Source organism: Lepidochelys olivacea (assembly GCF_965140295.1).
Source record: "Lepidochelys olivacea isolate rLepOli2 genome assembly, chromosome: 10".
NCBI lineage: Eukaryota > Metazoa > Chordata > Testudines > Cheloniidae > Lepidochelys > Lepidochelys olivacea.
The window spans coordinates 56,759,695-57,201,649 of NC_140420.1; the positions used below are offsets into that span (position 1 = coordinate 56,759,695).

At 41.3% G+C, this 441,955-nt stretch overlaps 1 protein-coding gene across 1 annotated transcript; it reads left to right on the top strand.

Moving 5' to 3' along the window:
* The first annotated feature begins 61,343 nt into the window (after positions 1-61,343).
* On the top strand, positions 61,344-398,215 carry LOC311527906 (thrombospondin type-1 domain-containing protein 4-like). The gene is made up of 8 exons (XM_084642345.1): positions 61,344-61,577; positions 94,742-94,828; positions 103,345-103,414; positions 127,056-127,486; positions 167,649-168,081; positions 193,335-193,437; positions 310,958-311,094; positions 398,091-398,215. The coding sequence occupies exons 2-8, from the start codon at positions 94,800-94,802 to the stop codon at positions 398,169-398,171; spliced, it is 1,284 nt and encodes a 427-aa protein (XP_084498471.1). The 5' UTR covers positions 61,344-61,577; positions 94,742-94,799; the 3' UTR covers positions 398,172-398,215.
* The last annotated feature ends 43,740 nt before the right edge of the window (positions 398,216-441,955 follow it).

A 441,955-nucleotide genomic window follows, 5' to 3' on the forward strand; every position in this document is an offset into this window, starting at 1 on the left:
GTTGAGCCTGGCTTTTTTGTGCTAATCTGAATTGGATTCTAGATAGGATTTGTGTTTCTGTCCTTTTATTATTCATCTGAATCTGGAGGGATGTGGGGAACTCCCAGTAAATCAAATGCAATGGAATAAGCCAATTTATTTTTGTGTGCTTTTGCTAGAATGTGCTAAGTACCTGACGTATTGAAACTCTTGTTGATTTAGAGTGGAAATCTCTCACTATCTCTTCTTACAAGTTTTCAGTTTTCTGATTCGGTACTTTTTTTCTTCCAAATATAATTAATCAGATGATCCTTATTCAGAAACATTTGGATACCTGAAATGGGGATGCCAAGTCCTGGTGTTTTAGTCTTATGGTATATTAATTTTATAGCAATTTATCATACTGCTAAAATCTTGTAAATCTTTAAGTAGGTTAGTGGAAAATTGAGTTCAGCAGTGCAATTAAAAATGATTTCAGCAGAACCCTGGTTAAATTTCTTTTCTTTTCTTTACCTATTTTTTTGGGCAAAGCTCTCGTACAAATTTGTTTCCATAATCTTTCATGGACAGTTCTGTGATATACTCAAGGCCAGGTCTTTCCTGTCATGTGTTTTTCTGAAGGGACTCTATGTAATTTAATCTTCTAGAAATTAACAGCACTGCCACCACCCACTAACCTTAGTTTTCTTCCTAGGTCAAAGCTGCATAATATGTAAGACAGTATTTGGCTTTACTTCACTCTAGAATTGTTTGATAGTGTTAGTTTAAATCAGAAAAAGGTGGAGTTTGCAAAGTTGTAACATCTGTTTCATCCAACCAAAACAGCAGGTTGTCTGCCTGGCAGGCAATCACTGCACTGTAAACTATGTTCATGATCTCAGCCAGGGCAAATGGATTTTGGGACAGGATGATCTTCCTTGGAAAAGAACAAATCCCCTATCATACGGTAACACTGTGATCCAATATCTTCCTTGTATTTAACCCAGTTACTTGGAGCCACGGAGGTCAACTTTTTCTTTCTTTTTTCTTGCTTTAAAGTTTGAACGAAGGAAGGAAGGAAGGAAGGAATCAATTAATCTGCCAATTGAAATAAGCTTCATAAAAGTTTAAGCTGTGAATTTTCAGGCAGAAATTTCACAAGTATTTTTCTGGAAATTTAGAGCTGCCTTCTGGAAAGTTTTTAAGTCATTTCACTCAAGATTTGACAAGCTGTCTACTGGAAACTTTACTTCATCGCATCTAAAATTAGTAGGTCCCCCTCCCAGATTTGAGAAGTATAGAGACTCTTTAATTATGAAGTGGTTTGAAATCAAGAAATAGTGATAATATTTTTGGATCCTAATGTGAAATGTTCCACGGTGCGTTATAGTACAGAAGCTTTGAAAGGTCATGGATTTTGCATCTGAACCTTGAATAGTAATTTAGTTAAAAATACACCTGGATTGTACAAACAAATATTGGTTCGGTTTTCTCAGTGCCTCTCCGCCCCAGAGCTGGCTGGAGTGGAGATCTGAAGTAGACTGGCCCAAGTTGTATTTTTTTTCATTGAGAAATGTGTGGACAACGCCATAGCTCATAGCTTTCCCTAGCAGTCTTCTTTGACTGCACTCTCAACTCACGTTAAAAGAAAGCTCTCTGCAGACCATGGGTTTAAAACAGGATGCTTCTGCCATGTGTCAGGTTACTAAGTTAGCTCACTGGTGGGTATTCCATGCTCCATTTACTGTAGAAAGCCTTCATTGAGATAGTACAAACTCCCAATAACCAGTTTCTAAAACAGTTCACAATGGATCCCACAAACCAGATTAATAGCCCTTCTCATTCACAGAAAGCAACCCTAAACTCCCAAGCTACCAGAACTTTTAAGACCAGTATCAGTTATCTCCAGGTAATATATAGGCAACATTTCGGTACCATTACTTCATATGAACACTAAAGTCATTGTGCAGAACTGTGCGTTAGTGTGTGCCGCCACTTTACCTGCTTATCTCAGTGGAGACTGTTCTACCCTCGCTGAAATTCATGCATTTCAGCATTTGAAAAAATCTTCACAGCTCTATCTTCAGAAGCACCAATTAAATTTCCATATATTCTCTCTTATGTTGAACAACTTATATTTGGAGCAGTCCCATAGATTTCTGTGAGGCAACTCACAGAATAAGTGAATATTCACTCATTGTAGATAAGGGTGGCAGAATCTGGGTCCTATAGTGATTTCAGTGGGAGTTGCATTCATGTAACTGACGGCAGAACTGAGCCAATCATCTTTTAATGCTGTCCAGAAATGATCATCTTGCCAACAGACAACCTCTGGAGTAATATCTCCTTGTATGGGAGGCACTGGACTCCCTGACATCCATCATTCTCATGATGTTCTCAGAGATGACCATATTTCCTTCTAACTAAATAGGACAAGTCTACAGAATCTGCACAAGCCAAAGGCTAGAACCAGAGACAGAGTCCTATAGATTAGATGGGGAGACTTTTTGATTACTGAATTAGATTAGGTGCCGTGGAAAACCAGAAATTCGAACACCCAAAGAGCTTCCAAACTGATCCAAAATGTCTGTTAAATGGGACCATTTGTTTTACAAAATGTGGCACTGCTAATCCATTATCCCTCCCCAAGACCTTTTAAAAAATGTAAATGTATTTTCTCTGGCAGGACCTGAGCTTTAGGCTGTAGATCAAACAGGTTAAAACATCTTTCTGGACTTTTTAAACTTAGCCATTTATTTTGATTGTTTTTTTTATATTCCCATCAACAACTACTTATATTATATTTCAATGTGATCTGGCCAAAAGTCTTGACATATAGTCAAAAGTCTTTAGTACTGGTTAAACAAAACAATAAGATGTATATTTTCATCCTGAAGCATGGGGTAGTCCTTGCAATATGTTGTAGATATTTTCATCTTCACTCTTTTTTGGAAACTTCCAGTGCTAAATAAGCATTGAACTGGCAATCCATTGGCTTTAGGCTCAATTATCTTTTCCTCTGCTCTGGAATCACAACTTCTAAGTTGGTGTCCAAGTCCATCACCCTGCTCATCTAATGCATCAGTAGGGAGCAAGGAAGGGAAGGGAATGAGGAATGGTGATCACATCCATTTACCTAAAATGTGTTGCTGCTACCTCTAACAGTCTTTATCTATGTTGAGGATATAGCAAAAATTTCTCCCCATTGCTGTACCCCTGGTCTGGCTCCTCTTGTGTTAGCATCGGCAGAGTGGCCGTGGCATCTTTCCAATGCGCATGGTTAAACAACATAATGGTAGAAATGCAGCCAACACTAGTGCTCCCATCGTTACTGGCACTGGAAGTACTAGTGCAACACTGAAACATTTTCACTAGAAACTTGGCGTAGGGGCACTGCCACTGAGAACTCCTGTCTGCCTCTGCCAACAGTTTTCTTTGCTTTTCTTTCTTTTTCTCTTCCATCATCTAGGCTTAGAAAAAGCCAAAAGACTCCTATATAGGGAATCCTCTGAGACTTCTATCTTGTTCTTCAGAATCCCAGCTTTAGTTTTGTCTTGTAAAAAGTCTCTAGCTGTTATGGTGAGGAAGGAAAGTTCAAAAATGCAAAATGAATGTAACTGATACACAAATGGGTCTGCAGAGAGCCTGGAACCAGAGCTCTGAGAGGCATGGACTTCCCCATTCATCTCAATGAGGTGTTAGCTCAAGTATTCAGTGGTGATGATTTTAAAAGTCAGCGTTAAGTATTTCATCCCCCATGGAGGAAAGCAGAGGGAGGGTCACAGATCTGCAGTTTCTGGTGAGTGACATCTCATTTTGATGCCACAAGTCAGTGAGGTTTGGATACTACCTCCACTTATTTCCCCTCCCTGCTAATTAAACAGGAACCAGCAGAGCCCCATATTGTATTCAAGCCCCACAGAGGAGGAGCCAAGCTCAAGGAACGTAGTGGAACCAAGCAGCACCATGGTCAGACATTGAACATCTACACACTTTACTGCAAGTGGCATCTCCTTTTAGCAACTCACCTGGGTGGAGCTTACTCTGTATACCACTGCCAACTTTTTTTCTCCACCCCCCCACAGCGCATCAGACCATCACTTACTAGGGAAGTGAACAAGCAACATGTATTTATTCCAGTAGTATATTTAAGAATTAAATGAGTGACCCATGAAGCCAGATTATATTTCAGTCCCACTTCATCCAGAATATTTTGTGGCATTGTCATAAATATAAAGGGAAGGATAAACACCTTTAAAATCCCTCCTAGCCAGAGGAAAAACCCTTTCACCTGTAAAGGATTAAGAAGCTCGGATAACCTCTCTGGCACCTGACCAAAATGACCAATGAGGAGACAAGATACTTTCAAAGCTGGACGGGGGGAGAAACAAAGGCTCTCTCTGTCTGTGTGATGCTTTTGCCGAGAACAGAAAAGGAATGGAGTCTTAGAACTTAGTAAGTAATCTAGCTAGATATGCGTTAGAGTCTGTTTTGTTTAAATGGCTGGTAAAATAAGCTGTGCTGAATGGAATGTATATTCCTCTCTTTGTGTCTTTTTATAACTTAAGATTTTGCCTAGACGGATTCTCTATGTTTTGAATCTGATTACCCTGTAAGGTATTTACCATCCTGATTTTACAGAGGTGATTCTTTTACACTTTTTCTTCCATTAAAATTCTTCTTTTAAGAACCTGATTGCTTTTTCATTGTTCTTAAGTTCCAAGGGTTTGGGTCTGTGTTCACTTATGCAAATAGGTGAGGATTTTTATCAAGCCTTCCCCAGGAAAAGGGGTGTAAGGTTTGGGGAGGATTTTGGGGGGAAAGACATTTCCAAGCGGGCTCTTTCCCTGTTATATATTTGTTAGATGCTTGGTGGTGGCAGCAATAAAGTCCAAGGGCAAAAGGTAAAATAGTTTGTACCTTGGGGAAGTTTTAACCTAAGCTGGTAAAAATAAGCTTAGGGGGTTTTCCTGCAGGTCCCCACATCTGTACCCTAGAGTTCAGAGTGGGGAAGGAACCTTGACAGGCACCGACAAAGCTTTTCTTTCCATATGCCTCTGTGTCCTCCCAGACCCCTCCCCCCAATCTCTTCCTGTTGTGAGCCTGAGTGCAGCTGATCACAGAGGTAAGACCTAGCTCCCAAAATGTCATAGCAAATCGAATTTCCCCTTTGATCTTCACCCCTCGCCATGCTGTGACACACAAGTTCTGCTTTCCTCTAGGTCACATTAAAAAAGGCAAAAATGCTTTTGTCTTTTCACAGAACCAAGCAGGGACTCTAATTAGCCCTTGCACTGAAATTTTTACAATCACTCATACCCAGGCAACTGCTGGACACAAGCTCAGATTAATGCCAGGTTTCCAGGACAGAGACATCACTTCTCATTACTGCAGGAGAGCAACTTGACTAGAAAAGCCAGGAATCGCTGTATGCAAAGCTGGAATTAGAGAAAACAGAGTTGTTGTAACACACACTCTTGACTGTATGATATTAGCTGTGCTTTGGCTGTTTATTTTGTTCCTTTGGAAAATTCCAATGAAAACCTGTATTGATTTCTCCATCAGTGCTTAGCAAGTTATCAGTAAAAAGAATGCAAATCTCCTAGAATCTCCTTTAGTCTAGAACACTGGTTAATTGTGAGGCAAGGGGCTTTACCGGGTGTTCATCTCAGCATACTATTATGCTTTTGCTACCTGACATTTAGCATTGGGGGAATCACTCTAGTGTTTAGCTAGTGATTGACTTTGGATTGTAATGGACTACGAACTATAAGAAATGTATCAGGGATTGTAAAGACAGGAGCACCATCGGTGAGGGCTAGCAGTGTTTAGTAAAGACATGTCCAGGCAGTGGCCCTGTCTGTAGGTGGTCCAGAATTGAAGGTCAGATAAGGAGGTTAGAGAAAGGGTAAAGGCAGCATGTTTTCATCATGTGAAAGATGAAATCAGTGAGGGTGATGGACTGGGAGAAGGCAAACTCTTCAGAATTGGAGGAGACACTCAGGCCCCTCCCAACTGCCAGTTAGTGAAGGAAGAGAGGAAAGAGATGAGACCATGAGACTGGAGTAAGGGGAGATGGAAAGAAATCTTGCCATGCTGCCCTGTGTATTTGGTGAGGGGGGGAAGGTTGTAAATGATAACTCATCTCACAGTGAGGCACAGCGTTCTGGAATGGGCACCTTTACTGAGGTGTTAATTCTCAGTTTAATGTATCTTGCATATTTTATTACCTATTCTCAGATTCGCTATAACAGTATGTTGCCCCTGAAAGCACTTAACATTTCAGCAAAATTAACAAACAATGAAGCTTTCTTCCCTTCTGTTTTTTCAAATGTTGTTAATATTTATAGTTTAATTACCAGTTTTATGAGAAAATAGTTATTCTTAGATGTAAGGCCAGGAGGGGTCATCATAGTCTGCCAGCCTGACCTCTTGCACAACACAAACCATAGGATTTCACACACTGATTCCCAACTCTAGCACAGCATTTTATGATAGTGCTAGAGCATATCTTTTAGACAGACAGACATCCAATTGATTTAAAGATTCCAGCATATCACTTGGGCATATCTTTTAGTACTTTGTGTCATCTCCCTTCTTCAATTAAAAGAATATTAAATAAAAAAGGGAGTTAAAAAGCCTCTTAAGAGTGTACATTTCTTCTTGATCAGAGCTAAGCATTGTTTTAATGTCAACAATTTTCTCTGTAGTTAAAATATGTATTAGTGGTAGGTCAGTCAGCCTGAATGAATCTTTCTTGGGCAGTTGTTTTTAACTTGGCTACAGTTGCTATGGGGACACCAGGAATGGAATAAATGTCTTGGGAGAACAAAATTTAATGATTCTAATCTCCTATCTTGTTTTGAAAAGGAAAATGTAATGTTTGTTTCTAGGATAGGAGTCAAGGCAGCTGGGAAGAACTTTTTTTTTAAATCCCTCTAGGGAGCCATTTGTTTACATGGACACATCCTTCTTCATGCTTTAAATGTAACTCTCAAAATTGTAAAACATATTAATACATGTGTAATCACTTTGAATGATGAACATGGCTAGATTTTGAAGTGCCTAATTCTGCATTCCTTGTACACCCAGAACCATCAGTGGAAGTTTTGGGCAAACAAGGGAAGTGGTATCTAGCTCAAAATCTGCTGCCAGGTGTGAATGGATCTTACTTGATCAAGTTGAAGGCCTACATGATTCCAGTGTTTGGAATGATCAGCTCTCAAATGTTCTACAGACTGGGAAAACAGGTAAGCACATTGAATCAAACTTTAAACCCAACTCTGAAAGATCTGAAGAGAGAGCCAGTAATGTTGGCAGTAATGTCAGAATGGCAGAGGAGTCTCCCAGATTTGAATTCACATGTCACAGCCTGAACTAGATTTTTGCGCTCACAAGGGGTGGTTCCAAGTTACTCCTCCAGAAACAAAGGGAATGAGCGTGAGTTGGCCACAGAAGAATATGGGGCGAGATTTTTCAGCTTGTATAAATCAGTATAGCTCCACTGAAGTCAATGGACTTGCTCCCAATTTAGACCAGCTGAGAATCTGGCCAATAATCTGTCTCAGTGACAACAAAATTGCGAAGAGAGATTTAAACCTCAACCTAGAAAGCCATCAAAATATCCATGAAATAGTATTTATTAAACCCTTTCAAGGGCATAAGACATGTCTTGAAGGCCAGCATTTTCAAAAGGGGCCTCTGGTTTTCGGTACCCAAGTTGAGATGTTTTGGGCACTAATTTTCAGACATGCTGAATACAAGGAAGGATATAGCAGAGAATCTGCCCTTTAAGTCTATAGTCCTGGTTCTAATCACTCTTACACTGTTTATGTCAGTGGAACTACTGATTTACACCAGTGCAAATTACATCAGAATCTGACCCTGCCTGTGGACACTTAGAGGTATCCTGTTACCTGCAGGCACAAGCTACTTAGGTGCAGATTTGAGGCTTCATAGACTTTGCAAGCTACAGGGGTGATGCAAACCAGACCTGGTTCTTTTTTTCTTTTATCTTTTTTCTGTTCTTTTCCCAGCATAACTTATAACGACACAAAAGTTCTTGAACAGAGGCTAGCCAACTACTCACAAGCTTTCAATGCAATGTTAAGGATGAACACTTCAATGGAAAGAAAAATCAGGAAGTGCTAAAACTCAGAACTTCTGAAAATAAGTCCCCAGAATATCTCAATTTGGGCACCCACCAGGGATATCAACTCAAGTATATGTGCATATTCTATATTTTCTCAGATATACTTTATGACACAAACCGTAATATATGGAACTCTATGTTTAACAAGAAGAATAGAAAAGAGTACATATTCACAACTTGTCATGGCTGACATACTGCTGCTTAATTCGGGCATTTCTGGGCCTTCGCTGATTTTTAATTGTGCGTCCCTATTTGTATATTTAATTTACCAGCACTGTTTATATATATCTCATTATCGGTATAGCAACCAGAAGAAGGAAGAGTAGATTACAATGCAAAACAAGTTGTGCACACAGATATGCACTTCAATCTATTGTGCCAACAAAATTGATGCTGGTATCTGAGCATATGACGGTCTGTTCTCCGCTTGTGGGAAAGAGGGTTGGGGGAATGGGAAAAAAGGATCAACATTCAATAAACTAGTAGTGAGGTGAAGGATCTGAGTAACTTTGCCACACAAAAAAATAGAGAATACTTTCAATGAACTGGAGTCACAATATTATTTCTCCAGTAGAAAGTCCCTCTTATAGTTTTCCCACTAGTCCAATACAAGCTGGCCATACGAGAATATAACCCTTTTCCACTTATATCAAAATTGCTGAGGGTGTATACACACAGCTAGAAAAACATGGGCACTATACCATTAATATTTTCATGATTTTCTTGTTGTGTGTGTAAATCCCTGAGCATCTGAGGAATGTTAGTCAGGCTCAGTGTTCATGAGGTCTTCACCTTACAGAATCCCACTGATAGTTACACTAAGATGATGGACACCAGTATAAATGATAGATAGTCATCTATTTGGTTACACATGTTTGAGTAGTCTGCTAGCTGGTATGTCTCAGAAATTACATGTCATAAATTACTCTGAGTAGTACTGAGGAAAGAACAGAAACCAGTATCTTTTGCTCAGTGAATGTTTTCTTGATAGGGTTCACTTTTTTGCATATGTAATTAATGGAAGGGCTCAACTTGAGGCCCTGATCCTGTAAATGGATCCTAGTTGGCCAAAAAAACCCTGTGAGGCTGTGATTATACAAGCACTAATTCCATTGCAGAATTGGGCCTAAACAGGGAAATATATACAATTATTTTTCCTCTTGTTTCTACCATCAGTCTTTTTCTTCTCCTCTTGTAGTTTGCCTATTAGTTCTGTGTGTTGTCTTGATTCACCTTATTTTTGCCCATAATCCTACCACTCCTTGTGCTCTACTGTTTGCCATCAAAGCATCTATCTTAATTCATGAATATCATGTTCAGACTTTGACACTGATTTTAGGCTTAACTGAATGGAGAAGTCCTAGAGACTCCCAGATCCTGCCCACTGTGACTTATAAGAATTGCTCTGCTTTTATGGGTTTTTCAGAGTTTTTTGCACCCACATGAGCACTCTACTTTCCCCTTAGTTATTATTATTATTATTTTATTATTATTTACTTAAAATTTATGTTTAGGTAAATGATGGTGTCTTCTCCAAAGAGCTTACAATCTAAAACAGCACTTGCAGACAGGACCCACAGTTCAGGAAGGTACTTAATCATGTAGGGGAGGAGGGGGAGGTTACTCACATGCTTAGAGCCAGGCTTGTGCTCAAGTATCTTGCTGAATCAGGGCCTTAAAGAGCTGGTTTTTCAACAAACACAAAGGTATCCCTGTGTTATGAGCTTGCAAAGTAAAACAAAATCAAAACACTTATTTGGCAGTTATCCAAAAAGACAGCATTCTGTTAATGCTTGGAACTCTATATTCCTGAGAAGAGCCTGAGAAATTAAAATAGTTGAACATAATTTCAGGTTGCCTTAAAACAGCTTATCTTGCACTCCACCATGGATGCTGGATTTTGCATGACATTTTATTTTATTAATAAGGCTGACCTACTATAGCAACCCTATCCGGCATGGAGTACACAGTATGGCACGTTTCCACTCAAATGCAGACTAGTTTTCTCCTAACGTTTGTAAGCTGAGACTTTGTCATGTTTTGTCTTTTTAGAAGCAAGTATGTTAAAGTGCACAAACCTATTTCTACAAATCTAATTCTCTGTTTTATTAAGTGTTTCATTTGCAGAAAGAAAATGTTTCCCTTAATTGTCTTTCTTTCTTCCAGTTGTAACATTTAACAGAAAGCCAACAATTTAGACAATGTGATAAAGAAATACGTACTCCTGCTTCCTGTGCTGTAGCCCATGCCTCACTCTGGCCTTATAGGTAGGGAGGAAACATCTTTATAGCATGATGCAAAGCCCATTGAAGTCAATGCAAAGATTCCCATTGCCTCCAGTAAGCTTTGGCTCAGACCCTGCAGTACCATGTTCCAACTTTCTTTTGAGCAACAGTAAATTCTCTGTATGGAAAGCCTAAAACAATCTACATGCGAACAATGTTTGAAGAGAAATTAAAGGTCACATTTTTAAACGGTAGAAACTCAGCCTAAATGCAAAAAATACAGTGCAAACCTGCATTCATGAACACAAGCAGGTATTTGTGCATTTGAGTGCATTTTCTTTTTGTTTGCACACCTCAGTCACTATCTTAAACTAATCTTTAAACTATAAAGATTTGGCAATAACCCAGAAATTCAGAAGGTGTTTAAAAGTCCATCCGTAACTCTTTCATATCAAACTTGTTTTGTGTGGGTGAAGCTAATAGAACAGAATTTGGGGTGTGTGTGTGTGTGTGTGTGGGGGGGTTATATACATACCTATATGCTTTTATACTGAATGTATTGCCAAAAACATTATCAAGTAATTATCAGCAAATGGAGCTGCAATTACGTGTTCCACAATGACACACAGTCTGGAGCAGTGGCATCTGTCTTAAGAAGAAATACAGGTCACAACACCGGGGAATTCCTTTACTTAACAAACCTCAGGACTAGACTGGTTTACAAACTCTTTGTGGGTCCTGGTTCCTGTTGGGTACAGGAAATCAGGGATGCCATATGTGCACACAGCAGGGAAGCAGGAAATGCCATAGGTCTGTGCTGAGGGACACTTGCACACCCTGTATCAGCTGCTGGAAATGCATGAGTGAACGCTGGCGTATACTTATATGGCTACATAGCTTTATGAGGGTTTTGTTCCACTGTGGGGTGGCTGAAGGTCATTAACCATTCTTTCCTGTGGCACTGCACACATTAAAGACAATTAACACAGTGGAGATGCCATGTTATATCATTATAGGGTTGGGTTTGTGCTGTGTGGGATGGCAGCCGAGTTGTAATGCAGAGATTGTGCAGTGTTTTTGCCTTCAGTATTCACACTTGCTTACAAACCTCTGTTATTGTGAGCACACAATCTCTCTTACCTGCCTTAGGAAGATTTTCTTGGGGGTAATATGCAGCTATTCTTTTTTTTTTTAACTGTTCATTGTCACTGGAGCTAACTGCACTTTGTGATTGTTAACAGAACACTAATCTTTATAGGGTTGAAACTGGTTAAGGTTTCAGGGGCGCGGGAGGGGGGAGAAAGATGTTTATGCACAAGGTAGTGGCAGATGCTGTCATTGCCTGTATTATTACTAGAATTGTGTCTCAATTTTCTGCATGTGAATTAAGCCACATAGACATTCATCTACCCCTTATCTGTGTTTTACACTTCTGCTGTGTTGAAAACGGGTAGTGCTTTCTATAAGCACGTAACACTAGCCGCAATTTCCCCATCCCTCCCGTGTATCCTTGGGACTTCGGGTAGTTCTGAACCGAGATGCAGGGTTGGGTGGGGAATAGACAAAAAAGTGTTTGCCGTATCATGGTACTAGATAGTTATACACCATGTACTTTCATGTGCTATGAATTGTGGGACCCAATCCCAAACCTGAAAACATCTTCAGTTCATCATACAGGGGCCATGCACAAGTCAAGGAGTCTATAACATTGAATAAAAGTAGTAGATGGAACATGTAATTGAAATGTTTTTAAAAAGAAAGGCCAACCATAAATCTTTTAAAAAATTAAGGGAATGCAACCGGGAACACTGGTCAGATGTTTTTGTCTGTGCATTGTCTTCTTGCCCTCCTCCTGCCATAAGGCAGGGGAGAGGGAGAAAAATGACTCATTGGGGGGTGTCTCGTGTGAGGAATCCGGGTGGTGGGGACTTGAGGTTCTGGGACACCTGCCAGCTCATCATTGCCCTCCTGCATGCTCAGGGGAGTCACCCTGCTTGGGGTTTTGGGTGGAGCGTGAGGTGATGGGAGTCCTGCAGGCTTCCTGTTCGCCTCCCAGTCACTTGGGGGAGGGGAGTCCTTGAAAAAAAGGATCCTCTGGCTCAGCAGCACTCTGGGTGGCACCTGGAGGAAGGGGAGGTGATGGTTCATGGACTGGTTCAGTGTCCTTGGTAGCAAGTGGACCCTGAACTCATTTGGCCACCAGCTCAATCAGCCTCTCCATTAAGGAACACTCCCATTCTCTGTGCTGTGCCTCCTGCTCCATGAACCTGTTCAGCGGCAGTGCCAGTCTCTTCCCAGTGGGGGGGGGCTGAGGTTCCTGTTCCTCAGGTAAGTGTCAGCCCCACCCCACCCCGTCTCCCAGGCCCCGCCTCCTGGCCAGGTTGGAGGCCGGGAGCTGGAGCCAGGCAGTGTGGGGCGGCTGCTGCGCTGGCTGGTGCCATGGTGTGGGTCGTGCTCCCCCTCCTCCTCCTGCACCTGTTGGCTCCCCCAGGGCCTCAGGTCTGTGGCTGCTCCTCAGCTCCACGCAGCCCTTTCACTGTTTGCAGCTGGTAACAGCCTCCCGGGCAGGGGGACCCGGCTCTGGGGCCAGCAGAGCCCTCGGGAATCAGCGACCTTGGGGCCCAGGAGCCTGGGATACAGCAGGTCAGTCTGGGCTACTGTGGGAGCCCGAGACACAGGCCAGGGCTTCTCTCAGGCCCCCAGGCCCCCCCAGTTGGGCTTACTCCTGTCCTTCAGAGCTGGGCACGCAGCTAGCATCCACTGCTGTCTCTGCTCTGCCTTCAGAGCTGGGAGGCTGGAGAATGGTGGCTGCTGTGTGTGTATGTAGGTATGTGTGTGTAGCCGTGGCCTCCCTCTGAGACTGACCGCGAGGGAGGGCCAGATGCCCCCTGGTGGGCGCAGCCAGGAAGACCTAGGCTGCCATGCCAGAAGCAGAAGGGTGAGACAGGAACAGGAAGTATAAGAGGTGGGCCCTGCAGCTCAGTGGGGCAGGAGTCTCCGAGGGAGATGCACGTTTCCAGCCCACTGCTGGGGCCAGAACCTGCAGAAGACTTGTGCTGTCCTGAGAACACATCCCAGGTACCAGGACTGCCAGACACGGCCGACGCCGAGGAGCTGCTTGGATTGCCCCTGGCGGTGTACCTCAGGGAGACGGTGGGCAACCCTGGGGTTCAGGTACAGCCTGAGGGGAGGAGAGGAAGTGGCTCGGGGCAGCTGACTACTGTCTGACTATGTTTCTGGCTGACGCTAGCTAACATGAACCTGTGTTTAGCAGTTGCATCTGGATCCCCGCTGTCCCAGTGGCAGTACCACTGTCAGGGCCCTGGGCTGGGACGCAGTGGAGTCAGGTGTCGTGCGTCCCCCCGTCACCTCGCTCCTGGGGTGGCAGGCTCCCCACCTTAGGCCAGGAGACCTGGCCGAGTGTACCATCTGATGAGCTAGGACCCGTTCTAGCTCTTTGTAGAAGGGGCATGGTACACTGAGCCCTCCCAGAGCAACTGCTGGAGTCTTTTGTCCTCCTGTACAGGAGCCTCAAGTGCTTGATGAGTTCCCGGCACTGAGCCGGAGTCCACTAAATGCCCACCTGCACCAGGCTCCGTGAAATTTCCCAGTACAGGTACAGGTGTATGTTTCTGCCGCTTTGGGTGAAGTAGTGGGGGATGGTGTACTCCGACCACACATTGATCAGGACCCAGGAGCGGTCAGCAGGCCAGGCGGCTGCTCTCGGAGCAGGATCCATTTTCAATCTGTATTGAGCTGCAAAGAATGTAGCAGAAAGCTATTCTGATATAGTCAGCACAGCTCGTTATTACTGGTCAAAGCGTGGGGATGGGAGATAGGGACCTTTCTAGATTGGGTAATGGTCAGAAAGAAAAGGGTTCAGTGCATTGTGGGAATGGGGATGGAGGCCTATTGAAACCTGTGACCTGGCTCCTTTCCTCTGTCCATGCACACTGGCATGGGTACAGAGTTGTGCCACAGCCCGAGGTATGTACTTACACACACCCCTTAGGCGTATTAGCCCTCTCTTGCCTTCAGACACATGCTTCTGGGGTACAGATGTAGACAATAGGGTATGGCCCGGCCACGTGTACAGTCACTAGTAACTTAAGGGAGATTTAACGCTTTAGCCAGCAACAGAATAATCTCCATACTAAGAGAGAGAGAGATAGAGAATATTCATAAAAATTAACCCAGATAATTCCCACTTCTTCACAAGGACACAATCCATATTTGAACGAACTGGATAATTTTACCTTTGCAAGGACTGCAGGATTGAGTATTTGGGGAAAGTAGGAAAATTCACAGGTCTAAATTCTGACATCAGTTCCCTAGATATTAATACCATTGTGTTCAGTTGAGCTACTCTGGATTTACACCAGTGTAGATGAGATCAGAATCTGCTCCACTCTCATTACGTCCTCACACATGACCCAAAAATACAAACCCATTGTCGCTTTCCTACTTCATTCTTTTCACAAGCTGAGTTTCCTTTTTCTGCGTGCTGCTATGCAAGTTCCACGTAATCCGTGCTGCATCTTTCCCCCTTGAAGGACATGAAATTCACTTCAGGATATATATTTACCAATCCAAATATTTCTCACCTGCTTCCTCTCACTTAGTCTGAACAAAGACAAGTTCACTTCAATGAACAGATACATACCTTGAAGGGTTTGAAGAAAAAGTAAGTTTCATGTGCTTTCCTTGTGCCTTAGGGGACCTTGCTGTGGTGCTCTCTCTTTTTTATTAATTTGAAAAAAAGGAGGATGTTGGGGGTGGAGGGAAGGAAAGAAAAAGAAATGCGAATGGGGAAAGGGAGTCTGGTGTTCCTGGGAAATGTGATCTGATTTATTTTGAAAAATCAGAGGTATTTCTGTCTTAACTCTTAAAGTGCACTTACTTTTAGCTTGCCTCTTAAAAACCGCACACTCTGCAGTGTGTGTAATAGTAATGTCTTTTCCATGTCCTTCCGTAAGCTCGGCTATCCTATAAAATTTGAGATTTTTATTATGAAAAAAGGGAGTAAGAAACCAAGCAAAGAACATAAGGTTTTTAGCTTTGAACTTGTTGCTCAATGGCATGGGTGTCTGTGTGATTTCACTGAATGCCGCACAGGCTATGGCAGGTTCTCTGAAAGTGTTGATTAAATTCAGAAGGAAGCAATCCAAAGGTCCTCATGCTGGGAGTGGTGCTAAAGGCAGCATATAGTTCGTGAAGAAAACTATCAAGTCTTTTGGAACAATTCCTTGGAAGGGTTTACAGGCTCCAAGTGAAATAAATGCAGCTCCATGTTGCTGATTCTATTGTTAGAGAAGAGAAATGGGAAGAAAATTAAGTGGGAGATGAATGTGCACATTTACAATTTCAGTATTATCTATGTTTTTATTTTAATCAGCAGGAATATTGCCCAGCTGTGGGCTGGATGGTTTAGGTGACTGGTAATGGGATATAAACCATTTCAGCTCTGGTCCAGGTTGGCAGCTATTACATCATTGATAATGTGTGGTATATTGTTCATCTCTGTTCACTTCTTATAGATAGGTGTCCAGAACATCAAAAATAGCGTCACTACTGCCCATCTTGTTGGCAAAGAGGACAAATGGGCATCAAGACAGAATGAGGTGGTAATAAAAGGCAAAGAGCAAAGGTGTTTGAATGCAGCCATTTAATACTGAAAATGATACAGTTAAAATGACCATGTGAAGAATTTGCTTGTGTGTGAAGTCCCTAATTGTTAGATTGAGAGACAATTGCTCCATCTTGACATTGGTGAAGATCCATTAAAACAGGAACCCAAGCATATAGGCTGGTGGTATTTGTATTGTCTATTTTAAATGTTTGTAAGGAAGACAACTAATTTTAATAGATGTAGGCAAATTCACTGTAATGTGAACTTGTGTTTAGCAGTTTTGTGACTGAGAGATTAAAAAACCCAAAATCTGTTCTTCTTTCGATATATCTGAGTAACTCCCATGAACGCAAATGGCAAACAGCAGAGTATGCTCGTGGGGGTGTACCTGGCAGCTGGTGGGTCCATGTTGCTTAGCAGGCTGCGGGTTATCCTGTAGAAGTTTTGTCATTGCAGAAGGGATTGGTGCATCTCTCACTGGAGGCGTACCAGAGAGGATTTGAGCAACTAGTGAGTGAGCAATCAGCATGGAGTAGGAGTTCTTGTAGGGCTTGAGGGTCTCCAAGTTCATCTTTAGAGGTAAGTGGTGGTCATAGCAGGGAAGCAGATGGTGGTGCTTTGGGGGAGCCTTTGGTGCATGTTGTCAGGGAATGCAGTGGAAGATGTGCTCTCAAAAGAGCAGGACCCATACAGGTCAATGGAAAGAGATCAGGCTCTCAGCACATGTCTAAAGCCAACCCTGGACGTTATACACACAGGCATATCAATGGGGAACTGGACTCCATTGTCTCTGATTTGCACCAAAGAATGAGCCAGGAGCACCAGAACAACAATTTTTTTGTGTGTGTTTCCAGTTTTACAATAATTGTCATGTTTGTTCCTTCTGCTTTCAGTAGTAATAGTCAAAGTAACACGCTGCACCTCTTTGCAACATTCCACTGAAGGATTTCAAAGTGGTTTAAAACTTCAAGACCTACATTTAAAAAAAAACAACCATCCAATGGTTTTTGGGTTCCTAACTTTCTTGAGTGCTCAGTATGAGATACCCAAGACCTGGCTTTTCAAAAGTGCTGAGAATCTGTAACTCCCATGGCCTTAATCCACAATTCAAATTGCACAGCACCTTTGAAAAATTAGGCCTTGCATAGCTCAGGTTGGACACTCAAACCCCAAATCTGGAGACACTTTTAAATATACCACAGAAATATCAAGCAGGTAGGAATCTCAGGAGATTATCTAGACCAGCCCTCTGTGCTATGGCAGAACCAAGTATACCTAGACAATCCCTGGCAGGTGTTTGTGCAACCTGTTCTTAAAAACCTCCACTGATGGGGTTCCACAACCTCCCTTGGAAGCTTATTCCAGAGCTTTATTACCATTATAGTTAGAAAATTTCCTGATACCTAATCTAAATCTCACCCATTGCAGATTAAACCAATTACTTCTTGCCCTATCTTCAGTGGACATGGAGAAGAGCTGATTACCATCCTCTTTAGAGCAGCCTTTAACGTATTTGAAGACAGTTATTAGGTCCCACTCCGTCTTTCTCAAGACTGAACATGCCCAGTTTTTTTAATCTTTCCTCATATATCACTTTCTTTAAACCTTTTATAAATTTTTTTCCTCTCCTTTGGACTCGCTCCAATTTTCCAATATCTTTCTTAAAGTTTGGCACCCTGAATTGAGCTGAGGTCTCACCAGTGCCAAGTAGACTGGGGACAATTAACTCCTGTGTTTTACATCTGACACTCCTTTTAATATATCCCTGAATGATATTAGCTTTTTTTGCAACTGTATCACATTGCTGACTCAAATTCAGTTTCTACAACTCCCGATCTGTTTCAGCAGTACTACCACCTAGCCAGTTATTCCCCGTTTTGTATCTGTACATTTGATTTTTCGCTCCTTAATGTAGTACTTTGCATTTGTCTTGAAGGAATTTCACCTTGTTCATTTCAGATAATTCTCCAATTTGTCAAGGTCATTTTAAATTCTAATCCTGTCCTCCATAGTGCTAGCAACCCTTCCCAGCTTGGTGTCATCCACAAATTTTATAAGCATACTCTCCACTCCATCATCCAAGTCATTAATGACAATATTGAATAGTACCAGACCCTCAGTGTCTTGTTCAAGAGCACATATGAAGTCAGTGGCCAAGATGAGAAGACACCCCAGGTCCCTTGACTGAGAGTCTTATATTTTAACCTCTATACCATGCTGTCATAAACATCCAGCTAAGGGTAGCATAAAATCCCTCCTTTACCTGTAAAGGGTTAAGAAGCTCAGATAACCTGGTTGGCACCTGACTAAAAGGACCAATAAGAGGAGAAGATACTTTCAAATCTGTGGGGGAAGGTTTTTGTTTTGTGCTTCTTTGTGTTCTCTTCAAGACAGCGAGGAACCAGGGCAGGGAAAATACATCTCCTAAAGCCATACCTGAACTAAGCATCTAAGATTACAAATTGTAAGTAAGAGGAAGGAAATGTGTTAGATTATCTTTTGTTTTAGCTTGTGAATTTTCCATAGGCTAAGAGGGAGGTTTTTTCCTGGGGTTTTTTGTAACGTTAAGATTTTGCCTAGAGGGGAATCCTCTGTGTTTTGAATCTGATTACTCTGTAAAATTACCTTCCATCCTGATTTTACAGTGGTGCTTCTTTTACTTTTTCTTTATAATAAAGTTCTGCTTTTAAGAACCTGATTTTTTTTAGTGTCCTAAAAACCCAAGGGGCTGGTCTGTGCTCACCTTGTTAACCTATTTGGTTGGTATGTTATTCTCAAGCCTCCCCAGGAAAGGGAGTGAAGGGACTTGGGGGGATATTTTGGGGAACAGGAACTCCAAGCGGTTCTTTTCCTTGAATCTTTGTCTAACTCACTTGGTGGTGGCAGCAATACCGTCCAAGGACAAGGAAGAATTTGTGCCTTGGGGAAGTTTTTAACCTAAGCTGGGAGAAATAAGCTTAGGGAGTCTTTCATGCGGGTCCCCACATCTGTACCCTAGAGTTCAGAGTGGGGAGGGAAACTTGACACATGCTTTCTCCATATTAATGGGTAACTCTAATTATAATTACCAAAACCCTATATTTATCAAACCCAGTATTTCATCAGACAGAATTGGGATCTGATTGACATAAGTGGGGGGAAGTTTTTAGAAAGACCAATATTTGGTAATTATTGCTACAATTCATTAGAATTTGAAAATAGTTAATGAAACAAATTGAAATTCATTTTTTGTTAAAATATGAAAAAATATTTATTTTTCACTTTAATTTGGGCCACTTGATCAAGATCCTCATTATTCCATGGGAAAAGGTGATATTAAAACTAGAAAGAACTTATTTGAGTGAAGACTTACTGAACAGAATTTATTTGAATTGATGACCTTTCATGTGTAATTCCTAGATTCTCTTCTAGTGACTTCAGGAAGAGAAGGATTGGGCTCATTAATGTGCTTGTTCCGTTTGTATAGTTTCTCCCGTAAGTCTTTTTTAAATAGATGATTATTTATAAGGCTGAAAGTAAGGATAAAAAGGCAGTTAAGGAATTCTAACCTCTCTTATTACAAATGTTCTTTGTTTGTGTGCTTCTACCAGAAGTAGCATGGTGAAATGACTCTATGTTGTTAGTGATTTAGTAACTCGGCTTTGTAAACTACAGTAAGGTGTTTTTTGTTGCCACTCTATTTGAGAATAACCAAGCAGCTGTGAAGAATTTGGTTGAGACAGCTAACTTGGCAACCAGGCTTTCTCCAGGTGTGTTCTGACTTTAGTGTGTGCTGATTTTATTGCTGTCAGCGGAGGCTTGCTTCATGGAATGCTATGTGCTGAAGAGACAGAACTTCTATCTATCTATCTATCTATCTATCTATCTATCTATCTATCTATCTATCTATCTATCTATCTATCTATCTATCTATCTATCTATCTATCTATCTATCTATCTATCTAAGCACTTAATGGGACTTTTGGGCCATAGAAATATTAAGCTCTTGTCTACCTAAGGGAATTTTCTAAAAATGTCCCTATTGCTAAAACTAGTGCAACTGCAATGTTGGGGAGTGTAGATAAGGCGTCCATGGTTGCTAGCAATTAAATTATCTCAGAAGCAGTCTGATCAAATGAGGAGCCCCAGCCCCTGCAGGAAGCTCTACTCTATTCCAGTGAGTTGACATGTGCCCAGCGGTTTCAACCACACCACTGTGTCCCCCCCGACCTCCCGCGAGGGGTCTGCCCCACCTGCCTGGCTCCCAATTCCCCAACCTGTGCCCATGCTGGGCCTCCCTTGGAACCCAGACCCGACCCATCACTCCACAGATGTCTGAAGTTGTCACAGCAACTGCAGATAAGCTTGCAGCAGCTGCTCAACATCATTAGTGTCCCCAGCAAGGGTGCTCCCTCCAGATGGGTCTGATATGGATTCTGGGACTCCAATTCCTGGCCCTGGCCTATTTGTTACCCCGCAAGACTCACTCCCATCCCCGTCAAGTACACTCTGAGATGGACAATTTGGGTCCGGATGCTTCACCTCCCTGAGACTCGTGCAACCACCACATTGTCATATTAAAGCAGGATATCACCTGTGCCACCTGTCCCCCCAATCTCAGTCTATTGCAAAACACACTCACCCCTGGAATCAGCCTCACCCCCATCTCCTGGGTTCAGTGTAGAAGAACATTGTGGTTCTGGGTGGCCCAGTACACTTTGGAAGCCCTGCAGTGCTGTGGAAACAACCTCAGAAACAATCTCACTGACCACTTGCTGCAAATGGCTCTGCCAGAGCTTGCACCTTTAAAACCTTCTCCCCTTACATTCCAAGGCGGTGAGTCTTTGCTGCAAAGCTGACCAACATCACCTTTTTGCAGCAGTTTCTGACCTTGTTTCCCCTCTCCCCACCCCTGCCATAAAGCACTACTGCCTTCCTCCGGATAGCCTGGACAATGGCCCCCCTGCTTACAGTGCAGGGTGGTCATTATCCACCACACCCGCCAAATCTTTTTCTGCATCACCACTTCCCAGGATATATTCCCCCAATCTTTGTTTTGAGATGTATATATTTACATTTAGCCACGTTAAACTGTGTATTGGTTGCTTGTACGCCCAGTTTACCAGGTGACCAGGTTTCACTGTATCAGTGACCTGTCTTCTTCATTATTTACCACTCTCCCAATTTTGATGTCATCTGCAAATTTTATCTGTGAAGATTTTGTTTTCTTCCAGGTCATTGATAAAAATGTTAAATACTGTAGGGCCAAGAACTGACCCCCTGTAGAACTCCACTGGAAACACACCCATTTGATCATGATTCCCCATTTACAATTACACATTGAGACCTACCCTATAGCCAGTTTTTAATCCATTTCATGTGTGCCACTTTAATTTTATATAGTAGTTTTTTAATCAAAATGCCATGCAGTATCAAGTCAAATGCCTTACAGAAGTCTAAGTCTATGAAGTCAAAAAGTATATTACATGCCTGAGCTGGCCATGCCCTACCCCCTCATCCTCCAGCCAATGGCACACAGTTCTTGGGCTGTGCTGGCTCCACTCAGGATGTGTTAAGTGCACCTCCTTAGTCGACATCACCAGAGTGAATCTCTGAGTGGGAGGATCGAGGCAGTGGCAGCACACAAGCTACAACATTACTTTTCTCTTTGCCAGCATGGATGGGTCTAGTCCTATATACTTAAAAATTCATGCCCTATGTTTCAAATAGCACCCTAGTTTAACTGAATACAATTATAAAGATCAAATTCAGTGTTTTATGTTGTTACAGCTTATCATTACTCTCAACTTGGGAAATGTAAACAGACTAGTTAGTTTCTAGTCCATTTCTCTTTCAGTTTCTCCTGAACTAGCTGTAGGAACCTGGATGGAACCTGGATGGGGAGTACAGGTTTCTAGAGGGAAGAGTTGGAGAAGGCTCAAGGAAGTCAGTCTATGTGTCAATAGCTAGGAATGCTGAGCTGGTCTTGGAGCAGTACAATAAATAGTTGCTTTAATAGATACAGTTTAGTATGACAAGAATAGTTGTCTCCAGTTATTACCTAGTGCACAGTACATAAAACACTAACTAAATGCAGCAGTGCTTGGGCAGCAAATGTTAACACTGATAATTAGGTTATATCATGGCTGGCCCAGCAGTGGGAAAGAAAAGGGTTCTGTGCATTGTAGGAATGGGGGAGGAGGACTATTGAAACTCGGGACCTGGTACACAGCCCTTTTCCCTGTCAACACTTCAGACTGGCATGGTAATAGAACCGTGCCATAACCCAAGCAGTGCTTAATTTTGCCAGGGTTTGCCAGGGCTGAGCCCGGGCGTCTCTCAGTTTGACAGTTCATAGCCCTGGCACCTCTGGGCTTAGCAGTTCGTAGCCCCAGTACATCTGGGCTTACCGCATCAGTTGTGCAAGTAAAAAAAATTGCTTGAGCTGCGGCACCTAATTGCTTGAGCCCCGGCACCTCTTTCATTACAAATTAAGCACAGAGCCCAAGGCACATACCTTCTCTCCTTACTTACATCCCAGCTCATGCCACATTCCAAGAGGCCACCCACACGTCCAGTCCTTGAGTTCCATACAGAAGTGTTCTGTCTGCATGTAAATAATTGGTTAATAGACAAAGCACTAAAGTACATGGAGCGGGGTTCCTGTTCATTACTTTTATGTGGAGTTTTTCAAACATTTCGCAGAGGGCTGGGGAGAAGATGGATGAGGACAGGGCTATGACCCAAGGCCAGTGTGAAGTGAGGGATCTGAACACTGCAACATATTGGAAAATGCTGCGGCCCCTGTTCCAGGTAATGTGACTAAGTCAACCAGGATGCATCTAGGGTGCCTGCTGTTGTATCTCACTCACAATACAGCTCACTTCAGTGTGAGTGGTTTGCACTGGAATTTTAAAAAATGGAAAATTTTCTATTGTTTGGCTTGGAAAAGCTTTATAAGGATGGTTGTGTGGTTCCAGCACTGAACTGGGACTTGTGAGATCAAGATTAAATTCCTATGACCTTGGGCAAGTCACTTAATCTCTCTGTGCCTCAGTTCCACGCCTGTAAAATGGTGATAATAATACCTCTTTTCTCCCACCTTTGGTCTGTTTGTCGATTTATACTGTAGGACCTCCAGGGCAGGCACTTAGCTGCTGCTTCTTTCCCTTATCCCATCATCTGGGGTTGGGTTGTCAGGTAAGCATCCTCATCTGTCTGAGATGGCACTAGATGCACCTATTTACCACCTTCTTTGATGCAATCAATCCATCACTTCATTTTACCTTGGTGTCTCTTTCCTACCCCCTTCTTCATTAGGGCTTCTTCTTTCATCTTCTGTATGTGTCTAAGCCAGCAAAGTTGAGCTTCCCAGTAATCATTGGCAAATGGTGTTACAATATCCTCCTCCTTCCCTGTGGGTCTCATTTTTGAAGTGCTATAGATCTCTTTGCCAGCCAGCTGTGAGTAGTTTACAAGCTTGGAGTTCAGGTCATTTAGGACATTCTCTTTGGCCTTCTTCACTGCTGTGTGGCCGCTCGCTTTGCTTCTTTGTATGTGCTTTTATTTACACTCAGTGGGTTCATTTATTCTCCTTTACACACCAGTTTTTGTCCTGCTTGCACAAACTTCTCTGCTGCAATTGCCCATAACTTCCTGTACTTTAATCTTGTTTCTTTTGAGCTTAGTTCCCCCCTTGTCCAACTCTCTACCGCAATCTTTGCCACAAGAGGTTTGTGCTGCAGCACTACCATCTTGCTAAATATCACTTTGCAGTCCATAACTCAACTCCATTGAGATTTCCTCACCATCATCATATCAGTCTAGCTTTTGTATCCACCACAGATGCATGTGGCCACATGACTCATCCTCTTTTTGAACCATGTGTTACCTATCATTAGCAATACATGTCTAGTAACACTTTCCCTTCCTTATTCATTGTGCCTAGGCACTTATCACTTAGGGTATGTCTACACTGTATAGTAAACATGGGTCTGTGGGACTTGTGCTTTAGCATTACACAGCATTGTAAACCTGAATTTACAGTTGCTGGACCTGAGTCTCACAACCATGCTAACATGTCCATACTGCATTATGCAGGCCTTCTGACTCAGATTGTGGCTTGAGATGCATCTACACTGCAAAATGATAGGGCTTAGACCTAAGTCACGGTGGGACTTGAACTTGGACCCAGGTGGGTCCAAGGACCTGAATCTGTATTGCTTGCAGACCCGAGTCAGAAAAAATTGTGTGTGAACAGCTGTGAAGATTGGGCTCAAATCTGGGTCTGATCCAGGGTGACAATGCAGTGTAGACATGCCCTAACTAGGAATTTGTACAGGGCCTACCACAATGGGGCCTCGATCTTTGCTGGGGACAACAGGAGTCACTGTAATACTAGTGCTATTCCTAATTTTTTTTTAAAATGGCAAATCTATACTGTCTGAACCAATTGAGCTCCAAAAACTTAAAGTATTACAGAGAAGATGGCTGAGTAGGGTCTTTTTTTTCTTTCTTTTAATATCTGGCACAAGTCAGTAGTATCTGATGGCTTTGCAGCAGCCTGTGAAAATTGTTGGTAGTCAAAGTCCAGTTGCTAGTGAACAGCTGTTCAGCTCAGAAAAACTACAATTACAATTGCCATTAATGGACTCCCTTATTGGTAGTTTTATCACAAAGGCAAGGATTGAATGGACACAGATACTGAAATACCCCCATGCATACTTGAAGAACAATTGCATTTGACCTCTTGCTAACACACTGTTGTTATGGAAAGGCATTGAAACCAGTGTACATTCTAGAGATTAACACAACAGAGAGACCCCTTATTTTGAGGAATACAGTTGTGCATTCTAGCCATGTACTGCCAGAGGATCTTCATTTGCCATAAAATATTGTATGTCCTTGATCCAGCAGCTGACAGAAATTTTCTGCCTGGAACTAAAGCTGGCAAAAGGAAGGACTCTGGTATGAATCTGCAATTCTTCAGAACGATATATGAGAGCCTGAGGTTAGGAGTTTTTTTTAAACGATCCTGTAATACACTGTAACGTCTGGGAAATAAAAATATGAAAAGTTTCTTAATAGATAAATCTATAGAAATATTTGTTGTTGGTATGCTAAATTCTTTGGGCCAAATTCTGAAGAAGGTCTGAATTGGGACTGAGTAAAAACTCTGTAAGGCTTCAGAATTTGATCCTTTGTGTTTATCCCTGTTAGAATAATTGTCTCCATCTTCTGGGAATTAGATTTGTTCTTCAGATCAAGGATTATACATTTCATTCTGATACTCTTAGAGTGACCATCTCAGTTCCCTTTGGATTTAGGTGAAGCTTTATCAGGGGGTATTTGAGTGGAGTCTATTCCTTCTGTCTTTTTTTTCACCACCTCTTTTTTGGTGGTGGGAGGCTGAAGGGGAAACTCAGTCGCATACAGTCTTTTTTTTTTAAAATCCTTAACGCTTCTCCTGGGTGACTAACACAATCACACTGCACCCTAATACTCCATGTGGGAGGGGCCAAGACGTCAACCTGCCACGCTTACCTCTTTTTTGTTGACGTTGCTTGATTAATATTTTGGGTATGTGTTGACTATCCAAACAACTTTAAACAAAGGCCAGTTCCTTCTTCCTAAACTGGAAACTGTGAGAGGACACTTCAGGGATTTCTCATACTTTTCGGCCCATATACTTCAACCTTGATCCTGTGGGGACCACCCAGGGTGGGGGAATCACTGAAAGTTGGGAATCTCTGATGCAACAGCAGCTGCTTATTCCAAAGTATATGGCTATTCTGTGACATGGGCTAATCTCTCTTGGGATGCTGGAGAGATTCTCCTAACATGGATCAGAGAAAAAAACAGTGAATATTTCAGTTAGCCAGTCCTTATCCATTTATGTTGCCTTTGAAAGGCTGCAAAAGCCTTTGTTTGAAGCTCTCTATTCAAATCATACTTGCACCCAACTGAATGATAAAGGCAGATGGATTGCAAACTCATTCCCCATGTCAGAGGGGAAAGAGGGGCCTTTCCTGTCTGATGATTTGTGATCAACACAATGGAAAAAAACAACTCTGAATCAGTAAAGCATGCTAAGAATATTTAAGGAAATGTGTTGAGACTACTGTTAAGATTTCAGATCATGGGAACTGGACAGATAAGTCTGAATGAGAATTGACATAAATAGCCTTAGAAATGTTTCTTCTTATCCCTTTTAAAGCTAAAAAATTCAGAACTCCTGCCATTCAAAACTAATTGCATTACAGAATGCTAATTCTACGGATCATCCCAGGCAGAGGGTGAAGAATTAGAGAGGACTTCCAAAGGTGAAACCTCACTTATTTTTTAACCTGGCACAAAACTTTGTACGAACATAGGGTTGGTTTATCTGTTTGTTTATCTTTTAAAAAAAGGCTTTGATTTTAATCTTACACCAGCATATGTGAAATCAGAATTAGGCCACAGGCTTCAGTTCGTTAAGTTAGCATCATCAGCAGTACAAATACCCCAATCTGTCTAAACACAGTGAACTCTGGGTAGTGGGCAGGAAAAGGATTCCCAGTCTACAATATTCTGGGAACGTCATCTATATGCTGATTGTTGGCTTAAAGGCTCATCTTTGAGATGTCAGCTAGCTCATCCCCCTTACGCTGAGGTAGGACCAAGTATACTTAGACTATCCCTGACAGGTGTTTGTCTAACCTGTTCTTAAAAATCTCCAGTGAGAGGGATTCCACAGCCTCCCTTGGTAACTTATTCCAGTACTGAACTATTCTTACAGTTAGACATTTTTTCCTAATTTCTAACTTAAGTCTCTTTGCAGCAGATTTATGCTGATTACTTCTTGTCCTACCTGCAGAGGACATGGAGAACATTTGATCACCATCCTCTTCATGACAGCCCTTAACATATTTGAAGACAGTTATCAGGTCCCAGTCTTCAGTCTTGTCTCAAGACTAACTATGCCCAGTTTTGTAACCTTTTCTCATAGGTCAGGTTTTCTAAACCATTTATCATTCTGGTTGCTCTCCTCTGGACTCTTGCAAGTTTTTCCACATCTTCCTTAAAGTGTGGTGCTCCAAACTGGACATAATACTAAAGATGAGGCCTCACCAGTGCTGAGTGAAGTGGAACAATCTCCTCCCACATCTTCTATGTGACACTCCTCTTAATACACCCCAGAATGACATTTTGCCTTTATTTTCTTTTTTCTTTTTTTCTTTTTTTCTTTTTTTTGCAACTGTGTCATATTGTTGGCTCATATTCAATGTGTGATACCTAATCTATTATAACCCCTGATCTGTTTCAGCGGTACTGCTGCCTAGCCACTTATTCCTCATTTGTGTTTTGAGCATTTGATTTTTCCTTCCTAAGTGCAGTACTTTAAACTTGTCTTTATTGAGCTTCACCTTGTTGCATTCAGACCAATTCTCCGATTTGTCAAGGTCATTTGGAATTCTAATCCTGTTCTCCAAAGTCCTTCACATCAGAATGTGGAGTACAATTATTAAATGATCACTAAACACTTCTGTACCCTCTCCCAGCTGCTCTTCATGACGAAGGCTGTCTCTCACTTTGGACCCAAATGACTTCCTGTCCTACAATGACTCGCTCCTATCTTATTAAAATGATTGTCAATAATTCACACTGGGAAGGCAGAATTGTGAAACACAGGAGGTAAAAAATGTTGTTCATCAGAAAGAGATGAATACCAAATATATTTTAAGATTTCGCCACTCCTCCTCCTCCTCTCCCTGCATACACAAGTCCCATATTTGGGCCTTGCAGGCTAAGATGTACCAGGTGATATGTACCCTTTGCACAGTTCAGTATACCACAGAAAGACTGGTTTGCAGGTGATAAAGCGACTTAGAGCAGAGAAATGTCAGTGACTTCACTGTGAGCAGGCTCTTGTGTGAGAAATTATTTTTTAGCATGGAAGGTAGACTTACATGTGCATATGGCCTCTTGTGCAAATAATCCAAGATATTTTATGTTTTGCATTGCATGGTATGAATAAGATCATGTCAATTAAAAAAAACCTTAAGAAAAGACTATGGTCCAGACCCACAGATGGACTAGATCAGCATAGGTCCATTTGCATTCAACACAGGTGCACCTGTTTACACCAGCTGAGGATCTGGTCCTCTACTTCGTTGTCTCCCTTTCAAGGTCAACAACAACTAGATGCTTGGTGAACTCAAATGTTAATTAGTCACAGTGGTTTATGATCATATGATTCAAACTGGTATTTATGAATGGTACGAAGCATAGTATCCAATAGACACAAACCTTGTGTACACTAGGAAAATTACCAATTGCTCACATTGAGTGTTGGCAGTATTGCATCTGCACTGGAGATGGATGAGATTTAGCTGCACACGTAGGCAAGGACAAACTGTGTTGAGCACCACTTCAGAAACTGTGATTAAAACCAGGGATGCTGAGCTATCCTGGCAGTATTCAGAACAGGTACAGTGGAGACAGGGATAAAGAGAATGATCTGGGAGCAGAGTGAGAGAGCAAATCTTCTGAATCAGAAGGGGTAAAGTGGTAAACTGCTGGTGCATTTGGAGAGCAATTTTATAGTCAATAAGCTAGCTAACAGGAAGCCAGTGAAGGGATTACAGAGTGGGAATGATTTGCTGAGATAGATTAGTGGGCGTAAGTACCCTAACAGCAGCTCTCTGAACCATCTGCAGATGCCATTACATCCTACAAAGAAGTTAAGTGAGCAATAGATTACTAATGTTAACATGCTGAAGTGTAAAAACAAAACAGTGAGTTGGGGCTTTGCTGAACTTTTGAAGTTGATGCCAGTATCCCAGGGATATTAATAGGCTGTGACAATTTAAACAAAAAAAACTAGCAGAACTATATTGTACACACACACATTTGTAATGTATCAGTAATTGTTACTAACTGATTCTCCATGTTCTAGCTCTCAGTCTGTCTTAAATATCTTATCTAGCTACCTGTCTTTCTACACTGTGCTCCTCACCAGAGAGTCCATCACAGTAGAATCTGTCACTAATTGTGTCAGAACATCTTTAGCCCTAGTATAGTAGTAGAAAGAATGCAACTGCTTCTCAGAGTTAATTCCAATACTGCACCTTAACTTGTGACCTTTGTGCCTGTATCTGGCAGCATCCAGGACACAGTGTGTACTATAATAACATCTATGGCTATGTGATTTCAGAAATGCCTAAGCACTTGAAATGAGTTTATGAACATGTGTTGGCCTGATTGGATTTATGTGTTTTAGTTTTTTCCCATACTAGCCTGCTGAATCTCAACTATGTCCTGGTGTTTGTCACATGAGCAGAATTCCTAGTGAACCTATACCTGTTTTGTGAGCAGTAGCTGTTACTGCTAAGTGCCAGCAAAGTGCTCTAGTACTTGGTCTGAAGAGATGACAGCCTACAAGACATACACAGAATTGCACTGGGAAAGCCAGAGGAGGGAGTAACTTGGCTGTTGTTGTTAATCAATACTTGTGGGCATTGTGAATAAATCTTTAGGAGGGACTTGAATGAGGAAAGAATTTGGCAAACTGGGTATGGGTAATTTTAAATTTGTATCTTTGCAAAAATATTTAGGATTGGCAACCCTAAAGAAGAGTGTAAAAATCTTTGGGGGCGGGGCAAGGGCCCATAACAGAGCCACATGATTGGGCAGCATAATGATAGATCAGGGGTGGGCAAACTATGGCCCGGGGGCCACATCCGGTCCTCCAGATGTTTTAATTTGGCCCTCTAGCTCCTGCCGGGGAGTGGGGTCCGGGGCTTGCCCCGCTCCAGCTGAGAGTGGGGTTGGGGGCTTGCCCCGCTCCGCATGGCTCCCAGAAGCAGTGGCATGTCCTTCCTCTGGCTCCTATGCGTAGGGGCAGCCAAGGAGCTCTGCACACTGCCCCTGCAGCTCCCATTGGCTGGGAACTGTGGCCCCTGGGAGCTGCAGGGGTGGCACCTGCAGACAGGGCAGCGCACAGAGCCGCCTGGCCACGTCTTGGCATAGAAGCTGGAAGGGGAACATGCCTCTGCTTCTGGGAACAGCTTGAGGTAAGCACCATCTGGAGCCTACACCCCTGACTCCCTCCTGCACCCCAATCTGCTGACTCAGCCCTGATCCCCCTCCCTCCCTCTGAACCCCTCGGTCCCAGTACAGACCACCCTCCTGTACCCCAACCCCTCATCCCCAACCCCAGCCGGAGCCCTCACCCCCTCTCCCCCGCACCCCAACCCCTAATTTTGTGAGCATTCATGGCTTGCCATACAATTTCCATACCCAGATGTGACCCTCAGGTCAAAAAGTTTGCCCACCCCTGTGATAGATGAACTTCTGTGTTGAGAGATGCAGAGTAATATACATTGGACAAAATAATTTGAGCTAGTCATGTCCACTCCTGGGTTCTAAATTGACTGTAAGCTCTCAGGAGAAAGACCTAGGGTATGTCTACACAGCCTGCAGAAGCAAGCCTCCTAACCTGGATTGACAGGCTTGGGTTTGTGGGGCTTGTACTAGCACTGAGTAGACAGAGCTTTAAACTTGTCTCAGGCTGCAGCTCAGGCTCTGAAGCCTAGGCAAGGGGCTGTAACCTGAGTTGCAACTTCAAAACACTGTGTACACAGCTATTTTTGCAGTGCTAATGTGAGTCTGTTGACCCAGGTTGGGGGGCTTCTGCCACAGGCTGTGTAGATGTAGCCTTAGTGTCACTGTGAATAACTCCATGAAAGGCTCTGCTCAGCCCACAGTAGTGGTTAAAAAAGGCAAAAGAAGCTGTTAGGATGTGTAAAGAATGGATAAAAAATAGTACTGAGAGTATTAGAATGCTGTTATCAACCTCCCCCCCCTTCCAACAAACAGAACAGAAATAGAAGGGGTTTAGAAATGGGCAACAAAAGTCCTTGGGAGACTTCCATATGAGGAGAGATTAGGACTGCTAAATTTAGGGAGGACACAAATAAGAAAAGATGTGCTATATATATATATAATAATGAATGCTCTGAGAAAACCCATTTGCTTCTTAGCGACCTTTTTTCATAACACAAGAGCAGGGGACTGGATTAGATGACCTCTCGAGGTCCCTTCCAGTTCTATGAACTAAACTAGGCTAAACTAACAAGAGACCGTCTGATGAAACTGGAAGGCAATATATTATTATGACAAGAAAATACTTTTTTTGCACAACACATCATGACCCAGCGCAACCCATTGTCATACAGTGCCACTGAAGCCAAGAGCTAAGCAGCTTCCTCTGAAGCTAATTGTAGCAGAGAAGATACCAGCTTTGAATGAGCCATCAAACTGATCCAATGTGGCAAGTCCTATGTTCCTAATGCCACCAGAATCACTTGTGTGCACAAATGTCTCAAAATGGTAAACTGACGACTTCTTTGAGTGTATACTATAACACAATCAACAAGAATTCATCCCTATTGTCATGCTACTAGTTTCAGGGAGTTATAGGATGGCTGAATTTGGCTTCATGTGCATTTAAAAATCACTCAATTACTCTCGAGTTGTCAGGCCAGTTCATGTTCAACTAACTTTAAATAGACTTCCATAATACATCTGAGTGGGCAGCAAGCTACAATCCTACAGTTTCTAAAAGAATGTAAATATGGGTTGTGGGTTCTGCTATCTCTGATTGGTGACAGTCTCTGAGAGGGGGGTCCTGCGCATACTGAAGTCAGTGACAATATTCAGTATGAACTGAAATGGATTCATTATCATACGACTTGGTGATCTGAGTGCAAATCAAGTTTACTCATATGGACCTTTTACTATAATTTTAGTGAGTGTGTATGTGTGTTTATTTTAAAGGAGTTATATGAGCACATTGATACATGCTCAGTCTTGCTGACGTGTAACAGAAGCCGAGTATCTGACTTGGGCATGTCTTAACAGTGGGAGGTGGCTGGACTGATTATATCAGTTACCTTTTTCATGCATGCCCGCTGCACTTGTATACAGGTACAACAAGACTTTAGCATTTTCAGAAAGCTGTCATATGATACATTGGATTACAGACAAACAAGATGAAATTTCTTTGCTATTTAGGAGCTTGAAGGGCTTGACTCCCACTTACATTCCTATTCTGTGCATTCCTAATTCCCCGATAATCAAGATGAAAGAGAGGAATTAAAATAGAGACGTAAATTCTCCTTAATTTACAAAAATATATTCCTTTCAATCTGCAAACCCACACAGTAGTTATCCTCCTAGATTCTCCCCTACATTAAAGACGATTTGCACCATGCCACTGGAATAAAGTTGTCCTGAAGCCAGTGTAGCCAGGCATGGGAGGAATCACCCCAGCAACGGAGAATCCTCTAGTGGTTCAGAGTTCCCTGCCACCCCACCTGTGGCTAGCATATAAAGGAAAAGGAGGGACTAGCCAAGGGAAAGGGATCTCAGCTGGGGCATCTCTGTGCTTTGGTGATCTCCAGCCATCCCTTGGAGCTGTTGATAGCTGGTGTAACTTACTGCATTCTATAGACTATAGGCTACTCTAAGTTATGCCAGAGGACCAACGCAGAGACAGCCTAGGATAGGAGATACACAAAGCCCCTTGCTGTCACCACGCACTCCTCAGGTGCAACCAAGAATCAGAGCCAATGAATCTGTTCTTAATCCTGTGACTTGCATTGAATCCTGGCACACAATAAAACAGAACAAGTCAAGTCAAGTCATGTCAGTTCTTTCCCCTCATCAATACCTACAACAGACAGAGCTGTGTCCAAAATGTTAAGAGTGATAACAGTGTTTTTAGTCCCTAAATAGGTTTAATTCCATGGTGCCCATCTCTTGCTTAGAGGCACAGATACTTTCTGATGCACTTAAACTCCCTGGCTTGTTTGAAGAGAGAAAACACCTTTCTCTGAAGTCAAACATCTTTTGTGCAAAAGTGCTCTGTAACCTACTTAATGTTTGTCTCCTCCTCCTCAGAAACCCGAGACACAATTGGAGACTAAAAAAGGATTTCTCAAGTGTGTGTGTGATTTCTAAGATTAACACTAAGGCTGCCTATTAGCTCTGGTTGCATTTGGTGTGGATTCTGAGGTAACTGAGGGCGCTGGGGCTGCTTATTTCTGTGAATGGGCAGGTAAGCACAATAAGATTAATGCCACATAGGATTAAAACCTTTGTAACTACTGCCTTACAGGAATGCCTTTGCCCACAAAGAGCAACAGTGTTCCTGGCAGACTTGTAGGTAGGCTATGGTGCAGAAGGAACCCTCCAAAAACAGCATTAAAATTAGTTTATTTTCCCAATATCTATACAATGTGCCAATCACAATCTCTTCAGGCAAACTGACAAGAAAATTTAAACACCCAAAATAATATGCCCAATAATTACTCCCATTAAATGGGCGGTGTAGAGGCAGAAGCAAATATAGGTAATAAGGAGGAGCTTTACATTTTCATAACAAGATACATACGTGGTCTCTTGTTTATAGACTTGCTTACACAGCCTGCATTTGAAATGGAATAATTGCATAATTGACTGTGTCTCCCATGTAATTTAAACAAACAAACAAAAAACGAATCCAACCCACCAGAATAACCAATAGCAACTAGGAGTAATGGGTTGATAAAGAGAAAGGGAAATTTTGATTAAATATCAGGAATAGATAGAGATGGTGCAAGGCTGGCAGACTGTCTGTGAGAATGTGGGCTTTTCTGTTGTTAGTCTGGATTCTGTTGCCAAAACCAGGCATAAAATTCAGGATAAATACTTCTTGCTGACAGTTGGATCCTATTATTATTATGTAACCAGGGTATAAAGCAGATGGGGGATATCATTTGAGCTAGTGGCACCTAGCCAAACACCAGGAGAGAGTTAGTTTGGACATGACAACTGCCTGGGGTGTGATCATCCCAATCTTCTCCCTTCTGTCTATGCTGGGTATGAGGTTTGCAAAGACCCTTACAGAAACAGAAGAGCAAGTGATGGGAGAGAGTGAGTGAGCTGGAGTTGGCACTCATCCTTGCTATGTGGGCCAGAGCCGGCCAATTGCCACAGTAGGTGAAACTATTGCAGTAATTTATCATGCACATGACAAAACACATGAAATTTATTGCATTTCACAGCTCTAATCAACCTTTATGTAATTAATATTTTTTCAGAATTTTTTTTCCCAAAGCCAAAAGGCTGCAGCCCCAGCAGCATTAGGCACATATAGGTTTATCTGTGGAAATTCTTCAACCCACAAGAAATATTTTTTTGTTTTTTTTCCATTTCAAACTGGATCTTGTTGCTCAGGATGGGATGGCACAGATTGCTTAGCAGGATCATCAGTCCCTGGATGACAATCAGCCAGTGGAGGATGTGGTGGGGAAGGAGGCTGACAGGAGGCTGTCAGACAGTTTTTATTGACTCATTGTTTTTAATTTACACTTCAGCAGTGGAGGGTCTGAAGAACTTCTTGTCTATTTTTCAGGGTCTTGACTGCTCCGAAAGGAGTTTTTACAGGTTCTTGTCAAAAAGTGATATTTCTGGATCATGCCTCAGCTTGTTATACCATAGTGCTCCCCTTTCACATGGCTTAGTGCTTTATGGTATGAGCCATGGTGCATAGCTTGGACAGGTGAGTGTGTATGTAGTGGAGCAGATGTACTACACTTGTAGTCTTGCATGCTTATAAAGGAAATTCAAGAATCCCCCAGCCCCTACGATATGTCCTATGGACGCTTCCCCTCCTCACCTCAAACTCGGATACACCTCGTGCCACACCTAATCATTCATAGTCCCAGTACTTCCACTGTGAAGATGGGTCACAAGTGTGGGAGGGCTCTCTGGGACAGTGTGATGTGCACACCCTGTTGACTGACTATGAGGACTCATTAAGTCTTGCTTGTGCTCACAATTACTGACTCTATCATCGTGTCAAAGAGCGTAGGAGAACAGGATGTCTCAGCTAAACAATCTGCTTAGAGGTAGCAGCAGATCTCCTGGCTGCCTCAGCTAAACAATCTGATTAGAGGTAGCAGCAGATCTCCTGGCTGCCTTTTAGGCAAGGGTACAATCTGAGAGGACTTTGTTTGTTGGAAAGACTCCTCTTCAGGAAGGGCAGCTAGGAAAGATGAAACAGGAAAGGTATTCATACCAGGGAGGCTCTAGAACATTTTGGATCCTGAGGCTGTCATGTTATGAGAAGACATCACAGGGCAGTCGAGAGATTTTATCAATATGTGGGTTTCAGAGTAACAGCCGTGTTAGTCTATATTCGCAAAAAGAAAAGGAGTACTTGTGGCACCTTAGAGACTAACCAATTTATTTGAGCATGAGCTTTCGTGAGCTACAGCTCACTCATCATGCTTAAATAAATTGGTTAGTCTCTAAGGTGCCACAAGTACTCCTTTTCTTTTTATCAATATGTGGTGTGCCTCTCTTCACTGTGGACATTTTGTGATGGTCCAATAGGTGAAATCTGATAGGAGGTTTGGAAGGGCACAGGTATGAAAGTGTGGAGGTGGTGTCTGCCTCTCCCGTTCCCCAGAACCATCATCAGGAAGTTGGCCTAAGTGAGATTTGGGTTCAAAGTAAGATAAGTCCTCCAAAACAGGCACTTCTTCCACCATGGCTAAAAGTCCCTTGATGTAGGCAGAGTTGATGGGAAGGACTGGAGAGGGGTATAGCACTAAGTTGGCTATAAAGAAATTCAGATGTTGGCACAAGATATCCTCTGCCTTTGTGTGACATCTTCTTAAAAGTGCAAGTGAATGTCTATGTGTAGAAAAGTAATGGGGCAATATTCTCGAAGTATGCATTGTTTTTACTTTGCAGGTTTGATTCTGCCATCAGTGCTCTTTTCACTAATTCTTTACCTCCAAAATTATTTCTAACTTGCCAAGTCTCTGAGCAGCTTCAGACAAGAATCGTTATTTTTGTAAAAAGAAACTCTCACAGAAATATTCCCTCCTTTCCATTTTAAAGGTGTATCCTCCTCAAATTAACAACATCCAAGGCTCAGGACTGATAAATAACAGACATGGGCCAGTGACAGGTTCAGGGTCTGAAATCTCATGAACCTGTCCAGGTTACAAACAGATGCTTTATGTTTCAATAGACTGAATTTCTCCATCTGCATCTAATCAGAAGGTTGCACCCTTTTTTCTTGGATGTGCACTTTGCTACGGTAATCCATGCCAATGTCACTCTATGCTGGACTGTGGCAAGGAGGGCTACCTCTTAAATTTACTCAGTAGCTACTGAGGAATGCACTGGACGGGTTGGTAAGTGGAGTATCCTGTCATGAACATTACACCACTACTTTATGATCTGCCTTGGCTGTTGTCTTCCTTTTACATGGAATATAAACTATTAGTTTTGACATCTGAAGCCTTAAATGACTTGGGATCTGCTTGCCTGAGAAATGACCTTTCTTCCCCATCTAATACTGCCTCAGTTACAATCAGTGAGGTGCTTGAGCTGGTTTATAAGGGAGCTGCTGGTAGGATCCCTCATTTTTAGCTTTAGTTCCCTCCGTTGGTGTGAGATAACCCAATGCTGCAGGCTCTCAAGCCCATCTTTTTGGAAAGGCATTTGAGGATAGCGCAAGTGTGTGGGATTTTGGAGATGGGTTTTTTGAGACCTGAAGGATGGCCTCTTTGTTTTTTGTGAAAAGACTATGTGTTCTATAGTACCTGATATGGAATTCTCTAATGTGTATTTTAATGTCTGTCCTGGGTTGTATTTTATTGTTTTGCCTAAATACTGCTTATATCTTAAATAAAATATTAATTTGGGTTCATATGAATAACTCACACTGGGTCAAGCCATGAATGAGTTACTCAGGTCATCTACAACAAGTAATGATAAAACCTTTGTGGCGCATGATTATTTATGTACTCTCATCTCCTGCATAGAATATATACACACCATACCCAAGATAAATGTAACACTTTTGAAATGACCAGGATGTTTCTGGTAAGACAACCATTGCTAAGAGAGGGGATATGATTTAACTTGAACCTATTTTGCACAGTGCAAAGGGTAATTAATGTTAGAAATGTAGGAAAGTTGAGAGGCATTGGTAAGGAAGAGGGAGGGAGGGAGAGGAAAGCTTTACTTGGGCAATGTAAACCACACTCGCAAGTAATTTCCTTGTTACCATGAGACTCCACTTACTCAGAAACAAAGCAGCTTGTGCAGACAGGTTCCAGCTTTATTAAAGAAGAACATTTTCATTGCATGCCTTACAGAGTACATGTAAAAAGCCCTCTTGCAATATGACACCATTTGTTGCCAAGATCTATCTAATTATAGCAATGTTCTGCCTTCTGATCCCTTTTGTAAGGTAAGGAAGAATGATTCTCCTAAGAAACCTTATTTGCTACCAGAGAAAAATGAGTTGGGTTTAACACATCAGGAAAATGCTGATATGCCCACCTATTGCCTAATCCTGCAAGGTACTGGATGTTTGCTGTGAGGTGCTGAACTCCCTCAGAAACTGAAGTGAGGGGTTAGCGGAAATGCTCAGCACCTTTCAGGATTGGGCTCCTGTGGAGTAATTGTGATGTTCTATGTACTTCCCACTCCACAAAAGAATATGTTAATCTGAATTTACTTAATAAAAAGAACTATAAAGCAATCTCCTCTGTATTCCTCTGCATCTGATTTCCCTTAGCTGCTCAGCTTCCGTCTCTTTTTCAATGTACAGTGGTGCCTGCCTGGTGTCTGAACTGTAGTTATTTTTCAGGTTCTCGTGAGGCAGACTGACTATAGTGTGTTACTTTCTCTGATGTGGGTGTTAAAGAGCAATGGATGTCTTCTGGAAAACTATTCTGCCCTGTCATGTGTTCTGGTGGTTTTTCCTGCTTCACGTTTTACTGGTTGGGACACCAGCATGAAAAGCAGGATATTTTCTAGCCTAAGAAATCATGTGCTCTTGCTGTATATTCCTTTCTTGAAATCATAATCCTCCGTGACACTATAATCATTTCTGCAGCAATTAGTTGTGATTATATAGGCAAAATTGTTTCAAAATCAACTTTTTTCCAAAAAATTCCATCTGGTGTCAGCAGATCTTTAAAGGCCTCATTACTCTAAAGGTTATCAAAAGTTTTATGATTGCTCTTTCCCTCCTGCTGCTTAATAAGTGCTTTGGAGCTTGGCTTTACCTTGTACTGACAATAATCCTGGAATTCCAAATGCTGTAATTATTTGCATTTCACAACTTTCACTGATAATACTTTAAATTTAGAATCTTGATACTCTCCTGGGTTACTTCAGCCATAGGCATATTTTACAAATTAGAGGAAGGGAAGCTGGATATATTTTAATTACCACAAATTAATTTATGAAGAGACAGTGGCCTAGCACATTACTACAGATAGGGAGTCTGGTCCCACTATCCCTTGGAAAGATTTCCACAGATTGAAGATACTCAACAAAACTCATGGGCCAAATTCTGTACTCAGAATGTAAGTGTTCTAGTATAAACCAGTAGTAACGTCTCTGAAATAGAAAAAATTGCACTGTAATGTGGATTTGACTAAATCATATATTTTTATCCACAGGGAAATTCCCCACTTTTATGCACTTTCCAACTGTTTTCCTATTTTTTCCTAGAGTGAGAAGTGGGCTCCCCCTACCTTTTTCAAAAGAGAAAATAGAGAGGAAAAGAATAGAAATGAGAGGGAAATCTTGAAGGCCAAAAATGAAAAAATGAAACTTTTTAATTTCTAAATGTTTTATAAGTGAAAACTTAGTGTTATTTGGAAACTACATAAAATAAAAATTCTCATGGAAAACCCCAAATATTTTGGCTGAAAAGTTTCAAAAAAGGATTGTTTTTTCCTGTGGGAAATATGTTTGGGTTTTCAGACCACCTCTAGTCAGAGATTGTGATGGAGTGGGGTTTGCCTCCTTGCAGAATGGGCACAGGTCTTGACCCCCTCCACACATGACTGTCAGTGTCCCATAACATGTCAGGAAATTCCCTGGATCCCTGCCACATGTGAACAGCTCCATATTCCTGCCTGCACAAACATGACACCTGCTCCCTGCCTCCGTCTGTGGGCTTGTGCAGGTGCAGATCAGACACCCACTGGAATTAACTGTCAGGAATCAGGGCCTGCAGTACAGCCAGTCTTTGGTGACCTAATGAGTACAGCTGGCCTGTAGTGGGCTGCCTAATTGCCTATGCTGCCTAATTAGTTGGCAGACTGGCTCTTAAGCCCAGCAGCTCCAGTTCACTGGCTGCTCAAAGCATTTTGCCCATGGCTGTGATAATGTCTGCTTGTTCCTAACCTTGTTCCAAGTCCAGCCCTTGCCTTCCCTCCATGTAACCCAGTTCTTGTTCCAAGCCCTGCCCTTTGACTCTGGCTCTGGTATTGGGCCTCTGATTCCAGCTCTGACCATGGGGTCTGGTTCCTGCCTGCTGACTCCTGTTCTAACCAACAGGCCTGACAGCTGTGCCAACCACTAGGTATGACCACCCACATCCTGGTCACCTGTCAGTAACTTTCAGAGTCAACATTAATTCCTCTGGGCATTTCGCTGTGGGTTTGACAGGGAATCATGCAGTGCAGAGCAATTGTTCTCTCTCTATCCAAGTATACCCCTTGTGAAACCATGGAAGCCCAAATGCCTAGGACTTTCGGGCCACAGGGAGAAATGGATGGTGCCATTTAGCTTGAAGAACACTCGCTCCCTCTGACAGATTTTTGGCCATTCTAGTGGTTTTCTATTCCTTTTATCCACTCCACGCCTCAAAGTGAAGGTTGTGGTTTGGGAATAGGTATTTGTGCTGATAAGCTGTACTTACATGTTACACAGGCAGTATATAGATTATACATAGAGATCTATTTTTCTCCATGGATTTCTCAAAGTGGAAATTGCATCCATAATTCATAAAGAAAACTCTAAACACCTATTTTTGGCTCTTTATTAGGTTCTTGTTTTCAGTTGCCCTCTGTGGAAATGTGTAGATTTTTATAAATGAGCATTTGAGCTTTGGGAAAATGTTACATAAAAAGGGCAGGATCTACCCATCTCAGTATTGCAGCATGCAAGTATGGGATTCATTCCAGCTGTGCTTTGTACCTTTGAACTGGTGCATGTTGCCGTGCGTGCAGTGAATGCATCTGCTACAGAAAGAGAGGCTGAAATGTACATGATAACATGCAAAGCAAAAGAGAATCACCTGTGGAATTTGTTTGTGTAGCAGCACTACTCCAAAATGTGTCTGTTTTGCTGCACAGCCCTGAACAGTTTTATAAATACCAAGAAATGGTGCATCTGGACAGGCAACTATACTGGTGAATACATACTCTAGTAACAACACAGTGCTACATGACCACCCACCAATAATGGATATATGGTATAACCATTTAGTTAGAGTGCCACTACTTTAAAAAAAAAATACTAGACTCCTGACCCAATGGCTTGTGGGAATTGTAACATCCTATTGCAGAACAATTCCAAGATGTCAAAGTTAGCTTTTTCAGAAATCTTAACTTTTTTTAATTTAAAAATAAATAACAAGAGTTGTCTGTGTTGACACTGGGTGAAAGTATTTAAATCTATCTAAATAAAACTTTTGCTGCAAGGGGCTGCCCCTTTTTTGGCATCAAACTCTATTGTTCAGTCCCATGGCAGTGCCTTCTTTTTTAGTCTGATGGCACTGTCTGTGCCGTTGTTTTCAATGGAAATGATACGGTCTGCAATTACCACACAACACATCATTGCTCAGTGACTGCAGCTATAGTAACTCACTACTTGACACTAACCAAGTGTAACAGAGCAGAACTGAATAGAAATGGTTTGTATGAACGGTATCTTTTTTCATTCCTATGTTATTTCATCAAGATTTGTTTGTGTGTGTGTGTGTTGGGGGGAATGCGGGTCCTTCTTTTCCTTTTGAAGATTAAGGGGCAAATTCTCTGCTGGTGTGAATTTAGCCTAAAATGTTCCTTTCAGCTGCAGTTTATCGCATCTTTCCCCCACTTGCCAAGGCTCAGGGCAAAGCCACTTCTCTTCTGGCTGAAGAGGCACCACGTTTGCAGTCTATCAATGGCAGCAGTCTGTAATCTACTACAGCAAAGCATTGTTACTGAGCAATGCAAGATGTCCTCTTCCCCACAGAAGGGCTAGCATTCAGGTACTGGAGTGAATGGCACCCTGGAAACACAAGACAGGGAGAACTTCTTCCTGGGCAGAGACCAGGGTTAGGAGTTAAACTTGCCTTTTCTGCAGAGCTATGAAGAGTATTAACTATTCGGCAGTCATGGCCCCTTTCCTCTGCATGAAATGATGATTCAGAAGTTAAATGTAAGCAACTTTTTGCTCACAGTCTAAGGGTCTGATCCACTGGGAGTCTTTCCATTGATTTCAATGGGCTTTGGATCAGGCCTGAGGTTAGAAGGGTCTAAACAAATGTAGGGAATAAATAATCTTTATTGTGGGTTGTTCTGAATTTACTGTAATTACTCACAAAATTGACACGGCCACATCTGAAATGCACAGCATCAAAAGCCAAACCTGTATGTGATGGGGTATACAAACCACACACTGGGCCCAGGCGGTCCCGCCCCACTGCACTTGCAAGCCTGCACTGGACTGAGGAGGAGCTTTAAAGAGGGAACAGAGCAGCTCAGTAGAGGTGAGCTGATTTACCTCTGAGCTCCTGAGGCCATCCCAGGAGCTCTCATTGCTCAAGGACTGGCTACTCCCTAGAGGCTAGAGATTATATTCTATGATTTACTCTGTGGGAGGAGAGAGGACTGGTAGGAAATGATCTAGAGAAGCAGCTGCATAGCACCCCAGGGTGCAGGGTTTAAGCTGTCTACCATTAGGCCCTGGACAGGAGCCTGGTGGAGAGGGTGGGCCTAGGCTTCTCTATCAATCCCTAATGAGAGATGACTGCAGACTCCCCTGATATGGGGAACCAAGTTGTGGGGGAGAGACCCTGAAGATAAAAGGGTCTGGGTTATGTGATTGCAATCTAAGGGGGGAAACCTGAGGCCTCTTGCTTAATCCCAAAGGCTCTCCTATTGCTGGAATCTCTCTTCATAACCTAGACTTGAATATGTCACCTGGTCCCTGAATTGCTTGAGGACAGACCACTGCAGGGTGAGTGGTAGTGAAAAAGGGGAATGCCTGGGATGAAGACAGTCTGCCTCAGACCCCTGCTGGACCACTAGGTGGTGCTGGTGGTGAGCACCCCCCTTCACACTTTATTAAAAAATTATCTGCCCAGGAGGGAGGAACGGAAGCTCTCTTAGACATGAGAGTGATGAAATATGATGGTTTAGAGTAACCATCACTTTTTTTCTCTCATTTGCCATAAATACGAATGATACAAAACCCCTTTTCCGCACAAAGAGCCAACTAGCATAGCTTGGATTTAATAAGTGATTGCTTTGGCTAAAGTGTCACCTATCCTAAGAGGTGTGTATGTGCATTCTTGGCAAGATTTGCACATGAGGTAAATGCTTTTGACATAAAATGGCATCTCCATACTCCCTTTATGCCTATATGATTTTGTAACTGGGTTGTAATTAACCATACAGACATGCTATGAGCTAAAGGAACTGGAAACCTGGATTCCAGCAACACTGCAGATTGATCTATTGCTGTGTAGCTCAAAAACTATGTTTTTCTTCTGGCTTGTCTTCAAATGTGTCTGATCAATGCCACTGGTCACTTTTTTTAGTGGCTGAACTGGCCCTTGAGAAAGTAGCTCCTCTTCTATGAAGAGTATAGGAATTAAATTTGATTTAAGTAATAGACTGACATCATCTACGAGTTTTCCACAGCTGTCATTCAGGAAGTTGAGCAATATTTCTCACAAATTTTACCTGGGACACTGATGCAATTAGTACAATTTAATCCTCTGGAGACTGTGGGAGAGTATCTAATCTATGTGAGACTATGTATATGCTAACATATTCATCATTGCCCCTTGGACAAGCAGACAGAAGTCAGGGCCTTGCAGGTCAGCTTCCTGTTGGAGGAGAAATCAAGGACACAGCATTTGGGTATTTTCTTAGTGTGACTTTTTTATTTGCAAATATAGCCCAGTTCTGGAAAAGTGCTAGTCACAAACATCACACAGGGAAACCTCCCTTGTCCCTCTCAGGCATCTCAGCCCAAACACCAATGCACAGGCCCCAGGGAAAACTCTCACCTCAGGAATTGACCATAGTTTAGGGAGTTTAAGGCAGAGAGAAAAGTCTCTTGCTGCTAGCCATGGCTCCCCCAGAAAGACCTCATCAAAAAAACAACAATACAGCATATTTTCCAAGGCTTGCTTGCTTGATAAGGAAAAAGAACTGAGCACCACCTGCTGATCCCTGCTATAAGAATAGGGCCTTTTAAAAAATGACTCATGAATTTGGGTACCTCGTCTTTTCACTGTCCAACTTGAGACACTTTAAGGGTGCTCAGTCTGCTGAACACCCACTCCTCTGATGGTCATCCTTCAGGCATTGCGAACTGGCCACCCAAAAATGGAGGCTCCCGAAATCAGTAGTTGCTTTTTAAATGTAGATGGGTGTGTACATTATAGGCACACCCAGAAGATTCTCCCAGTTTGAAAGTTCTGCTGCCTCAAAACTTTGCTGCTTTGCCTCTCAAACAGGTGAAATCTTTAATCTGGGAGGAATGCTTTGTTTTCCTGCGGTATATCCCAAGAATGACTTTTGTGTGCGGTCTGGAAGAGGCCAGCACTCTCTGGGTTAAGTGCATGGCGTGTAATGAATAAGGGCTTTAAGAACGTAAATAGATTGAGGAGATCTGAAGGCTGTAACCACCTTATTCATCCAAGTGTACCTTGCACATGCCGAATTCCTGTGTGAAATGCATCTTGGGCATCTAATTAAAAGCAACTGAAATCTACTTACATATTTGTGCAAAGACCAAACACATTGTCTAGTTGTTTAAAAACAAGTTCTCTTCCTCCTATTACCATTCAAATGAAACAAATGCCTATCCCTCCCTGTGGGGGATACAAGAGACTTTGTGGGGGCTCACAGAGGCTTAACTCTGCCCTTTAGAAGAAAAAGCTTCCTTTAAGGGCCAAATCATGCCTTTACTTTGTGGGTGTGGCAAGCCCATTGGCAATGGAAGTGATGCCGTGCTGCTGCACAGGGCAGGATATGGGAGAACGTACTGTGCTCTGCAAGGGCTCTCTGCTTGGCAGGTTGGTGTGGGACCTGACTGGGCCAGGGAAGAGGTAAGGCCAGAAACAGGACTTCCCTTTTCTTTCACTAATGCTCATGTATGGTGGTACATAGTGTTCCATTGCACTTTCATTGTCTACTGTGCGAGATAGAAAGGATGACCCATGAGTGCTAACACCCACCATTAACAACAGTAAAAGATGATGCAGATCAGCTTATCAGTGCACGCTTGTGGGGGAGACGTGCACCAAAATGTTTTGGTTCATGCTAGTCCTCATGCAGTCAAAATATTTGGGGCCTAGATCAATGTTTTGATATTAGGCTTGCCTGCAGATCGGTATGCAGGTCGCTTATGCGCCAACTGTTTTCATGACTCATGCGTAAAACATCTAGGCATCTCCACCTCATGGGGAAACAGGCACATATTTTTTCAGTTACATCAAGCACAAGCTTCTTATTTATATTTTCATAAACAAGCTTCTTATGGTTCAGATTAATATCGTGATTGAATTGCTGGTACAAACATTTAGCAGTGAGTTGCCTGTGTACAGTATGAAATCACACGATGAGCAGAAGTACTGTCGCCAGCGGTTTGTAATCTGGTATCTGTTCAGAGCCATAGCTCAAAGATTAGAATTCTGCATTCTGTTCTCTAGGTAGTTCCCCAGAGTATTGCTCAGGAATAGAGCTGTTTCAGTTGCAGATCCTAAAACTTTTCGTCCTAGCTAAGGAACATGGTTTTAGCTGAGACTGTAGTTTCAGCGAGTCTACCCATGAGACCAGCGAGAGTCTCCCTACTGAACTTTATTTACATGTGCCCTTACATATAGATTGGAAGCAGTACATGCACAGACCTTCTGTCTCAAACTTGACTGATGAGTTCAGTTTTAGGGACTTGAGCCTGCATGGCCTGGGTTCAGAGTGTTGCACACATAGGTAAAAATATATTGAGCAGGGCAGACAGGATTAAATAACCTAAGTTTGCATTTACAAGAGCTCTGCTGAAGGTTACCAAGCTACTCCTGCTCTTATAAAGAGGAGTATGTAGCTATGTGCCTCCTTTCTTGCAGTGAATCGTGCTTAATCTCATGTCTCCTCAACTGCAGCTTGTCTAATCACATCCTCTCCTTTTTAGACCTGTGTTTTTGAGAATAAGGGTATGTCTACAGTATGAAATTAGGTCGATCTTATAGAAGTCGATTTTTAGAAATTGATTTTATACAGTCGATTGCGTATGTCCACACTAAGCACATTAAGTCGGCGGAGTACATCCACAGTACCGTGGCTAGTGTCGACTTTTGGAGCGTTGCACTGTGGATAGCTATCCGACAACTCCCGTAGTCTCCACTGCCCATTGGAATTCTGGTTTGAGCTCCCAATGCCTGATGGGGCAAAAACATTGTCACAGGTGGTTTTGGGTACATGTCGTCAGTCGCCCCTCCCTCCGTGAAAGCAACGGCAGACAATTGTTTCCTGCCTTCTTTTTTCCATGCAGACACCATACTGCTGTCAGCAGACGGTGCAGTAGGACTGCTAACCATTGTCATCATCCACCGCTTCCGCTGCAACTCTGCTCTGCTACTCTTGTCTCAATAGCGAATTTCTCCATGTTGTCTGTCATGTGCTCCCGGGTACTTGTGTTCTTCCTCGGGAAATGTGCGTGGTGCTAACTCTTGTCCTCCACTGCTTCCACCACAACTCTGCTCTCCTGGTGCCATGAATCCACCTCACAGGTCCTCTCGTCGTTCTGTATAAATATCTATTCTAGTGGTATCCGTTGTCCTCCACCGCTTCTGCTGCAGCTCTGCTCTCCTGCAGACGCCATACCACAGCAAGCACGGAGCCTGCTCAGCTCACCACCGCTGTTGTGAGCATTGCAAACACCTCACACATTATCCTGCAGTATGTGCAGAACCTGCAAAAGCAGGAAAGAAGGCGACAACAGTGCGAACACGATAGTGATGAGGACATGCACACAGATTTCTCTCAAAGCATGGGCCCTGGCAATTTGGACATCATGGTGGTAATGGGACAGGTTCATGCCATGGAACACCGATTCTGGGCCCGGGAAACAAACACAGACTGGTGGGATCACATAGTGTTGCAGGTCTGGAATGATTCCCAGTGGCTGTGAAACTTTCACATGTGTAAGGGCACTTTCATGGAACTTTGTGACTTGATTTCCCCTACCCTGAAGCACAAGAATACCAAGATGAGAGCAGCCCTCACAGTTCACAAGCAAGTGACGATAGCCCTCTGGAAGCTTGCAACGCCAGACAGCTACCGGTCAGTCGGGAATCAATTTAGAGTGGGTAAATCTACTGTGGGGGCTGCTGTGATCCAAGTAGCCAACACAATCACTGAGCTGCTGCTATCAAGGGTAGTGACTCTGGGAAATGTGCATGTCATAGTGGATGGCTTTGCTGCAGTGGGGTTCCCTAACTGTGGAGGGGCAATAGACGGAACGCATATCCCAGTCTTGGGACCGGACCACCTTGGCAGCCAGTACGTAAACCTCAAGGGGTACTTTTCAATGGTGCTGCAAGTACTGGTGGATCACAGTTTCACCAACATCAACGTGGGCTGGCCGGGAAAGGTGCATGACGCTCACATCTTCAGGAACTCTGGTCTGTTTGAACAGCTGCAGGAAGGAACTTACTTCCCAGACCAGAAAATTACCGTTAGGGATGTTGAAATGCCTATAGTTATCCTTGGGGACCCAGCCTACCCCTTAATGCCATGGCTCACGAAGCCATACACAGGCAGCCTGGACAGTAGTAAGGAGCAGTTCAACTATAGGCTGATCAAGTGCAGAATGGTGGTAGAACGTGCATTTGGAAGTTTAAAAGCTTGCTAGCGCAGTTTACTGACTAGGTTAGACCTCAGTGAAACCAATATTCCCATTGTTAATGCTGCTTGCTGTGTGCTTCACAATATCTGTGAGAGTAACTGGGAGACATTTATGGTGGGGTGGGAGGTTGAGGAAAATCGCCTGGCAGCCGATTTCACACAGCCAGATACCAGGGCAATTAGAAGAGCAAGGCTGGGTGCTCTGCGCATCAGAGAAGCTTTGAAAACCGGTTTCATGACTGGCCAGGCTACGGTATGACAGTTCTGTTTGTTCTGTTTGTTTCTCCTTGATGAAAACCCGCCCCCTTGGTTGACTCTACTTCCCTGTAAGCCAACCAACCTCCCCGCTTCAATCACTGCTTTCAGGGGCAATAAAGTCATTATTGTTTCAAAATCATGCATTCTTTATTAATTCATCACACAAATAGGGGGAAAACTCGCAAGGTAGCCCGGGAAGGGTGGGTGAGGAGGAAGCACCGGGTGGGGTGGTGGATGAGGGGAGGAGGGAAGGACAAGGCCACACTACAGTTCAAAACTTATTGAATGCCAGTCTTCTGTTGCTTGGGCAATCCTCTGGGGTGGAGTGGCTGGGTGCCCGTATCCTCCCGCCCCGCGTTCTTGGGCATCTGGGTAAGGAGAATATGGAACTTGGGGAGGAGGGCAGGTGGTTATACAGGGGCTGCAGCAGCGGTCTGTGTTCCTGCTGCCTTTCCTGCAGTTCCACCAGATGCCTGAGCATGTCAATTTGTTCCCCATTAGACTCAGCATTGCATCCTGCCTCCTCTCATCACGTTCCTCCCTCCTCTTATCGCGTTCATTTAACGCTTTCCTGGTCTCTGCCATTGTTTGCCTCCATGCATTCTGCTGAGCTCTTTCAGTACAGGAGGACTGCATGAGCACTGAGAACATTTAATCGCGAGTGTGGGTTTTTTGCCTTCTAATCTGCGCTAGCCTCTGGGATGGAGATGATAAGAGGAGCTAGAAACATTTGCAGCTGCGGGAGGAAAAAAAGGGAGAGTAGTATTTAAAAAGATACATTTTAGAGAAAAAAGGGAAGACTATCTGACACTGAATCAAGCGATTCACATTACATAGCACATGTGCTTTTGGTACAAGGTCGCATTTTTCCTCTAATATTGAGTGCCTGCTGGTTTGGTCTGAGACATGACACACGCTTGGCTGGGCAACAGAATTTGGCTTGCATGCAGCCATGGTAAGGCAAAAGGTTTCGGCTTCTTCAACCTTTGTAACATGTGGGAATGGTTTCAAACAGCAGTGCCCTCCTTTCCCAGACCAAGCAAAGCCCGTTGGGTTGGCCATTTAAAAGGAGGGGCTGCAGTTTTAGGGTGAATGTGCAGCACAACCCAACCCCCCCCAATTCTCTGGGATGATCACTTCACCCCCTACCCCACAGCATGGCTAGTATCAGGGAAGATCCCTGTCAGCCAAATGCCAACAGCTCAGCATGAACGGGCCTCCCATCACTGCGTGGCTAACACCGGGGATGATTTCTTTTCAGCCAAAGGCAAACAGCCCAGCAGGAATGGGCACCTCTGACTGTCCCCTTAAACAAATTTCCCATATTTGAACCAGGTGACCATGAATGATATCACTCTCCTGAGGCTAACACAAAGAGATAAAGAACGGATGTTGCTTGAATGCCACCAAAGCCCAGGCCCATTCGCTGCAATGCTTTGTTCTGCAGTGATTCCAGACTACTTGCTACTGGCTTGGCATGGTAAAAGTGTCCTACCATGGAGGACGGAATAAGGCTGACGTCCCCAGAAACCTTCTCCAAAGGCTTTTAGAATACCTCCAGGAGAGCTTCATGGAGATGTCCCTGGAGGATTTCCACTCCATCTCCAGACACATTAACAGACTTTTCCAGTAGCTATACTGGCCGCAAATGCATCCCAAGTCTTCAAGGCAAATTAATCATTAAACACACTTTCTTTTAAACCCTGTATTATATTTACAAATTTACGCTCACCAGAGGTGCCTTCTCTGGCTTCATGGTCTGGGAGCCCGTCTTGGGAGGGTATTGGCTCCAGGGTAGTGAACAGTTCCTGGCTGCCAGGGAGAAGGGATTCTCCGCTTGCCTGCTGCGCGCTATCCTCAACCTCCTCCTCCTCTTCATCCACAAAATCCTCATCCCTGTTGCGTGAGACTCCCCCCTTGCAGATGTCCACGGACAGTGGGGGGGTAGTGATAGGGGCGCTCCCTAGAATTGCATGAAGCTCATCATAGAAGCAGCATGTATGGGGCTGTGACCTGGAGCGACCGTTTGCATCCTTTGTTTTTGGTAGGCTTGCCTCAGCTCCTTAACTTTCACATGGCACTGGTGTGTGTCCCTGTTGTGGCCTCCGTCCATCATGCCCTTGGAGATTGGCATTTTGTCTTTTGGAACGGAGTTCTGCTTGCATGGATTCTTCTCCCCACACAGTGATCAGATCCAGTACCTCCTGTTCGGTCCATGCTGGAGCTCTTTTGCGATTCTGGGACTCCATGGTCACATGTGCTGATGAGCTCTGCATGATCACCTGTGCTGATCAGCTCGCCACGTTGGCCAAACAGGAAATGAAATTCAAAAGTTCCAGGGCCTTTTCCTGTCTACCTGGCCAGTGCATCTGAGTTGAGAGTGCGTCCAGAGCGGTCATAATGGAAGCACTCTGGGATAGCTCCCGGAGGCCAATACCATTGAATTGGGTCCACACTACCCCAAATTCGACCCAGTGAGGTCGATTTTAGCGCTACTCCCCTGGCTGGGGAGGAGTACAGAAATCAATTTTAAGAGCCCTTTGAGCTGACAAAACAGGCTTGGTCGTGTGGACGGGTACAGGGTTAAATTGACCTAACGCTGCTAAATTTGACCTAAACTCGTAGTGTAGACCAGGGCTTAGGGACTGGAGATTTAGGACCAATTTAGCAAAGTACTTAAGTATGTGCATAACTTTAGCATGTGCTTAAGTCTATCCTTCTTCAGCCACTCACTTAAGCATATGCTTAAGGTTAAGCACATGGTTAAGTGCTTTCCTTAAATAGTCTTACTTCTGCTTAACTCTACCTCCACATGTAGCCTCCATTCACATGCACTGGATCAGAGCCACCTAGTGTTTTTTGCTGGTTACCGTGCTTGGACTGGGAGGCTCCAGGCCTGAGTGATTTTTGTTTTGTTTTTTAAAAGGGACACATGTACAATAAACAAGATTAAAAACAATCCATATTCCTGTATACATTGTGCCTCAGTCCATGTATTATAATGTGATTCATGCTAACACTAAGGTATATGTATAGATATGTTTATATTTTCAAAAGCTGTTGAACGAACAAAGCTTGTCCTGATAGTTTGCTTTTTAAAAGGGATGTGCAAATGTACAAAACTTTGATATACATTTGCTTTGTTTTCCCTCCACTAATGAAGCCTAGTGTACAGAAACAGAAATAAACCATCCTCTCATCTGTAAGATTTATCTGCAAATCTGAGTGTTTCCCTACAGAAGAAACTAAATGTGGATCACACTGCTCAGCCAACTGTGTGTCCGTTAATGGGCCAATGATTTGTCTCAGAAGTTGATGTTTGAACTGGATCTGACAAAGACTTCCTACTTGAGCCTGAAGTTGGCAAAAGGCATAGGAACACAGGGATTGCCATATTGGATCAGACTAGGGGGGCAGCTAATCTACGACCCTACCTCCCACATTAGACAATACTTCCTCAGAGGAAACAGTAAGAAACCCTGCCATAGGCACTCCTGGTATAAGCTGCCTACAGGGAAATTTTTCTCCTAACCCCTTTCAATTAGAGGTCAGCTTCTGGTCTGAGGTATGGGAGTTCATATCCCTTCCCAAACTCTTATTTTTTGTTTTCCATCTTTGCTATCATAACTCTGGATATGGTTGTTATCTATATAAATGTCCAATCCTTTCTTGAAGCCTACCAAACACTTGAACTCAGTGATCTCTTGTGGCGATGAGTTTGTAACAGCGTGGCCTACCCCTATAAGAGCCAGAGAACCTTGGGCCAGCCTGTTCAATTAATCCCGCCTATGCTATAATTAACAGAAGGAGTGGGTGGGACTAACAGGGTCAGGTGTTACCATGACAAATATATAGGTCTTATAAAAAGAGCTGAGGGAAGTAAGGATCTCAATCAAAGGAAGGTACTTCAGGAAGTAAGGCAGATGTGTGAGGTAATGTCTACAGGAAGGTCCTTGGGAGTCCCTGGGGGAACTGCTAGGAAAAAGGGCTTCCAGAGAGAGAGAGAGAGAGAGATCAAGGAGGCTGTGCTCTTCTAAAAGAGCAAGAAAGTGCTCTGCAGGGCCTGGCTGTAGACTTAAAGAACAGGGAACTCCAATGCATGGAAGACTGTGAGGGGAGGGACTCCAGGGAAAGAGGCCTGGGAGTGGCTTTCTGAACAGAGCAGGAAAGCCCTAACAGCCTAGAAGGAGTGAGAGCTGAGTCTAGAAGATGGGCTGAAAAGTAGCACAAGAGGGTCAGGATATTTAGCTTTGTTTGTTTGTTTGGACTTTGTTACCCTAGAAGGGTTTAAAATTTGTCATATTAGCAACCTTGACCCAGGGCTGGCCGAGGGGACCCACCTCAAGGCAGGGAGTCCCTCCAGCACCACATTGGTTCAGAAGGGGGTGAGATTGGGGAGCCAGGCCCAGTGACAGTTCCACAAGCTAACCGCACACTGTGTAATACAGAATTTGTTTTGATCAGCCTAAAACTTGCTGCCTTTCAGTTTAATTGAACATTTCCTCCAGCCCGTGGACAGCAGAGGCTTCCTGCCTAAAAGGCTGATATACAGTGTGTTTACACTAAGTTTCAGAGCTGTGAATAACAGTCAACTTTGTTTATGCGCTTGCTATCTTGTTCTCTTAGCTAGACAGCTTCGGGTGCTGAAATAAAAGTAGCATTCTGAAAAATGTCTTTAAGAAAAGTTATCTACCCTGGAACTCACATTTCAGAGACATAAATAGTCTCTCATAACTGTTAAGCCTTTGTGATTTCATCTGCAGCATGGAAACTAGCCCAGTGGAAAAATCCTAGGGTGGACTCCTGTTTTAAACATATAAAATAGCCTGTAAACTAAGAGGTCATTATGTGCCAACTGGGATGGAAGTTGTTGTAACTGGGAACTTACCCAGCAGAAATTGAAAAGAGACAACCAAACTCATTTAATGTAGACAGAAATAGTCCTTTTCCTAACCATAATGGCCTGACTTTCCTTATTTGCATAAGTATAAATTAGGAATAACTTTACTAAAGTAAATTAAGTTACTTTGACTTAGTGCAAGAGAGTGGAGAATCAGGCCTCCTAGCATATGAAGGGTTGTAACTTACAAAGTAACTGTAAGGCAAAGATTTATGGGTAAAAGTGCATGGCTTCCATGGAAAATAAGATAATTGATCAAGTGTAAAGTTCAGAAAGCTTTTTTTAAAACAGTATTTCAGCCCATAATCAATAGAACTCTGACATGCGTTGGCAAGAATAGCAATGGGCTGACAAAGAATCCGGAGTAAATCAAACAACATGATATCAGGCTATCCATCAAAACTCAGCCTTTTCGTTTCATGACTGAGCAATTGCATCACTATTCAAAGGGCTCATTCTTCTGTCATGTATGTTGCCTTAGGCAAATTAGCTCTGGCAATCCACTTAGAAGGGGGGGGAAACAATCAGAATTTTGTCAAGATTTATCCAAAGTCAATATTTGTGAAGCCATAATGCCAAAGGAGGAGTCCTGGCTGTTTCAGGACCCTCGGCCTGTCACAGGATGTGAGGGGTGTTTTCACACCTTTCAACAGGCAAATGACTTACAAAGAGAGCTAATGTATGAACAGCTTTTCCTCTCAATGGCCCAGACCACATCGCTGCATATAGAAGGGTCTCACCCCTCCTGTGCTGAAAAGTGGTTCAGCCCCTTCTGTAGCAGCACCTTCCCCTTCCTTAGAGCACATTGAGGTCTCTCTCTGGGGCCCCACAGAGGGGGGAGCAGCAGTGGGCAAGCTTGGGGCAGGTGAAAGTGGGCTGAGGTGCTGAGCTGGGGGAATGTTTACATTCCCCTCGCATTATTCTCTGAAATTTTCTTGCAGAAAGCAATGCTCTATTTTCTGCAGAGTTCCTCCACAGTGGGGCAGCCTCCCAATTAAGATGTTCCCAGCCAGCCTTTTCACAAGCTACCATACAATAATTTCAGGGTATAATGTTGGGGTTTTCTGGGAAGGGAAGCAAGAGGAGGCAACAGCATAGGAGGTGGTCACTGGTCTTTTTTTTTTAAAAGTTTCCTAGCTCTATATTGTAAGTGGCAATAATAAAAAACATCCATCTTCTCTTGATGTGCAACTGTAAAGTTCCTTAGTGCTTGTGGGAGCCCCACAGACAAATCAAGGACAGAGAGCGAGATCCCTAATGTGACTTCACAACAAAAACAATAAGAAAAGGAGTACTTGTGGCACCTTAGAGACTAACCAATTTATTTGAGCATAAGCTTTCGTGAGCTACAGCTCACTTCATCGGATGCATACTGTGGAAAGTGTAGAAGATCTTTTTATATACACACAAAGCATGAAACAATACCTCCTCCCACCCCACTCTCCTGCTGGCAATAGCTTATCTAAAGTGATCACTCTCCTTACAATGTGTATGATAATCATGTTGGGCCATTTCCAGCACAAATCCAGGTTTTGTGCTGGAAATGGCCCAACTTGATTATCATACACATTATAAGGAGAGTGATCACTTTAGATAAGCTATTACCAGCAGGAGAGTGGGGTGGGAGGAGTTATTTTTTCATGCTTTGTGTGTATATAAAAAGATCTTCTACACTTTCCACAGTATGCATCCGATGAAGTGAGCTGTAGCTCACGAAAGCTTATGCTCAAATAAATTGGTTAGTCTCTAAGGTGCCACAAGTACTCCTTTTCTTTTTGCGAATACAGGCTAACACGGCTGTTACTCTGAAACAAAAACAATGCCACTCTGGAACTAATTAGTCCTCCTCCTTGCTCAGACCATGTAGGGCATGTGCAGTGTAATGTTTTCCTAATATACCCCACTGGCAGTTGGGTTTTCATTTTTGAGCCAGAACTTCATGTGCTCCAGGGAAGTGTGAAAGGGGGTCAACTTTTATGAATTTGTTGTAGCGCCAGTTAGATTTTAAAGCTGAAGTCTAGGGTTGCCAGATAGGTAAGTGTTAGCCAATATAGAATAGAATCAAAATCGGGGTTCTCACCCTTTTTCTTTCTGACCCTTCCCCCCACCAACATGTTATAAAAATTTCATGGCTCACCTGTGCCACAACAACTGTTTTTCTGCATATAAAAGCCATGGGCAGCGCTGGGTGTAGCAAGCAGCACAATTGCCTAGGTCCCATGCTGAAGGGGGCCCCTGTGAAGCTACATTGCTCAGGCTTCAGCTTCAGCTTCAGCCCTGGGTGGCAGAGCTTGGCGCACTGGGCTTCAGCTTTCTCCCTGGGCCCCAGCAAGTCTAATGCCGGCTCTGTGGGATGGCCCCCCTGAAAACTGCGTGTGGCTCCTCAGGGTGTCCTGGACCCCTAGTTGAGAACCACTAATCTAAAGGATAACGCCCCTGTATTGAGTTCATGGGGCATTAGCTGACTAACTTTGGGTTCTTTTCAGGTCAACTTTCAACTCAAACAGTATTTCTCAAATCAGGATTTGCTTATTTTTAACCAACCAACAATTTATTAATTCACCCAGAACCACATTAGTATACAATCAACAGTCTACAATCAAATGTAGACACAACCAATGTTCTAGGTGTGTACTACACCTGCAATAGCCTTGCAAGCAATTATCACAGACTGGAGTTGAGGCTCAGTGGTTATACCTCGGAACAATGCAAATTACCAATATAATTACATTAACTTATAAAAAGAAAAGGAGTACTTGTGGCACCTTAGAGACTAACCAATTTATTTGAACATAAGCGAATACAGACTAACACGGCTGTTACTCTGAAACCAACAAAAGAGAGGATTTTATTCAAGGAAAAAAGGAGCCAAATAAGCCAAATGAATTAAGCAGTTACTTACAAAGGCCTGAAATGAAATTTACATAAACTTTTTACTTGACACAAAAAATATCCTATTGGCTCTGAGAGAGGCCAAGTTCTCTCTCTTTAATCTGAGCTCAAAGTGTCAGGCAAAGGGATCTATAGAGTGAGCATGATGCCATGCAGATACACATTTATAAGATCAGAGTCCGTAGATAGAATGACCTTATCTCTTGTTTTTACTTTCACTGTCTATAGCGAGACTCTTGACCTACAGCATGTACCAAGTCTGCTGTCTTATATTTGTGTTCCTCTTGTTTTTCTGTTGTATAATTTAAATGATGATTGTATTATAGCACACTCCAGCACATTATAATATTTATAAATGGAGAATGACTTGGCATAGTACGTAGTGCAGCCTATCTGCCATCAGAGAAGCATTCTTCAGATCCTCCTTGTCTCAAAAGCTGGGAAATCTGAGCTACAACTCCTTTGAAAAACGCTGGGCACTGCTTAGCACCAGAATTGCTGAGTGTCCAGGGAACTTCACCTGTTCTGAAGGGAATGAATGTGAATGCTGGTACAGCGAAGAGAGAAATGCATCTCTGCCTTGGTGTCAGTCGGTCTCCTTGATTGTAAACATCACGTGTTGTTGATATGCAAATACAGCAGCACCTTGACAGCCCTACTGCAGTACTGCTGATATAAAGGAATAGCTGTAGAGCTGTATATCACATTAGGGCCAGATTCCCCCCTGGTGTAGTGCTATAGGCTTCTGTAGAGTTACATTAAGAATGAATTTAGCCCATTGGACCAAGTCCTCCTTTGTAAATAGTCCCTTTAGGAACTAGCCTGAGTCCATCAATGCCTCAGCTCTTTTAAAACCTGATTGAAAGGGATTGTGTGACTGAGAGCCAGGTGATACCCAGGAAGGAACCTTGTATAGTGTTGGCAAGGAACTATCAGTGAGCCTTGTTCTAAGGAGTGAAGGGTTGTGTTTGAGATACTATTAAGGTCTAGGACAGGTGGAGTGATGTGAGTCTGGGACCAAGTCTCTGTAACTGCTCATCTTTTATGGGTCCCAGACAATCCAATACCCTACTGCAGTGGTTCCCAAACCAGGGAAAGCCCCTGGCGGGTAGCACCGGTTTGTTTACCTGCCGCGTCCGCAGGTTCGGCTGATTGTGGCTCACAGTGGCCGCGGTTCACTGCTCTAGGCCAATGGGAGCTGCTGGAAGCGGCAGCCAGTAGGTCCCTCCGCCCACGCTGCTTCCTGCAGCTCCCATTGGCCTGGAGCAGCGAACCGCGACCACTGGGAGTTGCGATCAGCCGAACCTGCGGACGCAGCAGGTAAACAAACCGGCACAGCCTGCCAGGGGCTTTCCCCGCACAAGCAGTGCAACAAGTTTGGGAACCACTGCCCTACTGGATCATCTATAGGTAACAGTCTGGTGCGTATACAGAAGGTGGGAAGGAAGTCCTTCACTGTTAGCCCAGGGGAAGGGCTTGACCTGGGAAGAGAGGCTGCTCTTTACTCTGGCAGGACATTCTTTTTGGTGCGGCTGGGTGGCTGCTGTGACACTGTAAATCTATACTCATACACTTAATTTGTGGAGTTACTCTGGAATTTTCACAATCATAGCTGAGACCAGCATTTGGATTTCATTCCAATAGGACAACTTAAGTCTTGAGTAACTTTCCATCTATTTATCTCAGAAGCTCTTTCTCAAACATGAATATGGGGTGGGAGGATCAATTCCTTAAACTAGAAAAAACAAGAAGAGAATTTTACTCATGGGGGGTCCCCAACCTGATGCTATGCTGATGGCTACATTAGTCCCATGGATCCCAGTGTGAGGCTTAATGCTTAATCACATGTCCTCCAACTTTAAGAACTGTGGGCCACCTCCTCAGCTGGTCTACATTTGTATTCCTTGATTGACTCAAAGGAGCTACAGTGACTTACACCTGAGGAAGATATGGTCCTTTGCTTTACACTGTGAGCCTCAGTATTGTAAGTCACAGAAAACATGGATTCTGTTTGAGTCTCTACATTCGGTTCTCACTGGATCTCTCTTGTCTTCTGGTTGTCTCATTCATGCTGGTTTCCAGCCACTGATGAGAGGAAGTGCACACCCAGTAGAAATGGTTGTTTTTAGCCTCTTAAGTTCTCAGTTTCCAAATAATCGCCTATTATCTAAGAGGCAATGTGACATATGGTTTCTGGACTGGAAGTCCTGGAATTCACATCTCCTCCCAGTTCTGCCACTGGCTTACTTTGTGGGTTGGGCAAGTCCCTTATTCTGTCTGTACCTAAGTTTGCTCTTCTATAGAATGAGGGCAATGATACTTTTCCTTTGACATGAGCTTTGAGACCTCTGGATGTGAAGTGCTAAGTACTATTATTCAAGTTTTCAAAGCAGCAATTCCATTAAAACCTATGATTGTCAAGTATTAATACCCAGATGCGGACATGTGAATTTTTGCCACTAATAAAGTGATTGATTAGCATAGAGATGAAGAGGAAACCTGTAGAAACTGCATGCTCCATCCAAGCCTGATGGAAAGGCCATCTGAATGCTTCAGTGAATCCTATTTTCCTCCTAGCACCCATGCTCTGCTTTTGTCAAGAATGGTATCTGTTTCGCAGGGTCCTTAGTGTTGTCTATATTTTAGAAACACAAAACCACAATCAGAATGTACTTTTGCCTTTTTCTAAACTCAGTGTATGAGATTATGACATCTCTGATGAAAGCTTTAGGATTTTATTGGACCATGATGACAAAGTCACATATTTTGTTGAAAATAAATTGTGTGTGTCAGCTAATCTGAAGAACAGATACATAGCTATGGAAACATTATTCCTCTTCCATTCACCAGCTCAGCAACAAATTTCCTCTTTGGCTGATGAAAAAGTGATGGCGCTTTACCTGCCAATACTTAATCAGGCAAACTAGGGGTTCTGTTCACCTCCAGGCTCCTGCTTTAGCACTGGGGGAAGAACTCTCTCTCAAAGGGGAAAGGGAGATGAATGGTGCAGAGGGAAAGATGAGTTGTGACCAGAAATGAGTGCAGAAGAAGGGAAGGGGAGGGAAAGAGATGAGAAGAAAAGTAAAATGGTGAGATGGGTGAATGCTCTGTCCTCTGCTCTTTCTGATATTCAGATAATCAATGTTATGAGTCTCAGTTATTTGTGACTGTAATTGTGAATGTTGGACTTCAAAACACTGAGCCTTCTTCTGAATGCTCTTAACATCTGTTTCAATAGGCATTTTGTTCATCCCACATGCCTCTCTGCATAGAAAGGCTTGTTGGTTGGACTTCTTTGTTTTGGGCAACTCAAGCAGTATTGTCCTTCAGCTTGAGTTTTGACAAGATTAGGTGGCCCAGCTTCACATCAGCATTCAATTATAGACTAAATCATTTGTTCTCAACCTCAGGTGTGAGAGACTGCTGCAATCAGACTGTGCCGGGATGGCAAATGCTCCGCAGTGAAGTACTCCACTCTTTAGGAAAACACTAACAATCCATTCTGACTGCATAAGGACCCAGGAAACAGTCATGGTTCTTGTCAAAGAGCAGAACCTGGGTGCTGAGTAGAGAACAGAGTTCACTGAAGCCCTTTGAATGGCATAAATGAGGTAATTGGCATTCTTTACCCAGGACAGAGCCACAGTGGATAAACTAGGGGTAATGCAGATCAGAAAAGAGGCTCCGTATATTGGCCTATCTATGTGGGGAAGCTTTGAGAATGTTTGCTCGCACTATACCTGGCTCAAGGTACTGTGTTTAGTCACTTGAATGCTGCTGTGGGTCGGGTCAAGAACAGAGCAAGCTAGCATTCTGCTAGGTATCTGGCACAGCTTTACCAATCTACTGTTGGGCTGGCTTCAATCTTCCTTTCTATTCCCCCCCCCCCCCCCCCGCCCTTTCCCTGAGCTCACACTTCTAATCACCTTGAACTGTGTGCTGGCTTAGTAATGTGCATACTAAAAGTATTCACTCTAGATACCACCAACCATGCTTTATTTATCACCTATGAAGATTCAAAGGTCTCCAGGAGGGAAAGGAAGCCGTATGACTCCCCTGACTGTACAGCCTAGCTCTGTGCTTCTAAGCACTAAACATTGATCAGATTTCCCCCTAAAGTTGTCTATGGGAAGTAGGAAGCAATGGAACAGGGAGTAAAAAAAAAAAACTTAAAAGTTTCTGCATTGTTCTTCAAATTTCTCCTTAAAACTCACCTCTCGCACCATGGTGCCAACAAAACACTCAAAAGTGCTTAGGTAGCCTGGACTGTGCTGTGATAGCTGCTTATTATCCCTATCATAAATCTCTCTCGTTACTTTGTGCTCCTTCTCTTTGTATCTGCTTGTGTCATTTTTGCACTGCTTTTGGGGTTGGGACAGTCCTTTCTTCGTGTGGTGTGTGTGTTTACACAGCACAGTGGGCAACTTATCGGCCCTGTTGGGACAGTGCTACTATAATACAAATGCTACACCATCCACCCCAAAATTTTTGTTTTACTTTGGTCTAAGTGCAAGGAACAAAATGGATCCACCTAGCACCAGAATAATAGTGATTAACTTCCTATGTTGCAATGAGTCTTTCCCTGTGGATATCTTGTTATGAAACTGAGATCTCATTATGGGACATTTCATCATAAAGAAAGATTCTTCGTAGTAGTACCTGGAGGGACTGTAGCTAGATTATAATTTAGGTTCCAGTATATTTAATATGGTGTGGAGGGGCAGGCAAATACTTAAAATCCATTGTACGTGGACTTGAAGTTCAAACCAATCTCTTCCTGCATTTGTACTCATTTTGTGTTCCACTTTCCACAGACGTCAGAGCATCACACTTTTACTAGCATGAATGTTGACAGCATCAAATTTCAGAGTCCCCTGTGTAAATATTGGCAGAAATAAAAAGTTAACCTTTCTTTAGTGAGTATTCATGGTAGAAGTACTTCCACACTCATCCATCCAGGAAACAAACCATAGGCTGTGGTTTACCAGATCAATCCTAAAACCAGGTAACACAACTCTTATTATAAATATTTATTAGTGCAAACTTGCAGTGACATTTAATGACCAATCTATAAATCAAGAAAAACTTAAAAGGTTCTAATAATGAATAAATCAAAGAAATCTATGACTGTTTATGATCAGAAAAAGGGGCTAAAATACTTGAATAAGTTATTTGTTGGAAATAATTCACTCAATTCTAATAGGGACTTTTTTCTCAAAGTGTCTCAGGACAGAAAATGGTCTGTAAATGAGATAGCCACACACAAAAAACCCTTTGGCACTTTGTAAGACTGTAGCAGGGAACATAATTGCCATTTATAAACTTAAATGATGACTATATTTCGAGGAGACAAGTATTCCAGCACTCCCTCCAGTGAAAGAGAGCTGCTGAGGGCATTACTGTCTTGGCACACAGCACCTATTCTCCTTGCAATAAATTAATTGTGTAAGAGCATACATGTGAGTTACTCTGCCTCCTCTAGCCTTTTGAAGTGCTAGAGGACTCTAGCCTGATCACTGTTCTCTGTAATCTCTCAGCGTTGGCTGGCAGGTGTTGGGTGTGGTGTTATCAATCCTTTTCACTTTAAAAGTAGGATTGGTGCTAGTTACCTGGGTGTGTCTACAAAGTTGACATTAAAGTGCTGGGAGCCCAGCTACCAGAGCTGTAGTACTGTCTACACTGCCACTTTGCTGTGCTGTGCAGAAACTTGCATTGCTCAGGGGGGTGAATAAAGAATTTTTAACTAGGCCTGTGTTTGTGAATGGAATCTTTTATTGTAATCCTGGCTGAGCATTCCCCTTGAACCAGAGGCTAAGCCAGGGGAGAACAGAGGAATTGCCATACAGGGTCAGATCTCTGGTCCATCTAGCCTAGTATTTCCTCTGTGAGGGGCTGGCCCAGGCATGCGGCTCTCAGGAGTCTCAGCAAGTCCCTTACTACTCAGACTATTGTCGTTTTCGCTCTTTGCTCCCATTTCTGTACATAGCAAAGCTACTAGGAGCCTGGGATTCACCCTTCCACGGCCCCTTGCTAGCAGAGCTAAAAACCTAGCAGTGTTTTAAATCACCCCGGCCCAGGAGGGTGGCACTACCCGTGCAAGGCGAGGGTCAGGTCCACTGCATCAACGCGTGGGGGGGTGGGGGGAGATGACAACGAGGCGCGCCTGGCTCTGACTCGCAGTTTCTTCAATGTCCAGGGTTGTTAGCTAAGCAGTGTCGGCCTGTGTCGAGGTGCGGAGGGAAGCGCTGTGAGCCGAGCGGGAGATGCGGTTCTGCAGCAGAGCCGCCAGGTGGCAGCAGGGACAGCAGCTCGTCCGCCGCTGCTGTTGACGGCGTGTTTCTCTGCCCGTTCAGGCAGGAGGGAAAAGGGAGCGCGGAGGGGCGCCCGCGAGTGGGGCGCTTTCCCCGCAGCCTGGTAACCTGCCTCGGATCCCGCAGGGGTTTGCAGGAGCCGCTGCCGGGCTGTGCGCCGGGCATTCCTTCGGGGCTCCCCGCTGCTCTCCATGGGCTGAGGCTGCCTGGGCATCAGGCTTTGCATCAGCAGCACAGAGGGATCCTCACCGTGGGGGGACTGGACGTGAGCTGCCGCTGCCGCTGACACTGACAAGGTAAACGCTCCGCTTGCTCCAGCAGGTCTCCAGCCCTGCCCCGCTCCCCAGCCGGCCTGCAGGCATCCCCCTACTCCAGCGGGGGAATCGGGAAGGAGAGAGGCAGCTCACTTGGATCGGAGAGTGACCTGGTGCTTTTGGACTGAGAGGGGCTTTAGAGGGTGCTTTAGCCGGGGTGTCATTTCCCTCTGGGGAAGATGCGGAACGTGTCTCTCTGGGGGTGGTTTGAAGGGCTGCGGAGAGCCGCACGTGCTGAGGCTGGAGTTTGCCACGGTGGGACACGTTGTATAGTCACAGTTCCGAGGGGGAATTGGCCAGCTGGGTCCCACAGGGCGTAAGTGACTATTCAGCGCCCCTGTCTCCCAACCTGCATCTGCACCTCAGGCCCCCTTGAGGCCCCCCCAGTGGATGGTACAGAGTCCTGGGCTGCTAATTGACAGGTTTCAGAGTAGCAGCCGTGTTCGTCTGTATCCGCAAAAAGAACACGAGGACTTGTGGCACCTTAGAGACTAACCAATTTATTAGAGCATAATAAATGTATTTGCTTTAGTAAATTTGTTAGTCTCTAAGGTGCCACAAGTACTCCTGGGCTGCTAATGTGATCCTGCGCTATAGGTTAGTTAATCTCAGATCATGAGGACTGTAGCTTTGAAGGCATTCTCTCCTGGCACATTTCTGATCTCATCTGGGGGATTTCTGGCCCTTCTTTTATTGTTACTTGATTCTTTTCCCATAAGGAACCACTTCAGAGCTGCTTTTTCCTTCGCACTGACTAACAGGGGGTGGTTGTAATCATAGCGTATGTAAGGAAGAGGGAGCCTCTTCTTGTTTTGGAACTTGTCCCATCTAGATAACCCAAGAGCTCATTCCAGAGGGTTTGTACAAGAGCTTAAGGGAAAAAAGTTAGTTATTTTTATGGAGGATGAAGACCCTAATCTCTTCAGTTTGGTAATAGACATGTTGGGCCATATCCAGGGGTCTAGTTTGATGCAGTGTGCAAATTGGGAAGGGTGGGTGGGTGTCTTGCAGCTCCCTATTGCACTCCCCTGATGCTGCGCTGTGCCAGGCTGGTCCCTGGAAATTGTGCTAGAACACCCTATGGGTTGCTCCAATTTACATGGAGCTGTAGTGGCTCCTTGAGGCTGAAAATTCAGTGCAGGACTGGGGTAGTGTAGAAACATCTCAAAATATCACTTTTCCTATAATTGACATGTATAAATTAAAATAATGAATATACTTGTGGGAGACAAGTATTTAGCAGGAAGGAGGAGAGGTGTAAGAGTCCATCTCTAAATCACCATCTCTAAATCATCTCTAAATCACACTCCCTGGGTGATCTTCCCTAGGCTGGTAAACTCCCCTTAGGACCAGATTATGCCAGCAACATGGAGCAAACTGGCTGCATTGTAGAATCTGGCTCACTGTTACCACTGGGATTAGTGTTTCACAAATGGTATTGCCGTACTCCTTTTCTCCAGGACACTTTTTTATAAAAAGCCCTTGAATAAATAAATGTCCTTTGCTAAAAATGTAAGTTTTTCCTTTACTCTAAAGAAATTTCAAGTCTGACATGGCAGAATTAAGTAGTCACTAGTGTCTCAAGCATAGCACAGTTACACAATTCTGTGGATGAGAGAAGCCAGTGCTTATTATCTTCTGACATCTCACCAGTCTTGTATGCACCCTGCTCTTGTCCCTGCCTTGTGTTCTGTGATAAGGGAATGCACTGGAAGAGACCAGTGCTTTGCCGAGTTTACTGCTGACCATGGTACCATCAGTGCACTCTGACTCACCTAACTGGTCCATCAGTCCTACGGTAAATGTTTCTGCCAACCTGGGCTTCTCCCTGGCACAAGGTCTGGTGATGGATATGATTACAGGTCATTTAGACATCATCAAGGATTCAAAATTAAAGAAAATGGTGACATTCTCCAGACTTTTGTAATGCTCAACTCTTTTGGGGGGGAGGGGCTTGTGAAAATTTCAGAATATTCTGTTGTAACAATAGAGTTGATATCCTGATTCTCTAACTATGCTCTGAGAGCGAGTGTCTTCAGTGAAAAAACAGATATCCTTCAAATAACAAGTGTCCGAAGGCTAGAAAGACTAGACAAGCTGCTCTGGCTTTTGAGGTATCTTATAGGTGCCTTAAACATAAGTATGGTCAGAATACCCAGCACACTTACCTGAGAACCTAATGCCTTAATCTGGCCTCTGATTCTTGCTAGTTAGCTTTTAGGAATAGATCAAATCCTGCTCTTATTTACACTGACTTAAATCTGGAGTAGTTCCATTGGAATCAAAACGCTAAATAGTGTTTGCACTAGCTATGTATTATACAGTTTTTCTCTCTTTTCCTGCTTCATACAACAGGTTTGCTCACAACAGTTGATTTAGTTGCAGAAAATTAATTAGGGTTACTGGTGTGCAGTGATGTGTTTTATGATGAGAGTATAAAACATTTGCTTTTGAGAACATGGATAACTGTCTTTTTTAAACCTTCTCTCAATTAAAACCAAAAGCTGCAATAAAAAAAGAGATTCGAACCCTTTGGAAGACTTGGCAGGGGCGCAAGAGAGTAACTCTGGAGATGTTGAAAATAACAGTTTATCTGCGGTCATCATTTTGGGCCCAATCCTCCACTTCGTTACACTGCTTTTTTGCTATTGTAGGCCCTTTGATCCCAGTGGAGCTGTGCGAGTGTAAAACTGTGGCAATGGTGTTTGGGATTAGGCTCTGCATTTAAATGAAAATTCCACCAAATGTCCCCTGCATTAAGGGCCTGATGCAAAGTCCACTGAACTCAAGACTCCCCAGGGTTTTGGATCAGGCCCTAAGAGAACATTAAGTTTGGGTAGGTAAGTGCTTAAAAGTCAAGTGTGCATGCACAACTTTAACAATGGCCTCTGCACTATCATCATAGGCTTTAATTATGTAAACCCATCAATTCTGGCAAATAGAGAAGATGCTGTTCTCACAGGAAGATAATTATCATGTTGGCTGAGACCAGTGTTCCATCTAATCAGTATCTTGTCTCTGTGAGTATTTTTTCTGTCACATTAGGTGTATATGTAACATTTTGTAAATTTTCATTCTTTTGTACTTCACTCCTGTAGTCCTCGTAAAGTTCCATTATATCTTAACAAGCTTGAGCACTTACCTGTGAGAGCGCAAGGCTTTTCATATGTTATGTGTCTGAACAATTTTCTTTTCAAATGGCAACACAGCCTGCCATAAGTGCAAGTGAGTGGATGAGTCAGTTAACTATGAGGTTAATTTGGCTGTGAATTTAGTGGCCTATATATGCCAGCTGATTACTCTAGGCTATATAGTTAGCCTGTTGGATGTTGTGTACAAGTGGTTTATTGTGTACTTCTTATCTGAATGACTTCTCTGGACTGTTTCTCTGGCAGTCGGGATAGTACATGATGCTAGAAAATGACACTTGCTGTCTGGTCACCCTAGTAAGTGTGTTGGGAAGGGGGAGCAGGATATAGGTGACTATATAAGATAAAGCCTCAAGTATCGGGACTGTCCCTATAAAATCAGGGCATCTGCTCATCCTGTATGTATCTGTCATGAGGTTGTAGAACAATTGTATGGTATTATTTTGAGAAATATTATGTAATTAAGGCCCATTGGCTATATCCTCAATTGGTGTAAATCTGGGTGGCTCAGTTTGCTCATTTACACCAATGTGTGGGTGGTGGTGTTTTTTAATACTGCTTAAGGCTCTGGCCCTGTATCCTACTGCATACTGCTTTGTGCAACCTTTGCTTTGGCATTTCCTGGGTTTTTTGGTTTTTTGTTGCATCCTTACCCAAGTAATCTGATCATTCCCTTAACCTAGTTGTCTAATAGAACTTCCTAGGTTTGTTTTTTCTCAAAAAAGAGAGGAGATTAAAACAAAGGTAAACAGGAACTTCAGTCTCTAGGACTCCAAAGCTCATCTGGCTTGCGATACCTGGCAATAGCAAGTATTAATTCCACAAGCTGGAAATACTTGCCTACACAGCACTGGAATAACCTGTCCCACCCTACATTCCAATCCAAGGCCCATGGAAGGGAATAGAAAGAACTACATTAATTTCAATCATCTTTGCACCAGGGCTGATCCTTACTGCAGGGCATGAGTTAGTCTCTTGCTTACCTTACAGTCACACACCAGCCTTCTTAAACCCCTTCACACCTTGCAAGGGCCACAGAGATTGAGCCTCTAAGGGGGACAGCTTATAAAATGCACCTGCAGTCCTATGGAGTCTTGCCTCAGCTTCTGCATGCTCTCACTATGCTCTTCACTGCACAGCTAAATCAGCCACAGGTGCATGTGCATTGTAACCTTTCTGGAGCTCCTCGTGACAAGTATGATGTATGTGCACAGTGTGGTTTTGCTGATTCCTCCCTCTGTTCAATCTAAATCAGTTTCCTCTAACCCTAAAAAGTGTTTTTCATCAATAAAGGCTATTTCCATGGCAAAGGGCAACATTCAGGAGAGGAACCTTTAAATGGTGGATGGGGGAGTTTCAAGCACTTCTAAATGGGGAGAATGTACTTTTTCACACTCCTGAGGCTTCAGAGTGGCTGACCTGTTATCCCACTTTGCAAAGATCTTCATTTTGGAGGTGGGAAGGAGTATGGGAAGGCAAAAGTTGCAGGAAGTTTTGAATCCCGGAGAAAGGGCTGGTCTTGGACTGTAAATGTTGCTGCAACCATAACCATAGCTGCTTCTGCTGTAATAACTTGTACGTCTTATATTCAAGAATCTTCCTCTGTGAATTATGATTATTGCCTAAATGAAAGGTACTTGATAAATTTGATGTAACAGGATACAACCCTTACTACTATATTCTGATGTTAATTCACTTTTCCTTTACTGAGACAGTCTCTCTGTCCATGCTTTGGGTGTTTTAATGTTAGGGTCCCCACTTTTGGTGACTGTCAGGATCTTAATGCTGCTGCAAGCCCCTGATTATCCCCTATATTGCTGGGGCAAACTGCAGCCTCTGTGGCAGTGCAAAAGGGATTACTTTTGCATTAGATACGAACCTGCAGCTCTGAGAAAAGAGGTCATGGGAATATCTCTGCAGCTGCCCTAGAAATTGCAGTTTGGAGTAGAAGCAACCCGAGGCAATCTGTAGCACACCGCACTTGCTTCTGGAAGTCCAGCATGCTTCTCTTGGAGGTAGCATCCGGGCTTTTGTCACTGAGGAGGGGTGTCTCATTAGGCCATGAAAGGAAAGGATTGGTAGGAGGGAATCTCTATCCTGATCTTCTTGCCCAAATTTCTCCTCTCCCCAAGCCAGAGTCCTGGTTCCTGGGAGGCCAGCCAGCTCTCTGACAGACTGAACTTTGGGGGTGGAAGGGAAACCTACTTTCTTAGATAGGAAATAAGTGTAGGCCCTAGTTTATGTTTTATGATTTTTGTTTTGTAGTGTAACCATCTGTTTCTATTAGTTGCTCTTGTTTCTAGTGGAACCTCTATTCTTAAATAAACTTTCTTATATTTTGTTATGAGTACGCGTTAAGTGCTGTGTGTTCTACAGGGGCACTGATTTAAGGTTAAACTGGAGTACATGTCTCCTTTGTGAGCAGAGGATCTGGGATTTCTGTGCTGAGCTGGAGATCACAGGGGAATGTTATGATTCAAGGGGATTGAGGTGCACCTCTTGTTAACCTGCAAGGCAAAGACAGGACTGGCATAGCCTGGATGACAGTGCTTGAGTAGCTGAAAGGCTGGCTGTGTTAGGGAGCTGACACCCAGCTATCAAAGGCAGTACTCCCTCTAGCTAGAGACAAAGGGCAACAAGGTAACGTGCAGTCCTGGGTCCCCTGAGAACCATCACAGTTCCTCTTCCAATTTTGAATGACATTGGCAATCCAGTGGTTTATGCACTTGCTGTTGCACTCCCTCTGCCCAGCATTGGGCTCCAAAGCTGTCAGGCAGAAAAGAGGATTTTGTTTTGGGGCCCTGTGAATTTAGAGCAGGAAAGGCGCCCACTTCTACATTGGCTTCTACAGCTGCAGAATTGTGGCATTCTTGGAGCTTTGGTCAGTATTTATAATCTTGGCAGTGATTGCCATTAAACCATCAACACTTGCCAACCTCTACCACATAGTGGCAGCTGGAGATGCCAAGTAGTGGTAACTGCTGACACGTGTTTGACTTCTTAATGGCAAGCATTGTACTTGAAATGGTGCAGTGCAAACTGGGTGTAAATGATCATTGTAAATAAAAAGGCAATATTGGCTAGATGCTCAGATTGGCTGTCAGGAGCTGGGCTTCTACCTTTCAACACTGTCACTGATTTGCTCTGTGACCTTGATCAAGTCATCTAGCCTCTTTCTCTGTTCCCCTATATATATATATATATATAGGATATTAATATTCCAAATATTAATTAATACTCCAGAGGGATATTAATATTTACCCACTAGTGCTTTAATGTATTCACATGAGAAGTATATTAGGCATCAAAACTATAATACAAATTCTTTTAATGTATAAAGAAATCACGTGATACAGTGTGTGTCCTTTGGATTTATTAATGTCTTTTTCTAAAATTGCAGCTTTAGCACTTCCTTTTTGGCTATTTGACATGTTCCTGGTGGTTCTGTGTTGCTACCTTTTGGCATCCCATTCCCGTATTTATTTTGGATATTCTGTTAACAGGAAGATTCCATACTCATTATGTGGCAAGACAGGTTTAAAAAAATTACTTCTGTAAATTCTTAGTGGCTCCCACAGATACTGAGAAAACAATCTATTTTCTGTAAGGGCCTGATCCAAAGCTCATTGAAGTCAATGGAAAAGCTCCCATTGACTTGAATGGCTTTTGGATCAAGCCCTAAATGCATGATGTAGGAAAGGAAACAGGAACAGTGAAAAGGAACAGTACTTGATTTGTGGCATTCATTTTTGTTTTTTACAGATTTGTTTTTAACTTAAAAATCCCCAGGTTTTACAAAAGTCATTGTTCGGTCTTTACCAATTTTCACGCAAATTTGAACCACTCATATATGAAAATATTGATTGTATTAAGAAAAGTCAGTACATTAGGTAGATGTATTTATGTTGTTAATAAATTAGTGTAAATATAAATGCAAGGCTGTCTGTTAAAGTAAGGCAACATAGTGGAAGATACACATGTGTGTGCATATGTGTACGTTCTGTTAATGTGCACTCCACAGCATTAAATTGCTTTTACTTTCAATACTTCCGCTTTTCTCTATTTGTTGCTTTTTTCTGTCTTCCTGTCCCCCAATATTAACCCCCTAAAACTGAAGTTATTTTTTTGCTGATTTTCTACATTTAAATTTTTTTTTTGTTATAAACACTTATAAATTCATGGGAAACTTCTTAAACAAAATAGAAACTGAAAATGAAGGGTTTTCTACATGGTGTATCAGACCTTCAAACACAGTCCTCTACAGATTGTCAACCTGTGGGAGTCCTTACTCAGGCATGAAAGGCAGTAATTACACTTGTGTCCTCTTTCTGCTAGTGCATGGGGCACTTCTGTTTTGCTGGAAGAGTAACTGTCTGAGCCAGATTAAAAGCACACTTTGTGATCGCGTGATACAAACTGGTGGAATGATTTGATAGAACAAAGAGATGCATACAGAAGGTCATCTCCTCCTCCAGCATTAGGGCTGGATTCTCCGGTGGCATAAATCTCTGGAGCTCCCTCTAGTATTTACAGCATGAAAACAATTAAAAAAAAAAGTTAATATGATCAGAAAGTAAATGGACAAACTCCCCACCTTGGAGATGAACCCTGTATAATACTGAATGATTAAACTTCTGTGCTTGCTGACCTCTCCCTTACTGGAACCCCCATTTGGGGATCACTTTAACAGCAGAGGACAAAGAACAAAGCTCAGCAGGGAAATCTGAGTGAATGGTACCTTGATGAAGAGAAAAGAGCTTTAGGGAGATACAAGTGGCATGGTAGCTCACTATCCTCCAGTGTGCCACTGACCTAGATGCATGTATTCCTGGCTCCCACTGCCAGAGGTTTGGGAAGTGAAGGGGTCAATGTAGTCATTTTAAAATGCTTTTCTTAGTGATGACTACTGGTTGATGAACACTCATGCACTCCCTTCAGCATGCCAGCTGACATCACCTCTCACTCTGCTGTATCCATTCAGATGCAGGGCTATGGTAGTGTTCTCTCTTACAGGAAAACTTCAGCTAGGTACCCTAATATCTTGGCACCGAATCCTACTATTCTTATTCAGGCAACACTCTCATTGACTGCATTTGGACTAGTGTGAGCTCCAGATCACTCACAAGCATAAGGATTTCAGGATTGGATCTACAATAGCTAAATAGTTAACTAAGACTCTATTAAAAATGTATAGCATAGTGTGAGGTCAGCAATTCTGTGGTGTCATTTAAAAAATTATCTTCTAAAATTGTCTTAAAAATCCTTTAAAATCCATATGAGCACCTGTTACAGTATCTCGCATAGTGACTGTTGTCTCTCCCATCAATGGCTGATGTTCAATTTATGCTAAATTATTACCTGAGCAGTCCCCTGGAGGTTGGATATTCACAGAGTAAGGTGCAATTTAGCATGAATAGGAGTATTGCAATCTAGCCCTTTGTGAATTGAAGCTTGCTAAGGACCAGATTTTACTTGTGCTGAGAAGTAGCTACCTTGTTGAGCAGTCCCATTAATTATCTTAGTGGCAGAATCTGGCTCTAAATATGTAATTAATTTTTTTTTACTAAAACCAGTGAGAATTTACTTGAAGATAACTCTGAAACTTTCTGATTTCCAGTTCTTTCTCATGGCAACGCCTATTGTGTTACTTCTATTTTTTTGAAGTTGCCAAGGTGGTGGTCATATACGTCATTTGTATTTTTATTTAGGCATTGTTTTGTCTATAAGATATACAGTTTGATTTTTTTTTCTTAACATCTTTAATCTGCCTAAGAGAAACCAGGTGTCCAGTCCCACTCCAAGTAATTATAGTAAAATGACACTCCATAAGCTGCCCAAAAGTCAGGATATCCTAAGGATGGACTCAATTATTGAATCTGGCAGCAGTGAAAACTGTATCTAATACATCTCTAATGCCATGGAATAATGCACTGGATAAATGAATGTGGAACAGTGGGTAAACCTGCTTGCTGTGACCCCATTGGGTCTGTACGTGGAATTTAAACATTCAACTAGAGCACTAAGGGGATTATGACTTAAAAGAAAAAAGGAAATTAACTATTAACTCATAGGTCGCTAGTACTGTTCAGGTTTGGCAGCCAAAGAAATACTGTGCATTTTTTCTAGACCTGGTAGCTGGGGGCGTTCAGGATGAATGTCAGTATTGATCTTGTAGTGATACCTGACCATTAAAATGCAATTTCCTTTACTCCTTAACTTTACTGTTATTGCTTTTAATTGTTAATCCATGTTATTCAGCAAAAGTTAGATTTTTATTATACTCTGCTAGCCTACAGGTTAGGGGTCCAATCCAGTGAGGTGCTGAGCACTCTCGTTGGGGTCAGGGGGTTGGGAGCACTCAGCACCATTCAGGGGAGGTTTAGAATGTTGCAGGCTCAGGCCTTGATTTATTACAGTAGTTCTGACAACGCTGCTCTAGCTAATTGTCTCTAACCATCATCATTACAGAGTTTATATGCTGTCTGCTCAGATCTGCTGTTGGCTGATGCTTAGCATAGCAGGCTCTGCATAGGAGCACAGTTTGAGTCTGGTTTTTTTTTTAATATAATTTGAAAAAAATCCAGCTGGCAGTTTTGAATGATTGGGGTATGAAAAAATCTTAGAAAGTTGTATGATGCTACTTCTGCACTCAGGGTCTGAGATTGGTTCAACTTCTTTTGAACATTTACCTGTGACTAATAGTTTAAAACGAAAACTTGCTTTCAAAAGACTCTTCTCAGAAACCAGGATTTACAATAAATGTTCAGTAGCTTTTGTTTCTCCTAATGGAAATTTCACGAAGATGGTTTTAGTATGTAAGATTACTGTGCATGTGCAGCACCTGTATTGACGCAGTAGATCAAAGAGCCATTTTGGTTGAGAGGGTCGTTGATCCACAAACTAAGCTTCCTTAAGCACATAGGTTCTGCTGGTTCTGGTAGTGCTTCACATTTCTGCTTTCACATGTCCCTTTCCCAAACTGCTCTTGCATGGGTTGAAATGGAAGCTCCTGTGTCACTGGTATTATGACCTGCTTTCCCCTAATTTTTCTTAAATGGATATGCACAGTTATCAACAAACTCTATAAATGAGCTTCAGTAAGTGAGGTGGCAGGAAAAGTACCTCCAAAATTTTCAACTTTGATACTGGGTGCCTCAACATGGTAGGTGTCCAAATTGAGACACCATAGGCCACTGAAAAGAAACAAATTGCGCTATATATATATAATGTGTCTGCCATGGATGATACGCTTTATCTCTCTTTTTTAAAAGAAAGGAGTGGCAAATTTCAGATCTTAAAAAAAAAAACCTTACACTCCTGCAAGTTTGGGTCAAACACAAAAATCAACTTGGACCCCTCACCTCTCCTTTTTAAGATACAATAAATCCTGAAAGTAAACCAACATTTCTAAATCATCCACAGTGCAGTAGCCTACACCGCTACTCATAATGTAGAGCCTTTTGTGTGTCTAAATCTTTCCCCAGACTTTAATAGGATAGCAATAAACAGTGTGAGCCTTCACATCTGATGAGATCACATCTTGGTTGTAAAGGTCAGAAGGCAGATATAAGCCAGGGATGAATGGTACCAGGAGCAGATCTTCTGTTTCAAGCCTGCACCAGAATGAGAACTATGCACTGAAAAAGTCCACAGATATCACTCCAGGGTTATGTTGTTGTAACTGAGAACACAATTTGGCCCTCTCTTTGCACATGTGCAAATTCTGTGCCTTAAATATATCCCAGGCTGTCTTAAATACCATACTATCTCTTCCTTTCTCTTTCTTAGCCAGTAATGAGCATGCTATCTTGTTCTGCCATCCTTGTTATTTAGTGCAGCCAGGGAATTTAACCTTTCTTTTCTCTTTCTGTTTCAACTTGCTCATTTTAACACTGAGGGGCAGAGGTGCAAATATAGGTTTCTTGAGGATTAAATAGCCCCTCTCTGTTTGAGCCCCCCTCTGGGTGATAGAGGGTCAGCAAAGTAGTTCTGACACATGCTGCTGCTATCTTGATTTCCTAAATATTTTCCTGTTGATTCAGAGGAGAAACATTTTTTGTAAGACTAGGTGAGGTCAGGCCTGCCGGACTTGGTATTTCCATGGATAAAGATATTCAGGGTCTACTTTGTCATGTTGGGAGTGTTTTCCTGAGGCTCATTATGGGGCAGATGGTACCAAAGTAAATAAAACTCTATGGAGCAGTCTTCTAATAGGTATTCTTGATTGTACTCACATTATTTGTTGGCATGTCAACCTGCAGATGCACATGCAATTTGGCATCACAAGCATTCAGTAGACTTTTTGTCACTCATGCAGGGTGGCTCTGAGATCCATTTAGCACTTCACGTTGCTCTTCTGATACTTCTAACAATTTTGTAATAAACTATTTGGTTTCACAGTGCTCTTCAGCCCTCTAATTAGAGATCCATTATCATTATGTAGGAACATAAAAGAAAGTAATAAATCTTCAAAATGTTTTTGTTGTAATTTTGTTGCAGTATGCGGGGAGTCTGATCAGACAACTTTAAAGAGGAAGAAGTTGGAAACTCATCAAGCATAGTGACTTGTTGTTAAACTACTTCATTAACTAATTAACTTAAGCAATTTAACTAGTCTGTTTTAAAATGCCACTCCCAAGCTCTGAAATTTGCCAGGAAATGTGCATAAACTGCCACTGGCTGCTATGCTGTCCACAATCCAGAGTTTGTTCCTTATCTTTATACTGACTTTTTTTAAAATGAAAAGCAACACACATCACTCATTACTAGGCACAGTAATTTGAATTCCTTTAGGAGCAGACTTGCAGCTGCATTTCAATCAGAATTGACATACTTAAGATTTATCTGACTACCATAGTATTGCAGTATTAGGTTACCTGAAGTTAACATAGATTTCATGTGCTATTTATCATCTCTTTAGTGGTATCTAAAGTCTACCCCGGTTGGGTGCACAAGAAGCTTCTACTTTCACTCCTGCACAGAGGCTTTTTGCTATTCCAGGATGCTCTCTCATGCTGCTCTACAAAGGGTGTAGCAGGATCTATTCTTGCTGAAGCACCCCTGCTTGTCTGATGGTGCTGTGCCTGCATTGGGCACAGTATCTGTGGGCACTCCTACTGAGGTAGTGGACCTCTGCTTGACCCCTCCCCCCATACAGAACTGTGGCTTAAAGCCACAATTTGTCCTTTTAATGGCAGTTGAGTTACAACAGTGTCTGAGCAGTGCTAGTTTGGTTTTAGATGGGATGGGTGTGGGGGGAAATTGGTTCTTGCTGCCAAAATAAAGCATTTGAGTTTCTTAACTTCAGGGAGAGGACTGAAGGGGAGACGAGCTCCCTTTATTTAATATTTACCACTTGAACCCCGGTCACAGTTTCTGGACACTGATTAGTGCAAAATGTACATCAATAGGTATTAGCTGTTAATTCCACTCCTCCTCCCTTCACCACTTATGGCAGGACTGAAATGTGTGTTAAAACATTTGTCACTGAAAACTTGTGTTGAAAAGGATTTAATGAGTTATTTTGGGATATGTGCCCATATTAACTTCCATTAGAGAAAGTACAGGAAACCAGTGTTCTGTAATGCAGCACTCCATTGAGTCACAATGGGGCGCTCATTGTACTGTGCCGCAGACTACAGAACCTCTGTGCACTGCTCTGGCAATCTCAGCATATTGGAGCAAGATATTTATTTGGCCAGTGCTATCCATCTGTAAACATATTTTCTTTGTCTATACATAGATATGCAAATAATCCAATGCTGAATTGTCTTGATTGTAACTGTACTGAGGAGGAATTTTTATTTTCCTTGTTTAATAAATGACCCTTTTGTCTAAGCCCTAGTAAATTGTATAGGGAATGGCAACCTCTCTTTCAAGTGTTAATCCAACTCACAGAATTTTGTAAGAGAATTTCACAAATAATTCTTTCTATAGGCCTGATTCTTATCCCATTTGCACCAGTGTAAACTGGAGAGAATTCTTCTGAAGCTTATGAAGTTCCAACAGTTTAAGTGACTTAGAATTGGGCCCTACAGGTTTTCATAGCAATTTCTATAGAACCCTATGTGATACCTAGAAATCTCTATTGGGTTAATTTCTGTTTAATTTTATAGGACTTTCCTGTAGAAAAGTGGGAATCTTTAGTTACTGTTTCATTGGCACCCCATGGAATTGAGCATCCAACTCCCATTTAATTTCTTCCTTTGAAAATCCCGGCTGAAAAAGGCAGGATTTTAACATCACTGGACATTCTTCTGTTTTTCCATAGAGCAGGAGTAGCTCCTTACACTGCCTTATCAGTTTGCACCAGCCCTGGTTTAGGGATGAGAGGGCTCCTCATTCTTCATGCCAGATTTCTCCTGGGTTTCTCTGAGACAGTCATCAGTGGGGGGCCAGTTTTAGTGGCTACATGACATGGACACCTACTAGGAACTAAAACACTTCACATAGGCCACCAGTCACCAAATAATAGCTAGCGGTCACCGCCAACCTGGCAGCATTCAAAAACTTAACCTACAGACACATGACTCCCTTCCCCAGTCCCCTGAACCTCCTTGGCTTCTGCTTACTACTGCTGCTGCTGCCTTTCTCCAAGCATTGTGAGAACTGATGATTGGGCCCTTGGAAGTATAAGCAAGGCAGCTTGGGCAGTCTGAACTAGTACATACAGTTTGGTTAAAAAACAGCTTGCCTCCTGCCAGACAGAAGCTCTCATTAAGGGGGGGTGGCTGAAGAACTAAATCTCCTGATACATTTCCTCTGTAAAAAGAGAAAAAATGTCTATATCTTTTGACTGGCTATATCTGGTGTCAGTGCTCCTGAAAATTAGCTGACGGTAGTGCTGACATATGTTGTACTTGCATTTCCAGGCATACATGCCGCCAGTTAATTAGTTAGGTTTTTCTAATAAGATGGCTCAATTTTTAAGAGAGGCTGGTAGGACCTTGGTTCTCATCCCAAATACGCATTTGGTAGTTTAGCCTAGCTCCTCTGAGAACTAGCATCCACCTCATGAGAGGAACAGACACTATCAATTGTTGTTGGTAAACCCATATTCTAGGGGAGGCCCAGATTAAGCTAGTATGAAGCCTGGAAGATCTTTATAGTTCTAGGAGGCTGTATCTTGCTTTGTTTGCATCTCACAGCACCAAATGAGTGCAGGGAAAGGCATTGGTAAGCTTTAGAAACAGTTTGAAGCTGTGGTTGTAGAACTGCTCCAACTAGAACCAGCACAGCAAAGCAATGCTTTGTGTTAAGAACAGCAATGTTTCTGCCATTGGGATGCATAGGGACTTTCTCCACTTACAAAAATGGGGGAGAAATCAAAGTAAAATCCATCTGCCTTCATCCTAGTCTGTGTCATTCACCCCGATCACTCCACAGCCTGGTGTTTCCATCTTCTGGAGAAGGGGTATGTGTGACATTCCCCTGGTGTTATCTGGACCAGTGATCTACCAGGTCACTCCAATCCTCGACCCTAAGAGCCAGCCTTACCCTGCTCTGCTGTGAGAACCCCCACTCCCGGGTTGTTCCTGCATAGCCTCTAGCACGTAAGCTGCTCCTTGGATTGTGCAACCAGGGCCGGCTCCAGCTGTCCAAGCAGGTGCTTGGGGCAGCATTCAGAATGAGGCGGCTGTCCATGTCCCGTGGCGGCAATTTGGCGGCAGCTCCACCGCTGTTGGGGCAGCATCAATTCGGCGGCAACTATTTGGGTCTGCAAAATTGGTAGAGCTGCCCCTGTGTGCAACCCAATGACACTAGCCAATATCTCTGGTCCCATACACAACCCTTGGAACCTTCTGTCAAGGCTAATGCCTCATCTGGCACTTTGAGCGCAGAAGGTGGGGGCCCACCAGGATTCTAAAAATTAATACTGGCCACTCCAAGCTTGTATTAAACTCCCAAGGTTACAACTTCTCTCTGTCCTTGAATGGGTAGGTGCTGCCACCACCCAAATGCAAAAGCCCTTGGACCTAGGAAGATGCACTTGGGAATTCCTTCCTGTGCAGTACCCTCCAGCCTTTTCACACCTCCTCCTCTGGGAAAGAGCTGAGAAAGAAAACAAAAGAAATTAGCTGTTGCCTCCAGCTAATTAAACAACATATGGGTACACCTCTGAGAACTCCAAAAATCCAATCCTGTTCTTTAAAAAGGTAAATTTTATTAAAAACGAAAAGACAGAAAATACATCTGGAACTTAGGCTTTTGCTAGATTTTAAAAATCCCACCTTACAGCAATTAAACATCAAGAATAACCTTCTTGAGGTCCAGCTTAAAGGTTACAAGCAAAACAAAAAGCATTTGGGGTTAGCACAGAAGAGTCCACAAGCCAAAAAGAAATAAACAGAAATAAACCTAATCGTTTCTTTCTAGACATTTTCTGATTTATGTGTAGGTTTTAGGTATTATTGGATGATTTCCATATGTGACAAAAAGTTTTTTACAGCATAGTCCCAGCCCTGTCTCTGCTCTGTCCGCTCTCTCTGCTCTGTCCCCTCTCTCTGGAGAACAACAACAGAACAGACAAAGGGAAGGTTTTCCCAATTTTAAAAAGTTCTAGCCTTCCCATTGGCTCTTTTGGTCAGGTGCCCACTCCTTTTCTTTTATTTGTGGACTTTTTAACCCTTTACAGGTAAAGCAAGTAGAGAACAGCTACTAAGAGGGATTTTATACCTAACTGGCTGGCTGGGTGTCCATAAAAGGGAGCTCCCCCCGCCCTTCATTTATCACACCTCCGTCTTGCAGTGTCCAGTTGGACACTACAAGCTTATATGAGTTTGTCAATTTTAGAAAGAAATTGATGTGTACCAGGCTTGCTATCCCAGGGGAGTCTCTGGCACACTTCAAAACAAATGTACTGCTTCTGGTAGAATAAACAAACACATTTATAAATGACAAAAGATAGATTTTAAATGATTATAAGTTAAAGCATAACAAGTCAGATTTGGTCAAATGAAATAAAAGCAAAACACATTCTAAGCTGATCTTAACACTTTCAGTGCCCTTACAAACTTAAATGCTTCTCACCACAGACAGGCTGGTTGACCTTCAGCCAGGCTCTCCCTTTTGATCAGCACTTCAGTCATGTGGTGCTGTCTGTAGATGTAGGTGGAAGAGAGTGGAAGACCATGGCAAAAGTCTCTCCCTTTTATCATGTTCTTTCTTCCCTCTTGGCTTTGCCCCCCCCTTCAGAGTCAGGTGAGCATAACCTCATCGTAGTCCCTGACTGACAAAGGGAAGGGGGGGGTGACTCACTGGAGAGTCCACCAGATCCTTTGTTGCTGCCTAGGCCAGTGTCCTTTGTTCCTGTGAGGCTGGGCTGGGTTTGTCCCATACCTGCCCTAATGAGGTGTGAACTGCCCCTCTGTTCCAGGAGAGTTTTGCCTGGGCTTGTTTTAAGCCATGAGGACACATTTTCAGCCTCATAACTATACACATGAAATTACAAACTATAACATTATTATAACAACAATGCTCAGTGCATCATGAACCTTCTGAAGACACCCGACATGACAAACTTTGCATTGGATACCACACAGGCATAGTAAAAGGATGAACATGGGGGTGCAGGGTGTTTCCCCAAGATACAGAGTGTCACAGTATGTATTTGAGTGCTTCAGACCGTGAGTCTGCACTCCAGTGGGGTCTCCAAACTAGCGGCAGCAGGACTTCAGTGAGGGCATCTTCATTTTACAGCTTGGCAACTGATGCTTTAAATCTTAAAGTCTGCTGTCTTTAAATAATTATCTGACCCCCCCACCAATAATTTCCCACTACTCTGAACATTTAAAAAGATAATTTTAATGATTCTTTTATTTTTAACATTGATATCTGATGAAATTATAAAAACATAAAAAATGAATTCAGCCAGGCCTAATTACACTAATCTGTGGGGTTGTGGAGGAAAGACCCTGGAATGAGAGATCTCTGTTGTAATAATAAAGCAGATCAGTAAGGGGTAAGTTCTGGTTAGGTGTAAGGGATAAGGCCCACAGCAGGGTGTCAGGCTTAGGTGATCAGGAGTGAAGTTTCCTATGAAAGCCAATATAGGAATTAGAAACTTTCCTTATAATAAATTCTCTCTCAAAGACCGCTTCTGGGGCCCAGTTCTCCTACTGTGGGATATGGGTAATTCTCACTGAAATCATCCAGGGATGAGCAAATCAGCCCCCCCGAACTACTGTAGTTGGAAGACAAAGTGGATTCTGGAAACTGGGGAGAAGGGGAGAGACAGAAGGAGGTTAGTAGGAAATATGATGGATAATAGAAACTGAGCAGGAATGGACTCCAACAATACTGTCAGAAATCTAGCTGAAAACTCCCTAGGCTTTGAGAGAGACCAAACTCTCAATTTTCAGTGATTAATTCCAGGTATCAATCAGTGCTTCATTTATGACTTCACCATGAGGAGGTTTTGATCCATGCCATGATTTGGTTGAGGATCAGTGTCTAGGTGGCCCCAAAGAATACTGCTGACAAATATAATGGTCAGATGTTCAGCCCTAGCCACTGACCTTGCACACTCAGTTTTGCATATGAAGTTGCCTACAGTCTCAGATGTGAATGTACACCCATTTTTAGTCCTACAAATAGCTATTGTGCGCACATGTTGGGATGCACTGCTACTCATGCTGTGTATGTGTACATCAGCTGCATGCACAAAAAGGGATTCCCTAAATCACAGGTTTCCTGAAAATCTGTCCCTAAATGTCTTGGGAACTTTTAATTTTGGAAGCATTGTGTGATTTAGATAATTTACATTTAAAAAAAAAATTCGGTGGTTTGCAATATGCAGAGTAATGAGTATTCATTTGATTGGACCCAGGGTTCTGTTTTCAAAGGTGGGCACCTTTTTATAATGGCCAGATTCTACAGTGGCTGATCTTAGGTGATAGCTAATAGAGAATGGATATTTACACCTTGATTAAAAACTTGTAACAAAGCTTGAAAAGGTTGTTTTGAGTAGTGACTGCATGATGGGACACCTAGATCAGTGGCTCCAAAATATATTTGGTTAGTGCCCCCATTTTGTGATGCATTGGTGCTTGGGGGAAGCTTACGCTCTGCTATAGTTGCTGGGTCTAACCGGTCTTTATCCATTCTCTCTCTCTCTCTCTGCCTTTGCCACCTGCTTTTCTTTCTTCTGTGCAAATTTTTGAAGCAGAGTTCAAATTTGTGCACCGTGAGGCAAATGCGCCCAAGCGAGTAAAATGCTTATACATTTAAAACGTTTTAATTTGCAATTTGTGATAATAGTTTTACACCATGTTGTTTTATAAATGTATTTTTAAATACTTTAGAAAAAGGAAATTTAACCATTCTTCATGAAGTAGAAGTTAGTTTTAAGCATTATGCTTTATGATCTTTTTATAGACAATCACGAGCATATATCAAGCACATTCTATACATGTCCGAAAAGATTTTGATAAACATATAATAAAGACAGTTTAATAAGTATGATATTATGTCAATTTATATGGATTTTCAGATAGCGACATCATAAATTTAAAAAAAAAAGAAAAGAAAAACAAGAGTTTGTGTTTTAAATTTTAAAATTTTCCTAAAAAAATGATAAATGATTATCAGCCAAGAATAAGATATGTAATTACAAATGCATTTTAATTTCCTTATTGGTCGAAATGTCAAAGACTGCTAAACTAACCTTACTGTTTTTCCCTGCGATCTTTTTCATTTGCCCGTTCAATATAAACTCTGTCCAGATCTATTAGTCCTCCATCCAGCTGGTAACTCTTAATACACATCAGCATGTCCAAATGATCTACTTGTAAACGATTCCGTAGTTTGTTTTTTAGAGTGTTCATTAAGCTAAAGCCACGCTCACAGTCTGCACTTGATGCTAGGAATGTTCCTCCAATATCCATCAACTTTGCAAGATCCTGAAACTGTTCATTCTGGTGAGCAAATGTCACCGTATCCGGGAAACTTAAAACCAGTTGGCTTTTGATTCTTTTGGCTACTGCAAACTTGAAGTCATTGTACTGACTGACTATAACAATCTCTTTAGCAAGAAAGTCTTTGTATTTTGAACATAGGGATTTGACCTGATGAATTCCAAAATTGAAGTCACACTTAACTATTGCTGCACATTCAAAAATGGACCACTCCTGGACTTCATCCTCTGGAAACCTGTCTGCCAAATGTGCACACCAGATGTTTATGAGAGTTATTATGGAACTGGTATCAATTCATTATTTTCTTGAGAGCTCATATCTAAGAGAGCCTCCTCCTCCTCTCTCTGCTCCTCGTGCTCCATCTTCTGCCATGCCCTCTGAAGGTGCCCTGTAGGATCAGGACCTCTGCCTGCATGCATGCTCTCCCTAGCATTCTGTTCCTCCTTGCAAGGATCAAGGAGCATAAGATAATAGTGCTGATTGCCAAATTAAATTAGAAAGAACAATGTCTACAATCTTGGTTAATAGAGTGCATCTGTTAGACTGTTTACTTTTTGTTAAATCTTTGGAGTGAAAACAATTTGACCATGTGTCCTTTAGTTCCCTTGCACCTGTGCAGTGAACGTATCCATGTTAGATGGCATTCAGTTCTGTTCATCCCTGGTCAAGAGAGAGCTGCTTGTACAGGAAATGTCACTCATGATGATGGTCAGAGCAAAACATAATGAGTTCTTGTTTAACTGATTTGGCTCCTTAACAGTGAACTCAATCAAAAATGACTTATGGCATTTTAAACTATATTAAGACTTGTCAAGTAATATCACTCATTTCTCAAGCTTTAGGTAACAGTTGCAAATTGACTGAGTAATTAAGCTCAAGTGGGCAGACTGGACAGCATCTTTCAGTATGCTCAAGCATCAGTAAAGTCATTGATGGTCTCTTCTCCCCTTCTCTCTACCCCCCTTCCCACACAAAACTACCAGATTTACATAAGATGTGGAGAAGGTGGAAAGATTTATGAACCGCAGCCATTCAGGAGTTGTCTGATATGCAGAGAGGGTGAAGTTGGTTGAAGTAGCAGAGAATTGGTCTATAGAGAGTTGTGGCTGCAATACAGGATGGGGAGCCAGAAACTCTTGAGTTCTAATCCCATTTCTGATAGTGACTCTGTCAAATGATACACGTGGATGAACTCTCTGCTTCAGTTTCCACTGCCCCTCCCCAAATATTAACCTACTGTATGGGGGTGGTTTGAGGATTAGTTAAGGAACTAGATTTTCCCTGACACTTCTGTAACCCCACTAAAATTAATAGAGTTGCACAGGTGAAACTGAAGAGGAGAGGGGCTAATATAAGAGTGGGTTAGAAGTTATAGTTTTTTATTGGTAAGCATGCGCAGATGTTGATTTCACCTTATGCACAAACCAATGAAAACATATTTCCATTAATAATCATGGAAATGTACAGATTGGCAAAGAAGAAAAATGCTGCTTGAAAATTTTAGTTTGATTTAAGAATATTTACTTAGTATATTTTCACATTCGATGTTGACAATTTGTGTTTTAACAGTTATAAATCTTTAACTTTTTGAATCTCAACATCCACTGTCATTAAATAACTGTCCGAGTTCCCCTTAATTTCTTGCAACTCTGAACATTTAAATACTTAAAACTGAAAAAATGCTTAAACCCCATAATTTTACATAACTGGTAATTTTAAATTGATAAAAACAAAAAATCTTAAAAAATAAACATTGATATAACCAATTGAAATTATTAAAAAAATTGAATTCTGCCAAGCCTGCATAAGAGCTGTCATAGAAGTGAAGAGAAGCTGACTGTTCAGTAGAAAGATAGAAACCTAGGCACTTAAAACTTCTTCTTTTCTCTGAACGACATCTTTGAGGATAAAGCTGTAAGTACAAATTGCCTAGCATTGGAAATATCATCAAGTATTCCATCAGCAACTAAGACACGTATGGCCGAAAGAGTTCCTAGAGGTACATGCGTCATGTAGGCTACGGAGGATGTCAGGAAGTTTGTTTTTCCCTGAGAGGGAGAACAAAGGGGTCAGACTGATTGGTCCATCTAGCTCAGTATCCTGTCTTTCGACTGTGGCCAATGACAGGTGCCCCCGAGGGAATCAACAGAACAGATGATCATCAAGTGATCCATCCCCTGTTGTCCATTCCTAGCTTCTGGTAAACAGAGGCTAGGGACACTTCAGAGCATGGCTTTGCATCCCTGCCCATCCTGGCTAATAGCCACTGGTGGACCGACCCTCCATGAACTTACCCCGTTCTTTTTTTTAAACTCTGTTATAATCTTTGCCAGAGGATGTTGTGAAGGCTAAGAGTTCCACAGGTTGGCTGTGCGTTGTGTGAAGAAATACTTCCTTTTGTTTGTTTTAAACCTGCTGCCTATTAACTTCATTGGTGACCCCTAGTTCTAGTGTTATGAGAAGGAGTAAATAACACTTAATTATTTACTTTCACCACATCAGTCAGTCTGGGGACCAACTGGCTAAGCGGCAGTTCTGCAGAAAAGGACCTGGGGATTACAGTGAACAAGAAGCTGGATATGAGTCAACAGTGTGCCCTTGTTGCCAAGATGACTAACAGCATATTGTGCTGCTGCATTAGGAGCATTACCAGCAGATTGAGGGAAGTGATTTTTTCCCTCTATTCGGCACTGGTGAGGCCACATCTGGAGTATTGCATCCAGTTTTGGGCCCCCCACTACAGAAAGGATGCAGACAAATTGGAGAGTCCAACGGAGGGCAACGAAAATGATTAGGGGGCTGGGGCACATGGCTTATGAGGAGAGGCTGAGGGAACTGGGCTTATATAGTCTGCAGACGAGAAGAGTGAGGAGGGATTTGATAAAAGCCTTCAGCTACCTGAAAAGGAGTAACAAAGAGGATTGAGCTAAGCTGTTCTCAGTGGTGGCAGATGACAGAACCAGACACAGTGGTCTCAAGTTGCAGTGGGGGAAGTCTAGGTTGGATATTAGGAAAACTATTTCATTAGGAGGGTGGTGAAGCACTGGAATGGGTTACCTAGGGAGGTGGTGGAATTTCCATCCTTTGAGGTTTTTAAGGACTGGCTTGATAAAGCCCTAGCTGGGATGATTTATTTGGGGTTGGTCCTGCTTTGAACATGGGGTTGGACTAGATGACCTCCTGAGGTCTCTTCCAACCCTAATTTTCTTCTATGATTTAATAGATCTGTATCATATCCTGGCAGAGATAACATTCTGTTTGTTGGCATGTAACATCACCTGGTAGCTTTCCAAGCTGAAAATAAACAAGAAAAGCCATCCATCAATTTCCATGAGCTACCTGTGGTCCACTGCTGAAAGGAGTGGGGTCAAGCCAGTGATCTTAGCTTCAGCTATAGCAATGGATCTGTATAACCTTGACAGTAATACAATTATAAGTTGGGAAACTCTTGCCAAGTGTCATAGGTTATAGCCATCCCCAAAGTGTTTCCTTTCTGAACATCCGCACCAGTGTGATCGCTTGTGTTAATGGTAGAGGCAAACTGCTGTATGTGGTGATAAACTTTGCAATTGTCTCTGACTTCAAAGAGAAATCTTATCTTGTGAAAACCTCTTCATCTAGCAAGTGGTGAAAGGAGAGAATAAGATAAAGACCACTTTCTGTCAGTTATGTATCTGTACTGAGCAGTAGATGAGATTAGTATGGATCAAAGAAGGTTAAGGGTGTGGGAAATTTCTAATGTAGCCACTCATTTTTTGTATATTATACTGGTTCTAGGACTACAATCAGACGGGTTGTGTCTCTGTCATCTCCTTGCAGTAACATCAGGGCTTTATTTTATACAACACTGACTTTTCTTAAATGCTCTGAAATGCAGCCTCTCCTGAATTGTAAAGGGCATTTTTTATTATTTGATTTTCACTCAATAAATCTATTAGGAGATTGCAGGGAAAACACAACCTATTTTAATGCCTTTCCCACTGAGCAATGCACCGATTAGAAGAGACTGCCTTACCTCTATCCTGTCAGGAGCATTTGACATAGAATCTCCTCGTCATGAAGGATCTCAAAATGGTTTATAAACTGAAGACCAGAAACACCATTCACAAACCCCCGCAGGATTTCCCGCTCTTTACTTGTTGTGAAATGTTCCACTGCAGCAAAAGAGGTTCCTCCCAAGTAAAACACAAATTAATCTTTTAATATATTCAAGTGTCTTGATTAGAAGAGAGACTGACACATAATGTGTTTACATAGCTGTAGTTGGTAGCCCCCCTCAAAGTCATAAGCAACCCCTCACCATGATGAAGTTGTCAGAATAATTCCCCTTTCCTCCTCAGCTCTCCCCACATCCAAGTGTATGCGAAGTGCCCTGCTCCTAAGTGCCCAAACAGCATAATATTTTCCTCATACAGTTTGTTACTGAAAATTTAGAGGCCTTCAAGGGAAAGGAGTATGCAGCTTTCTCTACCTGACACTTCTAGAGTACATTATTTGTGGGTGGGGAGAATGCAGTATTCTTGCATGATTTCAGATGGCCATGTGGTCACCAAATTTCTTGGTCCAGATCCTGGTCTGTGCTAAAGCCACTTTGCAATGCTGATGCAAAGCAGCTCTGAAGCTGGTGTGGCTGACCATGAGAGGATCTTTGTAGTGTTGGGGGCTGTTCCACTGGTGAAGAGCTAGTGTAATAACTCCTACACTGTCTCCCTTTCTGCAGCAATTGCAGGAGATATAGCTCAGATAAGAGGCATGGCAAAGGCAGGGCCGGCTCTACACTTTTTGCTGCCCCAAGCAGCATGCCGAATTGCCGCCTGAAGAAGAGGGCTGCCGCTAATTTGCTGCCACAGGACTGTGAAGATTCAAGCTGCCGCTGAATTGCTGCGGTGGCAAAAAAACCCATGCCGCCCTAACAACGCACGGACTGCCGCCCCTTTAAGATTGCCGACCCAGGCACCTGCTTGGAACGCTGGTGCCTGGAGCCCGACCTGGGCAAGGGCATGTTTATACCCACTTGAACCCAGCTGCTGTATTAGCATCTCGGGGCCATTGGCTTATGCCGCGGGACCAGACCAGTATGCTGCTGGGCCAGAATAGGGGGAGGACAAAGGTGGCTAAAAGCCACCTGTTCATTCTCCCTCCTGAGTTGTGTTGTGTGCTCACCTGCTGCAGATGGGGTATTATTTTTCACCCAGTTCAGATTATGAGCTGGAAAAGACTTTTTTCCTTCATCTCAGAAGGACAGGGGAGGATGGATTACTTCAGATAGATCACTCTATTTATAGGACTCTTCTCAAAAAACCATTGTTCGGATTCCATTGACGCACTTGTTGTTTGGGGACTCCAAAAGCTGTTAGAAAGGAGCAATGCTTGGAATTCGGTGGGCTTCCTTCCACAGATCTGTCTGCATGTTGAAGAGACTTTAATTTCAGACATTAAATTAAGATGATCTTTTTTGCTGCTTTATTTTCCAGAGTGCACTCTTATACCTCCAGACAAGTGCACTTTTCTATACAAAGGATTAGAATCAATAACCAGAAGAAGAAACTTGGGTGTTTTTTGTTTTTTCTTTTTTTTTAAAAAAGACTTCCTGAGGAAGCCTGCGTGTTGTGTCTACGTATCGGGAGCTCTCTATCTCTGTTCTATTTTACACTGGTATTAAGTGAACTGACTGCAGAGGAATTACTCTTGTTATACTCTGGGGTGAGGGAGAACTGGACTCCTAGTGTAACTCATAGCTGCTTTCTTCACTGTAACCAGTTATCCATGGTATCTTCATAAATTGACTCTTGATACAGTTGGTACATTATATTAACTTCTCCTTTTATCTGGGATGCTTTTATTATGAAAAACTCTTGATCCTAAGCATTTCAGAGTGGAATACTTTGTAATGGCATGTGCTCTCTTCCTTCGCAGACTATATGGCTATGCATTATCATAGTTCTATTGCTCAGTTTGGTAAAGCATGAGTCTTTCCAATAGCTTTTCATAATGGCTTTGGCTGGGATATTTTCATTATTAGAATCAAAGTTGTTGCTTATGGGTTGCCCCAGTGATGCTTTTGTGGCAAATGATTTCCCCACCTCTTTCATATCAGGAACATTTATACAATACAGTGCAACATTTCACAACAATACAAGTGTTTTAAATATAGGACACAGTCAGCTTGTCTATCCTTTCTTGATCTGGGGTATTATTATTTGTCTGGTTTTATTCTGTCTCCAAGGTCTTTTGAAGTATGAGGGCTGTTTTAATAGGACATAATACTCAGTTTACCTACTTCAGAGAAAATTGTGGAAAATGTTAAACTCTGACTATTGTTTCTTTATGAAAGGAGTACAGTAAAGCCAGGAAATGATCAGCCATGTGACAAAGGCATAGCCAAGCCCTAATTTTGACCTTTACATAAACTTTTTTAAGAAGGTTGCAGTGGAGGACAACACAGGCTGATTCAAACACCTATTAATATTAATCCGAGCTAAGACTGCTAGGCAAAAGTTGTTGAACTGGAGATGAGATTGTAAGTGCATATTAGCATTGTAAGAAAATAACCTTCTCAAGAATTTTAGCTACTAAAAACAAATGTTAGGATATTCTGATTTTCTAACTTTTTTTTTTTTTAAGATTATCAATCTTAAATCTAGTCAATTTCCCCTGCCATTTCTGGGAGCTTCATAGTTGCAATTCTGTGTGATTCATCTCAGACTTTGACAAAAAAATTCTCCTCTTGCTAAATAAGCCACACATGCAAAAATTGAACATGACAAATATACATGACCTAATAAAAGTCATTTAGAGAAGTGGAAGGGGGAGCAAACACAGGCTTAAAATGGAAAGCTTATTACACCTTGACCATGGAGAGAGATTCATTGTCCTGTTACAAGAAGATTCCGTTCACTTTAGTGTTTTCAAAGTAACCCTATTGTCATTTTGGGAACGGGGTATCAACTTAACCTACCCTCCTCAGGACTTGTGGGTTTATAAATCTAAAACCTTCCTAATCAAGTTGATACAGATATCATCCCTGTGGGTTTCGTCCTCACCTGACATCAATTAATTCAGTCTCTGCTCATGATTCATGTCAGAATAGTATATTTATCAACTAATCATCAACTGTATCATTACATCTACAAAATCCACATTTCAACAATTAGCATATTTATGGAGTTGAAAAGCTCTTCAATGGATTTTAGAGGCATATCATCAGCTTCAAGTACAAATACATGTTCAGTATAACCTCTCCGATTCCCATAGTGATGACTCACAGGGTAGTATAAGTTTAAATGAAATGATGAATGAACCGAAAACAATTCATAAGAAAGCTGCATCAATACTAAGGGACTTGGTTATTCCCAGTACAGTGAGACTGCCTCCAGTACAAGTCTTGTTTTAAATGATCACTTTAAAATCTGTCTGGAGGTTCCAAAAGCATTTTGTTTGACCTCTGTTAGGCAGAAACCTGCTTTCTAACATGATTTTTATAAGGGAAGTTTTACTTTATAATATTTATTTATGCCAAACAGAATTTTATCTCCCCCAAATGTGTTGGATGGGGCAACCGGTTTAATATAGATACTAGTAATATTTCTACTTCTCTTGTTCCAGGGCTTAATCCCTATCCTATAGGGATCGCCTACATCATGAAGAAGCCAAGGGAAACTGCCTCCCAACAAACAAGGCCTTTGTGTGCTCATGTGGCGCTGATTCCTCTGTCTTACAGCAAACCATTAGCTTAGGCTAGATCTGTTGAAAATTTTGACTGTAGTCATTCCTTTGCATTTTACTAGGTAAATACCTGAGCTCTGTTAATTTCTGCAGTAAAATGTGTATTTGCTCCACAAAGGCTAATGCAAGAAAATGCTTTAACAATGGCAATCTGCAGCACAACAAAACCTCATTTTCACATGACCGGGTTTATGAATTTTGTGGGAATTAGATTCCTGTCATCCAGATTTCAGAGATGAGTTTGGTTTTTGTAATTAATAAACAGTTTAAGAGTTACTGTATGATTCAAGCCCCCATGCCACCAACAGCAAAAATTCAGTGTCCCTCGGCATATACCGGATATGCAGGGTATATACAAGTTATGCAGCTTGATAAAGTTGCTGTACTACACGCTGCTTTTTGAAAGTGTTGTGAATGTAGTGCACTGGAGGTGATCCAAGGAACACATACTGCACATAGATTAATAGATAGGAGCAGCAAATAGGTAGACCATACTTTACTGACATGTCTGTTATTTTATTCAGACTATCTATGCTTTCAGGGATATTTGTTTTTCTTTTTAAAAGACAAATCTTGCTAATGTTATTTGCTATTGAACTTTCCTTAAGTTAAAAAGAGAGATTATAAATCACTAGAAAATACTTTTAAAAAGCCACTCAAGTTTCATAGCTACTTCAAGTAGCCATTGTCAGTAGCTGGCAAGATACCTAATCCTACCAGAAAGATAAATATCAAGGGAAACGTAGCTCGGCTTGCCATATATTTAAGTCAACAAGACAAAATAGGTTACATGGCACATACCTATTCTGAGTTTATGTATAAATCTAGATGATGGAAGCTTCATGCTTCAGGTTAAAGTAGTTTTATGAGCTTTCTTATTGCACGTGTGTACACACCAAGATTAAAGAGGGAGGTTTCTGTGTTTATAGCTAATATACAAATAATGGCAAATGACAGGATGTAGAAAAATGTACAGGTTGAAAGAGTGACTAAGTCTGCATGGGAGTTCATGAAAGTGAAATGCCATCTATTCACAATAAACAAAAGGTGCAACTTGCAGAATTCCATGTGAGAGGTTCCATGAGATTTAAAAGGTTAAGATATCTTATAAATTAGCTTTCTGCATATTTTCAAACCTTCTCTTAGGAGGAACTTTTAAAAACGTTAATTATCCTTATGGCTATTGTGTTTTTTAACACGCTGTTGACTCCCCAGAATAGCTTCCTCTTTTCTTAACTTCCTGAGCCCCATCAGATCTCTCCAAGTGATTATGATGATTTAGTACTCTGGACTACAAGATACTGTATGTAACTTTGATATGTGGTGCCAGGGCTCTATAAGTTTCTGTGGAAAAGTATATTTTGTCCTGGATGGCTGCTGTTCTCAGTCCCTGCATTTTAGGGCAGTGGTTCTCAACCAGGGGTATACATACACCTGGGGGTACGCAGAGGTCTTTTAGGGAGTACATCAACTCATCTAGATATTTACCTAGTTTTACAGCAGGCTACATAAAAACCACTAGCAATGTCAGGACAAACTAAAATTTCATACAGACTATGACTTGTTTATATTGCTCTATATACTGTACACTGAAAAGTACAATATTTCAATTGATTTATTGTATAATTATATAGTAAAAATCAGAAAGTAAGAAATTTTTCAGTAATAGTGTGCTGTGACTCTTTTTGTTTTAATGTCTGATTTTGTAAGCAAGTAGTTTTGTGAGGTGAAACTTGGGGTAGGCAAGACAAACTAGACTCCTGTAGTCTGGAGGTGCTTTCCCCACTGCAGTCTCTGAAGCACTTTCTAGAGGCTGAGGGAACTGGGATTATTTAGTCTGCAGAAGAGAAGAATGAGGGGGGATTTGATAGCTGCTTTCAACTACCTGAAAGGGGGTTCCAAAGAGGAAGGATCTAGACTGTTCTCAGTGGTAGCAGATGACAGAACAAGGAGTAATGGTCTCAAGTTGCAGTGTGGGAGGTTTACGCTGGATATTAGGAAAACTTTTTCACTAGGAGGGTGGTGAAGCACTGGAATGGATTACCTCGGGACGTGGTGGAATCTCCTTCCTTATAGATTTTTAAGGTCAGGCTTGACAAAGCCCTGGCTGGGATGATTTAGTTGGGGATTGGTCTTGCTTTGAGCAGGGGGTTGGACTAGATGACCTCCTGAGGTCCCTTCCAACCCTGATATTCGATGATTCTATGAAATTTTACTCAATATCCTATTGACATTATGTGAAGAAGGCACACATGGAAACTTAAGACAGTGAGAGCAGTTTTGAGAGAATCAATTATATAATGGTCAAAACTGGGCTTTTCCTAGAACTTCTCACTGCCTTGCCTATGGAGATATAGCTACATCAAAGGGGATTGTGAACTTGCAGACTTTAAAGGAATCCTTAGAACCCTTCTTAAGCAAACCTCAAAAACACAGGTGTTTTTTCCAGCTTCTCAGGAACACCATCTCTACTAGAATGTCTTTCTGAAATTCAGAATGAGGTATAACTTGCAATATACTAGGAAAAAGAAAAGGAGTACTTGTGGCACCTTAAAGACTAACAAATTTATTTTGAGCATAAGCTTTCGTTCGCTTCAGCTCACTTCATCGGATGCATTCAGTGGAAAATACAGTGGGGAGATTTAGATCTAGATTTATATATAGATGTGGGGAGATTTATATCTATATATAAATCTAGATCTAAATCTCCCCACTGTATTTTCCACTGAATGCATCCGATGAAGTGAGCTGAAGCGAACGAAAGCTTATGCTCAAAATAAATTTGTTAGTCTTTAAGGTGCCACAAGTACTCCTTTTCTTTTTGTGAATACAGACTAACACGGCTGCTACTCTGAAACCAGTATACTAGGAAGATACACATTTCTTTTAATGTCTGGGTTTGTATCTCATTGCAATATTCTGTTGGGATCACATTCCCCAAGGAATATGTGGGATGAGACAATTATCCTGCAGCGAAACAGAGGAAGAGAGTGCATCTGGAAAAAAACAAAACAAAACTGAGTGCTCTTTTTTGAAACCATGCTGGTCACAATCCATGTTACATACCTACCCTACCTTTTCTGTTAACATCACGAATCTAAGACAGTTGGCTTCTGAATTTCTGATAGCTAAATACCAGATTGCAGGAAATGAGATATTTGTTTCCCTAACAGTTTTCAAAATTGTCTGTTAGTTTCCTAGGGCATCTGTCAAAATGGTCCAATATTGCCATGTGTGGGGTTGGCTAGACTTTAAATGAGAGCAGGGCTGTTGCAAACTGTGTCCTAGATCCTCAGCTGGTGAAAATTCAGTATCCACTCTGACTTACTTCAGCTGAGAATCTTGCCCAAAATATTGCATATTTTCCCCAAAGAAATGTACGTACTTCTAAGCAGTTGAATTTGGGGAAGGGGCATATTTTGAAAAGGTCATTGGTCTCCCACTGGCAGTGGAATAGCTGGATGAAAAGATTGACTTTGCTGAACCAAAATGCTGTGTTGCTGGTGAGGAATTTGCACCTGTCATGCTCAGATATGTTTGATGATCTGGCACGACAAATCTCCAGTCCATTGTGTTCCAGTTAAATTCGTTTTAACCTGGCCAACCCCTAAACACCTTTGATTAAGAAAAACCACAGAAAGGAGACTTTTTGGTGTACTTTAGATATATTGTGTGATTATTTTTCTTAATACATGCAGATTTGTCTTTGGCAATCTCTTGGATTATATGGGATGTGCAGTTTGTCCCATTATCTGTAAACAATCCATATTTCTGGCATAGGGCACTTAACTGTATCCATTTAAAGAAAGTTCTCATAAGTCTTTCTCTAGCTGGCTTTTAATTGTCTAGCTGGTTGACAGAAGTTGCTAGCTCCTTATCTTTGAGCAGCAATGCTCTAATGTTTCTGTTTACCGCATTGCATTTCAACACATAACTACTTGTAAATGGCAAAACATAGGCAGGGCTTGATCCAGCTCTGAGATGCATAGATATAGGTTTATTCCTAACATGAAATTAAATTTAGGACTATACTGTGTTCCTGTGAAACAGATTTTCTAGATTCTCACCCAGGGGCAGCAGGTTTGTATAATTTTTGGTGGTGCCCAGAACGGGTCCAAGTCCTGCCTCCCCACACCTGCCTTGTAAGCCAATATGTATTTTTAAAAATAATATAAAAATGGACTGGAAACAGTAGGCTTTTAATAGGTTTCCCTATATTGCACAATGTGTGTGTGGGGGGGGGGGATGAGGGCTCTGGCTTGGGGTGTAGGCTCTGGGGTGGGGCTGGAGATGAGGGGTTTGGGGTGTGGGAGAGGGCTTGGGTAGGGCAGAGTGTTGGGGTGTGGGGGATGAGGGCTCTGGCTGGGGATGAGGGGTTTGGGGTGTGGGCAGAGCTCAGAGCTAGGGCAGAGGGTTGAGGTGTGGGGGTGAGGGGTTCGGAGTGTGGGAGGGGGCTGAGGGTGGGGCAGAGGGTTGGAGTGCGAGTGGTGAGGGCTCTGGCTGGGGGTGCAGGTTCTGGAGGCGGGGGATGAGGGTTTGGGGTGTGTGGGAGGGCTCAGGACTGGGGCAGAGGGTTGAGGTGTGGGGGGCGTGGGCTCTGGGGTGGGGCTGGGGATGAGGCGTTTGGGGTGCAGGCAGGCTGCCCAAGGGCTGGGGCCAGAGAGGAGGACTCCACAGTCCCCACAGCCCTCTCCCTGAGGGGAGCTCCGAGGGAGGGGGCCCCTTCTTCCCCTGCCCCACCCCCGGCAGCACACTTACCTAGCACTGTCACTCCACGTACTCCTAGGGGCTGGGCCCCTGTCAGGTCCAGGAAGCCCCCTCACCTCCCCTGTGGTGGATGCCGGGGGGGAGAGGACTGCCATCACATGTGGCCTCCTCTCCCGCTGCAGCCTGCTGCCCATCACCATAGCCTCATGGGGGATGGGGCTGCCCCTTGCCCACTGTGGGGCAGGAGTGGTGGCTGCAGGTGAGGCCGGGGGAGGGGGAATCACACTGTCGGACACTCACCCAAGCCCCAGCAGCTGCTCAGGTGAGGTCTAGACTCCGTCTCCCAGAAGTCCCTTGGTGTCACCTCCCGGTGGGTGCTGGGGGAGGGGAGGGCTGCCAATCATGTGTGCACCTTTTCCCCTCCTCAGGTGCAGCAGTCGCCTCAGCCTGCCTCCAGCGCTGCTCTTGTGTTGTAGGCAGGGACTCTCCGGGGCAAGGGGGTGGCAGGCGGGGGCTGGGGGCCGCTACAGGGGAGGGCCGGGTGAGAGACCTGGCTCTGAACATTGGTGGAGCTGGGCCCCCGGGCCTTGAATATTCCTGGAGCCTGGGCACCACGGGCCCATACAACTCGCCACCCCTGTCTCATTCATATTTCAAAATCCCACTGCTGCTATTGGACACCCAGTATGTTGACTGCAACTTTACCAGACAAAGAATCCCCAGTGCCCCAACACTTCAGAACTTATGCACATGATATAATGGGCTAACAGAACTCATGTATGTGTTTGCAAAACTAAGAGTCACAAATATAAAATGCTCTATAACTAGGAGAGGAAGGTCCAGTGGTTAAGGCATTGCCTAAGATCTGGGTGACCTGGGCTCAATTCCCTGCTCTGCCACAGGCTTCTGGTGTGACTGTGGGCAAGTCACTAAGCCTTTCTGTGCCTTGATTTCCCCCATCTGTAATGTGAGGTTGATATCACTGCCCTACATCACAGGGGTGTTGTGAGGAAAGTACTTTAAAAATTGTGAGGCACTCCGATAACTCTGGTAATGGGGCCATAGAAATACCTAAGATAGCTAGACAGACTATGTGATGAATTCAGCGAGGATGTATTGGCTCTTGCGTTTTGGCTGGACCACAAAGGAGTCTTATCTTCTCCAGTGGGCACTTGAATGCTTAGAAAGGGTATTGGTATTAACATTTGGAAACCCTTTTAAAAAAATCTTTGTCATATCCTAAAAAAATTAAACGACCTGAGCCCGTGTGAGGCAGTTGTGAAATAATGGCATGGCGGCGCACCAGAGGGGAACTGAAGCCACCAAAGTGCCGTAACAGAGGCATGAAATAAAAAGACAAGTACCGTTTTTAACATTGGCTCTTTATACTTTGTTATTCAGACCATGATTCGGCAGTCCATTCCTTAAGTCCCATTTACTTCAGCGGGACTTAAATATGTGCTTAAATTTAAGCATGTACTCAAGTGCTTTGCTAAATAGGGGTAGAACTTAAGTTCTGATCTGAATTGCTGTAAAGTCCAAAGGAGTTCAGCTACAGATGTTTGGTTGGGACCCATCTCTAGTTTCATAGGCATCCTGGAAAGTATTGCATAAGTATTGACAAATATTTATTTTTTCTCTATTTCTGTAGGATTTGTGTGTAATCTGCATTACGTTCTAACACACTGAAGGCTTCATATTCAAGGATCATGGTAGACAGTTTAATCATATCTTTGAGGTAAGTTGTACAATAACATTATTTTTAATGATTTAATATACTCTTTCCAAAGGCAACAAGTATGGATTGACTGTGTATCTGTAGACTTTAAAAGCATGTGGTATTTTGACTATTTGGACCATTAGTAGCTTAATGCAAAATCCAGTCCAAATGATTGAATGGTTAAGTACATAGATCACTTAGAACGATCAGGCAAGGGCAATCTTTGAGGGGGGTAGGGGAGAATTGGAAAGTTCCCAGTGTCTTGTTCCTGTTCCAGGAGGGCTTCTTTTCACCTTGTGTCAGTGTCTTAGCAGGATTTCTTGTAATTTGCAGATCTTTTACCATTTTTGATGAGATCTAATGACTCCCATTTATAGTAAAGGCCTTTTAAATAATTTTTATTCTTTAATGCATACATTGCAATTCAAAGTTGAAAGTGTATGTTCTTGGAATGATTCACTCACATATTCATGACAGTTAGGGCATTGCGTGTTTCCTTTCATTTGTGTGAAAATAGACTGGAAGTGACCCCTCAGGTCCAGCCCTCTCTCTTCTGAATTTCAAATGCCAGACTTTGGACTCAAATCACCAGATCCAGACCTGCTTCTGTCTTGAGCTTTCAGCTTGAATTTCATACCCGAATGGATCTTCTCTATATTGCAGCCTATAACAGTACTATCTTTTCTGTGGAGACTTCTCCCAGCCTGCCACACAGACAGATGTAGAAACCCCCATGCTCAGGGAAGTCACTCACCATGGCTACCAGAGGCAAAGGGTATGATACAAAGTGGCCCTACAGCTTATACCATGAGGAGATAACTGTCCCCCCATCATAATCAATAATAGGGGAGAAACTCACTGAGGGATTCTTATGGGCATCTTTCTGACTGTTGGGTTTTCTGTGGGGGAGGAAGGCCTTTTGACATTTCTCCCCAGATAAGAGTATTAGTGTCTTCAACAGGAAACCTCCCCCTGGATGTTGATTTAAACAAAAGGTGGCATTGCCACTATGAGGGAGTATGACTGAATACTTTGCTGTGTTCTCCACTGGGTGTGAGATGGATGTTTTGGTTTGACAGTTTGATATATCCCTACATACTCCACTTTGAATGTTGTGCTTAATTTTGATGTGTGCTCGGTATTTTTTTGGCTTTCCCACGTATTTAGAATGTCTGTAACAAATCTTCAGAGCAGGATAAACCTAATTTTGTAGTTTAGAGAACTTAGCACTAGTCAAACATGATAAATAAAATTACCAACTCCAGAGAAGTGGCCAAAGTCAACTAAGTCAAAGTGAAATAACATGAAATTAAAAAATAAAATCAAAACCCCTCAACCCAGAAGCTTTCCTTAGGAAGGCTTAAGTATTCCTGCCAGATTTCCTATGTGCGTGAAACAGTAGGTTAATAACAAATGTTTCTGGCAGACCCAAGCACATACACAGAGACAAACTATAAACTACCCTCATTGTCCCTGTGCATGTGTGCACACACATGCTGAATTGTAATCTCCCTTTTTAGAGACTGGTCAGGAAAAGCTTGGCAGAGAATAATCACACACATGCTAAGGAGTTTAGTTTTGAAGTGGGAACTTTTAATCTGGTAAGTAATTTGCTTTGAAGATTATAGAATTGCCTCCGTCATGCAGGATTTTATTAAAATGTATTTATAGAAATGTGCTGCCCATCGACAGAGCCTGGCCTTTTGCTGTTCATGAAAGTTTGTTTCCCTATGCAAATGCTGAACTTCCTATTGCACCTTCTGAGGGCACAGGGAGAGTAGAAGCCAGACAGAGGGTGAAGACCTCTGAAAAAGTAAAGTGGGTATTCAACTGGAGCAAATCAGATGTTCCAAAACTAGTATGGGGATCATAGAATGTGAGGCTGCCAGAGGGTGTCTGTGATTTGTGTTCTAGCTAGGAGTTTGTCATATTTCCATTAAAACTTCATTGAAATGGGGCACTATGAAGGAGATCACCTTCCCGTGGGGAAAAGCATATGTGGCTACTGGATTACAGGACACACTTGGGAAGGGAGTGTGTTTCGTGGTTAGGGGACTGGACTGGGAATAGGAAGATCTGAGTTCTATTTCCAGTTTTGCCTTTTATCTTCTTTATGACCTTGGGCAAATTACTTCCCCTCTTTATGCCTTTGTTTTCTCCCTCCCTTTGTCCTTGTGTGGAAGTGCCCCCTCTTCAGGATGGGGGCTGTCTCTTACTGTGTATGCAGAGGGTCTGACTTTGGGTAGCTGGAACTTCTGGGTGCTACTTTATAACAAATAACAATAAAAGTTGCAGCATGTTTTTAAAAAGGCTTTAAAATGTTCTGATTTAAAAACAAAGAAAAGAAAACAAGACTGGCACTGCCTAATAATTTAGCTTTAGTTTTTATCCTTTTAATGATTATTGCTTTGAGCAAGAGGACTAGAACATGATAATGAGGTGGTGATAGGCACTATATAATAGTTATTATCCAATGGCCAGTTCCCCCACCCACAGTATGTCAGTGAAGGCAAACGAATATCTTTCTAATGTATCAAACAGTTTTTCTTGAGTTTTCTATGTTTGTGGTAACAAAATGGCAAGTGTAAAAAAGTATCTCTGTTTATTAGGCCCCTGTGATAGTGTATAGCAGGCCTCCTCTGCCCTTGATGGAGCCATTGCTGCCCTTATACACCTACTCGAAGGAGACATATGACCTGGGAAAGAGGGATAGTGAGTATAGACCTCCAAACACTGCCTAGAGAAGCGACTCAAGCTTGGTACTGGGGGAACCAACAATATTTGCCCCTCTGTCAGTTAGAAGAGCCAGGAGAAGGCAGTAGGCAATCACGATCCACCAGACAAGATAAAAAGGCTTGCCTGCTTCTCCTAAGGAGGAGTGCTGGTTAAGGTTACCACCTTTTGAAATGCAAAAAACCCAACATGCTCCTCACAAGGCAAGCCCACAACAGCCACAACCCCAACCACAAGGTAACTCCACACACCCACATCAACAGCCACTTTTTATAATATCTAGAGAGATAAGAGCTATAGATAAGATTGATAACATCATTTTCCTACCTTAGTCGTGTTTCTCCAAGTTGCTTTGTTTGTTTCTGTCTTCACTGAGATCCTTCCCCCGTTCCCCCCAAACTGCCTTGATTCTATATTTTAACTGTATACTTGAATGTGAATTTTCTGGAACTTTATACATAAAGAAAATCTATTTAGTCTATTTCTTGAATTTATATTTGCTGCTTGAATTTGCCATTTGCAGCAATTTCTTATTTTTAACAGCAACATAGTAGCATTGTTAGCTGGACACAAAAACTTTTAATATTAGATATCCCAGTGTATTGTGATAATAATTAAAATCTTTAGAGCCAGTTCAAAAAACTCTGGCAGATTAAATTCTGTTCCTGGCAATACGTAAAAACAAACAAACAAAAAAAGGCCAGGCTGGTCAAATACCGGTAACCCTAGTGCTGGGTGAAGATGGATCAGGAGAAGATTTCCCGGGACCTAACCCAAAATACTCAGGCCTGGATCAGGACCTAACAACTCAACAGCACTTTGGTTTAAAGCTTGTGACATACTGTTCAATTTTTTGAAGTGGAGTTTAAATGCCTAGCTGTCATTTTTGAGTAGAATTTCAGTTAACTGTTTCAATGCTACCAAGGAGTCGCTGTACAAGACACCTTGCTCCTGATGAGTTTTGTCAGCCCCCCTCTGAAAGTATCTGAAACAATGTAGAATATTTAAACGGTTGTGGAGAAGGGAGCTGTGAGTGGGAAGTGCAGCTGGATTCTGTCTGGTTTGTTAGGGCTTGTCTTCATGGTGGGGTAATATGCCCTATCAGGTGACGATTTCTAAAGCGTACTAAGACGTTGCACATTAATTGATCTGTGTGTATCCTGCTGGTGTGCACTAAAGGTTACCTAGTGCATGGTGAGCTTTAGAAATATCATCTCCGTAAAGCACATTACCCAACCATGCATGGATTCACCAAGGCCAAGTCATGCCTGACTAATCTAATTGCCTTCTATGACAAGATAACTGGCTCTGTGGATGAGGGAAAAGCAGTGGACATGTTATTCCTTGACTTTAGCAAAGCTTTTGATATGGTCTCCCACAGTAATCTTGCCAGCAAGTTAAAGAAGTATGAGCTGGATGAATGGACTATAAGGTGGATAGAAAGCTGGCTAGATCATCGGGCTCAATGGGTAGTGATCAATGGCTCCATGTCTAGTTGGCAGCTGGTATCAAGCGGAGTACCCCAAGGGTCGGTTCTGGGGCCAGTTTTGTTCAATATCTTCATTAATGATCTGGAGGATGATGTGGATTGCACCCTCTGCAAGTTTGCAGATGACACTAAAGTGGCAGGAGAGGTAGTTACGCTGGAGGGTAGGGACAGGATACAGAGAGACCTAGACAAATTAAAGGATTGGGGCAAAAGAAATCTGATGAGGTTCAACAAGGACAAGCGCAGAGTCCTACACTTAGGATGGAAGAATCCCATGCACTGCTACAAATTAGGCACCGAGTGGCTAGGCAGCAGTTCTGCAGAAAAGGACCTAAGGGTTACAGTAGATGAGAAGCTGGACATGAGTCAACAGTGTGCCCTTGTTGCCAAGAAGGCTAACAGCATTTTGGGCTGTATAAGTAGGAGCATTGCCAGGAGATCAAGGAACGTGATCATTCCCCTCTATTCGGCATTGGTGAGGCCTCATCTGGAATACTGTGTCCAGTTTTGGGCCCCACACTAAAAGAAGGATGTGGAAAAATTTGAAAGAGTCCAGTGGAAGGCAACAAAAATGATTAGGGGGCTGGAGCACATGACTTACGAGGAGAGGCTGAGGGGACTGGGATTATTCAGTCGGCAGAAGAGAAGAATGAGGGGGGATTTGATAGCTGCTTTCAACTACCTGAAAGGGGGTTCCAAAGAGGAAGGATCTAGACTGTTCTCAGTGGTAGCAGATGACAGAACAAGGAGTAATGGTCTCAAGTTGCAGTGTGGGAGGTTTACACTGGATATTAGGAAAAACTTTTTCACTAGGAGGGTGGTGAAGCACCGGAATGGATTACCTAGGGACGTGGTGGAATCCCCTTCCTTACAGATTTTTAAGGTCAGGCTTGACAAAGCTCTGGCTGGGATGATTTAGTTGGGGATTGGTCCTACTTTGAGCAGGGGGTTGAACTAGATGACCTCCTGAGGTCCCTTCCGACCCTGATATTCTATGATTCTATGCAGACAGGCCCTTAGTTTGAAGCTGGATTCTCTGTGGTTTACAACATTTCATCAGCTCCACCATTTTTGTCTCTGCTTTTGGAATAGATCAGACTACTAACTGTTCATAGGACCAGGTTAATTTTTACTGTAAATTCAGTAGGCTCAATCCAAGTGAGTGTAGAGAGAGGCGAAGGTGGCCATAAATTGCCTTTCTGCCTTCCCAAATCCTGGGGCTTCCTAGGGGAGACACCAATCTCTGGTGCAAATTAGAGCAGCCAAAGGACCTTTCTAATTTAGGCTAACTTGTAATGACCACTTAAGAGGCATTGTGATGGTGAGGCTAGACAGAGCAGAGTTTCTCTGAGCTTCATTGTCATTGTGGTCTCTTCAAGGCTGGGTGAGAGTGTGACTCTAAGCACCCCTGTATTCACACTACTGTCATAATCCTTGTGTAAAATATGCCTTGTGAAGTATGATATGAAACTAATGACTCATCGGTCATTAAAATTCTCGCGTAATGTACGTATGCAGTGGGCATTAAGAGTTATGAATATATGCTGGAATTACGACCAAAGTGCAGATAAACCAGATATGTCAGGGGGAGTTGGTAAACTGATCTGCCCTAAACAAAGGAATGTGTTTTCCCCACTGGGAATTGTACTTTAAAGGACAATGAGAATGTATTTACATATCACATAAACAGACCCAACAAGCTAACAAGGGGTGGAGGCAAACCTCATGCTAACAAGTAGGGGAGAGGACAGCATTGTATCTACACCAAGCAGGAGAGAGAAGTTTGGTCTGGGTTTTACTTTTCAGGAGTATCCGTTTAAAAGTATCCATTTACTGGTTTATAAAGACAGTGGGCTGAACCTCAGATGTTAAGCAGTTGAATCAACTGATCATATATAGTATTACTGTATTAATGAAGTGTATAGAGTGAGGTCTTTGCTGAAACCTAATGACACACTGATTCATATAATTGTGAAATGTATGTATTAAAAGTATAGGAGGAAATATGGATACTTAATGATATTATGTTTTAAAGTCTGTAGAAACAGGTTTCCTCTCAGACAGGAGGGCAGGCACTATCTATCTGCCTTCTGAGATTAAGCCAGGTGTAACCAAAACCAATGGAAGCTGCATATACGCAGAAATCAGTCAAGGGGTGGGAAGGCCACAGGAAGGGGAAAAAATAGCATGAGGTCATCCTGCCTCTTGGAACAGTTATTGGACTTTGGAAGATAAACAAAGACAGAAGCCATCTTTTGCATCCATAACTAGACAGACACACAGAACAAAGCTCATGCAAGCTGAGAAAGATGGGTCCTTCAACCAAGGGGCGGTTGAACTGTCTGGAAACTGAATATAGGTGAGAAACTTACATAGGTAAAGGTTGTACCTTGATAGATTGTTTGACACTTTTAGGTCTGTGTTTTCATTTTTATTTGCCTGTAACCTTTCTAACTTAATCATAGAAGTATGGGACTGGAAGTGTCCTCAATAGATCATCTAGTCCAGTCCCCTGAACTCAAGGCAGGACTAAGTAATAACTAGACCATTCCTGACAGGTGTTTGTCTACCAGTTCTTCAAAACCTCCAGTAATGGAGATTCCACAACCGTAGGCAATTTGTTCCAGTAACTACCCTGACAGTTAAAAAGTTTTTTCCTAATATCCAACCTTTACCTTCCTTGTTGCAATTTAAGCCCCTTGCTTTTTGTCCTATCCTCAGAGGTTAACAAGAACAATTTTTCACCTTCCTCCTTTAGTACCTGAACTCCTTTAAAATCCGGTCATCTTTTGTTAATAAACTTTTTATCGTTAATCTAAATTACCAGTGCTGTGTTTGAATTAAAGTGAATGTTAACTCCTGTTAATGTGGCAAGCTGGTAGGTTTTGTGTCTTTTGAGGCCTTATTATTTCTCTGAGCTGTCCAGGAGCGGGCCGGACATTACAGAGCATGCTGTTTTGGGAAAATTTGGGACTGGCAGTATGTTGGCGTCATCTTGCTGGCTGTAACTAAAACTGGTGGAAGCCAGCGTGTGACTGGTGTGTTAAAGAGTCTGCTAAACCAGGGCTACAGCTATACACAGACACTCAGGGTATGACCCTCCTGCTTGTAGGCTGGTTGTGAGTGGCCCAGGTTGAGAGCTACAGCAGCAAAGTATTGTGAGGCACCCAGGGTTACAGGGAAGGTAGTGACACAACCTCTCAGTGGTCTGGATTGCACCCCTGAACCGAAACACATCACAGAAAAGTATTAGGTGCAACTGGTGTGCCTCTGACCAGCAATCCCTTTAGTGCAGCCTTTTGAGCAGCACAAAATAGCTGGCAACAGGGCCAAGAATGAGGCCCTCACTGAGCTAAATTTGGACCCATATAGTTGTGACAAGGAAGCCCCTTATTGAGGGTGGATCCGCACCTGCCTGGTTGGTGGAAGAAGGGCCAGAGAGACTCAAAAGCAGCTTGGACTTTGGGGCCTATAGCTCCACTTGGAGTGGGGAGCAGAGGTTGCCCAGATGCTATCTGCAAATCTTGAGCACTCTTTCTTCTTGTTGACATGCCATGGATGGAGAGACGCAGGGGGACTGGGGCTCATAAACAAACATTGAACCATGTATTGGGCACCTGGGTGTGGTGAAAGTCTCTGGAGAAAGTGCTGGGTGAGTTGTCTTGCTGCCCCCTAGCTCTTGTGCTATAAAGTTTAGAAAGTTTCCACAGCTGACTGGAGAGGAACCTGTTCCCTTGCAGTCATGGAGGTTCTGTGCATGTTCAGTGCTTCCTCAACGCCATTTTACACAACTATACTAAGGAGGGAGGAGTCATGGCTCAGGAAGAAACTAAGAAGTGGGGTTTGGTTTTGTATGTTTATAGCCAAATTTTCCTTCGCACTTTTGAAAATCAGGGGAAATGTATTTGTTTGGGCACCCAAAAATGGAGGTGTACAAAATTAATGGAATGCTTCTGAAAATGTTAGCTTTCGTCTTCATTCGAGCATAAAGTGGGATATGGTTTGTAGTAATAAATTGTGTGTGTGGCTTGCCCAGTACTATCCTCTTTATTACCATGCTGGTAAGTTGCTTGGTATATTTTGCCTTTACGAATGGCACATGCACACAAGCATGCTGCAGAAATACAACTTATATGGTCCAAGAAATGTTGTGTTATGTGGATGTTTCAAGGAAGACTACTCATGTCAGTAAATTTATTCGAGTGCCTAAGCTTTTGTAGGCTCAAGCTTTAAGACAGGTAGCTGGGGTATGTGGTGTGGTTCAGTGATTATCCTCAATACATACACGTTCAGTATTGTTTATTTTTTGCAGACTTCTCGGCTTCATAGTGGTATTAGGATTTCAGCTGGTCATCCCACAGACGTCAGTTGAACACAGAAAGGTAAGCAACAGAAATTCAGGTTTTGTATCATTAGAAGTAACACTGTGGTGTGTTAGTGTAAGAAACATAGAGTAACTTGGTGCAAATACCTCTGCTGTTAAGCATTATATGCAGGAATTTATTATTTAAAAAAGATGGGAGGCTGGCTGGCCCTGTGCCCTTGTGTTGGTTGGCACACTCTATTGCCCGATGCAGGTTGGATTCTCAGTCCCCTGCTGGGAGAGAGACTGACTAGTGCCTTCCATACTGGATGTTTGTGGACTGGTGTTGGATGGGCTCTGTCATTCATTCTCTGCAAACTCAAAGAAGTGGCCTCCAAGGCAGAATCTTAAAGGGTAGAGAGGAGGGGAATGTCACTGCTAAAATGACGTCATAAGGGAGGAAGGTTCCCCAACCAGCTAGCCTTCTTCCCTAGTGGCATTTTCTTCCTTGTGATGTCACTAAGGATAATAATTACTGAGCGTTTCACCATTGGGAGCAATTTGTGGTGCGGTTTCTTGCCAGTTTTCTGGGATGCTGCTGGTTTTACATGTTGTCCCTTACATGCAACAGATCGTAGGGTTGCCAACCTTCCAGATATAAACTAGAGTATATCGTGGATTATCTTTAACTTGAAGTCTTTAAATCATGATTTGAGGATTTCAGTACCTCAGCCAGAGGTTAGGGGTCAATTTCAGGAGTGGGTGGGTGAGGTTCTGTGGCTTGCAATGTGTGGGAGGTCAGACTAGATGTTCATGATGGTCCCTTCTGGCCTTAAAGTCTATGAGTTAAACTTCCCAAAACCCCTCTGACCCCACCTATCAACTGCCAGACAACAAGACAGCCTGAGCAGCTAACAGCAAAGAGAGAGATCTGTCTAATTAAGTGTCAACTCTCAGCTTTGTCACTGGAGGAGTTCTTCCCGCTTTTATGTTGAGATTCTGGTGTATGTTTGCTGAGGGAGTAACTTTGTCCCCTGCTAGCAGCTTCTATATGTATTTCCATGTGGAGCTCCTTTTGCTTCTGTGGACGGAAATTGCAGAACAGCAGACATGTTCAGGGAGAGGTTTTCCGCAGTGGAGCAGTAGTTCTTTCTAAAATTCTAGTGAACAATACAACTTAGCATTGTTTGGCATCTTTCTTATGTACTCTTACAAGGCTTTATGGAATTAAAAATTAAAGTACATATTAAATGGGCGGATCTGAGCCAGTATCCGGGATTAAAGAGACTGTTTAAACACTGGTCTTTATGCGTGTGCCTTGGGCATATTTGTAAGTCTTTGATGCTTTAGTTTGTGGTGCTGGAAATAGTATGATTACCAGGGGTGGAAGTAACTTAAAAGTCTTACCGGTATGGGGGCCCAGCTCAGTGCCCTCGGAAGGGGTGGGGCCTAGGGTAGAAGGGGTGGGGCTGGGGGTCAGCCTCCCCCAGCCAGCCCTTCCATGTTGCCAGGGCTCTGGTGGCAACTTAAAGGGCTGGGGCTCTGGCCACTGCTGCAGTAGCAGCGGCCAGGAGCCCTGGGCCCTTTTAAATCGCCAGGCCATGGGGCAGCTGCCCCTTTTGCCCCCACTCCACTCGGCGGCCCTGGGTGGGGCAAAAGGAGCAGCGATGTTAAATGTTGGATGCGTACAGGCCAAGCCGGCAGCCACTTCTTACTGGCATGCTGTACCAGCCCACTTTCACCTCCGATGATTGCTCACTTTGCACCTTGCACAGCTGTTTTTGCTCTGAAAGATAAAGACAGGAAATATAATCCGAGTACTGGACTTGAATACTTGGGTGAATGTTCTCCTAAAATATTTGTAAATAGTCCAGTTATTTTCTTACTCTGAAGCTTTCTGGAAAATGAAGAGAATCCCCAAAGCAGCTGATTGGAATCCAATTTAACTGCACCTCAGTGCAGTTAACCCACCTACAGTGCAGCTGGGACCTTGTATCTTATGACTTCATAGGCAGAGGCTTTGGGTGGTGGTTTTTCCTCTTTCTCTGTCATTATGGGGACGGTCTTACTAATTTATTTTATTCTTTATTTCTCTTCCTTAACACCCTTTCCCTCCACTCCTCCCCCAAAAGTATCAGTGGTAGGAATTTTTTTTTCCTTCAAAGCAGCTTGGAGTAGTTCTCTGCTGGTTTGGAAACTTATATCCTACTTCAGCTTGTTTGGAAGTCATATTGCTTTTGAACTAAAATTCACCTGTAGTTTTCTCATGTACACTAACATTTGTTTTCATTAACTCGTGTCACTGCTTTGGATATGCTTCTAATAGGATTTGGCTTATTGGCTGTGTTAATATTAGGGGAGAAATGAAAGTCTGGTCCTGCATGCCAACATATAGTAAGAAATATTTTAGAAGAGAAAAACTCTTCTTCAGCAAATCCTGCAGGAGCTGAGCTCAATAGGTTACTTGGCTCAGAAACACAGAAAAATAATCCATTTTTGTCACACTAGCCTAAATTTAGCTAGAGAGGAAAATTAGCCAAATTACTTAAATAGTGCAGAAGTGCAAATGGAAACAGGCTGTAGGGACAACAGTACTATTTGGGAGAGTTTTCTTTTTGTTTGCAGTTTCTTATTCTGAACTTCTGCTGCCTTCAAGAGCAAAACTTCAGTTTATCAAAAAACACATTAGTTGCAATTGAATTTCACTTAGAATTTTTGTGGTCACTAGAAACTGATGAGCATTGTTAAATTTATAGGGACCAGACCACGTGAACTAAAAATGAAGAATGGATTCATGTAACTTTAGGAACAAACATAGTAGAGCTATTTGTACTGCTCTGCTATTAACTCTGAATCTGAAATTGAGATTCAAATAAAAGCTGGTTTGCAGCAGATGTTTAAAGTTACATCACTTCTGAGATGTGGATTATTGTGCTTATCAGCAACTTTTGAAAAACAGATTCTTCTGATAGCTTTTAGCCTGCGGGGGGTGTGTGTGTGTGTGTGCACATGTATACATAGACTGTACTTTATCATGAGGTTAGGCTACCCACTGATATTAGTAAACACAGATGAGTTGTAGTCTGGAAACAAAATATTTGAATCTTCGCTATATTTTACGCTTAATTTGTGTTCTCCTACCTGGACTTTAATGGATGGACTAGAAAGAGTTTGGATTTAAAGGAAGAATAAAGAGTACTGTGTCTGAGGCTTGGTCTATACATAGCAATACTGCCAAAATCTTTAGTCATGTTCTTTGAATATTATTTATTCAGGAATGATCCTGAATAAGTAATTTACAAAATAGCATGTTAACATTTTATTATAACTTTGGCTTAATAAAAAGTTAAAAACAGAACAAAATCTCAATATAGATGAATCTGTGTCAACAGAAGAGTGCTTCTGTCAATGTAGCAAGCACTGTTTGGGGGAGATAGTGTTCCTACACTGACAGAACTCCTTCTGTTGGTGTAGACTGCATCTACACTAGAGGGCTCTCTTGGTGTAGGCTGTGTCATGTAGACACACAGCTAGAAAAACAGTAAAAGAATATTAATGCTTCAAGTCAAATGCCATAAAAACAAAGAAGTTTAACAGTAAAAGATCAATCAAGCCCTCAGCATAGGCGCTGACTTCCCCTCTGCCCAGTGGGTGCTCGACTCCCCCCCCACCCCTCTGCACTGCTGTCTCCCCACCTCCATTCCATCCCCTTTCCCCAAGTCCCCGCCGCTACCCTACCTCTTCTCCGCCTCCTCCCCCTAGTGCGCCGCATCCCCACTCCTCTCCCTCCCTCCCTCCCGGAAAGTCCTAAGTGCCGCCAAACAGCTGTTAGGCGGCAAGGGGGTGGTAAGCGCTGGGAGGAAGGGGGAGGAGCAGGGATGCAGCATGCTTGGGGAAGGGGGGAGAAGGAGGAGAGTGGAGCTTGGCTGCCGGTGGGTGCAAAGCACCTGCTAATTTTTCCCTGTGGGTGCTCCGGCCCCAGAGCATCCACGGAGTCGGCACCTGTGGCCCTCAGTATCTACTAAACTGAGATGCCATTCCTGTCTGGCCAACTACTTTCCATTGTCCTTCAATATGAGAGATTTGATTGACCCATTAGGCATGTTCTTGCTACTTGGCATTACTCTTTCCATTATTGGTCTCCCCACCTCCTGTGTAGTTTTGTTAAATAAATATTGTTTGGCCTTTTCTTGTAATGGTCATACTGTTATGAACAGAAGTGTAAAGGTTTGGTACTTTGCAGGATTTATAATTCTCTTCCCAAGCACTACCACCAAAGCACATATTCCTGGGTTTTTAAGAGATTTTTTGGTGGTGTGTTTAGCTATTTTATTGCTGTATGCGTTATGTGGCTATGATAAAAGAGAACTATGACAACAAAATTTGCTGTCTTGCTCCTTTTCAGAGTACCAGTAGCTATTTTTCGTGTACTGTACAATTTTAGGGGTGAAACTTCTCTGGACATAAAGAGCCAAATTCTTATCCGTTACATTGGTGTAAATGTTAAATAATGCCACTGAAGTCAATGGAGTTGCTTTGTTTCCTGGCTGTTTTCCTATGTGTAACAAGTTCTGAACTCAAGCTGGAGTAATCCCAAGGATCAACTATTTCCTTCTCTTCTCCCTAAACTCTCCACACCATGGCAAGTTGCCACCAGCCCGAAAGGCATGTCCCACTGCTGTTGGGGAACTCCCTGAGCAGCTCCTTAAATCTGATTGAAGCAATCACTGTAGATTGAATTTGTATGGAGCCACAATTTTAAAAGCGTGTCTAACCACCAGAGAGAGGTTGAAGGCATAGCCCACTTCTAAGTAAAATAAGGCTTCTATATTTTCTTTCCTATCATTGTTTACTGAATTATTTGCAAACCAAAGCTTTTGCCCTGATTATTATGCTCTTTCTCTCAACGGATTCCTTCAGTGATTCCACAATCCAGTGTTCATTACGGAGCCCTTTATCACGGAATGTTCTGATTTCCAGGAACAGTATATTTTTAATGTCACTGAATAGACTAGGGGGATTGTACAGTGAAAGTGAGAGCTTCTATTTACCCCAACTGTCTTTTAGCTTATTTGCATATTTGTTTATTTCCCTTCCTGTATAAAATGGTTGCATGGTAGTTAACTGTGTACTGTTAAGCAGTTGCCTAATTTCAGTGCACAAGTGATTACACGTCACTGGTGTCAAAGTGGGAAATTTTTATACATGTGTATATTATATGTATGGAATATATGAATATGCAGGAAATAATGTTGTTAACATATAAACTCTTTCAACATGTGTTTGCAAAAGCTTCATTATATTGTTAAGCAGTTCACCTTAAATGAGTACCAATAAAACATTTTATACCACTTCTTGGTGTGATCTGTGTACACCATATACTTTACAAGAAATCTGTTTTAGATAATTAAAAAACCACTTTGGTACTATTCCTATCCTGATATCTGAAAAGCGAGCTACCAAGAGTTCAACTTCCCAGGTTTGAGAGAAAGTAAGAAACTAAAACTAGTAGAAAGCTAGTCAAAAGGCAAGCTGATTCAAAATTCTCAGGGATTTTGGATTATGCAACACTCTGCAAATTCTGCTTCAGATTCATCTGAATCAAAAACACAGAGGTAAATATGAAAAACCAAAGTACATATGAAAATAAAATTACAATCAGAACAGTAGCTCCTGTGATATTTTTATATTAAGATAAATTTATTTTACACTGTTCCCTCACTTCCAGAGCTGCAGATGTTTTGTATTGTCCGATTTAGTTGCACACTATCAAGGTATTGGGATGTGGGGAAAGATGGAGACTTTGGCAGGAGTGTAGGGGACAGTTGTGGCTTTTGGCACTTGAGATGTGGAGAGACACAAAGGCCGCTTGTGATTATGAAATAAACGCATTACCTCAGTGTTTCTCCTCGGAATCATCAGGTGTGAAATGCTGTACAAACACAACTGTTATCTGCCTAGGACAATGAGGTCCTGATCTGTGACTCTTAGGCACTATGATCATATGACTAATAATAAAATATCAATAGCAGTTATTTTTCTTTAAAGTGTCAGAGTTGAGGATCCAAGGCCATTCACATCTCTTTGAGCTATTGTTCCAGGCTGTCTGTCGACTCAGGAGCAGTTTTTAAATTTGAAAATTTTCCTAAACCGAGAGACTTATCCCTTGGGTAAAGGACAAATGTTTGCATATTCATATATTCCATACATATAATATGCACATGTAGAAGAATTTACCACTGGAACAAATGTGAGAAGAATCCACACTAGCCTTTATGAACATAGTGAGTACCTCAAGTTAATTAACAAACTATTAGCTTGATGTTCAAAAGTCTAGTGAAGATGAGTTATGGAGAGTGAGAGAAGTTTTTTGTTTCTTTTTAAGTGAAAGCTTAGATTCTAGAGCATAGCTTGATAGCAAGAGGTAGATTTTTCAGCAAATTTCCCATCCTTTAAGTTGTGGGATAGAACTGATAGAAACAAGACACACTTCTTTTTCACATAATGTTTGTGAAGAATGTTATCCCTCATATATTCATCAACACTTGTGAAAATCAGGGATTATTGAACAGCTTTATTGTGGATCTCTGAAAATAGTTTTCATATACGCAGAACTGTAACTACTTTAAGCCTGGGACCTTCCAGGGCCTACAGCAAGTGCTGTGCCTGGAAAGCTGGGAGATTCTCCGTTCCAATTGTATAAATCTCCCACTTCTAGACCAGGTGAATTGTGAAATCAATTGTGAAATCATCTTGAAATCCCTCACAGGTACAGGTAGGGTTGCCAGCCCTCCAGGATTGGCATGTGGTCTCCAGGAATTAAGGATTAATCTTTAATTAAAGATTGTCATGTGATGAAATCTCCAGGAGTACATCCAACCAAGACTGGCATCCCTAGGTATGGGACCTAACTTTGTCTGTCCTAGACTTGGGGCCCAGTGTAAATTTAAGGGAGGGAAGTTAATCAGACTGCCTACATTGGGGGAATCGCCAGTTGCCCCTTTAGGGCTGCTTTAAGTGCCCTTTTTGCTGCTGGAGTGATGCAAAGGGGACTTAGCCTGAGCCAGGGATCTGGGCCAATGTGTTCATATAAATAAAATGTTTTGGGGGTCCATGTGAATAAACACTGTGCAGTGACAAGAGCATCATTTTGGCATAGCAGGATTGATCCTGCAAGGTACTGAGTTCCAACTCCTGGTGGGAGTTGAGTGCTGATGGCTTCCGAGAAGGTGTTCAGCAGCCTAAAGTATGGGGAACATGTGATCATCAGTGACAGGAAAAGTTTAGTTCGTTAAAATATTTTTGACTATTGGCCTGAATTTGGTAATGACTTAACCTGAAGAAGCCTCTCAGTTCTAGAATCTGAGAGCCTGATGCTGATCTCCTTTACCTCAGTGTAAATCAGGAGGAGTAACTCCACTGAGTCAGTCAAGTTGCATCAGTGTAAAATGGCTGCAAGTGAGATAAAAATTGGGCTGAGAGTTTCTTTGTAAGTACATGATCTCAGCTGAATTCCCAGTGGACAACATTCTCTGTCTTGAACACTAAGCTCACAGCCAACAATGGATGTGCTCTTGGTGTGAAAGATTAGGCACAGTTAGAAGGAAGTCTCAAGCTCTAGTCATACAAAGACTCTGCTAAATTGATTCAGAGCAGCTTACTTTCACAAGTGTTTAGAAAATATTTAAGTCCCTTCAGATGTGGATGAAATCAGTTGGTGGGGCAGTTAAGCTTCTCAGGCTTTGTAGCTCTCTGCAGTGACTCATGGATACAAACATCTTCTATTTCCAGAGTTTTTAGTCCTTTAATCTTCACAGGCACAGATGTTTAGGCTGGGATTTTTTATACAAAGAACGGAAACCCAAACCATTTAATCTGGTAGTATTTACACTTACCATGTACTGTAAAATTCAAACAGTTTACTGCATCTCTGATTAAAGGCTTCCAAAAATGCACGAAAGGATTAAAATAGCAGAGCTCACTAACCAGGCAGACATGTACACATTGTGTGGTGATGTTTTAGTTGGCCTGTGCGCCATTCTTCAGCCACTCTCCAGAGATTTGAGCAACTGCTATCTAGAAGTGCTTGGACTTGTTTGTCAGGCACTCATGAATAAAAGTCACAAATATTCAGTGTGTTTCTTGTAATTGTCATTAAATATTAATGTGCCTGTTCCAAATGAACTTATAAAATGTAGACTCTGCAGACTTAACTTAAATTGCTGGCTATAAATTATGTCCAATATACGCAATGGCCTGCATTACATGCAGCAGTGAATTTATTAGAAATCAGCTGGGCTAAAATTGGGATCAGATCATTCCATGGAGAAGATTAGAATGAAGAGAGAAATATACCGTGGCACAACACTGACAATGGTGAAAAGTGAAGTGAAAAAATCATCTCACTATTACCTTGTGTCTTCTGCTCCTTGTGTCCACCTGTTCTCTATCATTTTATACTTAGACTGTAAGCTCTTTGTGGTAAGTCTTTTTGTTATGCATTTGTACAAGGGCCTAGTGCAATGCGGCCCTGAACCCCAATTGGGTCCCCATTGTACTACTACAATATAAATAATTGATTATTGCCACTTTATGACCCAAAATTATTTAGGTTATTCAAGGTTAGGTAGGATAGCGAGGCTCTCCAGAAGGACCTAAGAAAATTAGGATACTAGTATGGCAGATGAAGTTAAATGCACGTTAATGCATGCATTAGAATCCACTTAAAGCACCCATACACGCAGATGGATTCTGCATTGGTTGTAAGCTCTTAAGGAGATGACATCGGGGTGCTTGAACAATTTTTATAGTGGGGTGCTAAGAGCCAATGAATCAAACTGTAAACCCTGTATATGATGGAAACCACTTCAAGCCTAGGGGGGCAGTGGCACCCCTAGTTCCGGCACCTATGGACGACATAGTTTTAAACAGTTGATATAATGATTTTTTAGTAAACCTGGAATCTTGCTGTAGAAAAGTATTACTTTGGGCAAACCACTTCATAAGATATTTTAAAAATTATCTTTATTCAATTAAGCATAGCATTTGCAAATTTACAATTAGGGATTTGAAATTCCCTAAAATGTAGTTAGTTTGTATACAAATCCATTCAATTTCTAAATATTTGGCTTGATTTGATTCTTGACCTGACCGAGGAAAAATATGTTGACCTCTACTAGTCCTCTAACCACTACTAGACTTCCTCTTTTTCCTCATGAACTTGAGATCCCAAAATTGTTTAACTCCCAGCTAGCTTAGAGGCTACTTCTTGTGTGGTACAAAGAAAGAAAATATCCAGTGAGGCTCTTCAGCCATCAGGATCTCAGTTTAGAGAGAAGGGAAATGGTGCAATGTGTTCTTAGTAAGAAGTCTTGTTTCTAAGAAGCCTTAGAAACAGCTACCTCCCCACCCCCGCCCCAGGTCTGACAGAGCTACCAGGTGCTAGACTGGGTTGCAAGAGTTACATGTTCTCCCAAGCTTTTGAGGAGGAGGGGAGAGTGGGTTGATTTGAGAGAAATAAAAGTTAGTCATCTTGGGCTAAATGGATAGTAAGGATGGCTCGGCTCACTGGCATGGGAAGCATGAAGGAGCCAGTTGTGGCTCTCTGAAGAGTTGAGGCCAGTGGGGTCAAGCAGAAATCACAAAACAGAAGAGGTCTCTGTCTTTGAGTGCAGGTGGTGAGAATTTACTAGATTACTATAAAGATAAAGCTAACATGTTCATTGCTCTTTGAGGTATATTTACCCAAGTGTTTATTCCCATACCCATCCAGTTTTAATATGACCAAATATTATAAAATATTAGGAAATTATAATTTATGAAACATTAGTACATCTTCAGTTTCATGCACAACCAGTTAGATGTGAAATATTTCTGGCTTAAAATACTAGTGTTATTTCCTCTTCTGGGACATTCTCACATAGTTTCAACAACTGCTCTCTAAATCCCGAGATGTGGATCTTGTTTCTTCCTTGTCTAATAGAGGCAATGTTAGAAATTGCACTGGATTTTTAATAGCTTATGGACTGGTGGTTGCAGTGAAATTTTTGATTTGGAGCCAAATTGCTTATACATATTGGAAATATATGAAGGCATGAGAAACTGCTTTTCTGTTCTACAGGCAACCTATGTCAACCTACCAAGGGCATATTTCATAAAATATAAACAAAGGTTAATTATAACATGGCATAAGGGGTGAAAGTCCTCTGAGAGCTCTGATAAAAATCTCTAAGTCTTATTAGTAAACAAAGTTTTCATAAGGAAATAGTTTTAGGTTGAAACAATGGAATCTGCCGTAAAAGCTAGAAAAGTATTCAAATTTCCATAGAATAACTTAAAATCCCCAAATCCTCAAAAGTCTGGAAATGAACAATGAAGGTATACAGCTGCTTAACTCAAGCCACATATTCTCCCCCTATTATTAACCCATGCAAGTTGTACCATTCCACTCAGTCTCCACTTTGCTCCCTTATAATTTACATAAATATATGTAAAGTTAGAAAGATGTGAGTAGGTATTGTAAAATCCGCTTTTCTTATCAAGAGGTCAATTTCCAATTTGCTACAATTCTAACTTGTAATAGTATTACTACTTTTTGGGAGGCAGGGGAGGAATACAAATATGAATTGATTATCTTAAGAATTAGAGCTAAATAAATAGTAGATTTAAGTATACTTAAATAAATCCCCATATACTCAACATATTTCATAGCTCCAAAGCTGACTGTTTTCACTTTTATTCATGTCCCCCTCCTGTGCCTCAGTTTCTCCATCTGTGAAATGGGGTGATCTTGACCTCCTTTATCAACCGATTTGAGATTTGCTGATAAGAGCTAGCTATTATTACTATTATTATTCATAAAAACCTCTTGCTACACAATTAAAATATATTAGTTCAAACCCTTACTCCCCTCATCCTCTAGAGTGCCACAGACATCTATTTTATATCTGAGTGGAGGAATCTGCACTAGTGAGTTAGCAAGACCCACTTGACATCCTCTAGCCACCTGCTGATAGAGTGGGTTTTCAGGAGAACACTGACAGACTTTTACACTAAGGTATCCGTCCAGTTCCCTGTTGTCGTATCATTCTTCATCACTCACTGTTCCCACCTCTGATTTACGCCACCCACTTAAACTTAACATTGCATACCAAGAAAATTTTCAAAATATATGCAGTAGTAAATATAATAGATGGGTTTTTGATAATCTGCTACTTATTAGATAGTTTCACCTTTTTGCATTTTTGTACACATTTTCTTTGGGGCAATTTTGGGATTGCATGAGCATTATGTATATGTGTGCGGCGGCGATGGTGATGGATTATATGGCAGTGGAAACTGGCTGGATCCATAGCTGTTCATTTCCAGACTTTTTCTAAGTCTTTTGTAAAGGATTCCCCCCCGCCACCAAACAATGTATACTGTGTTTTAGGGACTGTTGTCTGGATTCTGTGGATATCCACTTTTAACCCTGTCTGTCTTTTTTAAAAAAGTTTGTTTACAAATCTTCCTTTTCTTTTTAAATGGAAAAGCCAAAAGTTTAAGTTGGCTTGGCGTTTAACAGGATGAGAGCCCTTCTTGACAGAGTTTGTGGCACACCAAAGCGGAGTTCCCCTCCTCTGGCTGTAAGCATAAGAACCTCCATACTGGGTCAGACCAAAGGTCCATCTTCCAATAGTGGCTAATGCCAGGTGCCCTAGAGGGAATGAGCAGAACAAGTAATCATCAAGTGATCCATCCCCAATCACCCGTTCCCCGCTTCTGGCAAACAGAGGCTAGGGACACCATCCCTGTCCATCCTGGCTAATAGTCATTGTTAGACCTATTCTCCATGAACTTAACTAGTTCTTTTTTGAACCCTGCTATAGTCTTGGTCTTTACAACATCGTCTGGCAAGGAGTTCTCCAGGTAGACTGAGAGTTGTGTGAAGCAAGTCTATAGGAGGGTGTCTATGGGGAATGATACATCCGTGAGATATAGCAGCAGTGGATACTGGAAGAGAAGAGAGGGAGGCTTTTATCCACATGGAGAATGTTTAATCTCTTGCATTTCCGTATTCTCCTCTGTGTTCCCCCAGACCCCTTGCAACATGCATCCTATTTGCCTCCCCTGGTTAACCATTATGGTTAAGGAGGGTTTTATTAAAAAACAGATTGCCAAAATCTACCATCAGATACACTTGTATAACTCCTATTGACCTCAGCAGCAGTTGCATGTGCATGTGCAAGAACTCAGTAAATACGTAATTATCTTTCAGTGTACACCATGAATTACACAAGCTGTTCCATGTAGCCAGCCTAAGGTTGTGATAGAAATACTTTTTTTCTGATATTCCAGTATTTGATTTCTCAATATCAGTAATGCATTGCATCTAGATTTGTATTTAATAAATATACATATATTGCAATTGAGCAAATGTGTAAATTCTGGTAGCTGGATTCCAGCACAAAAAAAAATACGCTATAGCTGTGGAAGTTAGTCAGACTGTACTTAACTGTATTATTAGCTAGTAAGCCAATACATCTAAATTATTTTGTTTTATATAAGGAGAAGGGACAAGGTCCTATTACCTTGTGCTAATTATTATTTTCTAAATTCTGCTACATAGGAAACTTTGGACTTCATTTCCTACAAAAGGATTTCTACCTATTTTTTAACTAAAGCCCCAATTTAGCACTGTACTTAAGTATTTGTTTCATTTTAATCATCTGAGTAGTCAATGAGATTTAAATGTAGGCATATGCTTACATATTTTGCTGAGTTAAAACCTAGAAGACTAATTATGTGAAATCACAGTACCTCTTATTATCTAATTTAACCACATCACAGTATTGTCAACACCAGGTATTCAGTAATTGTGAACCAGGCCACAAAAAATGATGAGATTGGCATTAAAGTAATGATTTCAAATAAATAAATTCTGGTATTTTTTTCTTTGCCTTCTGCTATTTAAGATTTCTACAAGGCCAATGTGCTAAGGGTTTTCTGTGCAACCATGAGGGCTAAAATGTTGCATTTAAAAAACAAAACAAAAAAACCCTGAGATTCTCATATAATCACATGACTCCAGAAGCTGAAGTTTTAAGAAAAAACGCAAATATCATGAGACTTGCAGTCAAATCATAAGAGTTGGCATCACTGACTACTCCTCTATTTGAATCCCTCCATTAGCTTCCCATTCACATTTGTAACCCTTCTGCCCATCAGAGTTGGCAGCAACAAGGGCCGGGTTCAATATCTAGGGGATCCATTCCAACAACACAATGCAAACTGGCTCGAGCCCCCACCCAGTGACCTGGGACAAATATATACCACCCCCGCTGGGCGCCTCCAAGAGGCAATACCTCTCGCAAGCACATAGCCTGAGTGTAGCAAAAGCCTTTTAATAACAGAGAGAAACAATGTGGCATTATGTTGGGGAAACACCACCAACAGGATTCATAACACAACCCATGAGCAAAAAAAACCCACCCCAAGCAAATTGGGGCATGCCCTTTTCCCTTTGGTTCTTGAGTCCAGCAACCCCAAATCACCCAAAGTCCCAAAAGTCCAATGCCCCAAAAGTCTCTGTCCCTGGTCAGGGCAGCCCCAGAGTTCGAAAGTTTATCTGCGGAGCTTTACCTCCCAACCTGGGTGGAAATGGGACGGGGGTAAGAGGCACCTTACATGATCTGAAGATGACCGCCCCATAGCAGCGCTCCGCTCCGCCAGCCGCCCCACGAACTCCTTCGCTCAGCTCCACGGCCCACAAGCAGCTCCTGCCATCCACAAACTGCTCTGCGTCAAACTGCTTCACCAGGCGGTCCACAAGGCACTCCAGCCGTCCTGCAAACTGCTCCACAATATATCTTCAGGCTCCCCCCACTACTTAATACAACACTCAGTGATTTCAGCTCGTAGTAGGGGAGCCCCAGTGCTGGTGCACTGTCAGCCCAAAATGAGCTCAGCAGCCTATAACTAGACTTCTAATGAAATCAATATTCTACAGTGGAGAGAGGAGGAAGTGCAATTAGCATGTAAGGCCCTCACCAAGGGGCCCATGCCACCAAGTATTAATACTTGTCCCCAGCCTCTCTCCCTTCACACAGTTTTGGAACCCATGACCCTTGCCTAGCGAGTGCTACTTAGTTGATGGTGAATCCCTCCATCATAACAAAAGGCCACGTACAGTTCCAAGCACAGTTCCCATAATCAGGGTAATAACAATTTATTCTTCCTGCCCCAATAACAGAGACACTGGGGATCCCACAGCAGCCAAAGTGACCATTTGGGCAGCTATGGTCTCATTCTAGGCATGGTGGGTGTGCCTATGCAAATGAGATTGGCCCCTGAAGTTCTTTTCCACAACTTGCCACACCTCACCACCAGATGTCAGGGTGGAGCTCATCCTGACACTGCTTACACATTCAAAACCTTATCCAACTCTGCTCCTCCCTGTTCATCCTCCTTTATTGCCCCCTGCTGCCTCCGCTCTGCCAGCATTCCTTCTCTTGTCCATTTGTATGTCAGTTTTTCCAGCAATAACTTTTGTTTCTTTTTTTCCTCAGAGTCAAGAGCTCCCTCACTTGGTTGGCCTGCTGGTCCCTATATTATTCAGATTTAAGTTCCTCTTAAAAACCTTCTTCTGCTGTGCTGTCTAAGGAGAATCTTATTGAGTTGTTTAAGAAAATAGGGATTTGGTCCCTGTTACAGGGTGAGTTGCCCCTTTAGGAGGGATCAGGCCCAGGGAATAGGACTAATTAGCTGCCTCGCAGTAGGGCCTGGTTGAATTCACATGGCTTCTCAAAAAAGCTGGGCAGTACGTAGGAAGAGGAGGAACAGGAAGTAGCAGGGCACTAGTAGAAGTTGCTTGGGGAGAGTTGCATGAGTCTGGAGAGAGGGAAAAAACCATATTTGGGGTGAATGAGAGAGAACTGAGGAGTCAGTGGGACAGTACTGGCCAGAGCTAGGGAAACATGCCAGGTAGAAGGCTTGTGTGGAGATCCCTAGGTAAAAGGGAAGAACTGGCTCAGCCAACGGCAGGCCAAACCAAAGAGCAAGAGGCTGATTTTGGAATTGTTCAGCAGGGTTAGGACTCTCATCGGAAGGGGTTTGAGGAGTGGAATGCTTCAGGAAGCCGTCTTGTAGAAGCCCTGAGGTGAGGGATGCGACAGAATGGTAATAAGTGTGAAGAATGTCTAGTGGTGTGGAGGCTCTGGAACAGAGGCTCAGGAATTACAGAACTGGGTTTGTTCAATCCCAGGTAGATGGAAAATGGGCCCTGGAATAAGGGTAGAGTAAGTCAGAACAGGCTGGTTGTAGACTCTTGGGTGGGTGACCTGGAGATGGCATCCCTGGAGTAGGGATGGAAAACTACTGCCTTTGCATCTGTTGTACTTTGCAGGTTGGTGATTTAGAGGAATTGGAATTGTACTAAAAAATAACCCCCAGACTTAGGGCCTGAGCTGGACTTGAAGAAGAACATCATTCTTCTCTCATGTGTGGTAATTGACCATCTGTCTGATCTGTGGGAGAAAAGATGGGCAACTTGGTTGACCCCACGGACAGCAAGGAGGAAGCTGAAGCAGGATTCACCTGTATTGCCATGGTTGACTGCTCAAGGGTGCCCTGCTGGGAGCGAGCCGTGTGATATTCCTCAACTATTATATTGCCATGATTCCTTAAGGACATTTTTTACAGTAAAATTTAATCCTGGAATGACTGATTTTTGCACTTAGCACCTGACAGGAGGTTTTCGGCACATTGGAGGTTCAGGGGTTGAAATCCTGGCTCCAAAGGGAGTTTTGCCATTGATTTCATAGGGCCTAGGACAGAGATCTCAAACTCAAATCACCACGAGGGCCACATGAGGGCTAGTACATTGGCCCGAGGGCCGCAACACTGAAACCTTTTCATACAACGATACAAAAGCATAGTCAAAAATGAAAAAAATGAAGAGTAATATAGTATGCTATTAAAAGTCAATGTATTAACTTTTTAAAAACTGTAATGAGAAGAAGAATTTTAATAAAATAGAAACACTTAGTAATGCAGCTCACTCAGACCACTAAACACTCATGTACTTTTAGAATTACTTTGGTTAAAGCCCCCTCCCTCTGCACCAGGCCCCACCCCCAATCCACCCCTTCCATGAGGCCCCGCCCCTGCCCCACCTATTCCCACCCCTTACCTGTCCCCATTCCAACCCCTTCCCCAAATCCCTGCCCCAGCCCTGCCTCTTTTCCGCCTCCTCCCCTGAGCATGCCACATCCCTGCTCCTCCCCCCTCCCTCCTGGAAAGTCCTAAGTGCTGCCAAACAGTTGTTTGGCTGTAGGAAGCGCTGTGAGGCAGGTGGAGGAGCAGGGATGTGGTGTACTCGAAGGGGTAAGGGGAGCTTGGCTACCGGTGGAGTCGGCGCCTGTGACGGACCACAGGAAATAAGAAATAACTCTGCAGGCCACGTATTTGAGACCCCTGGTTGAGGATTTCACTGAAGGACTCTTGTCCAGACTATAAACTCTCTGGGGTGGTGGTTGTTTTTTTTTTCCTTTTTGTTTTTTTCCCCCTTTTTCCTCCCACCCCCACCATTTGTATAGTGCCCAGCACAATGAGTCCGTGATCCCTTGTTGGGGATTTCAGGTACTATTGTAATGTCAATAATAGTTGCATGTGACCCATTTCTAGATGCTTTGGTTTCATAATGTTTTTGAGAATAATATATAAAGTAATAAAGCACACACAATCTATCATATTACATTTTCTTCCATAACATATGCTAAGATTGTACACATTAATAACAATGCTTTAAAGTTTACATTTTACTAGGAAAATAAGAGAACAAAATATTATATATGTGCAACTTTTGGGAGTTAAAATTATAAGAGAAACTAAATCTTGAACTCTCTTTATCTTTTTTGAATGCTTTATTTCACATTTTTAACATACTATTAGGATGAGTATATGTTCTTTTCATTCCTCTGGTTTTCTCAAGAGAAAAATCTAGAGATGTGCAGCTTACAAGCTCTGTAGCCTTCATGAATGGAACTTGTCCATAGAGCTGGCCAAGAAACATTTTGCAAAATAATTCCAGGTTTTGAAATTGTTTAACATGAAACAAAAATGAGACCTTTAGAAAACTTGTGTTTTTTAAATACTGCCCCTTCCACCCAAATAGCCAGTAACCTTGTTGGGGTACTGGCTCCAAATTGGGCTGAGCAGGGAGTTGAACCTGGTTTTCCCACATCCCAGACAAGCACTGTAAACACTAGGTTATTGGCTATTCTGTCACTCTGTTTCCCTCCCTCCAGAAATTCAACCCTGGACCTGATGAAACTATTGTCCATAATATTTCTTTAAAAATTTTCTATCAGCTGTATGTGTCAATTCCTGACACTGCAGTTCTTTGGTTTATGTGCTCAGCATGCATTGTCAGAGGAGCTTGTAAACTTCTCTGAAGCTAATGAATTTATGGAGCTACTGTACAAAAGTGCTGTAAATTCCTGTGTCTGGAGCTAGGCAGCTGGCTGCACCTTTACAAGACCCAATACCCCTTGCTCTAAAGTGATTAATCCTCCTAATCTTACCCTCTCTTCCAGCTTCAACAGCTGAGCTTGTAAATTTCCCTAACATACAGGGTTAATTAACTGCCTGTATACTTCATCAGTCTTCATGTGCAGTTAAGAACTTGAATGTATTAAGGTCAAGAAAGTGTGTGTTGGGATTACTGACCCTTTAAGGGGAAATGGAGCTGGCCCCACATGTGACTAATTAGCTGCATCCCAGCTGAGGCTGTGGGGCTAAGGGTCAGCTGATAGCCTGAAGAGGACCTGGTTTTTATAAAAGCAAGAGCTCAGCTGGTCTAGAGAACTGTCAGAAGCCTTCTCCAATAGGGGGGAAAACCTAGCTATTAGGTGACTCCCAGGTAGAGGGCCTGGAACATAAGAATTGAAGGAGAAGATAGGTGCCTGCAGGAAGTTCCTGAGTCAGGGCAGAGATCCGGAGGGACTGAGACAGGGGAGGACCATATCTCTGAGCACCGTAGACAAGGTGGAGCAGAGGAACTACTTTAGCTAGATTTGTTGTCCATGTATTTGGTTTAACCAATGAATTAAGGCAAGTGCCCGAAACAGACTTGGCTTTGGTGTTGATTCTTTCCTTGACTGATAAAAGAGCCCACCAACCTACACAAAACCTAGTGTTAAGCTCTTAAATAAGTAACCTGATTCTTCTGAAGTGCTGAGCATCCAGCAGCTCCTATTTAAATCAACAGAGTTGCACCTGCTTAAGCTGGGATTGAGTTTGGTCCTGAGATCTAGTTCATGATTCTATTTCAACCAGGTTAGATTAATTTAATCTTTTGCTCTCCTAGATAGTTCCCTTCATCAATTTCAGCTTTTGTAGATATCTGCTGCTAGTTATACTTAAGATGAAGACTTCCCACAATATCAGTCCTGTATATTAACAGTTTGCCTGACTGCATATTTCATAATGTTGGGGTATGTTTGTGGCTTTTTTCTCTGTTGCTATAGAGAGAGACTTTCGTTTGTTAATCTTGGGCACATTTTTAGTCTTCTCTTGGGCACAGATCAAGTCTCATGATTATACTTGGGTGGGTTCAAATACAGCTGAAGGCTATATGGGATTTGTCCTCTAGCTTAAGAGCTGTCACACACATATACACACACACACACACACAGAGTTTCAATTAAGAGATACTGGTGACATGGTCCTAATGACTCCTGCCACAAAAAAATACAGCTTTCTACTACAGAGTAGAGGGTGGTGTGGAACAGTGTCAGTCTTACCGGAATGAGGTTGGGAGAGGCGTGTGAATTACAAATAAGTAATGCAAATAACCCTAAATGAATGCTGATAAATCCTTTGCTATTCAGCTTCATTATGTATTCTGATTATGGCACATTTCAGAAAAACTGTTTTAGGAGTGGTCTCTAGCTCCAAATAAGGTAGTCATGCCTTTGTAATTAACTACAGTGACTTTTATTGGGTAAGACGAATACAAATGATTAAATAAAACACAAATGAGTTGAGTTAGTACAGTTCCTGTTTACAAACTCTAATCAGCACCTCTTTGTTGTTCAGTTTGGTATCCACCCCAGCTCCAGAGGCAGCTGATGTCCTTGAACTTTGCCATACGCTGTCACAGCTCTTGAAGGTCACAGCATCATTAACGTTCCAGACCCCACAAACATGTTTTATAAAATTTTAAAATATTTTATAGGGACTTTTTTTTATCTCCGAACCTATAAAATCAGGTGCCTTAGTTACCATGAGTCCCACTATACCAGGCATAGAGGGATTTATTAAATCCCTGTACACTTTAGGGATAGAAGACCCTTTTCAGATTATTTTAGAGGTGTTTACACCCACATATTTAAAGTCCAAAATCTGAGTCTTTCTGGGACCAGTGTGTGATGGGCTCTGTTGGGTGCCTGAGCATCTCCCCTTTTCTATGTTGCAAAACCCCTGTTTTACCTCTCACAAGGGCTACAAGAGACCAGACTTTAAACTTGTGAATTTTTAATATGTTGAATCGTTCCCTGATTGTGCACTTGTAATTTTTTTGAGTGGTTACATAAAACATCCGTTCTGTAACTCAGACTGACACCTGTAGTACCACATCCCTGAGCAATTCTCATCCAAGCTGTGGCTCAGATTTCCAAAAGAGTTTAAGGGTATTAATGGACAAATCCTATTAAACTGGGTGTCTAACTCTCAGGCTTTGAAAATCCTACCCTTATTATTATTTAGTAATAATAAACTGTGTTCAGTATGCACTTCCCCTGCACTCTGCCCACTGCTCCATCTTTGCTGAGGCTAATTTGAACAGTCTAAATCTTTGAGCAGCTTTGAGCAGCCACTTGCTTTCCCCCAAATATGGAATTGCCAACAACATTTCTCTAAGCTCGATGCCCGGGATAAACAATTGTCAGTTGTTGTTTGCTGTGACAGATCTAAGATCTAATATCTCACAACCCAGCAGTTAGAATTGGGAGACTTATACCACTGGAAGGCTAGATTTTCCTCTGTCTTTCCTTGAACTTGCTTCTGGCCCAGGAAATTCATGACATTTTGGAGTTTAAATTAGGGATATTTTTATATGTAGAAAAGTTATTTTACGAGGGTTGGGGGGGATTTTAGAAAATCTCTGACCTTTGGTTTTAAGAAGCTGCTGTTTGTCTGTATTGCAGCTTTTGTTTCAGAAGAATGATAGATTTTTTTCATGAGTAAAAGAAGAGGACAAGCTCTTTGGTGCATTTACAATTAGACTGGATAATACTAGTTAATATACAGTAGGAAACAATCCTTCTCTGCAGGAAGATGGACTAAATGGCCTAATTGATGTCTTCCATTTGTCAAATCTGTAGACAGATTGATTTAGGTTAGTGGAGAAAGGTACTATGTTCACCATGTGTTTCACATTCTCCCCGACACATATGCAGGGGAGGAAATAAATGTTATAAGAACTCTAGATAATTTTAACTGCAAACAAAAGGTCATAGTGATAAAGAAAAGGAGCGCTCCCACTATCTCTTGTCAGGTTCTTCCTTCAGGCAAATACATATTACACAAGGGACAACTGAAGTCTTGAAGGGTGAGTAACAGAGGCATAGTTAGAGCATAGGATTTGGAGCCAGGGACCTCTGATTACATAGGTCGTCTTAGGCTATGTCTACAAAGCCCTGCATTTAGAACTGGGGGCAGGTGTGGGGGGGTGAATACATGCTAGTGTGTTGTATTGTAAGTTCTCCGTGTGGATGCTGTGGATGTGAACTAAAAGGTACATAGTTTGAATTAACGTAGTTCAGTTTAAAGAGGTTTATGTAGTCCAAACTGCAGTGGTATGTATATGAGCCCTCAGACTCCAACTCCTTTGCAGCCTTGGGCAAATCAAAATCTCTGTTTTCCCAGTCTGCAAACTGGGAATTATGCCCACTCAGTTAACCTGATAGGACTGATGTGAGGATTTAGTTAATGTTTGTAAAGTGCTTTGAAGATGAAATGTGCTATGTAAATGCTGTCAGATCTGCTATCTAAACTTCCCCTTTTCCCAGAATTTCCCCAACCTGTGTGCATAAGTCATTAATGAATATACCAGAGTATAAGACATGCTAGACTTTTTTGTTTTATTACCTTCTGATTTAAATACCTAGATTAAAGCCGGCAGTGCTATCTCAGCAGTAAAACTAGACATTAAGATGGGTGAAACTACTTTTCTGCTGCCTTTAGTCAGTCAAAGTTTAATTTTATCTGAAACAATTCTTGCTATATTGAGGTCTGACAGACAGGAGGGTCTTTCTCTGGCAGGTCAACACTTGTCATGTTTATGTCTGTTTCTCTTTCTACGGAACAAAATGCTTCATTTTTAAGTGATTGTTTGAGCTTGTTTGCAAACCGATAGATACTAATCGTTGCCTGGATGAATGCCTGTGGCTTTGCAAAAAGTTGCAGTGAATCACCATAAAAATGACAACTGAGCAATCAATTTGATTGCTGATCAATTTGAAGTTTCTGGTGAGAATGAACGTTTACTTCCATGACAAGTAAATTTCACAGCAAACTAGGGCTGAGTGCAAGAAAGATGATGGATGATTATCTTAATCTAACATGGGGCAGTTTTATATTTACGATAGTGCTGTGTTAACCCAGTGTTCAAAAATAGTGAGTATTCAGTGAAGAAACTGCAAATTGATGAATAACTCAGAAGTTTAGTCATATTATGAGCCAGTGCTCTTCTGTTATTGGAAATAGATGCAAATATAACTGCCAGAAACCAGTACCTTGTTGCATATTGTTCATAATTTTGACATTATGTAGTTATTTGGTTGTACAGGCAATTGGATTTAACAGACTGATGCCAAATGGGCTACCCATGGAAAAAGAAATATTAAATAGAGAGACATCTGCTCCTATTTTCTAAGTAACATTGCAGAAACTGAGAACACATCACATTAATACAGATGCTTTTTATTATTTGCTAGTTACAATTAAATGCAGGGTTGTTTTTTTTAATGTGGTTGGTGATGAAAGAGTGAGAGGAACCTCGGAGGGGGGGAAATGTTTCCGATTATGTAGACCACAGCTGACAGTTACATAGTCCACCACAAACCCTGTTCTGGCTTGGGTTATTTTGTAATAGTGTATTCAAGCCATATTTGCAAACCACATTCCACTAAAGCCTTCCCATGTTTATAGCTAGTTGTTCAGTAATGTGCTCTGACTGGCTGAGAGGGTTTGCAGTTCAATCAGACTTTGACTGGAGGCAAATATTTAGTTGTTAATCTCTCCCCTACTACATAATGATGCATGGAACAAAACCATTAATGGCAGTTATGTTATTAAGAGGCCATCCTTTGAAAAGAAAATGTGACCTAGAGAGAGATCTGTATGTCTATCTTTTAAAAGCTCATCCTTGAGATGGCTGCATATTTGTACATGAAGGAGTAACAAATTATTCACGACTATTCCATCTTTCACATTCCAAGTGAAATGTTCCTTGGAGTGTGTGGTTCTTGTATTCATGTTCAGTGGATAGACTAGTGAACAAATGTATTGACAGGAACATTACCTGAAACAGCAAGTTTCAGCAAACATTACAAGATATTTGTGTAAAAAAGACTTCTGAATATCCATAATCATGAGTATTTGCCTTGGAAACTTGATTAGAAGACCAAAGCCTCATTCATTAAGAGCAAATAAACTTGTCATGAACTATGTCTAATCAAAATGCCTTAACTCTTGAATTTCAAATATGAAATACTCAACCCAGTACTAAAAGGTCTCAGTCGTGACCCTGGGCCATACAGAGGAATTAGGAAACCCATTACTGCCCTGTGCAGGCTATCCTCCTTGCTAGACACTGCACATGAGGAAGAACAGGCATGGGTTGGCTGCTGCTCCTCATGTCATGCAGGTGAGTGGGGAATAAGCTGTGCAGCTGAGGGAAGTAAGCTGCTCCTGTTAAAGCTGCATCATCTTATTTCTCTCTCTGAACAATGCGGAAGTAGATTAATAATCCAGTTCCTGACCTGCTTCTGAAGTTGTAAGGTTACAATCCAGCCCATAGCAGAGTGCATTAATAGAAAAAGAAGAGGATGCAGTGCACTTTTTCAATAATGCAGCTTTCTTGTCCTCTTTGGTTTTGCTGCTTCTGTAAAAAGTTCAGTCTGAAATGTCATGTAAACCTCAATCTACCACTTGCAATCACTATTGTTCAGTCACAAGCAGGGGAGAAACAAGCAGAGACATCTTAGTCTCTGTCACAGAGAACAAAAATGTAACTCTGATCTTGTATGTTGTCTTTCAGTCACTGTGTGGTAAGTGACTTGAGGTTTTTTATTTAACTAATTTCCCCTCCCATCTGACTTTGCTGTTGATGTGGAGGGAAAAAAATAGTTTTCCATCTACATGCTTCTGAACTTTGCACTGAGCAGCATTTTCCACCGTGGAGGCCAAAGGGAAATCCAGCCCTGTCCAGAAAGTCCAAAAACAACTTTTAGTCTGAAGGGTTGATGGTTCTAGGAGGGATGCTACCTCCTTTGCTAGCAGAGTGAAGCAAATGTCTGACATAGCGTCTGAATAAATACAAATTAATCAGCTCCCAGTCAGTTTGGTTTTAATTTCCATGAGGATGGAATTAATAGCTTTTAAAAGGAAAGTAGAGCTTTCCTTTATATTGCAGTGCAATTTCTAGTTACCCTAATTCTGTCCATCTGTGTCCTCAGGTTCCCCAGAGGATAGAAGAACAAAGTTCTGAAGACAGCAGTGCAGGAATCCCAGGCATATGGGGCAGTTGGGGCCCCTGGTCTGCTTGCTCTCGAAGTTGCAGTGGTGGGGTGATGGAGCAAACCCGGCCCTGCCTCCCAAGCTATTACCACAACAGGGGCTATTCTAGGCCAGGGCAACAGTACCCAGCCTTGGAAAGAACTCTCGCACCCCAGCATTCCCGCCGTCATGAAGATCCATTGACCCCTTATTCCGGCCATGTCATCTCTGCCATCCGTACGTCCGTGCCACTTCACAGAAACGAGGAGCAGCTTCAGAGCGGTCTTTGGGTTTCAGTTTCCTCTACAGGCCACAATGACAGCCATCTGAACAGAGGAACGTTGAGAGGCAGCCGGCATTCTCAAAGGCACAGAACCAAGCCAGAGAGGAGGTACTGTTCCTGCACGTGTAATTGAGTCCATAGTTTGGTGCAAATGGTGTGTTTGAAGAATGTGTCTCTTCATGCCAGATTTTAAATTAATTGATGGGAAAATCTCAGAATAGCATGGGTCTGTAATATCCACAATATAGTTTTGGAGGGCTGTCTCAAGAAATAGCTTGTGATACTCTGTGTATTATACTTCAATATCTGCTGTTTATGTTCTAAAACCAAAAATTAGTGTGATAATTTTGCCTACAGGCAAAATAAAACTGCAAGCTATTTTAATATCTCAGCTTAAAATATAATTTTGTGATGTAGTAATTTCTCCCCATGATCCATTACCCTTTGACAACCTCATAGTAAATTTAGTAAAGGATAACTGTGCCATGCCCCTCAGGTACCAATCTCATCAACCCATTCTAATTAGAACTGGTTTGAAATTTTTCTTCAAAACTACTTGTGATGAAAAGTGGCTTTTTAACCAAATTTTGCGTTCTGATCAAAATTTCCTGTCTTTCAGTAAAAAAGGACTTTTCGGTTTTCTGGTTTGTTGTTTTTGTTTTGTCGTCCCTCCCCTTTTTCATATCCCTTTTGTTTTTTCTATAGGAAAAACAATTTTTTTTCCAAGTAAATGAAACCTTTAAAAAAAAAAAAAAGGAAAATGCTTACCTTGACCAGCCCTGATTTTAATATCCACTGAAGTCAGTGTATATCATTTTAACGATTCAATCTCTAACAGCTCCACTCTTCTGATTTAATATTAACTCTATGTTCCTATCACTCCCCAAAGACAGACCTTCATTAGTTCATGCCAGAATCTCAAGGCTTAAAATATAGTTGAGAATGCACTTACCATCAAGCAACCTGCGGCCATGCCCACCTTTGAGGCCTCATTTCTTGGGTAGTTCCTGTGACCCTGTGCTTCCTTGTCAAAGTTTATCTTTCTATGCTCTGTTTTTTGCTCCTTCAATTTCAATTGGCTGGCTGGTTGAGAACCCTTGCGCTTACTCTGAGATAATCCCAGCAATACACCCATGATTTTCCATTTCTGAGGAAAAGGGGCTGACTTGACAGCTTGCAGGAAACTCTCTGGTCAAACAGCAGCAGCATCAAAGGTGGGAAATTACCTGTTCCCCTTCTGTTTGTCTCAGTGAGGTATGCACGCCAAAGCTTACTTGGAACCAGACTAGGTTCAGATTCTGACATTTTGGGCAATTTCACTTTATTCTTGTTTCTCCAAAAATACAGAAATAAAAGGCAAAAAATATATGAATGTCCCTGAATCAGCAATGCAAAGCCATTCTAAAGCTGTCAGTCTGATTCAGCTTGTGGGGGACCTTTCCTGTCTAGGTGGAATCCTCTGGTGAGCTCCAGATTCTGTAGCATTTCCGCTGTCAGGCTACTGGCCTTGTCTTGTTTCTCTCCACTCTAGCTGTCCCTAGCTGTGATAGCAGTTCCTTGGGGCCGTTGGTGGTTGGCGCAGCTTAGAGCAGCCTCTGCAGCTGGAAAAGGAGATGAACAGAACATTTAGGAGAGGAGAATGGGTAGAACTCAGTACTGAGCATTGTGCAGAAGTCAGGATACACTACAGCTGCCTCATAATATGGAACCTTAAAATGAGGATTTAGCCTAATTCAGCTTTGCTTTCCTGTATGATGGAAGTCCTGTTGGTTTATGTTGGGGATTTTTTTTTTACACTTCTCTAGGTATGTGCAAATCTGTGTACAGATGTATAGCAGTTTTTCCAAGGCTGAAGTCTTGAAAAGAGAGTGATTGATAGTGAGGTGTTTAAATCTTATTTATATAACAAATTATTTCCTCCTTGTGTAAAATGGTCACTTGCGGCTTTAGAGCCTATTATGTTGTGTAATTTTGAAATGTTTTGCCGGTGACTGTAAAGACACTCGGAAATTTTTTTTTAATTTAAAATGAAATGGATTAGTATGGCAGACCTAATATGTTTTCTTAATTTTGTAAAATCCAGAGGTCAAATGTTTGTTGTGAGGGAGGGTGCTGTATATCATGGGTAGCAAATTAATTCCAAATATTAATGAGCTGTTCATATGATTTATATACTGTAAAATGTGTTCTTCAATAGACCATAAAATGGGGAGGTATAAGGAACTGTCCCAAGTCATTCAAAAAAGTCTGTATTTTAATAATGTAGAGAATGAGTTCAAAGTTTTTGGAATATATACAATTACTGTTTTCAGATTTATATATGATCCATAATTTTAGTAGATTTCTTTAAAACAATAAAAATAGGGATTAAGATTTGTGACCGAGAGGAGCTAACATCTGAGAGCATAGTAAGATGAAATGGGACTGTTTCCAAGTCAAATATATTCCATGAGCAATGAGCGTTCTTCAAAGAAGCAAACTACATTTGTACCTTTTGGAAAGAAGTGGAAAAGTTCTCAGGCAGTTGACCAGGAAAGTAGAGGAATCAGCAAATGTGAATGGTATCTTAATGCAATTGAGAAAGTAGAAACACTGAACTGTAAATGGCAAAAATCAGCTAATCAGGTAGAGTTAGAAAATTTAAATGGCGGGGGCAAGGAAGTGGAGAGCTTAGCCCAAATTTTGACCTATTTTAAAATTTTTACTGGATTCTTTTTTGGAAGGGGAGAGTAAAGCAGCTTGGACCTTAGGGCTCTATTGTGGCTCTGTTCGTATTGTGTATATGTGGGGAGAGAAGTGTACTGCTCCAGCAGGAATACCTAGAGAAATTATGCAAGTGAAGACAAATGGCAAGCATAATGCCTATAGGAGGATGCGCAGCAGCAGTGACGACTGCATCTCTTCTACAGCTATAGATGGCTTGCCCCTCTCCGCATTTGTGTCCTGCAGATAACTGCTAGAAAGAGGGGCCAAAGTGAAGTCCTTTCCTCTTTCAAACAATCATTTTAGGGGTTTGCATCAGTGCCAGTAATTTTGGATGGCGCCTCTTCACATTATGGATGCCTTTTTTGTGGGTATGCTGGGGAAAAAGACCTCTGAAAACATCGTTTGTCCTCTCCTGATGATTTTGGGGCAGAAATTCTTATCTTGCTATACTGTTGTCTTAGTTGAGACAGAATTATGTGGCCCATCCCAATTAAGAGAAGAGGTAGTTTAAAAAAAAAAAAGATACTTTCTTTAAGTAACATAGTGCACTGAATGAAAATGATATCCACAGCATTTGAACTTTCTTCTTAGGTGAAGTGCTACTTAATGATTTGGTGCTGGCAGAAGCTGTCCCCATTAAGCATAAATTGTTCTATTACTATCCTAATTAAGCAGTAGTCATTTAGGCCCTGATTCTCCTGTCCAGGAAAGCACTTAAGCTCATACTAAATACTTTTCTGAATTAGGATCTGTCCTGGATTGTCTCCTGAGAGTACTTTCCAGCCTCAGTAACTGACCACAATCACTCCAGCTCTTCTTAAACACCACGTATATATTATGCTTGGTTATATATTATGTTTACAATCCATAGCCAGCTTCCCCACTTGCTTCTGAGGTACCGTACAGTAATAGCAGCAACCAGTCCTGCCTACCTCTGCCTTCCTTAATCTCTCCATCTCCTTCCAGAACTTCCTGTTTGCTTATATAGTCCTAACTGCTGGGGAGTCTTCCATGCCGTTAGCCCCTCAGCAGGATCTCCACTCCATTAATTGGCCTCCTCTGCCAACTCCTTGTCTTTCAGTCGGAGCTCAATTAATGTAAACTGGTGGGGAACTGAGTGACAGGGTGCTACGTTAGTTCCTGAGTCAGCACATGCTGTTATAGGATCTCACTGCCATTTATTATTCTAATGTTAGCTCTGTTCCCTAGGAGAGCATAGAGGGGCTTTTCCAGTTAAGCACTGTTTCGATTAGAGCTAGTCAGCAAATGGAATTTCAAATTGGGATGAAAAGTCAAAATTTATTGTGGAATGAAGATTCCAAAAATATTTTCTTTTGGAAAAATTGCAGCAACCTTATCAAAACTTTTTGTTTTAATAATGTCTAAACATATAATATAAAATGTTATAATTATAATGCAACGTTAAAATTGATTAATACTGAAATTAAAATGACAAAAGGCTAGACAAAACATGAAATGAAATGAGAAAGACTAGACAAAACATGCCAGTGTGAATTGTTTTGAAATTTTCCCATAGAAAATATCATCAAAATGACATGTTCCCTTTGGGTATTTTAATTTTAATTGAATGTCATTTGCAGATAGAAAACTGCTCCAATGAAAATTTGTCAACCAGCTCTAATCCTAATGAATGTCTTATTTTTTATTAACTTTTAAAATTTGATAATTATTTTATTCTTCAGTGGGATCAAGATCTTTTAGAAAATGACAGCTCCATCATGATGCTCTAAGAAAAGCTTACTAGCTTGTCTCCAGTTCCTCTATTTATCTACATGACCCTTTGCCACAATAAACATGGCTTTTGGAGCTCTGTGGACACTATTGATGGTGTCAGTGCAAAACTAAAGATGTTTTAGGAAGATACAGTGCTAGAAGATCCTAAATAAAAACAGTCATGATTGTTCCAACTCTATTTAGAACTGAGAGGTGAGGATGGAGGGGTATGGGAGACAATAATTTTGCCCAAGTTATAAAGAATACAGTTGAAGACTTGCATATCCTTGAACTTCTGAGAAGTAATTACAACAAATAAAAACATTATATTGTTTGAATACATTGTAGAACGCAGTATTTTATTATCATACATCAGGAAGGTAAAGGAGTCTTGCACCTTATTTAGATGAAATACCAGTAGTATCGGCCACAGTGTTCAGAACACTGGATGATCAAGAGCGTCTCTATTTGACCTTTTCCCTCCATCAAATATAAATATGGCTGAATTGGAAATAGGAAAGCCACCGTTAAAGATCTGAAGATCATAACACTGAGAGGATATAAACTGTTCATTTCCTTGAGCAAAATGCAGGACATACTTTTGCTATCTCTTTTAATATAAATGCCCCGATAGGCCCTTAAGAGTTTAGTAGTCATTAGCACTGTATTATGCCTGTGCAGACACGTTTCTATCTCTAGCTCTTATTTTATGTATAACCTGCATATGTGTTAGGAAATCAAATAGCTAGAGGCACAATTAGCATATACATATGCAGGTTTCAAGGGGTGCAAGTGGACACTTGCACAAATTTTGCACACCCACAGAGCCGTGGCTCACTGACAAAGTGGTCCTAAATCCCATATTATTTTTAAATGTTTATGAAAGGAGATTTTGACTAAACGTTAGTGGTTCTAATCCATTACTAAAGGGGATATAGAGTTGTAAGCAATCAGGATCACCTCATCCCTCCCTGCTATTCCAGGTGTATTGCGTAATTTTGTAAGTAGTGAAACTGAAGAGGGAATAGTACCATAATAGGTGCTATGTGTATAGTAGGTGCGTGCAGGATTAAACCTTCTGAGGTGGGGAGCAAGCAAATTGCCTAGCACAGACTTAAGTGCTATAAAAATAACAATTCTAGTGAGAGCTCATTGGAAAATAAGGTTTTCTTCCACGGAAAGATTGAACTTTTTGGTAAAAAATAGAAAACGGGAAAACTTTCAGCTGACCACTGAACATTTTTTTTTGGAAGTGCTGCTGTAGTGCCTCATGTGAGTTGTGGTCTGGGGGAGATATGTCTCCACTCTTCGTTATAGGCCAGGCTGTCTGGCAGTAGAACATCTTCCATGATGCACTATGGTCTCCTCTCTTGTTGTGAGATCTCATAGGAGATGTGGTCTAGCTGGGTAGCCTGACCCATGGAAAAGGATGAAGGCATGAGGCATCCAGTACTCATTGCCATGGAAAGACAACTCTCAAGCGGAACCAGGGTGGCATTTCTGAATAATTTTTTTTTGTGTTAGGCTTTTTTGATGGAAAAGTGGACATTTTTCTGTGGAAAGCAGACTCCTTTCATGAAAAATTAGTGTTACTCGAAAACCTAATTTTTGACAGATATATTTTTTTTAACGGGCCCTAATAAAAACCTTGAGGCTGCAAATAAGGAGTTTTTAAAAAGCTGCTTTTAGCTGATGGTCACAAAAAAGTAATCCTGTCTGAAATGGAAAGACGCAGATTCTCCTTCAGAAATGGCTTTGAAAAATATTGCATGTTTTGACTGTTGGGGAAGATGTTGACAGTAATAATAATAAACAAATTTTCTTTAAAATGTGGGGCAAAGCAGTTAAGCATCTCCAGAATACAGTCCTGCTGACTTGCTTTATCTTCCCAGGTCTTGTGGAGGGGATTTGATATGGGATTTTGTTCTTTTATTTCTTTTTTTCCCCTATCAATAATCCTTAAGGAGAATGCTTTTGTATTAGAGTTTACCACATGATCTTGAGGTCCTCTGGTTCCCCTAATGCGGATCCTATATGGATCTCATACGCATCAATATATAGTATTGGTATGTTACTGGCATTCCTTGTCTTTTTCTTAATGCTGTTTTGCATACTGTGCATAATGCTGATTGCATACTGTGTAATCCTTACTCACACTGAGTAGTACATACTTTTTCAAGGAATCAGTAGGACTAATTGCATGATTCAGTGATATATCACAACCCCAATCCAGGAAAGGACTGAAAGTGCATAAGCGTTGGCCCTAAAAATAGAAGTTTTCTTGAATTGGGACCCATGTGAATAAGGGCTGCAGAACTGGGCCCTGTATCTTTTAAAAGGAATTATTGTACTGATTATCAGAAAATTGATAATAAAAATTAAATAACATACGTTTAAAAAACAAACCAAAGTTGCTTACAATCTGTTCCCACTTGAATGCAATTACATTATTTGGCATGAAATAAAAATTCTTGTGAAACTGATTGGAAAAAAATACTTTTCATATGCAGTGGCCAATTTTTAAACCTCAGTCTTGGCCATTCTAATTTGTTTTAATTCCAAAGGGCTCAGATTTTATTGGTGATTAATGGGCAAGCCAAAGTCCATTTTAAAATCAAAGCTATCCCAAATCACCTCTGTTTGTCTTTTTTGCTCGTTTATAGTAATGTCTGAAAAAAAATGTGGGCAGGGGGCTGCCCTTCTGGTATGTTGGACAGCGCCTACCACGTTGTTCGTGTTAACATATTGCAAATAACACATATCATTAACAATTGATGCTCTCTTGGAGCACTGTAACTAGAATTTCTTCATAGTGCATGTATTTATCAGGAAGCCATGAATTCAGTAAGTTGAAAGTGGGAGTTAAAAATGCTGTAGATCCCTTGGTTGCTGTCAAGGTTCCTCCCCCACTCTGAACTCTAGGGTACAGATGTGGGGACCTGCATGAAAACCCTCCTAAGCTTATCTTTACCAGCTTAGGTCAAAACTTCCCCAAGGTAACAAATATTACCCCCGTTATCCTTGGAATGGCCGCTACCAGATCTCAAAATGATTTCAGGTTAATCCCACCGCTGCCACCATGTCAAGGTTCCTCCCCCACTCTGAACTCTAGGGTACAGATGTGGGGACCTGCATGAAAACCCTCCTAAGCTTATCTTTACCAGCTTAGGTCAAAACTTCCCCAAGGTAACAAATATTACCCCCGTTATCCTTGGAATGGCCGCTACCACCACCAAACTAATACTGGTTACTGGGGAAGAGCTGTTTGGACGCGTCCTTCCCCCCAAAATACTTCCCAAAACCTTGCACCCCACTTCCTGGACAAGGTTTGGTAAAAAGCCTCACCAATTTGCCTAGGTGACTACAGACCCAGACCCTTGGATCTTAAGAACAATGAACAATCCTCCCAACACTTGCACTCCCCCTTTCCTGGGAAATGTTGGATAAAAAGCCTCACCAATTTGCATAGGTGACCACAGACCCAAACCCTTGGATCTGAGAACAATGAAAAAGCATTCAGTGTTTTACAAGAAGACTTTTAATAAAAAATAGAAGTAAATAGAAATAAAGAAATCCCCCCTGTAAAATCAGGATGGTATATATCTTACAGGGTAATTAGATTCAAAAACATAGAGAACCCCTCTAGGCAAAACCTTAAGTTACAAAAAAGATACACAGACAGAAATAGTTATTCTATTCAGCACAATTCTTTTCTCAGCCATTTAAAGAAATCATAATCTAACACATACCTAGCTAGATTACTTACTAAAAGTTCTAAGACTCCATTCCTGTTCTGTCCCCGGCCAAGACGACTACAGACAGACACACAAACCCTTTGTTTCTCTCCCTCCTCCCAGCTTTTGAAAGTATCTTGTCTCCTCATTGGTCATTTTGGTCAGGTGCCAGCGAGGTTACCTTTAGCTTCTTAACCCTTTACAGGTGAGAGGAGCTTTCCCCTGGCCAGGAGGGATTTCAAAGGGGTTTACCCTTCCCTTTATATTTATGACACGCCCCCCAAATCTCAGCTAGGGTGAAACACTGGCTGGGATTTCTTCCTGGAGCTCTAGGAAAACAGAGTTAATAAGACACATGCATCTCTAAATATACTACCAAGTACATAAAGACTAACAATATTTTCCACATCTCAAGGACGATTTTAACCAGTTGATTCTGGGAAACTTTCACGGGAGAGTGCATCAGCCACTTTGTTAGAAGCTCCTGAGATGTGTTGGATGTCGAAATCAAAATCTTGGAGAGCTAAACTCCACCGAAGAAGTTTTTTGTTAGTTTCTTTGACGGTGTGAAGCCACTTTAGTGCAGCATGGTCGGTTTGCAGGTGGAAACGCCGTCCCCAAACATATGGGCGTAGCTTTTCCAGAGCGTAGACAATGGCATAACATTCTTTTTCAGTGACTGACCAGTTGCTTTCCCTCTCAGACAGTTTTTTGCTGAGAAACACTACAGGGTGGAATTCTTGATCAGGTCCTTTCTGCATTAAAACTGCTCCCACACCACGCTCGGATGCATCTGTGGTTACTAGGAACGGTTTGTCAAAGTCTGGGGCCCTTAGTACAGGGTCAGACATGAGTGTCGCTTTAAGCTTGTTAAAGGCCTTCTGACACTTTCCGGTCCACTGAACAGCATTTGGCTGTTTCTTTTTGGTTAGGTCTGTCAGTGGGGCAGCGATTTGGCTGTAGTGCGGTACAAATCGTCTGTAATAACCGGCCAAGCCTAAGAAGGATTGAACCTGTTTCTTTGACTTTGGGACAGGCCACTTTTGGATAGCATCCACTTTGGCCTGTAGGGGGCTGATAGTTCCTTGACCCACCTGGTGTCCAAGGTAAGTCACTCTGTTTAGGCCTATTTGACACTTCTTAGCCTTAACAGTTAGTCCTGCCTCCCTTATGCGCTCAAGGACTTTTTGTAGATGTTCCAGGTGGTCTGCCCAGGAATCCGAAAATATGGCCACATCGTCAAGGTAGGCGACTGCATATTCTCCTAATCCCGCTAGGAGACCATCTACAAGTCTTTGGAAAGTGGCGGGTGCATTTCGCAGCCCGAAAGGGAGTACATTAAATTCATACAGCCCGAGATGTGTGATGAAGGCTGACCTTTCCTTGGCAGATCCATCTAGCGGTACCTGCCAGTACCCCTTGGTTAAGTCCAAGGTAGAGATGAACTGGGCCCTTCCCAGTTTCTCTAATAGTTCATCTGTGCGTGGCATGGGATAGTTGTCTGGGCGAGTTACAGCATTTAGCTTACGGTAGTCCACGCAAAAACGTATTTCCCCATCTGGTTTGGGAACTAGAACCACTGGAGATGCCCATGCACTTTCAGAGGGGCGGATTACCCCCATCTGTAACATATCCTGGATCTCCCGTTCTATAGCAGTTTTAGCTTGAGGAGACACCCGGTAAGGTTGGACCCTAATTGGGTGAGCATTACCTGTGTCAATGGAGTGGTATGCCCGTTCAGTCAGTCCTGGGGTGGCTGAGAACGTTGGCGCGTAGCTAGTGCACAGCTCCTGGATCTGCTGTCGCTGCATACGCCCAAGGGTCATGGAGAGGTTCACCTCTTCCACACCACCAGCACATTTCCCTTCGTAGTAGACACCTTCAGGCCACTCAGCATCGTCTCCTCCCTGGGCTGTAAACTGACAAACCTTTAATTCTCTGGAATAAAAGGGCTTTAGAGAATTAATATGGTACACCTTAGGCTTTCGGTTGGAGGTGGGGAATGCTATGAGATAATTAACAGCTCCCAGGCGCTCCTGGACCACGAATGGCCCTTCCCACGATGCTTCCATTTTATGGGCCTGGAGCGCCTTTAAGACCATGACCTGGTCTCCTACTTTGAAGGAACGCTCTCTGGCATGTTTATCATACCAGGCTTTTTGCTCTTTTTGAGCATCCTGTAAGTTTTCTCTAGCAAGGGCTAAAGAGGTTCGGAGGGTGTTTTGTAGGTTGGTTACAAAGTCCAGAATGTTAGTTCCTGGAGAAGGTGTAAATCCCTCCCATTGCTGCTTCACCAACTGCAATGGCCCCTTAACCTCACGGCCATATACAAGTTCAAATGGGGAAAACCCTAAACTGGGATGTGGTACAGCTCTGTAGGCAAAGAGCAACTGCTGCAATACTAGGTCCCAATCATTGGAGTGCTCATTTACGAATTTACATATCATGGCCCCCAAAGTTCCATTAAACTTCTCCACCATGCCATTTGTTTGATGATGGTAAGGAGTGGCAACCAAGTGATTTACCCCATGAGCTTCCCAAAGGTTTTTCATAGTTCCTGCCAGGAAATTAGTCCCTGCATCTGTGAGGATGTCGGAGGGCCAACCTACCCTGGCAAAAATGTCTGCTAGTGCCTGGCACACACTTTTAGCCCTGGTGTTGCTTAGATCTACTGCTTCCGGCCATCGGGTGGCAAAATCCATGAAAGTCAGTATGTACTGCCTTCCTCTGGGTGTCTTTTTCGGAAAAGGACCCAGAATATCCACAGCTACTCGCTGAAATGGAACTTCAATGATGGGGAGTGGCTGGAGAGGAGCTTTGACCTGGTCTTGGGGTTTTCCCACTCTTTGGCACACCTCACAAGACTGGACATAGGTAGAAACATCCTTGCCCATTCCCTCCCAGTGGAATGACCCCCCCAAACGGTCTTTGGTCCTGTTCACCCCAGCATGGCCACTAGGGTGATCATGGGCTAAGCTCAAGAGCTTGGCCCGGTATTTAGTTGGAACTACCAACTGTCTCTGAGGATGCCAGTCTTCCTGGTGTCCCCCAGAAAGAGTTTCCTTGTATAAAAGTCCTCTTTCTACAACAAACCTGGATCTATTAGAAGAGCTGAGAGGCGGTGGGTTGCTCCGTGCCGCCGTCCAAGCTCTCTGGAGGCTTTCATCTGCTTCCTGTTCGGTCTGGAACTGTTCCCTTGATGCTGGAGACATCAGTTCCTCATGGGATTGTGGACCTAGGCTTGGTCCCTCTGGAAGCGATATAGGGGATGGAGCTGTTTCTGTTGACTGTGAACCGCTCTCCGCTGGTGCACTATGTTGGGATTCAGGCTCCGGCTGAGCCTCTTGTGTAGGGTTATCGGCTGCTGCCAGTTCAGGTTCGGTGGGGCCCTCTGGTGTTGAGGTTGCAAGTACTGGATTCAGTGCTGACACGGGGTCTGGTGTTGGTTGTTTGGCTGGTTCCGGTTCTGGGACTGGTTCCGTCTGGGTCTCTGGGACTGGATCCACTACTGCTGTTGCAGACATTGGCCTGGGGTCCAGGTCCATCACCTCTGACTGGGTCCTGATAGAAGTTTCCGGAACAGAGCTAGGCCTCACGGCTTGTTTAGCCTGGTTGCGGGTGACCATTCCCACCCTCTTGGCCTGCTTCACATGATTGGCCAAGTCTTCCCCCAACAGCATGGGGATGGGATAATCATCATAGACTGCAAAAGTCCACATTCCTGACCAGCCCTTGTACTGGACAGGCAACTTGGCTGTAGGCAAATTGAAAGAGTTGGACTTGAAGGGTTGAATCGTCACTTGGATCTCTGGGTTGATTAAATTGGGGTCCACTAAGGAAGCATGGATAGCTGACACTTGTGCTCCGGTGTCCCTCCACGCGGTGACCTTCTTCCCACCCACACTCACAGTTTCCCTCCGCTCCAAGGGTATCTGGGAGGTATCTGGGCCTGTGGACCTCTGGTGTGATTCCGGTGCAATGAACTGTAACCTGTTGGGGTTCTTGGGGCAGTTGGCCTTTACATGCCCCAGCTCGTTACATTTAAAACATCGTCCAGCTGACGGGTCACCGGGGCGAGGTGGGTTGCTGGAGAACGGGGTGGTGGGACGATAAGGGGTCTGGAGGGTTCTTTGGGAGGTAGGTGGGGCTTTGGGCGGCCCCCGGTAATAGGGTGTGGTCTGGGGTGGTCCCTTCTGGTCTCCGCTCCAACTGCGACCAGTTTTCTTCTTCTCTGCCACCTCCACCCATCTGGCTCCAATCTCTCCTGCCTCAATTACAGTTTTGGGTTTCCCATCTAGGATGTATCTTTCTATTTCCTCAGGAACATCCTCTAAGAATTGTTCCATTTGCATTAGGAAGGGCAAATTTACTGGAGATTCAACACTTGCTCCTGATATCCAGGCATCCCAATGTTTTACAATGTGGTAGGCATGTCGGGTAAATGACATGTCTGGTTTCCACCTTAGGGCTCTGAACCTCCGACGAGACTGCTCGGGTGTTATCCCCATTCTGACTCTCGCCTTGGATTTAAACAGTTCATACTTGTTCATGTGTTCTTTAGGCATTTCAGCTGCCACCTCAGCTAAGGGTCCACTGAGCTGCGGCCTCAGCTCTACCATGTATTGGTCAGTAGAGATGTTGTACCCAAGGCAGGCCCTTTCGAAGTTTTCTAAGAAGGCCTCAGTATCATCACCTGCCTTGTAGGTGGGGAACTTTCTGGGATGGGAAGTGGTACCTGGAGAAGGATTGCTAGGGTTTGTTGGTATATTCTGCTGGGCCTTTATCCTCTCCATCTCCTCCACATGCTTCCTTGCCTCCATTTCCCTCTTGTGGGCAGCCTCCTGTACCTCCTTCTCCAGCCGCATGAGTTCTATCTGTCTTTCATGTTCCCTTTGTTTTTCCTCAGCCTGAAATTTGGCTAATTCCAGCTGTAGTCGAGCTGAGGATTTGGCCATTCTAACCTCTCTGTTTTTAACTAACTTTACACCCGAGGTTTAGAAATAAACAAACAAAACTTGGCTGTAAACTTTTGCTGTGCTGGAATAGAGTACCTATTCTCTGATAGTGATTGTCAGCCTACAGAAAAAGACAATTCCCTTGTCTCTGCTCTGGGCCCAAATTAAAGCAAAAAACCTCCAACTATTTGGAAAACTGCTTACCCAGCCCAAAGAAAAAAAAAATTTCTTTTCAAACCTGTGCTCCTTGTAAAACAAAAAAAAAAAAAATCAAAATCCTAAAAAAAAAACCCTGCCACTTTTGTCTCCAGGCAAATGGGTAGAGCACACACCCCCTATTTACTTTTAGGAAGAAAAGAAAAAAAAAAAACCTCTGGGTTGGAAGACTGTGAATTTCCCTGCAGGAGTTAAGTACCCTGCCTCCAGGCAAGAAAACCTGCAATTCACAAGATAATCCCCTTTTGTCTCTGCTTGGCCACAAAGCAGAGAGAAACCAAGCTGCTTTCAGTTTCAAAGCTGCCTTCTGGACTTCCTAAAAATTCCTTTTTAAAATCTGTATTTCTAGTTCAAAAAATCTCAACTGGATCTCAAAATGATTTCAGGTTAATCCCACCGCTGCCACCATGTCAAGGTTCCTCCCCCACTCTGAACTCTAGGGTACAGATGTGGGGACCTGCATGAAAACCCTCCTAAGCTTATCTTTACCAGCTTAGGTCAAAACTTCCCCAAGGTACAAAATATTACCCCCGTTATCCTTGGAATGGCCGCTACCACCACCAAACTAATACTGGTTACTGGGGAAGAGCTGTTTGGACGCGTCCTTCCCCCCAAAATACTTCCCAAAACCTTGCACCCCACTTCCTGGACAAGGTTTGGTAAAAAGCCTCACCAATTTGCCTAGGTGACTACAGACCCAGACCCTTGGATCTTAAGAACAATGAACAATCCTCCCAACACTTGCACTCCCCCTTTCCTGGGAAATGTTGGATAAAAAGCCTCACCAATTTGCATAGGTGACCACAGACCCAAACCCTTGGATCTGAGAACAATGAAAAAGCATTCAGTGTTTTACAAGAAGACTTTTAATAAAAAATAGAAGTAAATAGAAATAAAGAAATCCCCCCTGTAAAATCAGGATGGTATATATCTTACAGGGTAATTAGATTCAAAAACATAGAGAACCCCTCTAGGCAAAACCTTAAGTTACAAAAAAGATACACAGACAGAAATAGTTATTCTATTCAGCACAATTCTTTTCTCAGCCATTTAAAGAAATCATAATCTAACACATACCTAGCTAGATTACTTACTAAAAGTTCTAAGACTCCATTCCTGTTCTGTCCCCGGCCAAGACGACTACAGACAGACACACAAACCCTTTGTTTCTCTCCCTCCTCCCAGCTTTTGAAAGTATCTTGTCTCCTCATTGGTCATTTTGGTCAGGTGCCAGCGAGGTTACCTTTAGCTTCTTAACCCTTTACAGGTGAGAGGAGCTTTCCCCTGGCCAGGAGGGATTTCAAAGGGGTTTACCCTTCCCTTTATATTTATGACAGTTGCTAACTGTAAAATGGGCAGCACACTCGCTTTGTCTGGAGAGCTAAGTGGCCATTACAATTGTTTAACTGTATGATAATTTTATATAATGATTTTACTTCTTAAAGCATCATCTCTGCCAGCTGAGGTATTTGGAGCACTTCACAGTTAAGACAATAGGAACAGGAACAAACCAGGATAAAATCAGTAGTGTAAAAATCTAAGTACTAAAGCATCTAAAAAAGAAGCAGCCGCATTAAAAAGGGGGCTAGAATATGCAGAAAGGCAGAGTGTTCAAAACAGAAAACACCTCTGCAACAGAAATAGCTTTCACAGACTAGTGTTTAAAGCTCCGAGAGCTCCGCATTTCTCACCAGTGAAATTTCAGAAATGAAGAGAGTTGTGGCCCCAGTCGTGCAATTGATAGCACATAGGTGGGCTTCTGTAACACCCCACTGGCTTCAGAGGGACTCAAGGTGCAGGGGCCGCTCACATGTTTTAAATTGGAGGATCGGGGCCTAAAAGAGCAATTCAGATCCTAGCAACTATAAAAGAGATAAACATTAAAGAACATGGGTAGTTCCATTGATGTGGATAGTGGAAGGTGTCAATTATCTCTGGCACCAGAAAGGACGAGGGATTCATCTTGAGTGGAGAAGGTGGGGTTGACATTGCCTGCTCTCCCTTGGGGGGAATTTTCTGGGAAAGGGCAGTGTTAAACTGAGCCTGCTAAGAAACTGTGCTGAGTCAGCATATCCTTTAGTGGTGCCCACTCGTTGAGCTTCACTGGCTACCTACACACCCACATGTGGTGGAGGGACAATTGCAACTTCTTTCTGTCACTGCTACTTCATCTCCCTCTGCAAGTGGGATTTTTACCGTGGAGCCCTGTGGCTGCATCAACATTGGCAGAAGCTGATGTGGACTCTGGGCTGAACTAAGCATGTATGTGTATTTTTATTGAAAGAAGGAAAAATTGCAAACGTCAGTGAGATTTATGAGACATTAATGAGGTGGGTGGGTAACACAGACGTAGATAAACAGTGCAAGTTGAAAGTAATTACATCCCCCTGTCCCCACACAAATGAAAAATCAGTCTCACTATAGTTTTGGAAACATATTAACGGGGGAAGGGTTTCCTTAAGGCATTTTTGTATGTGGAAAGGGGGTGAGAGGGAGGATTTGTACTGAGGAAAGAATCCAAAAATTACCAACCTTTCACATTGCTACGGCTCCATTTCCTTTCTTCTGGTGCCAGCAGTTGAAGTGAAAGTCTGCTGTGCTTCTTTGTACCACGTAGGTTCTGCCTGGGACTTGCAAGAGGGGTTGGGCAATTCTAGCACTGTACATAAGGGAAGGGAAGAGAATATAGGTTATCAAAAGTGGCTTTGCCTTTCTGAAGCTACCTCTGTTGTTTCATCTGATGGCATATTTGGTGTGGGAAATGTACCTTGTTGAAACGTTTAAACTTAACTTCAATAGGGACAATACAGCTGTTATGCCTTTAACCAATTTACGCCTCACTAACTGTGTCTTTTGATGTGACTTATCTTGACCTACTCTTGTCAGTTCCAGTTTGTGGAAGTGAACACATATCTCGTTGCCTTGTTTGAAACAATCGAAACTACGTTCTCAAGTTGTTTAAATTTCTGGACTAGAAACACAGCTCAAATACTTCTCCAGGGGCTAGCATTATTGTTGTATTCTAACCAAATAAAAATTTGATGTATTGTAACCTATGAAGAGTGTTTGTATGTGAAAACGGAATTTAAAAAAAAAAAAGGATTTGCTGCTTTACTGGGTGTAAGTTTTTTAAAAGTATCCAGGTCAACAGCATCAGCATTATTCAAAGAAATCATTTCCACGACACTCAGGAGGCATGACAGCACCAGGGGGAAATGTTTATTTTCCTTCTGAAAAAAATTCTGAACAGGTTCTAATAGCAATAAAGACCTCAGTGCAAGGTATTTCCTGGGAAATGAATAGCTAACTGAGGTTATTTTGGCCTCAGCTTGACTTTGTGTTACCCCATCTCCCATCCGGCTATTAATTCAGGATGTACCCTGGATCTCAAAATTTTATTATGTTTATTACATTACTGTGCGCAGACTTTGTAAAGTGCTGTCAAAATTTTTTAAAAAACTAACATAGTTATAAAGCACCTTGGAATGCTTTTGGGGAAGGACTTATAGGCACCATTGATGGGGTGATATCAGGCAAACATGTCTCCCACTGTAACTGAATACCTTGTGGATGAACCCCATAACGCAGCTGGAGGCCATATGCATTTAAACTCCTGCTCTTGGTCCCTCTCCCGCACCCAACACTTTTTCGATTATGTGGCTGCAGCTTTGATATACGCATTAGACAAGGACCTGAGCTGCAAAATTTGGAGCCAAGATTTTGAAAACAGACTCTTAGGATGTTGGGATTTGGGGTTTTATTCAACCTGTTACAGAAATAGGGACCAGCTGTGAAAATTAGATCTGGATCTGGGTTCAAATTCTGATGCCTCGCCTACCCCTTGTAATCGGGGTTTTGGGTGAGCTCACCTTTACATGTAGTTATTGGAAAAGCAGAATAACTGTAGTGTAGTGCTTTACCTTAAGGTTCTTGATGGGAGGTTAACAAGGACTACAGAGTGTCTCTTAAATTGTATTAGTTTTTCATTTCCTCAAAGTATAGTAAAAAAAAAATGCAAAGGAGAACTCTGTATTAAATCTGAAGCTATCTTATATCTGTACCAATGCCTGCTGTTAATGCTTAGATCAATGGATGCTTATTCTGGGGAGCATGCTATATTTGAGCTATGCTATTCCCATATTAACCTATACTGTACTAATATATCTTGATGTGCTGGATATGCATGCTATAGCAACTCTTCACAGTGCACTTTCAAAATATTGCAATTTTGTCTGGATTTAACCAGACCAGAATATTGCAGAGTATCAATTACCTAATAAAATAATACGAAAGTGACCAAAAGGCTAATGTAGTGCCAATCTTTAAAAAAGGGAAGAAGGAGGATCCTGGGAACTACAGGCCAGTCAGCCTCACTTCAGTCCCCGGAAAAATCATGGAGCAGATCCTCAAAGAATCAATCCTGAAGCACTTACATGAGAGGAAAGTGATCAGGAACAGTCAGCATGGATTCACCAAGGGAAGGTCATGCCTGACTAATCTAATCACCTTCTATGATGAGATTACTCGTTCTGTGGATGAAGGGAAAGCAGTGGATGTATTGTATCTTGACTTTAGCAAAGCTTTTGACATGGTCTCCCACAGTATTCTTGTCAGCAAGTTAAAGAAGTATGGGCTGGATGAATGCACTATAAGGTGGGTAGAAAGTTGGCTAGATTGTCGGCTCAACGGGTAGTGATCAATGGCTCCATGTCTAGTTGGCAGCCGGTGTCAAGTGGAGTGCCCCAGGGGTCGGTCCTGGGGCCGGTTTTGTTCAATATCTTCATAAATGATCTGGAGGATGGTGTAGATTGCACTCTCAGCAAATTTGCGGATGATACTAAACTGGGAGGAGTGGTAGATACGCTGGAGGGCAGGGATAGGATACAGAGGGACCTAGACAAATTGGAGGATTGGGCCAAAAGAAATCTGATGAGGTTCAATAAGGATAAGTGCAGGGTCATGCACTTAGGACAGAAGAACCCAATGCACAGCTACAGACTAGGGACCGAATGGCTAGGCAGCAGTTCTGCAGAAAAGGACCTAGGGGTGACAGTGGACGAGAAGCTGGATATGAGTCAGCAGTGTGCCCTTGTTGCCAAGAAGGCCAATGGCATTTTGGGATGTGTAAGTAGGGGCATAGTGAGCAGATCAAGGGACGTGATCGTCCCCCTCTATTTGACATTGCTGAGGCCTCATCTGGAGTACTGTGTCCAGTTTTGGGCCCCACGCTACAAGAAGGATGTGGATAAATTGGAAAGAGTCCAGCGAAGGGCAACAAAAATGATTAGGGGTCTGGAACACATGACTTATGAGGAGAGGCTGAGGGAACTGGGATTGTTTAGTCTGCGGAAGAGAAGAATGAGAGGGGATTTGATAGCTGCTTTCCTGAGAGATGGTTCCAGAGAGGATGGTTCTAGACTATTCTCAGTGGTGGAAGAGGACAGGACAAGGAGTAGTGGTCTCAAGTTGCAGTGGGGGAGGTTTAGGTTGGATATTAGGAAAAACTTTTTCACTAGGAGGGTGGTGAAACACTGGAATGCGTTGCCTAGGGAGGTGGTGGAATCTCCTTCCTTAGAAGTTTTTAAGGTCAGGCTTGACAAAGCCCTGGGTGGGATGATTTAATTGGGGATGGGTCCTGCTTTTGAGCAGGGGGTTGGACTAGATAACCTCCTGAGGTCCCTTCCAACCCTGATATTCTATGATTCTATGAAAAAATGAAACTTTATAGTACTTAGAGGTAAATTATATTTTGTTTACTTGCAAAATGCACATTACATTGGAAGGATAGTTTATTGCTCTGTGTATTCCAGAATTTGCAAATATTCAAATCAAGGTATACAGAATGTTTAAAGGCAACACTTTAAAACCAGGATGTTTAAAGTCAAGCTCCTGAATCCATTTTTAGGCACTTAAACCAAAGTGACCTGTGTTGTGTTTAAAAAACAAACAAACGTGCTTAACGCTGTAAACCATAACGAAGCCAATGAAAGTTGCCAATGCTCATTAGCTCTGAAAATCAGCCCATTTTTACACGGATTGAGGAGCTTGGCTTTAGGCACTCAAGTTTAAAATGATTAACCAAACTGTTTAGATAGTGGTATAACTTTAATTACATTTCAATAATTAATTATTCAAATGCCTGCATTGGGCTAATAGCAGTGAAATGTGATATTAAAGTGCAAACAATGTTATGGGTGGCCAGAAACGTGTGGTTACTCATAGGAAGATGGACTAGTGTATTCCCAGGGGCTATAGATTAATGTGGCCAAAGATTTGTCAAAGGTGGCTGTTCATCACTTTGAGCTATTGTCTAGGTTAATGTGCAGATCTGCACATATTTTTATAACACAAAACGGAGTCAAAGTTCTCCCCTCTTTCGTTCGTGTTTAAACTATTTCCTCCTGATTGATTTAAAGCTGGTGAAAGGCGAGTGTGTGGAATGCAAAGCTGTGCAGTGCTGTGGTATAGTACTGTGAGGTGATATATGGTGGTCTTTGCCTCAGAACAGTGGTGCAAATCCACCTGGCTCTTAAGAGCTCTCCCTTTCTAAGGGGAGTAAATGCCACTATACTCTCCAGGACTACTAAATCAGTCATTTTCAGTAAAAATATGCTGTGTGTGTCAGAATCTACAGAAATACTACAAAGTATAAGCTTGACAGAAGTAGATGGAGTTTATTTTGTGACTTAAGATTTTAAGAAAACAGGGCAAAAATTTGTGAGGTACAGTTTTTTCAGACTAAACTTTAGTTTTTCAATCGTATGCTTTAAGACCTGTTTAGAACACACAATGCAGAAGTAGTAAGAGAACTGGAGAGTGTATATGAGTGGGACAATTTTAGAGCAGTTGTAGTTTTGAATCATGGAGTTAACAATGCCAAGAAATAAAGCCTGGTATCGCTTATGTAATGGCACTGGTTCAAGATGAACATTTTTATATATATATATATATATATATATATATAAATATATATATATATATATATATATAAATCTTATATTTACAGCAGCTTAAACATTTTTTTAAAAAAGCCCTTCACTGTGTGTACTGCTTCCTGCTGCATCTTCCTTATTGAAAATAGGTATCCATCTTCCTATTTTTTTTAGATAATTGCACTTTAAATTTTCAAGGACTGGCAAAATGTTGCAATAGTTTCATTGCAAACATGGAAGGCTAATGCATGCTTTAGTAGTTTAAAAAGAAAATCATGGCAACCTATCTATAGCCTTATGTTTTTGTTCACAACATGATTTTTGAATCAAATATGAATGCTTTCAGTGTCTTAAGTTTAATTTTAAGCTTTTAAATTAATTTTCACTCTGACCTAATAGGTTAGAGTTGAAGTTAAATCCTGCTATCTTTACAAAATTAGTCTTACTGAAATTAGAAATGTGCATAAGGGAGAGACAAGGGATAGACCAGACAGAACTGGGACGGGGAGGGGGGAATCAAATCAGTATCTTATATATCGGGGGGAGGGATAGCTCAGTGGTTTGAGCATTGGCCTGCTAAACCCAGGGTTGTGAGTTCAATCCATTTTGGGATCTGGGGCAAAAATTGGGGATTGGTCCTGCTTTGAGCAGGGGGTTGGACTAGATGACCTCCTGAGGTCCCTTCCAACCCTGATATTCTATGATTCTATGTCTGCATACTAATGCGAGAAGTATGGGGAATAAGCAGGAAGAACTTGAAATGCTAGTAAATAAACACAACTATGACATAGTTGGCATCACAGAGACCTGGTGAGATAATACACATGACTAGAATATTGGTATAGAAGGGTACAGCTTGCTCAGGTGGACTGGCAGGGAAAAAGGGAATGAGGTGTTGCCTTATATATTAAAAATGTATACACTTGGACTGAGGTTGAGATGGAAATAGGAGACAGACTTGTTGAAAGTCTCTGCGTAAGGATAAAAGGGGTAAAGATCAAGGGTGATGTCTCGGTAGAGGTCTACTACAGACCACCTAACCAGGAAGAAGTGGTGGATGAGGCTTAGTTGTTTTTTGTTTTGTTTTGTTTTTTTAAATAACCAATTTCAGAGTAACAGCCGTGTTAGTCTGTATTCGCAAAAAGAAAAGGAGTACTTGTGGCACCTTAGAGACTAACCAATTTATTTGAGCATAAGCTTTCGTGAGCTACAGCTCACTTCATCGGATGCATACACTGGAAACTACTGAAGACATTATATACACAGAGACCATGAAACAATACCTCCTCCCACCCCACTCTCCTGCTGGTAATAGCTTATCTAAAGTGATCACTCTCCTTACAATGTGTATGATAATCAAGTTGGGCCATTTCCAGCACAAATGGATCACTTTAGATAAGCTATTACCAGAATAGGATTATAATTCAAAATGATCTGGACAAACTGAAGAAATGGTCTGAAGTAAATAGGATGAAATTCAATAAGGACAAATGCAAAGCACTTGCACACATACAAAATGGGAAATGACTGCCTAGGAAGGAATACTGCAGAAAAGGATCTGGGGGTCATAGTGGACCACAAGCTAAATATAAGTCAACAGTGTAACACTGTTGCAAAGAAAGCGAACATCATTCTGAGCTGTATTAGCAGGAGTGTTATAAGCAAGACATGAGAAATAATTCTTCCCCTCTACTCTGCGCTGATTAGGCCTCAACTGGTGTATTGTGTCCAGTTCTGGGTGCCACGTTTCAGGAAAGATGCGAACAAACTGGAGAGAGTCCAGAGAGAAGAGCAACAAAAATGATTAAAGGTCTAGAAAACATGACCTATGAGGGAAGATTGAAAAAATTGGGTTTGTTTTTTCTGGAAAAGAGAAGACTGAGAGGGAACATAAGTTTTCAAGTATGTGAAAGGTTGTTACAAGGAGGAGGGAGAAAATTTGTTCATAACCTCTGAGGACAAGAAGCAATGGGCTTAAATGCAGCAAGGGTGGTTTAGATTGGACATTAGGAAAAACTTCCTAACTGTCAGGGTGGTTAAGCACTGGAATAAATTGCGTAGGGAGGTTGAGGAATCTCCATCCGTGACGGGTTGAGATCACAGAAACCCCCTTGGGGCTGCCAACTGATGTGCCAAGAGTACTATTGCCCCTGCTTTCCCCAGCGAGCTTGGGACTTCAGTGCCCTGCTGGGTTTGAGCCAGACTTGCTAGCCTGCTGCAAACACAGACCCAGGTCTGAACTACGTCCCACAAACTGCAGGCTTAACTGAAAATAGCTTAAGAAGTACTCCTGTCTTCAGCAGTCAGATGCCCAGCTCCTAATGGGGTCCAAACCCCAAATAAATCCGTTTTACCCTGTATGAAACTTATACAGGATAAATTTATAAATTGTTTGCCCTCTACAACACTGATAGAGAGATATACACAGCTGTTTGCCCCGCCAGGTATTAATACATACTCTGGGTTAATTAATAAGTAAAAAGTGATTTTATGAAATACAAAACATAGGATTTAAGTGGTTCCATGTAATAACAGACGGAACAAAGTGAATTACCAAGCAAAATAAAATAAAACATGCAAGTCTAAACTCAATACAGTATGAAGCTGAATACAGATAAAATCTCACCCTCAGAGATGTTCCAATAAGCCTCTTTTACAGACCAGCCTCCTTCTAGTCTGGGTCCAGCAATCACTCACACCCCAGTGGTTACTGTCCTTTGTTCCAGTTTCTTTTACGTATTCTTTGGGGGTGGAGAGGCTATCTCTTGAGCCAGCTGAAGACCAAATGAAGGGGTCTCCCAGGGATTTAAATAGACTTTCTCTTGTGGGTGGAAACCCCTCCCTCCACCTGTGTAGAATCCCAGCTATAAGATGGAGTTCTGGAGACACATAGGCAAGTCACATGACCATGCATGACTCAGAACTTACAGGTAGCAGCCATTGTTCACATGCTACCTTGAACGTCCTCAGGTAGACTTCTTATGTGGACTGGAGCCTTTCAAGATCCATTGTCCATTAAGTGTTTCTTGATTGGGGCACTTAACTTGCAAATTCCTTTCTAAAGTAGCTGCCCAAATGCTTTACTAAGGCTACTTAAAATCAAACAAGTACACAGCCAATATTCATAACTTCGAATACAAAAATGATACATGCATACAAATAGGATGAATATATTCAGTAGATCATAACCTTTGCAGAGATTATGCTACATATGCCATGTAACATAAGCATGTTCTAGTTATGTTATATTTACATTCATCTGACCTTAAAGTCTATGATTCTATGATAAGCATATTTCCATAAAGCATTATGGGGTGCAATGTCACACCATCATTGGAGATTTTTAAAAGCAGGTTAGAAAACACCTGTCAGGGATGGTCTAGATAATACTTAGTCCTGCCGTGAGTGCAGGGGACTGGACTAGATGACTTCTCGAGGTCCCTTCCAGTCCTATGATTCTATGATTCTGTAAGGGAGTAAGGCAAGCAGGATTTGGCCCCCAACAAACTGACTGACTATGCCTCAATTCTATAAAACACTCCAAATTGCCTCTTGTTTTTAAAAATTAGATGTAACAAAGTATGACAATCTTAAATTGTTTTATAAACAACAACAAAAACCCTGTCAAGACATCCCTTGAATATTCCCAAGATATGTTCATTTAAATCATAACAGGAAACTGCATTTCACTTTTCCATTTTTGCATGTGTTCTAGTTCATTCATTTTTTACCACGTTAACTCAAAAATATCATGTATATTAACTCAAAAGTATTGTGTATTAATAGCATAGAATGGTGAAGGAAGTGGTTTTACTTGATTCATAGACCAGGGGGAAACAAAATGTAGCATTTGCAATCCAACTGGCTCAGTAAAGGCTAATCATGATGATCTTGCATTATGTCCCGTATGAGATACATCCTTAAGCATATGTCTGCATTGCATTAAAACACCCCCATCTGACCCGTGTCAGCTGACTTGGGCTTGAGAGGCTGGTACTGTAAGGCTATAAAATTGCAGTGTGGACTATGTGATGGCTATTAATTTTGGGGCACTGTTTAATGATGTACATTGGGAATACTGGAATCTTTTTTTAATTGGTCCTGGAAGATTTGTACAGGGTCTAATTCTGCAGTTCTTGTACTCATCGAATATCAGGGTTGGAAGGGACCTCAGGAGGTCATCTAGTCCAACCCCCTGCTCAAAGCAAGACCAATCCCCAACTAAATCATCCCAGCCAGGGCTTTGTCAAGCCTGACCTTAAAAATCTATAAGGAAGGAGATTCCACCACGTCCCTAGGTAATCCATTCCAGTGTGACATCAGTGAAATTGCTGAGTCAGTCAATGTGGAGGGGGAAGCACTGAAGCATGTGCTCAGCTTTAAATATTCTGGTCAAGGGGATATAAGCATGTGCTTAAATTTAAACATCTACTTAAGTGCTTTGCTGAAGTGAACAACCACAAGATCAGGTCCGTGCTGTGGAACATTTTAAAAGGTGTTGAAATACACATCAAAGTTCCAAGGGACCAGAAACGGTGGGTACTTCAACATATCACTGAGATGTGTTTAATATTTGCTGCTGTCACATTAGAGCACAGAGTCCTTTTAGTAAGGAAATGTATCTGGTTGGTAGCAATTTTATGATTTCAAGAATAAATGTGTTTAAAAATAATACTCCCTCTTGTCCCCCACCAAAAAGCAACTGAAAACCATTTTTTATTAAATGTACGCATCAGATGGGATGTCTGTTAATAAGAGCGATAAATGTAGTGAATTTCTATTATGCTTTTTAGTTATCTACCCCTTTTCTCTTTCTATAACAGTTACTATTACATTACTGCCTTTTGCTGCAAGTAGGTAGCTGCAATATAATTCATGGGTCGGGGAGACTCCCAGAAGGTGTAGATAGTTAAGTTTCCAGGAAAACCTTTCAAATGAGGCGTCGCCTGCTTTTCTTTGTTCATTTACCTGCTTGCCACAGCACTGTCACTGACTACTTCAAAGACTCTTGCAACAATCAAAGACCCTGCAAGGTCTAAGTCACATGTTCCCCTTGCTCCCTCCTGCAGTATGTGTGCTGCAGTTTCAAATAAAATTGCTTTTATTGCCTGATCTTTGTCTCTTTCCTCTGCCAGCACATTTTCAAGCTTCTAATAATTTTTTTTATTGCTTATCGTACTATTTTATGACCTGTCAACTTCTATAACTTCAGCTTTTTCTCCCTTAAAATAGTAATCAACATTTCAAATCTGTCTCTCAAACTGAATAAAACTGTACAGTATTACATCTTTCAAAAGACAGTAGGGCATGTTCATACCTGTTGTAACTCCATTGAATTAACACTGGAGATGAATTTGACCCACTTATTCCAAATGGCACTAGAAAAATAATCACTTCTAATTAGCAGGAAATTTGAGGCCCAATCCTGCAAAGCCCTGCATGTGTGTTGGAATAGTCACCTATTGTTTCTGAACCTGATTCTGCAACGGGATTTGTAGGTGCTTGGGCCTATATCCACAAAGGTACTTAGGTCCCTAGGTACCGGTTTTAGATGCTACTACAATCAACAAAACTCCTGCTCAGCTGCTGCTGTTTCCTAGGCATTTAAGTTCCTGCCTTCCAGGTGGGTGCCCTAACCACCTGGCTACGTGGTCATTCTCACACACTCTCTGTCCCAATGATTCTTTAAATATATATCCCAAGTGGAACAGCTTCAATAGGACAGACTGACAAAGCCCCATTTCAGAATATCCTATAGCTCTGTGGTTAGAACACTTTCCAGAGAGGTGCGAGAGCCCTGTTCAAATTCTTTCTCCCCATCATTTGGAGTGGGGAACCAGACCTGAGTCTCCCACATCCTAGATGAGTATGCTAATCATTGGGCTGAAAGTTATCAGGCGGGCAGTGGCACCCTCCCTCCCACGACTCTCCACCCCCATTTCATGTAGAGTGAAGCCAGCATCTAACTCATACTCAAAATAAATGACTTAGGCACCTAAGCCACCTGATTCCAAGACAGGATTTCCCAGTTGTCAGAGCTGGGTGCCTCCCTGCAGCCCACACTTGGGCACGTTGCTCCACTCAAGGGCACACCCCTCTTATCAGCATCTCCCATTGGCTAGCTGAGGTGGCTCCATGTCTAGTTGCTGGCTTTTGTGGATCACTGGCTTAGGCTTCTGTCTCTCCCTATAGCGCGTCCGACCAGAATGCCCAGTCGAATGGCAGCTTTGGTCTGGTTAAAAGTCTGGTTGGCAGTCCAATGGGGCTAAGGCAGGCTCCCTGCGTGCCGTAGCTCCATGTGGCTCCCAGAAGTGACTGCCAGGTCCGTGCAGATCCTAGGCGCATGGGCGGCCAGGGAGACTCCATGCGCTGCCCTTGTCCCTGGTGCTGGCTCTGTAGCTATTGGCTGGGAACCGGGACCAATGGGAGCTGCAGTAAACACCACCGGGACCCCACACCCTGAGTCCCCTCCTGCACCTCTGCCCAGCCTGAAGTCCCCTCCTGCACACAAACTCTCTCCCTCTGTACCCACCCAGTACCCTGCCCTAGCCCTGAGGCACCTCCTGCACCCCAACCCCCTGTCCCAGCCCAGAGCCCCCTCCTTCACCCCCAGCCCCACCCCAGAGCACACACCCCCTCCTACACTCCAAACCCCTTGGCCCCATCCTGGAGCCCCCTCCTGCACCCAAACTCCTTCCTGAAACCCACACCCCACACTTCCAACACTCTGCCCCAGCCCTGAGGCCCCTCCTGCACCCCAAAACCCTCATCCCTGCCCCCCCACACCAACACCCTGCCCCAGCCCGGAGCCCTTTCCTGCATCCTGAACCCCTCATTTCTGGTTCCACCCAGAGCCCACACCCCCAGCCCAGAGCCCATACCCCTCCCCTTCACTCTAACTTCCTACCCCAGCCCGGAGCCCTCTCCTGCATCCCAAACCCATCATCCCTCAGCCGGAATCCTCAGCCCCCTCCCGCACCCGTACACCAGCCCAGTGAAAGTGAGTGAGAGTGGGGGAGAGCATGTGATGGGAGGGAGGGGGGATGGAGTGAGCAGAGGCAGGGCCTCAGAGAAGGGGCAGGGCAGTGGCAGAGGTGTTCGGTTTTGTGCGATTAGAAAGTTGGCAACTCTATGCCTCACTCAGGCTTTGTGGATCACAGTGATGTTCCTGTGATTTTCTGGGCACCTAACTTATAGGCATTATGCAGTGCTCATTGTCACAAGGCCAAGTCCCTTTGTCGATTCGGACCTGGGTGACTTGTACAATTGGGCCCTCTGTGATGAGGCTGCGGGTTTTTTCCCCTGTTTCAATAATACTTGGGGCAAAGCTCTCTTTCTCACTGGCGACATTTCCATTCCACAAAAGCCAAAGCAGGGGACTATTCATGTAATCAGAAAACAGTCAAGGCATCTGTCCATTATAAACAAAATAAAACATTCTCTCTCTCTCTCTCACACACGTTTTTAAAACAAAAACTTCATTTTTTAAGTATAAGAAGTTACCTTAAGATAAAGAAAAGATAATAAACTTAAATGGAATAGTAATACAATTTTATTTAAAAGTAGGAAACCCTAGATTGCATTTTTCTAGCAAAAATATATTTTACAAGTTATCAGAGTCTAGTGGTGCATTAAAATATCCATGTATTACAGAAGGCTTAGAGATGGAATTACTCTGATATTAAAGAAGGCTCCTGGTGCTGTGTGTATATATTGCGTTGTAAGTCCTTGCTGATCATTTTTATTGTCTTTTTATTAAGTAATATAGTACAAGAATCATAGAATCATAGAATATCAGGGTTGGAAGGGACCCCAGAAGGTCATCTAGTCCAACCCCCTGCTCGAAGCAGGACCAATTCCCAGTTAAATCATCAAAGAGTAGAGATTCGTTTACCCTAGTGGAAGTCGAACAACTCAGAATATTTTTTTCCTCGGTTTGTATCAAACACTTTTAATCAAGCACTTTTTTTCCTCAGTTTGTATCAAACACTTTTAATGTTTTTCCTGAATTGTGTGTTACACTGTTATCAGATGGGGAAAAAAACATCTGATTTGGGGTTGGAGATTTAATTTCAATCTATGTCTGAATTCAAATACAAATGTTTCATTTAGCTCCTGGGTCTCATTTCCAAGATGTGATAAACTAAAACTAATTCCAGCTTTGGAATGTAATGCTGTTTATAATGTTCAACTAGACTCTAAAAGTATTTTTTTACTTGGACTTTGTGTTTGAACTGTATTTTAGACATAGTTCTGAAAACACGTGTCTTCCTGGGAAATGATTGCAGGTAGCACATCCTGGCTTTTCAGTTGCTGAAGATGTTGCACAATGTTGTCTTAAACTGTGGAAAGTGTCACTATTAATGTACTGAGTGGTCAGGAATACAGACAGTCCTCGACTTTATGATGTTCGAATTATGACGAACGGCACTTATGCCGCTTCTACATTGACACCCTGATTCGACTTACAACTACAGGTTTCGAGTTTACGACGCTCTGTGCCGCAATGGAGTAGATTGCGGTTCTGAGTTACGACTTATGACGCAATTGTAAGGAACCAATTGTGTCGTAAGTCCAAGGACTGCCTGTACCCTGCATTGATGATGCCAGTGGCTTATATGTGCCTCAGGTCAGTGTTTGATCAGATTTAGTATCTTAATGTTCATTTAAGTGCGAAGTTAGAAAACTGAAATAATAGCTTGATCCTATAAGGTACTGAGCACTCTGGCCCCAATCCAGCAGAGGACTTAAGCATGTACTTAACTTTAAGCAGCTTTAATAGTTCCACTGAACAGTCCTGTTGAAGTCAATAGCCAAGCAAGTGCCTAAGTGCTTTGCTGGATTGAGGCCCAAATACTCAGCAGCTTGTAGGATCAAGTTACCATATGGTTGGTGTGCATGTATTGTTCTGAACTGCACTGAAACGGCATGTCTGTATGAATTAAAAGGCACGTCAGAGCAGCAGTTTGGAAACTTGGTAAATTCTAGGCTATGCACCTGCGCTATTCCAAATCTCTTTCCTACTCTCATTCCCCTTGAGCCTTGCCTACCCAAAGAAATGTAGCTGTTGCTGACAATAGGTGTCAGTAGCAGGCATGGGTAAAACAGGCACGGAAAATTAATTGCAAGTCTAGACAGGACTAAACCATGGACAGCATATTTCAGGAACCACAGTTTCCTCATGTAGATAGGTCTGTACATACTCTCAGGTGAGGAACATAAACTGGTGGGGGATTGATATGGCTTTGTGGTGGGGAGACTGGGCCAGTCTCAGAAAGTTATTTGCTTTAGCTTCCATTTATGTTGTTCTTCTCTGGTCCCTTTCCATCTTCCCCACCCCACCCCCAACAAAGACAATTAATTTTATCATTAATTTAAATGTAATTACTTAAGACACTTCCTTTGTTCTATCAAACACAAGTCCTACATGTACCTGCCACAATCAGCAAGTTATTCTTGGCAGTGCTATTACTGAGGCTCTGCTGACACCACCCATGATTTATATGGTTGTATCATTATCACTGATTGGGAATCCAGCACAGCTCACCCCATACTCTTTCTCTCCATGGGAACTTGTGAGTATATCAGAGATTTGTGGTCAGGGAGTCAGAGCTGAGCTCTGAAGAAGCCTGTAGTAAATAGGATGCTACCAACATTGTCAAGCTACAAATTCACTTAACTATCAATCACATCTCTTTGGTTTGGGGTCTCTTTGAATTCTCAGTGGGGCGTGTGCACTGCCTGTTCCAAAGGGTTGCCAATCTGAATTGAATTGCCCCATGGCTGTACTGCCAGGCAAGGGAAATGTCCATGGACAAGGAACAGCAGCCTCCCCTCAGCTCATGGAATATTATTTTGTGAGTGGAAATGAGAAGATCCAGGAAAGACACTACTGTTTTTCCTCCTCCTTCATGACAGCTTAGCAACTCAGGGGTGTTACACTTATGGTAATGTTTCAGGAACAGAAGCCCCTGAAAAATAGGATGAAAGGTTATGAACTGAAAGTGGGGAAAATTGGAAGTTTCTGTGGAATCTTACCAAGAAAACATTTTGACTGTAGTACAATAAATCTGTCATTGTATCACTAATGGATGTTTGCCACTGTCCAACTCCTATGTTTTATAATTTACTGTGATAGAAATGGTAACCAATGGAATAAATGGAATGGATGATGAATGGAATAAAAGGCTACAGTGTTAATGAAAAATATGTTCCCTAGCTCATGCATATGAGAGAGTGAGAAATCAGTACACTTCAGGTTTAAGCAAGCCAGGTAGGATATGTCCAGGGAACTGTAAGAGAAATGAAAGGAGAAAGTGAAGGGGCTGAGGAAAATGAAGACAGTACTGAGGTTTGGGGGAGTCTCTGGAGGGAGCAACCAAAGGAACAGATGGGGTGGGGAGGGGGAATCGTTACTGATGCATTTCGTTTAAAGTTTTTTTCTGAATAAATGATTCAGTTCAAAGAATACTTGTTTTCAATGTAAACAACAATCCCTCAATTCAATACACAACTTCATTACTTAACAAAACTCAAGAACACTTGAGTTTGACAGCATTGTTCCCAACTTAGATCAAAGCTCTGTGAGGAAAGGACCATGCATTTTTGTCTATAAATGGACATGCATGTCTATGGTTCTGGGTAAATAGCTAAAAACAAGGGGAGTTGCCTTGCTACAGCTATAGATCAGTTTAATCCTTTGGAATTTTACCTTTAGAGCCAAATACTTAGGATTGTGATTGTAGCGAGTCAATGGAGCTATCATGATTTACCCCAACATTGGAGGAAGAATGGTCCAGGATTCGGGGGCTATCCTGGGAGACTCTGCTCCATCATGGGCTTACTGTGTGACCATGGGCAAGTCACTTTGTCTTTATACGCCTTAGTTCCCCATCTGTAAAATGGGGATAATAGTCTTTCCCTACCTCACATAGGTGTTGCACATTAAAGATGGTGCGCTGCTCAGATACTACAGTAATGGTGAATCCATCAATCCATCGGTGATCTTCCTGATAACACCATCCTGGCCACTATGGATGTAGAAGCCCTCTACACCAACATTCCACACAAAGATGGACTACAAGCCGTCAAGAACACTATCCCCGATAATGTCACGGCTAACCTGGTGGCTGAACTTTGTGACTTTGTCCTTACCCATAACTATTTTACATTTGGGGACAATGTATACCTTCAGATCAGCGGCACTGCTATGGGTACCCGCATGGCCCCACAGTATGCCAACATTTTTATGACTGATTTAGAACAACGCTTCCTCAGCTCTCGTCCCCTAAAGCCCCTACTCTACTTGCGCTATATTGATGACAGCTTCATCATCTGGACCCATGGAAAAGAAGCCCTTGAGGAATTCCACCATGATTTCAACAACTTCCATCCCACCATCAACCTCAGCCTGGTCCAGTCCACACAAGAGATCCACTTCCTGGACACTACAATGCTAATAAACGATGGTCACATAAACACCACCCTATACCGGAAACCTACTGACCGCTATTCCTACCTACATGCCTCCAGCTTTCAGCCTGACCACACCACACGATCCATCGTCTACAGCCAAGCTCTGCGATACAACCGCATTTGCTCCAACCCCTCAGACAGAGACAAACACCTACAAGATCTCTGTCAAGCTTTCTTACAACTACAATACCCACCTGCGGAAGTGAAGAAACAGATTGATAGAGCCAGAAGAGTTCCCAGAAGTCACCTACTACAGGACAGGCCTAACAAAGAAAATAACAGAACGCCACTAGCCATCACCTTCAGCCCCCAACTAAAACCCCTCTAACGCATTATTAAGGATCTACAACCTATCCTAAAGGATGACCCAACACTCTCACAAATCTTGGGAGACAGGCCAGTCCTTGCCTACAGACAGCCCCGCAACCTGAAGCAAATACTCACCAACAACCACATACCACACAACAGAACCACTAACCCAGGAACTTATCCTTGCAACAAAGCCCGTTGCCAACTGTGCCCACATATCTATTCAGGGGACGCCATCACAGGGCCTAATAACATCAGCCACACTATTAGAGGCTCGTTCACCTGCACATCCACCAATGTGATATATGCCATCATGTGCCAGCAATGCCCCTCTGCCATTTACATTGGTCAAACTGGACAGTCTCTACGTAAAAGAATAAATGGACACAATCAGATGTCAAGAATTATAACATTCATAAACCAGTCAGAGAACACTTCAATCTCTCTGGTCACGCAATCACAGACATGAAGGTCGCTATCTTAAAACAAAAAAACTTCAAAACCAGACTCCAGCGAGAAACTGCTGAATTGGAATTCATTTGCAAATTGAATACTATTAATTTAGGCTTAAATAGAGACTGGGAGTGGCTAAGTCATTATGCAAGGTAGCCTATTTACCCTTGTTTTTTCCTATCTCCCCCCCCCCCCCCCAGACGTTCTGGTTAAACTTGGATTTAAACTTGGAGAGTGGTCAGTTTGGATGAGCTATTGCCAGCAGGAGAGTGAGTTTGTGTGTGTGTGTGTGTCCGGGAAAAAAGGGGGTGTGTGTGAGAAAGCCTGGATTTGTGCTGGACATGGCCCACCTTGATTACCATGCACATTGTAGGGAGAGTGGTCACTTTGGATGAGCTATTACCAGCAGGAGAGTGAGTTTGTGTGTGTGGTTTTTGGAGGGGAGTGAGGGGGTGAGAGAACCTGGATTTGTGCAGGAAATGGCCCACCTTGATTATCATGCACATTGTGAAGAGAGTGGTCACTTTGGATGGGCTATTACCAGCAGGAGAGTGAGTTTGGGGAGGGAGGGGGGGCGGAGGGTGAGAAAACCTGGATTTGTGCTGGAAATGGCCCAACTTGATGATCACTTTAGATAAGCTATTACCAGCAGGACAGTGGGGTGGGAGGAGGTATTGTTTCATGATCTCTGTGTGTATATAATGTCTGCTGCAGTTTCCACGGTATGCATCTGATGAGGTGAGCTGTAGCTCACGAAAGCTCATGCTCAAATAAATTGGTTAGTCTCTAAGGTGCCACAAGTACTCCTTTTGGTTGTCATTCTTTTCTTTTTGCAAAGACAGACTAACACGGCTGTTACTGTGAAACCTATTTTTCTGGGGTTTGTTGTATGTTTCTGACTTTTAAACTGGTGTTTGGTGTCTGTGTCTATCCAAAACACTGCAGAAAATTGTTTAATTGAATAATATTAAGTGCTTATTAGAAACCGTTAAATAAGTGGGGCCTATTCTACACTAGAAAGTTTTACTAGCATAGTTATGTTAGCGAGGAGTGTTTAAAAAAATAAAACAAAACCAAAAAAATCCTTCATAGCTATGCTAATAAAAGCCGTAGTGTAGATGCAGTTATATCAGCAAAAAAATCCTTTTGCTGGTGTAGTTTATTCTATTCAGGGATCTCTTTTGCTGCTATAATCTGCATCTCCACTAGTAGAGCTATACTGACACTCAATCTGAAAATTCTTTTAAGTATAGAAAAGGGCTAACTTTCTCACTTGATAGCCTAGTGGCCTGGGATGAGACACCCCCAGGTTCAAAACCCTGCTTGCCTGAATGATGTGGGGTGAAAAATTCTGCTAAATCAAGTAGAGCAGGGACTTGAACCTGGGTTTCCTATATCCCTGGCTGCTGGCTTGACCATCAGACTAAAGAATATGAATGTCAGTCTTTCTTGCTCTTTCCTCCTTCCAACCAATGCAGAACAAAAACAAATTCTGAAACCTCAAAATTTGCCCCCAAAAGGAAGGATCATCCTCTGGACAACTCTGACAGTTATTCGAGACCAGCACTGGACTGCACACTTTTACAATAAAAGATTGACAAAATTCACTTATGACTAGTACAATAAAATTGTAGCTGTTCTCCAAGTGTAAATCCACTTGGACCCAGATGAGGATGGGAGTGCCTTTGAGGAAATTCATGTAGGAGGTAAACTGATAACCAAGCGTGCTCTGAGATCCAAAAAAGTAAGTGCAAAAGAGCCCTGAATTTACACAACAGAGAAATACCATTGTAAGGAGGCTGTAATTGTAAGGGAAGGAGCTGGAATAAAATCAGAGGATGCTGATTTGACCTTCCCATGCCTCTCTCCTTATTACCTGAGTTGTTTCACCTTTTCAAAAGCAGTTTGAGCTTTCAGATGCATGTTAAATGGGGTTTTCGCTCCTGTTGTATTTTAACTGTCTGTTATATAGTTACGTTTCAGAGTAGCAGCTGTGTTGGTCTGTATTCGCAAAAAGAAAAGGAGTACTTGTGGCACCTTAGAGACTAACCAATTTATTTGAGCATAAGCTTTCGTGAGCTTAGCTGTAGCTCACGAAAGCTTATGCTCAAATAAATTGGTTAGTCTCTAAGGTGCCACAAGTACTCCTTTTCTTATATAGTTAAATTAGTTACAAGATTTTTTATTTTTTTTTTTTTAAACAAAGCAACCCTGATCATGGAAAAGATCATCCTTGACTTAATGCCAGTGGTACACTCCTCGAATCTACTGCAATCAATCTCATGCTTAACATTCCAGCTTTTAGTTTTAATACCTAAATGAATCCCCATATACACAAAAGCTGTTCTGTACTGAATGTAGCAAGCCATTTTACCAGGAGAGGCTTACAATATGTACTTTAAAAGGTGTAAATATGACTGTGAATGCTTGTTTTAGTGGGAGTTATGAGGAATTTCTATAGAAACATTAATCCCTCTTTGATATGTGTCAGTACATTTAACACAACTGGGTTGCAAGCCTCTGAGATGGATAATTATCTTATGTCAGTACAGCTTGGCATGGTAAATTATTCTCACTTCAGAAATGCTGGGCCAAATCCTGCCCTCAGATATATGCAAACATCTCCCCACATCTGTCCAAGTGGCTGAAAGTTCAGTGGACCTGGGCTGGTGCACTTCACACAGCAATAACCGCTACTGCCAGTCATCTCCTCTTCCCAAGCTCCAAGGATCCCTCTTCTTACCATTTCTATCTTCAGAGGGAGTGGTGGTCTTTTATACATGTGCTGTTTCTGCAAGCTATTGCCTCCACCCTGGATTTTCTGCGTGTGCTGGGTGGCTATGCTCCCTGTGACAACTTGGGGAATATGTCTTCTGTATTTATGAATTCTAGTTCATGTTATGAAGAAATTATTGTATCAGGGAATGCCACTATATGGAAGTGGAATCTACCATTTGCTGACAAGGGACGTAGCACATCCCTACCCGACAGAGGTGACCATGTGACTCCCCTCCCCAGATTTCTGCAAGGGTTTATATGCCCTGCGCTGAACCCTGCTGCATACCACAGAATCTTTAAATTGTGCCCTCCCCGCACTATGAACCAATATCGTCATCTCTGCTAACAGAACAGGGACAATGGAGAATAGTTAACCTTAATGAACTATGCTCTAATTCAGTAGTTCTCAACCTGTTTATCATTGTGGGCCGCATCCAGTACTACTTGTATGGTCCTGAGGATGTCACATGGGCTGCAGCTGTGTGCTCATTGGGCTGCACCACCACTCTGACTGAACGTGGGCTTGCTAAGGAGGTTGCTGAGTCTGGGAGAAGCTAGTTCCTCTAACTTGTCAATAGGAGCGAGAAGTGGAGAGTGGAAAATTCCCAGCAGCAAAACAAAGGAACCAGGTGGTGTTGATGGAACATATTCACTTGAGAGACTCACTAAGACAGGAACAGGAATCTGTGGGCAGGAGAGGTCCTGTTCAACTGCAGTTAGAGAAGGCTAAGTGAGCTCAAATGGCTTTATGATTCTGAAGGGAAACCAATGAGCTGCAGGGAAAGGAACCTGGACACTCAGAGAGCTCTCTCTAAGCCCAAAGAACTTTCTAGAGTGGTGAGGAACTTGAGGCAGGGAAATGTATGTAGGTGTTTATAACTTTATATAGGTCTGTATATTTCTTATGCTTACTATGTGAAGAGGCATGGTGTTTTAGAATCCTGTGTAAAGTCTGTGTGTGCTGTCTTTCAAACTATCTCATGCCCTTGTAGAGTTAAACTAGAAACCAGAAGGCTCACACATTTGGTAGCATTCTGGGGAATGTGCAAGAGCAGCAGGGGAGGCATGGGAAAAACAGTACTAGTTTCAAGGCCTGTGCAATTTGACCACAGAGTCTCCAGGGCAAAGAGGGGTATCATACATATGGTCTACACCTGGAGTGTGTACCTACTGGCCCAAAGTGAGGGACAGTGCCAAAACAGTGCCCAGCCTCAGCAAGCTAAGGGCAGCTGGGATTCAGCATTTAGATCCCATCACAGCAGTCTGACGAGTATGCAGCTGTGGGAGCTTGACCAGATCTGACACACACCCATCTTCTTTGTTTGGGGAGATCTATTGGTAAGAGCCAGTGCTCTGGAATCTAACTCCCAGTGGTTCTCTGCTAACTGCACTGAGCCTTAGGCAGTGCCCCTCCCTGCTGAGTTGTTTTTTCTGTTGCTTGCTGCCTAGGGTGAAGGCATATCCTAACTCCCATCTTTGTCATGACGGAAGGGAGCGGCACCCTTAATTACAGGCTGCCCAATAAAGGATAATGGGGAAGTGGCCGTCTGGTTTCTTCAGAATAACTGTGAAAGGAGAGCACTCAAAAGCAGGCTGTGGTGAGAAATAGAGGCATGCAGGTTATTGGGCCCTGAGAATTCGTGGGAAGGAGGGGTGTCCTCGGTGATTGGGCCATCCCGTTGATGGGTCAAATCAAAAAGCAAGCCATCTAGGCTTACCCTACTTCCATCCCCTTCCACCAGATACTTCGGGGTGGGGTCACAATGTACACAGCTCTTATCATTCGATAAGTCATGGGTTTTTTTTCATGGTTCTTGCATCTGCATGAATCCAGATATTATTCTCTCCCTCAGTCTTGCATGACTTCATAAATTATACCTGACACTCCCCAAGAAATGTAGAAGTTAATTGTGTCCAAGTTATTTTTTAGCTAGCGTCTTTATATTCTAGCATCTTAATTGCATCTCTTAATGCAACATGCATTCCTAACTTGTAAGGATGTTGCCAAGAGTGAATGAAAAATGCTTTAAGGCAAAACAAACAGTGCTGTGTGGTTTCATTCCAAACAGTATCAGTTAAAATGAGGGCATGAACACTAATAAAGATGTTAATAATTAGAAGTTGCATGTTAAACTTTGTATGGTGAAAGAAATGTGTTGTGTCCTGCCATAAGAGAGACACTGACTCTCGTATTAAGGGCAAAATAATCCACTGGCCTGATATCATGTGTAGAATGTCCAGCCCAAGACCTGAATCCTAACAACTTCGATTCAGACCTAGATCCAGCTCTAAACTGCTCAGGTCAGTCTCTGGAGTTACTAACACTTTGATTTTAATAACAAAGTCCACAGTTCAGTTCAAGGACATTCCTTTGTCTCCTCTTTTTCTTTTTAATGCGCAAGAGTGGGCTGTGTTTTGGTGGTATGGTGAGAACCAGTGGCTCTACCAGAGCATTAGAAAGCAAGCAATTCGCACTCTGATAAAGTTTGTGTTTTTTTTGAGTGTAGGAGTAATGAGGAGAGCTGGTAGAAGCAGGCCCCTTTAGGAAGTGATGAACCTCTCTAAAAACTCTCCCCAGGTAGTTGGACATAGTGATGTTTTGGAAAAAGTATAGGGCCATGTAGGAAAGAAGACACTTATTTTTCATTAAAGTCCCTGGGATTTTTAGTTTAGTTTTGTTAAAGCTGGGTGAGACTTAAAATGAGAGAACGAAGACAACGAATTAGTTAAAATGGGTATGGTGTGGGAATAAGGGATTACCTTTTTAAAAATCAGTAGCTATGAGAAATAGAGATAAAATATGAAGTGTTTAAGGAGAAGCTGGATCAAACCCTTGCGCCTTCCTTGCAACTGAACATTGCTTTGGAGGAAAGCTGTCTTGGTAACCTACAGTTCTGTTATTGGGTTATGTAGGTAGGCTCTCCCAATTGACAGGACAGTTCTCACATGCTATATGCATAAAACTGATAGGGAAAAAGTTTTGGAGGTTCAGCTTGAATAAGATCCACAATTTCAGATGCTTTGACCACTAAAGTACCTGTCTCTCTTCAGTCTGCAAAATATGTTTGGAAATATGTAACCACATTTCCTGGTTCTTCCTGTTTTTTGGTTTTGCTCAGAATTGGGAAGTGAGGAGGGGTGTGAAAATGAGATGTAAGGGGAAAAATCTGATGTAAACTTCTTTAATCATCAAAAAATAAGTTTTTTAGTTCAGTTCAATTCAAGTTCTGGATGAAGGTCTTCTTATACCTGGGCTTGCTTTATCTGAACTTCTGAATTGGTTTGGTTTTGTCCCTTTCTGATACACACTCCTGTGTCCCCCGATTTGCCATCTTAATAATTACCTTTCTTCCCCCCCCCATTAACTTTACAAACCCATTATATTTCAGTATGTTAAGGTAGAGAAAGAAACCTTGCCTCAATGACCACCAGTCTCAGAGAGCAGATTAACTCATATAAACAACTTGAGTGCTAGCCATTTATCTGGCTGGGTAAATCAACACTTTAGTTCACACATCCTTGAGGCATGAAGATTGATTGATTAAAACCCCACAAGGCCACTAAAGCTAAAATGTAAAGTAAATTACTTCCAAGGTTTTTATGTAATAAGAGTCTTAGGAGACAATAAAAAAGAGATAGAAAGAAATAAATACAAGGCAAAATGAATCCAGATAGAGTCTTTGATTTGGGGACTAATGCCTGACATCCGTAACTTCCAGTTTCCTAGAAAAAATATGTTAAAAATATAACCTCATTTTCATTGTAATCCAGATTTATATATAATAGGTAATAAAACAGGTGAATAAATTTTACAGACAGGAGAGACATTTCCTTCTTTGAAAAATGTATTCCTCACTGACTTGTGAAGAGACTGTTTGTGAACAACTGCATCAGGAGATAAACATTTGCTGCACAGTTAGAACAAAACTATTGTATCAGCTCTAGGTCTCCAGGACTGCAGCATTAAAAAAAACAAAACAAAAAAAAAAAAAACAAATAAACCAGGCCTGAAGTGATTTTGAGTTACAGTGGGTGACAAGGAAAACAAACAAACAAAAATAGCTGCTGTCAACAGTGGTATACAATACTGGGATTAACATATATACTGCAGTAAAGTCATATAATGTGACATTATAAGCGTGGGGTGTGGGGGTGGGTGATGTGAGTTCTGCTTAACTTGTTGTTACATACTTAAAATATATGTTCAGTCCCAGTGGATCCCACAACACACCAAAGATGAAGATCAAGTTAGCCAGGAACTGGGCCATGTTAAAGGAAAAAGTTAGAGTCTACATAAACCTGTTAACCTCTGAGCCAGAGATTGCATGGGTTTGCAATGGTAAAATATAGTTAAAACTGAACTACACTGCAGCCAATCGGGACACTCAATTTAGGTGTGCAGTCTGATTGACTGACACTGCTCCAGATCTCAGTCTTCACCTCTGTTGGTATATACTCAGTGACTTACCACAAGACCACTTATAGCCAAAGAGGAAGCAGGAGTTGTTGCACTCTCTGAGGGTATGTCTTCGCAACCTGCAGAAGTGTGCCTCCCAGCCCAGGTCAATAGACTCAGGCTAGCAGGGCTCACTCTGAAAATTGCTGTGTAGATAGTACTTTGAAGTTGAGGCTTGCATGGGAACTCAGGCTCTGAAGCCCAAACACTACCCTAGATTTCAGATCCTGAGATCCAGCCCAAGCCACAACTCCAAAGTGCTGTCTACACAGCAGTTTTTAACATGATCCCCGCTAGCACGAGTCAGTTGACCTAGGCTGGGAGGCTCACTTCTGCAGGCTGTGTAGATGCCCAATATACAGAATTAGACCAGCGCTTTGTACACATATTGTTAAAAATAAATGAAAGCTTTTGGTTCATTTGTTCTTGTCTAGTTTGTTGGCTGTAGATAAAGTTCATATGCGTATTTAAATGTTCATACATTTATCAGTTCAGTAACTGTTTTATTTTACCTTCCTTTAGAAACAGAAACCAAAGTCCCATAGGCCCAGGGAAATATGGATATGGAAAAGTACCATATATATTACCACTGCAAACTGACACTGGGCAACTGCCTCAAAAAACACGGAGGCAACGACAGTCAACAAGGAACCAAGCATATGAGCAGAATCAGGGACTTGGGAACACACCCAATCATCCACCTAACCCTTCAGTTCAACATGGGAATCTTTACCAAGAAGAACGTGGACCTCAGGTGTTGGGGCCCTCAATTTATCAGCAGGCTCCAACCCATTCACAGGCCTTTCCTGCATCTCAAAGTTTGTTTCATGGGACTGACTCAACCCACCATGGCTCTGCATCCCGCCAGCCCTTCCAAGGTCAACCTCACTCTCCAAGGGCTGGAACTATTGTGTGCATTGGAGCCTACAAGCAGTACAAACTCTGCAACAGAAATGTAAGTCCATTCTTTTCTCTCTCAATTTTAAAGACAGCTCCCTTAGCATGCTGGATTTCTATTCTTCCTGTGGCTTAAAATCAAACGATATATATTGATCTTATTAACTATGGGGGAAAAATCCCTTCATTCTGTTAGTCATGGGATAAAAGAACCCACTGTATGTTGATTTAAAAGAAGAGTGGCTTGCGGGGATGTCCATAGTTGCTGTATAATATACTATTTGCCTAGCAGCATCCATCCCAGGGGGTCTCAAATGGTGGTTAAACCTCACACACCTGTGGTATATGTATGATTCCTGTTAGATAGATGGGGAAACTGAGGCACTGACTTTGCTTCACAGACAGTAGAAGGCAGAGCACAGGATGGGGATTGGTAGTCAGGTTTCCCAGCTCCCAGTCCCATGCTCTAATCACATGGCCTTTTTGCAACATTTTGGAATTCATATACCCCAAACTAAGGTTTCTGATTTTAGGTGCCTATTTTTAGGGTAAATTATGGCTTCTTTAGGAGTAAAAATCTATTGTATTAGAATTTTTTTTAAAAATAACATTTTTCTTAAAGCTGTTTTAAAATATTTGGCTTTGGTGCTACTCTGTGTTCTGGGATGACCTCCCCATGGGTTTTATGAGATCTTTCAGGGTCTGCTCTTCTACTTGACAAACAAATTTGTAAGAGCTGTAATTTTTGGCTGTTTTTCTTGAAAATTTCTTAAAACGTCTTTCACCAATGTTTGCCTTGGCTGAGTTTTATCAGTGTTTAACCTAAAACAAGAGGCCTTCTTCTTTCCAGTCTCTAGTGAATTAATATTGTTGAGTTCAAGAGCCATGCTATTTGGATATTAATAATTGTTTTTTTTCTAAAGTATTAGTGCAGTTGTACGTTGATGTAACAGAGAATTGGGCCTTAGGGTGCATGTGTGAGTCCTAATCTGCCTTTACAGCCTTTGGGCCTTTTAAAACTGGGAGATGTAATCATAGGGCACATGCCTGGGGACAAGCATGTGACCTTCAGGAAGCCAGATGGACACTTCCTGTCTCTTAGGTGGGGGTAGGGTGACCAGATAGCAAGTGTAAAAAATCTGGACAGGGAGTGGGGAGTAATAGGTGCCTATATAAGAAAAAGCCCCCAAAATCGGGGCTGTCCCTATAAAATTGGGACATCTGGTCACCCTAGGTGGGGGCAGCAGACAGGAGAGACCCAGTGCCAAGTTACCAGAGGAGAAACATGTGTTTCCCCCTTCCCAGTTGTGGCAGCCAGAGACAGCCGGAAGAGTCTCTGTTACCAACTGTGTTGTATTATTTTGAACGTTTTTTGAATTTTCTGTTAATTAATAAACTTGCATTGGGGAAAAGGGCGTGGAATGGAATTTGAGTATTTGGGCTTTCATTTGGACTGCCGTGGCAGGTGAATCTGCACACTGGTGCACGGGTAGGGTAGTAATACATCCCAGTCAGTTGTGCAGTTGAGGGGAAAAGCAGTTTGCCACTTCTCTTTGGGGAATATGGAGTTTAGCTTGGGTTAGTTTACTCTTTTTTTTTTTTTTTTTTACCACTACATCCTGACTCTGGTGGTTCAGTACCTCTGTTATGTGCTTTTGTAACACAGCCCTTTCTAAACCTTGCTTTCTCAGCCCTGAATCCTGCTTGTTCTTCCCTCTGTTTCAGTCCCAGCCATATGGGGCATGAAGGCACATAGTCATCATTTTCAAGACATACATAAAGCGTCAGCAGGAGCTTTTTCAAGAATGGTCTTTACAGACTTCTCTGTGGAAACTTCTGTTTAGTCACCACTATAACCAGCACCCTCCCAAGTCTGTTGCCAGTCTGTCCCTTGTGTAGGAAGTGTTATGCAGGATAGACGCACCATTGGTTTGTTGTTTATCAAGTTATTGGATAGTTAAGGATTATTCTGTATGTACACAGCCCTTCCGGACACACAAGACATGGTCCCAGCACAGAGGAGCTTAGAATCTAAACCAGGCTGACAAATGTGATACAGTGGATAACAGTTCAGACCTAAGAAGATGGGTTGATGATGGAGATCAGAATTGGAAGTTTCCATTAAAAAAGCAAGATGTAATGAGGGATCTGGAAGAGGAGTTTACAAGATGGATGCGAGACAGGCTATTCCAAATATGGAAGAAGGGCAAAGTTAGAAGAGAGGACTGTGAGGAGACTTCTATCCTTATTATTATTGGTAATGCCCACAATATGCAAGGTGCTTCCAAACTCAAAAGAAAAGCAGTTTTCTACTCAAAGGGGTTACTAGAGTAGCGGAGAGTAAGGGAATATCAGAGCAGAGGTTAGGTGGGGTGAAAATGTTTACAGTAAAGCTGTGAAAACAAGTGCAAAGATCTTGATTTAACTGTCTTGAATTATATTAAGATCATGACGCGAAGGAACAAGGTGGGTGATGTGGACTGAGTGGCACGAGGGGAAGATGGTTACAGCAGAAATATTTCAGATAGAGTTGCAGGTGAGTGGAGATGGAGTTAGAAAGGAGGAAGTGACAGTAGCTAAGAGGAGCGATCAAGGCATGGACCAAATGATCTAATAGTGGGGATGATGAAGAAAGGACATTGCAGAGGAAACTTGGCAGGAGGTGGCATCCAGAGAATGGGGTGAAGAGCAAGTTGTAAATGTGGGCTTGGGAGATGGGGAGGACAATGAAGATGTCAGCACTGATGGAGAAGGAGGGGAGAAGTTAGCTCCAGCGAAGTTTGGGATGGTGGCAGGACATACAGTTCACTGTAAGTTAAATATGTTTTAGTGTTCATGGGGAACTTGAGTGAAAATGCATTCACAGTAAATAACTGTAAATTTTTAAGCTACATTTAAGGGTAGGACATCAACAGAATACCAAAAAAAGGGTGAGCATATCCTCATCATTTCCCTGCACCTCTGAATGTAACCAGATTCTCAAGAAATGGGTGTGACTATTCAATGGTCTTTTTAACAAGAGAGAAATTGCAGGTGATGCAGCTAGAATTTTAAATCCTTGCAGGCACATAGCGCTGGTATTCAGATGATGAAGTTCCCACGGACCAAGTGCAAGCTGTAATTGCCATCAGGGATCAGTTTCTCCCTAGGATGTGGTATTTAATAGTTATAAACAATAATTAAGTAGGAACAGTCAGAGGAGTCAAGGCCCAGGCCAGAGCAAAGCAAGGCTGATAGTGTTTGTCCTTATTTACTTTTTCTTCCTGTGTCTCCACTTTTATACATGGACTTTGATTTATCATCAGTGACGTGTTCCAGAGTTAGCTAGGGAACGCTAGCTTCTTTTTTCTTTTCTTTTCCTTTTTCCTTGTATGTTCCAAGAGGTAAATATAATTTATCAAGGGGGAAAGATTCTATTAACTGGTACCCCAGTGTTTGGTTTCTCCTAAGGGTAGTTAATTAATTACAAATTAACTCAGTCTGCCTTGGCCTGTTAGGTCATTTCCTCATCGTTGTGCATTTAATGTGCTCTCATTGATAGCTGAACTCATTCTGCATGACTGACAGCTTGGTTCATAAAAAGTTAAGCTTATAGATTTTGGTTAGTGAGAGGCTGGGAAGAGCTTTTATTTGTTCAAGTGTTTTTGCAGGTCACTAAACCCATTTTCTCATTGTACAAATGGCTTCATCTCTTCAGCACTTGCATGTGTGTTTCCTGCCAGTCAGCCAGCTGATGGCTGAGCAGTCTCCCTGATCTGCCTGCTGGGCTTCCAGACTTCCCATGTTGCCCACCTCTGTGGGACACTAGGCTGCCTCGCTCCCCAGATGGTTAGCCAGACTGAGAACTGGCTGGCTCCTTGCTCAGAATTTTTTGAAAAATTTTCCATTCTACAGAAATTTGCTTTTGTGTCTTTTTGTTCTGATTCCGAAAAAACATTTTTTTGGAAATGTACAATTTTCCGTGGACAGGAAATTCTGTTTCCTGTATTGCTTTGTTCACTACCAACACAGGGGTGATGTGAGGAAGTATTCATTAATATTTCTGGGATACAAAAGTGAGTGGGGAGGTATGGAATTTTATTCAGTGAGAACTTTATTATTAAAAACTCTTTTCGTTTGGGACATCTGGGTGCATTGTTTTTACTCATTTTGAGAATTGTGTGGCTATGTATTTGATATAATAGCAAAATGAGGTTAAGACGATGTTCCTTTTCCAAGGAATTTAGCTTTGACTCTAGTTTGGGAGTTTCCTTTTGAACAGTGTAGGATTGTATGTGCATTTAACAGTTTGACATTTCTAGGTGTATAGGAAAGTTTACTAAAAGCTTATATGAGTTTACATTACTTTAGGCTGTACTGTGGTTTCTTTGATTCTTTGAGGTTTGGGGTGGGATTTCTTAAAGTTTTAGCTCAAAGGCCATTAGTGCTAGTGGCAGAAGTAACATGCCAGCCATTGCTATGGGAATAACGGTTAAACGTTCTCCTGTTTGTCCATCAGTTGATCATTTGTCCCTTCCATTGAGATGTTACCCTAAAGAGTAACATATAGGGTATCTTCACTGAAGATACTGGGCCAGGATTAATTTCTGTTGTAACTCTATAGCTATGGCTATAATGAAATTACTCCAGGGATAAACTGGGCCCACTGTTTTGAATCTCTTTACCATATTCTATAGAACACAATGTCTTATGCAGGTCTCATTAGAGTCTGACTAAATAACAGGGACTTGGCTGGCTTAAAACACTGGGGAAAATGTTTGCCGACTTGCAGTTCAGAAGCCTTCACTTTAATGTGTTTAGTCTAACCTAAAACTTGTTTCATAGCAAGCAGTGATCTATCCTGAAAAACCAGTTCATTGTCAGTCAGTCATCACAATATATTGTAGCATCAAATGTAATTACAGATGAAGAAAGGCCCAAAACTGTGGATTAACAGAGGATCTAGTTAGCCGTTTGACAGTTTTGTGTTGACCTACCTCTCCACCCCGAATAGGGCCATAAACTCTAAATGTAGGCATGTCCATTACACACAAAAAAATCACTAACATAGGTAGAGGGATGGGGACTACCAGTGTGTTAAGAAAATAAATTAAAAATACTTCTCCACCAGGGAATGTACGTTATTTTATTTTTATTGCCATAGTGCCTAGAAGCTCCAGGCACTGTCTAGGATCCAATTGTGGTAGGTGCCGCACAAATAGAGGACAAAATAATGGCTCCAATACCAAAGAGCTTACAATCACATAGTGTATGCATGCCTATTACAATCCTCGGCAATTTACGTTCTCCAGGCCAGAGAAAAGTAATTAGTAGAGGAACCTCTAATGAGTTAGCCAGGGCTTTCTGCACCCCGCATGACAGGATTTCAGTCTTCTCCAAAGATATTTTAGGTATTGTGTAGTATATTTCAAGGTGTGTGCGTGAACGCAAAACCAAAAAACTATAGACCATCAACACCCTCTATTTTAATGTAAAGGTTCAGAGTTCATATCAATAACTGAAGGATACATAAAGATGTTATAGGTGTCCCAAAACCAGTATATGCATTTATATGCCCAGAAAATTCAGAGTTAAGGTTACACTTAAATTTTACCTCTTTTGGTAAGAAATTAGTAATTAAGAGAACCAAGCAACCTTAACTCAGTCCTGTAGTGATATTATGCAATAACACCACAATTATCATTAAGGCATTTTATGGCATGTTGTCCCAGCTTAGATTTACAGAGGGACATTTTTGATATTTTTCTCCTCAAGGTGTCCTGAGTGGGATGCATGCTCTACATTTTGTACAGATGTAGCAAGTGCCTCTGAGTGTGCTTACCACAAGTCCCCATGGGCTTTGTACCTTAGGTGGGCATTATTATTACTCCTCCTCTTACGTGCTGCAGCTGCTAAAATCAGGATCATGCTGTCAAACCTGCAAAATCGTCCAGTTTTCCACTTTAAATAGTTGTCATAGTCACTTTTAATTTCAACATTATGTAGTTCAAACAAATCTGCCCTTTAAAACTCAGTAAAATGTAACAAGATCAGATTCCTTTTCTCCTGAAACCCCTCCTTCCTGTTACAAGTCCAGACATTCTTTTTGGTATTCACCCTAAATTTTCCTTTTTTCTCTTTCATCCTATTGCTCCTTGGTATAGCCTCCTTGAACCAGCCAAAGGTTCCCTTGTCTCTTCTTGGAGTTTATACTTGGTGGACAGTTACCATAGCCTCACATAAGATTGGCCAATTCACACAAATGTTTAGCTCCTTTAGTCTTTCCTCAAGTCACTCGATCCACACTCACCTTCTGTGAATTCTCTTTAAATTGTTTAAATCTTTCTGGGACTTGTTGTGAAAGTTAGACATTTGGTTCATATTCTATGACTGAAAATATTTCATTGGCATCCACACAATATTGGAAGCAGTTTGAATTCAATGTACAGAATCCATTCTGTTTTTGATGGAACGATTTCAGGTACTTCATCAAATTCACATATTGGCATTTCAGTCTTCCTGCTCTCCAGCCATTTTGTAAATCCAGGAGTTTTCAATTACAGATCACTGAACGTACATGGCTATAATCCACATTGCATTTATTCTGCTATATACACAATGTAATTGGGACCTTTTAGAGAGTCATAGTCGTTATGATGCTGGAGAGTGCTGTGTGTGGCTGAGGAAGTGTTTTCATCCAGACCAATACAAGAAAAGCCAATTGCTTTCTTGTGAAGTGGTGAAAATTAACACTTTTTTGGGGTTTCTGGTTACATTGAGTTAGCATGTACATTCTCTTCCCTGCTGATTCAATACAATAAATGTACAACACTCCTGTACATCATCCATGCTTTGTCAAGATAAGTTTGTCCCAAGAATATATTTTGCACATAATACTCAGAATCTCCAAAATCCTAATGAGAGGATAGTTTATTATGCTAATATTCTGTAACTCTTTAGAAACTTTTTTTCTTCACTATGCAGTGCAAAGCCTGCATGCAGCTATGATTTCCTGGAGTAACATCTTGGGGCTTATCTACATTAGAGCATTTTGGTGTTGCAACATCTTTGCAGCACCTCAATGTGCCTGTAAAACACCCCATCTTCACTAAAAACTGCTTGCATTGGTGCACAGTTGTTCTTGCTACCATTGCAGTTGAAGTTGCTCTGAAAAAAAATCTCCGCATTGCAATCTACCCAGGGTCACTCTGCTCTGTTGCAATGCCAGAGTGGACAGAAAGGCTTTATGTGCTCTGTGCTTAATTTTATGCAACTGTTAAAATTTAAATGGATAAAAATTGAAGAAAATTCTTAAAAATAAACATTGATAATAGCTGTTGAAACTATTTTTTAAAAAATCGAATTCTTTCAAACCTACATATATCTCTTCATGAGGGTTCATTATGGTCTACGTTCTGTCACTGGATCTGTCTCTGTTAGTGTGTAGCCCTCTTCTGAAGTTTGAGGGATGTCAGTACACTGTTTGAGGTTGGATGGAGGCGGGGGATCTGTTTCTCTGAAGACTCAGACCCTGATTTGTGTCCAGAAATAGTGTGATAGATGAATGACTAACATTTTTATAACTGGCGCCAAATTCATATCAAATGGTTAAAGAGATTGTTTCCTGAGCTTTTGGCCAACTAAGTATAGTCGGTTTGATTTAGTAATTGGAAATGTCTGGGAAGTTACCTTAAAGTCAATGGAATTCATATGTCACATTAGAGGGAAGGGGAGGGGGAAAACGGCTTGCAACATCTGATCACCTCATCAGTTCCAAGTAACAGTTTTAGCACTAAAAATTGAATTGTGGTGGTGATTCAAAGGTCATCATTCTGCCGCTTGTCAAGTTGAATTGAATTTATTTTTTTCACAATAAAATGACTGAATGATTTAGATGTACAGCTTTGTTATTGTTTGAAAGTAACTGCTAGTACCATGTTGTAAAGATGAAAACTAAGCGATTAAAATAAAATTTCAAATTCAAAACCTCAACTACCTAAAGTCAGGTTGTTACATTGACAAATATGTCAGGAATGTATGTTTAATATTAGTGTGTAAATTAGAATATCTGTCATTTATCTGCACACACAATGTCCTAGAAGGTATTTTAATGCGTCTTAAATTCTCTTTTGTCTTTTCAGACAAGATGCTTTGTCTGAATTTTGCTGCCTTAATATTAAACACAGCCATAATTTGAACAAGAAATTCACTTTTTACTTATATGTTGGTTTAATTGCATCCAGGCTTTGGAAGCAGTGGAAGTCTCAGTCTTCTGGAAACCTCATTCAAGGGAGATCCTGTGAATTCATTTACAAATGCCATTAAAATTGTTTTCCAAAAAATGATGCTTTTTGAACATTTGGTAACTATTCATCGTCGCTCAAAAAGAATACAATAACATACACATTCTGTCATACAGCACCTTCTACTGGAATGTCTGTTTTGGGTGAGAGCTGACTATGGTATCAGCAAGTCTTCTCAAGGGAAGAATCTATTTTTCTCTGACATTTTAAGAAGGTTTGCCCAATACCACAAGCTTAAGGTGATTTGCTTTTCTAAGGCCATGTGGACAGGTTCAGAAGTAATTAGAACAGGGCTGATCCTATGTTTTGAAGGTACTTCACTGAAGTAAGGTATGCAGTGTGCCATCCAGCTTCCTCACTTGTGACTACATTCCTTCAACATGTGCATATTCGTTACCCACCTTGCACCCCTGCAGCCACTGACTGCCAAGCAAGCATTGGGTAGTGCATAAACCAGACAGCAGGCAAAGAGCACAAAAAGAGTGCAGATGAGATCTGGCAGGGAAAGAAAGCTGCCTTGCTACCCTGTTGTGCTGGGCCACAGATCAGTGGGGAAGGAACAGAAGCACTGAACCGGAGGGTGGGGTGAGAGTGAGTTTGGCTGGAGGGTGCTGAGAGGCCAGGCAGTATATGAAGTTGTCAGCTGTTTGTTAGCAAGGGGTCAGAGCGATGCAAATACTTAGGGAGCATGGACCTAAGGTCATAGCTAGGTATGGGTATTTCTCTGGGCATAGCTGAAGGATAATTTGGTCAAGGGTGTCCTAGAAAGACTGGTCATTCAGAAGAGCTGAAAACTGAAGACTGGCCCTAGATGTACTGTGATGAGAAAAGCAGTTGAATAGGCCTTTTCTATGTGGAATATCAGGGCCAAGTTCATAGATAACACTGCAAAGGACAAATAATTAGCACACACTCTCAGTACCCGACAAAGCCGAGACAGAGCACTGCAGGTTTGCTCTATGTACTGATGCAGTAATAATGTCCAGGAGAGAAAGCCACACCGTATGTGTAGAGACACACTCATGTGTACTGAACTATCTTTTGAGCAACACGTACAGTAATGCTGTTATTCCATAAACATTTACCTTACAATTATGGAAAGCTAATGCCAAATTCCTTGTATTATTTAAGGCGAGGAAAGGAGCTGGGCACACTAGATGAACAGTAGTTCTGTCGTTACTATGCTTGCAGGGAAGTGATTGATTTGTAGGGAGAAGCAGCCAGGGAAATATCCCCAACTCTCTCCTGCCAACTGTCTGTGTCTCTGACTTTAAACTTGCAAAAACTTCCCAGCCAAGGAATGCATTTTTCTCCTCCCTTTATTTGTCTGTGGTTTGCATTATCATTTGCTGAAGATAGTAAAGCATGCTAATTACCTTGGACTGCAGCTGTGAGACCTATGCTTGGTGGCTTTCTGATGGCAACATTTTTGTGGTGTTGTATAAATTACACACACACATACATTAAAAGGATGTTATTAATCTTTAATTACATGATCACATACTACTCTTTTCTACAAGCCCCCTGCCTATCTAGTGCATGGAATGGATGGTGCTCACTTAATGAACCGCTGTTCAATATTTTGTTTTCGCAGCATTATTCAATGTATAGCCCCATGCCTTATTTACCACATGCTGTTCAAACCCTGCTCTGAAAACAGAATTAACTTCCTCCTGGGCTTTTCTGTAGTGCTCATCACTCTAACATTGGAGTGCTTCCCAAACGTTAATTTATTTTCACAACCCCCCTTTGGAGATGAGGGATTGTTATTGTTATTTTATTATTATATTTTATTAATAAAAATAATAAGGCAAACTGAGGCAAAGATGGTAAGGTCAAAAGTATCCACTGATTTTGTGTGCCCAATATGGGACACCCAGGATATGTTTTTTTCAGAGTGCTTAGCATTATATAGCTTCATTCAAAGCACAACTCCTATTGACTTTCTGTGGCAGAGACAGGGATAGAATCCAGTGTTCCAAGGCAGCATTCAGCTGCCTTACCCATGAGACTTTCTCTTCCTACAGTTCCCTGCCTCCTGCATGACACACCTTCCAAGCAGTACCCAGTGGCTCCTTAGACACCTTTGAGGTGTGGTGGGTGCCATCTGGGGTTCTCTGCTCAATGTCCCCATCTGGCACCCTGATTGTAAACATATGACCCTCACTTCCATTCCATTCCATTTGTTGTCCCCCAGAATTAGTTGATCCCTGATTCCCTGAGGTTATTTTCCCCCCTGGTATTTCCCCTCTGAACAAATAAGGCCTTTCTGGTTTACTAGCGGGATCTCTTTCGGGGATCCATCATGTACATGGGGACCAAATAGGCCTGTGCACTCAATAAGGCAGGAGCCCTGTGGAGGAAAAAATAGTATGTTTTCTAGAGCTGGTCAAATAACTGATTTTTTTCAGTTTGCTGGCAGAGGGAGGAGGGTTTAACCTGAACCAAAATTGCAAACAAAATTGACAAACCAAAAAAGCCTTACACAAAGTCACCCCTTGCCAAATTTTGAGTCCCCACTCCAAAACCAGGTGCTTCAAGCTTCGCTAAGAATTTTTTTTTAACAATGACAAAAAACCCTTATTTTTTATCTGCCTCATTCCTGGAAATGGCGGAACCATTTAGGCTGAAATTTTCCAAAAAGTTTCAGCCTAAGGCAGACATTTGGCATGGAATATTTCAGCCTGACCAATTAATCTGGCAAGGTGATAAGCAACTAAAACAGGGTCTTATAATGGAAAGTGTCGGGTGACCATAAAAATAATAGGTCATGCTGCTGGTCCCGCCTATAATAATAACAAAGCACTTGTAACACAATGATGAACAGAAATAGTAGATTGGAACATCTTTTTATTTTTAAGTATGAACCAGGGGGTGAATACAACATGTTGGAAAAGCAGTAATAGTAAGAGCTTATTGCATTAGCAGATATTCAGGGTCTTGACTTTTGATGAAAGCAAGAACCCCCAACATGAGAAATGGCATAGTATCCATAAAAGCAACTGAAAGGGGTGGCACAGGTAACTCTTTGACATGCTGATTGAGGAGCGTTGTGCTGAGCAGAAGCCTAGAGGAAGCTGCATTTACTGTGTATTACAATGTGTTCTAAAGAAAGTTGCTTTTTGTCTGGTTTTTGTATAGTTCCTTATTTGTATTAAGGAATAACGGGTTAGAACAAAGTTCATACTCAAAGCAGATTTGCACACAATGCCTACTAGAAATACTAAATTTCTGTTCATTCCTTGCAGAAAACTGTAAGCATTTTGCTTTGAAATGATTCTGCTGATATACCTGTGAATTTTAGCTGGTGGTTTTCCTTTATTTGCATTGCTGGGGACTTGGAAATGGGATTGTTGTGGTTAGTTCATCTGCTCCTCCTGCTTGGTCCTCACTTGAAGTGGTGATCCTCCATTAGTATCCTCAGAACTGTTTGCTGTGATTAGGATTATTACTTCAAATGTGAAATAAGCAGCAGGAGTAAATGAGCAAACACAAAGCTCCTATCCTGCTATTGGATTTATGTAGACAGACTCCTGTGTCTGTGCAGAGCCCAATTGACTTAAGCAGAACTCCAGACACATAGATATATATTTAATCAATAGAACTCCACATAGGTGCACAGATCCAGTGATAGGATCATGGCCATAGGCTTTAGACTTATGCTAGTGCCCATAAATAGAAAATGAGAAAAGAAAGGCAGAACCAGAAAGTGAAAATGTACATCTAAACCTGCTTTTAGGTATCCCCTAATGACCCAGCAAAAATCAGTTGCCTTGTAGAGATGGTCTTTTAAAACCAAATCAAATATCACTGGCAGTCTTAGTACAGATTTAATTGTCAGCATAATTTTCTACAAACTGAATGTGCCAACCACATCATCTCTGCTTTAAGTTTATTGACTTCAGTGGAGTTTCACCAAGTATTAATTTGGCTTAGTGTCTTTCAAAATTGGCATAGATACCTTTTTAAAAACAATGCTGGAGTTGACAATACTTTTTCTTGTATAAAGAAAACACTTTTTAGTTTATAAAAACTCTGCTTGTGAAAGCATTTTGATTTGTTTCTATCTCTTGTATTAGGGCAAATATGCTGTGGCACATTTTTTGGTGGTGACTATAAATATATGCCATCATTTTTATTGTGTTTTTGAATAATAAAGCCAGATGAGACACTGAAGAACCAGCTAATCTGAAGGGTTTCATGTTTAGACATTCTTAAGACTTTTTGCCAGGTTTTCTCTAATAGAAATAATTTTCATTGGTTTCCCATTAAATGAGACAACAGTGGTGCTGTTTAAATGCCTCAAGCATGACACACGGTTTCTGTAAATGTGTTTTAGTGAAAGGATTTTTGAATTTGGATGGACTCCTGCAGCATATTTGAATGGGAGCAGCCAGGGTAAAAAGGTAGCTAAGGATTTGCAGTAAATTGGCTAAGATCAGCCAGAGAAGATCCCTTTGGACAGCCCAATCTGAATGCTTAATGGCCTATCCATCGCACAGTGAAATGGGCACTGACAAAAACTTGAGAAAATAAAATTCGCAGACTTTTTTAAAAAAATTCATTTCTTCTGGAGTGAGGTGATAGACATCTGGCTGTCTGATGGATCAAGGGTCTGGAAAGACAATCAAAAGTGTAAATCAATGTAGTTCTGTATTCTGTGGAGCTATTCCTATTTACACCAACTGAGGAGATGTCTCCACATGTTTAGATTTTGTTTCCATTTTCTTATTGTTAAAAATAGGTAACGTAGAAGCTGTTTTTTTTCCAAGTGGTTTTTATTTTCCTGGAATAAATATCTGTGTCTGTGAAATTTTAGTAATAGACAGCGGTGGAAGCAGGAGTCCCCCTTAAAACTGTGGACTAGGTGCTGTGGAGGCAGTTGTATTGTTAGTTTTCCCACACCAGTTCTCTTGTGGACCTATTCAATATTGAAATGCCAAGTATGCTAAACCATATCACAGTGGAGTGATATGGTCTGTTTATCTGTGATTGAACGGAGTCACTAAATTTTATGTAAGACTTGAGACTGAACTTGAATCCTCCCACTGGCAGTGGAAAATGTGAGAAGAGATGTTTCCCCCAATCATTTAAACAGCTCTCTGTTTAGCAGATTTGCACAGTCAGAATAAAATACAATAATGATAAAAGCTAGGCAAGAATTTTTCAGGTGCTTTGTTAACTGAGATTCCTTGACATTGGAAGGTCTGTGATTTAAGCTGGAAAGCGTTATTGTGGGAAAACAACTGGCTAGTTATTGGTTAGTCTCTAAGGTGCCACAAGTACTCCTTTTCTTTTTGCAAATACAGACTAACACGGCTGTTACTCTGAAACCTGGCTAGAGCAGTAACAGATATACTTGCTGCATTGTCCCTGTTTCTGTTGCATTGCAAAGCTAATAAAGATTAGGTTCAAATAACACTTCAGAGGCTTTGGAAGTGAATTCAGAGAACTCTTCAGTGCTGCAAAGCTGAAATCAATAGCGGAACAAAAGATTTAAAGTTCGAGCTGCACTCCTAAAAAGCTGGAGACAGGCGTTGCCTGTATTTTGTTCATACATCCAAAAGGCATGTTCTGTTAATTGTATTTTAGCTGCAAGGAATGCAGAAAACTTAATACAATTAACAGATGGAGAAAGGAAGAAAGGTTAACAATACAGGATTGGTGAAGGAGTTACCTGGTAAAACGGAACATATACAATCAGCAGGGCTAGATGAGATGCACACTGCCACAAGTACTCCTTTTCTTTTTGTATTAGCAAAGGAAATTGCTGAACTTCTAGAAATATGTTTCAATAAAGTATAAGAATTTGGAGAGGTACCAGATGGCTTGAAAGGTAAAAGTTTTATGTACCAGTATCTTTAAAAAGGAAAGCCCAGGAAATTGCTGATCAATTAGTTTGACTTCCATACCAGATAAAATATTCCAACATAAATTAAGAGAGCAGAATTGTGAATACTTGGGAGCAGTGATGAGCTGCCAAAATCTTAACAACGGGTTCCCTCCTCACCCCACGAGGGGGTTGTTGTCCACCCCCGCCCCCCAGGACTCCTGCCCCATCCAACCCGCCCGCGTTCCTTGACACCCCCCCAGGACCCACCCCTGCCCTATCCACCCCCCTCCCCTGTCCCCTGACTGCCCCCAGAACCAGGAAGGAGGGTCTTGTGGGCCACTGTAGTGGGTGCCCACCCCACTCCTAAGAGCCAGAGGCACAGTCCTGGAGGTGCTTACCTGGGGCAGCTCCCAGGAAGCATCCGGCAGGTCCCTCTGGCTCCTAGGTGTGGGGGAGTGTAGCTGGGGGAGGAGCAGGGGGAGCGGCCACTCCCCCACTGATCACATCAAAAGTGGCACCTTAGGCACCGACTCCCTGGGGAAAAAACCTCCCACGGGGAAAAAACCTCCTGGGCTGGAGCACCCGCGGCAACTTCCCACCCCGCGCCCGGCCCCAGATCACCTCACCTCCGCTCCGCCTCCTCCACTGAAGGTGCTGCCCCACTCTGCTTCTCCGCCCCACCCTGCTTCCCACAAATCAGCTGTTCGGCGGGAAGCCTAGGGGGGTCAAGAAGCAGGCTGTGGCTTCACACTCAGGCTGAGGGTGGCAGAGGTGAGCTGAGGGGGGGGGGAGCACGAGGAGGCGCGGGCGGCCCTCCTCACCCCCCAGCTCACCTCCGCCTCCCTGGGCCTGAGCGGGAAGCCGCTGCCTGCTTCTCAGCCTGCCCCAGCTTCCCTCGAGAACAGCTGATTTGCAGGAAGCCTAGGGGGGCTGAGAAGCAGGCAGTGGCTTCACACTCAGGTGGAGGGTGGCGGAGGTGAGCTGGGGCAGGAAGTGGTTTCCCTGCGTGCCCCTCCGCTAGGGTTACCTGCTGCAGCGTGGGCAACCCTCCTCACGCCCTCCCGCCCCAGCTCACCTCCGCCTCCCTGGGCCTGAGCGAGAAGCCTCGGCCTGCTTCTCAGCCCGTCCCGGCTTCCCGCAAGAACAGCTGATTCGCGGGAAGCCTGGGGGGGAGGGGCGGGGAAGCAGAGCGGGGTGGCGCGTTCAGGGGAGGAGGTGGAGGCGGAACGGAGGTGGGCTGGGGCTGGGGGGGGCAGGGAGCTGCCGGTGGGTGCTCTGCACTCACCAAATTTTCCTCTTTGGTGCTCCAGGGCTGGAGCACCCATCGAGTCGGCACCTCACAACCAGTTCTAAAAGGGCTTCTAAATTTAACAACTGGTTCTATCAAACCGGTGCAAACCGGCTCCAGCTCACCACTGCTTGGGAGAAAAGACAAATAGCAGGGGGTTCATATAAATTAGTTGTGCCAGCCTCCAGGCAGACTGTTACAAACCAGGGCACAAGCCCCAACTGGTTGTGTGTTTTATACTTAGATTTCACCAACCAAGTATCAAGTGTGAACTCCTCAAGTATTATAACAGCCTTAACATGGAGTCACAGACAGTCCCCTTGGGTACTCTGGTCTGTCTTGCCACCCAGCAATCCTGTATTTGTGATTGATGATCCCTTACACCAAAAGTTACAACAATATTCAGTTTACTCCAAGTCCCAAAGGACCAGTCACTTACTCCAGGTCAATTGTACCTCAGATCTTCCATCAAAGATAACACTTGTAGTCAATCCTGTAATAAACTAAAGTTTTATTAACTAGGAAAAAGAAATGAGAGGTATTTACAAGGTTAAAGCAGGTAAACATACACTCACAAATGAATTTTATTCTTAAGTATCAAAAAGAAACAGAAGCTGCTGTAACATGCAAGCTCTGTATGTCTATAAGCTCAAATGTAGTTGCACACTCAGAAAATATGGCTCATGAGATATTGTATGTGAATCAGAGTCCTGGCATTATATAAGAGCAAAACTGAAAAACCACTACTGTTGAATACTTATGATTTACTGGGGTACTGCCTAGCAATTAAACCAGGCCAGTGCTTGATTGTGCTAGGCATTGCATAAATGTATAATGCGTGGCAGTTTCTGTCCCAAAGAGCATAAACATTTGAAGAAATTCAAAGGACCTATCTCCAGAATGGTATAACTATGAGGAATTCAACATACAAAGACAGACTGAAGGAGTTTCATTTTTTTGCATTCTGGGAAAAATGGAGATTGAGAGCTATTACATTATACTATACGAACCCCTTCAAAAAAACACTGTCGAGAAAAGATTATTCAAGTTATCTGAAAGTGGTTTAAAAAAGGGAGAAAAAATGGCCTACAGCTAAAATTGGAAAGAATTAGACTAGATAACTTGATAAGGTAACTCTTCTTTTCCATCTACCGTGAAGCTCAGATTGTACCTTAGGAAAATGGCTTGAACAGGGAGAGGTTGGGCACGGCAGTAGACTGCTGAAAGACATAGTGGAAACACTGTCAGTGGTGCTCAAATAGGAATTATATATGGAAATGCCTGTCATGATATTGAGTTGATTGAAGTGAAAGGTTCTAATTATTTATGTTTGCCCTGTCAGTGACTTTGCTTTGCAGAAAGACAAGCCTGAATAAGAAAGAGGCTGATGATGTGTGAGCACGTTAAAAGTTTGATATGTATTTGGGAAGCATGCTAAGCATGCCAGAGTTTCAACCTGTGTAGAAGGCATGTAGGTAAAATGTTAATTCCTATCTTTCACTTTTCAATTATTTTCTTGGCTGTCAGTGACTAAAATGGAACTAGTAGATCATAAGTATTTTATGTATGGATAAAATGTGTTTAAATATATTAAATAAATTGAGTAGATTTTATTTGGAAATTGTTCTTTAAGTGAATAGAAAGGAAACTAAAAGCTTTCATGTGAAGTCAGGACCAGGTTGAGGAGTTTAGTGTATTAAATATACTTTTGAAAAGCAATAAATATACTATGAAAAGTATGTTCTCTATTTTAAAAAAAAACATAAGGGCAAACATCTGCTTATTCAAGGACCCAGTTATTGTCATTTGTGTGATTTACTGGTGAAATCTAGAAACCCTTTTAAAACTGTTAGGACATACCTAGTGAGTGTAAATTGTCAAAGCTCATCTTTTTAAATGTTTGTGGAAGAACGGAAGTATTCATGAAAGCGAAGAATGAATACAAGAATTTAGGCCCTCACGTAAAGCCTAATCCAAAGCCTATTGAGTTAAATGAAAAGACTCCCATGGGCTTTTATAAGACCCACAGTGAGGAGGGATTGTCCAATGGTTAGAGCACTCGTCTGTGAGATTGGGGTTCAAGCCTGCTCTCCTGCTGATAATAGCTCATCTTAATTAATTAGCCTCTTAAAGTTGGTCTGGCAACTTCCACCTTTTCATATTCTCTGTATGTATATATATATCCTCTTACTATATGTTCCATTCTATGCATCTGATGAAGTGGGCTGTAGCCCACAAAAGCTTATGCTCAAATAAATTTGTTAGTCTCTAAGGTGCCACAAGTATTCCTGTGCTTTGTGCTCTATCACAAACATCCTGTGAGACCCTGAGCAAGTCACTTCGTCTCTCTGTACCTTAGTTCCCCATCTGTAAAAAGGGGATAATAGCACTTCCTTTCCTCACCGGGTGTTTTATCAGAGTGTGAGGTGCTCAGGTACTACAGTGATGATGTACATATAAGTATCTAAGATAGCTTATCAGTGCCTGCCTGCATGCACTATCCTCCCCTAGCTCTGCATCAGTGCAGCTCAGTATAGGTCTGAAGTATAACCTCTTAATGAACCTTCCCTGATTAGGTACTTCCAGATGTTCTGAATTTTGGCAGAAGTATGATGATTTTGTGATATGGACACAAGCCTATCCAGGAAACATGAATTAGACCACCAAGGTCACTTTCATCTGTGACACAGCGCAGGCTTGAAACCAGCTACTTATCTATTAAGAAGTGAGTCTCTTTGCATTATCTGCTGCCTCAAACTCTGCTCAAACTCTTGTTTCAAATAACATCATTCCTTAATTATTTTGTGTGGATAACCATAACCAGGCATAGAAACGTACTGCAGCAGACATGTAGATGCAACCTCAGTGCTTCAGGCAGGGCTGTGATTTAGTCAATTCAGGTGCTTATTCCTTCTAAACATGCCAAGATACAGCACTATCCACAGCTGGTAATTTTAACTTCTTGCCAACCCATATGTTCATGGTTTACTATCTATGGTCATGGTCTGTAACTAGAGTTGATCAAGAATTTTCAAAGTTTTTCCATTTATTAATGGCCCTTTTATAACTGTTTTTGCAAGAACTTGGAACGTTGTTTTGCTTTACAATTGTTTTGCTTTACATTACATTTTTTAATCAAAATGTTTTCTGAAAATATAGAATAACATTTACAACAAAAATGTCAGTTACCGTAAACCTGTTTTTGTAAACAAAAAAAGAAAAATGTTTTAAATTTAAAAAAATAAATTATGCAAAAATTAAAAAGGGTTTGTTTCAAACCTTCTAAACAAAAACAACTTAATGAAATGAGTTTATTTTTCAACCATCTGTCTCTATCACTGAATTCTGATGCATGCTAGGCAGCAGAAATGCTGTTACATAAAATTTACTTTATAGTATGTAATTACATTGCTGTGCATGTGCTTTGGACGTACAAGAAGAAAAAGCTTGTGGCCTCAAGAACTTACAAAGTAAGGGCCAAATTCTGCTCTCAGATACTGGGATGTGATTTCCATTGACTTCAGTGAGACTCATGCACATGCATTTTGGGGCAGAGTTTGGCTGCACATCCCACTGGATTACAATGGGTGATGATGTAAAGAGTTGGAGAGTGACTCAGATAAACATAGGAAGGGAATTTTGCATTTGATAGCACATTGCCTTTTTTTTTAAAGAAAGAAGATGCTGAATCATTCTTTCAGAAATGTCTTGTTTCCTTTTGTTTTGGTGGTATGTTTCCTTTTAAGAATGGTCAAGTATCAATAAAAATAGATAAGACTGTAGAAGAAATTAAATGGGCCATGAGACAAAGGAAGTCTAGATAGATGCCTGCATGATTTCACTTTATTATGACGCATTGACTTTCTGGAAATACATGGAAAGCTTTTTTGGCTATCAGTTTTAGAAAATCCCTTCTAAACAATTTTCATGAAAGGCTAGGTCGGAGCTCACTGTAACAAAGGTTGTGACCAAAACTGATGTGAATTTTTCCCCATTTATTTATTTATTTATTTATTTATATACACTGAAAGTATTCATCAGTGAACCATACTCAAGTCTGGGAAATCCAGGAGGACTGTAAGGACTAGGAAAAAAGATTTTGCCAGCGACTATAGGTCCGACAAATGAAACAGTGCCAAAATCTTAGTCAATGGTTTAACTGCTCTTAGAAGTAGTTTCAGTATTAGAACAACCCATTTATGCATTTCCAAAAGTGAATTATCCTAGTGCCGCTTTGGAACAGTTTTGCTAATTGCAGGCATGTGTCCAGTTTGGGAAAGTGATAGTAATTTTCTAGTATTTAGCCAAAAGCTATTTAAACTGATTAAGATTTCAAGAAAAGTTTAAAAACCCCTCTGTTTCAAATATTTTTGAAGTTGAAGAATAAATAAGATTTAGTTTTTAAATGTTACCTGTGGTATTGTACCTGCTCCCCATTTAGGCTGATTTTGAGGCAACACTAACAATATGTGACATATATAATAAAGCGCTTCACAATCCTAGATCTCAAAGTGCTTTCCTGAACTAGGTAACCTTTAATATTCACATCGTGCAGATGAGGAAATTGAGGCAGAAATGGGGTAAAACATTCAGAAGTGTCTGTTGATTTTGGTTTCAGAGTGGTAGCCGTGTTAGTCTGTATCAGCAAAAACAACGAGGAGTTCTTGTGGCACCTTAGAGACTAACAAATGTATTTGGGCATTAGCTTTCGTGGGCTAAAACCCATTTCATCAGATGCATGGAGTGAAAAATACAGTAAGCAGTATAAATATTACAGCACATGAAAAGGTGGGAGTTGTCTTACCAAGAGGGGAGTGTGTGGCGGGGGTCAGTGCTAACCAAGCCAATTCAATTAAGGTGGAAGTGGCTTATTCTCAATTGTTGACAAGAAGGGGTGAATATAAAGAGAGGGAAAATTACTTTTGTAGTGCTAACGAGGCCAATGCAATCAAGGTAGATGTCGCCCATTTCCGAAAGTTGACAAGAAGGTGTGAGTATCAGCAGAAGGAAAATTACTTTTTGTAGTGACCCATCCACTCCCAGTCTTTAATCAGGCCTAATTTGATGGTGTCCAGTTTGCAAATTAATTCCAGTTCTGCAGTTTCTCGTTGAAGTCTGTTTTTGAAGTTTTTTTGTTGAAGAATTTGTTAGTCTCTAAGGTGCCACAAGGACTCCTTGTTGTTTTTGTTGATTTTGGTTGCTCTATTTGAGACAGCTGCAGGGGTTCCGTGCTTCTGGAAATCAGCCCTTAGTTACTCAAATTAGTTACTCAAATTTGAGCAACAAAAATTGGTGACTTGTTTTGAAATTTTTGCCCTTACACTCTCTGGGCCTCAGTTTCTGTAGTGCTGCTGTCCTTTTCATCACTTGCTGGCTGGACAAAAATATTGAGGGTTATAGTGTCATGTTAATGGGGTTGGGGTTTTTAACTGGAGCTTAATGGTACTCTAGCTAAGTAGTTAAAATCCTGAATATTGAGTTGAAAATTTTACCATTGCACTAAGATTCAGGACTAAAAATGGCAGGTTATCATCCTGTTTCCTCTCTGTTTCTCACTGATGGGCGAGCACTGTTTGCTGAGAAGGTATCTGTTACGAATCTATCAGGTTGAGGCAGTAAAATTTTTGAAAATCTACCTTTATTGAAAAATTTTAACACTTTAAGCTAGCTAGCCTAGTAGCTAAGTAAAATAATTTGTCACTAGATTGATGCTTTCTTTCTGTGCTAGTGTACTGTGAAAAGGAGGTGACGTAAAAAACTTACACAATTATGGGTTCTAGTTTTTGTTTTCCTTCAGCATATTAGAAAGTTAAACATTCTACCAATATGAGATTGATTTATCTAGTTCATTTCTATGGGCCCTATCACAGTTGAATCTGAAAGCTTAAATTAGTAGGTGTAAATAAGTATTGCTTCACCTGAGCTCTGGTCCTAAATGTTTGTCTTCACAATTGGAGCTGGTTAAGAGTGTGTGTGGGTTCCACAAAAACTTTTCAAAACTGTCACCCTATTTTTATACATATTTCTCACCAGCTCTGTTACTGACCAAAACACAAGATGTAAGTTTTGCAAAAAATGCTTGAAATTTTGGATCTGTTTTTTAAATCAAAAGTTGTGATTTTGATAAAAAATTGCATTTTGAAAATTGTCCCCAATCCCTACTCATAGCATCCCTATTTGGTAAGGAGCTACTATTATCCCAATAATAATGATAAATGGGGAACTTCAGTGCAAAGACACAAGGAGATGAAGTACCTTTCCCAAAGTCCCATGAGAAGTCTGTGGTAGAGGTGGGACATGAACCCAGGTCTCCTCAGTCCCACTCCAAGACCATCCTTCCTCCTTGAACATGCTTTTAAAATATATTCAAAGCAACAGATTTTCAATGAACCTATGTGTAGCATTATTGGAAGGATCAGCAAGCACAGGGCATCTATCATCAGCAGACACTCTGATATCATGGTGGGAAGTGTGATTAAAAACTACTAGATACATGAGAGTTGCTGGGGAATTTTGTAAGAAGCTAAAATCTGGGGCAATGGTGAATGTGACCTTTTTCCTGGAGTCTCTCCTTTTGAAACTCAGATGCTCATGCTGTTCTTAAAGCTTTTCTTGACCAGGCAATAATATGGGTGTGTGATAAATGGCGGTAGGGAATGGGAAACTTAAAAACTGATTGTAGCCTCTGATGAAAGAAAAGGAATAAACCCAAGGGAATGGATGGGGTTTTGTGGCGCTTTCAAAGTCTCACACTTAGTTTTGTAGCATCATGATTAATTTTTGTGTTTGTGTATATTTTTTGTAGTGACACATTGTAGCATGCTGCAAAGGTTACAACTGGGCTTAAGAGGACACAGGGAGCCTACACAACTTTCAGTCCCCCCATCAGAGCACTCAAAATATCTGTTTTTCAGGCAGGCTGCACAAAAATATTGTCTGGGTCACATTTTATATTATGTTTTTAATATATTCATATATAAATGGTTTATAAAGGTTAAATGTATCATAAGTGTTATCAGACTATTATAGACCTAAGCAGTATGTATTATAGATTATTATTAGCACATCAGCAGAATGTGTTATAAATGCTTGTGACCTTAATCTATATAAAGAAATAAATCTTCAAAAAAAAAGCAAAGAATCAGTGTTGACCTGTTGTCTCCTACCAACTCTTATGTACATATGATAGTTCACAATGATTCAAAAGAGACAGACTAGCAAATGGGCTTTTTCCTACCATCACACTGTAACTTTTAGAAGTAGCCAAGACCTCATTAAGGCAGTGCATTTCTCAGCTAGTGCAAGATTGTTTTGAATAGTGTATTTTCCTAGCTTTGTCCTGTCCAACTTTTAATAACTCAAGAGCTGAGGTTTTCACTGTTTCCTCCGGGTGACTCTTCCATAACTTTAAAGTAGAAAATACAGTGATATAAAAATAAGAAAAAAAAGACTACTTTTTGGCAACCCATCAGTGAATATTTTGATCTTTTTACTCATGTATTGTCCACAGTTAGTAGGGACAGGGTGTACAGGAAATGATTTATGTGCCAGAAATACAGATAGGCAAGAGCATGATCTCAAGACTGCACAAGGAAGAACAAGCAAGTACAAAACCTCAGACTGTCAGAAGACGTGTGCCAAAATAAAAATTAATTTAAAAAAATCAGTGACATTTAAAAAAAAATCAAGTCAGAGTCTGAGCTGGTGTAAATTGATATTGCTCCTCTGACATTCAATGGAATGATGTTGATTTATGTCAGCTGAGGAGCTGCCCTTGTTATTTAGGAGGTATAGGTGATAGATTTCATTTTTAAAGTTGCAATCCCCTCGCCTTGATTGTTCTGACATTATTATGATGTAGTTAACTCTTGTTGCACTGAAGCCATTACTGAATTTTCAGCGCTAATGCGTTCTGTATTTCAAACCTAACATTATAACTTTGATTAGTGTTTGGCAGTGGGGTAGCATTCTGTCCCGTCCTTACAATTATGTCTCAGTAACTCTCAGTGGTATTTCTAGGGTGCATAAGTGTGTGTGTGTCGTGTTTGTTTTAAAACAATATTTGAATTCCCTTGGAGATCTCCGGGGGGTGGGTGAACAAAAAAACAGATGGCTGTTTGGCTGGAAGCATTGTTTTAGAAAGCTCATTATAATGATTTAATAAAGATAAAGCAATTTGTGACACGTGGATGTGGCTTTGGCACAATGGCCAACTGGGAGAGACTTAGGCTTCAATGCCTCCATCAGCCAAACAGATACATCTCTGTAGACAGAGGGTGGATAATGACCAGGCAGCTCCTATGTCTGACCTTTAGTACGCTGTCTTCTGCTATAAAGAAAACTGCTCCTTCACCTGACATAAATATATGAAAACCAACACACAATTTCAGCAATAGCTCTCTTTTCACTGCTTTTTTCCAAAATAAAGTAGATACAGGTGAATTAGTTAATCAATGGTACTTGTTGCTTTTGTAGAATTCTGAGCCCATTCTTTGAAATCTATCTCTTCTCAGTAGAGAAACTTGACATGCTGGTCTAGTTCTTTGTGTGACATCCCATAGTCTTTCTAAGTACACACACATGCATTTTTGGTGTCTTGGACATTGTTGTTGTTTAGTTTCAAGAATATTGCAGCTGGGACTAAGACACAAGTTAAAATACCCAGTAATGGAAATAATAGAATTGTATGTAGATAGGAAGAAAAAATAAACAAACCATAGATGGAATGAGTTTTAAATATAAGCTAAGAAATAACTGTGGCCAGCTTTTAACATTTCATGCAAGTGTTTGAGTTTCAACTGTGTTGAATCTGAGCCCAGTAAATAGAATAATACAAAGCTATTGTGAAAGGGAAATGACTAAATTTGGTTTATTGTATTTCTCTTGAAATATCATTTGACATTTGTTACACGACAGTTCAGTAACAAAGTTGCTTATTTTGGACAACTATTACCCCATTAACTTCACAAAGTTCATGAATGTATTCTTTCCTTGGATACTTCAGATTTTAATGTTATTGTAAATAATAATTACAATTTTAGTTATGACCATGGCATAAATGTACTCATTTGTTTCTTGATCTTACATTTCTATGGTGCTCATCACTGTAATACCAACATTAGGGCCAGAGCTGGGTGATTTTTTTCTGACAAATAGGGTATTTGCCAAAAAATCCATTTTTTGGTCAACCCACAATTATTCACAGATTTGACATGAATTTGTGAAATAGTTTTGGCCCCAAATTTTTGGGGGACTTGGATTGTGTGTGGCGTACTAAACAGGGTGGTTGTTTTTTTATTTGATAATTTTGTTTTTCAATTTTTGGATTCAGTTGGACCTGACCTTTTTTTTAAAAAAAAAATTCAGAACAGCAAAGTAATCAAAAAGCCCCAGCAATATTCACTCAGCTCTACGTGGGACTTGATCCTACCAAGCCATTACTCATGATCCCCTGTAGCAGGATCCCTTGCATGACTTTTAGTGAGCAAGTAGATAAGTCACTGCAGTAGTGCTATTCCACATGCTGCACAAAGTAGCTGAGGCAATTGGCACGCTTAGCTCCAATTGTTCACTGCCTGCTTCTGTCTGTAATATAGGAAGGGCCAGGCAATCCACATGGTGATTGCTCAGAGGCATATTCCCTTGTGACTTTTGCTGGTGAGGTCCCTCTCATGGCAAGATTTCTACTGAAGAACAGGTGTTTTGACTGCACAGGACAGCCACAATTCCTCTAACTGTGCTTCTAATTCCTAACCTACGTAGCAGAAGAGATGCCTCCTGTAACATAGCTTTTTGGATCTGAGCTTGGGACATCTTTATTAGACTTGTAAAAGCAATTAATAAAGAAGAAAGTGATAATGATCTCGCTGGAAATCATAATATAACACCCCTGTTCTTTATTGTAATAGATGTGTCCTGAAAGCAGCAGAAATATCAGAGAGGTACAGTGTGCATCATACAACAACAAACCATTTATGGGTCGATTTTATGAGTGGGAACCTTTTGCAGAAGGTAAGAAGTCAAATCCATTTTATGGTTATTACATGTAGTGCATTTTGGAAATAGAAACATCTTTAACTCAGGAAATATCAACAGGCTTTAACTGTCCTTAAACCCTGTTGACCTTCCTCTCTTCATCCACTGTAGTATATGTGACTGATAAAAGCCTAACACCAATATTTCCTAGTTACCTCCTTAGTTAGTACAACCAGAGGTGACTGTTTTCAACTTCTGTATCTTCTCTTTTGCTTTCTTACATTTGGAGGCTATGTCCACAACTGGTGTAAACAGAGTGTCGCTCCATTTAAGTAAATGGAGCTAAACAATTTTACATCAGATTAGCATCTTGCCCATGGTTCTTACACATCCTACTCAAGATTCTCTGGATAATGCATTCGCTTTCTATGGACATCTTCAGCAGTTGGGGTAGGGAACAGCAGAGGATAACTGTGCTAGGAATTTGCCCAGCTGGGACTAGAACTGAACACCCTGGGATATAAAAGCAACAGCAGCTTACTAGTAGCTTGCCATCTCTAGTCAGAAGTTGGCCCGGAGGTGAGGGGGGTTAGAACCCCTCTCTTCTAGAGACATATATTTTGAACTTTGAGGTTGCAATTATTTATTTATTCATCTTCGTGTAAGCAATGGTTGGGCCCCCCTCAGGCGAGATCTGTGATTATCACTGTATAAATATTTATGGTGTATATAGAAACGTATTCTTCAAATATTTCTTTGTGGCTGAGAGAAGGCTAGTTCATGTTATGCTTTATTAACTTTGTCAAGAAGACGGTGAAGACATCAGTGGAACAAAGAGAACTCAAGCACAGAGAAGTATGTGCACTATCAGGGCAAGATCCTCCCTGCTGACTGCTGGGTAAAAGGGCTGGAGATGCCTAAAAAGCCTTGTATCTGGCTGCAGGAGGATTTCTCAGGTTGCAGAGATTGTGGAAGACAACTGGTGGGCTGCTTCTGAGGTACTGCTCATACGGTCTGGTGTAGGTGGTGTCTCAGGGTTTGGACTGCATCACTATGGAGTTTCTAGACAGTGCTGTGGGCCTATTATGTTCTAGCTTCTGGAGCAGCTCCGGATTACAAGGGAGCAAAGGAGACTTAAAGTCATCACTGTCCCCCTTCCCACTGGGGTATGATTTCTGTGCTGCACCTCTGAGTGTAGCAGAGACTGTCACCCTGAAATTTGAAAGTGGAGCATGTTAAGAAGAGTTTTTTGATCCATCCATTTTCCTCTTTTAGTATTTATTTTAAATCTTTACCTCAGGCCACTCACTCTGGCTGTTCTCAGCTCTGGAGAGCCCCGTATTATTCCTGTCACTTGGATTGCGGTAGCACTGCAAAATATGCAGCAAAGAGATGGACCCTGCCCTGAGAAACTCACAATCTAGAGAAGAGAATGTATTTGGATGTTTTAATTAGATCTTTTTTCTTACTAGCTGTGCTCCCTGCTTCTTCAACTGCCCCTTCTTCAACATAATGCAACACTCAGTAGTTGAAGTAACACATTATGCCACAGCCAGATTAACTTGAATAGATGGCTTCTTAGTAGCTAAATCTACTTTACTGGATACTGTGACCCTCTCTTTTGGTTAATGTCTGTAGGTATTTCTCTCTCTGTATCAGGCTTTTCAGTCACATCGGCAGGTTCCAATGGAGCTATCCATAACAGTCATTAATTCAAAGAGGTATTTTTACTTTCACACTCTGCCCCTTTAAAATCTGAAGTCAGCGTAGACACACTGTTGCCTGTTGTGTGCATGTCTTCCATTTAGAGATCTTTTGTGCTCTCTAGTTAAATAGTCTAGACTGAACCTACTAATTAGCTACTTGGGTTTGTTTTACTTAATCCCAGGTTTAGCACTATGCTGTTGATGGAGTAGCATTGTTTCCCTAATCCAAACAGGAAAAAGATTCCTAAGATTTTTCTTAGAATGTCATAAGGATTCTCTTTGCCACTTTGGGAGTCTAGTGTCTTCGAGCCAAAGATTAATTTAATTTTTTCTCCCTCCTCATCCAAAAATGTCTAGCAAATGGAGAGAGAGAAATTGTTTCATATTGATGTTTAATAATGTTTTAACTAATGATTTGTGTCTGTGTAGCACTGTAAATTGACACTCACAAACATTCCTTATTTAGTATAGGAACATTCGTTTACTAGGTAGCTACTAGATTGGATTATAAAAAAATTCTGAATAACAATAATAATTAATAAATAAAGTGATGCATTTTCAAATGCACCAATTTCTTCTTGGGTTGTGATTCTGCACCCCGCATGTTGAGTAGAACTTAGATACATGAGAAGACCTACTGAAATACTACATAGTCTGAATTGGAAGACTGGGGCCTTAATTTATAAAAGGCCTGCTTTTAAATGGAAGTGGAGTAGGACAGAATATGCTGAAATACACGTTCAGGGAATGGAATTCTTAAAGTGAGTGAAACACATTTGGAGTGCTAATTGTTTGTTTCTTTCCTCGTCCTTGAACTCAGTTATATTATTATTCCCCACTACAATCTGCATTTGAAAAAAATGATGGTGCTATTAGGGAATGAGTCTTTACAACTTCTTGGCTGACCATTCCTAAGAACAAGTATTTTTAAAGGATATGTTGTTGCTGCTGTTAGCTATGAAGAGGAGGTGGAATATTATTGATTTTTGTAAAAGCCCAGAGATGGTAAATTGTGACTCCTTTGAAGGTGAAGATGTGGGCCTGCTGACATGGAATACAAATCAACCTGCTGTATAGTGGAGGCAGGAAGTAAGATTTCATTTCAGTGAGGGAGGGTCCCATCAAGCTGGCTCAGTGCAGGGCTCCTCTATTTCTATACCACTTCTTGAAGGGCACAACCTGGAAGAGGTACTCATTGCTGGAAAAAATCTGTGGTTCACATATTTTTAATCACATTAGTCTTGCTTTTTATATATATATAAAATAAGGGAGCTGTCCTACTGCTAAAGGTTGCTTATCTACAATATCACCTGGTGAGATGGATAAAGTAAGTTTCAGCAAAAATATGTATATCCGTGCAAGTCTCTTGTAATTAAAATCACACTTGTTTCAATCTCCTCCTTTTTATTTGCTGAGTGTGAAATTGTAATTTTGTTAGAAGTATTGCATAAAGTGATTTAGGAATCTAAGAATTTACAAGTATTGACAGGCTCTAGTTATTATTGGTACTTGAATATAAGAGGAACTGCCCTCATTTAGCTGAAGCTTAACTCACAATCTTTTCATTTCTAAACTTTCATGGCTTAGCCCTTTAAAATACTGTAAGGAATGATTGTTTGGTTATTTAAATAGGCGTGACATTTTCCCAAAGAACTTTCAGAGGTACTATGCGTCCAGAAAGAGAATGCAATATATCGGCTACAGATCAGTATACTATATTGGTCATAGATGCAGTATGCTGGCCATAGGATAGCATGGCTTATTTTTCTTATCTATAACTTCTTGCTTGTTATCTGTTTGCCCAAGTAATGAATTACAAACACACTCACTACGTACATCACAGATTGTCACTCTCTACATCAAAACTGTTCTCCAGAACAGGGGAATCTGTCACAAGGACTGATTTGGGCAATTCCCCTCTCTCACATTTTAATTCTTTTATATGGATAATCACTACATGCAGAGCCATAAAACTCCTCCAGTTGAATTCACAGTGGCAAAACCTCCATCTTGAAAGAGCAAAAGATTGAATTCTTCAGTCCTTCCTTGACTTTTTCTTGGGGGAAACTCCCATTATGGTCCAGGAGTGTTGCAAGAGCGTGAGGGTTCCTTTTATAGACACATACCTCTTCATGCCTTCTCTGTGCTAGGAAATAGCATCATTTCATCAACTGCTTTAGCTGAAAAGGTGTAAGCAGAGGCATTGTTGACCTTGCCTACCTGTACGGCTAAACTTGGGTCAACACCAGATCAGCTAAACCAGTTGCTGACACCTGAGTGGTGAAATGGTGTTAACCATTGGATTAGCCAAGGCTTCAGTCCTGGCTTTAATTCCAGCGGCATGCTGCAATTAGTTTTACTTCTGTATTTAAAAGCATCAACAGGGAAGTTTCTACAGTCGATGTTGTGTTGTGTCTTAATTTAAATTTACCCTGTGGTATGTGGTGGCAGTGAGGGAAAGCCCAGAGAGCTGAACCCCTTTCACCCACCACATTGTGCAATCATGAAGAAGCAGGGCAAGGTACACTCCTAGCACATGAGTGCTAAGAAGGAGGCCTCTTGACACAAGATGGCCCCAAAGGATCATGATACATAGGGGTTGCCAGGTGTCTGGTTTTCAACCGGGACGCCCAGTTGAAAAGGAACCCTGGCAGCTCTGGTCAGCACAACTGACGAGGCCACTAAATGTCCAGTTGGCAGTGCAGTGGGGCTAAGGCTGGTTCCCTTCCTGCCCTGGCTCTGGCGGCTCCTCAAAGCAGCTGGCATATTCTGGCTCCTAGGCACAGGGGTGGCCACGGGGCTCTGCACATTGCCCCTGACCCGAACAGTGGCTCCGCAGCTCCCATAGGCCAGGAACCGTGGCCAATGGGAGCTGCGGGGATGGTCCCTGCGGGCGTGGGCAGCAAGCAGAGACCTCTGGTCCCTCTGCCTAGGAGCCGGACACGCCAGCCACTTCTGGGAGCTGCTTGAGGTAAGTGCCACCCGGCTGGAGCCCAATCCCCACCTCCAATTCCCTGCCCCAGCCCTGAGCCCCCTCCCGTACCCCAACCCCCTGCCTCAGGTCTGAGCCCCCTCTCGCACTCTGAACCCCTCAGCCCACCCCCCAGCCTGGAGCCCCCTACTGCACCCCAAACACCTCATCCCCAGCCCCACACCCCCAGCCACGCCCTGAGCCCCTTCGTGCACCCCGAACTCCTCATCCCTGGCCCCATCGTGGAGCCCTCACACACTTCTGCACCCAACCCCCCTTCCCCAGTCCAGAGCCCCCTCCTACACCTAGAACCCCTCATTTCTGTCTCTACCCTGGAGCCTGCACTCCCAGCTGGAGTCCTCACCTCGTCCTGGACCCCAACCCCCTGCCCCAGCCTGGTGAAAGTGAGTAAGGGTGGGGGAGAGTGAATGACAGAGGGAGGAGGGATGGAGTGAGTGGCCAGTGGGGCCTTGGGGAAAGGTTGGGGTAGGGGGTGGGGCAAGGGTGTTCGGTTTTGTGCAATTAGAAAGTTGGCAACCCTAATGATACACAAGCTTAGGGGTCTGGCCCCATCTCCTGGTATGCATGCTACAATCGACAGCATACAGTAGGCAGTGTGTGTGCTGCTGCTCTGAGGAGGTGATACTTAGACCACCTCCTCTGCACAACCAGCCCCTTCCCCTTCTGCTCTGAGCTAGCAGAGACAACTCAAGGGACTTAACACACAACCACCACCATTTCTCTTTCCTTCCCCCACATTGCACAATCCCAGTGAAGAAGGATTTGGGGAGAGCTTTTTGCCCCTAATGTTTATGTTGGAGCAGTGAGAGTGCTTAAACCATGATTTTCAGCCCAGCCTTGATGGTGGAGTTATGTATAATTAGTATTATTTTTTTAAAAATTCATTTTTTTTTATTTCTCCCTTCTTTAGATTGGTGCAGTTGCAGTTCTGAACTGTATTTTATATACTTCTGCTCCAACACAAACTTCTGTCTGTATTAAAAAAAAACATTAAAGGGACTATAAACCCTATCAATTTACACTCTCTAGTTGATGTTGGAGGAACAATGGCACAGGACAGGTTTTGGGAGAAAAGTCCTATTGTGAAAAGGAAAAGTCTGAATAAAAGGAGGAGTAGAATAAAAACAGCAAGCAATTTTAAAATTACCGTAACAACAAATTTTCTAATTATTTAAATCATATGTAATTGTAATCATGTTTGTTTTGGGTAAGGGGGAAAAGGTTCTTTAACCTATAAAGAACCCCTAATATATTTTGATGGCTTATGAACAGGTAACTGAAGGTTGAAGAAGAAGCAGAATTGCTAATTTCTTTAAAAATGTATGGGTTTATCTGACCACAATAGAGACTGTCAAGGCACTTGAGTTAATGCTATTTTTTGGTGGGGAAGAGGGGAGGAATAGTTGAAGATGCCAGTTCATTTCAGAAAAGCTGTGCAGGTTTAAAGGTGAAATGAAGTACTTTTTAAATCAAGCAAAATCCTACCTCTATAGCAGAACACGCAGGTAATCGCACATATTCCAAATACATGTTGAAACACAAAGTTTGAAAATCAGTTCTTCCCTGATACACCTGCCACCTATGGCCGTTGGTTCACTTTCAGTTCCATTTGCTAGTGATGTATTAGTTGGTAAACCCCTGATATAGCATTGCCAGCACTGGATTAGATGTGACTGATAATGCAGAGGAAACACAAAACCCTGAACTCAGGACTTGGCAGATAAGTAACGGGGGAAAGGACTTTCAACTAGTAGGCTTTTAAAGTACTATGTGTTTTGAATTTGAAAGGCTAAACATACAGGGCTTATTTATGGCTTGTAAGAGCGTCATCTGTGCTAGGGAGGGGAGGGATTGAATGCACGTGAGGGGACATGAGACGTGCCTTTGAAAGGGCAAAGGTGCTGTGGGTATTGTGTGGGTGGCATTACAATCTCTGCTAGTTCAAGAAGTGTAGCTGTGGTGGGAGTTATTCCAGCATTCTAATTAGGAGAGGTGGGAGAGATTGCTCTTGTGCCCCTCCTGCATTCCACCCTGGCCTTGCTAAACCAGCTTGGGGAGCCAGGGAAGGGCTTCCTCTCCCTTTGGTAGGGAACCTGCAAAGGGGGAGGCATAACTGAGCCCTTACTGTGTTGAATGTGAAATCTTTAAGAATTTAGCTTTTTGTTTTTTTTATACAAGCGTTGCAGTTTACAGGCAGACTTCCTGAAGAGATCACACCTTACCAGCAAGACAGATTGGGAACTTGTGAGATGTGATATTCCCGGCATGTTTGCTTCTGGTGGGTAGTTGTACTCAACCTACAGTGTCCCGATTTTTAAAATAAGTGTTTCCAATTTTGCAGACCAAGCTTCAAAACTGGGACATTGTAGGTTAAGGAGAACAGCCCACAAGGAAAAGCTTCAGAGGCCAGCTTTCAGCGAATTTTTTTTTTTTATAAAAACAGAGAATTTGCTTCTTTTTGAAATGTTTCTATTTTGGGGAGAAAAAAATCATAACCTGAAAAGGTTTCCTGATCCCTGGAGCAGAGTTTCAGCATGGCTGGGAGCGAGCAACCTGAATGGAAGTTACTGCAACCTTGAAGCTGCAGTAGGGGCTATAGAGTCGTGCTGCTCCTGCTGCTTCCTGTTCTGTGGAATATTTCTTCTACCTTGCTTCCCTGGACATCTCTGTTGCCAAACCCAGCTACTCAAGGAAGGGGGGGGTTTACCTCCTGTGCTTTTAAATGCATGGGCATGCAGGCTTCTCCCAGCTAACCATTTATGGGATCCTGTAATGATATTTAGGGTTTAACAGATTTTTCAGCATATTTGGACTTTGCTGTTTTTTGGACTGTTTCTTCTATCATCACTTCCACCTCTGCACTCCCTCTGCAGCCTTTATGTGCATTGAACTCATGCTGGAGCTGGCCGAAGTTCTGTGAGTGCAGTGACATCCTTTTTTAACGCTTCCTAGTACCTTAACTTCTAGTTGAAGACGTTCTCCTGCTGACGTTCTATAGCATATGGGCTCTAAACAAAATGAAATCTATTACTTGCTGAGGTGTGCAGCAGATACTGTACTTGGTGCAACTTCGGCATGTCGTAAATGCTTCTTATTCCTCACTATCCAGAGTGGTTTTAATAGCAAAAAATAGTCTTGGGATTTTATCATTCTGCTCTTCCAGACGGCTGCGTTTATTTATTCATATTTATTTTGCTGGATTTCTAACAAGAAATTTCACTGTTTGTGATTCAACAAAGACAGCTTAGTATAGCCCGTCATAAAATTAGTAAGTAGCACTCTGTAATAATGGCCTAGTTGAGGTAATTAATGGTGAATTTTATGGAAATCCTGCAGTGCACAAGTAAAGGAGCTCATCTTGATAAATACAATTATGACAAATCTAAAAGGGAATTAAATTGATCTTTTAAAAGTCTCTTTATTGGTGAGTGAGAGGTGTAAATAACATAGCAACAAGGTTTATCAGATGATACTAGACAAAGTCGGTGGGAAATGGCAGGCTAAGAAACCATGCAGCAGGTTCATTGTGGAGGAAGTGTAGAGACAGGCCAAAGAAGCACTGGTGGCATTATCTGTGGATCCAAAATTAAATAGAACAAGGGAATGGAGGGTGTTTAGAGGCAATATTGCCAGTGGACTGGAACTGCAGAGCCACTCTACTGGTGTTTTCTGACCTGTGGAGGATTCTGTCCCTGGACACTTGAGGAGCGTTCGTATGCAAGCTCATTTACTCAGATTTGTGCAGAGGAGAGGGTTTGGGCCTGAGAGGAAACCATGCGACCTCTACCACACTAAAAGGGATATAGCCCTTGGAGTCCCATTGAGTAGATTTTATGGAGTTTCCTTAGATCCAACCAATTAGCAAATTGAATCTGCCCAAGACTAGTGATCTCAGGACACTCCTTCCTGGAAATGGTGCAAGTTTGCTAAATTCTTTCTGTCTTGAACTCCAGTTAATCTGCACTCAAAAGCTTCGCTGCACAAGCCATTCTTAGCTGTATTAGCAACTCCAGCTAGTTAAATGACCAGCATCCCCAATCGTTGACACCTGCCTTGCTACCACTTTCTGTTACCACTTACCCTTCAGGATCACTGAGTCACTTGCTTCCACCTCTTTAATCAGGGAAGGGTCTGTGTAGTCATGCACAGGATGCTTGCCCTCATACTTAGGTGTTTTTGAAAATTTTACTTATGTGCTATTTTCAAAAGTGCCATAGCCACTAAAGAACCTCTCCTTCAGAGCAATGGGGCTTCGGCTTTGAAGTGCCAAAGTCATTTTTGACAATTTGGACTGCATTTGGTGCCTGATTGAAAGCCCATTAAAATCAAAGGCAAAGCATCCATTGACTTCAGTGGTGAAGAATCAGGGCTTTACACTGTAGGCTTAGCCTTATTTAAAGTATATTATAGTATTATCTACTTTAAAGTAGTGGGAGCTCCCAGGATAATTTACACAAGTTTCCAAGTCCCATGAATTTTCTCACTGTAAGTGAAGTAGGGATATGTTGTATATTGCAAACTGGCTGCATTTCCCATAGCTCCCCCTGACTTTTTTAAAATCAGAGGGTCTAATGCTTCCTTTGGGTTGTCAAATGGCTGTATTGTCTATTGCATTTGCCGTGAAAATAATGCCTTTTAAAAATTTAAATATATATTTACATGCTGAACACAGAACCTTTTATCCAAACCTCCCTGAAGTGTGGAGACTGAGATAAAATGGAATAAACTTCCCCTTGTTACAGAATGAAAACCTTCCATACGCAGTCCATCTGTACTATCAAGACTGAAAAATTGGCACTCTGATGTAAATGTACACATTTTGTGCTACTTACAGAGTTCTGTAATAGATCAGCGCAGCCAGGTTACCATATAATTTCTGACAAGGTTTCATGGCAACTTTTGCATTGTCTTACTCCTGTCAAAACGAAACAAACAAAAAACCACCTCTGAATATAATTAACTTGCTTCCTAATTTATCAGGAATATGGAGTAAGATATCCTAGTAGTGCTGCCCCAAGTACCTGGCCTGTCTCTGCAGTGCCAATATTCATTCAGGCACTTCAGAGAACATCATTGCAGACTTTTAGGCGACAGAAGCATCTGCACAGTGCAATGGCAAAATAAACCAAAATCAAACTCTGCATTCAAATAACATGAAGAGTGAATTAAAAAAGCAAAAGCGAAGATACACATTTAATGAAGAATATCAACTTTATCCTATTGTGTCATGATACCTTAGAGGTCCACTAAGAGTGGATGCTGAAGATCTATGTACCCAAAATATTGCAATATCAAAGACAACGATGGACGAGTATTATCAATTCAGATTCGATTTTACTTAGTAATTAAAGAGACCTCAGGTATCCAAGCTTGATTGGTATTTATTAATTAATAGTATGGCACATTATAGAAAGGCATATACATTATAAGTCTGGAAGTGAAGCTTGCAACCAATGACAAATGACAGACTAATTACAGTGCTTTCTGATTGCCTGTTTACAGTTTTTGAGGATGTCTGCAATTTTGGTTCCTAGTAGTTCCCTTGCTCCGATTCAAATACTGTATATCTTGTTTTTCAGTACATTTCCAGACTTTGTATTTCATAAACTTCCTAACTGCATAATTAACATCTGCTGCTTACTCATTATTTTGCTGCTGTTACATTATATTTATATATATTTCAATCTATTGCCATTAAAACATTGCTTGCTCAGTTAAAAGTCACTGTATCTTTCTTCACAAGTTTAGCAAGCTTGTATTTTTCCCTTTTTAGCATCATCATAGAAGATTATTGGAGTCTGGTTCATGAGCAAGCTATAGACCTTGTATAAGTCTGGTTCATCGGTCAACAGAAGGAGGACGTAGTTTTAGCTTGATCTTTGAATTCCCAAGGTTTTGTAGATGGGTTCATTGGTTTTTAAATATGTGGGGCCAAGATCTTCAGCTGGTGTAAATCATTGCTCCAATTTCCACAAGTTGAGGATCTGGCCCTCTGTGCTTTTGATTTGATCTCTCTACAGAAGATTTCTCTCTGGGGATTTCCTTTAATTTTGTTTGTTTTCAGTTCACGTAGGTTTGCATGCATTGACCTTCACTTTGAATTTTATGTAAAATTGAACAAACTAACTCAAAATCTCAAAGTGAAATGCAGCTGGAATGGTTTAATTTTAACAAATCAGATGAAACAGCAAATTTTTTTTGATCTTGAGCAGATTAGTGAAGTCTGCTCAAAACTGGACCCTGTCTCAATTCAAAGCTTTGTGAATTTTAGTGAGCTTTTACATGCATCCATTTTCAGTTTTGATAAAAAACAACAAGGAGTGCTGTGGCACCTTAGAGACTAACAGATTTATTTGGGCATAAGCTTTCGTGAGTTTTTTACCCACAAAAGCTTATGCCCAAATAAATCTGTTAGTCTTTAAGGTGCCACCAGACTCTTTGTTGTTTTTGTGGGTACAGATTAACACGGCTACCCCTCTGATACTTAATATTGTCTCATTTTACTCCCCTGTCTGTCTGCATCCATCTATTGTTTCTTACCTTATATGTAGATTATAAGATCTTTAGGGCAAGGATTGTTTTTTGTTATTTTTGTTTTGTTCTGTGTTTGCACAGTGCCTGGCACAATGTGGGTCCTGGTCCATGTCTAGGGCTCCTAGTTGCTATGGTAATACAAATAATAAATAATTGGAAATGAGAGATTTGCACCCAGAAGAGGAGTAGTATATGATTCGTATATCACTAAATATGTCTCTAGAGGGTAAGCTACAAATGTGGCTTCAGTTAGGTATGGGACAAGACTATCATAAGAAACATACAATCCTACCTCAGTGCATGAGGTGGAACTAGAAGACCTCTTGATGTCCCTTTCACCCCTACATTTCCTTGATTCTCTGATATCTATGTCAAATTTTCAGCTGTGACTTCCCAGTTTTCCACTTACTCAAGTGTGTGGTCATCTGTTTTCCCTTCACAATCAGGTATTTGCATGTAGAGACCCAGCTACACTCTTTGCATGAACAATTTTCCAGTACTTAACACTTGCTAGTGTATTTTTTGAACCTGGTTTAAAGCCAGCTAAATCTTTGGCCCACAGAATTCTGTGTGGAGTAGTAAATCAGTAAATGCTCTGTGCTAACCCTGAATATTTTATTACTTGTTTAAATCAGCTTAGTATGTTGATTTTTTTCTCATTGCATGTTTGAAGTGTGCATAAGTGATGTGATTGTATATATAATATACACTATATATATATATATATATATATATATATATACTCACACATTATTACAAGCATTCCTTTGGCACCCATATTCACGTGTGGGGGGTATCTGTATATATAATATCTCCATAAATAAAATGATCTGTAGGATTTATCTTGAGTATTTGGAGATAAATGGTGTCAATTTTATCATCTTACATCTTTTGGATTGGAGAGTAGAACTTTAGCTTCTGATGGCTAAGAATTGGCTGTAGAGTATTTTCAAGTCCTCATTTTGTCCATGAGCAAAATACAGTAAAGTAGGCCATGATGATGTATGTTTCCTGCACACCTGTGATTTCTTGGCTGGGAGAGTGCAAGCCCTCTGAGGCAAAGGTAGTTTAGTCCTAGCTTACAAATTCTTGGCTTTTCCTGAACAGTGCCTGCCAGTTGTATTTGTGACTCAAGATTTGATATGTGAATTAGCATTCGCTTAGTTCTTGGTACAAAACTTTGACATTTTCATAGCAACTTTTTTCAAACAATAAAATAAGTCTTCCTCTCCATTTTCCTTAGCAAATTTGTTTTTAGTTAGTGGACATGCAGATGTTTTGAATATATACACAGTATCTCAAGACACAATCCAGCTGTGCTGCAATTCCTTCAGCTGTAAGGTATTATATCCAATGGGCCAGATGTTTTAAATCTCCATTTCTCAAGGCAACAGACCTTCTCCCTACCACACTCTTTATCTCCACCTGTTAGAAGGCTTTTTGATTGTTTTTTTTTTTCCATTTTTGGATTAGTTGTTGTTCTTAAATCTTATGCTTTAATTGCATACACTGTTTTAAAAGCCATTTTTTTTGTTATCCCACATTGCAATGAACTACTGTAATGAGCCAGATTCATCAGAGATAACAAACAGAGAGGTTTGGGGAGATTGTAATGAACAGATGGTATTTCTATTAGTTAGTTACATGGTGGATACCACCCTTCTGCAGTTATACAAATGAGCACATAGGTGACAACACTATTTAAGATTTATGATATGTCCTCTTAAGAAAGCAAATGGATGATTTTTTACCCCAAATTTTTGTTGCATTTAGGGTCTGCGTAGAAAGCAGCACTCTGGGTTCTCAGATCTCTTACTTTCTCCCCGAACTAGCTGACCACACAGAAGCATGCAAACCAAACATCAAAATCTGGCTATATATACATATACATAATTTTTTTTTTAAAAACAATCTTCTAAACAACCATCCAGATGTCACTCCATTCACACCCTGTGTCATCACATTCTATACTGTTGCTACAGCTACAGACACACTTTTGGTAGGCATCATAGTATATTGTAATAACTTGAGACTTAGAAAATAGTCCAGTGTGTATGGAGAGAAAATGTTGCAAAAATATCATTCTTAATCTTTATTACGGAAACATACAGCTTCAGATCTTCAGTTATTGCTGAAGTTATATACTAACCATAATGGAATATTCTTTCATTTTCCTGTTGAACTAGGATATTTTAAAGTTTGGATGTTAACCCCAGGTAGTTCAATACCAAAGTAGCTCTAAAAACAAGTGCGGTTTAAACTGGTTGTAGTATATTAACAGAAAATTGAAAACGAGAAATGGTCTGTATCAAAAGATTTTCTAAAAGATATTCCTGAGTTTTTTAAAGGGGGCTGTGAATGGGTTTAGGTGCTCAAGACCCATTGAATTTCAATGGAATATTGGCTCCTAACTCCTTTGAAAATCCCAGTCTACTAGAAAACTAGGTAACTGAGGCAGTGAGATGTCAGTGGTTTTTAAACTGCTGTACATGTTTATCGTAGTTACATTTTTCAAATGGAACCTATTTTAAAACGGTTGAACTGTAAGAACAGAAACCATTTAAATACAAACACAAAGTATGCTTATTAGTATCGTGCCTGTTCTTTTTGCTTCATGGAATCTTGATTTGTGAATGGATCAAAGAGAAAGCAGATGGGAGTTGGCAGTTTTAAAACTGTGGCTATGTTAAAATATCTGAGGAATTTCTCAAATTTGATCCTTAATCAATATTCCTGTTTCCTGGCCATCAGTTATGTGGAATTTAGACAGTTGCAAATATTCTGTGTACTACTGAAATATATAGTCCCTTCTGTAGGAGGCTTTAATAATAAATACGCATGGAGACTTATATACTTTGCAACTGATTGCTTCAACATGGCAGCTTATCTTTCATTGTATTTGTCAAGCTGTCTGGAGTGTCTCACGACTGTGAGTACCAACCTCAGGGCAGGCTGTCAAGAAACAGGGCATGAATCCCTGTTGTGTGCTCTGTAATTACATTTCTCCAACCAAGCATCAAGTGTGAACTCCTCAAGCACTGGAACAGCCTTAACATGGAGTCAGACAGTCCCCTTGGGCACTCCAGTCTATCTTGCCACCCAGGCAAGCCTGCCTTTGTGATAGATGGTCCTTTCCACCAAAAATCAAAAAAATACTCAATATCCCAAAGGACCAGTCACTTTCCCCAGATCAATTGTACTTCAGGTTTCAAATCACAGATGCTTTAAGTTTGTAATAAACTAACTAAAGTTTTATTAATGATGAAAAGGAAATAAGAGTTATTTACAAGTTTAAAGCAGGTAAACATACACACACACACAGATGAGATAGAGTCTTCGGTTCCAATAGATGATAGTAGCTGCTATAATATACGAACTTTATATGTCCTTTAGGGCTAACCCACACTAAACAGCTGGGGGCCCCTTGCTTATGCTTCGAAATCTTCACCTTTCAGAGTTCAGGCAGCACAGGGATAACAATCCCACATAAAAAGAGATTGTTATTCCCTTCCCCCAGCGTTCAAGTTGGGATGGGATGAGCACTTGTGCACGTACCCTCTTCAAGAATGTGGGGGAAGCAATCAACAAAGTCTTTTGTCCACTGATGTTTCACAATGACTTGTCGGTGTCTATTTTGTTGGGGAGGAGATAACACCTCTTGTGGTGAACTAGTATTTCACCCTGAGTAATGCTGCTCCCCTGACTGGAGTGGGGGGTTTACAGTGTTAGCAAACATTTTTATTGTTATGGAGCAAACACTTAAATAAATCTTATAACATGGGATACATATATTATAAGTAAGATTAATACATGAAGCATTCTACAAGCATTTGATAAAGTCTAAACCCTAAATGTTCTTATGACTCTAATTTATATTAACAATACTAATACACAGGCGAGCCAGACTGGTTTCCTGCTATCCATTTGTCAGTGTTCATTGGGGCCCAGGGGACTTGATACAAGCTAGCACCTGTTCTGCCAGCATCACAGTTTTCTTCCTTATTTTTTTTTTTTGAAACAACACTTTTACATCCTTTTGTGTTGGTATAGTGCCAGCATCTAGCACAATGGGGTTATGATCCATGATTGGGTCTCCTAGATTGCAATTCAAATAATGCATTCAGATTTATTCAATGTTGCTGATTCAAACAAGCCATAATCCACAGTATAAAATCATATCTCTTCCTACTGTAGCAGGCCACTTACAGAAGATAATCTAGAAAAATGAGCAGACAATGAGTTATAGTATGGAATGGAAAGTTTCTCCCCCCATCCACATAACTCATTGCATCTCCCTTACAGATGCTACAAACTGTAGCCAAATACTTTGTGTGGTAATGAAAGTTATTAGAACAGAACAGAATGTGGATGAAGGGTGTGATTTTTTTCAAAAGTACCTAAGTGGGTTAGCTGCACAAATCCCAATAACTTTCACTTAAAGTCAAGATAGACTAAGGGAGTGTTAGAATAGGTCATTCCTACTAAAAGTAATATCCAGTGACAGAGTTTTAGAAACATTACCTGAAATGTAAAAACTATGGATTTGTTTTGAAATTGTATTATTTCCAGTGATTAGTTAATGGTTTATCTTCAGACTAGAGACATATGACTGCATCTCTGTGGAAGAGGAGGCTAGGACTGAACTGTATATGTGCTTGCAAGTCAGAGTTGAGATAAATTGTCAAATCTGTGCCCAGTGATCTACACCAGATGATCTGTACCAGGCTTGATGCAGTACTTTTAATCTCAAACTTTCATGAGTACAGGAAGTAGAGCATAAGATTAATATTTAGTATCCAATTGTGGTATTCAGCACCCATTTGACAAGAATTTAGGACAATATAGAATTCTTTGCTAGGGCAAAATTATCCCTTTCATCTGTGGAACATTTACACATGTGAGGAGAGCCAAAACTGAAGACAAGTCCTGTGCAGATCTGAAAATGATCCCTTTATTCAGCAAAACCTGTCATTTTACCTTAAGGTAAAGATTTCAGATCTAGTCTCAGTATTTTTAAACATGAGGCTATGATGGATTGTTTACCCCGCACAGGTTGTGAAAGGGTTAATGTAACCAGACAATTAACCCGCCTGGGTACACCTGGAGGGTGGCCCGTGGCTAATTAGAAATGAAGCCCAGCTGTGCAAGAGCAGGGTTTTGTCTCCATAAAGAAAAGGGAGAGCTTAGCTGTGGGGGAGGAGAACCCCAGGAGAGGAGGTGGGAAGTGCCTTGTCTCTGGAGAGCAGTCTGAAAAGAAGGTGGGGTGGGAAAAGAGAAGAGTTGATAGGCTTCTCCAGGGACAAGCTGGAAGCCTGACTGAGACGGGCCCTGTGCTAGCCCTTGGATTGGGGGGATTGACAGAACTAGGGAGAAGGAGCAGCACCAGCAGAGGCATGTCTTCACCAAGGTGACTATCTGCTGAGCCCAGCCATGCTGAAAATTTATTTTGTCTCTGTATTTTTTCTTGTCCTTCGATAAAGGACTATGTGGCCTCAGAAGGGCTGGATTCTGTAAAGTGGTCTGGTCAGAGGGCCAGAACACTCCTATGGCCAGGGTAGTCCATAAGAAGGTGAGGGGAACTGAGGCAATGCTCCAGCCAGGAGGAGGCATGTTGGGGCAGCAATTTTGTCACAGAAGCAAAATCAGTTTGATATGGAATGTTTAGGGTCAAATCCTACATTAGTTTAAACAAATAATACAGTTGGGTCAAATTAGATATTCTGCAGATGTAACTTTCAGAGCTACATTTCGAGTTCTTCTGACTGACTGATATGGGAAATGTCTGTTTCTTCTTCTGCATGCAGAACTCCCACTGTCAATAAATGCACAATTTCCATGTAGTTAGGGACACCTTTATAAGAGCAGTGTCCTGTTTACTGTATTTTAAGTTTAGCAACTAAAGAAATTGTGAAATTGCAACTATTAATATGAATATTAAGTATATTTTTAAAAAGCCAATGTGTGTTTGACGTAGCACTGATTTAGCTTTGTTTCCATTTAGTCCATGAAGCTCCAATAGACCAAGTTCCAGGCAAAGTCAGATTATGTTTTATATTTCCTCCAGAAGAAGAAATTGCCTAATCAATCAATACCATGAAAGTGAAAATGCTGTTGAAAATCATTTAGGATTGTTTTATATGCCCTTTCTGAAGACCCCAAACCACTTCAAAGTCCATTCTAGTATTTCTGGCAAGTGCTATAGTTCTAGTGAACTCTACATATAGAATTTACAAGGGAAATAATAAAACAAATGGATTGCTCTGGCAAAAGAAAGAGAGAAGTTCTTATTGCAAATGGATTTAAATTCTCTGAAATATTAACGGGGCCTTTATTGTGGTTAGAGCGTAAAACTGTTTGTGGCTCATGGTTATTGTTTGTTTGTATTACAGTAGTGGTAGCAGGTCCACCACAGAGATCAGGACTCCACTGGGCTAGTTACTACAGATACAAATAATCAGACTGGTAAAACATTGTTGTTCCCATTTTACAGATATGGAACTGAGGCCAGAGATTAAGAACTTGACCCTGCATCCATTGACGTCAGTAGCAAAACTCCCATTGATGTAGCAGTGGGTGAGGCCTTAAATGACTTGCCAAAGTCACTTGTTGAAGGAGCCTGTGGCAGAGTTGGGGAACTGAACCCACATCTCCTGAGCTCCAGTTCAATACTGTCACCACGAGAGCACATGTCTTTTCTTCTGCTCAGCTTCTAAACTATCCCCTGGTTATTTGTAATTGGAACAAGTCCTTATATATGTAGATAAAGCCAATCTGAAAGAAGAGAAGGCAGAAAAAAAACTGATCTTCAGCTACCCTAGTTCTACTGCTGGAGATGGTACTTCATAAATATAAAGGGAAGGGTAACCCTTTGATTATCATTAATCCCAAAGTGCTATAAAATCCCTCCTCGCCTGTTACCTGTAAAGGGTTAAGAAGCTCAGCTAACCTGGCTGGAACCTGACCCAAAGGACCAATAAGGGGACAAGATACTTTCAAATCTGGGTGGGGGTTGGGGGGAGGCTTTGGTTTTGTGCTCTTTGTTACATGGTGGTTCTCTCTTGGAACTGAGAGACAGAAATCCATCTTCTCCAATCCGTCCTAATCCAAGTCTCCACTATTGCAACCAGTAGAGGTAAGCCAAGCAAGGCGGATTAGTTTATCTTTTGTTTTATGTGAATTTTCCCTGTGTTAAGAGGGAGGTTTATTCCTGTTTTCTGTAACTTTAAGGTTTTGCCCAGAGGGGGATCCTCTCTGTTTTGAATCTGAATACCCTGTAAAGTATTTTCCATCCTGATTTTACACAGATGATTTTTACCTTTTCTTTTTTTAATAAAACCCTTCTTTTAAGAACCTGACTGACTTTCCCATTGTTCCCAGATCCAGGGGTTTGGGTCTTTGATGATTTTGTAACAAATTGGTTAGGATATTATTCTCAAGCCTCGCCAGGAAAGGGGATGTGTAGGGCTTGGGGGGATATTTTGGGGGAAGACATCTCCAAGTGGTCTCTTTCCCCTGTTCTTTGTTTAAAATGCTTGGTGGTGGCAGCGTACTGTTCAAGGACAAAGCAAAGTTTGTACCTTGGGGAACTTTTTAACCTAAGCTGGTAAGAATAAACTTAGGGGGTCTTTCATGCGGGTCCCCATATCTGTACCCTAGAGTTCAGAGTGGGGAAGGAACCCTAACAGTTACATCTAATGGTCCTGATATCATTGCACTTGGTGTTTACTACAGAACTTTCACCATCACTCTTGGCTGCTGCTCAGTAAAGAGCAATGGCATATCATTTTGGAAGTGAAAAATTCTGTACCACTGAATTACCTAGCTAGAATGAGTCGGTGAGAAATCTGAAGGTGACGTTCTGGCCCCATTAAAGTCAATGGATAATGTTGCTACTGACTTCAGTGGGGCCAGGATTTCATCCTGAGGGTTTCTGCTGACATCAGTACACTTACTGGGTTTCAATCTGGCCCTTCTTTCTGTTGATTTTATATTTACCAGTGTTGTTTCTAAATGTACATTATGGGAAACATCATCTCTGTGGCCTGCTTTGATAATGTCTGTCTCTCTCTTCCTCTGTTCTTACCTACAGTGCCACTTTCATGCAGCATTCATGACTATTTCATGAACAAAAGTTCAGATGATGGTGGTCCTGAGAAACCTTATGGTCAAAAGGTTCAGTTGCACATCATCATAGTCTATGCTTTTTCCTATGAAATAGTCTCTGATTTCATTTAACCGTTTGAAAATATGCACCCATATAACTTCTACGAGTTCTGAGTGTCTACCTCGGCCATGGTGTAGCACTGCTATGATAGCTAATTATCATTAATCCTAAAGTGACTTGTAAAGTTATGCAAGAGTGGAAAACATAAGGATTCCGTGATTGTGTGTGTTGCTGGTGGTGTGATCTCCTGTAATGAAATAAATAAATAAAGTGAATGAATCCAGATGCTACCAATTATATTTTATGTGTTGAGAATATTACTTGTTGAAACCCCCTGAAACAAACAAGTTATAGGCACCTAATTTTCAGAAGCCAGATATAATAAGGAAATTGTCAGGATAAAATAATATATATATTTAAAAGAGGTCTTTATGTGGCGAATAACACTAACGATTACTCAAACTTGAAAGTATTTTAAAAATCCAATCGATTTTTAATTATTCTGTGTGTTCAAGCTGAAAAGTCAGTCTCATTTTAGTTTAGAGTCCTTTATTAATGATTTTCACTTCCAGGTTCCCCAGCTCTAGCCTAGTGCTGCAAAGTTTAGAGTTCAAACACAGATGGGGAGACGATTCTTTGTGTGTGTGTCTGGGGGGAGGGGTGTTAAACTACTTCCACTGGAATTTTAAAAAAATTATTCAATATCGGTCTTACACTGTGTAAACATTTATTTTTACAAAACTTAAACTCTGCGGCAAATTCGACCTGATAGTGTTCCTCTAATAATGACAAATGGAAGTGCATGTTCAAATCCAGGCATAAAACAAGCCCTGCACAAAAACCTTTCTTGGCAGCCAAAGATACTGTCTGTCTTGCATAGTAAGGTAAAGTGGTGACAGGTTATGCACAGAACCTAAAAATCAGTGTGTGGTGTTTTGCTCTGGTTACATGCTGCATATATGTAATAATTTCATTGGATGTAGTGATAACTCACTGCAGTGTTAACACATTACAACATAGTGGAGTAAATGATGTATGTTACCAATATAATAAAGGTAATGCCCTAGACGTGGATTGTTAATCTTGGGGAAAACTTCATAAGTAAAAATGTCCTTTTTGTAAGGGTTATTTATGCATGTGCTGTGTTTGTTTCACAATACGTTGCCAAATGGATGACTCTCCTACAGTTTTATAACTTCTGGAGAAGAATCTATTAGTAGTCAAATTAATATATATAATTTTTTTTAAGGGATGGAAGAGGAACCATGTCCTTTTAAAAAAAAAAAAAAGGGTATGCAAAGTGCTTCCCATTGTGTCACGCTTGTGAAATATTCTGTGCTAATTTCATTGTGTAAGAGCTGTAAATGGTATCTATGACAACCTGATTTTTTGGGGGGAGAGAAATAAACACTGGAATTAGCTGTTGACTAACACTGAATTATTGAAACCATACATGAAAGACATGTCTGGTTTCAATGATTGGATCAAGATAAAATTGAAAAACATAGTGTTCTTCTGAAACACATTAATGTTTGAGCAAAGATTATGTTTACAGGGTATTGTGAAGGGATGTGTCAGGACAGAGAGAAGTGAGGAAAGGAGACATACCATACCTGTTTCTCAGGGGTAATTTGATTCTCTTGCTCTAATCAGTTGCCACCATTTGCTAGAAAAATACTTTCTTACACTACTAAGCCAAAAATAGATTATTTGATCCTTAAAACCTTACGTCACTGAGTAAAACAGTGAACAGCTTTCTCAATGTCTGACTTAGTCATGAGGCAAAGCATTTGACAAGAAGTTCCACAGTATGTGACCCAACATGAGGTACAAAGGTTTATGGGCCAGATCTTATAGCCCTGAGGTAGCCTCATTGTGCCTTGTTGGTGGCGTCCTAAGAGTTGTCTTAACTGGGCAGCTGAGGATTCCCACATTGTGGGAAACTGCCCATGTGGCATAGAGGTTAGCATGGGAATGTGGCATAGGTGCAATTCCTTGCTGGTGCAATGGGTATGTTTATCGCTAGCCTCAAGCATCTCCAGAGGCTGGTCTACCTTTGCCATGCTCCTCTCTCTTGGGTCTTCTGCCAAGCAATTTTTCTAAAATGCTTTAGGCCCTTTGTGAAATTTTAAATGTAATAACCTTCCCCCCCCCCCCCCAAAAAACAAACAAAACAACAACCCTGGGACTGATTTCAATGAGAGTTGCATGGGTATGTATTCTAGAACAGATGACAGAAGTCTTCTCTCTATTTTGTAGTGTTAGATGCCTGTTGTATAATCTGTTTGTGGGACTGATAGCTTTGGGACTTGTGTACACAGCAAGTTAGTATGTGGCAAGCCAGTATTCGCTACTTGGTTTGCCGTGTATTAATTTGCTGTGTGAAAGGCTTCCAATATTTGGACTAGAACAACATGGTCAGAGCAGTCCCTCAACCCTCAGTGGTAAACAAAGCTGGGAGTACCATAAAGTGTACTCCTTTTTTTTTTTTTTTAATGAGACCTTAAAAATTGTGCTCTTGTGCCCAGTATATAGATTTTGAGTACATTTTCAGAGAAGGAGAGATCTTGCCTCCTTTGGGTGTAAATTGAACCCTCCAAATTCCATACACCTTTTTTTTTTTTGCCTGCAGGTGAAAATCTGGCTATTTGTATTTGCTCCCACAATTCTATTGAAGGAAAAATGTTGTAGGCGCAAATTGTAACAGGAAAAGTGAGGCTGCCATTTTACAAAAATTGTCTCTCCAAATCCCATGGCACACAGTTTAGATTAGAGGTTTGTATCTGTGTATTTAGCTAAAAATGACATTCCCCACCCCCGCCCAGTGTTATGCAGTAAATTTTGAGCTATTTCTTCCAGAAGGGTTTGCCTTTCATAGGTACGGTATGGATGGTGTATATGTATGAAGTGCTTTGGGATCGTTTGTGATTAAAGTCCTGTTTGAGATTATGTTGCTATGATTATTAAACTAACTTCAGTGGAGGGTCCCACATACAAAGAGAAAGCAAAATATTATAGTCAGGATTCACAGTGTGGCTCCAAAAGACTTTTGCCTCCTACACCATGTACAATGTTTCAGGCCACTGGATCCACATAGTTCTAGCTTCTGTGGCTCCTCATCCATAGCTTGTAGGGAGTACTCTATCACCATGCATGGGCTTTTATTGGATATCCACACAAGGAAGAATTTACCCTTATAGCTGTTCTTTTAATTAGAATTAGATCTATTTTTGAATTAGACCAAGATACTTAATTTTAGAGGGTAACTTCATCTCCCATTGACTTCGGCTGGAGTTGTGGATGCTCAGCACTTCTGAAAATCAGGCCTTAATGTGATTAAAAATTAAAATAGTTATATGCTATATTTTCAAAGGGGTATAAATATGTACAATCATTTCTTGTGCTAAGGATCTCAATATTTTGCAGGTGTGTAGTTTTTGCACAAACCCTACTGATCCTGTCATGACTGCTAGCTCTATGAAAGAGTCTGGAGAATTAGAGAGCTGTAGTGTTGCAATACTGTAGTAATTTTAACGTGTGAAATGTTGATATTGGGGGAATATTGAATAAACAGTACAACAGTAAAGCAAAGAATCATCACCATGTGTTCTATCCTTGTTAAATTCATGGAATATTTTCTCAATAAATTTCTTGTCGTTTTCAATTTGTGGCAGTATATGTTCTTGACGTCAAACATATACCTCTGTGATATGTGGGCTGGTCAACATATTAAGGATTCAAGACTGAAAAATGCATGGTAAATATCTCTCCATGTTTAAGCAGACACGAAAAAACTGAAAGGTAGGAAAAGCATAAAGTCAGTTCTATATTCAAGTAAAAGGGAAGATAGCCTTCGTATCTACAAAATCTATAAAGCAGTATTGTGTTTTTAATAGCTGTCTATCTCCATTTGTTATATTTTGAAGGAGTGTTTGTCTATTAACTGTTGCACAAATAACCTTGATATCACAAGATCAAGGATTTTTTGGTTCTAGTTTTAGTTTACAATTGTCTATTCCAGTCCACTCTGTTTGGCCTAATCTGGTGCTGTGTATATTCCAGGCTGTGGATCTCCAAGTCAGGTTTCTGCTGAAGTGAAAGTTGACATTGTCATAAATATAAAGGGAAGGGTAAACCCCTTTGAAATCCCTCCTGGCCAGGGGAAAGCTCCTCTCACCTGTAAAGGGTTAAGAAGCTAAAGGTAACCTCGCTGGCACCTGACCAAAATGACCAATAAGGAGACAAGATACTTTCAAAAGCTGGGAGGAGGGAGAGAAACAAAGGTTTTTGTGGCTCTGTCTGTAGTCGTTTTGGCCGGGGACAGAACAGGAATGGAGTCTTAGAACTTTTAGTAAGTAATCTAGCTAGGTATGTGTTAGATTATGATTTCTTTAAATGGCTGAGAAAAGAATTGTGCTGAAAAGAATAACTATTTCTGTCTGTGTATCTTTTTTGTAACTTAAGGTTTTGCCTAGAGGGGTTCTCTATGTTTTTGAATCTAATTACCCTGTAAGATATATACCATCCTGATTTTACAGGGGGAATTTCTTTATTTCTATTTACTTCTATTTTTTATTAAAAGTCTTCTTGTAAAACACTGAATGCTTTTTCATTGTTCTCAGATCCAAGGGTTTGGGTTTGTGGTCACCTATGCAAATTGGTGAGGCTTTTTATCCAACATTTCCCAGGAAAGGGGGGGTGCAAGTGTTGGGAGGATTGTTCATTGTTCTTAAGATCCAAGGGTCTGGGTCTGTAGTCACCTAGACAAATTGGTGAGGCTTTTTACCAAACCTTGTCCAGGAAGTGGGGTGCAAGGTTTTGGGAAGTATTTTGGGGGGAAGGACGCGTCCAAACAGCTCTTCCCCAGTAACCAGTATTAGTTTGGTGGTGGTAGCGGCCATTCCAAGGATAACGGGGGTAATATTTTGTACCTTGGGGAAGTTTTGACCTAAGCTGGTAAAGATAAGCTTAGGAGGTTTTTCATGCAGGTCCCCACATCTGTACCCTAGAGTTCAGAGTGGGGGAGGAACCTTGACATGGTGGCACAGTGGTGGGATTAACCTGAAATCATTTTGAGATCCAGTTGAGATTTTTTGAACTAGAAATACAGATTTTAAAAAGGAATTTTTAGGAAGTCCAGAAGGCAGCTTTGAAACTGAAAGCAGCTTGGTTTCTCTCTGCTTTGTGGCCAAGCAGAGACAAAAGGGGATTATCTTGTGAATTGCAGGTTTTCTTGCCTGGAGGCAGGGTACTTAACTCCTGCAGGGAAATTCACAGTCTTCCAACCCAGAGGTTTTTTTTTTTTCTTTTCTTCCTAAAAGTAAATAGGGGGTGTGTGCTCTACCCATTTGCCTGGAGACAAAAGTGGCAGGGTTTTTTTAGGATTTTGATTTTTTTTTTTGTTTTACAAGGAGCACAGGTTTGAAAAGAAATTTTTTTCTTCTTTGGGCTGGGTAAGCAGGTTTCCAAGTAGTTGGAGGGTTTTTGCTTTAATTTGGGCCCAGAGCAGAGACAAGGGAATTGTCTTTTTCTGTAGGCTGACAATCACTATCAGAGAATAGGTATTCTATTCCAGCACAGCAAAATTTTACAGCCAAGTTTTGTTTGTTTATTTCTAAACCTCGGGTGTAAAGTTAGTTAAAAACAGAGAGGTTAGAATGGCCAAATCCTCAGCTCGACTACAGCTGGAATTAGCCAAATTTCAGGCTGAGGAAAAACAAAGGGAACATGAAAGACAGATAGAACTCATGCGGCTGAAGGAGGAGGAGAAGGAAAAAGAGAGGAAGCATGTGGAGGAGATGGAGAGGATAAAGGCCCAGCAGAATATACCAACAAACCCTAGCAATCCTTCTCCAGGTACCACTTCCCATCCCAGAAAGTTCCCCACCTACAAGGCAGGTGATGATACTGAGGCCTTCTTAGAAAACTTCGAAAGGGCCTGCCTTGGGTACAACATCTCTACTGACCAATACATGGTAGAGCTGAGGCCGCAGCTCAGTGGACCCTTAGCTGAGGTGGCAGCTGAAATGCCTAAAGAACACATGAACAAGTATGAACTGTTTAAATCCAAGGCGAGAGTCAGAATGGGGATAACACCCGAGCAGTCTCGTCGGAGGTTCAGAGCCCTAAGGTGGAAACCAGACATGTCATTTACCCGACATGCCTACCACATTGTAAAACATTGGGATGCCTGGATATCAGGAGCAAGTGTTGAATCTCCAGTAAATTTGCCCTTCCTAATGCAAATGGAACAATTCTTAGAGGGTGTTCCTGAGGAAATAGAAAGATACATCCTAGATGGGAAACCCAAAACTGTAATTGAGGCAGGAGAGATTGGAGCCAGATGGGTGGAGGTGGCAGAGAAGAAGAAAACTGGTCGCAGTTGGAGCGGAGACCAGAAGGGACCACCCCAGACCACACCCTATTACCGGGGGCCGCCCAAAGCCCCACCTACCTCCCAAAGAACCCTCCAGACCCCTTATCGTCCCACCACCCCGTTCTCCAGCAACCCTCCTCGCCCCAGTGACCCGTCAGCTGGACGATGTTTTAAGTGTAACGAGCTGGGGCATGTAAAGGCCAACTGCCCCAAGAACCCCAACAGATTACAGTTCATTGCACCGGAATCACACCAGAGGTCCACAGGCCCAGATACCTCCCAGATACCCTTGGAACGGAGGGAAACTGTGAGTGTGGGTGGGAAGAAGGTCACCGCGTGGAGGGACACCGGAGCACAAGTGTCAGCTATCCATGCTTCCTTAGTGGACCCCAATTTAATCAACCCAGAGATCCAAGTGACGATTCAACCCTTCAAGTCCAACTCTTTCAATTTGCCTACAGCCAAGTTGCCTGTCCAGTACAAGGGCTGGTCAGGAATGTGGACTTTTGCAGTCTATGATGATTATCCCATCCCCATGCTGTTGGGGGAAGACTTGGCCAATCATGTGAAGCAGGCCAAGAGGGTGGGAATGGTCACCCGCAACCAGGCTAAACAAGCCGTGAGGCCTAGCTCTGTTCCGGAAACTTCTATCAGGACCCAGTCAGAGGTGATGGACCTGGACCCCAGGCCAATGTCTGCAACAGCAGTAGTGGATCCAGTCCCAGAGACCCAGACGGAACCAGTCCCAGAACCGGAACCAGCCAAACAACCAACACCAGACCCCGTGTCAGCACTGAATCCAGTACTTGCAACCTCAACACCAGAGGGCCCCACCGAACCTGAACTGGCAGCAGCCGATAACCCTACACAAGAGGCTCAGCCGGAGCCTGAATCCCAACATAGTGCACCAGCGGAGAGCGGTTCACAGTCAACAGAAACAGCTCCATCCCCTATATCGCTTCCAGAGGGACCAAGCCTAGGTCCACAATCCCATGAGGAACTGATGTCTCCAGCATCAAGGGAACAGTTCCAGACCGAACAGGAAGCAGATGAAAGCCTCCAGAGAGCTTGGACGGCGGCACGGAGCAACCCACCGCCTCTCAGCTCTTCTAATCGATCCAGGTTTGTTGTAGAAAGAGGACTTTTATACAAGGAAACTCTTTCTGGGGGACACCAGGAAGACTGGCATCCTCAGAGACAGTTGGTAGTTCCAACTAAATACCGGGCCAAGCTCTTGAGCTTAGCCCATGATCACCCTAGTGGCCATGCTGGGGTGAACAGGGCCAAAGACCGTTTGGGGGGGTCATTCCACTGGGAGGGAATGGGCAAGGATGTTTCTACCTATGTCCAGTCTTGTGAGGTGTGCCAAAGAGTGGGAAAACCCCAAGACCAGGTCAAAGCTCCTCTCCAGCCACTCCCCATCATTGAAGTTCCATTTCAGCGAGTAGCTGTGGATATTCTGGGTCCTTTTCCGAAAAAGACACCCAGAGGAAAGCAGTACATACTGACTTTCATGGATTTTGCCACCCGATGGCCGGAAGCAGTAGCTCTAAGCAACTCCAGGGCTAAAAGTGTGTGCCAGGCACTAGCAGACATTTTTGCCAGGGTAGGTTGGCCCTCCGACATCCTCACAGATGCAGGGACTAATTTCCTGGCAGGAACTATGAAAAACCTTTGGGAAGCTCATGGGGTAAATCACTTGGTTGCCACTCCTTACCATCATCAGACAAATGGCATGGTGGAGAAGTTTAATGGAACTTTGGGGGCCATGATACGTAAATTCGTAAATGAGCACTCCAATGATTGGGACCTAGTATTGCAGCAGTTGCTCTTTGCCTACAGAGCTGTACCACATCCCAGTTTAGGGTTTTCCCCATTTGAACTTGTATATGGCCGTGAGGTTAAGGGGCCATTGCAGTTGGTGAAGCAGCAATGGGAGGGATTTACACCTTCTCCAGGAACTAACATTCTGGACTTTGTAACCAACCTACAAAACACCCTCCGAACCTCTTTAGCCCTTGCTAGAGGAAACTTACAGGATGCTCAAAAAGAGCAAAAAGCCTGGTATGATAAACATGCCAGAGAGCGTTCCTTCAAAGTAGGAGACCAGGTCATGGTCTTAAAGGCGCTCCAGGCCCATAAAATGGAAGCATCGTGGGAAGGGCCATTCGTGGTCCAGGAGCGCCTGGGAGCTGTTAATTATCTCATAGCATTCCCCACCTCCAACCGAAAGCCTAAGGTGTATCATATTAATTCTCTAAAGCCCTTTTATTCCAGAGAATTAAAGGTTTGTCAGTTTACAGCCCAGGGAGGAGACGACGCTGAGTGGCCTGAAGGTGTCTACTACGAAGGGAAATGTGCTGGTGGTGTGGAAGAGGTGAACCTCTCCATGACCCTTGGGCGTATGCAGCGACAGCAGATCCAGGAGCTGTGCACTAGCTACGCGCCAACGTTCTCAGCCACCCCAGGACTGACTGAACGGGCATACCACTCCATTGACACAGGTAATGCTCACCCAATTAGGGTCCAACCTTACCGGGTGTCTCCTCAAGCTAAAACTGCTATAGAACGGGAGATCCAGGATATGTTACAGATGGGTGTAATCCGCCCCTCTGAAAGTGCATGGGCATCTCCAGTGGTTCTAGTTCCCAAACCAGATGGGGAAATACGTTTTTGCGTGGACTACCGTAAGCTAAATGCTGTAACTCGCCCAGACAACTATCCCATGCCACGCACAGATGAACTATTAGAGAAACTGGGAAGGGCCCAGTTCATCTCTACCTTGGACTTAACCAAGGGGTACTGGCAGGTACCGCTAGATGAATCTGCCAAGGAAAGGTCAGCCTTCATCACACATCTCGGGCTGTATGAATTTAATGTACTCCCTTTCGGGCTGCGAAATGCACCCGCCACTTTCCAAAGACTTGTAGATGGTCTCCTAGCGGGATTAGGAGAATATGCAGTCGCCTACCTTGACGATGTGGCCATATTTTCGGATTCCTGGGCAGACCACCTGGAACATCTACAAAAAGTCCTTGAGCGCATAAGGGAGGCAGGACTAACTGTTAAGGCTAAGAAGTGTCAAATAGGCCTAAACAGAGTGACTTACCTTGGACACCAGGTGGGTCAAGGAACTATCAGCCCCCTACAGGCCAAAGTGGATGCTATCCAAAAGTGGCCTGTCCCAAAGTCAAAGAAACAGGTTCAATCCTTCTTAGGCTTGGCCGGTTATTACAGACGATTTGTACCGCACTACAGCCAAATCGCTGCCCCACTGACAGACCTAACCAAAAAGAAACAGCCAAATGCTGTTCAGTGGACCGGAAAGTGTCAGAAGGCCTTTAACAAGCTTAAAGCGACACTCATGTCTGACCCTGTACTAAGGGCCCCAGACTTTGACAAACCGTTCCTAGTAACCACAGATGCATCCGAGCGTGGTGTGGGAGCAGTTTTAATGCAGAAAGGACCTGATCAAGAATTCCACCCTGTAGTGTTTCTCAGCAAAAAACTGTCTGAGAGGGAAAGCAACTGGTCAGTCACTGAAAAAGAATGTTATGCCATTGTCTACGCTCTGGAAAAGCTACGCCCATATGTTTGGGGACGGCGTTTCCACCCGCAAACCGACCATGCTGCACTAAAGTGGCTTCACACTGTCAAAGAAACTAACAAAAAACTTCTTCGGTGGAGTTTAGCTCTCCAAGATTTTGATTTCGACATCCAACACATCTCAGGAGCTTCTAACAAAGTGGCTGATGCACTCTCCCGTGAAAGTTTCCCAGAATCAACTGGTTAAAATCGTCCTTGAGATGTGGAAAATATTGTTAGTCTTTATGTACTTGGTAGTATATTTAGAGATGCATGTGTCTTATTAACTCTGTTTTCCTAGAGCTCCAGGAAGAAATCCCAGCCAGTGTTTCACCCTAGCTGAGATTTGGGGGGCGTGTCATAAATATAAAGGGAAGGGTAAACCCCTTTGAAATCCCTCCTGGCCAGGGGAAAGCTCCTCTCACCTGTAAAGGGTTAAGAAGCTAAAGGTAACCTCGCTGGCACCTGACCAAAATGACCAATAAGGAGACAAGATACTTTCAAAAGCTGGGAGGAGGGAGAGAAACAAAGGTTTTTGTGGCTCTGTCTGTAGTCGTTTTGGCCGGGGACAGAACAGGAATGGAGTCTTAGAACTTTTAGTAAGTAATCTAGCTAGGTATGTGTTAGATTATGATTTCTTTAAATGGCTGAGAAAAGAATTGTGCTGAATAGAATAACTATTTCTGTCTGTGTATCTTTTTTGTAACTTAAGGTTTTGCCTAGAGGGGTTCTCTATGTTTTTGAATCTAATTACCCTGTAAGATATATACCATCCTGATTTTACAGGGGGAATTTCTTTATTTCTATTTACTTCTATTTTTTATTAAAAGTCTTCTTGTAAAACACTGAATGCTTTTTCATTGTTCTCAGATCCAAGGGTTTGGGTTTGTGGTCACCTATGCAAATTGGTGAGGCTTTTTATCCAACATTTCCCAGGAAAGGGGGGGTGCAAGTGTTGGGAGGATTGTTCATTGTTCTTAAGATCCAAGGGTCTGGGTCTGTAGTCACCTAGACAAATTGGTGAGGCTTTTTACCAAACCTTGTCCAGGAAGTGGGGTGCAAGGTTTTGGGAAGTATTTTGGGGGGAAGGACGCGTCCAAACAGCTCTTCCCCAGTAACCAGTATTAGTTTGGTGGTGGTAGCGGCCATTCCAAGGATAACGGGGGTAATATTTTGTACCTTGGGGAAGTTTTGACCTAAGCTGGTAAAGATAAGCTTAGGAGGTTTTTCATGCAGGTCCCCACATCTGTACCCTAGAGTTCAGAGTGGGGGAGGAACCTTGACAGACATTAATTGTGCGAATGGAATAAATATTTTCTGTTGTTGAGATGTGCACTGTAAACATGGTTTTATGGGGCCTGATGATCCAAAACCTGTTGAAATTACTGGGAGCTTTTCCATTGACTTCAGCTTTGGACAAGGCCCATGATACAGAAGCATTTAAAAGAAATTGTGACCAAGTAACTGAAAAAGCAATGAACTTCAGTGGCACTACTCAGCTTCCATAAAGTTAAGCATAAAACCATATGTCTTTGCAGCACTGAGGCCTGATGGCCACCATGTGCCTTATATCTACGGCAATGCTGTCTGATATGCAGTGTCTGGGGATTTTGTGTGTTAGTTGAGAGCTCTAGTGTATGTGGTCCTGGGTGGGGACAGTTGTAGAAACTGAGATTTTAAAGTATTAACAATTCGCCTAAAATACCATAAAATTAGGAAATTTACTTTTGGTTTAAAAAAACAAACCCACCCAAACCATTAGTTTTTAGACAAACTACAGGTGATTGCCATTAAATAGAGACTATTTCCCATCTACTTGAGGGTGATTAGTTCTGAATATTTCCCATGATATTGAAAGAGTTACATATTACAATAGTTTTAATAAATGATTTGTTCACTTTGGGCCTGATCCAATATCCATTGATGTCAAAGGAAAGACTGCCACTGACTTCAGTGGGAGTTGGATCAGACCCTTAACATTTTTCAGTCCTTGGCTTCCGTTTGTGCACTCATTTTGTCCACTTGTGCACAGTTTTACAGGTGTCCACACTCCTGAACCCTAACTTTTTCAGTATTAATGGTCACCGGCACATTCATGTACTAAACCTATTTATCCAAATACAATTTGTAGTTGCATAGCACAGATGTTGGAAACTGAAGAGCTGGAAAAAATGAACATACACAAGTGAAGGTTAGGTTCAGGCCATACTGAAAATCGGAGCTTTCATTTGATCAGTTTAAAGAAGTGGTATAGCTCTAGAGGGAGGTCTAGTCTAGTGGCTTGTGCTGGTCTGGGGGCCAGGAACTCCTGATTGATCCAGCTGTGACACTGACTCTGCATTTTACAGTAGCATCTTTGGATGGGTCATTGGCAGTGGTGACTGAACTTCAGACCTTTGGGTCTTAAAGCATGAACCTCTACTGCCTGAGTAGAAAGACCAAGCTCTACTAGGCAAGGCTGTAGCAGACTCATCAACCAGTGTGCCCCAGCCACCACTAGAGGGGGCAGAGCCCCACAAAGAGTGGGTGTGGGTTACAGTTGCACTGGGCAAGTCACTCCATGGTCTTGTGGGGGAGGGGGTGATTTTAAAACCTCAAATATTTCAGAGGTTTTGTAGTGATTAAATATTTAAATACCCTAACTTGTTTGGAAGATAGAAATCCCAAAAGAGTGCTCAGAACAACATTTTTCAAGTGGGAGTGCCTAATATTAGGCACTTAAATATTTGTCCTGATTTTCATATGTGTCAAGTACTGTCAGCTTCTATTTACTTCATTGGAAGTTAGCGGTGGTGAACCCTTTGGAAAACCAAACTACTTATTTAGGTGCCCAAATAGGGATTTGGACAGCTGCGTTTGAGCATCAAGACTTAAAATGTGACTTAAGTATTTTGTGATTTTTTTAAATTTTTTTTTTGGTACTGTTTAGGTAACTTTTGAATTCAGCTGTGCTGAGACTATTATAAACAGAGTAAGAAAGATTATGCCAACTTGACCAGCACATGTAGCTGGACTGGCATTTTATAAATGCTTGATATTGCCAGTGGCTTTGGTGAATTACTATTTCCAAGGAAAGGAAAATTTTACCCACTGTGAAAGAAAAGGTTATAATATGGTCAAATGTCAGAAGAAAGAGACTGCCAATGGTAATATATAATGAAAAGCAGAACCAAATTCTGTTGTGCACTATTTCCATTAGACCTCTTGGAAATTTTCTAAGCAGTGGTACATAATAAATACCTAAGCCATAGTTGGAATCATTTAACAAATGATAGACAGCTCCCACTAACAGCTTTTTGGGGAGCAAACCGTACTTTTGTACCCAAATAGATACAAATCTATCAAGCATTTGCCCACAGGATCAATACATGAATCAAATTTGCTTTCCATATTGTTCTCAGTAACTGTAAATTTAAATCCAGACACCACTAGTTTAAATTAGGTTTGAAAGGTCCAGAGCAAGCAGTACATTAAACTTGTTAATACATCTAGACAGAGAGCAGATCTTCTTTCTGAACAATTTTGGTCAAAGGGCTAGGTTGGACATTAGGAAAAACTTTCCTACTCTCAGGGTAATTAAGCACTGCACTAAATTGCCTAGGAAGGTTGTGGAATCTCCATCATTGGAGATTTTTAAGAGCAGATTAGACAAACACCTGTAAGAGAGAGTTTGGGATAGAGTGCAGGGGACTAGACCGGAAGATCTCTCAAGGTCCTTTCAAGTCCTTTGATTCTATGAAACGTCAGGGGCATCTCGCTGTATGATTAGTGCCAGTGAAATAATACTGTAACAGTGCTGGATGATAACAAGGAACTAACTACTTGGATACATTACGCCTCTGAGTTAGATATCAAGTATAAAAACAGACCTCAAAGAGTCAAGCCTGATTTCCCCTTCCTCCCCTTGCCCCAAAGAGAACAATACGAGTTTGACATCAATCTGTTGTCAAATATAGACTTATATGATTTTTTCATTACCCCTGATATAAAGGTAACTCCATGTATGTAAAATGTAATACAGCAAATCCTTTACAAATTCCTTTCATTGTAACAAATATCTCATTACAGCAGAACAAGCCCCCAGTTATGTCACAGGACATCTGCTTAATAATTGCAAGTTCCTCCAACAATGCTGCCAAAACATCCTTCAACATCCAGCCCACCACTTTGATCAAATAAAGTAATAAAATTTTAGATAATGAGCCAAATTCAGATCTGGCAAAACTGGGAGTAGATCTATCAGTTTTTGAGATGAGTTGCAACTGCTTATTTATAGTCTTGTTGCTAAGGCACAGGGCTGGTGGTTTGGATTTCTTTTGTAAGCCAGGTTCCTGGCTCCAATAGACTTCCTGTGTGGCACTGGGGAAAATAATTTAATCTCTCTGTACCTCAGTTCCCCATCTGTAAAATATGGCTAAAAATACTTTCTTTCCTCATTTGGGCTTTGTTATTCATTACTGTATATGAGGCTCTGAAATATTCTGGGTACCAGAGGAAAGCCTATAAACGAACAGCAAAGCAAACCTTAGGTAAAATTTGGCACAAGATTTTTAATGGTAGTTATTAACTGATTATTTTGCAAGTAAGGTCAGCTTCAGTCAGGGGTGAAAGTGCGCCGGTACGTCCCTGCCCCTTTTGCCTCCCCTGTTGGGGGAAGGGAGGGGGGCAAAGGGGCAGCTGCTCCGGGGCCGGTGATTTAAAATGGCCCGAAGCACCTGGCCGCCGCCGCTACCGCAGCAGTTTTAAATCGCCGCCGGAGCCCTGGGTGACGGGGCCAGGCAGGGCGGATGGGCTGGCTGGGTGAGGCTGACTCCCCAGACCCACATCTTCTGCCTGAAGCCCTGCCCCTTCTGGGGGACAGAGCCAGCCCCTGTACCGGTAAGAATTTATTACTACTTTCACCCCTGGCTTCAGTGAAGTGAGTGACCTATCTAAATGGTCACACCTGTAACTAGAGTTGGTTGGAAAATGGAATTTCTGACCCATGGGAAATTTCAGTGTTTTGAAATTTTGTTTTTCTTCTGACTCAGAATGAACTATATCTAATCATCCTGAGTAGAAATTCAAAGAATATTTTGTTTGGCAGCATCAAATCATTTTGTTTCAATAATGTAAAACTTTATAATATAGAAAGTGTGTGTATGTATATATATTGTGTGTGTATTTATATATATATATATATATATATATATATATAAAATAAAAGTTAGAATTAAATGAAATAAGAAAGTGGAAACAGGTCCTTTTAGCATATTTCCATAAAAGTTTTGTCAAGATTGACATATTCTTGGGAAACATCTTGATTTAGATGAAACTGCATTTCTGATGGTAAAGTGTTCCATTGTAATCATTGTTGGAAAGTGCCCTGAAAACATAATATATGGTGTATAAAATTAATCTGTGTGTAAGTATTGAAATGATTAGCAGTGTGTATAATTTCCAATCTCGTATGAAATTATCACAACTCAGTCAATAGACGTTATGGTGTAATAAATCCCACCTTTCATCTATTGTCTGTCAGTTAATGAAGATTAGAACAAATATGATCCAACGATGATGAATAAATGCAGTCTCTTCTATTTGTTTCACTTCATATTGCATTAAAACTGCCTGAATCTTGAATGTGCATATTATGTTAAGGAGATTAATCCCAGTTTGAGCTCAGACTCAAAACAAATCAAAACATTAAAAGCGAAGACAAATATTGAATATGTTCTCTCACTCATTCGAATGTCTTTTAAAAATAACTTTTAAATGAATACAATTCACCTATACAAGCAGTAGAGCTGGATTAATGTATATGGGAGAGACCAATTCACAGAACTGCATTCACAAAACCCCTCCAGCCAGAATACGAAGTTGCAAGCAGTATATCAAAGCCAACTTGCATTGATTGTTTATAGTTGCTGTCACTTACCTGGGTAAATCATCTTGTTATCACCTGCACCATATATGTGTGACATTGTAAAAGTTTTGTGTACATGATCTGTTGTCCTCTCATCTGTTGACTTTCTGCTAATGGGAATGATGCATGTGTACTGGGGGGAAAAAGATACAGAAATAATACGCTGTGGACTGTTTAAGCAGAATCCTTGAAGTAAGAGAAATTTACTGTTTTGATTACTAACCCTTCACTCTCACTTCAGAAATGAATGCTTTATTAATTCCTTTGAAACCCTCTATTAATTGCATTCAATCTGAGGTGCATTCGGTGCATTTTGACATTAGAGGCCTGAAGTTAAGTTTTAAACAGGCTGAGATACGTGCAACAGTAACATGCAAAAGCTTTTACTTCTGTAAAAGCCAGCCCAGAGCATTCTACATAGCTCATTAAGTGCAGGCTTTCCCTGAGGATCTGTATGGTGTAGTGCTGTGACATTAAAAAAACCTTTTTTTGGAATGCTGATTTTTTTATTATTATTTTAACTCTGTGCCAGAGAGTCTGAGAAATGTCAAGTGTTCATTTTGAAATGTTGTCATGGAAATATTGAACTGCCTCTGGGTGTGATTCTTTGGGTTAATATATAGATAAAGTTAAATTTAGATAAAAATTGGTGTGGAGCCAAACATATGCCAAATTTTCAAACATGTATGCATATTAATTGGAAAGAAATGGGTCACTAGCTACTTGAAAATCAAAACCCCCCACTTACTTCATTTTCATAGCAGATTATCTATCGCCAGGTGAAGCAATCTGACAGGATATTGGAATATTGCTCCTGGGAGGCCAGGCTGTATTAATAGAGGAGTTGTATGGTGCTTTGGTAAAAGTTGTTAAAAAGTGTGGAAGTTTTTAATGTCCTACAAGGGTGTCTAATTTTAGTCAGTCCACAAATAATATGGCTCTGTGTAAATCAGCCAGACTTGGAGAAAGACCCTTCTAAATTGGTCTTACTGGGTATGATTACCCAGCATTTCGGAGCAAACCTCCTACTCTGGGTCACAGACTTGGGCTAAAAGGGCTCATGCTAGCACTCTAAAAATAGCTCTGTAGCCTGTGCTTTGAACTTGTTGCCTGAGCTCCAGTCCAAGCGGCAACTTCAAAGCACTGTCTATCCAGCTCTGTTTAGAGCACAAGTCTCTTGACCTGGGAAGTACGCTTCAAACTGCTGTGTAGACATACCCCATCCTGGTCCCTTTGAACTAGCTCTCATTTAGGCTTCTAACACTTCATGGCTCTCTGCACAGCAATAAAACTGTGTGAATGACTGATTTTTGTGGGGAGGAGGGCTTGCTGGCTGAACTGAAACTGTGGGGAAAAGTAGTTTTTGAGTCAACCCAAAACAAAAACTTTTTGACTTTTTTTGGAGAACTGAAAAAGTTTTTAAAAATGTTACATTTGATTCAAAACAAAACACGTAATTTCAAAAATTTTAGCTTAGTATTTTTTTTAAAGGTTTAGCTTCCAACAAAGTCATTTTGAATTCACAATCAAAAGATTTAATTTGGAAAATGTTGAAATTAAATGTGTTTTTTTTTAAATTTTTTGGGGGGATTTTTAGACTAAAACAATTTGTAGTATTCGATACAAATTTGTGAAATGTTTGGTCAATCCAAATCTGCATTTTGGGGGGGGGGGAGGGAAATCAAAAAATAAAACATCAGTCCAAAACTTTTGCCCAGCTCTACACATGAGGGATGTAAAGAAATCTCTCGGAGGTGTGTTTGGGAGTTCAGTATAACTGTGGAGAATTTATTTGTTCATTATGTTCCTGTCATAGTGACATGACCCATCAGGTCATAGTAACAAACAGGCATGACAGAGCCTTCAAATTCCCTGACTGAAGCCAGACTATATGTCATCTGAATTAGGAATCAGAGGGGTTTCTACTCTACTTTTTCCCATTCTACCAGGCATCTTAATCTCATTCAGTGACTGCCAAAGCTTGGAAGCCTCTCTACAGAGTACACTTTATATAAGATACAGGGGAAGGGAAATCATATTTTCAACTGCCTGCTGCTGGCAGGGAGTAGGGATCTGTAGCAGGAGAGGCAAATTCAGAGTTGGCAATTTAGGCTATTGCCTTTTACTAGGCTTTTAAAACTAAATAGCCAAATAATTTTTATTGCTCTAATGCTGTTTTATTCAACAATAGGAAATAGAGTCCAAACATATAATATAGGATTACAAGGCACAATTCAACTCCTATTAAAGCCAATGGAATACTCCAGTTGACTTAAATAGAAGTTGGATTTGGCCGACACCAACCAACCAGCATCGGATAAATTTTAAGATCCGATGTAATACTGATGCTGGTGAATGCATGAAGAGTACAGAAAGGTTAGTGAGTACAGCGAGAGAATATACCTTCCCTTGATTTACTCCTGTTAGATTTAACACCATCCTCGTCACCTCACTGACATAATGCCACATAGAAAAGAAAAGGAAAACGCTTACCTATTTTCCTTTCCTCTTTCCCCAGCTCCTAATCTCTAGGAACTATAACATAATCCAAGGAACAAACATGTACTAAATCTTCTGGACTGTAATGTATTCAGTGGCAATTCCCAAATGATACTGGCCATTCTGGATTCAGAATTTTCCTTAATCTTAGATTAATAAATTCATAGGGGTTTTTTAAGGCCAGAAAGGACCATTATGATGATCTGGCCTAATTCCCTGCGTAGCACAGACCATAGAATTTTACCCAGTAATTTCTGCATCAAGTCCATAAGCTACAGCATATCTTTTAATAAGATATCCAGTCTTGATTTAAAGACTTCATGTGGCGGAGAATCCACTATGTCACTAGTTAAATTATTCTAATTGCTAATTACCCAATTACATTCTTTGGCAGTGATTCTAGGGATGGTCTCCAGACCACCTAGAAATGAATTATTATAAAAACAGAATTATTTCAGATTAAATCCTATCTGCACTCTTTCCCCATGAACAGTTTTCTCTATAAGGTGGATCTTAAGGTGATAAGCATTTGTGTACTAGAAACCCAGCACAAAGTGTTTTTGCAAGTAGCTAATAAATGCAGACCAAGGCAGTTAACAATAGCTCAGGAAAGGCTCTTAACTGTTGAGACCTCTCCCAACATCATGAGTAAGGGAAGCAGCCATACTTCAGTGTGTGGGTGGCTTGAGATAATGTGTTTCAAAAGGATGGAACTAAGTGGGAGATCATGAGCAATGAATTCAAATGGCATGGTGTTTTTCCATGTTGGGAATAAGGAGTTAGCCCCAGGAATAAACAGACTCCTCAATGCTGGGGTGATGGACAATATCTAAATAATCCTACAAGGGGTTTATGGGACTTCAGTTGCTTCCAACAGCTCTTTATATTCCCTGCCAAATCATTTAAAAAGGAAGAGAAGCCTGATTCCAGACTGATTAAATGTACATCAGAATAAGAGACTAAACCATTGGTTCATGTTCTGTTGCATACAGCTCAGTTGAGATTACTTTTTAACTACCATCGCCCTCCAAAGCACTTGTAAAATAATATAGTGAGAGTAATTCATTGTATTGTTTGGCACAGTTTCTCCTTTTTACTCTAAAGTGACTTACATTGGCATCTTGGAATCAGCTTCTCTTATTCCCCCTATACTCTTCCTTGGTTCAGTCCCAGACTTTTCTTTGTATGGGTACTGGCCTCTTGCACATGCAGTTCAAGACCAGGGAAAAGGTGCTTTGAACAGTTGGATCACCTAACCAACACTTGTTGCAATTAAATTTCTAAAAACTTTCTCCCTGAGTTGAATTGTGGGTGGCCATAACTTGATATAAATATCCAGTTTAACTTTTCCTTCTACTCAGAATAACTTTCACTATTTATTCTGCAGTGTTTTAATTCTATTTAATGGTGTTATTGTTACCTAAAATATCCATGCAGATTCTTAATGTAGTTTAAGGCAGAAAACCAAACTCTGCTGATGGAGAGAGATTCTGAGGGCAGATGCTTATCAGGTATAAATTGTCATAACTGTTCACTTCAAAGGAGCAATGACAATTTACAGCAGCTGAGGACCTGCATCATATTCTTTAAATTCACTATGAGGAGATGCAACAATTATTGAAATATAGGTTGTGGAAAATATCTCTGGTTTTGAGAGTTTAATAGGCAAAAGTAGCCTAGTCCAGAGCACCAGACGTGGAGCTGTGATGACAAAAAAAGAAATCCGCTTCAGGGGAATTATTTACAAATATCTCTTTCCTCAACTGACTTTTTGTGTGGTGTAACTGGATTATTCTGTGTTAGCTATTCACAAACCACCCCTGCAGGCCAGACATACATCTGAAGTAAACTACGGTAATTCCATTCGAATTAACAAACTTGCATCAACTGACACTCAGTTTGTATTTGGTTTAATGTGTGTGATACACACCGCCTAGATATACATAGCGCTTGCTGTGAGATGGGTACCTTCTTGCTGTGACAATTAAAGTATGGGGAGAAAAGGGAAGTGATGGGTCAGAGAAGGAGCCCATATTTTTCTACATGTTGTTACTTTTTTCCTCCAGTACAAGCACTAGAAGTTTGAGAAATTTGTGCCTAATGTAGAAGTAATGGCTTCTTCAGTGAAGTCAATGAGGATATCTGAGAGAAATGTTGTGTAGTGGTCATCTTTTCACAAAACATACTTTTCAGCAGCAAGCTCACAGAACAAGCACTAATTTTATGACCACAGAGTACTAGAAAGTAGAGATGTAAAAGATGTACATCCATCTTCCAGTGCTCGACTCTACATTATAGTACATTTTTAATGCTTTGTAGTCTGTTTTAAATATCCTGAAGGTTTTACCACTTCCCTTTTGAAGAATGTTCCATTATGTAAAAGATCTGACTGTCAGGTTTTGTTTCTGATTAATTAAATTTTTTATTTCTGAATCCTACTTCTTTTCTTCTAATCAACCACCCCTAATATAACCCTTACTAATCACTCTTCATTCCTGGATTTATGCACTTCTAGTACCATAGAATAGAATCATAGGACTGGAAGGGACCTCGAGAGGTCCCCTGGACTAGATGTGCAGATGACTATGGAATACCCCTTTATTTGTCACTTAGCCATACTATACATATTTAGCTTAAAAAAAAAAACGGAAGGAAAAGGTTGACAGTAATTCTTAGGATTTGTAATGGGGCAGAGGAGGCAGGCGCTAGGATCCTTCTGAAGAATGAAAATCTCTTTTTTTGAGTCACCCTGATCAGATGCTAGAACCCTGCATCAAATACACAGGCAAGATTGTGTCATCGTCCTAACCCAGCTGCCATGGGAATAAATCCCTCCCTTCCATTACTGTTCAGTCCTGCTTAGGTAGTGATTTCAGCTGCACAGTGGAAGAGCTGGAGCTATTCTCTGGACATTTTCCACCTCACCTCTCGTGGGCAGTTGAATTGTGAGATGGTGGTCAGGGTGGGGAATGACAGGAACCCAAGGGCCATGTCTTTACTCCAAAGTTGGTCACGCAGGTTGGAAGAAGCTGCTTCACCATAGAGCTGAAGCAATTTGCAAGAGGAGAGCAGGAGATGCACTGTGAGTGAGTCACAGTTCAATCTCTGGGTATAGCTAGGAACCAACTTTTTAATTGGGACAGACTGTAGATTACAGTCCAGCCCTTAGTAATTTCTGCTGACAAATTCTGGCTGGTGGATCTTGTTATTTCTGGCCAGGGTGTACGTGTAAGTGTGTCTCTAAATCAGAGAGAACTATGGCTGGGACAGAGAGAGTCCTGCGGGGAAGCCTTAACTAGCCAGGCTTGGGAAGAGAGCTCAGGCTAAGATTTGTTCTGTTCAAGTGAGCAGCAAAGTCAAATCCCAGAGTGGGGGTAAGTCTGGAGTATATGTGGTGTGTGTATACTTTTTTTCAGAGTGAGACTTATGCTCTTTTTTTTTTTAAAAGCATTTGCTTTGGAGGCAGACTCCCCTGTGTGGAGGTGTGGCCAGTACTTCCCTAGTGTGCGTGGTAGTATTATCTACTTTGCAGAACTTTAGTTTTGAAAATTTTTTTGTCAAAACAGAACTGAGACCTATTAAAATATAGATGTATCGTAAAATCACTAATTCATACGTTGCCTCCAGGAGAGCCAAACATACAAACACAAAACTCCACCAGATGAACTTTCATGATGTGAATTCACGGGTGGATATTTGCATTGTAATTCAAGGTTCTTTAATGTGAATTTAAGATTTTTCTTTTAGCTGATTGTTCAAAAGTTCTTGATGTTTCTTTTGTATCACTAGGGTTTTAGCCACAGTTGAATTGTGTTGTGTTGAAAATATCTTTCTCCATATTGGATTTCCTCTCTCTCCTCACCCTGTCTCCTACTCTGACAATCCCTTAGTCTTTCCCACTTGCATCATGAGCACAAAGAAGATCTGGAAGTCATATGCCATAGTGCCTGTATCCAACCATACCCAGGTGGCAGGTTTGTAGAAATTTTGGTGGTGCCCAGAACCCGCCCCCGCAAACTCTGCCCCCCAAACTCTGCCCCCCAAACTCTGCCCCCCACCTGCCCAAGGCTCTAGGGGAGAGTTTGAGTGGGGGAAGAGGTCTGGGGTGCAGGTCCTAGGCTGGTGCCAGGGATTGGGGTGCAGGTTCTGGGAGGGAGTTTGGGGATGGGAGGGCATGCAGGGGTGAGGGCTGTGGGGTTAGGGCTGAGGGGTTTGGGAGGGGCTCAGGGCAAAAGTAGAGGTGTAGGGGGCGAGGGCTCTGTCTGGGGCTGGGAGGTTTGGGGGGTCAGAGAGGCTCCGGGCTGGGGCAGAGGGTTGGAGTGCAGGGGGATGAGGGCTCTGGCTGGGACTGGGGATAAGGTGTTTGTGGTGTTGGAGGGGCTCAGGGCTAGGGTTGAGAGTGCGGTGGGGGTGTGGGAGGGCTGGGGATGAGTTTGGGGTGCAGGCAGGCTGCTCCGGGACAGGGGCCAGAGAGGAGGAGGACTCTCCCGAGCCCTTTCATAGAATCATAGAATATCAGGGTTGGAAGGGACCTCAGGAGGTCATCTAGTCCAACCCCCTGCTCAAAGCAGGACCAATCCCCAATTTTTGCCCTGATCCCTAAATGGCTCCCTCAAGGATTGAACTCACAACCCTGGGTTTAGCAGGCCAATGCTCAAACCACTGAGCTATTCACCCCCCACCCCTAGCAGCACACTCACCCCCACCATTGTCAATGTGCTCCTAGGGAGGCCCAGGAATCTCCTTTGCCTCCCCCATGGTGGGTGCTGGGGGTGCTGCATGTGCCTTCTCCCCTTCTGTTGCCCCTGACTGTAGCCTCACTGGGGGGTGAGGGATGGGGCTGCCTCCTTGCCCACATGGGGCAGGAGCAGTGACTGTGGGTGGAGGGGCCCACTGTGCTGGTGGAGGGTCCTGCCAGAAAAGGGAAGGGTCTGAGGTGGAAGGGCAAGCTCAGTCAGTGTGTCCTGGCAGTGGAGATGGGGGGGCACTAGGACCCTGCAGCAGCAGTTGCTGCAGGGAGGCAGCATGGAGCTACAGGGAAGAGGTAGAGGCAGGGACGCTCTGCTCCAGGGCCCAGGGAGGCACGTGGGGCAGGTGGGCAGGGGCAGCAAGAGGGAGCTGGGGGACAGAAGGGGAAGTGCACGGGGAGGGTGGTAGGTGGGGTCGGTGCGGGGGACACACACCCAGCCCCAAATATTGGTGGAGCTGGGCCCCATGGCTCTGAATATTGTTTGCGCTAAGACACCACTTGGAGATATAACAGATCACTTCGTCTTTCTAAATTGTGTGATGATTGGGGCCAGGACAGCATCTTCCTATATGTTCATACAGCACCTAGCCAGATGGGCCCTAGTGCTAATGTAACATAAAATTAAAATTCTACGGCAGAAGATACGTTTCATTACTAAATTCTATAGATGGGGGGGGGGAACTTTAGAAAGATTATCAATTCGGTTGATAATACTTTGCATGCCTTGTAATGTGTAGCATACGGAAATGTACATCAGTGAACATGTCTCTGTCTTGTAAACTACTGTCTGTCCGTTGTTGTTGAAACACAGGAAGAAAGATCCAGTGGATTGTTGGAAGTATATTGTACTCTTATTGCACAGACTATGGCATGCATTATATTAGAACGATATGAAGTTTTATCCTTTTGGGAGCGTTTTGGGCTCAGAATAATAGGATTGTTTTTGTCATATAGGATTGTTTTTGGCGCTTGTTCTAAACACATACTTTACTATGATGTCAGCTCTGGCTCAGGCAGTAGTAACATTAATTTTGTGTTTTTACCACTGTTACCCCCACTGCCAGATATTACATTAAGTTCTAGGTGATGAAATACCTTAGTATGTTATAAAATGAAGTAGCTGGAATGATGTGGTAACACTGAGCCCTGGTCTACACTATGAGTTTAGGTTGAATTTAGCAGCATTAGATCGATTTAGCCCTGCACCCGTCCACACGACGAAGCCATTTTTGTCGCCTTAAAGGGCTCTTAAAATCGATTTTGTACTCCTTCCCGACAAGGGTATTAGCACGGAAATCGATATTACCGGGTCGAATTTGGGGTAGCGTGGACACAATTTGATGGTATGGCCTCTGGGAGCTATCCCAGAGTGCTCCATTGTGACTGCTCTGGACAGCACTTTGAACTCCGATGTGCTAGCCAGGTACACAGGAAAATCCCTGGGAACGTTTGAATTTCATTTCCTGTTTGGTCAGCATGACAAACTCAGCAGCACAGGTCCCCCCAGAATGGTAGAGCGTAGAACGTTTCTACGCTCCCCCTATCATCTCCATCCCTGAGGTTATTGCAGGTTAGAAGGTGAAAAAACGCACTCGCAATGACATGTTTTCCGAGCTCATGCAGTCCTCCTGCACTGATAGGGCACAGCTTAATGCATGGAGGCATTCAGTGGCAGAGGCCAGGAAAGAATTGCTGTGTTTGCTTAACAGCAAAAGTGTCATGCCTCGCTAGTGATCCTGCCCAAGCCAGGTCGTTCTGTCACATGCACTCCGCTCTGTGTCAGCCTTTGGCGGGGGCATGACCGCTTTGTGAGCAGGAAGGCCATAGATATAGACATTACATTAGGTAGCTTCTGTAGCTAGAGAAAACATTCCTGTGCATTTGACAAAAAAAGAGAAGCCCTGTCAAACACCAAACTATTCATAATACACAACCACATGTTACATAAAGTATAATAGGGACCACGTGAGGGATACAGTCAAGTTAGGTTTCTGTAGCATAGTGGTTATCACATTCACCTAACATGCAAAAGGTCACTGGTTTGGAAACAGGTCACTGTTCCTTTTTCTGACTCCCCTCCTGCATTTTTAGTTTTAGAACAGACCGCGCTGTGAAATTTTACTTTGAACTATATCAATTATGAGTTTAAATAATATGGAAGCTTTCTCTAAGTTATAGTCCCGGGTTCCTTACCCTTTCAGCTGCTCTGATAAATTAACATTTTTGTTAGGGGTGGGGGAGAATTTTCATGAAGCCTTTTTTAGGGACTAAATGCTATCTAGGACTCTGAAATAATATTAATGTGGCCCATAGAGTGCAATCCTTCATTCTGGATTTGTCATTCCACAAGTTGAACTGCTCCTTACTACTGTCCAGGCTTCATGAGCCATGGGAGCAAGGGCAGGCTGGGGTAGGTGTGACCATGTGGTGCTGCTGGTTGGGAGACCATCCTGAGGCAGAAGCCTCCAGCTTGCATGATATTCCAGGCAGGACTGAATCTCCATGAGACGAAACTTAAAGAAGAGAATGACCTGAAGTCACTCCTCGCATTCGGTGCTCTAAGAGGAGGATAGCCTTGTCTGTCCAGGTGCTCCGATCGACCTCACCGAGGTCTACCAGGAGACGTACGACGGCTATCAGTCCTACTGCACTGTCTGCCACGAAGGCAAGGAGCTGCTGCTGTGTAGCAATGCAGCATCTTGTCTGCTGGCAGCACCCAGGAGACGTACGGTGACTGTGAGCTGGGTGGGCTCCATGCTTGTCATACTATGGCAAGCATGGCAGTGGGCTGAGATGGGCCGGTGGCTGGGACCCCAGCTGGTGAAGCCAGCGGACGGAGCCCCATTCTGGCAGCGGACTGAGCGGCTCAGCCCCACTGCTGGTATGGGGCTCCGTCCGCCGGCCCCATGCAGCCCGCTGCCTGCCTGGTGTTCCGATCATCCAAGCAGGCAGCGGGCTGAGCGGGCCGGCGGATGGGACTCGGGAAAAAAGGTGCGAAACAATTGTCTGCCGTTCCTTTCAGAGAGGGAGGGAGGGAGGGGGGTCTGATGACATGTACCCAAAACCATCCACTACAAAGTTTTTGCCCCATCAGGCATTGGGAGCTTAACCCAGAATTCCAATGGGCAACGGAGACTGTGGGAACTGTGGGATAGCTACCCCCAGTGCACCGCTCTGTAAGTCGATGCTAGCCACGGTAGGGAGGATGCACTCTGCCGACTTAATGCGCTTAGTGTGGACATACGCAATCGACTGTATAAAATCGACTTAGATAAAATCAAGCTAATTTCGTTGATTCGTAGTGTAGACCTACCCTAAGGAACACCACAATCACATCCACTCTTCAGGTTAGTGTAAGTTAAATTTAAAAAATAACTTGCTCATCAATTGGAGTTTTACTTGATTACTAACTAAATTAAATTTAGTTGCTTCATCATTTACTGTCATTTACTCTGTGTCTACACATCAAAGTAAGCCAAGTCTTGAGCCTGGGTTCAAGCATTAACTCCCCTTCGCGTCTACACCCCATTTGTTTTAACCTAGGGCTTGAAAGGGTTCCAGGCCTGCAGGATTTTCAGTGGAGATCAGTTGGCTCTTTTGCAAAGAGAGCTGCTTCCTGGTCACAAGAGCACAGCCAGATATTGGTGGACACTGCCTGGGCATCCCTGCACACATAGCCCCAGGGAGGGCCCACAGGGCCCAGGAGCAAGGGACGGAGAACAGAGAGGGACCAAGTGGTTGCCAGGAAGGGGGAGCAGCAGTATGGCCAGGGGAGGGAAGATCCCCAGCATCATGGCAACCAAGAGCCGCCTCCTGCCTGTCAGCTTTGCTCCTTGCTCTGGTACTTCCGTACAGCTGCACCACTGTAAGCTCTCTCACCACTGTAAGCTTTCTAAGCTGACAGGAAAGAGCTCTCCTATCAATTTAATGCGCACCCATTAAGTGGCAGTAGTTATGTCAGCCAGAGAAGCTCTCCTGCTGACATAGCACTGTCTGCACTGACACTTAAGTCGGTGTAATTTAAATTGCTCAGGGGTGGCTTATTCACACCCCTGAGAGACCTGAGCTATTCTGACGTAAGTGGTAGTGTAGACGTAGCCTCAGATTAAATGGTAGTTCAGTATAAAGCTTTCACAAACTGCAGTTATTCTACTGAGACAGCCATCAAGGAGCTAAATATGCAGTTTATGTATTCATGGACTTGTTATGAATAGCTTATCAATAGCACTACTCAGTTAAGAAACTGGGTGGGCAGAAGAGTTTTTCCACAGTGCACCACATTCATAGGGCTAGAGTGTCACATGGTGGGGGGCACCAGGCACTCTGGGATAGGATTACTTTGACTTGGGTCCGTGCACTGCAATCTGGATGGCAAAGACCTAGGTTTGTGCATGGTTCAGAAAATCCTTAATCTAGGGTTAAAATGCAATGTAGACGCTCGAGCCCAGGGTCCCCTGACATGGGTCAGCTCACTTGAATCCCACTAACCCGAGGCGTACATTGCTGTGTAGACATACTCTGTCAAAAAGCAGTGCAAAGCAGCACAATAACAAGGTAACTGAATTAAAAACCAGCTTTCAAATCAGACTGTTCATACCCCTTTACAGTTCCAATGGTACTTGTTGCAGGAGTGAAGTCTCTCCCTTGTTTGCAGGGTCAGACTTTTAGATAAATGGATCTCTTCCATGGGACAATAATTTAATGTTTGCAGCACATGGACATAACTTCCATGGCAGGCTGCAGAATGAATGTTTACAAATAGTCATTAATAAAGGGATATGATTGGTCTGAATTGAAACTTGGTTTTTAATTGAGTGAACTGCTCAGAAACAGATTATAAAAATATTTGACCAGCTCTTGTATCTTATACCCCTGTTGTGGCATTTATACTATTCTTCTCCTACCTCTGTTTAATAATATCCCTGTGTGTGCTTGTTGCATATACATAACATATGAAAGGTTGCATTAGATATTGAATCATTGAGGTAATTTAGAGATTGTGGCCTAATTAGAAGCAGCGTTCTGAAACAAGGTTTAAAGTTTTCAAATGTGAATAGTTTGTTAAATAGAAAAAAAAATCAGATTTGCAAAAGGATTTTCCTCCAGTTCAGGAACTAGGAAGATGACAGTACTACTGTATCAGCAACTTTGCTGAGAACTTTCCACACCAAGGTAGTAAGATCAGGATGAGAAATCTGTGTTCTTAGAAAGTTGTTTTTGTAGGCTAGAACTTGCCCATCAGGTCACATTCTACTGAAGGAGAAATGTTCTGTTTAGTTGCAAAGAGCTAGGCCATATTATAAATGCTTGTTTTGCTGTTTTTTGTCTTTTGTACAATACATAGTTGCGAGGAAGAGGAAATCTTTGAATTCAGTTGTCCTCCCCTCCCGCTCCCTGTAATAGTCCTTTATACAAGTTATAACAAAGTTAATAAGACAAAAAAACCCAAAAATGCTCAGACTTGTTGCTTCAGATCTCTGAACATTACCTCTTGCCAGTGTTTTTCAGCTACAGAGATCTTGTAAGGACAAATAAATACATCACTACTCCCCAGTTGGGCATCCTCACAAAAATTATTCACAATAATTGTTTTATGGAATGCTGGCACCATGTAAATTCCTTACACTTATATGTGAAATAGTGAAATTTCAACCACAGCTACAGTATTGTATTACTGTATTACCACATGGCTTTGAGTCCCAGTTCAGACAGTGTGCCTTTCATTTTTAATCATCTTTTCATGTATGAAGCTATGTTGCAATAAATGTATCTCCGATAAAAGATCAAGCAACTACTTTTTGGCGGAACCTTTCCACTAATCAATGCAATTATGTAGATACAGTATTTGGGCTGTAGAATAACAAAGAGAAAGGGACAGATCTAGCAGAATATATTGGTATGCAAATAGCAATCTGAAATCAAAGCATTAGGATTGTTTTAATGTTCTGATATTTCTGGGGTGGCAGAAAAAATTTATCACTAGGGTATTAATGTGTTCAGCCTTTGACATCATCCTAATCAATGACCTCCCCTCCTCCCACATATAGAGCAAAATTCTCCAGACAGATCTGCACAATGGATTTTGATTGGTGTTCTGCTCTTCCTGCACCTACAGAACTCCCAATGAGAAACCTAAGTATTGGAACAGAAATCTGGCCTGCAGCTATAACAGAAAAATTCTAGCCTTAAACAAAGCATATGTTAGGAGAATTCTGTTCCTTTTAAAATAACTGGCTGTAGTTAGTGAACCTTCTTATCTTCATTTTCTAGGTTCAAATATATTCTAGGAATGCACTTTTTTTTATTGCAATCATTTAATAAAATCTGAGAATCAAAGAAAATGTGGTTCTCCAAAGTTGACTAGTGGAACAGAAAAGATTGATTTCCACTCTAATCATGCATGGCACGTTACCAAGACAGCACTGTATATAGCATATTGGTGTTAGAAGATGTGATCTTTATTCTGATATCTCCCAAATTCACAGATTCAAGAGATGCAATAAAACTTTTCTTAAAATTCTGTTTTATCTTTGCTGAAGAAGCTCCAGTGAAGAGTTTGCTTTTGATTGAACTGTAGTTTTAGATTTGGCAAGGTCACTCAGTTCGTGTCCTAGTAAATGTCCATCTAAATGTCACAAGTCTGTATATTGCGCTTCCTGGGGACATGTGCTATTAAAATGAACAGTAATGGATAACAACTGAAAATCTAGCAAATAGTTTGAGGAAATCAAACAAAATGACCTTCTGATTTAGCCATAATTTTAAAATTAAATAAATTTTCAACCGCCACAAAGTGAGTCTACTTTATAACCATTCATGAACCAGGATTATAATCCAGATCAATAGAGTTATAGCCCAGAAATAAGGACAAAATGTGAGCTGAAGTAAACTAATATTACAGAGCTAGACATTGTCCCAGTTTCTCCTTTATTGTGTCTCCTGAGTGGGAAAGAGAAATTAGAATGCAGTTAGATGAGGATAATCCAAACTATACACTCATTGAACCATTGCCAAGGAATTTGGGTTTAACTCTTGCTTAGGCCTGTTGTGTTTTGTTTTTTATTGTCTGACTAGATTTTGGGGGTGATAGAGAAGCACAGTAATGAGGACTTCCAGAAGAAAAGAATTGTGTGGATTAAGAGCTGTAGTTTTGGAAAAAATAAAATGACTTGAGGAGAGAGTGTCAGGGAATTGCACCTAGAAATGGAGAAATCAATTGTTGTTTTTTACTTTACAAAACTTTATTTGTCTTTTCAGATTTTGCAGTCTGGTTTATCTGTTGCCTGACCTACTCCTGTAGTGGGATGGTTTCGGAGCCCAGTTCCCAACAGACCAATTTAGAGGAAAGTTAAAATATATATCGGTGAAGCCTAATTCCCTAAAAAAAAATAGATTTCCTACAAAACACAGTTAGTTAGACACGTATATCCCACCAAAAATAATGTAAAATAAGTATAAACCCAGGGCAGACTGACCATAATAGCCAGGAAGATGCAGTTAATAGGGAAATATACATCTTTCAACAAATGGGTGTAAAGAAATGACACTTAAAGTTTGGTGGCACTGATCATGTCTAGCTGTTGTGATTTTTTTTTATATAGACCTCTTGATTCTGAATTATATATTAGTTTTTGTTCAACTGTAGAAAACATTTAATGACAGATGTGAAAGTCTGACCCCTTGTGGTTGTAAGTAATGTTTCCAATCAATACTATCTGAATAGGAAAAATCCAGAGAATATTTACTGAATTTGGTTGAACAGAAAGGGAGAATGGATTACACGATAGCAAAGAGTGATGAGCCAATGATAGTAGGCCAGATTCTGATTTTACTTACACAGGTGTAACTCAGGAGCAACTCCACTGAAATCAATGGACTTACATTAGTGTAAAAACAGTGTGGGACCCAAATCAGATCCACTATTTTTTTTTTCCAATTCCAGTGAGGATGCCGTATTCTGTACTTGGCTGATAAAGTAAAATATTTCTACCTCTGCAAATGAATGACTAATGCTATCCAGTAAATGCACAATGTGGTTAGACACCTATAAGAAAATCTTCCTCCATCAGGATATTAGGGAGAAGATTAGATCTTGAAGGCAGTGCCTAGACCTTGGTTCTGGACAAAGGGGAAGAACTCCTGCTCAAAAAGGAAAAAAAGATGAGCTTCAATTCACATCTGCTTTTAGAGACTAACCATAAAACTGGGCTTATAAAGAGTATTTTCCCATGTAAATATATGCCAATCTCTGTGTATAAGAACTGAATAGAATTAGTAATAACAAGTGGTAATCTAGGGGAGCTGCTGAAATCCATTAGAGAGCAACCATGTATTTTATAGCAAAGAGAAGCGAGAGTGTTTAGATGCAGAGTAGAGAAGTGTCTATAGGAGCTCTTCTGGCACACAAGTTATATATAGGTTTCAGAGTAGCAGCCATGTTAGTCTGTATCCACAAAAAGAAAAGGTGTACTTGTGGCACCTTAGATATATATAATTTGCAGATGCACGAAAGGAACTATAACATCACATGCTGTAAAGACTTCTGCACATTATCTAAAGTGCATTAAAATGCTAGAACTGTTTGGTTTGTATGAGGTTATGAGTTGGAAGGCTGCCTTTGTGAATGTTAGGGTGGAGAAAGCATGCAAAATATTTAGAGTATGTGTTGATGCATGTCCTATAGATATGTGTACTATAGCAAGGCAAAGTCAAGGATGGACTTTTCAGGGAAGAAATTCATTTATTTTTCCTTTCAGGGTCAATAATTCAATATTTTTTCTCCAAGTTCTCTCCACCCGCTCCCCACATTTTTCTTATAAATGGGATTGATTGTATCTTCTGTAAAGCCCTGAATGTGAAAACAATGCATGTGCTTAACTTTATTCCTGTGAGTAGCCCTATTCATTTACTTAGTTTTGCTTAAGAGTTTTGACATCTTGGGACAGTTTATAGAGGAGTTTCCAATAGAAAAGCTCCTTTTTCCTCCCCCCTTGTACCTGAACAAATTGTAAGAATGTCATAAATATTTGTATGAACATCTGTAAACTTCTGACTTTCTACTAGTAAAATATTGAGGCTATTTTCTCACAAAGTAGGGAAATTTATAAAGAGAGGTCATCTCTATTGTCCCATCACTGCCTTGATAATCAGTCCTTGTAAATATCTGAAGGGTATGATAGCCACTCTCCAGGAAAGAATGAGGAGTTCTTGTGGCACCTTAGAGACTAACAAATTTATTTGGGCATAAGCTTTTGTGGGCTATAACCCACTTCATCAGATGCATGGAGTGGAAAATACAGTACAATACCTGCTTACTGTATTTTCCACTCCATGCATCTGATGAGGTGGGTTATAGCCTACAAAAGCTTATCCCCAAATACATTTTAGTCTCTAAGGTGCCACAAGGATTCCTCGTTGTTTTTACTGATACAGACTAACAGAGGGGTAGCTGTGAAACCTGTCTCCAGGAAATGAGACTTTCCATTTGGCCAGCCTATAGCTTTTTATTTTGGTAGCCAAGTCATTTTAATTACAGTTCACTTTAAGCATTATTTATTTTCATTTTAGAGTATTTCATATACAATAATGTTTATTATACCAGACTCTTAGAAAAATTTAGGCATCTAGTGGGATTTTCAAAAGCACCTAGGTTCCTAAAACTTATTGAGTTGAGAGGACATTAAAGCACCTAGATGCATTTAAAAATTATACTAGGCACCTAAATATGCTTTAAAATGTGGGTCTTAGCATAGCACCCATTTCTTGACAACAATCTCTATTTTCTTGGGGTTATGGTAGGAAATGTTTATGCTAAATTTTGGCATACAAGATCTTGGCTGCAAAGAAAATTTTTGGTGGTCCCAATATTGCCAAACCAAATCATTTAAAAAATCCTGAGTCAGGCCGCCAAAAATCATGAGACAAAGATTTCTCTGTTTTCCCTCTGGTATTTGGAACCTACAAAATGGTGTGTGTCAATTTTTTCAAGCTTTTCTTTACAACCCTGAGGAGTAGAAACATGGCTTTTTAAAAATGGAAGTAGAGTTTACCATATATGAACTTAAGAAAAACACCAGATATCCTGAGATTCATGGTAAAATCCCCAAAGTTGGCAACACTGTAATGGTCCCTTTTTTCATTACTGAAAGTCAGATGGGTGACAAGCTCCATAGAAATTAGACTTAAAACACACACAATACTGATGTGTGTATCTCTCTGAAGTCAGTGGAACCTGTGAATGCTTGTCACTGCTGAAAATCAAGCCCATTTATGTCTAAATGCCTAAAAAGCGATCTAGGTGTCTAACTACGGGCACCTAAGTAAACAAATATTAGACTTTATCTCTGTTTAACATTTAATGTTGCAGTAGCACTTAGAGGCAACAATGCTGTAATGGGGCTGGGACAAACGTGTGGGCTGGGTTGGGTTTGGGGTGACGGGATAACAAATAATATAATGGCATGCTGGCTGTTCTTAGTTGGTCAGCAGTAGTGATCACAGCTCTTCACCGGCCTAGCTATTATCAGTTTGCCGTTTGCTGTATGTTATGGCAGAAGGGAGTTTTAAGGAGGGTCTTGAAAGAGGACAAGGTGGTGGCTTTATGGATATTGACTGAGAGCTTTTCCCACTGATAAAAGGGCAGCATGGAGAAAGCACAGAGCGCGTTGGAAATGTGGAGAATCGTACAATTGAGGCAGGTGTTATTGGTGGAGTGAAGACAGGAGTCTGATGCAGGGCGGGGGGTGGGAAGGTGCATGAACGATATAACATCCAACATCCAATTGTGTATGCTAGAACTAAAACACAGCTGACTTTAAATAATGAGAAGAAGCTATCATCTTAATATGGTCTAATTAGTACTTTGCAAATAAAGTTGAAGCATTGATATTAGTCCTTGAAATTTAGCTCTTGCTCTTGAGTAGTAATTACTTGTTAAAAACATTTCATAAGGAATATTATTACTGGTACATGCCTGAATAGCAAATATGCATTTCTGCAAAACCCCTTAATGACTCCATTGGGCAAATACACATTTTTACAATCATTACCAAATCTCTTAAAAGGTCCATGGTGTTCCAAACTGCACACTCAAATAACCTTAAAAACTGAATGTCTTTAAAACAGGAAATTCCTGTATTTGAGTTAGTGGTAAAGCCCACAGCATCCAAAGGGCAGAGCTATATGAAACTCAGTGGTTCTAGTTCACAAGGTTCATTGAAAGCTTTCCTTCTGTTTTGAGTTGGGTGGATCTGCAGCCTTGAGGTTTTGCTTGGAAGTTTGGATTTGAATGAACCTGGAAGCTTAAAGTGAGATTCAAATGAAATGGCTGAACTGGACAATCCTGTGCGGGGTTTAGATACAAACATCTGTATCAACCCAGGTTGTGAACCTTTCAGTGAATGTGGGCTGAGATCTGTGTTTGTAACAAAACCTGAAACTGGGCAAGTTTCACGTGGCTTTGGGTTTAGTAACAGAAGTTTCATACCGTTCGGGTAAGAGCCTCTTCTAAGCATTGCCAGTTCCGTTTTGTAAAGCTTCATATTATTAATGTAATGCAATACAACAAACAGACATGTTGGCTGAGGTAAATTAAGCAATAATAAAAACATAGCTGGTTTATTTTAATCCAGAATCTAACTGGACTTAATTTTAGTGAGTCCGAGTGATCACCAATTGCTTTAATTATGGACTTAATATTGTGGAAGGGGACTGCTTAGTTCAGTACAGACCTGTTCATCTTCCTTTCATGCTGGAGGTGGAGCTGTGTGCTCTTTTTGCAACAGTTTTATACTGTTGACCCATATTTAGCTTGTGATCCTCTATGACCCCCCAGAGCCCTTTCTGCAGTACTCCTTCCTAGGCAGTCATTTCCCATTTTGTATGTGTGCAACTGATTGAGCTTTCCTAAGTGGAGTACTTTGCATTTGTCCTTATTGAATGTCTTCCTATTTACTTCAGACCATTTCTTCAGTTTGTCCAGATCATTTTGAATTTTAATGCTATCATCCAAAGCACTTGCAACTCCTCCCAGCTTGGTATCGTCTGAAAACTTTAAGTGTACTCTCTGTGCCATTATCTAAATCGTTGATGAAGATATTGAAGAGACCCAGACCCAGGACTGATTGCTGCGGGACCCCACTCGTTATGCTCTTCCAGCTTGACTGTGAACCGCTGATAACTACTTTCTGGGAATGTTTTCCAACCAGTTATATACCCACTTTCTAGTAGCTCCATCTAGATTCTATTTCCCTAGTTTGTTTATGAGAAGGTTATGCGAGACAGTTTCAAAAACCTTACTAAAGTCAAGAAATATCACGTCTACTCCTCCCTCCCCCCCCAAAGCTGTTAAGTTGGTTTGACATGATTTGTTCTTGCAAATTCATGCTGACTGTTACTTGTCACCTGATTATCTTCTAGGTCTTTGCAAATTGATTGCTTAATTATTTGCTCCATTATCTTTCCAGGTACTAAAGTTAAGCTGACTGGTCTGTAACTCCTCTTTTTATAGATTGGCACTATATTTCGCCTTTTCCAGTCCTCTGGAATCTCTCCCGTTGTCCATAAGTTTTCGAAGATAATCGCTAATGGCTCAGATATATCCTCAGTCAGTCACAGTAATTTTTAACTTGATCTTTCCCTATTTTAGCCTCAGAGCTTACCACATTTTCACTGGCGTCCCCTATGATTGCTACTAATCTTTTGGTGAAAACTGAAACAAAGTCGTTTAGCACCTCTGTCATTTCCACATTTTCTGTTATTGTCCCCCTCCCCCCACTGAGTAATGTCTTCCCTGTCCTTGGTCTTCCTCTTGCTTCTAATGTGTTTCTAGAATGTTTTCTTCTTACTGTTTATGTCTCTAGCTAGTTTAATCTCATTTTGTGCTTTGGCCTTTAAGAAAATAAGAAGAAAATAAATTTTCTTCCTACACGCTTGTGCTGTTTGTTTATAGTCATCCTTTGTAATTTGACTTAGTTCCCACTTTTTGTAGGACCCTTTTTTGAGTTTCAGATAATTGAATATCTCCTAGTAAGGCCCAGGTGATCTCTTGCCGTACTTCCTATCTTTCCTATGCAGTGGGATAGTCTGCTTTTGTGGCCTTAATCATGTCTCTGAAAAACTGCCAACTGTCTCTCACTGTTTTTCCCCTTAGACTTTCTTCACATGGGATTTTACCTACCAACTCCGAGTTTGCTAAAGTCTGCCTTCTTGAAATCCATTATCATTATCCATGTTTTCCCTATTTATAATCCTTTAGATTAATGAACTGTCATTTCATGATCACCTTCTTCCAAGTCATGTGGGGAGCCCAGGTTTTGATTTGACCAGTTAACTTGTTGAAAGCAATGTGTATCATCTACACTAGTTATTAGGTTAAAATATGTTCATTTGTATGTGTTAGCTACAACTTGCTTACATCATACCTTTCGATTTTAGTCTAGACAAGATGGTGGGAAGTTGAGGAGGGACCCATACAAAATAAGCTGCAGTAGTGTTTCGAATGTCTGCATACTTAATAAGAAATTACTTTACGTCTTTTTCTAGGGTCAGGGCAACATAGTCAAGTATTTTACCAAACATAATTTTGCGTAAGAAGGAAAGCAGTAACTAATGCGAGTGAAATATGTTCTAGGTAGTTAATGTACTGTTGGAGCCATTTCTTGGCAGGTTTCAAATTTTGGCTGCTTCCAAACTGTCTGTTTTAAATACTGTAGATTTCAGTAAATCAGGTTCCTTTAAGGGTCTTGTTGTTGTTGCAATTATCAAGGTGAGATTAGCATACCATACTTCCCCTTCCCCACTCCCGAGTCCAGAAGGAAAACTACTTAGCTTTAAGATGAACAGAATGTAAACATAGTTACCAGAAAAACACAAACAAAAACCAACAGGAACTTTCAAGTGTGATTTAAAATCTTGTTTAAAATCTTGTTTAAATCTTGTCTACGTGTTTAAAATCTTCATTTCCACATTATGATATAAGTTTATCCTCAAAAAATGTTGGTTTCAACTAACATCCAACACAAACCAGGGAGATGAGTTTACCACTGGGAGATGGGAAAGAACGTGATCTCCAGAAAAGACACTTAAACTAAAAGATTAAATCCATTATTAACAATGGAACAAATCTTTGTCCCATTGAAATAAGTCAGACTTCTGCAATTGACCAGAATTTTTGGCCCTAACAGAATTTATGTAGTCTAGTTTCCTCTTCAGTGGATGGAAACAATTTGATACTGCAAAAAAAAAGAGGAAAAAGTGTGGGTACTATAAGAAGAGGAGCCAGAAATAGGGGTTGTTTCTACAGTTGTCGTAAATACTACGAGAAGAATTAATTAAAAAAAAATCCTTCAGGTTGATGCTGTAATTCTCTCTTCCTCTTCACTTTTTCCATTACCCTCAGCTACTTAATTTTTCCACAGAGCTAATAACTCTTATCTCTTCCTCCCCAGCTCCCACCCTATTAGAAGCCTCTTGCCCCTGGTCTACACTAGGACTTTAGGTCAAATTTAGCACCGTTAAATCGATGTAAACCTGCACCCGTCCACACGATGAAGCCCTTTATTTCGACTTAAAGGGCTCTTAAAATCTATTTCCTTACTCCACCCCTGACAAGTGGATTAGAGCTTAAATCGGCCTTGCCGGGTCGAATTTGGGGTACTGTGGACACAATTCGACGGTACTGGCCTCCGGGAGCTATCCCAGAGTGCTCTATTGTGACCGCTCTGGACAGCACTCTCAACTCAGATGCACTGGCCAGGTAGACAGGAAAAGAACTGCGAACTTTTGAATCTCATTTCCTGTTTGGCCAGCGTGGCAAGCTGCAGGTGACCATGCAGAGCTCATCAGCAGAGGTGACCATGATGGAGTCCCAGAATTGCAAAAGAGCTCCAGCATGGACTGAACGGGAGGTATGGGATCTGATCGCTGTATGGGGAGAGGAATCCGTGCTATCAGAACTCCGTTCCAGTTTTCAGAATGCCAAAACCTTTGTCAAAATCTCCCAGGGCGTGAAGGACAGAGGCCATAACAGGGACCTGAAGCAGTGCCGCGTGAAACTTAAGGAGCTGAGGCAAGCCTACCAGAAAACCAGAGAGGCGAACGGCCGCTCCGGGTCAGAGCCCCAAACATGCCGCTTCTATGATGAGCTGCATGCCATTTTAGGGGGTTCAGCCACCACTACCCCAGCCGTTTTGTTTGACTCCTTCAATGGAGATGGAGGCAACAAGGAAGCAGGTTTTGGGGACGAAGAAGAAGATGATGAGGTTGTAGATAGCTCACAGCAAGCAAGCGGAGAAACCAATTTTCCCGACAGCCAGAAACTGTTTCTCACCCTGGACCTAGAGCCAGTACCCCCCCGAATCCACCCAAAGCTGCCTCCTGGACCCGGCAGGCGGAGAAGGGACCTCCGGTGAGTGTACCTTTTAAAATACTATAATGATTTAAAAGCAAGCATGTGAAAGGATTAATTTGCCCTGGCATTCAAGGCTCTCCTGGATGTACTCCCAAAACCTTTGCAAAAGGTTTCTGGGGAGGGCAGCCTTATTGCGTCCTTCATGGTAGGACACTTTACCACTCCAGGCCAGCAACATGTACTTGGGAATCATTGCACAACAAAGCATTGCAGTGTATGTTTGCTGGTGTTCAAACAACATCCGTTCTTTATTTCTCTGTTATCCTCAGGAGAGTGAGATATCATTCATGGTCACCTGGTTGAAATAGGGTGCTTTTCTTCAGGGGACATTGAGAGGTGCCCGTTCCTGCTGGGCTGTTTGCCTGTGGCTGAACAGAAATGTTCCCTGCTGTTAGCCACGGGGAGGGGGGAGGGTTGAGGGGGTAGCCACGCGGTGGGGGGAGGCAAAATGTGACCTTGTAACGAAAGCACATGTGCTATGTATTTAATGTTAACAGTAAGGTTTACCCTGAAAGAGTGTAGCCACTGTTTTATAAAATGTCTTTTTAAATACCGCTGTCCTTTTTTTTCTCCACCAGCTGCATGTGTTTCAATGATCACAGGATCTTCTCCTTCCCAGAGGCTACTGAAGATTAGAAAGAAAAAAAAACGCACTCGTGATGAAATGTTCTCTGAGCTCATGGTGTCCTCCCACACTGACAGAGCACAGACGAATGCATGGAGGCAAATAATGTCAGAGTGCAGGAAAGCAGAAAATGACCAGGAGGAGAGGTGGCGGGCTGAAGACAGGGCTGAAGCTCAAATGTGGCGGCAGCGTGATGAGAGGAGGCAGGATTCAATGCTGAGGCTGCTGGAGGACCAAACCAGTATGCTCCAGTGTATGGTTGAGCTGCAGCAAAGGCAGCTGGAGCACAGACTGCCACTACAGCCCCTGTGAAACCAACCGCCCTCCTCCCCAAGTTCCATAGCCTCCTCACCCAGACGCCCAAGAACGTGGTGGGGGGGCCACCGGCCAACCAGCCACTCCGCCACAGAGGATTGCCCCAAAAAAAGAAGGCTGGCATTCAATAAATTTTAAAGTTGTAAACTTTTAAAGTTTTCCTTCCCACCTCCACCACCCCTCCTGGGCTACCTTGGTAGTCATCCTCCTATTTGTGTGATTAATGAATAAAGAATGCATGAATGTAAAGCAACAATGACTTTATTACTTCTGCAAGCAATGATCGAAGGGAGGAGGGGAGGGTGGTTAGCTTACAGGGAAGTGGAGTGAACCAAGGGGTGGGGGGTTTCATCAAGGAGAAACAAAGAGAACTTTCACACCGTAGCCTGGCCAGTCATGAAACTTGTTTTCAAAGCTTCTCTGATGCGTACCGCACCCTCCTGTGCTCTTTTAACTGCCCTGGTGTCTGGCTGCGCGTAACCAGCAGCCAGGCGATTTGCCTCAACCTCCCACCCCGCCATAAACGTCTCCCCCTTACTCTCACAGATATTGTGGAGCACACAGCAAGCAGTAATAACAGTGGGAATATTGGTTTCGCTGAGGTCTAAGCGAGTCAGTAAACTGCGCCAGCGCGCCTTTAAACGTCCAAATGCACATTCTACCACCATTCTGCACTTGCTCAGCCTGTAGTTGAACAGCTCCTGACTACTGTCCAGGCTGCCTGTGTACGGCTTTCTGAGCCATGGCATTAAGGGGTAGGCTGGGTCCCCACGGATACATATAGGCATTTCAATGTCCCCAACAGTTATTTTCTGGTTTGGGAATAAAGTCCCTTTCTGCAGCTTTTGAAACAGACCAGAGTTCCTGAAGATGCGAGCGTCATGTACCTTTCCCAGCCATCCCACGTTGATGTTGGTGAAGCTTCCCTTGTGATCCACCAGAGCTTGCAGCACTATTGAAAAGTACCCCTTGCGGTTTATGTACTCGCCGGCTTGGTGCTCCGGTGCCAAGATAAGGATATGGGTACCGTGTATGGCCCCACCACAGTTAGGGAATCCCATTGCAGCAAAGCCATCCACTATGACCTGCACATTTCCAGGGTCACTACCCTTGATATCAGCAGATCTTTGATTGCGTGGGCTACTTGCATCACAGCAGCCCCCACAGTAGATTTGCCCACTCCAAATTGATTCCCAACTGACCGGTAGCTGTCTGGCGTTGCAAGCTTCCACAGGGCTATTGCCACTCGCTTCTCAACAGTGAGGGCTGCTCTCATCTTCGTATTCATGCGCTTCAGGGCAGGGGAAAGCAAGTCACAAAGTTCCATGAAAGTGCCCTTATGCATGCAAAAGTTTCTCAGCCACTGGGAATCATCCCAGACCCGCAACGCTATGCGGTCCCACCAGTCTGTACTTGTTTCCCGACCCCAGAATCGGCGTTCCACAGCACGAACCTGCCCCATTAGCACCGTGATGCATGCATTGGAGGCCCATGATGTCAGAGAAATCTGTGTCCATGTCCTGATCACTCACGTGACCGCGCTGACGTCCCCTCCTCACCTGGTATCGCTCTGCCAGGTTCTGGTGCTGCATATACTGCTGGATAATGCGTGTGGTGTTTAATGTGCTCCTAATTGCCAAAGTGAGTTGAGCGGCATCCATGCTTGCCTTGGTATGGAGTCCGCACAGAAAAAAGGCGCGGAACGATTGTCTGCCGTTGCTCTGACGGAGGGAGGGGCGACTGACGACATGGCTTACAGGGTTGGCTTCAGGGAGCTAAAATCAACAAAGGAGGTGGCTTTACATCAAGGAATATTTCAGGCAGGACTTCACGGAGGGTTCCAATAAGAAATGGTGCACCTAAGTTATTGTTCTCATTGGAAAAAGGAGGTTAGTCTGGCCTCTGATTGATACATGGCTAGATTTACCTTACTGCACCTTCTCTGTGAGTGACTGCAGTGTGACCTAGAGGAATGAGTCCCCTAGACGGGGAAGGGGGAGAAGCAAATGAGTACAAAACAAATCTGGTCTATTTCTTGTTTTGATCCACTCCATGTATCTTTTACATCTTTGGCTGGCAGCGGATGGTGCAGAAGGACTGCATGCCAACCACATCTCTTTCCTGCCCAGCAGAAGATGGTACAATACGACTGCTAGCCATCCTCATCTCTTGCCTGCCCGGCAGAAGATGGTACAGTACGACTGCTAGCAATCCGTATCGCCTGCCTGCTCACCATAAGATGGTTCAATAGGACTGACTGCAGGACTAAAGAGAGTGACCTGGTCAGCTCACTCCATATTTAGTTCCTGCGCCCATGTCTGCCCAGGCACTCCTGGCTGACGTGGCCAGGAGCACCTCGGACATGACGATGACGGCTACCAGTCGTATTGCACCGTCTGCTGCCACAAGGCAATGGGTTGCTGCTACTGTGTAGCAATGCAGTACCGCATCTGCCAGTACCCAGGAGACATACGGTGACGGTTACCTGAGCGGGCTCCATGCTTGCCGTGATACGGCATCTGCACAGGTAACTCAGGAAAAAAGGCGCAAAACGATTGTCTGCCCTTGCTTTCACGGAGGGAGGGAGGGAACGGGGGCCTGACGATATGTACCCAGAACCACCCGCGACAATGTTTTAGCCCCATCAGGCATTGGGATCTCAACCCAGAATTCCAATGGGCAGCGGAGACTGAGGGAACTGTGGGATAGCCACCCACAGTGCAACACTCTGGAAGTCGACTCTAGCCTTGGTACTGTGGAAGCACTCCGCTGAGTTAATGCACTTAATGCACTTAGAGCATTTTCTGTGGGGACACACACACTCGAATATATAAAACTGATTTCTAAAAAAACGACTTCTATAAATTCGACCTAATTCCATATTGTAGACATACCCTAAGAGATGTATCTTAAATAAACCTGGGATGGAGGTTTTTTCTGGACTTGGAGTTCCTGAATTTTGATTTCATTTATTTGAAATTAAATTAGATTCATTTTGCCCTTAACTGTCTAATTTAGAAAAAAAGAGGTTAATTTTGTCAAAGGAATCTAAGTTTAAAGCATGAAGTAGTCAGTTAACAAACTCAAATTTCTAAACCTCTCTGAAATAATCGAAGATCACCTAAGCTTGAAACTATGGAAAACAACATCAGGTCCTGTAATATTAGAGTTCTAGGTCTATCTAAAAATGGGCAGATTTATGTTGTAACTTGCCTTCATTCTTATTTTTGGCAGCTGTGTGCTGGAAATAAAATTTGACCCACCCAAATAGTTACAGTGGTAAAGATGCAATTAAATCATCGTCTTTTGTTGTTTTAGCTGATTCTTCTCCATTTTGATTGATGTTTCTTTTGTATTGCATTGTGTGAAATAAAGGTAGTGTTGCATCCAAAGTTTGAAGAAATCTGATATATCAGGGCAAATAATCCATGTATTTCATAGTTCTATTTATTAATTAAAAAGGTAAATGTGGAAGGTAAATAGACCGCCCCAGTGTGACCATTCTGCTTTTACATATCTTTTCTAGAGGTCGGTATTTTAAGGAGTTGCTGCATACTTATAGCATCCAAATACTCCAGAACCTACCTCTTGCATGTCAAAATTTGATGAGTAGAATAGATTACCAACATTGGGAGAGCAATGCAGGCCTGCAGTAAAACATTTTTAAAAATCTGAATTATTGTCAGTAAGTCTTGCTTACATCCATGTTATTTCCAGATGCAATTCATATTATTACAGTAGCAGTTTATATTTTATAAAATGATGGTGTTAAAACAAAGAACAATTATGGAGTCCTGACTAAATCTACATAACCCCTGAGAGCTAAAATTCAGTGAGAAGGTCAGTGATAGTTTAGTTCTGTTTAGTGTCTGATCTGCATCTTGTTATGAATTTAAAATATTTATTCAGCTGATGAAGAAACTTTGCAAACTAACAAGTTTCTTTTTTGGAGCTTGTTTAGGAAACTGACAACCATCCATTCTTAGGGACAAGGTGGGTGAGCTAATATCTTTTCTTGGACCACCTTCTGTTGGTGAAAGAGACAAGCTTTCAAGCTGCACAGAGCTCTTCTTCAGATCTGGGAAAGGTACTCAGTGTCACAGCTAAATACAAGGTTGAACAGATAGTTTAGGATAAGTAGTTAGAACAATGTGCTATCTGTTGGATCTTGTGCCTCTGGGGCTGAACAGCCCAGTCAGTCTTCTCCACCAGCTGAACTGGAAGAGAATATTGGGTGCTGATATTTGGTTGGGGGTGTGTGTTTAATTTGAGTAAAACAAATAGTAATAAGAAATAGACAATACATTTAATAGCATCTTTGTATTTTTTAAAATGTTCTTTTACTAAGTTGTCCAATATGACTTGCGGATTTTCTTATATCATGCTGACCTATTGCACTTTTTCGACTCCTCCTACTTTATACTGTTCTGTTGAAAAAGAACAGGAACTATTCAGATAAAGTATCAAGAACACATGAATTCACTCGAGTTATAGAAAGTACGTGGTCTCCGCTGTATTGCTCACTGTGGTCTTGTTTTGGCTGAAGTGGAGATTTGGATAGGGAATCTTTTTTAGATGACCTACGGGTCACAATTTGAAATGCTTGGATTTTTTCATAGTTTACATTATAAAAAAGATGTAAAGCATGAAAATCGCTAGTTGCTCCTTCCTCCAGCAGCTGCCTGACTTTACTATTCATTTTAAAAACACTTCTGTGGAGCTAGAAATGCTGATTGCATGGCTAGATTACCTGTTACCATTTCAGCTATAATGAGAGATCAGCTTTCATTTACTTCAAAGACTGCATTATCCCCAGTTAATTCTTTGTGCTATGAGGTGTATTCACTTCTGCCCTCACCTTGACTCACACAGTAAAAGAGAATCTGGGAAAGGGATGAATCCAATTAAGGTAACTACTGTGGTGTTTCCTGCTCTCCTGGTTTTGAAGGGACATGTGGTGTCAACAATAAGGGCCTACTCCTGTCCTGCTCCATCCTTGGGAGCAGGGATATGGCACAAGGGTGCTCAGCTCTGGAAATATTGTTAGTCAGGACAGAATTTCACTCAGCATGTGTGGAGCATGGGATGTGCTCATCAGTAAAGGAGAAATGCTTATCTCCCCTGCTAGTGTGTGCTGCTGACATATACATTAGTAGATGAAGGGAGAGCCATATGTGTCTGCTTGCTGGCAGACTTCATCTCTGTGGGGTTGTGGAGTACAGGTCGGCATATTATTCTAGCTCTCTCCTGCTGCTCTTGGGAGCACCCTCTCCTGCCATTTGTGTGTTATGTATTTTCATGTACCAGAAGTTACGATATAATTTGTTTGAAAGACTTGTTTTGTTCTCTCTTTATTTAAAATAAGCGCAACAAAAGAAATGTCCCCCAGAAAGAGCATAGTGTGTGTGCTCCATCCAGGCTCCATCAGCTGTGCCTCATTCATAACAGATAGTCGCCCCGCAGATAGGCGGCGACTCAGAAACATAAGGGCTGGTACAAAGAAAACAAAGGTGTAACTGTCATTGGGTATGCACATCACAAAACCCTTCAGTAACTGGATGCAGAAGATAGACTTGACTTCAGGAAGATGACTCGCATGAGTAAAGACACATCCATGCATAAATGTGACAGGATCAGGGTCTCAGAGTGTAAGCTCTCTGGGACAGACTTTCCATGTTTATGTGAAGTGCCTATCTTACAAATAAATTTTAAGTAATCTTTTGAAAGAGATAAGGTAGGTAAGGTAATACCTTTTATTGGACAAACTTCTGTTGGTGGCAGGTACAAGTTTTCCAACTACACAGAGCTCTTCCAGTCTGGGGAAAGAAATCAGAGTGTCTGAGCTAAATACAAGTTGGGACAGACAGAAGTTGGTCCCATAACTTTACCTAGCTTGGTGTTCTCAGATCCTGGGAGCAACAACACTGCAAACAAATATTCTTTTGGTAAGAAAGATAAGGAAATCTTTTAAAATGTGGGTAACTTGGTAACCAAGATGTGGGTATCTTGGTAACTTTTTTTAAGGTCTTTATGAAAGTGTTAATTTTATACATGAGTTCTCCCACTCCTCCCTGCAGCAAGAGCTAACTACCATTTCCAGACCTATTCTAACATCATGAAGCTACTTCAGCAACAAGAAAACAAACCAGTTAAGGTTAAGGGAGGACAGAGAATGGGTTTTTGTTTTTTTTGTTTCAAATGGAAATGACTGGTAGAGAAAAGCAGTTTATTTTCAGGCTTCCAAAAGGCTGTTGAAAACAGTATTTTTAAAGAAAGGAAATGAAATAAATAGTTGAGTGTTTTTTTAAGTATGCAATAATTCTTCTCATTCAATTTGCTTGAGAAATACAGTACAGGAAACAAAGTATATCGTTACGTGCGTTACAGCTCTAGCAAGGCAGTGAAGAGATGGAAACAGGGAGGGGCTAGGAAGGAACAGATCAAGCTTTCAGAAGGGAAAATTTAAGGAGGCTGCTGTGTAATTTAGAACAAAGAACTGAAGAGACTAGTTAACGGGCTGATTTGGGGCAACTTGCTCCCTTGCCTGACCTTGAGCAATCACTTGACCTCATTGTTTCTCAATAAAGCCAACAAGAACTGGGCAGAATGCAAGACCAAGCAGGATCTCTGAGATTTTCCAGATAAATTACTAAAAGAAAGAAAAGAAAAAAGAAATAGAAACTTTCAAGGGTTCTGACCGGGGTGGGGGGAGTGGGGTGGGGGAGTGTCAATAGTAAAAGCAAATGTGATGGGGTAAGGAGATGCTGAGGCAATATTATGTATAATTCTATTACATGCCCCCTCTTCCTGTACCTCAGCTTGACTCTGAAGCACAGGCCAGAATTCTGTCTTTTCAAAAAGCATAACACAGTCTTAAACCTCAGAGGTATTATATGTAAAATCCTGAAAGTAACTGTTATTAGTTCCCAGTCAACATCAAAGAGACAGTACCATACAGTTCCTTAGTAAAACAAACATTTAAAACACCCAGAAACATTGCAAATAGTATAAAACATTCCAAATAGCATTTGGAATACCCTGAATAACTTAAACAAAATCTATTAGAAAAGCTACGAGTTTTCCTTGTATAGATTTTTCCCAATTTGTTACTCTTACATATTTAAATGCACAGTTGCAACATCCCACTACATTATATGTGCTAAAGTACAGAAACCACATTCCCCTCGGATATTCTCTCAGAGATGATTTCTCAGGGTTTAGTGTGTGACCATAGTATGTAGTTTGTGTCATCTGGACTCTTCAGCAGTTAGTGGAACAGCAGCATCTCATTTTCCCCGCAACGCTTTAGAACCCGGTCGGCAAACAAAACAGTCTCGGGTCTCCACAGCTAGCAGCTTTCCAGCCCTTGGGTTAATAGCTGGCTGGGCCTCAGTTGCTGGTGAAGCAGGAATCTGTGGACTATCCAAAGTAGTAAAGGTATTGGGATCAGTAAATAATACACCCATTTCCAGGATTTCTATAACACTGTCATCCTACAGAGCAGGTGGTGGCTCCACAGTACCCCAGGGAGACCCCTGGGAGTATTCAGGGAACTGCCCTTAGGAAGGCCATTTACCAGCCACCCACCCTCCCCTCCATGCCTACAAGGAGACAAAGACCGTGATAGGCTGGCCAGGATATGTTCAGCAAGCCATTCAGTGGTTGGTACAGCTACCTTCTACCCCTTTTGGGGTTAGGGAATCTGAGACTGTACTTAGAGGGATGAGGGGAGTGGGAGCCAGGAGCCCCATCCCCTTCAAACATAAACAGACTGTTACTCAGTTTGTATCACAGAGACCCCTGCTTAGGCAGATGAGGGTGCCCTAAGGGTTTTTCAGTGTCTGTACAGTAGGAAGTGCCTGTCAGCACCCTGAGAATTGAGACAAAGTTCAGCAACAGTTAACATTTGACATATCCCAGCTAGTAACCTCTAACCAGCCAGTAAATCGATTAATGTTAAACATCAGAACCAATAATACCACTGGCTGATCTTTTCAATCATGTGCCAGCTTCCTGGAGGTGAATGAAACCACAGGAGTCATGGCAACTATCAAGGTTCCTTCCCCACTCTGAACTCTAGGGTACAGATGAGGGGATCTGCATGAAAACCCCCTAAGCTTATTTTTACAAGCTTTAGGTTAAAACTTCCCCAAGGTACAAACTATTTTACCTTTTTGTCCCTGGACTTTATTGCTGCCACCACAAAACGTCGAACAAAATATAACTGGGAAGAGCCGACTTGGAAATGTCTTTCCCCCCAAAATCCCCCCAAGCCCTACACCCCCTTTCCTGGGGAAGGCTTAAAAAATCCTCACCAATTTGCATAGGTGAACACAGACCCAGACCCTTGGATCTTAAGAACAGTTAAAAAGCAATCAGGTTCTTAAAAGAAGAATTTTAATTGAAGAAAAAGTAAAAGAATCAGCTCTGTAAAATCAGGATGGTAAATACCTTACAGGGTAATCAGATTCAAAACATAGAGAATCCCTCAAGGCAAAACCTTAAATTACAAAAAGACAAAAACCGGAATATACATTCCATTCAGCACAGCTTATTTTATCAGCCATTTAAACAAAACAGAATCTAACACATATCTAACTAGATTGCTTATTAACCCTTTACAGGAGTTCTGACCTGCATTCCTGCTCTGGTCCTGGCAAAAGCAACACACAGACAGAGAGAACCCTTTGTTCTCCCCCCCGCCGCCGCCTCCTCCAGCTTTGAAAGTATCTTATCTCCTCGTTGGTCATTTTGGTCAGGTGCCAGCGAGGTTATCTTTAGCTTCTTAACCCTTTACAGGTGAAAGGGTGTATTCCTCTGGCCAGGAGGGATTTAAAGGTGGTTAGCCTTCCCTTTATATTTATGACACGCCCCGCAAATCACAGCTAGGGTGAAATGCTGGTTGTGATTTCTTCCTGGAGCTCTAGGAGAAAACAGAATGAATAAGACACATGCACCTCTAAATATACTACTCAAGTATATAAAGACTAACATTTTCCACATCTCAAGGATGATTTTAACCAGTTGATTCTGGGAAACTTTCACGGGAGAGTGCATCAGCCACTTTGTTAGAAGCTCCTGAGATGTGTTGGATGTCGAAATCAAAATCTTGGAGAGCTAAACTCCACCAAATAAGTTTTTTGCTATTTCCCGTGGCGGTATGAAGCCACTGTAGCACAGCATGGTCGGTTTGCAGGTGGAAACGTGGTCCCCAAACGTATGGGCGTAGCTTTTCCAGAGCATAGACAATAGCGTAACATTCTTTTTCACTGACTGACCAGTTGCTTTCCCTCTCAGACAGCTTCTTGCTGAGAAACACTACAGGGTGGAATTCTGTTTCTTTTTGGTTAGGTCTGTAAGTGGGGCGGCAATTTGACTGAATTGCGGTACAGATGTTCGCCTGTAATATCCGGCCAAGCCTAAGAAGGATTGGACCTGTTTCTTTGACTTTGGGACAGGCCACTTTTGGATAGCATCCACTTTGGCCTGTAGGGGGCTGATAGTTCCTTGACCCACCTGGTGTCCAAGGTAAGTCACTCTGTTTAGGCCTATTTGACACTTCTTAGCCTTAACAGTTAGTCCTGCCTCCGTTATGCACTCAAAGACTTTTTGTAGATGTTCCAGGTGTTCTACCCAGGAATCCGAAAATATGGCCACATCGTCAAGGTAGGCGACTGCATATTCTCCCAATCCCACTAGGAGACCATCTACGAGTCTTTGGAAGGTGGCGGGTGCATTCCGAAGCCCAAAAGGGAGTACATTAAATTCATACAGCTCAATGTGTGGTGAAGGCTGACCTTTCCTTGGCGGTACCTGCTTGATTTCTATCTAGCCATACCTGCTAGTACCCCTTGGTTAAGTCCAAGGTAGAGATGAACTGGGCCCGTCCCAGTTTCTCTAATAGTTCATCTGTGTATGGCATTGGATAGTTGTCTGGGCGAGTTACAGCATTTAGCTTACGGTAGTCCACACAAAAACGTATCTCCCCATCTGGTTTGGGAACTAGAACCACTGGAGATGCCCATGCACCACCAGAGGGGCGGATTACCTCCATCTGTTGCATATCCTGGATCTCCCGTTCTGTAGCAGTTTTAGCTTGAGGAGACACCTGGTAAGGTTGGACTTTAATTGGGTGAGCATTACCTGTGTCAATGGAGTGGTATGCCCATTCAGTTAGTCCTGGGGTGGCTGAGAACATCGGTGCGTAGCTAGTGCACAGCTCCTTGATCTGCTGTCGCTGCATACGCCCAAGGGTCAGAGAGAGGTTCACCTCTTCCACGCCACCAGCATTTTTCCCTTCATAGTAGATGCCTTCAGGCCACTCAGCATCATCTCCTCCCTGGGCTCTAAACTGACAAACCTTTAATTCTCTGGAATAAAAGGGCTTTAGAGAATTAATATGGTACACCTTAGGCTTTCGGTTTGAGGTGGGGAACGCTATGAGATAATTAACAGCTCCCAGGCGCTCCTGGACCGTGAATGGCCCTTCCCACGATGCTTCCATTTTATGGGCCTGGAGTGCCTTTAAGACCATGACCTGGTCCCCTACTTTGAAGGAACGCTCTCTGGCATGTTTATCATACCAGGCTTTTTTCTCTTTTTGAGCATCCTTTAGGTTTTCTTTAGTAAGGGCTAAAGAGGTTCAGAGGGTGTTTTGTAGGTTGGTTACGAAGTCCAGAATGTTAGTTCCTGGAGAAGGTGTAAACCCCTCCCATTGCTGCTTCACCAACTGTAATGACCCCTTAACCTCGTGGCCATATACAAGTTCAAATGGGGAAAATCCTAAACTGGGGTGTGGTACAGCTCTGTAGGCAAAGAGCAACTGCTGCAACACTAGGTCCCAATCATTGGAGTGCTCATTTACGAATTTACATATCATGGCCCCCAAAGTTCCATTACATTTCTCCACCAGGCCATTTGTTTGATGATGGTAAGTGGTGGCAACCAAGTGATTCACCCCATGAGCTTTCTAAAGGCTTTCCATAATTCCTGCCAGGAAATTAGTTCCTGCATCTGTGAGGATGTCGGAGGGCCAACCTATCCTGGCAAAAATGTCTGCTAGTGCCTGGCACACACTTTTAGCCCTGGTGTTGCTTAGGGCTACTGCTTCCGGCCATCAGGTGGCAAAATCCATGAAAGTCAGTATGTACTGCTTTCCTCTGGGTGTCTTTTTTGGAAAAGGACCCAGAATATCCACGGCTACTCACTGACATGGAACTTCAGTGATGGGGAGTGGCTGGAGAGGGGCTTTGACCTGGTCTTGGGGTTTTCCCACTTTTTGGCATACCTCACAAGACCGGACATAGGTAGAAACATCCTTGCCCATTCCCTCCCAGTGGAATGACCTCCACAAACGGTCTTTGGTCCTGTTCACCCCAGCATGGCCACTAGGGTGATCGTGGGCCAAGCTCAAGAGCTTGACCCGGTACTTAGTTGGAACTACCAACTGTCTCTGAGGATGCCAGTCTTCCTGGTGTCCCCCAGAAAGAGTTTCCTTGTATAAAAGTCCTCTTTCTACAACAAACCTGGATCGATTAGAAGAGCTGAGAGGCGGTGGGTTGCTCCGTGCTGCCGTCCAAGCTCTCTGGAGGTGTTCATCTGCTTCCTATTCAGTCTGGAACTGTTCCCTTGATGCTGGAGACATCAGTTCCTCATTGGATTGTGGACCTAGGCTTGGTCTCTCTGGAAGCGATGTAGGGGATGGGGCTGTTTCTGTTGACTGTGAACCGCTCTCTGCTGGTGCTCTATGTTGAGTTTCGGGCTCCGGCTGAGCCTCTTGTGTAGGGTTATCGGCTTCTGCTGGTTCAGGTTCGGTGGGGCTGTCTGGTGTTGGGGTTGCAAGTACTGTAGGCAGTGCTAGCAATGGGTCTGGTGTTGTTTGTTTCGCCGGTTCTGGGATTGGCTGTGTCTGAGTCTCTGGGACTGGATCCACTACTGCTGTTGCAGATGCTGGCATGGGGTCCGGTTCCATCACCTCTGACTGGGTCCTGGTAGAAGTTTCCGGAACAGAGCTAGGCGTGACGGCTTGCTTAGTCTGGCTGCGGCTGACCATTCCCACTCTCTTGGCTAGCTTCACATGATTTGCCAAGTCTTCCCCCAACAGCATGGGGATGGGATAATCATCACAGACCGCAAAAGTCCACGTTCCTGACCAGCCCTTGTACTGGACAGGCAACTTGGCTGTAAGCAAATTGAAAGAGTTGGACTTGAAGGGTTGAATTGTCACTTGGATTTCTGGGTTGATTAAAGTGGGGTCCACTAAGGAAGCATGGATAGCCGACACTTGCGCTCCGGTGTCCCTCAACACAGTGACCTTCTTCCCGCCCACACTCACAGTTTCCCTCCGCTCTGAGGGTATCTGGGCCTGAGGACCTCTGGTGTGATTCTGGTGCAATGAACTGTCATCTTTACGGGTTCTTGGGGCAGTTGGCCTTTACATGCCCCAGCTCGTTACATTTAAAACATCATCCAGCTGCTGGGTCGCTGGGGCGAGGTGGGTTGCTGGAGAACGGTGTGGTAGGATGATAAGGGGTCCGGAGTATTCCTTGGTGTGTAGTTGGGGCCTTGGGCTGCCCCCCCCCAGTAGTAGGGTCTGAGGGTGTCCCTTCTGGTATCCACTCCAACTGCAACCAGGGTTGTTCCTCTCTCCTCCCTCCACCCATTTTGTTCCGGCTTGCCCCGCCTCTCTGGCAGTCTGGGACTGCTCGAATCAATCAGCATAAGAAGCAAGACTATCTGCTGAGTCCATTTCCTTATCCCATAAACACTGTTTTATTTCCTCCTTGGACATATTCAGGAATTGCTCCTGAGCTATAAAATCACAGATTCCGTTAAAGCTAGTTACACTCCTTTCCTGGACCCATTTATCTAACAGATCCTTCATCTGGTTTAGATAAGCCACATTACTTAGTCCAGGCCCTCTCTTAAGGGTTCGAAATTTTACTCTGTACATTTCAGATGTAATTTGAAATTGCTTTAAAACCAAATCCTTGAACTTATTATAGTCAGAAGCCTCATCAGTAGGCATCTTATTGAATATGTCCAGAGCTCTTACAGTCAATTTTGCGACCAATGTGGTCATCTTGTGAGCTTCAGGAATTTTATGGAGAGTGCACAGTCTCTCAAAGGTGAGAAAATATTCAGCAATATCACTAGATTCATCATACTCTGGACATAAGTCGTTCCCATTTGTGGATTGTTGGGGGAAGGATTGTTAGGGTTATCCAGTAGATTCCACTCAGCGCTTACCTTCTCCATCTCCAGTGCATGCTTCTTCTCTTTTTCCTTCTCCTCCAGTTCTTTTTCCCTTGCCTCCATAGCTCTCCTGTGGGCAGCCTCTAGGGCTTTTTCTGCCTCTTTCACTGCCTTCACTGTCTGGTTAACTCCAGTTTGTGTTGTGCCTTGGTTTCTGTCATGTTAGCCTCTCTGTTTTTAACTAACTTTACACCCAAGAGTTAGAAATAAACAAACAAAAAACCTGGCTTTTAAAAAAAATATATATAGATAGATAGACTCTGCTGTAACCGGATTCCTATGTTCTCTGATAGTGATTGTCAGCCTACAGAAAAATCCTTAAAAAAAACCTAACAACTTTGTCTCCAGGCAAATAGACAGAAAACCCCTCTAGTTGCTCTTAGGTAAAAAAAACCAAAAAACAAAACTTCAGGTCTGTGAAGACTTGTGAATTTGCCTGCAGGAGGTTAACTACCCTGCCTTTAGGTAGAGAAAACTCCAGCTTACGAAAGACAATTCCCTTTTGTCTCTGCTCTGGCCCCCAACCAGAGACCCAAAAAAACCTCTAACTGCTTTCAGCTTAAAACCTGCTTTCAGCAACCCAAAGGGGGAAAAAAAGTCCTTTTTTAAAATCTGTGCTTCTGGTTCAAAAAATCTCAAATTGACTTCAAGTTAATCCCACCGTTCTGCCACCATGTCAAGGTTCCTTCCCTGCTCTGAACTCTAGGGTACAGATGAGGGGACCTGCATGAAAACCCCCCTAAGCTTATTTTTACCAGCTTAGGTTAAAACTTCCCCAAGGTACAAACTATTTTACTTTTTTGTCCCTGGACTTTATTGCTGCCACCACCAAGCGTCTAACAAAATATAACGGGGAAAGAGCCCACTTGGAAACGTCTTTCCTCCTAAAATCCCCCAAGCCCTGCACCCCCTTTCCTGGGGAAGGCTTGATAAACATCCTCACCAATTTGCATAGGTGAACACAGACCCAAACCCTTGGATCTTAAGAACAGTTAAAAAGCAATCAGGTTCTTAAAAGAAGAATTTTAATTAAAGAAAAGTAAAAGAATCACCTCTGTAAAATCAGGATGGTAAATACCTTACAGGGTAATCAGATTCAAAACATAGAGAATCCCTCAAGGCAAAACCTTAAATTACAAAAAGACACAAAAACCGGAATATAAATTCCATTCAGCACAACTTATTTTATCAGCCATTTAAACAAAACAGAATCTAACACATATCTAACTAGATTGTTTATTAACCCTTTACTGGAGTTCTGACCTGCATTCCTGCTCTGGTCCCGGCAAAAGCAACACACAGACAGAGAGAACCCTTTGTTCTCCCCCCTGCCGCCGCCTCCAGCTTTGAAAGTATCTTGTCTCCTCGTTGGTCATTTTGGTCAGGTGCCAGCGAGGTTATCTTTAGCTTCTTAACCCTTTACAGGTGAAAGGGTGTTTTCCTCTGGCCAGGAGAGATTTAAAGGTGGTTAGCCTTCCCTTTATATTTATGACAGCAACCATCCTGCATAACTATGAACCTTTTTGATTTTATTTTCCACTTTTTAATAGAGGGATGCTTCTACCTCAGCAGTTTTGCACTTGTTTTTAAGGCCAGCAGGTGGCTGGTGTTTTTGTGTGTGTAAGAGAGTGAGTGTGCAAGAGTGTGTGTGGCTGGAACCCACAAAACTTGAGAACAGCACTTAAACAGTAATTTCTCAAATACCTAAAATGGCCCTCGTAAAACAACCTTGCTTTATAGAAGATCATGCACACTTATTTTCGTGAGCTAGGAGTTGTATGTTTAATCTGGAGAAATATTATTTTCATCTAAATTTGTCATTTGAATATTAACTGTAACAAGATGTGGCATCTTTAATTCTATTGAAATGTTTTATTGTAACTGCGTGTTATCCAATCTCTTCTTTTCCCTCTTCACTATCAACTAATTATCAATAATTTGAGCAGGCCCATGCTGTTTATCTGGCATCAATATTAGCCTGGGAGTCATTTGACACTCCCTGGAACCTAAATGGATCAATTGGCATTGAGACTAACAATGTCCTGTTATTTTTGTGCCTTCCAGTTAAACAAGACAGCTGTCTCCCAAATTTTTGTTGGATTTTATATGGAATTGTTGGTTTATTTGTGGTTTAATCAACCTGATGATTGGATTCATTTGATTTTTATATGCATTCTATTTTTGCTTTTGCTGACTTTTTGAGTTCAATATAAAATGGAAAACCTGTGTGGTTTGGATGTTCCCTCCCCAGACATCAGGGTTCCAAACCTGAGAAGTCCTTGGAGTGAAGAAGAGGCACCTCTGTGACTTACCTTGTGGTGGTCCCATAAAACTGACTCTGGTGCCTGAACTGGAACTTAATGACTTATGTATTGATCATTTCTTTCTATAAGCAAAATGAGTTTTAGAACCTTGGAGGGCCTTGTGTGGTGGATATGAGCTATTCCCCATACTAAGTCTATACTCCTTACAGAAGCTAGTTGGGGAATTCAACATATAAACAGCTAAAAGTAAAGTGCATTTTACATTTCTTGAAGTTGAATATTGCTGACTCCTATTTTGCTTTTTCTGCCCAGTTACAACCATCCTGGTCCATACTGCATCAGCAAATTCCTTTAAAAATTTAATTCAAGGTTTGGCAAGTGTTTAATCTGTTAAATAAAAATCAATTGTATATCCATGAATAACTATGACAATAACACTGTGTTAAAGTACTATAAAAGCTGACTTGTGTAACAAGAAAAATCTTCAAGCGTCTTAAAATATAAAAAGAAAAGGAAACTGCTTGGTTTGCATTATGAATGAAGAACCTACCAAGAAAAGTTAGTTTTCCCAAAATGTTGAATATCTGAAACAGATTTAACAAGACTTTTTGGGTGAAATCCTGGCTCCATTGAGATTAATGGGAGCTTTGCCATTGGCTTCAATGGAACCAGGTTTCATTCTGTATAGGTTGATGGTGGGAGACTGTTTTGTGTATAGTTCAAGTGTTTCCTACAGCAGTTGGGAAGGCAGAACTTTTACATGGAGCTTGAGGAACTGTGAGGAACAAAGAAGGGCGGGGGGACTGGCCCTTTGTATAGGGGGGTGTGAGAGGATATCTTTTTATGAGGTGTGTCAACCAGGAACAAAATGTGACAGCTCATTAACATAAATCTCTGAAAACAGGTTTATGAAAGTACTGACACAACCTTAGCTAAGTGGCTGCACAAAGAAATCTGTCTCTTTTATTATGCCATAACTAACCTTACAGTATAGACATGTTGTATGATTGATAAATAAGGTATATTCCTAATATTATAATTTTATAACTGAGGAGGAGGAGGGTTGCACTTACCTTTCCAGCTTCTCTAAGAAAAGATGACTTTAAAATGACATGGATTGTACAGATCTCTAATGAGCCACACAGAGCAAGTTTTGACCGTAATATAGGAAAACAATAAACTAACAATTAAAATAAATACTTATAATTTTACAGAATATCATCCCAGTGCTTACTTTGCTACTCTGTTTTTGTAGTTTCATGAATAAAGTGTCTGGATGGTCATGAGTTACACTGTAATCAAAACTTGTATGCAGTCCTCTGCATTGAAGTTATGGTGTCAGATTCTGATCCTTGTTAAGCTAGTGTAAATTTGGTATCTTTGATGGAGTCCGTCCAGATTTATAACAGTGTAACTGAGCACAGAATCGGACCTGTTCATGTTCTCCTTCATGTCCTGATATTTCATAGTACATGAGAACCCCTTCATTTCTGGAGACATTTAATTTTAAATATTAATATGTTGGCAGGTATTGCTATATGATATGAGGTTTACTTTTAATCAAGAAATTTAATATTGACATTAGTAAACATTGACATTTTGCATGTACAAAATACCTTTAAATTATTTTTTTAAAACTTACAAACCCTGCTCACAGTGAAAACAAACAAACAAAAAAACCCCTTTCCTTCATATTAGAAACAAAAGACCACTGACTATAAACATGCCAATTACAATGTATCTTATGGGACTGATAGGCAATATAGAAACATTCTTACTTTTAGCTTGTCACCAAATAAATTAGCCTTAATCCCCCAAATGCTGACCCATTAAATACAACATCATACCTAGCTGAACTGCAGTACTGTTTAGTGCAGTTGGGAAATTGAACATCATGGTGTCTAATGACACTGCTGAGTTGTTTTAAAATTTCCCATTAAAAGCACAAAAACAATTCATGTCTCAATGAAATTTGTTACAGCAGTAAAAATACAGCATCCAGAATAGAGTTTCCTCTGCCAACTATGAGAGTTAACATGGTTGGCAAGAAATCCTCAAAACTAGGCAACCACAGTGTTGATAATTGTGGCCAGAGTACATAAATCCTGGTAGAAAGCTAGATGTCTTTGGTTGGTTTCATTAAAGGCAGACTGGTCTGAATTTCAAATTGTAAAATATAAATTGCTAACCTAAAACAGACTGTATTGTAAATGTTGTGCAATTTCTCTAGTTCACGTGTTTTGATAAATTACCATTTAAAATGCATTTCCAGCATGGTGCTTGGGGATTTGAGTGCACAACACTTCTGATATTTCTGTTTTATGCTAGTTTGAGGGTCTTAATGTACACAAGCTTTGCTTCAGCTTTATCCCACAAAGTCTTAGAATAGTAGGCATTCTGGAGTGGGCAGAATTAGGTAGTGGGCGAGTACATCCCTTTCATCCTTGGAGACCTTGAGGTTTAAGTCTGCCTTAGTTCACATGTGAAAGTGGAATTTTGTTGTCTCCTCCAAGCTACCAATTGTACACATGTCAAAGCTACTTCACAATTTAGCACAATTGGCGAAAACCCAAGACTACAGTAATAAGATGTTGGAGGTCACAAGGTCAGGATTGAGAGGCACTGACAGTTTGCACAGCACATACCCTTACTATGAGCCAAATCCTGTAGTCTTTCCTTAGTCCTTACTCAGGTACGATGTCTACTAACTTCTATTTAAGTTCTTTCCTTTGACTTCGGTGGGAGTGTTTTTGCCTGAGAAGGGACTGCATGATTTGGCTCTTCAACGCTGTTAATTCGTCACTTTACTAAGCACGACATTCACCCACCAGTATTTGAGAGACATGGGGGAAGGAAATGCTCTCGTCTTTTCATTGTTGTTGAGTACAATCACATGAAGATCCTAAATGTAAACAGATGTCTATTTTCTAAACAGCATATTCCTGAAATGTAATATTTTCATTAACGTCATAGACAGAAATTTTATTGCATAACATTGAATCTCTGGTTGTTTTTAAGCAATATTAAAAGATCATTGCTGTACTGAAATTTGGCGGGATTCCAGTAGGATTGCTCTGTTTTCTCCTGTCTGTGAAAGAAATGTGAAGTACTGAATTCCTTTGGCTATTGATACTCACCTTGGGGAGGGCTGATGACATGCAGGATTTTTTTTTTTAAATTTTCTACTGTTATGCATAATTGTGGCATATTTTACACAACTACCTTCCCTTGGTTAAAACCAGCACAGGAAGCAGGAGTCTATGGTAGCTTAGACTCGTTACACAGTTTTAAAATCAAGTCCCTCAGGCATCACTGAGGCTTTTTTTTATTTAGGGTGGTGTCTAAATGAAGTGTCTTGGCAAAGTATAGCCACAGGAGTCCTTTTTGGCAGCATAAGGGAAGTATATATAGAGACTGCATTCCAATTCTAGGGAGAAAGTGGGGGAAATGAAGGGAAATTGTGAGCAGAAAATTAAACATAAGGAAATAGAGTTTCTTCAGGCACTGTGCAAATACCCTAGTTATTTTGTTCAGTAAAGCAGACTGTTTAAATACCTTGAGTGATGTCTGAATCTGAGCATTTCACAAATGACATGGTAGTTGTTTTCCTGTATGTTACCAAGTTACTGGTTCTGTTCTCCTACCAAAGGATTCAAGTACCTCCTGATAAAATCAAAATAAATTCTGAGCTACCTTTTCATGGTCACTTTTCCAATGTGTTTACAATGCCCTCCGTATACCTCATTTTAAAGAAAAGTTGGAAACATTTTCCAAGTGATGGTGGTTAAGTTGGAACATTTGACTTCAAAATGTCAAAGGACCTATTGTTTGGGATTTAGTTGATTGTTTGATTGAAAAATGACAATGAATAAACAAGCTCAGCAGTCATTGCCTCATAAACAATTCTGATTGTGGCAAGTTTGAAAGGACCTTATAATCATGTTGACAAGTCTGTCTTTCTGTGGTTCAAGTCCTCAGTTTTCTTTTGGGGCAGAAGTAGAGGATGGGGAGGAAAGATCAGAATAAGTATGGTATGTTCAGGAAAAAGCTGAATTCAACAAATGTACAGTTTTGGGGTTTTTTACTGGAATAAGTATTTTTCAAAATGAAAACAGTGTATATCAGACATAAGAATGTGCTGGATTAGACCTATGTCCATCTAACCCAGTATCCTGTCTTCCAACAGTGGCTGGTGCCAGATACGTTAGAGGGAGTGAACAGAATAGGGCAATTTATCGAGTGATCCTTCCCCTGTCATCCAATCACAGCTTCTAGCAGTCAGAGGTTTAGGGACACCTGGAATATGAGGTTGAATCCCTGACCATCTTGGCAAACAGCTCCATGAACTACTTTAACTGGGTTCAAAAAAGAATGATACTTTTGGCTTTTACAACATCCTCTGGCAACAAGTTCCATAGATTGACTACGTTATGTGAAGAAGTACTTCCTTGTGTTTGTTTTAAACCCACTGCCTATTAATTTCATTGGGTGACCCCTGTTTTGTGTGTTATGGGTAGGGGTACATACCACTTCCCTATTCACTTTTTCCACAGCATTCATGATTTTATAGACCTCTATCATATCCCTCCTCAATTATTTCTTTTCCAAGCTGAAGAGTGTGTCTTTTTAATCTCGCCTCATATGGAAGATGTTTCATAACTCTGATCATTTTTGTTACACTTCTCTGCACCATTTCCAATTCTAATATATCTTTTTCGAAATGGGGTGACCAGAACTGCACATGGTATTCCAGGTGTGGGCAGACCATGGATTTATATAGAGATATTATATTTTCAGTCTAATTATCTATCCCTTTCCTAATGGTTTCTAACATTGTTAACTTTTTTTTTTCACTGTCACTGCACATTGAGCAAATGTTTTCAGATAATGACTCCAAGATCCTCCTTGAATGGTAACAGCTAATTTTAGACCTCATTGTTTTGTATGTGTAGTTGGGATTATGTTCTTCAATGTGCATTATTTTGCATTTGTCAACATTGAATTTCATCTGCCATTTTGTTGCCCAGTCACCCAGTTTTGTGAGATCCCTTTGTAACTCTTAGTTAAGTCCAAAGTTGATTACAATCTTGAACAGTGGTTCTCAAACTTTTTTTTACTGGTGACTCCTTTCACATAACAAGCCTCTGAGTACGACCCCCCTTATAAAATAAAAACATTTTTTTATATCTTTAACACCATTATAAATGCTGAAGGCAAAGCAGGGTTTGGGGTGGAGGTTGACAGCTCGTGACCCCCCCATGTAATAACCTCACAACCCCCTGAGGGGTCCCAACCCCCAGTTTGATCTTGAATAATTTTGTATCATCTGCAAACTTTGCCAGCTCATTGTTTATTCCTTTTTCAGATCATTTATAAATATGTTGAACAGCACTGGTCCCAGTACAGATGTTTGTGGAACTCTGTTATCTACCTCTCTGCTCTGAAAACTGACCACTTATTCCTATCCTTTGTTTCCTATCCTTTAACCAGTTATAGATCCATGAGAGGACCTTCCCTCTTATCCTATAACTGATTACTTTGCATAAGTATCTTTGGTGAAGGATCTTGTGAAAGGCTTTCTGAAAGTCCAAGTACACTGTAGCCACTGGATCACCCAGTGTTACCAGATATACCCTCATATTCCTTATTTGTATATAATTATGATCTTTCATATCAAACAGGCAATGTGAGGTATCGGGGAAAGGTTATGATCTGCTGAAAGTAATTTCTCTATCCATATATATAGCTGGCTGATTCCCCAACTTAAAGCATGTTTTAGTGACAACCATACAACACAATTCTCAATAATGCATATGAAGTTATGAGAATTGTGTTGTATGGTTGTCACTAAAATGTGCTGTAAGTTGGGGAATCAGCCAGCTATTAACTCCCCAGAGACAACAGCAAGGAAACCAACACCCCAGCAGGGTGTCAAACAACCCATCAACAGCCATTGTCCAGCAAGGGACAATGCAATGACTCACCTGCATGAGGCCACACCAGGGGAATTGCTCAACCTTGCCTGGGGACTCAGCAATGCCTGGACTTGTGGTCTCCAAGCACATGGGACTGAGGGTATATAACGGAACACACAGGCCCCATGCTTAGCCTTTCTCCTGCCCCTATCTATGCTGCAAGCAACCAAGACACTCACAGAAGACTGAAGACTCCAGCAGAGGAGCCTGGCTCAGGTTTCAGGGCCAAACTTGTATATTAAGGACTGCAATATCCAGTGTGGTGAGAAAAACTGCTTAATCTAGATGTTGCCCAGTCTAATAGGGTTGAGAGTTTAGACTGCGTGCTTATATTTTATTTTATTTTATTTTGGTAACTAGCTCTGACTTTTTGCCTGTCACTTATAATCACTTAAAATCTATCTTTTGTAATCAATACATTTGTTTAACTGTTTATCTTTACCAGTCAGTTTGCCTGAAGTGTGTGGCAAGTCTGCTCAGGTTTGCAAAGGCTGGTGTTTGTCCACTTTCCATTGATGAAGTGGTGAGCCAATTAATAAATTTGCACTGCTTGTCTTGAGCAGTGCAAGATGGTATATTCCTGAGGTACAGTGATGGGATCTGGGGGCATTTGGCTGGTACCTTTCCCTGTGTGATTCATGAGTGGCTCTGGGAGCATTCATGCAATATAGCTTGGTGTGGGGCTCCACATGCTGTTGTGCTGAGTGATCACAGTGCCTGGAGGGGTTTGCTGCTTGTCACTAGCAAAGCATTGTGAGAGTCAGCCCAGGCTGGAGAGTTAGGGGGGTACAGCAGTCCCACAGTCCCAGGCTGCACCCCAGGGATCCTGTCACACATCCTTGTCCACCTGGTTCTTGACACCCTCAAAGAATTCTAATAGATAAGGGTGGCATTATTTCCCTTTACAAAAGCTGTGTTAGCTCTTCTCCAACATATTGTGTTCATCTGTGTGTCTGACAAATCTGTTCTTTACTGTAGTTTCAACCAATTTGCCTGGTACTGAGGTCAGGCTTACCAGCCTGTAATTGCCAGGATTGTCTATGGAGCCCTTTTAAAAAATTTGCATTACATTAGTTAATCTTCAGTCTTCCAGTACAGAGGCTGATTTAAGTGATAGGTTACATACCACAATTAATAGTTCTGGAATTTCAAATATGAAATTCCTTCATAACTCTTGATTGAATACCATCTGGTCCTAGTAACTTACTTTTTAATTTATCATGTTTTTTTTTTAAAAAAAAACTTCTATTGATACCTCAGGCTAGGACAGTTCCTCAGATTTGTCTAAAAAGAATGGTTTAGGTGTGGGGATATGAGGGAGATTCTCTGCAGTGAAGAGCAATGCAAAGAATTCATTTAGCTTCTCCACAATGGCCTTGTCTTCCTTGAGTGCACCTTTAGCACCTCAATTGTCCTGTGGCCCCACTGATTTGTTTCCAGGCTTTCTCCTTCTGATGTATTTTTTTTTTAACTGCTGTTAGATTTTGTGTCTTTTGGTAGTTGCTCTTCCAATTCTAATTATACAATCTGGTTCCATTTTGGTTTAGGTGAAACCCATCCTTCCTGTATAGTTTCCTCCTTTCCCAAAAAGCTCCCCAGTTCCTAATAAAGCTAAATCCCTCCTCCAAACACCATCATCTCATCCACACATTGATAACCTGCAGTTCTGCCTGCCTAACTGGCTGTGTGTGTGGAACTGGCAGCATTTCAGAGAATGCTATCATGGAGGTCCTGGACTTTAATCTCTGACCTAACAGCCTAAATTTGGCCTCCATAGATTCATAGATACTAAGGTCAGAAGGGACCTTTATGATCATCTAGTCTGATCTCCTGCACAATGCAGGCCACAGAATCTCATCCACCCACTCCTGCGAAAAACCTCACCTATGTCTGAGCTATTGAAGTCCTCAAATCGTGGTTTAAAGACTTCAAGGAGCAGAGAATCCTCCAGCAAGTGACCTATGCTACAGAGGAAGGCGAAAAACCTCCAGGGCCTCTTCCAATCTGCCCTGGAGGAAAATTCCTTCCTGACCCCAAATATGGTGATCAGCTAAACCTTGAGCATATGGGCAAGATTCACCAGCCAGATACTACAGAAAATTCTTTCATGGGTGTCAAGGTTCCTCCCCCACTCTGAACTCTAGGGTACAGATGTGGGGACCTGCATGAAAAACCTCCTAAGCTTATCTTTACCAGCTTAGGTCAAAACTTCCCCAAGGTACAAAATATTACACCTTGGACAGGCCGCTACCACCACCAAACTAATACTGGTTACTGGGGAAGAGCTGTTTGGACGCGTCCTTCCCCCCAAAATACTTCCCAAAACCTTGCACCCCACTTCCTGGACAAGGTTTGGTAAAAAGCCTCACCAATTTGTCTAGGTGACTACAGACCCAGACCCTTGGATCTTAAGAACAATGAACAATCCTCCCAACACTTGCACCCCCCCTTTCCTGGGAAATGTTGGATAAAAAGCCTCACCAATTTGCATAGGTGACCACAAACCCAAACCCTTGGATCTGAGAACAATGAAAAAGCATTCAGTGTTTTACAAGAAGACTTTTAATAAAAAATAGAAGTAAATAGAAATAAAGAAATCCCCCCTGTAAAATCAGGATGGTATATATCTTACAGGGTAATTAGATTCAAAAACATAGAGAACCCCTGTAGGCAAAACCTTAAGTTACAAAAAAGATACACAGACAGAAATAGTTATTCTATTCAGCACAATTCTTTTCTCAGCCATTTAAAGAAATCATAATCTAACACATACCTAGCTAGATTACTTACTAAAAGTTCTAAGACTCCATTCCTGGTCTATCCCTGGCAGAAACCAGCATATAGACAGACACACAGACCCTTTGTTTCTCTCCCTCCTCCCAGCTTTTGAAAGTATCTTGTCTCCTCATTGGTCATTTTGGTCAGGTGCCAGCGAGGTTACCTTTAGCTTCTTAACCCTTTACAGGTGAGAGGAGCTTTCCCCTGGCCAGGAGGGATTTCAAAGGGGTTTACCCTTCCCTTTATATTTATGACAATGGGTAACTCAGATCCCTTTCCTACCTTTTCCTATGTCACTGGTACCTACATGCACCATGACCACCGGTGGCTCCCCAGCACTGCACATAAGTCTGTCTCGATGTCCTGAAAGGTCTTCAACCTTCACATGCAGCAGACAATTCACCATGCAGTTCTCCCAGTGATCACAAATCAACTATCTCTATTTATAATAATCGAATCCTCCATTACTATTACCTGTCTCTTCATAATAACTTGGATTCCTTCCCCGAGAGAGGTATCCTCAGTATGAGAGGATATGATGACATCATATGGAAGGAGGCTCCCAACTATGGGATTGTTTCTCTTTGCTCCAGCTTTTGTTCTTTTCCCCCCTCAATAACAAATAGTCTGTCAGTCGGAGAATGGGACCACTGTACTCTGTCCTGGAAAGTCGTGTCTGTGTACCTCTTGGTCTCTCTTATCTCCTCCAGTTCAGCCAGTCTGGTAACCAGCACTCGGTATCTGAGGGCCATGAATTGCTTGCACCAAATTCATACACATGCTACCTATCCACAAGGCAGGTAATCCATACATGCTGCATTCAGTGCAATTAACTGGATTCTCCTCCCCCCCAAACACACACTCATCATGCAGGCAGAAGTCAAGCAGCAGAGTTTTTACTCTTGAGGCTTTTTGTTTTTGTTTTGTTTTTTTTGAGGAGGGGGTATTTAGTGGTCTAAGTTTAGAGAATGTCTGTATGACATATCTGCCTGTCATACTCCCTTGCAAAACTCCCTCTGGTCATTTAGGAGCAAACTTTTTAAACCTCTGTTCTTCCTGAGTTAGCTTCCCACCCTCATCAAGGTATCCTAAAGGGATTAGGGATCTAAGAATGGCAGGCTAGAGCCCCGCTAGGAAGCTCTTAGCCTTGCTTAGCAGGCCATTAGGCTCAGCACACAGATCCCCAAACAGACCATACTATAAAGTTTAATCAAGTAACCACACAGCAAACTTGCCCCAAGGGTTCATGTAGTCACTCCTCCTTCACCTGAAAACTCCCTCTCAGACCTCCCCGTTTGCTGCTGCTGTTCGCTAGCCACTGGAAAAGTAAAGAATACGTTGGATCTGGTGTATGACAATCAGTTTGAGTTATCAAGGGGTCATCTGTCCTTGGGACATTGCAGGAACACCAGATAAAATCCAGTTTAAGATGAGGTGAGACTGTTCACTGTGATAATATTCAAATTCTTGGCTTGCTTTTCCCTGCCTAAAACAGCTGTGGATAGTGCTGATGCTGCTTCCCTTTGATGAAGACAATTTGTGGCTGTGCTCCTTGTCACTAATTTTCGCTTTTGGAGGCTACTTCTATTCTGAAGAAACAGTGGGCCAGATTCTGTCAATTTTACTCACCTGAGTACTACCTTACTTTGCACATAGCTCCATTTAGATCAATATGACTGCTTTTAAGAGTAAGGTGCTACTCAATGTTAGAAAGGGTGGTGACTCTATCTAATTATATTGCCCTCATCATCGTAGTAGAGGTCACACAGGAAGTGTCTGGCTGAGCCAGGATCAGACCATAGATCTCCTGAGTTCCAGTCCTGTGCCCTATCCACTAGTACATTGTTCCTGCTCCTAAATCTGACCCTTAACATTCTGAGAAACTGAATAAAACAGGAAGATGAACTACCTTTGAGTGTGGTGAAATGATGGTTCTGTTTATAATGAATCACTGTGTATCCTAGACTTGATTGGCTGTCGGATCACATTTAATGTTTTGTTTAATCCTTTAAATCATCATGGCTTGAGCGGATAGTGGAATCTCTGGCAGTGAAGAATTCTGCCTGTCCAACTGAACACATGAACTTTCTTGGTAATTATTTGGAATCCATGTCAAAAACCTCTGATTGTTCAGAGGGTAGGTCCAACACAAAGTGTTGCTGATCTCTGCTGTTAGTTAATTGAGTCTAAAAGGGAGTGAATGAAAGCCTATGCAAGGCCACACAAATTCTTCATGTTACTGTTGCTGTTAATCTGCTACATCAAACCATCATCAACAAAAAGGGTAATAGAGACTGCATCCCACAGCCTTTCAGTTGAAATATTAGTATTTTACCTTCTGACTCTGATTATTTGCCATTATTTGCTCTGATGAACTTCATATTTTAGCCAAATCCCATTCCCATTCCCATTCCACCGGCCCTTGGGCAGTTCTCACGTCCTTCTGAAGGGATTTGCAGCCAATGTAAAGCAGAATAGTGTGGGAATTTTCCACGGGGAATAAGTCAAAATGTAGTTAGTTTTTCAAAATGGGACCACTTCTTGGGACTTACTGGGAAAGAGGTCTACGAGGGCAGATGGGATTCAAACAGCAGTGAAAACAGAAGTGTCTGACTTATGCATCACCAGTGTGTGTTTTTGTGTTTGAGAAGTGGAAAATATTTAGAAGATAAAGGAGACTTTAGGTGTTTACATGGCTGGTAAACTGCCTTTGTGTGTGTGTATGTATATATATATATACACATACACACTTTATATATAGTGACAGACCCAGACCAGTGGGGTACAGGAGTCTGGTAGAAGGCCACTGGATGAATAGTTTTCTGTTCTCTGAGTGACCAGAGCAGGAGCTACCCTAGAGCAATCAGGAACCTGCTAAAACCAATTAAGACAGGCAAGCTAATTAAGACACCTGAAGCCAATTAAAAACTTAATAGAATTAATTATCACAGGCAGGCTAATCAGGACACCTGGTTTAAAAAGGACGTCCCATCAGTTAGTGGAGGGCATGCAAGGAGCAGGTAGTGAGAAGGCGTGCTGCTGGAGGACTGAGGAGTACACACATGATCAGGCTTCAGGAGGAAGATCCTGTGATGAGGATAAAGAAGGTTCTGGGGGGAAGGCAATGGGGAAGTAGCCCAGGGATTTGTAGCTGTCACACAGCTGATACAGGAGGCATTGTAGACACCCACCATACACAGGACCCTGGGCTGGAACCCGGTGTAGAGGGCGGGCCTGGGTTCCCCCTATCCTCCCAACTCCTGATTGGACACAGGAGGAGTTGATCTGGTCTGTGAGAAACACCAGAATGGAAGGTCTAATTTTTTAAAGGGATCTGGCCTGTCCCCGACCCACTAGGTGGGACAACAGAGACTGCAGAGATTGTTCTGCATTTCCCCCATGCTGGCCAGTGATGAGGTTAGCTGAGTGAACGGCAGGTTTGAGCCTCTAGTAGAAGAGGCCAAACCGAGGCAAGCAAATCCGCCAAAAAACCTCAGGACCCACCAAGGCAGAGGAGGAACTTTGTCACTATATATATGTGTGTGTGTGTGTCTGTATTTCTTTCTTGCACATATACAAATAGGCACTTCCGTGGCACTTTTCATATGAGGAGCTTCATTTTCTTTTTTCAAACACTAATAAACTTAGTCTTAAAGCATCCTTGCGAATGAGCTAGATAGTATCAACCGAATTTTACGATTGAAATGCAGGTCTAGTCCAGTTATGGCCCCACTGTGCCACCTGTGGCATAAAGGGGCTGTAATCCAGCCACAAATCACCAGCAGAGAATTCTATTGGTGTAGGGAAATCCCTGCTCGAGTGTCTGGCCCTCTGCTGCTTCTGCCCCATCCATTCATTATGCCAATCATCCACTGGCACTGAGTCCATTAAGGGCCCTATATCAGTGGCATAACTTAGAGCTGCCTGGCAACAGTTCTAAGTTGAATCTTGGCTGGGACTGGTGCTCGGAATCAGGAAATTGGAATCCACTCCTCCACACATACACACATCCTTGCACAGTGCAGAGTTCTGGCTCAGAAGAGAATCTGCCAAAGGTCATTCTCTAGGCCCATGGCAGAGCCAGGGGTACAGTGAGTGCCAGTTGTTGGCTTCGACTAACAGTTGTGCTGTATTGTATGATTCTTCAGTACTGTCCATCATCAAGGAAAATATCTGTGTATTGGATTCCTTGTGGGGGATACTATTAATTTTTCACTTCTGTATTAAGTGTGTTCCTGCCACTGAAAGCTAATCAGTATAGAGGCAGCAGGTTTTAGAGCATCTGTAGTGTTAGTATGAGGGTCCTCTAGCATGAGCACTCCGAACAGTCAGTCTTCTTTGGTATATTGTATCAACCCCCTGACAGAGGCTGGCTGTCTTATTGGTATTCTGGAAAGCCATAGTATGTGAAAAGTGTGTTTTTTGTCAGTAATCTCTTACCTTTTCGGAATCTAGCTGATCACCTTAAATTAGTGTGCCATGTTTTCTTGTCTAGTGAATCAGTTATAGAGTGGTACGTTGTATGGTAGCCACTCTGACTGTGAAACTGCTATATTTTTTCCTGTGCTTTTAGTTACGTGTTTTCAACACTTGACACTGGCTCCTAGTGCCGACTTTCAGCTTTCCCTGGGGGTGCTCCACCCCTTCTCCCAACACACCACCCCACCTCTTCCTGCCCCTGCTCTGCCCCCTCCCCTGAGCGTACACTGTCCCCAACCCTCCCCCCTCAAGCCCACTGACAGCAATTCCGGGCCCCGGGGCAGAACAGTCAATGGGCGTCTCACACGCACAAGCGCGCCCACATGGATGCGGTCCGCCTGCCATTTGGGCAATGCTGCACCTGCGCTGCTGGGCGCGCTCTTCCGGCATGGCCAGGGCTTCCATGTGCCCGCCGGTAAGGTTGCCAACTGTCTAATCATACAAACCCAAAGACCCTTGCCCCTTCCCTTCTGAGGCCACGGCTCTTTCCGGCCCCTTCTCTGAGGCCCTTCCCCCTGCTCATTGCATCCCCCCTCCTTCTGTTGCTCACTTTCCCCACCCTCACTCACTTTCACCAGGCTGGGGTAGGGGGTTGGGGTGTGGAAGGGGATACAGGGTGCAGGCTCTGGGAGGGAGTTTGTGTGCAGGGTCGGGCTCTGGGAGGGAGTTTGGGTGCAGGAGGGAGTGCGGGCTCTGGGAGGGAGTTTGGGTGCGGGAGGGGGTGTGGGCTCTTTGAGGGAGTTTGGGTGCAGGCTCTAGGCTAGGGTAAGGAGGTGGGGTACAGGAGGGGGTCAGGGGGTCAGTGCTTAACTCAGGCAGCTCCCAAAAGCAAGTGGCACTCCTCTCTGGCAGCGGCTCCTTTGCAGGGGGCCCAGGGGATCTTCGTGCGCTGCTACTCACAGGCACCACCCCGACAGCTCCCATTGGCCGCAATTCCCGGCCAATGGGAGCTACAGAGTTAGTGCTTAGGGCAGGGGCAGTATTCGGAGACCTCCTCCCCAGAGGCCACAGGGACATGCTGGCCGCGGCATGGAGCAAGGGCGGGCAGGAAGCATGCCTTAGTCCTGCTGCGCGGTCCCCGGGCCCCTTAACAATTGCCCTCTTTTCCCCCCATATTGGTGGGCCTGCTCCCCCTCCCCCCAGTGCCTCCTGCTCATCAGTAGCGGGCAGAAGATGCTGGGTGGGAGCGGGAGGAGCTGATGGGCGGGGGGCTGCTGGTGGGTACTGAGCACCCGCTGTTTTTTTTTTCTGTGGGTGCTTCAGCCCCAGAGCACCCATGGAGTCAGTGCCTATACACTGGCTACAGTTTTTGGAATTCCCCTGCAGTGAGGTAGAATAGTGCCAGACATGCGCGTGTTTCTGGTTCACTGCAGAGTGTTTTAGGATTGAGGAGAATGTCAGATAATAGAAGAATACTGGGTGCATTGGGATGTTTAATGCTTTTAATTATGCTGGCGGGGCATGAACACTCTTGTGTTTCTTTATAAATAAAATAAAGCAATTTCTGATATTTATTTCACTTCCTTAATTATTCAGTGTGGATTGGGCATCACATTCACCAAGCTGTTTAAAGGACTTCTACTAGCAGACTTTCCTCAGAACAGGCAATCATTTGAAGGGCGGGGGGAAACTGTTGAAAGGCAGTGTGTGTGTGTGTGTATACACACGTAGTTTTAACTATCTGAGGGAATACATGGCCATGGAACATGGATAATACCAACTTTTGTAGAAACTGCTTTTTGACTTAAAAGATGGACAATTTATAGTTTGCAGCCGGGGTATGCAATTCATTATTTTTCACAACAGACTTTTCCTGAAGCTTCCCCTCTTTTTCCCCTTTGACTCTTTACAGTTAGTAAAGCCACCCCTGGGCCATTTAGACATGAAAACTCTTCATCAATGAGGCTTGTGCATTTAACTCTAACTCTGCTCCCACCTTTTGATTTGTGGTGCTTTACCTCCTGCTCAGAAAATATTTTTGGAATAGTTTATGTGTTTGGCTGCATCTTTAGTGCCAGACTCGAGGGGAATGCACTCTATATACTATAGTGCTCTTGTGACAGCTTGAGGAGGGAATGTGGTGACAGGCATTAAGACTGTTTGTTTTTAATATAATCTGAGAGTGTTGTGATGATACTTGTCCCCACTCATGTGTTATATTTTTGAAGTGCTGCACATACTTTAATTAGTTTAACGATTCTAAAATGACTTGTCCAGTTAGATGTTTGCCTTTTGCTAGAACTGTGTTTGTGGTAGAAAAAAAGGGATGAAAAGGCTGTTGAGAGACCCTGACTTTTATAACTTTCACTCCTTTTTTTCAGGTGACCCCCAATCAGCCTCTCCAGGATCAGATGTTCAAAGTCCCCCACCAGGAGATCTGGTGCTTAGATACCAGGCCACCTGGGCAGAACTAATTTTCATGGTTTGGCCACCTTCTTTAAGTGTATCGATTGTATTGCCCAGGCAGGCCTATTGAAATGGGAATGAGTCTTGATAGTCCACTCCCGCAAACCAGACATGCATGCACCACTCCCCGGCTCCTTAAGAAAAGTAGTATGATGCAAGAACACAGCACAAATAGTCATAAGGATTTGAATTTAACAGAGAGTTCATAATCTCAAACAGGATTCCTAAACTGTACATGGACAGATTCCACAAATTGTCACAATTGTACACTTATCACTGATGGATCTTTCTACCACTTTTGTGTATAGAAGAACACTTTTATATTGTTCCTCAAACTTAAAAATGAATGTTTGAATTAAAAGTAGCCCTTGATAAAACTTCTGTTACTCATAGGTGCCGGCTTTTTCTGTTGCCTGGGGGTGCTCAACCTCTGCTTAGCCCTAGGTCCCACCCCCACCCCACCTCATCCCCCAAAGATCCCACCCCACCTCTCTTCTCACCCAGTTCCACCACTCCCCTGAGTGTGTCCCATCCCCACTCCTCCCCCTCCCCCCAGCACCTCCTGCATGCTGCAGAACAGCTGATTGCAGCAGGTGGGAGATACTGGGAGGGAGCTGTTCGGTGGGGCTGCTGTGCACAGGAGGCACTGGAGAGGTGGGGGGCAGAGGGGAGCTGGCTGCCAGTGAGTGCTAAGCACCTGCTAGTTTTTTTCGGTGGGTGCTCCGGGACTGGAGCACCCACAGAATCAGCGCCTATGCTGTCAGTAATCTTAGGCTATTTATGCTTCATCTACAACTCTCTTTATCCTACGTTCGCTTGAGATCTACGCCATCTATTGCTATGTCCCACCCTACTATTTGACACATTTAGTGTTTGAATTCTGTAATTCAAAATTAGGTTTGGAGCTTGCAAGACCGTTAAGTAGCAGAACGATTTTTAAAAAACTAATGCAATTGGTGCATTCCAGGGGCACAAATTGAAACTTTGGGGTCACCTTTATGAGGCAGTCTAAAAGTCATCTCTAGTACAATAGTGGCTTGGCAGTGTCTAGAGAAAGGGGGAAGAGCCCCACCAGAGGCAGGAAAGCCCCCTCCCTTTCACTTGGACACTGGGCACATCTGTTTCTCTGATTGCTTTGCAATATTGAAACTTCCTTAGGAGAAGCTATAGGGGGTGGCTCATGCATGCAGAGCCTGCCGTGATTAACAACAATCAGGAAGAACAGTAAAGGACAACATCTTGGAACTTGCAGTGTGTGTGTGTTGTGGAAAATTGCCGGTACAATTATGATGGGTCCCACACTTCCTCTTCTTGGGAGGTGCGGGGGTGTTCAGGGTGCAGTTTCCTGCCCCTGAACTAGGGTATTTACTGTCCCACTAGTAACCCAGAGAAGGGTAGTGGAGAGGGAGGGACCCGGGCCTGCCCTCTACTCTGGGTACCAGCCATGGGGCCCTAGGGATAGTGGTAAGCCACTTGAACTAGTGCTTCTTTCCCCTGGGCTACTTCCCTCTCCTGCTCTTCAGCTTGTGGGGCTTCCTGCCCTCTATCTCTGCACAAGCCAGGTGTCACTTTACCTAGGGTCTTGGTCTTCTAGCCAGCCATGGCACTTCTCCAAACTCTCCTCTGTTCCAACTCCAAACCACTCTGCTCCAACTCCTTCTTCTGGCTGATTGAAGCAGGGGGCTTTTATCAGGTGACTAGCTTCAGGTGCTCTAATTGGCTTCAGGTGCTTTTAATTAATCTATAGAAACCTTTCTTCCCTCTACGGGGAATAAGGCTTCTCCTCATCCTGGGATTTACATATCTCTCGTATATCACTTTCCTGCAGCCTTCTGGCCATGCTTTATCACAGTGTGTGTGTGTGTGTATATATATAGAAACATCTCATTCTTCTTCCTGTACATAATCTCTGTAGGAGGGAATACGTGGGAGCACAGCAGAATTATTCAAGATTCTTGATTTCCAGATGTGTATGTTCTCCTCTTGTAAGTTGGTTGTTGGATAGTTATCTCTAATCAGTCTGTGGCAATCTGGCTCCTTTGCAGCACTCAGAAAGTAGAAAGGGCAAATTCTGGCTGTGAATGGCCAGCAAAGAGTTCCCTTGGTGGAGCAAAGCTCTTCAATGGGCTAAAATTGGTGGAGCCAACTCCTGCACCAGCCATCACTCTCCCATGCTAGAGTGGGCAACTTGTCGGGGGTGGGGAGAGAGCTCGATACATTAAAGCACAGAATCCTTCAGCTAATCCCTAAGATTTTGTTTGGCTCTTCGAGATTGTGGAAGGAGGCCAAGGAAATACACTTTGACATTTTAGGCTCAATAAAGTCCTTAATAGTATTTAAATAAACAGAAGCATATTCCAATATTTAAGAAAAACTCAGCACCTCCATAATAGTTTTCATTTAATTCAATATCTTAATAATATAATTATCCCTCCAGGTATATAGACACTTATTTCCTAATGGATTGTAGCAGTGACAGAACCAACTTTCCTTTCAATATGGGGCTCCCTTTTAGTCACAGTTCCTATTCCAAATTCTGTACTTGTCCCCAGATAAATTCCAAAGAGATAGCTGTTTGGTATTTTGCCACAGAAGATTCAAGGACCGATGGATCTGGTCACTGTAAAAAGGGATTTGATCTTCTTGCTTGCGCACCTTACCTGTGAGCTATTGAGAAACAGGGGAAACAAAGTGAATGCTGCCAATAAGTACATGGTCTCCTTATGGTTGAAGTGATTCATGATTGTCCAAGCATGGTCAGAAAAATGTCTAGTGGAAACTTTTCACTTAGATAATTAGCTTTGTGTCTGGCAAGTTTGCTGCCTCTTGCATTTTTAATAAACCAGTGGTTCCCAAACTTGTTCCGCCGCTTGTGCAGGGAAAGCCCCTGGCAGACTGGGCTGGTTTGTTTACCTGCCGCGTCCGCAGGTTCGACCGATTGCGGCTCCCAGTGGCTGCGGTTTGCTGTTCCAGGCCAATGCTTCTCTTCCTCTCTTCTCTTGCACTTGCTTTTCTCTGATGTGACATGATGTCTTTGTTGAATGGAATTGTATTTTACAAAAATGTGCAAGCAACACAATAGGCTGGTAGGCACTCTTTAAGGAAAGATTGCGTCCGGCATTTGAAGGTACATTTACAAGAGTTGGTAAAGTCTGTCATTTAACATGGTAGCTTGCATGATTCCCCTTTGCATATTGCTTTTGGCTACTCTCTTGCCAACAGAGATGGACTCAAACCTCAGAATTCAGATCTAGAGACAAGTTTGGATTTCAAATGCCACTAAGATTCCGGAAGGATTGGATTTAAACATTCTAATCTTTAAATTTTTGAAGAATAACAGAACAGCGTGGCAGGGAGCTGCCTTTGGAGTCAATCCTGCAAGGGGCTGAACACCTAACTCCTACTCAAGGCAACTCATAGCCGGTGGCCCTCAATACCTCTCAGGAAGTGGTCAACATCTCACAGGATTGAGCCATTTATGGTTGTATTTCTCACATCAGAAAGTGCAATTCATACAATATTTTTCTATGGAGAGAGCCAGAATAAAAGTAATAAAGTCTGGATAGAGGTCATGTTAAAATACTTGTCAGCTGTTCTATGTCTCACCTCAGTAGGGTTTTCATAACATGTATTCCAAGCATGTTTCAAAAATGTTCTCATTTTATGAATCTTTCTCTGATATTCCTGTGAAGGAGATGATCTGATGACTCCTAATCTGTCCCATAATCTACAAATGACTACATTATCAGGTGGTGGGTCTCTTAAATTTTACATTAATTGGTTGCTCACTTCAATTAAAGAGTAAAAGGATGGGAAATAAATCTATTTCATTTTTTAGAACAAGCCACTTTCTAGATTTAGGTCAGGTCCATGTATTCCTGCTGTGGAGCTTTACTGTTACAATTTTTGCTATCAATCAGGGCATAAACGATTTGTGTTGAGAAAAATGCAATGTGTTTTTCTTCTAAAGATCTAGCGACATTTGGGTAATTTTAATTGGATTGTATGTGCTGTGGACTGGGCTATTAATCAGAGCTACCATTAAACATGCATTCCACATTGAATTGTTGTCCCTTGGGATGTGAGGATGTGGATCTCTTTGACTACTGCGCAGAAACCAGCCATATCCATAAACATAAGCTGTAGGGGTATACCAATGTATTGCCTTTTTAGAGTAATATTTTTCACTGCCAGAGGAGTACTTTAATCTGTATTTGTGTGGAGCAGTGGAGACATCCAGTGGTTAGTTACCTTAATAGCTCAAAAATTGCTTGTATTGGTAGATGGCTGAATCCTGACCACATAACACATGGGAAGTTTTATGAGAGTGGACATTAAAAACAACCCCAAAACACTCATTAGATTTGGGTATTTTGGGAATGGATTATTTTTAATTTTGAGAAGCATTCCAGTTGCAACATAGTAAAAACTAAGGTTCTTAAGGGCCACTTCAGTGCCTGTCCACTTACAGTTTAAAGGGATACTGACTGTGATCTAGCAAAGCAATTAAGCATATGGGTAACTTTAAGCGTGTGATAGACCTATTGAAGTCAATGGAACTACACACAAGCTTACAGTTAATTACATGCTTAAGTGCTTTTGCTAAATTGGAGCCAGTATCTGGTCAATTTTAGACTAAAATACAGGTTCTTGTTTAAAAAAGAATGAAAACCAATTTCTTCGACAAAAATGTATTTATGAGGACTTAAAATTTGAAGGTAAAAAACCTATTCCTGTGTGTCCGTTGAAGCAACTGGTGCAAATGAGGGCCAGCAAAGAAAATTTACCTCTTATCATGTTACCAAATTCTTGCAGCTGTGACTTTTCCTAAACCTTTAACTAAATCACAGTGATTTAAAGATATAGAAATGCCATCCACTCTGAAAGAATGGTGAGATGCCTTAAAATCTATTCATAACTTTACAATAAGCAATGATCTGAAGCAGGCACAAATGTTTATTGTTCATAGAAATTTTATTTCACTTCACCTCTATAATGATATTCATAGGATTTCTCCTAATGTCTGTACAAAGAGTAGCCAGACTTAGTCCTGCATTTTACCCATTCCTTTTGGTATTGTTCCAGAATTTAAAATGTTTGGAAAGCAATTTATGGAGAGCTCAATAATATATTCCCAGTTCTCCTTTCTTTGGGTCCTAAGATTTATCTTCTGGATATTGGTTTGGACAATCAGACTGCGACTTCTGTTTTTTTGTTTTGTTTTGTTTTGTTTTTTTAAAAAAACAGTATTACTCCTAACACACAACTAATATTTTTAAAAACCAGACAACAGCATACTGTCCAGCCCTTCATTAATGAATTCTGGTAAAGGCACTTTACCAGTGGAAAAGATCCTTGGATATTATACTGAATGTAAAGATGTTTTTGAAGACAATTGGCTTCCAGTTTTGTTATATTTTAGGTGAACTAGAATGGAATAGTAATTACTGTGTTGTACAGAGAGCTGTTTGGCCTTATATTCCAACTCCCCAATATTGAATACTTGAAGACTACAAAAGGTTATCAGATACTTATGGTTTACTTTAAGGGCTAAATTTACCAAGGTGAACTCTCTCTCTCTTTTTTTTGAAAGTTTCTGAAAATTCTATTGTCAAAAATTTCCTTTCTTTGAGCTTTTCCTTTAATAAATATGACTCTGTTTAGGTAATAGCATTTACAGAAGTTGAGTTTTTATTCCGGTAACAGCCTGCACCATTCACTGTGTAAATGCCAGATGTTTATTTCTTGAAGTAGTTATGCTGCTATTACTATGAAAAAACCCACATTTTGTATGAATTATTATTTCTACATGCTAGAAAAGGAAGCCTTTGAAAGCTGCTAAAGTAACTCTTTGGATTTCTTCCTCTGACAAAAGTAGTTAAAGGTGGCAGATATGATTGAGTCAATTCCAGCCATTTCAGGAGTTTTATTAAAAAGCCAAGCTTCCAAAACAGCCAGCTCATTTCTCTTCTCTCAAAAAGGAAACCATATGTAATATTGATGATATGGTCAGTCATATTTGAAGCCAACTAGAACAAAGAGCAATTTCACAAATTTGTACAGTTTGTGCCATTTTACTGGTTGCCAGATAACTCATTGGCCAAACGAGTTTATATTTATGTTCGTGTACACTTTTGTGAATAAATTTCTTTGTAATAGGTTTCTTTCTAATTTCACCAAGGAATAATGGTAAACTTTCTAGCTATTTCTATTGACTGACAGCAAATCTGGTAGCAAATGGTATCAATAGTAGTCATTAGTAGACAGATGGATTTTGGACAGAAAGCATTTGGGGGAGCTTGCAATAAATGATAGTCTTTCCAAATTGCTTCTAAATTGCATAACTCTCGGTAGGCACTAAAATGAATCGGGGATATTTGATGATGGGGATCAGAACCTTTTAAAAATGAATCAGTCTTCCTTCATTGGATGTTCTTGGCATCCTAATTTTGTGCCATCTTTTTTAATTCCCAATAAAAATGGAGCTGAATCTATTAATTTTGTAGCTCTAATATTGTCTACTATGTATAACATCGGATAGGGTGACCAGACATTCCGATTTTATGGGGACAGTCCCTATATTTGGGGCTTAGTTTTATATAGGTCCCTATTACCTCCCACCCCGATTTTTCACACTTGCTATCTGGTCACTCTAACATCAGATGATTCAAGGAAGGAAGAAAAGCAGTAAATAAAGGAGGGATTTGTAGGTACAGAATGGGAAGAGTCACTAGGGAAACACCAACAGTAGCTGCTGTCATATCACTGAAGGAACTCAGAGATTGGGATTCAATAATACATACAAACATAGGCATGAAAATATTAACAAAGAGTGTAGTATTTAAGTTGCTTAAATGAATATGTATCATGCATTGGTCTGCCAGCACAAAACAGAGACTGTACAAATAGCATTGTACATACCCAGCCAACAAGCTGTGGTGTAAAAGTACATATTTTGGCAAGTGCAGAGTACTCAGAAAGAACTCTGCTTCAAAATATATGACACACATTTTATTTATCAATATAAGATCCCCCCACCCAAATGATCAATCATTACTAAAACCTTTTGGGGTCCATTATATGTGACATTATGCACCTTATGCAAGGTTGTAATTAAAACTTGTTCTTCTGTTTCAGTAGTGAGTGAATAAAGGGGAAACTGAAATTATTGGCTCTTTAAGGTCTTATCCATTAATTGTAAACTAGAGATGCTGGAGATTTTGCTTCCAGGGTAAGATTAACTTTATTAAAGAAAACAATCATGAACCCATGCTTTCCTTAGTCTCCAAGATAAGTCATTTTGGCTCCAATCCAATTCTCAATGAATACAATGGAAAGATTCCCATTTACTTCAGCGAGAGTTGAATAGGAATCATTTTGAGAACTCTTTCATTCTGATGTTTAATGTACTAAATCAGACGTCAAGAATTATAACATTCAAAAACCAGTCGGAGAACACATCAATCTCCCTGATCACTCGATTACAGACCTAAAAGTGGCAATACTACAACAAAAAACTTCAGAAACAGACTCCAACGAGAAACTGCTGAATTGGAATCAATTTGCAAACTAGACACCATTAAATTAGGCTTGAATAAAGACTGGGAGTGGATGGTTCATTACACAAAGTAAAACTATTTCCCTGTGCTTATTTTCCCCCCTACTGTTACTCACACCTTCTTCTTGTCAGCTGTTGGAAATGGGCCATCCTGATTATCACTACAGAAGTTTTTGTTTTTCTCCTGCTGATAATCGCTCACCTTAACTGATCACTCTTGTTATAGTGGGTATGGCAACACCCATTTTTTCATGTTCTCTGTGTGTGTATATATATATCTTCTGACTGTATTTTCCACTGCATGCGTACGATGAAGTGGGTTTTAGCTCAGGAAAACTTATGCTCAGATAGATTTGTTAGTCTCTAAGGTGCCACAAGTACTCCTCGTTCTTTTTGCTGATACAGACTTACAAGGCTACCGCTCTGAAATCTTGTAAGAAGCTAATTCTGCATCCATCCCATTATCTCACATGATTGTAGAAGTCCTGTAACAGCAGAACTGGCCCAGTTCTATTGTGTGGGAGGGCAGTTTGTGAGAAGCCTGCATACTCACTGAATTCCCTTGACCACAGAGCACAGGGAGTTTTGGAGGGGCATGACTACTGGATCTACAAGTAGTCATCCCACCCTTCTTCTGTGTAGAGGAACTGCAACAGTTGCAGCTGCAATAGTGCCCCTGGAGGCACTTCCCTGCTTCTCTAGCTCCTGGAGGAGAGAGAGACAGGAGGACTCCTTCTATCCTCTGAAATGTCTTTAGAGCTCTCCATTTACTCAGGCTGTGTGTGGGTTCTAGGATGTCATCTTGGTTAAGGAAGCTAGCAAAGCCTCATAGATTCTCATGTGTCATTTACATAGGGCTTATATAAGAGCAAATACAAAATATGCTCCTTGTCAATTCAGTTTTAAGTAAGGAGTCTGTGTGATTTTTGGATAGTTTCCCTCATATTTTTTTATTTTACACAACTTGTTTATGGTTTGAAATATATAAAAATACATACATATTAATTGGGATGAAAAATCAGGAAGGAAAGAAACACTTTGCACTCTAAGCTTAATTATTTGGTATATAAGCTAGCCATATTTGTAACTACTATACCTGCTTGAAGATGCTTGTTAACAAATATACCTTCACAGTAAGATTCTCTCACCCTTACATTGAGCAGCCTCTTATCTGGCAAATAGTCTGATTGGAGCTATTATTGGAGTAAGATACTACTTGAATGTGAATAAGGGGGGAAGAATCTAAGGGCTTGTCTAAACAGTATAGCAGGGTGCACCAGAAGGATGTGAATTCTAATGTGCTCCAACAAACTATGCACTAATTACAGGTTTCAGAGTAGCAGCCGTGTTAGTCTGTATTCGCAAAAAGAAAAGGAGGACTTGTGGCACCTTAGAGACTAACCAATTTATTAGAGCATAAGCTTTCGTGAGCTACAGCTCACTTCCTCAGATGCATATCGTGGAAACTGCAGCAGGCTTTATATATACACAGAGAATATGAAACAATACCTATTCCCACCCCACTGTCCTGCTGGTAATAGCTTATCTAAAGTGATTTCCAGCACAAATCCAGGTTTTCTCACCCTCCACCCCCCCACACAAATTCACTCTCCTGCTGGTGATAGCCCATCCAAAGTGACAACTCTTTACACAATGTGCATGACAATCAAGCTGGGCTATTTCCTGCATAAATCCAGGTTCTCACATCCCCCCACCCCCATACACACACAAACTCACTCTCCTGCTGGTAATAGCTCATCCAAACTGACCACTCTTCAAGTTAAAATCCAAGTTAAACCAGAAGTTTGGATGAGCTATTACCAGCAGGAGAGTGAGTTTCTGTGTGTATGGGGGTGGGGGGATGTGAGAACCTGGATTTATGCAGGAAATAGCCCAGCTTGATTGTCATGCACATTGTGTAAAGAGTTGTCACTTTGGATGGGCTATCACCAGCAGGAGAGTGAATTTGTGTGGGGGGGTGGAGGGTGAGAAAACCTGGATTTGTGCTGGAAATCACTTTAGATAAGCTATTACCAGCAGGACAGTGGGGTGGGAATAGGTATTGTTTCATATTCTCTGTGTATATATAAAGCCTGCTGCAGTTTCCACGATATGCATCTGAGGAAGTGAGCTGTAGCTCACGAAAGCTTATGCTCTAATAAATTGGTTAGTCTCTAAGGTGCCACAAGTCCTCCTTTTCTTTATGCACTAATTAGTTGGTGTAGACCCTGATGGTGCACAAAAATAGTCCCTTAGTGGGTGTTAACCTAGTACTGTGTCCATAGTGTGTACTATTTTAGTGTGTGTGAGAAAACTTTTGATGTGCACTAGCAGGGTCTGCAAGGACCAGTTAGTGCACAATATGGTGAAGCATGTGAGAATTCACACCCTTCGGGTATGCATTGCTGCACCATTCATTTTCTATTTAAAGGGGGAAAATGAGTTTGGAGTATTGGGAGGAAAGTCTGCAATGGAGCCAAGTCACCAAGATGAGGTAATAGGTAGTTGAAATTGCAATCTGATGAGTGGAGTTTAAGTAGAAATACATTTAAATTTAAAGATTTTTATCCTTCTGAAAAAATATAATGAATCTATTATACCACACGACCACATCTGTTACCTTCAGGGAGATCATTAACTCAGGGCATCGCAGTCTTAGAGAAAATCTAGGTGAAATCACTTTTCCAAAGAATATTGGTAGGATTCTCAACAGCTAACAGTTTAGGGACCCAGTTGTACAAAATAGTGGAGTGCCTTCAGCTCCAGATGAAATTGATGGGACTTAGGCGTGTTCAGCACATGGCAGGATTGGGTCTGAAGATGGGCTCATGTCTGACTGCTCATTCAGAATCATTAAATTATGTACACTAATATACAGTGCATGCGTTTGTGAAATAATTTAGGATCAATCATTAAACAAACAAGTAGTCCCACTGAAACAAATAGGACTGCTCATGTGATCAGTTTTTGCATAATCAGGCCCTATATTTTTGTCTATATATAAAATTGTTTTTTTATTGTTTCCTTTTAATAAAATAAAAAAAATCCACTTGTTTAAAAAAAAAACAATCATGGCCTTTCCAGTACTTTAAAGGAAATCCCAATGTTAACACTGTATATGTCCTAATATTTGTAATCCAAACAGAAGTGTGTTTCACTTTTATCTTTTCTAATACCATCTGTGGCAATGAAATAAAAGAAGAGCTAGACCTTCTTACTGTATTTCAGTTTCCAGATGATGAAAATAATAAAAGATCAGACCTCTTTTCATTTTTGTCCCCATAAATATGTCCCCAATGCATTAAAAACACAATATTTGGATTTACCCAAACACTACCTTTTTAGGTGGGAGCAGGAGTGGGAGTTGAAGCTCAGTTGTATTTGGTTTTCTATAAAAGATCAAATATTTAGCTTGTCTTAGCACAACATAGAATATATGAAATAAAAAGTTGCTAATGCAATGAGAAGCAATCAGCATTTTTAAAAGGGGAGAAAGCAAACCTTGACTGTAAGAAATGGAAATTCTGTGTACAACTGTGGAAAGAAGATGGTGAATTAATTTTAAAAATAAGAGAGAGAGGAATAAAATTGCCCAAAAGCAAACAAAAATGAAAGAGACGTGGCAAAAAATAAGCAGAACTGATGGTTATTGTCAAAAGATCTTCCCAAAACAGATGTTAGCCCTAATAAGGACAAAGCATCAAAAGAAGCTGAAAACTCCCCACAGCACTAGTCCTTCTGTTGGGACATACAAATGTAGTTACATCATATGGCTGGTCTAAGCTGCTATTTCTTAAATAACGTTTTCATATTATTAATTGAATCTCTTGAAACAGAATAATTTATTGTTGACAGTAAAATCACGTCTTCTAGACAGAATGGTCTAGAGAGATGGTGTGCTTGTTCTGGACCTTTGCAATAGGGGAACCACTAGGTGAAGGTATGTTGTTTGGTTAATTAGTAAATGTATAATGGATTTTCAGGGTTTTCTGGTTCCCACATACAGAGGGTCCATCACTTGGCAGACTCATTTCCTTTCCTTATACTCCCTCCATCCAAGCCACTGCAGGATGCCCAGCAGTGCCTTTTGTTGCTCAAACCTGAACTGTGCAATGTCACTTACTTAGATGATAGACTGAGTGAGGCATGGATAAACTTAACTAAAAGCAGGCATAGTGTGGTCAGATACCGTGAAAGCTTTACCACACAGTACTGCCAAAATCTGCTACTCCCACATCAGGCTTCCTGTCTTAGACCTCTCTTCAGCTGACTCAACATTTTATTGTGGGCAAATACCGACTGTAGACTAAGCCAATTCTGCCCTAAAATCAACAGGATTTCTTAGGGTGCAAGTCAGGGAAGAATTTGGCCCTAGGACTTGGCTTCTAGGTATGTTTCATTAACTATTTGTGGAGGAGTGCTGTAGCTGATTTTGCCAGGCAATGTGCACACAGGCCATGGGTATGTCTACATTGCAGTTAATAACCCATGGCTGGCCCATGCCAGCTGATTTGGGCTTGTGAGGCTCGGGCTAAGGGGCTGTTTAATTGGAGTGTAGATTCCTGAGGTGGGAGGGACCCAGATCTCAGGCTGCAGCCCAAGCCAAGTCTACACTTCAATTAAACAGCCCCTTAGCCCAAGCCCTGCAAGCCTGAGTCAGCTGGCAAGGGCCAGCCATGGGTTTTTAATTGCAATGTGGACATATCCTGAGTGTCCACGTGGATCCTGCTGCCATGCATTAACAGTTTTAGTTCACTTTGATCTAGTCTTTTTTCAAATGGGAGTAGATCAAAGTGAACTAACGCACAGAAGCAGGATCCACATGGACCATTAGTCCTTGGCAAGTTAACAAAAAATAGATTCACACTGCAGCTTGCCGAAAACTACCTATTGTGTAGACAAGGCGTAGGATTTGGGTGGGGAGTCAGCCAGGTGAGGGTACACATTTCCCCATCCCACTTTGTGGCACTCAGAATGAGAACTTTCTCTTTGTATTATTATTTATTATGGTAGTGGTAAATGCCTAGAGAGATCCTAACTAAAATCAAGGGCTCTATTGTGGTAGGTGCACTGTAGTCCTTTTCTCAAGGAGCTTACAATCCAAATAGTTAAGAGGAGAGAGGACAGAAGTTATTATCCACATATAATGGATATGGGGGACCCTTTTGCACTATGGTTAAACTTTCTTTAATAATTTAGTTATCAGTTTTGTTATCGGTTGCATTTTGCTTTGATTTGGATGTTGTTTGGTCCTTGGCTATTTTTAACTCCTGTTGAAAGATTGAATAAATTATGTAGCAAATGACCTGCACTTGGAACTCCCTATCTTGTGCAAGTTTTTCTGTTTTTTAAGAATGTCATTGGATTGAAATGCCTTGCACTGGCACTCTGCCTGAGTCACTTTCTCAGTTCTATCCCCTTAGGTTCTTTCTTCATTATAGAGCAGCAGCACTGCTTAGCATTGGTCTCCTTACCCATTTTGCTGTATCTCTTACCACTGACAATTCTTGACTATTTTCTTAGGCTAGGAGCTAGCAAATAGGGGCATTATGCATTAGAATAGGAGGCTGAGAGAAGAGAGCTGTTGGCATGAAGTTCAGAAAGGCGCTGTGTAGTTAACTCTTAGTATAGAATTTCTGGATTGAGGGTCTCACCTGGAGCTATAAAGTAGTGCTAGGGAGATGAGAGAGGCCTACTTCGAGAGAAGGAGAGGTCAGAAAGAAAGATGGGGATCCTGCAGAAGAGGAGTAGGAATATAAAAGGACTCGGGAGGACACATTACGAACAGATGTAGGTAATCATTTTGGTTATCTCTTGTCTCCATTCTCTGGGGCTGCGTTGACTTTGACCAAGTGCGATCAATGCAATTCTGCTGCAGAGAGCGTGAGGCTGGAGTGAGGCCCCCACATGGGGGTCCACACAGTCTGCATACTCTGAGGTTGGCGTAAGGGGACAATGAAATATAACTAGAGCTGTCTGGACAACGACAGTTCTGTTTCATGAAGACTTTAGAGGTTTTGGAAGTTGTTTTCACACCAGAACAAGAATAAATCTTTTGAAAGTTTTCACAAGATGGAATTTTGTTGAAATAGCTGGTTTTGGCTCAAAAACAGCTGATTTTTAGATTCTGTTTTCTTTCTCTGGAGTTGACCAGAGAGTCCACCCTGAACTTCAAAACTTTTGTGTCAGAAATCTCATCAAAATAAATGTTTCCACAAAACATTTGTTTCCACGAACCAGCACTTTCTGATAACACATTGAGTCCAAAATGTTCCTACCAACTGTATGTTTGACTGTGGATCACTGGCCATTCGTTGGTGATTAAATGCACTGGCCATTTCCCTTAATTAAGCTCAACTGACATTAAAATTTGGCCCTTAATACTAACATTTTAGTTAGGTTAGACATTGACATTAACGCACTGAAGAATAAACCAGAAAACAGTAGCAGAGTAAAATGGGAACACATATTATAGGAGTGGATACTTTTGGAGGACTTTATGATGAAAGAAAACCTATTATAGTAATATTGGTCACGGTGGATGATGGACATAAGCCAGGATGAAACTTGGATCATATGAGTTTCTCTTACAAAGAGGTATGTTAGTGCCTGTCCCAAGCAGTGAGTTGGGAAATAAGATAATGTCTGAGATGACCAAACAGTATTTCCAGGGACTGTTTCCACCGCTGAAATGAGAGGGGCTGGTGTGGTGCTGAATGCTTCTGGAAAGTGCAGTTTGCTCTCACGCTTAGTGGAAGTTGAGGGCACTTTCCCATTTCAGGAAGCATTCAGCGTCTTTTGGCATCGGGCATAAGTTAGTGTCTCATAGCAGCAATACAGAAAAGGAACAAGTACACATTGTATTGCTATTGGATATCAGCAGTAATGAGCAGGAGCCTGAAATGCCCTAATGACATTCTGCTACTGAATGTGTAGGAGCCAGGAAACTGAGATAAGGCCAAACAAGTAAGAGTTTAAACAAACAATGAACTGATTTTTCTTGTTGCTATTCTTCCATTAGGTTTTATTTTTTTGGTCTTCACTAAACTTTGGAATAATGCGTACACAGTTGTGGCTGAAATAAAAAGTGGTCAGATACATGCATTGCGATGCCCCGGCTTTAAAAGTAGACAGGTGGCAGCAAGAACAGTTTTCTGTTCTTCTTTAAATTTTTTATTTTTAAAGGACCAGACCTGGCCATTCCTGAAGCCCGATTAAAGAGAACAGTCTTAGTCATGAGCAAGTATATGCAGTTGGAGGGTGGTACTACTTCAATCATTGGAGAAGCTGATTCAAAGACAGTCCTTAAGTAAGTCTCTTGGCCTGTGGGCTGTAGAATATGGTAGTGGAGGAAGGGCTGATTTTGCCATGCCTTTTTATGCTCCCAAAGAAACTCTGCTTTTGTTCCCATCCTGCTTTTCACCCAGTGCAACAAAGAAGGCTTTAGACTGAAATTTCAATTAAGTCCTGGTTTGATGAGCTCATACAGTTCTTTAGTGTGCTGTAAAGTTGAAATCCCTCCCCTTCTTTTTAGGAAGAGGTGTATTGGGGTTGTGCAGTGAGGTTTTCTTTTCAAGCCTATGTAAATCTCCATTTGAACTAACTTCGTTTTTCATTAAGGAAATGAAATGTGTTTATATTTCTTTTTGACTTGGGGTTGATTGATTTGTTTAAAGCACCTTCCAAGAATAAAAGCAAAGTGACAATTCATGTTGGGTTTTTTTTCTGTTTTGCATTCATTTTAAAGTGAGTGTGGCTGACTGTGTCAATTTGATAAATAGTGTTCTAGAAAATCATCCTTTTGCCTCTTTTTCTCACACTTGCATACATTAGCCTATGTCAGCACACAAAATGCAGAAAAGATCTAAAGAAAGCATGTCAAAAAGCTAACGTTAACCGTAAGACACTGATGAATAGGGGAAAATTAATTGGGTAGCATGGTGGATTTGCTTACTTGTTGACCTTACTACTGGTAATGACTGATTTCCAACTATAGCCCTGTTGAGAGATTATGACTTCTAAATGAGGTAAAAGTGCTCCATTGCCAGGTCTTGATAAAATGTGTAAAAAAGCCCCTGTGGCGGTAAATCTGAACAGAAAGAAGTACCTTGACTGGCTCAGTGACCCTTATGAACTCAGAGCTGACATTGACCAGGGGGTGGAAAGAGAAACATTGTCTTATTTTTGGTTATGTTACAATTGTGATGGAAACTTGAACTACTTTTCTGTCTGTGAAATGGAAATCAAGAGCCAGAAAAGAAATACTTCGCTTTATCAGAATTGTTCATTAAAGATGCCTCCATCAATTCATTAAATAGTTATTAGTACTGACTGACCATGTAAGATAGTGTTAAATTCCATCTATATTCTTTAGTTATAAGGTAGTTAAAACAGGGCAACTTGAGCATTACTGCAAAGACTGAATTGGGGGTAAAGCAGGCATGACAATGAAAAAGCAGAGATCCATTATGTGGCATGTGAAATACTGCCTGTATAGTGAGCCTTCTCTGTAAATGTGTCATGGTTTTAAAGAGAGCCTGCTTTTGAGTGGAAATGCATCATCTTGCCAGCTGGTCTGGAAAATCTTCACCTTGAAGTCTTACTCTATTCCCCAAGGTCAGATAGCCCCTTTGTGAAGCCCTGGATCAGATGACATAGTACTTAATATGCTGCCTGTTGTGGAATCAATCGCTTCACAGCTCATTGCTTAATTGACATTTTATGTACAGTTGCCAAGCAAATGGTGTAGTTTGAATGAAGCCTAAAGGATTTAGAGGAACCCAAGAGCTGTGACAAATAATTTGAAAAAACTTAAGATACATGCGAGGCAAATTAGTAATGGAGCATTCTTTTTTGAATGGCACCTAGCTTGGCACCTAGTTTTACAATGGAGTTCTAAGATACATTTGCTAATGATCACAGTAAGTGCTAACTATGCACCATGATAATGATCGTATAACACCTACAGATGAGTTCTCACCACTAATGGTGCTCTAGTCACACAACGTGTTCTGCAACCCCTAGGCTTGCAGGGGGCAGTGCGGCAGAGGATATAAAAGAGGCCTCATTTGAGTGTAGGAAAGGTCCAAATCCTTCCAAAAGTATTTTAGGCTGTAAGAGGCTTGTTTTACAGTTGTATTAAAACAGCAGTTATCTGTATATGGTCTAAGTCACCAGGTGACCACACAACCTTTCTCAGTTGAGGAACAATCTGAATATCAAAGAGTGGCTGGAGGCTGAGACAGTCATAAGAACTCATACTCTGACATTTAACTTAGTTAAGGTGATTTTGTTAATGCCCTATTTCTGTAATATTGAAGTCAGTTTTACCATTGACTTTAATGGGAACAGTATCAGTGCCTAAATGAGGAAATTAACTAGAAGTAAAGGCCAAAGTTAAGAAATAAAGGCCTGATTCTGCAAAGCAGATGGCTACTTTAAACATGCTACATTACTGCTATAGAAAGTTTACATATCTCAAAACAAGAAAATAAAACCAGAGATGCGAGGAAAGAATACTATGGTTAAATTGCAAACTTATTCAACTTCCTGGGAAATCTGCCCAAGTGAAGCCAATACAAAGGGGGACAGACTATGGCAGATGGAAATTTGGAGGACTAAGGCTGAATTTTCAAGAACAAATAACTTAATGGATCAAAAGCAAATAAGCAATTAAATATATTTGAGGAGAAAGAACAGGAAAATCACTTCTAGGTTACTAGTGAGTGAAGGGAGCAAACTTGGAGGATAAGGACATTAGAGAAAAGCTAAATGACTATTTTGCACCGGCTTTTACTATGCAGGGAGATAAGGAAATGTATACTCCAGAGTTGCTGTTCTATAACTGTTGTTTGCAGGTAATAAAAATGGGGCACTATCAGATGGAGGTGACAAAAGAAGCAATGATGGAACAAATGGAGGATTTAAATTATGATAAATTATGATGGCTCATACGCACTTGAGAATTCTGGACTTTTTAATAGTAAAGTGTCTGAGCTGCTAACAAAAATATGCCAGTTATCATTAAAATGCATTATAGGATTGGAGGGTAGGGAATGTAAGTATTTTGTTTTAAGTGCTAAAGGTGATGTTGTAGGTAGCAAACTAGTGAGTCTATCTTCAATACCAAGCCAATTAATTGAAGGTATTGTTTGAAAATAATCTAGCTGAGCAAATTAATATAAGGACAAGCCAGTATAGCTTCCACAAAGGAAAATTGTCTGTCTCCAACTTATTACAATTATTTGAAGGGTTTAACCAAAGAAAACCAGTTTCAATTGATAAGGTGTACACAAGTGGCGATTAAAATGAGGTAGTGATAGGCTGAGAGGTAAAGACTATCATGGATTAGAAACTGGTTAAAAGAGTGAAACACCAGTTGAAATGAGTGGTCAGTTTTTGACTTGAAAGCCTGTTCGCTTCTTGGGTCACGCTATTATTCTCTTAAGACTGATATGATTTAATAGATTAGAAGATCCTCTTTTGAAGACTTAAAATATCTAGCATTTTCAGGTAAACATCCGAGCTTTTGCAGATCTGGTTTCAATCTACCAGCCAAGATTCTATCTGAATAGTCTGAAGCTGTTGTGTCTGTGAAAATGGACTGGAAATCCCACAAGTACAGGCTCCATCATGACATTTTCAGTACTTTCTGGATCAGGACTGAAATACCACAAAAGCAGCCTTTTCATGACATTGGCATTTTATCATACATTAGACATTTGGATCTCTTCTTATTTTATCTGAACTGGTCCCTATCGCCATGTCTGACTAAAATTTTGCCATGGTATAGTCTTTTAAAAAGGAATATTATTATTACATTATTTTCTACATGTTATGGAGTAGTTGGAATTCTGTAAAATATTTTGTTTATACTGTCTGACTTCAGTCTGGAGAGTAAATGAGACTGAATTAGCATAGAAGCTTCTCTCATCTCTGGGCAGGTTGATACACTCTGGGTCAAGCAGAAAGTCATGGAAGCAGCATATTAGTTGCAGCTGATTAAAGTTTATGGTATCTCTTTTTCACAAAGACTAAACAGTGACATTCCCCAGATTCCAGATATGCCATTAGGGCCTCATCCAAAGCCCATTGAAGTGAGGCGAAAAGATTCCTGCTGAAATCAATGGGCTTTGAATCTGGTCCTTTATCCCTGAATATGCAAAAGAAGAAACCTTCAATGCCAAAATAAAAGGAATTTCCTTTTAATTCGTCAGTCACTATGAAACAATAAGAAAAGGAGTACTTGTGACACCTTAGAGACTAACAAATTTATTTGAGCATAAGCTTTCGTGAGCTACAGCTCCTGTAGCTCACGAAAGCTTATGCTCAAATAAATTTTTTAGTCTCTAAGGTGCCACAAGTACTCCTTTTCTTTTTGCGAATACAGACTACTCTGAAACCTGTCATTATGCAAGGTATGGAACAATATCACTCTCAGTCGGAAGGAAAGTTAAGTTAGTGGCATTTCCCTTGGCAAATAAGGGGTGATTAACCTGCTACAACTTAAAGACTACAGAACATTGGAAAGAGTGTGACTGGTTAAGTGTATTAACCGACTTAATAGCATGTGATATGTAGTTAGAATATTTCTGTTTAAATGATAAATTGGTACCATAGCACACAGGATTTTGTTTCTGTTTTGAGGAGAATTTAAATCTATGCTGCTGTCACCTAGGAGTTCGGGGGTCAGTGTTTCTTATGATTTTTAACAGTTTTAATGTTAACAGTGAACACTGGCACCAGATAGTTCTGTAGATTTTACTCATGATGAGATTTCACCGGTTTTCGAACAATGATGTGGCAGAGTTTTTTAAAGCTTTTCTTTGCCCTCTCGGTTTTCCCTCAAATTAAGGAATGACAATGGAAACTCTCCTTTTAAAGTTGCATATTGAAAAACTTAGAAGAGTCCTTTTTTATTTCATCTAAATTTTTTAGAGACTGTGTATTCATATATCTCATAAGACATGGAGGTAGTAAGGATATAATCCATTTATGGACCGCTTAAACTGGCTGCTTCTGGTTCAGCCATATTGTTTAGACACTGTTTCTAGTTGGCAGTGCCATAGCAGTAGCATGCATTTGTCTTTGATGACAAAGAAGGGAAAATGCTTCTGTACCAAATTAATTTTTCAATCATCAGAAATATAGGACAGACCTCTGTGATGGGGTTTACCAGGCCCTTTGAGGCCCTTCTGAATCATCATGGTCCTACCATACCTCACCCTAAAAAAGGAGCAGTAACGGTGAGCCCTCTAGGCCTGCCTAGAAAGGTTGTGAGGAAGCAACTAATCAGAGCCCAACAGGCTCTTTTAAAAGGAGCTGCAGGGCTTAAGCAGAGCAGTTGCTGGATGGACAAGAAGGATGAGGAAGACTGGAATTCTCCAGGTCAGCAGGCTTGGGAGAGACCCTGCTCAAACAGGGAACAGACAGAACTTCAGCCCTGAGGTAAGGGTGAAGAAGAAGGGGCTAGATGGGAAGAGACCCAGGGAATAGCAGTAGCAATTATTAAAGGAAGCAGCACTTGGCTGCTATTTGTAGGGTTCCTGGGTCGGGACCCAGAATAGTGGGCAGGCCCCGAGAAGGGGGCAAGTGTTGTTTAGAAGCCCAAGAAAGGGGCTAGAATTTAAAGGGCTCAAGGATGGGACTAAGACCCTAGAGAGGGCCAACCATTTGTTGAACTTTGTTACCCTGCCCCCTTCCCCCCCACCCTCCCAGAAGGGAACTGAATGTGAGAGGCGACCTGCCTGGAGAGCTGAGTATTCAGGGAGGAAGCCCTCCAGGCACTGCTTTATAACAGGGCAGGGATGGACTTAACGCTAGCCCAGAGGGGATGAGAATTGAGGCCAGAGACAGGGCTGCAGCCACCAACAAGGGTAGAGTGATTGCCCTTGGTGAACCTTTTTTACCCCAGAAGGGCAGGGCTGGATTAATTCAGGGGCTTTAGGGGCTGCAGTCCAGGGCTTTGGGCTAAGGGGGCCCCCATAGGCCTATGGGCTGGATGCGGCCCGCTGTGTCTTTTCATCCAGCCCGCAGTCTCCGCACCATGGGCCAGACACTGTTCCCTGAGCCTCGGTGCTCCCCAGGGCTGGAACCGTGAGTGCCGGCTTTCCGATGTGGCCCCTAGGCGAGGGGCATTCAGGGAATATCTGTGCACTGCCCTCGCCCCCAGCGCTGGCTCCGCAGCTCCCATTGGCCGGCCATCTCAGGGAGCAGCGCAGCGCAGAGTCAGAGCAGGCAGGTATCCTGCCTTAGCCCTGCTGTGCCGCCAACCAGGAGCCACCCGAGGTAAGCACTTCCCAGCCGGAGCTACACCCCACACCCCCTCGTGTACCCCTACCCTAGCCTAGAGCCCCCTCCTGCACCCAAACGCCCAACCAGAGCCCAAACCTCCTGCTGCACCTCAACCCCCCCGTCCTATCCCTGGCCCCACCCCAGAGCCCATCTCCCCCCCACCTGGAGCTATAACCTCTCCCACACCCCAATCCCCTGCCTGAGCCCACTCCCCAACTCCAAACCCGCAGGAACCCCACAAAATCTAATAGCCCCAGACCCACAGGAGAGTTAATCCAGCCCTGCAGAAGGGTTTCATCCATTTTAGATTTTGTGTGATTTAACTGGAAGGCTGAGCCACTGAAGACTTGCCTGACGAGGTTAACAGCTGACATGGAGCGTTGGGATCAGAGAGTGCAAGTTCACACCTGTCTGACAGAAGGCTCTCACAAGAAGTGAATGCGCACTGTCACAACCTCTTAATAGTTTCCCCACATGAGAAACAGAAATATGCTAATTAATGGCTTCAGACCTGTTTGAATATTCTGAACTGCCAGGGCACTAACCCTTGACAAATCATCTAGGCGGCTGCTAGCTAGGATATTTTCTCCTGCTTACTGCCAATGTTCCAGTTACACCCACAGTTTGGAAGAGGTGTGAGTGAGAGAGAGCAAGAGGCATGGTTAAGCCTCTCAGAAATTTCAAATGTACCTCAATTCTGAGGGCATGAAACATAGGCTGCTCCTAGGCTAGAATAGCTGCAAAACCACTATATGCCTGTGCAGTGTCTGGGGAAAGAACATTCCTTCCCACCTCTATGCTGCCCAAAAGAAAAATGTCAGCATTCAGCTAGGCTGCTTGGACCTTGTGCTGGCTTCAGGCTACAAGTAACTGGACGTTTACACCACTCTTTTTTTTTTTTCCTCCCCCCCTTCAGATTTGTGTTGGACTCAGACTCTCAACTTCACATTTAGAGAGACAGGGTGGGTGAGGTAATATCTTTTATTGGACCAAATTCTATTGGTGAGAGAGACAGAAGTTGGTCCAATAAAAGATATTACCTCACCCACCTTGTTTCTTGGGACCGACACAGCTAAAACTACACTGCATACCACATTGCATTTGGAAGATTATAATCTCTACCATAAGGACTATTCAACCAGCTTTCCTGAAAATACTAGTTATTTGGGTTCCCTGAGGCTGCATATGCTGCCCAACAGGCCCTATCAGGCTGTTCGTGCACTCACAATTGCAGTAAAGTGGTGCCAAGCATAACATAGTTTACATGCAACTACTCCAGTGGTGAAGTGCAGTGTAATAATAAAACTGGGCAACAAATCATTTGAGGGGAAAATGGTATAGAATCTGGCAGTGAAGAACTATTGTAAATTAATAAGCAAACTTTGAGTTACAGCAGGGTCAAGCTGAGGCCTAAACAGCTGGACCATTTCCTTTTAATTGGAGTAGGCACAGTCTGTGATATAATTTTCCCATGTCTGGTTTAATTAAACTGGTAATTCTAGAATGCATGGGGTTTATTCAGGTTATTTTGTAAACCTTTCAAAAAGGGGAAAAGAACAAATAGTATTTCCATAGAAGAATTAAAATATACCAAAACAGGTGGCCCTTTAATTTCTTAGTGTGTCAAATATTATTACTCCTATCCCCATCCTAATTTGCACTTTTAATGAATGTTTTTATCTTGGGGGACTGGATGATGATGCCAGTAGTTAATGAGCTAATGGTGCCTTTCACTTTGGGGATGCTAGTTCAAAGCCAGTCCCGATTGATGGTGACCAAAGCTGTTGTCCTTTGAAGAATGGTTAGCAATCTGTGTGTTATGACCTATCTTAACCCACTTCTTCATGGGTAGGCACCCACAACATGAGGATAGGAAAGGGGTAGGTTCCCTAAAAGTTTTCTCTCTATTTGCTGGAATCCTAGTTGCCATTAATTGAATCCCTTGTTGCCAGTAAGAGCAGAGAAGTCAAGGATTGAATGGGTAGGGAGAATGAAAAATCTCAGCCTTTCAAGTGGATCCTACAGCTTAGAGATATTGGTAGGGCAGTGTGAAATAAGCTTGCTTGGCACCAAACCTGCTCTGGATACATTAACATCTTCATGGGCTAGAGCTGTCAATCTGACATCTTTCATGAGTACCAATTGACTTTTTTAAACAATATACATAAATATGTTTCCTCCAAAAAAAATTACTCTTTACAGTACAGTCTCATCTTAGCACAGGTCTCCTGGGAGCTGTACTTCTGCAGGTTGGGGTTAACTCCAACGAAGTGCTTAGCTGAGTCGCTGATTGCCCTCAATTTCCATTGAAACGAGGAGGCTATCAGCACCTGTGCGTGATCAGTCCTTCACACAGAAATAGTCTGTTAAGTGTTTAGTTTAATGCCATATACCATTTAGCTTTTTAAAGAAAGCTAAATGTTATCGGATTTGAAAAAAAAAATTCTGACTTTAGCAGTCTCCACCGCCCCCAATTTATAGGCTTAGTGAACTCAAGTGCTTTGAGAGCCCTTGCAGATTTTTTCCATCATTAATTTAATGCTGTGAAGTGAAAGCTATAAATCAGGGTTTCTCAAACTATATATGGTAGTCACACAAATGGGACTTCATCTCACCTCATAAATTGGGAGTAACTCAAAGGATCTAATAACAAAAAAAGTACATGAATTAAAACTACCTTTTAAAAATTCATCAGAATGTGAACCAGCCCCAGAGGGCTCCTGTCCCAGAGGGAAAGGAACTCTGTTATCTTGTATATGGTCACCTTGTCTTTTCTTCTTAAATTCCAAAACTCTCCATGTCATTGCAGCTTCCTACCCTGTGTTGTAGCCCAAGAGAAATGCAGCAGGGCAGCTAAATGTTGATCCAATAAAAGTTTGTAGTGTTGGATTTACAACTGGCTTGTTCTCAAAAGGGCAGTTACAAATATGTAACAAGAACAGCATGTGTCACAAACTCTTTTATAAGAGGCCAAGAACTTTACCAACATGAGATGTGCTCCCCTTCTCCTTCTGCCCCACACTCCTGCTCTGCCTGGAGAGTGGAAAATTGAGTACTTTAAAACAGAATAGGAAGTTCAAGTATTTTCCAGACCAAGTGTGATTTGTTGTTTGAATCAGACTTCGGGGAATGTTTTTTGCATTGGATGAAGCCCATAGGCCCCAATCTAGCCAAGCACACACAGATCAGGATCATAATACCGAGACATCCTAGTGGTGGTTGCAATATGCATTATTTAAAAGTAATGTACTCCTTATAGAAGGTTCCTATGTCCTCTGTTTAGCCACAGACTAATAAGGAATTAACATGGAAAACTTCTTTCATCTGGCCCTCTAGCATATCTCAGCCACATTTTTGAGAAACTACTAGTAGGCATAACAGGGTCATCCAGAGGTATCTGTAATGCAAGTGCTAGTTGCAATATGGGCAATTGGACTGAACTAAGATCATTAAGTCAATACATTCAGGCCACTGAACAGCCATGAAATAGTAATGACTTTGTCACTTTCACCCAAGGGTTGATTTTAACTGGTGACTTAAAGATGAAAGGCTTTTTAGCTTATTTCTAAATCCTTGAGCCATCCATTTCCTAGAGGAGTTGTGTATTTAATCCGCTGTGTGAGCATTATGAGCAATCTACCCCTTTATAATACTATACCTTTTTAAAGTGTGGTGGATAGAATCTCTTTCATTTCAACAGCATCAACTTTGGTCCATATGTTTTTAATTCATATATAGTGGGATGAATACTCTCTTCTTCCCATTTCTTTGCCATTGAATTTGGGGATTAATGAATATACGTTATGACCATGGAGACTTTGCTCTCTTGTTGAGAATACCCTCTGAGTATTTCCCATGCTTTGAAACCAATTCTTATTTAAGGATTACTGTATTTTGGTATCTGGAGAGCCTGATCCCTGACATTAAGGTGGTACAGTAGCTTTAGTGAAATTAGTTGACGTATTACTATAGTTGCGGTAATAAAACACTTTGTGTTGGTTGCATTTGCAAGAAAGGAAACATTGATATCTGGAGGCTTGTTTTAAAGAAGTGTCCAAAGGCATTTCTTTCTGCCAAAAAGAAGTTTTCAAGAGACAGAGGTTTGTGCTGATAGGAGTTTATATGGCTGTTTTAGAAAGAATTTAGAAATGAGGCTAAGCTGAACACTTATAATAAGCAAGGAAAAATTTAGGGCATATAGTACAGAACGTAATAGGATAGTCTGCTGCACTGCTCAGATATTCTTCAGTACTTGAACTGCTGGTGTTTCATCATGAAGGGAAAAACATACTATATGGAAATGTTTCTGTTGCTAGTATGGCACCAACAGTGTGCCAGGTGCCTTTACAGACTGGTAGAACACATGGTCTTGCCCTGAAGGGTTTACAATCTAGAAAGACCACTTACAGATGAAGGCTGGGTGATGGGCTGGGATGCAACAAAAGTCAGGGGTCTAGGTTTTAAATGTGGGGAGTGGGTGGATGACCAGCTTTGTGCCCCTCAAACAGGAAGCACGCAAAAGATAAGAGTTAGGGAACTGATTCCAGGGGTGGCTGCTAATGCCGAATCTGTACTGTCACAGGGGTCATGGTGGGCTGCCCTGGATCAATGTGAAGACACAAAGCTTCTTCCTGGAAGTCCTTGTGTCTCTACTGAGATCCACTCTCTTTGGGAGCTAGAGCCCCTGTTTTGTGTTGACAACCCATTCACACCTACCTCAAAAGAAGAATTTGGAGAAAACTCCCTCAGGTCCCAATGGGTTTTGCCACATTGGAGGGCCAGCTTGGCCCTGGGTAATTCAACTATAATGTTTAGAAAATGTCTTGTTAGTTGCACAGTTTTTTGCGTGGATTTTTTTTAAACAAATATTTTTGCTCATGCATTGTATTAAGAGCTCTTTGAGGAGGGAATAGAAGAATATGAAATTTCTCTCTCTCTCAGCCTGTATCCCTTTTACTCTGCCTCTAGCACATCCACAGATGTTGCCTGCTGATATATTATTGTAACCCTTACATAGTCATGTACTCTCATTTGTATGTACAGATTGCCATCAGCCTTAATATAATCTGTTGTGCCTTCCCACGAACGTCCCTTGTTAATATACTTTATAACCTTCTTACCAGTCCACATCAAATGAACCTCCATAATGGTGACAATTCTGCCCGCTTTCATTCCCTAAATAACATTTTTGCAGAGCAAACTGGCTATTAGTACAGCTTTTATTTATTAAAGTATTTGACTAGTTACGCACTTTCCAACAGAATCAAAAACATACAAAATATTGGTCACTAAAACTGACTCAAACAATTGGCAGTGTCCTAACTCTCAGCGGGGACTCACCTGCTGTAATAATAAATAAACTGACTACATGTTATATTTTGATTGAGGAGAGAAGACTTCAGTGTGACCTGAAGCTCATCAATGTCAGGGTTTCTCTGACCATCATAGGGAATGAATTTCAAACTCAAAGAAAGCTACTAAGAATGCTCTAAAAAAGAAAAGGAGTACTTGTGGCACCTTAGAGACTAACAAATTTATTTGAGCATAAGCTTTTGTGAGCTACAGCTCATGATGAAGTGAACTGTAGCTCACAAAAGCTTATGCTCAAATAAATTTGTTAGTCGCTAAGGTGCCACAAGTATTCCTTTTCTTTTTGTGAATACAGACTAACACGGCTGCTACTCTGAAACCTAAGAATGCTCTGTTGCTGATCCTGAGCAATTGCCTTCCAGGCACTTTCTTCTTTAGATGTGATTTAAGGTGGAATCTGCGCTTTCTCCTCTTTGTCCCCCCCCCCCTTTTCTTTTTCTTTTTCGTCATCCACCTCTGGGACTTTAGAATCACAGATGATCCTGTGAAGGGTGCCTATAAGCTGTGGCCCAACTGTACTGGAGTATATTTTGATGGGCTCAGATTTGAGGATGTATTTCCTTAGTTTTGATTTTAGGTCTGGTTTAGGCTCCAATCTAGCAAAGCACTTTATGCACATGAATTGAACATGGAACTACGCAAGTGCTTAAAGTTAAGCATGTACATAAGTGTGTTGCTGTGTCATGGTCTTAGTGGTGTCAGGATCTTAGAGGAGAGTTTTGTTCAACCAAAGTATCCAATTTTTAGTTTTTCATTCTACTCTGACATTTCTTCCTTAGGGCCCATTGTTGTTTGTTGTTTAATTTTATATCCTCCAAGTGTGCTTGACTGACAAAAGGGAAGAGACAGTCTCTGCTCTGAAGGACTTCTAATCCAAAGAGAAATCATGTAGACAAAGGAATAGGAACAGGAAAAGGAAGCAACAATCACTACCAGGTGACAGAGCCATGAAGTTAGGCATTTATCACGTTAGTTGTGTAATATGTGTGTATTCCTCTCTTTCTGGGTCTCTCTCTCAGCTACAGTCTTATGTTCAAACTACTTGGAGTGGAGGTCGGGGTTAATGAGGCTGGTGTTTGGAGGAGCTATTCTGTTATTTAAAAGTCTTCTGTGGAATTCTCCAAAATCAGCAATAATCTTGAGGTTAAAAAAAAGATATTTTCCTATCCAATTTTTTTTTAATATTATAGACTACTTGCCTACTTGTTTTTTCCCTCTCCAAATCAGGGGTAAGGTCTCAGCCTAACATTTAATTTCTTTTTTTTTAAACCACATCTGTAGACTTGGTAGCAGGAACTTACGTGTTTTTCTTTCTTTAGTGAAGGGAAGTCAGAAGTGTGAATTGAATTGCCGAGCAATAGGCTACCGGTTCTATGTGAGACAAGCTGAAAAAGTAATAGACGGCACGCCATGTGATCAAAATGGAACTTCAGTCTGTGTTTCTGGGCAATGCAAGGTAAGGCCAGCATCTGAATGCGTGAATTTTAGCAATTCATCTTGGAGTGTCTCTTATGTGTTATGCAAGTTCCAATAATGATTGATGCAATCTGATTTGTGAAAGTTCAATGTCTTGGTAACTTGACATGTACCTTATATTTTTCATAGATATGAAAAATATGTGCCCTCATCATACTTTAATTATATGTAAAACTGTAAAAATAGTGACTGAGAGAATTTTGACAGGTTGTGTGGAAGTTTCTGACCAGAATTAAGATGGCTTTCAGTGAACTTCTTCATAAATTTAGCTTCTTGCGAAAGAGGTGTTTATCCCTATGTCAAATTAAACTCCGCAGTAATTTATTAAGCAAAACAATGGAAGTAAAAATAAAAGTAAGAAAGCAACTTGGCTTTAGCTTTGGAATGTAGATCTCTCTCTTCTTTCTCAGCTGAAACAGATGGTAAGACTTAGTGGTTCACTTTTATTCAATTAAATGTTAAAGTACTTGTCATTTAACCAGCAACACTGTAATTTTTCCCATCAACCCTTATGTGCAGTTAAGAGATGCAAGTTATTCTCCTTATTGGTGATCTAGTGTTCTGTTGGTAGAACACAAATAATTGTCGATTGGATATACAGTCATTTCTTTAGGGTCCAAATGAGGTACTGTGTTGACTTTACACAATCTGATATCTGGATTCTCATCATAAAGGGTAAATGCCCTGCAGCTTCTGTGAGATAATAGCATTCTTATGCAAAATGTGATGTTTATGTTTATTTAAAACCTCTGATGCAATAAGATAAGAAAAATTTGTAAAAAGCTCTTATCTGTTGAATTTGCAAATGAGAGCTTATTTTTCAAGTCTCTGGTATATGGGAAGGGGTTTAGAAATGAAATCTAATAATTGCAAGTAAGTGGCATTCAGTGTTTGACTGTTTCCAGTGTCAGTAGGCAGAAGAAACACTGGGAAGTTTTAACAAGTGGGTGAAATGTGACTTATGAATCCAAATATGAAAAAGGAAAAATTTAGTTGTTGCTTTGCCAGAAGAAATCTCAGAAATTAGAAATCTTTTCTATTAGATTCCTTCTACTTGTACACATCTGGACAATGCAATGCATATGTCTGTATTTGTATTTTTAGCAGTACAAGCAGTCTTAGATTTGAGTTTTCTTTGTAGATGATAGATATGTGTGAAGTTGCTTATCAGTAAAGATCCCTTGATTTAAAACTGATTCATAAGGGCCAGATTTTTTTTTAATTACTATTCTGATTGGTGGCCAATAGCGGAATTGAGATACAGACTTTTTATTGAACCAGCAGCCCTGTTTTCCTGATGCTTTCTGCAAATACAAAATATAGGATGTTGCATTTATATTTGTAAGTCCTGGGTAAAAAGGAATGATGGCTTCTCAGGGGCCTAATGAGAAATATTGTTCAGAATTTTGCCATCGTGAAGTTTATGTGCGGTCTGTTAATTTCCAAACCTTCAGATGAGATGTCAAAAATCTAATACGTGTTCCAAACCCATAGTATAAATATGAAATGGATGCTACCTGGGAGTCTTATGCTTTGTTACTTTATTGTTATGCTGGTCACCTCTGTATTTATTTTTAAAGCTCCTTATTTCAGTAATGTTCAATGAATTGGTATAGCATATCATTCCCAAAAGAACTTAAATGAAACCAATTCTGACCACTTGTGTAGGTGCTAAAGGCCCTAAAAGCACTCTACACCTGTATACTCTGTGTTGGCTCTCTCCACATCAGAGTAGAGTGAGAGGGTAAGATGAGCTGAGGACATGCATTGTGTCTCCAAATAGGCAGGAGAAGGGACTCAATTGTTTGCAGATACAATGTAGGTTATTTAAACATTAATGTACTCGATTCATAGGGACAGTCTGGCACATGAACATTGAAATTATCGATATTGTGTATGCACAAATGTATAGCTTCAGGAAAGGTTTCCTATTATGGGCTAATAAATCTAATCCATTCAGTAGTGTAATTGTAATCACCGCAATGTGTAACATTTCTACTTGGACAAAAAACCCATCGTCTTTCCTAGATTTAATGTGTGGTGTTAGTGTATCAAAGGGGCAGAATATGTTCTGCTTGCTAGCTTAAATCAAATAAGGTAATGTTTTTACTTAACGTTGAATCCTTCCTTTGTGGTTTTAAATCAGAACTGTAACCTTATAGGATAAAAAAAAAAAGGGGGTGGGGGAGATCTGTCATGCAGGTATTTAGAAGTTGACACAATAGATTCGTTTATCATGTATGTGCATTAAGGTGACTTAAAAACACTTATGCTTGATAAACTCTAACAGCTCCTGTCAAGTTAGTGTGCACACAGTAATTAAGTTGATACAGCAATTTGCATTTCCATAGTGCTTTCCATTGAAGGAACTCAGTTTTTGATTAATACTCACAATGTGTGATGTTGTGTATATGCATCCTTGCCTCAGTTTGTATGTGTATGTAGGGGATTTGGCTTAAATTGGGCATGCTTTTCTGCAGTCTGCATGTGCATTTGGAGATATGGCTACAACTTGTTTGATTTGAAGAAAGATTAAATTTAAAACCTATTTAATTAATGGACAAATGTGACTTGTCCTCCTTTGAAATTGTGCAAAATGCTGTTCTTGTATGGAAAAGCTTTCACATCAAGTACTAAATAAGAGAAGCACCAGAAAGAGGATAAGTATTTAGAAATTTGGTCACTCTTTTTAGGGTATTCAGAGGAGGTGGGCTCCTCAGCAAGCAAGCCAGAAACTTTAACCAGGTTCTTTGAATACTAAACTGATCCTGAAAATGTAAGTTTCAGAAAAGAGAACCTATTTTAAATTATCCCTAGTTTAACTATACTCACTAATGAAATCCCTCTTTTTTTTTTCCTGTGACTTTCTTCAGACTTCTGGGATTATTCTGTCTGCTCCTGGAGTTTTGTCCGTACTTAAATTTCTTGACCACCTCTTCTGACATGATTCTGATTGCCTTCAGAATTTCTTCTTCCTGCTTTGGTAAATGCATCTCTTAGCCTCATCTGTTCGTACCTTCTTTTGCAAACACTGTGAGGTCAGTAATTCAATACTGGCTCTTAGCCTTCTTTAGCCAGCACGGTAACATGAGGAGTTTGCATAACTATTATGTGACGGGGTAGTTTATAGTTACTATTATTTTCAATGAAACTACTGTATACTGCACAGTACTTTCCACAGAATTTTGTGCAATTTTGCTGTAACTATGGGATGTTCGTAACTCATGTCATAATTGATCACATGTATCAGTTAGCTTAATTTGGTGTGCAGTTATCTCATTATTCTCCATTTCAATAATTAAAAGATTAGATTGGATAACTTTCATTTCTTCTCTGCTTGAAGTTTTTTACTTTGATTCATTTTTTTTGTTCTTGTTTTTATCCCAATGATTTTGTTGCTAGTTGCAGTAGTGATAAGCGAACCTCAAAAAATCAGGGTTTTCACCTGCTCTCTCCTAATCACTTGGACCTGCAAAACTGAGCAAGACTTCTCATGAGAACAGGCTTTTGATGCAACCTTTCTGGCACTCCTTGTTAAGACAGAAATGCTGCAAGCACAGTTTTTCATGTAGTATTTTTGCACTTCTTGTCTGTGGTTCTGGATGGGGAAAATGAAGATGCATAACGTTAAAGTTTTTGGTTCAGGTTTTACACAAAGAGTTTAAGACAATTTTATTAAAGTTATCTGAATTCCTTCACCTGTCTATAGCACATGGAATATTTATGTAGTCACTTTCCATTTGTTTGTGGGGGATTCTTCTCTGAAATCATACAAATGTCTTGGCTCAATGCATTAAAAATAGCATTTGTAGGATCTTGCCCTTTCCTCATCAAGTAAGCAAACAAGTCAAGCTTGTCTAGTATTAGTATAATATTCCTAGGCATAAAGAACAGGAGTACTTGTGGCATCTTAGAGACTAACAAATTTATTAGAGCATAAGCTTTCGTGGGCTACAGCCAACTTCATTGGATGCATAGAATGGAACATATAGTAAGAAGATATATATATATATATATACACACACATACAGAGAAGGTGGAAGTTGCCATACAAACTGTAAGAGGCTAATTAATTAAGATGAGATATTATCAGCAGGAGAAAAAAACTTTTGTAGTGATAATCAAGGTGGCCTATTTAGACAGTTGACAAGAAGGTGTGAGGATACTTAACTTAGGGAAATAGGTTCAATATGTGTAATGACCCAGCCACTCCCAGCCTCCATTCAAACCCAAGTTAATGGTATCTAGTTTGCATATTAATTCAAGCTCAGCAGTTTCTCGTTGATGTCTGTTTTTGAAGCTTTTCTGTTGCAAAATTGCGACCCTAAAATCTTTTACTGGGTGGCCAGAGAGGTTGAAGTGTTCTCCTGCCAGTTTTTGAATGTTATGATTCCTGATGTCAGGTTTGTGTCTATTTATTCTTTTGCGCTTTACAAAGCGGTGTGGTCAATGTACATGGCAGAGGGGCATTGCTGGTGCATGATGGCGTATATCACATTGGTAGATGTGCAGGTGAACGAGCCCCTGATAGCATGGCTGTTGTGATTAGGTCCTATGATGGTGTCTCTTGAATAAATATATGGACAGAGTTGGCATTGGGCTTTGTTGCAAGGATAGGTTCCTGGGTTAGTGTTTTTGTTGTGTGGTTGCTGGAGAGTATTTGCTTCATGTTGGGGGGCTGTCTGTAAGCGAGGACTGGCCTGTCTCCCAAGATCTCTGAGAGTGAGGGATCCCTTTTCAGGATAGGTTGTAAATCTTTGATGATATGCTGGAGAGATGTTAGTTGGGGGCTGATGGTGACAGCTAGTGGCATTCTGTTATTTTCTTTGTTGGGCCTGTCCTGTAGAAGGTGACTTCTGGGTACTCTTCTGGCTCTGTCAATCTGTTTTTTCACTTCAGCAGGTGGGTATTGTAGTTTTAAGAATGCTTGATAGAGATCTTGGAGGTGTTTGTCTTGTCTGAGAGATTGGAGCAAATTCGGTTGTATCATAGAGCTTGCCTGTAGACAGTGGATCGTGTGGTGTGTCCCGGATGGAAGCTGGAGGCATGTAGGTAAGCATAGCAGTCAGTAGGTTTCCAGTATAGGGTGGTGTTTGTGACTACTGCTTGTTAGCACAGTAGTGTCCAGGAAATGGACTGCTTGTGTGGACTGGTCCAGGCTGAGGTTGATCGTGGGATGGAAATTGTTGAAATCATGGTGGAATTCCTCAAGGGCTTCTTTTCCATGGGTCCAGGTGATGAAGATGTCATCAGTGTAGCGCAAATACATTAGGGGACGAGAGCTGAGGAAGCGTTGTTCTAAGTCAGCCATAAAAATGTTGGCATACTGTGGGGCCATGCGGGTACCCATAGCAGTGCCGCTGGTTTGAAGGTGTACATTGTCCCCAAATGTGAAATAGTTGTGGGTGAGGACAAAGTCACAAAGGTCAGCCACCAGGTTTGCCGTGACATTATTGGGGATACTGTTCCTGATAGTTTGTAGTCCATCTTTGTGTGGAATGTTGGTGTTGAGGGCTTCTACAGCCATAGTGGCCAGGATGGTGTTTTCTGGAAGATCACTGATGGATTGTAGTTTCCTTGGGAAGTCAGTGGTGTCTCGAAGATAGCTGGGAATGCTGCTAGCATAGGGTCTGAGGAGAGAGTCCACATAGCCAGACAATCCTGCTGTCAGTGTGCCAATGCCTGAGATGATGGGGTGTCCAGGATTTCCAGGTTTATGGATCTTGGGAAGCAAATAGAATACTTCTGGTCAGAGTTCTAGGGGTGTGTCTGCACAGATCTGTTCCTGTGCTTTTTCAGGGAGTTTCTTGAGCAGATGGTGTAGTTTCTTTTGGTAATCCTCAGTGGGATCAAAGGATAATGGCCTGTAGAATGTGGAGTTAGAAAGCTGCCTAGCAGCCTCTTGTTCATATTCTAACTTATTCATGATGATGACAGCACCTCCTTTGTCAGCCTTTTTGATTATGTTGTCAGAGTTGTTCCTGTTGATAGCATTGTGTTCAGCACGGCTGAGGTTATGGGGCAAGTGATGCTGTTTTTCCACAATTTCAGCCCGTGCACGTCGACGGACGTAATCTATGTAGAAGTCCAGTCTGTTGTTTCGACCTTCAGGAGGAATAGCATAACATAGCAGTGAAGGAATAGGTGGGAACAAACCCTTGCTATCACATTACCTGTCATGGGTACTCCAGATGTGACCAAACAAGCATTGGTGCCCGGAGGAGCTGGAAATTTTCGGTGCAAGATTAAAGCTTCTGTCTTCAAACAAAAGCTGGTTGCATTGCAGGAAACTGCTTCTGAATGGAGCTGAAAGAAAGAAATCTTGCCAATAAAACTGCACAGCTGAATGGAGCCCAAAAATGTTTTCCTTAGGGATCATGACTGTATTTGACTGTACATACCACCCTTTGGGTGGGATGGTATATGTCAGGGTTTTGATAATGGATGCAGGTTGTCAAGTTCAGAACTACACTGAACACAGTTAGCTAGAAAGGTGTTCAGAGAGTGAGTATTTAGCTTCTTCATGGAACTGTGGCAAAAACATTTTTCATTTGTAGTTCTGGCACACAGTGGGCCAAATTCTGCCTTTGGATAGGTGAACGGGGCTCCCATTGGAATCAAGTGGAAACATTTGCAACCTAATATTCACTAATATTGGGGCATAATTCACGCCAAAGTCTTGGTGCAACATAGTTACTAATTTAGGACTAGATTCTTCCACCTCATTAACCATGAAATAACGGGCTAAGATACTACTCAACAAGAATAATGGTGGCAGAATCTGGCCCTTAGCCTCTTTGCAATTGTACTTTAGTGGGCAAAAACCCGAACACAAGATACAAGCGGACTTGTGTGTCAGATGAACAGCAATATGGAGGTAAGTTTCACTGCATTCTATCTTGAGATGAGCCATTGCAACTTGACTTCTTATAGTAAGATGGGAGAGTAACTAGAGCAGTTTTTTTCCCTTATGTTGACAGCAGGAGGAATGTATTGAATTACATTTTTTTATTAGGTCAGTCACTTTAACCACAGGTTACTGAAAGGCAGTTATTCAAAAACTTGCCCTTAGTTGTAAGAAAGATATTATGGGGGTAGAGAGGAAAGAACTTAAAAACAAATAAAACCCAGGAAGTTGGAAACCGATCTTTAATTTTGACAGCTTTCTTTTTTACTTTACTCTTTCCCATTAGAAATGTTTCCCCTTCAAAGTCAAACAAAAAGGTTCACAGGTTTCTAAAGTTTAACTAAGCCAGCTGAAAAGATTTGAGGATAACTTCTGCTCCTACTTACACCATTATAAATCTGGAATAACTCCCCTGACCTCAGTGTGTTCCTCCAAAATGTTTATGCATTGTTATCAGCTGCTGACAAGCAAGAGATTACACTGATTAAGCCAAATGTTTGCAAATCCAAGTTTTCAGGGGATAAACAGTTCATACTGTATCTTATGGCCTTTCCCTTTGCTAGCAAGGGAAATCATCACACCCTACCTCCTGTTCTTGTTCTGTTTTCTCCAGCCATCCAAAACATATTTACAAGCAAAGTTCCAACTGGAAGCATTCATGTGTCAATCCTGTGCTGTGCATTAGATACGGATAGTTGATTCAGGGCTTCATTTAGAAGAGAAGATTTGCTTTCAAGTGTTTTCCCCAGGAATTGAAATTCGGGGAGGGGGGTGTTCAAATTTAAAGGGTGGGGGGTCAGGGCCGAGGAGGGGTGAGACTGTGAGGGTAAAGGTGTCTCTATGGCACCATAGTAAAAACTGAAAAATGTTTCATGACCATTTAATTAGATTTAACTCATATTTTAAAATCATCACAAAAATTAAAGTTGGCTACTCAAGCCTTCTATGAAGCACTACCTCTTCATCCTTCTTGGTTTCTTGTTATAATTTTGCACAACTCTGTTAATGAACTTCTCGAATACAATGTGTTCATCTTTGGTGGCTTCTCGTGTGTCCAGGACTTCCATTCCTTCAATTGATATGCTCATTAGATCATTCACATGATCAGGCAGAAGGCGACTTCTTTCAGAATACAAAATTTTGTTCAATGAGGCAAAAGAACGCTCAACTGTAGCTGTTGTGACTGGGAGTAACAAGAGATGAATTCCTACTTCTTTCATCCCAGGAAACATAGCACAAAGATTGGGTCAAGTCACTAATGATGATAAAAAAAGAAGTTGAAGTCAAATCTTGATTCATTCGTCGTATGATATTCCACTCTATGTTCAAATTCTCTATTCTGTCCTGAGCACATGGCAGTCCCATTGCTGGTAGTGCCTCACTCCACTCAACTATCGGTGTTTTGTAGGACAGGGATCTGTAAAAGCTACGTAGAGGTTGAGTAGAATCTATAAGTCGCTCTTGTAGATTTTTAAGAATCAAGTCTCTGTACTTTTTCAGTTGTCTTTACAAACACTTCTTGTCCTCTTCACTTAAGGATTCAATATAAATGCCTTCATTACTCAACTTCTGGACTGAAGTCTTTGCTTCTTCCAGTACTTTTTCAATGGATAGCTCTCTGATTGATCCAAATGTAGCTTCTATTGCTGGACAAAGGTCTACTACTGTTGTAGCAGATGCCTGAATGGTATTGTTTAATGACCCGTGTGGTTTCAACAGTAGACTTACAAGGGAGAGAATGGCAACAGTCTTCTCTGAACATAGTAGCAAAAGTAATCCACAGCCTCACTACTTAGATCCATCCCATCTTGGTAGATACTTTCCAAAGCCAGTAATAATGGCTGGAGTAATTTTAAGACAACAGCCGAGGATTGCTCATGAGAAAGCCAGAGGGTTTTCCCAGGTTGGACTAATTTGAACTTCAGTCCCAGTGTATCTTCTATATTTTCCAAGCTATTCAGTTTTTGGACTCTTGCAGAAAGAAGAATATAATGAAGACATTAATTGTATAGCTTTTTAAATGTCTTTTGAAGAGTCTGCAGCTCATACTAGCGCTAGTTGGAGTAGATAACCTCTGCAGTGTGTATAGAAGAGATTAGGATTACACTTTTCTCTGAGCAAAGCTTGTACTCCACCATGTCTTCTAGAGAAGTTTGCAGCTCCATCAAATGCACAAGCAGCCATCTGTTTGCGGTCCAATTGACAAGCATTTAACTCTTCTAAGATGTGTCTTCTATAACTTGAACATCTAGAAATGCGTCTACTGGCCTACCACTGACATCTAGATAACATACACAATGACTTAATACTTGATGCCCCTTTGCATCAGTGCATTCATCAGCCCTGTAAGCAAATTTTTTTTGTGGAGAGTTCTTCACTTTTTCAACTGTTGAGTCTTTCACTGTTGCACCACGTGCTTCTAGACAGTCAGTTGAGTTTCTTGAAGAAATATAGTGAGCATTTGCTGGTCTTGTTCAGAACCAGTGTTCAACTTCAGGATGAACAAGTGACAATGCACTTAACATTGGTCTCCAGTTTGTAGGGTGTGGTGTCTCTTGCTTAAATAGAGTATGATGCCACAGTCCTGTTTGTTCGCATGAACTCTGTTGTGTCTCCAGCATTCTTAACAGCCTCATTAACACTCACCAGTGTTGTTCTTGGTCAGTGGAGACTCAGAGTTCAGAGGTGCTTTCACATGAGTTCACCTACCAGGTGGGGGGCAAGAAGGCACCTTGCTCGTTCCTCCAGCTGCTTACTGTACGCTCTGGCCACTGTGTTTGTTGTGCCACCGTTGACTCCATCGCTCTGTTGCCCATGGCCCTACACCGTCACCTTCTGCTGCCACCTGCCACTGTGACCTCTGCTGGTTGGTCTCTTGAGATTCCATGCAGCTCTCAGTGATTTCAGCTGAGCTCTCAGTGCGGGAACCTCGCTGCTAGTGCAGACAAGGCCGTCTCTTCCACAGAAACACTGTCCCACAGCAGGTCTAAGCACTTAGACTCGATTTCAGCTGTAGTGGTCACTTAACAAAACAAAAGACTATCTATGGAGCCTAATCAGCTCTGTCTTTAAACAGTGGAGACGGGCAGGTCTAATAGTACTTATGACTCAGGCAGACCATCAAGCAAAACACCTGTCCCTACCCTCTCTCTTGATGCCCTCAATGAGCACAGGCTAAGTACAGTTCTACTGCCCTTTACTCCTACAATAAGAACAACAATATTTCATTACCTCCCCCGCATTCAAGTGATTTGTAACCCAACCCCAGCCAAAATCTATCACTTGGGCAGCGCAGCTCTGTTTGCTGGATACCTAGGTAGATTAGGTGTGAATGTAAATACAATCTGGTCCTGAAGCCTTTTTTCCCCAGCCCTTAGCTCATCACTAGCTGTCAGGGAGAGCTCATTTAGACTTTGCTTACAAATTATAATTTGAAATTATTAGGTTGGCCAACATCACTGAAATGAATGCACTGACATTGTCATAAAAAAGAACAGCTGTATACGGAAGCTAGTCTATGTTTATACTTTTCAAATCTGTTATACTTTTCCAGATACATGTATTTTATCATACACTGTATATGCTTTTAAAGTGTGTATTAATGTTTCAATTTCAGCTCAAATTTCCAAACAGTCATTAAACAGACAACACTGCAACTAGTAACTAGTTCACAAAACTGGGGGGGGGGGAATTCAGGGTGTGTGTTGGGAAATCCCTGTTTGCTTTAATTTTATAAAAATCATCCGTATGATCTTATTTGGTAACCTACACTCTACCTCCTTACAGAGAGTTTTTGTTTTATTTTAAGACACGGAATGTGGGGCTTTGAGAGTGGCTCTTAGATTTTTTTTTTTATTGGTAAGTTGTTTTATTTCATTATGTCTGATTTTACAGAGAGTTTTTGTTTTATTTTAAGAAACGGAATTTCAAGCATTGACTTTTATTGTCCTCTTTTTCCACTGAGGACCCGCTTCTCATGCTGAGTAGCATTTACTCATGACATTGAAGCTTCTGGGACTACTGGCATGAGTAAGAATTGCAAAATCATGCCCTCAATTTTGAACATATTATAGAGAGAAACCTCACAACCTTTATTGACTTTTCATCCAAAGAGCCGATAGCCCTTAAAAACAGACTAATATTACAGATGGCAAACTGAGACACAACAAAGTAAACATACTTACAGAAAATTACGTATGAGATAGAGCCAAGAATAACAACACCCGTATGATCTTATTTGGTAACCTACACTCTACCTCCTTAATTTTCTTTCCCCCATCTGCTCTGTATCAGTTTGCATGGCTGTGCAGAAGGCTTTCTATTTAACTGGGAAGTGATTCCTACATGTGTATTATCAAGAATCTAGGAAAGGGGTAGCTGTAATATAATTTATGCCTATTATACAATGCTCTGTTTGCTTGCTTTATAGTTATCTGTTTGCTTGCTAAACAAGAACTAGAAGATAATTTTCTGCAGATATGTGACTTCAGTTTTAGGTGGTTTTGCACATTGGGAGGAACCAAAGCCAATGGCTTCAGATAATCCAAGCGCTGGTAATGAACAAATAATACAGTGTCGATTCTTCGACGTTTTACCCCTGCCATGTTCTGATCAACAGGCTGGCTGGTAACTCCAAAGTGGGACCAGGGAAAAGCCAATCAGGGAAGATGAAACAATGAACTTTGGAGGGTTTAAAAACCTCAGCCCTAAAGCTGAAGAGACAGAAGCAGGCATTGATTGCTGGTCTTGAAGATTGACCCTTCAATGCCAGAAACAGGGGTGTCTGTGATAAGTTAGATCTACCTAAGATTTAGGTAAGGTGTATATGGCTTTCTTTTTGTCTGAATGCTTTGTTTCTATGGATAAATAAATAATACTTTGTTTTGGAGAAGCTACTCTAAATTGTTGCATTTACCTACTGGTCACAGCTCCCACAGGGATATCTCTTGCAAATGCCAAACCAAACCCAGTTGAGCCATCTGAGGATTCATGGTTGGTGAACAGGGGTGTTGTAGCCAGTGGACCTGTGCTGTGAGTGGGAGAATCTCAGGATTCCACCCTAAGAGGAATAGTGGTGCAGGGCCTATCACTTAAAAGGTTGTATTCATTATAATGATAATTCAGTTATGTTTTTTGTGCACAAAGAGCAACCTTATAATTTCAGTGTGGATGACTTTACTTTTCTTCTTTCTTTGGTTTGGTTTTAGTTTCCCTTCATTTAAAATTAAAGTATCCTTGAGACAGCATGGTATGTGTATCTCCTATCTTGGACTGAACTAAACACACAATAGTAGCTGCTATTAGTATCCAATAGTCTCCTAGAAATTTAAAGGCATGGCACATAGGAGACAAAAGCATTAGTTACACAGCTACATGCAGCACAATAAATGCTAGAATATTAATATAATCTGTGTGAGAGGTGCTGGGGTAAAGGCAAATAATTTATCCTCTCATATTGCTGAACAATGAATCTTCCATGCGATTAAAGAATGGTGCTAATAGAAACTACAGAGAATCTCATTTAGTTTTCCTCAGCTGGATATGGCACATATCACCTCCGTCATTATGCAAGTAACTGAAGGAGCTATTCATGAAATATTCATCCTGGCTACATTCTTGTGCCCCTTCTGAGGGTAGCTAGTACTGGTGAGTAGTGACACTGGTAGTGGAGATTATATGGGTTTTTTGTTGTTGGTTTTTTAACTTTTATATTCTAGACCATCTCTTGACAATCAGATTTAGTATCAGTAATGAGCAAGTCTATGTGAACATAATTAAACAACTTCCCAGGTTTATGGGAAATTGGGCAGTGTGGGTTTAGCTTTATTTGTAATACCCCATGGAAATTTTGGAGAAAAGAGTAAATTTGAATTCTGCATTTACTGGGCTGGGTGAAAGCCAACTCAACCTCCTTGTATACTTAAGATATTTGAATAAACTATATATTTAGGGTCGACATTTTTTATAGTTTTTGCATTGAGAGTTTTGTTTAATGTATTTTATTTATTTAAATAAGGTATAAAGGCTTTCATCACTCAGAACGCATCTGGGTAACGTCTATAAAATACCAAAGTTTAAAAACCATAAATTTGACCCAGTGGTCCAGATATATAGACCTCCAGCACCAGTGTGCTTTCATGCACACAGAGGGGTTGGTGGAAATACAGAAAATAAAATGGGGAGGAATGAAATAATCCAAACGCATTACTCAGTGCTGAAATTTCTGCAGTTTGCCTTCAGTGTTCATAGCATCTTTCTGTGGCCCATGACTGTAATGCTACACCTGTGCTGCTCAGAAAAAGTTTTGAGTAAATTTTAAGAGGGGGAAGCATTTAACTACTGTTTGATAGCTTGTTTGTTTGTTTGTTTGGTCCCAACACCCATTCTCAAAAGGAAATTAAATACAGTTAATCAAGAGGTTGCTATTTTTCATAAATCTGGCATTTTGGAAAACTATGACAGGAATTGCATATGCTCAGCATCTCTCAGAATCGGGCTGTATGGCATTAGCACTGGGTAAAGAGGGTTTGGGGTGGTTTTTGCCACTTTTGAATCTTTCAGGCATTTCCTGCATGGCGATATTTGTACTGCCTGATGAAACGAGGGGGGTTACACACAGAACTCCTATTACACTGTTAGAATTCACAAGCATAAATCACTTGTACAGCCAATGGAGTCTGTTCTACATGGGCCAGATCCTCAGCTGGTGCAAATCAGTGTAATTTCACTGACATCAATGAAGCAATGCCATATTTACACCAATTTAGGATATGGCCCCTAATCTTAATATTAACTCTTTTTTTTTTTCAATGAAGATAACTACCACAAAGAATAGGTGTCATTAAAGTAATACTGGGACTGGAAATAACTTTAGAGATTTTCTGTAAATACTCTTTACACAATTTAAGTTTAAAAAAACAAAAAACAAAAAAACCCGTTCCTCTTCAGTGGATGACTTGTATCGGATGTGTCACAGTTTACCAGGTGCCTTTTAATGCAGTAGGATGTGGTACTGTAGTAAAAGCAAACTTCTTAGATACATCTAGCATTCTCAATTTGCTATCTGAATCTAAACTGAACTGCTAGTGTGGGATAGATTCTTCCGAGCCTGTCTATTTTTAACTGTTTCAAAGCCCCGATTGGGTATTTGAAGGGGATCTTTCAAGGATATTATATTCTATTTCCCTAATCTTAGTATGCAGTGTCACCTAGTGTTTATTACAGGTACTGTAGCTACCATATCCCGCCTGTCCCGTTTACAGCTCAGTTCTGCTCCCCCTGAAGTCAGTTACAAAACTCCCATGGATTTCTTTGGTTGCAGGATGAGGCTTATAGTAGAGTGAAACTATCTGGGTGAAATCCTGGCTTCATTGACGTCAATGACAGTAGGATTTCACCTTCTGTATTGAAACAAAGTTGGCATATGATATTGTAACTTACATAGCAGATGAGCTGTCTCTCATTTCGTGCCTTCCCTCTTGAGAATAATTTACCTCTTCTTGCGATGAGAAATTTTAAACAATGCAGTCTCAGTCAGGAGCCATTTCCCATTGTATTTGAAATTATTGAGGGAGCCAAGTTTTACCTAACTTAATTGTCTTGCACATTAGGGATTTCTTATCAAAGTGACTTGTGTACATGCGAATCTTTAAAGCAGGAAATATTGCCTGTCTGCTTGGTTTGGGGGTTTTGTTTTTTACATATTTGAAAAGCACTTTGTGCTTTTAAAAACTCTGTAAATATCAATAACATGAGTCTCCATGGATTGTAGAATGAACACAATCATACATCACAGGAATGAAGTAAATTAAGGAACCAATAGATTTGTGTCTTTTTTGCTAAAGAGTGGCTATTTTTCTGAAAGAAGTATTTCCCCCCCTCTTTCTCTCTGACTCTGCGGACACACATGCACAGAGTTCTGTTGGGAAAATGTCTCTTAAAAATGTAAATTATTTTTGGAGTGGATGCTACTTGCATAGTTTGATTAATATGAAGCACCATATTCAATAACACATATATTTACTTTATTAAGCGAGTCTTATCCACTATGATTTGCTTTGCAGTTTTCCTCTTAGCAACATATGAAATGATTCTCTTAATTTTGTCTGTAGATGCCAATGTTGTTCTTACAAGTAGGGATGGGCAAACTGGTTTGGATGAAATCAGAACTGACCTGGAGCCCTACCCCTTGTTGTGGCTAAATAGGTTGGGTTAAACTTTAAAAATACATTTTTGTTACAAAAATATACTTCACAACAGCTGTTAGCTCACTACGCTCACTCACAGAAAATGTATCTCAAAATGATTAAGCTTATTGAGAATGTGGTTATACACTGCAGTTATTCCTAATTTGCACATTATTTTGTGCTGCTATGGATTTTATGGAAAAATAATTTAGAAGAATGGCTGAATACACTGTCTAAAGAGCCAGTTTACATGGTCTGTATCACCATCTTCTGGACACTTTTTGTTTCTTTAGTATAACAAGAATAAATTCCTATTTCAAATAACACGATTTGTTCTGATAACATTTGTGGTCTGTATTTTGTGTTTGATTGCTTCCTTTTTGCTCTTTGTAATAGTTGAAGCTAAATAGGGGAAAATGCATTCATAAACTTGAGTAAGAAAAAGGAATGGGTTGTAAAGGCAGCAAATTACAAATAGAGAGATGATGGTTCAATGTCAATGAAAATCATATTCCTATAGAGTAACACATTTCTTGCCAATTCAGGATTAAAAGTGTGCTACAGCTCTGGTCAATGTTGATTTACTGAAATTCATTTAAATGGAGTTTTTTCTCCCAATATCTACTCTATTGAAAATCCACTCAATTAGATGAAACAGCAATTAGCTGCTCTTATTTAGAGGGCCCCATGTGATCAGATAATCATTGTAGAAGGGAGAAAAGTAATACTTACGCCACCAATTGTTTTAAATTCTGCTGTAGACTCTTCACATCTCATTGCAATTAAGACAAAAATGATAATTTCAGAAGAGTGAAGTGCTGGGTACGTGATCTTGTACGTACGGGGGCAAACTTGATCTAAGGCTTTTCTAATATTGTGTATCTTTGAGCAGACTCCATATTTTCTATGGCTGGGGTGTGTGAAGAAGTTATATTTATTCAGCTAGACTTTCTTGTTCTGAGATCACTGTTGCCATTTTATGAGTGTCACGGTTACAGGGCTAGCTGCACTTCTGTCCTCTCCCTCTGAGTGCAGGTGTCAGGCCTCATACTTTTACTTCCCTGGGGTGAAATCCATATGATTTTTCTCACTCTTAGGCTGGGCGCTGGGCTACAGTACCCTGTACATCAATCATACTACCCCAGCAATGGTCTGGAATCTGAAACCAGTGGTGAATTCAGTGACTTCTTAAACCAAAGTATTATTTAACCTTAACAGTAGAAATGTAGCATAACGTGAAGCGGGAGGAAGGATTTTAGAACAGGGTCTATATAAATGTCTGTGTTTTACCTAAAGCCCTGCTATCTAGGCTGACCTAGGTGACCCAGGCTGGCCTAGGCTTTTCAGACATCCCCAGCAATGTCTGTGTGTGTCACTCTCAGAACAGCATTTCAGCAGCAACTTCCTGACCTCTGGACAAAGTATGTCATTTTAACTGCTTATACTCTCTTTGATCTGCTGGCCCCCAGCACTGGCAAAATAAGCTTTGGAATATGGCTGGTGCTTCGAGGTAGGCTCATCACAATTAATAGTTCAAGTATTGTCTGAAGTGTTTATGGGGAGGTAGTTTGTCTCAATCTATTTTGTTTCCTGGTTGTTTTTTCCGACAGCCTAATGCTAAACTACACCATTGTATTCATACAGTAAACATCCCAGTAGCCACACCACATACAATATTAACAAATTATTACAGAGCTGCCCCACATCCATCACAATTATCATGTGCTTCCTGGGCTGGACTCTGAATTCCAAATGAAACCAGCCTCTTTCACAAGCACTTTAGTCATTTTAAAAAGGACCCTGGAAAAAATAGGAAAGATTGTTTGTTTGCTTTTTTTCAGCCTACCCAAAAGCAGGAAGTACCAGAAATCTCCCAGAAAACAGTTATATTGTTTATTTTCTGACATTGTGGGTTTTGTGTGTGTGGTCGTGCCTATTTGAATAGGGTACTTCCTGGTGAGTTTTGGGGAAGATCTCACCTTTTGGGTGGTCATTTCATTAAACTTCGCCTCACTACTGTTGATAGTTGTTATGGCAAATGCTGAATAGCTGTGCATTGCTAATACATGTACACCAAAATACAGGTCTAGAAATAGTTTGTCAATATAATCTTTTATATTTATGTCTTTTTTGCTATATCTTGCCCTCAGGTGTCCTAAACCTCCATAAAAGTAAGTTTCAATGACTGAAATATCCCTGGATTAAGGACAAATCTGTCTTTCTCCAGCATCTCCTCTAGCCATAAGGGTCATTTGATTCTAATGCCAGGAGACCCCTTTAGCTTCACATCAATATCAGCCTTTCTTGTGTTGGTTTTTTTCAGTCAGGAAAGTGAGCTTCAAAGACTTTTAAAAGTATGAAAGAAGAGTGTAAATGGAATTCTGAAGGGGTTTTTAATCACTAAGAGAAGAAAATCTGAGGAAAGATTTTATTATAAAGAATTTATAGTACAGGCCATCACTTTGATCTTATTTTTGTACCGTTAGAGGAAGTTTTGTATGTTAAATTCTAGACCATTTACAGTACTGTAGATATTTCCCACTCATGACAAATAAGTGGGAGAGGGCATGTGAACAGTGGAGCAATGTAGTTTTGAAAAGAGCAAAATGGTTATTCCAAAGCTGTAAAGCAAATGACAAAGCAGTTGATTTTGCAGACAAACTAGTAGCCACAAAGTGGCGCACTTTACAAGAGGACATCCCAGCACTGCACATGAAGACTGGACTGAGATAGAAATTATCTCGCTCCCCTGATGTTGCGCTAGACAGCAGTTAAAAAGCTCTTTCCTTTCTCTTCTCATCTTTGGTGTCTAATTTTCTCATTTGAGTGCTCGTTGATATTTCACCCTCCAGGTAACTTCTTGCAATATCTGAATCGGGGAATATCAAAGCAGTTCCATGATGCAGTCAGTAAGTAGCTTTAGTTTTGTAAAGAAAGGACCCTCAGTCAAGCTGTAGACATTTTATTTTACAACCTTTCAAAGATATAATTTATACTGAGGAAAGCACGTATCAAATACTGAAATCCAAGCAGACTTTACAGGGTAGAGATTCAGTCAGCCTTATGAAACGTGGTCCATTCTTCTGCAGCTCTAGCATACAAAAGTGTGGTTAGGTAAGGAGCTCCCATGGCGACCTAGACGCCAGTGTCAAGTTAGCAAAACTATGGACCACACCATAAATATATATTAGGAAATTCTAAAGATTATGTATATAAATCAGAGCCTGAAAACATAACAGTGGGAATTGTGCAGTTTCCAGGTGTTAGGGCTTTTCTCGTAACTCACAAGTGGTGGAAGGTAGAGATTGGAAAGGTTAAGAAAGGTCATTCCCTGGTGGGAAAACCTATTTCTCATAGGGATGTCCCCTTAATTATATACTGCTTATTCTACTTCCAGTATTGACGATTATTACATTTCTAATATTAAGGGCCATACTTTATGTCCCTTCCCCCTACCCTGTGTCTGTCTTGTCTGTATAGATTGAAAGTGCTTTGGGGCAGAGACTGTGTGCATATATAGTACCAGGAACAATGGAGCTCCATTTTAAACATAATAAACATGATTAATAGCACTACCATAATAAAAATGACTAATAGTAATAATAACAGTGTGTGGTTGTCCCTTGCATTAGTGTGTAAGGGGGAAGGGCATGTGGATCAATGGGCTTATTTTGTCAAGGTTCCTTCCCCACTCTGAACTCTAGGGTACAGATGTGGGGACCTGCATGAAAAACCCTCCTAAGCTTATTTTTACCAGCTTAGGTTAAAACTTCCCCAAGGTACAAACTATTTTACCTTTTGCCCTTGGACTTTATTGCTGCCACCACCAAGAGTCTAACACATAACAGGGAAAGAGCCCGCTTGGAAATGTCTTTCTACCCCCCCCCAAATCCTCCCAAATCCTACACCCCCTTTCCTGGGGAAGGCTTGATAAAAATCCTCACCAATTTGCATAGGTGAATGCAGACCCAAACCCTTGGATCTTAAGAACAATGACAAAGCAATCAGGTTCTTAAAAGAAGAATTTTAATGGAAGAAAAAGTGTAAAAGAATCACCTCTGTAAAATCAGGATGGTAAATACCTTACAGGGTAATCAGATTCAAAACATAGAGAATCCCTCTAGGCAAAACCTTAAGTTACAAAAAGACACAAAAACAGGAATATACATTCCATTCAGCACAGCTTATTTTATCAGCCATTTAAACAAAACAGAATGTAATGCATATCTAGCTAGATTACTTACTAAGTTCTAAGACTCATGCAAGCTCAAATCTCAGTGAGATACCAAGTAAGGAATTGACTGTATTGACTGACGGCAGGATGAGACAGAAATTTATGTGGTGGTCTTCAGCATACTAAAAGCACAGCAGAGCATGCCGCCTTACTAACTCTCCCAGTAGGCTCGTGTACTGCACCTCAAAACATTCCTTTTCTGTTCCTGGCAAAAGCATCACACAGACGGAGAGAACCTTTGTTTCTCCTCCCTACTCCAGCTTTGAAAGTATCTTGTCTGCTCATTGGTCATTTTGGTCAGGTGCCAGCGAGGTTATCCTAGCTTCTTAACCCTTTACAGGTGAAAGGGTTTTTCCTCTGGCCAGGAGGGATTTTAAAGGTGTTTACCCTTCCCTTTATATTTATGACGTGTGTAAGGGGGGAGGGCATGTGGACCAATGGGCTTATTCCCTGTTTGAACCCAGTCAAATGAATTACCTGACCATGGCCATCTGCTTCTCTTATTCCATGTTCATTCTCATTCTATCTGAGTGCATCTGAAGAGTTGGCACAGTGGGGGCACTTTTGCCAACACGCAGGGAGCTTTTGTAAAGGTTTGTGTCTGAGGTACAATAGCTCTTGGAATGCCCTGTGGGGTCACAGCAGTTCTGTACCACCCTAAACACAGGCTTGTGCCTTAATGGCACAATCAGGTTTGCAGTGTTTAATTGGAACCACACAGACAGCGTGGGTCTGAGGTTTGGAACTTTGTTTGCTTTTGAGGAGGGGCAGATCTAATGGAGTGTGTGTACTGGTATTTGACCCCATTCTAAAAGCTAGTCTTGGAATATGCAATTATTAAAATTATCTTAAAAACTAGAATGGCATAGAGCTATATGTTACTGGTAGCTTTTGTCAGGATAGGACCATGCACACAGAGATGTGCATCCTGGACGTGAAGAAATAGGTTACTGTTGATATATTGAATAGCTTTTAAGAATTAAACAAAAGTGGCTTGATTGAAACATTCAGAAATTGTCTGTTTTGGGGTTTAAGTGTCCACCATGACCAAGCATAACATGCTGTAAACCTGAAAGCTTAACACTGAATTTTTGTGGTGTACATTGTTTTCTTCATATAAAAAAGTAGGATTCCTTCACTATAAAATAAGCAGAACAACTTTAGCTCACTTGCTGTTTTCATACCTCATTTTGACTGAGATTTTGCTGTTCTTGGAGACTATTAGGAATGGTTATATTTACCGGCAAAAAGTTAGAGCTCCTAAATATGCAACAAAAATAATCCAGTGTGTACAAAACTAAAGAGAATTAAAATATATTTATCTATGGTAGAATGTGTTCTCTCACTGTGCTTTCTGCATACACTGCTATGTTTCCTTGGCTCCTGGAAATATGACTCTCCATTGTTTCTCCTCATAACGACTTGCTAATGCCAGGCATTGCATTGGGAAACACCTGCCTGGCATTAATAAGGTGTTAATGGAAGAAACAGGTTCCTGGGAACTAAGAACCCCCTACCCCCTTGACTCTTGGTATAGTTTCATGTTAACAGTGTTTTCCAAAGATAGTGAGCCTCTGTTATATTGTAGATAGGTTCCTTCTGTTGGGATTTCCCTGTCCAAGAAGACTTTGCTCACAATCAGTGTCTTTCAGCTTGTCTTTTGCCTTCTCATAAGTGTAGAACAATATCATCTTATTGTTGGGATATTATCTTCAGCCATGCCCTAATTTAAGTTTCTTCTGGAATATGATACACAGCATGTAAAACTACTGCATGTAAAAGATACTGCAAGGCCTCCCTCTGTTCAGTATCAGTTTAGCAGCTTTGAACTGAACTGAAACTGATGCAAAGCCTGATGATAGGAAATACCTGAACATCTAAAGTATGCCAACAGATCAGGTAACCCAAGGAAGATGAGTATGCCCTAGACTCAAACTCCTGTGCCCTTTGTCCTGCACCCTGTTGACCTGGGGGCGGAGGTGTGGTTCAGAGGACAGGATGAGGTTCTCTGAGTCAGGATACTTGAATTTTTTCTTCACTTCTTTTTGTCTCCATTTCCCCCAAAATGGGGACAATAATGCTTAACTGTCTTTTGGGAGGCAATTAGAGACCTAGAGATCAAAAGTTCTATGCAAGAGCTGGGTGTGTTTTACTATAAATTGGTGAAGGCAGATTTCATGTAACATAGAAATAAACTCAAATTAACCGTACTTTTGAAGATTTATACTTGGAACCTAAATATGTCTAGAAAAATAACCAATCAAACAGAAGAGAAACCCTAGTCTGCAATACCCTAGACAGATTAAGATACATAAACGATAGTGGTTTTAACAAAAAAAGCTTATTCAGCACTGGACTAACGCATGCCTTTTTGGTTTAGCGTAAGTAGCACTTGAGCTAAATATTCACTGATTATCTGACAGTAATAGTAGCAACACTGATGTAATGTTAAAGGTCTTTCACTTCAGTCATCACAAAGTGTGAGTCAGATCATGTGATAATTAATCAGGGATAGAAGGCCAAAGAAAAGTGTTGTCAGAAAACCCTGGGACCTTAAAGGAATGTAAAATGAAACGATTTTGCCAAACATTGTAGGGCCTAGATTTTTTTTCCCTGAGTAAACAAATCCAATTTAAATTTGCTTGTGTGTAAAAATATCCCCTATTTATTACACCCTTTCCCTGGAAATATTTCCAAGCGGGACTATGAGTGTTCCTCTTTGGGTTCTGCTTTCTGATTCTAGGCTTTGCAGTCTTGTGTTCTGTTTCTGTCTTTGTTTCCGGGACTCCTTTATGATTCCACTGTCTGAAGAACCATCTTTTTCTCTGTCATTCTTTGCCAATCTCTTCCATCATTTGCCACCTCTGGCTCACTCTTTCCTGCTTCTTTCACTCAGCCCAAAGGCCCATGTTCTCTGCTCATGTCAGACTCTGGTCTTCACAGTTTGTTTACCTCTCTCTTTGATCCATGCGCCAGTGCAAAAACTTTCAAGTGTGTTCAATATTTATGGTGCTTCCATTTTTTGAGACCTCTAACGCCCTTGGTTTTTTTAGAGGCACTGAACACCCAGAACTCCCATTGAAGTACCACGAATAAACAGCATTCTCCTGGTCACTGCTGCTGTGTGATCATCTAATAGCAGCTGATCATCCATCATTACCCACAGATAGCAAACTCATGTAATAAATGACAGGCACACATCCTCAATCAGAGGGATGGATGTGGGTTTTTTTTCACCATATCTTCCTACTGCTTCTCCCCAACCTATTAGCACTGCTTCCCTCTTATTGGAATCGTGCTTTGACCAGGAAGCCTTCATGCATGCTCAAATCTCAGTGAGATACCAAGTAAGGCAATTGACTGTATTGGCTGACGGCAGGATGAGACAGAAATTTATGTGGTGGTCTTCAGCATACTAAAAGCACAGTAGAGCATGCCACCTTACTAACTCTCTCAGTAGGCTCGTGTACTACACCTCAAAACAATGAGAGAAGAGGGAGCCCTGTGAAGTGTGTCCTTGGGGATGATGAACAATTACCTAAAATTCATCTTTTGGAAACACTCAGCAAGGAAGTAATGGAGCCACCCAAGAGCAGACCCATCGGCTCCCACTGTGAGCCACAGGCAGGTCAACAACTTATGATCAGTGGTGTCACTTTTAAATTAAATGTCTGTCCTGTGCCATGGTGACAAATCTAGTTCAAACTGACATCAGAAAGTGGAAAAAATAATCCAGAATGCTGAATTCAAAGCCATTCTGTCTCTCCCAGTCCCGTTCCTAAGTGCTAAAAGGACACATTCTAGCGAAACAAACCTGTGTCTGTACATTAGTGTAATAGGATAGCCTTCAGAATGAGGGAGAGCATCGGGGTACTGCATTTACAAGGGTGGGGGAATAATGAAGAGTGAAACAGGCCCCCTTTCACATCTGCACTGCTGCTGAGGGGGCAGCAGCACACATGATGCCTCACATTCAAGAATTACTAATTTATAGTTAACGCCTTTTAAGTAAACAAGAGAACCAAATCTGTTTCATATTAAACTAACTCAAAATGAAGGAAGCATAGCAGTTCAAAGAAAAAATGCACAAGAAAACACAGCCTGTTGAAATTCATTCTGAAGAGGCAGGAAGGCAATTGTAAAAGAGGATCTTGCAGCTAGTGAGAGACCTTTGTTCTGAGGTTAAACAGCAAAGAAAAACAACATAATTGAGCTTTTATTGTAAAGAATCAATAAGCCTACAAAAGAAATAGGTTTCAGCTCAGGTTTTTAAGGGGTCTATTTAACACCTGGACAAGCAGTGGGAGGAAATATTTTAAAGGGAAGATTGGTTACTACTAAGAGATGCATGTACTGGCTGGCTCTCCTCGTTACAACGGAATATGGACTGAAACTTAGAAATAGGCCAATAATTTCATACAGAAGATCTGTCCTGGGCCTCCAATTTCAGGATCCTTCTTTTCTGTTTAGCTTTATTAGATTTAGTGCAGCAGATGTTAAAATTGTGTTTAAAGAAGAGAGTGACCACCTAAGGGTACATCTACATAGCAAGCGGCAGCCCACTGCAGCAAGTCTCACAGCCTGTCCTTGTCGTGAAAAGAAGCTGTGTAAAAGTTGTGGCTCTGGTTGTTGCCTGAGCTCTGAAGCCCACCTTGTGCTCTAGGCTTCAGAGCTTGTGCTCCAGCCAGAACCTGAACATCCACACAGCTATTTTTAGTGCTGTAGTGTAAGCCCCGCAAACTGTAGACCCAACCTCTGAGACTCACTGCTGTGGGCTGCGTCTTGCTGGGTAGATGTACTCTTAGTGGTTCCTCAGTCTAGTTAACCATGAGCCATTTCATGTAGCTTGGTGCGGGGTGTCTCAGAAACGTCTGTGTCAATTCTTAACATAATGCAGAGAATGTTTGTAGTGAATAGCAGAACTAGTAAAATCCGCCCATGTGCAGAGAGCCAACATGAGACCTATGTGCTGCTTAAGTCCTATTTTGAAAAAAAAAATTGCTGTGAAAAGGTGCACATCGTTTGTACAGTCCATGTATTAAACCACTACATTGTATGACATGGGAGAAAGTGTCCTAATTAAATTCCACCATACTAAATATGAAACTGGAGGTGAATGAAAAGGATGCTATCTCTACAGCTAACCCCATTAGGAAAGTAAGGAATTCCTGGTGGGGATGAAGGTTGATAATAAATGACTGAGAGTTTATGCCTGCCATACTATACAGAAGCTTACTAAACCTGGATTATAATTATTAGATTTATGGGGGCAGGGTCAGAATTTGTTGTGACTCTATCTAACCTAGAAGTCAATGATTTTATTTTGTACTGAAAAAATTGGTTTGCATTGTAAGAATTCAGTTGTTTGGGGCTTTTTTAAATCATGGCCAGAAATTAAAAAGCAGAATAAAAAGTAGAAGAATATAGAATCACTGAACATGTAAAGTTCCAATGGTAATGTTCTTATTCATACTCTGCTATAAAGTGTCTAAAGCCTACTAAGAAAAATGAATAGAGTTGGCAGCTGCCAATGGGTCTTCGAAAACTTCATTTTGTCAGTTATTTGCTATTTTTTTGGTTAGTCTTGGGGGGGCTGTTTGCCTCATTCCTAAGTAGATATTAGTGGTTGCAAGTGCAAATCTAAAACCAAAAATGTCTTCCAAGTTTTCAGCTAAAATTAAAACAAGCAACAACAGCAACCACTCAGTGATGTATCTTAAAGAAGTGGTGTGGCTATTCTAACACAGTTGTCTAAATTGACTAAAAAGCAAGCTTTTAAAAGGGTCTAAAAATGTCTAGCGAGTGGCCTCTGCCTATTTTGCATTCCTGATGAAGGCAAAATTTCCATTGACTTGCACATAAGCCTTATTTTGAGGCCTTAAGTGTCATGCAAGTAGTGCAGAGGTGTACTGGTCCTTTGCACAGAGGGAAATTTCACAAATAGTAAATTCAGTTTGAATCCATTTAGTTGTGTAGGCCCAATCCTGCATAAGTCCTTGCATCAGTCCTGTTCTATCCAAGCTGTACCTTTAATTAACTTTTTACAGAAACATAATAGTTTCCCTCCTCTTAACTCCTTTATTTGTATATTTAGTTACAGTAAAGCAATGTTTCTCAACAAGTGGATTCCCCCCCGGAGTGGGTGGTGGTAGGAGTAGTTGTTGTATTACATAGGCATATCATTGTTACATGATCACTGATACATTTTTTTTATTCTTTCTTTTATAGCAAATGTAAGGGGAATGTGAAAATGTTTGACTTCCAATAATGGGTCACCACCTTGAAAAGGTTGAGAAGCACTGCGGTAGAGGCTATATACATTTATATAAAACTAGTCTACCTTTAGCCTAATAAGTTGAACTTGATGAGCCAAATGCTACACTGACTTACAGCCTGTGTGTTCCACTGATGTCAATGGGGGGTTGTGAGCTGTAAATTAGTACAGAATTGGGCCTCATGAGTTCCTGTTGTTAATGTTAATACCTTGTGTCAACATGTTGGAAAGCTATGTGCTAGAATTTCTTTTTCACCAAGGGGCATATAGTATACCGTACTCAGAAGTGGAAAAATTAAGCTTGTAATACCCATGAGTTAACTGAGAATTTTGTTAATACAATGGTGAGTCTTGTTACTATCACAGCTTGACAAAGACAAATGTAAATTGTGTTGATTATTCAAGCAGGATGAATACCATGTATTGTATTTTGTGAATATTCCCCCTGATTTTGGTTTGGGTCATACTTGTGCACCTTTTCTGTTTGCTTTTTGAAAACACCAAATGCTGGAGTTCTAATGCACAATGGGTCCCTGATGCATGACCAACGCTCGTAGGCAGTATTGCAATTCAAATAGTAACACTGTCATGAATAGAAGACCAATCACAAAGTAGCCAGTGTAAGTATTTGCAGAAACTGAATTTCAGATTTACATTTATGAGTATTCATGTTGGAAGTGTTAAAACACTTCTTGACGCACCAAATATGAATAATACCTAATTATTATCTCATTGTTTCCTTGTGTTCCCCCATCTGTTGTTTTTTGTCTAAGATGTAGATTGTAAACTTCTTAGGGCAGGACTGTCTCTTTGTTCTGTGGTTGTACAGCACCTAGCACAGGGTGGTCCTGGCCCACAACTGGGGTTACTAAGTGCTACCACAATATAAATACATAATAACACCATGTAACTTATCTGACCAATCACAACAAATCAAAACAGCTCAAATAAGAATACTGAATAGTCCTAGAGAATAGTTCACCATCTAGGTATGAATTATTTTAAAAAATAATAAATTGTATTGAATACTCCCTGTGACAGATTGCTGAGATCTAACAGGTGGTCAGCATTCTGATGGCTTTAGCCTCCATTAGTTTCCCCAGTAACAGTTGATTGGCTAATTATTCAATCAGAAGGAGTGGCTGGGGAGGTAAGGAACTAATTAGCTGTCATCTGACCTTCCTGATAAAAAGCCAGGAAGGAAGTGTTACAGGTTGAGGAGAACAGGGCTTGCTGAGCCTAGAATGAAGGAGCTCTAGAGTGAGGGAGACTTCATAGAACATCAGGATTGGAAGGGACCTCAGGAGGTCATCTAGTCCAACCCCCTACTCAAAGCAGGACCAATCCCCAATTTTTGCCCCAGATCCCTAAATGGTCCCCCTCAGGGATTGAACTCACAACCCGGGGTTTAGCAGGCCAACGCTCAAACCACTCAGCTATCCCTCCTTTCCTCCTAGGGTCCTGCAAAGAAGACCTGTAAGAAGCAGAGGTTAAAACTGAGGTGTTGCATTGTCCTGGTGTTGGTGAATTGGTTTAGAATAAAATACAGCCTGCACACAAGATGAAAGTGACTCTCAGCAGTTTCTAGGGCATCAGAGGACAGGGACAGAGCATGGCCCCATCACACTCCCAAATAAAGGCCATTTCAATCTGCTCACCAGTATTTTGCAAGCTAAATTAGACTAAATGAATCAATTAAATTGTGTTACTAATTATTTGCTTAGCTCTGACCACTACTATACAATTGTACATTTGAACCATTGGATGGATGTAATATTTATGGTATTTTAATTACTGTTTAATGCTAGTAAAATACATTACTCATTTTGATAGTGAGAAATTAATAGTATAAATTCAACCCTTTTTTTAAAGTTCTTCTGTTTTTTGTTTTTAAACTGCAGCATGGCTGAATTTCAAAAAGCTGTAAATACTTTCTATGAAATAAGGACTTCACTCCAATTTAGAGAGAGAGAGAGAGGCTAATCAAAAAGAATTTCAGCCTGCGTTTTACTTTAAAAGGAATTGTAACCAGCTATAAGAATCCAACACCACAAAAGTCTCAAGTAAAAAGAAAAAGTAAAACAAGTAATGACAGCTCACTGGAATGCTGTCTGAGAGCCAAACTGCATTCTATTAAGGAACTAAATAGCAAGAAATCTCTTTATTTCATTTTGGTGACTTTTTTTTTTAAAATTAGCAAAACTTTTTTTAGCAAATTTTGGCATTAAATTACAGTAAAATTGTGATACAAACCGCCACCAGAGGCAACAACATGAATTAAATTATTATAACATTAGTATTAGATCTTTAATCTTTATTTGAAAATACAAATAAAAACTATTATGGAAGTTTCTAAAACCTCTGTTTAATCAAGAAACATGAATGGCTCTTTGAAATCTTTCTGGTCTCACAGGAAATGATGTATTTACACTGTTTTTCATTTAAGTATATTACAATACCTATTTGAGAGACTGGAATGTGTCTGATATGTAATTAGGCATTTCTCTTAGGGTATTAATTATGTATTTGATAGACTGAGTTGGACTAATTTGTTTTATGAAAAAGCAAGTCATTGGACTCCTCTGTGTGTGTGTGTGTGTGTGAGAGAGAGAGAGAGAGAGAGAGAGAACAGCTTTGTCAACCAACTTTATTACAATATATACCCAACAAACAGTCCAGTAAAACTCTGAACATCACCTGGTTTCACCCATAAATTGTGAAATTGAATAGGATTTGGATACAAGACTATAAATTTGGTGGGAAACTGAGCCTGATCAACCTTGGTTGATATTGGATTTCATAACAAAACCAGACAAACATTTTCGTGGCTTTCTAATGAAACTGTGGATTCCCAGTGTTGCGAACTCTAACGATTTTGTTGCATGTCTCGTGTTACTTGATTTTCTTAAAGCCTTAGCTACTAGAGTCATGTGAATATGTAAGAATCTCAGCTTTCAATTTTTAAAAAAAATAAGTTTCTAGCCCAAGAGGTTGTGGAGAAAAGCTTAAAAATATGAACAAATCTGCCCCAAAAGTTCAAAACCCAAAAGGCAAATAAAAAGAACCCAGATGTTGTTGTTATAAAATCTCTTGACTTTTAAGCCAATTTCATGATTTTTTTTGGAGGGAAGAGGGGCTGATACATAGGTTTTGAATGATTGGTGTCGGTAATACAAAATTTCATATGAAACAAAGAAAGATGCTCACTGCCCTAGTTAAGGCACCCTTCATAAAGAGTAGTTTGCAAGAGAAATGTTGTCACATTTTGAACCAGACCAACAAAAATGTGGTGCTGTTATATGTGACTGACATTTTTAACCACCATTTTGTATGAGCAAGGCTCCTTCACAGTCACAAGTCTGTGCTTCTTGAATAATGTGGCTATTATAACCCATGAATGGTTAGCAAATTCATGTTTCTTGGCAGTTCTTTTTAAACACTTTAGCAGGAAAAGAAGGCCAAGATATATCAGCCACAGCTGGCAACTCTGAATGTTTTCTGTACTTTGCTCAGCAGAGAAGTGGTTAAATTGTCTGTGGATAAATTCCTGTTCCTTCATGTTGTAGACAGTGACACTGGATCTGCTGAAAGTCCCTAGTAAAATTCTAATTGCATACACAATATTAAATTTGATAGATTTTCTTTTTTTAAATGATAGTGCATTTAATTGTATCAATAATGTGTCTGCCACATGTCATTAAGACAGATTTGTAGTTTGCTGCAGTGTAGCATGGCATTCAAATGCTTTTCATAACATGAAAACTTTGCCAGTGGGTGAAAGGCTTATACCCACAGGCAGGCAGACCAAATGGTTCTTTGGCAGTATTTTAGTGTAGTTTGGCTTGTCTGTAGTTTTAACAAATCCCATGTAGTGGAAATTAGAAACATAAGTATGTGTGTATTTCGTAGCAGGGGAAGATGGGTTTGAAATAGAAATCTGCTTTCTTTTATAATCTGAACATAAAATGTTTGTCCAGATGCAGCCTTTCCCCTTTCTTCACCAGATCTGTGCTTGTAATTGTAATAACTTCAGGTTACCAGGCTGTTAGAATCATAGAAATTAGAGATGGCAAAGACCTATTAGGTCTTTTAGTCTATGCCCTTGCCAATGCAGGCGTTTTCTACAGTGTAATTTTCTATGCAGTTTATACACTATTAAAAGCAGGTGATACTCCTGAAGCAAAAGTACGTATGTTAATTTTATAGGCTGGCTTCCTCGTGCGAAAAACAAAAAAAAAATACTAGCAAGCTACAGGTAAAATCAGAGGTATGGGAACATTCAGGGGCAGAAGGGCTAACTTAATCTATGATACAGGCTCTTATTGTTCAGGCTTTAGCTGCTTATAAAGTTTTGAAAATCAACTACTGGGTTTTTCAATGTAGAGAGGTTTGAACATTCAGACAACAGCATAATAAATGTGTGCAGATGGCTGAAAGTTGCACCCATGCCTCTCTACAAAGTGCTAGGTGAATTATCTGTATAGTATATTCATTTTTGCAAAGTTATATTAAACTCTTACCACAAGACTTAATAAATTTCCACAGACTAGATGTCTTCTCAGCCTTCTCCCCGCAAATATTACCGTCAGGTCAAGACACTTAAAAAGCTTTATCTAAAACCATTGGTCGAGTCATAGAATAATGGCTCCAAATTGAATTTAATCAAGCTAGAATATTTTTTGGAATCAAACTCTTCCTTTGATGGTTGATTCCCTCAGTACATACAGTTTGGGTTTTTCAGACTTACAGAGAGTTGCTATCTTTTTATAGATTGCTTCTGTAACGAGGGCAGCTACTGTCTATTTCGCTAGATTCATAGATACTAAGGTCAGATACTAAGGTCTAGTCTGACCTCCTGCACAACGCAGGCCACAGAATCTCACCCACGCACTCCTGCGAAAAACCTCACCTGTGTCTGAGCTATTGAAGTCCTCAAATCGTGGTTTAAAGACTTCAAGGAGCAGAGAATCCTCCAGCAAGTGACCCACGCCCCATGCTACAGAGGAAGGTGAAAAACCTCCAGGGCCTCTTCCAATCTGCCCTGGAGGAAAATTCCTTCCCGACCCCAAATATGGCGATCAGCTAAACCCTGAGCATATGGGCAAGCATATGGCCAGATAGTACAGCAATGTCAGAACTTAGTGATTGTTTCTTCTGTTAAACCACCATAGCTGTACATGGACTACAGACGTTTGTCAGCTGCCCCAAAGTATCATCATGTCCCTGAGCTACATGTTACCACAGAATCAGAGAAGCCTCTAGGGAGTCCTCTTGCAATTATACAGTCAAAGGAATTTGCCATGTTTGGTAATACAGGTTCCGGGTCAGATTGTCCTCTGGACAGAATTTCTTTGCTTGGTTTAATTTTGAAAATTTCAGTGAAAACAGCCTTTTTTTTTTTTCTGAAGGAGTTAAACATTCTCTCCCCCTCCTCCCCTCCTCCTCCTCCTCATACTAATCCATTGCTCTGGGCATTGTACAAAAATTAAAAACAGTACCTCAGCACAGGCAACACATACAACAGGATAGTCCCATAACATGCTGTGATCTCATAAAAATTGGTTGTACGTGGCCTCCTCCAGGACTATTTCCTATCCCAACTCCTCAAACAATCCCTCCACCTGCCTTGTAAAAAAGTATTTTACTAATGCATGAAAACCAGAAAGGGAAGCTGATTTTTCTAGTTCACACATCACCTGTAATCAGGATGCTGCAGGGCCATTCTGCCCTCAGTTACACATGTGGAATCTTACCCTCTTCAGTGGGCTTGGAAAGATATAACTGAAGGCCTAATTGGGATTTCCCCAGTTGCAATTTAATTGGCAACTCTGACGATACACAAGTCAGAGTCAAATCTGGCTCATTCTGCCGTAGTTTTGTTGGCTCAGCAGAGACAACAGCAGTAAGCAGCAGTACACATAAGTTAGCAGTTTGACCCTGATACACACAGGGAGCAGATCCGTTGTGCAAAAGGGTTCCATTTTTATATCTGTTGCTTTTCAGAATAGTAACCCCCTTTTTTTTAACGTCCAGCTCTATCCCAATATTCAATATTTCCTAGATCAGTGTCCAGATGGAATTTTGAAGGTCATTGAACACTGAAATTTTTCAATAAACCTTGCTGGTGCCTCACATCTGTACACAGCCACTGTAAACATTCAGTGTGGTCAATAACTGAAAATTGTTTACCTATTCTATAATGACCTAATGTTTTATATTACAAAGCAGTACAAAGCAGACTGTGTAGAGATACCAGTTCAACAGATTTGCCTCCAACTGTAGGCAATGATATACATTTAGGAAAATCAGATGGCAGATGGGAAATATCTGCAAAACTTCTTCTAAATCAATTGAAGAGTTTTGTTTCCAGCTCAGGTTTTCACTCCTAATGGTATGTGTGAGAGAGAGACAGAATGGAATATGTCTGTATCAAATTATGAACTCCATTTTGCAGTAGTTGTTGAATACAAAGTTAAACTTGGCTGAGGGCAGCCTATCGTATTGTGTTCCAGACAGTTGCCTCATCCAGAAAAAGTATTCGGCCACTCATTGAAGGGCTATCAATGACAGAGAATCATCTGGGACGATTGACTTTGAATAATTATCAACTACTGGTGCACTCCCATTGAACAGTGAATTTTCTACATGTGCTTGCAAGGCAGGTGGGGCAAGCATAATTGTTTGGGCTTGGAGCTTCTCAAGTTGAGCACATTACACAGAGACAGAGACTTAAGAATGGGAGTCTACTCTATGCAGTAGGAGGGTGGCCAACACCAGGACTGGCAGACTGACACCATTCATAAGAACTTACAGGAGAGAGAGAATGGAACAAACTCTATCCAGTGTGAGAGGCTGATGAACCATGGACTCACAAAAGCAGGTGAGATCGAACTACGATGTGGTACATCTCAGGACTTGTCTTATTTTCAAAGTTCTGTAACTCTTGGGTGTTTTAGTAAAGTCACTGTGGTTAAGAAATTTCTTTGCTAAGCTTGTGTTCTTTGCTTTCCTGCCACATATCCCCAAAGGGATTAAATTTGCAGACCAGAGTTCCCACAATCTAGATCAAATGCTGAGGGAGTGGATGGGCTTGGGAGGTTTTAGAGTCTAGGCCATCTGGTCAGCAGTGCCCTATGTCCCAAAGAATGACCGATGAGGTCTGAGCCTGGAAGTGTGTCTTGTAATCCCTGAGTTAGAATAGTGATTAGGCTCTGGCCGTACCTAGTTGGTTTATAAGCACATAGTACCAAGCGATTGGGTCCATTAGCAATAGACTGGTGGTACAATGGGGAACAGGGTCAGGTTGTAATGGGGTTTAATTACAACTTTGTAGCAATGAGTATTATGCTTGGGAGGAAAGGGGTACTCAGCTCCCATTCATTTACACTCCCTAAAAATGCTGGAATGTACAATTGGCAAATGACTGGAAGTATATTAAAGTTCAAGATCCAAAATAACTGTAAAAGAAAGGCAACAAGACAAAAGGTAAGGAACTCACTGAGTTCTTATAAACACTCCTGAAGCAGCACTAGAGCTGAGCAAAATTTTAAGCAGACTTACTGCATCACTCGTGGGTTCTTATTTACTTGTTTCCTTACAAGTGGTGGTGATGGTATTGGAATGAAACTGTGCTTAGTACTGTAGAGTAGAACAAAATGTAAATAAAATAAAATGAAAATAAAGGTAGTCCCAACCCTAGAATCTTACCATCTAGGTTTTGGGCAGTGACTCTGGTTTCTTTTTTTCATTAAATATTTAATAATCTTACATTCCCATTAGGAACATGAAAGTTTTCTTCAATTTCCTCAAAGAAATTAATCTTTTGAAACTGTTGGTTCTGTTAGAATGGTTCCTGTCAGCAGTATTTGTGGTCTAAAATAATGTGATTAAGACGTAGGCCCCTTTCTTGGAACTGAGAGGCCAAGAGCAACTCAGTAGGTTCTCATTACAATGTTGTTGCAATGGAGTGATAAGTATTCTGGATCAATCCTACTCCTGCATAAATCTCCCTGTCTGTTTTTCCTAGTTTTCTGTGATGTGATGACTTTGAAGAGTTGCCTTCTTGGCAGCTTCTGCAAAAGCAAAGAAACTCTTATCAGTGTGAGCCCCAATTTTCTCTGTTGGATGTTAATCACTTTTCTATAAAAAGTAGCATGCAGCCTTAGAGAACTGTTGGAACCCATTGTAAGGAAACAAGTAAATAAGAACCCACGAGTGATGCAGTAAGTCTGCTTAAAATTTTGCTCAGCTCTAGTGCTGCTTCAGGAGTGTTTATAGGAACTCAGTGAGTTCCTTACCTTTTGTCTTGTTGCCTTTCTTTTACAGTTATTTTGGATCTTGAACTTTAATATACTTCCAGTCATTTGCCAATTGTACATTCCAGCATTTTTGCGGAGTGTATTAGGCTGTTTTGATTAGTACTTGTGCTATCTTGGTATAAACCCAATAATGTGGGATTTTTTTGTTCACCTGTTTTCAAACACGTTTTCAAGTTCTTCACTGTTCATTCTAACTTCCACGGTGTTTTTTGCTTCTTTTAGTTCATCACTGATATCTTCAGGCTACTCCAGTATGAATTTCACTCACCAATTTCAGCTAGAAGACTATATGGCTCCTGCTATTTTGAAAGTAAAAAAAAAGCTAAAATTAAATTAGAAGTTCTGCCAATTTGTTTTAATGTTAGGTCATGATACAGGTTTTTTTTTTTTGAGCCAGTGAAAGGTACTGTTTTTTTTTCATAAAAGTTGCCTTAGTAATTAGGTAGAATTTTTGGGCGATTTTGTTTTCGCCATCTTGGCTACTTAGAGGCAAAGGCTATTTCATCTGAACTTATTCAGCTGTGTCAAAAATTTTCTGTCTGGTATTTGATAATGACAAGCCAAATTTGATTCTGGTACATTAATGCAACCCCCACTGATGTCCGTGGGACTGTACACACAGAGTCATAGAACTGTAGAGATGGACAGGACCTCAAGAGATCATTTAGTCTGTCTCCCTGTGCAGAGGCAGGATTAAATATACCTAGACCATCCCTGGTCGATATTTGCCTAATCTTAAACAAGAGCAGAATAGGCCCATTTTGTCCCACTCCATGAAATTCAATTCAAACTCATTTATGCAATAGTTAAGAGTTTTCTTTATCAACAATAGATTTAGGCAAGATTCTCAAAAATGACTCAGGGTTTTGGGTCCCTCCATTTTTGACTGCCCAGTTTATGATATCTTACTGGTGCCTGACTTTGAGAAGACAGGTGCTCAGCACTTCCTAAAAATCAGGCTCCTTTAAGGTAATGATCAAGTTGGACAGTCAAATTGTGATGCTGCCCATGTGAGTTATTTCTGAAAATCTTAGCCTTAGTGTTGGCTGGGGAGGGGGGACTATCTTTCTGCATAAACACAGGGGACTGGAATAAGTCACATTTGAATTTTTTAGTAGGCATACGTGATCTTTCCATTGACTCATGATAAAACTGAAAGAAAACAATTTTATATGTAAATAGAAGCCATATTAGTGCATGACAATTCAGAACTATATGAACTGTTGGTGTATTAGACTGGCAAACAGCATAATCATTGTAGTGTCCTTGAATCTACTACCTAAGCTCTTATGTGTAAGGGATTGTTGTAATTTATCCTAGCATTTCAAGAAATGGGGCATGACTAAAAGTCCTTGACCTATGGAAATCCTATCTGTGTAAGGATATTGTTTTACAGCCTATAGAATTTTATGAAAACAAATAAAAATTTTATTACCACAAGAATTGTTTGTTTAGAATTCACTGTATGTGGCAGATATAGTTTATCTTGCATGCTCCATGCTTTTTAAGCTCCTTTAGCAACACAAAATCATACCATGTCAGACATGACTTCTGAACTCTACAGTGTTTAGTGTGGAGGTCACTCACCTCTCTTATGACTTCTAATGAATTTGCACAGATATAGTTGGGCTGGAACTCGGAACTTGCTGTTGAAGTTTTCATATGCCTTAAATAAAAATAATTTATAGGACTTAAATCTTCATTCTCAGAAAGAAATATACCAAAAAAAGGTATTTGGTATTTGTACATTTATTTTCACTTCAATAGCAGCATTAAAATACAGTGTCAGGAACTGAAATATTAGGGTTTTTTAAATACTTTCCATGCTGCTCTGAGACCCTTCATGCTCCCCACTGACAAAATTCGTTGGGGTAGTGTTTGGGTTTTATATCATTGGGATGTCGCCCTTCTATTTACATGCTAACTGCTCATTATTTCCTGTCTTAATTTAATTTCTTGGCACATTTTTTTGTCTATTTCATGCATCTCTCCTTCCTATGAAGGCTTCTTTTGTTTCTTTTGGTTACTTTACTTTCTATCTATGCATAGTGTGTGTAGCAGTCTCTCCATACAGTGAGGACAGCTTAGTCATCATTTCCAGCCTACTTGAGTTTACTCCCTGATATTTAGGATTTATATTTAATATACTGAGTTGGCTTTTTTTAAACCCTGGAAAATGATTTAAATATTCTTGCCCTTAAAATTGCTGAGATGTTTGTTGGCTTCATAATTACATAGTGTTCTCAATCATTCTTGTTTGTCTGATTGTGGATACTTTGTGTACTAAACAAAAAGTGGGTATTCACACATGAAAGCTTATGCTCCAATACATCTGTTAGTCTATAAGGTGCCACAGGACTCTTTGACGCTTAAACAAAAGTATTATTTTTAAAAGCACTGTATATATTCACCTATGATGTATGCGCATGTTTACTGTAAATAATAGAGGGCCACAGCATCCCATAATATCAACGGTCCTATTTAAAATTTTAATCAAAGAGATGTGTTGCTGACTGATTTAAAAGCTTTCTGATTTCTAGGATGCTAATGTAGTTAGTGCTAATTTTCTCAATGATTTTGGTCTGATTTCATCAGCTTTTATAAACTGAGTTTGGGCCAGATAAGTACTTTGAGAGGCATTATTAAAAGTCATCAGCAACAAACTAGGTATTGTAAGAAGTGGTGTTAAAGATCCAGTACGGGGTTCACTTTCCTCTGAGGTGGCACTGAACAAATTCTCAGCATGGTGTAGGGATACTATCTTAAAGATGAGACTTAAAACTGAGACTCGGACCACTTATGGTAATTACAGGCCAATCCGGTCTCTAACTTTGGACAGAAATCTATTAGCATAAACATAAATGCCTTTTAAGTGCCTAAGTACAGCACCCTATTCACCTGTAAAATATGAGTTTTGCACATGAATTTTTGTGGTGCAAATTTAGATGCCATGACTCAAAATTTGTCCCTAAAAACTTTGTCCCCTATTCAAGTTGTTGAGATGTATGTCCCTATATCCTGGATACAATCCAATATTGAATGACAGTCTGTCTGCGTAAAATTACCTGGAATTTCAGATGTGTAAGATATTCTTTCCCTTTTGTCCTGAACAGTTGTGTAGTGATGGTGTTTGCCATTAAAGACTTCCTTTCTCTGGCTGCATTTCCCTGATGAGTGAAGTACTAACAGTATGTATCCACTAGATGGTTAAGCTGTGTGTATTGTTTTTCAATTATTTTTTACGTAATTGTCAGTGCAACATCTAGTCCATCAGTAATGAAATGTGAAGAGAATGTGACTATAATACAGACACTTAATCTTCTTTGTAGCTTTTAAAAGCAGCAGAAATTGAATGGACAAATATACATAATGCATTCCTTAATGTCATTTTCAGTGCTTTCACTGGAAAATAGTTCAGAAGGCATCGGATCATGCTGACTAGAACCAAGATTAAAATACCTGGAGTGAACCCAAAGTAAATTAAGAAGAGTAAAGGCAGTGAACTGGATCTACCTAGGGTAACCATGCCAATTCATCCCCTTCTGTAAAAAGGCTTGCCAACTTCTGCTAAATGTTTGTATTGAGTGTTTCATGTTGATTCTTAACCTAGATGATGTGTTGTGTTGAGACCTTGTTTGTTGTACATAAGGACTTTGAAGACGTGGAGAGACCAGGATGATTTTCTGACTGGTGTGTCATTGCAATAAAATGGGAGAGCAGCAGGTTGAGCTCTCACCTTTCTTGTAGCTATCAGAACTTCCTCCCTGCCTTGGGTGAACACTTCCTTCAAGTGTATTGTTCTCTCAGCCACTTTAAAACACAGTACAAATCTATAGTGTCATTTGAGAGTGCTGCACAGTTGTGTAGACGCTCTGTGAATGAACAGTCTGTGTTCTGAGACTGTGGCATAAAGAGGAAAAAATTAAAAAAGAAAAAAAAAGACCCAGTTGACAAAACTGGTGTTCTATGTCTACAAACTATTTATTGCTGTAGTCCTGATTGTCAGTACTTTTAACAAACCTTTTCCTTTTATTTTTAAGCTGAATCCTAAAAGTTCCAAGTTATTAGAATTGTGGGCTGCATTCATCAATTCATCACACAGTTTTTTAATAAAGAATGTTAATACTCTGATTTGTGACATATACTTAGAACTATGTAAAGTTCTTTGAGAATCATTCAGGAGCCAGTACAAACTCAGCAATGCACTTATTTCAGTTAATCTAATAAATTAGAAGTTTAAAGCTTACAGATTGGTGTTTAATTCTTCAAGTCATTGTGCTTAGTTTTAAATCTGCACTGGTACATCAGCCACGATAGTCACTGAAAACAGTACTTTGGCTTTTTATTGCACCGAGAGTCATTGTTCAAAAATGAATTCATCCTATTTACTTTCTCCTGGAGTACAGCATAGTTTAGCAAAATCAGGCCAGAATTGGAATTTCAGGAGCTCTTCCTTCCATAAACACTTTCTGTGAAACTATTGTCTTCATGTTAAGCTTCTGGTGACTGATTTTCACAAAGGTGTAAAAATCCCATAAATCAGGCATTAGGTCATCTTAATTTCTTGTCAAATATTTAAATTCTCTTGAGCATATGAAACACAGTTTGAGATCGTTCTTGTGAAATAATTACCATGATTAAACAGAACTGCTGTGGAATAGCTTTTTATCAAAACCTCGTTTATCTACATGTATTCTGATTGAGAGAAAGCATGGTCAGTGTTGATGTCTACCTTATATTACATGTCAGTTGCAGGAAATCCTAACTTCTAATATGCTATATTCTCTAATATTCCATAATCTAATGGATATAGAAGTATTGCCTTGAGTTTTGCCACTTAAAATATGTTCCATTTCCCCAGGCTGCACTGTTGATTCTTTGTAAAAAATGTTTTTGCTTTTGAAAGTTGAGGAGGGGCAATGTCCTTTCCTATGCAGTTTTGATAACCGCTCCTGAATTTATAGACACGAATTAGGTACAAAGTTTTCTCATTTTGGTTCAGTCTTTCTGGCGCTCTCCTAAGTAATTTAATGAATTACTTGCTAAAATTACAGATACATCATAATTTATTCTACTTTAGCTTGGTTTACCACATACAGTCAATGAAATCTATCGACATATACAGTTCAGAAATCTCTTAAATGCAGTGCTGTGGGTGGGAGTTTAATTGCACACAAGTCAGGAAAATCAAGGATTCTAAGTCTAATCTTTGACTTTTTACCCTTGATTTTTCACCATTTTTTATAAATGACTCTCAAGACCTTACACTATACTGTGCTGGAGGTGTGTGCAGAATTTCTACTGATGTCAGGTTCATGCATTAACTGGGAACTGATAGCAAGGAAAGAAAATGTATTTGGGAATGAGAAGCACTGTTGTGATTTTTATGGCACTCTGTATTACGGGCAATATTATGCACTTTTGGAGCAGTGTGTGTTTTTATCAGGCTAACATGTAAGCAAGGTGAGATGAACAATAACTTTAAAGCTGGTTGAAATTTTCCCAATTTTAAATTTTTGATGGATTTTTTTGTTAAAATTTCAATTAAAAATGGGATAAATTTTTCAGAAAAATATTCATCAAAAATTCATCATGTTTTTTGAGTAGCCTTAGAACTCATAAAAAATTTCCAAATTTTGAATTTCAGTAAAAAAATTTATTGACATTTTTATGAAAAAGGAGCTCTTTTGTTTTGTAAAACTTTCCCCCCTTTTTCACCGATCTCTACTTAAAACCATTTGTGCTTCCACCATTGATTTGTAAAGCCAATTGCTGACAGAAAGGGAGGTCGGGCAGAAGGGGCAAGGAATATTTATTTTAGTGATGGCATTTTGTGTACATTTGAATACACAGTCTGTGTGGCAGGGTATCTAGAAAGTTAAGGAAACAATAAACAAGATGATGAGAGCCTGGACAAGCTGTACAGATAAAAAGAAAAGTTTTGGGGGAAGAAAGAGCAGGATTTGGATATGGTTTGAAAGTGTGCGGCAAGCAAGAAGAAGTCAGATTATGCCCTCCCCTAAATTATGGCTTTGAGACACAGGGTGGTGTCAATGGTAGTGAGGAGTTGGGAGGGCAAATAAGGAGTTTAGGTTAGGCCATGTTAATCTTAAATTGACAGGGAGACATTCAGGAAGAGGTATGGGTTGCAGGAATGGATGGATGGAGTGGAAGGTAGATTTGTGAATCAGCAGTGTAGAGAATGATGCCTCAAGCTCTGCCATACCAGCGGAAGTGAGGGTGAAGAACAAGGACAAACCCTGCAGTATACCACAGTTCCAACATTGCAAAAGGCTCTTTTCCGTTACATTAAAATTTATACAGCCATTTTTATTCCTATTTAGGTTTTGTAAAGCTCTCCTTTGAATAAAACTGTCACGGTTCCTCCCCCACTCTGAACTCTAGGGTACAGATGTGGGGACCTGCATGAAAAACCTCCTAAGCTTATCTTTACCAGCTTAGGTCAAAACTTCCCCAAGGTACAAAATATTATCCCCGTTATCCTTGGACTGGCCGCTACCACCACCAAACTAATACTGGTTACTGGGGAAGAGCTGTTTGGACGCGTCCTTCCCCCCAAAATACTTCCCAAAACCTTGCACCCCACTTCCTGGACAAGGTTTGGTAAAAAGCCTCACCAATTTGCCTAGGTGACTACAGACCCAGACCCTTGGATCTTAAGAACAATGAACAATCCTCCCAACACTTGCACCCCCCCTTTCCTGGGAAATGTTGGATAAAAAGCCTCACCAATTTGCATAGGTGACCACAGACCCAAACCCTTGGATCTGAGAACAATGAAAAAGCATTCAGTGTTTTACAAGAAGACTTTTAATAAAAAATAGAAGTAAATAGAAATAAAGAAATCCCCCCTGTAAAATCAGGATGGTAGATATCTTACAGGGTAATTAGATTCAAAAACATAGAGAACCCCTCTAGGCAAAACCTTAAGTTACAAAAAAGATACACAGACAGAAATAGTTATTCTATTCAGCACAATTCTTTTCTCAGCCATTTAAAGAAATCATAATCTAACACATACCTAGCTAGATTACTTACTAAAAGTTCTAAGACTCCATTTCTGTTCTGTCCCCGGCCAAGACGACTACAGACAGACACACAGACCCTTTGTTTCTCTCCCTCCTCCCAGCTTTTGAAAGTATCTTGTCTCCTCATTGGTCATTTTGGTCAGGTGCCAGCGAGGTTACCTTTAGCTTCTTAACCCTTTACAGGTGAGAGGAGCTTTCCCCTGGCCAGGAGGGATTTCAAAGGGGTTTACCCTTCCCTTTATATTTATGACAAAAACCCTAACAAAAAATTTCACGTCTGTTTTGATCTTCACCTACACGATAAAGGTTATTTATACATATGAAATTAGATCACCAAATTTAGATGAAGGTAGCAAAAGGTAATGTTCCAAATAAGTCACTGTACATAATAGGGAGTGAAATGCCTGCCCTCAGAGTGCTGTACATCCGGCATATACATTTGACCGTAAGTGGGTGATCCACGTGAAAAAAGCATAAACTCTGGCAGGGAAATGCCTAACACTTGCATTTGGTATTCTTCTTGCCTACTCTTCTGTTTGGAAAAAGAAAAGGAGGACTTGTGGCACCTTAGAGACTAACCAATTTATTTGAGCATAAGCTTTCGTGAGCTACAGCTCACTTCATTGGCTGCAATGTTTGGATGATTTTCAGCTTCACCTGCAGCTTCTCCACTAAATAAACACACTTGGAAATGCTCATTTGAGGCATGGGAAGTAGCATTGAGGACCCAGCAAGTGAACTCCCAGTGGACACTAGTTGTCGTTATGATTTTCGGCAACAATAGTTAAAAGGTTGTTGTTAAGTGTGCTGTTTCTCTAAAAAGCTGGTGTGCATTCTTGAAATTTAACTGATTATTTGTTCTCCATTGTGCAGGTTTGTTTTTCCTAAAGCCCTGGTTCTGTGCCAAATAGCACAAATATGCTCACATAGGTACTTAAACACGTCTCTAACAAAGCAAGTGAGGACTGCTCAGGTACTTCAAGTTAGGCATGTCCTTAGGTACCTCAGTGAATCACAGACTTAGGGAATTTGTACACAGCAGTTGAATACCCGTGGTTTGCCCAGGTTAGCTGAGTCCTGCTCTAGCCTGAATGTCTACACTGCAGTTTTACAGCCCTGCAGCCTGAGCCTGTGTTAGCTGACTCCAGCCAGCTATGGGTGTTTAATTGCTGTATAAACATGCCCTTAGTGGCTGGATGAGGATTGTAGTACTGAAAAGTTCCTCTAGGCAGAGTCATGATAATAGAAAACTCAAATGGCCATATTTCCAGGTGAAGCTGAAGTGTGTGGTGAAGAAAAGAAACACAAGTTACAGAAGATACAAAAAGGAGTTTCAAATAAACCAAGCCATTTATTGAGACACAAAGCCCTTAAGGGTTGTTCTGCAGACCATTGCATCAAAATAGAAAGACCAGAATATATGTTATTTACTACATCTGTCTCACAGCAGGGCATAATTATGCTCCACCAATACCAAGAGTTATGGAGGTAGTAGCTTAGTTTATCTTTTCTTAAGTCGAAACCTTCTGTCAGGAGCTGACAGTGATACACATGAGACTTTTGTCTCTGTGATTTACACTGGACCACTAAAAATCAACAAACAAGTTCCTTGGGTGACCCTATATTCTGAGTGTTGACCTCTCTTTGGCTTTATAATGGTAGGCCAGCCAAAGTCTGCTTTTTATAAAAACAGAAAGGAGGGGTTCTTTCCCAGCAGTGACACGGCTGTTCCTAGTTAGAGAGTGAATTTGGTTAGTTAGTTAACAGGCCCTGTCACATAAGTCCTTTCCCTAGTTGCTATTTAGTTTTTTAGTTTCATACTGTTAAAATGGAAAATCTCCAGGCAGTTGCAGCAGTATCCGCCTAAAGATCTTTAAAAGATAAGGTGGGAGGCAATTTTGTAGACTTAATGCCCATCACAATTGTAACTCCTTTGAAGAGAGAGAGATTTTTATTGATCTGCCTATAATTCTTTGGTATGTGTTTGAGTTCATTGTTAATGTGCTGGCCCTGTGGAATCACAATGTGCAAATTTAATTCCTTTTGAGCTATGCGTTTTAGCTTCCTACTGTACTTTGGCTCTGATCTTGTAACCTGGCACCCACCCTATAGTTAATTAGGAGAACTGAGATGTTGGCATGCAGAGAAAAGGAAGAGATTTAAGAGATGTGCTGACCAGTATTTCTTGTGTAAAGCCATTTCCAGGTTAAGTTTTAATGACAGATTTACATTTACCATATTTTTCCTCCCTGGCCATTTTCTGTGATCAAATGCTAGGTGGCAATTGTGTTTTATTTTGGAAACCAGCAATGCAACTCCCTCTTCTTATTTTATGACATGGACATGCTGGGACTTATTGCGTTTTTGGTGGGAGTTGCTTGTACACAATTTAAGATTTTAGTTAGTAAGGCTCTTGAAACAGTCCCACCTAAAATTCTCACGAGCGAACTAGGGCCTATATGGAATTACTGTAAAAATGGGTACAGAACTGGTTGAATAACTATACTCAGAGTAATTATCAGTGGTTTGCTGAGAAACTGGGAGGACGTATCTAGTGGGATCCAGTCCTATTCAATATTTTCATTAATGATGTGGATAATAGAGTGGAGTATGCTTTTAAAATTTGCAGACGATACCAAGGTGGGCATGGGGGAGCGCTACAAGTTCTTTGGAGGACAGGATTAGAATTAAAAATTGGAGAATTGGCCTGAAATCAACAAGATGAAATGCAATAAAGATAAGTGAAAAGCATTACACTTAGGGAGGAAAAATCAAATGTGTGAATAGTTTGGGAATAACTGGCTAGCTGGTAGTACTACTGAGAAGGATCTGGGGGGTCACAGTGGATCACAAATTGAATATGAACTAACAATGTGATGTCGTTGCAAAAAAAGGCTAATATTCTGTTGTATTAACACGGGTGTCAGATATAAGACATGGGAGGTAATTGTCCTGCTCTTCTTGGCACCGGGAGGACTCAGCTGGAGTATTGTGTCCAGTTTTGGGTACCACACTTTAAAAAAAGGTGTGAACAAATTGGAGTCTACAGGACAGCAACAAAAATTATAAAAGATTTAGAAAACCTGACCTTTGATGAAAGGTTAAAAAGACAGAGCATGTTTAATCTTGAGAAAAGAAAACTTCAGCAGTGAAGTTGTGGCAGCATGGGTTGTACGAGCCCCCTTGGTACCCTGTATATGTACTCGGGGGACCTGCTAAGGACTGTTACAAAGAAGACTGCAATCAATTGTTCACCAGGACCACTGAAAGTAGACAAGAAATAATCTGCTTAATCTGCAACTAGGGATTATATGTTAGGAAAAACTTTCTAATTAGGGCTATGTCAACACTACAAGCTAGGGGTGTGATTCCCCTGCTCATGTACACATACTCGCACTAGCTCTCATTGAGCTAACTCAGGTATAAATAGCAGTGTAGCTGCAGTAGCTTGGGTAGCAGCAGCAGAGATACGGCTGTGCTGTGCACATACTCGTTGGTTTTGCTGGGGGGGGAAGAGGGGAAAGATCATCTTTCGAAAAACAAAGTTGTATGTAAAAGTCTTTTTTTTTTTTTTTTGTAGACCCTAACTTCTGTCCAAATGCTGTGGATTGGTGCTTTTAAAATATACAACATAGAGGTTTTAAATTTGGAATATCATTCCGTGGGGGTCATGTTATCCCTGATATAACAATGCTAACTCCAATGGTGTTGTGCCATGGATAAAATTGGCACTATGTATGTTTTGCAAATTTCGTTACAAAAGTTCTTTGTAAGGAATGTTGCATGCAGATTCCAATGCTCTGTGTTCTATTCTGTGTTGCGTAGCTCTGACAGAGCTGAGAGGAGCACAGCATTTTCCTCAGAGGTTTCCTTTTTTTTATGCCCTATACATAAAAGGTGCTGTTTAAACCTGTATAATGAAAATAAATCCCAGAAACATGGACATGTCCATGCACGGTTGTTTTGGGAGCAGCCTGCATGTAACAACTTTGGCGATTTCTGAGCCCTTTGTTATTGGATGCTTTTCTTAGGCCTTCCTTTCAACAGATACTGTATAAAATGCTCATTAGAAAAATCAAAGTACATCTTCAGCATAAATTTGTCCTATCCAAATGAAAGCTTAAATTATGCATCAGTCTGAAATATGCACCAGACTTTTCATGTTATGATCACCATCTCTGATGGTAGGGTAGATCTCTTTTTACTTCCCAACAAGGCTGAGGAGGTTTTCCACATTAAAATGCATATTGAGCCCCACCATTCCCAAACGTTCACATCTTTATCCTGACCCATTTCAGTCTCCAGTGCAAGTTCAGTGCAGACTTTTCATCAGACTGCATTGACACTGCTGCAGAGTCTATCTCTTGGAGGACAATCCCCTCTTATTGCTGCATTAGTCCGGGAAGGTTTTGGTTTTATACAGTGGTGATTCCTTATTGACCCACAATGCTTTTCTCTTTACATATGTCTACACGGCGCTCAAAGGTGTGACTGCAGCACATGTAGACATAGTGGAGCTAGCAGTGAAGTTGTGGCAGCATGGGCTGTACAAGCCCACCTTGGCACCCTGGCTATGTACTCAAGTGGCTAGCCTGTGCTTGCCGTGGTTTCACTGCTCTTGTTGTTCAAGCTAGATCAAAACTCCATGTATTGCAGTCACAACTCTCATTGCATTGTAGACGTACCCTTTGTCTGAATAGCAGCAGACTTTCTTTTTTCTAGACATGATGTACCATGATGCTGAAGTGTGAAAATGCTGCAGAATACATTTGACAAGATGCCTTCGTTTTCACTGCAGAATTCTCACAAGTACTAAGTTGTATTCTGTGTCTTGCAGTTTGCCTGCCTTACATTTTGTTTTTTCTGTGTCAGTATGATTCACTGTGCTTCACCCCAAAGGAGAGTTTATTGGTTTTCCTATTCAACTCTGGCACTGCTGCCCTTAAAAGGACAGAATGAAAAAGCAAGAGGACAATATTTACCTTCGGTATAACGCATAAGCAGAGTGAAAGTTCTGTTCTCGGTTACACTTTGGAAACCTGAGTAATTTCATTGACTTCAATGCAGTTACACTGTACTTACACTGGTATAAATGAGAACAAAGCATGGCCCTATGTAATTTATACAGAAGTGGCAGCATTTGGATGGTCACATGTTCAGGCAAATTAGTGGTTGAAAATGTCTTTACCAAACCAGATTTTCCAATGAATGAAGAGCTGCAATCTCTAGTCTTGTGGTTATTCTTTGAGGTAAAACTTCTTGCAACATTAAACATAGCATCAACCTTCATATCCATATACAGTTGTCATTGCAAGTTTATTTCAACATAGCCTGCACAAGCCACAGATATAGCATTCCTTTGAACCAATGGTTTCTCTATGAAGCTAACAATGATTGTGACCCTGATGGGAGAGAACTTTCATCCTCAATTTACTAAATATCTTTGCCATTTGCACTACTGTTTGAATTTAACTGTTTGAATTTATTGTTACTATTTATGATGCTTCCAATAAGTCAAGTTCTATAACTGATTAACTTGTTAAATATATATATATATAACATATATATTATAAACATATATAAAATATGTTTAATTCTGAAAGTGGAGCCTTTGGGAGCCTGTCTTGGCAAACATTCCCACAAGGCAAATTGTCTCCTGCCCTGGTTGAGGCCCCTGTCAGCAGCAGAATCAGTGAGGTGTTGGCGTTGAATGAGGTGGTGGTGGGCAGGAGCCCCCAACCCCTTGTGCCATGCAGTCCAGATCCACAGGGTCCCTTTTTCTGCAACAATGCAGGTAGGGAGAGATACAAGGACAAAGCCAGTAGTTTAATGACTAAACAGACGCACAATCCATTTTGTTACAATGGGGTCATAGGAAATGCAGGATCTTCTACAGTCTTAGGACGTATTTATACAAGTCTTGGGTGTCTATGGCCTAGGTCCACAGAGGTGAGGTCTTGGTGCTGTAGATGTCAGTTACAAAAGATGACTTATATATTAGTATAGTTCAATTTGTCTCTTGTAAAGTAAAACATTGGGCTAAATTCTCCTCAGAGTTAAACTGTACAATTCCTACCGATGGGAATTTGGCCCATTTTGTTTTCTAATATACTGCTGTAGATTAAATAAAAGAAAAATATGCTTGCTTATGTTTTTCCCCTTATACCATAAAATCCATTTCAACCATGAGAATTGCAGTCACAAGGTAATATATATATCCAGTATCCTATTAAAATTCTAACTTGAGTACAATACAATGTCTAATGAAACCAATTCATTGTCTGCATGTCCAAAAACTGTTTGAATGAACAGGTAAGTCAGACTTTCATTGGATCAGGGGGCACTGTCAATACCATTACTGCCATACACCCCAAAAAAGTAGACTGGGGCTTTAACGAGTCACCCTATACTGAATGGCAGCTTCTATGACATCATTCCATCAACTAATTAGCCCGCACCCTTTAAGAACTAATCATGCTTTATGTATTCCTGGTGGAATTCTGCAGCTGTTTCATTTGGAATTATAGCAGCTATGCAGTTTTCCGACAGGAGCCTATATAATGTGTTTCAGTTCATAACATTTCTGCTCAGCTTGCCTCTGGCTTCATAACAATAAAAACTCAGGGAGACAATATAATTTGGAAAGAGAATTTTAGACAAAATACAGTACACCAGGATGTCTTTGTTGCACTGGACATGTACTAGGATTTCAGTGTTTGAAAGACTCCAACATATTTTTGGTTAAAAAGCATTGTGCGCATTCTTTTGAAATATGGAAGAAATTATCCAAATATAAACGATCATACAAATATTAACAATGTCACATTCACACTGTGGAAACAGCTTTAGGCAAAGATTGTTCAGTAATCTTTCAACACTCGATTAAAATGTTTTTAAAGTGCTAAATAATGCTTTATATTTAGCTGATTTGTTTGGAACCAGTTGGATCTAAATTCATTACTATTTCCCACATGAGCAAACTTGTAATAAGATTACCGCAGAGGAAACACCTTCCAGTTCCCTGACAATGAACTGCCTAATTAAAGAAGAGACAAGCTGGGTGAGGTAATATATTTTATGGGACTAACTTCTGCTGGTGAAAGAGATAAGCTTTCGAGCTGACCTGAAGAAGAGCTCCGTGTACCTCAAAAGCTTGTCTCTCTTTCACCAGCAGAAGTTGTTCCAATAAAAGACATTACATCACATACCTTGTCTCTCTCATATCCTGGGACCAACCTGGCTTCAACACTGTAAGCAAAAATGATTAAAGAAAAAGTTTCAGAACTTATCTTCTTGTGGACTCTTTTTCTGACATCATTGCTAAGGACCTAGACAGCAGAATAATCAACTCAGAAAACCTTTTTATCAGCAGAATACTTAATAAAGCTGGTATTGCACATGGTATTCTAAATGCAACACTCCCTCTTCCAAGATAAATCACCTGTTGACAGTGAATAGATTTTTGGTAACGTTGTGTAATAGCGTGGCAGGGATCGTCTCCTAGGCCATCCTGTTAGCAGGTGTATGAAACCTGCTGGGAGACTGACTGACTCCTGGTGACTCCTTTTGGTTGCTATGGCTCATTAACTCCAACCTGCATTTCAAGGAAGTGGAAGTGGCTGTCTGAGTAGATATCTAGGACTGAGAGCAGAAAGGTCCTATGGGGTGAACCGTGGGAACAGCCACACCCGAGGAGAAGGCTTGAGCTAGATTACATTACTTGTATTATTTACCTTGTTAATTAAACTGCAAGAAAGGGATGAGTTTGACTTTATTACAAGGCATGCAGGCTTTGTATAGAGCAGGCTGGTAACACCAAACGCTTACAATCAGTAATAGCAGACATCTTTTCTTCATGTTTCATGGACACATAAGGAAAAATCCCCCGCACAGGAAGAATGTGTTGTCAGAAGGGAAAGTTACAGGCTTTCAGTGAAAATTTGAAGCAGCTCCCTCAGAAGCTGGAGAGCTAATCTAAACTGGCACAGCAAAGCATGGCACTTTGCCAGCCTGGAATAGCCTGAGCCCTGGGTGCCCATCTCTGAAACTTCCTCCAATTGTCTCCTGGCACAACTGCTCTAGGAAGGGTGCTGTCCTCACAGAATCAGCTCTTCCAGGCCAGTGTTGTCATGTGACCATACTGTGTCATCGTGCAAACGTCATCCCCTCAGGACATAAGCAGTTCTTGGATTTGCCAGACTTCGACTATAACCTAAACTGATCTAGAGTCACCCAACATGATTTGTCAAATCTACAGCAGTGATGGCAAACTTGGACACACAGTAATAGTGTATCGTTTCCGGTACAACTCTGCATCATTTGTGATCAGTCAGACCACTTAATCATGTGCCTGTTTCATTTTTAGCACATGATTTTCCTACAAGCAAACTTGGTCTGTTGTTGTTATTTTCTTGGTTTTGATCAAAAGGTAACAAAACCCTGGATAGTTCAGGAGGAACAGATGTCAGTCAGGAGGATCCACACCCAAGTGAAATGAGAATGTACTGCCTCCAAATTATGCTTCCGGAGGGTCGTCATCTGGCCCTAGTCAGAACATAAAAGTGAACAGTATTAAAATAATATGAAAGCCCTGGATCTTTGTACAAAGAACATTTTTCGTATTGCAAGGGATATAGAAATACTATGCCAAGAGATGCTATTTCCCCCTACATCCATCTTGTACTAAATACTGCACTTTTCTCTTCCCCCTACAATGACCCTGGTCTCAGATTACCTACAGGTTTGCCTGAGTGTCCTTGCATGTGATTAGCAGGAAAGACCACCTAGTAGGGCTTTCACATCCAGCAGGAAGTGGCAGGGAGAGAGAAAAAACCCAACTTGGCAGGAGATGTGGGCATTAAAGGAACAAACCATGTAGCCAGAGAGGAAGAAAAACAATGCTGCCCAGCTGCACAGAAGAAGCTCCAGATACCACCTTGGTGGGTGGTGGAGAATGAGAACTAAATTAAAAACCTACCACTACAGTGATTTATGCCGGGGCTAAACAGCCTCACCATACACCACTTCCACAAGATATCAAATTACAGACCTAGCCAACTGCTCCCTGGCACAGAAGAGAAGTGGCACAGCAGGGAGCCAGAGCCATGGAATGAGCTGCCTCCTCCTTCCACCAAAACTGGTGTCAGAGGTGAGGAAGCACCAAGGAGGGCAGGATCCCATTTGCTGCAGCAGCTGATGAAGGAGACAAGAGAGTGCAGAGCATTGCTGTGCTGCTGAGAACACTGGCCACAATCCACAGCAGAGCCAATAACATGGAAGTAACTTGCAGGAGTCCATCTGTTGCATCCAGAAAGGGATACGAGGCTGCTAGGGCCTGCGGAAAGTTAAGCTCCATTGCCTATGAGTTAGCTAGCGATTTATCTGTGCCTGAAGAAGGGAAGCCAGGCAGTCCACACATATCCTGGGAGAGGGGCCAGTGAGGTAAGCACAAGTTTATGGATGAGCCAAAAGAGGCCTGCCTATAAACCAAACCTAAGTATGCCTTGAGTGTTCAAAAGATAGGTCAAGGCCCTGTGCTGGCTGGTGTTGCCACTGAGACTGAGGTGGTGCTCCACACAATTCACGCTCCCACAGAATAGGCACATCATTGCTGTTTGGGGGATCCCACCTCGAAGAACTGTACCTGAAGCTGGGATCAAGCCTGAAGAGTCTCAAGGATTTTGGAAGACCCTAAAGTAACAAAACGGTGTGATGGACAATAACAACAAAAAAACTTAATTTTTCGGCAGTTGTTTCTTCTCTCTAGGCCAACCTCAGCAATATCTTGGGGCCTGGATGCCACTCATTATTAAGGATTATGGCTGTAAGCAGCTGCTTCAGTTATGGAACACAACTGTGCCTGAATTTTGAGGAAATATTAAGAAAAATAGGTCTTCATTTGCAAACAGTTGATAGAACTATTTGTCAGTATTATCCCATTAATCACAATTCAGCTACTTTCTCTAATGGCTGTTTTAGAGCAGAACCATCCAGCAGAAATCTCAGTTACACAGATGAATCAATTGGAAATGACTGTGGCTTAGTCTACACTGCCAATTTATGTTGGTATAACTAAGTTGCTCAGAGGTGTGGAAAATTCACGCTCCTGAGTGATGTAGTTATACTGACCTAGCCCCCAGTGTAGACAGTGCTCTATGTTGACAGTAGAGCTGCGCCTGTCGATATAGCTACGGCCTCTTGGAAAGGTGGAGTACCTATGCTGATGGAAGAAGCTCTCCTGTCAATGTAGGTAGCATCTTCACTAAGCGCTTGCAGCACTGTAAGTGTAGACAAAGCCTCAGAATGGCTCACTTCCTAATGATTAACAATGGTGGTGTAATTTGGCTAGAAAGTATGAACACCCAGCATTAAGAAAAACCATCACTTTTTAGAACTAGAAAACTTTGGGTCAGTCTCCTGTTAAACAAAAACAACCTCTACAAAAGCAAATAAGCTGTCCTCAATTAGGCAAGCTCTACCCTTAAGTCAGATCACATCATTCTCAAAGTGCAAAACTCAGGAGTTGATTCAGTCCAAAACACTGAGTTTTCTTCTGGTTCACTTATGAAAAATTAGGTGAGAAATACCAGAATCACATCTTGAAATTTCCCTTAAAAGGAGACATTCACAATACAGCCTCTCTGAGCTCATCTACAGGACCCCTATCTTGTCCACACCTAAGCCCTTCTTAAAGGCCCACTTCTGTTGCACTGCCTCTAGTGTATCACGTTGACTTGTAAATACGTTTAATATCAAATGCCTATTATTATTCTCATTCTCCTGATCTCTGTCTATGTCAGGATGGGTGGACTAGAACCCAAGTCTGCAGAGCCTGGGATGGCTGATGTTCCCACAATGCCACGAGAAGGCCATGTAGAGCCATACCCAGGGAGCATTGTGGAGATTAGGTACCACAGGAAAAACCGCTCAAGAGTCAGAGTGACAGAACCCTTTGGCACTCTGATTGGCCAGCCACCGTATTTAATCCTGCAGGGTGCCCCAGGAACTTGCCTGAGCAATAACATGGACTTTGGGCCTGCTGTGGCTCCAGAACTCACCTCATCTCCTGACCTTTGGCCTCCATTCCCAGCCTGACTCTGATCCTGACTCCTGACTCCAGCCTGGTATTACGTCTGATCTCTGCCCCTGGCCTGACTGTGACCCCAACTCTTGCTTATTGAACCAGATTCTAGTGATTCCCCTGACCACCGTCCCTGACATGTGGACTCCAGCCCAGCTGTGACCAGTAGGCCTGATCACCTATGTCCTGGTCCCTTACAGTTTACTTGTTTTCCTTAGATTGCGAGCTCCTTGGAGCTAGGATCAAGCTTTTTAATCATTTGGAAAGTACTGAGCACATAATAAACACTACTGGAGAAAAAAACTACGACTACTACTTTGGTAACAACAGGTTTCTGCTTCTTTATACTGAAGAAATAATTCTTGTGATGCCACTCATATCATAGTAGTACAGGGTTAGGTGGCTAAAACTCTGCAACACCTAATTCCCAGGTTTTATGACTCAGCCAGACAAATTCATTATGGCCCAATCCTGGAAAATGCTGACCACATTCCACTCCAAATGACTTCAGTAGGCACGAGATAGGTCCCAGAGTTCCAACGGTGAGTGCCCCTCTGAGCACTTTGCATTGCCCTGGATCTGGCAGTACTGACTGTGAAGGACAAGCCCAGACATGAGATCAAGAAGCACTCTCACAGGCACAAGAGCAGATCCCTGCAGCAGACTATTCCCACGTGCGGGTCAGGTGAAATGTCCCATGTGGATCCAGATGGACCAGCACCCAATCTTCCCCAGGTAGAGGGTAAAGCTCGGTGCAAACAAGACCTGGTGGTACCGATGGTCACCTTGGTACCTGTGTGTCCAGAGCTCTCATCCGCACATGCACTGCCCATCCTGCCAGACATCACCGTGGCCCTTTGGCATTTCCACGGACTCCCGGCTGCTGAGAGCCCCTCATTTTGGCAGAGGAGCTGATACTTCCATACCCACCTTCTCCAGTCCTCTCTGGACCTCCATTCACCTGAGAATTCTCCACTCTGACAGACAAAACACTTCTGCTGCAAGGGTTTGGTACTAATACTCATGTGGGCCACTGCACCCTCAGAACCCTTCCCCCTGGCTGTACTGGGCATCGTGGGACCCCTATTTACCATAATACCCACCCTCCCAAGAGTCCTATCACCTCCTCCATGCTGATCACTGCTTGCTAATCACCCACATATGGAATACATATAGGGCTATCACTCGAAGAAGAAGAGGAGATTACTCACCTGTAACTGGAGGTTCTTTGAGATGTGTGATCCTTATTTGTATTCCAATAACTGCTCTCCATCCCCTCTGCTGCGGACTGGACTGCACAGCAGTGAGAGACGCGTCGACCCACATGACCTATTATACCCTCAGCTGTGAGCATGAGGGGACACGCTACACACATTCGGGTCAACGGACGCTACTAAGAAATGCTTCTGGACTCAGGCACATCCATGTATGTAATACAAATAGGGACTACACATCTTGGAGAAACTCCAGTTACAGATAAGTAACCTCCTCTTCCTACCAAGTGTCTATAGCTAACATCTATGGTACAGTCTAATGAATGTTCTGCTTTAGAATAAGTTTGGCATGCATTTGCACACATGCACATTGAGCCAACATATCCACGCACATGCATAAACAACCCGATAGGTAATCGAACTGTTTTTCCTACAGGCTGGGAAGGAAGAACAAGAGAGAAATTTGTATTTGTTTCTATATTTAAATACTTAGGAGACATTCAGATATTATGGTGATATAGGTAGTGGTGAGCTGGAGCCGGTTTGCACCGGTTTGCGCGAACCGGTTGTTAAATTTAGAAGCCGGTTTAGAACCGGTTGTTAAAGGGTTGGGCAAACTCCGGCCTGCGGGCCACATCTGGCCCACAGGACCATCCTGTCCAGCCCTTAGAGGCTCCCCTTGAGAATCCTTTTTTACTCACCAGGCAGTGCTCCGGGTCTTCAGCGGCACTTCGGCAGGGGGTCCCTTAGTGCCGCCAAAGACCCGGAGCGAGTGAAGGAACCAGTTCTTCAGATTTTGGCAGCTCATCACTAGATAAATATATATATATATACTGGATAGGTAGATGAACTCTTGAAATTTCCTAAGCATTTGAAATAGGAAACTCTGAACTCTAGCAACTACAATTTTAGCAGTAGTTTGACATAAAATAAGAGAAACAAGGAAAAGTAACATTAAAGACGGAGCACTTACACATGTAGACCAGCTGTGGAACAGAATAGTAATAATGGAATGAGATTTCCAGAATGGCTGCATAGTAAGGATTTTTTCTGTAATTCATGTGCCCTATCTAATTCTATACAAATATTGCATTTTTTAAATATAAAGGTTTCTTTCTCAAGGTTTGGTGTCAGTAATCCACACTATTTTTGATTTGGGAAAGAAACTTTTTGTTTAGCAAAAATGAGGTGTGACGTTGCACTCAATATGTTTTATGGAAATATGTTTATAAGTGTGAATATGATGTAACTGGAATATGCTTCTTGCAAAAGGTCTCTTGCAAGGTATCATTACAAAGCTTATAATGTACTGAGTGTGTTCCTCATATTTGTATGAATGTATCATTCTTGTATCTGAAGCTAGAAATATCAAGTATTACTCTGAAGTCCTATTGTAATTATGCGAAGATTGGGCCATTAATGGTTTAGAATCTTGATGGCTCCCATTGACCAGGACAATTGGTTGTAAATGGCTCTGTTTATTTGTAAGCCTTGCTGTGTTCCTGAGAGTCAGGCTGGAAAGAATGGAGGCTTGCGGTCTCACAGACATGTGGCCATGTCACCTGGTACTGGAGTCCATCTTAAACTGGTGCTTTTCCATTTAGAATGTGGGGTGGGGACCCAGAGAGACAAAAGATTCCTGCTTTGTGCCAAAGCCATAAAAGGGGGGTGGAACAGAACAAAGGGGGCTGCCAGTCATAAGAAATTCCCTAGTTCTCACCTGAGCTGGAAATAACAAGAACTGTACCAGGGGAAAGGATTGGGCCCAGACTAAGCAGAAGTCTAGTCTGTGAAAGAAGCTTATTGGGACATCTCTGAGGGTGAGATGTACCTGTATTCAATTTCTTAATATATTAGGCTTAGACTTGCGTGTTTTTGCTTTATTTTACTTGGTGACTTAGTTTGTTCTGTCTGTTATTACTTGAACCCACTTAAATCCTACTTTTTTATTCTTAATAAAATCACTTTTGTTTATTATTGAACCCAGAGTAAGTGATTAATACCTGGGGAGCAAACAGCTGTGCATATCTCTCTGTCAGTGTTACAGAGGGTGGACAATTTATGAGTTTGTACAGAGTAAAACACATTTATTTGGGGTTTGGATCCCATTGGGAGTTGGGTGTCTGGGTGCTGGAGTGGTTTTCAGTTAAAGCCTGCAGCTTTGGGGATGTGGTTCAGACCCTGGGTCTGTGTTGCAGCGGGCTTGTGTGTCTGGCTCAGCAAGGCAGGGTTCTGGAGTCCCAAGCTGACAGGGAAAACAGGCTCAGAGGTAGTTTCAGCATGTCAGCTAACAGTTCCAAGAGGGTCTCTGTGACTGAACCCATCACATGGGGATAATTTTATTCTGGAAAATTAGTAACTATTAACTCAAACATTAACTTCTGCCTGTAAGCAGTTTGTCTACAGCAAATTGTTAAAATGTTTCTAGTATGTGTTTATTGTTTTCAAAATGGAAATGCAGAATGTTTTTATTTAAGATACATGGAATTCTTTTCTAAGACTTTATAGACTAGAAATAAAATACATTGATAATACTGATTAAATGAAAATACGGAAAATCTTTGTCTCTAGAATTTATACTGCTACTTAATTTTCTCCTGATTCTTTGTTCACCATGTTATCAGCTACAATATGCTGAATGACTAACAGATAAGTGTCCCTTCAACTGGTAAAGTTTTACATACATTTCTCATCCACTCAGTAGGATTTTACAAACTTGGTGCCTCAGGTTTTGGTGATGCAGTAGATGGTACTCTTTGTAAAATGATGTGAGGGTTCAGTGATGCTAGAGTGGGCGTGGTGTTTGGATGAGCTGTAAAACTGAGATCCTGATCAAAAAGGTTGCACTTTTTGCAACAGTTACAGGGGTTTGTTAAATTCCAGCTCTGGTGTTTATTTCTTACCTATGTAGTTTCCTTCTGTGGTTGGATGCAATATTTTTATTTTCTGTCCAAAAACTGATGTGTACTGTTGATGTGCATTGTTAAACACTTGCTAAGTTACATCCTTAAAGGTAGGCACATTTCTCTGGTGGTTTAAGTGCTCCCTGTGTATCATTGAAAAGTGCTTTAGGACTTTTCACAATGAAAGGCTCTAGATAAATGCAACATATTCATATTATTTTGCACAGCTATATATATTTTAATCCAAAATTTTGCTGTAAAAGCACAAAATACCTACCTGAATACATCTGATCTACAGTTGACATTTTTTCTTTTAGTTGTTGCTTTTCTGTACATCAGACTTCATTGACCCAGAACATAATGCACCACAATAAGTGTAAATGTACTGTATATTAAAGGATACAGAGGTCATTACACAACACTGAAAGAAATAAGGTAAGTATATTATGACAATGTCCTTTCTCTGATATCTGATCCAAATATATTGTATCTTCCAGAAATGGAAGAACTATACCAGCATAGCACCTGAAGTTGTGTAACCATTGACCTATTGCCTTCTGCAAGTCAGTGCATTATTTTTGGTCATTTGCTGTATATACAGTTAAAATACAAGGTACAGTCTACCATGCATGGTATTTATAGCATTAGAGCTTTAGTCTGGATGAATTTAAATGAGAAAGATGCATTAAATCGTTTCACAGGGCTGTGGCCAAGTTGGAATTGATCTTTTCGAATATCATCATGGCTTCCCATTTCCAGCTGGGCAGAAGGGGGCTGGATTTTACTGCACTAGTGGTACTGGCTGCTTCCTAATAGGATTTGGCATGTGTCTCCTGTGAAAAAATTTGAAAACCTAGTCCTGGATGTCCAGTTGTCTTTGTGGGCCTGCATGCAGAAAGAAAACCATATTGAGGGTTTCTACTCTTGGGAGAAATTTCATTTGGTTCCTGTTGCTATGCAAACAACTTCCTCAGTTTGTACATATTTAGAATAGATACCTTATGTGAAGTCTGGCTTTCAGGCAATCCTGGATCTGGTGCCAAAACAGAAATAAATCAGAAAATATATTCAATCTTTAAAACAGTTTTCTAATACTCTGAGGGGTAGCTGTGTTAGTCTGTATCCACAAAAACCATGAGGAGTCTGGTGGCACCTTAATATAGCTAATTTTGTAATACTGTTATATTCACAATATGTACATAGGATGATAAAGTTCTGGTTAAAAGAAAGAGGAAGATTGGTTGAAGGTAAAATATGAAATGTCTATATATATGGAAACAACAGTATCTATATCAGAATCAATTTCTGCTAATTCTGGGGTCTATATCACCTTTCGGACTCCTATGTCACCCTTGGACTTATTTCCTTAGGGCCAGGTTTGTGAACTCCTTGCTCTAGTTGATGAGCAGTCATTAACTCACCCATGTGAATAAGGAGTTCACAGTCTGGCCCTTGATGTTTTTCAATTTCACATTTTTCATGCAGTTTGCGATTAGGAGTTTTGAAGTATTTTTAAGATGAGTAAATGTTCTGGTGCAGGTCTAGGACTAGAGGATACTAATACCATAAATGCTACATTTTAGTTTGAGATTTCAGAAAGTTGAGTTGGGGTTAGAAGCATTAAAGAAAGGCATCTAAATGTACAAATCCTGCCTCTTTCATGTGCTTTATGTCATCAGACATGTAACAAAGATGTGCAAGATTGATTAGTTGGTTAAGGGCCAAACTCTGCCTTTAGATGTATGCAAATCACTCCCACTGACTTCATGTGGGACAGAGTAGGCCCGTTACTCAATGGGGGGGGGAAAGACCATAACAGAAAATGTGGAAGTGGCAGAGGTGCTTAATGACTTCATTGTTTTGGTTTCCATCAAGGAGGTTGGTGGCGATTGGACATCTAAAATAGCGAATGCCAGTGAAAATGAGGTAGGATCAGAGTCTAAAATTACTTAGACAAGTTAGATGTCTTCAGATCACCAGGGCCTGATGAAATGCATCCTAGAATACTCAGGGAGCTGACTGACCAGATATCTAAATCATTAGCAATATCTTTGAAAAGTAATTGAAGACGGGAGACATTTCAGAAGACTGGAAAAGGACAAATATAGTGCCCATCTATAAAAAGGAAAATAAGGACAACCTGGGAAATTACAGTCAACTTCTGTACCCAGAAACATAATGGAGCAAATAATTAAACAATCAATTTGCAAACACTTAGAAAATAATAAGGTGATAAATAACGATCAGCATGGATTTATCAAGAATAAATCATGTCAAACCAATCTGATAGCTTTCTGATAGCCTTGTGGATAGGGGGAAGCAGTAGATGTGGTATATTTTGACTTTAGTAAGGCTTTTGATACTGTCTCGCATGACCTTCTCATAAACAAACTAGGAAAATACAACCTAGATGGAGCTAGTATAAGGTGGGTACATAACTGGTTGGAAAATCGTTCCTAGAGAGTAGTTATCAGTGGTTCACAGTCATGCTGGAAAGGCATAATGAGTGGGGTCCCACAGGGATCGGTCCTGGGTCTGGTTCTGTTCAATATCTTCATCAATGATTTATATAATGGCATAAAGAGTACGCTTATAAAGTTTGTGGATGATACCAAGCTGGGAGGGGTTTCAAGTGCTTTGGAGGATAGGATTAAAATTCAAAATGATCTGGACAAACTGGAGAAATGGTCTGAAGTAAATGGGATGAAATTCAATAAGGACAAATGCAAAGTACTCCATTTAGGAAGGAACAATCAGTTGCACACATACAAAATAGGAAATGACTGTGTAGGAAGGAGTACTGGGGAAGGGAATCTGGGGGTCTTAGTGGACCACAAGCTAAATATAAGTCAACAGTGTAATGTGGTTTCAAAACAAGTCAACATCATTCTGGGATATATTAGCAGGAGTGTTGTAGGCAAGACGTGAGAAGTAATTCTTCTGCTCTACTCCACACTGATTAGGTCTCAACTAGAGTATTGTGTCCAGTTCCAGGTGCCACATTTTCGGAAAGATGTGGACAAATTGGAGAGAGTCCAGCGAACAACAACAAAAATGATTAAAGGTCTAGAAAACATGACCGATGAGGGAACATTGAAAAAACTGGCTTTATTTAATCTGGAGAAGAGAACACTGAGTGGGGACATGATAACAGTTTTCAAGTACATAAAAGGTTGTTACAAGGAGGAGGGAGAAAAATTGTTTTTCTTAACCTCTGAGGGTAGGACAAGAAGCAATGGGCTGAAATTGCAGCAAGGGCGGTTTAGGTTGGACATTAGAAAAAGCTTTCGAACTGTCAGAGTGGTTAAGCACTGGAATAAATTGCCTAGGAAGGTTGTGGAATCCCCCATCATTGGGGATTTTTCAGAGCAGGTTGGATAACACCTGTCAGGGATGGTCTAGATCAGGGTGGCCAACCTGAGCCTTAGAAGGAGCCAGAATTTACGAATGTACATTGCCAAAGAGCCACAGTAATACGTCAGCAGCCCCTGCCCCGCTCCAGTGCCTCCTGTCTGCCGGCAGCCCTGCCAATCAGCACCTTCCACTCCCGCCCCATGCCTCCTGCCCGCCGCAATCAGCTGTTTCACAGTGTACAGGAGGCTCTGGGATGGAGGGGGGGAGGAGCAAGGATGCAGCAGTCTTAGGGGAAGGGGCGGGAGCCTTGGGGTAAGGGGTGGGGTGGGAGCAGGGCCTGGGGTTCAGCAGTGGAAAGTTGGCACCTGTAGCTCCAGCCCCGGAGTCAGCGCCTACGCAAGGAGCCGCATAGTAACTTCTGAAGAGCCTCATGCGGCTCCTGAGCCACAGGTTGGCCACCCCTGGTCTAGATAATAATTAGTCCTGTCTTGAGTGGAGGGGACCTGACTAGGTGACCTCTCGAGGTCTCTTCAAGTTCTATGATTCTGTGATTTTATGTGCATATTAGAGTGCAGGATTTGTCCCTAATGTACTGCAGGAAGATTTGCCTTAAGAGCTTATGATTAGCTATCAGACTTAACAAGGGCCACTGGCCTTCAGAGAGGCCAAGAAAAATTTGTTGCCCTTGGGGGACGTCTCTACTGCATTTCCTTTTTTGCTCTTTCTGATAGCTGTCAGTGTGGCAGCGAGACTAATAATGCATTTTTTTTTATTTTATTGCTGTATTAGTTATAATCAACATTATGACCACTAAAGCAAACAAGCTTAGATGAACAATAGCAGCTGTTGGCAACAATGTACTTCTATGAATTTTACATTGTGCAATGAAGACTTTAATGGGTCTTGTGTTTTCCAGTGGAACTTTTGTTCTGATGTGAAGCTGTCAAATTTTGTAGCAAACAAGATGTTTCTCCACCCAGTGAGGATGTTTGGATGGAGCAATTGGCTTTGTTTAACTTTATTTACAATGTTGAGTTGAACACTTACATTTCTAAGACTTGTTGTATTAGATGCTTCCAGCAAGAGATATAGAACATACTGATTTGTGTTTTTAGGGCATATTTTATTTTCTGAAAATGGAATAGTGAGTAGATGTGAATGTTAAAATGTAAAGCTTCAGCTCAGACTACTGACTATAAACACATTTTTACTCTGCATTTTATGAGTTCTGTGGATTTTATTTTTAAGGGTTATCCTTTCACTTTATAGCAGTTTAGATGACTGAAGTTGTAAAGTGAAGTAGCAATGAAAGACTCAGCCAGCAGGATTTAAGTAGATTATTGCTGGGAAATTAGCAAATAAACAGGATATGAATGACCCTTTAAAAATCACCAATTCCCATCCAGATCAGGAAGTTTGGCAATGCGTGTGTGTCTGAGGGTAGAGTATGAGTAATGCACTGGTGTCTGTGAACCTGATTCCACCCTCCCTTAAACCAGAATAAATCAGGGATAACAAGGTTACCATGGTGTGGAACCAGTGACTTAGAAGCCTAGTTTTGCTAACTTTCAGTGAGACTCAATTGCCTAATTGCTTAAGTCACTTTTGAAAATGGGTCTCAGGATCCCAAGTGTTGTATCAACCAGGCAAGGTACTAACAAGCTTCAACAGGACTTTATTTTCAAAGTGGAAACCTCTTTACCAAGCTGCTGCTGCTCCCTCTATAGCTTTCTCCCAGCCTCTCAACTCCTTCCCCCTCCTTCCTGTTTCCTGTCCTTTCAGACTCCCAACAGCCATGCTCCCAATTCTAATAATTACAAGCAACATTTAAACACCACACCAAGACAGTAAGGCACTTTTAAAAAAATCGATCCAGTGTGACTAGCTTGCTTTCAAAGGGATGAAAAACCTACTGCATTAAAGACCATCTAAAATATGAAACACTTTTTTGACACTTCGTGTGCGCACTTATGGAAGTTACCACGGACATGTTATGGAAGAGGACTGGTCCATACAGTTAGGAGTGGGAGGGAAAGTCGTCTAGAAGGAAGGTTCTCTGTTAAGTAGTGGTTCTGTGAAGAAGCTTTATAAACCTTGCCTCAGGGAGTTAAAGCCACCATGCTGTATATTGGAAATGCAATAAAAGCTATGTAACATCTGTCATCCCTGTGTGCTTTTTTTGTTGCTATTTTTCCTCTTGAGTTATTTTTAAGTGACAGTTTAGATATGCAATAAGCATATTCGTCAGGATGTCACAGGAGGACAGCTTGTTTGCAGTCCTGTGCATTAAGCAACCCCGCTCACAACCCACCCAACCGTCTCAACCCCACTGCTGTTGCAAATATAGATATAATCTAATTATTGAGGCAGGTCGGTCTCAATGAAACAAGTTTCTATACTAATTTTGGCTTTAGGGTGGTCGCCTGTGGGCTTAAGATACCACCTGCTATAGAAAACACATACTCCAGTTGCACAGGCAGGTCCAATGCTTAAAAAACACTTTTGTGATGGCATGTTGTAGAGGGCATACCTGTGCTGCTGAGCTAGAGTGATGCTGCAGGTGCTCCCTGCCCTAGTTTCCCTTCTCTCAGGGTCCTTTAAGAACTCCATGCAGTCCAAATGGGATTAAGACAACATTCCCCTGCTGGGGTTCTACTTTATTAAATCCCAAATAAACTTGAACTCAAGTCTCTCCCCTTAGGCTCCCGGTGTGCCCAGCCCTCCTCCCTGGGGCCTGTGGTTTTCAATCCTAGGAGCTCCTCTTCCTTAGTTGAACTGTGCTCTCTGTGAGCACCTCCCTGTAACTGAGCCCTAATGGTCTTTTATCATCTCAGGTACTTATTATCTAATTAACTGCCTAACTGGGCTCCTTAAATTAGCTTGCCACAGGTAGCTTGGGCCTCGGCCTTCCTGGTCTTTGGCAGTCTGCCTGGTGGGCTGACAGGGAGCTGGGAACCTTGCCTTGTCTCTTAAACTCCACTATGAGAGTCCTGGCTCAGCTCAAGCTCGCAGGGCTTCCAGCTCCCGCTCAGCTTCCTCCTGGAAGCCCAGGCTGCCGAGGAGCAACCCACTGATCAGATTCAAGGGTGCCAATTTTCTAATGTGCTTCGAGGTGCTTGAACCCTGCCCCGCCTCTCCCCGCCCCATTCTGCCCCCTCCCTCTCTCCCCCCCAGCGCCTCCTGCATGCTGCTGAACAGCTGATCACCGGCATGCAGGAGGCGCTGGGGGGAAGGGGAGGAACTGTTGGGCGGTGCTGCTGGTGGGTGCTCCAGCCCCGGAGCACCCCTGGACTCAGTGCCTATGATCAGATTGCCTCTGTGTCAGGAACCCCAGGGCTTCCAGGATCCATGGCCCTGGAGAAGCCCACTAGCTGGATTGCCTCTGAGGTGGCAACTCCAGGGTCTGCCACTCTGAGGCAGCCAGGAAGCCAGGCTCCATTCCCTTTTACTAAGAATTTTAAAAAAAAGTTTGTTTCAAATTGGAATGAAACCAAATTTCAAAATTTCTAAACCCTCTGTCAAACAGAATCACCTTTCTCTGAACAGCAGTGCATACAGAGAATTGGTCTCTTATTTGCATATTGATTACTTCAGTATTTGCAGGGTTGTTTTGAAGGCAGATATGCCAAAACACTGGCTTGCACAATCAAGGCCCAAGGGGCCTCTTCATTAAAGTCCTGTGCTGGACTATTTTTTTAATTCCACTCCTGTCCCACCCCACAATATCCACTCCCACCTGCTCCTGCATTGTTTCTTGAATTTTTATCCCACTCCCACCTGCAAAAACCTCTGATCCAGCAAATCCTGCAAGAGAGACAGATTTTCCCATGCTACTGCAAAAGGGCAAAAAACCCACCACAGCTGGTTAATATATTATACATATAAATAGAATTCAGACACAATTTTTACCATTAAACAAATAAACATATCTTGCTTAAACTATGTAAAAATACTTAAATTCTTGTTATAATAGACATCAAATCTCTTTCTATCACTTGCTTAAATTTAAGTATATAAATCTTTAAAAAAAAATAAAGGTTTTGTGTTTTCCCGCAAATTACCGTGGTCTGTGTTTTTGTTTTTGTTTTTGTTTTTTTTACCCACCCAATCCTGCCCGCACTACTGTTCATTTTACCCACTCCCACTATTATGGCAGCGGGCCCTTCAGGACCCATGGGATCACAGTCTTGCTGCAGGGCTCTACTCTTCACAGAAGGAAGTTAGGGACAAAGGTAATTTTTCTCTCTCTTTAGTTCATTTTGTTTATTTCACAACACTCTGAGTGTAGTCGGTTTCATTGCTTTCCCTGGTGTAGAAAGTCAGTCAGTTTTCCCTGTTTGTGTGGATTTTCTTCACAGCAGTGGGGCAGGAAGGGACATTTTTAAGGTAAATGTAACTGAAAATCCACAAAAATTATTAGGGAGACTCAGGGACAGGTATAGAGTCAGAAATTACGTTAAGCTCCTTTTTTAAATGGACTAGTTTCAAAATTGACACTGTCCTATATATTGTGAGAATTTCAATTGCAAGTAATGCTAGAAAATAATGAATATTTAAAACTTAGTTTTATTAAAGTATTTTGTTGGCTGAGACTTTTCCTGTTCCCTCTCCTGTTACAGATAGTATTTATTTCCTCCATACCCACACTTTATATTGCCATATAGAATTTTAGTATCAGCTAAAGCAAACTAGACGTGATCTAATATTCTGCTCCTAGAACAATTAAGGTAGATATGCTGTTCCAGGACACTGAGTAAAATCATTCAGGATTAATTACAATCAAATGATCGAGCACATTTATTTCCCATAAATGAATATTTAAATCAATGTTCTCAGTTAAGACACACATGTTATCATTCTTACTATAACCACATTTCCTGTTCTGCCAAATGACAAACTTGGCTGTCTTTTTTTTTTTTTTTTGGTTGTGTCTTTTATGCTTACACCATAAACATGCATGTTAGAATGTGAGTAAGCTGTTCTTTATTGTTAACACTAGTGGTCCACTGCAACCAATTATGTTTTAAATGGCTGGTTCTACTAATTATTATTTATTATTCTTATTAGTGTAGCACCTAGGAGCCCCAGTCCTAGACCAGGGCCCCAGTGTGCTAGGGCCTGTACTCTCACAAAAAAGAAGGTGCTCCCTCCCTTCAAAATCTGTGTTATGTTGCTGACACTACTATTGGTACCAAAGAGAGATTATGCAATGCACAGTGTCCAAACGTTGGAAACATAAACTAACTGCCACAGGGATTATTGAAGGAATTTCCAACCTGTGTTTTACATTGTACAGTTCTCTTTCGCTGGTTTGGGTTCTTCCACCCCCTTCTGAGACATCAGGTACCAGGGATATATGAAGCAGTTAATGGTTTGATCCAGTATAGCAAACCCAGCTCTTCCAACTCTGAGGTCCTGCACTTAGACTCATCTTTCCAGCTGGGTGGGATTCTCTTTAGAGGCCATTAGTGCTTCCCCTTCACTTTACAGTGGGATCACTGTGCAATGTAATAATCCCCAGAACCTAAGTATGTTGCCATATCAATACTCCCAGCCAGAGGGGATAATATTTCCTTATTTTGTGGGTTTGGAACTCTGCTAAAGAAAGATTTCTATTCATTTGAAACACCAGCACAACTGTAAAACAGAAATGTGGTTAATGTAAGGATTGCTTTAATTCATTGATGAAGGAACAATCACAAGGCAGCACTAGCAGCTCTTTAGATTGTAGTTTTTGTTTTATTTATTTTCAAGTGTTTTCTCAGTAAGGTATTTTTTTCATACAACTCTGTGAATGGAAACATAGGGGTCGATCCTGCAATGTGCTAAGCGCCCTCAACTACTGATCAATGTTAATGGGTGCTAAGAATGCTCAGCACTTACCAAGAGCTTGTACACACTACCACTTATGTCGTTCTAACTTATGTCACTCAGGGGTATGAATAAGCCATCACCCCCCCCTCCCGGGGGGGACACGTAAGTTACTCTGACCTAAGTGCTGGTGTGGACAGCAGTTCTCCCACCAACATAGCTACCACCTCCAGTGGAAGTGGAGTTATTTTGTGGATGGGAGTGCTCTCTCCCATCAGCATAGAGCGTCTTCACCAGACGTGCTACAGTGGCACAGCTGCATCGGGTATAAAAATTTTATACCGAGTATAAAAATATTACTCGGGCATGTAGGAATGTTATCAGGAGGGCCAAATCGCACCTGGAGCTGCAGCTAGCCAGAGATGTCAAGAGTAACAAGAAGGGTTTCTTCAGGTATGTTGGCAACAAGAAGAAAGCCAAGGAATGTGTGGGCCCCTTACTGAATGAGGGAGGCAACCTAGTGACAGAGGATGTGGAAAAAGCTAATGTACTCAATGCTTTTTTTGCCTCTGTTTTCACTAACAAGGTCAGCTCCCAGACTGCTGCGCTGGGCATCACAAAATGGGGAAGAGATGGCCAGCCCTCTGTGGAGATAGAGGTGGTTAGGGACTATTTAGAAAAGCTGGACGTGCACAAGTCCATGGGGCCGGACGAGTTGCATCCGAGAGTGCTGAAGGAATTGGCGGCTGTGATTGCAGAGCCATTGGCCATTATCTTTGAAAACTCGTGGCGAACCGGGGAAGTCCCGGATGACTGGAAAAAGGCTAATGTAGTGCCAATCTTTAAAAAAGGGAAGAAGGAGGATCCTGGGAACTACAGGCCAGTCAGCCTCACTTCAGTCCCTGGAAAAATCATGGAGCAGGTCCTCAAAGAATCAATCCTGAAGCACTTGCATGAGAGGAAAGTGATCAGGAACAGCCAGCATGGATTCACCAAGGGAAGGTCATGCCTGACTAATCTAATCGCCTTCTATGATGAGATTACTGGTTCTGTGGATGAAGGGAAAGCAGTGGACATGTTATTCCTTGACTTTAGCAAAGCTTTTGACACGGTCTCCCACAGTATTCTTGTCAGCAAGTTGAAGTAGTATGGGCTGGATGAATGCACTATAAGGTGGGTAGAAAGCTGGCTAGATTGTCGGGCTCAACGGGTAGTGATCAATGGCTCCATATCTAGTTGGCAGCCGGTATCAAGTGGAGTGCCCCAAGGGTCGGTCCTGGGGCCGGTTTTGTTCAATATCTTCATAAATGATCTGGAGGATGGTGTGGATTGCACTCTCAGCAAATTTGCGGATGATACTAAACTGGGAGGAGTGGTAGATACGCTGGAGGGGAGGGATAGGATACAGAAGGACCTAGACAAATTGGAGGATTGGGCCAAAAGAAATCTGATGAGGTTCAATAAGGATAAGTGCAGGGTCCTGCACTTAGGACGGAAGAACCCAATGCACAGCTACAGACTAGGGACCGAATGGCTAGGCAGCAGTTCTGCGGAAAAGGACCTAGGGGTGACAGTGGACGAGAAGCTGGATATGAGTCAGCAGTGTGCCCTTGTTGCCAAGAAGGCCAATGGCATTTTGGGATGTATAAGTAGGGGCATTACCAGCAGATTGAGGGACGTGATCGTTCCCCTCTATTCGACATTGGTGAGGCCTCATCTGGAGTACTGTGTCCAGTTTTGGGCCCCACACTTCAAGAAGGATGTGGATAAATTGGAGAGAGTCCAGCGAAGGGCAACAAAAATGATTAGGGGACTGGAACACATGAGTTATGAGGAGAGGCTGAGGGAGCTGGGATTGTTTAGCCTGCAGAAGAGAAGAATGAGGGGGGATTTGATAGCTGCTTTCAACTACCTGAAAGGGGGTTCCAAAGAGGATGGCTCTAGACTGTTCTCAATAGTAGCAGATGACAGAACGAGGAGTAATGGTCTCAAGTTGCAGTGGGGGAGGTTTAGATTGGATATTAGGAAAAACTTTTTCACTAAGAGGGTGGTGAAACACTGGAATGCGTTACCTAGGGAGGTGGTAGAATCTCCTTCCGTAGAGGTTTTTAAGGTCAGGCTTGACAAAGCCCTGGCTGGGATGATTTAACTGGGAATTGGTCCTGCTTTGAGCAGGGGGTTGGACTAGATGACCTTCTGGGGTCCCTTCCAACCCTGATATTCTATGATTCTATGATTCTACTGATGTAGCTCTTCCAGTGTAAACTAGCCCTTGAGAGGAGCTTTTTGAAAATACAGAGTAATCTGTTTTTCACTCTGAAAACAAAGCACATAATTAAGAGTGGTTGGGAAGTTTCAGGCTCACAGAACTCTCAGCAACACCTTTCAGGAAAGCAGTTTAAACTGCTTGTGATGCAGCTTTCTAGAAGTGTAGGTATAAACCAATAATTTTTTTCCAAAAGACCTGAGTCAGTTACTTTAAAATTGCAATGAATTTTAGCAGTCTTTTAAAGGTGGCACTGACTATGTCTAAGTCAATGTGTAAATGAAGTGAACTGTATGTAATAACATTCTGAAGGATTGTGTCTTGAATGTAGTTTTTAAAAAAATTACTATATTTCATAACTTAGGTAAACAAACTCACATTGCTCTCATATTGGCATTGACTAAAACTGCAAAAAAAGTAACTGGAGGAACATTCTGACAGGCTATTTGGCTTGCTAAAGTTCAGCTTGATCTTGTTAAGAATTACAGTTGAAACACTTTCAAACGTCATGTTAGACATAATTTTGTGTGTCTGAATTAAGGCAAAGAGAATGTTGCAATAACAATAAGGGCGTTGTAGGGGATATGACTATACTGAGAATAAATAAGCCCGGAGAAAGTGTGCATTATTGTAGTAAGTCATCATGATATCCCATGAAATATGGTCCAGTTTTATGTGGTGTAAAGCTTACTCTCCAAAAACTGCACCCAGAATTCAGTTTGGTAAGTGAGTTATGTAAGAAAAGTAATTTGGAATGTGAAACAATTTACCTGTATTGAGAAATACTTTGCATTAATGATCTCAAATATGCATGTAATTTATAATTAAGACATTATTTTACTAACAGTCTGTTAGGTGCATACCTCTTAAAGAATTATATATATAAATAGTGATTAAATAACCTTATCTAATTCAAACCAGTTTCACACTGGTGTAATTCCACTGGCTTCAGTGGAGCTACTCTTGATTTACATCAAGATAACTGAGATTAGCATTAGGCCTGATCTCTGTCATTAAATAATCATGTGGTATTTAATATTCAATAACTGACATATGGATGTGTGATCAACATCCACAGAGGTCAATGAGAGTCTTCCCATTGACTTGAATAGTGTTAGATTAGGGCCATAATGACTTCAATAATGCAAGATATCCAACCTTGCACAGGGGCTGCAAAACCTAGGACAAGCTCTTAATTCTTTATTGACACAGGATGAGCAGTTGCTAATTCTCTAAGCTTTATTCTGTCTGCATTGAAGTCAGTCAGAGTTTGGCATTGACCTGACTGGGGATTTCTTTTGATCCTGTCTTTTATTATATAATTGGTATTGTTTTCAAATCCAGGATTCACAAAGTGTAGCAGATACTTACGGGTCTCATTTCACCAAAGCACAGTATTTGTCGAAAAAATATTTAAACAGAAAATGCAGAAAGAATAAATTTTTATCTAAACCTCATCACTTTGAGCTGGGAAAACCTAGCTAGTTGTTTTATTATTGTACCTTGAAAGCCAGGACACTCTGTTGAAATTCTTAATGCATGCAGATTCAATCTAATGACAACACAATTACTTAAAATAGTTTTATGTATCACTTTATAATAAAATCTTATAGAAAAAAGAAGGAAGAACTTTTTGTAAAGATGGGCGTATAGAGAAAATACACATTGATGAATTCAGTGTTGTCACATCCAGAAACTTGGAGTCCCATTGTCTTTCTACTGTTCTGTTGTTTGAGCAGAGCTCAAAATTCTTAATGTAGTGCTAACAGAAACTGAGTTTGCATAACTTTTGATTTTTTTAAAAATCATGGCACATTCTTTCTGCATATCATGTATTGTTTCTCATGCAGATACTGAAACATAAGCAAAGTTTTGCAAGCACAAGGTAAATATGTAATTAAGGGGGAAGGGTTCACAGCTGCTTATTATTTTGTATGTTGGCAAGGAGGCATTGTTTTCCTTGGATGCCATGAAATTTTTGTTTAAAAGAAAGGAAAAAGCTAGAACTGTCTGTAAAGATTAAGCTAGTTCATTGTGTTAGTATATATAGAAGTAGAAATTTGGTAATGAACAGTTCCCCATATTTCCCAACTTAAAAGCATATCCATTGTATTTGTACATGGTCTAGGAAGGCAATCTCCAGTAAAGCAGGACATTAAAAATAATGACTATAGGGCAAGATAACTCTTAGTCCATTTTGTTTTGCCAGTTCCTCATAGTTTTTGGTAGGTTAATTCTTATTCTTTGGTTAGTTTCTGGTCAGGCAAAGTATGCTGGTTTATCTAAGACTGTTCTGGGCTATATTTTTTTTAAAGTTACATCGGCATATAGCAGTGATGAAAAATGTACAAGGATTTTAAAGTTAATTTTATTAGAAATTTTCTTAATGTGCAGAAAAGACTTGGCAATACATATTCTTTTATTACATGGAATTAAATAAAATACCATGCAAGAGGAACAGTAGCCGCCCCTATAGTGAGATTGATACATTATATTACACTGGTAGCTGAAATCTTGTGCTGTTGCCTGGGTGCCATTCGTCAAGTCATGTATGTAAAAAAGCCAAAAATGGCTGAGAACTTAAAAATTGAATGGTAACAGAGCACAAATATCAGGGATGTTTGAACCTGCTGATATTCTGTACAAAAAGAGCCATCAGCCATGCATGTATCTGTTTCCATCAATTCACAATGACTCAGTTTCTAAGTTTTAGAGTGATGTCTGAGGTAATTATCTGTGCTGGTTGTGTTATTGTGTGGGTGGTTGTGCTGATTTTTGTCTTGAGGTATTGTGTTTGTTTGATGGCAAATGAGGGATATGTGCTGCTGTGAGGGGCTGTGTGTGTTTGAGTTCATGTGTAAGCTAGTTGTGTTGTGTTTTGAAGAACTGTGGCAGTTGGGCCAAGTAATCCACCATCTATGCAGTCTCCCTCATTCAGCCAATAAAATGGTTGCATGCCAATTAGCTGTAGAATAGGAGTGTTGATTGGTTGAGTCACCTCTATCATGATGGTTTAGGACTCTTGGCATGGCATAGATACATGCATTGCTGGGGGATGGGTGTAATTCGTAAAGGCAAAATTTCTGAGAACTTAAAAATTCAATGGTAACACACTGCGAATCCCAGTGATGATTGTACCTGGTGGTATCCTCAGCAAAATGAGCTCTTAACCATGCTTGTAACTGCTTCCCTCACTTCACACTGATTACAGACACTTCAGGCTTCAGAGTGACACACAGTGTGACATTCCTGGAATCTTATTATGTGGATAACTAAAGTGGGGTGAAAGGCAGTTTGAGAAAACTTGTGTAGCATTTATTGCTATTGCTTCATGAATAGGAGTACTGAAAACAATGTGCTGTGGAAATGTTATGCTTTGAGGCCGATTCCAGAGTTATCTGCGGATTTTAAAATATGGATATTGATAGAAAAGTGCCTGTGCAAAGGGCAATTTCAAGATCAACAGATCTGATCCCTATTTAAGTCTTTATTTAAAGTCACCTGTTCTTTTGAACAGAGGAGTCGTACAGCTTAACCTTGCCCTCTGTTGCACCCTTTGGGACTTACTGACTTTTGTAGGTGTTACTGAAGAGAGTATTTGGCCTTTTGTATCTTAACAGACAATTCTGCTGTCTTAAAGTCCAAGATCTGTGTAATCTATAGGTGTCAGACTTGAGACGATTATATGTCTGGTTGTTAAGAGCAAGCTACAGCATGCAAGATGCTGTTCAGGAACTTGTCTGGTGCTGCAGGAACTGCTTTTATGTCATTTTCAGATAAAGAAGATCATGGTCCCTTTTCCCCTGTTTACAAACAGAATGTGTTACATTGGTTCAAAAATTGTTTATCCTCTGTAAGGAATACAAGAATTGGTGTACAGCTACAACAACAGACAGTTCCTTCCACATCTCTTTTTCATCCAAAAGGGATAGGGCGTGTGAGCTGAAACTGCTGCTGGCTCATACATCATCAAAAGTGAAGAGCTAATTGATTCTTGCCACATTATACTGCATTACTCCACTGAAGGGTTGAAAGCAATAGATTTGAACAGGTGTGATTGGGGGCCTTACTTGAATAAGTTGCACTGAAGGCAGAATTTGGCCTGTAAGGTTTTTATTACTGATGATGAATGTAAAGGAATGAATACAACCAAAGATTGGAAGTCAAACTCTGTTTGTAGGGCTGCTTATTAGACAGCAACCACAATAAAGCCTTTTAATTTGTAAACTGAGCAAATCAGAGTGTGTGTCACTAAGACTTTGTCTACACTGGAACATGAACAAAAAAGCTTTTGTCGTTCAGAGGTGTGAAAAACACTTCCCCCTCAGCTGCAAGCGATAAAAGTTTTGCCGATGAAAAGGTCCTCCCCCTCATTGGGGGTGGACGCTTTTTGTCAGCGGGAGAGCGCTCTCCTGCCAACAAACAGCGGCTACCCTGCGTGCGTTTTAGCGGCATGGCTGTAGCAGCACACCTGTGTTGCTGAAAGGTGCGTAGTGTAGACATAGCCTGAGAAACAATAACCCTCCCTTTGCCCTTTCTACAGTCACTTTTCAGAGCAGAATTTAAAAATACTGCTTTAACACATGGGAAGTGCTTCCAATCAGATCAACAAAACCTCTGGTATTTCTAGTTTGCACCATGAAGCTTGAGAGTTAAGATGAATAAAATGATGCCAAATTGATGCAGTATAATGTAGATGGGCATATGCATTTAATTATATTTATTATGTGTAATGTATGTCAGAGTGAGGCTGTAACATGCTAGGGACTTTACAAACACATAGTGAGAAGCAGTCTCTGCATCTATGAGTTTACAATCCACATAGACAAGGCAGACCAAGGATGGGTGATGAGACAGCAACACAGAGAGGTGAAATGAGGGAGGCAAGCTAGTGACAGAGGATGTGGAAAAAGCTAATGTACTCAATGCTTTTTTTGCCTCTGTCTTCACGAACAAGGTCAACTCCCAGACTACTGCACTGGGCAGCACAGCACGGGGAGGAGGTGACCAGCCCTCTGTGGAGAAAGAAGTGGTTCGGGACTATTTAGAAAAGCTGGTCAAGCACAAGTCCATGGGGCTGGATACGCTGCTACCGAGAGTGCTAAAGGAGTTGGCGGATGTGATTGCAGAGCCATTGGCCATTATCTTTGAAAACTCATGGCGATCGGGGGAGGCCCCGGACGACTGTAAAAAGGCTAATGTAGTGCCCATCTTTAAAAAAGGGAAGGAGGAGGATCCGGGAAAATACAGGCCAGTCAACCTCACCTCAGTCCCTGGAAAAATCATGGAGCAGGAATCAGTTCTGAAGCACTTAGAGGAGAGGAAAGTGATCAGGAACTGTCAGCATGGATTCACCAAGGGCAAGTCATGCCTGACTAATCTAATTGCCTTCTATGATGATAACTGGCTCTGTGGATGGGGGAAAGCAGTGGACATGTTATTCCTTGACTTTAACAAAGCTTTTGATACGGTCTCCCACAGTATTCTTGCCAGCAAGTTAAAGAAGTATGGGCTGGATGAATGGACTATAAGGTGGATAGAAAGCTGGCTAGGTTGTCGGGCTCAACAGGTAGGGATCAATGGCTCCATGTCTAGTTGGCAGCCGGTATCAAGTGGAGTGCCCCAAGGGTCGGTCCTGAGGCCGGTTTTGTTCAGTATCTTCATTAATGATCTGGAGGATGGCTTGGATTGCACCCTCAGCAAGTTTGCAGATGACACTAAAGTGGGAGGAGAGGTAGTTACGCTGGAGGGTAGGGACAGGATACAGAGAGACCTAGACAAATTAGATGATTGGGCCAAAAGAAATCTGACGAGGTTCAACAAGGACAAGTGCAGGGTCCTGCACTTAGGATGGAAGAATCCCTTGCACCGCTACAGGCTAGGGACTGAATGGCTAGACAGCAGTTCTGCAGAAAAGGACCTAGGGGTTACAGTGGATGAGAAGCTGGATATGAGTCAACAGTGTGCCCTTGTTGTGAAGAAGGCCAAAGGCATTTTGGGATGTATAAGTAGGGGCATTGCCAGCAGATCGAGGGACGTGATCATTCCCCTCTATTCAACATTGGTGAGGCCTCATCTGGAGTAGTGTGTCCAGTTTTGGGCCCCACACTACAAGAAGGATGTGAAAAAATTGGAAAACATTCAGCGGAGGTCAACAAAAATGTTTAGGGGACTGGAACACATGACTTATAAGGAGAGGCTGAGGGAACTGGGATTGTTTAGTCTGTGGAAGAGAAGAATGAGGGGGGATTTGATAGCTGCTTTCAACTACCTGAAAGGGGGTTCCAAAGAGGATGTATCTAGACTGTTCTCAGTGGTAACAGATAACGGAATGAGGAGTAGTGGTCTCAAGTTGCAGTGCGGGAGGTTTAGGTTGGATATTAGGAAAAACTTTTCTGCTAGGAGGGTGGTGAAGCACTGGAATGCGTTATCTAGGGAGGTGGTGGAATCTCCTTCCTTTGAAGTTTTTAAGGTCAGGCTTGACAAAGCCCTGGCTGGGATGATTTAGTTGGGGATTGGTCCTGCTTTGAGCAGGGGGTTGGACTAGCTGACCTCCTGAGGTCCCTTCCAACCCTGATATTCGATGATTCTATGAACTTACCTAAGGTAACATAGCAGGCCAGTGGCAGAGCCAAGAATAGAACCTAGGTTTCCTACCTTCCAGTCTGTCCACTAGAGCACACTGCCTCCCAAATGTATAGTATGTTTTTATGTATTGGGCTCTGTGTATATATTAATCTCTAACATGGGCATACTTTCCCACTTAACAGAAGTTATATGAGGTTTAACCCATTACCTTGTACAAGAAATCCTTAGATTAAGGGCACTGTGAGTGCAAAATTATTATTATTATTATTTATTTATTATTTGTTTTATTACCGCTGCCAGTGTCCTGATCTACTACATGCAACAAAATGTGAGCTCACGCTTTACTCTTTCCATGGATGCTAAGCAATTATTTTCGATATTGCTATACAATATATACTTCTGTATGCATTCTCTCAATACAAATAGCAGTAAATGGACAAAGATAATATATCCTGTGTGAACATTGCTGGTGTATGACCTGCCAGTCTCTAAAGTAAGGCCTGCAGACTTGTCAAAAATGGATCAGACTCTTGAGCGCAGAGAGCCTGGGGACTCTAAGCCCCATTTCCAGTTCTAGGATCTGGGGCCACTTGGGACAAAACGGGTTCTAGTGGAGCAGTGGAATTTTGTCCCATGCCTTTCTAGCTCTGTTGTACTCTTTCCTAGCATTGACATGCTCCCTAAGCCAGGGGCTCTGTTAGCTTTGTCAGGTTTGGATTTCCCTCACACTGTCCTTAGCGGTAGTCTATGATCTATGCTTATATTACTAATTGAATAAATATCTACATATAATGCTATCTACCATGGACAATTGTTCTCCAGGGTATGGCTAAAAATATTTTGGTCCAAATTCTGCTTTGTTATATCGCTGTAGAAATCCACTGGGCTTGATTATCAATGGTTCACTGTCAAACTGGGAGGACATATCTAGAAGGGTCTTTCCGCGGTCTCTCCTTGGTCCAGTACTGTTCAATATTTTCATTAATAACTTAGATAAAGAAATTAAGAGCACTTATAAAATTTGCAGATGACACCTGATTGGGAGGGATCTCAAGCACTTTGGAAGAATTAGATTTTAAAAATGATGCTGAATTGGAGAATTGGTCTGAAATCAACCAGGTGAAATTCAATTCAGGCAAATACGAAGTACTACGCTTAAGAAGGAAACATTAAATGCGGAAATACAAAGTGGTGAATAACTGGCTAGGAATCTGTACTGATGAAAAAGATCTGTGGGTAACAGTGGGTCACATGTAAAACACAAGTGGTAACTGTCCCTCTCTACTTGGCACTGGTGAGGCCTCAGCTGGAGTATTCTGAGCACCATATTTTAGGAAAGATGCGGACAAACTGGAGAGACTCCAGAGGAGAACAATAAAAATGATAAAAGATTTAGAAAGCCTGACCTATGAGGAAAGTTTAATACATCTGGGCAAGGTTAGTCTTGAGAAAAAGAAGACAGGATGTCCGGGGAGAACCAGATAAGTCTCCAAATATCTTAAGGGCTCTTATAAAGACATTAGTGATCACTTGTTCTCCATGTTCACTGTAGGTAAGACAAGAAGTAATGGGCTTAAACTGCAGCAAGTAAGATTTAGGTTAGATATTAGGGAAAAACTTTCCAACTATAAGAATACTTAAGTTCTGGAATAGTTCACCAAGGGGGTTGTGAAACCCCTGTCATTGTAGGTTTTTAAGAACAGATTAGTCAAGCACCTGTCAGGGATGTTCTAGGTATACTTGGTCCTTCCCCAAGCACTGGATGACTCTTCTGAGGTCCCTTCAAGCCCTGTATTTCTATGATTGAATGAATTAATTCCAGATTTATATTAATGTAATTTAGAGAAGAATCTGTCTTTTTGTCTGCACTGTATTCCAGTGACAGGCATTTTGTGTTATGGAAATAACGAGATACCAATAAACAGTATTTTTATTTTGAAAGGACTCTAACCAGCCTGAGTACAAGCTTTTAACCAGCCATTGAAGTTAAAAATATGTTTTCAGAACATTGATTCTGTGGGAGCAATTGAATTATGGCAATCTTTCATCTACATTGTACTACACTAATTGGGTGAGACAGAAATCTAAACAATTTGAGTGTTAGTGATATTTCATAGTTTGTCGTGTTTTAGACAGGCATCACAATTTGTCTTTTTACATGATTATACATTTCACAGAGTAGTATCTAAATATTTCTGTGTATTTGTGACTAGCTTGGAGTATCAGGGGGTAGCTGTGTTAGTCAGTATCCACAAAAACAACAACGAGTCTAGTGGCACCTTAAAGACTAACAGATTTATTTGGGCATAAGCTTTCGTGGGTAAAAAAAACACTTCTTCAGATGCATGGAGTGAAAATTACAGATGCAGGCATTATATACTGAAACCTGAAGAGAAGGGAGTTACCTCACAAGTGGAGAACCAGTGTTGACAGGGCCACCGGACTCCTTGTTGTTTTAGCTTGGAGTAGTTTACATTAAGCCACCTTTGCTAACTCCATCAGAGGGAGGATGGGAGCAGATTTGAGATGGTACAAAGCAAATCTTTTGCATTTGCTCTGCTCCAAGTTGTATGCACTGTAGCTTGTTTAGTATAGTGACCAAGACCATAACATTCTGAGGAACACAGACAAATAATTTGTGCTGGGGATCTATTGGATTTGTAGATTCGCTTGTTGAAGTGATAATAATTGTAAACATTTTAAAAATGAAATATTTTATAAAGTTCTTATCTGAAAATAGTTTTTTGCATTCCTTCTGGGATTCTGAAGGGTTGTTTGGCTGCTTTGCAACAGGAACTTAATTTTATTCAATTTACAACAAGGCCAAATGAGTCTCTTCGTTTCGTGGTGCACATAATTAAAATAAATAAATAAATAAACTGTATGTGGTGGCATGCCAGCATTTAGTAAAGGTTTAGGGAGAGAGGGAATAATTGTTTGAGTGTATATAAATTAAATGATTGTTTTAATAGGGATTATACATTTAGCATCTAATCATCAGCAAAGAAGCAACAGATTCTCAGTCTGCCAGGCGAGGATCAGGTTGGCTTCAAAGCATACAGCCAAATCTTATTGCCACTGAAGTTAGTCACAAAACTCCCATTCATCTCTTCAGTGATAAGCTGCATCTAGTCTATTATTGAGAAGAATTGCATCAAACAAGCCACTAGTTATGGTGTTTTTGACTGTTCGCTAGCAAAGCATTTAAGTGCATGCTTTACTGTAAGCACAGTTGTCTTCATTAGGATAATTTCTGTGCTTAAAGCTACTGGATTGAGGCTATAGTGAGTTGTGATGCTCAAAAATGGTGTCTTTCAGGCAGACCAACCCCTGAACTGTCTGAACTGTCTGTCTTGAGATACCTTTGGGATTATCTCATCCCATCAAAGGGACCTAAAACCTATTTCCAGTCACTAAAGGCTTGTCTGCACATACAGTGCTGCAACACAGCTGTGGTGCTGCAGCTCATCTGGGGAAGATGCTCTATGTTGATGAGAGACAGCTCTCCCATCAGCATAATAAAACCACCTCTGCGAGCAGCAGTAGCATTGCCGGTGGAAGATAGTGCTGTCCACACTGGCACTTATGTTGGTGTAACTTATGTTGCTCAGGAGGTTGGTTTATTCGCACCCCGAGCGACATAAATTATGCTGACATAAGCTGTAATGTAGACATAGCCTTAGAATGTTTCTTAACTGTTTCTCCTCTTTGGTTTGTAATGATGTGAGTATGACATGCAGCAACTCAGACTAATAGAAGCTTGGTGGTGATAAAGAATGGAGCTAATTAATATTCTTGATAATATATGTATAGCTCTTCCACTTGCTAAGTGTAGAACAACATTGGGGTTTATACAGTGGCTTACGATACTCAAAGGATGTCAAGGCCCTTTCTAAAGCAATGAGTTAGGGGATCTTTAAATATTGGCCCGTTTTGTCTTTAGCCCTATATAGTTTCATTCTTTCAGGAGGAAAACTGGAGTTATACCCTCCTGTTTGTTTGTAGCCCGTTTAATGTAAAAATTGTGAAAATAATGTAAAAATAAATTTTGAAAAGCAACGAGTTGATGAAGTAACTCTAAGCAAACACAGCAACCTTTATGCCAGTCTTCATCCCAGCTGAAGGTATTTTTACTTTCTTGCTCTCTCACAAATGCTTTCTACCATATTTATCTTTCCCTTAATCTTCCCCTCCATTTGTGGCCCCTCCAACATTTTCTCAACCCCTCTTCTCTTTTCCTTCTCAGGTGCTAAACAATTTTCCATGGCTTTTGCCTTCCCTCACCCCCACGCCCGTGTTTGTTCTCCATCATTTACCACCCTTCCTCCAAGATTTCACTGACTCTCAACTTTCCAGCATCATCAGCCATGAAGGGACATATGAGTATTTTGCCTTTCCATAGTCTCTTTCAGTAACTTTCTCCAAAAAAGAACAACACTTGCTGCCTCTTTAATTAAGGACCTGATGTGCCGTAGAAAGTGATTTTCTATGAATGGGGTGGCAGAATGTATAGGGATCTTGCAAGGATAGTGTTTAATCCTTAAGAGGCTGAAGAAGCAAAAGAGGAACTCCCATGATGGGAGAAGGCTTCCAATTGCAGGAGGCTTTTAGCCCTATAAAAGGATGAGAATGAAAAATACCATTTGGAACCACCTCACCTCACCCTTAGATGCATGCATCTATCTGGAAGTGGGAAAAGGTCTCCAATGTTCTTAAATCAGTTGGTAATTGATTCCACATTTAGGAGCTTAGCAACAAAATTGTTTTTGTCTATGGTTTTTATTCATTTTGGCACATGCCAATTTCAAGTCCTTGGTCATGTATAAATTATCCTACTTGAACATGTTATGTTAGTTGATTACCATGGGTTAATTGCCATAATCTTTAAACCAAATTTCTAGCAACAGAACTTGGGGATGAGTCAAATACTCCAAGATAAACAGAACAGTAGCATGCATCTTATTTTGCTAACAATAATAATGAGAAAATATGTTATGCTGTACAATATTTTACATTTTGTAAACATGGCCATTTTCAGCTTCAGAAACGACCGTAAGAAAACATTAAAGACCACGCTTAAGTCTGAATCCATCAAAGTTAGGAAATTAAGAATTATGAATCAGATGTTCACTATCTAGATACAGTGCAATACATTTAAGCCATACTAATGTGACTTCCTGTTGTGACTGGATAGCGAAAGTGTGGTCCCTAAACGTGAATGCCTTGTAGGTTTAAGCCATAGCCTTAATGTTCTTTCAATGTAGCTTTTGTCTGTGAATTTACTTGATGTTTTGCTTTTCTTAAAGGGTATTGTTTACACTGGGATTGGATCTCAGCCAATCCAAACCTAATGTAAATGTATGAAAAATCCAGATTTTTTGATAAATATGGTACACTGGTAACTTGAATTACTGCTTCCATGATAGTCCTGATAGCTATGTAAATATCTTGTCACCACAAAGCCATGTGTGCTACAATAATGATACTTATCACTTACAACATAGTGCTTTTCATCTTGGAAACTCTCTCTATACACAATCCTCACAATATCCTAGTGCGGTAAGTATTGCTATCCTGGACATAATACAGATGGAAAAAAGAGAAGCAGAGAGTTTGAGGGACTTACTCAAGGACGCAGAGGGAGTCATTCTGGCTACAGTCCAGCAAAGCACTTAAGCATGTGCTTGTCTTTAAGCACGTGAGTATTCTCATTTATTGAAATGTGAGTATCCATATGTTTAAAGTTAAGCACATGGAAAAGTGCTTTCCAGGGCTGGGGCCTGTTATAGGTGGCATTAGAACTCCAATTTGCTGACCACCCAGCTCTGTGCTCAAATCACAGCTGATTTCATTACCCCTTATCAAACTTTTTCCCAATCCTTCACCAGATGTGAGTTAGACACACACATTTTTGTACAGACAATTTGAAACATGAATTATTAAACTGTAGTACTCCTCTGATTTACTTGACCAGGTCCATCAATCAAATGTCTGAAGTAGAATGCTTTGAAGATATGCCATTATAATTTGTTGATGTTCAAGTGTGTGGAGACGACATAAGCAAACCATGATTGTTCACTCTATTTCTGTTCCCTTTCTATGACCATTTTAGTGAACAATTTTTACTTTCACAAATGTCCGTGGAAAGTGAATTTTGAACTCGCACATTTAAGTATTTGTACTACAAGTGCTGTAATTTATATGGGATGGGGCACTGCTTGAAACAACAGGGTTCCCAAAAGTTTCCTCCTGTTGTTGCAAGCTGACAGACCCTGTCAATTAGATGTGCATGTGACCTCACCCAGGCCAGTGCATCTACACACAATAATATATTGGAATGGGACAATAGGAAAATTAGAACAGTTTGCACAAGTATAAAAGCACTATGCACAGGGCTGGCCTAAGTGTTAACCAGGTGATCTTTTGGGTGCACCACAAATTTACCAGACTCATTTTCTATAAAAAGTGGGGGAGGGAGGAGGGCAGTCTTTAGGTCCTCCACAGCCTTTTGATCAAGAATTAAAGTCCAGCTACATATTCCTTTGAAACTTAGCAAGCAGTTTGTGTTTTCAAGGCTTTCTTTACAAGGAGGTTAGAGTTTAGGGCTTCATTTAAACACAAATGTTGTTCCACTTTAATGATAGTGGTATAATGAAAGCAGTACAACCTTCCTAGTGTGGATGCAATTATATTGATATAAAGGTACTTGTACTGGTAAAGCTTATTCCATATATGGGAATAAGGTCTACTGCTATAAGACACCATTATAACTGCATCCACATTAGGAGTTGCACTAGTATAACTTATTGGGTTAAAAAAAATCACATGCTAACTGAAATAGTTATATTGGTACAAATTGCATGTAGCTCATGCTTTACTCCTAAAGCTGAGAATCAACTTGACAGGGCAAAGCCTGGCTCGGTTAACAAGGGGCTCTCATGAAAACCTTCCTCCAATCATGTTTGGAAATTAATTAGCCTACATCACACAATGGTAGCAGACACAATTTTGCCTTTCTTAGGTGTAAACCCAAATGGCAAGCAGGTGCCAAGGGTATGGTAACATTTTGAGAAGTTAATCATTGAATAATTCAGACACACAGTAACACTTGTACCCTCCAAATATCAGAAGATTCTCTCTTACTTCCTCCCCATCCCCTATTTTATTCCTCTTGACACAAACAGAAACGAGGCTTGAATCAGAGGCCAGTAAGAGAGTTTGATGTTTTCTGGCAAGCTGTGATTCACTTTGTGTGTTCATACAACTTTGCTAGAATCAAAACTTCAGCAGGTTTAGTCATAAGACTCACACATTTGGTTGAATTATTTTTAGACCCTTAGCATTAAGCCAGTGGTATAGAAACTTCACATCTGTTTTTTGAAAAGCGCGGGGGCAGAGACAAGAAGCATGACTAGGAGCATAATATACCTTCGACTTTTTTCACATATCTTCTAACCTATACATACGTTACCTTCTGTTTCTTTTGTTTTTAATTCTAAAACAGATCTCTTTATGTCCTGATGAAATATTGTTATGAACAGCGATTACTTTGTTGCATATTTGATGTCTTTAATGTTTTCCAAATTATTGATCTATCAGAACTACTTAAAACACCCTCTCAGAAATAAAACTGGTAATAAATTCAGGTCTACTATTGCTTATAGAAAAACTAGGCAAAAAGATCACAATAATGATTAAAAACATTTTTTGTCAAAGGCTGCAAGAGAAGTACACTGAAAATGAAAAATAGGTTTCCCCTACCAAACAACTGTTCCCCCTTTTCAATGTATGTAAGTTCATGATTCCTTCTCAGTTCAGATCAACACTTTAACTGTCATATGTTACTGGACCAAAGTCATCCCTGTGTAACCCAATAAGTTATAAATACAATGAATTTGGCTTTAGTGAACTGGCTCATTTTGTTTAATGCCCCCAGCACCAAATCCTAGTTAATAATCATTTATGCATCCCTACCCCACCCCAAAAAAAGTTAAAAAAAATTCTATGTTTTCACTCAAAAGTTGACAGAATCCAGAGGCTAGTTCTTATTCAAAATCCTATGTTGCCACTACAGTTTTAGGATACTATGTAAATACAAACCAACTTACAAATTAAATATTACCATGATCTGCAAACAGAAACCTTTGCGAATTCCCAAGACAAAATACTTCCAACCACACCGGTCTCTTAACAAAAGCATGTCTGCAGGCAGCCAGGTCTCTGACTATCCAAGGGTCAATTTTCATCCACATCCGACTTTCCCAAGCAGACACTTTCTGTGTCATCAGCATTTGTCAGGTAGAAGTTAAAGGACTGGGTTGGGACTTGCAATCCTAGGAGTCTAAATTCCTTTAAAAGTAGTGGTTTGTAATGTTGTTGTAGCCATGCTGATCCTAGGATATGAGAGAGACAAGATAGGTGAGGCAATGTCAGGGCTTCCTTCCCCAGACCCGAAGAAGACCTCTGTGTAGTTGAAAAGCTTTACCTTCCACCAACAGAAGTTTTGCCAATAATAGATATTATCTTACCCACCTGGTCTCTTTAAAAGTAGTTGGCAGAAAGAGGGTATGGGTTTATGCTTGGAGTATACTTTCCTGGATTTTGAGGCAATCCGTTTATATTGGCCACTTGGTTAAAGCAGCAGGACTCCCAGGCATCCATATACATTTTATTTTTCCAGAAAGGAGGCCATACTTAATGGCAAAGTGCTGGGATTTATTTATTTTTCCTTACTGACACTGCATGCTAAAAGCAAACAGTGTATAGCTACAGCAAAGTAGAAGGACAGGATTCCATACATGATGCTCTCAGTCTAGTGTGGAATTTTTAAAAAAATATATTACCATATAAAGATACATAATCGCCCAGCCAGTGTGTAGATAAGTACAGAAGCTCTCACCTTCTAGAATATTTTTGTTTAATTCATTTTACAATTCATAAAATGAGTGCCCACCAAAAAGTCTATGGGAGAATGTATAAATATAGAAATTAAGAAACCATTATATTAACTCAATCTCCCCTGCATAGACCCTTCTCATCAACACCATCTAGCAAAAGCTAGGGTCATTAGTATGATTCAAGACGGACAAAACCAGCTGCCTGCATCTCCTTTTCAGTCTGGACATAGCTTTGTTTAGGAATCTTGCTGCAAATACAACTGGCTGCTCTTTCTGTCTAAGGCATGCACAAATCTTTTGGAAGTATTAACTCAGTATTCAGGTTATTCTCCCTTTTCAATAACTCCTATTTTTCCAGATCATCAAATGCAATTTTATGTAATCTGTTCAGGAACTTGATTTTTATCTTGCTTCATAGGACAATGGAGAATTTATTAACTCATTTTAGGGGTATTATCATTCCAGATATTATAGATCTTGAAAATTCCTCTTATCTGTTTTTGTTTGTTTGTTTGTGAATCTGTGGCATTTTACATCAAACATCTTTAACTTCATGGCTAGGCATATTTTTACACATCACATAGATGATGCATAGCATTTAGGCCCCTTACAGATAAGAATGTGCTGAAGTGATTTTCTGAATACACTTGGACTTAAGCACATGCTTGAGCATTTTCCTGAGTCAGGATCATATTCTTTGAAAGCTGAACAATGCTGTTTTTTAAAAGTAGTTGTAAAGTTCCTTGCTTTTGCATGTAAATTATATATTAGAAAGTTCTACAAAAAGTGCTGATCCTGTTTGAAATGTTGTCAACTTCCCAGTGCATATCCTGAATATGAAGCTCTGTTCTAGATTTCTGCACTACTTTCTTGACTTCAGTTCTATATACTTTCCTTGGATTAAGCTTGCATCATGATCTAAAATACAGTTTAAAGGATACAATTGCCTTTCAGAAAACCTTTTATTTTTATTTGGATTGCTGGTTTGGTTTCTAACTGGAGAACAGAATCAGTTGAATCGGTAAATCAATTTGTTCTTACACAATAGGCTATCAAATTTTCATTGTTACAGCCCACAGAGAAAAAAATTGCTTAGTTAGGCACATTACAAAAATCCCCAGGGTTCTTCCAAGGTCATAGGTTTCCCAACAAGACTAAAAAGGCCCTCTTAAATTAGTTGACGTATTTGAGATGCATATTTCCAGTGTGAGGTGCCAGGCCAAATCTGCTGAGCATCAGTACATTCTGTTGAATTTTGGACAACCTTTATCGTAGGATTCCAAGCTGGATTTTAGAAAAATCCATGAAGCTAATTGGCATAGGTTGGTGGGAAATGTTTGAGGGAGCTGCGATTCCAGAATCATCTCTCTCCATTGGTTGATGGTGGGAAAATGTGCCTGGCTCTGATAATTGTTGATGGATTGGACGATTCCCCATTATAGGCTGGGACCAACCTGACAAGCCTTCTGATACACTGTTAATTCCAAATGACCAGGTACCACTATGTCCAACAGGAACCCTAAAGTTAGTTCCTAAAGGGGTAGGAGTGACAGAACCTCCCTGTCGAATTCTAGCAAGCCTTTCCCTCCCACTAGGAGGTGGTACCTTTCGTTCTTGATTTGTGCTACCTGCTTTTGGCTGGTCCAAGTTAGAAGGTGCAGAAGCAGCGGAAAGGGAAACCAAACCAGCTGCTCTTTCTACATCAAGGTCACTTAGAACCTATATCTATGGTTTGAGTTTAAGTTCAGTCTGCTTGCTGCATTAGTTTCTGCTTGAATTGTAAGTTTGTATACTAGAAACAAGCCCATATTTTATTAATAAGTCTTATGGCTCTTTAAGTTCACATGTTTGAGCTTTAAGTGATTCATATAGCCTTTGATAATGACATGTAACAAACCAATCTCTTTCTCCTCTTGCTCTTATATATATGCAGTGGTACAAGGTTCACCAAGGAGAGGAACCTTACAACCATTTCAAGTACTTTCTCCACAACTGCCCCTAGTGGTGGGAAAAAGAGGGGTCAGTTTGTTTATTTTTTGTTTTTAATGTCAGTTACTTTTTTCCACACATTTCCAAATTCAAAATGTAAGATTTTTTTAAAAAATAAATTTATTATACCCGCTCCCTTTCCTGGTTTTCAACCAGCTTAAACGAATGCCATTTTTTCTGCAAAGTTTCCTTGCAAATCCAGTTGTGTTGATAGAAGTAATTGTTCCATTGACATAACTTTTGGCACTGTAGATGGTTTAGTAGAAACCCTTGAGTCAGGTTTTGCAGGAGAGGAAGAACATCTCTTTCTATTACCTGGATGCAAACCTAGCTCAACCTGAATCTGCTCTGGCTACTGGGACATACGAAGCTCACACAAGACACAGTGTCCATTTCACAGCATAGTCACTCCCATAGTAATAGGAAAAGGAGTACTTGTGGCACTTTGGAGACTAATCAATTTATTTGAGCATAAGCTTAGCTCATGAAAGCTTATGCTCAAATAAATTGGTTAGTCTCTAAGGTGCCACAAGTACTCCTTTTCTTTTTGCGAATACAGACTAACACGGCTGTTACTCTGAAACCTTCCATAGTAATGTTACATCATTTCATTGCATGGTAGTCCCCTGCTAATAACATTATACCCAGCTTTACAATCAGCAATACCAACAACAGCTGATAGTACACATACATTACTTAGCTCTAGGGAGGCTTCTTTACCCATTATATGATGTTAATCCTTAGAACACTTGCTGTTTATTTCAGATGTCCCAATGCAGGTGCAAGGGGAACTTGAAATTAAAATCAAGTAACTTTATAACTAAAATGCATACAATCAACATGTGGAGTTTGTTGCAATGAGAAGTCAAAGTTAAATATAATGTAGGTGTATGTATGGATAATTTATTGGCCGAAAAATATTTGCCTAGTGACCACTATTAAAAAGTCCATATTTACCAAAAGTTGCTGTACCCATGTGTAGCGGGGTGGTGACCCCGCTCGTGCCTTAAAAGGCTTAAAACAGCCCGGGGAGAGGACTGTTGCAGGGAAGGAAAAGCAGGACTGATAGGGAGAAGCAGCCTCAGCAAGGGGCCATGCCCCAATCAGGCTGTGGCTGGCTTAATCAGGGCCCAGCTGGCCCTTATAAGAGGGCAGTGGGCCAGGAGCACACAGAGTCTCCTCTAGCTGTGGAGGGCGATGGGCCTGGCTGCTGGGGAGCATACCAGGGTACCTGAGGTGAAGCAGGGCTGGGGAAGGCCAGAGGAGCTGGGAGGCTCCAGACTGGGAAAGCTGCAGGCCTGGCAGATGTCTGAAGACAGGATACTGGGCTTGCAACAGGGCAGCCTAAGGGTAGGCGGAGGCAGCAGGTCCAAACCCCCCTTGCCTATGATGATTGGCTTAGACAGACTGCAGTCGGCCCCAGTGAAAGGGGACTAGATGGTGACTGGCAGTAGCCCATAGGCTGAGGCAAGGTGGGGATAGAGGGTGGGAGGTTCCCTGGGGAGGGGAGACCCAGATCTGTAGGGTATTGCCTGGAGGGGCAGCACCCCAGGTAAAAGGGCACCGGGTCCGGGAGGGACACAGGGGCCAGCGACAGTGAGACACGAGTATAGGGCACTCTGGAGCTGGTAAAAAGAGCTAATTCCCAGACAACCAGCAGGAGGTGCTGCTGGGTGAGTCTGCGCCCCGTTAACATTATGTAATCTGAGAATTCAGTTATTTCCTTTCTAAGTAATTGCAACCACTTTACAAGAGCATCTGTCAGATCTTACAGTTTGGAACATAAATTCATTAACCCCCAGGTGAGGATGAATTCTTCCTCTGTCATCGTCCTTAATGTCATTGTACAACTAGCTAAGTGTTTTATGGTGTGGTGTTGGGGTTTGTTTTTGTTTTTGTCTTGCAGAACCTCCCTCTGAAGCATCTAGTACTAATCACTACTAGAACTAGGAGGATACCAGACATGGTGAGCCAGCTCTATGGATAACAGATGTCTGCTGTGCTGATTAAGCAAAAAGAGGCAGAGAACAAAGCCTGCTAATCTGTGACTGGTATACTTTGCTATTAGATGGATTTATTAACAAATGGTCATATACTATATTGTATACAGTGCTTATCTTTTTGAAGACAGATTATTTTATAATACGTTTAGACCTGGCAAATCTGAGACTGCATTAGCCATGTGTGCTTGAAAATGTCCATCTGCAAATCACTACTTAAAACCCCCAGAACTCTTCTGCCAAATATTGTAGCATAAACAGAATTTTAGAAATCTTCTCTAGAAGAGAAATTGCAACATGTTTTAGTAAAACAAAGTAAAGTATAAAATATGCAGCCCTATCACCCCCCCCCACACACACATTTATTGAAGTAATATGTTTCTTTCATGTTTAGAAAGATGATACAGTAAAATACTTTATTCTGAACTGTACAAAGGTCCTGATTCTCACGTATACTAAGGACTTTGTAAACTATTTGGATGTGCTATAACCCTACGGAGTCATGAAAATTGTGACAGATTATTGGATCAAATCCATCACTGGTCTAACTCCATTAACTTCAGTAGTTACATTAGAGATGAATTTGACTCTGTGTATTTAAAAGTGTTATACTCACCATAGAAAAGGACATGTGTAGAGAGAAATCTCTATAATCAAGGAAGCAGAAAGACTTCATCTCAGAATTTAGACTAATTCATAAAAGCAGACTTGGCAGCTATTGGTATTCTGGCACACAGTGCCAGAATATCAGGAAGTTTAGTTATGCCACTTGTTAAATATAAACTAGAAGCCTGATGAAATTGTTCCACTGAAATATAAGATATGTAACCAGTAACTGTAGGATTTCCAGATCTGGGAATAAATGGTGAGAGAATTTTTCCTTGAGACAGTCTTTTTTTAAGTGAGATAAGATGGGAGCAGATAAAGAGTGTTTTCAGTGAGTTGATGGGCTGGGGCTTTCCTTAAACTTATGAACTACAAAGAGGTGGACCCTTTGGTTTCCACTAACATTATGCTCCAGAGGCCAGTCCTATCCATTTCAAACTGAGAGCAAAAGGATGGTTTGTTTTGTTCTGGCATTGAAAGGAATAATTTCCTTTCATTGATGTGAATGGGAAGGGAATCCTTTCCTTTCATTGGCTGGGGAAAATCCTTGCCTAGCCAACGTATTTGAAGATATGATTTGCTACCCAGTGAATGAAAAGGCTGCTGTACCTGGAATAACAATACTCTGATGGATGGTGTGATTCAGAGTGCTAGCAAGAGCAGAGTCTTGCTTATTCCTGGAGGTCTTAAGAAAATCTTCTGCCTTTATCTGTGTGTGGGAAAACAAACATGATTTAATTATTCTAAGATTAGCTTGTTGTGCTGATGAGTTTGACAGCAGCTGCTAAACCTCATTTTAGCTGCTTCCCCACTGCAGGACTGTAGAGTTACTGCCGTTCCTTTTATGTAAGTATGGAAGGAGGAATACACTGTGCCAATCAACTTCAATTTGGCCTGTGCTGAAACTAGTTAGTCAAGGGGCTTGTGGTTTCCCCAGAACGAAATGCTGTCATGGAAAATCAGGCACTAAATGATTTAGTCAGAGCTCTTCAGGCACATAGGGATCTAAAAGCCTTTAAAGACTGACTGACTGTTTTCTTTTCTGGGAAAAAGAAAAGGAGTACTTGTGGCACCTTAGAGACTAACCAATTTATTTGAGCATGAGCTTTCGTGAGCTACAGCTCACTTCATCGGATGCATACTGTGGAAACTGCAGAAGACATTATACACACAGAGACCATGAAACAATACCTCCTCCCACCCCACACTCCTGCTGGTAATAGCTTATCTAAAGTGATCATCAAGTTGGGCCATTTCCAGCACAAATCCAGGTTTTCTCACCCTCCGCGCCCCCCCCCCCCGAAACTCACTCTCCTGCTGGTAATAGCCCATCCAAAGCGACCACTCTCCCTACAATGTGCATGATAATCAAGGTGGGCCATTTCCAGCACAAATCCAGGTTTTCTCACCCCCCCACACACACAAACTCACTCTCCTGCTGGCAATAGCTCATCCAAACTGACCACTCTCCTTACAATGTGCATGATAATCAAGGTGGGCCATTTCCAGCATAAATCCAAGTTTAACCAGGTTTGACCTACAATTGTTTAGGTTTGGGAGTAACTAATTATTGTGCATGTGATGGTAGTGGGTGCAGTCAGTAATGACAAGATACCTTGAGGTTTTAATTAGGTGATACAAGCTATGGGCCTACCCTGAAGGGCTTGCCATCCTAATGGAAGGGAGTATGGGAGGGGTGTAGGTAGTTCCAGCATGTACAGTATGTCCGAAGAATAGATGGTTGAAAGGTTTCTGGCAGTTTGCAGGAAGAATAGTGCCCATAGTGCTTGTGATTTCATATTTCTGCAAGCAAACTGAAACTACAAATTTTGTATTTCTACAAGGCTGACAGTTTCTTGGGCTCCTGTGAAGCTGTGCTGCACTGATGAGGCCCAGGAGAGGCCCAACATGTGTCTGTGGTTGCTGCTTCTGCCTTTGCATGCCAATCATGAATGCTAATTGCTGGCACCCTCCACCTTTGCTGAGGAGTCAGCATTACTGAGCTAATATTATGGCAATGTGCATATGGATAGTGTTACACATGGGAGAGCTTTACAATTTTATTCTTAAGAGGCAAGGCAATAACCTTTTGGCAGCTTTAGCATCCACCTGAATGGAGGTAATCTCTGATATGTATCGTCTGTGGTACCAGGTTGACAGATGGGTGGGCTGTTGTGTGAACTTGAAGATCTTTGCTGAAGTGCAGAAAAGAAACGTGCAGCATAGGAAATAATCATTCACCTATTTTGTAATAGGAAATGGTTGGTAGGAAGCCTAAATGCCTAACAATAGGTGGTGGATCTGCTTGAAGGAACACAGTTTTTATTCATTAAGATAATAATCACTAATGGAAATTCATTTGGCTTTTAATGGGCTGTAAATTAAATGATTCTAGGGAATGACAAGGCCATCAGAACTCATTACTCAAAATGTCTTTCAAGAGAAAATAAGCAGCCCAGGGAGTGTGTTCCAGGCCATCTGCCTGGTAGAGGACAGGCTTCAGCAGGCGGCCGTAACAACTGCCTTGAAAGAAGGAAAAAATATTAATAAATACACTTCTTGACAGTTTGTTACACACACACACACACACACACACACAACTTTTTAATCATCAGGAAAAGGCTGCTCACAAAGCCGTTAAAAACAAAAAATCTGTGTGCCATCAGGAGCCAAATTCAACCACAGACTGCATATGTCATGCCCTTTAAAGGTGAAGGGCTCAGCTTTGAACCTTCCCGCTAATTGGGGATGCTGTGCTCACTCTTCTGATGTCAGCTTTTTTCATTTTCTTTTGCAGCCATCACCTGCTGCTTCATCACTGGTTTAAAAGCATAAAACAAGATGCTAAGTAAAATGTTCCCTATAAAGGGAGTGATCTTTTGCAGCTGTGTTTCCATGTGGGATGATGCTGAAACCTGTCCTTATGGCCATCGTCTTTCTAATGGGGCAGTTTCCCATTCCGTTTTGTCCATAGGTCTTTTCCCATACCCTTATTTATGTACACATCACCCACTCTGAAGTGAAACTGAAGTTTTCCAGTGCCTTGGGTGGTCGCTTAAGGAAAAGAAAGTGTAACAAACAAGTACAACTGTGTTTTGCACAGTTTTCATGGGTTTTTAAAAAAACATTTAAGGGTTTAGTTATAACAAGGGAAAGACGATATTCCCCCTTTGACTAACATACTACATCATTTTGGATTTGAAGCCCATGTAAAGCTGCTGAACTCTTTTTTTCTGGTTTGCTCAGCTCTTGCTTTGTACTGGGAGGAATTTTAAATCTCCACAATAAATCACATGAAAAACATTCTGCCGGGTTCATGGAAAAATAAGTGGATAACGGCTAAAGTACTTACAATGAATAGTTTTCCCTCCGAAGCTCTGTTTGCTTGTGTAGCAGGATAGTGCAGTAGTAACTCTTAATTCCTGCATTGCTTAAGCATTAGATACTTATATTAGCTTACACTTTTGTGCATGAAAGTAAACCAGTAATTCACCTTTCGTTATTTATATATCTTAGGACCTTAATGATGCATCAGTACTTGAATATTGTAATGCGGCCACCTAGAATTCATGATTCAGACCTAGGCTTCCTGGAAATTCATAGTGACAGTAGGGATAGAATAGGACCCCTCTGTTCCAAAAGCAGAAGCCCCTTTCACTTAAGCTAAAAGAAAATCTCTGTTTGTTGGAACGATAGTCTGACACCCATTTGAATGATTTTGAGGGTTGCAAATGGGTGAGAAGAGTGGTCCACAATACAATCTCTCTTTGGTACTGGTCACACTATGGAAAATGTTTGAGAGCCCCTGAGTTAGACGACAAGACTGGGGGTGAGGATTCCATCTGGAGCCTTATCACTGAATAACAATAGTATGTGATACTGGACAAGTCACAGGAATCTTTTCCAAAGCGGCTATTGTGATTGGTTCGTTGTGCTTAGTTTTGTGTGTTTCCCAGGGCACTCATACAGATTTCAGTATGCACCTTCAAAAGGTGTTTCAGGGTGTTAGTACAAATTTTAATATGACTTTCTTCTGTTCCCTAGGGAGACTTGTATAAGAACTGGGCAGCAAATGCCATTTTTAAAAGAAGTTATGTGCTCCTTAAAGATATGAGCGTTTCAAGTATTATCTTAATGCCAATTAAAAGAATAGACTAATTCACACTTAATTGGACCACTTATCTGGGGATCTCAAAGCACGTCACAAAAATGAATGAAGCCTCACATAGCATTAGCTCTGTTTTTCCAATTGTTAAATAGAGGATCCCAGAGAGGGTCCAATATTTTCAAAAATGATCATTAATTCAGTTTGTCTCCATTTTTCAGGGGCTCAAGTTGAGCCCCCTACTGCTTATCTAGACGGTACCAGTAATAGAGCTAGTTTTGGAATGAATGGAGGACCTGCCATTGATAGAGAGTCAGTAGTTCCAGAAGAACTCTCAGCATTTCTGATGGCAGGAGGTCAAACTAAAATAATGTGGACCCCCTAGTTGTGGCAACTGAGTTGCAACACTGAATTTAACAGGCAGATGAGATGTGATTTCAGCGTGAACACAGAGAAAATGGGACAAATTACACTGATGAGATTGTGCTAGTAACTTGTCAGGTGTTCACATGAAATCCCTGATCAGACAATAGGTGTGCTGTTTGCTACCCTTCGGAGCAGAGAGAGTGTGAGAGAACTTTCATCACTACATCACCTTTCTATATCTATCTTTAAGCTGTTATCTCAGTCTTTTCACAAAAATAATAAAAAAATAGAATTAATGGAAGCATACCATAAGACAGGAACCTGTGCTTTTAGTGTCATTCTACCTTGTAATTGCTGAGAGCAATGAAATAAAAAAAAAATCTCTCTTTGAGAATAGATTGTATATAAGGCTAAGTCAGAAAAGTCCACTAAACTTGGAATACAAGCTTTAACCCATGTATTCCCTCATGTACCTCTTTGAAATGTAGAATCAGTTTATTTTGCCTTCCTATACAACCCCAGAGAGACAGGTGATGTAGCTACTGGGAGCTTTTATTGAAAAACTTCTCACACAACTACGGGTCACCAAATGAAATTAATAGGCAGCAGGCTTAAAACAAACAAAGGGAAGTATTTTTTCACACAATGCACAATCAACTATGGAACTCCTTGCCAGAGGATGATGTGAAGGCCAAGATTATAACAGGGCTCAAAAAAGAGCTAGATAAGTTCATGGAGGATAGGTCCATCAATGGCTATTAGCCAGGATGGGCAATGATGGTGTCCTTAGCCTATGTTTGCCAGAAGCTGCGAATGGGTGACAGGGGATGGATCACTTGATGATTACCTCTTCTCTTCATTCCCTCTGGGGCACCTGGCATTGGTCACTGCCAGAAGACAGGATACTGGGCTAGATGGACCTTTGGTCTGACCCAGTATGGACGTTCTTATGTAGAAAACTACAGCAGCATAAACAAACCATTGATAAATGTGCTTAAATGTTCCAATTTAGATTGCATTATTGTCACCTAGTTCCTAAAATTTTGGCCCCTGGTAAGAGACAAGTTACAGCAAAATGGCAAGATAAAAAACCAAAGATTTTCTGTAGAAAGGCTCCTGTGTCTAAAGCTCCAGTTTGAAGAAATACTTCACAATGATGTAAATTACCCACTGCAACTCAGACACTGTAGCAAAATTGCCTGTATGAAAATTGGTAAAATTAGTAAATTAAGAATATACTGCCTTCTTATATGAGCCAGCTTCCTTTGCAGGGATCTGAACACTCAGTGAAGGGAAGCTGTAGGCAATACCTTTGGATACTGCTCTGTGGTGATTGTTTGGACTGGATTTACATAAATATGTTTCCCTGAAGTTATTACTATTAGGTCTCAGATTTCAATAAATGGCACATTATCTCAGTAACTGTCTGTGGCTTTGAGCTAAAGAGTGTAACCATTCTGGAAATCATTATGTGATGCCAATTTCCACTCTGCAGAAATTAATTTCTGTGATAAGGCTTTAAAAAGCCCAATTAGTAGTTTTACAATGACAATTTACTCTGTTTTAAGTTGTCTTTCTCTGGAGTCACATAAAAAAACCCCATGACTTAAACAGACCCTCAGGTTAGTTCTTTAGCACTGTTGCCAACAAACCTTGTGTGGGGAAACTCAACTCCTGGCACAAAAGGATTAAGTGTCACAGAGCTGGTACAGCTTCGGCATGCACAGCTCAGCCAGTTCCAACACTACATTGTGTGTGACCTACAGCCCTGTTTCCAGGGCCAGTGTTACAGCTTACAAGCTGCCTGAGAATGGTGGAAGACCATGAGTTTCTGTTAGATCCAGACTCACTGTTGGAAAAGCCAGCCCATGAGTTGCAAGTATACTTGGGAAGTCAAAAAAACTGACATTTTTCTGACTTCTGTGCTTCTCTGCCTTCCTTTTTGTTTTGTTCATTTGTTTTTGAAAGTGTTAAACATGGAAAATATCCTAGCACCTGTTTTAAGTGAAGCAGGGTATGGCTCAATCATTTGCAGTCTTTCTGGACACACACTTTCCCCTTTAATCCTGTTCAGCATCACTGTACAGTTTCATCACCTTATGCTGCCAAAACTCTGGGTGCAGGACAGCTTAAAAGCCCTGAGATTTTGGGGACAGTCTTGTTGGCTTGAGAAGTCTCCCAGAAGACCAAATCTGATGCCAAAAGCCTGAACTTAGCCAGAAATGGCTGCAAGTTTATATAGGGCTCCAAAATCATGTATTCCTATACAGTTCTCATGGTTAAGGTCAACTCTAGCTGCTTAGATTAATTAAATGATATGAAATGTATTGGGGGCATGTTTAAATTGCAATATTTGTTTGGGATTGACACATACACTCAGTGTGTACCTACTGTAATCTATCAAGCCTAATTTCTGCCACTTGAATCATCTTGATAGCCTATATTGTAAATGTTTAATATAGACTTTAAGAAAACAATAATGGTTCTTATGTGTCAGAAGAATATAAGAATTCTTTCCTGTGGCAAATAGGCTGAAGTTTCAAAAGCAACACCAACTCTGTGATTTGATTGCTTATATATCTATTTTACTGATCTGAAATTGTTACACAATACACAGCAAAATTCTGGAACTAAGTCATTCAGTCCAGGCTAGTAAAGCTGCTTTAAATAAGTGATGGATGTCACTGGAAAAAAGTGCACTATCCTTGTTTCTTCAATGTTTTATAGATCAGCTTAGTTCTCAGAAACATTCAGTTGTCACTATGGTCCTACAGAGGTGCAGAGCAAGTTCAGAGTTCAAATAACGAAATGGTTGAGTACTGCTAAAAACATATAGTATTCACCAACAGTCACTAGACTCCCAAACAGCTATTCTGTTCAACCATGTGCGCGCCCCTTATTTATTTCCATCTTTTTCATGAAGAGGTTTTCATACATGTAAGTGTTTACCTGCAAAAACTGCATTTCTGAGCCAACAGGACTATTCATTAACCAATATTTGTTAGTCACTCTCAATAGTCATTCAGTCAGGAAGCAGAAGCAATACAAAGGTGACCAATCATACACCTCAAAAAAAAATCAAGTATATTTACAGAAATCAGATTGGCGAACAGGCGAAAGGAGCAAATTAATTTGGATAAATTGTTCATCGTGAATAACTGTATCAGCTCTAATTGTCACTTTGAAATGAGATTCTTTATGCTTTGCACATTGTAAGGATAAAGTATGAGAACTAATTATAGATAGCATAGCAGCATTCTGATCATCATCATCATCTGGCCTAGAAGAGGAAGAAATTGGAAGGACAGTGATAAGTGGTTTGTTTGTTTTGTTTTTTTGGTTTGAGAAATGCATTGCTGATGCTATACTCAAGTCTTGGAAGAGCATTTAATATATGAAAAATCTTCCAAAAAAGGTTGAAACAGTAGTTATGACACTGTTAGGAAGAAGTCACTTGGCTTAGGGACTTCTTGATTAATGGAGATGAGAAACAGACCAACGTTCATTTGTGTTTAGTAAGCTTGTGGTCTTTGTAATATTTCATCTACTATGTTAAACTTTAGTTAATTTTTTACATTTTGCTTCACTCCTTGTCCCCACCCATATTCCCACACACTTTTGAGCAATTTGCAGGGAATGTATACCTAACAAGTGATGTATAGTATTCAGATGTACAAGTATTTATAATATAGATACAGGAACCCAACTGAAAGTAGTAAAGCTGCAGCTTGTTTTAAATCTTGAGTAAAAAGGGATTTATTTCTACAAGAGGGAATAATTTCATACACTCATTCAGTGAGTTCTGAAGAATCTTCAAATACTTACCAGACTCTATGCCATCACTTAACCATAGAAATGTAGTCACTTCTGGAGTGGAAGTCATCAACTATCCAGACAATGTGCAGGCAGTACACTGAACAACAATTGGAGGGGGAAAGGGGACAGAAATTATTCCATTATAGCACTGTCAGTTTGCCAGATGCCTTTTTTGTAGCCTAAGACCCTGGGATAAACCCTGATCTTACTAAAATAGTTGTGGGATCTATTATGTCCATGCAAAGCAGATAGGAGCTGAGTTTCTCATCTGAATGAGCAATACATTGTAAACATTGTGGAATGAAAATAATGAAAGATTGGTTGGGATTTCATTCTAGGAATTCTGATATTTCCAATATGATGCATAGAAATGGAAGCTTGAGGTTTATCAAAATTTGTTTGTCCGTCTTCATGGAAGTCAGAATGTTCTAAATTAATGTATATACTTCCTTTCCCCATGCAGTGCAAACTTCAAAGCAGCATTGATTGCTATGGAACAAAAAATGCCTGTAGAACAACTTAGGTGAGAGGTTTTTCGCAGGAGTGGGTGGGTGAAATTCTGTGGCCTGCGTTGTGCAGGAGGTCAGACCAGAGGATCATAATGGTCCCTTCTGACCTAAATATCTATGAATCTGTGAATTTTTTTTTAAGAGCATCAAGCCTTGTGGTTGAAATTGTCAAGCAAGGCAGATTAATAAACTGTAATGGTGAACGTCATAACTTCCTTCTAGGGTATGTGTTTTTATGTGAAATATTCAGTGAAAAAAGTAGCAGTGTACCCTAGAGTAATTCGCAAGTAGAAAAGAGTGATAGCTTGGAAGTGTGGAGGGAGGTTATTGTTTGGTGGAAGTAATGTCTTATTCAATGAAGGATTACCCATCTCTTTGCAGTATTGGTTTTCAGTTTTCATCATCTGGAAAAAATGGTAATTTGACTTCTATAAAATTGATTTAAAATTGATATAAAATTGGGAAAATAAATTTTTTTGTCATGTTTTTTGTTCTGTGACATGCCTTGTTGATATGCTTTAGATTCATCTATAATTGATTGCAGAGCTGACAAGAGGACTGCTTGTTAAATTTATTCTCCTATCTCAAACATCATACTTGATTTCTTGTTACTTTTTTTAGAGTGGTAGCCATGTTCGTTTGTATCAGCAAAAATAACAAGGAATCCTTGTGGCGCCTTAGAGACTAACAAATTTATTTGGGCATAAGCTTTCGTGGGTTAGAACCCACTTCATCAGATCTATGGAGTGAAAATACAGGAGCAGGTATAAATACATGAAAGGATGGGGGTTGCTTTACCAAGTGTGAGGTCAGTCTAATGAGATAAATCAATTAACAGCAGGATACCAAGGGAGGAAAAATAACTTTTGAAGTGGTAAGCAAGTGGCCCATTACAGACAGTTGACAAGAAGGTGTGACTAACAGTAGGGAGAAATTAGTATTGGGGAAATTAAGTTTGGGTTTTGTAATGACCCAGCCATTACAAAACCTAAACTTAATTTCCCCAATACTAATACTGCTCCTGTATTTTCACTCCATGCATCTGATGAAGTGGGTAAATATGGATATTACTTTAGATTTATTTTTTTAAAAAATATTTGGGATTAGAGGCAGAGGGGAAGGGAGTAGGAAAATAAAAGAAGAGAAATAGTCACAGCTTGCCACCTATCTAGCTATGACTGTAGTCAGAGGTTTGTAGGCATCATAGCTGAGGGAACTCATAAGGAGGAATTTGGAAGAGAATTTTACAAGGTTTGTTTATTCATGAGCATACCATTTAATTAGGCTTTGTGAAAGGTTTTTCTATTTTTTTTAAATCTGAATTTGTGTACTAAATTGCTTTCTAAAAACTCCTTTCAAAACATTGGTAATTTAAAACACTGACTTTTATCTTGAAATAAACATAAACCTGCAGATTCCATTTTCTCAGCAGAAGTTTGTGGCTGAATATGGAAAACATGTAATTTCAGAAAGAAATGATATTCAGTTCATTTTATGGCTGTTGCAGTTGTTTTAATGCAAGATTTTCAAAAGCGCCTAAATAATTTAGGAGTATAGGTTCCACTGACTTTCAGTAGGACTGTACTACTATCAAACCCTTTAGACGTTTGTGAAAATTTCCTCTGTGAAACATGGCTGTGATGGGATATACAAACCTGCATACTGTCAAGGAAAGGGTTAACAAGCTGCTGTAGACTCAAGTCGGCCCCGCCTTGCTATACCTGCAGTAGGTGTGTGGCTTGGAGGGAGTGTTCAAAGGGGAGAGCACAGCTCATCTGGAGACTGCCTGGGAAGGAGAGCCGATTTCTAGCTCTAACTCTGTGACAGAAGCCTGGTTGGGGTTAAGAACTGCTTGAGCGGTGGCTCCCTGTCAGAGCCTCCCTGGAGGAAGGTAGGCGGCTTGACACGAGACTATAGTTACGGTGTCCTAATTTCCCCACCCCCCACTGTTCCTCAGACATTCTTGTCAACTGCTGGAAATGGCCCACCTTGATTATCGCTACAAAGGGTGTCACCCCCCACCCCCACCCCCCGCTGTCCTGCTGGTAATAGCTCACCTTAACTGATCACTCTCGTTACAGTGTGTATGGTAACACCCAATGTTTCATGTTCTCTGTGTATATAAATCTCCCCTCTGTATTTTCCACTGCATGCATCTGATGAAGTGAGCTGTAGCTCACGAAACCTTATGTTCAAATAAATTTGTTAGTCTCTAATGTGCCACAAGTCCTCCTTTTCTTTTTTTGGTGTCCTCTGAGAGACTTGCTTGAGAGCTGGCTGTCTGAGTCTCCCTGAGGGAAATAGGCCTGATGCTAGGCTATTGTTTCCTACCAGTGCCTTGGTTGTTGCTATGGAGTAAGACTGCAGCAGGTGCCTCCAGGGCGGTGAGAGCCCAATAAATTCCTTTTGTTTCATTACACCTGACTAAAGTCTTGGTAGGGGTCTGTCTGAACCAAGGAGGGACCCTTGTCACAGTGGATTTTTGGCTTAATGAATTTCATCAGCTACTCTTCACATCTGTTAAGCATAAAGGGTTAATCACAAGAGGAGTGAGATGTATTCCATTGCACAACTTCTTCATCAATTTTACATCCAACCAGAACTAGTGAAAAGAAAAGGAGTACTTGTGGCACCTTAGAGACTAACCAATTTATTTGAGCTCAAATAAATTGGTTAGTCTCTAAGGTGCCACAAGTACTCCTTTTCTTTTTGCGAATACAGACTAACACGGCTGTTACTCTGAGAACTAGTGAAGAGACTCAAATTCATTGTATTTGATTCCCTAGTCTCTTTACCTTTAATGTTAATGCTATGCCTTTTTGTAGAAGAATCTCAAGAAAGCTGGGGAAGTGTTTTAACATAACTCAGTCCTACCATCTGATGATATCCTAAGAGACCGCATATATAGTAATATTTAAAAAGCACTCCTCAGTGTTATGCATAGTACTTACTGTTAGGGAAATTTACAGTATGTCTTTAATCTGATTGTTGGTAATCTCCTAGGACCTCTAAACAGGAAGGATAGTTTGTATGAAAGCTGATTTATGTTTATAAATTTTTGTGAATCGTGGCTGCTGGTCTCCCTCTGACATTAAATGGGAAAAATATGGCTGCCTCCTAGAAAAAGATTTAGACATTTAGGGAAACAATGGAAACACAATGTCATTTTTATCACTGGGCAGGATAACGGTCAAAGTGATATGACTATAATGTTAATACAATGTCACTCTTGAGTAGTTTTATCCATTACACTGAGAAGGACTTTCTAGTGCCTGGTAACCAGAGGACGTCAAGAATGAGATATTTCTAGTTTGCAAAGGAATTTGAATGCTGGGCAGATTTATTTTATTTAACATTCTTATAAATGCAGTTATTCTCTAAAATATTTTGATTGAACTGTATAAGCATTCATTTCTTCATTGATTGCCAAAAATAGATTTAAGCAATTTTTTTTACATTTTCCATTGTGATATTTATTAACTTGTGTCCCTTGGGGAAAACAGTCCATGACTTACAATGTTTGGAAAATTTTCAAATGCTAGTTAACTAAAATTTAAATGCTTTAATAGTTTGATGAATTATGTATACCTTATTTTCAGATGTTCATGATAGTAAGTAACCCTATCAGGCATTAGAAAAAATCCTCTCCACCCCAATATGGTTGTGTGGTTTCTGGTTCCAGTATGGACTGATCCTGCCCTGTGCCAGAGGAGGAACATGGTTTGTTTTCTGAAGCTAATAATATTATCTCTGAGCAAGAATTATTGGTAACATTTTTACAGTGGGTGGCTAATCATCACTTGGATCCTGCCAAAAAAATTTTTTTTTATGAAAAGCATGTTTTACTTGCTGTTCATAATCCATCCTGTGAAACTTGAAAATAAGATTGCTTTGCCTTCCCATTTTGTTCTTGTTGTATTTGGCAAACATTGTGGCTTGAATAAATTTTTATATCCTCCATTTTAATATTTCCTGAGATAGTCACTGTAAAAACATTATTCCTAATGTACTCACAGAGTGCTAATAATATATGACTAAGTAGGGATTACATTTCACTTTGACAGCCTCCTTCTATTGTGTATTAAAAACTTAGCTGTGGGAATTTACTATTAATATCCCCCTTAACTACCAAATATACAGAGGTTTCCAAATTTATGGACAACGTATGGAGATCTCTCTCTCTATCCTTAAGTTTCTCTTGTGGAATGTGGCTGGAAGGGAGCAGCAGCTTGACTTGTGCTTTTCAGCTGTGGGGATCTTGGGCACTTAGATGTAAGAAGTGGGCATGCTTAAAGGGCAAAGGGGTGACACTGTTCTAACCTGCCTCTAAGGAGAATGCTGTAATCTGGAGAGACCAGATGTACAGATATAAATTTGAGTATAAATTTACATTTAAACACACACTTTCTGCTCCCACAACCAATTGTGGTTCAACAGCCATCTCTGCTCTTGACACCCCAATCCACCCTCTATGGTGATGGAAAACCGATACGTTGCCCTGGCAATAGGCAATGAGGAATCACTCCCAAAGGTGGAGGAGGAGAAGCCATGTATCCACAAGGCTGGGAGGATGCAGCCACCACTCTCAGGAGGAAACGTAGGGTAGTAATGGTTGGTGACTCTCTTCTGAGGGGAATGGAGGCACCCATCTGTCACCCTGACATGGCAACCTGGGAGGTATTGCTGCCTGCGAGGGGCCCATATCTGAGATGTTACGGAGGGATTGTCAAGGATCATCCAGCCCTCTAACTACTGCTCATCCATGTGGTCACTAATGATACTGCGAGGTATGACCCTCAGCAGATCAGAAGTGACTACAGGGCTCTGGAAATACGAGTGAAGGAGTTTGGAATGCAGGTGGTATTCCCTTCAGTCCTTCCAGTCAAGGGTAGGAGCCCAGGCAGAGACAGATACATCCTGGAGGTGAATGCCTGACTGTAAAAATGGTGTCGCCAGGAGGGCTTTGTCATCTTTGACCACGGGATGCTGTTCCAGGAAGAAGGACTGCTAAGCAGAGATGGGGTCCACCTATCAAGGAAGGGGAAGAGCATAATTGGATACAGACTGGCTAACCTAGTGAGGAGGGCTTTAAACTAGGTTCCAAGGGGGCAGGTGACCAAAACCCACAGGTAAGTCAAAAGCATGGAGACCTTGGAGAAGGGTCGGAATTTGCTGGGAGCATGAGCTGTTATAGTAGGGATAAAGGAGAGAATCAAATCAGTATCTTAGATGTCTGTGTACTAATGCGAGAAGTATGGGGAATAAGCAGGAAGAAGTTGAAATGCTAGTAAATAAACACAACTATGACATAGTTGGCATCACAGAGACCTGGTGGGATAATACGCATGACTGGAATATTGGTATAGAAGGGTACAGCTTGCTCAGGAAGGACAGGCAGGGGAAAAAAGGGATGAGGTGTTGCATTATATATTAAAAACGTATACACTTGGACTGAGGTTGAGATTGAAATAGGAGACAGACTTGCTGAAAGTCTCTGGGTAAGGATAAATGGGGTTAAAAAACAAGGGTGATGTCATGGTAGGGGTCTACTACAGACCACCTAACCAGGAAGAAGAGGTGGATGGGGCTTTTTTTAAACAACTAACAAAATCATCCAAAGCACAGGACTTGGTGATGATACTGATACTTGAACTACTCTGATATCCGTTGGGAAAATAACAGCAAGGCACAGATTATCCAACAAGTTCTTGGAAAGTATTAGAGACCATTTTTTATTTCAGAAGGTGGAGAAAGCTGCTAGGGGAGAGGCTATTCTAGATTTGATTTTGACAAATAGGGAGGAACTGGTTGAGAATTTGAAAGTAGAAGGCAGCTTTGGTGAAAGTGATCATGAAATGGTAGAGTGCATGATTCTAAGGAATGGTAGGAGGGAGAACAGCAAAATGAAGACGATGGATTTCAAGAAGGTTGGTGGTGATTGGACGTCTAACATAGCGAATGTCAGTGAAAATGAGGTGGGAGTAGAGGCTAAAATAGGGAAAGAACAAATTAAAAATTACTTAGACAAGTTAGATGTCTTCAAGTCACCAGGGACTGATGAAATGCATCCTAGAATACTCAGGGAGCTGACTGAGGAGGTATCTGAGCCATTAGTGATTATCTTTGAAAAGTCAAGGAAGATGGGAAAGATTCCAGAAGACTGGAAAAGGGCAAATATAGTGCCAATCTATAAAAAGGGAAATAAGGACAATCTGGGGAATTACAGATGAGTCATCTTAACTACTGTACCTGGAAAGATAATGGAACAAATAATTAAGCAATCAGTTTTCAAACATCTAGAAGAGGTGATAAGTAACAGTCAGCATGGATTTGTCAAGAACAGATCTTGTGAAACCAATCTGTTAACTTTCTTTGACAGGGTAACAAGCCTTGTGGATGAGGAGAAGTGGTAGACATGGTATATCTTAACTTTAGTAAAGCTTTTGATACTGTCTCACATGACCTTCCTATAAACAAACTAGGGAAATGTAATCTAGATGGAGCTACTATAAGGTGGGCGAAAAACTGATTGGAAAACTGTTCCCAGAGAGTAGTTATCAGTTCAGTCATGCTGGAAGGGCATATCAAGTGGGGTTCTGCCTGGATCAGTTCTGGGTCCGGTTCTGTTCAATATCTTCATCAATGATTTCGATAATGGCGTAGAGAGTACACTTATAAAGTTTGCGGGCCGATATCAAGCTGGGAGGGGTTGCAAGTGCTTTGGAGGATAGGATTAAAATTCAAAATGATCTGGACAAACTGGAGAAATGGTCTGAAGTAAATAAGATGAAATTCAGTAAGGACAAATGCAAAGTACTCCACTTAGGAAGGAACAATCAGTTGCACACATACAAAATAGGAAATGACTGTGTAGGAAGGAGTACTGGGAAAGGAATCTGGGGGTCTTAGTGGACCACAAGCTAAATATAAGTCAACAGTGTAATGCAGTTTCAAAACAAGTTAACATCATTTCGGGATGCATTAGCAGGAGTGTTGTAGGCAAGACATGAGAAGTAATTCTTCTGCTCTACTCTGCACTGATTAGGTCTCAACTAGAGTATTGTGTCCAGTTCCAGGTGCCACATTTTAGGAAAGATGTGGACAAATTGGAGAGAGTCCAGAGAAGAGCAACTAAATGATTAAAGGTCTAGAAAACATGACCGATGAGGGAAGATTGAAAAAATTAGGTTTTAGTTTGGAAAAGAGAAGACTGAGAGGGGACATAACAGTTTTCAAGTACGTGAAAGGTTGTTACAAGGAGGAGGGAGAAAAATTGTTTTTCTTAACCTCTGAGGATAGGACAAGAAGCAATGGGCTTAAATTGCAGCAAGGGAGGTTTAGGTTGGACATTAGGAAAATATCAGAGTGGTTCAGCACTGGAATAAATTGCGTAGGGAGGTTGTAGAATCTCCAACATTGGAGATTTTTAAGAGCAAGTTAGACAAACACCTGTCAGGGATGATCTAGGTAATACTTAGATCTGCCATGAGTGCAGGGGACTGGACTAGATGACTTCTCGAGGTCCCTTCCAGTCCTATGATTCTATGATCATCATTAGACTTCTCTTCTGCACCTTAGTCCCTTTTTTGTCTCCAACAGTTGATCTGACTGCCCTCCCAGCATCAGCATCTTCTCCATAACCATTTTCCACTGCTGTCACTAATTGAGCATCACCCTGTCTCACTCCCAAACTCTTTCTCTGCTTTAGCACCCTTCCTTTGCTTTCTTCGGTGTTGCCAGCAGGCATGGACAGAGTCATATAGCAATGCTGTTCATTTTCACACACAAGAAAAAATAAGTGGAAGTTGTGCAAGGAGCAAGAAAATTGTTTGTCAAATTTTAGAGCCTCTTTATGTAGTTTAGACTCTGTTGCTGTTTTTGTCCATGGCCCCACCCAGATGAGAATTTATCTTTACATTTGCAAACTTGCTATCAGAAGCTTTTCAAAAATAACATCAGCCTGAAGTCTTTCCAGTATACCCAACACCTCCCTCTACTCAAAATTTGCTGTTTGGGGTTATGTTGTGGCTGAGGGACAATGCATGGCTGCATGTATACAAATCCTGGTTAAATAGTCATTAACATATACACAGATATGTAAAATACTGTTTGGTTACATTGTTTTAGAATATATACAGCCATGTTAGCTTATGAATCATTTACAGTTTTGTTTCTAAATAATACTCTATCTTGAACTACCCTGAGAGAGAATATTTGCGTTGCTCTTGAAGTACTGTAAGCTGGTTAGATCACATCTAATTAAAAGGCTAAATTTTGATTAGCTCATGGCTAGTTCAAAACTCACAATAACTTTCCTGCTGTTTAAGACTGCCATTAAAATGTTTTTAAATATTTTACATTTTTGCACCTCAGCTGTGCTTCACTTCCCCCTGCCACAACATCTCTCAACCATGGCTACCTCTGACTCTGACGCTGGAGATTTAGTCAAACCACTGTATAAAACTGCATAGACAGGAGCTGAAATCTGATTGGTAAAAGACTACCTTTTTCGAGACAAAAAGAAAAGGAGTACTTGTGGCACCTTCGAGACTAACCAATTTATTTGAGCATAAGCTTTCGTGAGCTACAGCTCACTTCATCGGATGCATTCAGTGGAAAATACAGTGGGGAGATTTATATATACACTAACCAATTTATTTGAGCATAAGCTTTCGTGAGCTACAGCTCACTTCATCGGATGCATTCAGTGGAAAATACAGTGGGGAGATTTATATATACACAGAGACAGCTCACTTCATCGGATGCATTCAGTGGAAAATACAGTGGGGAGATTTATATATACACAGAGTCTCTGTGTATATATAAATCTCCCCACTGTATTTTCCACTGAATGCATCCGATGAAGTGAGCTGTAGCTCACGAAAGCTTATGCTCAAATAAATTGGTTAGTCTCGAAGGTGCCACAAGTACTCCTTTTCTTTTTGTGAATACAGACTAACATGGCTGCTACTCTGAAACCTGTCATTTTTCTAGACCACACTTCAGGAACTGAATGCTTGAAAACATAGAGTAAATAAGAAATTTGAGAGAGATGATTGTTGCATAATTAGGTCAAATTTGACTAATATTAAGTTTGCCTGAGTATTCCAAGTTCAAAAATGGATGAACCTTTTTCCTGCATAGCAAAACTAAAGAGACTTTACCGCATGTGAGGTGAACAAGGGTCCTTTATGTTCACAGGATATATTCAGAGAAATTAGATAAAAACATAAATATTCTTGCTGGAAAGTCATGATGAAATGCTACTTTATTTTTTAAAATTGAGAACAATAACACAGAAGAACCGAAAAACAGAAAGAGAGAAAACAGGCTGCAACCTCAAGCAGTGATGCACAGTTCTCCCCAGCTTGCTATAGGCTGTCTTTCTTTTGGCTGACTGCTGCTCTGCTCAGAATGCGCACACAGCCTCCTAGCCTGCAAGCAGGACCAAGAAAAACCCCTGAACATTTAAAGTGACAGCTTACAATTCCAATACAATTTTGAATACACCAAACCTTCTAGGATCTTGCGCCTGCAAGGTTCTGAGAGCAAGGCTTCTTGCCTCAAGTCAACAAAGTCTTTCCACTCCAAGTTAACATTGAGAAATTCCATTGACTTCAATAGGAGTATTTACATGTTTTTGTGCGCTCCTTGCTGAAGCCTCTGGACCTGATCACCTTGAGAACTGAGCCCCAGCTGAGGTTAAACTGTTTGTTCTTTTGAGTACCTACCTGTTGAATACAAAGATGTCTAATGCAGAAGACATGACACAGTGAACTTCCATGTAGTTGTCGAGAAGAAAATGTTCAGTAACTGAATCCAACACATTAATGCCTCCTCTTTCTTCTATTGAAGTCAATGGCAAACTTCTATTGACTTCAGTGGAAGCAGGAACCAGGCATGCTACTAATATGCCAGTCTTAACTTGACACTTCTTGGGGGACTTTTGGGTTATGTGTCCCAACCTTAAAAATGATCTAAAGGCTCTTCACCTGAGTTCAGATTTTGGTTTGTCCTGCAAAACTTGATGGCAGTGATCCCAAACCAACTCTTTCTCCTTCACTCAGAGTATCCCTTGCATTGCCCATTACATTGTCAGGATATCATCAACTGTTGTGGACAGAATCATACTGGGTTCTTGGAAAGTAATTTAAGCAGAAAATGATTGTCAACTCTGTTTTCATTTTTAATTTATGCATTAATTCTGTTGCTGATTTAGCATTTAAGAGTTTTGCAGTGTAAACATCTGTTTTTAGGAATGTATGTATTAATGTGTCTGGGCTAAAAACCAGAATATATGTTGGAGCTGGAGAGGATTTAAAGTAAACATGTAAGTTAAAAATAACAGATTTATGAGAGCCACAAAACGTTTACTAGTTTTGGATGCTTTTTTACTCAACAATTACTATGAAATATTTTTAAAATATTGGCAACTCAGTAATTCATAAAATATAATTTTTTATTGTCTTGAGGATGGGGGAATTAGAACAACGAGCCTTTAAATTCCTAAAACAACAAAGGGTTACTGTATATATACATATGAATCCTATATTGGGTTTATATGATCCCTCACAACCGATCCTTCTTAACTTGATTCACAAAAAATGTAATTGTTTTTAAACACTGTATTATAAATATCAAAGGTTATGGACAGATCAAAATAGGTTCAAAGTAAATGAGAAATACTTTGTGATGGAATTCTGTTTTAATACAAAATTCATTTTTAACAATATTTAAGTGTTTTCACACACAAACAATAATTTATTTTTGTGGTTGTACTTAGAAGCCTTAATCAGAATTGGGACCTCATTGGACCAGACACCGTATGCATTTATAATAAAAAGACAGTCCTTACTCCAAAATGCTTAGAGACTAACACAATAAATGTAAAATCCAGTGGCTCCTCCTAAATGTAGCAATTTATAGTATTTGTTTACCCTGCTTTGCCTCTGTGGGTACATCTATAGAGCAATTAAACATCTGTGGCTGGACCAGGTGAACTGACTCAGCTTGCAGAGCTCAGGCTATGGGGCTGTAAAATAGCTGTGTAGATGGTTGAACTTGGGCTGGAGCCAAGACATCTACACAGCCCCACAGCCCGAGTCCTGTGAGTCAAAGTCAGTTGACCTGGCCATGCTGGTGGTCTTTTATTCCAGTGTAGACATTTCCTGTACTAAAATGTGAACCTACCCCTCTACTAGGCCAGATTTTATTCCCCCTTTTCATTGTATGGGCACAGTAAGTTTTCATGATACTATGCTAACCAATCTTGAGCCCTGACTATAGTAGTGTTTACACTTTTGTTAGCACCATTTCTGCACCATTGCTGGAAAATGGTAAAAAATTTTTGCGTGTGGATTGTGGCTGGTATGGCTTGTTTAGTCTACCTGAACGGCATAAGAGTATGTAATGGAGCTAGTACTGAGGAGATTCTGGAGGAAACCCTAAAGATAGCTAAACTGAAAGAAGAAATTTAGATTAAGTTTATGTTGTTGTGTTGGGTTACCAGTAAATCCAAACCCCTGTTTGGGCACTAGTCTGTGTATTTTGTTGTGGAAAGGATAGGATAGGGCCTCTGCCCATTTGCAATTACTAAACTACCATTAAACATTCCATACGGTTTTATAACTTCATGTAATCCGTACTCCAACAAGCATATGGCTAGACAGTAAAACTACACTAACTGCACACAGACATAAAATATTACATCTCCCACATGGACTGCATGAGCTCTGGGTGCAATTTGTGCTTGGAACCTTTTGTGGTTTTCCTGTGGGACTCAAGGTGTATGGGGAGATGCAGGTATGTGTCTCAAATTTTGAAACATTTGTACACAGCTGCAACTCAAACCATTCCAACTGGTTTCTAGTGATATCTAGACCATTTCATGCTTTCTACAAAGTCTTCAGATTTATCATTGTTTGTGATTGAGACATCTGGCACAGAAAGAAGCAGCAAGGAGGCTAGAAGCATACCCTGGAGAAACAAATTGACCAACATATCCCACTGGCCTAATGAAAAGTGTGCAGAGAAGTCACAAGTACATTTTCACAACTCTTTTTTTAATGAGGTGACAGACACACACACGCACACAAACACAAATAGAGAACTTGTTTTGATAATTGCCAGCAGACCCTTCAAACTGATTAGAAGAGAGAAAGTTGTCATTGTTCATTGGGGAAGCTACATGTGGGGTCCCCAGGAGATTCTAATCAGATATTTTCCTCACCTTTGCATTCAGTTAAGATTAGAGATTGGCCAAAAGGCAACCAAAGATCTGAAACTATTTTAATTTTGGAAGGTGGGGTTGGATCCAAAGTCCACCCACTTACCCCGATCTAAATCCAACCCCATAGTTTTGCTTTTGGGTCAGAATTTCCCATTTTGGATGTGGCCAAAATTGCACCTACCAGCTCATTCTCCATTGGGTCTGAACCTGAACTCTAGCCTCAAATCCTAATCTTGCATTTAAACCTAATTCAGATCCAGGTCTCAATCTGAACACAGCTAGCTCAGGCCATTTCGAATTAGGAAATTTGCTGTGGAGCTAGGTACAGAACCCAGATTTCCTGAATTCCATTTGTTACTATATAAGACCCACCCTTCTCCTTATCTCTGATTAACTCTCTCGTGTACAGTTTAACTGCAAGAGGGTGGGGGGAGAAATGGACTTAGAGTTGAAACTATAAATGACCAAACACTTGCACAAATTTGTCTTATTAGAATCTTAGCAGTGCTGTAGGTTTTTCTACTTCTCTTAAATGGCAATTTTAATATACTCTTGGATCAGGGAAGCCAACTGCACAGCCTGTAAGACAAAGGGTGATGGGGCACTTTCATAGGGCATTGTTTTGCTCTGGTATGCAGATTGCTGAAGATTGTAACAAGCTCTGATTCAGTTAATGTATTAAATATTTGTTTTATGAGTGAGCAAATTTAGGGTTTTAATATATGTCATATATCTATTCTGCACATGGAGTGTGTTTAAGATTCTGCATCTGTGACCATATGCAAAATTAATACATTTATCATGGGATTTAAAATATGTGCAATCAATAATAATTCAGTAGTTTATGTGCTCTGCTGTACATTTATAAATGCAATGACGTTTTGGCATGGCTTAAAATACTTTAAGTATAGTCACATATATTTTACCTATGTGGTCTGTGGTTTTTAAACATGATTTGGAAAGACACCTGGCTGTATTCAGCATAAAATACCATGCTTCTTTTCAAGTGCATGTCTGAAGATTTTTTTTATTCTAGGTTCCCTAACAATGGAGTAGATGGTGGACCTCTTACTTTCATTGAATTGTCTTGTTTCATGACTGTCCCTTATGGATTTCAATGGGATATTTTTAGAGCATGACCCTATGCAGGGTGAGCAAAGGGATGTCAGTTAGGCCCAGCATTTGTGGTCACAGGCTCTGATTCTGTGGATGCTCTGGGGCTCATGCACCCACTGAAAAAAAATAGGGGGTGCTCAGCACCCATGAGCCACTGGTATGTGGCAGGAGCATATACAGCGAAACAGGAAGGTGGAAAGCACTCACTAGCAAAAACAAGTCAGCGCCTATGTTTGTGGTGATGCATGCTAAAATAGGGATGATCAAAGGTCAGACTTAAGGACTGAATAAAATTATCATTGCATGAGCCAGAAAGGAAATTTTCCTCCCATGAAAATCATAGTACATTTAATTGAGTACATATTACTTTTATTTTTGGCCTTCCTTTAATCTGAATTGCATAAGGTATTGGCCACTAACAGGGAGTATATTAGGCTGCTACTGATGGACCAATGGTTTGAGCCAATCTTGTATTTCTAGGCTATGAACTATAAGTCTTAAGCTATGGCAAATTAGGGTCAAATTACATGTTTACATATGTGCTTTTATTTCCCCTTCTATATTATCCTTTCCTTTCTTACATAGAATCAGTTCTGATGTTCCTATATCTGTACAGGAGGGGTGTAATAAGTACCTTTCAGAGCTCAGTTAATGGTATTCGTGAATAGCCATAAGGTATCCCTTTGGGCAACATTTGACAGAGTCTGGGATTTAATTTTGGCTTTCCCACTTAGCAGTGAACATGCTATTTATTCTAATTCCATGATCTAAACATCCTGATGTATTTTATTTTCTTAGTTTCCTTCAGTATTCACGCAGAAGAAAAGGAGGAAATTATGGTGAAAGATGCTATGTGTATTTAAAAATGTAAACAGAATTAGAGCTTTTATCCCAATGTCTGTATTGTAACAGAGATGTTTTTAAGAGTAAATATTTGCTCTCAATTTGAATAGTCTTTTTTGTGACAAAAGACTCAGAACACTTACAGTTTGATAATCTCTCTTGTATATACAGTATAAGGTAGATGCACAACATGGTATGCAGCCTAACGATGTTCACTTCTAAATCAGATGGCCAGACACAGGAGCTGAAACCCGTATTTAAAAAGTAAAACGTTTTACTATAGTGTTAAGTGAATATGCTGACAGACATGCATCAAAGTGGTGTGTTGTTGTTTTTTTTTGTTTGTTTGTTTGTTTTTGAGCAGGAGGCTTCAGACTTCTCATGCTAATCAAAACTCCCCAGGCCAATAAATCCCCTGTCCATAGCTTTCTTATCAAGGAGGGACATCATGCTTGCTACTGACTAGAAAATTAGCAAAAGGAATTCTCCTGAATGTCTTCCATTAGGCCTCCAGTGTTTTTTTTATCTGTGATGTCTTGTTGTTGAATGTGAGATACCTATCTGGGTATGTCAGATTTATTTATGAAAAGGAACTATATAAACTGGCCATGTCATTCTCTTGCGTGTCTCTTTGTTAAATTATGCTGCACTGGTATCCTGCTATGCTTGTGCTAAAGAAGAGTTAGGGTCCAATGGATGTCTCATTCTAGTGGTGATGTGGGGCAGTGGGGGTTCCCCATCCCTTTCAGAAGACACCAAGTCTCCTCTTCTGGTTCACATGGTGGATTTCTTTTTCTGGAGATTATTGGGTAATCCATATTCACTTCGATTTGTATCAGAGCCCAGGTCTTTTCAGTCTTGAAAGTGCATAATAAAAGGATCTCTTGTGTACTTCAGCCTTGTCTAAAAGAGAGATATGGGGATGGTTTTGCCAAGTGCCATTGGAACAAACAAACATGTAACCTAGCTGCTCTCAGAAAGGGGATTTTTGCCAACCACGCATATTGTCTTCTTCCAATATGGTGGTTCACAGAGGCTGACTGCATCTCTTCTTGTTCTCTGGAAATCTGTATAGCAGTAGCTGCAACAGAACCCCTTCTAGTTCAGTTTCTCTCTATCCTGAAGTCTTGGGTTATCCCTTTCTTTGCCTTTATGGGGGAAGTGGGCAAAATACCTCAACCCAGTCCCAGAATATCATCAGCTTATTTGTGGCCTCTGAAGCAGAATGTTTCTTTTCCTACAATTTCATTTTATTTAGCTTGAAAACATATCTAAAGTGTTTTGAATAACAAAATAATTTAATAATAAAACACAATTTAAGACTAAAATATGTATCACTAAGTAGAAACATCCCAATTTGTCATTGCACAAGATCTAGACTCTGAGCCACGATGAGTATCTGCAATTCCCATTGAATTATTAAAGCGGAGGTGCAGGCATGGGCACAGCATTAGCAAAACGGTAGGTAGGGCCAGTGCACAATCCCTCTGAGTCCCCTGGGGAAATTGAAGCTCTCTGCCATATGTAATGTGGATTGCTACCGAAATGGAATGGTTTGGTCCATAGTGTTGAAATGATATCAAAACAGTTTCTCTGACTGTGGGAAAATATTGTATACAAAATGGAAAGCCCATGACGACTAATTCTTTCCTTGTATGCGGAAAAGAAATCTCAGACCATATCTGAATTTTCCAGATTTTGCCCTTTCTGTCAAGCTTTCCCATGACTCTGATGTCGACATGCACCACTTATTTTAGCCAACATCAGGACAGAGTCCTGTCCTATTAGACATTGTAAAAGTTCTGCCAGGGAATGGTTGAGCTGGTGTGTAAGGGAAGTTAAAAGGTGACCCTTGACATTGGTGATTAGAATAAAGTGGAATTAATCCCAGTAGGAGATTTAGTACAGATGTATTTTCTCATAAAATTCCTAAATATTTGTTAAAACCCTTCCTTAATTAGACTTGCAAATGTAAAGGGAAAGATTGTACCATGGTCCACATCTGATCCACTAAAGAGAGGGAATGTAAAATCGCTTTCAAGAATTCAGGTTTGTCTTAGCTTTCGCCAAATAAGGACAATAGGAATTAGCTGCACTGTTAAGACTTGAAAAGCCAAATGCACAGTGATGGGAAACTACTATAAAAAGCATAAGATGCTGTTGGCAAAACATATGACTTAAAAAGTCAACAGCCTTTTTACTAGAGAAAAATAGTAGCAGTAGTAGGTGGTATTTTATTTTGCTTTTATTGTATTTGTTTTCACTGTTGTAAAGCATTCCAAGTGCTTTAGTGAGAATATCTACTCGGTTTATTTATTTTTTTATTATTAAAGGGGAGAGGGATTTCATTCTTACAAAATGAATATTAACCACATGGAGTGTTCAGCTCAGTGTTCTACAGCGTTCTGATTAAGCACAAGTGGGATGGATGTTTATCACAATGGAAAGATTGGAACAAGTGTCTACTTAATTCCTCCTTTAAAGCTTGATCCTGCTCTCATTGAAATCAGTGGAAAAGTGCAGGATTGGCACTTAGACCGTGCCTATGCTACAAACTTTGGTCAATGCAATATATGTTGTCATGAAGCTACCAAAATTATTGTACTGCTCATGCACTTGCATACTTGGCTGCTTGTGCTGTCACTGCATATACTCATTAGGAGTACTTGTGTCGATGCAAAGTGCAGTGCACCACAGGTAGGTATCCCAGTGTGCCATGCTCTGCTGTCCAGTGCAATGCTTCGTGGAAAGTTTTTGCAGTGTGTTGTGGGGTAGAAATTACTTTCTCGGGGATCTCTGGGAGGTGGGGTTCAAGTTCCTTTCATGCTGCTTTCTCCATCCCATAATGCCATACATACCCATAATTCCCTCCCCCCCTTTTTAAATACAATAAACCCATGTGGCAGTTCTTGCTCTCTGCCATCTCTGACAGTAGCATGGAGCCCACACAATTCTGCACTATTCTCGTGAATGTTGCAAGTACAGGTAGAATGGTCCTCTGGTATTTCCAGATCTGCAAGAAAAAACACAACAGGGGACACGATGATTTCTTTGAGGACAAATTATGAAGGGACAAGCACTGACGGGTGGGATCACATCATAATGCAGGTTTGGGATGATGACAGTGGCAGCAGAACTTTCAGATGCAAAGGGCCATGTTCCTGGATCTGTGTTCCAAGCTTCCTCCGGGGCACAGATGCCAGAATGAGAGCTACACTTATAGTTGGGTATCAGGGGGTAGCCATGTTAGTCTGTATCCACAAAAACAACAAGGAGTCTGGTGGCACCTTAAAGACTAACAGATTTATTGGGCATAAGCTTTCATGGGTAAAACACCACTTCTTCAGATGCATGGAGTGAAAATTACAGATGCAAGCATTATATAATGACACATGAAGGGAAGGGAGTTACCTCACAAGTGGAGAACCAGTGTTGACAGGGCCAATTCACATCACACGATCCATTGTCTACAGCCAAGCCCTAAGATACAGCCAAATTTGCTCCAGTCACTTAGAGATAAACACCGACAAGATCTTTATCAAGCATTCTTAAAACTACAATACCCACATGGGGAAATGAGGAAACAGATTGACAGAGTGAGACAGGTACCCAGAAATCACCTACTACAGGACAGGCCCAACAAGGAAAACAACAGAACACCACTGGCCATTATGTACAGTCCCCAGCTAAAACCTCTGTAGAAGACAGATGTGCATTTGTTGCAACTCTGTCTACAGCAATTTCCTGATGTTCCTGAAGCAGTTACCTGTGCTTGCTTGAAGGCTTTCTTAAGCATCAATGATGACAGCCTTCAAGGAACAAATGTGAATTTAGATTCAGTAATCAGTTACATCGATATTACGCCCAATGATCAAGTAGAAAAAAAAAAGTGAAACTGTACAGAATGGCTTCAGTTCTGAACTGATGGAGGACAGCTGTGATGTTCAATTAACACAGAAATCCCATGTGATGAACACTGAAGAATTATGCCCTGTTGGACCACAAAAGGCAGCACTGTTAAATGCCATTCTCCATTCAGCATACAGTGAAACGTTTCTCTTGCCTCATCTGAAAGACCTTTCAGCTCAGCAAGTCGTTCTGTTTCTCCAGTATTTGCAGTACCTGTATATAAAGTGCAGTGAAAAAGTTAGTATGAATTTTCCTGGCATGCGCTCTCCAACCATAAACCAGATTATGGACTGGATGTGCCTGTTACTAGATGCTCATTTTACAGTTGTGTTGATGCTACCACAAGCAAAAAGGTTTACTTTTTAGCTTTATCACATTATCAACAACCTACAACCTTTCCAATCCTGGAAAACGATCCCTCACTCTCACAGACCTTGGGAGTCAGGCCACTCCTTGCCTACAGACAGCCCCCCAACCTGAAGCAAATACTCACCAACTACATATCACACCACAGAAACACTAACCCAGGAACCAATCCCTGTAGCAAACCTTGTTGCCTACTCTGTCCCCATGTCTACTCTAGCGACAACATCAGAGGACCCAACCACATCAGCCACACCATCAGAGGCTCATTCACCTGCACATTTACTAATGTTATATAGGCCATCATGTCCTAGCAGTGCCCCTCTGCCACGTACATTGGCCAAACCGGACAGTCCCTACATAAAAGAATAAATGGACACAAATCAAATATCCGGAATGATAACGTACAAAAGCCAGTAGGAGCACACTTCAATCTTCCTGGACATTCTATAACAGATTTAAAAGTAGCTATACTTGAACAAAAAAACTTCAGAAACAGACTTCAAAGAGAAACAGCGGAACTAAAATTCATTTGCAAATTTAACACCATTAATTTGGGCTTGAATAGGGACTGGGAGTGGCTGGCTCATTACAAAAGCCACTTTGCCTCTCCTGGAATTGACACCTCCACACTGGAAGTGGACTACATCCACCCTGATTGAATTGGCCTGTCGACACTGGTTCTCCACTTGTGAGGCAACTCCCTTCCCTTCATGTGTCATTATATAATGCCTGCATCTGCAATTTTCACTCCATGCATCTGAATAAGTGGTGTTTTACTCAAAAAAGCTTATGCCCAAATAAATCTGTTTAGTCTTTAAGGTGCCACCAGACTCCTTGTTGTACTTATAGTTGAGAAGTGAGTGGCAATCACATTCTCGAAGCTTGCAACATTGGATTGCTACTGGTCAGTGGGAAATCATCATTACAATGGGGGTTGTTTTCATGCAAGTGTGCAGGGTCATGAATCGTATTCTACGCGGGACTGTGACTCTGGGCAATGTGTAGGTCATAGTGGATAGATTGGCAGCAATGGGATTCCTGAACTGTAGTGATGCAATAGACAGCATGCATAGCCCTATTTTGGCACCAGCCCACCATGCCACAGAGTACATCAGGAGAGCATTTAGTGTGTGGAGCTGGCATGGTTGCTTAGGTAACTGAAGAGTTGCTAGGTGTGCTCCCAAGTTTGGCAATCCAGAAAGGCATTTTAATAATACATGGTGATTTTTAAAGGGGGAGGTGACTTCTGATCTCCATGACCCCTGGGCAGTGGAGTTCACAGTTGTGACCAGAACGGTGGACTCCTCAGGTTGATATTGGCCACACAGTCTCTACGTTCACACTACATTGACCTCTGTAGGTTGACCATGGCTCAGTGGAGTTGTGATGTTACTGCATCACCTTAACAAGGCACTTACATCAGCCAGAAACAAATTTGAATATAGATATATGCACAAGTAGTTTGACGCAAGGTGACCTAACATTGTAGTGTAAACCAGGCTTTAATGTCCTCCTATCCTGCACTTAATGTCCCCTCTTTACTTAATAATGGGCTTAATCTTAGGGTCAGGCTGAACGGTTTTGTGTTCCTTCAAAGTAATACAGCTCCGAGTACATATTTTTGAAACATTGACTAAAGGAATCCTGAAGATACACACAACCAATATTTGGCAGCTCAAAAGTTCATTTTGAGTCTCTCATGCTCACACTCTCACATATTGTGGTCAAGATGGGCAACACTGTATCCCTGACGCACACACAGACTATGACAAACATATTGTATAACCATAATTATATGTTTGTTTCTAACATTGTTCCACAGCAGACCAAAAATATTCATTGTAGCCATAACAGAATCAGAGCTCAATCAATTAAAAAAAACTATCCAAAAGTCAAGGCACACCTGATCAATTATCCCTAGTTTTCACTGCACAGCACCTATGTCTGTAATCTAATCTCTCCCATCTCATGCATGTACTTCAAGGATCAGCTTGAGCAATCCGGGTTCAGTTTGTCAGTTGTTGTTTCTTGTGTATTTAAACGCAGAGAAACTAATGAGGTTTTGCTTTGGGCACATTTTTTAAAAATTATAGTTGGGAGGTGATATTCTTTGTCTTTTTAACATCAGATACATAATACTTCAACCAATCAAGCTCCCCTTCTATTGCTCCTTGGTTTGTAAGAGGAATGTTAACCCAAATTAAGCATGATGTGATGACTCTCTTTTTTGGATTTAAAAAAACAGAGTACCCTTCCAATGAAAACAACGTACTAGACTATCCATAAAGTAAACACATAGTTGGAGAAGTTTCAGAGTAGCAGCCGTGTTAGTCTGTATTTGCAAAAAGAAGAGGAGTACTTGGGGCACTTTAGAGACTAACAAATTTATTTGAGCATAAGCTTTTGTGGGCTAGAGGTTATGCTCAAATAAACGTGTTAGTCTCTAAGGTGCCACAAGTACTCCTCTTCTAGTTGGAGAAGACATCCATTGGAGAAGGGGTTTTCGATTGTTAGTTTTTAAATCCCAGATTGGACAGTCCCTACTTCCCCTCCTTTGCTCTTGTTTATTTAAATAAATAAACTTCTTGATCAAGAGTCATTTTTTTCTAAGCTGCTCATGTAGAATTTGGGAACATTATCAGAGTTTGTGAATTTTGCCAGTTTTACCACCAAATGGATTCCTCTTTTTGCTGGTAGAGTTTTGCTGCAAGAGAAAAGCAAGTTTCAATGCTGAAACTGCTTAGGAATCAGCAACACGAAACATATGGATCATGCTATTCTTACCATTTTAAAAGCCCTTTAGTGACTTACTAGGATGGAAGTGTTGATGAAACTTGGCTAATGATATTTCCCTTATCTTATGGATGATCATAGAGCCTTGCAACTTGATGGGACCTGACTACAAGTGTTGGGTTTGGGTTGGGTCAGAAACAACCCGACCCTCTCAGGGTCAAGTTGAGTAGTCTCTGATCACCATCTCCTGCCGATAGGGTCCGTGCAGCAGCAGCTGTATGGCCCGCTCCTACCTGCCATGATCACCTCACTGTGCAGTGGAGTGTGCACAGTACTCTGAGGTGGCTGTGGCCCCTGGAAGGAATGCAGCATGCAGCTGTCACCCTACCAGCCCCACAGGCAGGAGGTAGTTGAAGATGTGGCTTGCTGGCAGGGAGCATGGGGAGCAGGAAGATCCCACCAGGCCAAGGCCCAAAGACGAGGTAGCAGAATTGATACAGGTTGGGAGGAAGCGTTGGGTCTGAAAACGACTAGATACTTTCCTGTTAGGTTTGGGTCTGGGTCCAGCTTAAAAACTGGGCCCAAGCAGATTTCTAGTTGAATGGGGTGTCCCTCATAGTGCATGTATTAGTGTTTGATACAGATCTGTAGGCAAATTTGAATTTCCTTTAGAAATTTTGCTTATTTATTATAGATGTACTTCATGATATTTATTTTGGTAAGTGAGAATACTGTACATCTGACTTTAAATTATCTTCAGTAAAAGTTTTTTAAGAGCACAGCTGGACCCCAGTTGATATAAATCTTGTTTTGCTGTGACTGTTTTTCTACTATCTGTAAGGTCAGAATAACCATTTAAAGTGACACTATGGCATGTTTGTTGGAGTCAGCTTGCTGTTTCTAACATGACAATACAACAAGACACATGAATATGAGAGAAAAATAAGCAATGTGTGGCCTTTATGTTGTACTGTAAGTAAGGCTTTTGGTTTTGTTTTTAGGCCAATATTTACCTGCAAAAGCCTGCCCCCAAAATTTAGACTGCTTGCAAAAATTTAGGCAATAAAAGATCATCTTCTGCTGTGTCAGCTCTTGGCATGGTAGCCATTGTTTTTAATCAACTACAGTAATCAAGCTGAGAGTTAATGACAGAGCAGGGACTAATGTTTTGGGGTCAGAGAGAATCCCTTTTCCCCCTCTAAATTTCTATGACATTTCCATAAACTGTCTTAAGCATCTGTCAATTTCTATGACAAATATATTTTTTTCAAAAGCCCCAAGTAAAATAAAGCTTAGTCAAATCTTGGATTCAGGGTAGGCATCTTACAGATGAGGTAAACCAATGTTTCTTTTAATCATTTGTGTTTTTTTAGGTAGAATTCAAAAGAGCCCTAGGAAGTTGAAAATAAAATCCATGAATAGCATGGAATAATCTTTATCCTCATGGGGAGCCAGCCAATATTCCCTTTTGTAGTGAAGCATGATTGTAATAAGCACCTGTCCCAGAGAGGATACAGGATTGTTTTTCACCTTTTGGTAGTGTTTAGTCTGAAGAGATGACTACTCACTCTTGGGTTCATCCAAAAATACAAGCCAAGCTCCTGTTCCCCGCTTCTCTGGTCCGTATCTAGTAAAACACTGAGGTACATGTGAGTAGACCCACTGAAGTCCATGAAGTCACTCTGGAAGACTAAGGGGCAGATCCTCAAAAGGTGTAAATGGCCATAGCACTATTTACATCAATTGAGGGTTTGTAATTTAGGAGCACAATTAAGTGCTTTTGAAAATCCCACCCCAACATTTTTATGTGTATATCACTGATGTTGTCATCTATTAAGTCAAACATTAGTAATACTACCTTCTTCTTGAATGACCTACAGAAGATATAGCTAAGGTCAAGCCTGAACATTTTCAAAATATGTCTCCATCCGTAGAGGTTTTTAAGGCCTGGCTTGATAAAGCCCTGGCTGGGATAATTTAGTTGGCGTTGGTCCTGCTTTGAGCAGGGGATTGGACTAGATGACCTTCTGAGGTCTCTTCCAACCCTAATATTGGAATAATATTGGAATAATCATATTCTATGATTCTAAGATTTACCCGTTTCCAAAAGCTTCCCTGCAATAACTGAACAAGGAACTACAACCAAATAACAAGCAATAGGAACAATAACAAAAATAGGAAGTTAAACCTAGGAGAGGTGAGGAGTTCTGTGGACGCTATGTGATACTTTTCACTGTTTTGGGACTCAGAAATACAGAGATTGGCACATTAGAAATATCCCCAAATAGCCATTTAAATAAAGAGAAAAGCAAGTATATCCAATATTGGATATACAACCAGTTGAACAACAAGGGGCATAATGCAAAACAGCACTACTGCTGCTCATTTCAGTGAGCATAAGTTTACATGTCAAGCTCACTACATATTAAAATGAGACTGTTCAGTTAATGACAAATATATTTCCTAGAGTTCACGGCAGGGAAATTTTCCTGAAACATTTGCTGAAAATGATTTAAGACATAATCCATACAAATGTCAAGTTATTGTACTGAAAAAATTTGGAACTGGGCAGGAAGTCTTTCGAGTGTTCCTGATGCATCAATATTCAAAGAATTTTGTGTGGTTTTGTTCACTTGTTTTTCCTGAAAATGCTGATTGTTTTCCAGCACATATGATGCTGTTAGCTATACAGATGTGCCTTTATGGCCCCATTTCTCTAAACAGTCAAGTTTTACAACTCTCTGGGGGGTCTTTCAGATTAGAATTGGTGTTGCTCCTAGCTTTGGCCCATGTAGATCATATGAGCATGGGGATCAAGTAATCAGCACCACTTGTTCCCATCACTGGTGATACAAAATTCATTTCCCCGATTGCTTTGTTCTACATGGACATTTAAGAATTCTTTTTTTATTCTTCTTCAGTAGCATCCATATCATATCTCATAAAATCCTGTATCATTAGCAGTATATAATATATAACTGTTTAATTACATGTAAACATTTCCCGGGTCTGATGATAGATCTTGATACTTCCCAATTCTTTATCATGATATACTTTTATACTACATGCTAGATGTTTCATTATTTGCCTAATTACTGAGCACACTATGTTTTAAAAAAATATGCAAACAACTTTTATACTGTTTCATATTTTCAGCGAGCATCTTTCTTTGACTATTTTGCTGCAGCCATTTCGGGCTCAGTTCTGCTACCCCAACTCTACAAGTAGCCTTTCTGAATTCAGTTGAGCTATTCACAGGAGTAAGGTGCAACTCAACATGAGGCAATGTGGCAGAATCAGGCACTTTATGATTATCTGAGTTTCATTTTTTACAGACTAAATTATGTTTGATTTGCACTGAGTTCACAGTTGAACAGTAGCTGCTGTGAACAAGTGGCCTGAGATTTTAAGGATGTTAGTGTTTTTTGAGGGCTTTTTTCCCCCTAAAATTCCCTATCAGTCTGCTGACATATTGGTACCTGAAAAAATGAAACATCAATGAGGGACTTGAATACAGAATTAATGTAGGGACATTTTCCTTTTGTTAAGGCTTCATGTTTTCAAAATGAACAAAACAAACATACAAGCTATATTTAATATAATCAATGGGTTATATTTGTGACATATATCGCTACTGTACACAAAATCTTTGGGGACTATATCGTATTAAGTGTATGAAAGATTTATGCATCCATGCATGCAACTCTGGAGAGGGGTTTCCACAGCTCCACCAGCAACTAAGAACAATGGGAGGTGATTAAGGTGATCAGTTACACTATACACCTAAGCAGTTGCTCTGTCTTCCTCAATGGATTTTATACCTACAGGCACCTAGAGGAATCAAGCAGTGCCCCAAAATGATTGCTCTTCTATGTTTGCCCGCCAACCCTTTCAGCACAGGTGATCACTTTCTACAATCTGGACAGCTGGCAGACTACAACATGCTGATACTATACTTGGTTCCGAGGGACAACATGTGTTTAATGTGATTAGTTCAAAAACAGGCAGACTTGTAAGATAAACTGTTCAGAAGTCTGTTCTGTAAACAAGCACATTTTCCACAGATTTTAATTTTCTTCAGTATGGCTAGACAGTTTCTCTTTAATTAAAAAGGGATCATTGTTGACACTGTACACTTCTGGGGAAAATTAAAGCCTCATTCTTGCATCAAAATCATGCTTCTAATTTTCATCAGTGATGTGTAACTGATCTGTTGGTGCTTTGTGTTTCCTTGACCTGGCATGGACCCCAACCAGTAACAAATGAGCCCTTAGCCCACTAACAAGGTAGGGTTGTGACCTTGGCCTGTTAATTCTTTTAATTTGCAGTGTAATTAGAAATGGGAAGTACTCTACAGTATGTTGAGATCAGCCTTTGACAGCTTTATTGGAAAGATGGAAGTGGACAGTATGTGGGAGAGTTTTGACATGTGTAGCTACTTCTGTGACTCCGAGGTCTTGTGTAAATGGATGGGAAAGGCAACATGTGGTTGCTGCCCAAAGTATCAATAACATCGCTACAGGATTAGTTCTCTCTGACCGCTCATTTCATTTCTCTGCTGTGTGGTGAATGGCTTTGGAATTTTTTTTTTTTGTTTTGAAAAATACAGAATGAAATAATGTAGGTTTTCATTTATAACTGCTGAACAAAGTTTAATCCAGTGTGTTTTGATCAGTATTGTAATTAAGTCCCAAGTCTTTGGCCAAATGTATTCATTGCCTTTAGCAACATACCCACAATGCTTATTTCCCTTAGTAGTGTTTTATAATAGAATAGAAAACTGGTGTGCTGTAAGTGGGATTTGATCATGAACACCAATCCTTTGCGTTACTGTGCTATTGTTTTTATACCCGAAGTCAGCTCTGTTTCACTGCCTTGGTGTTATCAGAGAGGTGGCCTATGTGTTCTAGAGAAATAAGTCTCTCAGATGGCATCACAACTGTGACATTTGCTTGCTGGCTTCTCTTGGGATTCTGGAGAGAGAGAGATCTATATCTAATCTATATCTATCTTTCCCCAAGCTCATCTCTTGTTTGAGGCCATTTCCCCACTTTATAATATGTGTCTTTATCCTCTTCTCTTTGTTGCTATTCCTATATACAGATAGTTATAGATGTGACTTTATGGATACCATTATTGCGTCTTTAGAAATTGTCCAGGAGTGTTGCTGTAGCTAACAACTAAGAATGAAAGTCATAGGTCAGGTTTTTATAGTGCTCTCTTTTCATCTTTAGTTGTGCAAGAGGTTGTGTCCCCCCTTCAAATATAGACTTGACCATAATTTTCCACCTATTTGCCAGACTACTGTAATGTGCTGTACATAGTGCTACAATGATGACCTCTACAAGGCTTCTAGAAGTACAATGTACAGCAGCAAAGAGAGGGTGTGCCAATGAGAACTTATTATGCAAGTGCTTCATACTCTGTGCAAGTGTCCAGGATGTTTCCAAGTGCAGTTAAGGATATTAATTAGTTTCTGAAATCTTAAATTATTTGTTCCTTCATGGAGAAAGACTGTCTAATTTTGTCCCTTAGCATTGGCAAATATACCACCAGCTTTCATTCGCCAGGTGGAACTTGTCCAGGCAAGTGGTAGAATGTTATTTGTGTATCTTTGTGTATTCATCTTCTTGGTCCATCAGTCTTGCCACTATATGGGCATGATGAAAGACTCCTCTTTGTTGCAATTATTATTTTGTACTACTGTAGTGCCAGAGAATCTGATCATGACCAAGGCCCTACTGCACAAAAAGATCCCCACAAAGAATTTACAATATAAGAGTCAGAGAACCTTCAATCTTTGGTCAGCTTTTCCTCTGTCTGTGGATGTTGGTGTTCCTCCAGTTATTAGTCACCCTAGTTCGTTTTCACTGTCTCTACAGTTACAAGGGATGACAATATAGTTCTTATACTCCCTAGAGGACAATATGGTTTGTATAACCCAAGAAATACAAATCAACTTTTGTCATCATCTGCCCCCCAAAATTCACTACATTCCTCCAGTTCCTTTTTCTGACACAGCCTGTGGAATGTTCTCTTAATCAGATGCAAACTACTAACATCTTGTTGTTTGCTGGAACTCGCATTTCTTTGTATTTGATTAAAGAGGGAAGATATTATATAGTAATATGATCCATAGACCCATTTTCCCCATCTGTGTTTAGAGTACTTTTGTTAGTACATGATGTTGGACACAACAGCTTTGATCTATCATGAAGAAGTTAAGTGTATTTTAATTCTTTCTGTGCAGCCCAGATTTATCTTAAAATGTTTAATTAGTACAAGCCATCATTTGAATAGGAAATAATCCTGCATTCTCTGTGCAATTTATATTTCATTTGTTTTGTTTTAAAGGGAGTTTATTGTTTGTACTTGGGTTTTGCAAGGTAGGAATTTTTATGTGGATTCGTGTTTACTACAGATTAAGATGAAACATTGGATTAAAGTGTTTTGTGTAAAAGTAACATGATCAGATACTGCCCTTTCCCTTTTTCTCTTGAGGGGTGGGTGGGTGAGTGGGTGAGAGAGAGAGAGAGACACTGAAAGAAACTAAATGTGAAGCACCACAGTTTACACAGAGATTTCTCAAAGACATTTACTTCCTGGTGAGCAGAGTCTGCCAGGTTGATAGTGTAACATTGTAAATTTTAAACAAGAAATGTATTAAATGTAAGGCTTTATTACTCCTGAGAGGAGGTGGGAGGGGGCACGAGTACTTTAGGGATTGTGGTGTTATGAAAATAGAAAGGGAACTCTTAAAATAATAATTTTAAAGAAGGCCCGGCTATGGTACAAAAGATCTTAATGTTTTATTTCGAGAGCAGAAAAGTTTAACAGATACAGATATAAAATGACAACATCTAAGTCTTTGGTTCCATATGATGGGCTTTTAATAACATTCAAAGTTCAAAGCAAGGTTGCCACTTCTTTTTAATCAAAATGTAGTGTTGGGCAGAGGAGTGAATGTTTTATAAACATCTCTTTATTCTGCTTGCACCACACTGCTGCTTTCTGGGAAGGTGGAGAGTTGCTGGGAGGACTTGGGATGGAAACCAGGATTCTGTCATCAAAATACAGAAGACTGGAGCATGGCCATGAAAAATAAGCAATGAAGTCCAAGACAGGGTAGGTGACAACCAAGGACCTTTTCTCCCTCCCCATGTGTCATTCCGGAAAAGAGAGACATTTTACCGCTGTAGAGAAGATTCAAAATGATAAATCAACACAATGTTAATATTCAGTCAGCTCCATTAAGATGGACTTTTCAGTCGGGCCTGGCTTCAAAATCTCTCCATGACCCTTGGGCATATGCAGCAACAGCAGATCAAGGAGCTATGCACTAGCTATGCACCGACGTTCTCAGCCACCCCAGGACTGACTGAACGGGCATACCACTCCATTGACACAGGTAATGCTCATCCAATTAAAGTCCACCCTTACTGGGTGTCTCCTATAGCTAAAACTGCTATAGAACGGGAGATCCAGGATATGCTACAGATGGGGATAAACTGCCCCTCTGGTGGTGCATGGGCATCTCCAGTGGTTCTAGTTCCCAAACCAGATGGGGAGATATGTTTTTGCATGGACTACCGTAAGCTAAATGCTGTAACTCGCCCAGACAACTATCCAATGCCACGCACAGATGAATTATTAGAGAAACTGGGACGGGCCCAGTTCATCTCTACGTTGGACTTAACCAAGGGGTACTGGCAGGTACCGCTAGATGAATCCGCCAAGGAAAAGTCAGCCTTCACCACACAGGTCAGGCTAACTCTAGGGTACAGATGTGGGGACCTGCAGGAAAACCCCCTAAGCTTATTTTTACCAGCTTAGGTTAAAACTTCCTCAAGGTACAAACTATTTTACCTTTTGCCCTTGGACTTTATTGCTGCCAACACCAAGCGTCTAATAAATATATAACAGGGAAAGAGCCCGCTTGGAAACGTCTTTCTCCCCAAAATCCTCCCCAAACGCTACACCCCCCTTCCTGGGAAGGCTTGATAAAAATCCTCACCAATTTGCGTAGGTGAACACAGACCCAAACCCTTGGATCTTAAGAACAATGAAAAAACAATCAGGTTCTTAAAAGAAGAATTTTAATTGAAGAAAAAGTGTAAAAGAATTATCTCTGTAAAATCAGGATGGTAAATACCTTAGAGGGTAATCAGATTCAAAACATAGAGAATCCCTCTAGGCAAAACCTTAGGTTACAAAAAGACACAAAAACAGGAATATACATTCCATTCAGCACAGCTTATTTTATCAGCCATTTAAACAAAACAGAATCTAACGCATATCTAGCTAGATTACTTACTAAGTTCTAAGACTCCATTCCTTTTCTGTTCCTGGCAAAACAACACACAGACAGAGAGAAACTTTGTTTCTCCCCTGCTCCAGCTTTGAAAGCATCTTGTCTCCTCATTGGTCATTTTGGTCAGGTGCCAGTGAGGTTATCCTATCTTCTTAACCCTTTACAGGTGAAAGGGTTTTTCCTCTGGCCAGGAGGGATTTTAAAGGTGTTTTCCCTTCCCTTTATATTTATGACGCAAGGTATACCAAAACCATGTTGCTCTGCTTTCCTCCTTTTGTGTCAACATTAAATTTGAATTTTAGTCCCACAAGGAGCTAGAGGGCAGGCTGAGGGTAAGACAGACAGCAGAGTAATAATTAAAAAGGGATGGAGCCAATTAACAAGAGCAGTGTGGGAGCACTTTTCCTTTTCCCTCATTGTGGGGAGAGGGGTATGCTTCTCTGTAGTATTTAATATCCCTCCTGGAAGGGAAGGAATATCCCTCAAGAAAGGGAAAAGAAGAATATTCAAATTGCTTTTAAGATGGTTAGTTCCATATCTAAATGTATGGAAGGGCTTCTAGAATCAGTCCACCCTTAGAAATGTTTCTATTTAAATTATATCACAATGTGGGAAATCTTGAAAGAGAATGAAATAAATGCATGTTAATACCTATAATGAGTTCCTTCAAAATGAGTGCAATAGATTATTCTTTTCAATCTGATTTGTTTCAGCCCTGAGTTAAGACTACATCAGAGGGACAATGTTTTAAAAATACAGTTATATGGTAACTCACCCTGTCATTTGAGAAAACTCTTCTACATGAAAATGATTTTTAAAAACGCATCATGAAGTTATCATTACAGAAGTATTTGAGATAAATAATGTTTTTAAGTTCTATTGTGAGGATGCACGTATAGTTTTCAGTGGTTCTCATTTTCCTTTTTGGCAGGTTGCAGGTCTTGTACATGCTGGCCTGTGATAAGACATTTTGTAATAGGTTTGCTCAAAACTTGCAAAGGCTTCTTTTGGGTTAACCTGTCTGTGCTGCATCTGAGCTTCTTCAGGTTTGTATTGTTGTATCTGAATTTATTCAGCGCGACCTATATTTAAAGGAATGAAATAGGTGAAGTTTTAGGGTAGGCATTATCTTGAAAGTTGTTGACAATGTTGTACTACATGTGTAACCCAATAGAAAGAGGAAGCAAAGTGTGATTATTATTAATGTGAGAGCAAAAGACTAAAGAAGTTCAATCTATTTAGCTTATCCAAGTGAAAGGTAAGATATGACTTGATCACAGTCTGTAAGTACATTCATGGGGAGAAGATTTCTGATGGCCGAGGGCTCTTTAATCTAGCAGACAAAGATATAACAAGATCCAATGGCTGGAAGTTGAAGCTAGATAAATATACTTGAAATAAAACATAAATTTTGGGTAGTAAAAGTAATTAACCATTGGTACAACTTACCTTGGGATGTGGTAGATTCTTTATCACTTGAAGTATTTAAATCAAGATATAGCTCAACCAATGTTATAGGATTGGTGAAGGAATTATTGGGTGAAATTCTGTGTTGTTCAGATCTGCATTATACATCAGGTCAGACCACATGACTGTAATGGTCTCTTATGGCCTTAAAATCACGGGCACAGTTTGGGGAGATAGGGCATGTTGCCCTCTCCCCCGCAACTGCAAGCCTTAGGCAGGCAGCCTGAGTGTACAATGTATACTCTTAGGGGAATTCTGCACTACTGCACATGCGCATAATTAATGAGCCAAACATAGTTTTAATTTTTTGCGCAAAAAAATCTTCTGCCAAAATGTTGCAGCAGTTCCACCTTTTGCCCACCAGAGGGGACTGTGGTGATAGAACACAGCAGTAGCTCCCAGCCAGCAAGGGAAAAGAAAGAGCGCCTTCCTTCTTCGCAGCACTTGTCAGGCCAGCTCAGGAGACAGGCTGTGGGGAAACAGACAGTGTGTGGTGCTGGAGGGTCAGATGGGGGCTCATAAGGGCTAGTGGGGGAGGACACATGGGAGCAGGGGCTGAATGGGAGTGGAGGCACAGGGCCACTGCGGGGAGGGAGGTGCCGGGCCATGTGGTGATAGGGACAGGGGAGTGGCTGGGTTGGGGCAAAGAGACACATGGGGATGGTGGAGGGAGTACAGAATCACATGTAAGTAGTCTAAATGATAGAAAGTAATTGTAGATTTTTCTACAGTTGTTTCAATTGTTGTATTCAAGAGGTGGTAACAAAGTTACTAATATCTTTCTTTGAGATGATAATTGTGTTTTTAGACAAAAGAAATGCAGTAGATCTAATCTACCTGGATATCAGTAAGGCACTTGATACAGTTCCACATGAGAAATTATTAGTTAAATTGGAGAAAGTGGGGATTAATATGAGAACTGAAAGGTGGATAAAGAATTTATTAAATGGGAGACGACAACAGGTCATAATGAAAGGTGACCTAAATTTAAATTAACTGGGAATTGGTCCTGCTTTGAGCAGGGGGTTGGACTAGATGACCTTCTGGGGTCCCTTCCAACCCTGATATTCTATGATTCTATGATTCTATGAAAGGTGAAGTATCAGGCTAGAGGGAGGTTACTAGTGGAGTTCTTCTGGGATTGGTCTTGGGACCAAACTCATTTAACATTTTTTTTATTACTGACCTTGGCACAAAAAAGTGGGGGTGTGCTAATAAAATTTGCAGGTGACACAAAGTTGGGAGGTATTGCCAATACAGAGGAGGACTGGAATATCATACAAGAAGATCTGGATGACTTTGTAAACTGGAGTAATAGAAATGGGATGATATTCAATAGTGCAAAAGGTAAGTTCATGCATTTAGGGACTAACAATAAGGATTTTTGCTAAAAGCAGGGGATTTATCAGTTGGAAGTGACAGGGGAGGAAAAAGACCTGCGAGTATTGGTTGATCACAGGATGACTATGAGCCGTCAATGTGATGTGGCCACGAAAAAGTCTAATGTGGTCCTGAGGTGCATCAGGCAAGGTATTTCCAGTAGAGAAAGGGAAGTGTTTGTACCATTACACAAGGCACTGGTGTGACCCATAGGCACCAACTCCATGGGTGCACTGGGGTTGGAGCACCCATGGGGAAAAATTGGTGGGTGCTCTGTAACCACTGGCAGTGCCCTCCCCACCCCAGCTCACCTCTGCTCCGCCTCCACCTCCTCCCCTGAGCGCGCCACATCCCTGCTTCTCCCCCTAGCTCCCAGTGCTTCCTGCCATGAAACAGCTGTTTTGTGGCAGCAAGTGCTGGGAGGGAGGGGGGAGGAGAGGGAACACGGCGCGCTCTTGGAAGAGGCGGGGCTGGGATGGGAGTTTGGGGAGGAAGTCCAGTAGGGGCCGGGAGGGGGCAGGGACTTTGGGGAAGGGATTGGAATGGGGGTGGGGCCGGGGGCGAGCACCCATTGGCGCTGGGAAAAGTTGGCACCTATGGTGTGACCTCATCTGGAGTAATGTGTGCAATTCTGGTCTCCCATGTTTAAGAAAGATGAATTCAAACTGGAACATGTGCAGAGAAGGGTTACTAGGGTGGTTTGAGTAATGGAAAACCTACCTTATTAAAGGAGACTCAGAGAGCTTGGCTTGTTTAGCCTAACCAGTAGGAGGCTGAGGGGAAATATGATTGCTCTCTATAAATACCTCAGAGGGATAAATATCAGGGAAGGAGAGGACTTATTTAAGTTAAGCACCAGTATGGACACAAGATGTACAAATGGATGTAACTGGCATTGGCAAGTTTAGGCTTGAAATTAGGTGAAGGTTTCTAACCATCAGAGGAGTGATGTTCTGGAGCATCCACCCAAGGGGAGCAGTCAGGGCAAAAAAACTTAACTGGCTGCAAGACTGAGCTTGATAAATTTATGGAGAGGATGGTATGACAGGACTGCCTACAATGGCGAGTGGCCTATCAGCAACTGCCTGCAGCAAACATCCCCAATGGCTGGACCCAGGACACTAGATGGGGAGAGCTCTGATTTTTACTACAGAGAATTCTGTCCCAGGTACCTGCTTGGTGGGCCTTGCCCACATACTCAGGGTCTCACTGATCACCATATTTGGCGTTAGGAAGGAATTTTCTCCCATGTCAGATTGGCTGAGACCCTGGGTTTTTTTTTTAACCTTCCTCTGCAGCATGGGTCACTTGCAGGTTTATATTAGTGTAAATGGTGAATTCTCTGTAACTTGAAGTCTTTAAACCATGATTTGAGGACTTCAGTAACTCAGATCTCGAATCTCTCGCTATTACAGGAGTGAGAGGGTGAAGTTCTGTGGTCTACACTGTGTAGGAGGTCAGACTAGATGGTTCCTTCTGACTTTAGTAAGAGTCTCTGAGTAAAAATATACAGTAATTCCTTGCTTGATGGTGTAGTTATGTTCCTGAAAAATGCTACTTTAAGTGAATCCAATTTCCCCATAAGAATTAGTGTAAATGGGAAAGGGGGTTAGGTTCCAGGGAAAATTTGTTCACAAGACAAAAGACATTATATACATATACAGTATAAGTTTTAAACAATTTTAGGCAAACAATTTAATACTGTACACATCAATGATGATTGTGAAGCTTGGTTGACGTGATGGAGTCAGAGGGTGGAAGATGGTGGGATATTTCTCAGGGAATAACGAGGAGTCTGTTGGCACCTTAAAGACTAACAGATTTATTTGGGCATAAGCTTTCGTGGGTAAAATTCTTCAGATGCATGGAGTGAAAATTACAGATGCAGGCATAAGGAGTTACCTTACAAGTGGAGAACCAGTGTTGACAGGGCCAATTCAATCAGGGTGGATGTGGTCCACTCCCAATAATGGATGAGGAGGTGTCAATACCAAGAGAGGGAAAATTGCTTTAGT

What these genes read in the sequence shown, in the direction of transcription:
- LOC311527906 (XM_084642345.1), top strand. Translation starts at nt 94,800, where the DNA reads ATGGTAGACAGTTTAATCATATCTTTGAG. An exon ending in AGTTTAATCATATCTTTGAG is followed by an intron (nt 94,829 to 103,344) that starts GTAAGTTGTACA and finishes TATTTTTTGCAG; the next exon opens with ACTTCTCGGCTTCATAGTGG. An exon ending in CGTCAGTTGAACACAGAAAG is followed by an intron (nt 103,415 to 127,055) that starts GTAAGCAACAGA and finishes CTGTGTCCTCAG; the next exon opens with GTTCCCCAGAGGATAGAAGA.